This window comes from Schistocerca piceifrons, chromosome 3, assembly GCF_021461385.2.
Source record: "Schistocerca piceifrons isolate TAMUIC-IGC-003096 chromosome 3, iqSchPice1.1, whole genome shotgun sequence".
In the NCBI taxonomy this organism is placed as follows: Eukaryota; Metazoa; Arthropoda; class Insecta; order Orthoptera; family Acrididae; genus Schistocerca; species Schistocerca piceifrons.
In genome coordinates, this window is record NC_060140.1 from 934,973,729 (window position 1) to 935,550,444 (window position 576,716).

Here is a 576,716-nt window from a genome sequence, read left to right on the forward strand (position 1 = left end):
TCACTCTGCAGCAGAGTGTGCGCTGATATGAAACTTCCCAGCTGATTAAAACTGTGTGCTGTACTGAGACTCGAACTCGGGACCTTTGCCTTTCGCGGGCAAGTGCCCTACCATCTGAGCTACCCAAGCATGACACACGACCCATCCTCACAGCTTCATTTCTGCCAGTACCTCATCTCCTACAATCCAACCTACACAGATGCTGTCCTGCGAACCTTGTAGAACTGGCACACCCGAAAGAAAGAATATTGCGGAGACATGACTTTGCTGCCACAGCCTGGGGGATGTTTCCAGAATTAGAATCTTCACTCTGCAGCGGAGTGTGTACTGATATGACACTTCCTGGCAGATTAAAACTGTGTGCTGGACAGGGACTCGAACTCGGGACCTTTGCCTTTTGCGGGCAAGTGCTCTACCATCTGAGCTGCAAGGTTTGCAGGAGAGCTTCTATGAAGGAGACAGTCTTTTACAAACTAATCTTTGGGAAATGGTTTCCCCTATTTTAATGCAGTTTTGAAACTTGCTTTCAGTGCAGAGATACCATAATTGTAATTCTGGAAAACTGAAAACAGCACATTGTAGAGTAAAATGGATACAAATGTAACTGAAGAAATGAAGAGTTCAAGAGGTGCAAATTATTATGATTTACATTAAAAACCTGTTGATGTTCCTTATCCATTTTCTTAAGCCTACTTAATTTGTCTTGCCATTCATCATTGTTCAGTGCACATCACTTGTCTTTATGAAATGACTTGTAATATCTTTCAATCGTGAACTTGCACTGGCTGCCTGTTATTCAGAGCACAGCAAACACTGAGTTTTCACCTACTGCTGTAGATAAGAATTGCAGTTCCCAGTGGTATTTAAATAACTGAGAACACAGATCTCCCTGTTCTTTGCTTGTTTGCAATACTTGTATTTTACAGTTTGTCTCACATAAGGCTCCAGTTGTCAGAGGGAGGCAAGACTGGGTGTGCTTCGGTGCTCCTAGTATTACATAAACAAGGAAGCGGAACCGTTGCTGCTCATTTGGTATGCGTATCTAGTCACAGATGCTGCTGTTCTACTTTGCCTGCTGGCTGAGATGTGCGCACATGTGCTACACTTCTACATTTTTACACAGTGTGCAGCATTTGGCTGGCCTTGTCGCAGACCATCGCATTGGTATGATGATGGAATATGTACTGAGAGAGATGGAATTCACTGGTATAGCACTTCATGCAAAGGAGTTTCCAGGGTGAAGTCAAGGGAAGGCAACAGCTGCCACCCAATCCCCTTCGCTCCCCGAAAAAATCTTCCAGAAATCAAGCTCAAATCCTGCCCCACCAGACAGACTGACATATGAATTCAGTACCACTTTGAAAACAACTAGAACATAAACTGAATACTGCTTAGTAGTAAGTGTACCCAGAGGCATTTGTCATCTAAAGACCATTCCATCAGTCACAGCAAAATTAACGTGCGTTGCCTTGCCTCCTCCCACCCTTCCCCCCCCCCCCCCCCCTTCTAACTCAGATCCTGGGCACATTCTAGGGCTCATGCATATTTAATTGAGACTATTGGAAAGATTCACCACAAAATTCTGTGAAGAGTCCAATTATTTGTGATTTGAGGCTTTCCAAATGTACAAAAATAAATAAAAAATTGATTTTTTCCAGTGTTCTGTGATATGTAAATATAAAATTCTTACAATGTTTTGAAACTCTCCACACCACTATCGTTAGTTGTAAATGACCCACTGAACATCAAATCCACAAGATATCTCCCCCACCTTTCTCCTCTAATATAACTGAGGGTACGGCACAGTCAAGAAAAGTGAGAGACTCAATAATTTTTCCATAGTTCAGGGCCAAGCAGCCACAGTGCAGTTACTGCCAAATTGTCATTCACTATTTCATTCAGTAAATTATCTATGTACAGAGGTAACATTTGAAAACACACAACTGAAAAAGACAATTGAAACAACTAAGCAAATTATCTTTTGCCTGGGATGAATATATGCAAGCTTCAAGTTCCTGGGATATTGTTATTAAGGAATATATCAAATTTAGAAAATCACAAAACCTTACAAAGAAGAACAGATCAAGACCACATTTCTAGCATTTTTTAAATTATGATCTGTAAGAAATGTTTCTTTCATGGAACTGTGGCACTGGTGCAGGAAACAGATGCATATCAAAAAAATGCGCACTAACTGGCACCGGAAGTCGAACTGTGCTGTTAGTCATCAAAATGTTTGCAAAATGGAACTATCAGCTGAGCTAGACACAGAAACATAATATCTGTCTCGACAGAACTGGTTGCCTCCTATTCTCTTTCGTTATGGTCTCAGGAGATTTCAACTATGTGAGTAGCTTTCCGCAGCTGCCGATCTACTTATATATTCACACTGTTGGACCTTTGGGGTTGTAAAAACATATTGAGGCACTGCTGTTATGAGAAAATTGTTTAGCCCCTCACTTAACTAAACTGGGAACAACCACACCTACATCAACCAGAATGGCTTAGTGATTACTGCTGCATATGGTGCTCTGAAGTAGACAGGTAGTGTCTTCACTAGGGATAATGAGGTTTGAATCCCAACATTACTACAGCCGGCAATAGGAAAATAAGTTTACCCAATAAATACATCACAGAACAAACACCCTACAAAAATTGCTGAGATACAAAATGATGGGATCAACAACATGTCTGCCATACCTGCAGATTTATTAGGTCTCATGTCTCAAATTGGGCCATTCAATTTTGACATGATCATACAAAATTATTTAACATATATATCCCCTTTTCGCCACAAAATATTTGTAGTTCATCATAATTGTCTCACTTTTTACATTAAGTTTTTATCCACGACTTAAGTATATGGTGGCCTTTTATCCCAAAGACTAAAAACTTACTCTTTCCCCACTTGTAGGTTCCCCCTTTTCAAGCTAATGTAAAAAGGCCTTCAATTGTAAGTTTACATAGTTTGAGCTGAGCATAGCCAGTATTTTTTAGATGCCCAAAACATACGAACCAAATTTATTAGAATCCGATCTAACTGAAAATTTAAAGAACAGCGAGCACATTTTTCCTATATAGTATATTGGCTCAAAAAAACTAATCTAGAATTGCATTATGTTTTTTGAGATATTTTATGTAATGATCTTGATAATATGCTTATGTTTTGACAGTCTGCTGTTTTTTTACAGATTAAGACAAATGCAGTTGAAAGGAGTGAGAAGGTAGGAGAGAAGGTAAGAAATTTCTGACATATGAGCTAAGTAAACAAATTGCTCTACCGTTGATTGAAAAACTTAAAATACATAAAATGTTGAAGGTTCAGATTGAAAACAAGGAAACTTAATTATCACAGAGGCCTTTAAAGGTGGAACATCAGTGCATATTGACAAGAACAGAAAGGAAAAAAAATATATGCAGCCATATTGAAGAAACCATCTGAACATTCATCTCATATTATTTAGGAAACAATGAAAAACCTTAGTCAGCAACTTATTTATTTATGTTATTTTCACAATTATGGAGAGTTATTTTGACAGCCAAAATAGGTCATATAACGCCATACATTTTTGGGTAAAAATTATGTGAATAATAATTGTTACTATTTGTATCAGATCATAAAAACAAAAATTACAATTATCACAAGTCTACATTTGACCGATCACTCAATTACTGTGGTACTAGTATATCTACTAATCTACATCTATATCTACATCCATATTCCACAAGACACCTGACAGTATGTGGCGGAGGGTACTTTGAGTACCTGTATCGGTTCTCGCTTCCATTCCAGTCAGTCTTGTATTGTTCGTGGAAAGAAAGATTGTCGGTATGCCTCTGTGTGGGCTCTAATCTCTCTTATTTTATCCTCATGGTTCACTTCGTGAGATATATGTAGGAGGGAGCAATATACTGCTTGACTTCTCGGTGAAGGTATGTTCTCGAAACTTCAACAAAAGCCCATACTGAGCTACTGAGCGTCTCTCCTGCAGAGTCTTCCACTGGAGTCTATCTATCATCTCCGTAACGCTTTCGCGATTACTAAATGATCCTGTAACGAAGTGCACTGCTCTCTGTTGGATCTTCTCTCTCTCTTCTATCAACTTTATCTGGTACGGATCCCACACCGGTGAGCGGTATTCAAGTAGTGGGCGAACAAGAATACTGTAACCTGCTTCATTTGTTTTTGGAGAGCATTTCCTTAGGATTCTTCCAGTGAATCTCAGTCTGGGATCTGCTTTACCAACAATTAATTTTATATGGTCATTCCGTATCAACAGGCTGCAGCATTTTTTATTTTATTTATTTTTTTCAATCTTAACAGCGGTGAGTTTCACTGCTGCGGTTCGCGGCTTTCAGTTTGTACCAGGACTGCAGACATGTACCGGCAAATAAAACGAAAATTTATGACGTACTTTTTTCCGAGGTTATAATAAAACGTTTGATTCCCCATCCAGCACCTTGTAGAATGTTAACAGACTTAAGTTAATACGCAAATATGAAGCACTATCTGATGAAATGCAAGAAGTATTTTTATCATTATCAGTCGATCGAGTGTAGTGTTCCTTCGTCACCATTAATATTGCTCCAGTGCCTTCTCAGTTACACTTACTGAGTTCACCTTATATTTGAACATTTGCTTCGTGTTATCATTATGTAGTGGTCACATGATGTCAAAGTACAGCTTTTGTGCGTTCAGTGGTAGATGTACACTAGCTTCATATTTTATCCCCAGGGCTTGAAAGATACCACATATATGTGAATGCATTGAGGCTTATGATGTATCATGTATTAAGATTGGTATGCATTAATGTGACAGTACGAGAGAGAGAGAGAGAGAGAGAGAGAGAGAGATTCTTTATTACTCCGTGGCATAGTGCGCTTAGATAATTATTCTTAGATAGTGAGATTTTGTTCTTGTTAACCATGGACCTTGCCAATGGTGGGGAGGCTTGTGTGCCTCAGCGATACAGATAGCCGTACCGTAGGTGCAACCACAACGGAGGGGTATTTGTTGAGAGGCCAGACAAACGTGCGGTTCCTGAAGAGGGGCAGTAGCCTTTTCAGTAGTTGCAAGGGCAACAGTCTGGATGATTGACTGATCTGGCCTTGTAACAATAACCAAAACGGCCTCGCTGTGCTGGTACTGCGAACGGCTGAAAGCAAGGGGAAACTACGGCCGTAATTTTTCCCGAGGGCATGCAGCTTCATTGTATTGATTAAATGATGATGGCGTCCTCTTGGGTAAAATATTCCGGAGGTGAAATAGTCCCCCATTCGGATCTCCGGGCGGGGACTACTCAAGAGGATGTCGTTATCAGGAGAAAGAAAACTGGCATTCTATGGATCGGAGCGTGGAATGTCAGATCACTTAATCGGGCAGGTAGGTTAGAAAATTTAAAAAGGGAAATGGATAGGTTAAAGTTAGATATAGTGGGAATTAGTGAAGTTCGGCGGCAGGAGGAACAAGACTTCTGGTCAGGTGACTACAGCGTTATAAACACAAAGTCAAATAGGGGTAATGCAGGAGTAGGTTTAATAATGAATAGGAAAATAGGAATGCGAGTAAGCTACTACAAACAGCATAGTGAATGCATTATTGTGGCCAAAATAGATACGAAGCCCAAACCTACTACAGTAGTAGAAATTATTCAGATAGTGAAGGGTGATGAAAATTTAATAGTCATGGGTGACTGGAATTCGGTAGTAGGAAAAGGGAGAGAAGGAAACATAGTAGGTGAATATGGATTGGGGCTAAGAAATGAAAGAGGAAGCCGCCTGGTAGAATTTTGCACAGAGCATACCTTAATCATAGGTAACACTTGGTTTAAGAATCATGAAAGAAGGTTGTATACATGGAAGAACCCTGGAGATACTAAAAGGTATCAGATAGATTATATAATGGTAAGACAGAGATTTAGGAACCAGGTTTTAAATTGTAAGACATTTCCAGGGGCAGATGTGGACTCTGACCACAATCTATTGGTTATGACCTGTAGATTAAAACTGAAGAAACTGCAAAAAGGTGGGAATTTAAGGAGATGGGACCTGGATAAACTGAAAGAACCAGAGGTTGTACACAGGTTCAGGGAGAGCATAAGGGAACAATTGACAGGAATGGGGGAAAGAAATACAGTGGAAGAAGAATGGGTAGCTCTGAGGGATGAAGTAGTGAAGGCAGCAGAGGATCAAGTAGGTAAAAAGACGAGGGCTAGTAGAAATCCTTGGGTAACAGAAGAAATATTGACTTTAATTGATGAAAGGAGAAAATATAAAAATGCAGTAAATGAAGCAGGCAAAAAGGAATACAAACGTCTCAAAAATGAGATCGACAGGAAGTGCAAAATGGCTAAGCAGGGATGGCTAGAGGACAAATGTAAGGATGTAGAGGCTTATCTCACTAGGGGTAAGATAGATACTGCCTACAGAAAATTAAAGAGATCTTTGGAGAAAAGAGAACCACTTGTATGAATATCAAGAGCTCAGATGGAAACCCAGTTCTGAGCAAAGAAGGGAAAGCAGAAAGGTGGAAGGAGTATATAGAGGGTCTATACAAGGGCGATATACTTGAGGACAATATTATGGAAATGGAAGAGGATCTAGATGAAGATGAAATGGGAGATACGATACTGCGTGAAGAGTTTGACACAGCACTGAAAGACCTGAGTCGAAACAAGGCCCCCGGAGTAGACAACATTCCATTGGAACTACTGACGGCCTTGGGAGAGCCAGTCCTGACAAAACTCTACCATCTGGTGAGCAAGATGTATGAGACAGGCGAAATACCCTCAGACTTCAAGAAGAATATAATAATTCCAATCCCAAAGAAAGCAGGTGTTGACAGATGTGAAAATTACCGAACAATCAGTTTAATAAGCCACAGCTGCAAAATACTAACACAAATTCTTTACAGACGAATGGAAAAACTAGTAGAAGCCGACCTCAGGGAAGATCAGTTTGGATTCCGTAGAAATACTGGAACACATGAGGCAATACTGACCTCACGACTTATCTTAGAAGAAAGATTAAGGAAAGGCAAACCTTCAGATCTAGCATTTGTAGACTTAGAGAAAGCTTTTGACAATGTTGACTGGAATACTCTCTTCCAAATTCTAAAGGTGGCAGGGGTAAAATACAGGGAGCGAAAGGCTATTTACAATTTGTACAGAAACCAGATGGCAGTTATAAGAGTCGAGGGACATGAAAGGGAAGCAGTTGTTGGGAAGGGAATAAGACAGGGTTGTAGCCTCTCCCCGATGTTATTCAATCTGTATATTGAGCAAGCAGTAAAGGAAACAAAAGAAAAATTCGGAGTAGGTATTAAACTCCATGGAGAAGAAATAAAAACTTTGAGGTTCGCCGATGACATTGTAATTCTGTCAGAGACAGCAAAGGACTTGGAAGAGCAGTTGAACAGAATGGACAGTGTCTTGAAAGGAGGATATAAGATGAACATCAACAAAAGCAAAATGAGAATAATGGAATGTAGTCGAATTAAGTCGGGTGATGCTGAGAGAATTAGATTAGGAAATGATACACTTAAAGTAGTAAAGGAGTTTTGCTATTTGGGGAGCAAAATAACTCATGAAGTTCGAAGTAGAGAGGATATAAAATGTAGACTGGCAATGGCAAGGAAAGCGTTTCTGAAGAAGAGAAATTTGTTAACATCGAGTATAGATTTAAGTGTCAGGAAGTCGTTTCTGAAAGTATGTGTATGAAGTGTAGCCATGTATGGAAGTGAAACATGGACGATAAATAGTTTGGACAAGAAGAGAATAGAAGCTTTCGAAATGTGGTGCTACAGAAGAATGCTGAAGATTATATGGGTAGATCACATAACTAATGAGGAAGTATTGAATAGGATTGGGGAGAAGAGAACTTTGTGGCACAACTTGACCAGAAGAAGGGACCGGTTGGTAGGACATGTTCTGAGGCATCAAGGGATCACCAATTTAGTATTGGAGGGCAGCGTGGAGGGTAAAAATCGTAGAGGGAGACCAAGAGATGAATACACTAAGCAGATTCAGAAGGATGTAGGTTGCAGTAAGTACTGGGAGATGAAGAAGCTTGCACAGGATAGAGTAGCATGGAGAGCTGCATCAAACCAGTCTGAGGACTGAAGACCACAACAACAACAACATGGTCATTCCATTTTAAGTCACTCCTAATGCCTACTCTCAGATAATTTATGGAATTAACTGCTTCCAGTTGCTGACCTGGTATATTGTAGCTAAATGATAAAGGATTTTTCTTTCTATGTATTTGCAGCACATTACACTTGTCTACATTGAGATTCAGTTGCCATTCCCTGCGTCAGTTCGTTGCAGACCCTCCTGCATTTCAGTACAATTTTCTATTGTTACAACCTCTCGATATACTACAGTATCACCCCAAAAAGCCTCAGTGAACTTACGATGTTATTCACAAGGTCATTTATATATATTATGAATAGCAACAGTCCTACGACACTCCCCTGCAGCACACCTGAAATCACTCTTATTTCGGACGACTTCTCTCCATTGAGAATGACATGCTGCATTCTTTTATCTAGGAACTCTTCAATCCAATCACACAATTGGTCTGATAGTCCATATGCTCTTTGTTCATTAAACGACTGTGGGGAACTGTATCGAACGCCTTGTGGAAGTCAAGAAACACGGCATCTACCTGGGTACCCATGTCTATGGCTCTATGAGTCTCGTGGACGAATGGATTGAGCTGGGTTTCACATGATCTTCCTTTTCGAAACCCATGCTGATTCCTACAGAGTAGATTTCTAATCTCCAGAAAAGTCATTATACTCGAACATAATGCATGTTCCAAAATTCTACAACTGATCGACGTTAGAGATATAGGTCTATAGTTCTGCACATCTGTTCGATTTCCCTTCTTGAAAACGGGGATGACCTGTGCCCTTTTCCAATCCTTTGGAACGCTACGCTTTTCTAGAGACCTACGGTACACTGCTGCAAGAAGGGGGGCAAGTTCCTTCACGTACTCTGTGTAAAATCGAACTGGTATCCCATCAGGTCCAGCGGCCTTTCCTTTTTTGAGTGATTTTAATTGTTTTTCTATCCCTCTGTCATCTATTTCGATATCTACCATTTTGTCATCTGTGCAAAAATCTAGAGAAGGAACTATAGTGCAGGCCTCCTCTGTGAAGCAGCTTTGGAAAAAGACATTTAGTATTTCCGCCTTTAGTCTGTCATCTTCTGTTTTAGTACCATTTTGGTCACAAAGTGTCTGGACATTACATTTTGATCTCCCTACCACTTTGACATAAGACCAAAATTTCTTAGGATTTGTGCCAAGTCAGTACACAGAACTTTATTTTCGAATTCGTTGATCGCCTCTCACATAGCCCTCCTCACACTACATTTCTTTTCGTGTAATTTGTGTTTGTCTGCAAGGCTTTGGCTATGTTTGTTTGCTGTGAAGTTCCCTTTGCTTCAGTAGCAGTTTTCTAACTCGGTTGTTGTACCACGGTGGCTCTTTTCCATGTCCTACAATCTTGCTTGGCACATACTCATCTAATGCATATTGTACGATGGTTTTGAACTTTGTCCACTGATCCTCAACACTATCTGTACTTGAGATAAAACTTTTGTGTTGAGCCGTCAAGTACTATGAAATCTGCTTTTTGTCACTTTTGCTAAACAGAAAAATCTTCTTACCTTTTTTAATATTTCTATTTACGGCTGAAATCACTGATGCTGTAACAGACTGCCTGCCGTGCTCGAGCCTATTCTACAGACCACAACATCTGCTGTTGCTGCTACACACCTGACAATCCTGTCCTATGCCTTCACCAGATCACAGCCACTGCCAGTACGTCAGCTGCTCCCTGGGCTTCACCATAGTGGCCACAATAACACATTGTTACAGAAGGACATTTAAGTTGTATTCATGTGTGGACCATCCTCTAGATCTATACAGAGTTTAGTTTATGCTGAATAAAAAATAGTTGTTATTTCAATGCGTGCATATCAATGAAACATTGGCACACCAGTCAGTCAATGTACTTCAGGATCCTCCAACCTATTGTTCAGTCCTATAGTCAACATTTTGGCGATAGGTTCATTTTGAAAGATGATTCTGTAGATGTGCACCACAGCCACATCATGAACACCTTCCTCCAGGCTGACCGTGGCTGCGGGCTGTAGGCTCCTGTCAGAAGGTGCAAGTGGCATCAGGTGTAGCCACGGGAAGGCAGCTGCTGGGTAAGCAGGGAGGCAGACTAGACTAGGAAAAATGAGTCATGCAGGGCTGTCATCACGAAAGGACAACCAGGATGGTGAGACCAGGTGCAGCCAGGTCTTGTGACAAAACTGCCAAGATCGCACACAGGTGGTGCAGGAAAGCCTATGAGGCTGCATGAGATGACTGCAATGAAAGACATCTGCGAGTGGTGACCAGGACAGGATGAAGTCGGGCAGCATCCCACAAGAGGCAGAATGCTTGTCATGAAAATTCTTGCCAGAGAAGAAGGAAAGACCAGGAGAAGGGAGGAGACCCGGGAACCGACCAGGCTGGCTACGGAGAAGCCGATTATGCTGGAGATGGCAGTGCCGGAGCTGGAGCTGGAGCAAGAGCAGGAGGTGCCGGAGTTAGAGGCACCAGAGCTGGCACAGCATGTGGCGCTGAAGCTGACTGGGCCCGTCGTGCAAGACTCTGCAGCACTGGGACAGGGTCAGGGAATGCAGCATTGGAAGCGAGTGGGCGAGTGGCAGAGGTGTCGGGGGCTGGGGCCAGAGGTAGACAGGAGGGTAACATCAGGGAGAGCGGAAACATGAAGGAGGCAGCCAAGGCATTTTCGAACTCTGACACGAGTCCTGGGCAGGGGGGCATCCGAGATGCAGTCAAAGCAGCTTGGTGGTGTGCAGGAAGTGTTGTGCATGATGCAAACTCTGTGCTGTCCTGTCCTTAGCACATTGTGGTGTTGCCACTGAACATTACTGAGTCAAGTGAGTAGTGTTCTGGGTCCAACACAGCAACTGCTTATACCGTTACTGGGAAAACTGCAGCGGTGATAATTCTGGCATGGAAAGAACTATGGTAAATGGGCAAGCGAGACCAATGATGAACACATGAAAAAGGACCCAGGATTGACAGCTAGAAATGCAGATGTGCACAAGCAAAAACACTGCAGTGAGGAATGAGGGTTCACCAGCACGAGACAGAAGCAAGGCAAAACTAGGAGGAAGAACGCAAAGAATAACGGAGCATGAGAGAGCAGAAAACAGGGTGTACACAGAGCAGAAAGGGTGCCACGTAAACATACAACAGCTGGTGGAAACAGAGTGAGAGGCAGAACCATGAAAATACCATGTGGATAGTACAAAAATGCAGAGAGTAAACTACCTGGTGGAGCACAAAACATTGGGGATGAAATGCCAGAACCAAACCAGTCATCATCAAGATGAATGTGGTACAGAAGAAAGACACATTTACTATGTCACCAACTGAAGTACCCTTGACCGAGTGGTGTGCCAAGGTTGTGATTGATGTGCACGCATTGAAATAAAAACAATTTGTTTATGCACCATGAGCCCACCCAGTTAGCCATGCGGTCTAACCCACTGCTTTCCAGCGGGGAAGGTGTGCTGGTCCCCGGTATGAATCCACATGGCGGATTAGTGTCAAGGTCCGGTGTGCCAGCCAGTCTAGATTGTTTTTAAGGTGGTTTTCCATCTGCCTCGGCGAATACGGTCTGGTTCCCCTATTCCGCCTCAGTTACACTATGTAGGCAAGTGCTGCACAAACACTGTCTCCATGTATGCGTACACCATAATTACTATACCGTGCAAACATCTGGGGCTACACTTGTCTGGTGTGAGACGTTCCTGGGGGGAAGGGCATTCACTGGGGGTTGAAACACACAATAACCTTGGGTTTGGTGTGGGGTGAAGGGACTGCTGTAGCCTGTTGTTGGGTTGTGAACCACTGAGGACTACGGCGGGGACAATGCCTCTCCGTCATTTCTAGGTCCCCATTTCAATACAATACAATGCACCATGAACTAAACTCAGCACTTGTTTAGAAGATGAAGGTCCACACATCACTGCAGCTTAAATGTTCTCCTATTATGATGCTTAGTGGTAGCCACTGTGATGAAGCCCATGATTGTCAGTAGTGGCGATGAGCTGAGCCAATTGGGGCCTTCTGGAGTGGCTGACATACTGACAATGGCTGCGACCTCGGTGAAGGCATGACACAGCACCGTCAGATGAGTGGCAGCAGTGGCAGATATCTTGGTCCTTAGCGTAGGTTGAGCACTGTAGGTAATGTCTAGCGCCCAGAGCTGAGCTTGCTGTCGAGGTGGTGAGTGGCGACTTAATTATACGTCTGTAGTGTAATACCAGCACAGTGCCGTTTACCATGACCTGTATGCCACATATTGGCATGGCTCGTGTCCCTGGACAGTGTTGCAGCTGCAGAAGGCTTGGCGGTAAATAACTCAGTGACTCTTCTATTAACAGACAACTTGCAAGACACTGTGCCTCACTCGCAAAGCATATCTGCAAGTGTGGTGACAAATACACACGTGACCAGCTCTGTGTATACTATAGATCATATCTCAACTGTGAAGATGTCTTAAAATACCCATGACAGTGAAGGGAGATGTCCAATATGTTTACATGATACTGACCCAAAACATGAGTGACCTACCTCCTTGCTGAATACAAGCTTGGCATATGCACTGGTACCTGGCCACCTCCAAACTTTCTACTACTGTTATTACGTGTCGGCCAAATATGGCACTCGGTGGTGAAGAGAACCCTGTGCTTATGAGCTGTACTCTCTGGGTGAATTTTTGTGCTCCATACCCCACAATAGACATTAATGTGTTGACTGCGGCACAAATAGTGATGGATGTTTCACTGCCAGGCCACACTGAGGGAAGTGAGGCTCTGCTTTGGCTGCCAATGGTTACACGGCATCAGGTGTAAGGTTCTGCTGTGGCTTCTGGCAGCCTACTGGCAAACAATTTTTTAAAACAGGTTGGTGGTACTTTCCGATCCTTTTTGAGTAGAGCCAAAATTTTCTATTTGGAGTGTTGATAATTTTGTGCATAATTACACTTCTTGTAATTGTTACATCATTTAATTACATTTCGAGATTTGTTGTTTTTCAGCAAGGGTACACAGGCTTTATCAAGTACAACTGTCAGTTTCACTACTTTGATATCATCTTTGTGGTCATCAAGAAAAGCATTAAATCTCATAGAGTTCTCGAGTTTACAATTACAGTGAATTGCTTGTATTTGCAAATGGCACAACTCCATTTACATTACCATTATAGTGTAACTTCTGTAGTTATAAACACTCTAGAGCACTTGTAGACTGATGGAAAAGAGCCTTTCAAGATTACATCTGCTACTTCCCTTCCTGGCCGTATCAGTGATACTTTTCTATCATAGCAGTCACAAATTGTGAATACGATAGCACAACATCTATGAAAATTTGTGCCGGGACTCGAGCCTGCATTTCCTGCTTGTAACGAGCAGTCACCTTAACTACCTACGCTATTTGAGCATGCTTCCAGGACTGACCTAAATCTCCATGTGTGCCAGTGTTTGTTGCCCATAGTGCTTGCACAGTGAGTGATTTCTGCACAGGGACAGACTTCTTATTTTTCTCGTCAGGTTGTCTTGGCTTTGGCATGAAATATGTTATTCAATGCAATGTTCCTTCAGAACAGACTCTGCACTGCACTGATGTCTTACAAGGAATCCCTTGAGTGCTAGGGTCACAAATTCAGTCTATAGGCAGGCTCATTCGAAAGTGTTGTGTTAACAATTATGACAGGCAATTGTTAGCTGCCCTTAGATGACCCAAGGATGTCACTTGTGAAGAGCGAAATGAGAGGTCAGGATGACAGTAGATTTGTTTAATTAACTTCTTTATTCTGGCCCTTAACTGTAGTACATCAGGACAGCTTGGTGGTGGTGTCCAGTTGCCTTTCATGTGAAACAACAGATTCTGGCATTGCTAATAGCACAGAGAGCGGGACCGAGCATGACAGTACTCGGATGCCACTGTCAGTGACATCTCTGGCTGAGACCGTGATGACAGCATGGCAGTGCAGCTGGCAATACCATGGAGCTGAGCGGGCGGGCAGCTCTCTGCTCCACTGGCGGCTGCTCTTGTGAGTCGGGGCAGGCAGCCCCGTCCTATGGTCGAACAGCTGCCCCGTACTGCATTCTGGGATGTCGCTCTGGGTGTCACAGTCTTGTGGTGCAAGCTGTGATCTTGAGAGGGAAATATTTTAGTACACAAATGGCTGAGTACTTACGTGCTCCAGACTATGTTCATTTAGGCTTTAGGCACATACTCTGAACACTTCCTCGATGGCAAGTGAGGAAAGGCTTCTGTCCTTCCACTAGCGTATTGCAGCATCAGCTGTTGCTGGACCATGCAAGATGGCTCTACTTCGTAATGCTGCCAGCCATGTTTTGCTTCGCAACACATAACACTAAGCAACGCAAACACTCTTGCCTGCTTGCAGCAGACTCTGTTGCAACTCACTTCTGCTCTGGCATATTTATTGACTGAACACGGATGATACACTACACCGGTAATGAGTCACTATGTGCGTCAGGTGGGCGACAGAAAGCGAGTGTTAGGGAGGTGCTGAGATCAACCTTCTATGAGCTGTAAGTATTACACTTTACAGTATGGATGAGATTGACGTTCGAGAAATATTCAAAACAAAGCATTAACATGCACAATGGACACCGAATGAAAAATGGTGCCACTACAGCAATCATAGAGGTTTGCACCACGAAGATCGAAGACGAACTGCTCGGGTGTTACAAACCATGTAGGACTTTCAGTTAGCTAGCTATTCTTTAAAAATGCATATAGAATGGTATTGCTGTAACAGACTGATGAGAACTGATGGAATGTGATGGCATGCAAGTGAAAATGAAACAGTCTGTCATGGAGCTGATTGTGAAACTGGCTACCCTGTAAGGCATAGTTGCAGATAGTGCAGCTATATGTTTTATAGGCACATAAAAAAACGAACATTCAGAGGCTGAATTTGTCCAGCGGTTCCAGGTGGTATGAACTGATATCGCACAGTTTTCAGGGGGGATAGTTAACTCTAAAGGAGTATGATTTTTATCCACAGACCAGGAATCAAGCAAAAGCAAGTTATTTTGACAAGCTGTTGGCCAAAAGCAGTGCTCATGTCATGGTTGTAGTTCTCTTACACCCATTTTCCCATTCTTGCTTGCTGTGATGGAGACGACAACTATGCAAGCACGAAGTACAAGCGTTTAATTGCCCTACTGTTGACAACAGGTTGCAAGATGAAACTGATACACACGTCGCTCTTGTTATTCAGGTATTAGACAATGTTACATGCAAGATAATTACATTATTTTGTGAAATATTAGACAACTGTCATTTTGGAGAGTACCGTGATTGCTATAATAATTCTTTTTTGTTTTATTTTATCATGTAAGAGTCACAGGTTTTATACATACAATTACTGGTCTAATTTGCAATTGTCTTCAGATCCAGTACTGCAGCATAAAATTAAAGCTGAGACTGGTAATTGTGTGAGTAAAACCTGTGATTCTTACCTGGTTAAATAATATAAGAGAAGAATTACATTTCCCAATCTCACCACCAACTCTCATTTTGGTTCCTTGTATAGAACTTATCATTATTTACAAAGTCCTGTTATCTGTACAAATGTATTTTACATGTTTTCAAACCATCATCCTCTATTTATGAAATTAAACTTACTATTTTTTAACTGTTTTCCAGATTGACGAATTAAATGCAGAGATGACTCAGTTGGTACAAAGATTTTTTTGTTTAGAGTCCTCAATTGATGAGGTAAGAAAGATAGCTAAAGTGTTGTTCATTTGGTGTGTGTGTGTGTGTGTGTGTGTGTGTGTGTGTGAACGGGATTAACAGCAGCAACCTTAGACTTTCCACAGATGGACGAAGTACCATCTGAAAATGGCTGCACAAGTATTCAGTCAAATCACGATACAATTTTCAAGTGGCACAAAGACTGACAACTTGCTTTTAATGTTGATAAATGTAAAATTGTGCACTTCACAAAATAAAATTTAATATGTTGCATCTTATGACAACAATATCAGTGAGTCACAACTGGAATCTGTAACTCATACAAATAAGTGGATTAACTCTTTGTAGGGATATGAAATGTAATGTTCATTTCCATGAAACCTACTTTAAAAAATTCTAGAATCAACTTTAAATGATGTATCTTGCTAGATCTAGCAGTATAATACAATTTCTTATCTGTCACTCCTGTGGGAATCATGAAGACAAGATTACAGTAGTCACAGCATGCACAGAGGTATGTAAATTACCATTCTTCTTGCACTCCATATATGAGTGGAACAGAATGAAGTGCTAAACTGGTACATTGGGAAGTATCTTCTGCCATGCATTTCACATTGGTTTGCAGAGTATAGATGTAGACTTCACCAAACTCACAATCTCATAATTTGTCACCAAAGTCATGTGAATCTTGCTCATTCTTACTAGTGATGAGTGTGATCGTTCTGTGTGTTGCCATAATACCAGGAATTTCATTAGTAGCACACCATGTTACAACTGCTCTAGTGAAATATTCCTATTAAAAGTGTGCAATCTTCTTCCAGCTCCAGTATATGTAAGGAATATTCAAAAAGTTAACTCCACCATTTTAAATTTATCGTTTACTTCAACACTTCTATGCTGAAACCCATAAGTTCTCCTTTTGCTTTGCTATGGTAGGCATCATGTCAACAACAACAGAATGGTTGTGTTATCGAGAACAATTGTTGGCGATGCAGGTAATTAATAGGCAACAGTTTCTCTTGACTGACCTCGTAAGGCAATCCCCTAGCCAAGGGTGTGATGTTGAACATTTCCACCGTATAACATTTAATGAACTTGTGTCAACATTGTACTGTATCAAATAGCAAACAGTAGTAAAAACAAATAATATTAACTCTGCAACATAGTGCCAGTGGCCGTGTGTTGCAGAGGTGAGGTATGGGTAGGTGAAGCTCTAGCTACCACAGTCGGTTGCTGTGGCCACAGGTCTCATAGGATTGGCTGAATGCAGCTGTGCCTCCTACATAAGCCTGACTCCACTGCTTCCTTCGCAGTTATCAATCTTAAAAGTAATTTTGAACAGATTATCATTTACACTTGATACTATGAAGATAGTAAGACCGAGCTTTTGTATGAGCTGAATATATAGAGGAGAATTATTATTATTATTATTATTATTTAGTCCCCATTGTTACTCTTCATCTTACACCAATTACAGCCCTAACAAGTTTTCGAAACTTTGTTATATTATTAAAGTATATGATAATTGATGAATATAAAATGTATGTTGACAATTAGAACAAGTAAAATGAGATGAAATATTATTGTACAAGAAGGCGGGTGTTCTGTACTTCACCAGCTTATACTCATGTACAACTCATTGTCTTCCTAGTGAAGTTGCAGATAAGATGTGAGTGTGGACACTAGTCATCTCCGCTATTGGGACTGGGACCAATCGTGGAAGGTCTAGATTCACAGAGGGAAGAATTTCCAGTGAATGTGAGTTCCTTTAGTAAAATAATAATCAAGCAGAAACAAAGTCCATCACTCATATAGCATGCTTTTGTGGGAGGGGGAGGAGGATAGCTCATAAGATAAAGAAACAGCTCTGACAGCATCTTTGGTATTTTTTTCGTCTTTTCAGCTCTGTTATCAGCCTAATTCAAAATTCTTTATTTAACTTGCTTACTCAAAATTATGGAAATGTGATCAGTGTAAATGCTACAAAAAAATCTGTTACTTTCCTTATGACTTGGAGCACAAGAACACAGTACTGCAAGTTGTTCGTTATTCACATGAGCCACAGAATAAGGGAACATTTGCATGCATGAATCCTAATTGCTACTCTTTTTTCTGTTTAGGTACATGGCATAAAAAAAGATGAACTGCAAACAACAGAAAATGAGGAAAGTGAAGAGCCTTTAGTAGGAGAAATTACAGAGCCAAAAGGCATAAAAGTGTTGTGAAGTGAGAATGTATGTTAAATAAAAACATGTCTGTGTGTTGTCAAACAAAATTTGTGAAAGAGTGTGGTAATAAAAATCAATATTAAGCATATTTCATAATACTAATGCATGCATTGCAGGGAAAGCTAACATACTTAGTTGTGAAAACTTCAAAGTTCTGCCAAATTTCGGTGGAGGAGGAGGGGGGGGGGGGGGGGGGAATTTGCTTTAAAAGAAGACTGAAGCACACATCCAGCATTATATATTTTGCGGATTGCATATAAATGTCCTTCACTTTCACTAATGCCTGAGGAAATTACAGTAGTATGTCTTGTTTTTCATCATTTTTAATGTAATACTACCTTAAACGATGAAAAACTAGTTTGGGTCAGATTGGTTTAATTAGTCCAAAGAAATCATTTTAAGCATTCACTGAATTTAATGTAGATGGAAGAAGGTTAAAGTAGAAAATGCCACCAAGTAAATAACTTATTACAAAAACAATAGCTTGAAACCAATAAAATTAATTTGAGAAACTATTTTTTTTTCCTAATCACCACCTATGTTTAGACACTTCACATTCTGTGTGTCTCCTGCTGAGTCCAGTTGCAGCTTCTTTCATTTCCCATTAGACTGCTCATAAGAATTAATGGAAATTAGTAAAAAGGATTTCTCCCTTAAGTGATTTTCCTATGTTCCAATTTCCCTTGTTCCATGATAAAAATTATTTTTAAAGTTCCAAAACCTAGAAGTTATTGTATTTTTTAATTTGTTTGTGTGCATCTGAGGTCTGTTTTAGTTACTCTTTCTATTAATTGAGAATTACTGTTTCCTCTTTTTTCTCCCATTTTATTGAAGTTTATGAGGAATAAAACAAAATATCATTTAGTCATCGCCACAATTTTGTTTTGTTTCAGTAGACACTTTGAACTTCACACTTAACAAAGAAAGGTGCCAGTGCTTTCTCATTGCTTGAGACACTGATTTCCGTGTTGAATCTTTCCATGCTCTGACTTTGGACCTGATACATACCAGAGGATGGAACACTCTCCAAAGGCATAAAATCCTGCACTCGCCTTTGGAATATCAGCTATAGCTATAGCTGTTTACCATAGCCAATGTTGTTTCAGTCTTCAGAATTGGTAACCTGATACACAGTGGAACTGAAGCTAAAATGAAAATGTAACATTAATACATTGAAGGTAAGAAAGTGGAAAAATTATGCTGCTGATATACATGCAAATCACAGGTAAAAAAGTGTTGATTTGTGAGTTAGCAGAAATTTCTAAATGCTTTAATCATGCAAGATGAACAAGAAGATTTTGATAGCCTCTGCGACTAAGGTACATCACAGGACACTCCATGACATCTTACAAAAAGATAAAGGAAAATGACTAATGCTCTGGATGCCAGTAGCATTAATAATGGATCACAGTGTTTCAGTGAGTGTGATAAGATCTTAGACAGATGACACGTTAGCGATGTTACTTTACTTGAAGCTTTTATGTATAGGGAAGGATGATAGGTTTTTATGATGTATCGTTCAGGAATATCTCTTCACCCATCCAAACTTTACTTTTTAATGTCTGGAAAACTTCTTTTAAAGTATTTAGCCCAATATCGAGCCATCTTTAAAGCCCCATTTAATTACTTTTATTACGACTGGTGCTATACCTGTTCTGATGTAATTCAGTATTCTCCAACAGATCTAGCAGCTTGATGTAATGCCACTTGGACATCTTTTGTGAGGCAGTGAAGTTCTTTGGAGGCTCATTTAGCACAGTAGGAGTGGATCTTTTATCAGAGTTAAGTCTCCCACATCCGCATGAAGCACCATGCAGAGGGTGGCTTTCATCACAGGCGTTTTTTAGGTACACATCTGAATCATAGGGGGCATGCTTATTCTGCTGGAGAAAAGCAAAAGTGCTTGGGCAGTTGTTCTTAATAAATTTGGTGTGGCTCTTCATTTACTATTCACTGGTTCCTCAGTACGATGTTCCTGGTGGGAGTCTTTTGGCGGGTCTTCTTGCAGTGACATTTGTATGTTGCTAATCTGTCCAGCATGACACCCAGATATGTTGGTTTGTCTGTGTGTTTCAGGTTGCTGCCATTTCAGGTGGTGTTCAGCTTCTTGTTTGCCGATTTTCAGTGCAGGTGGGAATTGCCAACTTTTGTCTTTGTGGAGTTTTTGGTGTGAGGGAGTCCTCTTGGTAATATTCAGACATTATGTTTAACAAGTTTTCCGGTTTCCCTTCTACTTCCTCAAAGGTTTTGCCTTGTGCAGTAACAGCTAGATCATCAGCACATAAGAAAGGGATACTATGATCTGTTGTTAGTTGATCATTTGTTTACGGGTTAGATAAAAAGGGGGGGAGGGGGTCAGGACACTGCCCTGAGCGAGACCTTTCTTTTGTCGCCACCCTCAACTTTTCTTACCCTCCAGCTTTATATAAAACTGTATTTCTTGTAATTATGGGTCCACAGCTTCAGTAAATTTTTAAAATTAAGTCATCTTTCTCTCAGCTGTTAGTGTTTTATTTTACAATTGCAACTTCAGTTTTATTGGTTTATAGGTATATGTAAAAATCTTATGCTTGTAAACTGCATAAAGCCAAAATAGCAATCGTAAAATAAAAACACTAAGATGACTTCATTTAAAAAAGAAAACTGTCTGTTTTGTAATAGAGATTCAGTAACTTTCGTTAGCTGATGGTCCTGATATTTTGTAGTTTTTTCATAAACACTCTACGGCTGACAGTGTCATATGCAGAACATAGGTCTATCAGAGCTACACCTGTTGTTTGTTTGTTTTCAAACCCATCCTCCATGTGTTCTGTGTGGGGCACGATTTGATTAGTGCACCTGCCTGTTCGGGAATGAGCTTCTGGTTTGCAATATTTGCTATGTGGTTTAAGATCATTCATTTGTACAACTTAATAAAGATGGCATAGGAGCACTATAGGATGGTAGTTCTTTGGTTGGCCTGCAAGTTACGCTGAATTAGATTTGGTATGGTGCGAACACCAATAAGATAAAACTTCCAGAACCCTTAAGATGTTCACACCATGTATACTTTCTTAACACGAAATAAAATGGACAATATGATGACTACCCAGCATTTACTGATGATTTTATCATATTAACCTGCAGCATCTCAGCACACAACATGAACATGACTTAGAGAAAGGTAGGGACTGAGACAGAAACATAAACAGCAAAGGGGCCGAACGTATAGCACATGACAGGAAGACAGAACAGGCCATACAGTGTGGCTGACATGCCCACAAAATGGATATCAGAATGAAAATAATAACAATGGCAGTTCACATTGTAGTGCAACTGAGCAATAAACCTCCACCAAAATATTCACATTTGAGAAAATTCTACAATGCCAAAACATTTTGGAATTAGACTCGGGTATTCACCTGCCTCTTCAACATATAATTATGTAGTAGTTTATTTGAAGTGCCATACCGGTGTCCATAGTCGTGACTGAAACTAATACGCGGCTTAAACCGTGTGTGAAATCTGGTTGTGAACCCCTGAAAGCCCTTGTTTCAGCTGCTGAGTTTGGTTACCCGGGGGGAGGAGGCAGCGTAAAGTGGAGCAGGATAGGACACTCCTATTCTGAGCAATGGAGCTAAGCTCCAGCGTCTCTCTTCCAAAGCAACTTCTTCCCTCCTGCTGTTGATCCTCACTCTTCTTCATGACACACAAATAGAAACTAATTAATATTCACACTATTCCATAACCTGTACAACATCTACAATTTCAATGGTTCCAGCATGTAATTATACTTCTGAAAATGAAACAGCAACAGAGCCTAGTTAGCAGTTCTGTGCAGAAGTTCTCTCTCATTTGCAATTGCGTTATCAATACTGTAACTAGCTTTTACTGTATGGTGCACAGTAACATTCAGTCTGCAGTTCTGAGTGTGAAGATATGAGTTCTTAGTTGTGCACTGTCTTGAGAAACTAATTTCTGTTCTCTGTTGCTTGAAGATAAGCTCCAAATCGAGGACATATAGAGACTGATGCCAGAAACTAAATTTCTTGAGAAAACAAAAAATGAAAGCAAAGACATTTTAAGAACATTTGGGCCAGAAATTTATGAGAAAATAAACTAAACATGTAGTTGTGATACTACACACAAATTGTACTGTACTGTTCTTCATGTTTTTTGTTTGCAAAAGAGTGCTTTGGGACATTAATAAGTGTTGCCAATCTTGAACTGTCTATCACAAATGATTAAGGAATGTGAGTGGTCCATATCGCGTACTACTACATAGCTAGGGTGCAGTGTTCTGAAAAACACAATATAACAACTGGATCTGCCCATAAACAGGCAATTAAAAGACACAATGATCAGGTTCACAAAAATTACAGAATCATGCTGTAAAAGTCTGAACTGTTTACTTTTTTATTTTTTTTAGGAATTGCACTTTTTAACACATCAAAATGCTTTTCAATTTATTTTTTTTACCTTCAATTGTACAACCAGTTTGGGTCAGGTACCATTTACCAGTACAGATTCTTGTTAATAGCAGCAGAGGAAAGGAAATACAGCACTAACCTGACTACAACAGATGTTGAAAGTGACCACCATTCATCTCCTGGCACTTTCGGGCCCACGGTCAGCAAGTTGCTGAAGGCGGATCAAAGATGGACTGCTGGAATTGCTGCAGTCTCTTGAAGACTATGAGGGTTGTTGTTATACACCTTAGACTTGAGGGCTCCCACACACTGGCAGATCAAGTGACCTAGGCTGCCAGCTAGGGCCGCAACCAAACTTACCTCTGCTAACAACTCTGTCAGGTGTGGAGAGTGTGTAAATGCGGTCCAAGTTTCAGTCGGCTGTTTGGGCAGTTGCTCCATCCTTTGAGAAGTAACTGTAGGTCTTTTCCTCCTCCATTATTGCTACCACAAATGGTTTCAAAATGTTGGCAATATAAAGCGTCAAAGTCAGCATCTCATGAAAAGAAGATGGGACCAATAAAGCGGTGTGCAGACACTGCACACCAAACTCCAGCCTTCTGATCATGTAGTGGTGTTTCGCGGAAGTTATGCCGCTTCCAAGAACCTGCATATCTGTGAGCTGACATAACCATTCAGGTGAACCCAGGTTTCATGAGACATAGAGAACAGGTCCATGTCCAAGCCATTCTTGTTATATTAGTGAACAGGCGCCCAAAAAACTGGAGGTGCTGAGGAGCATCTGCTGGTTTTAATGCATGAACCAAAGACATTTGGCATGGATGTATGTGCAGGTACCGGTGGAGTGTTCGTCCACAAGATCGACATGATATGGCAGTGTCTTGCAATGGGTATCGGGTTAATTTGGACTGAGGAATTTTCTGGTGAAAAAGCTACAGTTTCTGCTGTGTGGGCAGGTTTCAAAATGTTTTTTGATTTGTTCAGAAATGATCCTGTCTGATGCCATTTTTGGACTAAGGGTTGCATGGCACTCTTCGTTGGCACTTTGACATCTTTAAACTTCTCAGTAAACAACTTACCACACCACTTCTATGACTTTGTTGTCACATAACTTTCCACACTGATACAGCCCACACTACTTTTTGAACATGTGTGGATCACACAGTAGGCATACACATCATACACATGGTGTGGGCATCATGGGGTGTTGTTATATGCATATATTCACATCCATTCATATCCAATCTGCGCCACTTTTATTTGCCCCACCTGTATATTTATTACCTTGTAGCTGTTATCAATAATGAGAGAACTGAAATTTCCATATAATGTCCCTGTATGTCATGTTTAATGAATATGTTATGTTTACTGTTTATTATAAATAAGCCTGTATGAAGGTCCTGAGGTGTCATCACTCCATGGTGCGAAAATTTAAGCAAAATTACTTAAACAGACTGTTGTCTATAATCCAGATAAAGTTATTTCTGAGATCCAAAGTGGCATTGCACCTATCATGAGCGATCGCGATTCACGTGTACTTGTAAGAAAACAAGCAGGGAGTCACTCGTATAGAATGGTTAGAGAAAATTGAGCTGACATCTCCAAACATTGCTGGAGGGGCCGAAACAAAATGGCACTGCCAGTTGATAAAGCAGAGTGCTATGTGGTGATATGCTGCGACGGTGAAGTTATGACGACAACAACAACACACTGTCATACAATACTGTGGTTATGCGGCACAGACACTTCCAGTGTGGTCAAACAGGTCCAAATGACGAAGAACTCTGTGGCAGACCATCTCTCAGTGAGGAACTGGGAATTGAAAGAGATGTGGAGGTCCTAGTGCTCGAAGACCAGTGTATCACAATCAAGGTGAAAGTTAAAAAAAGTGTAAATCAGTCACGGATCAGTTTCTAACGTCCTCCACGACATTTTGAACACAACAAATGTCACCACCCGCTGGGACCCGCAACTGCTCACACCCATTTAAAAAGTGGAAGTGTTGCAGCTGTGTCAGATCAGTGTGCATTACTTCTGTAGCTGGTAGGTTTATCATTATATCCCCAAGACGAAGGAGCAAAGCAAGCAATGGAAGTGTGGTTTCACCACAACCATAAAAGGCAAAAGACCGAACCATTGTACCACAAGGTGACTCAACAGTTTTTTGGCATTATCATGGTGTAGTGCTCACATATTATGATATATGGGGCAACGTGTCACCCCTTTTCTCATTCGGGGAGGCTGTTAAGACAAAGTGTCATAAGAAGCTGTCCAAGGGAGTGTTTTTGTACCACGACAATGTTCCAACTCATTCCGCACTGGACAGTCACATTTCCTAATATGGCATTCCGTGATTTCTTGCACTTTTCTAGGATTAAGAAACCACTGTGTCGCAGTCATCAGCAAGTTGTCCACTGGTAAGAGAAATGCAGCACATTAAAGGATGAACATGCTGAGGAGGACTAACACCATGGTTGCAGTGTTTTCCTGGGCTGATAATTAAGACTTTATGACTACCTTTCGTAAGTCAACATATCATACCACAGCTAATATGTGTACTGTCAGTCACAAAATTGAGTGGTTGCCCCACTGACAGTACAGCAAAGGGTACAACATTTCAAAGGTGCTGCACAAGGAATTCATGATAGCATCACAAACACAATTTGCAAGTGCAGCATGCTGTTGCATGGAGTGTAAAGATGGGGAAACGAAATTCCAGACTCTGTTACTGCAAAAGAAGTGTGCGACACAATTATAACTCGGTTGCAAGTCAAATCCTTCACACATTGCTGCAGATGTCTCACAAAATATATCTTTTGAATGCAGTAGTCCAACAACGGAGCTTCAGATACTCTACATAAGAAAAGAGTTTGGAATTCTCGCAAGTGTTATTTCATTTATGGAATTTGTGATCAAAATTAATTTGCCAGAGTCTGTTAGCAAAACAAACTCCTGAAAGTGGTGGTTATTATATAAGTAGTAATGTTTCATGTGGAGTCTTCTCTCTCAACTCAGCAAAGTGCTATGAGCCAAGAGTGACTATTAGAACCACAAGTGCTCTGCATCAAGAAAAACTTGTATTACCATCATGTACTAAATTGGCGATCCCTTGATGCCTCAGAACTTGTCCTAACAACCGATCCCTTCTTCTAGTCAAGTTGTGCCACAAATTCCTCTTCTCCCCAATTCTACTCAGTACCTCCTCATTAGTTACGTGATCTTCCCATTTAATCTTCAGCATTCTTCTGTGGCACCACATTTCGAAAGTTTCTTTTCTCTTCTTGTCTAAACTATTTATTGTCCACGTTTCACTTCCATACATGGCTACACTCCATACAAATACTTTCAGAAACGACTTCGTAACACTTAAATCTATACTCTATGTTAACAAATTTCTCTTCTTCAGAAACGCTTTCCTTGCCATTGCCAGTCTACATTTTATATCCTCTCTACTTCGACCATCATCAGTTATTTTGCTCCCCAAATAGCAAAACTCAGCTACTTCTTTAAGTATCTGATTCCCTAATCTAATTCCCACAGCACCACCCAATTTAATTCGACTACATTCCACTATCCTCATTTTGGTTTTGTTGATGTTCATCTTATACCCTCCTTTCAAGACACTGTCCATTCCGTTCAGCTGCTCTTCCACATCCTTTGCTGTCTTTGACAGAATTACAATGTCATCGGCGAACCTCAAAGTTTTTATTTCTTCTGCATGGATTTTAATTCCTACTCCAAATTTTTCTTTTGTTACCTTTACTGCTTGCTCAATATTGAATAACATCGGAGATAGGCAACAACCCTGTCTCACTCCCTTCCCAACCATTGCTTCCCTTTCATGCCCCTCGACTCACGTAACTGCCATCTGGTTTCTGTACAAATTGTAAATTTGAGCTAGTTGGCTTATAAACTTGTGGTACTGTGGTAGGCGTGGGCTTCGTGTCTATTTTGGCCACAATAATGCATTCACTATGCTGTTTGCAACAACTGACCCGTGCTCCTATTTTTTATTCATTATTAAACCTGCTCCTGCATTACCCCTATGATCGTCATCATAGAATTCAATAAATGCATTGCTGATAGATGCTTCGCTCTTGATGAGGAGTGGGTGGTTGTTTAGTACTAGCATTCAGGATATGGTAAATGTATTTCCAAATAGCATTCATTACTAATGAAATCTTCTCAGGTTATCAGCAGAGTCAAGATGATGTGTTCACACACCATTTCAACAAGTTTCCTACTGCTCAGAAGGTTGTGATAATACGACGCCATGACTTTGCCGATAACCCAAGAAGATATAATGAATGAAATTAACAGAGAAAGCCTGCATTCCCATATAGCATGCATTACTTGCCCATCTTTAGCCACTGTATGTTACGTTAGTTACTTGCAACTTCTAGAGTTACTCGCAACTTCTAGCTTCCAGCAAATTCCCTAAAAAATAAATTAAAAAAAAATAAAAATAAATAAAACTGTTCGTATTACCATTGGTGGCAAGTTGATAGGAAGAACAAAGGAATATTGGGCTTAACTTACCATCAATGCCAAGGTAATTAGAGACAAAAAAACAACTGCAGATAGGGCAAGAGTACAGAAGGGAATTGCCCAGCATTTGCCTTAGGATATTTAGGGAAACAAAAGAAAAACGAAATCTGGACGAGTGATTGATAACTGAATCCAGTTCCCTCTTATGCAAGACCAGTGCCCTAACCACTGCATTACCTCGTTCAGCACAAGCTGAATGCAGTTTATAAGAAACATTCACACAGAGAAATGTGACTAAAGGTAAATAACAGATAACGAAGCGATTACAAAGTGAAATCGTACTTCTTATTAACAGAGTGTTGACTGCCACCTTATTCAAATGAATAATAAGACACATCACATCCATTAAAAAGAGCAGATATTGTTGAAATACATTGTGTTTCATCTATGGCTGCAATGTAGCACGTAATATACAGGGTGTTACAAAAAGGTACGGCCACTTTCAGGAAGTATTCCTCACACACAAATAAAGAAAAGATGTTAAGTGGACATGTGTCCGGAAATGCTTAGTTTCCATGTTAGAGCTCATTTTAGTTTCGTCAGTATGTACTGTACTTCCTCGATTCACTGCCAGTTGCCCCAATTGAAGGAAGGTAATGTTGACTTCGGTGCTTGTGTTGACATGCGACTCATTGCTCTACAGTACTAGCATCAAGCACATCAGTACGTAGCATCAACAGGTTAGTGTGCATCACGAACGTGGTTTTGCAGTTAGTGCAATGTTTACAAATGCGGAGGTGGCAGATGCCCATTTGATGTATGGATTAGCACGGGGCAATAGCCGTGGAGCGGTACATTTGTATCGAGACAGATTTCCAGAACGCAGGTTTCCCGACAGGAAGACGTTCGAAGCAATTGATCGGCGTCTTAGTGAGCACAGAACATTCCAGCCTATGACTCGTGACAGGGGAAGACCTAGAACGACGAGGACACCTACAGTGGACGAGGCAATTCTTTGTGCAGTTGACGATAACCCTAATATCAGCGTCAGAGGAGTTGCTGCTGTACAAGGTAACGTTGACCACGTCACTGTATGGAGAGTGCTACGGGAGAACCAGTTGTTTCCGTACCATGTACAGCATGTGCAGGCACTATCAGCACCTGATTGGCCTCCACGGGTACACTTCTGCGAATGGTTCATCCACCAATGTGTCAATCCTCATTTCAGTGCAAATGTTCTCTTTACGGATGAGGCTTCATTCCAACGTGATCAAATTGTAAATTTTCACAATCAACATGTGTGGGCTGACGAGAATCCGCACGCAATTGTGCAATCACGTCATCAACACAGATTTTCTGTGAACATTTGGGCAGGCATTGTTGGTGATGTCTTGGTTGGGCCCCATGTTCTTCCACCTACGATCAATGGAGCACGTTATCAAGATTTCATACGGGATACTCTACCTGTGCTGCTAGAGCATGTGCCTTTACAAGTACGACACAACATGTGGTTCATGCACGATGGAGCTCCTGCACATTTCAGTCGAAGTGTTCGTACCCTTCTCAACAACAGATTCGGTGACCAATGGATTGGTAGAGGAGGATCAATTCCATGGCCTCCACGCTCTCCTGACCTCAACCCTCTAGACTTTCATTTATGGGGGCATTCGAAAGCTCTTGTCTACGCAACCCCGGTACCAAATGTAGAGACTTTTCGTGCTCGTATTGTGGACGGCTGTGGTACAATACGCCATTCTCCAGGGCTGCATCAGCGCATCAGGGATTCCATGCGACGGAGGGCGGATGCATGTATCCTCGCTAACGGAGGACATTTTTAACATTTCCTGTAACAAAGTGTTTGAAGTCACGCTGATACGTTCTGTTGCTGTGTGTTTCCATTCCATGATTAATGTGATTTGAAGAGAAGTAATCAAATGAGCTCTAACATGGAAAGTAAGCGTTTCCAAACCCATGTCCACATAACATATTTTCTTTCTCTGTGTGTGAGGAATGTTTCCTGAAAGTTTGGCCGTACCTTTTTGTAACACCCTGTATAAGTGACAACGTTATCTCATAATGCAATTGATATGCATTTATCAGAAATTTTTCATGTTTAATGAGAACTATTTTTCTGTTTTTGATAAAGAATGATTCAGTGCTTGCATAGAACTATTGTCAGTTTCAATAGAGATATGACCTTACAACCTCCCTTACGGTTATTTGGGCTACATGAATTTTCTGAGTAGTAAGGACCAAACACAGAAATAAAATACACAGTGGCGCACGAAATGTGTTACCATTTTGTTTTTTAATATAAACTTTATTGTCAATACAATCTGAAAGGAACATATACTACAATGAAGAGCCGTCCATGGAGATTTATTCTAACTCAGTGCACGCTCAATATGTCCAAACGAACACTGAAGTTAGTGATTACCCTAAGGCACACATCTTCCATAATTTCTGAGCTCCATTAAATCACGTGGACGTTTCGGTAAAATTTTTTCCTTTAGGTACCCCCAAAGAAAAAAATCAGATGGATTGAGGTCTGGACCATTGGGGTGCCAATTTTGTCCATCATTGAAGCGACCTGGAAACCTGAGTGAAATGATCCGCATGTCGAAATGCTCGTGTAAAAACTCAAACACAGTGTTTGCAGTATGTGGTCTTGCCTCCATCTTGCATGAACCACTGCGTGCTGAAGGGCAAGGCAGTAGCAAGAAGCTGTAGAATGAAGCTATTGCGAAGCATGCTCAAATAACGCTCGCTGTTCACAGTTTCTTCGAAGAAAAAGGGTCCAATAATCCGTGACTGGATATTACTGCCCACGCTCTAATCCTCGGAGCATAATGTTGTCGTTGGGTTTTCAGTGGCCCAAAAGCGTACATTTTGTTTGTTAACCACACTGTCTAAATGAAAATGCGCCTCGTCTGAAAACCAAACGTTGTTGCGAGTTTCTTCCCTATCCTCCGCCCTGAGCAAACAGTAGTCTCTGCTGCTTATGTTCTTCAGTGAGCTTCTGTGCACAGGGCAACTTGTATGGGTACATATGGAGGTCACTTTTAAGAATGCATTGAACAGAGTGTCTGGATATTCCCAGTTGCACTGCTGCCTTTCTACACGATTTCCCGGGACTTGTCTGTACAGCAACTCGTACCGCTTCAATATTCTCCGGCAAACAAACAGGCTTAGGCCGAGGTCGCTTCGCTTCCAATACTGTTCCTTCCAGTGCAAATTTATCGTACAACCTGTGGATGGTCTTCTTGCAAAGAACCCATCGTGTGTTAAACTGTTGTCGAAAACACCTCCGAGTCACAACAAGGCTTTTCGTTTCATGAAAAAGTAACACAGTTGCCGATCGTTGCTGTGTCGTCAGTCTTCCATTGTCAGCCATTGCTGCTTACTAGTCTCCTAGGCAGTATCGTGAATGACACGTCATTTTGTAACTCATTGTTTTTCCAAGCTCTGCTGGTACTGCTGTAGAGATCCCAGCGGGATATCTAATGTGCGTCGTAAATTGCGAAAAAAAAAAAAAGACCACGAGGTCTTGTTGACCCACGAGCGGGCATGCTGTTTTTCATAACACGCGGTTGCACATGGTGCACTTTGTAGATGTATAAAGAATAGCTGTCTCTTAGTTACCTAGATATGTGTGACTAAAATCACAGTCTAATCATAGTTTACATCAGTAATGATAAAATAAAGTCACTTTATATAAGATAAAGCAATGTTGAACCAAACAATAAGCTGATGCAATAATGAAGGGATAGTTATCGGGGCTCACAACTGTGAAACATCAGTGGTACAGTACAAGACAATGTTATTTGTGGTTGGTGCATTTTATACATAGGTGCGCCAGCTCAAGGGTTAAACATCTTGATGAATTTGTGGATTACCTGAAACTGATATCCATAATTAGAGCGATCCTTACAATCACAAAATCTAAGGTAAACTTGTATGGTAAGTCTTGCATTCCTTTGACATTAAAACAAGAGTGCAACAAGGCAACGTTTTTTTTTCTTCAATTACTTTTCAAATACATCTCAAAAAGATCATACCAAGCTTGAGGGAAAAAAAGGCCTACATTCCATTCAGAATGGGGTCCAAATGTAAAGCGATCATGGTAAACAATGTAGCTTTAGCCGATGACTTCACCATCCTCCATCCTGTCAACATGGAAATCACTCAGATCCAGATTAACCTACTAATGGAAGTCACCAAGCAAACTGGCAGGAAGACATCCTTCAAAAAAACAGATGTATGGGCCAACTTCAAAGACATCCTACCAAACCTACCACAGATGACCAAAAACCCACTCTTCAGGCAACACAAAAAACATTCCAGGCCTTAACATTACACTGAAGTTCCATTTTTCTTCTCATTTTTCATTAAAACAAATGCAGAGGGAAGAATGCCAATGCACTGTCAAAAATCTTTATGTTAAGTTAAAATTTTATTAGTGAACATGTGGGTTTTCTCAATAGTTTGTAATGATTAATGATAAATCATTACTTAACTCAAACTTCACTGCTAATATGGATAAAAATCAAACAAATTATGTATATTTTCCGTTCCCTTTGGTGTTATACTCCACACATAGTTCATTACACAGAGGAAAATCCAGGATGAAATAACAAAAATATTATGAATATGTAGAGAGGTTGAGTTGCAGACAGGCTCAACAAAAAGAATGCTATAAATGTGAGCTTTCGGCCAAAAGGCCTCCTCCTATCATTGAGAACACACACACACACACACGACTACTGTCTGTGGCCACCAAGTCGACTGTGAGGAGCAATTGCGCCTGATGGGAGAAGCCATCTGGGTGGTGGGGTAAGGAGGCTGGGGCAGGGAGGGTGTAGCGTTGCTTGTGAGAGAGTGCACGGACACGGTGAGGATAGCATTCAGCTGCTAGGTGGAGTTGGAATGTTGGGGAGGGTGGGGGTGTAGTGGAGGGGAAAAAAGGAGAGAGTTGGTGGAATAGAAGGTTACATAGTGCTGAAGTGGAACATAGTGCTGAAGTGGAATCAGGGAAAGGGATAAGTGAGTGTGGACAGCGTCTAGCAAAGGTTCTGGCCAGGGGGTTTAAGGAATGCAGGGATAATTTCAATCTGTGCAGTTCAGAAACGCTGGTGTTGGAAGACAGGATCCAGATGGCATGGGCTGTGAAGCAGTCATTGAAGTGAAGCATGTTGTGTCAGCCAACATGTTCAGCAACTGGATCTACATCTACATCTACATTCACACTCTGCAAGCCACCTGACGGCGTGTGGCGGAGTGTACTTTGAGTACCTCTATCGGTTCTCCCTTCTATTCCAGTCTCGTATTGTTCGTGGAAAGAAGGATTGTCAGTATGCCTCTGTGTGTGCTCTAATCTCTCTGATTTTATCCTCATGGTCTCTTCGCGAGATATACGTAGGAGGGAGCAATATACTGCTTGACTCCTCGGTGAAGGTATGTTCTCGAAACTTCAGCAAAAGCCCATACTGAGCGTCTCTCCTGCAGAGTCTTCCACTGGAGTTTATCTATCATCTCCGTAACACTTTCGCGAGTACTAAATGATCCTGTAACAAAGAGCGCTGCTCTCTGTTGGATCTTCTCTATATCTTCTATCAACCCTATCTGGTACGGATCCCACACTGGTGAGCAGAATTCAAGCAGTGGGCGAACAAGTGTACTGTAACCTACTTCCTTTGTTTACGGATTACATTTCCTTAGGATTCTTCCAATGAATCTCAGTCTGGCATCTGCTTTACCGACGATTAATTTTATATGGTCATTCCATTTTAAATCACTCCTAATGCCTACTCCCTGATAATTTATGGAATTAACTACTTCCAGTTGCTGACCTGCTATATTGTAGCTAAATGATAAAGGATCTTTCCTTCTATGTATTCGCAGCACATTACACTTGTCTACATTGAGATTCAGTTGCCATTCCCTGCACCATGCGTCAATTCACTGCAGATCCCCCTGCATTTCAGTACAATTTTCCATTGTTACAACCTCTCGATACACCACTGCATCATCCGCAAAAAGCCTCAGTGAACTTCCGATGTTATCCACAAGGTCATTTATGTATATTGTGAATAGCAACAGTCCCACGACACTTCCCTGCGGCACACCTGAAATTACTCTTATGGCAGAAGACTTCTGTCCATTGAGAATGACATGGTGCTCTCTGTTATCTAGGAGCTCTTCAATCCAATCACACAATTGGTCTGATAGTCCATATGCTCTTACTTTATTCATTTAATGACTGTGGGGAACTGTATCAAACGCCTTGTGGAAGTCAAGCAACACGGCATCTACCTGGGAACCCGTGCCTATGGCCCTCTATGAGTCTCGTGGACGAATAGCGCGAGCTGGGTTTCACACGATCGTCTGTTTTGAAACACATGCTGATTCCTACGGAGTAGATTTCTAGTCTCCAGAAAAGTCATTATACTCTAACATAATACGTGTTCCAAAATTCTACAACTGATCGACGTTAGAGATATAGGTCTATAGTTCTGCACATCTGTTCGACGTCCCTTCTTGAAATCGGGGATGACCTGTGCCCTTTTTCAATCCTTTGGAACGCTACGCTCTTCTAGAGACCTACAGTACACCGCTGCAAGAAGGCATATTCCTGCTATCTCTTGGCCACAGTTTTTCAATGGCAATTCATGCGAACAGACAGCTTGTTGGTTGTCATGTCCATGCAGGATGCTGCACAGTAGTTGCAGCTTAGTTTGTAGATCACTTGAATGCTTTCACAGATAGCCCTCCCTCTGATAGGCTAAATAATGCTTGAGACCCAACTTGAGTAGGTGGTGGTGGGAGGATGTATGGGATATAACTTGCATGCAGGCCTATTGCAGGGATATGAGCCATGAGGCAAGGGGTTGGGAGTAGGGTTGGATAAGGATATTGTATAGTTTCAGTGAGCAGTGGAATACCACTGTGGGAGAGGTGGGAAGGATAGTGGGTAGGATATTTCTCATTCCAGAGCACGACGAGAGGTAGTTGAAACCCTGATGGAGAATGTGATGCAGTTGCTTCAGTCCTGGGTGGTGCGAATGCTGCTTTCGGGCTGGATGGTGCGAATGTGGGGGGCAGCAGTGACTGGAGAGACAAAGCATGTAATTCCTGTTTCTATACTAGGTTGGGAGGGTAATTTTGGTCTGTGAAAGCCTCAGCGAGACCCTCGGTATAAGAGGGCAGTTCAATAAGTAATGCAACACATTTTTTTTTCTCGGCCAAATTTGGTTGAAAAAACCGGAAATTTCTTGTGGAATATTTTCAAACATTCCCGCTTCGTCTCGTATAGTTTCATTGACTTCCGACAGGTGGCAGCGCTGTACGGAGCTTTTAAAATGGCGTCTGTAACGGATGTGCGTTGCAAACAACGGGCAGTGATCGAGTTTCTTTTGGCGGAAAACCAGGGCATCTCAGATATTCATAGGCGCTTGCAGAATGTCTACGGTGATCTGGCAGTGGACAAAAGCACGGTGAGTCGTTGGGCAAAGCGTGTGTCATCATCGCCGCAAGGTCAAGCAAGACTGTCTGATCTCCCGCGTGCGGGCCGGCCGTGCACAGCTGTGACTCCTGCAATGACGGAGCGTGCGAACACACTCGTTCGAGATGATCGACGGATCACCATCAAACAACTCAGTGCTCAACCTGAAATCTCTGTTGGTAGTGCTGTCACAATTGTTCACCAGTTGGGATATTCCCGCTGGGTCCCTCGTTGTCTAACCGAACACCATAAAGAGCAAAGGAGAACCATCTGTGCGGAATTGCTTGCTCGTCATGTGGCTGAGGGTGACAATTTCTTGTCAAAGATTGTTACAGGCGATGAAACATGGGTTCATCACTTCGAACCTGAAACAAAACGGCAATCAATGGAGTGGCGCCACACCCACTCCCCTACCAAGAAAAAGTTTAAAGCCATACCCTCAGCTGGTAAAGTCATGGTTACAGTCTTCTGGGACGCTGAAGGGGTTATTCTGTTCAATGTCCTTCCCCATGGTCAAACGATCAACTCTGAAGTGTATTGTGCTACTCTTCAGAAATTGAAGAAACGACTTCAGCGTGTTCGTAGGCACAAAAATCTGAACGAACTTCTTCTTCTTCATGACAACGCAAGACCTCACACAAGTCTTCGCACCCGAGAGGAGCTCACAAAACTTCAGTGGACTGTTCTTCCTCATGCACCCTACAGCCCCGATCTCGCACCGTCGGATTTCCACATGTTTGGCCCAATGAAGGACGCAATCCGTGGGAGGCACTACGCGGATGATGAAGTTATTGATGCAGTACGACGTTGGCCCCGACATCGGCCAGTGGAATGGTACCGTGCAGGCATACAGGCCCTCATTTCAAGGTGGCGTAAGGCTGTAGCATTGAATGGAGATTACGTTGAAAAATAGTGTTGTGTAGCTAAAAGATTGGGGAATAACCTGGTGTATTTCAATGCTGAATAAAACAACCCCTGTTTCAGAAAAAAAATGTGTTGCATTACTTATTGAACTGCCCTCGTATTTTGAGGGGGACTACTTGTCACTGGAGACACTGGCCATTGGTGACTAGGCTGTACGGAAGTGACTTCCTGATATGTAATGGGTCAAAGCTGGTGGTTGGTAGGTTTGATATGGACGGAGGTATTAACGGAGCCATCTTTGAGGTGGAAGTCAGAAACTAGGATGGTGGCTTGTTGGGCTGATGGTGACCAAAGCAACAAACACCGCTTATTTATAGTTACATGATTTTGTTAAGCCTAACTTATAGTGCTATGTGGAATTACAGCTGGATCAGCCAGCTGAAATGAGTGCTGTTCTGCTCCATCAATGAATGGCCCAACTTTAACATCATGAAGATTCTCCTGTGAATAGCAGAACTGATGTATTGTAAGTGTCGTTTGTTGTTTCTTTGTTTAGCCTTTCCTGGAGTTCCAATGGAAATAGCATTCTATTGGTAGAACTTTGGCCGCCATTCCTTAAAATTTAGCACCTCATGCATTTTTGGCATTTTCAATTCAAAATTAATCTTTGTGTTGGACTCTCATTGGTTGTGCATATTCTTTCAGTAAATATATCCTATCCATCTTTCTAATTTTCCTTTTTACCATGCTGAAATCTCTATCACAGAGTACCATGTGATGAACTGAAAACTTCCATGTGCCATAAGCATAAAACAAAATCTCACTATTGCATGGTTTTTATTTTGCCTTCCACAAGAGTCAGAGAACAAGTTTAACATGTTTCCCAACATTTTTCATTTGTGTAATCAAAAAGAAATGAGAATAGATTTCATTAGGGCTTTTTTGTGATATCCCCTCATTCGTGGATTTTCTGCCCCATAATTCAGGCACACTGAAAACATTGGCTGAAAACTGATGCAAGTAAAATGTGTCTTGTATTGGTATCTGATAGCAAGTTCTACACAAAATCAAATGAGAAGCCTGGAATCCTAGAATCTGTTTCCGTGTTCTCTTTAACTGCAAGTGATTTCTTGAAAAATTTATCAGCACCCCTCTTGTGCACTATTAACTTAGCCGTTGCTGCCATTTAAGCAGCATCATTCAAAGGTGGACTTCTCATTTTTACACCAAGTTCTTCACATGTGCAACACTTGTACACTTGTACACTTGCGGCTGCCCAGATTTTAAATTAAGATCTCCACAGAAAATTTTCAAATAAAATTGATAATCAACTTGAATATTGGGTTACATGTTTTTGAACATCTGACACAATCTTCACGTCAAGTTCAGGGTCAAGATAGTTCCATTCTTTGTTGATGTAATGTGCTTTCTTGACTGGAAATGAGTTGGTGTGATGATTGATTTCCACTGTTAAATCCACTGGCTTGCATTTTCAGGAGGGCATTTCCCCCTCTATCTTGTGGAGGTTTTCCTTCTGGACTGAGAGCATGGTCGGAATGCAAAAAAGACTGGATTATCAGAAGAACACTTACATTGATCCATAACATAAAAAGACTGTATCTTGTGACTGCATTAGCATTACTACAGAGAGCAATAGTTATGCTATCTTTGGCAAGTTTTGTATCTGATACAGACTTATTTTATGCTGCAAAAGTTCTTGTAAGGAGCATTTTGTAGTTTAAGCCTGATTTGATTGGATTTTAACAGGAGAGCTAAAACAGCTTAGGTCTAACCCGCCACTGCCCACTCCGAAACTAGGTTTACTGTGCGGTATCGCTCCCTGTATATCTAGTGAAGTCAACCAGTGCCCTTAAATAGTGCAAGGGGTCCCTCTACCAGTTTTTTGTTAGACACAATTTCTTCAGGTCTAGTTGTCCCAAAGATTCTGTATCTTTTACTCTCCAATGCCATGCATTCAAAGATTAGGTGTGATGCAGTTTCTTCACCCTCATTACAAATCCTACATTTAGGGTCCTCATCTATTGTACCCAATGTGTGTAGGTGTTTTTTGAAGTTCCCATGGCCGGTCATCAGTCCAGTCATGAGTTTGATCTCTTTCCTGTTCAATCCCAGGATTACAGAGCTTCTTTTAAAACATGGCTTAGGCATCATTACCTTACCATGTTTTTGTTTATGGACCTTGGTCCACTATCCTACATGCTGTTTCCCAAGCCAGTTCCGTAGTTCTAATTTGATCATAGCCTTGGTAATTGTCAAGACAGGTTCCAGTCCAATAAATGGAGTTGTTGTCCCCATCGTAGCCAATCTATCGGCTTGTTCATTGCCACAGATCCCTAAGTGGCCAGGGACCCACACTAGATACACCCTATTGCTCCCCCCAGAGCCCTGCGGCAATCTGCAACAATCTTAGATCTTGTTGCAGGAGCTGCCAATGGTTTCAGGGCTGCCTGGCTGTCTGAATAGATGTAGATGCTACGGTCATTGTAGCACCTACTCATATTCTCCTCCACACATGCCCTGATTGCAGTAGTTTTGGCTTTAGGAATACAGAGGCCAGTTTCCCTAGAGAGATGCTGCTCTCCATTCTTGGCTGAACCCTGAACAACCCTGCCCCAACGCCTTGATCTGTTTTCGACCCATCGGTGAACCAAACGATGTCCCCCGTACGGTGTCGAACTGTTTTCTCCCACTGCTACCTACTTCCAATTATTATATTGTAAGGCTTGTCGAAGCAGTTAGGAATTATTATATAGTCAGTGGGCATTTCTCCAGCCATACCTATATTTACCTCACTCACTATGTTAGTGTGTGATTCTGGATATCCAAATGAGACCCAGTTTTGGCCAGTTTTAAGTCAGTATGCCCCAGCTGCTGCCTCCATCTTAACCCAAAGGTGAAGTGGAGGCATGTCCAGCATGGCTTCCATTAAAGCAGTTGGTGTGCTGCTAATTCTGCCCGTTATGGCTAAGAAGGCCAATCTCTGCACCTTAGCAAGCTCTTTAGCAGCAACCCGCTGTTCTGCCTTCTTCCACCCCAATACGGCCCCATAGGAAATCCTAGGTCTAACCACTGTGGTGTATATCCAGTTTAAGTCTGACTCAAAAATGTTATACACTTTTCAAGAGTCAGATTAAGCTCTTTTAACTAAGTTTCCAAATCCTGGAACAAATTCACTGATAGCTGTTTCATCAGCAGACATCTCACTGGAAGTAACTAGATTGTGACTGCCACCTTTTTTTCCCACTAATACAATCAGCCTTCACTTGCTGTAGACTTTTCATTTTCATTGTTTCCATCTGAGTTTGCCAGTGCCTTTCCTATTATCAAACAACATTTCCAGACAACAGAGTTCCTTTTCTTCTTTCCTGCTCAAACCACATCCACAGAGATTTGTGTAGAATTTCACGTTTAGGTCTGTTAAAAATCTTGTGCATTTTCAGTCGTTTCTCATCATCAATTGCCATTGTAGGACTTTTAAAAGTTTTCCTATTTTTTCTCCAGATCTTAACAGTTGTTATGCCAACCCCTACCTCACTTGCAATGTTTTGAAGGGACTCACCTTTAGGTAGGCTTTCAAGCTCAAAAAAGAGTGTCACTTGTTCAATTTATTTGATCCCGTAACTTACTTTTACACACTTAAATATGAAAGAACATTTGTCACTAATTTATAAAACAAATTCATGTACAATAACATTTGCTGACCACATTAGAAATGAGCTGTTTCATAATAAAACTGAATGAACTATTCCATCTATCTATGGTCAATCGTCCACTGATCCATTTTGGAGACCAAACACCGGAAATGGGATAGTCGGAATAAGTGGGGAACAGAACATCAGACGTCAGATTAGTGAGGTTCTACTGTAATTAACTCTCAATTTTGAAGCAACACTAAGTTTCAGGTCGGAACTCACCTGCAATCATAACCATGACGTTTTGGTTCATCTCTAGCCCCTTTCCATTTTATATATGCTTCTTTCTTCACCCTTTCTCATTTTATGGCTGTACGTTTCAGAAACTTCACTGCATTCTTCCTTCTTTCTTCGTTATTTCCAGACTTTGTCTCTAGCATCACCACTGTTTAACTTTTCAGCACAAATAAAATAAATCAATTAAAGCAAAGAGTAAGAGACAATATCATTTATTCTCTCTGTTTATAACAGTGCTGAAAATTTAAAATTTCAAGAAGTTCAAATCTTTCATAAGTGTGGGGTTTCTCTTCAGTTAACGTGATACAATGGCTGCATAAAAATGCAAAAAATGCTAGAATGTATGCGATTTCTCTATATCGTGATTGGCCTATGTGTTTAAGCCACAAAATCAAAAGAACAATCCTCTCACAAAATGGACATTTGGAGTTTCTCAGTATTCCCATTCAATAAGGAGGTATGTAAGAAGTAGAAATACCTAGGCAAGATGAAAAGTTTAGACAAAGAACAACTTCCAGAAAGACTACAGAACCTTGAACAATCTACTAAAACATTCCTTTTTCAGAACATCAGCGTATGTTATTTTACGACACCTCCGAAACCAGTAGTTTGGTATGCATCTGAACCCTATTTGTTCCTGAGTGATGGTTATTTCAAACAAATGGATGAAAAAAGTTTGAGTAAGAATATATTTGGCTTTTTCAACACGAAATCCTAAACCACAATGACCTGCCTTATGAGCACAAGGAAAAGAGCTTCAAACATCATAAATTAAGTGTAAAGATAAATTGAGATGAACTACCAAGACAAAAAAGCTGTGTCCGTCAATAGGGAAGCGCAGACATACACACTCAAAATGAAAGATGAGAATTTCAAGTACAGGCGAAAGCAAAGCTCGTTGCCAAATACAGGGAGTCGACCTCAACAAATAATCAGTTTGCATTAAGTAAGAAGTAATAGGTGATACATAGCAGGTCAAGGTACCAGAAAGAGCTTCTCTTTCTTCCTCCTCACAGGTCAGTACGGGCTAAGTAGGAACTATCAGACTACAAAGAGAAGGCATTATATTACATTGTGAGCCTAACAGTATAGAATTCTGCATCACATTCCTTATACTTCATAGAAGCATTTCTGAATGTGTAACAACGTTTGTTTGTGTGTGTGTGTGTGTGTGTGTGTGTGTGTGTGTGTTTTTCCAGGTATGGACATTTTTCCTTCTGTAGTATTAGAAATTTATTTTGGCTCTCTCAGATGTGAGCATCAAATAAAATTACACAGTTATTATAACTAAACAATTAGGAAGGTAGTGTGAGTTTCTTGGCAGTTAAAAATTACAGACAACATTAAAAATGTTAAATTTTTATTGTGTAACAAACTGTAATTTATGCAATGAGGAATCTCAGTGATGTAACAGTTTTATGTCAAATAATACATTTTGTTTCTGGATTGTTCACTGAAAAAGTCTATTAAACAAAAAGATATGCAGAAATATACAATGAACTGCCAACATTAATTTTTTTGTTTCAAAACATGAGATTAAATAAGAGTCATCTCAAAATGATAGTTCATTTAAATTTTAAATACTGCAATAACTTACATCTTAGTCTTAAATCTAGTAACTTTGGATAAATGCTTTAAAATAGATTTTTAAAAAAGAAATTATAATACACTGTGTACATGGAAAATGTAATAAGTGATTTTATCAACATCTCACTTTCATATACAGATATTTAATTGGCTGCAGTTAACCAGTTTTGGTAACACTTTTCAAGTTCCTTGTTAACTCTGTAACACTTCATCATGTTTGTCATTTTGTGCAGTACTTCTATTGTGCAGCAAAAATATAGAAGAAAGCATGAAGATCTGAGGGAGTAGTATTCACAAAGTAAAGAACCAAATCAAGTTTGATAATATTAAGACATTCACAATAAAGCAATTACATGAAAATACTCCATAATATGTTTTGTAGTGGATAGCTATGTTAATGTTTACTGCCGAGATTGTACCAAATGTAACTGTGAACTTTTAACTAAAGCCGTATGAATGAAATAACGCTTTTCATCTTAAAAAAAAAAAAATCATTTTCAGTCAAATTTGTACTTTCTTTATTATAGATACATATCAGAAGAAGAAGAAGAAGAAGAAACTTTAGAGGCTCAACAGAAAATAGTTTGTGCATATACATTCAGTGTGCCTCCAATGTATGATTATGACAAGAAATGTGCAGTAACAGATAAATATTAGAGAAACATGAAAATGTTTTAGATGCTGGGATGAAGGCAGAATAAGAACAAACTGTCTATGTATAAGTGTTGCCTAATGTTTTTCAGTTCAAGTGGATCTCATGCCTCTACCACAAAACCAAACTTCCATTAGCAATTCATAATTATACGTGCCTCAAAAAGCAGAGTAATTCTGAAGGGGCAGTGTACACATCAGCTGTCACTGAAGATGAGCTTTTATTATCACAGATGGTAAATAAAACAGAATTTTTAAGCTACACAATACGATAAAATTTTCATCTGCACAGTCACTGTGTACACCCACTATTTACCAGTGAAGTATATATCGCAAAGTGTTTTACAGAACCTAATCACAGTGACACCCTTGGAAATGTGGTATATAAACATTTCTAAATAACAAGTTTACTAATTAATAATTTGGTGAAGGAAAGACAGATGAGGAACTATCCTCCTGGTTTTGCAACCTCCTCCACACATGTATTCAGTCTTAAGATTAAAGCAAAATTCTGTAGCATCATGACAAACAAAGGAAAAAGGGGGAACATGTACAAGAGTGATCATGAGAGCCAGCAGTAGCTCAGGAGCCACTTTGTAGCATTAATTTGGCCCACAAGTAAGCAAGTTTCTGAAAACTGTAACTGACATAACAATTCAAACATCTCAGTCATGTACAATAACCTAGAAATGTTAGCGTTCTTTGAAACTGTTGAGCAGTCCAGTATAAAAACCACAGAAGGCAGCAAATAAGAGATCTTTATCCATTATATGGGAAGGGAGGGAGGATTGTGGTCCACTGCATTACACTGAACTGCCATCTACACAAATAAGGAACCAAATGACTTTAAGCACTGAACATTTTTCTAGTTCAGTTCAACAGAGACTTACATGTCATCAAAAACATTTATCAGCAGATACTGCTGGATAAGTAATAACATTCCTGCTATCTATTTACATATGTGCAACATCAAAAGTATTACACATATCATCACAAATGCACAGCAAAAGCGTAAACCATTACCTCTCTGTTCTGACACCAGAGCATCTTCATAATTAATGTCAGTTCTCAGAGAGAAATTTCACTTTTATTTTTTACAGGTACCCAGAATTAATAAGGACAACTGAAGTTCTTAAGTATAACAAAAACATCTCAGTTGGCTTTCGCTATAATTAACATGACCAGTTAGAGGCCTGAACCCAAGGGGGCATGACAGCTCTTACACCTCAATTCTTAAGAAGACAACCAGGTCGTAAGAGCCCTCTGGTCCTGCCATTCATATACTTACATACCAGCAAAGGTATGTGATAAACATGCTCAAATTTACATAACACGGAACTTCTCAGTGTACTGTCACAGTTTCATTTCCCAGATTACAATATGTGCATCATTACTGTTTGGTTCTGGACCCCCTTTGCCCTGTTGCCTCCAGTTGACATAGCCACGCCCACCCATTAGTGTGACAACTGTGCGCCGAGGAACAGCACCTGGATCGTGGGGCGGCGGAGGCTGGCGTGGTTCGGGATCGGGTGGCAATGGAATTGGAGTTGGAGGACACTGAACAAGATTGTCAACCGGTCGGCTGGCATCTTCAGATCCCGACGATGTCGACGCTCGAGAGTCGACAGACCACGAGGACAAGTCCAAAGATCTGGGTCGACCTGCTGCTAAAAGGAGCCTGCGATCTAGAGTGCTCACACGACCTGGCACTGCTGCCAGCTCAGGGTCGCTGCGCCGGAGTGAACCGTAACCGGCATCTGTTGCCGTACCACCTACGCCACCATCTGTAACACCTCCTGTGCCAGCTCGTCCTTCACCCTCATAGTCCCGCACATACATCAGTTCTCCATACAGTCCGTACACGTCACATCCATCACCAGAAGCAGATGAAGCAGCTGAGCCACCTCCTAGTCCCCGAGGAAGTGTCTTCGAACCACGAGCGAGTGGGTCGATATCCCTCGGTCTTCGACGCCTTAGTACCACAGGGCTCCCGAGATGCACATCATTTCGCATTGCAGATGATGACGATGATGTCTCCGATGATAAGTCACCTCCACCTGTGGGATAATGTACACGACTTTAATTTTTGTGATATTAGTTCTAATTGTTACTGAAGAAGAGGCAGAAGAAGAAGAAAAGAAGAAAGAAACACATTTTGGAAAGATCTTTTACGTGCAACAACATGTACGCTGCATATTTTCGTATTACAGCGAATTTCACCAAACACAACATCTTAATTTCCGAAGCACTGAAATACGGATTCCAATGTACTTTTGTAAGCCAATCACAGCTCATGTCACATGATCTCACCAGCCAATGACATCAGATATTCAGAGCGTAGGACATGTGATGGAGTCAGCCAATAGTAATATCACTGCTAAGCAGTGTAAACACACAAATAGGAAAAGTTAATGATTTAAATTACTGTACATAGTGTAGCTACATGAAAAGCTAAGCTTTCACAAACATTACCGGTCTTTCTTAGCATATGTTTAGCGTATGTTACACTAAGATACATCACACAAATGTGCCAGTAAAGTTTTAAACAATGACAATACGTCTGGTCTTCTGGGCTCGAAATTATTCCAAGTGGTTGGTACTTTCAAAGAATTATTCGCAATATTTTCCCCGGACCTCTTTGACGTGGGTTCATTTCAGCAGGTGCATGGGCAGCTACGACGACATAGGAACCCCGTATGTTCCTACACATACAGCTTTAAGAGTTCTTACATGTCGTCATAAAAGAAATGGGACATCAGTGGATACTCCAAGATCATAGGAATTTCGTAAACCATACTAAAATGCATAATACGGCTTAAAGGACACATTCATATGTCCAGATGTACAATTAAGTAGGCCCCAACCTGATATTAGGGTTTTCAGTGCACTTTTCGGTATGCAGATTTTCTTGGAGTACCAGTACTGTATTGTCTCCCATGTTTGGTTCTTTATTATGGTATAATGCAGTACATACCAGAAGATGAAAATGTGCACTTGAAATTCAGCGAGCAGTTGAAACTAGCCAATAGTGTGGAATGAAACATTTCATTTCTTATAAATTGACTGCATCTGCAGAAAAGATTAATAAAAGCCTGTTTATTTAGCAAACCAACAAAAATAACTTCATTGTTGTGCAAGGCGATTAATTCTCGACTGCCAAAAATGAAACTACTAGAAAACTGAAACTACTAACAATTTTAGCCTTCCATAAGTAAGTGAGTGTATTTTAATTCACTTGATAGCTGCCGGCCACAGAAATCAGTTTTATTTTCATTTGATATGTGAGCTGCGAACGAAGAGAAAGCAGCAAAATCATCAAACGTAAACACGGGTCACTATTCCCCTCCCCACTACAACCCAGACTGTTCTGCACATGTGCGAATCTGGCAGCGTAGATGCGCCATAAAAAATTTTCTGGGTAGCGTGACTGCTTCTTGATACTGCTACAGCCACACTTCAAGTAGCCAGAAGCAGAACTTACTGTTCATATGCGACTCAATTGCGCATACGCAGGAGCCCTCTGGCAACTGCTCAAAACAAACTTAATGTAAACAGTTATGACGTCACGCTCATCGGAAGTAGTTTGCTATTACGAAATATTCTATTATCTTTGTCCTAAAGTCTTTTACAAATTTTGCTTTAGGCAAGCACTTGTATGTGCACTATATGTTGTTGTAAATGGTCCTTTGCAACTTAAATTTTATTTTGGTTTTATTCCGTCGTTTACGTTTTGTTGCTGCAGTATTATTCTGCAGCAGCGGGATACAGTAAAATTCTTTGTTAGACTATCAGTTCTTACCAGTCAAAATTACAAAAAATTATCTCAAGACTAAAACAATGAAAAATTCCCAGAATTCTAAAAGATTCACATCTGCAGATGTATGTGCTAGTTGTGTTTGCGTGAGTGTGTGTGCGCGTGTGTGTCTATACTGCTGACAAAGGCCTTAATGGCCGAAAGCTATGTTTGTGTGAATCTTTTTATTGTGCCTATCGCAGCTCAGCGTCTCCATTATATGGTGAGTAACAAGTTTCCTTCTCTCGTATTGTTACATTCCATCCTGAATTTTCCATTGTTTGTTACTTGAAATGTGAGCAAGAGAGTGGTCCAACTGTTGATAAGCTTCAGTATGGTGCTTGTTATCGAAGTCATTACACCTTTCATTTTCCTTTATTTGACTTGTCAAAAACAGCTTTCCATTCTGGATGCTATCAATCCGATCTAAACTACTGCACCCCCTTTTTAATTTTAATGTAACCTGTAGTCCTCACTTTTATAATAAAATAGGGAAAGGAATGACCAGAATCTTTTATTGTCTCAATGGTATCTTCTAAACAATAGGCACCAATTTAATCAACTGAACCAAAATATTCTACTGCCATCAATTACCACAAGCCTCAGATTTTAGTCATATTGCATATGTATCATAACATCAAAAATTTTCTTACCAACAGAAGCAGGTGACTGCTGAGTCTGGGGTTCTTGATGTGTAAATTCTTTGTTGCTGCGAGGCTGCAGTGCCAATAGGAATGAAATAGGACCAAAATGGGCATGATATGAAATGTTAACACGCCCCGAGATGATGGGCACACCTTCAAGTCGAGGCAGTGGCACCGTCAGGCACACACCAGCATCTGTGCCAACCCAAAGTAAACCCTTACAAGCCATAAGGGCTGTTACCGTTACAGGTCCTCCATTCCCACTGCCTCGAGGGAGGCATGCAATATTTGAAGCTATGTTGATGTCCTGAAATCAAATGTATCTATTGTATTATGATACCAAGGATTTACACGCACAAACTGACAAGAGCTGGTAGATCAATAACTGATTGAAAATATAAAATGTAAATTCTAAGTGTAAAACATAGACACTAATAACAACATTGTAAGCATATACAGGAGGTCCACAGCAAGCCCAACTTACTGAAAATTAGTATCTTCTTTTTGAACTGATAGCCCCTTTCTTAGCGGAACACACAAGCTATAAAAAAAAAAAAAAAAAAGAACCAACTTTCTTCTGTACATCTTTTACATTCTAATAGAAGGCAGAGACCAGGTAATGTAACTTATGTTTCAGATATGCTACATGTGTTCTTGGCTTCATGACTGCTTGGTAGACACTCCTGCACTGCCATATTTATGTTTTAACTATTGCAAATATCTTTCGTACCTGGAGATGCTTGAAGGTCTCTGTGTGGTACAGGCATATCGTGCTGGAATTTTTTAAAGATATCCACAATCCAATACCAGAATGTGCCATCAGATTCACACTGCCAACATGTTCGTGTTGCACACTGAAGTTTTTCTGTACAGATGAAAGATTTTGAAGCTGTTAAAATAAGTGTAACATACACATTATGGCTAAACATAAATCATATACATCTCAAAAGACTGTTTCTTTTGTTTCACAATGTCTAACCATTTTCTCAAGTCTTGTTCTTTTGTATTTGCCCTATGAAATCTATTCAACACACTAAGATATTGAGTTAATAAATTTAATACATCAGTTGCAGGGGAAGAGAAATATGAATGGCCTAGAACTTCACTACACAGTTTGATATTATGTTGCCTTTTTGCTTTTGTAACAGTTGTGTCATATATGCTGCAAAAAGGAAATTAAATGCTCACAAATAGTGAAATAAGATAACTCATCCGATTTCGCGAGTGTGTTTGTGACCTTCATAGAGAGAAGTGTCATTAGCCTTTAAATAACTAACATAATTTCTATGAACATTGCTGAAATACATTACTCACAAATGTAGAAAGGGAGGGGATTTTTATCAAATTCAACAAAATGCATTTTTTCAAGTTATAGTAGTCACTGTGAATCATATCAAAGCAAAATTTAAATGCAACTCGAGTCCTTAAAATATATTTGAAATGTAAGACTTCACATGGTAGCTCAGTACAGCACATACACTGCTCTGCAAAACTTACTATGTTACAGTAATTTATCTCTCTTATCCTTAACTACTTGGTGGATAGAATATGCAGGAGCATTTTGTCAGAGATATCCCAGTCATGCACACAAAGTCGGACGTCAAATCACGCGAGATCAGTGTGACAATGGGGCTGGTCCCACAAGATGAGACTATTTTAGGAGTGGGGAAAAGCAGTGCACATGTCAATCAGCAAGCGGTGATGCTCCTCATTACAACATAGTCCAAACACAGCGACTTCACGTGGGGAACAGTCATCAGGAAGCTGGAAAGACGACACAGTGTGATGCGTCTAGTCCAGCAGTTTGGTACTGTTCACAGTATTGTTTCACCTGAATGGGCAGCATTCCAAATCATTGGCACTGCTGCTTGAAAGATAGGTGGTGGCCAACCACAGTCAATTACAGCTGCAGGACCACTACATTGTGCAATAGGCAAGAGGGGACCCATGTCAAACAGCAGATGCAATTGTGACCACATTTAACAGGTTGGCAAGGCACGGAATCTCTCACTCCACAGCAGCACGGTGACTGCACGGAGGTGATCTCTTTGCCTGACAACCAGTGAGTCATGTTCTGTTGACACATTGGCAGCACCATTTGCTGTGGTCTCAAGAGCACACGGACTAGTCCAGTGAGGAGTGGGGTCGTGCTCTTCTCGGGTGAGAGCAGCAATAATGTACTTACCCTCATATGGGAAGAGGGGTAACACGTAATGCACGCAGGAACATTGTTGAACATGATCATTTTGGTGGTCCTGGTGTTATTGTGTGGGGGAGGCATAACGTTGCATGGGCTTACTCATCTACAAGTCTTTGAATACTGTTCACTCACTGATCTATGCTATTGTGACACTGTACTCCTTCCAGACATACATCTTTTCAGGAGTGCATTCGGCCAGGACTTCATTTTTTATGGTGACAGTGCATGACTACATTGAACAGTGCGGCTGGAGCAACTCTTAGAATGAGAGGATATTTGGCAAATGGACTGGCTCGGCTGATCCCTATTTAAATCCCACCGAGCACATGTGGAATGCATTGGGGAGACATACTGCAGCATGTACATATGCACCAACAGTCATTTGGTGTTAGTCAACTGTGGTTGTGAAGGAATGGAATGCCTTACCAAAAGAACTCAACCTAGTGGCCAGCACAGGAGTACACTGCAGAATACAGAACATACAGTGATATTCGCGGTGATCACACACCCTATCAAAAATCATGAACTGGTATCACTGTGACTCCAGAGTAAGTCTTGTACTTAATTAAAGTGTCATTTCTGTTCATCTCATTGTGTATTTCTTTCAGTTACCTACTGTACTATACTGCACCAGTTATTTCTATGCTTGCTCCAACTTTCATCGAGCTATGTTACCCGTCAGTAACACATCATGCTAAAGTTACTTTCATTCTTAAGTTTTGCACACCAGTTTATATTAACATATTTAAAAACAAAGATGATGTGACTTACCATACGAAAGCGCTGGCAGGTCGATAGAAACACAAACACACACATATATACACACAAAATTCAAGCTTTCGCAACAAACTGTTGCCTCATCAGGAAAGAGGGAAGGAAAGGGAAAGACGAAAGGATGTGGGTTTTAAGGGAGAGGGTAAGGAGTCATTCCAATCCCGGGAGCGAAAAGACTTACCTTAGGGGGAAAAAAGGACAGGTATACACTCGCGCGCACACACACACACACACACACACACACACACATACACACACACACACACACATATCCATCCGCACATACACAGACACAAGATGTGCGGATGGACATGCGTGTGCGTGCGAGCGCATACCCGTCCCTCCCTCCCTCCCCCCACAAGGCAAGTCCTTGGGGGGGAGGGTGGGAAGTCGTTCCAGTCCCGGGAGCGGAAGGACTTGCCTTGTGGGGGGAGGGAGGGACGGGTATGCGCTCGCACGCACACGCATGTCCATCCGCACATCTTGTGTCTGTGTATGTGCGGATGGATGTGTGTGTGTGTGTGTGTGTGTGTGTGTGTGTGTGTGTGTGTGTGCGCGAGTGTATACCTGTCCTTTTTTCCCCCTAAGGTAAGTCTTTCCGCTCCCGGAATTGGAATGACTCCTTATCCTCTCCCTTAAAACCCACATCCTTTCGTCTTTCCCTCTCCTTCCCTCTTTCCTGATGAGGCAACAGTTTGTTGCGAAAGCTTGAATTTTGTGTGTATGTATGTGTCTGTTTGTCTTTCTATCAACCTGCCAGCGCTTTCATATGGTAAGTCACATCATCTTTGTTTTTAAATATATTTTTTCTGCGTGGAATGTTTCCCTCTATTATATTGATATCATTAGTTTATATTAACAGTTTTATATAACCTGAGAAAATAAATCATCATCGTCCAGTGAGAATGCACTGCTGCCCCAGCCCGCTACGGATTCTGCAGTGGAAGTGCAAGCACTGGAGAAATATTCACTGACTAGCTCACAAATAACCACCATTGTCACTGTCTGATGTTCTCGGGCAGTATCCAGACGTGTGATGCTGAGTATCACAGACTACGCAAGCCCTTAACTTCGACCCATTAGCTGTAGGTGTCTGCTCAAGTTGGACTTTGCATGGAGACAACTCGACATCGTCGCACCACTGGGTCGCCTGCTAGGCGACTTTCCTTCTGTTGACAACTACCTCCCTGGTGGATCACGTGTCGTGCCTGGGCTAGCGCTTGCCCACCTACACTGTTGCTGTTTACAGGTCCTTGTGGGCTCTCATTACTGCTGATCACCATCCAGTGTCGGCACACCACTTTGTCTTAGAACGTGCTGGGTACTAGAGTTTAACGCTCTTTGTTCCACTATGTCGTCACTGCGATCACTGTCTTCCATTGCCAATGGGATGACACTTGCAACAGCATTTCATGCAAGTGTGGACATCAGCAGCTGTGGCTTCCCACATGTTGACATCAATACGATGCACACTCGCGGCAATATGCCTCACTGAAGCCAATAACCTACCCTCTGGTTACAACTCTGTACTTGTAATTGGCATGAGTAAACCATTATTTAATCAGGGTTGTTTTAGTGGCAGTTCACTATTTTAGTACAGTTACCATTGCATGCTGAAGATTAGATGGGTAGATCACATAACTAATGAGGAAGTATTGAATAGGATTGGGGGGAAGAGAAGTTTGTGGCACAACTTGACCAGAAGAAGGGATCGGTTGGTAGGACATGTTCTGAGGCATCAAGGGATCACCAATTTAGTATTGGAGGGCAGCGTGAAGGGTAAAAATCATAGGGGGAGACCAAGAGATGAATACACTAAGCAGATTCAGAAGGATGTAGGTTGCAGTAGGTACTGGGAGATGAAGAAGCTTGCACAGGATAGAGTAGCATGGTGAGCTGCATCAAACCAGTCTCAGGACTGAAGACCACAACAACAACACCACCATTGCACCTATCCCACATACAGGCGAGAAGACGGTGCTTCATTCTAGACTGCCATCAGCCGTTCCACATGTCACCTTACGGGTCACGACCTGATCCCTACAGACCCTCATTAATTTTATTATTTCTTTGGGACTCCATTTTGCTCATTAAAGCTGACATCACCAATCTTTCTATGTTCATCGCTGCATCACACTTTATTCTTGAAGTAATTATCATTAACATCCCGAAAGCAACTATGCGTACAGTAACAGCTCATAAGCCAACAGTTTTCATAGTTTCTGACTTTATGTCCAATTTATTGAAACACGAAGTAATCTAAAAAACAAGCAACTGACAGTTTCGTGTTGTAAAAATTAGAAGACCTAAAAACCTGAATAGTTTCACCAACAATTTTTTCTATAGTACGTCATGCACACGCACTTGCTGGCAGCATAATTTTAAAACGTAGTTTCACAGTGTTGTGCACAAGTGTAACTTAGCCCTCAGATTTCCACAACGGTCCCCATTCTTCCCACTTGTCTACTGTGTACCCATCTTCTTCAGTCTTCTGAACAGTTGATACTTCACTTCTATCCTCTATCATCCTTCTCAGAAACTTCTTTTTCCTTTTTATTCCTCTTTCAGGTATTACTGCTACATACCCAGTTTCAACAAAAATGATCAGTTCTCATTCTCCTTACCCCTCTTCCTTCCCCTTCAACCCTTCTGCCACAAGAAAGAGCCACCGGCTCTGAAAGTTTGCATACATAATGCTTTTTAATATGTGTATATTCAGTTTTAAGTGCTTCTCATTGCTGTAGCCAATTTTAATCTATCTCAACAGTATTAGTTTTGAGTTTATAATCTAAATGATTAATGGAAAATCTCATATAAAGATGTGAAACAAATACTAACAAAGAGATAGAGGGGCTGGCCTGTACTTACCTCAGCTCAGTACAGCCGATAGATACACAAAAAACAGAACCGAAAATTTATGTTCCTAGCTTTCGGAACAAATGTTCCTTCATCAGGGAGGAGAGAGGCGAAAGAAAGGGAAGAAGGGAAAGTGGATTCAGTTACTCACAACCCAGGTTATGAAGCAACAGGGAAAGCTACCCTCCCTGTTTTCCTTTCCCTGTTGCTTCATAACCTGGGTTGTGAGTAACTGAATCCACTTTCCCTTCTTCCCTTTCTTTCCCCTCTCAAGCTACCCTCCCTGTTTTCCTTTCCCTGTTGCTTCATAACCTGGGTTGTGAGTAACTGAATCCACTTTCCCTTCTTCCCTTTCTTTCCCCTCTCTCCTCCCTGATGAAGGAACATTTGTTCCGAAAGCTAGGAACGTAAATTTTCGGTTCTGTTTTTTGTGTATCTATCGGCTGTACTGAGCTGAGGTAAGTACAGGCCAGCCCCTCTATCTCTTTGTTAGTATGAGTTTATAATCTATCATTCACAAGTCCTTTGCAAAAAGACTTCATAGAAACTGACAAACTGTCACGTAAAGTTATGACTGAGATCTATTAAATGCAAATACATAAAACTCTTGCAATATTACATACGAACGCAGATCAAAATTACTTAACACTGTATAACGAGAAAATATATTCTTCAATAATAATAATAATAATAATAATATTCCACGCGGGAAAAATATATTTAAAAACAAAGATGATGTGACTTACCATACGAAAGCGCTGGCAGGTCGATAGAAACAATACATACACACAAAATTCTAGCTTTCGCAACCAATGGTTGCTTCGTCAGGAAAGAGGGAGGGAGAGGGAAAGACGAAAGGATGTGGGTTTTAAGGGAGAGGGTAAGGAGTCATTCCAATCCCGGGAGTGGAAAGACTTACCTTAGGGGGGAAAAAGGACAGGTATACTCTCGCACACACACACATATCCATCCGCACATACACATAGTGTATGTGCGGATGGATATATGTGTGTGTGTGTGTGTGTGTGTGTGTGTGTGTGTGTGTGTGTGTGTGCGAGTGTATACCTGTCCTTTTTTCCCCCCTACGGATAGTGTGTGTGTGTGTGTGTGTGTGTGTGTGTGTGTGTGTGTGTGTGTGTGTGTGTGCGCGCACTCCCGGGATTGGAATGACTCCTTACCCTCTCCCTTAAAACCCACATCCTTTCGTCTTTCCCTCTCTACTATACACTATGTGTATGTGCGGATGGATGTGTGTGTGTGTGTGTGTGTGTGTGTGTGTGTGTGTGTGTGTGTGTGTGTGCGCGCGCGAGTGTATACCTGTCCTTTTTTCCCCCTAAGGTAAGTCTTTCCACTCCCGGGATTGGAATGACTCCTTACCCTCTCCCTTAAAACCCACATCCTTTCGTCTTTCCCTCTCCTTCCCTCTTTCCTGACGAAGCAACCATTGGTTGCGAAAGCTAGAATTTTGTGCGTATGTATGTGTTTCTATCGACCTGCCAGCGCTTTCGTATGGTAAGTCACATCATCTTTGTTTCTAAATATAATAATAATAATAATAATAATAATATTGTCTACTGACTGGCACTCACCTGCACATCACCTGATGGACCCAGAACCCAGACTTTCTTCCCACATGCAGCATATAGACAAGAATTTATGGGCAAAAGGCTTGACACAGGATCCATTCCTAATGAAAGTGTTTGTGGTTCACGAAGCAGCCAGGTGTCATCTGAAGCCTTGCGGAACCTCTGTAAGCTTCCATCTGCCAGTGCCACAAACACTGATTCTCCATGTGCTCTGATCTGAACTACTACTGCTGGCACTACCACACTTCCAACTTCCTCCTGACGTTCTGGTTCCGAGGCTTTGTACAACACCAACCTGTTTTCGTGGAAAACATCAGGAACAACTGCATGACTAATAATTTTAAAACTGAATATCTAATAACACTAGTTGACTAATTATTATATAACTGGTTTGAAATTATTTTTCTCTTTTCAGAAATGATTTATCACCACAGAGATTTGGTTCGGGTATAGGAAAATATGAAATTGAAATGTGGTTGTGACAGATGTCTCAGGATAATATTATATAGGAGGAGGAGGAGGAAAGAGCAGTCTTATAGAAATACATCATAATAATAATATTGTGCACTCCAGTAAAAATATTATTTCCAAATAGACACTTTATGTGTATAATTTTCTGATCATATTCCGATCACGTAGCAGTAGTGTAGATAGAAAAGGGAGGAAAAATCTAATGAAGAACATATAACTGCAACATTGTTGGAAGAGGTTGGCAAAATCTCAAGATATTCTGCAGAATAGTAGAACAGTTGGTTTCATTTTATTTATATAGGGTCTGGCAGAACCAATTCAGCTGTTTTGAAGGGAAATTGTGGTATATAGATAAAAAATATTCTCATTTTCAAAGCTAGAATTTAATACAATTTTATATTGATTCAATGCTGAAAATAATGTCCTGAAGACAGCAGCCATTAGCAACAATACACTTTTGGGGAAGATCTCTGAAGTTCTGAATAGCTCAATTACACATATTGTAGAGTATGGCATTCATTTCTTCGATAATCCACTCCCTTAGCTCTGGTAGAGTGTGAGGGAAATGTTTTCCTTAAGATATCCTCAAAGAAAGAAGTCACAAATGCTCATATCTGGTGACCACACAGGCCACCCCACATCATCCCTCTCAAGGAGACCCAATGTCCCAAAAACATTTCACTCAAAGCATTAAACGAATTTCGGGCTGTGTGAGCTGTAGGCCCATCCTGTTGGCACCCCAAGCCCCTGATCCTCCTCCTGCAACAATCTCTTTCCATTTTGGGCTGCATAAAATTTTACAACACTGAAACATAATCTCCTGAATTCATGGCTCGACCTTCCTTCTCAAGTAAGTGCAAACCTATCACGCTAAATTGTTAAGCAGAACACCTACTGCTAGCTCATGTAAATTTAGTCTCTCTCTCTCTCTCTCTCTCTCTCTCTCTCTCTCTCTCTCTCTCTCTCTCTCTCTCTCTCTCTTTTGCGAATGATTTCAGCCCAGTAGCAAAAATTTTGTTTATTCACAACCCACTGTAGTGAAAATGTGCCGTGCCACTACTGAAGTGAATGCCTCCAGAGGGATCTCTACAAGCATCCGCTCCACAAATTTCGGCAGTTGACGTGGTCTGCTGGGTTCAGTTCTTGAGCCATCAATATTTTGAAGGGATGGAAATTCAAATCAAAACACAGAATCCTCATCAAACTGCACTCAGAAAGCTCCAGTCAAACAACATGCCTTTGAGCAGAACATCTTGATGACGCTCAACTGCTGTTCTCTTCAGCTGCGCATTTTCTTGTTTGTGATGGACGTGTGTCGGCCATGTGCATCTCTGTGGTACCAAATTCCTCCGACTGTCAATCCTTGACTGTGTTGTGTTAGCATCAGAAATGGCATTGTTTCAAGGAATGTTGAATCTTTGCCGAAAGCTCTGCCGCGGTCACGCGTCTGCTGTTTTCAAAGTGCGTACACACACATAAACACACCCACGCACAAGGCAAACTTCAAACTTCTGATGTGCTCTAGTCCAAACCTCATTGGCTACCGAAATGGGGTCATCGACGAAACAGAGGGCGACCACATGTAACTGCCTCCTTCCATCACTGCTTGAGCAGTTATCCCTTGTGAGGCGTAGTGACTTATACTGATCCTGCCTTGGAGGCGGTTAAGTGGATGTGTCTCAGAGCTGGATAGTGAAAGATAGTGATGCAAGACTGGACGCACACATAGTTTATGTATCAGCCAATACAGAACAATATTGGATAGGGGACTGATTTTAGTTACGATTGTGCCCACTACAGTGCACTAAAGTAATAGAATGTTTGCATAAACTGTAATAGTATTTTCATAAAGTGTTATTATGTCTTTTTATATACATAAAACGTTATAAATGTGTTTTAGCAGTATGAATGATGCGTGAGTGTGGTTTAAGGTTAATATGAAGGTAATTGTTTAACGAGTTATGTAGTGGGATTTAGTGTGGGAACATTTTGAAGAAGTATGGATGTGGACAAAGGGGATTTTAGTAGAATAGATTTGTAAAGAAAGTTTATGGTAAAGGGAAAGTTAATTCAGGTATAAATAACAATAGTAAATAACTTTATGCATAATCAAAACTTCAGCATATTAGATAATTATGGTCAGTAAAAAGTGCAGTCGTTAGGTTTACTATTTTGCGATTGGTTATCGATGAAAAGTGCGGACTGATGCGGGAGAATGTTGTTTTGCTATTGGCTGTTGAGTAAACTGACCAATGGTAAAGCAATATTCTTCGCGCGCCTTTCTCTGCTGGTAGAGAAGACTTAGAGTATTCTAGAGAAGAGTGAGAGCCTAGCCATAAACAGTTCGGACGTGTGTAATAGTAGTTCTGATGGAAACGATAAGTTGCCCGATCTAGCACTGTTTCATACATCAAAAGTGTGGTAAAGTGACGGCATAATTATTCCGGTAGTCATGTAGAAATTTCAGAATTTTTAAGTGAATTTTGTGACGAGCAAAGACATATATTCTGCGTGACGTATTGAGCAGGTCGGTGGCTAAAAACTCTGACTGCATTAGGTACCAACAGAATTAATATTTGGTGAGCATTGTCAATGAAAAACAATCAGTATTTTTGTAGCTATTACGTTTCCGGGAAATGGAACACCATAAACTTGCTAACTTGAGTGAAAGGGATTGTGAGTGACTGTGTTAAGACTAGCACGGGCTTGGCAGTGATACTTGTTCACCTAAGATTCAGAATATATTAATTGAGGACAAAATTTCCAACCTTTCATTTCGTGTTTCTCCCGAAACGTAAATTAGTGACTTAAATTGCAGCCTGGTTCACGTCTAAGTACAGTAGGTTTCACTCGGCTTTCCTACTGATGATCTGCTGAGACAATGTTCACAGGTAGGTGAAGGTTCATCGTAAAGGGATGGAAAGAACTGTGCCGCCACACTTGAAACTGTTTAGCGAGTTCTGCTGAACCCTTTACTAACTCTAAGGAGCTACACAAAAAACTTAGATCCCTTCAATACAGGCAGTATCTTCAAAGGTGTGCATCTGGCATGGAAATACATAGTCAATTGTCATAAAGTGAACTAAATAAACACAATTTTTAACACTTTTTTAGTCTTACCTCCTGCTGTCTGTTCCCATCCAAACAGCATCTGGGGAACCACGAACAAATTCGACTGCTGTAACCCTCGTTTCAACCAAATCGAAGGCAGTCACTTCCCGCAGCTGTGCCGCTTGTTGTTGTGGCTGTGCCAGTACAGCGACGTGACTGCTTGCACCGTCTGTGGTGCACACCCACAAGTACGACGCAGGCCGCCTCCCTCTCCTACTACTCCTATGGTCCCGTGTTGCAGCCAAGGACCCAGCCGAGTAGAAACAACCGCAGCGCACCTGCATAATGCAATTTGTAGGAATGTGAACGAAGTCAATTAAATAGTGAGGTAAGAAAACTAGAACTAAACTACAATTTATTTTAAAAACTTGTACTCTCTATACAGGGTGTTACAAAAAGGTACGGCCAAACTTTCAGGAAACATTCCTCACACACAAATAAAGAAAAGATGTTATGTGGACATGTGTCTGGAAACACTTAATTTCCATGTTAGAGCTCATTTTAGTTTCGTCAGTATGTACTGTACTTCCTCGATTCACCGCCAGTTGCCCCAATTGAAGGAAGGTAATGTTGACCTCGGTGCTTGTGTTGACATGCGACTCATTGCTCTACAATACTAGCATCAAGCACATCAGTACGTAGCATCAACAGGTTAGTGTTCATCACGAACGTGGTTTTGCAATTAGTGCAATGTTTACAAATGCGGAGTTGGCATATGCCCATTTGATGCATGGATTAGCACAGGGCAATAGCCATGGCGCGGTACGTTTGTATCGAGACAGATTTCCAGAACGAAGGTGTCTCGACAGGAAGATGTTCGAAGCAATTGATCGGCGTCTTAGGGAGCACGGAACATTCCAGCCTATGGCTCGCGACTGGGGAAGACCCAGAACGACGAGGACACCTGCAATGGACGAGGCAATTCTTCGTGCAGTTGACGATAACCCTAATGTCAGCGTCATAGAAGTTGCTGCTGTACAAGGTAACGTTGACCACGTCACTGTATGGAGAGTGCTACGGGAGAACCAGTTGTTTCCGTACCGTGTACAGCGTGTGCAGGCACATCAGCAGCTGATTGGCCTCCACGGGTACACTTCTGCGAATGGTTCATCCGACAATGTGTCAATCCTCATTTCAGTGCAAATGTTCTCTTTACGGATGAGGCTTCATTCCAACGTGATCAAATTGTAAATTTTCACAATCAACATGTGTGGGCTGACGAGAATCCGCACGCAATTGTGCAATCACATCAACAACACAGATTTTCCGTGAACGTTTGGGCAGTCATTGTTGGTGATGTCTCGATTGGGCCCCATGTTCTGCCACCTACACTCAATGGAGCACATTATCATGATTTCATACGGGATACTCTACCTGTGCTGCTAGAACATGTGCCTTTACAAGTACGGCACAACATGTGGTTCATGCACGATGGAGCTCCTGCACATTTCAGTCGAAGTATTCATACGCTTCTCAACAACAGATTCGGAGACCGATGGATTGGTAGAGGCGGACCAATTCCATGGTCTCCACGCTCTCCTGACCTAAACCCTCTTGACTTTCATTTATGGGGGCATTTGAAAGCTCTTGGCTACGCAACCCCGGTACCAAATGTACAGACTCTTCATGCTCGTATTGTGGACGGCTGTGATACAATACGCCATTCTCCAGGGCTGCATCAGCGCATCAGGGATTCCATGCGACGGAGGGTGGATGCATGTATCCTCGCTAACGGAGGACATTTCCTGTAACAAAGTGTTTGAAGTCACGCTGGTACGTTCTGTTGCTGTGTGTTTCCATTCCATGATTAATGTGATTTGAAGAGAAGTAATAAAATGAGCTCTAACACGGAAAGTAAGCGTTTCTGGACACATGTCCACATAACATATTTTCTTTCTTTGCATGTGAGGAATGTTTTCTGAAAGTTTGGCCGTACCTTTTTGTAACACCCTGTATAATGACATAATTAATAGTTTTCAGACAAACAAACTTACATAAACTAAGTTAACATTTCCATCTTACACTCAATACACATGATACACTACCGCACCTCTGTTTCATGCTGCGATCTGTACACTGGCTGGGCACGTACAAATAGTGGCATTTTTGTCGAAGGTCGCCTTTCTTGCTCTGGCACTTCCCACGCAGGCGAGTTGTTTGGATCCAATGCCAACTGAGCGAGTCTTAGTTCTGCAGAAAAAAAATGAAAGCGTTGTCTCAGTCAGCGGTATATACCACACGATTTCATTTTACAAATGACTGATACTATTCACCATTACATCTCATAAAAATAATATCCCCTGTACGAGGAAAAATTACTGACTGCAGGAAGAACTGAGGCGATAGCTCAAACTGACCTGTTATCCATTCTTTCTTAACAGATGGATTATCAGTCTGAAAGGTAAAAGTCTCTTCCTTTCCTTTAGTTTTCACAGCCAGCTGCAAACAACAGGAATCAACCCAAGCCATTTCTTCATCCTTCTGCTGAATTGATCCTTGTATTTCCGAAAGAATACGTCTTATTCCTGGCACATTCAAATCCTGTAACAGAAAGTACGTATAGTTGCTTAGATTATTCCACGTGTTAAGATAGTATTGTAATGTATGGAAGCCACATTAAAATTGCTTTGTATAAAAGCTGCATTTTTGGAGTAAATATATCTTTAAAGTAAAATAAAACACAAAAAGAATATTACAACTAGTTTACTTTTACAAGAAAGCCTGGACCTTGGTCTACTTTCCAACATAATTTCCATAGTATTATGGCATTAGCACTATGTGATCAAAAGTATCCGGACACCTGGCTGAAAATGACATACAAATTCGTGGTGCCCTCCATTGGTAATGCTATAATTCAAAATGGTGTTGGCCCACCCTTAGCCTTGATGACAACTTCCCCTCTCACAGGCACACTTTCATTCAGAAGCTGGAAGGTTTCTTTTGGAATGTTGGCCCATTCTTCACTCAGTGCAGCACTGAGGAGAGGTATCGATGTTGGTCGGTGAGGCCTGGCATGAAGTCGGCATTCCAAAACATCCCAAAGGTGTTCTATAGGATTCAGGCCAGGACTCTGTGAAAGCCACTCCATTACAGGGCATGCATTATGAACAGGTGCTTGATTGTGTTGAAAAATACAATCACCATCACTGAATTGCTCTTCAACAGTGGGAAGCAAGAAGATGCTTAAAACATCAATGAAGGACTGTGCTCTGATAGTGCCATGCAAAACAACAAGAGGTGTAAGCCCCCCACCATGAAAAACACGACCGCACCATAACACAACCGCCTCAGAATTTTACTGTTGGCACTCCACACACTGGCAGATGATGTTCACCAGGCATTCGCCATACCCACACCCTGCCATCAGATCACCACATTGTGTACTGTGATTCGTCACTCCACACAACACTTTTCCACTATTCAATTGTCCAATGTTTACACTCCTTACACCAAGCGAGGTGTCACTCGGCCTTTATCGGCATGATGGGTGGTTTATGAGCAGCCGCTCGACCATGAAATCCAAGTTTTCTCACCTCCCGCCCAACTGTGATAGTACTTGCAGTGGATCCTGATGCAGTTTGGAATTCCTGTGTGACGGTCTGGATAGATGTCTGCCTATTACACATTACGACCCTCTTCAACTGTCAGCGGTCTCTGTCAGTCAACAGACGAGATCGGCCCGTACGCTTTTGTGCTGTACATGTCCCTTCACCTTTCCACTTCACTATCACATCGGAAACAGTGGACCTAGGGATGTTTAGGAGTGTGAAATCTCGTGTACAGATATACGACACAAGTGACACCCAATCACCTGACCACGTTCAAAATCCGTGAGTTCTGCAGAGCGCCCCATTCTGCTATCTCATGATGTCTAATGACTACTGAGGTATCTGATATGGAGTACTTGGCAGCAGGTGGCGGCACAATGCATTTAATATGAAAAACATATGTTTCTGGGGGTACCCAGATAATTTTGATCACATAATGTACATCGTACAACCTGCTTCTGAAATCTGTTTTCAAAATAACATGCCACCTGATTTTTCAACCACTCCTGTACTGATGTTCTGACACTGTCATCTTCCTCATAGCAGTGACAGGTGAGGTATTTCATTAAATTCAAGAACAAATTATAGTAACTCCGTGCTTTGTCATAGTTATATGGAGGTAACCACTGCATTCCCAACCGAATGATGTGATGGGCCTGCTAGAAGTTTTGTTCTGGACTGTAGGGTACAGTTTCTTTAAGATCTCACAATAGATCTCTGCAATGACTATGCTACCCCAAGGCAAAAAGCAGACAAGCTTAACATGCCATCCATCCCAAAAGTACAGTGCACATATTTTTTTGGGCTGAAATTGTTTGCTGGAACTTCAGGTTCTTGGGAGACATTAAGTGCCACCATTCCACAAACTGTCATTTTGATTTTGGTGTAATGTGGGCAACTGATGTTTCATCAACACTGACAATTTGTTTTATAAATGTATTCCCTTTGGCACAGAAGTCTGGAGGAAAGGATTTTGAAATCCAGCATGCACTAACTTCTGATACTGTAACTTTTCTGTCACAGTTTCACATGGAACACTTCTGAAAACATGAGGAAAGGCATAAAATAGTGGTGAGCATGTAGTATTGGTCATCTCAAATCTTTTTTATCTACTTTCTGCACCAGGTCATCAGTAATGACACACGGTTGCCCATTTAGTTTCTCACTGTCCACATTTGAGCGGCCATCTAAGCATTCCTGCACTGGTAGCATTTTTTACTTAAAATTAGCTAATCTGATGATGAAGTCCAGGATAGCTTCCACATCTCTTGCATTTAACAAATGAGTAACAGCATAGATTTCACAGCTGGCAGCATTTTCAGTCAGTTGTGCCAGTTTGAAAGTATATAAACAAACACTGATTCAAGCAAAAGCTACCTTAATAGTGTTTGTGGTTAGCCAACTGATGAAGGTAATTAGCGAGCATGCACAGTATAGTGATCCCAAAGCTCCAATGGCCATAATTTTAAAACAGTACTTGCTGTAAGGGAATATATCCTAAATCATCTTCCTCCATACATCCAAGAAACAAAAGTAACTGTCTTTGCTGACAATACAAGTATTATAATCTAGCCTAATGGAATAACTTCAACACTTGAAAATGTAAATAATATTTTCTTGAAAATTAACAACTGGTTATCTGCAAATGGAGTGTCACTGAATTTAGATAAAAGCAATAAATGCAATTCAGTACTGCACAAAGCCTGACACACCATTGGAAATATTAGTGTTAGTTTTTTTTCTTTTTAATGTCCCGTCGACAACGAGGTCATTAGAGACGGAGCACAAGCTTGGGTTAGGGAAGGATGGGGAAGGAAATCGACCGTGCCCTTTCAAAGGAACCATCCCGGCATTTGCCTGAAACAATTTAGGGAAATCACGGAAAACCTAAATCAGGATGGCTGGAGACGGGATTGAACCGTCGTCCTCCCGAATGCGAGTCCAGTGTGCTAACCACTGCGCCACCTCGCTCGGTATTAGAAATATTGTACAATGCAAATCAATGAGTGAAACACAATGTTATCAATTCTTTGGTTTTTCTATTGATAAGAACCTGAACTGGAACAGGTAAATAACTAACCAATCAAAACAGAGAATGGACACACACACACACACACACACACACACACACACACACGCACACACACACACACATATTTTTTTTTTATTTTAAGGGACAAATCTCTCACCTTATAGTTGCCTTTCAAAGTTGAAACAAGATCAGCTATTCGACTTACGACCTCATAATCGTGCATGAGGTCATTCATCTCTGCACACAGATTATCTGCAGCTCCACTGCCACTCATATTTGAATCGAGTGATGTGGAACTGCGGTCTGACTTAAGACTTCCACCACGATTTAAGCCAGCTGCCAGCAAACGACTCAAAGTAGGTGACGTACTTGTATCCACAACCTATTGAAAAAAAGTAGCTTTAGTAGGGCTTAAAATCTATACTTGTAGCCACACTAATGATTTTCAATTCCCCGCCTCACACGTATACACAAAAAAACAGAACTCACTTGACACTAAACAACTGCACTGTTTTGAATTTGCATAGACTCAACAAACAAAGATAATGAAATTTTTCACACACGAAAAATGAAAGAAGACACCATGCCTTAGTGAGTATTGTATTTTATCCACATGAGAAAAGTCAATGCAGCTTTATCTATAACACAATAACCAATAATAATTATCTCCAGCGTGATAAAAATTTTCCCCACGAGATGGCATATCATCTGGAAAAATCCTGGGCATTAAACATGCTGGTAGAGATAAATTCAATAATTGTACATGATTTTATGGCACCAACACTATCATTAGCAATGTCAAGATATTAGGAAAAGGATAGACTGCTGCTTATGGTAAGAGGGCACGCTGAGTTGCAGACAGGCACAACAAAAAGAATGTTACACATATAGCTTTCAGCCAAAACCTTCTTCAGAAAAGCGCGCGCGCACACACACACACACATTGACACAATCAAGCACACCTCATGCACACATGACTGCCATCTCTGGCAGCTCGGACTGGAGCATTCCTAAATATTCCAGTCCAAGCTGCCAGAGATGGCAGTCATGTGTGAATGGGGTGTGCTTGCTTATCCTTTTCCTAATATTGCTGATATTCCAACCAGGAGTTCATTAACAATATATTTTCAGAGGGTGATGCCCCACAGCCTATATTGTTTGTTTAACAGCCATTTTTGGCCCACATACCATCATTAGGTTCATAAAAGCATTTACAACAACATATTAGGCGATATAAAATCAATAGCGCTGGATAATAAAATCCATGTATTCATCACTGCTGTCACAAAGTAAATTACAGTCAGGCATAGTTTATGATTCATGGATTTTATTGTCTGATGCTAATGATTTTATATTACCTAATATGCACAAACAGCAGGCCAGATGTGACCCGCTCCTCACTATTTGTTCTTTTTTCCCCCCTTTTTCATTCCCTCTCAAGAAGGATAGAGTGGGTCCTTGAATAACTTAGAACTTTCGAGCCGAGTCCTGCTGGCATTGGGGCAGGGGGAATCCCAATGTGGAATAACAACTCGCCTCACGGCATATTATTTTCAAACTTGCAGTCCTTACACGCTAATGACGATGGGTTTGCAGCCTGCAGTACTAGCAAGTCTATACATCCCTATTGTAAATGCTTTTATGAATGTGACTGTAGTCTGTGGAACAAAACTTGATAATTAAATTAAGAAATTTTATCAGCAGCTCTTGGTGGTATACGTGACTTTCACTAGTTTTCATTAACTCCTCAGTGTGTGAAAAACACAGATATTGTAATAAAGAAAAGTAAGTTAATTTAGGGATTAATGTCCTGTTGACAACGGTGCCATTAGAGATGGAGAAAAAGGCTGAATTGGCGAACAACGAAAGGAAATTATATATACCTTTCAAAAAGACACCATCCTAACATTTACATAATTAATTTAGAAATGCAATGGAAATATTAAAATCTGGACAGAGAGATAGGAAATTTAAATTCTGTTCTGTCGTATGTGAGTACAATGCCACTTTGCTCAGTGATATAGTGATAAAATAAATCACTATACGTCAATGGATACACGAAGCAGCTAATTCAAAAAATTGTATCACTACCTACACAGTTCCACACAATTTTACCACTGCTATGCTAAAACACAAAGTGCAAGCTACATCTCAGAAATCACTCAAACTGCTACAACAGTTTTGTGATCAACTCCAACCGATAATGGATACGACTTAGTGAACACCGTTTTCAGAAAAAGTCTTTATCTGATAATGGAATTCAGAATGTTTTTGTTTTATTCTGACTGGCCTTCACAAATATTTGCTTTACGACAACACAGCCTACAGGTTCATGGATGGATGGTTAGTGATAGTGCTTAATAAGTGATTTAACTGACTGTCAAAATTCACGTAATGATTCACTCAAGGAATAAGAAAATAATGTTCATGTGTTGCTTTTGAAACATACCTCAATGTCCGTTACAGGATACGACCATTTGAGACTCAGTCTCTCACTGCCGCTGAAGTCATCTGTTGTTTTTGGTGTCACTGATACACACACCACCATATCATTAAGCAAAAGCAGTCTTCGACTCTTTGATTTTGTAATCATTCCAGCTTGGTTGAACTCCTGAAAAAAGAGAAAACCACATTTTAGTTATGCACCATTCACATGAGTATTTCTTAATTTCAAGTCTTTCAATAAAAGTAAGTACTATAAAATGCAAATGTCTGGAAAAATAAGCAGTCTTATATTGACAGATTAAGGAAAACACTGTCTTCTAGTTGTTACAAAATACTGAACCTTCACATAGCAAAACCACATATTAAAACTTGAACAGGCTACAAAGGAAATGAAAATATATAATCACCAATATGAGGACAAATACAATAATCATAAAATATATAATTTAAAACTAAAAATATTTTAATAATTCTGACAGGAGCTGACCAATTGTGTGACATTATCCTCACGTAGCAAGTACCGATGACCATCAGGCCTAGAACGAGCTGCAAATCTTCCGCTGATGTGACGCATCATTTCTTTAAAGGCCTGGAACTGTTCAGCTTCACGTTTCCGCTCATTGAGCATTTCTGCCAATGATTCAAGCTGTGTTAGAGCCAGCTGCAGTGACATGCGATCATGGTGGCCCTGAGGTGTATGCTTCAGCAGGTCCTGTGTTGGCAGAAAAACAAATGTGGATATTAACTATAGTTATTGTTTGCTTTATCAGTGGATGACTGTGATGCACTATTTTTAAGTAATGAATGTGAATTTTACTAAATAATTTCAAATTTGATTCTACATACACTAAAGGTAGTGCAATTCAAAATGAAAATTTGTCATTACAAACAGCAATACCTATTTATTGCACTACGATACATTGACAAGAAGTACCGTGAATGGGGATGTAGAAATGTATAGTTATAACTGACTCCCCATGGTTATACAGATAACATATAATTTCTTGCTCTTCATTATGAAAAACCCTAGAGGCACTGAAACGAGTACATTTTTAATGCACCTTTTGAGTTCTAGAATTGTTTTCATCAAAGGAAGCATGTACAGAAGGTCCTTCACATAAACTCACAACAAAATAAATAAATACACATCCACAGGTGTCATGACTGGAGATCTAGGCAGCCAAAGCATCACCATGGCCTGTATGACGTTGATTTAAAAATGTGCGAACCTCCACACCAGGTACAAATTCACTGCACTTGTGTAATAATTGAACTTTTGCACTTTCTTTACATTCTGTGTAGTTCTTATTGGAGTTTTGCTATGCATTAAATGGTTATAATTGTGTATGTAACCACTATATTCACTTTGAATTCCCTTTCCACGAAAGTTAATAAAACTAAAATTCAAAATCCATGTGCCCTCCATTTTATACAGTTCATGTATTTTATCAGCGTACTTAATTGTTTCACACATGCAACTGCATTAAACTTCTACAGCTACGACATCACAGGCATCACTTCCACATTTATAATAATCTTCTTCTTTGTTGAGATTAGTTAAAAGTATGAAGATGCTCCTTGATGATGTGTGATATGTATCTGAAGTGACATATGCCTATTGCTTGAATTCTGGAAAATGTTATCTGCTTTTAACTTGAAAGTGTTAATATGAGGTTTTCGGCATTACTCGAAGTCACTAATTATGAAATATCTTGATTCACGGGCGGGGGGTTTGAGAGAGGGATTAGGGTGTAATGTCCCATCAACATCTGGTCATTAGAGACAGAGCACAAGCTCAGAATGTTTCATTGATGGGGAAGGAAATTTAGCAACTTCTGGAAGCACTTGCTCAGGCTTCTACATTACAACAAAAAAATGTCAAGTTTACTTCTGAAAATGATTTTGACAAGTAAATTGCAAGTACTTGCAGAAGTGTTTTCACTGGAGTCACATCTTGAGATCACCACCACCACCACCACCACCACCACTGAAGAAAAATTGTACCAAAAAACAAAGTTAAAAAAACTAATTGGCTGAAGAAATGGATACAGAGGTGTACATATTTATATTGTCAAGATACACTACTGAATGAATTGAAATCGGAGGACTTTACTCAGATAAAAATGTTCTGAGAAAATATTGTGCAGTTTTCGAATTTTTTTTTTTTTTTTTTTGTCTTACACTAAACTATTCAAAACCAGGGCACAAAAGTACTGCAAGCTATATCACTAAGATATCATCTTTTAATTACTCTTCAATTTTTGAAAACAGTGTTTACTACAAATGTAATGCACTTATGCTTATGCTAAGATTTAAAAAATCTGCTAAAATTTAAAGATGTGTCTGCTGCCACTCCCCACCTGGAAAAGTAATTGACAAATTAATTTTGCATTTCTCTGGCTGGTGGCGACTACCTGTGTATGTTGATGAGTTCCCATAGTAGAACATTTGTTTTGGGTCATCCGTCTTTATTCCATTGTTTTCGACAATGACACTGTCACACCGATACTGAACACATAAACTTCAGAAACTTGGAGAAAAAACTTCCAACAACTGGCATGTACTTGCAGCAAGATGCACGACACTGTTTCCACTAACTTGCAGAAGCTACTTGTCCAAGCTGATGGAACTTGCACCACTTACTGGCTGGGGGTGTTTTCATGTTAAAAAACTTGCAGGAGTAGCTTCTGTAGACGACTTATGGAAGTAAACCTTAACCGCCCTGATAAATTGCAACCATGACTGCTTTAGGTGTGACTCCAATCAAAATATCAGGGACAAAAGCAATGCAATTCTATCATACAACTAAAATAGACCTTAGACGAAAGTGACTACTGAGGGATAAATTATGGAAAATATTTTCTATGTACTAACATATTATATAAAATAGATTTATTGATTATATTTTAATAATGCATGTCTTCCACAAGAAAGACAACAACCATTACTGTAAAAACCATGAGGGGAATGAAGTTTCAGTAGTACAGGCTACTCCTAATAACCTACACAAATCATGAGAAATTTTCTAAGAAGTATTATCATCAACCTATTAGATAGGTTTGTGAGCAAATTTGCTTTCAAGCTCTTTAAATCTGATGCAAAAAATCCCAATGAACCTGCATACCAAAATACAATGTCATTTGCTAACAATTGGCAAAAAAGTTGCTTAGGATGATGATTTGCAACCAGTGCTACAAGCGGTTTAAGCCTTTTCAACAGGGCAGAATGTCAGTTGGTGGCGATTCCAAGCTAGGACAACCTTCCCCATCTACAGATGACAACCACGTTGAGAGAGTTCATGCTGCCATTCGCAGAAATCACCGTCTGATTGTTTGAGAAGTTACTGACAAATCCTAGCACACATCACTCCTTTTTTCCTCAGCTACCTAGCAAAATATCACTATCACATTGTGCCCCACCCACCATATTCTCCACACCTAGCCCCAATACACTTTTTCCTGTTTCCCAAACTTAAAACCACGTTGAAAGAGCATCGTTTCCAAACTGCAGAGGAAATCAGAACAACGCAACAAGAGATCCGCATGTCATCCCAGAAAATGAATTTCAGGAGGCTTCCCAAAAGTAGAAAAAATGACGAGTATGGTGTATTGCCGGTAGAAGGGACTACCTGAATTGGTACAGTGCTTAAAATGCTGTACAATAAGCAATAAAGGTCTTACATCAGAATTTTGATATCTTTTCGAACACACCTTGTAAAGAGATATCGGTTTCAATAGTGCTTGCAGAAAACATTTAAATGTCTACCTTCGTCTGCTGTTGTGCTTTGGACACACTATGTTTTGGTGTAAGCAGTCGATTGTATGAATTTTTGTATTATTAGATGGCATATTTTCATTGGAATGTGTAATATTTAGAATTGATTGCTTCTTTCCCTCAGCATTAAAAGTAATGAATTTGATGACAAATATTTAAAGTTAGTCTTAAAAAAGTGCTCTGATGAATTTTAGTTGCTGAAAGTATAGTCCTCTTTAAGCACCTCCATCCTATTCTGCGTCCAAAGAATTTATGATTAAACAGTTAAACGTTAATGCGACAATGAAGCTCTCACCTGCAGAAACAATATGAACTGGGGAAACCTCTGAACAGGTTTGACCATGAGACCAAAGAATGAAAGCCGGTCATGTGCACTGATCTGCTTCACCTGAAACACATTCCAGAAATATGAATCTTAACAATGTATAACAATGCTCTGTGTATCTTACACACACTGCTTACATTTGTGGAAGACTATTTCAGAATTTTTACGTATTTCAAAAAATTCAGAGTAATTATGATACCTTAAAGAAATCCGCAAGTGCTGACTTCCTCTTTGCCTCCATTTTGGCTAAATCCATGGCAGATGAAAAGTTGTTGATGAAATCACTATATATTTCAAGCACCACAGCCTTGGAAAAAGATGCAACAAACACATCACCAATACGTTCATCCCTATCCCAGCTACGAACACATTCCGCCAGAGCTATGCGAAATAAAGTGTGACACTGCAGTATCTCCGGCAGGCGCAGGAACAACGTCTGTATTTTTGCTGGACTGAGAATTGGTGGCGTGCTCTCTTCCAGAGGTTTCTTATAATCCTGAAAAAAAAAAAAAAGTCCAAGATATCACTTTAAACAGATATTTCACAAAATGGTTCAAATGGCTCTGAGCACTATGGGACTTAACATTTGAGGTCATCAGTCCCCTAGACTTAGAAGTACTTAAACCTAATTAACCTAAGGACATCACACACATCAATGCCCGAGGCAGGATTGAACCTGCGACCACAGCAGCAGCGCAGTTCTGGACTGAAATGCCTAGAACCGCTCGGTCACAATGGTCAGCGATATTTCACATTAAGTCTTGCTATGATCTGTTATTCTTAACAAACACAGTAAATTGTTTAACTTGCTTAATATTTAATTTCACTATTGTACCTATAAAGTACAGTTGACTTTGTACCCATCCACATACTGACAGTTTTATTTCCGTAGTTTCTGAATAGCTTTTAGAATGTGTAAGTAGAGAGGATAGGCAGAGAGAGGGGGTGGGGAGTGGGGGGGGGGGGGGGGGGGGATGGAGTAAGGGAGACTGTAAAATCTGGTTACTAAACACAAAATTTTCTGAGTATTCTTCAATCACAAGCTAACAAACACAAAATCAGAGGATTTGAATTTATTTTGTTATTACCAACTTACATTGACTAGCCTATGCAATGTGGCGACATAGGAGTTCTCACTATGTACAATAGCAGCAACAATGTGTCGCCTTTTCAGCTGCTCCGGAGTGAGTCCGTGAGGAGGTGGCGGTAATGTGGGAGGCATCTGGCGCCGCCCAAATGCAGCAAAGGTAGTGCCATTTTCCTCTTCCACCTGAAAAATTGTTCCCGTAACAGGAGAAGATATAATACACTGACCTGTAAACAATTTTCCTATGCCTACCATCACAACTGCGTTCTTAGAATTCTTTGAAATGTTCACCCGGTTTACATTATACACTATTTCTTTCAAATCCCACTTCATAACAGAAATTTATTAATTCCATTCAAAGCAGTACTGTCAAACAGAAACTCAAGATCACCTCTGGCAGAAGAGGCATTTTGTTGGGTGTCGGCACGCGGTCGCAGCTGCCACCGCCACCCCCTCCAGTGTCGACATCGTACTGGTGGGTCGAGCCGCGCCGGATGGAGAACCAGCGCGACAGGCGGCCTCCGGGCACCGCCACCGCCTCCGGTGCTGCCTCTGACACGAGTGGTCCAGAGCTCCCTCCTGCTGCCGGCAGAGTGGCACTCGGCCGCCCTCGCCACTTGTCGCACAGTGTTCGTGCCTTGCTGCCCAGAGTCGCCCTCGCTTGACCGTTACTTCTGCAGACATTTTTGTGGATTAGAACTCTCTTATTGCAAGCCACCTCATTGCAATGTACTTACGAGTATTCGAGAGTGTCCATAGAAGATAGTAAAAATATTTATTGAAATTTCAAAAAGGTATGTTAACAATTTCTGTGCAAAAAGGTGGGGAATGAGTGATGCCAATCTGTTGCTGCTATAGTGAAATGTTCAAACGTGAATGTGTTAATGTATATCTTGAATACTGTTTCAAGAAGCAGAACAGTGAATAGTTGTCAGCATTTATGATACTTCAGCCTGTAGACATTTGTCTCAGTAGTTTGAATTATCCAGTATTTTGAATTACCCCAACACGTGATGTCCAGATATCACGAGGGATATCCTCGACAAGGGATATACTAGACAACAACAACTTTTTTGATAGTAAGTCAAAATGAAACAGGCTAATTGTGTTAGAATGAAAAACTTTTAAATTTACGCTCATAACCAGTCCACAATCTTGAAATGATTTTTCTCCGCGAGTTTATCCGTAAGTCTCTGTCCTACCATAAGAAATTCAAATGCATAACAATGTCGTGTTTTTGTTGAAATGTCACTGGTTTTTCATGATCATTTTATTTCCATCACAATTCAAACATTACGTATGCTTATTTCAGTAATTAGAAGTGGCATCTAAGCTAGATGGGGCGGAAAAAAAAATTCTGGTGTAAATTTACACAAATATTTAGTGTTTTTAAAATTAAAATAATACAAATGCTGTAATACTTCTTTTGATAACTTAGAAAAATGACTGACTATGAAATGTGACAGCAAATAACAAATGTGATGTTTTGAATTAAAGGTAGGGCTATTATGTCAATCAAATCTGGCCTCTTAGTTTTGAAATGATACTGATGAATGGTGAGGCTAGAATGTTCTGAGATAATTGATATCCATATATACATCCAAAAACAATTAGAAAGGCAAACATGCACACTGAAATTTTTTGACTATATAAACACCGTAAGTTAGTTATGGGTAAGGCTGAATAAATCATCATCTTTTTCTCTTATCCTTTATCTTACTCTATCAATGGAGTTGAACATTCGTGCCACTTCCTTGAAGAGGCAATAACATGTAAGATTTACACATACTGATGAAACTCAAGAGGATGCTATTTTCTACAATGTTTTTATCCAGATTACCTTAGTATCAATGTATATATCAGACGTAATTCTCCAGTTCCACTTACTGGTCTGAATACACACTGCTGGGGAAAGAAAAATTGGTACACCCTTTCAGAGGTTCCCAATACACTCTAAGATTTACTGTAGCAATAGTGTATATGCGGTAGATGAGATGATTACATTTACAGATCATTAGCACAAACAGTTTAGAGGCACCAGGTATCAATCCATGCTGAAACTCTCACATTAGTATGGCGACCGTATAGATGGCAAATACTGCCCTGGAATATTTTACGCCATGCCCTCTTGACCTGTTCATGTAGTTGGTTGCAGAGTCGCACAAGTCACTTCTCAACCCATCATACCCCACACATGCTCAACCAGTCACTTCTCAACCCATCATATCCCACACATGCTCAACCACGTGTTGACCAGGGACGTTGCTCCACGTCTTGCAGCGGACACTGAGTTTCATGGTTAGTGTGTGGGTAAGCATTATCCTGTTGCAAGAACAGCAAAAGAACAGGTCTAACAACATTCTGCACGTATCAAGTGATGGGTACTGTCACCTCCAGAAACAACAAAGGTGAACGAGGGTTGTAGCTTATCGCACCCCAGACTGGAAGACCTGCGGTAGGGCCAGTGTGTCTCGGACGAATGCCCTTCGCAAGACAAGACAGCGCTCACCAGGTCTACCTCGTAAGCACGAACGACCATCAGTTGCGTGCATGCAGAATCTGCTTTCATCACTGAAGACCAGAGTGCACCATTCCATCTTCCAAGTGATCCTTTGACGGCACCAGTCGAGCCGTGCACATCCCTGCTCCGGCAAGAGTGGAAGATAAGCCAGAGGTGAGCGTGCCCATAGTCCTCACTTCTTATAACCAGTTCGGAATGGTTTGTGTTGACACATATGGATCCACAAACCCTCTTATCTGTGCTGTGGTAGCTGTACTATCTGCCACTGCTGCCCTTACAATACAACAATCATGGTCTCTTGTGCTTTGTGGTGTCCAGAACCTCACTTACGCGTGTGAGACTGTTCACGTGATCACTGGTACCAGCATCATTGCACAACTGATACGGTATATCAAACTTGTATGGCAATTCTCCAAAACAACTATCCTGCCATTCAGAAGGCCACAATTTCACCCCTTTCAAACTAGCTCAGGTGGCTGTAGGAAGGAAGAGTGCGTCTCCATGGCTTATGCTTCGCATTTTAGCACCACACTGAGGCTTCTGGCTGTGCGGATACCCTGCTGAAGCATAGACAAAGATGACACTCTGGTAACTATGCCACTATGGTACCTGTTGCTGGACAGCACTGAAACCATTATCAGTGCATCTACTATCTCCCAAAGTGGCATATGATCAATGTCAACTTTCCATGTGTGCAATTCACCCACCCTCTCTCCCAGCAGTGTATTTGTTATTGATGACTTGGCTGTTTACTTCACTCAGACGGCCTGAAATCTAACTGGATTCATCCTAAAACCTGACGAACACCTTTCATGTAGCCCTTCTATGCAGGATACTGGCCTCCTCTTCAATGCCTGACATTTGTTTTTGTGTTACATAGCGTAACTGGATATATATATTTCTGCAGTACTGAACCCTTTAACATAATGACACAGAGAAACTACAATGCCGTTATGATAGATGCAATATGCAAACAATGTGTGCCATACAACAGCACCTGCTGAGATCAGACCTACTGTGATCTACAGAAACTAAGCATCTACTTTCACACATCCCGTATGTAGTTCATACTCAATCCAACATTAGTCCAATGTTTTACTCCACTTCTTTTGACCTGAATGTAGTTCGTTATCTATCTGTAGTACCCTCAACAGCCAAGACACACCGATAGCCCACATAACACGTCATCTTTTTTGTGACATCATTTCTTTTACTTAATTCGCCTTCATTCATTCAGTGTACGTTTCTAGTTGCATCCTTTTCATTTCACTCATAGTAATATTTTACGTGTAAGGAAAATGTGTCACATCATCATTTTCATTACAAATTTGACCTCACATTATATTACTTCCAGCAGTAAAAGTCTAATAAAATATTGTTGTACACAGTCCACTATTTCAATGGCTCAGTGCTTCATTTGGAAAGTAAATACATATTGTGGCTATATGATGTCATAAATCTAACATACTTAAGCCCCTGCTTCCAAACTGAATGTATATAACAATCATCTTTGATTGAGTGTTTTCATAGGCTCTGGCAGTACAATAGATGTTGCTTAAAAATACAGAACTCTGGATAAACTCTAGATGTACGTTATAGGGACCTGGCTTACGTGGAGTCTAGCTTACGAGATGTGACCATCTTCAGAACAAAATCATATATTTCTTATTTAACTTTTGTACGTTCTCATTGAGGTTTTTTTTTATTTACTTCAATCTAGGGCAGAACAGCAATCAATAAGTAATTAGTACCCTTTGCTGGTCACGATTTTAAAAGAATACCACCTTATCTACACAAGAAACATTTGGAATTTATGTAAGATATGTACACTGACGAGACAGAACACAATGACCACTGCCTACCGTGAGATTGAATGCTGCCTGGTAGCGTAGTAGGCACGTGACGAGATAAGCAGAGACCAACAAAATATCTCTCCGTGACAGTACGGGTCACAAATGGGGAAATCCACTGACGCTAGCAACTGGGCAGACTGTTTTGGCCCATCTGGGAAAGAAGCAGCTTGTAAATGTTAAGCTTGTCAGCTGTTCATTGCTACTGTTGCGAGCGTCTATGAGAAGTGGTTGAAATATGGTTCAATTAAGAGCACAGGACAAGGTGTCAAGACTTCCACATGTCATCACGGGATGTTGATGGTGGAGGCTTGTCCACTATGAAAAGCAGGATAAGCAGCAACCTATGGCAGACATCAGGACTGGGTACAATGCTGGTGCGAGTACAAGCATTTCGGTGAAAACTGTTCAACACGGGGTCCACGAAAGACAAACACTGTGTGTTCCCATTCATGTGGGCTTTAAAGGACCCTGTGGTACTACTCAAAGGCTTTATTAACAGCCGCAGACAATGTGAACATTGTTGCAAACCTCCAGCATCTCTGTACACTTGATGCTGCTATATCCTGTGACCATATCTACCCACAATATAGCGTCAACTGGTAGGTTGTCATACTATAGGCGGACCACTAGCTGCAGAACATCGGCACACAGGTACCTCAGTCTGTTTACAAGCAATCTTACGGTGGAGTCCTGGGACCATGTGGCATTACAATCTGCAGCACTCACATCACCACAGGAAGTGCTACATCCGTGTTACTACCAAAGCTATGCAGGTCATGTGCCCACCAATTGCAGGACCATTACCTACCCGCCGAGATTGTACGTAAATGGTCACCCAATGCCCGAGCAGCCACTTCCAGCTGCAACACTCGTCCCAGAGGATGAACTCTGAAGCACCGCCAATGAGCAGCCCAGCAGTTGTCAGTAGCTACCACTCAGTGATTCATGGACATATACTGCCAGTTGAATTTAGAATCAGTGCTATCAGATAGCCATTAATGGCAGTAACTAATGTCTGGTGGTACTCTGAATACTTTTATGTTGCTCATCCTGGAAGCGAGCTGCTTTGCAGGTGACTAACTTCTTGTGAAAACTACTTTAAGTTCTTTGATTTGCATATCACTCAAACTACCTAGACTTGTGTCGTCCTGTGGGCAATTACAATTCTTTTCTGGTTGGTGCTGTGTTTGAATGAAATGTTTATTGTACTGTAATACCTGAAAATCATTTAGTGCATGTGCTCGGTTCTTTTGATCAACACAAATGTCATTCCCTGACGTCGCAATCACAGTGGTTTGAGAACCCTGACAGTGAACTCACATTGTCACCTCAACTACCAAAATCGCCCAATCTGAATCTAACAGACAAATCTGGTACGCCATTGGATGCCAGCGTTGTGCCCACAAAGCACCAGTTAGTAATTTAAGGGAACTGAAACACCTGTGCATAGATGGCTAGTGCCATATATCTCCAGAAACGTACCGAGCACTAGTCAAAAGCCAGGCCATCCAGAATTACTGATCTATTGTGCTCGGAAAGTGGACAAACATGCTACTAAGCAGGTGGCCAATCAGTGTGTGCTGACATTCAAAGATGAATTTAGGTCCAAAAGCAGTTATGAAAAAATAAATAATTGATTTAAAGGAAAATGTGTCCGGCTGCAGTTCTTTTTTACCTGTTGTAAATGGAAGTCTATCTGGCAGTGTAGTGTTGTATCTACATCTACATCCATACTCCGCAAACCACCTGACGTGGCGGAGGGTACCTTGAGTACCTCTATCGGTTCTCCCTCTTATTCCAGTCTGGTATTGTTCGTGGAAAGAAAGATTGTCGGTATGCCTCTGTGTGGGCTCTAATCTCTCTGATTTTATCCACATGGTCTTTTCGAAATATACACTCCTGGAAATGGAAAAAAGAACACATTGACACCGGTGTGTCAGACCCACCATACTTGCTCCGGACACTGCGAGAGGGCTGTACAAGCAATGATCACACGCACGGCACAGCGGACACACCAGGAACCGCGGTGTTGGCCGTCGAATGGCGCTAGCTGCGCAGAATTTGTGCACCGCCGCCGTCAGTGTCAGCCAGTTTGCCGTGGCATACGGAGCTCCATCGCAGTCTTTAACACTGGTAGCATGCCGCGACAGCGTGGACGTGAACCGTATGTGCAGTTGACGGACTTTGAGCGAGGGCGTATAGTGGGCATGCGGGAGGCCGGGTGGACGTACCGCCGAATTGCTCAACACGTGCGGCGTGAGGTCTCCACAGTACATCGATGTTGTCGCCAGTGGTCGGCGGAAGGTGCACGTGCCCGTCGACCTGGGACCGGACCGCAGCGACGCACGGATGCACGCCAAGACCGTAAGATCCTACGCAGTGCCGTAGGGGACCGCACCGCCACTTCCCAGCAAATTAGGGACACTGTTGCTCCTGGGGTATCGGCGAGGACCATTCGCAACCGTCTCCATGAAGCTGGGCTACGGTCCCGCACACCGTTAGGCCGTATTCCGCTCACGCCCCAACATCGTGCAGCCCGCCTCCAGTGGTGTCGCGACAGGCGTGAATGGAGGGACGAATGGAGACGTGTCGTCTTCAGCGATGAGAGTCGCTTCTGCCTTGGTGCCAATGATGGTCGTATGCGTGTTTGGCGCCGTGCAGGTGAGCGCCACAATCAGGACTGCATACGACAGAGGCATACAGGGCCAACACCCGGCATCATGGTGTGGGGAGCGATCTCCTACACTGGCCGTACACCACTGGTGATCGTCGAGGGGACACTGAATAGTGCACGGTACATCCAAACCGTCATCGAACCCATCGTTCTACCATTCCTAGACCGGCAAGGGAACTTACTGTTCCAACAGGACAGTGCACGTCCGCATGTATCCCGTGCCACCCAACGTGCTCTAGAAGGTGTACGTCAACTACCCTGGCCAGCAAGATCTCCGGGTCTGTCCCCCATTGAGCATGTTTGGGACTGGATGAAGCGTCGTCTCACGCGGCCTGCACGTCCAGCACGAACGCTGGTCCAACTGAGGCGCCAGGTGGAAATGGCATGGCAAGCCGTTCCACAGGACTACATCCAGCATCTCTACGATCGTCTCCATGGGAGAATAGCAGCCCGCATTGCTGCGAAAGGTGGATATACACTGTACTAGTGCCGACATTGTGCATGCTCTGTTGCCTGTGTCTATGTGCCTGTGGTTCTGTCAGTGTGATCATGTGATGTATCTGACCCCAGGAATGTGTCAATAAAGTTTCCCCTTCCTGGGACAATGAATTCACGGTGTTCTTATTTCAATTTCCAGGAGTGTACATAGGAGGGAGCAATATACTGCTTGACTCTTCGGTGAAGGTATGTTCTCGAAACTTCAGCAAAAGCCCGTACCGAGATACTGAGCGTCTCTCTTGTAGAGTCTTCCACTGGAGCTTATCAATCATCTCCGTAACGCTTTCGCGATTACTAAATGATCCTGTAACGAAGCGCATTGCTCTCCGTTGGATCTTCTCTATCTCTTCTATCAACCCTATCTGCTACGGATCCCACACCGGTGAGCAGTATTCAAGCAGTGGGCGAACAAGTGTACTGTAACCTACTTACTTTGTTTTCGGTTTGGATTTCCTTAGGGTTCTTCCAATGAATCTCAGTCTGACATCTGATTTGCTGACGATTAATTTTATATGGTGATTCCATTTCAAATCACTCCTAATGCCTACTCCCAGATAATTTATGGAATTAACTGATTCGAGTTGCTGACCTGCTATACTGTAGGTAAATGATAAAGGATCTTTCTTTCTATGTATTCGCAGCACGTAAGACTTGTCTACATTGAGATTCAATTGCCATTCCCTGCACCTTGCATCAATACATTGCAGATCCTCCTGCATTTCAGTACAATTTTCCGTTGTATCGTTATGGATGAGCACGGAATTAAAATAACCCGGTGTAGGCACATAACCTATTTCTCTCTAACTGAAGCAAGACAATCAGCAAGTTTGATATCTTCATCCAGAAGTACGGATTACCATCGATAGTATCAGACTGGCACGGCAGATACACCCTAGTGACAAGTAAATACAGATTAGCGTATTTCCTTCTCTCGCCAGGCAGGCTTTACGGTTACTAGCGGAAGATAAGCTGCGGTACTGACTTGTTGCTGCTGCGCTCGCTCTCGTCGCCGGACGAGAGGTCCCCGTCGGAGGCGGAGAGCCAGCAGGAGTCGTCGGCCCGCGGAACTGGCCCCGAGCCGGGCGCCGCCCGCTCCTCCCACGAGCCCGAACCCACGCGGGGCTCGTCTGCAACACACACACACACACACACGTCACACCACACCTCCTCACAAACACTCTCCAGCAAACTACTGGCGTACAGGCTGCGCCAGCAGGAGAGCTCGCTATTGAGGGACACGACAGGGACGACCATCCGAAGCAAAAAAAGTCTAGTGCCTTAAAATTATGTTCCACAAAGTAATGCTTCGTTATTAATTTAAAAACATGCTATAATGAATGACATTATTTACAGAAACAGAGAGACAGCTCTTAAAGCTCAAAACAATGAGTTACAACATTCTGAAGAGCACCAGTAACAAAATCCCAAGTATATTCGTCCACAATATATATACGAGGGCACTTCAATAAGTAATGCAACACATTTTTTTTCTGAAACAGGGGTTGTTTTATTCAGCATTGAAATACACCAGGTTATTCCCCAATCTTTTAGCTACACAACACTATTTTTCAACGTAATCTCCATTCAATGCTACGGCCTTACGCCACCTTGAAATGAGGGCCTGTATGCCTGCACGGTACCATTCCACTGGTCGATGTCGGATCCAATGTCGTACTGCATCAATAACTTCTTCATCATCCGCGTAGTGCCTCCCACGGATTGCGTCCTTCATTGGGCCAAACATTTGGAAATCCGACGGTGCGAGATCGGGGCTGTAGGGTGCATGAGGAAGAACAGTCCACTGAAGTTTTGTGAGCTCCTCTCGAGTGCGAAGACTTGTGTGAGGTCTTGCGTTGTCATGAAGAAGGAGAAGTTCGTTCAGATTTTTGTGCCTACGAACACGCTCAAGTCGTTTCTTCAATTTCTGAAGAGTAGCACAATACACTTCAGAGTTGATCGTTTGACCATGGGGAAGGACATCGAACAGAATAACCCCTTCAGCGTCCCAGAAGACTGTAACCATGACTTTACCGGCTAAGGGTATGGCTTTAAACTTTTTCTTGGTAGGGGAGTGGGTGTGGCGCCACTCCATTGATTGCCGTTTTGTTTCAGGTTCGAAGTGATGAACCCATGTTTCATCGCCTGTAACAATCTTTGACAAGAAATTGTCACCCTCAGCCACATGACGAGCAAGCAATTGCGCACAGATGGTTCTCCTTTGCTCTTTATGGTGTTCGGTTAGACAACGAGGGACCCAGCGGGAACAAACCTTTGAATATCCCAACTGGTGAACGATTGTGACAGCACTACCAACAGAGATGTCAAGTTGAGCACTGAGTTGTTTGATGGTGATCCGTCGATCATCTCGAACGAGTGTGTTCAGTGTGTTCGCACGCTCCGCCATTGCAGGAGTCACAGCTGTGCACGGCCGGCCCGCACGCGGGAGATCAGACAGTCTTGCTTGACCTTGTGGCGATAATGACACACGTTTTGCCCAACGACTCACCGTGCTTTTGTCCACTGCCAGATCACCGTAGACATTCTGCAAGCGCCTATCTGAGATGCCCTGGTTTTCCGCCAAAAGAATCGTTTGTTTGCAACGCACATCCGTTACAGACGCCATTTTAACAGCTCCGTACAGCGCTGCCACCTGTCGGAAGTCAATGAAACTATACGACACGAAGCGGGAATGTTTGAAAATATTCCACAAGAAATTTCCGGTTTTTTCAACCAAAATTGGCCGAGAAAAAAAATGTGTTGCATTACTTATTGAACTGCCCTCGTATATTCACTTATTAAATTTGTTATTAACAATCTGAACGAACTCAAAAGTAATAGCAGTGTACATGGCTGCAACACTAGGAGACAGGATGATCTTCACTACTCAAGGTTAAACCTACCTTTGGCTCAGAAGGGGGTAAATTACGCTGCCACAAAAGTCTTTGGTCACTTACCTAATAGCATCAAAAGTCTGACAGATAGCCATTAGCATTTAAAAGAAAATTAAAAGAATTTCTTAATGGCAACTCCTTCTACTCATTAGATGAATTTTTCGATGTAGGAAGTGGGTAATTTCCCCAACCCCCACAAAAAAATATATAAAAATAAAAATATTAAGTGTCATGTAATATTTTGTGTAATGTAGTATCTCGTATAACCTGACACGTTCCACATCATTATGAAGTGTCGTATTCATGATCTATGGAACAAGTACTAATCTAATCTAATTTGAACTTTGACTAAAATACCTGAAGCTTCAAGCCATCTACCCATGTATTTCATAATGATTTCCTGTGAACATAAATATTTGGGAGCTTCCTGAAACACAGTGGATGTGTCTATCTCGTATCACTGACGAGCACTTGTTACTCAATTGACTAACTGTCGCCACTTTCAGTCTTCTGTGTGTGTGTGTGTGTGTGTGTGTGTGTGTGTGCGCGCGCGTGCGTGAACAGTTTTGGATACTAGACAGCAAAACGCGAGCTTTCAACACTCTCTCTTCTGTATTATTGTTATGGAGACACACACACACACACACACACACACACACACACACACACACACACACACAGCATTGCCTGTAACTTGTCCACAACAACAAAACAGGAGAGATACTCTTGAAACCTCGTGTTTTGTTGTCGAGTATCCAAAATGGTTCAAATGGCTCTGAGCACTATGGGACTCAACATCTTAGGTCATCAGTCCCCTAGAACTTAGAACTACTTAAACCTAACTAACCTAAGGACATCACACACACCCATGCCCGAGGCAGGATTCGAACCTGCGACCGTAGCAGTCCCGCGGTTCCGGACTGCAGCGCCAGAACCGCTAGACCACCGCGGCCGGCGAGTATCCAAAACTGCACGCAATAATGACGATATCTAGCGGCAACCACCTCAACCAAAAAATAACAGCGAGGTCACAAATGTTGTACCAGATGCTCTCCAGCGGCCGAACACTTTAACTATCAGTGCTAGAACTGATATACGCGAGTTTCGCTGTTTTGAAAGTTGTTCTAATGGCTCTGAGCACTATGGGATTTAACATCTGAGGTCATCAGTCCCCTAGAACTTAGAACTACTTAAACCTAACTAACCTAAGGACATCACACACACCCATGCCCGAGGCAGGATTCGAACCTGCGACCGTAGCGATCGCGCGGTTCCAGACTGTAGCTCTCTGCTATCTATGTTTTGGGAGGATACAATATGGACTAAAAACAACAAAAAATTGTCTAACATGGGCTCTAAAAATACATACTTTACGACCTAGAGATGTGTTTCACAATAGCGAAGACGAACAAGGTGCTCATGCTCTTAATGTATGCACTTTTAGAGTGCATGTTTACTGGGCTCTTTTGCTTCGAATTATAGTTCCTGTTATATCCCTCAACACTGACCATTCCTCCAGGACACCCACATATGAGCACAGGCGTCCGCAGAAATTCTTACAAGAGACGAAAAACTCTGACAATGCCATTTTTTGTTTATGTACGTGGTTCGGTGAGTTAGTAAACTTCTTTTGCCACAGGAACTAAAACTGACAAGAAACACACAAAACTTATTGTACTTCTACGAGTTGTTAGTTAAATTAGTATTTTTGAAAAATAAATTACTCTGACATCTTAATGACAATCAATCAATTAATTGTAGATGCAAAGTACATTTTTTTACGTTAATAACATAAACATGAATTCCGCCTTTTTGATCCCACGATCTAAAATCTTCATACAATTAAATATAGAGTATCCAACGAGTTATCAAATGAATCTTGAAAATGTGTGCAAAATATTTATTTATAGCTCCATAATGTGGTATGAAATAAAATTAACAAACCGAAGTCAGAACGACTGAGAAAAACCTGTTGAAGGTCAACAAAAATAACCAACTTTAATACTTCTGGAAATGGAGGAACAGTCTATAAACTTGGCGAAAATGCTTATTAGATTTGATGTCATCCACAGCACTGCATTAGCTTACAAAACACACGTTATCATGTTCATTGATTTTATTTGACCACTTTCATGCTTTGTATTTGTTATTCACTGTCATGACTAAAACTGAACAAAACGTGTTTTAAAAACTACAATTTTACTTGGTGACGTAAAGTGTAGACTGTCTAGATGAACGCGAGAAAACTTCCCAACACCCTCAAATCGGCCAGGAGAATCGACTTTCAACAGCCTAGGATAGAATCGATGCAGTGCTCGTCTCTCAAGGTTGTCACAGTGCAGTGCAATCAAACTGGACAGCCAAATTCGTAGCGATGTGGCAGCATTTCGCACTGTGTTACACCCCCACAGATTTCCGGGTGGGGATATGTTATCTTGAAATTTTCCTCTTTTTCCCCTCTCTCTTTCAGAGAATAAAATGGAACTTCTGTTTCTTTTGAAGGAGGACACTATTCCACTAGGCTACGTTTAAAATATTTTATTTGCACTAATAGTTTCGGACACAGCCAATTGTCAAATGCGTCAATAGTAACAGATGTGGTACAACATTATCGTTTCGTTTACGGATATTTGTACGCAGCACGGTCCCCAACGGCCATAATCTAAAATGTAAGGTGCATGACATGGACAATATCATTACTACGTTATGTACTGTAGATGCCACGAGAGCACACAGTGCCCAAGACTAGTAGTGCAAATAAACTATTTTAAACACAGCCTGGTGGAATAACGTCCTCCTCCTTCAGATTGTTGAGGCTGTGGGGCTCACCCAGAAGAAAATTTGCTGTTTCGACTCAAGCAGTTGCACTCACAGATTTAGTACAGGCTGCTGCATTCTTCAGAGTCTACTGCGCCTGCTGTGTCGTGTAAAGCTGAACGCAAAATTTGCAAGTCACCACGGGTCGTATATTGTCAGGAAGTGTGGGGAAAGGGGGCGGTTTTGAGGATGTTGAAGACGTATGACAGGCAGGCATACAACTACCATGCTATGTTGTATGAAATTAGCGCTCCAGGGAATTATTTGGATCTCTCTCTGCAGTTCTAAGAGAACTGTACCAGCAAGAGACAGAGAAAAGATTGGTGATACTATTACAGCACTGTTCTGTAAAGGTTCGTATCCATTCTGATTGCAGGATAGCGCCGAAACTTTCAGCGCGCCAAGGAATTAGCACAATTTCTCGTGACTGGCGTGAAGTGAATAATAATAATAATAATAATAATAAACACAACAGGTAGCCATCGCTAAAGTAATTACATCCCGTCGCGCCAGGCAACGCTAATCTGCTGTTCAGATGCGTCACAGGCAATCACGGCTAGAAATTCGAGAGAATTCTGTAATGATTAAAGAGTTTTTAATGAGATTCCAGGAAAGGGCAGGATATAAAATGTAGAATGGCAATGGCAAGGAAACCATTTCTGAAGAAGAGAAATTTGTTAACATCGAGTATAAAAATGGTTCAAATGGCTCTGAGCACTATGGGACTTAACAGCTGTGGTCATCAGTCCCCTAGAACTTAGAACTACTTAAACCTAACTAACCTAAGGACACCACACACATCCATGCCCGAGGCAGGATTCGAACCTGCGACCGTAGCAGTCACACGGTTCCGGACTGCGCGCCTAGAACCGCGAGACCACCGCGGCCGGCAACATCGAGTATAGATTTAAGTGTTAGGAAGTCGTTTCTGAAAGTATTTGTATGGAAGTGAAACGTGGACGATAAATAGTTTAGACAAGAAGAAAATAGCAGCTTTCGAAATGTGGTGCTACAGAAGAATGCTGAAGATTAGATGGGTAGATCACATAACTAATGAGGAGGTATTGAATAGAATTGGGTAGAAGAGAAATTTGTGGCACAACTTGACTAGAAGAAGGGATTGGTTGGTAGGACATGTTCTGAGGCATCAAGGGATCACCAATTTAGCGGGCAGCGTGGAGGGTTAAAATCGCAGAGGGAGACCAAGAGATGAATACACTAAGCAGATTCAGAAGGATGTAGGCTGTAGTAGGTACTGGGAGATGATGAAGCTAGCACAGGATAGAGTAGCATGGAGAGCTGCATCAAACCAGTCTCAGTACTGAAGACCACAACAACAACATTCCACTGTGTCTGCAGAAGGCCCAAAAGCGGTTGTTGTGTGTTTTGAGTCCCACTTTGGGGTGAAGTGTAAGTCTCAAATGTGCTGTTGCTGAGTTATCATCTAATGTGGCAAAAAATAATTTCTGAAATTATCCTAGATGCCGATGCGTCACAAAAAGCTAAGAAACAAGTAAATACAACAAATGGTAAATTGTGATCGAAAATTTGACGCTCTGACCCTGTCGTCATCCGATAGTTTGTGTAGCGTGTATTATGAAATAATGCTTGTATAGCGTGTGCGGCGATTGGAAGTGGAAGTTGAATGTACAGTGTCAGATTAACGTCTTACATTATTAAGTAACTCCTTTGCAAAATACTATTGTACCTTAGGGATAAACCGAATGAGGTAGAACTGTTTCAAACACATTGGCCTTGTACTGGGGAGGATGGAGGTTCTACGCTTCATCCGGCCACCCAGATTTAGGTTTTCCGTGGTTTACCTAAATTACTTAAGGTAAATGCTAGGATGTTTCCTTCTATGAGACCACGGCCGACTACGTGTCCCATCTTTGTCGCACATGATCTGTATGAAAATGGGTGTTTGTTTGAACTTGAGACTAATAAAGTTCGAAAACAGAGCATTGTACGAAAAAAGGTTATCTGCGTGAAAAGTTAATATTAGTAAAGGGGTCCATCCGTCTGTGCTACAACTGGCAGCCTTCTAACCATTCCTCCTCCGTGGGCGGAGTCAACTTTGCATTTTCAAATGGAAACCCCTGCCTCCCATTTTTATTGCATACTCGGATTCTAAGGCAAAAAATACGTACTATTTACTAAAGCCACTGTTTCCTACTCGTGGTAGATGACGCTGTAATCGACAAATATCAAATGTGGCTGTTTCAGCAGTTAAGAAATGACGCATTAATTCCACATCCAATATATGTTGTAAATGTAAACCTTTGTGCTGTAAAGGTTGATATTTTTGTTAGTGTTGCAAATTTGATTAGACAGTACAACATGGGTGGCCATCAAAATGTCTGGTTAGAAACTACATTTGCATGATCCAAGAACAACGACGTGGATGTTACAGTTTTCTGCTCCCACCGGGGTGCTTGACAGCGGTTAGTACCCTACTTCACACCACTGAGGTGCTTGATTTCGGTGAGTACTCACAGCAAGTGCACCTGTCAGTATCAATTCATGACCTTTTACTTTCAAAAGTAATGGTTGTCATTTCTATTCTGGTGGTAGCCGCGTAGCGGCCTGCGATACAGTTGCGGCGGCTGGACGGAAACACACACCGAAACCAGTAACCCTGATGGCGGGGTTCGAGGACAGCCATCGTAATCAAACATTAGGATGGTTTCGGGAGTCATCACAATCAACCCCATAGCGAAAACGAAACTACGTTACCATACAAGTAGCTTACTTGCCAGAAATGTCACTGTCTAGCCACATTATTTGTACTTTACAATCACATTTGCAAACCTAAACTAAATTTCGAGCACAAATATCAACCTTTAGAACACAAACGTTTCAATTTACATCGTGAATGAAATGTAGAATCAAATGTGTCGTTTCTTAATTACAAAAACAGGTAACCTGATATTTGTCGATTACAATGCCATCCACTGCGAATGAAAAACAATGTCTGAGCGCGTGTCTTTTGGCGTAGAATCGGAATACACAATAAAAATGGTGGTTTTCATTTTAAAATACAAAGTTGACTCCATTCACGCATGAAGAGCGGTTAGGAAGTGGCCGGCTGTAGCACACACAAATGTTCCCTTTAACAATACTAACTTGTTCACATGGAACTTTTTTTCGTACGCTGCGTCATTTTTGAGATTTTAGTTGTCTCAAGTGAAAACAAACAGCATGTATATGACTTGTGTTACTTGTACCATAACATTTCCAAAATACTTGTAAAAGTGATCTACAGATGAATACTACCACTACTACTAATGTACGTTATGAATACACGGGGCGTCCGACACATCCCCGTATATCTCTTGACTTTGTACAAATGGGGGGAATAAATAATTGTTTTATTGGTATCCCAGCTTTGTAACTGATTAAAAGCATTGTTGTCACTATTGTACGAAAGTGTTTTGATCGATTTTTGTGAACGAATTATCAGATAATGACGTGGAGCAGCTAGTTGCAGCCCGCCATCCTTTGTTGGCACAATTTCCAAATACCGCGGATGCTCAACAGCGCTGTTTCTGAGGATGAATGTGCGATATATAACATTTCACATAGGAGAAACCAATATTTTCTGGTACAAGCAAAATCCCCATTATGCGCACGGGCTGGAAAGGACCAGGCCTCATGTTACAATATGAGCAGGGATGTCGTCACGGTACCTCTTGGGGCATTTTTTTTATTGATACGTGAATGGAAATTCTTATTTCGACAAACGTGTGTAATTATCCGGATCGAAGACAAAGGAATCGTGGATCGTGTGCGCTTACATCATGGGGGGGCTCCAGATAGTTACTTCATCAATGATTAATTTTGAGACCACTGGATTGAACACGCTTCAATATCATCTCCACATCTTCCCCCCCCCCCCCCCCCCCTCCACTGGAACGGCCACAATGAAGCCCAGAACTTACCAAACCAGACAACTGATTATGGGGAACAATCAAAGCCCATGTGGGTCAGGTCGGTGCAAGACCAATGAAGAATTGTGGAAAAATGTTGCGGAAGCCTTTCGAAGCTATTATACGATGTTAAGCTGTCATAAAGAAAAAACAAAGTATGCAGGTGAACTACTTAAATGTGAAGCGTATTCGGAAAGTAAGAGTCGTTTGGTCATAAAAACAATATATAGGATAGCAATATTTTATTAGAAAAAGGTTATATGGGCGGTTTTAGTTTCTCATGCACGAACTTCACTTTTCCAGGTAAACGCTGTCCATTTCCAAACCTTTGTCGTAACTTAGCACTAATTACTTCCACTTCCCTCCATAGAAATTTTTCGCCTGGGAACTGAACCACATGATAATGGCGGTTTCGAGTTCCTCTCCACCTTCAAGCCAGTGTCCATCGTACCATTCTCTCAAGTGCAAGAGGCAGTTACAGGTGCCGGATGCAAAGCTATGACTATAGCGTGGCTGTTCGCGAAGGTCACAATGGGAAATGCTGAAATATTATCCTTGGTGCGGGCAGCGGGACGTGGAAGCTCTTTGTCGTTGAGGACCATCCCAAGCGACCAGCGCCATCTATTTTTGATCACACGTCTCAATTAGGTGATTGTTCGTCGAGCTAGCCAGACGTAATTGTTGTGCCACGTTATGAAATAAACCCAAAACAGCACCCCTTTCCTCCCGGAAATCAGTGGCCATTTTTTTTCGATTCGAGTAAGGAGACTGAATTATCGGCTTTGACGAATTTTATTTTGAATTGGTGTAGGGTTTTCACGGTTGCTCCCCCTAATAACGTGAGAAAACAAATCGTCTCCATTTCGTGGATAGCGGTTCAGAACACTCGTCCGCTGGAACAGCTTTGTCCACTGGGTTGGTCGATAAGCATTTTAGTAGTCACCGAGCACACAATTTGCGATATGCTAGTTTCTCCGTGGCAAATCGTGTAAATAGTAGTGCGACCGATACGACGAAATCCGTCAGCCGTGCGCCAGTTGTCAATATTGTCGACCGGATCTTGGTGTGGTCTCCTTCACCCATCTACATCTACATTTATACTCCGCAAGCTACCCAGCGGTGTGTGGCGGAGGGCACTTTACGTGCCACTGTCATTACCTCCCTTTCGTGTTCCAGTCGCGTATGGTTCGCGTGAAGAATGACAGCCGGAAATCCTCGTGCGCGCTCGAATCTCTCTAATTTTACGTTCGTGATCTCCTCGGGAGGTATAAGTAGGGGGAAGCAATGTATTCGATACCTCATCCAGAAACGCACGCTCTCGAAACCTGGACAGCAAGCTACACCGCGATGCAGAGCGCCTCACTTTCAAAGTCTGCCACTTGAGTTTGCTAAACGTCTGCGTAACGCTAGCACGCTTACCAAATAATCCTGTTGCGATCCGCGCCGCTCTTCTTTGGATCTTCTCCATCTCCTCTGTCAACCCGACCTGGTACGGATCCCACCTTGATGAGCAATACTCAAGTATAGGTAGAAAGAGTGTTTTGTAAGCCACCTCCTTTGTTGACGGGCTACATTTTCTAAGGACTCTCCCAATCAATCTGAACCTGGTACCCGCCTTACCAACAAGTAATTTTATATGCTCATTCCACTTCAAATCGTTCCGCACGCATAGTCCCAGATATTTTACAGAAGTAGCTGCTACCAGTGTTTGTTCCGCTATCATATAATCATACAATAAAGGATCCTTCGTTCTATGTATTCGCAATATAATACATTTGTCTATGTTAAGGGTCAGTTGCCACTCCCTGCACCAAGTGCCTATCCGCTGCAGATCTTCCTGCATATCGCAGCAATTTTCTAATGCTGCAACGTCTCTGTATACTACAGCATCATCCGCGAAAAGCCGCACGCAACTTCCGACAGTATCTACTAGGTCATTTATATATATATATATATATTGTGAAAAGCAATGGTCCCATAACACTCCCCTGTGGCACGCCAGAGGTTACTTTAACGTATGTAGACGTCTCTCCATTGAGAACAACATGCTGTGTTCTGTTTGCTAAAAACTCTTCAATGGAGTCACACAGCTGGTCCGATATTCCGTAGGCTCTGACTTTGTTTATCAGGCGACAGTGCGGAATGGTATCGAACGCCTTCCGAAAGTCAAGGAAATTGGCATCTACCTGGGAGCCTGTATCTAATATTTTCTGGGTCTCATGAACAAATAATGCGAGTTGGGTCTCACACGATCGCTGTTTCCGGAATCCATGTTGATTCCTACAGAGTAGATTCTGGGTTTCCAGAAATGACATCATACGCGAGCAAAAAACATGTTCTAAAATTCTACAACAGATCGATGTCAGATATATAGGCCTATAGTTTTGCGCATCTGCTCGACGACCCTTCTTGAAAACTGGAAGTATCTGTGCTCTTTTTCAATCATTTGGAACCTTCCGTTCCTCTACAGACTTGCGGTAGACGGCCCATACTGGTAGGCCCACAAACTAGGCACCATTTTTATGAATATGAGCAGGCGTAGGTCCTTTTGCACACACAAGTCGAGAAACCACTGATGTGTGGTTTTACTCACTACTGAAAACAACAGCTTCTGTGACTTTTCAAAACTCGCACGCAACTGCAATGACAAACGACGGTGGACTCTTACCGCCTATAGTGGATACTCGTCTGTAGTCGGACACAATACAAAACCAGCTTCGCTGCTACTTTTCAATAAATAAATGAATGAATAATGTAAAAAAATAGCGCTGCACTGGCGGACAGGGAAGGAAGACACCTGGAGCAGTGAAGTGGTAGTTGTCGGGGATGAATTATGCAAAGAAGCGAGGAAGCCGGACAAGTGCGCCCGTGTTTACGTAAGACGCAGCGAGGTGCGGCGGCGGCGCCTGGACGGGAACCAGGCGGCGTCGACGCGGCGTGTTTCGACATCTGACTGGATACTCTTTCCTCGCGCCGAGGACGGGCAGCTCCAAGGCGAGGAGCATCCTCCAGTAAGAGGGATACGACAACCTGCTTGCCGATGTAACGACTGCTATCTACAGCGGATCTCGTGTTGATTCCATACTTCTAGATTTCCACAAGGCTTATGAGACACCGTTCCTCAACCGGTTTCTAATCAGATTGATTGCCTATGGAGTAATTCTAGTTGCGTGATTTCAATGGTGAATTCCGATCAGGTGACTTTTTTCTGTAACATATACCACGCGGTGGGGTCGCCGGATCGAATCCGCCAGGCGGTTTAACGACGAGGACCGGTGTGCCGGCCAGCCTGGATGTGGTTTTTAGGCGGTTTTCTACATCCCCTAGGTGAATACTGGGCTGGTCCCCACGTCCCGCCTCAGCTACACGGCTCGCAGACATCTGCAGACATCTGAACACTTCGCAGACAGTTGGGGTACACTTCTTTCGTCCCGGGGGGTAAGGGGTGGCGGTAGGAAGGGCATCCGGCCACCCCTTATACTAACATTGCCACATCCAATTAACCATGCCCACCCTGAGTATCGGCGGGAAAAAACGCACAAGCAAAAGAAGAAAGAAGATACAACAAGGTGGGGTCCCTGCGATTCCTTCGTTTAAACTCAGATTTAAGGCCTAAACCATTCGAAAATTTGACTCTGCAGCAAGTCAATTCTGAAAAAATCTAAATTCCAAGGTTTAAACTTGCACATAAAAACTGCATTCGACAAGTGCAAAAAGGAAGTCTGCAATATTTACATTCAATGCTGGGATCTACATTTCTCTTTACCATCGCTCAGAACACATTTAACTTTCACTAACACTTTGTTGGAGAAATAGGAAGGTGCACATACCACTGTCTCGAAGTTCTCTTTTTGAATCATCATGTTTGATAGCAGAATTGTGGTCACTGGCTATTGCCAAATCGTCACCTTTTTCCATCTATTTGCTGACCTCTATCTGTGGCATCTTCCTTCATTCACTGACTAACAGTTTCTTTAAACTTAGGGTCGTTAAAACTGATATATTTCTGCGAACACGTTTTCTCAATGAAGAAAACAGGTACGTAGTTCACGAGGAGCTGTGTGCAAAAGCACAGTGCATGTGAACAACAAAGACGGCAATAATGAAGTCAACAGTTAAATATTGTTGTGTTTGCGAGTTTAGGAAGCTACGGGCGTATAGCAGCATTCCGCCAGAACTGTCCTCGGAAAGTGAGTTCGTAAATTCTCGTGCGGTCTGGGAGACCAAACCTCTTTAAGTTAATGTTTAAACGATTTAGGAGACTGTTTGGAGATGATGCTGTCCTTTACCGTCTAATAAAGCCATCAGAGGATCAAAAACAATTGCAAAGTGATTGACAAGATATCTGTATGGCGCAAAAAGTGCCAGCTGACCAGAAAAAACAGGTGAGTACTAAAAAAAATTCCGTTAAATTTCAGCTACACGATAACTCTCACAAATTTAAAGGATGTGCAGTTAACTGAATACTAGTGCTAAGCTTACTTTCACCCCGCAGTGATTGGGAAAATCGTGGAAATTAAAAAATCCGAAAGTTAGATAGCAGCCTCGTGCACTTAAAAGGCGGACTGTTCACGGACCATCTGTCTTATTACCGGTCATGCGTGGAAGTGTCACAGGAGTTCCGTGAAGTCCGATCTTCGACAGTAATCCATGAAACCAATTAAGCAAGGAAACAGTTTTATTAAATTGACTTCTTACTGTTTATGAATGGATTAAAACGTGAAAAATCGTGCAATTTCGTTTAATTTTAGAGACTATAACGGTTCAGAGGTGAATTTTAGCGGCGCTGGATGAGATAGGGAACGAGAAATATAATCCTGGCTGGAGTTCTAGCTATGAAAATTGTGTTCCGAAAGAGCAATCTGGCATTCCTCTGGTGGAAAGTCAGCCATCAACCCTGGGAATGACACAGAAGAGTTCTGGGGGTGGCTATTATGACTGCAGAAGAACATGAAATGGGAGTACTCGAAAAGTACGTATTTTGGGAGTCGCTGCTATAACTACAGAAGAACATGAAATAGAAGTACTCGGAAAGTATGTAATGTATATAGTAAATCCATTTGCACCTATCATTCTAAGACCTCTGTATGTCTTGTTCCGAACACCATGAATAGAATTTATCTGGATATTTATTTTTATAAACCGATCAAAGACAATGTCATTTTAGTTGAAATTGTGACTTCTTTTTAAAATTTTCCTAGTTTTATGCAGAATGAGGAAAACTTGGTTTACTCTTTGATAATTTTTAATAAGCGCTACTAGGGGCAACACATGGAACACTCATTTTTTTTTCAAAATTCAATGCCTTCTTTTTCAGATGAAAAATAGGCATACATAGGTAAGCCATGCGACCTCTGCCCTGTTAACTAAATACTTGTAATTACAAACACCTGAACTCGAATCACCACATACGAAATGGTATGGGGCAAGCGAACCAAAGACTGCATTTTACAGACATAATACTTAGAAGATGCAACAAATCTACTGAAGTGACTGCCTTCAGCACTAGAAATCTACTCAAGTCTTTGCCTTTAGCCCTCTTGCCGCCCTATTCAAGAGTTCTGCTGCAGGGTAGGGGACCCTTACCAGGTGAGACTGACGGAAAGTTCAAAGAAGAGAAGGTCGTTTTGTGTTAGCATGGAATGAGGGAGGGAGGGAGAGTGTGTGTTATTCGGATGTCTGCCAAGCGAGTTGGGGCTGTAATCATTAAAACAAACGCGTTTTTAACTGCGGCGATATCTTTACATGGAATTTCAATCAGACCACGGTAATAAAACACAGATAGCAAGATACGTTTTGGTGTCCCCCCCCCCCCCCCCCCGCTCTGCTCTTCAGGAGTGGAACAGCCGAGAAATAGCCTTAATGCACGTAAGTCTGAACTCCAGAGTAATCGTGCAGATGTAGATGAACAAGCGTTACATCATCGTACTGTTATTTCAAGGTGGTGTCAAACTCCGTTCTCTGTAAAAACTAACCATTGTTGCTTCAGTACCTCGGAGGGGAAACAACAGTACTTGCTTCGTCTCTTAATTCTCGACTTTGTTTATGTAAAAAAAATCCCCAGTTTCACCATGGTTCCGAAGACTGTGCCTAGTAAAGTACAATGGTGTTCAAATCAACCTTTTGGGTTGATGAAAGTCATACGTACGAGCACGCAGTTACTTTTGTTTCATGATCATGGGTAGAGCTTGTGGAAGATAATAGTTTAAAAGTAAGAAATTTGGCGCCTCATGAAAACAATACCGAAATCTCCAAGATTTACATGATATATTCGCCAAATTTAAAGCGCATCTCATCTTAGTTACAAGCAGATGAAACGTGATATCTATAAATTAGACGTAAATGCAGGTATCTATAACTAGCACTCAAACATTTTTAAAATCAGTCGGCCATTGCCAGCAAGCACCCACATTTTAGGGATCATATGAAACAATACACACAAGCGCACGAGCACGCGTGTTTATTGGGTTAGGTTTAATAGAATATGGTATTTTGAAAGTAATACATAAATCGTCAATAAGAAATTCACGCAGCAAATGCGTTCGGAATGACCATCTTAGAAAAAGCCTCTAACTCAGTATACCTAGCACGCTATATGGAAATCTGAGCAACATGTTAATGGTGCCTTTAGTTTAATGAGAGCAGTATTGACATTTTCAATTAAAATAAATGGGAGATGTTACAGGCTTCCAGTTTCAGGGAAAATACTGCTCTTCATATTCCAGAAAAGTCTATGTTACTATGCCTAGGTATAATTTGCCTAAGGGCATCGATGATATCGGAGCAACGACAGAAACATGAAAGTAGAATCTTACCGGTGAGTAAGTGCGGGTGATACAGGAAAAGGTTCAAATGATATGGCGAGTAATAATACTCGCTGTGAAATAGTGTGGCCTGCGGAGTGTAAACAGAGAGGGCTACCCACATCTTGCACGCCAGATAGTTGCCGTAAACAGCACTATAATAGCCGGCAATGAGCACAGTATAATGAGGAAGAGAGACAAACGCAATGGTGGGCGAAACGCGTGGAGGAGGAACAGGCAATCGACTAGAAGGGAACGTGGGACGTGAGATAGCAGCGGCAGGAAATAAGAGGTTATAGTGAAAGGGAAACGATAAAGGAACAAGTGGAGAAGCGAGGAGGAGGTCGAAACAGAGATGCGCCTTCTTCTCTTCTTGGGTGTACACTGTCGATGCATTGGAAACGAAGAAATGATAAACAAACGGTGAAGAAATCGCCAGCCGACTCGGGAACAGAAGCAATGTTTGCCATGTCCATTTGGGATGATTTCGAAAACCTATGAAAAAGTGCCGCTATGGTTTAAGATGGTTAACGATTGTATTTACAGCAGGACGCCCACCATTGCATTGGTCTCTCTCTCTCATGATACTGCACTCATTGTCGACTATTATAGGGCTGTCTAAGGTAACTATCTGGGGTACAAGATGTGGGTAGCCCTCTCTGTTCAAAAGTGGGCAATTGTCAATACCTGCGATTTTTCGTAACATTACCCCTTTCTTGGTTAAATCATTTATGAGTTATGACAAAAAATTATTGTCCTGGTAATTCCGAGCCACCATATTCTGACCAGCGCATAAACGAAGGGACAGACGGGCGACAGGAGGCGCCCAAGATAATATACACTCCTGGAAATTGAAATAAGAACACCGTGAATTCATTGTCCCAGGAAGGGGAAACTTTATTGACACATTCCTGGGGTCAGATACATCACATGATCACACTGACAGAACCACAGGCACATAGACACAGGCAACAGAGCATGCACAATGTCGGCACTAGTACAGTGTATATCCACCTTTCGCAGCAATGCAGGCTGCTATTCTCCCATGGAGACGATCGTACAGATGCTAGATGTAGTCCTGTGGAACGGCTTGCCATGTCATTTCCACCTGGCGCCTCAGTTGGACCAGCGTTCGTGCTGGACATGCAGACCGCGTGAGACGACGCTTCATTCAGTCCCAAACATGCTCAATGGGGGACAGATCCGGAGATCTTGCTGGCCAGGGTAGTTGACTTACACCTTCTAGAGCACGTCAGGTGGCACGGGATACATGCGGACGTGCATTGTCCTGTTGGAACAGCAAGTTCCCTTGCCGATCTAGGAATGGTAGAACGATGGGTTCGATGACGGTTTGGATGTACCGTGCACTATTCAGTGTCCCCTCGACGATCACCAGTGGTGTACGGCCAGTGTAGGAGATCGCTCCCCACACCATGATGCCGGGCGTTGGCCCTGTGTGCCTCGGTCGTATGCAGTCCTGATTGTGGCGCTCACCTGCACGGCGCCAAACACGCATACGACCATCATTGGCACCAAGGCAGAAGCGACTCTCATCGCTGAAGACGACACGTCTCCATTCGTCCCTCCATTCACGCCTGTCGCGACACCACTGGAGGCGGGCTGCACGATGTTGGGGCGTGAGCGGAAGACGGCCTAACGGTGTGCGGGGCCGTAGCCCGCTCGGCCACTCCGGCCGGCACACCTAATAGGAACAACAATATGCTTCCGCCACACGACTTACAGGTAGACACATCCATTAATAGATAGAAGACGCTGATACCAGGACTACTTTCTTTATCTGCCAAATGCACTGCGGTAACAGAAGTCATGGGATAACTCCTGACATGGTGGACCTCCATTCGCCTGGTGTAGCACAACAACCTGACGTGACATGTACACAACAAGTAGACATATTAAGCCTTCCGCCGCATTTATAGCCGTCTATAATTCCCCGATGTTATTCAATCTGTATATTGAGCAAGCAGTAAAGGAAAAATTCGGAATAGGAATTAAAATCCGTGGAGAAGAAATAAAAACTTTGAAGTTCGCCGATGACATTGTAATTCTGTCAGAGACAGCAAAGGACTTGGAAGAGCAGTTGAACGGAATGGATAGTGTCTTGAAAGAAGGATATAAGATGAACATCAACAAAAGCAAAACGAGGATAATGGAATGTAGTCCAATTAAGTCGGGTGATGCTGAGGGGATTAGATTAGGAAATGAGACACTTAAAGTAGTAAAGGAGGTTTGCTATTTAGGGAGTAAAATAACTGATGATGGTCGAAGTAGAGAGGATATAAAATGTAGACTGGCAATGGCAAGGAAAGCGTTTCTGAAGAAGAAAAAATTGTTGACATAGATTATAGATTTAAGCGTCAGGAAGTCGTTTCTGAAAGGATTTGTATGGAGTGTAGCCATGTATGGAAGTGAAACATGGACGATAAATAGTTTGGACAAGAAGAGAATAGAAGCTTTTGAAATGTGGTGCTACAGAAGAATGCTGAAGATTAGATGGGTATATCACATAACTAACGAGGAGGTATTGAACAGAATTGGGGAGAAGAGGAGTTTGTGGCACAACTTGACTAGAAGAAGAGATCGGTTGGTAGGGCATGTTCTGAGGCATCAGTGGATCACAAATTTAGCATTGGAGGGCAGCGTGGAGGGTAAAAATCGTAGAGGGAGACCAAGAGATGAATACACTAACCAGATTCATAAGGATGTAGGTTGCAGTAAGTACTGGGAGATGATGAAGCTTGCACAGGATAGAGTAGCATGGAGAGCTGCATCAAACCAGTCTCAGGACTGAAGACCACAACAACAACAAACAATAATTGCGAAAGTGTTGTGGATGCAGAATTTTGTGTACGAACTGACCTCTCGACTACGTCCCATGTTGGGCGATTGGCTGGACAAATCATTCGCTAGAATTGTCCAGAAAGTTTTTCAAACCAATCACGAACAACTGCGGCCCCAGTCGGGAACAATTGTGGCTCGGTGACATAGTGCATTGTCATCCATAAAAATTCCATCGTTGTTTGGTAACATGAAGTCCATCAACGGCTGCAAAATGGTCTCCCGAGTAGCCGAAAATAAACATTTCCTGTCAATAACCCGTTCAGTTGGGCCAGGGGACCCAGTCCCTTCCATGTGGACATATCCCACGCCATTTCGGAGCCGCCACCAGTTTGCATAGTGTCTTGCTGACAACTTGGGTCCATGGCTTCGTGGGCTCTGCACCACAGTTGAACCCTACCATCAGCTCTTACCAGCTGAAATAAGGGAGTTATCTGGCCACGCCAAGGTCTCCCAGTCGTCTGGTGTCCAACCGATATGGTCACGAGCCCACGAGAGGCTACGATGCGCTGTTAGCAAAGGCACTCGAGTCGGTCGTCTGCTGCCATAGTCCATTAACGCCAAATTTCGCCGCACTGTCTCGATGGATACGTTCATCGGATGTCCCACACTGATTTCTGCGGTTATTTCACGTAGTGTAGCTTGTCTGTTAGCACTGACAACTCCACGCAAACGCCATTGCTCACGCTCGTAAAGTGACGGCCGTCGGCCACTGCCTTGAGAGAAGTAATACTTGAAGTTTGGTGTTCTCGGCACACTCTTTACATTGTGGATCTCGGAAGTTCTCATGCGTCTAATTCCGCGTTCAATGTCCGTTAATTCCGGTCGTGCGGCCATAATCACGGCGGAAACCGCTGCACATGAATCATCTGAGTACAAATGACAGCTCCGCCAATGCACTGTATAGTGTCCCTTTCCATATGTTTGACATGAACAATATAAATGACAAAAGAACTATACATGCGTAATGTTGTGTGAACTTTAATGCCTAATTGTCATACGGACAAAGTGACGAAATAACTTTTAAAGACAATTTATCGATTCAGATAACAGAAAAAAAGACATTATTATCCGAGATATAAGATCATATGTGTAAACTAAAGAACTGAACACTATAACCTTTATTATACAGAGTGTTACAAAAAGGTACGGCCAAACTTTCAGGAAACATTCCTCACACACAAAGAAAGAAAATATGTTATGTGGACATGTGTCCGGAAACGCTTAATTTCCATGTTAGAGCTCATTTTATTACTTCTCTTCAAATCAAATTAATCATGGAATGGAAACACACAGCAACAGAACGTACTAGCTTGACTTCAAACACCTTGTTACAGGAAATGTTCATATGTCCTCCGTTAGCGAGGATACATTGATCCACCCTACGTCGCACGGAATCCCTGATGCGCTGATGCAGCCCTGGAGAATGGGGTATTGTACCACAGCCGTCCACAATACGAGCACGAAGAGTCTCTACATTTGGCACCGGTGTTGCGTAGACAAGAGCTTTCAAATGCCCCCATAAATGAAAGTCAAGAGGGTTGAGGTCAGGAGAGCGTGGAGGCCACGAAATTGGTCCGCCTCTTCCAACCCATCGGTCACCGAATCTGTTGTTGAGAAGCGTACAAATACTTCGACTGAAATGTGCAGGAGCTCCATCGTGCATGAACCACATGTTGTGTCGTACTTGTAAAGGCACATGTTCTAGCAGCACAGGTAGAGTATCCCGTATGAAATCATGATAACGTGCTCCATTGAGCGTAGGTGGAAGAACATGGGGCCCAATCGAGACATCACCAACAAGGCCTGCCCAAACGTTCACAGAAAATCTGTGTTGATGACGTGATTGCACAATTGCGTGCGGATTCTCGTCAGCCCACACATGTTGATTGTGAAAATTTACAATTTGATCACGTTGGAATGAAGCCTCATCCGCAAAGAGAACATTTGCACTGAAATGAGGATTGACACATTGGTGGATGAACCATTCGCATAAGTGTACCCGTGGAGGCCAATCAGCTGCTGATAGTGCCTGCACACGCTGTACATGGTACGGAAACAACTGGTTCTCCCGTAGCACTCTCCATACAGTGACGTGGTCAACGTTACCTTGTACAGCAGCAACTTCTCTGACGCTGACATTAGAATTATCGTCAACTGCACGAAGAATTGCCTCGTCCATTGCAGGTGTCCTCGTCGTTCTAGGTCTTCCCCAGTCGCGAGTCATAGGCTAGAATGTTCCGTGCTCCCTAAGACGCCCATCAATTGCTTCGAACGTCTTCCTGTCGGGACACCCTCGTTCTGGAAATGTCTCGATACAAACGTACCGCGCCACGGCTATTCCCCCATGCTAATACATACATTAAATGGGCATCTGCCAACTCCGCACTTGTAAACATTGCACTGACTGCAAAACCACGTTCGTGATGAACACTAACTTGTTGATGCTACGTACTGATGTGCTTGATGCTAGTACTGTAGAGCAATGAGTTGCACGTCAACACAAGCACCGAAGTCAACATTACCTTCCTTCAATTGGGCCAACTGGCGGTGAATCGAGGAAGCACAGTACATACTGACGAAACTAAAATGAGCTCTAACATGGAAATTAAGCGTTTCCGGACACATGTCCACATAACATCTTTTCTTTATTTGTGTGTGAGGAATGTTTCTTGAAAGTTTGGCCGTACCTTTTTGTAACACACTATATAATAAAAGGACTGGAAGACAATGAACTTAGTCGTCTCCTGATGTTTTCTTGTGTCTTAGCTATTGTTTGAGTGCACAAGGTACGATTGTATTGCGACAGCTTTTGTCTTGCTCTCGTTCAATTACTAGAACATAATAGATGTGTTAAAAATTAAGAAAATATAATACGCTAATCTGGAGTGCAGAGTAATTATTAAAGGAACCCACGCTCATTTGTTATAACGCAAGAGTTTGTGTAGCATTTTTTGCAGCTGCTGCGGGGCTAGCTGCGATCATCTTTGACTGAGAAAGTTGGCCGCCATTACGCGGCGCATTTAAACTTTTTATTTCCACAGGAAATATTACGAAGCCGGAGCAGAAGAACTCATTTAAAAATACCATCAAAATTAATTAGCATCAAATCACAAGATTTATTTTATCATAAAGTGACTATTTTCAGTGATACAATTTATTATAGGTCAGGTGCCTGTTAGCATAATTTTATTACGCTAATGCATCTGATATTATTTATAGGGAGCCTGGCGCTCGTTTTCTATCAGAATTTGAAGTTTAATTTGCAACCTGAAAATATAATATTGCTTATTTGTATTTGTCTCTTACAAGGTTTTATGAAAGATAGCTTTACGAAATTTAACTTCACGAACTCAATAGAATCCTCATATAACTTATAGCAGAAAAAGACATTACAACTGCCCTTTTATACCTTGTGTACGCGATGCTACTGCCGCGTTTATATCTTTTGTCACCACAGTGTACACAGGAACACGTTATGAATGATCGTTGACAGAAGTCAAAGGAATTTATCCTATCAGATTAGTTATCGTTGACAGAGTTAGGTTACACCTATGTTCAGAACTTTTACTTCAGTGCCACGCCTTATCGTTACAATAAAAGATGAGTATTTATTACGTACATTCGGTTAATAAATGATTGTTAATTGTTTCTCATTGTGTTGCCAACGTTGTTTCTGTTGGACTTATACTTTGTCTTGCGACAAGCCAATTGAGCGTGCAAGCACGCCACCTGAACTCATTTCTGTGGTAGGCGGTTCACTTCTGGTGAATACAACACTCCTGGAAGGCTGAAGTTGAATTGTTTCTCACACGAAACTGGAAATCCTGATTTTTCAAACACGTGCAATCCGCCAACCGAGTTTTCGTCCCACGTGACTTTTTTAAAAGCAGCCCACAGCCATTTCCATACAACTGACCGCTAGTCTCGTATCCTATATCTTGGACACCAGTAAGTTTCAGCTGGTTGTGTACACCCTCAGTACAGAACGCTTGGCTATACTTAGAGAGTAGCGGCTGAGCTTTGCTCTGCAATTAGGGGGTCCGCCGTATGCAGCGTCCTCCATCAGGCGAGTGTTAACGCAATTGGAGGCGGCCTAACCATTTAAAGAGGCCACATCCGCCCATCCAAAGAGCCCACGCTCGCAGGCCCTCTCTCCAGCGCAGCAACGCCGGCCATCGCCGCTTCCAATAACCGGCGCCGAGTATAGCTTACGTGGCATTGACGCGTACCGCTACCGCTCGTAACATAAGCCGTCCAAACACAACATTAGCGCCCACCCCCCCCCCCCCCCCCCCTTCAGAGACATTCGTCGGTTTGCAGCGCTGTAGAACTGGTAACAGGGCATCAAGTCATCTTCCACGACTGACGTGTCATGACCGGCTGGAGAGGTGTGCATGCGCCAGTCGGTTTGTATGGAACAAACGCAATAAGACGGGTGACCTGCAGACGTGACAATGTCAGAAAGGAGCTACCGTGTTTCGATGTGCCCGTGACCACATTGCGAGCGAAGTTCTCTCATCGGACTGTCCAAAGTGTCTCCAAGGAATGGAGTACCACTCGCAGCCATGCAGGACAGCGTGGGAACATTGGTGCTAATAAGATCCTAATCGGCGGGGGTCTGTCGCAGAACAAGTGACAGGAATTATTTCTGTCAGTAAATGCAGATCCATCTGAATCAGTTTACGGGCGAACACTGTATGCAGTGGACATTTGGAGATGGGTACGTCGCGAAATGGAGGGTGTAGTTCAGGCCGGACGTGGTTCATTTATATTTTCGGGGTGTTTTTGTACTATGGCATGGGTCCGCCCATTCACGTTAACCTGGACACGAAATAGGATGTTCTTCTACATCTTCATGACGAGTATGATATGCACACTCTGTCATCTTGAATGACAACAGATATGTTCATAGACCCGTATCCCCGTATTCCTGGTCTGACAAGCATTCCGGCACTTTATTGCATCTCGATTTGCCGACAAAGAAAACCGGTCTTAATCCCACTGAAAATGTGTGCGGCTGTTTGGAACGGGACGTGAAACTTAGTAACGAACATCGTCGCAGTCTGGCATCTCTATGGGATAGAACATTCCGTGAGTGGCTTCAAATGGATTATGGCATACCTGAAAAAGCTTTCTTGACTTTCTAGCTTGTCGTATTTAGTCCTTTATCAAGGATAGAGGCGGTCTTACCCGGTCTTAGCGTTATGTCTCCCAGTGGTGACTGTATTTTTGCCCAGTGTGATTAAGCATTGTGAAACCTGTGCGCATTTCAACCGATCGCTATTACTTGTACCTCTCACGGTTACTGCACATTTCCGAGAACACACATCGCCACCGCAAATAACAGCCACCACCAACACCACCACCACCTTTCGGATCACATCATCTCTGTGTTTCCCTCTGCCACATTACTCAGGTATAAATTCTGCTATTTGCTGGCATACTCTTTCAGAAGTTGGGAAACTGTACAGAATAGTGTTAATGGTAGAGAAGAACGCATACAAAGTTGAACTGACAAGTATTTTCTGATAACGAAATCTGTTATCCTAGAGACGACCAACGCATCAACAAAAGTGAAGACGTTTCTCGTATTCGTTTAGAGTTAATACTGACACTTTTTCCAAAACGATGGATCAAATGGGAGACCGAAGACACCAACATTTTTGCGTAACACATTTCTTACATGTATCCAAGGCAGGTATTAATGAAACATGGAAGCGAAAGAAGTAAGATACAGTGTTCCACATCCAGTCAACAACGAGGTCATTAGTGACGCAACACAAACTCGGACTGAGGAAGGAAATCTGTCGTACCCTTTTCAGAGGACATGTGTCTTAAACGATTTAAGGAAAATCACGGAAACCTTAGATCTGGACAGCAGGACGGGGATTTGTACCGTCGTCCTCCCAAACGCGAGTCCAAACTACATAGGGTGGAGAAAAATATGGAAACACCAAAACAAAACACTACCATGCCTAATACGATGTAGGAAAACCGTTGGCATTCATAACACATTCCAACAGTCACAGAATGCATAAATATAGGTCCTGTATGATTTTCAAAGGAATCTTATTCCATTATTCCCGCAAAATAGTGGTAAATCTAGGTATCGATGATGGAGAGCGATCACGCACCCTCCTCTTCAAAGTAGGTTACAAAAGCTCAATAATATTGAGATCTGATGACTGTGGTGCCCAGAGAAGATGAGACAATTCATCCTCGTACTCACAAAACCAGTTCTGGACGACGGGAGCTGTACGAACAGGGGTCCTGTCGTCTTGGAACACAGCATCAACTTTGGGGAACAAATTTGTACTATTAGATGAATCTGATCAGCCAAAATCCTTGCCAATAACGCCACTTGCAGAGTAACCATTGGGCCCATATAATACCACGATATGGATGCCCAAATAATCACCGAACATCCGTCCTGTTTCACTCTCGGGGCGTAAGCTCGGCCAGAGGCTGGAAACCGTGTCAAACAAGACTCTCATCCGACCTAATGAAATCACTGGATTGCTCCTAGTCCATGTTTCATGGCTCCGGTTGGTTGGTTGGTTTAAAAAAATGGAGGGGGGGATCAAACTGCTACGTTACCGGTCCCTCATGGCTCCGGCACCACGTTTTCCTTTCACGGGCATTTGCATCATTAATGAGTGGTTTTGGAATACCAGCTCGCCCCTCAATTCCCAGCTTGTCCAACTCCCTACGTGTTGTTTTGAATGCTGACAGGGTTCGCAAGTGCGTCGTCGAGTTCTGCAGTGATTTTTGCAGTTGTCGTCGTCTTATTTTTCGTCCCAATGCTCTTAAATGCCCGTCTGCAACGATCACGTGTGACTTAGCGTTGAGATTTAGCAGATGACGGTTTTTTCGCTTTCCCCGTATACGGAATACGTCTTCGATACGGTGCCTCTTGATACACCGAACACTACCGCTACGTTTGCTCCGGAAGCACCCACACACGTGCAAAAACAATTTGTCCGTGTCAGAAAGCACTGAGCTCCGACATGATGCACTCAGAACTACAAGAGTACTCTTCCGACCACGACTGACTCTTGCGATGTTTTGAGGGCATTTCACGGATGCCGTTCGTGGTCAAATACAACTGCGCCCTCTGCAAGCATGCATTTCTCGCGATGTTTCCATATTTGTGTCCAACCCCTCCACCTCGGTCGGTGAATATGGAAGAACAAAGACATACATTTATAGCGAAGAATATCGGTTCACTGTTGTGGTCTAAACGTTTCTATCTTCACAACCGCCTGAGGGACGTTTGTCGGACCGCATGAAGGATAGAAAAGAAACAAGTTGAGTGTTTAATGCCCCGTTGACGATGAGGTTACCAGCGACACAGCACAAACTCTGACAGGGGAAGAAAACTGATTGTGCCCTTTCAAAAGAACCATACCAGTGTCCGTCGTAAGCGATTTAGGGCAACCAAGAAAAAATAAATACAGAAAGCCGGACTAGGATTGGAAATGCCACGCCGGATGTGGTGGCCATGCGGTTCTAAGCGCTTCAGTCCGGAGCCGCGCGACTGCTACGGTCGCAGGTTCGAATCCTGCCTCGGGCATGGATGTCTGTGATGTCCTTAGGTTAGTTAGGTTTAAGTAGTTCTAAGTTCTAGGGGACTGATGACCTCAGATGATAAGTCCCATAGGGCTCAGAGCCATTTGAACAATTTTCTTGAAATGCCACTCTCTCAAATACACGTCCAGTGTCTTAACACTGCGTCACCTCGCTCGTTGAGGGTTTGGACATGAAATTTGGAAAAGGAAATATGACGACATTTAGAAAGACCTTGGGTGCTGCAACTTTACGACATTAATTTATAACGAAACATTACACATTCTGCGGAGAAAAAAGTATAAGAATATTACAAATGCATAGGAATAGGATCAGTTCGCTTTAAGGTTGTTATTCTAGCTTCGAATATCTGTGGTTGGTCATTGTCAGCTGTTAATTTATACAGGGACGTTCCGATGAACTAATGCTGCAAAATGGAAAAAAATGTCTAAAACACTGGAGAGAGCACAAGCTCCCAATAGTTGATGACAGCAGAAGGAATTCAGCCGTTTCGTCCAATCAAAGGAACGATCATCGCCTTTGCCTTGAGCTATATACAGGCGAATCGCGAAAGAGCTAAATCTGAATATCCAGATGGAGGTGTGAACCACGTATCAACCGAATACACCTTTAGCATGTTAACCATAGTGCCACGTCGTCTGGAAAGATTTGAGTTTGAATGTAGGCTTACAGCAGAATTTAATGTGTGCATTTGCTCCACGTCGAACTGAGATCCGTCACAGATACGTGAGTTATCAGCACATATTTTGACGGTTATTCTTCGATACTTTAAAAAAAAGAAAAAGAAACCACCACACATTTTCGGGCTAAGTTACGTCAAAATATCAGTGGCTTCGAGAAAGCGGCTTAACTGCAATAATTTCCCCTTGAACAGCACGTGACTGATGCTATTCTGATAGTTTTAAGTGTCTCCTCAGGCTGGATGTGTTTACTATTATATAGGGCGTTTGAAAAAGATTCATCAGATTTCACAAGACTTTCTTCTACATGATGGAAGACAGAATCTTGGGGTAAATTTCAGCTTACGCAGGCAACAGCGGCTTTTTTTTATATATTTTTCAAAAGAACGACCCGATTTTACAAGAGTATAACTTTTACTTAGATGTACGTACAATACCGTGGTAAGCCATGACCCATAAAGAGTTCACCGAACTCTACACGTTGCTGTTTATTACCGTCGTGAAGCGCACATAGGAACTGAATCCTGTATGGATGGCTAATTCTCGGCTGGCACAACGAGTTGACTTGCGTGGACTACGTGCAAAGCTGTGTGGAGTGCGCTGTACGTCTTCGGCGAGCTCGCAGGGGAATCTGTGGATTTCTCCTTAGATAAACAACCTGCGTCTTGGAACAGCTCAGGCTATCGACAAAAGCTATACGATGTGCGGTGGCGTATTTTCGATTAAAATAATGTCGCACATGTGCAAATGAACTGGATAAAAATTACGTCACACAGTTGTAAACGAACTGCGCATGTTGTAAAGGAGAACGTAAAGTTTTTGTTGCCGTGCTACCGCACTCTCGACGCAATGCACGTTGGTTGGAAGAGGATCCCATATACTACCACACAATTTGTCAAACTTTACAATGTTTGCCAAATATCTGACCATGTTCGGTGCTATGTGACGTGTTTATCAAAAGCAGTGCATGTTTGAGACAGATTTTGATTGGCAGAATATTTGACAAGATGGCGCACGTTTTTTATGTTGATGTTTCGCCTCTTATGTTTAGCGAGAAAGGGTTTTGTCTCAGTTTATCACACAACATCCTGAGTTTCCACAACGATGGAAGCGCCCATCAAGGAGAAAAACAAAACAGCACTGGCAGTTACCAAACTGGTAGAGATGTCACATCTATCCCAGCCATTCGTTACGCAGAAGGGGTTAAAAATTGAAGCTCAGTTCTACGCACGACATAGCAGATGGAGTGAAACGAAATAAAAAAAGCACTAAGTTCTCCGGTTCTTCCACGGACAATGCAGAGGTAGACCATTATCTTCCCGCGTTGTGCAATTTTAATGAACTGTCATTAGAGGACTAAGTAGAAGGGAACGAATTTTCTCACTTGGGTCTTCTTTTTCAATGCCAGGGTAAAGTAACTGTTAACAAGTTATTAAAAGTTTCACTGTCTGTTCGAGTAAGTTGATGTATCATCAGGTTTCGAGAGTATTACTTCCTGTAACAGGTTTTCATGTTTGTCTCTCTCCCATTTTAAACCGTTTCCTGCACCAGTGTGTTGTTTTCTTCTTCATGAGACTCAGTGTCAGGGTCAAGGTCAGAAATGCTTTATCTGTCAAAATACAGCAAACACGAGCAGCGTCTACTTCAAAAGTGAAGTTAAACTGACGAACTTGGTGGCTCATGTTCGGATTTGTCTGACAAATCCCTGAATAGGTAAGAGCGAATTTCACAAATAAGTCTGATCGTGTACGGTGGCCTTAGCTGTACCAAGGAGAAACCTGCCGGCAACTTCATGGACGGGCGTCAAGATAAACTTTTAGTGGCGATGCAGAAGTTAAAATTTACCTAATGTTTATTTATGTAGAACATATGGTCTTGAGAAATCATACGAACCTTTTGAAAATCCTGTATTATCGATACACTGGATTCAGACAACGTTTGTGTATTGACTTGTGTCGTCCATTCTCTGTTTTATACGTTATGTAGACTGGTACGGAATGGCTTGTACGTATCCGCACAGATACTGTAATCGAAAAACTTATTGTGTCTGAGGACGATTAGTAACAATCGAAACAGCTAGCAATAATATAGGTTCTCATAGCACATGACAGTGGCAGAGTATTAGTTTCGATAGCCGGCCGGTGTGGCCGTGCGGTTAAAGGCGCTTCGGTCTGGAACCGCGTGACCGCTACGGTCGCAGGTTCGAATCCTGCCTCGGGCATGGATGTGTGTGATGTCCTTAGGTTAGTTAGGTTTAATTAGTTCTAAGTTCTAGGCGACTGATGACCTCAGAAGTTAAGTCGCATAGTGCTCAGGGCCATTTATTAGTTTCGATAAATATCAGCAACCGGCGAAGCAGAATCTACTTAAAGTATTTCATAATATTTTATTTTAAGTAACATTTCAAAACAGTTGTCGTGGACTATCTGGTCAATAACCCCCTCCCCTCATCTGTAACGTCCCCTGGCAAAATACATATTACATGTGGTAAAAAAAAGAGAACAGAATAATTGAACTGGATGATTCTAATTGCGTCGACAATGACTGTGTGAAATTTATGTAATAAAGAGAAACCACTGTGTGTCATGTTTTGTACTTGTATAGAATTATGTACCGATTTTTTTAAAAAAGATAATATCTGTGTCGATGAGTACTGAAACCACCACAGACGATAGTTATTAAATATCAAACAAAGATGAGAATATGTCACAACGAGTATAAATAGTAGTGACCGAGCATTAATGTCTCTGTCGTCTTCTTGGAGTTACGTGAGTAGGAAGAGCCTGTGACGCTATATTGTATGCTTGTGTAGCATTAATTTAAGATTGAGAAAAGGACGCCATTAGGTACTGATTTGTAAAGGTGTGTAATAATTTAATCTGTCTAAACGTTACTTAGTGAAAACTTGCATTATGATTTGTAATAAGGTTGCCTGGTATTTTATCCCATCCTTTTAAGACATTTTGAGCTATTTAAATATTATTCGTGGTGCAGAGCTGCACTACGAACGAACGAGCCGCTGCCGCGGCGCATTCAAACTGCATTAAATGAAACCAATCATACCGCAAAGAAGCGGACAGGTAATAGTGAACTAAAATTATTTCTTTCAGCTTTCGGGATTGCAGGGCAGAGCAGCAGATTTTATGATGTGTTTTACAGGTGGACGCGGGCTGCGTATGATACTAATAGTGCAAAAAGATAATTTACCTTCATAACATAAAAGAAATCTTGCTGTGCGTAGTTCTGGTCTGGCAAACATTATAGTAAAAACATCGTTTTCTCTGACAATAGTCTCATGTTCTCGCGTTAGTCGTGGTGCTTATTGGTGTTTTACTGTTAACAAAAATCCACTGTAAAATTTTGATGTTGAACAAACATTGCGTACTGTAACATCAGTATTGATAACGAAATAATGTTCAGTGACCTTTTCAATAACAGTAAAGTAAGGAAGATACGTTGAACTTTATAGCGAGTTACAGTAACGAAACAATGTTCCTTTAATAGAAAGCCAGATCCAGAATAATAAGAACATAAATATTTTGTTTTGTTGAAAATTAATGATCCAAAGAAAGTCACACCACAGCATCCCTAAAAAGTATTTCAGGGCTCTTTTCGTGGCAACATATTTTATCTCATATATTAGTTGTTACGCGAGCAATAACAAAGCAGAGCGCCAGCGAAACAACAATAAACAGCGGGCTTTCAACCAGATTCAGGCGTCAAGATAACGATTTTGTTGAAAATAATTACATAGCGAAAGCACATATACAATTATGGCAAAAGCAAGAAACAACGAAGGTCAGATTAACACAAACTATACTGAGGTGAGGAAAGTCGTGGAATAGCGATTCGCACGTATACAAATGGCGGTAGTATCACGTACACAGAGTATAAAAGGGCACTATACTGGCGGAGTTGTCATTTGTGCTCAGGTGATTCATTTGAAGAGCCTTCAGACAGACGCTGTTATGGCCGCGCGACGGAAATTAACAGGTTTTGAACGCGGAATGAGAGTTGGAACTAGACGCATGTGACATACCATTTCGGAAATCATTAGGGAATTCAATAGTCCGAGATCCACAATGTCAAAAGAATACCGTGAATACCGAATTTCTGGCGTTGTTTCTCACGACGGGCGTTATTGGGCCATGGCAGTAAACGGCAGACAAGTGCCTTTGTTAACAGCACGACACTGCTTCCAGCTCGTGACCATATCAGCTGGAGTCTAGACGACTGGAAAACCACGGCGTGGTCAGATGGTAAGAGCTCATGGTGGGGTTCGAGTGTGGCGCAGAGCCAACAGCTGTCAATAAGGCACTGAGCAAGTTGGTAGTGGCTCTATAAAGGTGTGCGCTGTGTTTCCTTGGAAGGGGCTGCGTCCTCTGGTCCAACTGAACCGATCATTGACTGCAATTGGTCATGTTCGGTTACTTTGAGACCATGCAGCCATTCATGGAATTTATTATTCAAAACAACGATGGCATTTTCATGGATGATAGTGCTCCATACCACCGGGCCAAAATTGTTCTTCGTTGGTTCGAAGAACACACTGCTGGACAATTTCAGGGAATTGATTTGACCGCCCAGATCGTCCGCCATGAATTCCACCGAACGTTTATCGAGTTCCTAAACGGTATTAGGAGCTATCCCATGACTTTTGTCGCCACAGTGTAATTGTGTTGCTCTGCAAGTGATGGACAAGTTACTGTCAACTCTCCAGATTGGGGTACAGATCTCCGTTTCCTGGCGGGAACTGACACACGCTGTTTTATAAACACACAAACAGGCGCAAACGGCGACTGCATCGAGGCGATGTTCCAGAAGCAGTGACAAAACTTCGGTCGAGAAGGAAGATCTTGGCGCATCCGGAAAAGCACAGCTTGAACACACAGCACACCGACTCAGCTACTGTCGTGTATCGCACAGCCAGCGGCGTAGAACACTGCAACTCTCCGTCATCTTCTACGCCACCTACTTCACGAGAACAATACGTACGGACATTATAGCATTCCGACGGAATCAGTGCGTGTACGAATTTCAGGAGCTGTGGAGTGTAACAACAAACGTTTCACAGTCTCGCTCCACAGAGAAGGAAATTTCAATTCGGGTTGCAAATTTAGCTAGCGAGCACACCTTTTCCAACAACACTTTATCTGCTGAAAGAAGCCTCACGAATGTTCTATGGTTACATTTTATGAGTTCTAATTGAACTACTGTTTTAACTGGCTGTGGGTATTATTTAACTAGAAAGCTACACCCCGCTTTGCACTGAAAGAAGTGTCCAACTTCACCTTTCAAATATATCTGTTTTCCAACTAACCATAAATCGTCCACTTCCTCTATATTCGGCGAGGTATGAAGCACATAACATGCCGTAACTAGTTAGTGTAGCCTTTTAATAATTTGCAGACCGTACACCGACAACTGACACGATATTACGATATATGCTACAAAGAAGCCATAAATCGAAGGTCGCTTTCAGCAATCCAGCGACTTCCTCTCTACGTTTTCTGTCGAAGCTGACCTTTTCCGTTATCCAACCCGAGTACAGCTCACCTAGTCCCAGCCAGAGAATCCTGTGTAAATGCGAGGCCGTACATATATAACGAGGGGCAACGGTCGAAACCCCTACTCTCTTTTTTCCTTCAAGAAAAAAATATTACATTAAAAAAGGGAACTAGCTTCCTGCTTCGCACGCACACAAACGCGTAACACTTCGGTATCAGTTTGAAGAAAGCGCGAACGCGTAATGGGTAATGACTAGTAGTACTGAACTTTGAATTCGCGATCTTTTTCTAACAGCTAATTTTACTATGAATACTGAATGTATTGACATGTATCTTAACTGTCTGTAAAGATCTCGTACGAACTGCAGTCTCTGCGTTAAAATACATTATAGGTAGTAGAGACCTGTCAAAGAGGTAGGATTAGTATATTTGCTTATAAATAAATACAGTTTTTTTCAGCAGGTAGTTCTCGAGTTCTACTTTGTACGAAATTGTGCTTCCTTTCTTCCACCATTCTACCACAAACTTATCTGAGTTGCCCTTCACCCCAACCCGGCTCAGATCCGGGGTACGCTTTGGTGCACATGTTAGCTGTTAAAACTGCAACGACTACCGAGCTACATGACAGCGAAAGTATCTGTCACTTTTACACAAACAATCCGTGACTAACCACAGTACGATGAGCTAAAGGCGTACCTTTTCTCTATAAACCACATTTGTTGCGGCGTTTCGGACACAACGGTAACGGTTGTCTCGTAGCTACAATAGCACTAAGTTTTGCGTTGAACTAGCGAACGCTGCAGTTCCATAAACGACGCCATGCTGCCTGTAAATGTTGACTAAGATTCTCTACGCACTATTTAATTTCTGCCTTAGATCATTTTCAAGTACTACTCTCCAACAACTTTCGGCGTAAATTTCGCAGCGAGTACGCTAAAGAATCTCCAAGCAGGCCTACAATTTACTCTTGTATCAAGAACTTTGTTGAGATGGGTTGTTAGTGGCCTGCGTGTTGATGATTATGTCCAACTGGTTACTGGTATTGTGTATTGGATGTGCTCGAAAACTTTTTAATTCGACAGATCGATGAAGATATCCGAGATGGGATGGTTTACTACCAGCAAGACGGTGAACCACCTCATTTCCTCTCGGAAGTTCTTGGTTTCCTCAGCAATAGCTTCCCAGGTAGATGGATTGGCCGTGAAGCGACAATGCAAAGACCACTTCGGTCCCCAGGCTTGACACCGCTGAATTTCTTTCTCTGGCGTTTCATTTAAGACCGTGTTTGTGTTCCTCGCCTACCACACAATTTAGCCGACCTGAAAAATCGAATCTACGCTGCAGCTGCACAAGTTAGGCCTACTTTCATGCAACGAGTGTGGGAAAAAACTGATTACCGGTCGCATGTTTGCCGCATCACAAATGGTAGTCACATAGAACCGAAGTGACACATGACACTTACGTGAAACATGGGGCTGTTTGCTACAAATGGCAAATCTACGATTCTGTAAGTTGTCCCAATAAATTTTTTATATCATTCCAAAGTTGCTAAGTCCCTTATTACTCACCCTGTAGTCTCTGGGAATCCAATGGATGGGTTTCAGTTTGGTGAATGCCTGGAGAACGTTACCTACCATCATGGGTAGTGCCAACTGTGAAGTATAGATGAGGTTGTGTTACGATATGAGGATGCTTTTCATGATTACAGGGTGGTCCCCTCAGTGCGTTTAAGAAAACGCTGATTGTGGAAAAATACGATCACATCTTACAGCATTGTAAACCGCCTACTGTAGAGGAACAGTTAGTACACGATGACGGTAATCGCATGAAATGCACTCTGTGATGAAGCATCATCTGCCAGCCAATAATATTTCTGAAATGGACTTGTCTGCCCAAAGTTCCAACTTGAAGCCAATGGAACACCTTTGGGACAAGTTAGGACGTCGACTTCGCTCCATATCCCGGTATCATGTGTTCTCTGGTTTCGGCTCTTGAACAAGAATCGGCTGCCACTCCTCCACCTTGTTAAAAGTGTCCCTAGTAGATTTCAAGCTGTCTTCAAGACTAAGTTGGACATACTCATTTCCGATAATATTTGTCCGGACACTTTTGATCACATGGTGTACAGACTCAAAGTAAACGTCACCATCATGCAGTCATCCTTTGACACACAACGACATTCCGATGTGGTATGGGGCAGCGTGGGGTTAGTATACCGATCTTCCACCTGTTGTCCGCTATCAAATGGTTCAAATGGCTCTGAGCACTATGGGACTCAACATCTGTGGTCATCATTCCCCTTGAACTAAGATATACTTAAACCTAACTAACCTAAGTACATCACACACATCCATGCCCGAGGCAGGATTCGAATCTGCGACCGTAGCGGTAGCGCGGTTCCAGACTCAAGCGCCTAGAACAGCTCGGCCACTACGGCTGGCCTGTACGCTTTTCAAACGTCAGAGTCGCTACTTTTCATTGAAGTAGCTGTCCAAATGACATCAGTTCATTCAAGTAGCTGTTGAAATGGCATCAGTATGCCGAGTGTTTGGACCCTGTTCCAGTCCTCCCACCAAGGATGGGTCCTTGGCAGCACCGGGAACTGAACCCGGAGTCTTCTGCATAACAATCAGACGCGCTGACGGGCGCTATAGTCCATATAAAAACTAAACAGTTGAAGGACACGTGGAGTCATTTAACTCACGGCAGCCGGCCGCTGTGACCGAGCGGTTCTAGGCGCTTCAGTGTGGAACCGCGAGACCGCTACGGTCGCAGGTTCGAATCCTGCCTCGGGCATGGATGTGTGTGATGTCCTTAGTTTAGTTAGGTTTAAGTAGTTCTAAGTTCTATGGGACTGATGACCTCAGATGGTAAGTCCCATAGTGCTTAGAGCGATTTAACTCACGGCAACTGTGAACCCTAAACTTTTATATATTTGCCATGTACGAGTCAACATTGTCTAATTGAAATTTGAAAAAACGTCACGATGATAAGCGGACCAAAGTGCTTGTTATTTCGCGTCAGAGAGAGAGAGAGAGAGAGAGAGAGAGAGAGAGAGAGAGAGGAGGGGGAGCGCATTAAAATAGAAGTACTTACCAAGACTTGACAATGATCTATGGCGTAGCAGGCCGCGGCCTTGAGCGAAGAACCATCCCGGCATTTCTCAGCCGAGATTTAGTGGGGAAAAAGATGGGAAATTTAAATCAAGACCCCATCAAATGCACTCCTCCAGGTAATGACATCACTTCTTTAACTCCTACACACAAACTGCCATTGCGTTGTGAAGTATTTACGATCCACAGTAAAAAATCATATCAACTGCGATGTTACAATTCTTTTTCACAAGCCTATTGTCAGGTCACACTTTTCACTGCACTCAGAAAGATGTAATCATTTCTCTCGAAGCGATTCATCCTCGATTCTCACATATCTGAAGCTTACTACGGAGCTCTGTTGCGGGAAAACCTAGTCAGAAAGTCAGATTTGGCACAAAATCGAATATTTCACTCGCTGCCGCTTTTCCAACAGCACGGAAAAAGAGCAATCACTGTTCGCGGAGCACCGACGTTCACTCTGTGAGACGTACTGCTGGGGAGCAGTCGGGCACGCTCACGTACGTACTATTCGCACGCGACGCAATTCCAAGACAGCAGACGGTTTCGAAATGGCAGCAGCTGAGAGACAGGTGAATCACACGAAACGGCGGCGAATGGTTCGCGGCGGCAGCACGAGACGCGAAGAAGAGTCTGCTGTGGCGGCTCGCAGGCGTGGCGACGTACTGGTGTGCTGTTGGGGACCGTGCCGTGTGTAGCAGCCACGGGCGGATGTGCTAAGCGGAGACTCACAACGCGGTACAGTCGCGGCGCCTACGCAATGGGCTCCGCCAAACAACCTGCTGCGCGCACCTCCCCACGTCATCAGCATTTCGCTGAGACCGTCTCTAATGAGATAACTACCAACAATGGTTCGTGTGTGCAGTATGGCAGTAATAATTCCAATCCCAAAGAAAGCAGGTGTTGACAGATGTGAAAATTACCGAACTATCAGTTTAATAAGTCACGGCTGCAAAATACTAATGCGAATTCTTTACAGGCGAATAGAAAAACTGGCAGAAGTCGACATCGGGGAAGATCAGTTTGGATTCCGTCGAAATGTTGGCACACGTGAGACAATACTGACCCTACGAGTTATCTTAGAAGGAAGATTAAGGAAAGGCAAACCTGCGTTTCTAGCATTTGTAGACTCAGAGACAGCTTTTGACAATGTTGACTGGAATACTCTCTTTCAAATTCTGAAGGTGGCAGGGGTAAAATACAGGGAGCGAAAGGCTATTAACAATTTGTACAGAAACCAGATGGTAGTTATAACAGTCGAGGGGCATGAAAGGGAAGCAGTGGTTGGGAAGGGAGTGAGACAGGGTTGTAGCCTCTCCCCGATGTTATTCAATCTGTATATTGAGCAAGCAGTAAAGGAAACAAAATAAAAATTTGGGGTAGGTATTAAAATCCAGGGAGAAGAAATAAAAACTTTGAGGTTCGCCGATGACATTGTAATTCTGTCAGAGACAGCAAAGGACTTGGAAGAGCAGTTGAACGGAATGGACAGTGTCTTGAAAGGAGGATATAAGATGAACATCAACAAAATCAAAACGAGGATAATGGAATGTAGTCGAATTAAGTCGGGTGATGCTGAGGGAATTAGATTAGGAAATGAGACACTTAAAGTAGTAAAGGAGTTTTGCTATTTGGGGAGCAAAATAACTGATAATGGTCGAAGTATAGAGGATATAAAATGTAGACTGGCAATGGCAAGGAAAGCGTTTCTGAAGAAGAGAAATTTGTTAACATCGAGTCTAGAGTCTAGTGTCAGGAAGTCGTTTCTGAAAGTATTTGTATGGACTGTAGCCATGTATGGAAGTGAAACGTGGACAATAAATAGTTTGGACAAGAAGAGAATAGAAGCTTTCGAAATGTGGTGCTACAGAAGAATGTTGAAGATTAGGTGGGTAGATCACGTAACTAATGAGGAGGTATTCAAAAATGGTTCAAATGGCTCTCAGCACTATGGGACTTAACATCTATGGTCATCAGTCCCCTAGAACTTAGAACTACTTAAACCTAACTAACCTAAGGACAGCACACAACACCCAGCCATCACGAGGCAGAGAAAATCCCTGACCCCGCCGGGAATCGAACCCGGGAACCCGGGAGGAGGTATTGAATAGGATTGGGGAGAAGTTTGTGGCACAACTTGACTAGAAGAAGGGATCGGTTAATAGGAAATGTCCTGAGGCATCATGGGATCACAAATTTAGCATTGGAGGACAGTGTGGAGGGTAAAAATCGTAGAGGGAGACCAAGAGATGAATACACTAAGCAGATTCAGAAGGATGTAGGTTGCAGTAGGTACTGGGAGATGAAGGAGCTTGCACAGGATGGATTAGCATCAAGAGCTGCATCAAACCAGTCTCAGGACTAAAGACCACAACCACAACAACAACAACAACAACAACAACAACAAAAACAACAACAACAACAACAAGAACAGTGAGACGGGGCTGCCAAGGGCGCTTCACACAAATGATTCTACTGCTGAAACTTCCTGGCAGATTTAAAACTATGTGCCGGACCGAGACTTGAACTCAGGACCTTTGCCTTTCGCGGGCAAGTGCTCTACCATCTGAGCTACCCAGGCACGACTGACGCCCCATCCTCACAGCTTTTTATTTACGCCAGTACCTCATCTCCTACCTTCCGAACTTGACAGAAACTCTCCTGCGAACCTTGGAGAACTAGCACTCCTGAAAGAAAGGATATTGCGGAGACATGACTTAGCTACAGCCTGGGGGATGTTTCAGAATGAGATTTTCACTTTGCAGCGGAGTGTGCGCTGATATGAAACTCCCTGGCAAAGCTATGAGGAAGGGGCGTGAGTCGCGACTGGGTAGCTCAGATGGTAGAGCACTTGCCCGCGAAAGGCAAAGGTCCCGAGTTCGAGTCTCGGCCCGGCACACAGTTTTAATGTGCCAGGAAGTTTCATATCAGCGCACACTCCACTGTAGAGTGAAAATTACATTCTATATTCTATTGCTGTTCTTACAGGACCACAAGTATTGAACTAAACGTAAATTAGTTACGAACTACGGCGTGCACATACTTTATTCAACATGAACATGTAAACGTCACTACTGATATTCGGATTTAGGTTACGACATTTTCGATATGTCTGCCTTAATTGGCGATGATGTGGTGCAGACGAATAGCGAAATTAGCGTGACCCGCTGAAGTGTCGGAACATCGATGCTGTCGTGAATGGCTGTATTGAGCTCAGCTTGGTTTTGGGGCTATTGCTGTACACCTTGTCTTTAATACAGCCCTACAAAAAGGAGTCGCATGTGTTCAGAGCCGGAGAATTTTGAGGCCAATAGAGAGCCATGCTAGCGGCCTCTGGGCACCCCACAGCCAGAATGCAGTCTCCAGAGTGCTCCTCCAGGACATCAAACACACTCCTGCTTCCAGAAGGGTCGAGCTCCGTCTTGCATGAACCGCATCTTGTCGAAATCAGGGTCACTTTTGATAATCATCTTCCAGATGAAATCATCATCCGAAACCTTCACGTACCGTTCGGTAGTCACCATGCCATCAAGGAATATCGCAGCGATTATTCCGTGACAGGACCTTCCACATCACACAGTCACCCGTTGAGGGTGAAGAGACTTCTAGATCGGAAAATGCGGATTCTCAGTCCCCCCCAAATGCGGCAATTTTGTTTATTGACGAACCTATACAAATCAAAGTGGGCTTCGTCGCTAAACCAAACCATGCTAATTTCCATCATGACCCGCGGCCAACTGTGCAGTTTGAACGTCCTAATGCAAACCATTCAGAAGTTAGGTCGATTTTATTTCATACAGTTCAGTATTTCTCTCCCTGTACGATCAAAGCCAACCTCGCGTCTGTGTTATCGCGAAATTCAATAAATCAAGTTAATGGTGGTGTCTGCTTATGTATTTACGAGTTAGCTTTGGAGATTCAACTGTATTCGTGAGATTTTTGAATGGTTTGTTTCACATAAAAACATGTATAGAGCCGTACACTCATCACGGGACGAGAGAGCTTTCATGGACGAGAAGTTAGTCACGTATTGTGACGTCACGACGTGGAATTTCAAGCTCTGCAAAAGACCGCAGCGTGAAAGACTGATTAAGGCAATATACTGAACACGGATGCGCTTCAGCAACGGTTAGAGATCAATAAATGAATCTAAAGCAGATAGCCAGTTGCAACGAAAGGTGGCTTTATTCAACCTTTGACGACGGTTTCGACTGATAAATCCGTCTTCATACATACATGTAATTAAAATTTCACACTGGAAAACCACTGAATAATGAAGCGATCTGACGTAGGTCCAATGAAAATATGCGATTATCACTGTAGACATAATTAAATACGCTGGCCTCTTATCGTGGCTGGTGAAGTAAGAATAGTTAAAATTCAGAAAGAAAATCAATCAAATAACATATCCGGTCATGTTATGAGCTCCAGGCCGACAATGTATACAATGGAAATGAAATGAGCGTTTGGCGTCATTGGCTGGGAGGCCCCTTACGGGGCAGGTCCGGCCGCCTTGGTGCAGGTCTTATTACATTCGACGCCACATTGGGCGACCTACGCGCCGTATGGGGATGAAATGATGATTGTAACACAACACAACACCCAGTCCCTGAGCGGAGAAAATCCCCGACCCAGCCGGAAAGCGAACCCGGACCCCTTAGGACGGCAGTCCGTCACGCTGACCGTTCAGATATCGGGGCGGACAATGTCCGCTGACTGCATATCTACACTCCTGGAAATGGAAAAAAGAACACATTGACACCGGTGTGTCAGACCCACCATACTTGCTCCGGACACTGCGAGAGGGCTGTACAAGCAATGATCAAACGCACGGCACAGCGGACACACCAGGAACCGCGGTGTTGGCCGTCGAATGGCGCTAGCTGCGCAGCATTTGTGCACCGCCGCCGTCAGTGTCAGCCAGTTTGCCGTGGCATACGGAGCTCCATCGCAGTCTTTAACTCTGGTAGCATGCCGCGACAGCGTGGACGTGAACCGTATGTGCAGTTGACGGACTTTGAGCGAGGGCGTATAGTGGGCATGCGGGAGGCCGGGTGGACGTACCGCCGAATTGCTCAACACGTGGGGCGTGAGGTCTCCACAGTACATCGATGTTGACGCCAGTGGTCGGCGGAAGGTGCACGTGCCCGTCGACCTGGGACCGGACCGCAGCGACGCACGGATGCACGCCAAGACCGTAGGATCCTACGCAGTGCCGTAGGGGACCGCACCGCCACTTCCCAGCAAATTAGGGACACTGTTGCTCCTGGGGTATCGGCGAGGACCATTCGCAACCGTTTCCATGAAGCTGGGCTACGGTCCCGCACACCGTTAGGCCGTCTTCCGCTCACGCCCCAACATCGTGCAGCCCGCCTCCAGTGGTGTCGCGACAGGCGTGAATGGAGGGACGAATGGAGACGTGTCGTCTTCAGCGATGAGAATCGCTTCTGCCTTGGTGCCAATGATGGTCGTATGCGTGTTTGGCGCCGTGCAGGTGAGCGCCACAATCAGGACTGCATACGACCGAGGCACACATGGCCAACACCCGGCATCATGGTGTGGGGAGCGATCTCCTAAACTGGCCGTACACCACTGGTGATCGTCGAGGGGACACTGAATAGTGCACGGTACATCCAAACCGTCATCGAACCCATGGTTCTACCATTCCTAGACCGGCAAGGGAACTTGCTGTTCCAACAGGACAATGCACGTCCGCATGTATCCCGTGCCACCCAACGTGCTCTAGAAGGTGTAAGTCAACTACCCTGGCCAGCAAGATCTCCGGATCTGTCCCCCATTGAGCATGTTTGGGACTGGATGAAGCGTCGTCTCACGCGGTCTGCACGTCCAGCACGAACGCTGGTCCAACTGAGGCGCCAGGTGGGAATGGCATGGCAAGCCGTTCCACAGGACTACATCCAGCATCTCTACGATCGTCTCCATGGGAGAATAGCAGCCTGCATTGCTGCGAAAGGTGGATATACACTGTACTAGTGCCGACATTGTGCATGCTCTGTTGCCTGTGTCTATGTGCCTGTGGTTCTGTCAGTGTGATCATGTGATGTATCTGACCCCAGGAATGTGTCAATAAAGTTTCCCCTTCCTGGGACAATGAATTCACGGTGTTCTTATTTCAATTTCCAGGAGTGTATATGGACAAATGTCAGATCGCTTCGTTATTTCGTGTTTTTGCAACGTGAAATTTTAGTTACACGTATTTCTAAAGAAGACGGCGCTTTACATCCGTCGAAATCATAATCAAAGGTTGAATAAAGCTGTCTTTTGTTGCAACTGGTTGGCTGTTTCGGTTTCATATACTGAACAAGACAACAGATGTTTGCTTCCTAGAGAGAAACGCGTTAAATGTCGCAAGCAAAATTTGGTAGACGCGCTACTGGGATTTTGTCGTTTTTATAGTTTAAGCACATACCGTACTTGAGATGGGTTTTGTATCGTAACTTACGCATTATGAAAATACGGTTTTACAAAGCACCAGCACATTAAAAGATCTGTCCCGAATGCGTCGATATTGATACGAGTTGCGGTAAAAAAATGACGAAAAACGTCATACTAGTAGTTAAAGACTTTTCGTATTTCGTAGTTTTCGCATTACCAACTTGCAAGGTATAAAAATATGCCTTTTCAAGGCAAGAGTACACGGAAGTGTTATCCAAAAACACATAGGCAAAAAATGGCTCTGAGCACTATGGGAGTCAACTGCTGTGGTCATCAGTCTCCTAGAACTTAGAACTACTTAAACCTAACTAACCTAAGGACATCACACACATCCATGCCCGAGGCAGGATTCGAACCTGCGACCGCAGCAGTCGCACGGTTCCGGACTGCGCGCCTAGAACCGCGAGACCACCGCGGCCGGCAAAAAACACATAGTTAAATGAATTTTATCCATAGTGGATGCTGTTGAACTCCGTGACTGTTTCTTTATAGGTTGTCGAAAAATTCGTACATTTACTGATCTCCAGCAATACAAACGTGTACATGAATGTATAAACACCTAAGGATGGGCGCAGGCCCGAAATCAGTCGTGTGACAAACAAATAACCTTTTATTGTGACTGGTAGCGGAAATTTTTCCACAACGTAGTTAAATGTCAACTACTGACGCAACGACGGCCCAACGTAAGGCTAAAGTCATGGTTGTCAACCAATGTGAGTTCACCATAGTGTACTGGGTACTGGCATGGAGCTGAGTCTGAAGCAGCTGTTTCGAATCCTGCTCTATCAATTTTTTTCTTAAATCACCTTCGCGTTTCTAAAAGATTCTGGGAGATTCTTATAACTTGGTAGGAGTACGTTTTGCAACATTAGATGCCACGTACACATACGAGCGCGCTCTCTCAAGAGCAAGTCTTTTCGTTTTTTTGTGAACATGCCAGGGAAAATGGACCAACGAATTGTAAGATTTCTTTCTAGGCAGCTCGAGAGCTTGCACTGCTTGCAGTGCGATATTTTGCCCTTTCTTGTTTCCAAGTCTTGTATTTCATAAGTTCTAAAAATTCTGCTACTGAACAGAAGTAATGATCAAGTAAGAATGACCTTAGAATCTTATGAGACTAACAAAATAATTATCTTGTGTGGAAGACTATAGTGAATTTGTGTAGCACTGTTTGTAATGGGAGTTTTAAAAGCTGACCTCCTTACTGACTGGTCATGTAACTTTCCGTTTTGCTTTGCGATACTTAAGTTTCTATCTATGAATACTGCAAACGGAAAAGCATGTTTAGGCGATGGACAAGGAGTGAAGTGTGCGTTTTGATTGATCCAATAGATCCAACTGAGTCAATAGAGATTAACACATTTAACTATAAGGATCATCGTTACTTCCGAAACATATGAGATTAGATCCCTTCACACACTGACCAGTGTGGAGTGAGACGAGAACAACGTGCAGACGCCCTAATTACGGAGACCATACCTTTGTCATGTGGGAGAAGAGCGAAGTAAACTTATGTTTAAATAAAGACAAAAACTGTTTTCTTGAATTCCATAGTATCATGTCATCCATTCACTTTTGATAGTACCATTAATTCTATAATAGCTCTTTTTCATTTGGTGTTTAAAAATGGCTCTGAGCACTATGGGACTTCACTTCTGAGGTCATCAGTCCCCTAGAACTTAGAACTACTTAAACCTAACGACATCACACACATCCATGCCCGAGACATGATTCGAACCTGCGACCGTAGCGGTCGCGCGGCTCCAGACTGTAGCGCCTAGAACCGCTCGGCCACCCCGGCTGGCATTGTGTGTTTAAAACTACGGTTTTGTGCTCCAAAAATGTTTATTAATTATGTAAAATTTGACACGTTTTTGCATAAGTGCAAACTGTCACATACGAGTTCATAAATACAAAGTGTAAAAAAAAAACCTTTTTTCCAGAATAGGAAATGTGATTTTTTTTAAATTTACCCTGGCATCCTTGAACAACTTGAAATACAAAAAAGTTATTTGGTGTTCTAAGAAAGTGCGGAATGAAGGGTTATGTCGGGGGAGCAGCCAGGTCAGTCTATTGGCCGAATTTCCTCTCGTTCCAAGAGCAGCCCCATCTGCATCGTTCGACGCATTTTATGACATTTTACAGACAGAATTCACATATACCACTAAATGTACCATCAAAATTATACCATTGAACGAAACACAATGTAGAAGATACGACGTCAAAGACACTTAACTAAGTGAAAATGAAACTACAGGGCGAAATTCGCTAGTGATACGGGTGAGAAGTGTGTGCATGTTCATGTGAAGTATGTTAAATTCGTATGAAATATTTGACACGTGCGTACGCAAACAAAGCCACAGGTAAAAAGCTCATCCTAAACCCCTGGAACAATTCCAACCAAATCTAGTACACACATTAGTTACGATCTGGAAATAAATACTGTCGGGGTAAGGACCACCGCCCTCCCATTGGGGTGAGAGAGAGTACGTGGGACAAAGAAAGGGGGAGGAGGAGATGAACGGAGACAGTGGTAAGAAGAAATGGATAGAGAAAGGGAACAGGAGGAGATGAGCAGAGAGAGGGGGTGAAGGAGATGGAGAAAGATGGGGTGAAACAGGAGACAGACGGAGAGAGGGGGAAAGCGGAGGTGGACTAATAGAAGATTGGAATGTATATGTTACCAATCATCTTACATTTACAGTTACATATACACACCTGGCGAAAGCCAGATACTCGGCTAGTAGAAAATAAAGTGACCAGACGGAGTTTTTCAATTATTTGAAGCAACAAACACTGCGCAACACCTACGCTCCATTTTTTGTTCTCTGTTGAGTGATGTGTGTCCCAAACACAAAAAAAACATATACGTCAATGAGAAGGGAACAAGTGTGCTGGTCACGAAAAGGGCTTAGCTGGAGGATGGGAGAGAGGCTACGAAGCTCGATGTGATAGATTTTTTTTTAAAAAAGGTGAAAAACTGTGGCTGATAAAAGTTCCATCCCTCTCTTCGTTATCAGCCCTCTATAGCCACTCTTATATAACAGTGAGCTGCGATCAGGAAAATAAACTCCAGCGAGGCTCCGCTTGAGACAACGGAAGAGAGCAACCGCTGACGTTTATTGTCAGTGGCCGTATGAACTTAACTGCAATTACTGGAGGGAAAGTGAAGAAGGAAGAAATTAGAGGGGGCGTTCAAATGTTCACAGCCAGGAGCTAAGCGACATACTTAGCGGCTGCGCCAACGCGCTGAGCAGCTAAGAACGAAAGTATAATACGATAGTTGCTGTTCAATTCACAATCCTTCGACATCAGTTACAAAAATTTCATAGTCGACATTGTTCGTATTTCTTAAGAACTTGGTGTAGTCGCAAATCGTGGGCGCGATCGTTATACAGAATTGACAAGCAGACACGAGTACTAAAGACCGATATATGCACACCTTAGTGTTTACTCATCCACCAATGGTGGAGTTCAGAGGTATTTTACGCGATCTGTTCCAAATTCCACGCTGCGTAATCATCTGTCCGACTATAGATTTGTGACGCGTGTGTAGCAGACCACCGTAATCCAAGTATATTTAGATATTACAACACGGTACGCGGAAAGGTCAGTCCACTTCTGGTGTTTTCACTGGGCAGCTGCGACGTAAGCGTCAGCTGCTTAAACAGAGCAGTCACGCAGCGCCCATTTTTGACTGTGCATAATGACATAGTACATCCGTTACGTAAGAACTGCCATCGTGACAACCACGTGTTTGGTGTCCTGATCAGTGCAGAGCCAATGTAATATGTCATCGCACTACGTCTCGAGTTCATTAGTGTGTTTAATATTCTCGTTGTTCAATTGTAATTGTCTCAAAAGTAATTTGATAATAAAAATTTAGTACAAAAAATAGTGACTAAGTGCGAGGCTGTTAATCCAATCGTTCGGCGTTTCATCCCTTGTCGGTTCAAATACATTTTTTTTTGTCCCTAATCCCTCCTTTCAGCTCTGGTAATGACTTGTTAATGTGAAAAATGTCAAGTTGCAACGTGGCTCAGATTCTGTCAAACTTTATATCGCACTTAGTCAGTGCAAAGCTCGAAGGAAGCTGAGAACACACTACCCAAATTGGACCATACCTAGGGGACCACTGCGATGTGCAGAACAACCTTCGTTGTTGACCGTTTTTTTTCCCTCTTTCTAACAAAATTGTATGTGGTCATTTTCCTTAATCTACATCTACTCTGCAATTCACACTTACGTGCCTGGCAATAGAATCATCGAACCCCGTTCAGAACGTTTCTCTACTGTTCCAATGTCCAACAGCGCGCGGGGAAAAACAATTCTTTCCGTGCAAGCTCTGATTTCTCTCGTTTTATTGTGATGGTCATATTTCTCCCTATCTAGAAGTCTGTAAATTTATTCATAACATTGCTCCACTGCGATATTTGTTTAGGTCGAAATATACGAAGTCTAGTTGGGCTGTAAGATAAGTAAACCCTATTATCTCCGACGACGTTCTATTCCCTGTTGTTGGCTCTTTAGCACATTTTAATTTTATCCATATTTTGTAGCTTCAAACGTGGCTATATTCAATATGCTGGGAGAATGAATTTAAAAACACGCCTTCAGTCACAAATTTTCGTGTTTTATTAAATACACGATGCATTTAGGACCCTGTGGGTCCATCGTCAGGTGTAACGTGTCTTAATAAATGATTTGTTTTTGCTCTTGAATGAGGCGAATTGCACATCCCACATAGTCCAAGAACTTTTTAACGCCATCATACATTCTTTTCTCCATCCTGTTCATCCATATAACTTCACTCAAGAGGCACATCTGCATATACATGTTTGTAAACATGTCACCAAGCAAAAATAAATCATGTATTAAGGGACGTTACACCTGATGATGCACTGATGGACCCATAGGGTCCTAAATGCATCATGTATTTAATAAAACGAAAATTTGTGACTGCAGGCTTTTTTTAATTCATACTCCCAGTGTCTTGAAAGGAGGATATAAGATGAACATCAACAAAAGCAATACGAGGATAATGGAATGTAGTCGAATTAAAGAATAGAAGCTTTCTAAATGTGGTGCTACAGAAGAATGCTGAAGATTAGATGGGTAGATCACATAACTAATGAGGAGGTATTGAACAGGACTGGGGAGAAGACAAGTTTGTGGCACAACTTGACTAGAAGGGATCAGTTGGTAGGACATGTTCTGAGGCATCAAGGGATCACCTATTAGTATTGGAGGCCACCGTGGAGGGTAAAAATCGTAGAGGGAGACCAAGAGATAAATACACTAAGCAGATTCAGAAGGATGTAGGTGGTACTGGGAGATGATGAAGCTTGCACAGGATAGAGTTGCATGGAGAGCTGCATCAAACCAGCCTCAGAACTGAAGACCACAACAACAACTCCCAGTGTCTTTAGTACATGCCTACACTTGAGTTTAATTTATTCCCTCTTGAGTTTCCTTTCCCTCCCCTTCACCCCAATAAGGAGCTACTGAACGTAAACACAACCGTGAATACCCAAGCAACCCAAATGTACACGACTGAAAATATCAAGCGAAATGGCATGTTGGCAAGAGAGTGAATCTAGCACAAGTTGCGAACGGGCTGTAAGCTGATAGAGCATTCCACTGCTGTGCTAACACAATGCCATTCGTTACGGCCATGAGGCTGCGAGGTCGTCTACGTGAGCGACCATCAGCTGCACGCTGAGCCCACGTGCGCATCACAGGACGCACCTCATGCGTGACGAGCTATATCTGAACGTAGGCTAACAGCTACCGACAGGTCAACTGTCTCTAAAGGCTTTCGGCTATCGGCAGATTCATTAATAGCCTGCTACGAGGTAGGTTGCGATATAGGGCGCACTTTTAGAACCTGAGATTTTTGCCTCCCGTTACTCGTTTCCCCTCGTACGTACCTATTTACGGCGCATTTCTATTTGAACATTCATAATATTATGAATGTTGACGTCAGACTGTCAAATATCGCGGCTACGCATATACTGCTACAGTTGAGCAGTCATATCTTGAGAACTGCACAGTCTAGAAGGCTTCAATTGCTTTCTTTTGTGCCTACTGCCACGTCTCAGACGTTGGCATTACGAATAAACAAATCAGTCCTATGTTTCTGATACTAGTTTTCGTTGAAAGTAGTGTGATTATCGGCTATTTTTGTAGTAAGCTAACTTCTATTGATTTTTTTATACGTAAATAAAATTAATAGGCGTAAAAGTAAGTTCAAGAAACGCAAATTTGCGAGAAACAGGTACGTGAGATCTGCATTTTCGCCTGGAGTGCTTTCTTTCATCGAATATCAACCTATGATAAGCCATGTCATGCTTTGTGTCCACCTACACCAAACACTTGGTGTAAATATAGGCAAGCTGAATTTTCTGGCACCCTGCATGAATCTACACATAATCATTCCCTTCCTCTGGCAGTAATGGAGGCAATCAAACCTATTTACAAAGATTTGGCAAATCGTGACTTACTAAATAAGTGTTTACATGGGAAGACCCAGAATGTAGATGAGTCCTTCAATAATGTTGCGTGGTGCCGTGTGGCTATTTTAATGGCGGGAACTATGAAAGACTTAAGGTTCTGGAGAAGTTAGGGGAAAGATTTGGACAGAACTCAGATAAAGGACTGCGGGAACTGGATGAGCTTCGTTGTAAGTGAAGCAGAGTTAGCTGCTCAGCAAATGACAAAAGAAGCAAGAAAGAAAAGTAGGAGGCAAGCACTGGGCTGTTGTGACACTGAAGATGACACAGACTATGGGCCAGGGCAATTCTAATGCATAGAAGACGCAGAAATGTAAGTCTGTACAAGCAAAAACAGACATAATGTCTGATGGGATACCGCAATCACTGGTTATACAATGTTACTTATAATACGTCTTGATTGCAGAAATGTTTATTAACATGACCGGTTAGGGTTCCTCTAGAACCGTCTTCAGATCTGAAACGATAATGATACTAATTTACTATTCCACAAATGTGAACAAAAGTTTTGCATTTGTGAAATAGTAAATTAGTATCATTATCGTTTCAGATCTGAAGATGGCTCTAGAGGAACCGAAACCGGTCATGTTAATAAACATTTTTGCAATCAACACGGATTATAAGTAACATTGTAAGTCTGTATAAGAATTTGTAATAAAAAAAGTTTTAAACCTCACTATCTCCGAACTGCATTTTTTGCAATAAACGACCCGTTTTCTAAAAAAAGTACCTGTGGTAGAGACAGGAAATTTTCACAGCATGCCAAGTGTGAGATTCAACACATATGAAACTAAAGTAAAATATCCTGTGTTGTTTTGCTTTTATGTTCATTTGTTTACAAAATTCTGTCTAAAAATTTAGTGTTTGAAAATAGAAAAGATAACATGCCCCACAATATAATTTTAGTAATAATTCTAGTGCAGTGTATCTAGAAAGCTGCGTTCAATAATTATGGAAAATTGTAAGTTGGTGTCTTAAAAAGTTTCCAAGATAATGGGTCACAAAATTCGATAATTTAACACTGGCGACACAGGACATACAATGTCCCCTTAACTTCTGCAAAAGATTTTTATATGTATGGTCTAAGTTTCATCTAAAAATGTTACTTGGCAGCGACACATCGCGCGAAAGCTACTTTCGTGCTTCAGTTTTTCTCACCAGTGTACAATGACCTCTGGACTTAGACATTTCAAAGTTATGCTAGTGAGTAACTGCATTAATTTCATTGATCATAAACGATGTGTTTCGACAGCCTGTAGCTTCGAAATTACAGATTTAAATAATAAAATACTGCACTTCTTACGCTTTTTCATACACAACACGATGCATTTCGGTAATGTATTCTCATTTTCAAGCGCACCACTTGGAAATTCGAATAAATTACTGAAATGAGTCCGTGCTGTGCATGAAAATAAGTAACTGGTGCAGTGATTTATTATTTAAATCACAATTAACAGCATTTCTTAGCAAATATTGCACAGTCTCCTTTATTCGTTAAATTTCACAAAAGCCGTAATTTTAAATGCTGTATTAACCGTAGATTCTCATTTTTTGTTGCCGAGAAACTGCGACCACTGTCTGCAAACGTGTGTTGCCTGTGTGTGCTGTTGCAGTTGTTCGTGGTAACGACTGTGGTAGTCACGGAATAGACTCTAAATCATTTAGTTGCAGCTGGCAGCTCCAGTGCGCTGTACTGTACTGATGTCATTGCTTCTGAGGATTGGCACATTACGTGGCGGCGATTGGCTGTCAGCAATGGCGCTGGCGCGGCGCCAAGATCGCAGGTCATGACTAAGGTCCGTCCCCACTCACTGCCAGCTCCTACAGTGATGCCTTCTAACTGTACGAAACTGCACACCTGATTCCGATGTGGAGTTTCATCAACTGGGAACCTATCGACGTTATGGACTACCATTTCACACGAATACTGGACCAGTTTCCTCCAGTTTCACTAACAAGTACCACAAACTTTGGCACTAACGTAACCAAAGGACTACTTCATTCTATTACGATTCCACATAACATTCCGTCTAGTATTAAACTTCAGAAGATTGTGGAACTGTTTATTTGTGATCCTGTAGTGTGTGAAGTTTCGTTCACACAACTTCTGTTACAATTAACTCTAACAGACAGTTTCGACGACATTGCAATGACATCTGCCGTCACTTCTGCCTTGCTTTTAGGGAAAGCGAATACAGGATGGTCCATTCATCGTGACCGGGCCAAATATCTCGCGAAATAAGCATCAAACGAAAAAACTACAAAGAACGAAACTTGTCTAGCTTTAAGGGGGAAACCAGATGGCGCTATGGTTGGCCCACTAGATGGCGCTGCCATAGGTCAAACGGATATCAACTGCGGTTTTTTAAAAATATGAACCCCCATTTTTTTATTACATATTCGTATAGTACGTAAAGAAATATGAATGCTTTAGTTGGACCACTTTTTTCGCTTTGTGATACATGGCGCTGTAATAGTCACAAACATATGGCTCACAATTTTAGACGAACAGTTGGTAACAGGTAGGCTTTTTAAATTAAAATACAGAACGTAGGTACATTTGAACATTTTATTTCGGGTGTTCCAATGTGATACATCTACCTTTGTGACCTTATCATTTCTGAGAACGCATGCTGTTACAGCGTGATTACCTGTAAATACCACATTAATGCAATAAATGCTCAAAATTATGTCCGTCAACCTCAATGCATTTGGCAATACGTGTAACGACATTCCTCTCAACAGCGAGTAGTTCGCCTTCCGTAATGTTCGCACATGCATTGACAATGTGCTGACGCATGTTGTCAGGCGTTGTCGGTGGATCACGATTGCAAATATCCTTCAACTTTCCCCACAGAAAGGAATCCGGGGACGTCAGATCCGGTGAACGTGCTTCGACGACCAATCCACCTGTCATGAAATATGCTATTCAGTACCGCTTCAACCGCAAGCGAGCTGTGTGCCGGACATCCATCGTGTCGGAAGTACATCGCCATTTTGTCATGCAGTGAAACATCTTGTAGTAACATCGGTAGAACATTACGTAGGAAATCAGCATACATTGCACCATTTAGATTGCCATCGATAAAATGAGGACCAATTATCCTTCCTCCGATAATGCCGCACCATACATTTACCCGCCAAGGTCGCTAATGTTCCACTTGTCGCAGCGATCGTGGATTTTCCGTTGCTCAATAGTGCATATTACGCCGGTTTACGTAACCGTTGTCGCTGAATGACGCTTCGTCGCTAAATAGAACGCGTGCAAAAAAATCTGTCATCGTCCCGTAATTTATCTTGTGCCCAGTGGCAGAACTGTACACGACGTTCAAAGTCGTCGCCATGCAATTCCTGGTACACAGAAATATGGTGCGGGTGCAATCGATGTTGATGTAGCATTCTCAACACCGACGTTTTGAGATTCCCGATTCTCGCGTAATTTGTCTGCTACTGATGTGCGGATTAGCCGTGACAGCAGCTAAAAAACACCTACTTGGGCATCATTTGTTGCAGGTCGTGGCTGACGTTTTACATGTGGCTGAACACTTCCTGTTTCCTTAAATAACGTAACTATCCGGCGAACGGTCCGGACACTCGGATGATGTCCAGGGTACCGAGCAGCATACATAGCACACGCCCTTTGGGCATTTTGATCACAATAGCCATACATCAACACGATATCGACCTTTTCCGCAATTGGTAAATGGCACATTTTAGCACGGGTAATGTATCACGAAGCAAATACCGTCCGCACTGGCGGAATGTTACGTGATACCACGTACTTATACTTTTGTGACTATTACAGCGCCATCTATCACAAAGCGAAAAAAGTGGTCGAACTAAAACATTCATATTTCTTTACGTACTACACGAATATGTAATAAATAATGGGGGTTCCTATTTAAAAAAAAAACGCAGTTGATATTCGTTCGACCTATGGCAGCGCCATCTAGCGGGCCAAACATAGCGCCATCTGGTTTTCCCCCTTCAAGCTAGACGAGTTTCGTTGTTTGTAGTTTTTTCGTTTGATGCTTATTTCGAGAAATATTTGGTCCAGTCACTATCAATGGACCACCCTGTATATTACTTTGCGTAATGACAGATTTAAGTATTTATTGACACTGAATGATCGACAGGAGGCCTTTTCAATTACTAGAAGTATGTAGTCGTGTTTAAGATTTATGACGAACTTTACATCTCGACACATACTGTCCAGTCAAATTAATGTGACCACCTGTCAAAAGCCTGAAGAATCAACTTTTCAGCGCGAACCGTTGCGAGATGTGCAGGAGTGTCAATGAGGTTCTGGGAGCCATGATAACTCCAGTGCTTTGCCCAGCTGCCCTAAGTTTCTCGGTTGATGATCCATAGCGCTAACAGCCCGATAGCGGCGATCCCACATATTCTCGATTAGCTTTAAATCCAGGAGTAGTTTGGTGGCCGGGGAAATACGGTATACTCATACTGGTGCTCTTCGAACCACGCACGTACACTGCGAGCTGTGTGGCACGATGCATGGTAGGCCTATTGTTGGAACATCCCATCATGCCGACGAAAAACAAACTGCATGTATTGGTGGATCCGCTACCCAAGGATAGGTGGATGCTTGTGTTGATTCACTGTGGTTTTCTAGAATGACGAGATCTCCCAGGGAATACCACGAAAACATTCCCCCCGACCATAACGATCCATCCTCCGACCTGGAACTTTCCGGTGCAGGGCACTTTGCGCCGTACATGCCAACGGCCATCTGCCCGATGGAGCATAAAACGTGATTCATCTGGAAAGGCCAGCAGTCCCCACCCAGCGGACGTCCATTTGCGGTATTGGCGAGCAAATTGCAGCCTTCGACGCCGCAGAACAGCAGTCAGCATGGGTGCGTGAACCAGGCGCCTACTCCTGGGGTCCATACGCAGCGAAGTTCGCTGAACGGTCGCTGGGGAGAGACTATTGGTAGCCCCTTGGTTCATGTGCGCCGTCAGTTGCTCTATAGTTGCACGTCTACTCGCCCGTACACATCTCTGCAGCCGTCCTTCACCCATGTCACTTATGGCCGGTGGTGCACCACAGTTCCCCATGCGCCGTTACTGGACAGCACCATTTCGGCATGCGCGGTGTACTTTAGCGACAGTGACAAGCGAGCCGTTTACGTACTTTGCCATTTCGGAAATGGTTCTACTTTTGGCCCGAAAGCGGATGATCATGCCCTTTTGGAGGTCTGATAAATCCTTCCGTTTCTGCATTACGACAACGGCAGCCATCTTTTACGCCCCCCCTCCCCCCGCCCCCCCTACAAGTGTCTGTTAGTGACTATCGCAGGATGATGTCTATCACAGACAGTGGACCGTGTAGTTAAAATCGTGACCGCCGGCCGGGGTGACCGAGCGGTTCTAGGCGCTACAGTCTGGAACCACGCGACCGCTACGGTCGCATGTTCGAATCCTGCCTCGGGCATGGACTTGTCTGATGTCCTTAGATTACTTAGGTTTAAGTAGTTCCAAGTTCTAGGGGACTGATGACCTCAGAAGTAAAGTCCCATAGTGCTCAGAGCCATTTGAACCATTTTAAAATCGTGACCATGACGCCACGTCGTGCGTCGATCTTTAGACTTATCGCCGAAGAAATATGTGTCACTGCAGTAGAGACATCGCTGCTCACCATGTCGGTGATCTGTATGGATTAACGGTACACAAACAGCGCGTTAGGTTGTACGAGGTGCGGCTAGAAAAAAACCGGACTGGTGCTGGAAAAACCATTTACTTACAATTATTTACAATTTCATGTTATCTCCTTCAATGTACTCTCCTCCTCGGTCTCTACACCGCTCCATACGAATTTTCCACTGTTCATAGCAATGCTGCAGATCATTTTCGGTAAGTCCATACATTACTTCCGTCGCTTTTTCTTTTACTGCTTCAACAGTCTCAAATCTAGTTCCTTTCAAAGCTGACTTGACTTTAGGGAAAAGAAAAAAGTCACAGGGGCCAAATCAGGTCAGTAGGGTGGATGATCTAAGATGGGAATGTTGTGTTTTGCCAAAAACGTCTTCACTGACAACGCACTGTGAGCAGGGGCATTGTCTTGGTGAAGGCTCCATGACTTTTTTCTCCACAAATCGTTCCGTTTTCTCCGTACTCGCTCACGTAGGGTAGCCAGGACGCTAATGTAGTAATGCTGATTCACTGTTTGTCCCTCTGGTACCCAATCAATGTGCACAATCCCTTTGATGTCAAAAAAAAAAAAAAAAAAAAAAAAAAAAAAAAAAAAAAAAAAAAAAAAAAAAAAAAAAACCAATCATCATTGCCTTGAATTTCGATTTTGACATTCGTGCTTTTTTTTGTCGTGGAGAACCACGAGTTTTCCAATGCATCGATTGGCGTTTAGTTTCGGGATCGTAAGTAAAAAACCACGATTCATCGCAAGTAATAACATTTTGTAAGAAGGTGGGATCACTTTCAATGTTTTCCAGGATGTCAGAACAAATCATTCTTCGGCGTTCCTTCTGTTCAATTGTGAGACACTTTGGAACCATTTTTGAACACACTTTGTTCATGTTGAAACTTTCATGAAGAATCTGCCTAACACTTTCCTTGTCAACTCCTGTTAACTCAGACACTGCACTGATTGTTAAACGGCGATCTTGTCGAACAAGTTTACCGATTTTTTCAATGTTTGCATCAGTTTTTGCTGACAATGGTCTGCCAGTGCGAGTGTCATCACTGGTGTCTTCGCGGCCATCTTTAAATCGTTTAAACCACTCAAACACTTCGTGTTCGCGATAAACAATCATCGCCGTACACTTGTTGTAACATTACAAAAGTTTCACTTGCAGATTTTCCTAGTTTGAAACAAAATTTGATGTTAACACGCTGTTCTTTCTGTACACTCAACATTTTCCGACGCACAGACAAAACGTCAACTACTTAAAACAGACGCCACGGGCAGACTGAGTGCAGGAGGCAGATGAAACTCGAGCAGTAGGCGGAGCGAGAGTCACGTGACAGGCCACGCGACTTTCAGCCTTATTGCATTCGTTTTGTTTCACCAGTACTAGTCCGGTTTTTTTCTAGCCACACCTCGTAGAGTTACGCACCAGCGGTACCTCAAGAGTTGCAATGGATGACACCTGGGAAGTGCACATAATCTTTGCGAAAGGAAAATCATCTCAATTCAAGCAAGTTACAACCGAAGACATCTGTGCGTACAGGCCTGAGGACGGCCAGGAAGCATAGAACAAAGTTGCAAATTGAAAAATGTTAACATGCCACTGACGATGAGGTCATTAGAGAAGGAGCTCAGAATGAGATTCTGTTAGTACCTGGTAACGACAAAACTCGAGTACATCTCGTTCCCTCCCATTGTCAAACCCACGACGGGGGTTCCCCGAAAAATGGCGATAAGGAAGCGGAAAAAAAAGGGGAGGGGGAGGGGGGGGAGAGGAGGGGGGGGAGAGGGGGGGAGAGGGGGGGGGAGAGAGAGAGAGAGAGAGAGAGAGAGAGAGAGAGAGAGAGAGAGAGAGAGAGAGAGAGAGAGAGAGAGAGAGAGAGAGGGGGGGGGGGGGAGAGGGAGAGAGAGAGGGGGGGAGAGAGAGGGAGAGGGAGAGGGAGAGAGAGAGAGAGAGAGAGAGAGAGAGAGAGAGAGAGAGAGAGAGAGAGCTCCCACGTTCTGCTTGAAGACATTCGTCTTGTTGAATTTTGAAGCTCTGTATCTCATTATTTCTTGACTGCATAATAAATATGGGTTTTGTAACAACGTCTTATACAAAAGGTAGAATGCTTTTCTTTTCTTTCTCACTCCGCTTCAGCACCAATGTTCCATCTTCATACGGCTTGGCTTAGTTTCGTAAAAGAAAAAGTTTACGTCTAATTGTATTCTGCTATTGTTTCATGTCTAAAACACGTAGTTAGTAGTACTTGCACCCACTTTTAACGAGAGTGCTTACCTCCGAAGTCCGTCGTCTGTGATTTGCGTGTAACAAGATAGTGTGTTTTTTATGGTCCAACTGCATTTAAATTCGTCGTTACAAATTAAGTACATGTGATTACAATGTAGTGCTAATATTTGTAGTCATAACCAGTTACATCAAACAAAACAGCAAAAATCACAATATTAAAAGAGTAAAAAATCGAATTTTCAATATATCCATTACTACAAATACCGGAAATAATCTCTGCAAAAGAAGTTGTTTTTGAGAGAAAAAACGTCATTTCTTCTTACTTTGTAGATGACACGTTGTCAGGCTATAAAATGTAAAATAAAATGACGCTCCTGAAGGGAAGAAATCAACTAGAAAAGATGAAGCACGCATTATAGAATTTTCGGGCTGATAGAATGAACACAGTAGCCCAGTCACACATGTACCACATTTTCCACAGGAATAATATGTGACTTAACGCAGTAGGCACAACATGCTGAAAAAACGAAAGAAAAAAATGGTGTTTGGCGAGACGTGATGTTACAGGGTGTTTCAAAAATGACCGGTATATTTGAAACGGCAATAAAAACTAAACGAGCAGCGATAGAAATACACAGTTTGTTGCAATATGCTTGGGACAACAGTACATTTTCAGGCGGACAAACTTTCGAAATTACAGTAGTTACAATTTTCAACAACAGATTGCGCTGCAAGTGATGTGAAAGATATGGAAGACAACGCAGTCTGTGGGTGCGCAATTCTGTACGTCGTCTTTCTGCTGTAAGCGTGTGCTGTTCACAACGTGCAAGTGTGCTGTAGACAACATGGTTTATTCCTTAGAACAGAGGATTTTTCTGGTGTCGGAATTCCACCGCCTAGAACACAGTGTTGTTGCAACAAGACGAAGTTTTCAACCCAAAGGACCGAAAAGCGATACAATAAAGGATCTGTTTGAAAAATTTCAACGGACTGGCAACGTGACGGATGAACGTGCTGGAAAGGTAGGGCGACCGCGTACGGCAACCACAGAGGGCAACGCGCAGCTAGTGCAGCAGGTGATCCGACAGCGGCCTCGGGTTTCCGTTCGCCGTGTTGCAGCTGCGGTCCAAATGACGCCAACGTCCACGTATCGTCTCATGCGCCAGAGTTTACACCTCTATCCATACAAAATTCAAACGCGGCAACCCCTCAGCGCCGCTACCATTGCTGCACGAGAGACATTCTCTAACGATATAGTGCACAGGATTGATGACGGCGATATGCGTGTGGGCAGCATTTGGTTTACTGACGAAGCTTATTTTTACCTGGACGGCTTCGTCAATAAACAGAACTGGCGCATATGGGGAACCGAAAAGCCCCATGTTGCAGTCCCATCGTCCCTGCATCCTCAAAAAGTACTGGTCTGGGCCGCCATTTCTTCCAAAGAAATCATTGGCCCATTTTTCAGATCCGAAACGATTACTGCATCACGCTATCTGGACATTCTTCGTGAATTTGTGGCGGTACAAACTGCCTTAGACGACACTGCGAACACCTCGTGGTTTATGCAAGATGGTGCCCGGCCACATCGCACGGCCGACGTCTTTAATTTCCTGAATGAATATTTCGATGATCGTGTGATTGCTTTAGGCTATCCGAAACATACAGGAGGCGGCGTGGATTGGCCTCCCTATTCGCCAGACATGAAACCCCTGTGACTTCTTTCTGTGGGGACACTTGAAAGACCAGGTGTACCCGCCAGAATCCAGAAACAATTGAACAGCTGAAGCAGTACATCTCATCTGCATGTGAAGCCATTCCTCCAGACACGTTGTCAAAGGTTTCGGGTAATTTCATTCAGAGAGTACGCCATATTATTGCTACGCATGGTGGATATGTGGAAAATATCGTACTATAGAGTTTCCCAGACCGCAGCGCCATCTGTTGTTGAAAATTGTAACTACTGTAATTTCGAAAGTTTGTCTGCCTGAAAATGTACTGTTGTCCCAAGCATATTGCAACAAACGGTGTATTTCTATCGCTGCTCGTTTAGCTTTTATTGCCGTTTCAAATATACCGGTCATTTTTGAAAAACCCTGTACAAACACAATACCAACTTCAAGGGCCGAAGAGGTGGAATAGGTTTATAAACTGAAGACGGCATTACTTGACTGTTCCGTCAATTCTTGGTAGAACTGTGTATAATATTCTGCAATGTTTATTATTTTACAAACCGGTTTTCGGTTGTTACGCCATCGTCAAGTACAAAGATAATTAAAGTTGTGTGTGGCTTGAAACTTTTGTGGTATAAAGATTTTAAAGTGGTGCAGCTACAGAATATCTCAGTGGTCTTCGTAATGCATAGCACCAAAAAAAGTCTCCTCTCCTCTTTACTCTGTGCTCGACTCAGCACCCCAATATCTTAATAAATAGTGCACGCTTCCACATTTAGGAAAAGTGTCTCTGAATGTGGCCAGTAAGCTTAAACCCAAGAACTCTAAAACATAATTTTATGCGGACAAAATTATTAGACACTTTATGCCCAATGGTAAAGACAGCATTTCAGCGTTGGGGCAGAGTGGAATATATAAAATAATTTCGAACTGTGGAAAATTCTATATAGGCCAGTCCGGCAGGGTAATATCCACGCGGTTTATGAACACTATATAAGCTGGAGACTCTGAAAAATAGACTGTACTTTTACAATACAACTGCTTAAAGAAGATCACAGTTACAAGACGTAACATGAAGTCTTACGTAAGATCCACAAAGAAGGCAGATTAACTACATTGAAATAATGGGAATTAATAAGCATAAGTCTACTCGTCCAAATTTAATACTGAATAATCAAGACATTTTCCTTACTCGACAACTGTAACTGCAAATTCCGCTAATAAGCCATCTATACCACTTTGTGTATTACTCCTCTTCCTCACATGGCGCATTTTTTCCTGTAGTTTTACTTGTCCCGTTAAAATTTTACTCTTTATAATTACAGTTGTTTCATTTCCCTGTTTGTAATATTAAAATTTTACTATTTATCTAGTGTTCAAATCATTTTTCCTTACAGAACAAATATTGTAGTTGGTCGTGTATTGTAGTTGGTCGTGCAGGTCATTATTAAATGTGCCACATATTTTATCTAATCTAATTATTTTTACAAGGCGTTTTTAGTTCAATAATCCGACTCGTTTTAGTCTTAAATCAATAACACGCATAATCTTTGGAAACCATCTGAGATACTCTGTAGTTGCACTACTTTTAAATCTTTGAACCAACAAAAATTTTACAGTCACACTTATTTCTCTTTGCACCCGACGATGATGTAACGGCCGAAAACCGCTAGAATATTACACTTGTGCCGGCTGTTTTTTTTTTTCATTCGTAACTCACAATTTGTCAGAATTACTGAACAGGTCTGCTGTCGGTTCTGGATGAAATAGTTATTGGCTTTCATTATCAGCGGCTGCGAGAAAATAGGCGTTAATTTCATGACGTTTCTGAAACAGTTGCTGCTTTCAGATTTACGTCACTTCAGCGCTAGTAGTTGGAACAAAACGTCAAACGAACTGCATGCAAGTGGAAACCGACACATTCAGCGAAGATCTGGATCATGCCATTTGCGCAAACCAGTAAAAGATTAATCTTTCAGAGCTGGAAAATTCCATAAAGCTAAGTTAACAGGGGCTGTTTAAAAGGCATAATTATGCGTCTTCGTCGCAGAAATGGGCGGTCGCACCCAATCCCCCTTCCCACTCCCCACTCCCCGCACACAGTAGGGCCACAGTTAAACTGATACAGACCGGCAGAGTGGCGCGCTATCAGCAGATCTTCAACGCAACGCATGCCTGCACTTGGTCTGCTAATGGGCAGTTCTCGAGCAGCATGCGCGACACGCAGGCGCGAATGGTGGCGTCATCTTTACTAAGAGCCCATATCCCTCTTTACATTTTCACACAGCTGTGTATGGGATTTGTTGTACATTCTTTAGTCAAGATAAAACTCATTATTCCCGCTATATCTTCCGGCGGGAGAATTGCTTTTACGGCCACAATATCGCGAACCAACAGCGTCCACCCTGTTGGTCACACTTTCTTAGAAAACTGAGGTGGAGACGGGAGAGTGAGGGGGGAGGGGAGGGGTTTTCAACACGGCTGTCGCATTGCATAACAATAGGCACTGGGACAGACACACAGGTGTAGTAATTCATGGCCAACGAATAGATAAGATATGACGATGATATAGCTGTCCTGGCTGAAAGTGAAGAAGATCTTGTAGTCCTACTGAATAGAATGGATAAAGTTATGGGGGAACAATGTAATATGAGAATTAATAAAGCAAAAACAAAAGTAATGGCATGCGACAAAAGTGGAAGTCCAAGTTCATGTAGGCAATGAACTGCTTGAACAAGTTGATAAATTTACCTATCTGGGCAGTAATATTACCAGGGATGGAAGGAGCAAGGCAGAAGTGAGAAGTAGAATCGCTCAAGCAAAGGCTGCTTTTAACAAGAAGAAAAACATCTTAACATCTAAGAGCATCAGCCTTGAAATCAAGAAAAGATTTTTGAAATCATGTGTGTGGAGTGTGGCATGGGTGTGAAACATGGACTCTCGGGACAGAGGAAGACGAGAAACTAAATTCTTTTGAAATGTGGTGCTATGGACGCATGCTCAAAATAAAATGTATCGACAAGGTCACAAACGAAGTGGTTCTGGAAAGAGCAGGTGAGAAGAGAAGCTTCTGGAGTTTCATTGTTAAAAGAAGAGTGCAATTTACAGGGCATCTATTAAGACATAAAGGACTCCTGAACACGATCATAGAGGGATATGTCGAGGGAAAAAGACCAAGAGGAACACCACGGCTGAGGTACATGGATCAAATCGTGAAAGATGTGGGATGTAACACCTATGAAGAAATGAAGAGAAAAGCTGGAAGACGCACAGAATGGAGACAAGCTGCCATTGTAGCTGTTGCAAACCAATCGTTGGATTGACCACTACAGAATAAGAGGCACTGGGACAGCAACTTCCAAAATCTATAACGGTAGTACAATACCGCTGTGACGAACAAATGTTTCGTGATCTTTTCCATTACTTGGGGAGGAGAATTTTACTGGTGGGTCAGTGGCTGATAAAAATACTTCTTTTTTTATTTCTGTTTCGCTCCTTGCGACTAGTTCCACGGACGCAGAACCACACTGAAGCCACAAATCCTGCTATCAGAAAGCTGTCAGGCAGCAACCCGGCATTTCCACTGGTCACAGCCTTAAACTGGGAAACCAGCACACGATGCTATCAACCCACGGGCCGGATATGAGCGTTTGTCACCAGCATTAACCACACAATGGCACGATACGCTGTCGAAAGTTCGTTTAGCAATGGCCAACCGATTTACATTTACATTTATACTCCGCAAGCCACCCAACGGTGTGTGGCGGAGGGCACTTTACGTGCCACTGTCATTACCTCCATTTCCTGTTCCAGTCGCGTATGGTTCGCGGGAAGAACGACTGTCTGAAAGCCTCCGTGCGCGCTCTAATCTCTCTAATTTTACATTCGTGATCTCCTCGGGAGGTATAAGTAGGGGGAAGCAATATATTCGATACCTCATCCAGAAACGCACCCTCTCGAAACCTGGCGAGCAATCTACACCGCGATGCAGAGCGCCTCTCTTGCAGAGTCTGCCACTTGAGTTTATTTAACATCTCCGTAACGCTATCACGGTTACCAAATAACCCTGTGACGAAACGCGCCGCTCTTCTTTGGATCTTCTCTATCTCCTCCGTCAAACCGATCTGGTACGGATCCCACACTGATGAGCAATACTCAAGTATAGGTCGAACGAGTGTTTTGTAAGCCACCTCCTTTGTTGATCAGACTTTGCGCCCGAGAGATTTTCAATCAGCATATTCGCCGCGAAAGTCTACGAACCCACATCCGTCCATTTGAACCAGATTACTTTATTCAAGCCTTGGTGGCCTCTGTAGCTCCTATTTCACCCCCCCCCCCCCCGGTCTCACACCTCCCTCAATTACCAAAATCACTATTAATTCTTACCTCCCCTTCCCCCAAGTATAAGTCTATCCCTTCTTTAAGGTAGCCTGTGCCATACAGCTCTTTTCTCCCCATCTCGGACCTACACTACTGACCATTAAATTTGCTACACCACGAACATGACGTGCTACAGGCGCGAAATTTAACCGATAAGAAGAAGATGCTCAGATATGCAAATGATTAGCTTTGCAGAGCATTCACACAATGTTGGCGCCGGTGGCGACACCTACAACGTGCTGACATGAGGAAAGTTTCCAACCGATTTCTCATACACAAACAGCAGTTGAACGGCGTTGCCTGGTGAAACGTTGTTGTGATGTCTCGTGTGAGGAGGAGAAATGCGAACCATCACGTTTCCGACTTTGATAAAGGTCGGATTGACTCAATGCCCAGGCGTATCGAAGCCTTTATTACAGCCAGCGGTAGTTGTTCTGGGTACTGATTTCTCAGGATCTATGCACCCAAATTGCGTGAAAATGTAATCACACGTCAGTTATAGTACAATATATTTGTACAATGAATACCCGTTTATCATCTGCATTTTTTCTTGGTGTAGCAATTTTAATGGCCAGTCGTGTGTATCTACATCATTTCCCCTTTCTGAAGAAACATGGTTCGCTGCAGTGGTACACGTGTGTGGTATATGATTTATTGAAAAAGAAAGAAATGACGTGGCTGCAACACAGTGCGGACATACTTCTATAGCAGGTGTGTCCAATCTCGGAGCTTTCTTAGACCACATTGGGAGAAAACGAGTATTTTTGGGCCGCACACTAACGAACAATAACCGCAAGAAGAAAAAAAGGATAGACCAATAGTTAATTTATCGTAACTTCACATAAACGGAATGTTAATTTTTTTTCTGATCGTGTGGTGATCCTCTTCTTTAGTCAAGCAGTGCTACAAACTTTTCCCCATTTCGTTTTACTACGTCCTCATTATACTTACTCGATATAACACATTTAATCTTCAGGCGTGCTTCTGTACCGCCACATCTCAAAAGATTCTATTGCCTTTTCGTCTGAACTGAAATGAAATGGTCGTATGGCATTTATTGGCCGGGATATCCCCTTCGGGGTTCGGCCGCCGTATTTGCAAGTCTTTTTAGTTGACGCCCCTTCGGTGACTTGCGTGTAAATGATGATGAAGGACACACAACACCAGTCCCCTGCCGGGAATCTAACCTGGGCCCTCTTACGCGGTAGGCGGTAACGCTACCGCCACCTTACGGAGGCGGACTTCGTCTAAACTGCTTATTATTTACGTGTCGTTTCCGTACAAGGCTACACTTCAAGTAAACACCTTCAGAAAAGACTTCCCATAACACTTAAATTTATAAGGAGCAGTCAAACTAAAACGAGACAGGTGGAAAAAAAGTAAGTAAACTGTTTATTATTTCAGAAATAATCATGGTGAGAGAGGACAGTCAATGCCTTCACGGAAAAATGTTTGCCGTTGTCCACGGAACCATGTTTATACCTAGAAGCGCACCTCTTCATTCTAAGGAAATCGTTGCCCGTGAATATCTTTCTCAGGGCTGCAAAATTATGGACATCGTACGGGGAGAAAACGTGACTATGGAGGACGCGTAAGGACTTCCCAGCGGAAGTTCGGCAGCGTAGTCGAAACAACAGGCAAGTCAGCTCCAGGAAAGACGTGATGAGCCCTTTCTTTGACTGCAAGGGCCCGCTGCTCCCTGACTGCATGGAACACCGCGCCGCAGCGGTGGATTGACACTGCAAAAACTGAAGTGCGCAACCAACTGCAAATGCCCAAAAAATGTTGACGGACGGCATCATGCTGTTGCAGGATAATTCCCTGCCCATATGTTGCTAAGGTTGTTTGGAGTACGCTGCAGAAATTTCGCTGGGAAACCCTTACACATCCCCCATTCATTTCTGATGCCTCCCGGTGCGAGTTCTATATGAGGGTAATCCCTAAAGTAAGGTCTCTATTTTTACATAGACCTGCTTATCTCTACAATGATTTACATCAGTTTACAGCTTGAACATTTAGCTTTTTTTCGACATAATCACCATTTCTGTCGATGCATTTTTGTAGACGCTGTGGCAGTTTTTATATGCCCATGTCATACCAGCTCGCCGCCATGCTGTTCAGAAAGTTATGAACCTCTTCTTTCACCTCGTCATCGGAGCTGAATCGCTTTCCCGCCAAATGTTCTTTTAACCTAGGGAACAGGTGATAGTCACTGGGCGCCAAGTCACGACTATACGGTGGGTGGGTGATTATGTTCCACTGGAACTGTTGCAGGAGAGCAACGGTTTGCCGAGCGATGTGTGGGCGAGCGTTGTCATGGAGAATGTGTACGCCCTTGCTCTACATTCCTCTTCTCCGGTTCTGAATTGTCCGTTTGAGTTTTTTCAGAGTCTCACAGTACATGTCAGCGTTAACTGTGGTCCCAGCGATTCAGCTCCGACGACGAGGTGAAAGAAGAGGTTAATATCTTTCTGAACAGCATGGCGGCGAGCCGGTGTGACATGGGAATACAATAACTGGCACAGCGTCTACAAAAAATGTATCGACAGAAATGGTGAATACGTCGAAAGATAGCTAAATGATCAAGCTGTAAACTGATGTAAGCCATTGTAGACATGAACAGGTCTATGTACTTATAAAAAAATAGGAGTCCTTACTTTTGGGATTACCCTCGTAGTTTTGGAGTCCTGAAGAAAGATATGCGTGGCCGTCGATTTGTTTCGGACGAAGAGATCGGCGTCTGGGTACAATCATGGTTCTGCAGGCAGCCGCAAAAATTTTTCCATGAAGGCACTGACCGGTTTGTCTCACAGTGGGATAAACATGCTACTATTTACTTTTTCCCAACTGTCCCGTTTTCAATTGACTAGCCCTTATATATTCGACGTTAACAAATTCCTCTTTTTCAAAAAGCTTTGTTCGCTACTGCCAGTCTGCATATCTCTCTACTTCGACCATCAATCAGTTATTTCCCTGCCCACGTAGCAAAACTAAACTACTAACTTTAGTGTCTTATTTTATAATCTAATTCTTTCAGCACCGCCTGATTTAATCCAACTGCATTCTACCACCCTTGTCTCATTTTCGCTGATATTCATCCTATAATAATTTTACGTCCGCAGCTCGTGGTCTTGCGGTAGCGTTCTCGCTTCCCGCGCACGGGGTCCCGGGTTCGATTCCCGGCGGAGTCAGGCATTTTTTTCTGCCTCGAAATGACTGGGTGTTGTTGTGTCATCATCATCATCATCCATCCTCATTACGGTCGGAGGAAGGCAATGGCAAACCATATCCGCTAGGACTTTGCCTAGTACGGCGGCGCGGGTCTCCCGCATCGTCCCCTACGCCCCTCGCAGTGTGGGACATCATCCTCAATGTTTTTTCAAGCCACTACCCATCCTGTTCAACTGATCTCTCAAATGCTCTGCTGTCTCTGAGAGAATTACAATATCGTTTGCACACCTTCTCAAAGTTTTCAAACCGAGCGACGTTGCGCAGTGGCTAGCACACTGGACTCGCATTCGGGACGACGACGGTTCAATCCCACGTCCGGCCATCCTGATTTAGGTTTTCCGTACTTTCCGTAAATCGCTGCAGGCAAATGCCGGGATGGTTCCTTTGAAAGGGCACAGCCGACTTCCTTCCCCTTCCTTCCCTAATCCGATGAGACCGATGCCCTCGCTGTCTAGTCTCCTCCCCCAAACAACCCAACCCCTAAAGTTTTTAACTTCTTTTCGTTGAAATTTAATTTAACCTTTCCAACTTCCTCCTTGGTTTTCATTACTGCTTGCTCTATGTACAGGGATACGCTACAGCCCTGCGTCACTACCTTCTCAATCACTGCTTGTGCGAAACACCGTTTGGGTGTACGCTTCCCTTGTCGGTATGAATACGGATATCCCGACCTTCCCCCGGCAGTGGGCGACATTTTGCAGCGGCTTCTTTTTTCTTTCATTCTTTCAGCAGTCGTCCCGTCCACGTGGAGGTGCAGAAGCGCGCGCAGCCGTGCAGTCCCACGGGAATGTCGTCGGCTTCGCCAGCACCGGGGTCATGTAGCCGCCGCTCCGATAAGCGCAGCTGCGACTCTCCCCCCCAGTGTGTGTCGTCCACACACCGCGACACGCCAGCCTCACGTTGCAAGGGTCACACTACACACACAGCAGAGCAGCTTTCACACACATATATGCACACTCTGAAGGACACTGTACGGTGTTTCGGGGATGTTACATTCTACCATCAGTAGCCTTCATTGCTCCAATCGCAAAACGGAGCGAGGGAAAAAGTTACTGTCCTCTACGATCCCTGATCTCCTTTATTTTACCGTACGTCGACTCAAACCTAGCGAGAGCTTTTCGTGCTAGGGCTCAGTCACTGGGGATAACACAGTAGTCTAATCGAACCACCAGATGGAAGTGTAAGCTGGGGCCAGATTGTCTCTGCAAACCAAGATCTAGTCCTCGGAAACGCTCTGGCGTACGCTCTCTGAAGATCACTCAACCGTCTTAGGTTGGGCGTTCCCCGTTGCAAGACCAATGCACACAAATGTGGCATCCTTCCAGCTGACAGACTTGTCCAGCTAGTGCGGGGCGACACAGCATCCGCCCCTCCGCTGGAACAACATTGCGCAACACTTGATCGCAAATACAAAGGTCATTGGAGTTGCTGCGTTCTGGAAATGTTGACCGGTTATACGGGAATGAAGAAATGATTATCAAATACTATCATCAACCAAAACACTATGACCATCTCCGTAATGGTGGTTGGTTCATCTTTGGAACAAAATATCGCAACGGTACTACACCCTGTAAGAATATGAAATATAGTGACGCCGGAGACTAAGTCGTAGATATAACATGTAGCACACTTCATTTCATTTGCAGAACATTAGGGAAAAGAAATCCGTCTACAAAGGGCACAGCTTTCAAAACAATCGTGCGACCCATTCTTGAATATTTGTATAGTGTGTGGGACCCGTACCAAGTGCGACTAACAAGCGACACTGAGCGTTTACTAAGACGAGCGGCACGAATGCTTACAGGTTGGTTTGACCCATGGGCGAGCGTCGGGGAGATTCTGAAGAGATGGAACTAACATACATTCTAAGTTAAAATGGTTCAAATGGCTCTGAGCACTATGCGACTTAACTTCTTAGGTCATCAGTCGCCTAGAACTTAGAACTACTTAAACCTAACTAACCTAAGGACATCACACACATCCATGCCCGAGGCAGGATTCGAACCTGCGACCGTAGCAGCGGCGCGGTTCCGGACGGAAGCGCCTAGAACGGCTCTACCACAACGGCCGGCTTACCCTCCGGAACGGAATGTCTGTAAACTGTCTGCAGATAGTGTTATTCATGTGAAAGTGAGCGGAAGTTTTCAAAAAGTTTGCGAATCGAGCACGACTTGGGTACAAGCCTGCTATTAACCTAGTGGGCTGTGGGAAACCGCCTAGAAGCCGCGTCCACGCTGACCGGTACACCGATTGTCGTCTTAATCCGCCAGGCGGATTCGATCCGGGGTTGGCGCATCCCCATCCCGGAAGTGTCGCTTTAATAAGCACCCGTGTCTGGCCGGGTAAGTACAAAATTGGGCTAATTAAGTAAAAAGCCCTTATAATTTGAACAAAGGGAGTACCCTCTGCCATGCAATTCACAGTGATCTGCCGAGTATGGATGTGGATGGAGATTCGAGCAGCGCGAAGACTCGTCAGAAGTCCATAGAACGCACATTAAAAACAAGAGACCGTATACAACGACGAACAGTCAACAGCGAGTCACGAAGCCCAACTGAATTCCCGAATTGTATCCTACAAGACATCTTCTGGGAGCAAACGGAATAACGTCACCAAAGTTAGGGGTAGTAGCAATGCAATAGGGTCGATCGTCTTGATCTTTTGAGCCAGGGATGGTTGTGTCGTCTCGTCGCTTACGTGCAGGCCGGCCGCTGTGGTCGAGCGGTTCTAGGCGCTACAGTCTGGAACCACGCGGCTGCTACGGTCGCAGGTTCCAATCCTGCCTCGGGCATGGATCTGTGTGATGTCCTTAGGTTACTTAGGTTTACTTAGTTCTAAGTCTAGGGGACTGATGACCTCAGATGTTAAGTCCCATAGTGCTAAGAGCCATTTAGCCTTACGTACAGTACTTGTCCAGCCCATGCCACAATAAGACGTAATTCTTACCTAGACTACGATTCAGCGTTTTGTTATATTGTTAATAACTTTACTACTTGCTAATCCTGTTTCATACTAAAGCGATATGTTGATATAACCATGTGTTACCATGACTGAATGTGAGTAGGGATCGCAGTGGATGAGTTTTGACTGACGAGGACAATGTCAATAGCCCCCCGTCTACCTCGCGGATATTGTGGACGAGTTGCCCGAATCTTGCAGCGTAAGCTTAAAGCAAACATGAACAAGCACGAAGGCGTGTCCAGACTGTATTTGCTCTCCCGACACGGAGCACGTTCGCGGCTGGCATCACGACCACCGAGCTTCTCGGGAGGAACGCAGTCAAGGTCGTGTCGCTTAGCGCTCTGGAGGGTATAGGCTACGCGTAGCAAAACTGAAACACGAAGTACTACTTCGATTAAAAACGTCGGTGATTCTAGAAAGCCGACCGCGGTGGTCTCGCGGTTCTAGGCGCTCAGTCCGGAACGGCGCGACTGCTGCGGTCGCAGGTTCGAATCCTGCCTCGGGCATGGATGCGTGTGGTGCCCTTAGGTTAGTTAGGTTTAAGGGGCTCCGGAAAGGCTCAAAATCATGAAAAGTTCAATTTTTACTTTTTTGCGTTTTCTGAATCTGCAGACTATCACCTTTTAATAGATATATAATTTGTTCAATTCCGAAGACTACAACTATTTTTAATTTTTTTTTTAAATGTGTTCTACATGGGCGTGGCCCACTGTGGCGCTGTTAAACTGCTGTCAAATGGTGTTATTATTAACGTCCGTGTTCATCAGGTACATTTTAGTGATGTGAGATAAAGTATGTGTTGTGGCTAACCTGTGATGGTTCAATACATATCGCTGGTGTGATTGTCGATTGTTTCATGTTTATTTACTCTGTCGTTATCTCGAAAATATTCCTAATTAATTCTGTTTCTTGAGTCTCTGTTTTGTTGAAGTATAATAATGAGTAAAAGTAAAGTTATTAGAAATCCTCTGAAGGCTTTTAAGAAAAGGAGAAATGTTGGAATGCCAAAGGTATGTGTTATTACTGTGCCCGCATCTCGTGGTCGTGCGGTAGCGTTCTCGCTTCCCACGCCCGGGTTCCCGGGTTCGATTCCCGGCGGGGTCAGGGATTTTCTCTGCCTCGTGATGGCTGGGTGTTGTGTGCTGTCCTTGGGTTAGTTAGGTTTACGTAGTTCTAAGTTCTAGGGGACTTATGACCACAGCAGTTGAGTCCCATAGTGCTCAGAGCCATTTGAACCATTTTGTTATTACTGTAAACAATAAAGACGATAACCAGGTGAGTGAACCTAACCTCTCAAGTACACCAGCCCATAGCAGTCAAAGTGGGAAAGAAAATACTTCACAGAAGAAGCTCGGTTCAATGAGTGAAAACTATGAATGTTTTATGGGCGAATCGGATGTGAATGAAATACTTGATATGTCGGTTCTCAAAGGAATTTTTTCAAACTGTGTAAGATGTATTCATTGTAGTGAAGTTGGTCTGGAACTCTCCATAATAAAGCACGTAGGACTTGCTAGTGAAATACAACTGAAATGTGATAAGTGTTCATACATGACCACCTTTTGGAACAGTGTTGCAGTAACTGCAACTGAAGAAAATGGTAGCAAAATCTACGAACACAACAACGAGCGATGCTTGCTTTAGACAAGGAACGCCTTCGGGCTGCAGACAGGGCTGTAAAGAGTCTAGAAATACAAGCAAGAGTAAACAGGAGGAGGAACAAGAGGAAGCTGGAGGAGGAGTTTGCAGAGGATGAAGGTAATCCATCCTATGGACCTGGAATGCACTAAAAAGTTAATCCAATCTTTGTCGCTCGATTGCCAAAACTTTTATTTTCTCATACTAATTACATGTTTTCTAAGGATCTTCCAAACATATTTGTTTCAAACTTTCAGTAAATGTTACACAGTACCTTCTGCATAATTTAACACAGCCTTTTTCCAAAAAAAACTGTATATTTTTGAATATATACATAAAAAATTGCAAAAAATGTTGTGAATTTTCATTACAATTGAAAAAAATCATCTTTAATAACTGAACTAAAATTTTGTAAAATCCCTGTGTTAAGTTGTAGCCCATATTCCAATAAATAATCTGTAAAAAGTTCAACTTCCTACCTCAAATACTTTGTGAGGAAAGATGTAATTTATAAGCGTTATTTTAACATTGCAAGTATAGGGCGTTCCGGAGCCCCTTAAGTAGTTCTAAGTTCTAGGGGACTGATGACCACAGATGTTAAGTTCCATAGTGCTCAGAGCCATTTGAACCATTTTTGACTCTAGAAAAGTCTAATTTACAAAAATGGCAGCTCTATCTAGATGCAGATAAATGTAAGGTAATGGTTATAAGAAACAGAAGGACTCCGACGGTTTAGACCATTACGATAATGCAGGGCCTGTGTATTCTGATTACGACGCAAAGTTCCTTTGGACATGCGTGCACGATGGTAGTCCTTACCCGCAACCGCGAATTCACTCGATGTTTTTAGAACATTAGTGCCCAACATCTTGAGCGCTTCACATCTCACAAGCGTGTAGGGGCGCTAAGGAACTGTATGAGATGGGACGATCACGTAGTGAAATCTGTGTTAGGGAAACTGACTGGAGGACTCAGATTTGTTGGAAGGGCTCTGGGAAAAGACAGTGTATCTGTAAAGGAAATGGCATACAAAACACTAGTGGGACAAATATGGAGTTCTGTTCCACTGTTTGGAGTCCTTGCCAAGAGGGAACTTAAACGGTAATTATAGGGGCAAGGGCACTTTAGTTCTCGCGAAATCCTGTTGGGTAAATTTAGATAAATTATTAGAAGAAGTCTCTGCGATTACTATGCTTACAGCGTCATACGGGGTGATTCCGTAGCGATGTTACAAACTTTCAGAGACGATGCAGAATGGTAAACGTGTCAATTTGAGGTTAGACACCCTGGCCTGGAAACGACTCAGTCTCTGACACCTCTGACTGCACCTCTTCTACTGTAAACTCTCTGCTTTCCATATTTGGTAGGACGTAGTATGGATTCTAATTATCAAGTAAGCATGGGCTCTAAAATATATACCTCATGAGCTGTGAACGTAGTTCTCAAGGTGTACACTTTAGAGCCCATTTTTACTGAACATATTTATCTAGTTTTGGTCCAGAGGAACACCCCACAAAGTATGGAAAGCAAAGAGCTTGACATAGAAAAGGTCCACTGTCAGAGATGTCAGAACAATTTTCGGCTCTAACTTTCGACTCTCGACGTTTCCGGACCAGGGTTCTTTGCCTCAATTATTCGTTGAGTCGGTGTTTTAAAGGTTTTACATCGGCTATTTCGTATACGGCGTTGTTTGGCGAGCACATGTTAAATTTTGTAGCCACTCTTATGATTCTTTTTTCTGTGGTGTCACCGCCAGACACCACACTTGCCAGGTGGTAGCCTTTAAATCGGCCGCTGTCCATTAGTATACGTCGGACCCGCGTGTCGCCACTGTCAGTGATTGCAGACCGAGCGCCACCACACGGCAGGTCTAGAGAGACGTACTGGCACTCGCCCCAGTTGTACAGCCGACTTTGCTAGCGAAGCTACACTGACCGATACGCTCTCATTTGCCGAGACGATAGTTAGCATAGCCTTCAGCTACGTCAATTGCTACGACCTAGCAAGGCACCATAATCCTTTGCTATATATATTGTGGTTATAACATGTACCGTCAAGAGAGATGTTCTACAATTGTGGATTAAAGTTAAGTATTGTATCAACTACTTACTTTATTTGCAATTCTCAAGATATTGTCCTGTTCCAGACCTCACGCCAGTCAGCGTGTAATTAAACGCGTGCATTTCGGCCTCCTCTAGAAAAACAGTGTTGGCTCTTCTGCCAACACTACATTTTCTGCGCTGCATAAAGTTTTCATTTGGTTTTGGTTAGCCATCCAGATAGGTGCAGCGTATTCAGAAACCTTTAAAAAAAACGTTCGTTTGAACAGGAAAGAAGACGGCACAATATACTCAAACGAGACGAGATTCTTGAAAAGAGAGATGAGTTGGACAGGAAGGGAAGTAATTAGAGAGGCAGAAATAAGTAATGCGTCCAATAATTACTTCTGAGAGTTCAATTCGTCGTCTTACTTTTGCTATGATGTTGTCTACGTGAGGCTTCCACAGTAATTCAGTATCTCCAGTCAGTTAGGGATCACTAGCTTTAGTTTTTGACGTTATTTCCGAGCCCCATAACTTTAATTTTACGTCTGCTGGTGTTCAGCATTTAATTCGTGTAAAGTTTTTTATCTATGGACGTCAGCACTATGTGGACGACAGCATTCTGCAGCGAGAGAGGTGCATTTCGCCGTAGATCTACATTGTCCCACTAGCTGTGCACTAGGTAAAGACGGCGTGGGTTGATAATTTTCGGTGACTAGACACTCGATATGGACTCTAAAGGTGATACGATCAAGAGAGTCGTAGAACGACGGTGACAAGCTAACTTTTTCGGGCATTGAGTTTTGTGAGCCAGATACTGTGCCATTTTTCTAGTTTGCTGATGTACTGAATGTTCATTAGTTGTGGGCCTTCTGCTCTGTCGTGGCACTAATATACAGCGTCGTCTGCGTACAAAAGCAAAGTCATCGTTCCTGGGAGTTAGGCGAGGTATAACCTATCCAGAAAATCATTACTCATAATGGTGAGAAAGAAGACTACGGTCGTAAGATCGTAAGGACAGAACAAGCAGATGCCTAAAGCCGTCGGCACACGGGCCGTGCTGTCGAAAGTTAACGTTGAGCGTGCCGAGTTCAGCGTACTGCTGAACGCTCAGGAACGATGCGACTTGTGCACACGGTACGTGGGCCCCAACGTGGTAAACGCGATCGCAACGCCCTCCAGCGGCAGTTGAGGGATGTTTCTAGTTCGTAAATCACACTGTTTACTCAACGGGTGAGCGTGAAATTCCCACGTTAACTCTATTAAAACGCATATTTCCTCCATAGCGCAGGAAAAGGAAAGTACTATGTCCAATCAATAAGGACACAGGTTTATTAAAGTTCCATTACAAACAGTGCGGTACAAATTTGGAATAGTTCTCCGCATATTTCACCATTCCCACATTTTGGTAAAAGCCCAAGGTCAGTCTTACTAGATCACTGTTCCTACCCAGTAGCAGAATCTTTGCAACATATCAACTATGTAGCGTAAAAGAAAAAGGGGCAAAATATCTTTATACGAGTATCGCAAGCTATCGTGTAGATTAATCCAATCCAACAAAATCACCGCTCAAAAACAGGTGAACTTATATTTACATAACATCAAATATTATAGCATACACTTATATTAACCTAATAATAAAGTAACAAAACCTAATAAAACGCGAATGTTACGCAAAAAAAATTGGAAGTGTTAAGACGCGATACACCGCCCCAACAAAAACTCATTATCGGACAGAGACTCTACTTTTCTTTTGTCTTCAATTTATTAGTCGTAACATTCCACAGTAGTACATAATTTTCTACTGACATTTAAAAGTAGTAAGACAAACTAAAATTAATTACAGGTTCCTTGGCATTTTAGAAAAAAAAAAGTCTAAACTCATTACGCTAATCCAACAAGACGCTACTTATACTTCATCATATTGCACTACTCTTGCTGAAAACGTTAATCGTACATAATTATGTTACTAATTGAAATTTAATTATAACAAATTGTACCAAGAAGAATGCGTTTTCGGTGGATCTTCAGTGCGTCGCTACCTTCAAATAGCCTACTCTCATAATACGCAACTTAGAATAATTCTTTTGCGACGAATATGATGTTTCTCAGTATTTTATTGGAACGAATCACGCAACAAACAACGGGTTTTCCAGTGATTCTCAATTTTCTGGTGCTCAGAAACGGCATATATACATATAGGCTTAAAATGAATGCCAATATGGCGCCTGACAACTCTGTACTGAAGGGGGACGGGGTGCGTGTGACGTAGGAGGCGTTGTGCCGTCTCATTGGTCAATGCTCAGAATATCTGACATGCCAGGTATTGCTCTGCACGTTCGGAAAGACTCCCAAACGTGCTGTTCCACGCTATGACGTCAGAAACTCGGCACGCTCAACGTTCGGATGCACGGTCCGTGTGCCGACGGCTTAATTCTTGTAACGTAAGACTAAGAGTCGAACTCAAAGTTGTCTGTAGCGACTGGATGGGTTATGTGCTTCGAACACACTACCTGCCCTTCTCAATTCCTAAGCCGATACAGTGTTTCCCGACTTTGTCCTGATTCGTTTGCGAGCAAGAAGTTACAAAAGTTACGGCGGAGAGCGGATCGAACCGCAAAAGGAAACTTCCCGCAAATCCACTTTCACTCATAATGTACTGACGTGTAAATTTCTTATGAGGTGTGTGTGTGTGTGTGTGTGTGTGTGTGTGTGTGTGTGAGAGAGAGAGAGAGAGAGAGAGAGAGAGAGAGAGAGAGAGAGAGATATTGCGGCTGATTGCGACAGATGTAGCGAAGGGAATGGACACAACCATTGGAGGGGCGCCGTCGAGGTGCACATGATGGCTGGACTAAGAGAACGGCGGGCACAGTACGTGGTATGACATAAGCGGCCCTGACACACCGCTCGCATCGCTATCTGCTCGGGGCCGGTCGCAGGAAGGGGCATAGGCAGACGGACAGACTACGACGAACTGCCGAGGGAAGTGACTCATCCATACGCCGGCCGAGCGACGCAAGAGCTGTCCGCGGGGTCTTCATCCTTCCTCCACAGTCCCATTATACATCAGTTCCGTTTTGCTTCAGGAAGTACTGGCTCCACTTTTACGCATGACTACTACGTGACGCACTGCGACAGCCATATCATGCGTAGAGCTGATTTCGCTGTTATTGTTGTTGTCGTCGTCGTCTTATCTCTGCACGTAACTATTGCAACCTACACCATTTCAACTCTCCTTCTGTAGTCAATCTGTGGTATCTCCTTACGCAATTTTTAACCGCCTGCCCCCCCCCCCCCCTCCTCCGCACCACACACACACACACACACACACACACACACACACTCACACACACACTGTAATGGTACTTGAATTACGAGGTGCATTCAAGTTCTAAGGCCTCCGATTTTTTTTCTAATTAACTACTCACCCGAAATCGATGAAACTGGCGTTACTTCTCGATGTAATCGCCCTGCAGACGTACACATTTTTCACAACGCTGACGCCATGATTCCATGGCAGCGGCGAAGGCTTCTTTAGGAGTCTGTTTTGACCACTGGAAAATCGCTGAGGCAATAGCAGCACGGCTGGTGAATGTGCGGCCACGGAGAGTGTCTTTCATTGTTGGAAAAAGCCAAAAGTCACTAGGAGCCAGGTCAGGTGAGTAGGGAGCATGAGGAATCACTTCAAAGTTGTTATCACGAAGAAACTGTTGCATAACGTTAGCTCGATGTGCGGGTGCGTTGTCTCGGTGAAACAACACACGCGCAGCCCTTCCCGGACGTTTTTGTTGCAGTGCAGGAAGGAATTTGTTCTTCAAAACATTTTCGTAGGATGCACCTGTTACTGTAGTGCCCTTTGGAACGCAATGGGTAAGGATTACGCCCTCGCTGTCCCAGAACATGGACACCACCATTTTTTCAGCACTAGCGGTTACCCGAAATTTTTTTGGTGGCGGTGAATCTGTGTGCTTCCATTGAGCTGACTGGCGCTTTGTTTCTGGATTGAAAAATGGCATCCACGTCTCATCCATTGTCACAACCGACGAAAAGAAAGTCCCATTCTTGCTGTCGTTGTGCGTCAACATTGCTCGGCAACATGCCACACGGGCAGCCGTGTGGTCGACTGTCAGCATTCGTGGCACCCACCTGGATGACACTTTTCGCATTTTCAGGTCGTCATGCAGGATTGTGTACACAGAACCAACAGAAATGCCAACTCTGGGGGCGATCTGTTCAACAGTAATTCGGCGATCCCCCAAAACAATTCTCTCCACTTTCTCGATCACGTCGTCAGACCGGCTTGTGCGAGCCCGAGGTTGTTTCGGTTTGTTGTCACACGATGTTCTGCCCTCATTAAACTGTCGCACCCACGAATGCACTTTCGACACATCCATAACTCCATCACCACATGTCTCCTTCAACTGTCGATGAATTTCAATTGGTTTCACACCACGCAAATTCAGAAAACGAATGATTGCACACTGTTCAAGTAAGGAAAACGTTGCCATTTTAAGTATTTAAAACAGTTCTCATTCTCGCCGCTGGCGGTAAAATTCCATCTGCCGTACGGTGCTGCCATCTCTGGGACGTACTGACAATGAACGCGGCCTCATTTTAAAACAATGCGCATGTTTCTATCTCTTTCCAATCCGGAGAAAAAAAATCGGAGGCCTTAGAACTTGAATGCACCTCGTACGTAACCGTTACAGCACCTCACCTCAATCTCTCGATACCAGCAATATTCTACTGTGTTTCTGTAAAATAGTTAACATATTTCTGTGACAACATTCAGATTTGATTTCATTAATGTAGAGGTACTTCGATACATCGGTATGTATATATTGAAATGATATTATTCCTATGTGTGTTCTTTCTTTTGTCACTATTATCATTAACGTACTTGTAACTCTGATTTTTAGGCGCGTAAGCGGTTATTAGAGAGTCAAGCTTTCGTCGTCATGTTAAAAAGACGCAAATTGAAGTCAGTTTATGAAATGTGAACTTTAACAGCGAGGAAGATATTTTCAAGTACGTTTTATAATGTGAAGTGATGTTTTGGAACGAGTTACGTGATATTGCGACAAAAGTAATAAAAAAGAAGTGTAACTTAAATTCGGAGTGCTGATTACTTTTTTACATCACCTTTGTCCTAGCTTGCAAAAGTTAAATCTTCAAGAATGGTTTATGAAACACATCTATAAAACTTTTGAATATCGCAGAATAACACCTAGGCCTCTTTGGGATTTTCGACGATTGAGCCATGAGTTCACAACGAGACCAGCGTGGGAAACACGAAAAGATGAGTGCCTAGTTTATTCATTATTTCATGAAATGACTTTGTTAACTGTGCTCTAATGACACCTGCCACATAATGTAACTTTGCTGTTGCCCGAAAAACACACACACACACACACACACACACACACACACACACACACACACACACATATACACACACACACACACGTCCCTCCAGTACTAAATTCATGATTCCTTTATGTCTCCCATCAACTCATACATCATTTTAGTCAAGTTGTGTCGCACATTTCTTTTTTTCACCGATTCCAGTCAGTACCACCTCATTAGTTACGCGATCTACCCATCTAATCTTCATTTTTCGGTAGCACTACATTCAAAAAGCTTCCGTTTACTTCTTGTGTGAATTGTTTACTACCCAAGTGTCGCCACTTTCCAAAGCTACACTCCAGACAATATCTTCAGAAAAGACTGCCTAACTTTTAAATACATTCGTTGTTTACAAATTTCTCGTTTCCTTTGTGTCGGGAGTCTGCATTAAACCTCTCCATTTCAACTTCTTTGTTGCCAGTTCCCCTGCTCTATTAGGTCGACTTTGTTATACGGGTTTTGGAAATGTTAGCGAAGGCTGGTGACCGGATGCCCAACAGACATCACTACTGCCCCCCCCCCCCCCAATTCTGGTATCCTATCTGACTGCATTAAGACGAGACGGAAGGCAAGTGGGCTTCAAAAATTCGATTTTTAGATTTTAGCATATTTGAAATGCCTGGTCTTTCCTGCGTGAAACTGTTTTTGTTTTATACAAATACGACAATTCTTTCGTGAGGTAAGATGGTTTCCTGACGCTCTGTGCAATCTGGGGACGGTGACTGCAAGGCTTACGACCGGGTATGTGCAGAACAACCCTATGATGCCAATGTCACAATTTCTAAGTTAGAGTGCACTGGGCATGTCCAGAAGAGAATGGGGTCCAGGCTGAGAAGATTATTGAAAGAAAAGTAAAAAATAGTATTGGAAAATGGCAAGAAGATAGGTGGTGAGGATCGCCTCACAAATGTTGAAATAGATAGATTACAGAACTGTTATGGCTTGGCCATAAGAAGAAATGTAAGGAATTTAGGAAACATGAAAAAAAGCTGTATGGGCTATCTTTTTCCATAAGCTTTCCACAAATGAAAATCCAGTGCACGGTCTTTGCCCGAATGATCATGAAACTTGGTGCAACTACAGAAGAAGTGCCAGATATGACCACAAACATTATTTACCTGCATCAGTAATGAACGAAATTAAACCAGTATGTAGAGACCTTTGTGAAGATACCTTGTTGAAGAAACGTCTTCATGGGAAAAACCAAAACTTAAATGAATGTGTGAATACTGTCATTAGGAACCGGTTACCGAAAACTTCATTTGTTGAGGTTACAACCCACAAATTTGGTTCAAATGGCTCTGAGCACTATGCTACTTAACATCTGAGGTCATCAGTCCCCTAGAACTTAGAACTACTTAAACCTAATTAACCTAAGGACATCACACACATCCATGCCCGAGGCAGGATTCGAACCTGCGACCGTAGCGATCGCGCGGTTCCAGACTGAAGCGCCTAGAACCGCTCGGCCACACCGGTCGGCTCAAATTTGGTGTTTATGATGCTATTTTATGTTTCACTGATGGCGTAAATAGGAAACTGGATGTTTTGAAATTATTGGGCAAAACATCTAGTGGAAATACTGCAAAATTCTTGGTGCAAATAGATAAAGAGACAATCCGCAAAGCAGATATCGCTAATTTAAAATGCACAAAAGCCAGACAGAAAAGAAGAGGGACCAAGAGAAGAAAAGACGATCAGTATAAATCAGATGATGCTCAGTATGGTGCAGAAAAATATTAGTGGTAAGCAATTCTCATTAATAACTATACTAGAATTGCAGCATTAAACTTCAAATGGATTTTTCTCAAAACTACATTTTTTTTACTTTAACGTACCATTATTTGATAAACTAATGGGGTTAGAAACATTTGTAGTGCAGATGGTAATAAATTATTGCAAGTAAATTGACAACCACCAAACAATCGAACTGTTTTATAACAATTAATGAACAAAAAAAGTTGAGTTTTACTAGTGAAGGAATACATTTTTTTCTTCAAAACCATAAGAGGTATTACGTTCATTTAACTTGTAAATTCAGGAATATATATATATATATATATATATATATATATATATATATATATATATATATATATATATGCAATAAAAATTTCATTGTTTTGCCACTTACAGTTCTCTTGAAAGGTGTATCTATTCAAAGGGCAAAATAGCGTTGGCAGAATAGGGATAAAAATTGCCCTCCTTCTCCCCTTAAGAGCAAATCTCATATCCACGAGTGAGAACACGTTCTAAATGTTTGCGTAGCCAAGTACCTGAGGCGGTACGCGGGTCCCAGCTCTATTCTCGTCTAGCTGGATGTGGGAAACCGCCTGAACACCACACCCGGGCTGCCTGGCTCACCACCCCTCGTGGTTAATCCGCGAGGCGGATTTGTTCCGCGTCAGGATCGCCTTCCGAATCCCGGAAGCGGAACGTTAACGCGCTTGGTTATCTGAACGGCTGTTCCCTCTACTTCAACTATCGAGATTTATTTGGTTATCGGTTAAAAACAAGTCTTGGTTGCAATTATAGTTTTTTTTATTTTTCAACGACGCGTTTCGCCTTATTTATGCATCTTCAGGTTATCTTAATTTGGCATTTCTTAGAAGAATCCTTTAGTCAGTGTAGCCAAAGGGCATTGTCGAATATATCAGGCCAACATCGCCTTCGCTAAACTCAGTAAAACCTTCTCTAGATGGAAGAAATTATTTAGTTGTCCAAGCAGAAAAACTCATAGCGAAAGTGGCCTTTAGCATCTTATTTTCTACTCTAATTCCTTCATCATCGCCTGACTTAATTCGACTACGTTCCATTACTCCTTCTTTACTTGTGTTGACATTCATTTTACAGCCTCTTTTCAAGACACTAATTATTCAAGTTCAACCGACCTTCCATGTCCTTTCCGGTCTCCGGCAGATTTACAATTTCATCGACAAACCGAAATGTTTACAAATCCACTCTTCTCAAGTGATGCGGCTGCACTGACGCTACGGCTATATACTGTCACGAAAAGCTAGGATATCGCAAATCGTCCGCAATAGTGCTCCTGCACGGTAACATGCGACCATTTACTGTTGCCCGTAGCAAGGATATGATTCAGCATTTCCGCTGGGGACTTTTCGATCACCCAGTGTACAGTCCCCGTCTCGCAAAAAGAGGTCCTTACTTTTCGGATACGCTTCCTGTATCTCATGTTAAGGCAAGGAGGGGAAAAATTCTGACGTATTCAGAGGAGCAACGAAAAATCATTCTACAAGCTCAGCATCCACGAAAGCATTAGGAAGGGGAGGGGGGAGGAATTATTCCAGTATTCCATGAAACCTCTCGGCGCATATCGTAGCATGTAGACTAAGTTTTTTCCGTACCGCACAACCTACTTTTAAGCAAACAACACAAATAATTTGTGTTCCTCTATGTAGCTTTCGAAGCAACATTTCATACGACTTTTCAGAAGAGTTTTATGTCCTGTTGGTTCCATCCCAACTTAATCCCGCCTTCAGTGCCACACACAGAACTCGTGCCCTGTTACGCAAGTGGCAGTGCGGATTGTACAATCCACTCCTCGCCACCGCATATAACGTTTCACGACTCGCCACCTGGGCTTCCATCTCGAATGACGCCCTCCTTGGCCCTTCCGAGAGGGTCGCAAAGTCACGCCAGTGGCAACCATCGATTATACTCCCCCAACCCCACCCTTCCTCTTTTACACACACACACCGCGCTCAGGACGTTATGAATCCGATTACCTCACTACAATGGAATCATAGTATCTTCCGTACTCTCTTCGAAAACAGTTCACAAGCCAAGGAGGGCGCAGAAATATTTGTCGTAAACATTTCAAATTTACTTGCAAATACGTCGTCAGTGCATACAGGTACATAAAAATTCAAATGGCTCTGAGCACTATGGGACTTAACATCTGAGGCCATCAGTCCCCTAGACTTAGAACTACTTAGACCTAACTAACCTAAGGACATCACACACATCCGTGCCCGGGGCAGGATTCGAACCCGCGACCGTAGCAGCAGCGGACTGAAGCGCCTAGAACCGCTCGGCCACAGCGGTCGGCGCATCCAGGTACATCATGCACAGTAAATTCAAAGAGTCTCCACAGGCAATGAGATAGCCATCGCCACAGCGTGATAATTTTGAAACAAGCAGCAAAAAGACACTAGCGATGTTACTAGACTATTCAAGCACGTCTGCGTAATCGTGGTAGGTCGGGGTGGGGAGAGAAGAGTCAATTTCATCGACAATAGGTCGTATCAGTCATCATACTGTCACATTCAAGCGCAGCGAAACAGTTAAGAAGAACCGGAGGTTGTTGCAGCTGCCCCAGATGGTCACGCGATGTCATGAAGAACACGACACATCCACAGCAGCTGTGGAATACCACACACCAAGAACATCAGCCGGGAGATCGCCTTTTCACTGCGCTGACATGTTACCACGGTCTCTCTCACTGAAAATACGGATGAGGTGGCGCAATAGTAACACACTGGACTCCGATTCGGGAGGACGGCGGTTCAGATACCCGTCCGGCCATCCACATTTAGGTTTTCGGTGGTTTCCCTAGAGCTGTTAAGGCTAATGTCGACACAGTTCCTCTGAAATGGTACGGCCGGTTTACTTCCACAATCTGATCCTCTGTTCAGTCTCTAATGATCTCGAGATCGGCAGTGCGTTAAACATAGTCTTCCTTCCTTCCTGTCGAAAATGACAAGCGGTTAATGTGAAATAATTGTTACCTACAGAAAGGAGGAAAAGAGATTCCATATGGAAGTATTATCGTTCCTCCAACTTTTAAAAGCAAGTAAGAATGAATTTATGCTGGCCATTTGCTTCATTTCCCATAAGCGCAATCCCATCTTGAATCTACGTGCACTGGTACAGCACCGACTAAATTTCGTAACATCTTTCCAAAGTAAACAGTTACTATACAAGCAAGTAGAGAGATTTTCTACCTTGTTACGCAGTCGTAACCCGTCTTCGGGGGCAACGTTAGCTAAACATTTGCGTCGACTTCACTGGCGTATACTAAGACAATGACTATCGTATGCCAGCAATTAGCGAAAAAGACAAGAGCAGTAAAGGCATAACAGGTCTCTTTAATACAGAACTAGTAGTAATCTACATTAAACAAAAGAGTACAAAATGGGGGAGATGCAAGGTACGAACCCAGTTACAGAATGGAAACTGCGAACAGAGAGTTCTAACAGAAACACTATCGTAAGCAAACGGTAGCCGAAGAAAATAAAAGCTTAGAAGACAGTGCACACATTTATAGGCAATAAGAAGAGAGACAGAGAGCTGCTATTTTGCAGAACGAGCGCTCCTGTCTCTACCAAGACACAACAGTTCGGCGTATTATGTGGCTGGGACCTCAACTAACCTTGTAACGGCATCTGACGTGACAGTCACGCGCCAAGACGTGCGACAGCAGCGTTTTTCATAGCAGCAAACTCATCGATAACCATCGTAAGGGGTACTATTTCACGTTGGGTTTTTCTCGTAACACCGTGACAGGTATGTACCATTGATACCGCGATTCAATGAAAACCACCACTGCCAGAATCACGGGCCGACTGTCACAATGTGTTGATTTTACTGTATCAAACCAGACTTCAAGTCAACGCTGAAAAGCTTAGCTGGTGAATAGCCGTACCATCCATAATCTAAAGCCACAGCACGTTACAGGGCACACGGATTAACAAGGGCTTAGGGATGCGGACTCTGAACGCTCCAATCACGTAAAAATATCGTCTGGACTTATAAGTCGCGGTACCAAGGTAGTGGACGGGAACGGCGAGGCAAGAGCAAATCGAAAACCACGTGAGGCAACCATCCCAGTAGTCAATACGGTACAGTTCAGGCAGATAGAGGAAGCAATCTCGTGTGGTGTTTGCATTTGTTAAAATGGGGTCCAAGATCCATCTGTCATCGCCTCGCGACGTTGGATGGCACAGGAATCTATTGTACCGTCATATACATTTGCTTGTTAGCTTACAGTGGCCCCAGAGTCTAGCTGTACCGTCAGCACGACAATGCAGGCTCTCATCATCCCAGGTTTTGTTACAGTGGTTTGAGGATCATCCCACGAACATGTGGGAACTTCTCAATCTCGTTAACTAACCCGAATCCCACCGACCACATTGTGGGGAGTAAGGCGTCTTCGCCATTGACACAACTCTCGACTGCGTCAGGAACTCATGAGGGGTGGTATGGAGGGAGCGGCGGTTGAATGGTCATGGATCAGGATGGCTCCTAAAGCTCTCCAACAACAACGACAAAATTTGGAAGGTTATTCAGGGTTGAAACTTCCTGGCAGATTAAAACTGTGTGCCGGACCGAGACTCCAACTCGGGACCTTTGCCTTTCGCGGGCAAGTGCTCTACCAACTGAGCTACCGAAGCACGACTCACGCCTGGTACTCACAGCTTCATTTCTGCCAGTACCTCGTCTCCTACCTTCCAAACTTTACAGAAGCTCTCCTACGAACCTTGCAGAACTAGCACTCCTGAGAGAAAGGATATTGCGGAGACATGGCTTAGCCACAGCCTGGGGGATGTGTCCAGAATGACATTTTCACTCTGCAGCGGAGTGTGCGCTGATATGGAACTTCCTGGCAGATTAAAACTGTGTGCCGGACCGAGACTCGAACTCGGGAACTTTGCCTTTCGCGGGCAAGTGCTCTACCACCTTTCTTTCAGGAGTGTTAGTTCTGCAAGGGTGCAGGAGAGCTTCTGTAAAGTTTGGAAGGTAGGAGACGAGGTACTGGCAGAAGTAAAGCTGTGAAGACGGGACGTGAGTCGTGCTTGCCCGCGAAAGGCAAAGATCCCGAGTTCGAGTCTCGGTCCGGCACACAGATTTAATCTGCCAGGAAGTTTCATTTCAGCGCACACTCCGCTGCAGAGTGAAAATCTCATTCTTATTCAAGGTTGTTTTCTTAGTAATGGACAAGGGGGTCTCCGGTTCTTCGTAAAGGAGTAATAATATAACCATGATTGTTCGGAGGGGGTTGGGGGGATTGGTATCGCTGTCTTCGGTGCGGAAGGATATGGGTTGAACAGCCGGTAACTGCTCAGATTTTTATCTGATACAGGTAGCTCTCGAACGGGGTCCATTCACCCTACTGTAGCCAGATGAGGAGGTCCTTGAATAAAGACCAGCGGCATTAGGAGGAATCATCTCCAGGCAATAACGACTGGCGGCACTGTCGCACGATCATAGGCGCTCCTCGACTGTCTTTTAGTCAACAGTCGACTAGTCGGAACGGGCCTAACTCCTGAGTGGTGTTTACGTTGGCTTTACCCCAATTATCTTAGCTTCCATGATAATTTATACCCTCATAACAGTGAAAAAGCCTGCAATACTTGTTTCCGGTCGCTGCCGGGACAACGCACCATGCCGTCGTCGTGCCGCTCTTCCGTTACATTCAGTGATGCGAAACACGAGGTTGATATCGGCAAACTCTTCGTGTGTAAACCTATCCATGATGCTATGGATCGCTGATAACGTACAACTTAACACTGCTGGAAAAAAATGAGCCCGAGACGGAGCCGGGCAGTAGTGAATGCAAGTTTGAGGGTGAAGAGTAAAGTTGGCACTACTGCTGTCAACGGCAAGTACCATGAGTGAATCCAACAAGGGTGTTACCAAACATGGAAATGGAAATGATCGTATAGGCGCCAGTGGCCGGGAGTTCCCAGTCGTGAAGTTCGGCCGCCAAGTGCAAGTCTTACTGAGTGCGACGCCACATTGGGCGGCCTGCGCGTCGACAATGGGGATGAAATGAGATGAGGGCAGCACGACACCCAGTCCCTGAGGGGAGAAAATCTCCCTCCACAGCCGCGAATCGAACCCGAGCCCCCGTGCGTGGCATTCCAGCGCGCTGACCATTCAGCTAATGGGGCGGACGTTAGCAAACAAATACACACAGCTGACATCTGCATTGTCGTACAGATATTTTCGTCACAGTTCATATACGAAGGCAAATGGGTGTAAGAAATTCACTTATTGTGTCACTAGTTACCAGAGACCACGGGATCCATGCCACGACAGTTCTCCCTCGCCTTCAGGTCGAAAGGGGAGAAAAATACACGCTAAAATGTACCTCGTGATCAAAAAGTCAGCATAAACTTAAAAATTTAATAAACCACGGAATATTGTAGATACAGAGGTAAAAATTGACACACATGCTTGGAATGACATGGGGTTTTATTAGAACAAAAAAAGGTTACAAAATGTCCGACAGATGCAAGTCGTTTGGTGATGATCGTGTGCTCAGCCGCCACTTTCGTCATGCTTGGCCTCCCAGGTCCCCATACGTCAGTCCGTGCGATTGTTGGCTTTGGGGTTACCTGAAGTCGCAAGTGTATAGTGATCGACCGACATCTCTAGGGGTGCTGAAAGACAACATCTGACGCCAATGCCTCACCATAACTCCGGACATGCTTTACAGTGCTGTTCACAACATTATTCCTCGACTACAGCTATTGTTGAGGAATGATGGTGGACATATTGAACATTTCCTGTAAAGAACATCATCTTTGCTGTGTCTGTTATGCTAATTATTGCTATTCTGATCAGATGAAGGGCCATCTGTCGGACATTTTTTGAACTTTTGTATTTTTTTGATTCTAATAAAACAACATGTCATTCCAAGCATGTGTGTCAATTTGTACCTCTCTATCTACATTATTCCGTGATTTATTCAGTTTTCGAATTTATACTGACTTTTTGATCACACAGTATGTGTACAATTCTGTTTCTTATGAGTACATAATGATCAAACAGAGCAGCACGACAATCCCAGAAGTGGACAAATAGCGGTGACCAAAAAAAATGGCTCTGAGCACTATGGGACTCAACTGCTGTGGTCATAAGTCCCCTAGAACTTAGAACTACTTAAACCTAACTAGCCTAAGGACAGCACACAACACCCAGCCATCACGAGGCAGAGAAAATTCCTGACCCCGCCGGGAATCGAACCCGGGAACCCGGGCGTGGCAAGCGAGAACGCTACCGCACGACCACGAGATGCGGGCATAGCGGTGACCGTTTGAACACAAGAAAGCACTGGACGTCAATGCGTCATCAGAAAGAAATAGATCAACAGTCTTGTCCGCCACCAAGAGATATATGTGTGACAGATGACAGCGGAGTTCAATAGTGAAGATGGAGTACGTGTTCCGGGACGCCCCATTCACCGGGTCTCTGCTACAGAAGCGGCCTTGTAACGAAAGAACAACACGTGTGCAATTACTGATCCGACGGAACGGTCAGTTACAAACTGCAGTGATACGGAAACATGAGGACTGGACGACAGCACAGCGCGAACGAAAACGAAAACTGCGAGGTCAGATGAATCACGCTTCCCGTTACATCACGTCGATGTTTGTGTCACGATACGCTGACTTCCGGAGAGGCGCCTATTCTGCGCTCTTGCCGCGGTGGTGGCAATGACCTGGGCCTCACACTCTCACCTGTGGTTTTGACAGAAGGCACCGTGATTATTTCATTACAACTTCATACCCCTCAAGATCCCCAACAGACACACAGTTTTCAGCAGAACAATCGATCACGCCCAAAGGCCAATAACGGTGTTGCAGAGGCTTGGAGAGTAGCATAATGAACCGCAGCTGATGCTCCTGCACCGTAATCCGATGTATACGAGGCCTGTCTAAAAAGTATCCGACCTTTGGCCACAAAAAATATTTCGAATGCCACACGGGGTTGGGACCCTAATCCCCTTCAAAGTAGGCCCCTTATGCTTGCACACACTTAGCCCACCGATCCTTCCACTGCTGGAAACACCTCTGGAAGTAGTCTTCTTTTGGAATGGTTGCGGTGGCGCGGTTCTTTCCGTCCCTTTACGACCAACCTGTACCTACCTGTGAACATTGTCTCAGCAGATCATCATTAGGAAAGCCGAGTGAAACCTACTGTACTTCGACGTGAACCAGGGTGCAATTTAAGTCACTAATCTACGTTTCGGGAGAAAGTTTTCACACAGATGAAAGGTTGGAAATTTTGTCCTCAATTAACATATTCTGAAACTTAGGTGAACAAGTATCACTGCCAAGCCCGTGCTAGTTTTAACACAGTCACTCACAATCCCTTTCACTCACGTTAGCACGATTATGGTGTTGCATTTTCCGAAAACGTAATAGCTATAAAAATACTGATTGTTTTTGATTGATAATGCTCGCCAAATATTAAGTCTGCCGGTACCTAATGCAGTCACAGTTTTTAGCCACCGACCTGCTCAATACGCCACGCGGAATATCTGTCTTTTCTTGTCACAAAACTCGCTTAAAAATTCCGGAATTTCTACACACACATCGGAATAATTATGCCGTCACTTTACAACACTTTTGATGTATGAAACACTGCTAGATCCGGCAACTTATCGTTTCCATCGGAACTACTACTGCACACGTCCGAACTGTTTCATGGCTAGGCTCCCACTCTTCTCTAGAATACTCCACGTCTTCTCTACCAGCTAAGAAAGGCGCGCGAAGAATACTGCTTTACCATTGGTCAGTTTACTCAACAGCCAACTGCAAAACAACACTTTCCCGCGTCTGTCCGCGCTTTTCATCAGTAACCAATCGCAAAATAGTAAACCTAACGACTGCACTTTTTACCGACGTAATTATCTAATATGCTGAAGTTTTGATCATGCATAAAGTTATTTACTGTTGTTATTGATACCTGAATTAACTTTCTCTTTACCATAAACTTACTTTACAAATCTATTCTACAAAAATCTCCTTTGTCCATATCCATACTACTTCTAACTGTTCCCACACTAAATCGTGCTACAGAACTTGTTAAACAATAATCTTCATATTAACCTTAAAGCACACTCACGCATCATTCATACTGCTAAAACACATTTATAGCATTTTACGTACACAAAAAGACATAATAACACTTTATGAAAATACTAGAACAGTTTGTGAAAAACATTCTATTACTTTAGTGCACTCTAGTGGGCACAATCGAAACTAAAATCACAGTCCCCCTATGCAATAGTGTCCTCTATCGGCTGATACATAAACTACGTGAGCGTCCAGTCTTGCGTCACCATCTGTCACTATCCACACTCAGACACATCTCCCACTTAACCGCCTCCAAGGCAGGACCGGTATACGGCGCTACGCCTCATGGTGTTCAGCTCCGTCATCGTGTTCCGCATTCCCCATTCTTTACTCTCAAAACGGGATCCTCTCAGTGGCGTCTTCAATTTTGGAAACAATCAGAAGTCGCAAGGAGCCATGTCTGGGAAGTAGGGAGGTTGGCGAATGGCTGTAATTCCATGTTCGGCCAAGAAATTTTGGATCAAGTGGGATGAATGTGCGGGGGCGTTGTCGTAATGCAGTTGTCAGTTTTTCGGCCGTCCACATATCTGCTCTTTTGTGCCGAACTGCGTCACGGACTCGCCGGAGAACATCTTGATAGTACTCCTTTCTCACTGTTTGTCCTTCCGGTGCGTATTCGTGATGTACAGTTCCATGAACACCAAAAAAGACAGTCAGCACCACCTTCATTTTGCTTGGCATCTGCCGCACTTTCTTCGGCCTTGGAGACTCGGGATGCTTCCATTGCGACTGTCTTTTTGTTTCTGGGTCGTACTCATACAACCACGTCTCATCTCCAGTTATGACGGTGTTCAGAAACCCAGAATCAGTGTTGGTGGTGTCCAGAAGGTCCTGTGCAACGTCAAAACTGAGGTCTTTTTGTTCCGGCAACAACAACTTGGACACGGATTTCGCAGCCACTCTGTGCATATTCAAACCATCACGCAAAATTGCATGTGTAGAATCTTTACTCACTCCAACCTCTTGGGTAATCTCCCGCACGGTCAAACGACGATCTGCCATCACCAAATTTTGCACCCACTCAACAACAGATGCACTCCGTGCAGTTTGGGGCATGCCAGATCGCTGGTCATTCTCTCTGCTGATGTGCGGCCATTTTTGAATCGGTTGAACCGCTCCTTAATTTGTGTTACACCCATCGCATCTTCTCCAAATACCTGCTGAATCTTACGGATTGTTTCGCTTTGAGAATCACCAAGCTTTTGACAAAATTTGATGCAGTATCTTTGCTCAACACGTTCAGTCATCTTGAGAGAATCGGTGATCCGACGAACACGCTGTGTAGCGCCTCACTCAGCGACCGACTGGCAGCGACTGAAGCGCTGGAGGACGGCGACAAAATTCACGCACACGCATATAGGTATTCACGCACACGCATGAAGGTCTCTTCCTTTGCTGTGTACAGTGGCGCCGCACTATTGTCTATATTTTGCGCGGGAAAATCGAAAGTCTGATAACTTTTTAGACAGACCTCGTATCTACCCTATCCAACACTTAAGGGCCCTTTACACGCTAAGGTTTGAGCAGAACAGGTTCGAAACGACCGCCAGCACATCTGGTCTGTAGTATTCAAATTCGCATGTACACCATCCAACCACAATGCAGCTTTCGCACAGTCCTGAATCAGTTGAATGAGAGTGCACGGTATTTTCTGACCATGGCCAAATTAAGTGAATTTGCTTACAGTACATTTATTTTGTCTGGTATTATTTCGCAAGTTATGAACAGAGAAATATCAGAACGGAGAAGATGGAAAAATAGTGGTATCTTAAACCTGTAACACTCTCACATGTTAATCTTCTGAAAGAGCTAAAAGTTGAAAAAGAATACGACTTAGTAAACTACCTAGGACGAAGAGACATCCTTTGAGTTAATTGCAATACTTTACATCGTATACAAAGCCTGTACAAGAAATTACGGAGCGTTGCCCACAAAATTTTTTCTGCACTTACCCCTTTTACTTATTGTGCATGCCCTGCTTCGAAATACTCTGCTCCATTGTGCATGCCCTGCTTCGAAATACTCTGCTCCACAACTGATACACCGCTCCTAACGCCTTATTCACTTCCGGAAGAGCCGACCGAGGTGGCCGTGCGGTTATAGGCGCTTCAGTCTGGAACCGCGTGACCGCTACGGTCGCAGGTTCGAATCCTGCCTCGGGGATGGATGTGTGTGATGTCCTTAGGTTAGTTAGGTTTAACTAGTTCTAAGTTCTAGGGGACTGATGACCTCAGATGTTAAGTCCCATAGTGCTCAGAGCCATTTGAACCATTTTTGAACTTCCGGAAGCAGTCTTGGTACTCTTCTTAGTGGATCACCTGAAGCGCCGTCAGGAACAAAAAGGTACAAATCAAAGGACGGATTCGATGTCTTGAAGTGCCCAGGGTGCGCTGAAACCTAGGAGGAGCCTATCCCGGAAGAATCGATTGAGTGTGATAGTGGCGCCCTATGGTGGAGTGAAGAATGCACAGGTTTTGTGAAGGACGTGATGAATTTTCTCCAGATTTTATGTTCGTGCGTACTCTTCGACTACATGCCGCTTACTATTGCCGGACATGCGGCTAAGCTTCGTCTCACGTATGTTGACAATTAAGATTTGTGCTCAAAAATGGGCAGCTGTAATTGACATGTTGTTGTTGTTGTTGTTGTTGTTGTTGTCGTCTTCAGTCCAGAGACTGGTTTGATGCAGCTCTCCATGCTACTCTATCCTGTGCAAGCTTCATCATCTCCCAGTACCTCCTGCAACCTACATCCTTTTGAATCTGTTTAGTCTATTAATCTCTTGGTCTCCCCCTACGATTTTTACCCTCCACGCTGCCCTCCAATACTAAATTGGTGATGGCTTCATGCCTCAGAACATGTCCTACCAACCGATCCCTTCTTCTAGTCAAGTTGTGCCACAAACTTCTCTTCTCCCGAATCCTATTCAATACCTCCTCATTAGTTATGTGATCTACCCATCTAATCTTCAGCATTCTTCTGTAGCACCACATTTCGAAAGATTCTATTCTCTTCTTGTCTAAATTATTTATCGTCCATGTTTCAGGCTTCCATACATGGCCACACTCCATACAAATACTTTCAGAAATGACTTCCTGACACTTAAATCTATATTCGATGTTAACAAATTTCTCTTCTTCAGAAACGCTTTCCTTGCCTATGTTGTTCCTAAACAAACCAGCAATGATTTACGAGGGTGAGTCAAATGAAAACCTTAAACTTGTAATAACAAATCGAAATTACGCGCCGTTATCCTGTAGGTTGGTAAGCGTGCTACAAACAGCGTGCAGAATGGCCTGTAGGTGGCAGCATAGTGCAGATGCACACATACCGTCGCAGTATCAATATAATGATGGCTGCCCCACTTGCGACTTGCACCAGAGAAGAACAGCGTTCTGTTATTCGGTTTTTGCGTAGTGAAGGTGTGAAACCTATTGACATTCATCGACGAATGAAGGTTCAGTACGGTGATGCACGTTTGTCACAGCAGCAAGTCTACGAATGTAGTAGGAAGTTCGCAAATGGTGTGACTTCAGTGGAAGATGCTCCTCGTCCAGGTCAGGCACAACGAGTTGTGACTCCACAGAACATTGCAGCAGTTGAAGCCATAGTGAAGGAAAACCGCCGAGTGACACTGAATGACACTGCAGAATGTTTACAGATTACTCATGGGTCAGCACACCACATTGTGCATGATGTGCTCCAGTTTCACAAAGTGTCTGCAAGATGGGTGCCACGGCAGCTGACTCCTGAAATGAGAGAACGACGCGTTGATGATTGTGAAGAACTTCTTCGGCGCTTTGAACGAGAAGGTGATGGCTTCCTTGCAAGAATCGTTACTGGGGACGAAACCTGGGTTCACTTCCACCAACCGGAAACGAAGAGAGCGAGCAAGGAATGGCGCCGTTTCTCATCACCAAAACCAAAGAAGTTTCGAACAGAACCATCAGCAGGGAAGGTTATGCTGACTCTCTTTTGGGAGGAAAAAGGCGTCATTTTGGAGCATTACATGCCTAGAGGGACCACTGTCACCAGTGCATCATACACAGATCTCCTAAAAAATCATCTGCGGCCTGCAATCAAATCAAAGCGACGAGCATTGCTGTCAGCAATGACAATGAAGGCCCCACACTGCCCATACAACAGTTGCAACAATGACAGACCTGCATTTTGAGTGTCTTCTTCATCCACCATACTCACCAGACACTGCCCCAAAGGAAAGAAGTTCCGTTCTGATGAAGAGGTACGCCACGCGGTGCATGAGTGGTTGCGCGGACTACCAAAAGAATTTTTTTCTAAAGGAATTTATGCACTTTGTAAGCGCTGGAGGGCTTGCATTGAGTGGGGGGATACTGTGTTGAAAAGTGATACAGCTTTCTACCACTTCTGCACAATAAATAATATTTAAAAAAATAGTTAATGTTTTCATTTGACTCACCCTCGTATTATACGAGAAGTTTGTTTTGACCTTCTCATCCACTAGTTATGAGCGGTTAAATACTAGATGCGTACTCTTTCCCCATCAGTAAAAATCGACACCAATCAATCGGCTCTAAATAATTTACTCTTACACAAAAACAACCGGTCTTGCGATAGATATACCAAACGTACATTGCTGACAATGAGAAATCTCAGAAACTATAAAACTCAAAGTACCGAGACCACTTACGACCACAAATCTAATGAAACGTACAAACACATTTTAAGATAATTTCGCATTGGGTCTTTACAGGATTTCTGTTAATGTTTCGCTGTAACCATAGTCAGTAGACCGACGAAATACTACGAAACGCGCTGGAACTTACGAGGAAACTAGAATGCTGAACTACGGCTTGCTGCGAGGTGATAAATAATTCCGTATTGCGTTGACCACATCGCTCGTAACTCCCAGCAATTGTGCTGTATCCAGCGACCACACCAATTTTGGAACGTTAAATGTGGGGCCAAGATGACAGATTTCACGAGCAGCTGCCGGTGGTAATTTCTGCTTCGGTGGCCTGTGTGTACCCACAACGGTTAGCTGTGTTGGCGGCTAAGTTAGAGCACTGCACGACGAAAGGCGCTATCCGCTCCCTTTCCGCCCTATTCACGAACAGAAAGACGGAAGGACGCCCGAAGATGATACTCTATATGCCTTTTTCGACGTCTTAATGTCCTGTGACGCACTTGTATGTCCAGCTCTCTCTCAACAAAAGTAGAAGTAAGTAGAAATGGACGATATTAATGTCGAACCCGCAGCTTTCGGAATCGCTACACTGGCTAGTAACAGTCCTAGGGTAGGTGGTGGCGAGCGAAAGAATGGCACGTAATGCGTAACTCTGGGATGCTTGCGGCAAATGCAACCAAACTTTGTAAACGTCTGATCATGTAAGAAACTGTACACTGCACTTATACTTGTAATAACTGAAAGCAAACTACGTTTATCTTTACCCTACAGGGAGATTTCGTTCCTTTTCCTGTGCAGGGTAATTTTGGGAAATATTAATAACCAGGCAATGCTAGGCAATGAGCCAGTACGAAATATACGTCCGAGGCAGAAAAATGTCTGAAAGCTGTTCCCCTGCGTTTGCGACAAATACGTATTTTTAATAGTTCGCTACTTACGTACAACGAAGCGTACAAAAATGACGCGTTTTGGAGAGATCTTGAGGTGTATAACTTTTTTTTTTTTTTTTTTTTTTTTTTTTGTGGTTTTCGGGCGCACAACTTCAATGGTCATTAGCGCCCTGACTACTCTAAGAATGCACCGCGAGGCACAAGTTGACAACAACAACTAAAAAGGAAAACACAATAAAAGACAGACTGACAGGCATAGGATTAAAAAACATCATCAAATGTCCTTAGCGAGGTGTGTCAAATTGATAAAACAAAGAACACGAGCAGCTGCTCGTGGGTCATCCGCTAAAATGGCATCGAAAGTATTAGGCAGGTTAAGATCGAGGCGCAGTGTGTTAAGATCAGGACAGGACATTAAAATGTGTCTAACCGTCAGCAAGTGCCCACATGGGCAGAACGGCGCCGGCGCAGCCGTCAGCAGATGGCGATGGCTGAACCGGCAGTGTCCAATTCTTAACCTTGCTAAAACGACCTCCTCCCGCCGAGAAGGGCGTGAGGAGGACGTCCAAGCCACGGGAAGAGGTTTTAAGGCCCGAAGCTTGTTGTCGGTAAGTGCAGCCCAATCGGCATGCCACAGCGACACAACGCGCCGACAAATGACCCTGCTAAAATCGGACGAAGGGACACAACAAGAAGCTGTCCGAGGCTGGAGGACCGCAGCCTTGGCTGCGGCATCTGCAGCTTCGTTCCCAGGGATACCGACATGGCCAGGAACCCACATAAAGCTAACCGGCGTACCGACGTCCACCAGCTGCTGAAGAGAGCGTTGGATCCGGTGTACGAAAGGGTGAACCGGGTACGGATCACTGAGGCTCTGGATGGCGCTCAGGGAATCTGAGCAGATGACATAAGCAGAATGTCGGTGGCGGCAGATGTAAAGGACAGCCTGGTAGAGGGCAAAGAGCTCAGCTGTGAAGACCGAACAATGGCCATGGAGCCGGTATTGGAAACTTTGTGCCCCGACAATAAAGGAACACCCGACCCCGTCATTGGTCTTAGAGCCATCTGTATAAATGAAAGTCATGTTGTTGAACTTCGAACGAAGTTCCAAAAAACGGGAGTGGTAGACCGAACCGGGGGTGACCTCTTTTGGGAGCGAGCTGAGGTCGAGGTGAACGCGGACCTGAGCCTGGAGCCAAGGTGGCGTGCGGCTCTCGCCCACTCGAAAGGTTGCAGGGAGTGAAAAATGAAGGTGTTGAAGGAGGCGACGAAAGCGAACTCCAGGGGGTAGCAAGGCAGAGACATACAACCCGTATTGAAGGTCAAGAGAGTCGTCAAAAAAGGAACGATAAGACGGATGGTCGGGCATTGACAGTAGCCGACAGGCATACCGACAAAGCAGTATATCGCGCCGGTAGGTGAGTGGCAATTCGCCAGCGTCAGCATGAAGACTCTCTACGGGACTGGTATAAAATGCTCCGATCGCAAGTCGTAAACCCCGATGTTGTATGGAGTTGAGGCGGCGTAAGATGGATGGCCGTGCAGAGGAGTATACGAAGCTCCCATAATCCAGCTTGGAGCGGACGATCGACCGATATAGACGAAGTAGGACGGTTCGATCCGCTCCCCACGACATACCACTGAGAACACGGAGGACATTTAAAGAACGGGTACAACGGGCGGCCAAATATGACACATGTGGAGACCAGCTAAGTTTCCTGTCAAAGGTAAGGCCTAAAAATTTGATTGTCTCCACGAGTGGGAGAGCAACGGGACCGAGTCGTAAGGACGGTGGGAGAAACTCTTTGTAGCGCCAGAAGTTAATACAGACCGTCTTCTCGGCAGAAAAACGGAAGCCATTGGCGACACTCCAGGAGTAAAGACGGTCAAGAGAACGCTGAAGACAGCGCTCCAGGACACGTGCACACTGCGCGCTGCAATAGATGGTAAAATCGTCCACGAAAAGGGAGCCTGATACATCAGCTGGGAGGCAATCCATTATTGGATTGATCGCGATGGCGAAGAGAGCGACGCTCAAAACTGAGCCCTGTGGCACCCCATTCTCCTGGCGAAAGGTGTCGGACAGGACAGAACCCACACGTACCCGAAACTGTCGATCTATTAAAAAGGAATGAATAAAAAGAGGGAGGCGACCGCGAAAGCCCCATGTATGCATGGTGCGGAGAATGCCCGCCCTCCAACAGGTGTCGTAAGCCTTCTCCAAATCAAAGAACACAGCCGCGGTCGGGCGCTTCCGCAAGAAGTTATTCATAATGAAGGTCGACAAGGTAACCAGATGGTCAACAGCAGAGCGGCGCCTTCGAAATCCACATTGTACATTGGTAAGTAGGCGTCGAGACTTGAGCAGCCAAACCAATCGAGAGTTAACCATTCGCTCCATCACTTTACAGACACAGCTGGTAAGCGAGATAGGTCGATAACTGGAAGGCAAGTGCTTGTCCTTCCCCGGCTTAGGAATCGGGACAACAATAGACTCGCGCCAGCATGCGGGAACATGTCCCTCAATCCAGATGCGATTGTATGTACGAAGAAGAAAACCTTTACCCGCAGGAGAAAGGTTCTTCAGCATCTGAATATGAATAGAATCAGGCCCTGGAGCGGAGGACCGTGATCGGCCAAGTGCGGTTTCGAGTTCCCGCATGGTGAATGGGGCATTATAACTTTCACAATTCGAGGAGCGGAAGTCAGGTGGCCTAGCCTCCTCTGCCTGTTTGCGGGGGAGGAAGGCAGGGTGGTAATGAGCGGAGCTCGAAACCTCGGCGAAAAAGCGGCCGAAGGCATTGGAGACAGCCTCAGGGGCCACAAGGACTTCATTCGCGACCTTCAAGCCAGAAACTGGGGAGTGGACCTTAGCGCCAGATAGCCGGCGCAGGCTACCCCAGACAACAGAAGAAGGAGTAAAACTGTTGAAGGTGCTTGTGAAAGCAGCCCAGCTGGCTTTCTTGCTTTCTTTAATAATACGACGACACTGAGCACGTAATCGTTTATAATTAATACAATTCGCCACTGTAGGGTGGCGCTTAAAGGTGCGTAAAGCACGTCGACGAGCACGTAAAGCATCTCTACATGCTGCGGTCCACCAGGGGACCGGTACGCGACGTGGAGAAGAAGTAGGGTGAGGGATGGAATATTCAGCAGCAGCGAGAATGACTTCCGTGAGGTGTGCGACCTGACGATCGCAGCTTGTGAAGGTTTGATCCTGAAAGGTAGCCCTGGAAGAGAAGAGCTCCCAGTCTGCCTTGGAGATGGTCCAACGAGAGGAGCACGGAGAGGGAGTATGCTGCAGGAGATGGATAACACACGGGAAATGGTCGCTCGAATATGTATCAGAAAGTGCATACCACTCAAACCGGCGTGCAAGTTGGGGAGTACATATAGAGAGGTCTAAATGGGAATAGGTGTGAGATGTGTCCGAAAGAAAAGTAGGGGCGCCAGTATTGAGGCAGACAAGATCGAGCTGGTTGAAAAGGTCTGCTAACAAGGAGCCCCTCGGGCAGGATGCTGGAGAGCCCCAAAGGGGATGGTGGGCATTGAAGTCTCCAGTTAACAAAAATGGTGCAGGTAGCTGAGCAATAAGTTGCATCACGTCTGCCCTGGTAACGGCAGATGACGATGGAGTGTAAACGGTACAAAAGGAAAACGTAAAAGTGGGGAGAGTAATGCGGATGGCAACTGCCTGCAGGCCGGTGTGCAACGTGATGGGATCGTAGTAAATATCATCCCGGACCAGCAACATAACCCCTCCATGAGCTGGGATACCTACCACAGGGGGTAGGTCAAAACGCACAGAGGTGTAGTGTGCCAAGGCAATTTGATCGCATGGGCGTAGCTTCGTTTCCTGGAGGGCTACGACAAGCGGACGGTGCAAGCGGAGCAGCAACTTCAAGTCCTCTCGGTTGGAGCGAATGCTGCGAATATTCCAGTGAATAAGTGCCATCGTAAGAAAAGAAAGATGAGAGAAGTGGTCACCTCGAAGGCCGCTTAGGGCCTGGCTTCGAGCGAGCACTGCCGCCGCTATCAGTAGGCGGACAGTCATCGTCCATTGGGTCTATAGGGTCATCGGCCATCTCGGGAGGATGGCCGGGAGGGGGAGCTTCCTCCGCCAGTGAACGGCCAGATGTACGGCGACCAGCGGTGCGGCCAGGCGAAACGGATGACGGCCTGGGGCGGCAGCCGCTGGGTGGCGCAAGAGAAGAAAAGCGCCGTGGCGGGGAAGGAGAACTGTGCTTCCTATGCGCCTTTTTGGAAGGACGTGTAGTGGAAGTACCGGTCGAAGGCTGTGAGGTCGAGGTACGGAGGAAGTCTGCACGGGATGGTTCCTTCTTGAAGGCCCGTGCATCTGACTTCGGTGTCTTCGTTTTAGCAGAAGCTGAAGAAGGTGCTCGTGTCTGTGGGGTGATGGGAGGAAGAGGAGACGTCGACCGCGCGATCTTAGCACTGGCCGAACGGACGACCGTGGTGCTGAAGGTCAGATCGCATGTCTGGGTTGCTACCTCCCGGGTAGTCCGAGGAGAGGCGAGGACAGTACTGTATTTCCCCGCTGGGAGCAGCGTGGGCTTCCTACTAGCCAATAGCTTGCGAGCAGCCGAGGTGGACACTTTCTCTTTGACCCGAATTTCCTGGATACAGCGTTCTTCCTTATAGACAGGACAGTCGCGGGAGGATGCGGCATGGTCACCCTGACAGTTCACACAATGAGGAGACGGAGGTGGACAGTCACCCTCATGGGCATCCCTGCCACAAGTGACACATTTAGCCGCATTGGAGCAAGACTGTCGAGTGTGATTGAAACGCTGACACTGGTAGCAGCGCGTAGGTGTCGGGATATAGGGGCGAACAGAAATAACCTCGTAGCCCGCCTTGATGCGCGATGGCAGCTTAACACTATCGAAGGTCAAGAAAAGTGTCCGGGTCGGTACAAGGTCATTGTTGACCTTTTTCATGACCCTATGGACAGCCGTCACGCCCTGCTCAGCGAGGAATGATTGAAGCTCCTCGTCAGTCAATCCGTCGAGGGAGTCAGTATAGACCACACCACGAGACGAATTCAAAGTTCGGTGGGCCTCCACCCGGACAGGGAACGTGTACAGGAGGGTGGCCCGAAGCAGTTTTTGTGCCTGAAAGGCATTCTCAGTTTCCAGTAATAAGGTGCCGTTACGCAACCTGGTACAGGATTTGACAGATCCGGCTATGGCATCTACGCCCTTCTGAATAACGAAAGGGTTGACAGAGGAAAAATCCTTTCCGTCCTCAGTTCGAGAAACTACGAGGAACTGTGGGGCAGGCGGTAGTACTTTTGTCACTGTTGGCTGGTCACGTTTCCGTTTTTGGGTCGAAGTCGAAAGAGATGGAGTAGAATCCATTGCGGAGGAATCCCCCATGATTGCCAGCGTCTCCGATGGCGCGCTCCTTCCTTGTGGGGACCCTCTCAGAGGGCACTCCCGCCTTAGGTGAATGTTTACACCTCAGGTCACACCTCCCGAGAAACAGACGGAGGGACCAATCGGCATGGTCAGAAGGTATCAGCTCAGGCAATCACCCCTCCCCGGGCCTGGCCTTTACCAGGGGGTACGCGCGTGCCTTACATGTCTACCCAGGGCGGGGACTTACGCGTTACCCCGTCACCGGCTACGCGTGCGAACGCGTGGGTCGGCCTTCAGACACGCACAGGGAGGAAGGAAGAAGAGGAAAAAGAAGAGAGAGAGGGAGAAAGAGGACAGACTGTCTCAAACGCCGAGGCGGAGACCAGAGAAGGCAAGGAGAAGAAGGCAATGAGAAAGCAAGGGGAAGAAGGCAATAAGAAGGCAAGGAGAAGAAGGCAATGAGAAGGCAAGGAGAAAAAGGCAATGAGAAGGCAAGGAGAAAAAGGCAATGGGAAGGCAAGGAGAAGGCAAGGAGAAGGCAAGGGAAAGAGTAAGGAAGACAGTGAGGTGGAGAAGAGCAAAGAAAGGAACCAACAAAAGGAAGGAAGAAACGAGAAGTGAAAAAACCAAAAGGACCACGATGATAGGTCGTGGAACCGTCCGTCTCCGGACGCAGGCGCGAACTACCCCCGTGAGGGGGATGGACTCCTTTTAGTCGCCTCTTACGACAGGCAGGAATACCGCGGGCCTATTCTAATCCCCGGACCCGCAGGGGGGGAGGTGTATAACTGAAACTGCCTATTTCCGTAATGCGCCAAATACAAATACTAACAATCAAATACAGCATGTCAGCTTCGCATAAGATTGAAATCAACATGGTGGCTCCTATATCTGCTTCTGGCAGCCAGTCACAGCATAGGACACAGTATCTCGCCAGCCAATCACAGCACACGACACGTGACTGAAGCTGTGGTTAGGTAAGGACCTAATAGCACAGCTTAAACTGCTGGGAGTGAAACTAGGCCCATTCGTTGCGTTTACGCTAGGGTTTCTTGTGAATCTGATATTTGCAATGTTTTTCCTTATGCTACGAATGTTTCGATTCTCGAAAGCGTAGTAAATGGGCACACGGTTCTATGTAGCTGTAAAAAATCAGCTTCTCTTCTTCCTCCACTTCGTGGATTAATGTTTTGTGACTTCTGTTTTGACGAATTCTACCTCCATTCAGATCGCCGAAGATCCTCTTCGAGTGATTTACAATCTGACGCTAATTCGGGAACACTCGTCTTATGCAGGAGTTGAAAACAATTGTTGCGTTCTCTTACTCTCTCTTAGACTGCCTCCATCAGAGGTCTGAAGCTGTTTTATTCGTCGGAGTTCACTTCTTTAATGAATCGGGGAGGGGTGTTTATTGGTACTCCCAAGCACAGGAAGAGGAACAAACTTTCGTCTTCAAGATCGAGCTGCGAAACGGATATTGAAATGAAATACAAAAGAAGTAGAAAAGAAACTAAAGTCAACTAACATGGGTGGTAAGTATTTTTTCGGTACAGTATTTCGCTGTGTTGCGCATTATTGATTAAATCATGGAAGTATGACACGTGCCTTTAGCATACGTTGTAGTGGAACATCCTTCACACACAGAGGATCTTCCTTTTTTAAAGCTAAGTTCATCTCGATGTCCAAAAACAATGTTTTCGTATGATAACATTTACGGCCCTTCTTCGCGCGAGATAAAAAAGTAAGGCACGACATTCTAGCTACAACAAAACTCCACAGATAACATTGTGTATCTCTCTGAAACGCTGCTTCGGATGTAGAGCAACTGAACCTGTACACTTGAATCACTTTCACATTAAACAGCTGACCGGAAAGGATTAATAGGTTCAACTGGAAGAACAGATTTTTGTTTAGGAACGCTATCAATTATATCTTGCTTGCAGAAAACGCAGTATCACACGGTCGCCAGTGTTGATGTAAATGCGCGTGTCGATTTGGGAGCTAATATGTAGTAACTTTATTTAGTGAAGTGTTATCAGTTTGCTGAAAGCTAAAAAAAAGTATAAGTTCACGAACTGCAACTAACAAGTTCAGAGCAGAGGATACGGCTCAACAAATCTTGTTATTTCATTCACCGCTGCACTTTTCATTCATCAGCGTTCCGCAGAAACAGATCACTATTTTAAAACATACATAACGAAAAAACCTGAGTTTAGTGGGAAGCGCCGTGTGATATCTGAATACGCCACAGAGACAGGCAGGAAGATTAAGGTGTATTCATTGCAGGAGAGTGCTGTCTAGCTTTCCACAAATGCCTCAGCATTCCAATCAACGGCACGGAATGCTGCTTGCCTAATGAATGCTCATCTGTAAACACGCCGAGTGCAACCTTGTCACGGACGTTAGCACATTTGCGCCTCTGCGTCACCAGGAAACGGCACCATCACAGAACTTTTTATTGCTTTCACCAAAGTGTGCTGTAAATACTTAAAAATCTACGACCTGACGACATACTTCCGATCAATTCGCTTTCACATTTTCCTGGTCAATTCGTCTGGACGTTGCAACAATTGTTTACGTTATGCTGTACTGGCAGTTATCAGTACCGATAAGCAAGAAATAATTAATAATTTTTATTTTACCCGCACCCTTTCCCTGGATAATCTAATTAGGTCTGAAAACGTATATAGATGAAATAACAAGGATGTCACTCGCATGAGATAGTAATGTTTTCCCCGGCCGCTGGTGGCCGAGCGGTTCTAGGCGCTTCAGTCTGGAACCGCGCGACCGCTACGGTCGCAGGTTCGAATCCTGCCTTGGGCATGGATGTGTGTGATGTCCTTAGGTTAGTTAGGTTTAAGTAGTTCTAAGTTCTAGGAGACTGATGACCTCAGATGTTAAGTCCCATATCGCTCAGAGCCATTTGTACCATTTTAGTAATGTTTTCCTTAAACCAAAAGTAGATACAAGACTTCTATGAAAATTGTCTCTGTGCCCTGACTCTTACACACATCCTGTTTACGAAAATAACAAAAACTGAAAGGAACGACAAACTTTAGACACGAAAACCAAATGCCCATGACTTGAAAAAAGCATTTGCGTGTAAGGGAACAGAAAAACATTATAACGGAATAGCGACAAAAAAATGAAAGCTTTAGAGATTCTTAAATTAGAATTATAATAATCAGCTCTGTACTTCTTTTTTCATGCGATAACATGCGTTGTTTGGCACGTCAGTTTTTTAGCACCCGGACAATAGTACAGAGTAAAACAAAAATGGATATCAAAACTGACGACGAAGCAGTGATTTTATGTTGTCTTTCACTGTTACCTTTACACACCACTAAATAGTTAACTGATCAGTTGCGACGCTCAGCTGATTTCCTGCAATCTACCACGCCGAACTGTTTCACAAAATTAAAAAAAGTTGCAGCTATTGAATCGCTTTAGTGATCCGATTCCATCTTTTGCCAAGATCCTTTAAATGTTAACGATAGAACGCTAAAACGAAAGTTGTTTGAGTTGTTCTTAAACGCCCCCGACACTAGTTATCCACGGCGACGAAATTTCTCTTTCAGTTCACAAAAATGCAACAAAATACGAATTACACGGAAGTGGGCATAGGTGTCCAGTGTACCAGAAGCTGTAAAGTGTGCTCTGCAGTCACGCGTAATAACTTCCAACACTGGGCTGCTTGCCCTGTCTTAACGCGCGCGCGAAAACAAACCACAGGCGCAGGACCGCACCCACCGGGTTGAGCCTCTTCCAAGAAGTGTCCCCCAGCAGGAAGACGCCGCGGCTGCCTTCTGCTGATGCTGACCGACCGTGTCTTACCTGTCGGCAACGGCGTGTGTGGCCAGAACTGATCGTCAAACCGAAACGAAAGGCGCGCCGCAAACACACACGACTTCCTCCGCTAGCGTCGAGATGACGACTGCTCTCACCCGCGCTCCACGACCGTAGTTCAGCCTGCGCGCCGCGGGAGGGCAGCACCGCTCGTGACGTCAGGCTACGACTGTCGTCGTCAAGGCAACCGGCTTCCCTGGACCGCGCGTCATCCCCGAACAACGTTTCATGCTGAAAATTCTCTTTTTTAAATCCTAGAGTGATGGAGCGGTAGCTATACAGTCCCTTCTAACGTAGTCTGCTCAAAATACACCGACTAGGGGACGGGAAGAAATGACATTCGAAGATTAATGCCTCGTAGATGTCAACATCAGCTACGTCAGAGCTCTGGTACGAGTGGAGAAGAATGGGGGGAAAGGACTATCCTAGCGTTTGCCTGAAGCAAATTTTGCAAAGCACGAAAAACTTCTCAGAATGCCAAGAAGTGTCAATTCGAACCACCACCTTTCTGCATATGCACAGGTTTGGTTTGGTAAAAGAAAAAAGGATTCTACACAAATTTTTTATGATCGTCAATTAGCTTAAACACACTCCGAACGACGCAAGAATGATAAAAAAAAGAAAATTCAACATTTTTAAACGAAATATTGCTTCAAAACTTAAAATTATTCGTGTAAATGTACTCGTAATCTGTACGGAAATGGGAACATGTGTATATTGTGCCTTACAATCAGTCGAATCCGTTCTCTGCGTACATTTATTCGAAAACTTCTTCCTGCCAGTTGTAAGGATAACTCGCTCACAATATCCTCTACTTACTTAGTTTTGATAATTTCTTTACCACGATTTGCCTGTTTATGTTGAACAGGCGTAATATTCTATATTACTGAACAGTAGCTCAGCAGCTAGATGCGTGATGAGAGCTACTTTTAGAGTCTAACAATGTTGTGTGCGCAAGTCTCGAGAGAGAGAGAGAGAGAGAGAGAGAGAGAGAGATATGAGGGGAGACGGATGGAGGTTGATACAGTTAAGAATCGCTCTAGTGTTCATGAACGTGATAGCGATGTTAAGCTAATTAAAATCGATACAGGGTATTAATTACTCCAAGTGTGGCTCGAGGCAATGACTTTATATGTTGTTTTGACAAAAGATGCATTATTGAAGGTCGTCGCCCGTTACACCGTCACGCCTAAAACTACAAATGTTTTCACCATTCAAGGAGCAAGAACCAAGCGGTACTAGTCATCGTCGTGGTCTTTAAGCTTCAATTAATATTAGAATGGCCAGTATTTAAAAAAAAAGAAGAAGCAGAAGAAGAAAGAAAGATATACAATGGTGTAAACGTTGAAGGAACGTACGAACATTTAGAAGTGGCCGGTTTTCGGCAGATTTAAAATCCTCCAATGGTATTCACGTAGGTAGTATGCAGTCGTCTACAAATTAACATAAATAAGTCAGCAGTAATCAATCGCTAAGTTGGTGGTGCTTTAATAGACAAATTCTGTTACGGATTCTTGCTTTTCCTCCGACTGATAACCAGCCCACCCAGCTAGTTAGTTACACGGGAACACACAATCTAGCGTGGACTCCAAATCTGTCTACCGGCGGAATTTTTTGCTTATACAAAGCACTGTCAGACGAGAAAGTCATGTCCGCTGTCTGAAAAGTTCTTGGGCCAAATGTAGACGGAACTATGTAACTTTCAACTTGTATTTGCCAACCACACACGTTAATGGGAACTTGGATGTCTTCAGCGCAAGAGAAATGTGAACATCGACAGTGAACTCCAGGGTACCTACCCTTGATTCTCCGTGGGGCTATGAAAGTCCATGAACGTAGGGAAGCACAAAATACGGCTAGTTTCGTGCAACCTAAACTGCCCTAAACTACCAAAGAAAAGCCAGTGTTCACAGCAGAGACAGCTAAGGTATGCTCGTGCAGTTGACATTCTAATCTGAGATACCTAGTTCGAATCGTGATGGTGGGAGAAAACTTGGAGAACTGCCGGCGTTAAGTTCTTATCACCAGACTTGACGCTAATGTCTCGGATTACATTCGAAATCTCTACGCAGTGTGTCTTGAAGTGAGAACATAGCACCAACGCTGATGGTGATCCATACGACTAATGGGAACTTTAATCTCGGCACAGCCCTTGGTGCTTTTCGAGAGAATTGCGGTGTGAGTCAAGCACTGAGTTTAAACATCTTCCCTTTTCTTCCTCACCACCCACCACCACCACCACCACCATCACCACCACCACCACCACCACCACCACCAACAACAACAACAACAACAAATGGTTCAAATGGCTCAGAGAACTATAGGACTTAACATCTGAAAGGTCATCAGTCCCCTAGAACTTAGAACTACTTAAGCCTGACTAACCCAAGGACATTACACACATCCATGCCCGAGGCAGGATTCGAACCTACAACTGTAGCGGTCGCGCGGTTCCAGACTGAAGCGCCTAGAACCGCTCTGCCACAACGACCGGCAACAACAACAACAAAAACAACTACACGGCACCACAAACGTACTCTTCAGTCACCACTAAAGAGTGAACTCCAGATGCTACAGAGACGGTTTGCAAGCGGCGCATTCCCGATGCGTACTTAAAACAAAATCTTTCCAACTAAGTCCGCAGAAATACCTTTCTGAGGCCATTATCACCGAGTGAAATCTGATATTACCTAATATCCGACTCCACTCCCCCCGCCATCAACATTATCTGAGTAAACTTTAGAATGATCAAGAATTTTCTTTCAACGCCTGTATTTTTAAAATGACGAAAGATGGATGATATTTGGTTTTTGGAGGTGTTATACTGAACCATGAACTAATGAGCCAGTAAGACAATTGGTACTGATTATTTCTGTCAACCTTTTTTTTTTTTTTTTTTTACATAATGTTGAAGCCATTCTCAGTGCAATGCCAATGCCAGTTGCCAGTTACAAGTCCACCTTAGAAAAGAGAGCTAACTTTCCATACTTAAGGCAGACACATGATAGAAAAACATGCTTCCTGTGCACCAAGCCTCTTCCTAGCAATATCTGCTTCGCCCACAGTCTGCACCCAAATTTAAAATTAACCAAGTTACCATGTGTGCACAAAATCACTTGACTGTTGGACTCATCACTTCTCGATTGGCATAAAGTGGAATACTTGAGGCTGCCGGTGTTTTGTGTCTTACCACTGCCACCAATAAAAATGATGATAATGCGTAGACCCTACAACAACTTATTAGCCATGGCACAGTGTTGTATTGTGTTGCCAAGTAGTTGGTTTATTTGTTAGGTAAACAATGAAGCGTTATCTACTCCACTGCGCTGACTATCTACAATTCAGAGAAAAAAATTTTTAATGAGATATTGGAGCATAGGAATATCTCAGTTTAACTCTCACAGAAGCATGGTTCAAAGTATGTGTGTAATGGGTGGACTCTGTGAGGAAGATTTTCGAGGAAAGAAAAAGAAAAAGGAGAAAAAAAAGAAGAGTTCGCTTCACAAGCTATAACCTCCATCACATCGTGTTACGTGTTAATGCTAGTATTTGGAAAGACAGGTATTGTAATCAATATTGCGATGATAGTAAATAGTGATAGCCTTTTAAAAAGTAATTTAATTTCTTGACAAACACAATCCATCCCTTTCGTTTTTACCCTTTACAAAATACCGTTTTACTCAACAACAAAAATGTTCAAATGTGTGTGAAATCTTATGGGACGTAACTGCTAAGGTCATCAGTCCCTAAGCTTACACACTACTTAACCTAAATAATCCTAAGGACAAACACACACACACCCATGCCCGAGGGAGGACTCGAACCTCCGCCGGCATCAGCCGCACAGTCCATGACCGCAGCGTCCTAGACCGAGCGGCTAATCCCGCGCGGCCCGTTTTACTCCTCACGCAGTAAATACCCCAGATTTATAACCACTGTCCTAAGTCTATGGGATAGCTCCAACAACAATGTCATGCGAGATGAACGTTGAACGTAGCACTGAATGTTTGTTGTTAACACTTTGCCGTCCGCACGTCTCGTACAAATTGATTCGCTTGGCGCCGGCAGTGCTAACTCGGATTACTTGGCTTGTCGCCGGTCGTTCCTGACATTATCGGGAGATTGTAAATTGTTAAGTTTTACTAATCTCATCGTTACTTCTCATAAGTTTTCAACCCTGTTCATCTACTTTCATGAAATTTCTAAGATATTCATACATAAATAAATACAAAATAAATGTTTCAAATATTTGTTTATTTAAACGTTTTGGAAAAATAATAAATTACTAATTGCACTTTGGAAAGCCGGTCGGCATTATCCGGTTTACTGTTGCTGTCGGAAAAATGTAAAAATGACAATATTTGTCTGAATCGGTTGCGGAACATCGTATTGCGAAATATCCGTGTGTGTAGCAACGGATTCGTTGACCAATAATCATCGATCCTTGCTTTTTTTTTTTTTGTTCCCGTAAGGATAGCAAGCCCAAACCTTTTTCTACGTTCGGATCCTGTAACGTCGATAAATGTGACATTTTTTAAATCCAGTTTACTTCTATTTCAATTTTGACTGTAGTACTTGTTGGTTTCGTTGCTAATATACTCAAATATATCGTTCCCAATATATAATTCTACGATATCCTCGACGCTCTGTGTATCTTTGGGAAATATGTTTGGACCCGGAGATACTTCAAAAAAAAAAAAAAAAAAAAAAAAAAAAAAAAAAAAAAAAAAAAAAAAAAAAATGGTTCAAATGGCTCTGAGCACTATCGGACTCAACTTCTGAGGTCATTAGTCCCCTAGAACTTAGAACTAGTTAAACCTAACTAACCTAAAGACATCACACACATCCATGCCCGAGGCAGGATTCGAACCTGCGACCGTAGCGGTCTTGCGGTTCCAGACTGCAGCGCCTAGAACCGCACGGACACTTCGGCCGGCAGATCCTTCAAATTTATTACTGGTCCTCGGTAAATCAAAGTATGACCACTGTGCAACGTCTTCTTCGTCTGATCCATCTGAATCGGTTGACAACCGTAGCGTTCGCCGAATTCTTCTTGGCCGTATTTCACTACCTTCCGACGATTCTGCTTCACTTTCATTTTTTTAATATCCAATGTCTTCTTCCCAATCGGCCAAGTCCTCTGGAACGTCAGACAAGACGTCCGCGCATTCATCGTAAATAATCCTATTGTCTCTTTCGTCCGCTATGATGAAAGGGCACAAGTACTTATAAAACAAAAAACTTGGCGTGTGTAACTTATAGTTACCTAAACAAAACAAGAGTGCAAAAGATACTAAAGTGCTGTCGCTGTTCTCTGCGCTATACTATGCACGCGACACCACTGTGGTGTCGCCGGACGGCAGAATGTTAATTTTAAAGAATCAAAAAACATACGTATTACGTAACAGTATAATAGAAACGACTTCCACATTTTTACGTCGAGAAAATTTACCGGCAACCTGAAACATCAGCTGCAAATTAACCACTTCGCTTCGCTTAAAAGCAGCGCAACGTACACATGATTCTATCGAAGGTATTATTCGTCACATAGGCCTTTGGTTTTTCCCATCTATCATACAAAGAAAATAAATTCACTCCTATCGCCAAAACACACACACACACACACACACACACACACACACACACACACACACACACGACAGAGAGAGAGAGAGAGAGAGAGAGAGAGAAGTACGAGGAGAAGAAGAATAGCTTCCACAACGGAGGATCACGTTCTACACCTCCGACTGCAGCTATAAACAAAACCCGACGCCCACAGAGCGTTGGTTTGCAGCCGGTTATTTGTGCTGTCATGTTTGACATCTTGTAGTTACGTCGCTAGTTCCTGCAGCCTTGAACACAACTCTTCGAGGCAGCGCATGCGGCGTCGGCTATCAAAGCGTCAAGGGCATCATTATGGTGCCGAAGCACATTGAATTACCTCGGTGACTACTATGCCGCCAATGTCGCAATGTCATGACGTCATTTTCTCCAAGTGTTTCGTGCATGTACGTTTCTTACACATCTCATAGGATGCACTACACTTTGTCAAACTTTCTTGGACACAGTTGACACCGGCTGTTTTTGAAAAGTGGACGGGTGCAGGAGGATCACTATCTTCTAGTCCAGGGCTCCCCAACCTTTTCAGCTGGTGGACCCCTTCTTCAGTATAAAATCCATGGCGGACCCCTAGTCACTCAAGAGCACAGTAACTTTAAATTTCAGAGCGAAACCCATGGGAACTGAAAGCTTCTTAATGCAAGTTTCATGTTCCCAATGACCCCCCCCCCCCCTTCCCCGAAGTATCAATAGTCTTTGGTTTAGAGATGAATAAAAATAACTTGAAGGTCAAAAATCGACTTACGAAATAGGTAGTGCACTGACAAAGCAAGTTTAACGTTTAATGATGCCTGGGGCCGCATACTTGCCAGCGAGCACTAGCACTGTGATTGGTCGACAAAGCTCGCTCCGCGCATGCCTAAAAGGTTTCAGCGCAACTACCGCTGTGAGCCGGCGCACAAACGACCCCCGTATTGTTGCGAACAATCAGAGAAGCCGCATTCTCCGGCACTAAACTGAGTATGCGTTCTCACTTAGGGACCGCAAAGGCTGCTTGGAATACGACCTGAAGTAAAAGTACACGCCAGCCGCGGTGGCCGAGCGGTTTTAGGCACTTCAGTCCGGAACCACGCGGCTGCTATGGTCGCAGGTTCGAGTCCTGCCTCGGGCATGGATGTGTGTGATGTCCTTAGGTTAGTTAGGTTTAAGTAGCTATAAGTTTAGGGGACTGATGACCTCAGATGTTAAGTCCCATAGTGCTTAGAGCTATTTGAACCATTAAAAGTACACGTGTTTTTCACACGAAAAAAAAGTGATGAATTTGATTTTCACATTTTTATTCAATAATTTTACTCATCATTTTACACAATTTGGTGAAGGGTGGCCGCGGACCCCCTAGAAAGGGCCGGCGGACCCCTAAGGGGTCCGCGGACCACACGTTGGGGAGCCCTGTTCTAGTCCCTTAGGCCCTGTTTAGGTAACAAGATTTTTCATTGCAGTTATCATCATCTCCCTAAGACCTATGGATCTCTCAAGTTGTCGTTGGACTTGTGTAATTAACCCCTTGCCAAGTTCCAGCAGAAAATTTCTGCTCCCAATCGTAGAACTAGATGGAATACGCTGATTTTTTTGTGTTGCATAACATATAAGCATTCGAACACCTTACGTCGACAAAGTTGTGGAATAGGGCCTACGGCCATCATCTTGTGGTTATTTTCACAGAATATTCTTTGACCATTTTTATCTGCACCCCCTTTAGCTGTGTTATAAGGTAGAATCATGTCTGGTGCGCAGCTTTCAGTATGACTACCTACATTCGTGACAGGATGGTCGGTGCTGAGCAAAATCACACCACTATTGTTCTTCGGGACAGAGTATACCAAGGGGACTTCATTATCAAAAACGAAGACAGTTGACATTAGCTTTGTTGTAGGGTTAGGCAACAAAACGTTAGGTATTTCTTGCTTATTCCTCCTCTGTTCCACAAAGGGCCAAATTTCCCTTCTAAAGTTCAGCTGCAAAGCAAATGGAAGATAATTAAAAAAAAAAATTATCAGTGGTGATGCCACAACCCCCGCTTAAGATAGTTTGATCCAACACTACTCTTTGTCCTTTTCTTCTCGAGCATTTCTTTCTTTTCCAGTACACACTTTTACTTTCAGTGCGTAATTTGATTCGGCATCAACCAAAGCCCGTACTTTAACCCCATACCTAGCAGGGTTTGACATCATATAAACAACAAGGGACAATTACTTCGGAAAGAAACAAGTTTTCATCTACTGTAAGATGTGAATGAGGACCTCAATTAGACCTGCAGTGGTTGACAATGTGAAGACGTTTCTGATAGCAGCGAATATATTGGTCTTTCTCCTCTCGTTTCTTGTAATGATGTGATCAAATCTGATGAACGTAGATAGCTGCTGAAAACCACTTCAAAACACTGAAGCTAGGAAAATCTCTCTTTTGTGCACAGTACCTGTGGTCAACTACAACTCTATAGCCTCCCATTTAGCTTTCAGAACACCAATAGTTATCAAAACCAGTAATTTCATCCACATCTTTCGGCAACGAATGTTTCTCCTATTCTGGGAATCTTTCGTTCCCATTCCTCATAATATGCCTGTGCCTTTTTATTGGTACAGTCAACACGAATTTTTAAAATATTGTCAACAAAATCATTTACTGATTCAATTCCACGTGATGCTCCTATTAAATTCCGGAAGTAGTTCAGTAACATTATGAACTGTTGGAACACAGCTTATGTTGGATTTCTAGACGAAGATATTCCATTTTTGCTTGCATTATTTTTATCTGTTGGTACGTTACACTGAAGCGCCAAAGAAACTGGTATAGGCTTGCGTATTCAAATACAGACATATGTAAACAGGCAGAATACGGCGCTGCGGTCGGCAACGCCTATATAAGACAACAAGTGTCTGGCACAGTTGTTAGATTGGTTACTGTTTTTACAATTGCAGGTTATCAAGACTTATGTGAGTCTGAACGTGGTGTTATAGTCGGCGCACGAGAGATGCGACACAGGATCTCCGAGGTAGCGATGACGTGGGGGTTTTCCCGTGCGACCATTTCCAGAGTGTACCGTGAATAACAGGAGCGCGGTAAAGCATCCATCTCCAACACCGCTGCGGTCGGAAAAACATCCTGCAAGAACGGGACCAACGACGACTGAAGAGAATCGTTCTACGTAACAGAGCTGCATCCCTCTCGCAAATTACTGCAGATTTCAGTCCTGGGCCATCAACAAGTGTCAGCGTGCGAACCATTCAACGAAACTTTCAGAGCCGAAGGTCCACTCGTATATTCTTGATGACCGCATAGCACAAAGCTTTACGCCTCGCTTGGGCCCGTCAACGACATCTGACTGTTGATGACTGGAAACATGTTGCTTGGTTGGATGAGTCTTGTTTCAAATTGAATCGAGCGGATGGACGTGAACGGGGCTAAACTCATGAATCCATGGACCCTACATGTCAGCAGAGGACTGTTCAAGCTGGTGGAGGCTCTGTAATGGTGTGCGCCGTGTGCAGTTGGAGTGATATGGGACCCCTGATACGTCTAGATACGACTCTTGACAGGTGACACGTACGTTGAGTCTATTAATATCCACTGATATTACGACGGACTTGGCCAATTCCGCAGGACAGTAACACACCCCATACGACCAGAATTGCTACAGAGAGGATCCAGTAACACTCATCTGAGTTTGAACACTTCCGCTGGCCACCAAACTCTTAGACATGAACATTATTGAGCCTTGCAACGTGCTATTCAGAAGAGATCTCCACCACTTACTCTTACGGATTTATGGACAGCCCTGCAGGATTCATGTTGCCAGTTCCCTCCAGCACTACGTCAGACATTAGTCGAGTCAATGCCACGTCGTATTGAGGCTCTTCTTCGTGCTCACGGGGATCCTATACGATATTAGACAGGTGTACCGGTTTCTTTGGCTCTTCAGTCTACATCAACACTGTTTCCTGTTTCATACGCTATTTCTTCTTCTACCTCTAAACGATTCTCATTTTATGATTATTCTGATTCATTGTCACTATTTAGTTCTTCAGTATGATTATCATTCCAGACCGTGAAAATTATTTCACGAAGATGCTCCAGGTTATTTAGTTCACACGTGTCACGATACCTCTCTGAAATTTTTATTGCAGTGTCACAAACAGCATTTGTAACTCCTCACATCAATGTCAAATAATAAACTAAACCAAGTCAGACTAAACAACTATTAATGTTCATGCTCCCAACAATGAAAATACTGAAATGTTTGTTAGCGGCATCATTATTTTCAACAGAACGAAAGAGAAATCATGTCCTGAAAAAGATATTTTTGTATAACGCCGACTACCAAGTGGGGTCAAAAGAGACGTCACTCCATAAAAATAGGTACTATTTTCATCTTATTCACTTAGTTATGCAACCAACAAAAGAGAAAAATCGTTCAAATGTGCGTGAAATCTTATGGGACTTAACTGCTAAGGTCATCACTCCCTAAGCTTACACGCTACTTAACCTAAATGATCCTAAGGACAAACACACACACCCATCCCCGAGGGAGGACTCGAACCTCCGCCGGGACCTGCCGCACAGTCCATGACTGCAGCGCCTTAGACTGCTCGCAACACAAGAGAGATGATGTAACGAGCGTATCTGACAATGACAAAGTGTCATTAAACACAACCGCCGTTTTCACTTTAAAATAAGAAACACTACGGCTTTGCGATCTCGGCTGACCCCGCTTGGTAGTCTGAACGTTAAATAACTGCCTTTGTCGTCAATGTTGGACTCAGATTTGGATATTAGGACCGTTTTCACAAAAATCATAAAACTGCGTTCTAGGTCCAAATGGCTCTGAGCACTACGGGACTTAACATCTATGGTCATCAGTCCCCTAGAACTACCGAAACCCAACTAACCTAAGGACATCACACAACACCCAGTCATCACGAGGCAGAGAAAATCCCTGACCCCGCCGGGTGCGTTCTAGATCTTGCACCCTCATCTTCAGGTAAATCACTGTGTTACGTTACATGATGACCAATTTGTTTTGTGTAATATTTGGCGACAAATAAGATATTTCGCATTTTGTATAAGATTTGAAACCGTGTATTTATGACGACCCTCACGGTTCCTTCTGCTGGACCATCTAGTAAGAATCTTTCTAATCGTTATAAATTTATAATTCCAGTGCTATATTACATCAACAAGTGACAGTTATACCTCATCTGTAATGAAATGAAACGTTTACTGGCTACACCCATCAAATAATACTGTAACACAATCGAGCGATCCACCTGAAGATGAGGGTGTAAGGCCTCGAAACGCATCGTGGGATAAAATAAAAGTGACTTGACACCGATAACTGTTTTTACGTCTCTTCCGTGTACATAAACGAGAGTTTTGTTTACTGCAAACGGTCATCCAACTCGTACGCAGCACGCCGCGGCGGCACCCCACCGCAGACAAAGGGAACAGTTACGGCGTTAAGATTCGCGGCGACGTTTACGGCTTTCATTTGTCTGGGCTTCGCGCGTGACGGTTCGGTTTACGCCAGACGCGCGGCGCGGCGCGCTTCCACAAAAACGACAATGCGGCGCCGTGCTGTGCGGCGTTGCGTCACGCATGGCCACAGCTGCTGCTGCTCCCTCTTCCGGCGGCTGGAGAAGCCTGCCCTTGCGAGACACTCTCCAGGGGCCGAGGAAGAGACTCTAATTGCCCACACAACACGCGCGGTCCGTGGTCTGCACTACTCTCCTGTTACTGACGCTGTGGCGGCGTTCTGTCTGTAACCGCATGCCTCGTTGGTAAGTCCGTTGCCAGATCCAATTAGTGGAAAATGTTGGCACTTCAACTGACGCTACTCAAAACTACTTTTCTATTCACCAAAAGAATAAACATCGGTCTCGTTACAAAAAGTATTTTGCAAAAAATTAATTTTCGAAATAGCCAACAAAGCAGGTTTAAGAATATCTGTAGAAAAAACAAAATTCATGACAAATATAAAAAAAATTCTGCGGAATCCCTAGCAACAGATATTGGCCAGATAAAGAGAGTAAATAAATTTAAATATTTGGCAGAAATTATCCAAGAAAATAGCTTAGAAAAATTCGTTATAGAAGAAAGAGTACATAAAATTGAGAGAACTTATGGAATAACTAGGAATGTCTACAACAAAAGGTGTCTGTCAAAAAATTTGAAGATACATCAGTACAACACAGTAGTAAAACCAGAATGTCTTTATGCAAGTGAATGTTTAGTGCTGAACAACAAATTACACAAACTTGAAGTCCTGGAAAGAAAAATCATTCGAAAAATACTTGGACCACCAAAAATACGGAGGTATGGTAATGAAGAAGCAGTGAAGAAGTTTATCGCAACATAGAAAACATAAATGAAACACTGCGAAAGAGGCGACTGCTATGTTTTGGATACTTATACAGAATGAACAGCAGCAGGTTAACCAAACAGATTTTTAAATATCTTTGGGACAAGAAGTCAACAATAGCCTGGATACAAAAAGTTAGGAAATATTTGGAAAGAAACAACGTAAGCGGAAAAGATGCAACAGAGAGAGAGTTTCAAGAGAAAAGTGTTAAAAATGTTAAGGATTCCAAGGCAAGAGGGAGAACAACACACCGTTCAAAATGGTCCGAGGAGAGAAAAAGGATACATAGTGAAAATATGAAAGAATACTGGAGGAAAAGAAAGAACAACAAAGAAGGAAGCATTGAAACTGGTGCTTGGTCCTTAGATGACCCAAACGAATAAAAGAGGAAAACAAATTGTTTTTCATTTGTCTTCCTGACATCTATAATTCGTAATAAGTGTTGCCAGGTGTCTTGTCTTACGACCGCACCCAGCAAAATACATACCCAGAGTCCGGCCTCTCCCGATTTTGTTAGGCTTTTCAGCGCTGAAGTACAGAACGCGCAACTAAGGCCCGTTCGAAGCTAATGACGTCAGTGCGGGGAATAAGGACAAGTAGAGAGATGTACAACAAGGATATGTAAGATGCACCAACCAAAGCTTAGGTCTGTGACCTACGCTTTTCTTCGTAGTCCAAATAAGCCTAACACACAATGTCGCAACCACGCTACGCGTCCCATAAGAATAATTAACTGTTTATTTTGTTTAATGAAGAACTTTTAGTTTATTTTTAATTAAGATTATGTTAGAAAGAAGAATGAGCACTTAGCTGCTATCACAATTACGGGTGTTTATTGATTGTTGCTTAGTTTAAGGTTGATCTCGCAAGAAACTGACAAGTTTTTATCAATGAACGACTGAATATTCCGAACTGACTATTTCTATGCAAAATACGTAATCCGGCTACATATAACGCCGCGTTAGGCTTTTCTATTTTTGGACTGGCAACCCTAGACTATAAAAATTCTTCATACAAAAAACTATCCAGTATAGGGTGAAATATGAAGAAATGCATGTTTCTTAAAAAAAAAAACAAAAAAAAAAAAAAAAGGAATTCTGCGTTTCTTAAGAACACTAATGAAACTATATATGATCGTAGTATCTGCTCCCGAAAGAACAGATACCATTGATGACCGTGCAGCTTCTCTAGAATGAAATGATAATTTAATGGACACCCTAGCTGCAGCCAGGCATTGATGTACTTCATTGGGGACATGTTGAAAATGTGTGCCCCGACCGGGACTCAAACCTAGGATCTCTTGCTTACATCGCAGACGCTCTATCCATCTGAGCCACCGAGGGCATAGAGGATAGTGCGCCTGCAGCGACTTATCCCTTGCACGCTCCCCGTCAGACCCACATTCCCAACATGTCCACACCACTACATTCGTAGTCTGCCACGAGTAATAAAGTGAATCACCTGAGTTCAAATGACATCTCCACCGATGCACTGCCGTTTCACACCTTGTGCACGCGATACCACCGCAATCTGCATATATGCGTATCACTGTCCCATGCCTTTCGTCACCTCAGTGAATCATGCACACATGTTACATGACCGTTTCGATACTAGGTAGAGTCTTGCCTGTACCTCAAACGCATCTTGATGTGACTAAAGCGATGTCGTTATACCAGCCTTCCACGCCTTATTTGGAAGTACTCAAATAAACACAGCTCCAGACTAAACTATTGTAGTTGGTCATGAACTTGATATTACCTCCATTACTGCTACTACGACGGGTGACCAGAAAGTAAGTTCCTACGGGCCGCCAAACAGAAACCACAAAGAAAATCATATTCTTCCCAACGGTTTGCTACACAGATCGAACTAAATTTTCTGCACACCCCACGTATTTGAAAATGCACTACTGGCCATTAAAATTGCTACAACAAGAAGAAATGCAGATGATGAACGGGTATTCATTGGACAAATATATTATACTAGAACTGACATGTGATTACATTTTCACACAATTTGAGTGCATAGAGCCTGAGAAATCAGTACCCACAACAACCACCTCTGGCCGTAATAACAGCCTTGATACGCCTGGGCATTGAGTCAAACAGAGCTTGCATGGCGTGTACAGGTACAGCTGCCCATCCAGCTTCAACACGATACCACAATTCATCGAGAGCAGTGACTGGCGTATTGTGACGAGCCAGTTGCTCGGCCACCATTGACCAGACGTTTTCAGTTGCTGAGAGATCTCGAGAATGTGCTGGCCAGGGCAGCAGTCTAACGTTTTCTGTATCCAGAAAGGCCCGTACAGGACCTGCAACATGCGGTCGTGCATTGTCCTGCTGAAATGGAGGGTTTCGCAGGGATCGAATTAAAGGTAGAGCCACGGGTCGTAAACACATCTGAAATGTAACGTCCACTGTTCAAAGTGCCGTCAATGCGAACAAGAGGTGACCGAGACGTGTAACCAAAGGCTCCCCATACCATCACGCCCCGCGTAATACGCCAGCATGGCGATGACGAATACACGCTTCCAATGTGCGTTTACCGCGATGTCGCCAAACACGGATGCGACCATCACGATGCTGCAAACAGACCCTGGATTCATCCGAAAAAATGACGTTTTGCCATTCGTGCATCCAGTTTCGTCGTTGAGAACCTGCGAGCTGACAGTCCATGCTGCAGCTAACGTCATCGAACTGTTCATGCAGATGGTTGTTGCCTTGCAAACGTCCCCATCTGTTGACTCAGGGATCGAGACGTGGCTGCACGATCCGTTACAGCCATGCGGATAAGATGCCCGTCATCTCAAATGCTAGTGATACGAGGCCGTTGGGATCCAGCACGGCGTTCCGTATTACCCTCCTGAACCCACCTATTCTATATTCTGCTAACAGTCATTGGATCTCGACCAACGCGAGCAGCAATGTTTATCAAAGTCGGAAACGTGATGGTACGCGTTTCCCCTCCTTACACGAGGCATCACAAGAACGTTTCACCAGGCAACGCCGGTCAGCTGCTGTTTGTGTATGAGAAATCGGTCGAAAAACTTACCTTATGTCAACACGTTGTAGGTGTCGCCACCGGCGCCAATCTTGTGTGGATGCTCTGAAAAGCTAATCATTTGCATATCACAGAATCTTCTTCCTGTCGGTTAAATTTCGCGTCTGTAGCCCGTCATCTTCGTGGTGTAGCAATTTTAATGGCCAGTAGTGTATATGGTTAATCTAAAATTACACCGACTTTTTGTAACTGGTCAAGAGTCATGACCACACAAAATCTGGTGGTGGTGGTGGTGGTGGTGGTGGTAAGCTTCTATGGGACCAAACTGCTGAGGTCATCGGTCCCTATGCTTCCACACTGCTTAATCTAACTTAAAATGACGGGGACCGCCGCGCGAACAGTGTCACAAAATCTGGTCGGTTGTATTCTAAAAAGTCTAATTCATAGTTATGACGAAACAAACGACGTAATTCTAAGCAATGAAAAAACGGGAGTTAAATCTGCTTCGATTATTAGTACGTTTAAACTACATAATCTATACTACTTTACTTCAGATCTTCAATACTGATTCCATCATCGTCAAAACTGGAGTCTTTGCAATAAAACTTGGACGCACTCTACCCTAGACGAAGCCCTTGCGAATCGTCTCCTGTTAGCTCGCACAGGGACCACCGTCTGTCGTTGCTGAGACAGAGGCGAATAACGAATGCCCGCAGTTGCTCGCACGTTCTTCTGCTCATGTTCCGCCAGCAGAGCCTATATTGGCTTCCATTCTGTGCGCCTGCCTCTGATGACACACTTTATGAGCTACCCCACCTAGTATTTTATCTCCTATATTTTATGTGCATCATGAAAGAAAGTTGAACACATGGAAGAAGCCTGGAGATACTGACAGGTGTCAGATAGATTATATAAGGGTAAGACAGAGATTTAGGAACCAGGTTTTACATTGTAAGACATTTCCAGGGGCAGATCTGGACTCTGACCACAACCTGTTGGTTATGAACTGTAGATAAAAACTGAATTAACTGCAAAAAGGTGGGAATTTAAGGAGATGGGACATGGATAAACTGAAAGAACCAGAGGTTGTAGAGAGTTTCAGAGAAACCATAAGGGAACAATTGACTGGAATGGGAGAAAGAAATACAGTAGACGAAGAACGGGTAGCTCTGAGGGATGAAGTAGTGAAGGCAGCAGAGGCTCTAGTAGGTAAAAAGACAAGGGCTAGTAGAAATCCTCGGGTAACAGAAGAGATATTGAATTTAATTGATGAAAGGAGAAAATATAAAAATGCAGTAAATGAAGCAGGCAAAAAGGAATACAAACGTCTCAAAAATGAGATCGACAGGAAGTGCAAAATGTCTAAGGAGGGATGGCTAGAAGACAAATGAACGGATGTAGATGCTTATCTCACGAGGTGTAAGATAGATACTGCCTACAGGAAAATTAAAGAGACCTTTGGAGAAAAGAGAACCACTTGTATCAATATCAAGAGCTCAGATGGAAACCCAGTTCTAAGCAAAGAAGGGAAAGCAGAAAGGTGGAAGGAGTATATAGAGGGTCTATACAAGGGCGATGGACTTGAGGACAATATTATGGAAATGGAGGAGGATGTAGATGAGGATGAAATGGGAAATACGATACTGCGTGAAGAGTTTGACAGAGCACTGAAAGACATGAGTCGAAACAAGGCCCCGGGAGTAGATAACATTCCATTAGAACTACTGACAGCCTTGGGAGAGCCAGTCCTGACAAAACTCTACCATCCGGTGAGCAAGATGTATGAGACAGGCGAAATACCCACAGACTTCAAGAAGAATATAATAATTCCAATCCCAAAAGAAAGCAGATGTTGACAGATGTGAAAATTACCGAACTATCAGTTTAATAAGTCACGGCTGCATAATACCAACGCATATTCTTTACAGGTGAATGGAAAAACTAGTAGAAGCCGACCTCGGGGAAGATCAGTTTGGATTCCGTAGAAATATTGGAACACGTGAGGCAATATCGACCCAACGACTTATGTTAGAAAAAAGATTAAGGAAAGGCAAACCTACGTTTCTAGCATTTGTAGACTTACAGAAAGCTTTTGACAATGTTGACTGGAATACTCTCTTTCAAATTCTGAAGGTGACAGGGGTAAAATACAGGGAGTGAAAGGCTATTCACAATTTGTACAGGAACCAGATGGCAGTTATAAGAGTCGAGGGACATGAAAGGGAAGCGGTGGTTGGGAAGGGAGTGAGACAGGGTTGTAGCCTCTCCCCAATGTTATTCAATGTGTATATTGAGCAACAAGTAAAGGAACAAAAGAAAAATTCGGAATAGGTATTAAAATCCACGGAGAAGACATAGAAACTTTGAGGTTCGCCGATGACGTAATTCTGTCAGAGAGAGCAAAGAACTTGGAAGAGCGGTTGAACGGAATGGACAGTGTCTTGAAAGAAGGATATAAGATGAACATCAACAAAAGCAAAACGAGGATAATGGAATGTAGTGGAATTAAGTCGGGTGATGCTTAGGCTATTAGACTGGGAATAGAGACACTTAAAGTAGTAAGGGAGTTTTGCTATTTGGGGAGCAAAGTAACTGATGATGGTCGAAGTACAGAGGATATAAAATTTAGACTGGCAATGGCAAGGAAAGCGTTTCTGAAGTTCAAGAGAAATTTGTTAACATCGAGTACAGATGTAAGTGTCAGGAGGTCGTTTCTGAAAGTATTGTATGGAGTGTAGCTATGTATAGAAGTGAAACGTGGACGATAAATAGTTTGGATAAGAAGAGAATAGAAGCTTTCGAAATGCTGAATGCTGAAGATTAGATGGGTAGATCACGTAACTAATGAGGAGGTACTGGGAGATGAAGCAGCTTGCACAGGATAGGGTAGGATGGAGACCTGCATGAAAGCAGTCTCAGGACTGAAGACCACAACAACAAGTCTAGGGGATGATGACCTCACATGTTAAGTCTCTTAGTGCTCAGAGCCATTTGAACCATCTGACACCCCCAAAAACCGGCCGTGACAATGGCGGTGTCTGGCATCGCTGGTCACGACGCCAACTGCCGCCGTTCCCGAGAAAGTGGCCCGCGGCGCCGCCGAAACGCGTAGCCGCCGAGCGCTGGTGCGGCCTGCCCGCTCCGGCGCACATCTCCACGGCTGACTGACCCCCGGAGCTTCGCTTCGCTTTCGCTGGCGGCGTTGCGTCACACACCGGACTCCTGACCCACTGCCTGATCGCCGCTCGTAGTTGCCGGTCCGGCCCGCAGATGGCGCGCTGGCCGCGTTCCGCGCACCTGAAGCCGGCATCGGAAGGTGAGGGACGTCCGATGGACGTGCCAACAGAATCCGGCCCAGCAACAAACAGCGCGCAGTGCTATCGTATACCGTTTACGGACCGCCCACGGCGATGGCACTGCAACGCGACAGCAGTCCACGATGATGTTTAACACTTTCGCTGCGGCTGACGCTTATTAGCGTCGCAACAAGCCACGAATCAGTGCGGCTGGCACTTACTTATAAGCGTCCGCGCTCACTATCGGATTACTCAGTCTAGTTGCAGCGTCTAAGCCAGCATCAAAGCGAGTAAACTTTTGTTTTGTGTGGTCAGTTATCGAACGTATATTGTTCGTAATGGCGGCTGATGAACCGATGCCTGGAGCTTCCAATGCGAAAAGGAGCAGGAAAAGTGTTAAATGGGTCGAATGGTTCTGAGGACTATGTGACTTTACATCTATGGTCATCAGTCCCCTAGAACTTACAACTACTTAAACCTAACTAACCTAAGGACATCACACAACACCCAGTCATCACGAGGCAGAGAAAATCCCTGACCCCGCCGGGAATCGAACCCGGGAACCCGGGCGTGGAAAGCGAGAACGGAAAAGAGTTAAACTGACAAGAGGAACACTTACTTAGTGTACTAGACCATAGTGATTTTCTGTGTAGTGAGGACGAGGCATACCACGGAGATTGTCATTTAGAGGGCAGAGTCATGATAGCGTGGAAGCACAGCTTTCGAATCTGTTTCGTGACAGTTCCGAATCTGACGATACGGATCACGACGATTGTGTGGAAATCGACGACGAAAAGGAGCCCGACCTGAGTCCTGGCATAAAGAACCACATAATATGCAGTATCACCCATTTACGAAGGAAGAAGATTTGCAAATTCATCCTGCTGGCAATTCTCCTATGGATTTCTTCAGATTATTGGTAACAGACGAAGTGCTCAACTTGTAGTTGACGAAACGAACGATAACGCAGTCAACATATTGCTGAGCGAAAACACAAAAGAAGGGTCTAGGACCTATAAATGGAATCCTCGAAGTGTAGGCGAATTACTAGTTTTCCTGGGTGTTTCGTTACATATGGGTAACGTTAAATATTCGCGATTACAAGACTACTCGAAGAGAGAACCGCTGTTTGAGAATAGAGGAATAGCGATTAGTATAAGCAGAGACCGATATCTGATCATATTATGCTCTCTGCATTTTGCAAAAAATCCACTTCCAGGAAACCAGAAACCAGACGACCGTTTATATAAGATACGACCTGTATTTGATTATTTTAACACGAGAATGCCTCAAGTGTATTACCCGGGAAGAGATTTATCAACAGATTAATCAATGATTCTTTGGAGGGGAAGACTGTCATTTAGACAATACGTAAAAAGGAAACGTAATAAATATGGCATTAAGATACACATGGAATCGAAATGTTTCCTGAATGCAGTGGATTTGTTGCTTGTTTGAATTGTATTTTTTGTTACATTATGAACACATCACGAACATTTGAATGATGCCTGTGACCTCTATAGGTGTAAGACAGTAAACAGACTTTAAGACATGACCACAACACAGTCGAAATATATTTGAAGTAATGCGTCTACGGTGTCGTCATTAAGTCAGTACAGAACATGATCCTACTGATCTTCAGAGACCTTGACGTCATCCTGGAGCTCAGGTGTGCTTAGGAGCGTCGGCTCCGAGCGCTACCTGCCGCTTCGGAGTGTTACAGACAGGCCCGCGCCCGCACTGGAGAGCTGTGCGCCTGCACCGATACCGCAGCGAAAGCGTTAATCTGTGGCGTACTGCTGACTTGGGGGTAACCGTGTCGGGTTTGTTGTCGTGCGTAGGGCGCCTTTACTTCGCTGGAATGGTCTCTGCAGCCGGTCAAGCCACAGGATCGTCCACGTACCCAAGCAACTCAAAAGTATCCTGCGTTCAACATACCCTGTAATTATCTGTAATTGCCATTTTAGAGACACGCTACTTTATTAGAGTCACGCTACTGTACTGCAAATGGATATGTGCAAAAACACTTTTAATTACATGTTGTCTGGGAAGATTGTTGTGTCATCACCCCCCCCCCTCCTGTGGATACGCGCCAAGATTGTTGTGTCATCACCCCCCCCCCCCCCCCCCCTGTGGATACGCGCCTCATTTGGACGTTAATGAAAATGAAATGATCGTATGGCATTGTTGACCAGGAGGAGCCATGCGGGGAGGTTGGGCCACCGTACTGCAAGTTCTTTTTAGTTGACGCCACTACGGCGACTTGCGTGCGTCAATGATCATGAAATGAAGATGAAGAACACACAGTCATCACGAAGCAGAGAAAATCCCTGACCCCGCCGGGAATCGAACCCGGGACCCCGTGAGCGGGAAGCGAGAACGCTACCGCAAGACCACGAGCTGCGAACTGGACGTTAATAATATACGCACACTATAACTTTCCCCTTTTACAGAGGGGGGGGGGGGGGGGGGGGGAGCGTAAGCATGCGATCGCGTCCTGGCTTGTGGGCAGCTGCTGTGTGTGTGTGTGTGTGTGTGTGTGTGTGTGTGTGTGTGTGTGTGCGCGCGCGTGCGTGTGTATGTGAGACAGAGACAGAGAGAGTCTTTATAGTGAAGACAAATGAGAGTAATTATGGTAACTATGCAGGACAACATATTACTTAGCTGTGCTTTGCTCATCAGCGACCTAAACTTTACCAGAAGTAATCTTAGTAGAAGTGGGATATTGGTATTTGTTACACAAGATTTGGCAGATGCTGCAATACAGTCACATAGTAATATAGGTAACAGTAGCTGTAGCTGTTGTTATAGTTTTAACAGTAGCAGGTAACGAACACAATAGCAAAATTAGTTCAAATGGTTCCAATGCCTCTGAGCACTATGGGACTTAACAGCTGAGGTCATCAGTCCCCTAAACCTTAGAACTACTTAAACCTAACTAACCTAAGGACATCACACACATCCATGCCCAAGGCAGGATTCGAACCTGCGACCGTAGCGGTCTCGCGGTTCCAGACTGACGCGCCTAGAACCGCACGGCCACACCGACGCAAAATTAATTAAAACAGACTGAACATAACGAAAACATGTGGCCCTTATTCTGTGACAAGAAAGATAAACTGATTTGAGAATAGAAAAATACAGCATAGGAAAACTACATGTAAAGTAGCTTATAGGTGATAATCAAAACCAGAAATGTTGTTGTGATCTTCAATCCTGAGACTGGTTTGATGCAGCTCTCCATGCTACTCTATCCTGTGCAAGCTTCTTCATCTCCCAGTACTTACTGCAGCCTACATCCTTCTGAATCTGCTTAGTGTATTCGTCTCTTGGTCTCCCTCTACGATTTTTACCCTCCACGCTGCCCTCCAGTACTAAACTGGTGATCCCTTGATGCCTCAGAACATGTCCTACCAACGATCCCTTCCTCTAGTCAAGTTGTGCCACAAACTCCTGCCCAATTCTATTCAATACCTCCTCATTAGTTATGTGATCTACCCATCTAATCTTCAGCATTCTTCTGTAGCACCACATTTCGAAAGCTTCTATTCTCGTCTTGTCCAAACTATTTATCGTCCATGTTACACTACCATACATGGCTACACTCCATCCAAATACTTTCGGAAACGACTTCCTGACACTTAAATCTATACTCGATGTTAACAAATTTCTCTTCTTCAGAAACGCTTTCCTCGCCATTGCCAGTCTACATTTTATATCCTCTCTACTTCGACCATCATCAGTTATTTTACTCACTAAATAGCAACACTCCTTTACTACTTTAAGTGTCTCATTTCCTAATCTAATCCCCTCAGCATCACCCGATTTAATTCGACAACATTCCATTATCCTCGTTTTGCTTTTGTTGATGTTCATCTTTTATCCTGCTTTCAAGACACTGTTCATTCCGTTCAACTGCTCTTCCAAGTCCTTTGCTGTCTCTGACAGAATTACAATGTCATCGGCGAACCTCAAAGTTTTTATTTCTTCTCCGTGGATTTTAATTCCTACTCCGAATTTTTCTTTTGTTTCCTTTACTGCTTGCTCGGTGAGAGGCTACAACCCTGTCTCACTCCCTTCCCAACCACTGCTTCCCTTTCATGCCCCTCGACTTTTATAACTGCCATCTGGTTTGTGTACAAATTGTAAATAGCTGTTCGCTCGCTGTATTTTACCTCTGCCACCTTCAGAATTTGAAATCGAGTATTCCAGTCAACATTGTCAAAAGCTTTCTCTAAGTCTACAAATGCTAGAAACGTAGGTTTGCCTTTCCTTAATCTTTCTTCGAAGGTAAGTCGTAAGGTCAGTATTGCTTCACGTGTTCCAAAATACAGAAATAAAAAAGATTAACATTGTTAAACTCAGCTTAAGATTCAGTATTGGCAGAAAACCACTTTAAAATGATGTCATAACAGATTTAGATAGTATAATTTGATACGCAATATTCAAATGTTGTCGAAGACTTGCACTAGTGCAACTAAATACATAAACATTACAATTCTTACGGCCAGAGACGATCCCTGATAACTGAAGTGGGCGTGGAGAGCCTGCTCCATACGTCGACCACGTTAATTTGTTTCCTTCTGTGAGTCGCCGCGTTTGGAGGCGTCTTTGGTTTTCAGTCAGTACTGACGGCAGCATTTGAGCTTCGCTGCTGAAAGCTGGTACGGATTTTCCCTTGCCGAACTTTTCCCGGAAGTGCCTAGCTCATTGTCTCCAACTTTCTTCTGTCCAGGACTAGTTCGGCTTAGCCTTTTCTGTGCAAACAGCAATTAAATAAAAGCTACATTACATTGCTCATAAGCCGTCTACGTCACAGCACTTTGGTTAATTAAATTAAACCCTGCTGCGCAGTGACCTGACGACCTGCAAGCATTTAGATGTTGAGTGGGCGGGGGGGGGGGGGGGGGGGGGGGGCTAAGTGGGGTAGGGCGTGCCTAACCGAAAAGACTGCTCCGGCCCCGCCTCGGCCAGAGTTCACCTGCAGATCGTTAGGGTGGCTGCACGACGCACGACGTGACGTCCGCCGGCGGTGCCTGCGGCTGCTGGTTGCCTGGCAACCGACCACGCCTCCGAGCGCGCCGCGGCGGCCTAACCCCGGGGGTGCAGGATCGATGCCGCGCCAAGATGTTGGGGCAATCACGTCTCGTCCCGTTACGGACATACACGTTTATCAACGCCTAAGACTGTGCATCTTATAGCAACAACGCCCCTTTTAGTGCCAGTGATTCTAGATGGCTACGATATATCGGAAATACTGATCCTTTGCACAAGAAAAACGATATATCTACACTACTGGTGATTAAAATTGCTACACCAAGAAGAAATGCAGACGATAAACGGGTATTCATTGGACAAATATATTATACTAGAAGTGACATGTCTTTACATTTTCACGCAATTTGGGTGCGTAGATCCTGAGAAATCAGTACCCAAAACAACCAACTCTGGCCGTAATAACGGCATTGGTACCCCAGGGCATTGAGTCAAACAGAGCTCGGATGACGTGTACAGGTACAGCTGCCCATGCAGCTTCAACACCATACCACAGTTCATCAACAGTAGTGACTGGCGTATTGTGACGAGCCAGTTGCTCGGCCACCATTAACCAGACGTTTTCAATTGGTGAGAGATCTGGAGAATGTGCTGGCCAGGGCAGCAGTCGAACATTTTCTGTATCCAGAAAGGCCCGTACAGAACCTGCAACATGCGGTCGTGCATTATCCTGCTGAAATGTAGGGTTTCGCAGGGATCGAATGAAGGGTAGAGCCAGAGCCACGGGTCGTAACACATCTGAAATGTAACGTACACTGTTCAAAGTGCCGTCAATCCGAACAAGAGGTGACCGAGACGTGTAACCAACGGCACCCCAACCATCACGCCGGGTGATACACCAATATGGCAATGACGAATACACGCTTCCAATGTGCGTTCACCGCGATGTCGCCAAACACTGATGCGACAATCATGATGCTGTAAACAGAACCTCGATTCATCCGAAAAAATGGCGTTTTGCTATTGGTGCACCCAGGTTCGTCGTTGAGTACACCATCGCAGGCGCTCCTGTCTGTGATGCAGCGTCGAGAGGAACTGCAGCCATGGTCTCCGAGCTGATAGTCCATGGTGCTGCGAACGTCGTCGAACTGTTCGTGCAGATAGTTGTTGTCTTGCAAACGTCCCCATCTGTTGACTCAGGGATCGAGACGTGGCTGCACGATCCGTTACAGCCATGCGGATAAGGTGCCTGTCACCTCGACTGCTAGTGATACGAGATCGTTGGGATCCAGCACGGCGTTCCGTATTTCCCTCCTGAACCCACCGATTCCATATTCTGCTAACAGTCATTGGATCTCGACCAACCCGAGCAGCAATGTCGCGGTACGATAAACCGCAATCGCGATAGGCTACAATCCGACCTTTATCAAAGTCGGAAACGTGATGGTACGCATTTCTCCTCCTTACACGAGGCATCACAACAACGTTTCACCAGGCAACGCCGGTCAACTGCTGTTTGTGTATGAGAAATCGGATGGAAACTTTCCTCATGTCAGCACGTTGTAGGTGTCGCCACTGGCGCCAACCTTGTGTGAATGCTCTGAAAAGTTAATAATTTGAATATCACAGCATCTTCTCCCTGTCGGTTAAATTTTGCGTCTGTAGCACGTCATCTTCGTGGTATAGCAATTTTAATGGCCAGTAGTGTATATTGTTATTATACAGTCGATACATAGGGAAAATCGCCATATTTCCTCGACGTGTCGAGCCTTCGTAATTTACGTAGTGGTCATCGATTTTGACACATACTGTCAAATGATGCTACAGTGTTTAGTCCAATGAAAGTCAATTTTCTTGCTGTTGTATTATTTTACTTTGATGTTTCTCTCATATACACTCATCAGCCAGAACATTATGCCCTAATTGTCGGTATATCCACATTTGACACGGATGACAGCGGCGACTTCTTGTGGCATGGAAGCAATGAGACCGTGGTATGTCGCTCTGGTGTAGTTAGTACCACATCTGCCCGCATAAGTCATCTAATACCCATAAATTCCGTGGAGGAGTGGGCGATAAGCCTCAGATCACATCCCCGATGTGTCCGGTCGGGTTCAGACGTGGTGAGTTGGGCGGCCAGCATATCAATTGGAGGTCGTCACTGTGTTCCCAGAACCACCCCATCACACTCCTGGCCTTGTGACATGGCGCATTATCTTGCTGAAAAATGCCACTGCCGTCCTGAAACAAGATCGTCATGTAGGTGTGTAGATGGTTTGCAACCAGTCTGTCATACTCTTTGGCCGTCGCGGTGCCTCGCACGAGTTACACTGCACCCATGGATGCCCATGTGAATGTTCCCCAGAGCATAATGGAGCCCCACTAGTCTCCGTCCCGCAGCACAGGTGTCAAGGAGCTGTTGCCCTGGAAGATTCGCATTCGGGAGGACGGCGGTTAAATCCCGCGCCCGGCCATCCTGATTTAGGTTTTCCGTGATTTCCCTAAATCGCTCCAGGCAAATACCGAGATGGTTCCTTTGAAAGGGCACGGCCGACGTCCTTCCCCGTCCTTCTCTAATCCGATGAGACCGATGACCTCGCAGTTTGCTCTCTTCCCCCAAACATCCCAACCCCCCCCCCCCCCTCCGCACCTTGGAAGACGCGAATTCCCATCCTCCCATCGGCTTCATGAAGAAGGTATCGGGATTCATCGGACCAAGCAACTCTCTGCCACTGCGCCAACGTGCAGTGCCGATAATCAAGTGCCCATTTCAATCGTAGCGTTAACATTGACATCTGCATGGGCCACCGGCTGAGGTTGTCAATCGTTAGGAGTGTTCAGTGCACTGTGTGTTCACACACTTGTGCTCTGCCCAGCATTAAAGTCTGATGCTAGTTCCGCTACACTTCGCCGCATGTCCTGTTTTACCAGTCCGCCCAGATAATAACATCCGACATTTGTCTTTGTTGATTCGTTATGGACTGTGGGACAACGGCTGGCATCTAGTTCTTGATACAATAATTTACCAACAGCCGAATGTATTGTAGAAATTTATTTTATGAACTTCTTATATGCTACCAGTTTCGGCATTACATTGATGCCATCTTCAGGCTCCACACGTCATAGTCGTAAAATCGCTATACACGGAAGGAGCCATATAACTGGATCCGTGAATCAAATCGCTATGCAACAGCTCTTGGTGGCCTGGCCTGGCCTGGCGATATTACGACTATGACGTGTGGGGCCTGAAGATGGCATCAATGTAATGCCGAAACTGGCAGCATGTAAGAAGTTCATAAAATAAATTTCTACAATACATACGGCTGTTGGTAAATTATTGTATCAAGAAAAAGAATCCGACATTTGTGGCCGCCCAACCCCACGATCTCCGGCCGTGGTTTCATCTTTGCTTCGTCATGTGTTGCAGACACTCACCACCAACCTCCCCGAACACCCGGTAAGTCGTACAATTTCCGAAATGCTCGTGCCGAGCCTTCGGACCATCGAAATGTGCACTCGGTCGAACTCAGATAGATAGGGCTCCCTTCCCATTCTACACACAGACATGCACTGTGCGTGTCTCTGACTAGCAGTCATTCCTCCCCAGGTGACGCTGTTATCGCATGCATGTGGTTTATATCGATAGAAGGTCGGTCGTGGTAATGTTCTTGCTGATCAGTGTATGTAGAACAGGGATGGCCAAAACAAGCGACGCTGTTTGAGCGGGAAGAGAGGGGAACCGGGAACGCGTCGTATTAAGATGGCACTGCAATCGCCTAAAGGGCACTAAAAAAAATGTCTTGTGACTAGGGTCTCCCGTCGGGTAGACCGTTCGCCGGGTGCAAGTCTTTCGATTTGACGCCACTTCGGCGACTTGCGCGTCGATGGGGATGAAATGACGATGATTAGGACAACACAACACCCAGTCCCTGAGCGGAGAAAATCACCGACCCAGCCGGGAATCGAACCTGGGCCCTTAGGATTGACATTCTGTCGCGCTGACCACTCAACTACCGGGGGCGGACGCCTAATGGGCACTGAACGTCTTACACGCGGCATAGTTTCATGTCTTGGCCGTATAAAACTGATGCAAGTAGTATTAGTGGGGGCAATCTATTACTATATCTGAGGCGTGGCTCCACCGTTACAAACTGGAAACGAAAATGCAGTCAGGCAATGGGCGGCAGCCGGAGATCGTGAACCACGTCGCTTCTAAAACACCAACAACAACCTCTACTTATTCGTTATCTTGCAAAGGGGTAAAACAACTACCAATGAAACTACGTCATCATTCTACCTGGACAGAGAAAGGAAAGACGTCATCTTTCGTGGGAATAATGCAGAAATATTCGGCAGGATCTCTTGTATTTCAATGCCTGGTCGACGGTTTTTCACCTTGTCAGCATATACTGTAGCTGATTCCTCTGTGCGCGCGCGCACCCATGCACACGCACTTTAAAAGTGGCAGTCCTGCCAGAGAGACGCAATGCAAATAACGTCGCTTGTACCACACGTTAGTTACATACAACTACTTTACCTCTGTGCAAATGCACTCTCCCTTTCTACATCACAAGCATGTGCAGTTACAAGAACGGAACCTAGTGTAGCGGTCGGTCTAATGTAGTGCTGTCACCATTCTTTCGAAACAAGAATAACAGAGTTGAATAACAATTGTGCTACCGGACATACAGCATGAGAGTGTGATCACGGTCTTCAAAAGGACTGCGGGGAATCTGCACATCTTACAGAACAATGACGGACTGAGTAAAAGATTTCAATGAGGGACGTCAAAATGTGGCTGCCATTCGTCGGCCAGATCTTCCCGTGGCACTGAAGAAAAAGCGTCTGCTCGTACCGCGTTACTGGACACTAATCGACACCAAACGATTCGTCAACTGGTCCGAGAGACGACAGCATTAGCGCATACGACTGTGCTTCACATCCTGAAAGAACGCCTGGGAATGACAGAAAGAGCACAACGATGGGTGTCGCATTATTTGACGGAAACGCAGAAATGGCTGCGATACGAAGCTGCTTTTACCCACAGAGAACACTACGAGTGCAAAGGAATCGGTTTCTTACGCCGCGTCGTTATGCTGGGTAACACATGGGACAAATCGTACGAGACACACTTGAAAACGCCAATCAAACGGATGGCTTCACTGCAGGTCACCACAACGACCCAAAGGTTGTCAGAACCCCAGCAACGTGAAAGTTGTGCTGATCGTAGTTCACGGCTGTGGTCGTGTTATCCTAAGGCATAGCGCACCCCTACGACTGACCGTCAATGCACTGTTTTACTGTCCATTTTTTGGATTACAGCCTCCGACCAGCATCACGAAAGAAACGGAGACACTTCCTGCAGCACATACACGTAAATTTGCAGGAAAATGATCGTGCACATACTGAGCCCAACGAGACACATTTCTTCGATCGATAGGGCTGAGAAGTGCTGTACCATCCATCATATTCCCAGGACGTAAGCTCTTGTGATTTGACATGATTCCTGAAATGAAGGAAGTACTTCGCATCAGAACTGTGACACAAATTCGTCGGGCAAAGGACAGCTCCATTCGAAGCATCAACGCAAGTGACGCTGTTAAAGGTACCCTGCGATTTACACCTCGCTGGCAACCAGTTGTACACACACACACACACACACACACACACACACACACATATATATATATATATATATATATATATATATATATAGAGAGAGAGAGAGAGAGAGAGAGAGAGAGAGGGAGAGGGAGGCAGAGAGAGAGAGAGAGAGAGAGAGAGAGAGAGAGAGAGAGAGAGAGAGAAGATAGCGTATTGCGAATGTTCTCAGCATCAAAGCGGGCTAGTCACGTGGTAATCGGACGTCGCTGCTTGTCTGCGAAACTTTAATATTACACGTATTCACCTGTTTTTACATACGTTTCTACACGTTTTGGTAGTAATAACAGCTACGGTGCAGTGTTTTTGCTGCAACGGATGTAAAGACAAGTACGTGAAAGGAGGTCCAGTTACCTTTTCATAGGTACGCACAACAAATCTCTAATAGTGAATATCATATTGATGTGAGGCGCGTTATATATTTAAAAATATATAGATGCAGTTTTATAATGTATTGCAGCGCAAATTTCTGCGATTTCCCCCCCCCCCCCTTTTCTGTGATGCATTGACGCCCAATACAGCGTATTTGTAACGTAATTAATTGGAACAAAGATTCGACAACATGAGTAAGTTCAATAGAAAACTTACAAAGGTATTGTTGGCAGTCACTTCTTTTCCCGCACCCGAAAAAAATCTAAGTGGAACTGAGCTATGATGTTGTTGTTGTTGCGGTCTTTGTCCAGAGACTGGTTTGATGCAGCTCTCCATGCTACTCTATTCTGTGCAAGCTGCTTCATCTCCCAGTACTTACTGCAACCTACATCCTTCTGGATCTGTTTAGTGTATTCATCTCTTGGTCTCCCTCTACGATTTTTACCCTCCACGCTGCCCTCCAATACTAAATTGGTGATCCCTTGATGCCTCAGAACATGTCCTACCAACCGATCCCTTCTTCTAGTCAAGTTGTGCCACAAGCTCCTCTTCTCCCCAACTCTATTCAATACCTCCTCATTAGTTATGTGATCTACCCATCTAATCCTCAGCATTCTTCTGTTGCACCACATTTCGAAAGCTTCTATTCTCTTCTTGTCTAAACTATTTATCATCCATGTTTCACTTCCATACATGGCTACACTCCAAACAAATACTTTCAGAAACGACTTCCTGACACTTAAATCTATACTCGATGTTAACAAATTTCTCTTCTTCAGAAATGCTTTCCTTACAATTTCCGGTCTACATTTTATATCCTCTCTACTTCGACCATCATCAGTTATTTTGCTCCCCAAATGAGCGAAAAATCACAATACCCTTGCTCTTCACAGCTTTAAAGCTATTTCAGTTCCGGGTATAAAATTGTTAAGATGTCTATAAAACGCATATACAAAGCTTCAGGATACTTCTGAAGGTGATTTATCTGTTCTAGCGAAGTAATAACACTCAAAATACGCTAAGCGCTATACGGACTAACATCCGCCGTCCCAATACCACGAGGGGACTGATGACCACAGATGTTAAGTCCCATAGTGCTCAGAGCCATTTGAACCCAATACCACGTGACTTGAGCAGCAGAAGATGTTGTGCACATATTTCTCGTTCTGCGCGTCTGAATGCTCACACTCCATACATATTTCTACTCTATGGTTGTACACAATGCTGGTGAATGCACTGAAAAACAAATTTTCAAAGATGTATCTATTTTATATAAGTTCTAAATAAATCGTTCCTACTGTTGAACTTACAGCCGTCGTACATGTGTTTTATTTGTACTCACACCTGTAAAGAAATGCAGTATTCCGATATATCAATTATCTGGTTCAGCATCAGAGAGAGAGAGAGAGAGAGAGAGAGAGAGAGACGCGATCATTGGATACTGTACATAGAACCTTCATTAAGTCATTATTGTGCCAAATAATAGTGGAAGAGTTTTGTAGCTGTCGCAAAGATATATGCTTAACACGTGTTAACATTACGCAGTCACTACGCCTATGTTCCATGTACTGCTTCCCTTGGCGATTCTGCTTGCTGAGAACCTCATATCAATCCACTTAATTTTCAGTATACTTCTGTAAAATCGCACGCCAGATTTTTCGATGCTCTCTTACCACCCCCCCCCCCCCCAAATCCACGACTCACTTTCGTACAACGCCGACCTCCAGACGTACAGACTCCAGAATTTTTCTGTAATTAAGGCCTTCGGTCTACTTCGTGGTTTGCAAATGTCAAGTTTGCCGCTAATATTTCCGCTACTATTCATTACTTTCGTCTTCCTTCGGTTTATTCTCAGTGTGCTCGTTACACTGTTCACTCCGTTGTAGAGGTCCGGCAATTCTGCCTCACTTTCACTGCGAGTAGCGGTACGAAAACGAGTTGGAAGCAGTTAGGTGGGAGGAAGATCGATGTCTGCCGACGCGCCATTCACCGGGACCAATGCAGGGAACTGAATGGCCGGAAGGCGTGAGGTTTAGTTGAGCGGCTCACTGGCGGCCAGCGGATGATTTGCGGAACTGCCACAGCTGATAAACCGCAATGTCCCGGAATCCGCGAGAGCACTGGTTTCCCCTGGCGCTTAATAAGAACTCCGTTCCGTCACAGAAGACTGGATGACTAAGTCAGCTATTTTGTACAATACGTCCAGCTCAAAGATAGGGAAAAAACAAAGCTTTACTCAACCCACCGGATGGTTTGAGCCCCACAAAAAGCTTTGCTAGCCATGGTTCTATAACAGATGGTGTGCTCTTGCCTTTATCTGACCTATCAAATGTTATAGCGGGAGCTACGGTTCGTCTGCGAGCCACTGTGCAACTCGACTTTTTTCACATTAACAAATCATTGCCAGAAGCGAAAGAAGCTTAAACTTACAGAAAAAATCTCCTGGGTACACTGAAGATCGACCCGGATAATTTTGATCCTGTTATATGGCACGTACCGCCGAACCACTTATTGCTAGATTCTAACAAATGCCGACCAACGTTTTGACATTCGAAGCCACTAATGTACTTAAGTTACAAAGAGTAAGGAAATAAACATTTTTGTATATGTAGTTTGTAGTGTATAGAAACAGATCGCTCTGTGCCTGTAACGACCGCGTCGTCGGCATGACAAGTCTCACCTGCCTTCTCTCACTCCCTTCTTCCTTCCTTCCTTCCTGCGATTAGTCGTGATCGAGTTCCTCTACTGCTTTACAGTTGAACGCAGAGCTACAGAGCTGGAGCAAGTGAACTGCAGAATCATTTACAACGAGGTACGTGATGTCTCGGAGATATCTGGTTAGAAAAACAGTTTCTATGACACGACCTAACACACCACCTTGGTCAGCATTGCCGTGCCAACATTGGTTCCACATTATTTATCCGAATCTCAGAACAAGGTAGATGAGTGCAATCAGCTTAGCGCACGCCTTATCACTATAAAAGCTAGAGACACGACATCAGGTACGTAAAATTCGAGCCACTTGTCAAAATACAGGAGGCAACGTGATGTCTAGTGACTTTAATTCTAGAGTAGCTTATTTATTTTTTAACTAGTTGGTACGACCGCAGTGTTGGCTCCATAAAGGACCTGGAAACCATTAATGCGCAGGTTGAGTACTATTTCCGGGACACTTCAAATATACAGAATTAAAGTTTTCGAGGAGTGCTAATACGCAGACACTAATATTTGTCTTCTAATCTCAAAGCTCGTAATTTTCAAAATACTGTGTACTCATTTATCAGCGGTTGAAAGCTCTTGAAAAGAGTAGAATGCTCATAAGAAGCTTGTTATAATCTGAAGAGAAATTTGTCAAAAATCAGTCAGAAATTTTGCTGAAACATGGAACTCAGACTGCAATCAGTTAGGCGAAGCTAACAAGTAATTTCAAGTATATTACCGCAGACTGCAATCAGTTAGGCCAAGCTAACAAGGAAATTCAAGTATATTAGTATCGTGCTGAAGCACCCAGCCAATTTGTTTGTTTGATTTCTCGACAACACATCTAATGAGGGACAGAATGCTCCCGACATTGAATAAAACCGCATTCTGACTTCTCTAACGAGTAGCTCTCAAGATGAGAATTATTTCCCGGAAAGCGGTAGCAAAGCACGCCGGATTCACTTTGGCGGAACAAATGAGAGCCACTTCTCCAGTAGTCGACTGGGGGACGTAAACGTGAGTCTCTATACAGGCACTTCGCCCACAGTAACACCAGATACTATTCCCTTACTTTACGCCCCTTTCGATACCAGTTCACATCATGCAGGTAGTATTTAAGAATACTTGCAAAACAATACAAATTAAATATATTTGTTAGAGTGACCATCCCCCACAGCAGTTGTATAGTAATTAGTTATTAGCTTTTCCTATCTTAAGCATACTGCAAATTAATGAACTGTTATCACAAGAGTTTATTTCGCTTTACTCCTCAAGTACTCACTGATGATGCTGTGAAGAATTTGCGTACACATTGTTAAGAGCTCACTAGATCATAAATATGTGTGTGTGTGTGTGTGTGTGTGTGTGTGTGTGTGTGTGTGTGTGTGTGTGTGTGTGTTGGGGGGAGGGGGGAGACACACAAAATAAATGAAACTGAAGTGCAAAGAAAACAAATGAAATTAATCGAAAAATGGGCTCTGTAGCCGAAAAACAGAGGCGAGTAGTTAGATTGCAACCTACAGTAACAACGAAAGTCAGTTACCTTCACTACAAGTGACAAAGAGCAATAAACGTTCTAATTTACGTTTACTTTTAAATGTGACGTTTCTTAACTTTATAGTAGTGGAAATGTAAGAACTATTACGCACGCAAGATGTTTACAGAATTACAACTAATGATGCTTTAGCAGTTAAGCAAAACGCATAGAGTGCGAAAGCTTCCCAGTTTTCTGTACGCTATATGCAGAACACAGGCTACATGCTAATTTTATTTTATTTTTTCTAGCTACGGAAATAAAGTAAACTAGATGTGCTTGATTATGGCATACTTTTTAGTAATTTTGGACTGGAATGGATTTAAACTATCCAATAATCCACTTACATATCCTACACTGTCGAATAAGTGATTGCTTATTTCAACGACAATAAATGCACATATATTTTTCGAAATAGCGTAGCAGCTACTTTCGGCACCGATCTACGCTTTCACACTCCACTGGTCTGGTACTGTTTTCATAATTTTTGTGTGTGTAATATGGAGTTTTCTGAGTACTGGACGTATACCAGTTATTTTATAACGTAAATAGTATTCACTGTGAACATGTTCTGAAATGTTGATGAATCACACCAAAATATAAACTTTTCATTCATAAAATTTAAGCTCAGGACTGACGAGGTTATGACAGGAAAAGGAAAGTATAAGGAGATTTTCACTCTGCAAGGGAATGTGCGCTGATATGAAGCTTTCGGGCAGATTAAAACTGTGTGCCGCACTTGGCCTTTCGTGGGCAAGTGCTCTCCGCTGCAGAGCAAAAATCTCATTTTGGAACATCCCCCAGGCTATGGCTAAGCCATGTCTCTGCTGTATCCTTTCTTCCAGTAGTGCTAGTTCTGCAAGTTTCGCAGAAGAGCTTCTGTTAAGTTAAAAAGGTAGGAGATGACGTATTGGCAGAATTGAAGCTGTGAGGACGGGTCGTGAGTCGTGCTCGGGTAGCTCAGATGGTAGAGCAGTTGCCGCGAAAGGCAAAGGTTCCTAGATCGAGTCTCGGTCCGGCACACAGTTTTAATCTGCCAGAAAGTTTCGAGGAGACTATAGTTGTAACATTAAATATACGATCTTCACAGCATAAACCTGATCACTGTTGAACCACTTTTCTTTTTCCCGTCTTGTAACGTGCAGCACAGCTGTAAGAGAACTGCAGTGCTTTTACAGTCTATGGCTGTTGCAGAGACCCCGTTTTCAAAATGTGCAATATACAGCAATGGGGTTATCATGATTCAACCATTTCTGTTTTTTTTTTCCTCATTAGGAAACCTATATTCCGTTTTGAGCTTGATATAGACCACGTATGGACTAGAATCGATACCAAAAATCATGAGAGGGACGCTTATCACCTTTTGTGGACTTTGATAAGAATGGGCTCTGTAGAAATAGCTTACTTGACTGAACTTGGGAGTTTGGTTTTGGTATCCTCTACGCCTACTTGGCCCTTCTTTTTTTTTTCTTTTTACTGTGGGCTTCACTTAGTTGGCATTCAGAGATCAGTAGCGAGAAGCAGCGCCGACCAAGGGAACTATCGAGCGTTCCATCCCACTGTTTCCCATGTTCGCCTCAAAGCGAGGTTGCGAACTGCGCAAAAATTCAGGGCTTTCTTCGAGAAATGCCTCGGATGATCAGAACGCGCCCGTCTCGGTGCGTCACTCGCGAGCGATCCATGGTAACGTTCACTGACTTAGTGTGCCACTGGCACTCGTTACTGGGAAGAACTCTGAGAGTCTCCACTGTAATTTAAACTCGCGTCCCTCCGTGGTAACGATCCTGAGTAGGTCTCTGTTCAGATCGGGAAAATCCATGAGTAAATACGTACAATCCATTAACACTTGTGATATTTGTTTCTTAACAGTTGTCCTCCTCCACCTATGAGGCCGTTGTCTATGTCATCTAGGTTAATACATTGTGTACCATCTGATTTGGGCAGACATATTCTCCGTCTCACGTGTACGGAATCAACATCAAGGCAGCGTCATCTGAAATTAGGAGTATGAATCGCCCGGAGATTTGAATCATCAATTGTTGTCTTGGAGCAATTACGAATGTGAGGGAAAACTCTATGCAACTGTTGAGTTGGAGCTAACAAATTACGAACATGTTGATTGTTACGATTCATCCGCTGTTCTGATCTCTCCCACACGTTTTACATGCGTTGATACACGACGAATTTGGGCGACTTAATCCACGGTGTGGTCACAGGCACGTCCAAATACCTTTCTGTCAGTCTGTCAAGTGTCCACGTCGACCCATCTTACTGCACTTGGCTGCCATCACTTACGTCAGAGGCGGAAAGCCACTTGATGACGTGGTGCCACTTTTACACCATTTACAGCGCTCCTAAGCGACTAGTCTGCTCTTTTTTTTTTTTTTTTTTAAGGAGATGGGCAATACTTCGTCCGGTGACCTTATGGTACGCGGTGTAGCTCTGGGCGCGCGAGAGCAGTGCTGAGGAAACGGCTGCGCCACCACGGGCTGCGGCGGAAACGCGACGCCTCGGCCTGCGGTCTTGCTGCGGCTGGCCTGGCATTCACTCTGACGTGGCTCTGGCAGCCGTCATAATTACGAGGGCACCACCACTGCTGCACTGACCCATTAACGCACTCGTCTGCACTTGTGCTGGTAGCAGCTTCCACGTCTCCGCTCCACACCTACATACGTACTCCGCAACACGGTGTCACACGGACGTTGTGCCACGTACAGTGATCATCATCTGTCCTCGAGCCAAGTAGATAATGCATCACGGTTTTAAAGTGGTGTATGCTGGTGGCCCGCAACATGGGGACTCCCTCGAGTGTTCAGTAGTCTGCCCAAACCGTGTCCTCAGGATCCAAGTTCCCCTCCACGTCACTATACTTTATTTTCCGAGATGCCGCGTCTTCACGACCAATAGTTTCTCACCTACTCCGATTACCTTAGTGCCCCACAATCACTGCAGCAGAGAACATGGTCTATTTCATACACGACCAACTGTACCTCCTACAGCTGCAGGGGAAGATGGTGCCATTCTGCTACGTACCAGGGAACGTGGGAATTTGGGGAAGTGAATAGGCTGACAAAGCCGGGATGGAGGCCTGCAGGGAACATAACGTTACACAATGTGGCATTCCTTTGCAGGCTGTCATCTCGCTGGTGAGTCGTAGATTCGTGCAACCGTGGGAGGATTGGATGGTAACAACAGTGTACGTGTGGAATACAGGTAGCAGCTAAAAACGAGCGTGGCTGGGTCTAGACAGTGTTTATAAGTGTGTTACTAGCAAAAAGTCAATAAACAAATTAAAATGATCGGTATTATTATCTTTTCAAATCAACATTTCTTCACTTAAATTTGAGGAACTTTAATATTCATATAGAAAACAGAGACGTTTTCGTATTAGGCAACAATGTGAATTTTTTTTTAGCAACGAAGCGCGTTCTGTCCGTCAACCATCCCTTACTGCCCTGATCGCAGCAAAATTAAACTATGCAAGGGAAATAGGGGAGGTTACAAGCTGCATCAGCCGGTAAGGTGATGACCGACCTGCGAGCTACGGCACAAACGTACTGTAATAAACATTACTGTTCTCGACAAGGCAGCGTGTAGGAGAATCCTATGCGGTAACAGCAAAGGCGGAAGAGTACACAGCGTAATTCTTTACTTCCGTGTAACGATGAAAGGCTACTCCGCAGCAGTGACGCACGGGCAACGGGCCAGGTGCCGTGTGTTGCCCTCCTGCGATGTTTCCGTCGTAAACCAGTCTCCACTGTGGAACTGTCCGCGGCAGTAAAATGCACAGTGACGTCACGGTCTAACCGGGCGGCTCTCGATCACGGCCGCACTTGCAGGGTATGACGTCAGACGCCGCAGACAGGAATACAGGAATCGTGATTGGCAGCAGCAGGTGGCACTCACCGAAGCCTACAAGCAATATAGCACCGGAGCTATCACCAGAAAACGCGAGTTCTATGTGGGTATGTAGTCTACCAGTCAACCCACGCCCACGAAGTCCGCAACTTCTACCTGCCGAACACCCGAAACCCTCTACTTACCCGAGACTGACCTTAGCGCCAGTACACGAACTCAGCAACGAACAGCACACCTGTATCTTTCTCCTGGCCATTCGCCAGGTCGCTATAGTATAACAATATTAAGCTGAACAGTATAACTGCACTTTTATTACAAAATATACGGTTCAAAAATGGTTCAAATGGCTCTGAGCACTATGGGACTGAACATCTGTGGTCATCAGTCCCCTAGAACTTAGAACCACTTAAACCTAAAATGAGAATTTCACCCTGCTGCGGAGTGTGCGCTGATATGAAACTTCCTGGCTGATTAAAGCTGTGGCCCGACCGAGACTCGAACTCGGGACCTTTTTACTTAAACCTAACTAACCTAAGGACATCACACACATCCATGCCCGAGGCAGGATTCGAACCTGCGACCGTAGCAGTCGCGCGGTTCCGGACTGAGCGCCTAGAACAGCTAGACCACCGCGGCCGGCACAAAATATATGAAAAGGTAAAATATCCCTAAATGTCATACCTGAAAACGGAGAGAAAATATTTAACTACGAGATTCAGTTGCATGTACTTTTATTTAGAAAATACTTCTATTTAACCGATTTTATTTGCCATGGCAAACTAACGATAATATCAAAGTTTTGTGCGATATACACTTCAGTAAGTTTAATCTATTTCACCACTGCACAATTTTGTTCTGGACGAATAGTTATCTTTTGTTTCCTGGTCAGTTTTTGGTACGGAACCAAAGCGAATGCTATTTGCACTCTTGTATTTTTTTCTGCTTATTCATAAAAATGTATATGTTAAGAGTGAGGTGAATTAAACCATATTGTTAAACGAGAATGGAAACTCTCGCATGCATCTGTCGTTCTCCAAAGCGCAGAGACTCCTCTGCTCAAATACCGGTCTTCAAAAAAAGTATTCCATATTTTAAAAAGTGTTAGTATGCAGTAAAAAAAAGGCAGACAAAATGTCCGGGCTGTAAAATACGTGCCTTAAGAGATACGAGCACTTTATCATCTTCACTATTGCGAACCAAGTCTATCGTGCTGGAAGCTCTTTGCTATTTGAACGTCCTACAGAATACGGTAAACAAATGACATGTTATTCTGTTACTGTGAAACAGCAGAGCTTCCAAAGGACTCTACCTGTTATTAAATACTACCTGCAGTTGAGAGTGATCGTTACAGGGATCATGGACACACTGAAAAACTCCACGTTTGTCACAGATGCGCTGGCAGGCAATGAAGACGCGTTCCTGTAGTGTGTATACGTCATTAATGGAGCTTACACACACCAAAGGCTGGACAACGCACTCGACCTCCCCGAACAATCAATCGCCCATTTAACGTCTGTGCGAGGTTTTGTCGGATATATCGGACAAAACTGACTGGTGCTCCAGCATGCACGAACTACATCTACAGCCTTTTTAAAATGGCGCGTCCTCTAGCAGGACAGCAAGTCGTTTAATGTGTCTTCAGTTGTTGACTGCATTCCGCACGTCGTTCGTAACAGCAAAGAGCTTGCAGAAGGAGAGATGTGTTTCACAGTAGCGAAGATGATGAAGTGCGCATAGCCCTTTAGATATGCATCTTAGAACCCATGTTTATTAGATATTTTTGTCGTATTTCGAGCCACACAATTACCTCTAAATATACGGATTTTTTTTTTTTATGTTGTCGACAGTCCTCCGCGCTGTATAGTTACGCGTTCTCATACCTGAAGGGTGAACTGTGGAATTCGTGTAGGGGATAAACGCTTCCTCCACCTTCCCTAAACTGTGAAGTTGGAGTTCAGCCGGTCAACGATCCAGCTTGGAGAACCTCTCTCGAGCCATCAAGCAAAGTTTAGGAAATTTGTCTCGACGTCATTCGGGCTTAAGGGTCGTGCTACGGTGAGTTCGACAACGGATAATTGATTATGCTAGAAGTTCGGAACAAAGCTCGAAAAACACAAGTTGGCAGAACTGTTTCTTTTTTTTCCCTTCGTACGCTATTGCTTCTTTTTATTCTTCTACTGTTGCGTAAAATTTAACTGTTTGGTTCGGTTGATGAAAGCTATTGAAAGCTATATGTAGTGATTAGACCTACAATTAGTTTTTAAATTGTGGTGCTTTCAACTTAGAAATTTATTTTTCCTGTTGAACACGGCGATTTACACACGGTGTTAGTGCAGGATGCATTTGCTGAATTTTTTCCGGAAACAGCTGTACCTCAAGGTCAAGCGTCTCGTCGGCTTACTGGTTCGGAGTTAAATACCGAACGAACTGGAAGGCCGACTAAACTACACGAACAGAAGTGGTTGGATATTTGCAGTGCCCAGCAAAATCACTGCGCTACTTGGGATAAGAAAGAGATATCTGGCTTGCAACCCCTCATAAAGCAGTTACGCAAATACAAAAATGGTTCAAATGGCTCTGGGCGCTATGGGACTTAACATCTGAGGTCATCAGTCCCCTAGACTTGGAACTAGTTAAACCTAACTAACCTAAAGACATCACACACGTCCATGTTCGAGGCAGGATTCGAACCTGCGACCGTAACGATCGCGCGGTTCCAGACTGAAGCGCCTAGAACCGCGTTGTCACACCGGCCAGCGCAAACAAAGAAATTGTTACCGAATAGTGATAGCAGTACAAGAATTGAAATATGCGGGTCATGAAAAGCGAATCCGTTACTGCAAAGGGTTTACATCTTTCACTAAGATGAGTATCATTAATATTCTTGATGTCAGGTATACAGACAGGCCTGGTTCTACCTTGCTGGCCATGTTAAGACCCAAAACACACGATTACAGTCAACGGAGAACTCTCGTGCTGTGCTTGGAACACTATCGCATGATCAGAGAATTAGAATGTGGGTAGCAACATCTCTATGGTGTATTATTGCACCTTCATTTTTGGAAGAAATCGTGAACAGTGAATGATACTGTGAATGTTGGCCAGCCAAAGGGAGAAGGTATCAACTATTCGTGGTTTCAAAATGTCGGCGCTACTGCGTACACAGCTAAATAACTGTATGCGTCTACTGGATGAGTTTTTTGCGGAACATGTCATCTCAAGAATCCTATGACCCTCTTCGTTGTCGGCCGGTCCTCCATTAGACACTTATTTGGGGAGCGGTAAATCTGTAGAGTATCGCAATCGCCCACTCACGATTTGAGACTTAAAAACTGAGATCACTGCTCACATAAAAAGCATATCAATTATATCTGCATCAAGTGTTTTCCAATAAAATTATGCGGTTTCAGGCTTCCATAGTCACCCGTCGACGTCATTTCCAACACGCGAGTATTTTGTTACAAAACAACTACTTTCCGAACACACTGCATTGCGAGAAAGACTTTGCCCCTAGTTTTTTAGCCCAATTACGACTGTTAATGCGAAGTCAACGTATCCATTCCAAGCGATGGAACATTTTAGGAATCGGCTCGGCCGTATCCGGACATGGCGCTGCCGTCTGTTGTTGAAGATGGCGGTTTTGCTTCTCACGTGCACAGCGTACGGGCAACGAAGCGTAATTTGTTTTCTAAGGAACGCCCATCGAAATCCCAGGCCAATGCAGTCCGCGTGAGGGGAAAAGTGAATCGTTTTGTGAAATGTGACGTGGTGGTAGCTTAAGTTCGCAAATGGCCGTGAAGACTTGCATGACAATGAGAATTTGCGGTGCCCGCGTTCGTCGCAGTCTGACAACATTTTACGCGTGGATGCAATGGTGAAAGCGGATCGGCGTATGCATCTCAAGGACATTTACCGGGAGCTTGGCATTTCACGGGTCGTTACGGTAGCGGAAGGTTTCATGTCGCCGAGTGCCTCAGCAGATGGCTGACGTGATGAAAAACAAGCAAATGAGTCCTTTATTGAGTCATTTGCAACGCTGTGTCAAGAAAGGTGATTTGCTTCCTGGATCGCATTGTTACTCGTGATGAACGTGGACGCTGCATTTCACGCCGTAATCGAATCAGCAGACCATGGTATGGAAACATCTGAGTTCGCCAGCGAGAAAGAAGTTCCGTTCAGTGCCACCTGCTGGGGATGTGACTTTAGCGGTATTTTGGAATCGCTGTGAACAGCTCCTGGTTCATGCCACTACGTGCAACCCATTAATGTCGACAGTTGTTATTCCACACTTTTACGAGTGAGGGCTGCCATCAGGAAGAGCCGCCCATGGATTCTCGAAGTGGACAACGTGATTACCCTTCACAACAATGATACGCCACCAAAATCGCCGACAAGCTCCTGCCGTTTCACTGACTGACTCAGGGCCACACAGTACGGACCTCGCCCCCTCGTGGTTTCCAAGTTTTCTGCCCACTAAATAAGTTCCTGTTAGGGCAACAATTTACATACAACGTGAAGCCTAGACAGCAGTCCCATGGTGGATCCACAATCAATCGGACGAATTCTACCACAGGGGCACCTAAAAATTTAATTCTGAGACGGGGCAACTGTTTCAACTGGTGTGGGGACTGTGTAAAATGGTTCAAATGGTTCTCAGTACTATGGGACTTAACTTCTGAGGTCATCAGTCCTCTAGAACTTAAACTACTTAAACCTAACGACATAACACACACACACACACACACACACACACACACACACACACACATGGGCGAGGCAGGATTCGAACCTGCGACCGTAGCGGTCGCGCGGTTCCAGACTGTAGCGCCTAGAACCGCTCGGCCACCCTGGCCGGCGGGGACTGTGTAAAAATAGTCTAAGGTACATACACTACTGGCCATTAAAATTGCTACACCACGAAGATGGCGTGCTACAGACGCCGAACTTAACCGACAGGAACAAGATGCTGTGATATGCAAATGATTAGCTTCTCAGAGCATTCAAACAAGGTTGGCGCCGGTGGCGACACCTACAACGTGCTGACATTAGGAAAGTTTCCTACCGATTTCTCATACACAAACAGTAGTTCACCGGCGTTGCCTCGTGAAACGTTGTTGTGATGCCTCGTGTAAGGAGGAGAAATGCGTACCATCATGTTTCCGACTTTGATAAAGGTCGGATTGTAGCCTGTCGCGATTTCGGTTTATCGTATCGAGACATTGCTGCTCGCGTTGGTCGAGATCCAATGACTGTTAGCAGAATATGGAATCGGTGGGTTCAGGAGGGTAATACGGAACGCCGTGCTGGATCCCGACGGCCTCGTATCACTAGCAGTCGAGATGACAGGCATCTTATCCGCATGGCTGTAACGGATCGTGCAGCCACGTCTCGATCCCTGAGTCAACAGATGGAGGCGTTTGCAAGAGAACAACCATCTCCACGAACAGTTCGACGACGTTTGCAGCAGCAAAGATCGGAGACCGCGGCTGCGGTTACCCTTGACGCTGTATCACAGACAGAAGCGCCTGCGACGGTGTACTCAACGACGAACCTGGGTGAACGAATGGCAAAAAGTCATTTTTTCTGATGAATCCAGGTTCTGTTTAAAGCATCATGATGGGCGCTCGGATCCGTGTTTGGCGACATCGCGGTGAACGCACATTGGAAGCGTGTATTCGTCATCGCCATACTAGCGTATCACCCGGCGTGATGGTATGGGGTGCCATTGGTTACACGTTTCAGTCACCACTTGTTCGCACTGACGGCACTTTGAACAGTGGACGTTACATTTCAGATGTGTTACGACCTGCCGTCCGCTGGTGGCCGAGCGGTTCTGGCGCTACAGTCTGGAACTCGCGACGGCTACGGTCGCAGGTTCGAATCCTGCCTCGGGCATGGATGTGTGTGTTGTCCTTAGGTTAGTTAGGTTTAAGTAGTTATGAGTTCTAGGGGACTTATGACCTCAGCAGTTGAGTCCAATAGTGCTCAGAGCCATTTTTGTTACGACCCGTGGCTCTACCCTTCATTCGATCCCTGCGCAACCCTACATTTCAGCAGGATAATGCACGACCGCATGTTGCAGGTCCTGTACGGGCCTTTCTGGATACAGAAAGGCTGTCCTGGCCAGCACATTCTCCACATCTCTCACCAATTGAAAACGTCTGGTCAATAGTGGCCGAGCAACTGGCTCGTCACAATACGCCAGTCACTACTCTTGATGGACTGTGGTATCGTGTTGAAGCTGCATGGGCAACTGTACCTGTACACGCCATCCGAGCTCTGTTTGACTCAATGCCCAAGCGTATCAAGGCCGTTATTACGGCCAGAGGTGGTTGTTCAGGGTACTGATTTCTCAGGATCTATGCACCCAAATTGCGTGAAAATGTAATCACGCGTTAATTCTAGTATAATATATTTGTGCAATGAATACCCGTTCATCATCTGCAGTCCTTCTTGGTGTAGCTATTTTAATGGCCAGTAGTGAAGAATAGTAAGCACATTTGTAATTACCTGTATGTACTGCATTTCGGCTAATAGAGAGAAGCAAAGAGTTTGTTATTCACCCTCGTACTACTACACCTTGTCGACTCGAGGTTAAGTGACGCAAGCTGGCCGTAGTGGCCGTGCGGTTCTAGGCGCTACAGTCTGGACCCCGAGCGAGCGCTACGGTCGCAGGTTCGAATCCTGCCTCGGGCATGGATGTGTGTGATGTCCTTAGGTTAGTTAGGTTTAACTAGTTCTGAGTTCTAGGGGACTAATGACCTCAGAAGTTAAGTCGCATAGTGCTCAGAGCCATTTGAGCCATTTTTTAAGTGACGCAAGCCAACAGCCTGGGACAAGGGACTTGCGGACCAACGTGGGAGGTTGTAGCCGCCTGTGGGAGACGCCGCGGCGGCAGAAGCAACACCAGCAGCTGGTCATCTGGAGTGCAGACAGCTGCGGCCGCAGCTGAGTCAGACGGCAAACAGATCCGGTGTCGCGCGCCTGCCCACTGCGGGGGCGGTGATGTCCGCCATTGCTGAGGCGACGCAGATCGTAGCTGATGGCGCCGGTTCTCAATTACGCCTTTCTGTCTGACTAGGTGCTCAGTACAGCATGCGTCCAGCCCACGTCCCAGAGGAGTACGTGACTATGTGGAGCTTTGATATCCACTGAAGTCGCGAAAACAGGCTCGATTTTGCGTTGTACTTTGAAGTGTGCCTTAGTGGTTAACTTTTCAAGACGGAAAATCCAAATATCCACGATGTAATATTCAACTAAAACTAAAAACTAAACTCCGTCCGAACCGGCCATGAAGGCCCAACGGTACCGACCGGCCGCCTTGTCATCCTCAGCCCACAGGCGTCACTGGATGCGGATATGAAGGGGCATGAGGTCAATACACCGCTCTCCCGGCAGTATGTCAGTTTACGAGACCGGAGCCGCTACTTCTCACTCAAGTAGCTCCTCAGTTTGCCTTACAAGAGCTGAGTGCAACCCGCTTGCCAACAGCGCCCGGCAGACTAGATGGTCACCCATCCAAGTGCTAGCCCAGCCCAACAGCGCTTAATTTCGGTGATCTGTTGGGAACCGCTGTTACCACTGCGGTAAGGCAGTTGGCTTAATATTCAACTGGTCCAACGATTTTTTTCTGTCCGTTATCGCTTCTTTCATCTGTAGTAAGAGCTGCCACCGCAACCACCACCACCACCACCAAATAACGGTTATGCCTTCTCAATGCAACTACTCTTCTCCATCTTGCGCTGTCCTCCCCTTTACTTGATAATTTTCACCTTTGTTAGTTCCAACAGTTGTTATACTATTTTCTTTCTTGGTACCCCATTGTTTTATACTTGAAATGTACAGGGTGGACACCATCTCCAACAAAATTTCGAAGCCTCTTCGAAGATACCTTACCAGTATATTGTCACAAGGGGCTCGTTGTCTCCGTTAGCTCTTTACAAGGTAATAATCTATCCATGATTAATCCAGTTTGTTACCACAGTTACTTTTGTTTGTGTGAAGAATACCTCCACAACAGTGAAGAAGCCGGTAATGAGCAAACACCGAGACGTACGACACAAAAAAGTTAAGCAACAACGCAGACGCACTGGGATTATACCGTAGCCCTCCTCAAAACCAAAATAAAACATAAAAAAAAATCAAAGAACAACAGACAATAAACTGAAAATTATTCTCCCTATTTGCAAAAGAATGGGGGCCAAACAGAACATCCAAAACTACATAAGCTCTCTAATCAGACCGCTCGCTCCTTTCAGGAGAGAGAAAAAAATGTTCAAATGTGTTAGAAATCTTATGGGACTTAATCCTGAGGTCATCAGTCACTAAGCTTACACATTACTTAACCTAAATTATCCTAACGACAAAAACACACACACATGCCCGAGGGAGGACTCGAACCTCCGCCGGGACCAGCCGCACAGACCATGACTGCAGCGCCCTAGACCGCTCGGCTAATCCCGCGCGGCAGAGATAAAAAACCGCTCGGCTAATCCCAAGCGGCAGAGATAAAAAAAAGGGACGCAAAGAAAGAAGCAATAACATAACGCCGTAGGGGCGCATTTGCACTACATTCGGGGAACCCCTACACGAGGTGCAAGCCGATCAATTCTTACTCAGATCTATCCATAGCACGTCACTGTTAACATGTAACTAACAACGCCGCAAAAACAAACCGAAAAAGAACAGAGCAGTGCTAGACGCATATTCGAGAGCCAAGAATGAAGTTGCCATTGTTGTTGTCCGGAGGAAATATCGTGTGTGAATTTAGTTAGTTTCCAAACAAAATGGTTCAAATGGCTCTAAGTACTATGAGACTTAACATCCTGAGGTCATCAGTCCCCTTACTTACTTACACACTTACTTAAACCTGACTAACCTAAGGACATCACACACATCCATGCCCGAGGCAGGATTCGAACCTGCCACCGTAGCAGCAGCAGCACAGTTCCGGATTGAAGTGCCTAGAACCGCTCGGCCACAACGGGTCGACCAGTTTCCAAACAAAACACACAGAGCATTCCGTCGACATTCGCAGTGCTGTGCAGATATTTTCAGTGCAGTGCAGATATAAAGAAAAACCGGGAAAAGAAATCAAACGAAATGTCACTAATCTGCAACGAGACACTGCAGGACACGGCTGCCTCATATGAAAACACTCAGAAAACACCTCTGAACAACCTCCGAAATTTTGTCGTTGGAGTTCGGATTAATCCCGTATTGTTTATCAAATCATTGTACCGAAATAAACGTGCGTAGTGTTTCTTTTTCTTTTCGAGCTGTTGCTATGAGGTTTCTTTACGCTTTGATCTCTTTCAAAACATCTTCATGGCATTTTCTTGCTGACCAGCTGATCCTCGTTCGCTTTCTACACGTTTCCATTACTTCCAATCGTTTTCGGTTATTTTCAGTAGCATCCACCTTTCACGGATATACAGAAGCACACTCCCAGTTGAACGTGTTGGCAAGGTGTTTCTTCTTTTCTAAACCGAACGTGTTTTTTAATTTATTCCCTCTTCATTTTGTTTTTTTATTTGATCACTGAGTTTGTACTCCATTTAGCCATCTAAAATATACGTTTACGTTGTGTACGGTGAAACTACATAAATGCATATACAGGGTGTTACAAAAAGGTACGGCCAAACTTTCAGGAAACATTCCTCACACACAAAGAAAGAAAATACGTTATGTGAACATGTGTCCGGAAACGCTTACTTTCCATGTTAGAGCTCATTTTACTACTTCTCTTCAAATCACATTAATCATGGAATGGAAACACACAGCAACAGAACGTACCAGCGTGACTTCAGACACTTTGTTACAGGAAATGTTCAAAATGTCCTCCGTTAGCGAGGATACATGCATGCACCCTCCGTCGCATGGAATCCCTGATGCGTTGATGCAGCCCTGGAGAATGGCGTATTGTATCATAGCCGTCCACAATACGAGCACGAAGAGTCTCTACATTTGGTACCGGGGTTGCGTAGACAAGAGCTTTCAAATGCCCCCATAAATGAAAGTCAAGAGGGTTGAGTTCAAGAGAGCGTGGAGGCCATGGAATTGGTCCGCCTTTACCAATCCATCGGTCACCGAATCTGTTGTTGAGAAGCGTACGAACACTTCGACTGAAATGTGCAGGAGCTCCATCGTGCATGAACCACATGTTGTGTCGTACTTGTAAAGGCACATGTTCTAGCAGCACAGGTAGAGTATCCCGTATGAAATCATGATAACGTGCTCCATAGAGCGTAGGTGGAAGAAAATACTAAAATGAGCTCTAACATGGAAATTAAGCGTTCCGGACACATGTCCACATAACATATTTTCTTTATTTGTGTGTGAAGAATGTTTCCTGAAAGTTTGGCCGTACCTTTTTGTAACACCCTGTATACAGGCAGGAAATCTCAAGTTGTCACAATTTTTTAAGAAATAGTGTGATAATTAAATTGAACACTTTTTTTGTTATCAATTCATGTTGTTGTTCTTGTCGTCGTCTACAGCCTGAAGACTGGTTTGATGCAGCTCTCCATCCGCTTACTGTATTCATCTCTTGGTTTCCCTCTACTATTTTCAACCTCCTACTCCCCCCCCCCCCCCTTACACTCACTTCGCTCCAATGCTAAACTGGTGATCGCTTGATGTCTCAGAATGTGTCCTATCAACCGATCGCTTCTTTTGCGTCAAGCTGTGCCACAAATTTCTTGGTCTCCCCAATTCTATTCAATACCACCTCATTAATTACATGGCCACGCATCTGATCTTCAGTATTCTTCTGTAGTACCGCATTTCAACAGCTTCTATTCTCTTCTAGTCTGAACTGTCTTATCGTCCATGTCTCACTTCCATACATGCCTACACCCCATACAAATACTTTCAGAGTATTCGGTTATTAATTCATACTACTACTTACATTTTAATAATGACCGAAAAAAAAGAAACGAAAACTTTTCAATTAATACAAGTAGACATTTTTCCTATTCTCTTAAAGAAATTAATAATCACTCTATAAAGCCGCACTGATTTAGGAAACACAAGAAGCTTATTGTGGGAGTTGGTATATTCATCAACGTCGTCCAAAACGCCATTTTTCTATTAAATTTCGGACACTAAAACAAGATGAGGTTTACGTGTGATTCATAATGACACTCACGTGCAAGAAACACGTAAATGTTGATTCCATGTGGACGTAGAGGAGAAATGCGTCACTACACGAGAGTCGCCGGCCGCTGTGGCCGAGAGGTTCTAGGCGCTTTAGTCCGGAACCGCGCTGCTGCTACCTGCCTCGGGCGTGGATGTGTGTGATGTCCTTAGGTTAGTTAGGTTTAAGTAGTTCTAAGTTCTAGGGGACTGATGACCTCAGATGAACCATTTGAAATGGCTCTGAGCACTATGCGACTTAACTTCTGTGGTCATTAGTCGCCTAGAACTTAGAACTAATTAAACCTAAATAACCCAAGGACATCACACACATCGATGCCCGAGGCAGGATTCGAACCTGCGACCGTAGCGGTCGCACGGCTCCAGACTGTATCGCCTAGAACCACACGGCCACTCCGGCCGGCGAACCATTTGAACAGGACAGTCGAATGATGGTGAAAAATCGGTGATCGGCCCAAGTGTCCTCGTAAACGAAGGCCTTCTAGGAATTTCATGTTGTAATGCCACTTTTCGTTTGTTGTGGCAAGTTACACGTCCCCTGGCACTGATGTTTTCCGTGGTTCCTGACGTCAAGTAGGCTGCCTGCTATCTTAATTTCAAATCTAGGACAGTCCTTATGGATGTAACTTGCTTCGCTATGACTTTAAATTCCTCGTCTAGCGGGCGCCAGGGTGAGAATGTACCCTCAGTAGATGGAAAGCCACCACCCTATTTGTTCTCTAACGGCAGCCTTGTTTCGCTGACAACACGTTTTACTGTTGCCACTCCTTCCCTGATTTCCATCCTGTATTTGTCGTCTTCTGTTACTGAGACACCTGCATAACAAAGTATCAACTTTTTGTATCTTATTTCTTTCAATTTTGTTTACTGATCATAATTTTGGTTTCCGACAACTAATTTTAAATTCAAACTTTTCCATATCTATACCAAATTTAAAAAGGTACATCCTGCGTACGTCTTTCCTCTGTAAGCTATCGAGGGAAAGAGCCTGGCGCACTGCTTACCCTCTGCCACACCCCGTATGGTGGGATACTGCGGGGAGCACACGTAAATTTGTAAGAGTCTAAATGATTTTCTCCTCCAAAAAATCTGTCCTGAATGGAAATGCCTAAGACTTTATTTTAAGTCCCTTGCGATTTTCTTTTAGGTCGTCAGTAAGTAAGTAGAAAGCGAGATGATTAACTTATTCTATTTAGGTGGATTTCTCAGCATATTTGCGATGATACTCTTGCTAGCTGCCACAACAACTGGTCCGTATGATGAACTTTGAGGTAGATTACAGTATGGGCTTTGTTCAGTACCTCACTGATATAAGTGTTGAAAAATTGCACCGCGGCAGTGTGCTGTAACGAATTATCCCCACGCACTTTACTATTACTATAACCATGTACTTTCACTGCCTTCTTTCCAGGTAGCGTTTCTGCACAGGCAGAGGACTGGTATTCACTAGAGATCTGAGCTGTTGATCTACGGCAGTCGTGATTCGCAAGCGATGCAGTACAGAATAGAACTGTTTTTTTTCCCATCGGCCGCGTATAAAGGGTGCACCAGACTTTCGAAATTGTTGATGGCAACATGTAAAAGACGGGGGCGTCGGTCGCCGAAGACGGCAGAAGGGAGTCGGCAGGTGTCTCGGTGCGGCCCGCATTGCTGGGCGTTTCCGGTTCGGCAGGCACGCCACCTCGCATACCTGGCAGGTCGCCTGAACGCGTTCGCCTGCCGTGCCACGTGAAGCTATGTCACGGTGTACGAGGAACAGACTCCCGTTTCAGGGTATCACAGATCAGATGTGAAATCAAATGGTTTCAATCTGTGTAACAATACCATGGAAATCTACATCTACGTGATTACTCTGCTATTCACAATAAAGTGCCTGGCAGAGGGTTCAGTGAACCACCTTCAAGCTGTCTCTCCACCGTTCCACTATCGAACGGCACGCGGGAAAAACGAGCACTTAAATTTTTCTGTGCGAGCCCTCATTTCTCTTATTTTGTCGTGATGATCATTTCTCCCTATGTAGGTGGGTGTCAACTGAATGTTTTCGCAATCGGAGGAGAAAACTGGTGATTGAAATTTCATGAGAAGACCCCGTCGCAACGAAAAAGTCTTGTTTTACCCGTCGCAACGAAAAAGTCTTTGTTTTAATGACTGCCACTCCAATTCACGTATCATGTCTGTGACACTATCTCCCCTATTTCGCCATAGTACAAAACACGCTGCCCTTCTTTGTACTTTTTCGATGTCATCCGTCAGCCCCATCTGATGCGGATCCCACACCGCACAGCAGTACTCCGGAATAGGGCGGACAAGCGTGGTGTAAGCAGTCTCTTTGGTAGACCTGTTGCATCTTCTAACTGTTCTGCCAATGATTCGCAGTCTTTGGTTTGATCCACCAACAATATTATCTACGTGATCGTTCCAATTTAGGTTATCTGTAATTGTAATCCCTAAGTTTCGTTGAATTTACAGCCTTCAGGCTTGTGTGACTTCTCGCGTAATCGAAATTTAGCTGATTTCTTTTAGTACTCATGTGGTTCAAATGGCTCAGAGCACTATGGGACTTAACTGCTGAGGTCATCAGTCCCCTAGAACTTACAACTACTTAAACCTAACTAACCTAAGGACATCACACACATCCATGCCCGAGGAAGGATTCGAACCTGCGACCGTAGCAGTCCCGCGGTTCCGGACTGCAGCGCCTACAACCGCACGGCCACCGCGGTCGGCTAGTACTCATGTGAATAACTTCACACTTTTCTTTATTCAGGGTCAACTGCCACTTTTCACACCATACAGATATCTTATCTAAATCATTTTGCAAGTCCTTCTGATCATCTGATGACTTTACAAGACGGTAAATGACAGCATCATCTGCAAACAATCTAAGACGGCTACTCAGATTGTCTGCTATAGCATTTCCTTGGGGAACGCCGGATATTACTTCTGTTTTACTCGATGACTTTCCGTTTATTACTACGAACTGTGAACTTTCAGACAGGAAATCACGAATCGAGTCGCACAACTGAGGCGATACTCCTTAGGCACGCAGTTTGGTTAGAAGACGCTTGTGAGAAACGGTGTCGAAAGCCTTCTGGAAATCTAAAAATATGGAATCAATTTGACATCCCCTGTCGATAGCACTTATTACTTCATAAGTATAAACAGCTAGTTGTGTTTCACAAGAACGATATTTTCTGAATCCGTGCTGACTGTGTGTCAATAAATAGTTTTCTTCCAGGTACTTCATTATGTTCGAATAAAGTATATGTTCCAAAACCCTACAGGAAATCGACGTTAGTGATATAGGCCTGTAATTCAGCGGATTACTCCTACTTCCCTTTTTGGGTATTGGTGTGGCTTGAGCAATTTTCCAGTCTTCAGGTACCGATCTTTCTGTGAGCGAGTAGTTGTATATAATTGCTAAATATGGAGCTATTTTATCAGCATACTCTGAGAGGAACGTGACTGGTATACAATCTGGACCGGAGTGATTATTAAGTGATTTAAGCTGGTTTGTTACACCGAGGATATCTACTTCTATGTTTCTCATCTTGGCAGTTGTTCTGCATTGGAATTCAGGAATATTTACTTCGTCGTCTTTGGTGAAGGAGTTTCGGAAAACCGTGTTTAATAACTCTGCTTTACCGGCACTGTCATCAGTGACTTCACCGTTGTTATCGCGCAGTGAAGGTATTGATTGCGTCTTACCACTGGTGTGCTTTGATGTATGACCAGAATCTCTTTGGGTTTTCTGCCAGATTTCTAGACAGAATGATACGATGATACGATCAATGCACTACCTGACAACCGCGCGCTAGGACTTTGCCTTTCGTGTATAAAGCTCTAGTTACTACGACGTCCAAGTACTTCTCCTAACCCGACGCTCCTGAACCATCATCAGCTCAAGTCACCCGAACTGACGATATTCGACCCCTTCACGTCGTTGTCAAACATGGCGTACCGCAAATCATTCTGAATCACGGGCACTCAGGACCACAGAGATACGTGATATGCTACAGATAGAGCTTTTCGAAGACCAGTCTCGTAACTAGGATAATTGACGCCCAGAGCCAATTTCCACTGCCGACATGTTCCCCTTTTTTGGCTATTCCTGATCGTTGTTCAGCCCGTCAGATCGCTTCACTGTTTACATGACGAACACTGCAAAGCAGTAAAAAAAAGGGCCAGGTGCGAGAAGAACTTGGGCTCCGAGTGTTCTGAGCAAACTTACTTATGTATATAATCAGTTCACCCATCCCTGGAGTCGAGAATCTGGACGGTTTTTGCCTGTTATCGACACTGACACTGGCAAGACATAGATCCCGGGAATGTCAAGACTTTCGAGGATGTTTTAATTTTATGCTTCAAGTCGCATAACAAATGACTAAAGAAATATTTTTTCGTATGATACAAATACAAATTAAAAATTTTTGGATTTTTTTCCTTTGCCTGTTGTGTGAAACCTTGCTTCATGGCAAATTTCGTGATCCTACATCAAAGGGAAATACCAATTAGCTTTTGGTGGGTGAGTTTGCAAGTGTCAAAATATGTAACATTAATGGCCGTATCTTTTCATTGCTTTGACACAGAAGCTCACATTTATTTAAACGTCATGTGGCTATAGACCTTAGCATGTGACCAATTTTAACTTGATGCTTCTACTAGTTACTGAGGAAAAGGTATGTTATCAGACAGATGGACAGGCAACCCGATAACAAACGACAATTTTTTTCCACGTGATACAATGACAAATTGGTAATTTTCGATTTTTTTCGTTTGCTTTTACTCTGAAACCTTGCTTCTTGCCAAATATTTTAGTTCTAGGTCACACGAAGTTCTTCGTTGACCAGTATCTACTTGTCAGGTACCCAATTTGTTTTCGAGAGGTGTCAAAGACTGGTGTGGTACAGAATGTAGGCAACTATCAGAAGGGTAACAAGAAGAACTATGGCAATAGTAGAACTAATACCGACATTATGTCATGGAAACGAAAGTTATAAAATTAAGAGGTAGAGACATTGACGTTTAGGGTCTCTCCGACAGCGAGGCCATTAGAGACAAGCTCAGATTCTACTCGGAAATTTGTTGTGTCTAACTAACAACATATTGGGATTATTCGACTTAAGAGGGTGAAAAAACTTTATCACTACGTTTTTGGGACACATCTTCATTTTTTCGTGGTGGCGACAAACTTTAATACTACTCCTTGTACGGGAAAGTCATTTCTAATGTGAATTATTACTCACGCAGATTAGCTGCTAAAGGACTTCTCATGAATGCATCATCAGGAAGCTTACCTAGAAAAGAAAAAAAAAAAATAGTGTTAACATTGAGTGCACATTCTTTTAATCATATTATAAAGTTTTTAATTCCTAACTAGCTGTTCTTCGGCCAAGTGTCACTTTGACTCAGTATGGTAAAACGGAAGAGAGAGAAAAAAAGCACCCATATCTAATATGTATTGGAACTGGATATAAATCCTAATCTCCTACTCCCCTTTTCTTTCTCCACCACCTTCCCCCCCCCCCCTCTATCACATCCTGCCCTCTCTGCCCATCTCCTATCAGCTTTCTATGTTCATTTCCTCTAAGCCCTCTGTCCATCTCCTATTCCCACCTCTATCCAACCTAGAGTCTTGTTTACTGTTACTGCAAACTCACTACAAGTATTCTAACCATAAGCCGATAAACCACAAATAAAACTTCACTGTTTGCTAAAATACTTTCACTATTAATTACATATATATATTAAAAATATATAGCCTACATGTGACCAATGGTTTGTTACAGTAAGGTGTAAGATTTTCGAAATAAATTGGTCGAGTACATTATGAGATTTTTGCAAACGTTTCCCCTTTATATATTACATATGTATTATGTATATTAAAATATATAGCCAGAGTATGTCGTAATGCTCTTTAGAATATTCTGCAAAAAATCTGAAGGAAATCGGTCAAGAGCTTTTCGAAAGTTTCCTCTTATATATTACATATTTATTTATATACTACGCATATTTGAAAAACGGGTATATAAAAACACGCACGTATTCTAATGGATCGTTGTGTCTAAATTTGAAAGCAATTTGTGATGCTCTTTCGAAGATAGACAATTTTGAACAAACGATCTTATATACTACTCCGTAACGCGAATTCTTTACAGACGAATGGAAAAACTGGTAGAAGCTGACCTCGGGGAAGAAAAGTTTGGATTCCGTAGAAATGTTGGAACACGTGAGGCAATACTGACCCTACGACTTATCTTAGAAGAAAGATTAAGGAAAGGCAAACCTACGTTTCTAGCATTTGTAGACTTAGAGAAAGCTTTTGACAATGTTGACTGGAATATTCTCTTTCAAATTCTGAAGGTTGCACGGGTAAAATACAGGGAGCGAAAGGCTATTTACAATTTGTACAGAAACCAGATGGCAGATATAAAATTCCAGGGACATGAAAGGGAAGCAGTGGTTGGGAAGGGAGTGAGACAGGGTTGTAGCCTCTCCCCGATGCTATTCAATCTGTATATTGAGCAAGCAGTGAAGGAAACAAAAGAAAAATTTGGAGTAGGTATTAAAATCCAGGGAGAAGAAAAAAAAATTTGATGTTCGTAGATGACATTGTAATTCTGTCAGAGACAGCAAGGGACTTGGAAGAGCAGTTGAACGGAATGGACAGTGTGTTGAAAAGAGGGTGTAAGATGAACATCAACAAAAGCAAAACAAGGATAATGGAATGTAGTCGAATTAAGTCGGGTGATGCTGAGGGAATTAGATTAGGAAATGAGACACTTAAAGTAGTAAAGGAGTTTTGCTATTTGGGGAGCAAAATAACTGATGATGGTCCAAGTAGAGAGGATATAAAATGTAGACTGTCAATGGCAAGGAAAGCGTTTCTGAAGAAGAGAAATTTGTTAACATCGAGTATAGATTTAAGTGTTAGTTGTATGGAGTGTAGCCATGTATGGAAGTGAAACGTGGCTTTACTGTGTGAGCTTGGAACAGATGGATGAAAAAACTGCTTTGTTTATAACCTCAATGTTGCATTTAACTATGGAGTGTGCGTTTGAAGTTTTCATATTAATCGAACAACGTTCAGTAGTGCGTTTTTCGCTTTCTGATAATGAAAAACTGGCTAAAATATTTTCTCGGATGATTTCACAGTATGGTGAAAGTTGTACGAAGCGCGGGTAGGACACCAGTCTGAAAGAAATACAGAACGCAAGCATCAAGGGGAAGAAGCCATGTCGACCGTGTTTTGGGATGCCCAAGGTGTCGTCTTTTGTGATTATTTTGAAGGACAACGTACAATAAACAGTGACCACTACTCAGACAAGCTGATGAACAAAGTAAAGCCTGCAACGATAAAAAAACGTCGCGGATCCCAAAGAACATGCTTGATATTGCTACACGACAATTTTCGCCCTCACAGTACCGAGCTGACCCAATAAATAAAATAAAATAAAAGCTTTGGAAGATACTATCTCATCCTCCCCATAGTCCAGATTCGGCTGCCTCAGATTTTCATTTGTTTGGTCCACTCTGGGAGACCTCACGTGGAAAAAATTTCGGCAACAACAAGGATGTCGAAGAAATGTTGGAAAGTGACTCAAAATACAAGACAATGGCTTATGCATTAGGTATAAAAACTAGATCACTGTTGGGACAAGTGTATTAAATGGATTACGCTGAGTAGTAGTTAAAGTCTGATTCTGTATAAACGTTTTTTTTTTCCTACATCAACTTATCTCTTCAATTACTGAACGTCGCTCGTAGTTGAAACAAATTAGCTGTATCGACGTGATCTGTTGCTTCAGAATACTTTTCAAGGGAACCACAAGTCGAACGGCGGTCTCACATCAGACTTTGCGCTATTAATTCATGGACGCTATCACACACAATACTTATTGTATCACTGCGAATAATCGGTGGTTATGGCCTACTATAAATGCTAATAATTCTGGGCATAGCTTATAAAACAGAAACCAAATGCGAAAAACGGAATCACATGAAGAAGGTTGATAAACAGCAGTCTATGACGACAACATCAACAAGTCACAACTGAAATCAAGTCAACTAATACGAATACCCACGTGTAACAAATTGTTTGGATATGCAATGAAACGATCACAAAGACTCAATCGTAGTTAAAGTAGCTGGCAGACTTCACTTCATTGGTAGAATACTGGTGAAATGCGATCTGTCTATAAAGGAAACTGCTTGCAAAAGATTCGTACAACTCACTATAAGACTTCTACTCAAGTATGTACTAACCGGGGTACTGAACGTATACAAAGAAGGGCGGCACAGATACTAACAGGTTTCTTTGACTCACGGGACATGGTCACGAAAATGCTGAAAAACCTGAATTGGTACATTTTCCAAGACGGGTGTCAAGTCTGCTTATAAAGTTTGAAGATCCAGTATTAAGTCAGGAATTCCGGACAACGCTACAGACTCTTAGTACCGCTCCGTCAGAGAGCGCGATTACGAGGTTAGACTAAATAATAGCGAGCGGAGGGGCATTCAAACAGTCGTGCCTTCCGCGTTACGTACGCAAAATTGGAACGGTAAGTAGCGCTAATATTTGGTACAACGAGAAGTGCCCCCTGCTGTGCACTTCACAGTAGTTCGCAGAGTATATATGTAGATTTAGGCAAAGTAAATTTAAGGAGTAACGATAATTTCAAACAATTATAAGTTGTATCCGAAAATTTAGCTTATACTAAAGCAATTTAGTAGGTCTAGTTCGATTGCAATTCATCTCTGTTTAAGAAAAGAGGGCATTATTCACTAGAATTATATCTAACAATTCCCCAGTCCATACAAATTAATATAGTGCCAGTAACGGAGAACAGACGGTCTTGTAAATGTGGAGTACGTAGGAGAAGGAATCCGCAAGTTGCTCGGTTGCTCGCTGACTACTAGGGAAGTCCGTTACGGTCCGCCTTGCAGCGGCCGACACGCAACCCGCAACACAAAGCTATGTGTGTATGTGTAGGCACAGTCTGTTTGGCGGCCACCCTTGGCTAGAACAGGAGATGGCTTTCATCCGCCGATTGTTTTCCTCGCATTCACGAGCCGCTGCGGGGGGCCCCATATCACAGGTTCCGCATATGTCCGCGACCGATCCTTACAAGCGGCAGCTACAGTTTCTGTAAACTGGTCACAACACAAAGGGACCCGGCTGCTTCGAGGTGTCAAGACACAACGAGACGAAATGTTGGACCTGTGACAAACAACCTGGTCCTTCCTCTGGAAGCGACAGACAACTAACTGGCAAAGTCCACAATTCGGCCATGGTGTACCTGCTTCTAGTCACGTAGATGGAACGAGGTCCTTCTCACTCGTCTTCGTACGGAGCACAGCCCGATGACTCGTAGCTTTTTGCTCCGGCGAGAGGACCCTTTAATGTGTGGTGCTTGTGACGTGCATATCACTGTGCGCCACATTTTAGTAGATCGGTGTTTTATATGCAGACAAGAAGGCAGTAGCTCATTTGCCAACGAATTCCAATCCATTTTAAATGACGTGAATATGGTTCGGCTTTTTAAGTTTTATGCAACGTCAGACTCGTTATCTAAAAATTCTAGAGCGACAATTTTAATGTGTGTTCAGGGCGGCTGGACCACCCGTGTTTTTGTTAAGTGATCAGTCAGCCATATACTCCTCTGAATCTATTTTAGGTTTCCTCTTGTTTACTTGTTTTAATTTACAGTTTTAGAACATATCACCATTTTTAACGCTGTCTTATTTTATCTCAGATTGCTTTTATTTATTTTATGGCATTTTCTACGTTTTAACCACATCCGTTTCTTCTACTGATCTTCGTATGGGTGCTGATAAAGTCGTCGTTTGGGGCCCCTAACTCGCAGACACACATCTTTCTCGTCTACATGTTTCCTCTACGTACAATTTAGCTTCATTCCCCACAAACCACCCCCTTTCCCTTGAAATGAGCTGTATGAAGGTTATCTCCCTCTCTAACTCCCCCCCCCCCAAAAAAAAAGAAACGTTAGAATGAACTGTTGAATAAATTAGATTGCAATTTTATGTAGGCTTGTAAGATGAATATCAAGCAAAATAAAACAAGGATACTGGGATGCTATTAAGTGTAACAGGGAATTCTGCCAGAATAAGATTACCAAATGAGAGATTAAAAAATATATAAGTTTTGGTATTCGGGCAGCGAAATAAGTGACAGTGGTTGAAGCAGAGAGGATATAAAATGCAGAGTAGCAGTACCAAGAGAAGCATTTCTGACAGAGATAAATCTGTCAGCATCGAATGTGAATTTAAGTGTTAGAAACTCTTTCCGGAAGATATTTATCCGGAGTGTAGCCTTGTACGGGAGTGAAAAGTGGTTGATAAAACAGACAGTAACAGAAGAAGATTTTGAAATGGAGATGAGATGGACACATAGAATAACTAAGGAAGAGGTACTAAATCCAGTTGGAAAAAATTAATTTATAGCACAATTTGACTAAAACAATGGATCAGTTGATATGACATTCCCTGAAGCATCAAGGAATTAAGTCATTAAGAGCAGATTAGAGAGAGAGAGAGAGAGAGAGAGAGAGAGAGAGAGAGAGAGAGAGAGAGAGAGAGAGAGAAATTGCGATGGGCTGGGGGTAAAAACTGCAGAGAGACCACAATGAGCAGGTTCAAATGGATGTAAGTAGTAGAATTTATGCCGATATGAGGGTGCACAGGATAGGTTAGCGTGGAGCGGTGCATAAAACTAGTTCTCAGACTGAAGACAACAAGGAATGTAACTCAGATAGGTTAAGGATAGGCAAAACAAATGCGACGGTGTTAGGGAGAGTGATAAAACCAAATAGCGACGTAGTACAGAACGGTTACAACTAAACTTTCGCTGCTTGAGCCTGCATAGACGGAAAAATAATTACCCTATGGATACCCAACAACACAGAAACGTTATTCCCACTGTGCGGCCGGCCGGAGTGGCCGATCGGTTCTAGGCGCTACAGTTTGGAACCGCGCGACCGCTACGGTCGCAGGTTCGAATCCTGCCTGGGGCATAGTACACAACCATGGCGCTCTGCCACGTCACCCTCGTGCTTGGAGAGGCTTCAAACAGCAAAAAATGGCGACAGCTCATAATTTCATGTCAGGTGCAAGATGGGTTAATGATATTCGTTAGCAGCAAATTTCACCACAATTTTGTCGAATGTCCACAATTTTGTCGAATGTCCACAATTTTGTCGAATGTCATCATCGACATGAGAAAGTCGTCCCACGCCCTCACATCCACATTTCACCCCTTCTTTTGACGCCTCTGCCATCGATGTTAGAACCGCGACACTCTCCTAATTACGAATTCCTGAGTTACAATTGCGATCGTTGTCATTATGCGAGTTTTTCATTCGAGTTGTAAAAAAAACTGATAGTTCTGTACTACTACCGCAGTTACTGTGGGATGTTCAAAACCACATCTACTTTATGAGAATGGGTACTGGCTGCGAAACTCACGTGAATTTAGCAAAATGCCGTAACAACTACGGTCGCGCCATGAAATGTCTGCAGTAAGAGAGGCGAGGGCCGCAGAAAGAGGGTACTGACCTGTGCGCATGCGCGACATGATGCGATCAGCCATTTCAGTTTTAGGGTGAGAAGTGGACCACGTCAGTAGTTAAGGTTGAAGAGTCGGTGTCACCTGACACTTCTACCCGGTGCATTATCTGATCAGAAGTATCCAACACACCCCGTATGTAGTACGGAATTGACGGCCTGATATCACAAGAGGAGGACCCGCCAGTACAAAAGGAGGCGGCGCGCATTGTGCTGTCATTAACAGCGGAATGAGTCGGTCGAGAGAGCTCAAGTGACTTTCAACGTGGGCTAGTCACTGGATGTCGCCCGAGTAATAAATCCACTAGGGACATTTCAACTCCTTTAAAACTGCTCAAGACACCTATCAGCTACGTGATTATGAAGTGGAAACGCGAAATAACAACCACTGCTGAACCAAGACCGAGCAGTCTGTCGAGCACTGTCCAGGGTGGATGTAAACATCGGACGAAATCAGGGGGAGGAATCACTTGTGAGTTACAAAGTGCTACCAGCAGTGCAGATAGCACAGTAACTGTGTGTAGTGAGGTAAGAGATACGGGGCAGAACGGTCGAGCAGCTCCTCAGAAATCAGGCACTTCGGTAGCCAATGCTAAGTGATGCTTAACATGGTGTAAAGTAGACAATGGATGACTAAAGGAGTGATTTCGAGTGATAAATCAGACTACAAACTATGTCAGTCCGATGGAACGGTTCGGTTTTAGCGAATGTCTGTAATTAGGTATAGTGCCAACAGTAAAGTACGCAGAAGATGATGTTGCGGTATGGGGGTGTTTCTCTTGGTGGGGGGTTATGTCCTTTGATTGCTTTTACGAAAACGCTAAATGCGGAAGGAGATGAGCATAGTTTACAGTAGTGTCTGCTGCGAGCTGTGGAGGGACAGTTCAAAGACGCATAATGACTGTGTCAACATGAGAATAGCAGCTTCTGTGAGGCAAAGGGTCTCGCACAATACCGTTCCTTAAATGGACTGTCCTGAACAGAGTCCCGATCTGCACCCAGTGCAACACCTCTGGGATGGGTTAGACGGTCGACTTCGCTCCAGCCGCAGCGGGCAACATCATTACTTTCTCTGGTTTCGGCTGCTGAGGGAGAATGGGCTGCCATTCCTCCACAGACATTCAGGCAGGTCCCCCAGTAGACCTCAAGCCTTTGTGAGGACCAATGGTGGAAGCATCTCATCTTAATGTCCACCAGTAAGGGCCCGGACACTTTTAATCGGATAGCGTATTGCGCCTTCTCCTGGCGCGCGAATGGTTCGAAAAAGGCGATCGTGTGCAACCCAGCTCGCGCTATTCGTCCACGAGGATCAGAGGGCCATAGACACGGGTTCCCAGGCAGATGCCGTGTTTCTTGACTTCCGCAAGGCGTTTGATACAGTTCCCCACAGTCTTTGAATGAACAAAGTAAGAGCATAGGGACAACCAGACAAATTGTGCGATTGGATTGAAGAGTTCCTATATAAGAGAACGCAGCATGTCATTCTCAATGGGGTGAAGTCTTCCGAAGTAAGAGTGATTTCAGGTGTGCCGCAGGGGAATGCTATTCAGAATGTATATAAATGACCTTGTGGATAACATCGGAAGTTCACTGAGGCTTTTTGCAGATGATCCTGTAGTATATCGATAGGTTGTAACAATGGAAAATTGTACTGAAATGCAGGAGGATCTGCAAAGAATTGACGCACGGTGCAGGGAATGGCATCTGAATCTCAATGCAGACAAGTGTAATGTGCTGCTAATACACAGAAAGATACATCCTTTATCATTTAGCTAGAATATAGCAGGTCAGCAACTGGAAGCAGTTAATTCCATAAATTATATGGGAGTAGGCATTAGGAGTGATTTAAAATGGAATGATCATATAAAGTTGATCGTCGGTAAAGCAGATGCCAGACTGAGATTCATTGGAAGAATCCGAACGAAATGCAGACCGAGAACGAAGGAAGTAGGCTGCAGTACGCTTGTTCGCCCACGGCTTGAATACTGCTCAGCAGTGTGGGATCCGTACCAGATAGGGTTGGCAGAAGACAGAGAAAAGATCCAACGGAGAGCAGCGCGCTTCGTTACAGGATCATTTAGTAATCGCGAAAGCGTTACGGAGATGATAAACTCCAGAGGAAGACTGCAAGAGAGACGCTCAGTAGCTCGGTACGGGCTTTTGTTGCAGTTTCGAGAACATAGCTTCACCGAGGAGTCAAGCAGTATATTGCTCCCTCCTACGTATGTCTCGCCAAGAGACCATGAGGATAAAATCACAGAGATTAGAGCCCACACAGAGGCTTACCGACCATCTTTCCTTGCACGAACAATACGAGACTGGAATAGAAGGGAGAACCGATAGAGGTACTCAAGGTACCCTCCGACACACACAGCCAGCTGGCTTGCAGAGTGTGAGTATACATTAGCTTTTGATCTCAGTGGAAGTGTTAGTTGCACGACTTGCACGTTTGCAGCAGCATGGACTATCAGATGGGAGACCATGGCTGCGGTTACCCTTGACGCTGCATCACAGACAGGAGCGGCTGCGATGGTGTACTCAACGACGAACCTGGGTGTACGTATGGCAAACCGTTATTTTTTTCGGATGAACCCAGGTTCTGTTTACAGCATCGTGATGGTCGCATCCGTGTTTGGCGACATCGCGGTGAACCCACATTGGGAGCGTGTATTCGTCATCGCCATAGTGACGTATTACCCGGCGTCATGGTATGGGGTGCCATTGGTTACACGTCTCGGTCACCTCTTGTTCGCACTGACGGCACTTTGAACAGTGGACATTACATTTCAGATGTGTTACGACCCGTGGCTCTACCCTTCATACTATCCCTGCGAAACCCTACATTTCAGCAGGATGATGCACGACCGCATGTTGCAGGTCCTGTACGGGCCTTTCTGGATACAGAAAATGTTCGACTGCTGCCCTGGCCAGCACATTCTCCAGATCTCTCACCAATTGAAAACGTCTGGTCAATGGTGGCCGAGCAACTGGCTCGTCACAATACGCCAGTCACTACTGTTGATGAACTGTGGTATGGTGTTGAAGCTGCATGGGCAGCAGTACCTGTACACGCCATCCGAGCTCTGTTTGACTTAATGCCCAGGCGTATCAAGGCCGTTATTATGGCTAGAGGTGGTTGTTCTGGGTACTGATTTCTCAGGTTCTATGCACCCAAATTGCGTGAAAATGTAATTACCTGTCAGTTGTAGTGTAATATATTTGTCTCATGAATACCCGTTTATCATGTGCGTTTCTTCTTGGTGTAGCAATTTTAATGGCCAGTAGTGTACGTTTTTGTGTACGTTGTTCTGGCGTATCTCGGAATTATTTATGCATCTGCTGGCACGTCGTGCTGCCACTGATACCTATGCGTTCGTGGCGGCTCTTGAAGCGCCTGGTCCGTAAATAGGCGCCTGTGACTTGCTGATGAGTCACGGGGTCACGGGCCATCGGAGAACGTCGAGACGCCGGGGGAGCCAGCAGCCAGCGCCTCCTGGTCCCGGCCACAGGAAGCTGCCGGCGATAACCCCGGGCGGGTCACAGACGCGATACCGCCGGCCGGTCCCCGCGCCCTTCACTGCAGAGCGAGCGACCACCTCGTCCCTCCCAAGGAGTGCTGGGCTCCCAGCCTCCACAGCCGGCTGGAGAGCCTCAGTTGAAGCCCCTTCTCACACCAGCGACTCCTTCCTGTCTGCTCGTGGCTGGCGAGTCTGCTGCAGCGTGTTAATCCTGTACCGACAATCGCCTGTTACGCTTTTGTTTACACGTTCGTGCCAAAATCCGGTGTGTTGTCAGTGGTGTCCACACCGCCGTTTGGCGCCAAAAAGGTAAAACTAAAGTTACGAATCTACATCTACACCTACTCCTACATCTACATCTACATCTACATATATACTCTGCAAGCCACCCAATGGTGTGTGGCGGAGAGCACTTTACGTGCCACTGTCATTACCTCCCTTTCCTGTTCCAGTCGCGTATGGTTCGCGGGAAGAACGACTGCCGGAAAGCCTCCGTACGCGCTCCAACCTCTCTAATTTTACACTCGTGATCTCCTCGGGAGGCATAAGTAGGGGGAAGCAATATATTCGATACCTCATCCAGAAACGCACCCTCTCTGATCCTAGACAGCGAGCTACACCGCGATGCAGAGCGCCTCTCTTGCAGAGCCTGCCACTTGAGTTTACTAAACATCTCCGTAACGCTATCACGCTTACCAAATAACCCTGTGACGAAACGCGCCGCTCTTCTTCGGATCTTCTCTATCTCCTCCGTCAACCCGACCTGGTGCGGATCCCACACTGATGAGCAACACTCAAGGATAGGTCGAACGAGTGTTTTGTAAGCCACCTCCTTTGTTGACGGACTACATTTTCTAAGCACTCTCCCAATGAATCTCAACCTGGTACCCGCCTTACCAACAATTAATTTTATATGATCATTGCACTTCAAATCGCTCCGTACGCATAGTCCAATATATTTTACAGAAGTAGCTGCTACCAGTGTTTGTTCCGCTATCATATAATCATACAATAAAGGATCCTTCTTTCTATGTATTCGCAATACATTACATTTGTCTGTGATAAGGGTCAGTTGCCACTCCCTGCACCAAGTGCCTATCCGCTGCACATCTTCCTGCATTTCGCTACAATTTTCTAATGCTGCAACTTCTCTGTATGCTACAGCATCATCCGCGAAAAGTCGCATGGAACTTCCGACACTATCTACTAGGTCATTTATATATATATTGTGAAAAGCAATGGTCCCATAACACTCCCCTGTGGCACGCCAGAGGTTACTTTAACGTCTGTAGAGTCTCTCCATTGACAACAACATGCTGTGTTCTGTTTGCTATAATCTCTTCAATCCAGCCACACAGCTGTTCTGTTATTCCGTAGGCTCTTACTTTGTTTATCAGGTGACAGTGCGGAACTGTATCGAACGCCTTCCGGAAGTCAAGGAAAATAGCATCTACCTGGGAGCCTGTATCTAATATCATGAACAAATAAAGCGAGTTGAATCTCACACGATCGCTGTTTCCGGAATCCATCTTACAAAAAATGGTCATATAGTAACAGCATTAACAAACTACCGATAATAATGAAACTTCCTGGCAGATTAAAACTGTGTACCGGACCGAGACTCGAACTCGGGACCTTTGCCTTTCGCGGGCAAGCGCTCTACCAACCTTTTTTTCTGTTAGAACTACTAACATGGATGAAACGCGTGACGGACTGAGCTACCCAAGCACGACTCACGCCCCGCCCCCACAGCTTTACTTCCGCCAGTACATCGTCTCCTACCATCGAAACTTTACAGAAGCTCTCCTGCGAACCTTGCAGAACTAGCACTCCTGGAAGAAAAGATGCTGCGGAGACATGGCTTAGCCACAGCCTGGTGGATGTTTCCAGAATGAGATTTTCACTCCGCAGCGGAGTGTGCGCTGATACGAAACTTCCTGGCAGATTAACGACAAACGCAAAATTCATTATGGCTATTTTTGACAAAGGTTTAGGGGGCCTTATCCCAACAGCTGACTATTGTAACAATAGGCAAAATTTCTTCGAAACATTTCAAAAGATAAATATTTATTTTCTTGAGAAAATATATGAAGTACATACAACTACATCAAATAATATTTAGGGGCAGTATACCGTGCCTTTTTACTTTATGTTTGGTGCCCTGTATTGTTTTCAAGCCCTAAGTAACACCTCAAACGCTTTTTCCCTCAGTTCACCTGCAATTTATTCACTGCTGATGCAATTTTCATTACAGAACTTTTTCTTCTCTCTACGTTCACGTTTTTGCGCGATACTGGCTTTTTCCCGAGTCCAAGTTCTGTAAAATCGGAATAACTTACTGCTTTCAGATACTCCATTCGTAAGAGAAAAATAATCAAGTTATCATGCAACTTACGCAGAGTGTCACAAAACCAAAGCTAATTAAGAAGACAAAAGCACACAATCCATAAAAAGAGACCCAACGCGCAAAAGGAAGAGCATAACACTGAAAGAAAAATATACAGGGTGGTCCATTCACCATGGGCCGGGCCAAATATCTCACAAAATAAGCGTCAAACGAAAAAACTATACAAAAAACGAAACTTGTCTAGCTTGAAGGGGGGAAACCAGATGGCGCTATGGTTTGCCCGCTAGATGCCGCTGCCATAGGTCAAACGGATATCAACTGCGTTTTTTTTTAAAACAGGAATCTCCGTTTTTATTACATATTCGTGTAGTACGTAAAGAAATAGGAACGTTTTAGTTGGACCACTTTTTTCGCTTTGTGATACATTGCGCTGTCATAGTCACAAACATATGGCTCACAATTTTAGACGAACAGTTGGTAACAGGTAGGTTTTTTAAATTAAAATACAGAACGTAGATACGTTTGAACAATTTATTTCGATTGTTGCAATGTGATACATGTACTTTTGTGAACTTATCATTTCTCAGAACGCATGCTGTTACAGCGTGATTACCTGTAAATACCACACTAATGCAATAAATGCTCAGAATGAGGTCAGTCGACCTCAATGCATTTGGCAATACGTGTAACGACATTCCTCTCAACAGCGAGTAGTTCGCCTTCCGTAATGTTCGCACATGCATTGACAATGCGCTGACGCATTTTGTCAGGCGTTGTCGGCGGATCTCGATAGCAAATGTCCTTCAACTTTCGCCACAGAAAGAAATCCGGGGACGTCAGATCCGGTGAACGTGCGGGCCATGGTATGGTGCTTCGACGACCAATCCATCTGTCATGAAATATGCTATTCAATACCGCTTCAACCGGAAGCGAGCTATGTGCCGGACATCCATCATGTTGGAAGTTTACATCGCCATTCTGTCACGCAGTGAAACAGCTTGCAGTAACATCGGTAGAACATTACGTGGGAAATCAGCATACACTGCACCATTTAGATTGCCATCGATAAAATGGGGGCCAGTTATCCTTCCTCGCATAATGCCGCACCATACATTAACCCGCCAAGGTCGCTGATGTTCCACTTGTCGCAGCCATCGTGGATTTTACGTTGCTGAATAGTGCATATTATGCCAGTTTACGTTACCGCTGTTGGTGAATGACTCTTCGTCGCTAAATAGAACGCGTGCAAAAAATCTTTCATCGTCCCGTAATTTCTCTCGTGCCCAGTGGCACAATTGTCACGACGTTCGAAGTCGTCGCCATGCAATTCCTGGTGCATAGAAATATGGTACGCGTGCAATCGATATTGATGCAGCATTCTCAACACCGACGTTTTTGAGATTCCCGATTCTCGCGCAATTTGTCTACTACTGATGTGCGGATTAGCCGCGACAGCAGCTAAAACACCTACTTGGGCATCATCATTTGTTGCAGGTCGTGGCTGACGTTTCACATGTAGCTGAACACTTCCTGTTTCCTTAAATAACGTAACTATCCGGCGAGCGGTCCGGACACTTGGATGATGTCGTCCAGGATACCGAGCGTCATACATACCACACGCCCGTTGGGCATTTTGATCAAAATAGCCATACATCAACACGATATCGACCTTTTCCGCAATTGGTAAACGGTCCATTTTAACACGGGTAATGTATCACGAAGCAAATACCGTCCGCACTGGCGGAATGTTACGTGATACCACGTACTTACACGTTTGTGACTATTACAGCGAAAAAAGTGGTCCAACTAAAACATTTATATTTCTTTACGTACTACACGAATATGTAATATAAATGAGGGTTCATATATATATAAAGAAAGAAACGCAGTTGATATCCGTTTGACCTATGGCGGCGCCATCTAGCGGGCCAACCATAGCGCCATCTGGTTTCCCCCTTCAAGCTAGACGAGTTTCGTTCTTTGTAGTGTTTTCGTTTGATTCTTATTTCGTGAGATATTTGGCCCGGTCACAATCAATGTACCACCCTGTATGTATATATATACAATGCGAGAAAAAGAGTACAACGGGAGGGAAAAGGGTATTGCGGTGAAAGAAGGATACAACAATGGATGTGTACAAAAGTGGAAAAAAGTGCAGCAGTGAAAAAGAAGTACGAAAGTGAAAATACTATAAAGCAGTAATGAAAAATAGGACAGCTGTGCAAAAAGGTAAAACAGTAACAAAAAATGGCGAGAGAGAGAGTTGTGAAAAACGTCTAGTTTGGGTGTTTTATATCGTCAGTCTTCTTACAATCCCATCTAAAATTACTGGCTACAGCAGGCGTATCCATCACGTGACAACGGCGATCGTCCGAATGTCTCCGAAACTCGAATTGCTCAAATACAGGAGTGTAAAAGAACGCAATTGCCGCTGGCAGATCATTACTATATTTTTCAAGATTTACACACACTCGGGTAGAGTTGTAATAAATACAGCGTCCTTATATTTAATTTTTTTATTACTGGTTGCGTACTCAAGTTCGTTGAAAGTGCCGCTGGGCGGCTGTACCTTGTGCGTCTGCTTCAATGGAGTGCTTTCTTAGGTGCTCTGAGGCCTACTCGCACTTGTGTTCACAGCTTGCACTTTTCTTAGTCAAGATCAAGGACAGAAAACGTTATTCAGCACCAAGCGGCGATTGCCATTCTCTTATAATATCGGCTCGGTGCCTAAGTGTCAAACGAAAAACAGAAAGGCGTTCAACGCCAATTTGTTTACGTCACACAACATAAAATTTCGGCTGTCCCGCCCCCCCCCTCAAAATTATCGGGAACGATGGAGAGGCTTGAAAATGTTACAAAAATATTTCTGAATTATCTTTTTTTTCTACGCTTTGTACGAGCTTAAGAAGTATTCATGACGATATATTACTGCAGAGTTGTAAGTATACTTACCGGGAGTGTGAATTTTTACAGCGACTATTTACATTTTCACTCATCCACAATTCCCGTGAAAAAAAAAAAATCTCCTCGTAAGAAGTTAAAAGAAACGTATAAAAAGGCAGCTACACTGAATTAAAACAAGGGCTTGTTAGTTTGCGAATCTTTGATGTGTTCCATACTAGTCATTACCAAAAAAATTTACTTCGAAAGCCATAACCTTTGAGATTTTCCGTGGCTAACGACTTAAAATGTTGCACTGTCATATCATAACTCAGTCTTAATACTTTATTGTTCTCAGTCAGCTGGCTGGTTTGACGCGAACATACACAAATTCCCCACCTCGGAGTAGCACTTACCCTGAATTATATGTTGGATATGTTCCAGTCTGTCTTCGCTTGCAGTTTTCACCCTCTGCAGCTTCCTCTAGTACCATGGGAGCTATTCCCTGGTGTCTTTTATAAATATCTTATAATCCTGTCGCTTCTTATTGTCAATGTTTTCCCCTACGCTCCTTTCATTACCAATTCTGCGGAAGACCACCTCATTCCTTACCTTGTCACCCCACCCAACTTCCAACGTTCTTATATAGCACAACATCTCAAATGCTTCGATTCTCTTCTTTTCTGGTTGCCCACACTTATTCTCTCGAAGGATTCTGCTAAACTTCAGTCTGCTCTCCATTAGTACTAAATTATGATCGGGGTACTCCTTACAATCCAGTTTCTGATTTCGGAATCTCTGTCTGATCATGATGTAATCCAGCTGGAATCTTCACGTATCTGCCGGCAGTTTCCTAGTACACATCTCCCTCTTGTGAGCCTTGAACAGAGTATTCTCTATTACTTGCTGAAATTTACTACGGAACTCACTTAGCCTCTCTCCTCTCTCGTTCCTATTACCAAGCCAATACTGTCCCCTAACTTGTTTCTTCTATTCCTTCCCCTTCCAAAAGGAAAAAAAAAATTAGCGTTTAGCGCCCCATCGACATCCAGATTATTTGATACGGAACACAACCTTTGATTAACGAAGATCAGCTGTTAGCGTGAGTGACATTAAAGTAGATATCTCAGGTGTTGCGAAACAAATCACTTAAGAAAGGCAAGTCTTCCGGGACGATGGTATACCAATCAGGTTCCTCTCAGAGTATGCAGACACAATAGCGCCTTTCTTAGAAATCCTATACAACCGCTCACTTGACGAAAGATCTGTTCCTAAAGACTGGAAAGTAGCACAGGTCACACCAATATTCAAGTAAGGAAATAGGAGTAACCCACTGAATTACAGATCCGTATCACTGACCTCAATTTGCAGTAGGATTTTGGAGCATATACTGTACCCGAACATTATGAACTACCTTGAAGAAAATGACTTATTGATACAAAACCAACACGGATTCAGAAAATATAGTTCTTGTGCAACAAAGCTGGTATTCCCATGAAGTAATGAGTGCTGTCGACAAGGGATCTCAGATCGATTCCATATTGCTAGATTTCCAGAAGGCTTTTGATACCGTTTCTCACAATCAAATTGCGTGCATATGGAGTATCGCCTCAGTTGTGAGACTCTATTCGTGATTTCCTCTCAGAGAGGTCACAGTTCGTAGTGATGGACGGTAAACCATCGAGTAGAACCGAGGTAATATCTGGCGTTTCGCAAGGTAGTGTCATACGTCCTCTGCTGTTCCTGATTTACATAAATGATCTAGGTGGTAAACTGAGCAGCCCCCTTAGACTGTTTGCAGATGAGGCTGTAATTTACCGTCTAGTAAAATCATCAGACGATCAATTCCAATTACAAAATGATCTAAAGAGAAAGTCTGTACGGTGCGAAAAGTGGCAATTGGCATTAAACAAAGAAAAGCGCTAGGTCATCCACATGGGTACTAAAAGAAATCCGATAAATTTTTAGTACACGATAAACCGCGCAAATCTGTCAATTCGACTAAATACCTAGGAATTACAATTACGAGCAACTTAAATTGGAAAGACCACGTAGATAATATTGTGGAGAAGTCGAAACAAAGACTGCGCTTTGTTGGCAGAACACTTAGAAGATGCGACAAACACACTAAAGAGAGAGCCTACATTACACTTGTCCATCCTCTGCTGGAATATTGCATCGCGGTGTGGGATCCTTACCAGGTAGGATTGACGAAGGACATCGAAAAAGTGCAAGAAAGGGTAGCTCGTTTCGTGTTATCGCGCAATAGGGGTGAGAGTGTCACTGATATACCGTACGTGAGTTTTGTTGACACCGACATACGTAGGGAGAAATGAGAATCATAATAAAATAAGAGAAATCAGAGCTCGAACGGAAAGATTCAGGTGTTCCTTTTTCCCACGAGCCATTCGAGAGTGGAATGGTAGAGAATTAGTATGAAAACGGTTCGATAAACCCTCTACAGGCACTTAAATGTGAATTGCAGAATAACCATGTAGACGTAGATGGATGGCAAAGAAAATCAGCCGTGCCTATTCGGAAGACCCATCTCTGCATTTGTCTTGAGCGATATACGGAAGACACGGAAAACCTGAATTACACGGAAAACGTGAATCAAAACGGCCGGTCGGGGATTTTAACCGTCGTCCTCCAGAATGCGAGTCTATAGTGTGCTAACCTCAGCACTAACTCGCTCGATAACCTCGTTCCGGTTCCCCCATGATTACTACATTGTCATCTATTTTTACATACTGAGTTCCCCTTTCAAAATCTTCAATAGCTTTTTTCCTCTCTTATTTTTCGTCTTCTATTTCTGTGTGTTCCTGAACTACTGTTGCTGGAGATGGTTTGCTGACAATTCTTAACATTATGTAAAAATTTTGGGCAACGTTTTCATTCAGGTGGTCGTTCTACACTACTGGCTGTTGACATTGCTACACGACGAAGAAGACGTGCTACAGAGGCGAAATTTAACCGACAGGAAGAAGATGCTGTGATATGGAAATGATTAGCTTTTCGCAGCATTCACACAAGGTTGGCGCCGGTGGCGACACCTACAACGTGCTGACATGAAGAAAGTTTCCAACCGATTTCTCATACACAAACAGCAGTTGACCGGCGGTGCCTGGTTAAACGTTGTTGTGATGCCTCGTATAAGGAGGAGAAATGCGTACCATCACGTTTTCGACTTTGATAAAGGTGGGATTGTAGCCTATCGCGATTGCGGTTTATCGTACCGCGACATTGCTGCTCGCGTTGGTCGAAATCCAATGACTGTTAGCAGAATATGGAATCGGTGGGTTCAGGATGGTAATACGGAACGCCATGCTGGATCCCAACGGCCTCGTATCACTAGCAGTCGAGATGACAGGCATCTTATCCGGATGGCTGTAACGTATCGTGCAGCAACGTCTCGATCCCTGAGTCAACAGATGGGGACGCTTGCAAGACAACAACCATCTCCACGAACAGCTCGACGACGTTTGGAGCAGCACGGTCTATCAGCTCGGAGCCGTGGCTGCGGTTACCCTTGACGCTGCATCACAGACAGGAGCGCCTGCGATGGTTTACTCAACGACGAACCTGGGTGCACGAATGGCAAAACGTCATTTTTTCGGATGAATGCAGGTTCTGTTTACATCATCGTTATGGTCGCATCCGTGTTTGGCGACATCGCGGTGAACGCACATTGGAAGCGTGTATTCGTCATCGCCATACTGGCGTATCACCCGGCGTGATGGTATGGGGTGCCATTGGTTACACGTCTCGGTCACCTCTTGCTCGCATTGACGGCACTTTGAACAGTGGACGTTACATTTGACATGTGTTACGAGCCGTGGCTCTACCCTTCATAGGGAAACCCTACATTTCAGCAGGATAATGCACGACCGCATGTTGCAGAATGCAGAAAATGTTCGACTGCTGCCCTGGCCAGCACATTCTCCAGATCTCTCACCAATTAAAACGCCTGGTCAATGGTGGCCGAGCAACTGGCTCGTCACAATACGCCAGTCACTACTCTTGATGAACTGTGGTATCGTGTTGAAGCTGCATGGGCAGCTGTACCTGTACACGCCATCCGAGCTCTGTTTGACTCAATGCCCAGACGTATCAAGCCCGTTATTACGGCCAGAGGTGGTTGTTCTGGGTACAGATTTCTCAGTATCTATGCAGCCAAATTGCGTGAAAATGTTAGCTCATGTCAGTTCTAGTATAATATATTTGTCCAATGAATACCCGTTTATCGTCTGCATTTCTTCTTGGTGTAGCAATTTTAATGGCCAGTAGTGTATAAGCGCCGCCCCTATGTCAAACCGGTACACGTTGCCGTCTAGCAGAGACACTACAGCGGTTCGGGGTAAGTGTGGTGGGCCCTCGGTAGGGAGCACGGAAGCGGTGCGTGGGCGGCGCCGTGTGAGCTGCGGCGGCGGCGGCGGCGGCGGCTGCGTGCAGGAAGGCCGCGTCCATTGTGTGGACATCAAACGCTGCCGGGCGGCCAGGGCTGTCCAGCGCGCACCCACCCGGCCGGCGGGCGGCCCTGGCCGGCGTGAATCACGCGGCCCGCCAGCTGCGCCACCAATTACTGCTCCCGCCAGCTGGCGCCGGACACTTGTAAACACCGCCGCTCGCGCTGCAAGGCTTGGCGCGTCCGTACGAGCAAACAGTGTTGCTTTCCTTGGCGAGGTGCGGCTCCGCGAGCAAGCAGAGACCGCTCCCCCGCACCACAGAGTAAATATCTCTGGAGTGAGCATTGCGTTCTGCGCCATGTTGTCAACATTAAACCACGATTGTCACGTGTTTTCGGGACTTTGCTGGGCGTGTGTGCTTTCCGCAGCGTTTGAGGTTTATAATATTAAGAGTTTTTGTTGATAGTGTAATAGCGATGGTGATTTACTGTTGTTGCTACGGATGCAAAGAAAATTATGTTTAAGGAGGGATAGTAACTATTCATGGGTACATACCATGTAGCTCTAATTATAGTTATCATATTAGTAAGAGACACTGTATACGTTAAAAATTTCGAGACGCATTATAATTAAGGCATGATTCTGTAGACCTATTTTTCAACGATTTTATGACTATATAATAGATATTACGGCTCGTACAAAAGTTTACAAACAATCGCTTCCTCCCGTGAAATTGCTAGTGGAGCAGGAAAGGGAATGGTTACTTGTTTCAACAAATACTATCCTCCACGCATTTATCAGTGACTTGTCGATTTTGTATACAGATTACTCAGTCCACTACGTATTTAATAAATTGGAAGGAAGTACGCAAAATGCGTTAAATAATGACTTCAAAGTGTCACCAGTAAGAAAAATTGTGCTTTAGGTCGCAAAAACGAGAAAATAAATAAGCAGAAATACAAGAAAAAAGGACGAATTAGCAGTGATATGCTAATGTGTGGCATATTCGGTGTTTTTCGCTCACTTGCAAAAGTACTAGCGTACTGTCAAGTCGTTTTGCAAGACTGTCACTGCAAAAATGTACGCCAGGCTCTGTAATACTATAAAGTGTCGTATCATATCGAAAACTACCAAAAATCGAGTGCATCTGAACTATGACACCGATCGCAAAGAAGCAGAATGCAATATCACTTGCCCTTAAAAGTTGCGTAGCTGGTTTATTCCCGGTATCAAATGGATACTGTTAAAATGTCTGCACGACATATATAAATAATCCACGACACGTACGAAAAGAATCCGTCTGTACTAGGGATGTAGTGACATTCTAAATATACAGGGCGCTATACGGGCAAACACACGACGTCCCGAGAACACGTGACCAGGCAGGCAATGTTTGTTGACAACACAAAATCTGTTCTGCGCATGTGAATGCTCACTCCAGAGATATTTACTCTATGCCCCGCACTTAAGCGCCAGCTTGCTTTGCTACTGCCAGTTCATTCCTGGTCCCCGTGGGCTCGTCTTCTTTAGACAGCCTGTATAGGGAGAGAGTGGCCAACCGGAAGATACGGCGGCCATTTTCCTGCCAAACTGCGAGCGCGAGTTTTGAATGGCCAGTAGTGGAGTACACACTCACCGAATCAATAGCACAAGACAATATGGCGAAATCATTCGTTAAATGCCTTTCTTTACAGCTATAATATACTCATAGTAGCCTACTACGTACAGCACAGGAAAATTTGATACAGTGGCTGCAAAAATTATTCGTTACTTGCATTTATCTACTTTAAAGTTCCTTTACTGGACATACTGCAATGGAAGTAACGAAATTAAAAAAATATAATGTATAGCATTTGTTTTGTATCGGAAGCGCATAACGCTAAAGATTTAACGTACCTATATTACGTCAGATGAATGAAAGTCGTATGCAGTTGTATACTTGTGACATGCAAGAAGTGTGAGACGTATTAGTACTTCTTGTCACGTCTTCTAACTTTCCGCATGTCACAAGTAAACAACTGCTGACGACTTTCTTTCACACCCACACCCACATACACTCCTGGAAATTGAAATAAGAACACCGTGAATTCATTGTCCCAGGAAGGGGAAACTTTAACACATTCCTGGGGTCAGATACATCACATGATCACACTGACAGAACCACAGGCACATAGACACAGGCAACAGAGCATGCACAATGTCGGCACTAGTACAGTGTATATCCACCTTTCGCAGCAATGCAGGCTGCTGTTCTCCCATGGAGACGATCGTAGAGATGCTGGATGTAGTCCTGTGGAACGGCTTGCCATGCCATTTCAACCTGGCGCCTCAGTTGGACCAGCGTTCGTGCTGGACGTGCAGACCGCGTGAGACGACGCTTCATCCAGTCCCAAACATGCTCAATGGGGGACAGATCCGGAGATCTTGCTGGCCAGGGTAGTTGACTTACACCTTCTAGAGCACGTTGGGTGGCACGGGATATATGCGGACGTGCATTGTCCTGTTGGAACAGCAAGTTCCCTTGCCGGTCTAGGAATGGTAGAACGATGGGTTCGATGACGGTTTGGATGTACCGTGCACTATTCAGTGTCCCCTCGACGATCACCAGTGGTGTACGGCCAGTGTAGGAGATCAATCCCCACACCATGATGCCGGGTGTTGGCCCTGTGTGCCTCGGTCGTATGCAGTCCTGATTGTGGTGCTCACCTGCACGGCGCCAAACACGCATACGACCATCATTGGCACCAAGGCAGAAGCGACTCTCATCGCTGAAGACGACACGTCTCCATTCGTCCCTCCATTCACGCCTGTCGCGACACCACTGGAGGCGGGCTGCACGATGTTGGGGCGTGAGCAGAAGACGGCCTAACGGTGTGCGGGACCGTAGCCCAGCTTCATGGAGACGGTTGCGAATGGTCCTCGCCGATACCCCAGGAGCAACAGTGTCCCTAATTTGCTGGGAAGTGGCGGTGCGGTCCCCTACGGCACTGCGTAGGATCCTACGGTCTTGGCGTGCATCCGTGCGTCGCTGCGGTCCGGTCCCAGGTCGACGGGCACGTGCACCTTCCGCCGACCACTGGCGACAACATCGATGTACTGTGGAGACCTCACGCCCCACGTGTTGAGCAATTCGGCGGTACGTCCACCCGGCCTCCCGCATGCCCACTATACGCCCTCGCTCAAAGTCGGTCAACTGCACATACGGTTCACGTCCACGCTGTCGCGGCATGCTACCAGTGTTAAAGACTGCGATGGAGCTCCGTATGCCACGGCAAACTGGCTGACACTGACGGCGGCGGTGCACAAATGCTGCGCAGCTAGCGCCATTCGACGGCCAACACCGCGGTTCCTGGTGTGTCCGCTGTGCCGTGCGTGTGATCATTGCTTGTACAGCCCTCTCGCAGTGTCCGGAGCAAGTATGGTGGGTCTGACACACCGGTGTCAATGTGTTCTTTTTTCCATTTCCAGGAGTGTATATAACAAACGAAAAAGATTACAAAAATCAGGTAATGTTCAAAATAGGCTACTGTAATAACGACCAAATATAACAAGAAAACTACCGTATCCCTTCTACCCCACAGTAAGTAGGCCTATTAAAAACTGTCTTCAAGAGTACCTACAATTATTTACTACGAATAATGTTTCAGCAACCACGACAACTGCGGAAAACGTGCTTACAACTCGCCTGCGTCTAGAGTCAGGCAATAATACTGAAACCTAAATAATGCCTAGTGTTCTGATTCGGAACGAAATAAATTTTGACGCTACAAAGTCGAACGAGAATGGCACAACAATTACAGGAACTTTCCGTTTCCAGCAACGACTGTCAGATGTTGGCTTCAGAAAAGCTTGTGATGCTACCAGTATGCACGCAAACGCTAATTACGTACTAAAAACGATATACAACTAAATCGAACAAGCATGCACAACGCATAACAAGTCTCTCAGTAATTCAAATACTTTTTAATCGTTTCCAAAATCCCTCTGAACTTCAATTCAAATCAAAAGCACGGCGAACATAGGAGACGCGAGAGACGTTTGGCCGAAAAATGGCGCCAAAGCTAATCAACCAATCACGGGCAACTTCACCTATGGCCACACACTGTATACAGGCTCACTAGCCTTCTCGAGGGGAGCCACTTTCCAGGAACCAGAGGAAGAAGAGGGCTTTGTGGTGTGTCGGTCTCCCCGTTTTACTACCAAATGGGTTGTGGTCGGGGCCTGATTTGGTGTCATAAGGACTAGCAACTTTCCCTTGACGGCCCGTGTTTTCCAACACCTGTTGGATACAAACTTTTGAAAAAAGACCTGGCAGCATACTGGTAACATCTTGCAGAGGTGTTATTAGTGAGAGCTCTAAATGAGCAGTGAAGTTGCCTGTATGCCGTTCCTGATATTAACTGGCGGAACTGGATGGACGCCTAAACAAAGCGGTAGAACAGGGTGAGTGCTCACTTACTTAGGAATTGGTCGGTAGCCCTCCTGAACTCCCTGTCTTCTTTCTATTTTACTTCACTGACACCCGCCATTTCTAAATTGAGCCTTTGCATTTCCCCTTTTCAGATTTTCTAGCTTCTCTATCACGTTCAAGCTTCTGACTTTCCACACCGACTCGTAAAATGTTATCCTTTCCTTGTTTATTCTATCTTTTTCTTGTGGACCCTTCCCCATTGGCGGTCCCCCTCCTAGAGATCCGAACGGGAAGCTATTCCAGAATATTTTTCCAATGGAGAGACCATCATTAGACTTTTTCAGGTACACATCATTTGACTTTAATGCAGTGGTTTTCACTCCCTTCTGCATCCTCGTGCCGTTGTTCATTATCATACATATACACCGGGTGACCGAAAAGTAAGTATAAATTTGAAAACTGAATAAATCACGGAATAATGTAGATAGAGAGGTACAAATTGACACACATGCTTGGAATGACATGGGGTTTTATTAGAAAAAAAAAAATCAAAAATGTCCAACAGATGGCGCTTCATCTGATCAGAATAGCAATAATTAGCATAACAAAGTAAGACAAAGCAAAGAGGATGTTCTTCACAGGGAACGCTCAATATGTCCACCATCATTCCTCAACAATAGCTGTAGTCGAGTAATAATGTTGTGATCAGCACTGTAAAGCATGTCCGGAGTTATGATGAGGCCTTGGCGTCAGATGTTGTCTTTCAGCATCCCTAGAGATGTTGGTCGATCACGATACACTTGCAACTTCAGGTAACCCCAAAGCCAATAATCGCACGAACTGAGGTCTGGGGACCTGGGAGGCCGCAAGAGATCTTTCACGCGTCTAGCAATATGGGGTGGAGTGTCATCATGCATAAACATAGTACGTTCCAGCAGGTGTTTATCAGTCAGGCTGATTACAGCTCCTTTTATACACGATTGTCATGCGCGGCACTGACGTTTTGCTGTCCAGCGCCATCTGTCGGACATTTTGTGAACACTATTTTTTGTTTGGTTCTAATAAAACCCCATGTCATTCCAAGCATGTGTGTCAATTTTTACCTCTCTATCTCCATTATTCCGTGGTTTATTAAGTTTTCAAATTTATACTGACTTTTTGATCACCCGGTACTTATTATAAAGGGCTCTGATGTATCAAGTTAAGTTTCTGACTGGCCTGAGGATTGTTTCGTACGAGAGACATAGCACGTTATTTGCTCAGAGAATGTAATTTGGGCGTACCCTTGGGAAGAATGTTGGCACCATTGTAGTTCATGCTGCATATTATAATTTTACACACAATATTATTATTAACTACAGACTTTTCGCAGAAGATGCATTTATCTGCAGTAAAGTACTACCTTGAAAAATACGCACAAATGTTCAGTCAGACCTTGTTAAGATTTCAAAGTGTTTCAAAGATTGGAAACTTGCTTTAAATTTTCAGGAATGTAAAATTTTGCACCTACCAAAACGAAAAAATGCATGTTTCGACTACAATATCAACGAGTTACGGTGTGACCGCTCCACCCGTATAAATATCTGGGCGCAACAATTAGTAGGGATATGAAATGAAACAATCACATAGGTTCAAATAGCTCTAAGCACTATGGGACTTAACATCTGAGGTCATCAGTCCCCTAGAACTTAGAACTACTTAAACCTAACTAACCTAAGGACATCACACACATCCATGCCCGAGACAGAATTCGAACCTGCGACCGTAGCAGCAGCGCGGTTCCGGACTAAAGCACCTAGAACCGCTCGGCCACAGCGGCCGGCTAATCACATAGGCAGTCGTAGGCAAAGCAAGTGGCAGACTTCAGTTGACTGGTAGGATACTGGGAAAATGCAGTCTACAACAATATTGCTTACAAAACACTCGTGCGACCCGTGCTAGAATATTGCTCAAGTTCCTTCGACCCGTACCAGATAGGACTAACAGGAGATATTTAACGAATGCAAAGGGCAACACGAGTGGACACATGTTTATTTGACCCACGGGGGAATGTCACGGAGATACGCTGAAGAAACTGAACTGGACGACTCTTTAAGAGAGACGCAAATTTATTCCGAGAAAGACGATTCAGTAGTTTCGAAAATCAGCTTTAAATGATGAATCTAAGAATATAGTGCAACTCGTCTTCATATAGCTACCGTAGGAGTCACTAAGGGAAGATTAGAATACTTACACCGCACACAGCCGCGTTTTAAGGGGGGTAGGACGTCAAACGGGCCGACTTGGAGCAGAAGAGACACCAAAGGGCATTTTATTTTCTACTGTCTATACTTTTACAAATAAATTCATATAACTTTGTCAGCATGACCAGGAAGGATTCAGGATTCGGACTCATAGCACTGGAAGTGCAAAAACATAACACAATATTTTATTTTTTTTTTTTTACATATGAAATTTCATAATTTTTTCACTTACTGTTGGCTGCATTTGTTGCTATGGGTACATTTTTCTTCACAAGAGAGATTCTTTGATGAATTTTGCACAGCATACAAACCATACTTACAGGTGTATGAAACTCTAGAATTTTCCAAATCTATTAAAAACTGTGGTAAAAATTGAGATAATTAACTACAAAATTTTTTCTAAACATGAAGTTTAAAATGTAACAGCTCATTCATTTTTTTCATAAATTAAATAGCTTCTAGAGTTTCAGACACCTGTAAGTATGGTTTGTGTGCTGTGCAAAATTCATCGAACAGTCTCTCTTACTTTTGAAGAAAAGTGTACCTATAGCAACAAATGCAGCCAATAGTAAGTGAAAAAAATGATGAAATTTCACATGTAAAAAAAAAATTATTTTGTTATGTTTTTGAACTTCCGCTGCTACGAGTGTGAATCCTGAATCCTTCCTGGTCATGCTGACAAAGTTTTATGAATTTACTTCTAAAAGTATAGACAGTGGAAATTAAAATGTCCTATGGTGCCTCTCCTGCTCCAAGTCGGCCCGTTTGACGTCCTGCCCCGCTTAAGAATTCATTCTGCCCGCAGGGAATGGGAACAAAGCGTAATAACTGCTATAATCTGTGATATTCTCTGCCATGTATTCCACAGTGGTCTGTTGAGTATGGATGCAGATGTAACAGGCAACACGTAGCACGATATCTAATACGTTAAACGCCGCCCGCGTCGCGCTATTAACAGGTCCACTCGCTTCACTCCGGTACTGTTAATCGCCTGAGGCCCGTTTCTTGCGCTTGTTTGCGGTGAGCGCCGCCTTTCCCTAACGGAACACCACTTGACAATGCCCAGCACGGCAGACCGAAAAAGCTGGACTGGCGCCAGGAACGAGCCACCACAAAAACCGATACTGCTCGCCGGGCAGAGGATGCGAGGCAAGCATCTGGTGGCCGGAAGCCGCTCGCCAGAAAACGATATCCTGCGAATTGGCTCCAATTTTCTTGGCACCGGCGGTAGGTCCGTGGCCCGGTGTGGTGCGTGGCCAGCCGGCGTTGTTATAAACAACGCATACCGCCACCAGTGGCCCGTGTGGTGGGTGCTTACACTGCGCCAGGAATATCCGTTCCTCCAGTACGCCGCAGGGCCACAGTCCGCGGCAGACAACACGGCGCGAGTGTGGGGTAGGGTCCGGTCAGCGTAATTTCGTCTAGCGTCTTGCAACAGACGTGTCCAGCTGTCCGCCTACACTGCTAGGAGAGAGAACTGTGCCCTGACGAAGTGACCTGCACAGAACGACTCAATAGTGGTATAAGTCAACAGAGCCCGGATTTTATGTAACATGAAATTAAGAAATATGTAGTCGAAACTGGTTAAATATGTAAATAAATATGTAATGAAGCAATTATATGTTAATAATTGGCAAGCAATGCTGTACAATTACAATAAAGTCATGAGATGTTCAACTGACTCTTTTATTAGAACATGTTACGCGTTTCGGGATTACACCCATCTTCAGATATCACAAGCTTCACAACTCCTTTTTAACCAACCAGGCCTTCACAATTCAAAGAAAGTGTCCAATAACATATGACTTTAACTGTGACACAAGCAGTCTTGGGTCGCAATTATAGTCATATGTTATTGGACACTTTCTTTGAGTTGTCAATGCTGTACGCCTGGTTGGCTAGGAAGGAGTTGAAGTTTGTGGTGTCTGAAGATGGGTGTAATCTCGAAACGCGCAGCATGTTCTAATAAAAAGACTCAGTTGAACACCTCATGACTTTATTGCGATTGTACAGCACTGGCTGCGAATTATTAACATAAAAATGATCGCAGGCCTCAGACGGGATTTTATGTCCTGTATATCAGCAATTATTTGTGAAACCCAAAATTTTATTTTTTCTGTTAGAAAACAGAAGTTCACGAGCAGACTAGTGAAATATCTGTGTTAATTCGTAATCAGATCACTTCTGCTACGAAGCACTGAAATGTATCCTACTGAAGCATTTAAGTAACACTGGAACAGGATGCACAATTAATTATAACATACTGTTCCAAATGTGCTGTTGGCAAGCACAGTCTCCCTTCTGACAATATTTCTAAACAGTGAAAGATCGCTCAACTTTTCTAGAAGTCAATTGTGCACATGTATACAGAGGGGCTGTATTAGGGATAATATTTGAAGCCGTTTTGACAATTTTTCGACCGTGGCTGTCTCTGCTAATGCTGCGGCTACAGTCAAACGACTGTCAAGTTATGTATCTTTTATTCTAGGAGTACTGTAGTGAAATTGGAAAAGAAATGTGAGTTTTTGAAGTCTGTCATTTCATTCAGGATCTCGTTATTCCCCATGTGGCCATGGATGAAAATTTCCATTTCTTCCAAAATGTCCACTTTGCAGCTCTTTTCTAAATTATGTAGTACTTTGAAATCGTTGTGTATTTTAACACTGCGGCCTGTTTCATTTATATGTTTTGCTACAGCTGATTTGTTCGGTTTGCCAAGTCTGAAACAGTCAATGTATTCAAAATATCCGAGGGAACTGGGTTCGCCGCGACCGAACGCAGTTCCGCCTGAGCAGCCATAGCGTACGGATCTCCGTACCGGCACGTTCACAGGAGCTCAGTCCGTCAGTCCAGCTGATGATGGCGACATGTATGATCGCCGAAATACTGTGCCCGTTGGACTCTGTAGACCGGCAATACACCCGTGGATATTTTGATTATCAAATACGCCTGGAGAAACTCAAGAATCACAGTCAATGTATTCTTTAAAGCAGGTTTTAAAATTTCTTGCCGTTTTTGGACAATGTAATATTTGTTGCATTAGCTTAGAGATATGTAAAATAAATAGCTTATATCATGATGTGTTCAATAATATAGTAACAGGTACTCTATTCACAATCTATTTCGTCAACCTACATCTGTAATACGATAACAAGACGTGAAGAAAACATGTAAACATCCGACACGTATGATGATATATATCATTGGTCGTCTCTCCTTAATCATGTATATAGTGTCTCTTCCTTCGGACATGTCCGAAAGGACAGACACTATATACATAATTAACGCGAGACGACCAATGAGCTCTTCGGGCTCGAACTCTTACGGGAATCGAGGAAATGCCGCGAGTAACGAGGATAATCAACAAGGGGCACTACATATGTGATTTGTGGGTAAGCTGAGAATTTGGGCGTGACGGGAGGCGTGTTAGGGTAAGTCCGCACAGTCCCAATGACCACTGTGCCCGGATGGCTCAGTACTCAGCATATCTGCCCAGTAAGCAGAAAACGCGGCCTCGGAATACGGTCTGGCACAAACTTCTAACCTTCGCCATCGCCCGCTCTCAGCCAATAACTGCAATTGCCGTTATGAAGTTACATAAACAATATAGCATAGTAGTAAAGAACTGTCAAAAGACTGAACTGTCAAAAACTATTTTTACGTTTTGTAACTACAAAAAGTATTATAGTTACCACGACTTGACAGAAAAAAATTCACTATAGACGAAATAAAGTAGTCACTTCCTACTACAAGCCGCTTGCTAATACTAATTAACCCTAAACATGCCGGTCGAATAAGATATTAAATGTATTACCTTAATACATCAAGTGATTCACTTTCATTATGTCTTATACTGACGTGCACTATGTTGCAGGCCCAACGGAATATGAAACATTGGGAAGCGTTTGAGGGCAAGAAAGGAAAGCATTTAAAGCGAGTCATTGCTGTCAGCGTCGAATTTGTGCAGTTTAGCTTCGATTATAACGGGATTGACGACAGTATGAGAAACACAACAATTATTTTTTCATTTCTTGCTATGCAACGAAAACTTATGGTTTTTAAACGAACACATCGCCATTTGACTGTATTGTAGTTTGTTTAATTACGACCCAGGTGTCGGCCTTCTATGCCATCTTTAAGTGACTGCTAAAAGCAAAAACTGCCTACAGTAACAACAAGTAAAATTTCAAAAGGTGTAAAATGCCTTCAACAATCAATGTAAATTAATATATAATTACGAAAATATATGGGTGTTACGAAAATAACAATTCGGCAATAATTTTGAAGCCTGTATTTTTATGTAGTATAGTGTGAAATACATACTACACATGAAAATATGTAAAAATACGTAATTTTAAAACTTTACCGGCCAGGGTAGCCGAGAGCGCTAATGCGCTGCTTCCTGGACTCGGGTAGGCGCGGCGGCCACTGATCGAATCCGCCTGGCGGATTAACAAGGAGGGTCAGTATACCGGCCAGCCTGTATATGGTTTTTAGGCGGTTCTCCACATCCCGCTAGATGAATACCGGGCTGGTCCCCACGTTCCGCCTCAGTTACACGACTTGCAGACATATTAAAACGTTCGCACTACTCGATGGCTTACACTCGATGCAGACAGCTGCGGGTACACTAAATGGTTTAAATGGCTCGAAGCACTATGGGACTTAACATCTAAGGTCATCAGTCCCCTAGACTTAGAACTACTCAAACCTAACTAACCTAAGGACATCACACACATCCATGCCCGAGGCAGGATTCGAACCTGCGACCGTAGCAGCAGCGCGGTTCCGGACTAAAGCGCCTAGAACCGCTCGTCCACAGAGGCCGGCGGGGTTACACTACTTCCGTCCCGGGGGGTTCAGGGTGGCGGCAGGAAGGCCATCCGACCATCCTCTGCACCTAACACTGCCAAACCAATAGTAACACGGCCGACCCCGCGTAACGCGGAAAAAAAGGCCCCAAGAAAGAAAAGGAAGAAAGAAATGTAATTTAAACCTCAGTGAAAGACGGGTCCAGTCAGTGTATTTCGTGGACAATTTGGATTTTCTTGTATCTACATAGAAAGGAATAGAATATGTAATCTCACACAATCACGGCTCTACTTACGAAGTGTGATTGTTATTTGTGGACGATCTGATATGGCTATGCAGTAATGAATGAAATCCGCCTTCATTCACATAGCACAGTATTATTTGAGTGAGGTGACAGCTGCCAAGTACTTTAAGAGCTGAAACTTCCTGGCAGATTAAAACTGTGTGCCGGACCGAAACACCAACTCGGGACCTTTGCCTTTCGCGGTGAAACACCCCCGTTATTTCCTTCATTGGCTTTTGTGTGTATTACCGAACCCGCCATACAATTAACTATTATGATTATATGACCGCGTGCTTAATGGATGAAGGCTATCGGCTTTCCTGCTGTGGCTTCGGGGGTATTTCAACCGAGTGCGGCTGTTCTGAGACGGAATAGTGGAATGATTGAAAGTTTGTCTATTATTAAGGACCATAAAGGTTGCGATGTACAAACTAGTATGTATTTTCTACTAACACACAAATTCTGAGGCAGTTGCTACCTTCGCCTTACGCGTTTGATTACTGTTATATCTTTTATTGGTTGCTGATTTTAAGTGCTTCGTCACACTCAATGATGATGGTTAACATTCACAGCATTCCTCACTGCAATCCATGGTTGTTGCTGGCCGACGCGGTTGACGCGAAACACGTAACTCGGCACTTGTCACTTTCTGTTTCATATCACTCGAGAGTCGGCATTGATTAGGGTCAACCCCACGACGATCAGGGGGACGCGCTCATTTGTCATACTCCGGTGAATTTACCGTTTACCAGTCACTCGACCACTATTCTCGCCCGTCTCTCCAGTACCTCTGCTCACTCGACACTCGTCTCACTGCCTCCTGCAGCGCTCGACAATCGACTCCTGTCTGCTATCGACCTGGGTGTCGGATACTAATATCTATGTTCGTGGGATCACGGATCCCTTACAGCGGGGAAGTGATCTACCAAATGAACTACCCAAGCACGACTCACGACCCGTCCTCACAGCTTCAAGTCTCCCAGTACCTTGTCTACTTTAAGGACTAAATTTTTTAAATCAGCTGTACTAACTATTCTTTATTATCAGTAAACTCTTCCGGGCTAAGTTGCCGTGGTCGATCTGTAGAACTTCTTCTCCCTGACGTTTCGTTCTCAACTACGGAGAACATCTTCCGAGGTGAGTCGACGACTGGCTGTTAGGAGCTGGGGCCGCCGCTTATATAGAGATCGTAGGGGGCGCCACCACACGTCACGTGGCGTCGATGTGCAGCTATCTCTGGCTATCGTCTGTTCTCTCGATTGCAGGCAATCGATTGTCACGTGATTGATGCAACGTCGACCGCCATATCTTATCCAATTTTAATCCTTCTTCTTTACGATTAAAATTGTATTGATGTTTGTGGATTTCAATTGCCTCTCTATACATACGTGTATAATAGTGCGACGTCCTCGCTAGCACGCTTGTTTCACCAAATTTTATGTCGTGATCTCCATCCTTAAAAACATGTTCCGCTACTGCCGATTTGTCGATATGTCCCAAGCGACAGTTTCTTTTGTGCTCCGTCAACCGTGTATTGATGCTTCTTTTTGTAGTTCCTATGTAAACCCTGCCGCAACTACACGGAATTTTATATACCCCTGGGGTGTCTAGGGGGTGACGAGCATCTTTTGTTGATCTTAGGCATTCACTAATTTTCTTAGTAGGTCTAAAAATGGTCTCTACCTGAAACTTGGCTAGTACTTTTCTTTATTCTTCACCGGTTTGGTCATATCGATCATCATCACAGGAAGAAAAGGCAGTACTTTAGATAGAAAACCATTTCACCTTTGTTCCAGATTGAATTGAAAGTTACCAGATGTTTCCAAACCACTTGCAACACGCAGTGTCTTTAAACAGCGTCAAATTAGCCTCGCAGTAACAAGCGGCCGAGTATGAAAGAAACCGCGAGGACAGCCGACACACTCAGCACGCCAGCCGCGGTAGAAGCCATCCGCCAAAGCCCTGCAAAAAGCGGCCGGCCGTTCCCAGACCAGAGACCGCAGGCGCCCCGCCGCTGACTCGGCCCCGAAAAAGTGTGCAGCATACCGCCAGGGGAACTGCATCCGGCAAATGTCTGGACGGTGCTGGAGCGAAGTGAGCACGGTTTCAATACAGGGGGCACTCCAAAAACATTTATACCGTTCCAAAAACACATAACCTTGGGGGAGGCACAACTTACGCATCGAAACTAAAAGCTTACACGGTACTTTGCAGATTCATGTAGTTCCAGTAGAGGTTCCGTGGTGCAGCTCGCTCGTTCGTTCGTTCATTAGCCAAAGCCCGTCGGTGGCGGCAGCATAGCAATGAAAGGCGATAAGGGGGTTTTTGCTTTTCTGTTTCAACAGCTGCAATTCAGTTACAACCGAGCGAGGTGGCGCAGTGGTTAGACACTGGACTCGCATTCGGGAGGACGACGGTTCATCCTGATTTAGGTTTTCCGTGATTTCCCTAAATCACTCCAGGCAAATGCCGGGATGGTTCCTCTGAAAGGGCACGGCCGACTTCCTTCCCCATCCTTCCCTAATTCGATGAGACCGATGACCACGCTGTCTGGTCTCCTTCCCCAAACAACCAACCAATTCAGTTACGACTGTGTGGCGTGACTTTCGACATGCTGCCTGCAGTGTATAGCCAACAAGGGAACCTCCCCATCGCACCCCCCTCAGATTTAATTATACCTTGGCACAGTGGATAGGCCTTGAAAAACTGAACACAGATCAATCGTGAAAACAGGAAGAAGTTGTGTGGAACTATGAAAAAAATTAGTAAAATATACAAACTGAGTAGTCCATGCGAAGATAGGCAACATCAAGGGCGCTGGGAGTCAAGCAGCACCGTGGTCCCGTGGTTAGCGAGAGCAGCTACGGAACGAGAGGTCCTAGGTTCAACTCTTCCCTCGAGTGAAAAGTTTAATCTTTTATTTTCAGTTTATGTGACAAACTCTTACGTTTTCATCACTTTTTTGGGAGTGATTATCGCATCCACAAGAAAACCTAAATCGGGCAAGGTAGAAGAATCTTTTTACCCATTCGCCAAGTGTGCAAGTTTTGTGGGTCGACAACATATTCCTGTCATCTGACGCACACGCCGTCACCAGTGTCGTATAGAACATATCAGACGTGTTTTCCCGTGGAGGAATCGGTTGACCTATGACCTTGCGATCAAATGTTTTTGGTTCCCATTGGAGAGGCACGTCCTTTCGTCTACTAATCGCGCGGTTTTGCGGTGCGGTCGCAAAACACAGACAGTAAACTTATTGCAGTGAACAGAGACGTCAATGAACGAACGGACAGATCGTAACTTTGCGAAAATAAAGGAAGTAAAATTTTCAGCCGAGGGAAGACTTGAACCCAAGACCTCTCGTTCCGCAGCTACTCACGGGACCACGGCGCTCCTGAGCTCACAGTCTCCTTGATATTGCTTATCTTGCACATGGACTACTCAGTTTGTATTTTTACTAATTTTTTCACGGTTCCACACAACTTCTTCCTGTTTTCTCGATTCATCTGTGTACAGTTTTCCAAGGCCTATCCACTGTGCCAACTTATAACTAAATCTGAGGGGGCTGCGTTGGGGAGGTTCCCTTGTAAGTGTGGAAACGGGGGTGTACTGACAATCACTTTTGTACCTCTTTGTTGAATAACTCGAAAACTACGGCCTCTAGCGAAAACGAATCCCAGTACATAATTTTACTACATTACATTTCGTACAAAAAGGTCTGTTCATTTTTTCTCTAGGAAAATCGTGTAGAAATCGAGAGAAAATTAAAAACTCGCGCATGTTTTTATGAAAGCCACATACAGAATTGCGGGTTGCGTAAAATGAGATTGATAGGGGCAGCTGAAACACGCCGTAGGCGGAACTAGGTATCTAATACAGAGCTATCGATAGCAAAGACAATGCAACGAAAACATTCCAAAAGCTCTATCACATGACACACACCTAGCGAACGTTGCCACTAGGGTAGCGATCTCCTCTTAAGCAACGGACGGCACAATCTTGTCGTGCTAACACAGCCAGCGTAACGTTCAAAAACTAGACAAAAACTGCAAACGAAGTAAAAATGCCTGGATAATTACAACTTACACAGGAAGAAAAATCTTCGATGACGGTACATGTTCAGAAAAAGGAACTAATATCGTCAGATAGGTGGTTAAGTTCCGATGGGACCAAACTGCTGACATCATCGGTCCCTCGGCTTACACACTACTTAGACTAACTTACGCTAAGGATAACACACACACCCATGCCCGAGGGAGAACTCTTAACCTCCGTCGGCGGAAGCCATGCGAACCGTGCCAACTCGCGTCAGTCCCCGCGGCTTCGTCAGATAGTTGGGACTTATTGGATGGTCAGCTGAAGATACATGCCGGAAGTGTCTTAGCTCTACTACCCAACGTACACTGTGGTATAAATACAGGACACGAAGAAGAAGAAGAAAGGAACGGAAAAAAAGTTCGAGAATCGTGGAAAGAAATACTATTAGAGACGAATTTTGATGATAGTACAAGGTGAAATAACAGCGTGCAGAAGGGAGCACTATCTACGAAATATGACGATGGTACCTGTTCTTTCTGACATGTCTGAAACAGATACCACCTTCATATAGATAATAAGGCTTACGGGCCAATGATCTTCTTCAGTGCGGATGCACTCGCATTGCCCAAACTCTTACGGCAATTGGTAGATTGACTGTCCCAACTAATGATTATAGTGGGCAGGGTCACTACGAATGTAGTGTGTGGACAGTAGCTGGATGTGTGGGTTTCACGGGGAGCGTTCCAGAGATAAGTCCCTGCAGTCGCACCATCCTCTGTGTCCTCGGTGGCTCAGTCGGATAGAGCGTCTGCCATGTAAGCAGGAGATCCCGGGTTCGAGTCCCGGTCGGGGCACAGATTTTCAACTGTCCCCGTTGATATTTATTAACGCCTGTATGGAGCTAAAGGTCTGGATTTCATTGTAATTTCCACTATCTACGATTGTCTACTAGCTGTCGATGCCATCATCATTAATGGTAAACTCTTGTGAGTCGTTAGGCCCGTCAGATTCCTCTCTGTCCATATCTGCTCTCAGTATTTACTCAATGACGACGGACCACAAATGGCAGTGTGAAGATTTTTAGCCAGTAAATGCAATTCTCCGGAAAAACACGGGGAAACAGAGTTTTGTAACTTAACCCTTTGTCGCCTGGCGGTACTTAAAAGTACCAGTAAGTTTTGACTCTCATTGTTTTCTCGTGGTGCAGTTTCGTGATCTGAGAGCCTGTCGGTACGTAACAGTAACTCTGCTCTACTGTTTCATAGATGTTATTGTGCAATACATAGACCTCTCTGGCGGTCAGACCTTGAAATTGTTTTTCGCGCGCTGCTGTGAAAACAGAAGATTGTGAGTGCTTGTTTCCATGGTGTTGCCTGAACTTGTGCGCAATTTATTGAAACTTCCGTTGAGTTTTCCATTGTACGTACTTACCTTCTTTGTTTTTCTATAATAGTTGGAAGCATTACGTTACAAGTGAATGAGATAAAGTGTAAAATATAAGGCGGACTTATTAGTACCGTCAGGTTGTGCCAACACTTTATTGTAGCAACAATGCGTTACCTCTCACTAGTTGTTCTGTCCACTTTTTCTCACACAGAAATCCGTAAATACATTTGCCTGTGGAACAATTAGAACAAACAGGAAAGGTTTGCCAGGGAATTTACCTAAAGAAAAATGTCTAAATCAAATCACAGAGAGTCATCTTTAGACCTAACAGTATTTCAAGGGAAGGAAAATAAAGTACTGTATTTTGCGTCAAACTTCCATGGCACTGAACAGAGCGTAGTGACAAGAAAACAGAAAGATGGAACTGGTATGACTATACCACGTCCAGTTATTGTATGTGATTACAATAAAAACATGTGTAGTGTGGACCATGCAGACAGATTACGTTCAACTTAAGGTCTTGACAACCGATCAAAGAAATGGTGGCACCGTCTCTTCTGGGGAGCAATAGAAATTGCTTTTGTCAATGCTTACGTCATTTTCAGTGATCTACATAGGGCACTGCCACTGCTGGAATTCAGGCGTTCTGTGGCACTAGGGCTAATGAATGAACAGCAAGTGCCAAATCTCAAAAAGAGAAACTCTGGTAAAGATGAAATAACTCTCGCAAAGAGAAGGAAGGATAACTTTTCTATTCCGACGGATGTACGTCTTGGCAACCGAGGAAACCATTTTGCAGTGTTCAGTTGTAAAAGAGGACGATGCGAAATGTGTGCGAAAAACAAAATTCAGTCGAGACCACATTCACAATGTAGTACATGTAAAGTGTATTTGTGCTGCAATGAGAAAAAGAACTTTTCTACAATTTCATGAGGTATCACTAAATATGTGATATGTATATACTGTCAAAAATGTATCGCTAAGTTACTATGTATTGTGAAGTTGCTCTAGAATAAATTTATGCGAAATTAAAAAAAAGTTCAGAAATATCATATTTGTGTTAATTAATTTTCTAATGTAAAAATATTTAATATTTATGTGGAATAAAGTACAAGTTAAAAAAACTGGAGCATTTTTCTGCGCATGTTGTGATTCTGTCCATGGAGTCTGACGGTGCTACTGAGTACCAGGAGGGAAAAAAGTTGTGAAAAATAAAATAAAATTTTACAAAAAATCCTACCGTCATTTGAGGCCACAATAGCATAAATTCTGCAAAGAAAATGTTAAAAAGTAAATTTTTTCTTATGTCAGGAAACATCCAGAGACATCAGTGGAGTCCTGAAGAAGATCCCACTACACAGGGCAGCAGAAACGTCGACGACAGCATCAGGTTAAAGAGGAATATGACGCGGCCTAGCGACTCAGACTTTACCATCGGGAAGAACCATCTGCTTTCGCGAATGATTCATCGACTATTTCGTGTACCAACTACCATACACCATGGTGTCTTTCTCCCGTACAGTACGTTCTGTCACAGCCTTGAAGCACAAAGGAGTAGGCGGCGCAAGGTGGTCGCTGACACGTGCCCAGCGAGGGACGGAGGGAGGGAGGCGCGTCCAGGGCGTGAAGTGCAGCGCGGCGCGTGTGGCGGACATAAACGCAGCCTTGCCTGTTCACGCGTCTGGAACAGGTCGATGACCCGAGCCGCTCCGAGGCACCGTAGTTCACCAACACCTCACCTCACCTCACCTTACTACGCTCCCCTGCCACAAAAACCAACAACCACAACGTCAAGGACTACGGCAGCGTACTGTTGACACGTTCTACATCTACATCTACATTTATAGTCCGCAAGCCACCCAACGGTGTGTGGTTGAGGGCACTTTACGTGCCACTGTCATTACCTCCCTTTCCTGTTCCAGTCGCGTATGGTTCGCGGGAAGAACGACTGCCGGAAAGCCTCCGTGCGCGCTCGAATCTCTCTAATTTTACATTCTTGATCTCCTCGGGAGCTAAAGTAGGGGGAAGCAATATATTCCATACCTCATCCAGAAACGCACCCTCTCGAAACCTGGACAGCAAGCTACACCGCGATGCACAACACCTCTCTTGCAGAATCTGCCACTTGAGTTTGCTAAACATCTCCGTAACGCTATCACTCTTACCAAATAACCCTGTGACGAAACGCGCTGCTCTTCTTTGGATCTTCTCTATCTCTTCTGTCAACCCGACCTGGTACGGATCCCACACTGATGAGCAATACTCAAGTATAGGTCGAACGCGTGTTTTGTAAGCCACCTCCTTTGTTGACGGGCTACATTTTCTAAGGACTCTCCCAATCAATCTGAACCTGGTATCCACCTTGCCAACAATTAATTTTATATGCTCATTCCACTTCAAATCGTTCCGCACGCATACTTCCACATATTTTACAGAAGTAGCTGCTACCAGTGTTTGTTCCGCCGTCATATAATCATACAATAAAGGATCCTTCTTTCTATGTATTGGCAATACATTACATTTGTCTATGTTAAGGGTCAGTTGCCACTCCCTGCACCAAGTGCCTATCCGCTGCAGATCTTCCTCCATATCACTGCAATTTTCTAATGCTGCAACGTCTCTGTATACTACAGCATCATCCGCGAAAAGCCGCACGGAACTTCCGACACTATCTACTAGGTCATTTATATATATATTGTGAAAAGCAATGGTCCCATAACACTCCCCTGCGGCACGCCAGAGGTTACTTTAATGTATGTAGACGTCTCTCCATTGAGAACAACATGCTGCGTTCTGTTTGCTAAAAACTCTTCAATGGAGTCACACAGCTGGTCTGATATTCCGTAGGCTCTTACTTTACCAGGTGACAGTGCGGAATTGTATCGAACGCCTTCAGGAAGTCAAGGAAATTGGCATCTACCAGGGAGCCTGTATCTTAATATTTTCTGGGTCTCATGAACAAATAATGCGAGTTGGGTCTCTCACGATCGCTGTTTCCGGAACACATGTTGATTCCTACAGAGTGTGGGTTTCCAGGAATGACATGATACGGGAACAAAAAACATGTTCTAAAATTCTACAACAGATCGATGCCAGAGATATAGGCCTATAGTTTTGCGCATCTGCTCGACGACCCTTCTTGAAAACTGCAACTACCTGTGCTCTTTACCAATCATTTGGAATCTTCCCTTTCTCTAGAGACTTGCGGTAAACGACTGTTAAAAGGGGGGCAAGTTCTGTCGCGTACTCTGTGTAGAATCGAATTGGTATCCCGTCAGGTCCAGTGGACTTTCCTCTGTTGAGTGATTTCCCCCGTACAATACGTTACAACAGCTATTACGTTCGGGGCCTATCGAAATCATCTGTGACAGCCTCTCTCACATCTTTCATCCCCAACTCATTCTGCAAGACCAAATACGGGGCTGATGGTGGTCAGACCGGAAGCTTAGCGCGGAGTTCGAACAAAACGTTTCTTGCGTACGTCGTCGGCAATGAGAGAACATCGATGCCATACATACACCAAACACTAATACCAACATCGTAGCCCTTACAATCGGAAAAATCCTAACCCTAACCATGCACAGCGACAGAAAGGTAAGTTACGAGACTTGTGTATCACGTGGTCACGAGGAATTCATCTTATCTAGGATAAGGCAGCCATTCTCTGTGTATCGGAGATTAACTAGTGAACTAAAATCGTCTACAGAAGTACTTGGTCAAACCAATCCATTTCAGTAACGACGAAGTATACCTGCAACATTTACATTAAGACACCACCCACAAAGATAGACTTTTTCACCTAATCCTGCGTATTTTCGACTGGACCAACGCGAGAAATCGGGCAGCGTCACTGTCTGAAACTTCCCAGAATATTCTTGAACAATTTTAAACAGGAAGGAGTCATTAACGCGAAGGTAGACCTGGGCATCACAGTTCTTTACTCAGCATGGTCCAATTGGAGGTGATACGCTTTAGTTTTCCACCAACCTTTGAACCGAATTTTTGTACCAGTTAGAGCGACATCTACAGTGCCCACGGTGTAATCAACTTCTCACAACTGTCAGGTGAAAGAAGCGAAAGATAAAACTTCCAGGACTGTTTGGGAATTAAGCGCCAGATATGGATACGTAGCCCTACACTTAATCATTGACCCACGGAGCCATACTTTCAACATGCGTACCCTATAAGCGTGGATGTCACCTTCCTGCACTATCTTACAGTCGCCAACATATGGCGTCCACCTACAACTAGAAAGTCATAGAATATTAATAGATGGGAGGCTCTCCACGAGAAGATGTACGCAACTACCACCATACGGCCCAGAGCCATGACTTTGCGTTCAAGATGTACACTACTGGCCATTAAAATTGTTACACCACGAAGATGTGCTACAGAAGCGAAACTTAACCGACAAGAAGATGCTGTGATATCAAATGATTAGCTTTTCAGAGCATTCGCACAGGGTTGGCGCCGGTGGCGACACCTACAACGTGCTGACATGAGGAAAGTTTCCAACCGATTTCTCATACACAAACGGCAGTTGACCGGCGTTGCCTGGTGAAACGTTGTTGTCATGCCTCGTGTAAGGAATAATGCGTACCATCACGTTTCCGACTTTGATAAAGGTCGGATCGTAGCCTATCGCGATTACGGTTTATCGTATCGCGACATTGCTGCTCGCGTTGGTCGAGATCCAATGACTGTTAGCAGAATATGGAATCGGTGGGTTCAGGAGGCTAATACGGAACGTCGTACTGGATCCCAACGGCCTCGTATCACTAGCAGTCGAGATGACAGGCATCCGCTTTGTTGTAACGGATCGTGCAGCAACGTCTCGATCCCTGAGTCAACAGATGGGAACGTTTGCAAGACAACAACCATCTACACGAACAGTTCGACGACGTTTGCAGCAGCATGGACTATCAGCTCGGAGATCATGGCTGCTGTTACCCTTGACGCTGCATCACAGACAGGAGCGCCTGCGATGGTGTACTCAACGACGAACCTGGGTGCACGAATGGCAAAACGTCATTTTTTCGGATGAAACCAGGTTCTGTTTACAGCATCATGATGGTCGCATTCGTGTTTGGCGACATCGCGGTGAACGCACATTGGAAGCGTGTATTCGTCATCGCCATACTGGCGTGTCACCCGGCGTGTGATGGTATGGGGTGCCGTTGTTTACACGTCTCGGTCACCTCTTGTTCGCACTGACGGCACTTTGAACAGTGGACGTTACATTTCAGATGTGTTACAACCCGTGCCTCTACCCTTTATTCGATCCCTGCGAAACCCTACATTTCAGCAGGATAATGCACGACCGCATGTTGCAGGTCCTGTACGGGCCTTTCTGGTCTCCAGATCTCTCACCAATTGAAAACGTGTGGTCAATGGTGGCCGAGCTACTGGTTCGTCACAATACGCCAGTCACTACTCTTGATGAACTGTGGTATCGTGTTGAAGCTGCATGGGCAGCTGTACCTGTACACGCCATCCAAGCTCTGTTTGACCCAATGCCCAGGCGTATCAAGATCGTTATTACAGCCAGAGGTGGTTGTTCGGGGTACCGATTTCTCAGGATCTATGCAACCCAAATTGCGTGAAAATGTAATCACGTGTCAGTTCTAGTATAATATATTTGTCCAATGAATACCCGTTTATCATCTGCATTTGTTGTTGATGTAGCAATTTTAATGGCCAGTAGTGTAATTTCTTATGCCGGATCGGATTCGTCGTTGGTTCTATACTTGCAGTACCAGGCAGAGGTAAAGACACGTGAAGCATTTCTCAAACATGGCAAAGAGCCCCCTGTCGGCGCTTGCGATCACTTGTTGAGCTCTTTAGAGGAGTCTGTTATGCACAGCGGCGAATGCTCTGGGTACTTACCGGGGCAGATGGCAGTGATATGGCTGTTGAGTAACATCGCGGGCCACGTGGCGTGTTGTCACGGAGACCCTGCACAGCTGTTCCTGAGGCAATGACCAGCGGATTACTCTCTCTCTGCCAAGGTCAGCGTTTCGCCATTGTGTCTGTTCCTGAAGCAGACTTACGAAGTTCACAACCCAGCTTTTCAGTATCGGTGAGTCTATTCTTCATTACGCTTCGGTGGTGCTATACTATACTGGCAACGGGCTGAAGGCAGGAGTCCTTAACAACTTTCCTTATAGGATGACGCCTAGTCAACGTTTGATCACCTCAACAACAAAAAATCTACTGCTATCTTGAAAGTTGGTGATGGTGCTGACTTCTATACGTCGTATTTTTCCCAACAACGTATGACTTGGGGTAGACCTTGGTTATAGTACAGTCAGCATTTCGGCTTTTGGGGAAGCATTCCAGCTCGAAAATGACTGCCCTGTCATTCTGGAAAAGCTGTCTACGCAATGTTTATTTCATCCGAGAAAACAGGAAGACGGCACTGGATTCACGTAAAGAGAATCCGAGGGTGACGCAAAATTTGATAGCACACGTATTAGCATGTGAGACTGTGTTCCATGTTGGGTCGCTGGCGTGGACCAAAACCACACCCTTTGGCAGCTCCCACGATGCTCCAATTTGGCAGCCTCCAGCCAATCTCACTCACCAAGAGATTTTGGAGTCACATCCTGTGATGGTTTGCAGGTACGAACATAAACTGTTAAAAGTAGCCGACAAAAAACCAAACGGCGCTAGGCCCGACCTATCAACTGATTATGTCTCACCCAGTGGCCCTGCAATGTTGTCGCGCACGGTACTGGCTGGTCAGACGTCCAATCAGCTACCTCCGAGTGTTTACTTTCGCTTCGTTCCATGAACTCGATTACAGACTGGAGCGGTACTGAACAACAACGTTCCTTGCATAGCATGGTTGCTAGCCCACGTCTTACGGGGTCCCGGGTTCGATTCCCGGCGGGGTCAGGGATTTTCTCTGCCTCGTGATGACTGGGTGTTGTGTGATGTCCTTAGGTTAGTTAGGTTTAAGTAGTTCTAAGTTCTAGGGGACTGATGACCATAGATGTTAAGTCCCATAGCGCTCAGAGACATTTGAACCATTTTTTAGCCCACGTCTTCTTCTTGTATGCTGCCACCGAATGGACACTGGTCAAAGAACTTTGTCTTCTTAACAACTTCGTCGCTTCAAGTTTCTGTATGGTTCAACAGAACACAATTTATCAGCGACGAGATTTCTTGTTACACTGACGAAACAATTGCACACCTCTTACGGTGTTTTATTTTTTGTCTAAAAATACACTCCTGGAAATTGAAATAAGAACACCGTGAATTCATTGTCCCAGGAAGGGGAAACTTTATTGACACATTCCTGGGGTCAGATACATCACATGATCACACTGACAGAACCACAGGCACATAGACACAGGCAACAGAGCATGCACAATGTCGGCACTAGTACAGTGTATATCCACCTTTCGCAGCAATGCAGGCTGCTATTCTCCCATGGAGACGATCGTACAGATGCTGGATGTAGTCCTGTGGAACGGCTTGCCATGCCATTTCCACCTGGCGCCTCAGTTGGACCAGCGTTCGTGCTGGACGTGCAGACCGCGTGAGACGACGCTTCATCCAGTCCCAAACATGCTCAATGGGGGACAGATCCGGAGATCTTGCTGGCCAGGGTAGTTGACTTACACCTTCTAGAGCACGTTGGGTGGCACGGGATACATGCGGACACGCATTGTCCTGTTGGAACAGCAAGTTCCCTTGCCGGTCTAGGAATGGTAGAACGATGGGTTCGATGACGGTTTGGATGTACCGTGCACTATTCAGTGTCCCCTCGACGATCACCAGTGGTGTACGGCCAGTGTAGGAGATCGCTCCCCACACCATGATGCCGGGTGTTGGCCCTGTGTGCCTCGGTCGTATGCAGTCCTGATTGTGGCGCTCACCTGCACGGCGCCAAACACGCATACGACCATCATTGGCACCAAGGCAGAAGCGACTCTCATCGCTGAAGACGACACGTCTCCATTCACGCCTGTCGCGACACCACTGGAGGCGGGCTGCACGATGTTGGGGCGTGAGCGGAAGACGGCCTAACGGTGTGCGGGACCGTAGCCCAGCTTCATGGAGACGGTTGCGAATGGTCCTCGCCGATACCCCAGGAGCAACAGTGTCCCTAATTTGCTGGGAAGTGGCGGTGCGGTCCCCTACGGCACTGCGTAGGATCCTACGGTCTTGGCGTGCATCCGTGCGTCGCTGCGGTCCGGTGCCAGGTCGACGAGCACGTGCACCTTCCGCCGACCACTGGCGACAACATCGATGTACTGTGGAGACCTCACGCCCCACGTGTTGAGCAATTCGGCGGTACGTCCACCCGGCCTCCCGCATGCCCACTATACGCCCTCGCTCAAAGTCCGTCAACTGCACATACGGTTCACGTCCACGCTGTCGCGGCATGCTACCAGTGTTAAAGACTGCGATGGAGCTCCGTATGCCACAGCAAACTGGCTGACACTGACGGCGGCGGTGCACAAATGCTGCGCAGCTAGCGCCATTTGACGGCCAACACCGCGGTTCCTGGTGTGTCCGCTGTGCCGTGCGTGTGATCATTGCTTGTACAGCCCTCTCGCAGTGTCAGGAGCAAGTATGGTGGGTCTGACACACCGGTGTCAATGTGTTCTTTTTTCCATTTCCAGGAGTGTAGTTTTCACGATAAAATACGTACCACATTCAACTATAAACTCTGAGAATGTTCGCACACATATTTCGTCATCTTATGTTAGTACTAGTGGCTTATCCCACAGGTTGAAGTAAAAAAATAATTTTACTAATATTTCTTGTAACAGAAGTTCTTATTTTTTCCGTAACGTTTAGCAAGAATTTTGTTTTGGAAAGTACTCATCATATTCTACTCTAAAAACAGATGTCCAAATTTATTTCGGAACTTTTACTAAGTTTGACATTATCGGTACTTGGGAATGCTGGGAGTAGTAGAGATGACCTTGACCCACGTAGTCTCGTCAGAACCACATAATCGCAGTCCCAAAAAATACCTAGCTTCAACTTGCCAGATGATCTTTATGTACAATGACTACACTGCAAACAAACAGTTAAGTGTTTGACACAGGGTTCATCGAACCACTATATTTCTCTACCGTTACACTCCAGAACAGCATGTAGGAAAAAGGAACACTTCTATCTTTCCGTGTGAGCTGTGATTTCTCTTTTTTTTTTATCACGATGTCATTTCCCCTTACGTGCTATCGTACGTAAGAGCGTGGTCATCATTACACACAGATGGTAAGAATATCGCTTTAAAACTTCCTGACAGATTAAAACTGTGTGCCGGACCGAGAATCGAACTCGGGACCTTTGCCTTTCGCGGGCAAGTGCTGTTCTGCAGAAGAGCTTCTGTGAAGTTTGGAAGGTAGGAGACTACGTACTGGCAGAATTAAAGCTGTGAGGACGGGTCGTCAGTCGTACTTGGGTAGCTCAGTTGGTAGAGCACTTGGTAGAGCGAAAGGTAAAGGTCCCGGAGTTCGAGTCTCGGTCCGGCACACAGTTTTAATCCATCAGGAAGTTTCATATCAGCGCATACTCCGCTGCAGAGTGGAAATCTCATTCTGGATATCGCCTTAGTTCTTTCACAGCCACAGTGTAAGGAACCTTTATAGTGTCCATAAGGCATTAGTTTACTTGGAATTCTTGACTGAGATACAAAAGACGGGACATGAGTTCAGTTTATGAGTCATTTTCCGAGACTGTGTTCTTCTGTAGCCGCACAAAGGTCCGAAAACGAGTCATGTCATGGCGTCTAAGTATATGGGGAACTCGATGCCACATGTACGAAAGTGGATAAGACGCTGTAATTGGTTGAAAATGGGGAGGATTTTGGCAATGAGTCTCTCCTTGTGCATCTCAGTCAAGAGTTCAATTAAACTAATGCTTTATGGACATCCCATGAAGGACAAATGGTACTCCTATTGGGCTGTAAAAGAACATATATCTTCTAGCATTTGTATGTAACGCAAACCATGCTCTAGTGGGAGCCAACAGAATGTTTTCACATTTTGTGAAATCTGCGGGTGATTGAAATTTCGTGGAAAGACATCGCTGCAAGGGAAAAAGCCTTTTTTTTTTTAATGATTGGCTCCACGGCACGTGTATCATATCCGTGATAGTTTCTTCCCTTTTTCACGATAGTACAATTCGAGCTGCCCTACTATTAACTTTTTCCGATGTCCTCCGTCAGTCCCGTATGGTACGGATCCCCTACCGCGCAGCAGTACTCCAGAAGGGATCGGACAGGTGTAGGCAGTTCTCTTTAACACACCTGTTGCAAACTGACATATCAAAGTGCATTATACATTTTTTTTACTTTTTCTTCTGCACAAGCACCCAACAGTGGAACATAATGCTGCGCGAATTCGACGTTAAGTAACATAAAACAAAAATAGTTCTCCCTCAGAGATTTGTTTACAGTATTTTCATTCGTTATTAAATTCAACTGCAGTTAGACAGACCGTTTCTGATCTCTTCTTGATGCAGTAATTTACCAACAGCTGTATGTTTTGTAGAAGTTTATTTTATTCTATGAACTTCTAAGTGCTGCTACCAGTTTCGGCATTACATTGATGCCATCTTCAGGCCCCTGTGCAATATTGTACAGGGGCCTGAAGATGACATCAATGTAATGCTGAAACTGCTAGCAGCACTTAGACGTTCATAAAATAAAATAAACTTCTACAAATCATAGAGCTGTTGGTAAATTACTGCATCAAGAAGTTCATGCCAGCTGCCGTCCCACGATCCATAATGGATCAATGAAGGTTTCTGCTATCGTTTTTTGCTGTACGGCAGTACCACCTCAAGCCTCTTTCGATACGGGAGGGGGGAGGGGGGGGGTACAGCAGACAACTAATGTAAACACCAACAAATGATATCTAAATGCTTACAGCCGTCTGAAGGTGAACCTGTCGGTTCGAAAACGGTACAGTGTGGTTGCTGTTTTATTCTATCGCGAGAATCAGCTAGTACTTCCGTAGCTGCCACAGGCCTACAGTGTTTCTGGATGGGGACGTGCAGTCGCGGAACCCAGTAGGCGGCGCCCTCTGTCGTGAGAGCCAAATACTCGGCGGCAGAGGAGTGGGTAGCGGGCACCGGTCGGTGCCTACAGTCCCTGTCCCTGATGAGCCAGCCTCGTATTGCAGAGACGGCGCGCTGCGTGGGCGGCAGCCGTGAAGCGGAGCTGCGCTGCGGACATACGGTTGGCCGCCGCCGGCGATGTTGCCCGCTCTGCCGGTACGCCACGACAACGCCGCCGCAGGTGGCCCTGCCGTGCCTCCAGCCAAGAGCTTCCTCCTCCAGCCTCGCCCCTGCGCGCTTTGTTAAGGAGCCGGCGTCGCCAGCCACGGCCATTCCACGTGCCTCTGCCTCCCCCACCTACCGTTACACCGCAGGCAGGTCACACTCCGTGTCGTCACTCACTGCCACAGCCGCAGAATCACAGGCGCTATCCGGGAACCGAAAAATGGCAGAGTAACACGACAAACGCAAGGCCGTACAAGCATGCGTGACCTTGGAAAAGATACAGGAAGAGTATTATTATTGTTGTTGTCTTCAGTCCTGAGACTGGTTTGATGCAGCTCTCCATGCTGCTCTATCCTGTGCAAGCTTCATCTCCCAGTACCTACTCAAACCTACATCCTTCTGAATCTGCTTAGTGTATTCCTCTCTTGGTCTCCCTCTTACGATTTTTACCCTCCACGCTGCCCTCCAATACTAAATTGGTGATCCCTTGATGCCTCAGAACATGTCCTACCAACCGATCCCTTCTTCTAGTCAAGTTGTGCCACAAACTTCTCTTCTCCTCAATCCTCTTCAACACCTCATTAGTTATGTGATCTACCCATCTAATTTTCAGCATTCTTCTGTAGTACCACATTTCGAAAGCTTCTATTCTCTTCTTGTCCAAACTGTTTATCGTCCATGTTTCACTTCCATACATGGCTACACTCCATACAAATACTGTCAAAAACGACTTCCTGACACTTAAATCTATACTCGATGTTAACAAATTTCTCTTCTTCAGAAACGCTTTCTTTGCCATCGCCAGTCTCAATTTTATATCCTCTCTACTTCGACCATCATGAGTTATTATGCTCCCCAAATAGCAAAACTCCTTTACTACTTTAAGTGTCTCATTTCCTAATCTAATTCCCTCAGCATCACCCGACTTAATTCGACAACATTCCATTGCCCTAGTTTTGCTTTTGTTGATGCTCATCTTATACCCTCCTTTCAAGACTCTTGTCTATTCCGTTCAACTGCTCTTCCAAGTCCTTTGCTGTCTCTGACAGAATTACAATGCCATCGGCGAACCTCAAAGTTTGTATTTCTTCTCCATGGATTTTAATGCCTACTCCGAATTTTTCTTTTGTTTCCTTTACTGCTTGCTCAATATACAGATTGAATAGCATCTGGGAGAGGCTACAATCCTGTCTCACTCCCTTCCCAACCACTGCTTCCCTTTCACGTCCCTCGACTCTTATAACTGTCATCTGCTTTCTGTACAAGTATAAGGAAGATTATATAAAAATTAAAGAGATCTTTGGACTAAAGAGAAGCATCTGTATCAATATTAAGAGCTCAGAGAGCAGGCTGGTACTAAGCAAAGAAGATAACCATAGAAGGCGAAAGCAATCTTCTTCCCTGCTTCCGTCATATGAGAGTACATAATGCATCCAGGGGCACTGTACTGCCCCACATGATCGTTTTGCTGGACCAGGTATTATGGTGTGGAGAGCATACTGTTGCATGGGCCAATTGACTTCCAAAGCTTTGAACGTGCTACACTCATCGGTCAACATTGTAGTGAAGCTGCGCTCCTTCCCCCCCGCCCTGACTGTTTTATGGATGGCAATGCGCGACCGCATCGAACAGCCCAGATGGAGGACCTCTTGGGACGAGAGAATATTCGGTGTATGGACTGACCTGCCAGTAGCAGCAACTTCGGTCCAATCGAGTACATACGGGACACGGTGGGGAGACGTAACGCAGCATGTCCACATGCACAACGGGCACCCAGCACATCTAAACGTAGTAATGGGGGAACGGAACGTCCTACAGCAAGAATACCTGGTCAGACCCGTGGCCATGTTGGCACGCTGCAGAGCATGCCCTGCCGTCCGTGGTGATCTCACACAGTTAAGACACACGTCCACCCTTCTGTGAGGTCCAGAGGGCCAACATAAATCGTGGCGACTTTGTCTTCGAATAGAAGTGTCGTTTCTGTTCGCTCATCGTGTATTTCTTTCAGTTACCGTGTCTACTATACTGTATCAGTTCTAAGCATAACCCAAATTTCCTCGATCTATGTTACTTGGCACCTACACAACATGTGAAAGTTACTTTCACCCTTATGTCTTGCACACCAATGTACGAGGTTTGGAACTTCAATAGTGGCAACTATTTACTCACAACCTATGCAAAAGAGTTACAAGTTTGCACCTGTTACTGTTCTTCAAAGTAGTCACCAGCGTTGTGTAGAACCCTTTGCCAGCGATGTGGAAGGCGTAGTATACCGTTAGCAGAGCCTCTTCTGTTGATGGTGCGAATGGAGCGGTCTGCTGCCTGTCGAATCTGTGGAACAGTTCTGAAGCGAATGCCACGGAGTGGTTCCTTCATCTTCGGAATCACACCAAACTCACAAGGACTTAATGTCGGGGAGCATGGTGGATGGTACAGTACTTCCCAGTCCCATCGACCGAATAGAGCAGCCACAGCTTGAGCTGTAAGCGCCCGCGCATTGTGGTGCAAAATGATGGGTGGGTTGCGCAGAAAGTGTCGCCGCTTCTTTCGCGAAGTTCGTCGCAGCTGATGCTCCAAAAACGACCAGCTTTGCGAAAGAAGCGGCGACACTTTCTTCTTCCATCACTTACGCAACGCATGTCAAGAACATACATTCTCAACCAAAATAGCCACTCTGCTGGAAGAGGCGAAATGCTGAGGACGGGAATTTCCTGCAGTGGTTCACTGAAAGACGAACAACCAGCTGATCACAGGCGAGCTCCAGAGCATGCGAGCCGAAGCGACCAAATGCTGTTTGCTCGTGCTCGCTTATCATTTCCACCAGGGGGAATTCTCATTCGCTGAAGATCTTTACCTTGTTTTCCTCCGGCGTTAAGCCAAGCTTTAAACGGTCGGCCACTCTAGGGGTGGCCCACACTGAAAACGGGACGCGAGCAACTGCGCGAATTCCTGCCCCACGTACCCTACGGTGTGGACCAGGCAGCTAAATATAAATTACGAATTCCCGCGCGTCCATTCACGAGCAGAGAAATCGGCACCGTTACACAGTGGAGTCTGTACCACCAAGTCTCAAAGCTTCGCAGCTGGCTGAAGTCGATCACAGGAAACTACACTTCTGAAACTCTAAAAAGGAAACAACATATTTTTTCCCCACAGCCCGTAACCTGCCTCTCGGTGTCCGAGCTGAATAATGTGCCTCCTTTCTTGCACGCAACAATTACCGGGAACGAGACACCGGCCTTCATCTAGTTTCCTTAAGCGGCGCCCCAGCAGGCTGTAGCCCGCGTCCTTACGTGTTTGCCGGCTTCCTGTGCCTGGAGCAGGGTCCTTCGCTGGCACGACGTTTGAATTATACATGCAGCAGCCTCGGAAACATTGCTCACTTTCAGTGTCTGCGCGTCCACATTCTGTGCAGAGAGCAATTGGCTTTTGAGACGCGGCAATTACACGGACCGCGCAACACGTCTGTGGACGAACAGTGACGTATGAAACAGCATGTTTACTGCAGTTCTTCCGTCTTGCGAATATGAAGTACGATATTTCTAGCCTTTGGAAACGACCGTGATTGCTGCAGTTGCTAAAATGAGAGTCATTTTCACATAGAATCAGAAGGAGAAGGTGGTGGTGGTGGTGGTAGTAGGAGCAGGAGGAGGAGGAATATAATGGGGTTTAATGTCCCGTTAACGACTTGTCATTAGAAACGAAGACGCAGCTTGCGTGAGAAACAGTACTGGGAAGGAACTCGTCGGAGTCTCTTCGTGTTAGCCATGTGTGGTCCACGTTAATTCGGGCCAGCTTCGTTTCTTCTGGTCTTTATCCCTGTCCAATATTCTTCGATTCTCATATTTACGAGGCTAATCCCAAAAGTAAGGTCTCCTAATTTTTTTATAAGTACATAGACCTGTTTATTTCTACAATGGTTTACATCAGTTTACTGCTTGAACATTTAGCTATTTTTCGACATAATCACCATCGGAAGTTCAGTGAGGCTTTTTGCGGATGATGCTGTGGTGTATCGAGAGGTTGTAACAATGGAAAATTGTACTGCAATGCAGGAGGATATGCAGCGAATTGATGCATGGTGCAGGGAATGGCAATTGAATCACAATGTAGACAAGTGTAGATGTACTGCGAATGCGCAGAAAGAAACATCCTTTATCATTTAGCTAAAATACAGCAGGGCAAAGCAGATGCCAGACTGAGATTCAATGGAAGAATCCTAAGGAAATGCAGTCCGAAAACAAAGGAAGTAAGTTACAGTACACTTGTTCGCCCACTGCTTGAATACTGCTCACCGGTGTGGGATCCGTACCAGATAGGGTTGATAGAGATAGAAGATAGAAGAGTCGCTCCGGCCGGATACTACTAGGTATTTTAGAGCTGGTACGAGCAAGAATGTTAAGGTAAGGAAGGAGGTGGTTCACCGCAGAATCGTCGAAGAAAGGGACATACGGAAAATACTGGCAACGAGAATGGACATGATTATAGGTTATCCATTAAGAGATCAGTAAATAACGCTTATGGTTCTAGAGGGCGCTGTGGAGTGTAAAAACTGTAGCGAAAAATTGGAATACATCGTCAACTTCGGTTGTAAGTGCTACCCAAAGGTGGAGAGATTGGCACAACAGGTGTTCCTTGCGGACCGCATTGAGCCAGTCCGAAGATTGACGCGAAAAAAAGTAGAAAAATTGCGAAAAAGTACAACTGCGAAAAAGGTAGAAAAACTGCAAAAAGGTAGAAAAACTGCGAAAAGGTAGAAAAACTGCGAAAAGGTAGAAAAACTGCGAAAAGGTAGAAAAACTGCGAAAAGGTAGAAAAACTGCGAAAAGGTAGAAAAACTGCGAAAAGGTAGAAAAACTGCGAAAAGGTAGAAAAACTGCGAAAAGGTAGAAAAACTGCGAAAAGGTAGAAAAACTGCGAAAAGGTAGAAAAACTGCGAAAAGGTAGAAAAACTGCGAAAAGGTAGAAAAACTGCGAAAAGGTAGAAAAACTGCGAAAAGGTAGAAAAACTGCGAAAAGGTAGAAAAACTGCGAAAAGGTAGAAAAACTGCGAAAAGGTAGAAAAACTGCGAAAAGGTAGAAAAACTGCGAAAAAGTAGAAAAACTGCGAAAAAGTAGAAAACGAATGAAGTAAAAAATTTTGAAAAGTAGAAAAATTGCGCAAAAATTAGAAAAATTGCGGAAAAGTAGATAAAGTGTTGCGGAAAAGTAGATAAAGTGTTGCGGAAAAGTAGATAAAGTGTTGCGGAAAAGTAGATAAAGTGTTGCGGAAAAGTAGATAAAGTGTTGCGGAAAAGTAGATAAAGTGTTGCGGAAAAGTAGATAAAGTGTTGCGGAAAAGTAGATAAAGTGTTGCGGAAAAGGTAGAAAAACTGCGAAAAAAGTTGAAATTTTTTTTCCATAGTGCAAACGAACAGTAATGGAGCGCTTCGCCTATTTACGCACAATACGTGCATGTTTTTTACATCTACATCTACATTTATACTCCGCAAGCCACCCAACGGTGTGTGGCGGAGGGCATTTTACTCTCGCGACAGTAAGTGTCTTCGGTCACAGGGTAAAATAAATTTGACGAACCGTGTAAACGGCAGCCCCGTACGACGTGATAAATCCTGGAAAAGAGATATGTTCGTAACTGCTTTGCATGGTCGGTGGAGGAAATTCTGTTTGTAAGAGACGGAATGATATCAGATTAGAGTAACGACGTTTGTCTTCCGTGCCTGCGAGTACGCTTGTTAACAGACCCCTGACGAATCTTTTTGTAACCTAAACAAGTTTATTATTATTATTATTACAATCAGGAGATTGTGCGTGTATGTGTTGAGACTTTTGCGAGTAACCAAACTTGGGCTACTTTAAAGGTGCGCGTCCACTTGCCATGTTATTCATAGGCTTTCGGTAAAGGCTCGGGCTTCAAAGAGCGGCGGGTTTCCCGGAAAGCGGCTCGAGTGTAGTTTTGGACGGCGATGTGACGCACTCCGTTGCTAGCCCGGAGCAGCGTCCTAAAATACCTCCAAAATCTACGGGCCCGCCTTCTCGCGTGCATCGAACGGCTGTAAATGTTTGCTACCTCGTTATCTCCTTCAACAATCTAATCCTTACGGTTCCGAAAGATACAGTTCCAGTTGCATTGTTGCCTATTTAAAAGCTTTCAGGGACAACAAAAATTTTATTTTCATTATTTCATACAGTTATTGACCGAATTTAAAAATTCGATATGCTGCCACAATCGACAGATTCAGTCTTATGACAACAGATTAACACGGTGAGACAAGTATTAAAGTCAGAAACTGTCTCAGCGAAACTCATGGAGCGCTAATTATCCCGATTATATTCATCCATTAGTTCAGAATTAGGGCTGTTGGAGAGTTCCAACAAATTTTTAACGCGTAATATGCAACCTTTAGGGAACTTTTTCTCGCTGACCTCCACAAAATGATGAAGGGAAAAAGTTCTTCGCTTGATACGGTTTCGTTGCTCAAGCAGTAAAAGTTCAGCATCTTCAACACTAACTGTATTCACAAAACATTTTGCAGACAGTATCCTCAAACACCACTAAACATACCTGCACAATTATATCGTACGACACAGTTCAGGTGATTTTACACCATAAGGTTGAGATGTTTAAAAAAACTAGCTTCGGCTTAATACAGAATTACCCAGACTGAGGCCGGCCGGAGTGGCCGAGAGGTTCTAGGCGCTTCAGTTTGGAACCGCGCGACCGCTACGGTCGCAGGTTCGAATTCTGCCTCGGGCATGGATGTATGTGATGTCCTTAGGTTAGTTAGGTTTAAGTAGTTCTAAGTTCTAGGGGGCTGACGACCTCAGCTGTTAAGTCCCATAGTGCTCAGAGCCATTTGAACAATTTGAACCCAGACTGAACTCGTGCATTGTCTGACCGTGAGAGCACTTGCAACAAACTTTAAACATAGTATCAGACCATTTCTAAACACGTTCTCGCTAACACGTTTAACGTCAAATATTTAACACATTAACTCGTTAGTAATGTAATCAGACTTTTGAAACTGTTTTATACTTGGGATTTCGAGTCTTTTAAGAGGCGGGGGAGTTCATAAGTTAAATTTTAAATCGCGGCATTCCGGCTACCGTGCCAGATTAACGGCGAGTCTATTCTGCGACATTCCTTTAGCAGCTCCTTGGCCGAAACAGACCTCCAACTGCCACTTACTTACGCTGGAAGTAGTGCCTCAAAGTCAAATTCCACTTGGGCATGGAGAAGAGCGTTCGATGTAACGAAAGTTAAAGACATCCGACATAAAGGTATCCTGTACGAAAAAAAGTTAAAACAAAGAACTGTAATTCCAATAATATTCGTATTTCATTACAAATGGACGCAGAAAGTTCCAATAAATCAAAAGAAAATGTGTTTTACGTGTTTCAAACCAACAAATTTCATAATCAAACTTCAGTTTACTTCTGCAAACAAATGAACAATCTTTTCCTGTTTCATTGGTCATCAGCGTTTTAGACCAATTATAAATTGTCTAGCTGGTGGCCGAGCGGTTCTAGGCGCTTCAGTCTAGATTCGAATCCTGCCTCGGGCATGGATGTGTGTGATGTCCTTAGGTTAGTTAGGTTGAAGTAGTTCAGTGTCGAGAAGAGTTCAAAGTAGGAACAATATCCGAAATGTTCGAGTTCTGGAGTGTTAGATGGCTTTTAAGTTCTAATTATACAGTGCCTGTAGGTGGTCTGTTATGACAAGCGCTCCTATTCATAGAGTGTGTCAAAGCACAAACAGTTTCTCTGATTTACGGAAGGCAACTAGTTCTATTTATCGAGTATTTACTATCAAAAACAGTCTTTATCACAAATTATTTATCCGGTGAGCCCTAATTCTGAAGTAATGGATGAATATAATCTGGGTAATTAGCGTGCCATGAGTTTCGCTGCGACAGTTTCTGACCGCAACTGTTTTCATCTTCAGACCGATGAATAAGAACCTCCTTCTGGTGGTAAACCACTAGTAGTGATTTACCACCAGGAGGAGGTTCTTACTCATTGGTCCGAAGATGACCACATTTGTGGTCGAAACCGGTCACAGGAATAAATAATGTGATCAAGACTGTTTCTCATAGTAAATATTTGTAATAACATTGATCACTGCATACTCCCACAATGTATTCAAAAGTATTCTATTTATCGAGGTTCGAATTAGAATTATCAGGAGTCAACTGTACATACTTGACTGTGCAAATGATTAGCTCTAAAGGGGAATCGCACCAAGTAGGCAGATTACGCAGCGGGTATATCACCGACAAAAAACCATCTGAATACTGTTTGTGAGAAGCTCGTGTCATATCTTGTGTGAGAGAGATAATCGTCTAACAGAACGTGTCAGAACTCGACAGCGCCCGGAGCGTCCCTTACAGAGTCTGCAGTTTACAGTTCCGAATTATTGCTGCTAATATTCGCATGAACCGCCGACTCATTTTCAAAATTTCCTGAATTTTGCACCCTATTTTCTCCGACTTCAACCTTAATGTAAAAAAATAACACAAGAGCATAACAAGCGTCATCACTGTGAGCCCCTTGGTGTTTACGCATTTTGCAAACATTGTGGATCGAGATACGTACTAAAGTGTGTTGACTAGCATGTTAACACGGAGCTCCAGAAAGCGCGTTTGCTACTTTACCATTGTTGCGCTTCGCTCTGGCTAAGTTTTGACATGTTCCAAATCATGGGGGCTTCCCTAGCCAATCCGAACAGCAGCCGCGGACGTATCACCGCTAATACGCCACTGTTTTGCTCAGGGAATATATGTATAATTCAGATTTTTAAACACATTATGCTTATTATCTTAATACTATTTCGGTATCGAAGCGTTACCCATATGTAGCATCTTGTAGCTCTCAAACATTGGAGAAATACAGTCTTAAATTTTAACACAAACGCTGCTATTACTTACTTGCTGACTAATTTTGAGATCTGCCCACTTTCATAAGCCACGTATTTGTATTTAGGATATGTTTGGAGTGGACAGTTCTATTTATGTCATCAAGGTGTGACAACGATATTTTATATACAATGGAGAATCTGTTCTTACTGGATTACACTTGGTATCGAAAAGTCGTGCGACAAATCCATTACTTTGCCTAAAAACTATACATGGTCATTAGATACGGTTCTAATTTCTTATAAATGTCTACAGTAAAATATTTCAAAAATGTTATTGAGAAATAGTCAGAAAACTACTTGCTGCCTGCCAAACTGACATGTCTCAATCCTCCTATGGAAGCAGTGGACTAATAAATACAGGAATTCACTGTGAAGAACTGTAAACCCGTCGCCTGCAAAAAGAAAATAACTGCCAATACACGGTGTTTCAAAAAGGGCTACACAACTTTTAAAATTCATATAAAATAATTCATAGTACCTAAAGAGGTGATTGTAGTGTCAATTTGCAGAGAAATGCATCAAGTTTATTCTCGGTAGTTCGCTAGTGCTGAACCGCACCGTAAGGAGCGCTAGTGGCAGCTGCGTTAAAGATGGCTGCCTTCACTGGACCCAAGCGAGCTGTGTGTGTTTTGGTTTGAAGAATCGAAATCGGCGACAAAAGTTCAGCGTAATATCCGTAGCGCTGAAGATGCTACCAGTAGGCCTACAATTTATGAGAGGCATAAATGTTTGTAGAAATAGGGTGCTCGGTAAGATAAGGGAAATAATCAGGTCGTCCAAGCACATCTGACGACGTCGTGGAGTGAGTGAGAGACAACGTTTTGTCAACAGCCCTACTAAAGCGACCCGGCGTGCATCTCGCGAACTGCAAATCCCACATACGATTGTTTAGCGTGTGTTGAGAAACAGTTTGCATTTGAAACCGTACAGATTGACGATCGTACAAGCAATAAAAGATACTGATAAATTTGCTTGAAACAACTTTTGTGCGGGTATATTAAATCGACTACACGAGGATGAACATTTCTTGTGCAAAAACATCTTTTCTGGCGAGTCGACTTTTCACTTAAGTGGCAAGGTTAACACAAATAATTGTAGGATTTGGGTCAGTGAAAATCCACATCACACATTGCAACACGTTCGTGATTGCCCTAAACTGAAGGTTCGTGCATTGAGCTACAACCAAGTACACGGTCCATTTTTCTTAGGACTTTCAACATTGCAGTCCAGTCAGTAATCGTGATAATCTAATATATAAGATAAGAAACTATCAGCCTCGATTGCGGTAATGAAACCAACGTTTACCTATGTTTCAGCCCAAGTAATCGAGCATTTTTTAAAATGTGACTACGCCTATTCAGTTTGTTTTAGTTTTATTTTTAGAACATGCCCTTGTAGACATATTACAGAATCAGGTATACGAGGTGTGGCTAGAAAAAAAACCGGACTAGTGCTGGTGAAACAATAAAACGAATGCAATAAGGCTGAAAGTCGCGTGGCCTGTCACGTGACTCTCGCTCCGCCTACTGCTCGAGTTTCATCTGCCTCCTGCACTCAGTCTGCCCGTGGCGTCTGTTTTAAGTAGTTGACGTTTTGTCTGTGCGTCGGAAAATGTTGAGTGTACAGAAAGAACAGCGTGTTAACATCAAATTTTGTTTCAAACTAGGAAAATCTGCAAGTGAAACTTTTATAATGTTACAACAAGTGTACGGCGATGATTGTTTATCGCGAACACGAAGTGTTTGAGTGGTTTAAACGATTTAAAGATGTCCGCGAAGACACCAGTGATGACACTCGCACTGGCAGACCATTGTCAGCAAAAACTGATGCAAACATTGAAAAAATCGGTAAACTTGTTCGACAAGATCGCCGTTTAACAATCAGAGCAGTGTCTGAGTTAACAGGAGTTGACAAGGAAAGTGTTAGCCAGATTCTTCATGAAAGTTTCAACATGAACAAAGTGTGTTCAAAAATGGTTCCAAAGTGTCTCACAATTGAACAGAAGGAACGCCGAAGAATGATTTGTTCTGACATCCTGGAAAACATTGAAAGTGATCCCACCTTCTTACAAAATGTTATTACCTGCGATGAATCGTGGTTTTTTACTTACGATCCCGAAACTAAACGCCAATCGATGCATTGGAAAACTCCTGGTCCACCACGACAAAAAAAAAAAAGCACGAATGTCAAAATCGAAATTCAAGGCAATGATGATTGTTTTTTTTGACATCAAAGGGATTGTGCACATTAATTGGGTACCAGAGGGACAAACAGTGAATCAGCATTACTACATTAGCGTCCTGGCTACCCTACGTGAGCGAGTACGGAGAAAACGGGACGATTTGTGGAGAAAAAAGTCATGGATCCTTCACCAAGACAATGCCCCAGCTCATAGTGCGTTGTCAGTGAAGACGTTTTTGGCAAAACACAACATTCCCATCTTAGTTCATCCACCCTACTCACCTGATTTGGCCCCCTGTGACTTTTTTCTTTTCCCTAAAGTCAAGTAAGCTTTGAAAGGAACTAGATTTGAGACTGTTGAAGCAGTAAAAGAAAAAGCGACGGAAGTAATGTATGGACTTACCGAAAATGATCTGCAGCATTGCTATGAACAGTGGAAAATTCGTATGGAGCGGTGTAGAGACCGAGGAGGAGAGTACATTGAAGGAGGTAACATGAAATTGTAAATAAATGTTTTTTCCAGCATCAGTCCGGTTTTTTTCTAGCCGCACCTCGTATCTTCTGAAGAAGGGTCAATTACCTGGGCTCAAACGTAGGTAAAGGCTGGTTTCACTGCCGCAATCGGGGCTGATAGTTTCTTACATATATACGTCCGGGATTTTCTCAGTGACCGCTTTCCAGCTCAATCAATTGGCCGTGGTGTGCCAATTGCGTGGCCGCCACGTTCCATAGACCTGACACCACTCAATTTTTTTAGTGGGGATTCATCAAGGATATTGGGTTTGTAACTCCTGCGCTGGCTTCTCTACCTGAACTTAGAGCAAGGAATTTACGCCGCCTGAGCAAGTTACACATGCAGTGCTACTGCGAGTTTGGGAGGAAATTGACTTCCGATGGGATGCGTGCAGAATAACCAACGGAAGCCACATACGACATTTTTAGTTTATGTTTAAAAGAACTTGATGTGTTTCCCTACAAAATAACACTAAAATCAAGCTCCATATCTTCTATTAACAAAGTTACAAGAATTTTTAAAGTTGTAAAGTCATTTTTGACACACCCTGTACAGAGTTTCAAACATTGTTACCAATTAATATTGGGAAATTTCGGGGAAATTAGGTTAACCGTACTACTGCTACTACTACACGTGTTAGAATACAACACGTCATTAAATTGTGACTCTTCAAGCTTTCCCGGCGGATGCGTTGTAAATAGTCTTCACGAGTTTGCCATCGGATCACGCTGTGCAAATTCCACAATACTTCCTCGGAGCACAACTGTCCGATATCTTCAGGTGGTTCAACTTTGCTGTTGGCAAGGTACGACTGACGCACCAGCAAGGTTGAACCGCCTGAAGATGTCGGACAGTTGCTCCGAGGAAATATTGTGGAATTTGCACAACGTGATCCGCCGGCAAACCCGTGAAGACTATTTACGTCATTAAATTGTTAAAATGAATGGTTCATTTTAGCTATAAATGAGAGAAACTGTAAATGTCGGCTCCAGTTCGCTTAGTGCGAAATGACAACTTGGCGCTCTGATCACCGTTCACTCGACAGAGATGTTGGTTTGAAATACGAGTATTAACGCGGCAGCGAGAGGGTGGTGAGAGGGAGGGGAGAGAGAGGGGGAGAGAGAGGGGGAGAGAGAGGGGGAGAGAGAGGGGGAGAGAGAGGGGGAGAGAGAGGGGGAGAGAGAGGGGGAGAGAGAGGGGGAGAGAGAGGGGGAGAGAGAGGGGGAGAGAGAGGTGGGCGGATGGGGGGGACATGCGAGATATGTGTGTGTCCGGGGTCTATGACGCACCCACTTGGACCCATTTCCAGAATCTAGGCAGCTGAGTCGGCCGGGCGACGGCAACCTTGGGGCGGAGAACCGGTACGGTTGCGTGCCATGAGACGCGCGTGGTGGTCCAGCTGATGCGGCGAGGTGGTCTATATATAGCGGCACACATCTGCTCACAAACCGGTACAGCGCGATCGCGGTTTCGCGGACAAGTGCTCCCATCCACTAACACCGATATTCCTCCTGACCATTTTCCATTTTGCTATCGACTATACTCGTTGCTGTTGTTGTTGTTGTTGTTTTCAGCCCTGAGACTGGTTTGATGCAGCTCTCCATGCTACTCTATCCTGTGCAAGCTTCTTCATCTCCCAGTACTTACTGCAACCTACATCCCTCTGAATCTGGTTAGTGTATTCCTCCCTGGGTCTCCCTCTACGATTTTTACCCTCCACGCTGCCCTCCAGTACTAAATTGGTGATCCCTCGATGCCTCAGAACATGTCCCACCAACCAGTCCCTTCTTCTTGTCAAGTTGTGCCACAAACTCCTCTTCTCTCCAATTCTGTTCAATACCTCCTCATTAGTTATGTCATCTACCCATCTAATTTTCAGCACTCTTCTGTAGCACCACTTTTCGAACGCCTCTATTCTCTCTTTGTACAAACTATTTATCGTCCATGTTTCACTTCCATACATGGCTACATTCCATACAAATACTTTCAGAAACGACTTCCCGACACTTAAATCTAAACTTGATGTTAACAAATTTCTGTTATTCAGAAACGCTTGCCAGTCTACATTTTATATCCTCTCCACTTCGACCATCATCAGTTATTTTGCTCCCCAAATAGCAAAACTCATTTACTACTTTAATTGCCGTATTCCCTAATCTAATTCCCTTAGCATCACCCGACCTAATTCGACTACATTCCAATATCCTCGTTTTGCTTTTGTGGATGTTCATCTTATGTCCTCCCTTCAAGACACTGTCCATTCCGTTCAACTGCTCTTCCAAGTCCTTTGCTGTCTCTGACAAAATTACAATGTCATCGGCGAACCTCAAGGTTTCTATTTCTTCTCCATGGATTTTAATACCTACTCCGAATTTTTCTATTGTTTCCTTTACTGCTTGCTCAATATACATAGTGAATAACATCGGGGAGAGGCTACAACCCAGTCTCACTCCCTTCCCAACCGGTGCTATACGTAAGTCTTTACTATTCGACGTACCATTTCCACTGTTTCACAACTGAATTACCCGCGCTTCATTAATTACAGTAACGTCAACAGCGTGAGGCTGTTCGTTCTTTCCATAAATCGTTTCAGACGAACGCCGCGAAACATTCTACAAAAAATGGCTCTGAGCACTATGGGACAACACCTGAGGTCATCAGTCCCCTAGAACTTAGAACTACTTAAACCTAACTAACCTAAGGACATCACACGCATCCATGCCCGAGGCAGGATTCGAACCTGCGACCGTAGCAGCAGCGCGGTTCCGGACTGAAGCGCCCAGAACCGCTCTGCCACAGCGGCCGGATCAGCGTAAACATTTCCTTGTAACTCGCTATAGCTGAATAACCGATTTGAAATTCATGACGCGGAAATATTGCGCATTAGGTGGTTCCCTTTCACGATCCCTTTGGGAGAAGGTTCATCTCAGCGAATGGTGTCCCTGCCCTATACGAGCACTTCTTGTGCTTTATATCCTGAGGGGAACATGTCCTATAAAACCCTTAGCCATGTACATCTCTATTAATTCCTATATGAACCTCCGTCCCTTCTCAACCCACAACTGACCAGTGTTAGAGATATGGTACAGTGGTACAGTAGTACTAGTATTAGTAGCAGTAGTATGGTATTCTGCCTCACTCACGGCACGTCTTGTCATGGGTGAAGCCTCTTCCACTTTTGTCTGTCCATAGCCAGTCTTTTCATTTCTCAATATTTGCCTCCTTTAATATTGTCCAGCATTTGTTATCTTCTTTTCCCTCTTTCCCTTTGTCTCTCCACCATTCCTTCTATTCCTTCCTTCAATAAACAGTCCCTCCTCAAACAATGTCCAGTCCAGTTCCGTTTTCTCTTTCTAATGACTTTCAGCATGTTTCTTTCTTCTCCAACTCTTCTTAATACTTCTTCATTCCTTACTCGGTCTTCCCATTTCACTTTTTCCATTCTTCTCCATATCCACATCTCTAGTGCCTCCAATCTTCTTTCATCTTCCTTCCTCAATGTTCATGTCTCGGCAACATATAGCTCAACGCTCCAGATGCAACATTTGGCAAGTCTTTTCCTCAGATCTTTGTTTAGTGGTCCACAAAGTAATTTCTCTTTCCTCTTGAATCCTCCTTTTGCCATAGCAATATGGCACAAACCTCTCCTAAATAAAGTTGTCTAACTTTAAAACAACGATACAGTATGCTCAAAATCTCACACTGAAATATCAATTCACCCCATGGAGTCTGTAAAGAGAGAAGGCGGGGGGGGGGGGGGGGAGGAGGTGGCAGTGCAATGAAATAACAACACAAACCGAGAGGAAATAAGAACAACTTGGTCAAATCTTTCGCACTACGAAACTTCACCGCCTCGCCCGTGCGGAACACAGAACCGCGTAACAAATGTGACATACTTGAATCAGAGCGACGAGGCCGAAAGGTGAAGCGACTACTATACTGCAGTCAGACTACCTCCCCTTTAGTAACAATGCGGACGTAAATTCGCACCTTGGCGGCGTAGCTCGGCACACAAGAGGTGGAAACACCTAATCATCAAGACCATGTCCATTTCCGACAGACTGATCTACGTGTTCCCTGAGCTGAATGCTAAGCTTAGCATTCGAATAATTTGTGCTTACGCATCTACGTGCACCTAAACCGATGAAGAGCTACAACAACTTCATCAGATGTGACAACACCAAAAAATTCAGAGAACACAGTATTTAGCTCAATATTTGACGACTTGAATGCTAAGAAAGGACCGAATTCCCTAGAAGCTGCCCCTTTCATAGGGAACTTTGGACTAGGAACGCGAAACCAGAGGGGACAAATAATGACGGTTTTTCTTAACAAAGAACACTCCACGAACTTATTCTGCAGGAAAAATCAGAAAAGTGAGTGGACCTGAAGAACCCCTGACACACAGCTACGAATGGAAGAGATTACATCCTCACACAGAACAATCTAATGTGCTCGAAAATGTCAGTTATAAATCCGTTCAATACAAATAATGACCATAGGCAGGATCTGCATTTAACACTTGACTCGAGAAAATGGATGAAGGAAACGAAGATCCAGACTACAATAAATGGGATGAAAAAGAAATGCGAACAATGCAAGGAAAAGAACTGTGCAACAAAAGTTAAGAGGAATGGAACTGAATAACGGCCCGCCCAGTGTCGGCTTCACTCGGTCGTCGTACAGCGCGGTATTTCGTTAAATATTACAGTGTGGCATTGTTCGGTTAGGACAACAACAAGATGCGTTATTTTGCGGATGCATACTTCAGCGATGACATCATTCCGTTACATATAAATTTGTTTGGACCAGCATTTATTGCTCTATTTCCGATCCATATATAGTCAAAAGGAACAAATTTGCCGACCTACCCCAAGATATACGAAGGGCGTTTGAAAAGTCAGTGCAAAGTCCGAGAGATGGAACCACCGGCGCGTGTATCGAGGTCATGTTTACTCAGTAGCATCTCTGGAAAGATCGCACACCAAGTTTCAGCCAAATTTGTCTATTGCTTTGTGTTTGGCATTCATGTGAATCAAGGAAGTCGAGTGATTGTCAAAAAATGGATGAAAAAGAACTTCGTGTGGTGATTAAACATTACTTTGTGAAAGGCAAAACGCCTCAGGAGAAGCTTGATAAACATTAAGGCGACCCTGTACCTTCGATTAGAACAGTTTATAAGTGGTTTCAAAATTTTCGGAGTGGCCATTTGGGCACAAGTGATGATGAACGTTCTGTACGTCCTGTGGAGGTTACGACTCCAGAAATCATTAATAAAATCCATTATATGGTGATGGATGACAGAAGAGTTAAGGTGCGTGAGATTGTAAGTGCTGTGGGCATCTCGAATGAATGGGTACATAATATTTTGCATAAACATTTGGACATGCGATTGCTCACGCTTGACCAAAAATGAAATCGTGTGAAGTGTTGCAAGGATGGTTTGCAGCTGTTCAGGAAGAATCGGCAGGACTTTAAGCATCGTTTCGTCACTGTGGATGAAACATGGATACATTACTATACTCCTGAGACCAAACAACAATCTAAACAATGGGTAACCAAGGGAGAATTTGCACCAAAAATGGCGAAGACCATTGCTTCGGCCGGAAAGGTTATGGCGACTGTCTTTTGGGATTCCCAAAGGATAATCCCTATCGACTATTTGGAAAAGGATAAAACTATTACACGTGCATATTATTCATCGTTAATGGACCGTTTGAAAACTGAGCTGCAAGTAAAACGCCGGCGACTGGACCGCAAAGAAGTCATTTTCCATCACGACAATGCACCAGCACACACCTCAGCAGTGGTGGTCGCAAAATGAATGGAAATAGGATTCAAACTCGTTTCACATCCCCCCTATACGCCAGACTTGGCTCCCTCGGACTACTATTTGTTCCGCAATTTGAAGAAATGGCTGGCGGGACAAAAATTTTATTCAAACGAGATGGTGATTGCAGCAACTAATAACTATTTTGCAGACTTGGACAATTCCTATTATTCGTGTATAAGTGTATAAGTCTAAAATGAGACTATGTCGAAAAATAAAAAAAAAGGTGTACCCGAAACACGTGAGTAGTTTTTATTTTTGCACGGAGTGTTCAAACACTCCACGTATTATAGGTAAACGCAAAATCATCGAAGCTAGAGCGAGTAGTTAACCTTCTGCTTACTTTGTCGCCGAGTGCAACCTCTGACGTTTATTTTTATTTACCGTGCCTCTCCCGGGCTTCGCCTCATGAAGAAGAGAAGCGGCCGATCTCTCACGCATCCACCCAGATCGGCGTCATTCCACGAAGGAAGGAAGGCAAGCGCTGCTGAGCAGCCGATAAGAGCTCTGTATACGCCTCCGGTTCTACAGATCGGGCACGACTTCTGGGGGAGGGGGGGGGGGGGGGGGACTGACGACAGCGTCGCTTTACCACGAAACGGGACACACAGTCACGCAAACCGCAGCTCTGACGATTCATCTTCCGAGTGGCGCATATCCTGTGATGTCGCGGAGCCAGCGTGCCATGCGGCTTGGTTTGCGAACTGACACATTGGGTTATTCTGAAAATAAAGTGATAACGTCAGTGGAGACAGAGGTCGAGGCCAATCTGGAAAAAGTTTAGAAGTTCCAGACGGCAAGTATCATTTTCCTGACGTGTTTACTTTCCATCTCGAGGAATCCTGTTCCAATGGCAAGAGTACTCGATTGCCAAAGCGTCGGAATATCTGCCACATGATGTAATAGCGTCAGGACAAGTACCTCCAGTCACAGCTGGGAGTTTGTTTATATGCTAATTTTAACTCTATAGGTTTTCTTCCATCCTTAGTCTTTCTTACAGCTGTCACACTGTTTTATTTGCGGTACAAGGGGACAAGTTTCTTGTTGAAGGCGCACTAATTTTGCATACTTTTATCGGCGTAAGGTTTCGGGGGGTACTGCAAGGACGACTCCCAGAGAGATCCCATAATCAGCTTGTTCAAAATGACATGCCGAGCACGACACTGCCTTTTGAATTATCCCCTCTCAAGTAGCATAAATTCATATTTGAAACTTTCTGACTGTCTAACAGAAAGTGTGCGGTCAGAATATTCTAGCAACGATCTGCCGTGACAATGTTGCGCACGCCGACAAGCGACACGTAAGACAATAATAGCACACTAACTTTCTATTCTTGGTCTGTCATGTTCTATCCTCCTGTAGTCACTCAACGATGACACCTTCCCGTAGACCACAGCATCATCGGAAAACAACAGCATGATTGCCGCCGACCTTGTCCGCCGGATCATTTATGTGTACAGAAAATAGTAGCGGTCCTGTCACACTTCCCTGAAGCTGTACTGACGGTATCCTTCTCTCTGATGAAAACTCGCCGTCGAGGACAGCATACTGCGTTCTACTACAAGTCTTTGTGCCACTCATATAATCTGGGAACCGATTTCGTATGCTCGTACTTCGTTAACAGTTTGTAGCGACGCCACCCTGTCAAATGCTTTTCGGGAATCTAGAAATATGGAATTCGTCTGCTACCATTCATCCATAGTTGGCAGTATATCGTGAGAGAGAATCAGTCAACTGATAAAAAAACCTCGATCTAAGAATATATACTGAGGAAATGAAACAACAGCACAAGCTCAGTCGTAGGCAAAGCAGAGGGGGGGGGGGGGGGGGGCGCAGTGGCCGTGCGGTTTGAGGCGTCATGTCACGGATTGTGCGGCCCCTCCCACCGAAGAATCGAGTCCTCCCTTGTTGTGTGTGTGTGTGTGTGTGTGTGTGTGTGTGTGTGTGTGTGTGTTTGTGTGTGTTTTCTTAGCACAAGTTAGTTTAAGTAGTGTGTACGGGCCGATGACCTCAGCAATTTGGTCCCTTAGGAATCCACACACACTTTAACATTTTTGCAGGTGGCAAGATTCGGTTCATTGGTAGAATCCTTGGAAAACAGTTAATAGTTTACAGAGGAGAGACTTCTGGCAAAACACTTGTCATATCCATCCCAAACTACTGCTCATCTTTGTGATAAGACTAACGGGGATACTGAAAGTATACAAAGAAAGGCAGTACGAATAGTGTCGCTTTTGTATAACCTATGTGAGACCGTCACGGATATTCCGGGGGAAAAAAACTGTACTTGTAGACGACTGAAGATAGTTTGCATCTATCCCGTAAAGCCTCCTTTGTACATTTACCAAAGAAAATCACCCACAGCCGTAAGTTTTCAGAGTTTGTTATTTTATTTACACGATGTGTTTCAGCATTTTATTAATGCTGTCTTTCAAGTCCCTGTGCACTCCATATATAATCACAAACATCGATGCATGCATAACCGGACCCATCAATACTTGGATTCCGTGAATTTTTTGTGAGGTGTAATTCGATAACTTGACAACAACTTAGTGAATGTCAAAAACCAGCTTTAACTTTGGAATGTACTACAAACCGCACTGTGCTATTGACAAGGGATTTCAGATCGATTCCGTATTTCTGGATTTCCGGAAGGCTTTTGACACTGTACCACACAAGTGGCTCGCAGTGAAATTGCGTGCTTATGGAATATCGTCCCGGTTATGTGACTGGATTTGTGATTTCCTGTCAGAGGGGTCACAGTTCGAGCAAAACAGAAGTGATTTCTGGCGTTCCCCAAGGTAGTGTTATAGCCCCTATGTGGTCCCTTATCCATATAAACGATTTTGGAGACAATCTGAGCAGCCGTCTTCGGATATTTGCAGATGACGCTGTCGTTTATCGACTAATAAAGTCATCAGAAGATCAAAACAAACTGCAAAACGATTTAGAAAAGATATCTGAATGGTGCGAAAAGTGGCAGTTGACCATAAATAACGAAAACTGTGAGGTCATCCACACGATTGCTAAAAGGTACTCAAACTTCGGTTACACGATAAATCAGTCTAATGTAAATGCCGCAAATTCAACTAAATACCTAGGTATTACAATTACGAACAACTTAAATTGGAAGGAACACACAGAAAATGTTGTGGGGAAGGCTAACCAAAGGCTGCGTTTTATTGGCAGGACACTTACGAAACTACTAAGGAGACTGGCTACACTACGCTTGTCCGTCCTCTTTTAGAATACTGCTGCGCAGTGTGGGATCCTTACCAGATAGGACTGACGGAGTACATCGAAGAAGTTCAAAGAAAGGCAGCACGTTTTATATTATCGCGAAATATGGGAGTGTCACAGAAATGATACAGGATTTGGGCTGGAAATCATTAAAAGAAAGGCGTTTTTCGTTGCAACGGAATCTTCTCACGAAATTCCAATCACCAACTTTCTCTTCCGAATGCGAAAATATTTTGTTGACGTCGACTTACATAGGGAGGAACGATCACCAAGATAAAGTAAGGGAAATCAGAGCTCGTACAGAAAGATATAGGTGTTCATTCTTTCCGCGCACTATATGAGATTGGAATAGTAGAGAATTGTGGAAGTGGTTCGGTGAACTCTGTGCCAAGCACTTGAATGTGAGTTGCAGAGTATCCATGTAGATGCAGAAGATTTGACTACGATACGCTAAAGCAAACATGCTTACAGCGCGCCATTCGCGAACGGAACGGGAAGCAGCCTACCTACTTGCACCGACTGGTGAGTATCCTCTGCCATGCACTTTATAGTTGTTTGCAGAGTAAACATGTAGATATATCGCTGCTTCCTCATATGCTACGCATTTTTTTTTTCCATACGTCATTACCGATCTCGATCGACCCGTCTGACCCCGCATCTCGTGGTCGTGCGGTAGCGTTCTCGGTTCCCACGCCCGGGTTCGATTCCCGGCGGGGTCAGGGATTTTCCCTGCCTCGAGATGGCTGGGTGTTGTGTGATGTCCTTAGGTTAGTTAGGTTTAAGTAGTTCGAAGTTCTAGGGGACCGATGACCATAGATGTTAAGTCCCATAGTGCTCAGAGCCATTCGACCCGCCTGAGCAAAAATTATTCCAAACAAACAAACACACACACACACACACACACACACACACACACACAGACAGACAGACAGAGAGAGAGAGAGAGAGAGAGAGAGAGAGACAGACAGAGAGAGGTTTCAGTTTGCGCTCTGTTCTCGAGTGCCCAAACCAGAGGCCTGTGTGGCGAGCCACTCGCCGCGTGGGCGGTTTCAGGTCGATGCGCTGGTGGCACACGCGTCGCATCCTTGGAGCCGATGGAGGCGCGCAGGCTTTGCAGATAAGCCCAGCGTGTGGCGTCCCGCACAGCTGCGCCGCCACCTGCCAATAACTGCTGTCCCAGAGTATCGCCAGGGTGCGGTGACTCGCCCTCTGCGATCGGCAATCTGACGCAAGGACATGTCGCAGATGCATCTCCCCTGCCGATACCACGAAGCGTAATATTCTTCGCGACATATATCGTAATTCAAACACACTTTTGCAAAGGCAATTATTCTCTCTCTCTCTCTCTCTCTCTCTCTCTCTCTCTGTGTGTGTGTGTGTGTGGGGGGGGAAGGGGGGGAGGGGGGGGGGGGGGAGGGGGGACTAGGTGGGGATGAGGGCGTTTAATGGACGTGTTACGTCTGGCTCCTAATCTTCCAGAACTATTGCAACTGCACGTAAAAACCGACGACATGCCCTTCCCACGAAGATCACTGCAGAAATGTGTAATTTTCGAGTTTTGGAGGCGACCCAGTCTCATATGCCCTCATGCTCATAAATTATGCATAATTGCAGAATGTAGTGCCACACAACATGGCACTACACAAAACTGGTGGTAATAGCATAGGCACATAGGGAACACGACACGACATAGATCTGTAAGTCCACAGTATTGCTGATAAGTTGACAAAACCGCCCCGAAACCCATGTGCTACAAAACGCCACTGTTTCCTGCGCATGTACCCCCGACATCAATATGGGATCTGATCACCATCCACACGTAAATAGGCCGCACAACGGGTTGGCATACTGTGGATCAGGTGGTCGAGCAGCTGCTGGGGTACAGCCTCCCATTCTTGCACCAGTCCCTGCCGGGGCTCCTGAAGTGTCGTAGTGGTTTGAAGACGTGCAGCGGTACGTCGATCGAGAGCATCCCAGACATGCTCGATGGGGTTTAGGTCTGGAGAACAGGCATTCCACTCCATTCGCCTGATACCTCCTGTTTCAAGGTACTCCTCCACGATGGCAGCTCGGTAGGGCCGTGCGTTATCATCCATCAGGAGCAAGGAGGGACCCACTTCACCCCTGAAAAGGCGAACATACTTGTGCAAAATGACGTCCCGATACACCTGACCTGTTACAGTTTCTCTGTCAAAGACATTCAGGGGTGTACGTGCACCAATCATAATCCCACCCCATACCATCAAACCACGACATCCATACAGGTCCCTTTCAAGGACATGAAGGGGTTGGTATATGTTCCTGGTTCATACCAGATGAAAACCTGACGAGAATCATTGTTCAGACTATACCTGGACTCGTCCGTGAACATAACCTGGGACCACTGTTCCAGTGACCATGTACTGTGCTCTTCACACCAGGCTTTACGGGCTCTCCTGTGACCAGGGGTCAGTGGAATGCACCTTGCAGGTCTCCGGGCGAATAAACCATGTCTCTTCAGTCGTCTGTAGACTGTGTGTCTGGAGACAAGTGTTCCAGTGGCTGCATTAAGGTCCCAAGCAACGCTACCTGCAGTACTCAGTAGCCGTCAGCGGGCACTGATGGTGAGATATCGGTCTTCTTGTGGTGTTGCACACTGTGGACGTATAAGTCTAAAAGGAGACTATTTCTAAAAATAAAAAAGGTTTACCCCAAACACGTAAGTAGTTTTATTTTTTCACGGATTTTTCAAACGCCCCTCGTAAATTCTGGAGTGTACCTATCTTGTTTTATCACGACAACTAGGCAGGCTAGCCGTCACGTATTAAACATGCCACACAACCAATATCTGAAAAATGTGTTGTTGGCTGATTCTCTGTTTACCGTCGACTGCCACGGCACGTATCATATCGTCTTGAGACTAGAATGACACCGCAGCATTGCGCAAGTATGCACAACTGCAATCTACACAATATTTCGCGGGATTAAAGTCGAAAAGAGCACTTTATTTTTTTTTTTTGTACAGGTCCTGAAACGAGTTGGTCCACTGTACGCCAATACGGCCCTGATGCTTCAGGTACAGCCAGAGACCAAGAGTTTGAAACCGCCGCCAAGAAATGCAGCTTGACCGAAGACTCATTTCAGTCTGCAGTCCGTTGCCGACTGAGCGACAGAACTCATTCAGTATTCCGCACTTATAGTAGCAAGGCGTACGGATTTCTTCACTTGCCGTTTCAGCCATTAGCGATATAGTAGGAGGCCGTTCGTTAGCGAGCAATGTGGGTCAGGGATGCCCCCGTCCTCTGGCCTAGCGCCTGCTGTTTATTCCCCACGCAGCCTCCACCGAGATGGGCACAGAGCTTCCCTTATGCACTTGCTTGTGCTGATGCAGCAATTCGGCTCTCTCTCAATGCACCTCTGTTCTTATTGAGTTCCTTCGCACACCCCGCGCCCTCTTCACCTCACATCTATATTTACAAACCACAAACAGCAGAGCGTATGTGGCGGCAGGTACCTGGCGCACATTATCCCATCCCGCTTCCTATTCAGCGGCAAGGTACAATAAATCCCCTCCCTAGGTCAGTTTAATAAGCCACGGCTGCAAAATACTAACACGAATTCTTTACAGACGAATGGAAAAACTAGTAGAAGCCGACCTCGGGGAAGATCAGTTTGGATTCCGTAGAAATATTGGAGCACGTGAGGCAATACTGACGCTACGGCTTATCTTAGAGAATAGATTAAGGAAAGGCAAGCCTACATTTCTAGCATTTGTAGACTTAGAGAAAGCTTTTGACAATGTTGACTGGAATACGCTCTTTCAAATTCTGAAGGTGTCAGGGGTAAAATACAGGGAGCGAAAGGCTATTTACAATTTGTACAGAAACCAGATGGCAGTTATAAGAGTCGAGGGACACGAAAGGGAAGCAGTGGTTGGGAAGGGAGTAAGACAGGGTTGTAGTCTCTCCCCGATGTTATTCAATCTGTATATTGAGCAAGCAGTAAAGGAAACAAAAGAAAAATTCGGAGTAGGTATTAAAATCCATGGAGAAGAAATAGAAACTTTGAGGTTCGCCGATGACATTGTAATTCTGTCAGAGACAGCAAAGTACTTGGAAGAGCAGTTGAACGGAATGGACAGTGTCTTGAAGGGAGGATATAAGATGAACATCAACAAAAGCAAGACGAGGATAATGGATGTAGTCGAATTAAGTCGGGAGATGCTGAGGGTATTAGATAAAGAAATGAGACACTTAAAGTAGTAAAGGAGTTTTGCTATTTGGGGAGCAAAATAACTGATGATGGTCGAAGTAGAGAGGATACAAAATGTAGACTGGCAATGGCAAGGAAATCGTTTCTGAAGAAGAGAAATTTGTTAACATCGAGTATAGATTTAAGTGTCAGGAAGTCGTTTCTGAAAGTATTTGTACGGAGTGTAGCCATGTATGGATGTGAAACATGGACGATAAATAGTTTGGACAAGAAGAGAATAGAAGCTTTCGAAATGTGGTGCTACAGAAGAATGCTGAAGATTAGATGGGTAGATCACATAACTAACGAGGAGGTATTGAACGAAATTGGGGAGAAGAGAAATTTGTGGCACAACTTGACTAGAAGAAGGGATCGGTTGGTAGGACATATTCTGGGGCATCAAGAGATGACCAATTTAGTATTGGAGGGCAGCGTGGAGGGTAAAAATCATAGAGGGAGACTAAGAGATGAATACACTAAACAGATTCAGAAGGATGTAGGTTGCAGTAGGTACTGGGAGATGAAGAAGCTTGCACAGGATAGAGTAGCATGGAGAGCTGCATCAAACCAGTCTCTCGACTGAAGACCACAGCAACGACAACAACAGGTCATGGCAAAACTAAAGTGCCACTAAAGAAAAGAACCAAGGTTTCCCCAATTTCCTTCAATCAAAGAGGCCGCGGTAAATATTCCCGGATTACAGACAGGAACAGCTGCCAACATGAGAAATTTCGGAGTAGGTGTCAGAGCAACGAAGCAGCTCACCTTACTTGATAAAGGCAAATCTTCCAGTGCAGAAAGTCTATCGATCAGGCCTAGGTTCCTTCCGGAAATAAGTCCATTTTCAGCGGTCATACACAACCGCTCGCTAGACGAAAGCTCCGCACCTAAAGTCTGGAAATTTGCACAAGTATTACAAATATACAAGAAAGGAAACATAAATAATCCGCTGAATTGTACACCCACGCCACTGACATCCATTTGCAGCAGAGTTTTTGGAGCACTTCTAAGAAAACGCTCTATTGATATAAAGTCATCACGGATTCAGAATATACAGTTCTTGTGAAAAACAAACGGCCTTTATTTATACGATGTAATGAGTGCTATCGACAGGGGTGCTCAAGTTGATTCCAGATGTTTTGATTTCCGCAAGACTTCCTACACCGTTGTTCACAAGCTCCTCATAATCAAATTCCTTGCTTACGCAGTACTGCCGCAGTTGCGCAACTTGATTTGTGGTTTGCTATCAGACAAGTTACAGTGCGCAGTGATCGACGAGAAGTCAGAGTGAAACAGAAGTGATATTTAAGTGATGTATAGGGTTGCCCGGGGAAGTGTTATCGCCCCCTCTTAAGTTCTTAATCCGTATTAACTATTTAGTACACAATATGAGCAATCTTCTTAAGATGTTTGCAGACGATGCTGTTGTTTACCATGTAGTTAACTCGACAGAACATCAATACGAATTACAAAACGATTTACATAAGGCGCGAAGATTGGAAATTGACCCTGAACAATTACAAAACCTCCGCAAGAGCAGTAAAAATAAAAAAAATCTTTTAAGACATATGGTTGGAGTGCTGACACATTATCTGCGTAACCAGTAATGTTGGCAACTGATGTGTTATGCACGGGGATCACATGAACCTATATAGCATCAAAAGCAGTCTGAAGAGACTCGAACTCGGGCCCTTTGCCTTTCGCGGGCAAGTGGTTGTTACACAAACTCGAAAAAATTGACCGTAACTATAACATGTCACTACTGAGAGAGTTACGATTACCGCATTAAAAACCTGTTAATGTCGTCAGAAGTTGGACCAAGGCCTTAGAAACACCACTACCCGTTAACCAATATGCCGACAAAGATAACGCAAACAGTAAACTCAATGCATCACTTCCCAGAAGTCACTGCGTGCCCACGGTGGTCGACCACTAAGGTGGGTCGTGGTATGTAGTTTGGCAACATTTGGCACTCAGCGTTAAGAGCGGCGAACGTGTTACGGCAAGGTTTGCCCTGTTCGCTAGGCCAAGTGGAGTGCGGCGGGAGTTAGGACAATGTACGCCTCCACGCCCCGCGAGCTAAAGCGGTCGTTTCGAGAGCGAGGGAGCCAGCCAGCCACTGCGCGAAACCAACACAGACTCAAAGGAAGGCCTCGCCGCTTGTTGGTGACGTCACGTCAGCTAGGCACGGCGAACGCCAGGTCTGTTGCAAGCAGAAACGCTTGGGCGTGCTCATCACTATAAATCTCTTATTTTTGGACAAAATGTTTGGTATTGTTTTGGATTCTGCAGTTTTATTTAGACGAAAGATTTTCTTACTACCGTAAAGCTACAAATGAAGATCATAGTTCTGTATTACTGAATCCTGTCGAAACAAACGTAGATCAATATGAGAAGATGCTTTGCCCCATTGCAAGCTTCGGAAATTTTACATTCCAGTAACTATACTTACTTGATCCATTCTGTTATCGAAACTTACCGCAACCCCCTTACAATTAACTCGATTCTTTTATTTATTTTCGTTTGACATCGTCACTGGAAATGTGAACTAATCTACATGTGTAAATGTCCAACTGTTGCCAGTCATTAGATTACAGTCGTTTTCAACGACAGGAATTCTAAACAGGAAACAAAATAATAATAAATGAAAAGCACCAGTTGGCTTTTGTTCTACAATATTGTAGAACAAAAGCAAACTGGTGCTTTTCATTTATTATTATAATGTTGTTCTACCAAGAACCGACGGAAGATTCTGTTAATAGGAAACAAAATAGCTTCATACATCGAAAATACTGCTGAGCTTAAACGTTTTTAAACATGCACATTAGAAAATATAAATATTACCCTCTTGCAACTGAAAGGAGAATATAAGATTTAAAAAATTATTTGATAAAGCAAGTATCTCTCTTTTGCCTCTTCTTCTGTCGACCACCCCCTCCCCCAACGTGTACAATCGCAAGATATTTCATTAAAATACAGTGCTCCTCACCCCACAGTCAACCAAGATACCTAAAGAAGAGCACCAATATGTCCACAGTTTCTTGTAAAAGCAATCCAGTACAAACGTAACTTCCTCAGATTTACAAATAAGGTAAAGAAGCACGAATTCTGTTGCTGCTGGACCATGAAGTTGTTTTTGTATGTCAGTCCTTAAAACAGGTGGAAATTAAAGTTCAGGAGTACACTATTTGTTAAGGAGTGTAATGAAATGCACAATTAATTGATTGCACAAATCTCTCAGAACAATGTGTGTTGGTCAAATACCGCCAATAGTTTCACATTTTCCTGTGTCAGAGAGGGAGACACCACCATTATGAGTATGCCTGCAACAGATCTGGCGTTCGGCGTGACTAGCTGACGTGACGTCACGAACAAGCGCCGAGGCCTTCCTTTGAGTCGGTGTTGGCGAAAGGCACCTGTTGGCCGGAAGCGCAGGCGACGCCCGGTGGGTGTCATCGCAGAGGCCGATGGCAGCCCGTGTTGATGGGCAGGACACCGGGGATGGGAGCTTGGAGGGGGGGGGGGGGGGGTTTGGCTGGAACCGGTCGCGGAGGAGGCGCGGAATGCGGCCGCGCGGAACAGCTGCGCGCAGGCGCGGGCGAAACCAGTAGTACCAGCACGCGGGGTACTGCTAACGCGCGCCCACGCGCACTGAAACACATTCCGCGCGCACTTCGTGGCGCAGGCGTTTCAGAGACGCCTATCCCAAGTTTTTACATTCTACCCCTTGTGCTGATCCACTACTGCTGTTCTAGACCCTCTTGACTGCGTATTAAATCCAGAAAAAAATATTTGATTATTCACACAAACTGTTTTTTGAACCTCCGTAGCGCTTGTACGCGGTCCAGTCACATTAATGGTACCAACGTCCGCAGCTTGTGGTCTTGCGGTAGCGTTCTAGCTTCCCACGCACGGGGTGCCGGGTACGATTCCCGGCGGGGTCAGGTATTTTCTCGGCCTCGAGATGACTGGGTGTCATTATTGACTCGCAAGTCGCCGAAGTGGCGTGAGCTAAAAAGGACTTGCACTTTCGGCGGCCATGCACCCCGCATGGGGTCTCCCGGTCAACAATGCCGTACGATCATTTCATTTCAATGTGACCAACACCCATGTTCGATGTCAACGTGCAATAGCCGCTCACAGAAAGCTGTTGCCAGCACTAGCAGTGGAAGATATACAGTGATGAGCCGAGGAAACTGGTAAACCTGGCTAATACCGTGTAGAACCCACGCCAGCTCGCAGAAGTGCCGCAACACGACATGGAATCGACTCGACTAATGTGTAAAGTAGTGCTGCAGGAAACTGACACCATCAATCCCGCCGGGCTGTCTATAAATCCGTAACAGTACGAAGGGGTGGAGACCTGTTTCGAACAGCACGTCGCAGGGCATCCCAGATATGCTCAATAATGTTTATGTCTGGGGAGTTTGCTGGCACGCGAAAGTGATTAATCTCAGAAGAGTGTTCCTGGAGCCACTCTGCAGCAATTCTGGACGTGTGGGGTGTCGCGTTGTCCTGCTGGAATTGCCCAAGTCTGTCGGAATGCATAATGGGCATGAATGAATGCAGGTGATGAGACAGGATACTTACGTACGTGTATCCTGTCGGTATCGTATATACATGTATCAGGGGTCCCATATCACTCCAACTGCACACACCCCACAACGCTGCAGAGCCTCCACCAGCTTGAACAGTTCCCTGTTCACATGCATGGTCCATGGATTCATGAGGTTGTCTCCGCTCGATAGAATTTGAAACGAGAGTCGTTCGACCAGGCAACATGTTTCCAGTCATCTACAGTCCGATGTCTTTGTCAACGGGCCCAGGCGAAGCGTAAAGCTGTGTGTCATGCCGTCATCAAGGATACACGAGTGGGTCTTCGGTTCCTAAACCCATATCGAAGATGTTTCGTTTAATGGTTCGCACACTGACACTTGTTAATGGTCCAGCATTGAAATCTGCAACAACGGAGGAGTTGCACTTCTGTCTCTCTTTGAACGATTCTCTTCAGCAGTCGTTGGTCCCATTCTTGCAGGATCTTTTCTGGCCGCAGCGATGTCCGAGATTCGACGTTTCACCTGTTTCGTGATATTCACGGTACACTCTTGAAATGGTCCTACGGGAAAATCCCCACTTCATCGTTACCTCGGAGATGCCGTGTCCCTTTGCTCGTGCGCCCACCATAACACAACGTTCAATCAAACTCACTTAAATCTTGATAACCTGCCATTGTAGCAGCAGTAAGCGATCTAACAAGTGCGCCAGACACTTATTGTCTTATATAAGCGTCGCCGAACGTAGCGCCGTATTCTGCCTGTTTACATACCTCTGACTTTGAATACGCATACCTATACCAGTTTATTTGGCGCTCGAGTGTATACAGCGTGTTGGGAGAGACGAGGAAAATTGTGCAGTGGTTGTCCTAATGCGGAAACGCAGCATTTAGCTGACGTCCACAAGGGCACGATCATTGATTGGACCGTATATTCTGTAGAAATTAAAATTAAGTAAAGGAATCAACTCTGCCGGCTGTTACAGTTTGCGTGTTAGCAGCTGAAAGAATCCCTGATTGCAAGTCACCTTTTCCTGTTACAGGTAGTTTCGTTGCCAGACTATATTAAAAAGGAAGAGAGAGAGGAAGCCAGGAAACAAGTAACAAGGAATGACTGCACACTGATTTTCTAGAACGCATCAGATGCGCGGCAGCCTTGTTACACTACAGAATGACACCAACCCACAATATTGTGGACTATTCGTCGGTAAGGTCTCCTGCTAGAGGAAACGTTCGAAACATAGAAACACTACAACGAATAATCGATGCATACTCAGTGAAACGAGGTGTACTCCTGGGAGTAACTGAAGACCGCGTTCTAGATTGGCCATAAGAGGTACAGTATACGGAACAGAGGGGAGTAAGCGCGTTAATTCTCAGCACGTAGCATCGCTGAAGGCGTGACACAGATACTAGCGGCGTACTCCCGTAATAATGGAGGTGGGGGTGGGGGGCGAAGTAGGCACGACAAGACCTAGCTGCTACTGATCTCAATTTGCACGAGACTGGTTCCAGGTTGTCGGAAGCCAGTTCGTATCCAAAAATGAAGGCGGCATCTTTAGCGGTACCGCCTATGGTCGGCAGTGAAAAATGGGCCTCGGAGATAGTATCTCCGTGGCTTTTGCACTCGGACATAGCCTACTCCGAAACAATGTTGTTCCTACAACCAACGACACTGTGTGGTGAGGGAACGAGAGACGGAGGAAGGCGTGAAAACCGTTCCTGTGGCTTTCGGCCGGCAAGGTTTCCTGGCGTTCATTCCATAGCCCTCGTTTTACTTTTGCTGATATTCATTCCATAATTCTTTTCAAGAGGCTATCCATTCCGTTCAAATGCTCTTCCAAGTCCTCTGCTATCTGTGAAAGAGTTACGACGTACTGTGTCATCTGCAAATTTCTGGAACCTGAACCTGGCGTATAAAGTAATAATCACTGAAGTCTCCCAAATAGAATTACACATTTCATTTTACATTTTTGAATCAACAATCAATAAGTAGAATCCTGTGATTTTCTCTGGATTCGGTTTTGTACTAATGGCAGCAATCTCACATTTATTTCTGAATCTTTCTCCATATTACCAATGTTTCATAGTATAAAAGAGGGTATGTTTTGTGACAAAAAGAAAAACAAAAAAATTATACAGTTTGTACCAAGGATCAAATATCTATCATAAATACAGTTATCTTATTTAATAAACGGATATGTATCACAACAGCAGTCTTTCTCTACCAAAGAATAAAAAAAAAATACTGAAAGAAATGTGATTTGCACTCCGTGCACAGTAATTACCTCTAGTCTAATCGCAGGCAATATACCATTTGGCTACGTCCCAAATAATCTTTTTTCACCTTGAGTCTATATGCAAAGGCTAGAAAATTCTTTACTTTCTCGGAAAACTATTAGATTGCGCGCCTGATTTGTGTAAATAAATTTTCCTTCTTCTCCAGTGCGCCAACAATATCGCCTGTTCTAAAACGGATCCTGCGTCACGACCGCTCTCCTGGAATTTTACAAAAACGTAACTCTTCTCGCAGAAATTATTTTCGCGAGGCTCGCGACTGATTCGTCGAAAGTGGTGGATCGCAGGATATTGCCTCTCCATCTCGGCGTAAAAAAAGCGCATTCGCCAAGCATACTGCTATTAGGCATCTCTTATCGTTGCCAACAAATCAAAAAGAAACGAGAAAACTTATGTTTCCGTCTGACGATGACTGTCCGACTCCTGAAACGCATGTTCTGCTTTAAAGTAAGAATCCCGGACAGGAAACTGCGAGAGAATTTTTCAGGCCGTGGACACCTCGAGGCAGAAGGGTGAAATGTATACGGAACAGAGGGGAGTAAGCGCACCAAATGGTCTCTTCCCGTTAGAGCCATAAAACAGTCGCTGTTTTACGACACGTAACCTAAGGAAAGCCTTTCATTCGGATTCCGCACAGCAAGTTAGTCGGAGCGGTTGCGGCTCGTTTGTTGTGACGGACGCACTCCCTCCACAGAAAGCTGTCCGACGTGTCAAAAGTGCCGCTCCGGGGGGGGGGGGGGGGGGGGAGAGGGAGAGAGAGAGAGAGAGAGAGAGAGAGAGAGAGAGAGAGAGACGGCGGTTGTTCCAGTTCGCCCGAGCCCTCACACTAGCGCGCGACCCGTACATGGACAAATGCAGCGCCTCAGCAAACTACACTACTGGCCATTAAAACTTCTACACCACGAAGATGACGTGCTACAGACGCGAAATTAAACCGACAGGAAGAAGATGCTGTGATAGGCAAATGATTAGCTTTTCACAGCATTCACACTAGGCTGGCGCCGGTGGCGGCACCTACAACGTGCTGACATGAGGAAAGTTTCCAACCGATTTCTCATACACAAACAGCAGTCGACCAGCGTTGCCTTGTGAAACGTTGTTGTGATGCCTCGTGTAAGGAGGAGCAATGCGTACGTCACGTTTCCGACTTTGATAAAGGTCGGATTGTAGCCTATCGCGACATTGCTGCTCGCGTTGGTCGAGATCCAATGACTGTTAGCAGAATATGGAATCGGTGAGTTCAGGAGGGTAATACGGAACGCCGTGCTGCAGCCCAACGGCCTCGTATCACTAGCAGTCGAGATGACAGGCATCTTATCCGCATGGCTGTAACGGACCGTGCAGCCACGTCCCGATCCCTGAGTCAACAGATGGGGACGTTTGCAAGACGACAACCGTCTGCACGAACAGTTCGACGACGTTTGCAGCAGCGTGGACTATCAGCTAGGAGACCATGGCTGCGGTTACTCTTGACGTTGCATCACACTCAGGTGCGCATGCGATGGTGTACTCAACGACGAACATCGGTGCACGAATGGCAAAACGTCATTTTTTTGGATGAATTTACAGCATCATGATGGTCGCATCCGTGTTTGGCGACATCGCGGTGAAAAGCGCGTATTCGTCATCGCCATACTGGCGTATCACCCGGCGTGATGGTATGGGGTGCCACTGGTTACACGTTACGGTCACCTCTTGTTCGCACTGACGGCACTTTGAACACTGGACGTTACATTTCATGTGTGTTACGACCCGTGGCTCTACCTTTAATTCGATCCCTGCGAAACCCTACATTTCAGCAGGACAATGCACGACCGCATGTTGCAGGTCCTGTACGGCCCTTTCTGGATACAGAAATTGTTCGACTGCTGCCCTTGCCAGCACATTCTCCAGATCTGTCACCATCTGAAAACGTCTGGTCAATGGTGGCCGAGCAACTGGCTCGTCACAATACGCCAGTCACTACTCTTGATGAGCTGTGGTATCGTGTTGAAGCTGTATCGGCAGCTGTACCTGTTCACGCCATCCAAGCTCTGTTTGACTCAATGCCCAGGCGTATCAAGGCCGTTATTACGGCCAGAGGTGGTTGTTCTGGGTGCCGATTTCTCAGGATCTATGCACCCAAATTGCGTGAAAATGTAATCACATGTCAGTTCTAGTATAATATATTTGTCCAATGAATACCCGTTTATCATCTGCATTTCTTCTTGGTGTAGCAATTTTCATGGCGTTTAGTGTACTAGGGTCGTCCAATAAATAATGCTCCGCAATGTCTGTCACGGAACATATTTACAATTTGACGACAAGATCGATCAACATTTATTTTAGCTTTACTATTTTTCTACAGTGTCTCCATCACCTCCTATGGGCTTACACCAGCCTCGTATAAGAGCACTTATTGCCTCTCGGTAAAGCTCTTGCTCTGCTCTCGCAGCCATGTGATTACTGACTGAATTACGCTCATTATCACTTCAGTATGTGTCCCACACGGAGGATCCTGTAGTGGCCCAAACAGACGGGAGTTGGAGGGCGCCACGTTGGGCTGCACAGTGAATGAGGCAATGATGTCCTACCCAGCTCAGCGGTGTGTTCCCAGTTTCTGACTTCTCGGCTGGGCGTGTACCGCGTCGGAGCAAAATTTCTTTTGGAATTACAATGAAATGAACACCCTTAGCTGCTTACAGGCGTCGACATACGTCAACGGGGACAGATGAAAATGTGTGCCCCGACCGGGACTCGAACCCGGGATGTAGTGTGGGACAATGCGTTGAGAATGTGGGTTTCGTGGGAGGCGTGCTAGAGATAAATCCCTGCAGTCGCGCTATCCTCGGTGGCTCAGATGGATAGAGCCATGCAAGCAGGAGATCCCGGGTTCCAGTCCCGGTCGGGGCACACATTTTCATCTGTCCCCGTTGACGTATTTCAACGCCTGTAAGCAGCTAAGGGTGTTCATTTCATTGTAATTTCATTCTAACGAGGTGAATGGTCACCGATGGTATCTGTTCTTTGGGACATGTCCGAAAGAACAGATACAATCTTAGTATATATTCTTTTGGATTCTTGTCGGCCCGGAAAGGTCGGTAACGGTTCTTGAGATGTTCAGAGTTTTCACATATGCCTCTGAAATAGTAATTGATCTTTTGGCCACACATCCACGAGAATGACACAATCACTATCCCGTAAGACATGTCTTCTTGTCCTCGAGAGGAACAACCTTAAATTTCTTCTTTTTTGCTAATTGCGGTTGGTTTTACTCCAGACAGGTCCTTTTTTGTTTCCGACTGATAATGGTGCACCCAGGTTTCGTCATCTGTAACTATTCGTGTGTTCCACCACTTCAGATGAAATGATTGACTCCATGGAGTGCTGTGTGCACAACGACCAATGCTGACCTTCCTTGTAATTTCAGATGAAATTGTTTTTCTTTGAACATTTTAGTATGCTATGAGCATTCGTGGAACCCATCTTGAGCACAACTTTGAATGTCCAGGGCTCAATCACTGGACACACATTTCCGATTCTCACCGACAGCTGGGGACCAAAGTGAGATGTGAGGCGCCGGCCTGCACGAATGATGGTACCTACGTGATTCATCAATGTCGGGAGGTCCCAAACGTCAAGTCCTGGAGGTCCCGAGCGTGGAGCCCTGTTTGTGCACGTCCTGATGCTTTAACTCCCTTTACCCATCGCCCAACAATACTATCAACTGCACCATACATCGCTCACGAACGTTTACGGACGTTCACCATAGTTTCCTTTTCCACAATCTAGAATTCAATTACAGAACGTTGCCTGTAACAAGTGTCTCGCGCAGATGCCATTCTGATGGTTCACTGAGGTTCTGCCTATCTGTTGGAATTAACTTCGCAAACATCAAATTTAAAATACAGTACGTAAAACTACTTTTCCTATATATAATACGACCGTAAAAAATTAGGTCATTATTTATTTGACGAACCAAGTACACACGTCTGTGTTATAAGACTCTCGCCTCCTTGCCCTGCACAGCAGTATTCAATAGCCGGAAGCAATCAGAAGCGGTATAAACAGATTTAGTTGAAGGAGGCCGGTAATGTACCTCTGCATCTACATAAGGTACTGCTACCATCAACCAGGAAGTTGGTTTGATCACGACAAGTCTTTACCTGGCACGGTCTACTGGAAGGGGTATGCCGTTGTCTTCCTCTGACCTTCGAGTGGTCAGCGCGACGGACTGTCAATCCGAGGGGCCCGGGTTCGATTCCCGGCTGGGTCGGAGATTTTCTCCGCTCAGGAACTGGGTGTTGTGTTGTCCTAATCATCATCATTTCATCCCCATCGACGCACAAGTCGCCGAAGTGGCTTCAAATCGATACACACCAGGCCAGCGTCTACCCGACGGGAGGTCCTCGTCACACGCCATTATTATTATTATTTGAACTGAATTAACCAACCAGTTACATAATGGAACCTACACTTTAACGAGGACTCCGAACACGGAGAAACACGATATCCTTCACATAATGAAACTTCGCAGAAGTGACGGGAGTGGTAACTGAAAGAAATGAAAATCATAGGACTAGGGTGGGTCGAACGCAAGACTTTTCTTACCTTATCCTGGTTTACCGATGAGCCACCATAAATAATTTATTGTGCTGAAGTACATTGTAGTACACTATTGCATAAAACTAGATACACAGCTTAACCATTAGGAACACTTATTAACTACAACAGACAGATAAAAAATGTAACAGGTCACTCGTTTACGTTTCTGTAGCTGAGAGGATATCATTTTTTAAACAACATATATTAATAAATTTCCATTAATGCTTCTTCAATGTACAGAATGAACGATAGGAGTGAAAGACTGCATTCCTGCCTTACATTTTTTATAAGCTGAGCAATTCCCTCTTGTCCCCGTTCTTGTTCATATTGTGTATCATTCTTCTTTCCCTAAAGCTTATATAATTTTTTTCTGATATTTTCGGTGTTGCAACATTTTAAGTTGTTGAATTCTTTTTCTGAGGATGAAAATCCTATGAAAACATGTCTATTAACGGACTGTCTCCATTATTCAAGCGTGACCTCATAATTACCCCTCTCGTTCTTTTAAAATCGATGGTCATATAACAGTTATACTATTTTCTGTTTTCCCTACGTTCTTCTTGTTAAAAACTCAGCAGCGTAATGTGTTATGCTCATTACACGACAGTTCCCTCATTTAGCTAACTGTGCTATCTGGGACTTTTTTTTTAATGATATTCTTCCGGCAGCCCAGTGGTATGTTTCCAGTCTCATTGATTCTACACGCTAACTTGAGTAATCGTTTAGTTACTACTTCGCCCAACGATTTTTTGGGAAGACGCAGCATATTATCTTGGATGGAGAGTTACTGGCAGACGCAGAAGTAACATCGTGTGTGGCCCAAGGTAATGTGTTGGGGCCCTTGCTATCCATATTGTATATTAATGACCTCACAGGTAATATTAACAGAAACCTAAGACACTTTGCAGATGAACGTATCTGTAATGTACTGTCTGAAAAAAGCTGCTAAAATATTCATTCAGCTCCTGATAAGATTTCAGAGTGATAAAAAGATCGCCAACTTGCTTTAAACGTTAAAAATGTAAAAATGTAATACTGACAAAACGAAAAAACGTGGTATCCTATGATCTGGGTGTAACAGTAGGGACACGAAATGCAACTATCGTAAAGACTTAGTTCGTTGGTAAAGCATGAAGCAGACTTCGCTTTATTGGTAGAATACTAGGTACTGCTCACAGATCACTCTTGAGATCCATGCTACAATATTGCTAAAGTGTGGGGTCCCCTCACCAAGTAGGACTAACGGAGGATACTGACCGTATACAGAGAGTAGGGCAGCACGAATGGTCACAGGTTTGTTAGATGCATGGGAGAGTGTCACAGAGATGCTTAAGAAACTGAACTGGCAGACTTCTGAAGAGAGAGGGAGATTACTCCGAGAAAGTCTATTAAACACAGTTCCGAAGCCCAGCTTTTACTGACGGCGCTTAAAAAAATCAGGTATTCTCTTCAAAATGACGTGTACGGTATCTGTACAATGTTTGACTCTTGTGAAATAAATAATTGAAAGTGTTCACGGACTTTATGTACACCCTGTATTACACCTTTTATGAGATACGAGGAATTTATGAATATTTCTTTTTCTTCTTTTTTTTCTTCACTCATCTCGAGTTCGTGACGGAAGACTTAACATACATTCCATTTTCTCGAGTTTCGAAACAGGCAGTGATATCGCTAGAAGTTTAAAGAATGATTCAATATATTTTCTTCATTTAATATGCAGCAACATGTAACCTAAGCCGCACCAAAAACAAATTCATACCGACACCGATTTTTCACTCCAAATTAAGAATTTCTAACGAAATATCACAATAACTTTGGCCAATAACGAACTGATAGGCGTTTCGTCATGAAGCTGGCTAATTAAACTTTAAGATGTGCGAGAATTAGAGCTTATTACCAATTGGGCCGGCGGCTGTGGCCGAGCGGTTCTAGGCGCTTCAGTCTGAAACCGCGCGACCGCTACGGTCGCAGGTTCGAACCCTGCCTCGGGCGTGGATGTGTGTGATGTCCTTAGGTTTCTTAGGTTTAAGTAGTTCTAAGTTCTAGGGGACTGATGACCTCAGATGTCAAGTCCCATAGTGCTTAGAGCCATGGGAACCATTTATTACCAACAGGTTTCTTTAAAAAGCGTTTGAGAAGGGTCGTAGCACGCAGTCAAGCGAGCCCGCCATTATACTGTGGTAACCTGCTGACGAGCCCAGCACTCGCTGGCAACTTCACTGTGTGATCAAAAGTATCCGGACGCCCCTAAAAAACATACGTTTCTCATATGAAGTGCATTGCGCTGCCACCTACTGCCAGGTATTACATATCAGCGACCTCAGTAGTCATCAGACATCGTGAGAGAGCAGAATGGCGCGATCCACGGAACTCTCGGACTTCGAACGTCGTCAGGTGATTGCGTGTCACTTGTGTCAGACGGCTGTACGCGAGATTTCCACAGTCCTAAACATCCCTAGGTCCACCGTTTCCGAAGTGATAATGAAGTAGAAACGTGAAGGGACACGCACAGCACAAAAGCGTACAGACCGACCTCGTCCGTTGACTGACAGAGACCGCCGACATTTGTAATGTGTAATAGGCAGACATGTATCCAGACCATCACGCAGGAATTCCAAACTGCAACAGGTTCCACTGCAAGTACTATGACAGGTAGGCGGGAGGTGAAAAAAACTTGGATTTCATTGTCGAGCGGCCGCTCGTAAGCCACACGTCACGCCGGTAAATGCCAAACGACGCGTCGCTTGGTGTATGAAGCGTAAACATTGGACGATTGAACAGTGGGAAAACGTTGTGTGGAGTGACGAATCACGGAGCACAATGTGGCAATCTGATGGCAGAGGTGGATATGGCGAATGCCCGGTGAACGTCATCTGCCAGCGTGTGTAGTGCCGATAGTAAAATTCGGAGGTGGTGGTGGTGTTATGGTGTGGTGTGGTCGTGTTTTTCATGGAGGGGGCTTGCACCCCTTATTGTTTTGCGTGGCACTATCACAGCATAGGCCTATATTGATGTTTTAAGCACCTTCTTTTTCCCACTGTTGAAGAGCAATTCGGGGGTGGCGATTGCATCTTTCAACACGATCGAGCACCTGTTCATAATGTACAGCCTGTGGCGGAGTGGTTACAAGACAATAACATCCCTGTAAAGGTCTGGCCTACACCGAGTCCTGACCTGATTCCTACACAACACTTCTGGGATGTTTTGGAACGCCGACTTCGTACCAGGCATCGGCGACCGACATCGACACCCTCAGTGCAGCACTCCATGGAGAATGGGCTGCTATTCTCCAAGAAACCTTACAGTACCTGGTTGAAATTATGCCTGCGAGAGCGGAAGCTGTCATCAAGGCTAAGGGTTGGCCAAAAGCATACTAAATTCCAGCATTACCGATGGAGGGCGCCACGAACTTTTCAGTCATTTTCAGCCAGGTGTCCGGATACTTCTGATCACCTAGTGTACCTCCCCCCATTCGCACTGCACTGAACTGAACTGTCAACGCACTATAGTAAAAAATGAAAAACTGAGACCCCTATCCGCATCCTCCATGAGGATGACACGGCGGTCGGATGGTCCTGGTAGGCCACTCGTGGCCTGAAGACGGAGTGCTTTAAAGAAATACCGGTTTCGGTTTTAACCGGTCCGTTTTTCCCATCGCTAGCGTAAACCGCGCTCCGCGGCTGGCTGCGAGTGGTAACGCCGAGCCGCAGACAATTCCAGCCTCTGGATAACGAGCGGCGGCCTCCAGGAAGCAGTCAGAGGCAGAGGCAGTGGCGGCCGATTCAAGGACTGCCGGCCGCCGGCTGACTCACCCACCACTCCCTCATACGGCGTGCGGCTCCATCTCGCCAGCCAGAACAACAGGCCGCCACACCGACTGACAAGCGCTAAACTGCTAAAAGCGAAGGAAAACGATTTTAAAACACGCACATGTGGCCCCATCTACGTCTACATACATAGTCCGCAATCCACCATACGGTGCTTGGCGGAGGATACCTCGTACCACAACTAGCGTCTTCTCTCCCTGTTCCACTCCCAGGCAGAACGAGGGAAAAATGACTGCCTATATGCCTCTGTACGAACCCTAATCTCTCTTATCTTTGTGGTCTTTCCGCGAAATATAAATTGGCGGCAGTAAAATAGTCTCAAATGCTGGTTCTCTAAATTTCCTCAGTAGCGATTCACGAAAAGAGCGCCTCCTTTCCTCCAGAGACTCCCACCCGAGTTCCTGAAGCATTTCCGTAACACTCGCGTGATGATCAAACCTACCAGTAACAAATCTAGCAGCCCGCCTCTGAATTGCTTCTATGTCCTCCCGCGATCCGACCTGATAGCGATCCCAAACGCTCGAGCAGTACTCAAGAATAGGTCGTATTAGTGTTTTATAAGCGGTCTCCTTTACAGATGAACCACATCTTCCCAAAATTCTACCAATGAAACGAAGACGACTATCCGCCTTCCCCACAACTGCCATTACATGCTTTTCCCACTTCATATCGCTCTGCAGTGTTACGCCCAATTATTTAATCGACGTGACCGTGTCAAGCGCTACACTACTAATGGAGTATTCAAACATTACGAGATTCTTTTTCATATTCATAGGAATATTCTATGACCACCGAGGTCATTTTATTATAAAACTCAAGATCATGTCTTAACGTTGATCACGACAGAACAAGCGTCTCACACGAAATCCAAACGGATCTAAGCAATATGGGACTTAACATCTGAGGTCATCAGTCCCCTAGAACTTAGAGCTACTTAAACCTAACTAACCTAAGGACATCACACACATCCATGCCCGAGGCAGGATTCGAACTTGCGACCGTAGCAGCAGCGCGGTTCCGGACTGAAGCGCCTAGGAACGCTCGGCCACAGCGGACACGAAATCCGCAAGTCACCCAAAACACTACAACTAACAGTATACCTGCGATTTTCTCTTGTTTACTCCTCATAAAACGTCGCGAACACGTGTTGTAGGAGCGTAGCAATGCTAAGCTTATGACTGCTATCACATTTTATTACACTTCTTAGAAAAACAACTCATCCTCCCAAACACAATAACTGACAGAACAATGAAGAAACAAGTTTAAAGAAAAGAATGTCAGAATGCGAGCTTCAAATGAAAGTACACTTTCTGATCAAAAGTATATGCTCCTCCCTATGTAATACGAAATGGAATAATGTAAAAGGAGGTGCCGAGTACTGTGTTGTCAGCATAGTTGCAGTTAACAGCAGACTGGGTCTGCCCAGGTAGCTCAGTGCCTTCGAACGTGGGCTCATCCTTTGATGTCAGCTAACAAATCTATGACGGACATTTCATTTCAGCCGGCCGAAGTGGCCGAGCGGTTCTAGGCGCTTAAGTCTGGAACCGCGCGACCGCTACGGTCACAGGTTCGAATCCTGCCTCGGGGATAGGTGTGTGTGATGTTCAAAATGGCTCTGAGCACTATGGGACTTAGCTGCTGAGGTCATCACTCCCCTAGAACCTAGAACTACTTAAACCTAACTAACCTAAGGACATCACACACATCCATGCCCGAGGCAGGATTCGAACCTGCGACCGTAGCGGTCGCGCGGTTCCAGACTGAAGCACCTACAACCGCTCGGCCACACCGGCCGGCGATGTGTGTGGTGTCCTTATGCTAGTTCGGTTTAAGTCGTCCTAAGTTATAGCGGACTGATGACCTCAGATGTTAAGTCCCACAGTGCTCGGAGCCATTTGAATTTTTGAACATTTCATTTCAGCCCATTTACAGCTGACCAGTTCGACTGTTGGCGACGTAATTGTGAAGTGTAAACGCGAAGGAACAACAACAGCTAAACCAAGACCAAGTAAGTCTCATGTACTGACGAAGGGGGAATGTGGAGTATGTCGGAGAGTGGTTGTAAGAAATCGTGTGACATCAGCGCAAAGAACCACCCACGAGTTCCAAAGTAATCCCAGCAGTCAAGCTAGCACAATGACCGCGTGTAGAGAGTAAAAGAAAGAACGGGATACAGTGGTCATAAGCCACACATTTGTGAAGCCAATATTGAGAGACGCTTGACGTGGTGTAAACAGCGAAATCTACTGCCAACGAGTGATATGGAATGGTGAATCACGCTGCACCCTGTGGCAATCAGATGGAAATGTTTGGGTTTGGCAAATGCCTGAACTACGTTAGCTGCTATCATGTGTGGTGCGAATAGTCAAATAGTCAAGTAGGGAGGTAGTATGGGGGTGTTTTTTTCGTGGTTGGGGTACAGTCCCCCTATCGCGCTTAAGAAAAGCCTAAATTCTAAGGATATGTACACACAAAACAGTACTGTGTATTGCGTACAGCAGAGGAGCAGTTCTAAGACGATAATTCTATTATGACAAGGCACCCGGATTTAAAGCAGCATCCGTGAAACAATGGTGTTCGGACAGTAACATTCCTGTAATGCATGCCCGGAGTCCACAGACGTGCATACACCTAATTTAACTTGTCCCCCCTGCAGAGTTCAAGCAGTCAAAGGCGAATAGTGGAAACACTCCTTTTAATGTCCACTCATGTGTGCACTCCATGTTAATGTCCACTCATGTGTGCCTGTGTACTGCTGATCACTTAGCGCACTTTTACTCAGAAGATACTTCTTTGTTCGAATTCACTTCAGTTACTGCGATCTGTTCTTTTCACTATTTTGCCATTTACACAATTTTATTCCGGATGAATTCTTGTCCTTCATTTTACTTGTAAGTTTCTGGTAAGGAAGCACACCCGACACTAAGAGGTGTGATTGGAAAGTTTTAAGAATGAATTCGCTACTGCTTACTGGTTTCGCGGGCAGCTACACGGAGAGTCGGGAGTGAGTCACTGCCTTGTCTTTCAACGCTCTCTGACAGGAAACTGCGTTTCCTTTATTCAGTTCCTTGTGGCAGCTGGTTGAGTGTGGGTCTGTTAGGGCTTGTTGCCGGATTCTGTGTGCGTGAAAATGGACGTAAAAAGGGAGCAACAACTTTGTGCGAAATTTTGTTTTAAAACCGGGAAATCAGCTTCTGGGGCTTACGAACTATTAAAAACAGCTTTCGGAGGTTATTGTACGAGCCAGTCAAATGTTTCTGTCAGGTTCAACAGATTTAAAAATGGCTCCGACTCATTTAAAGATGAACCATGGTCCGGCTATCCTTCCACCTCAAAAACGAATGCGCTCTGATCGTAGACTTACAATTAGGGAGACGGCTGACGAACGTAATTAAAGTTTCTATGCAGTTCAGGCAATTTTAACTGAAGATATGCACATGCGTCGAGTGTCCGCAAAATTCATTCCAAAAGTCAAGTGACCAGAGACAATACCGACTTGAAGTGTGCCAAGAACTGATTAATCGGACTAAAAATGACCCAGATTTGTTAAACAGGGTAATTAACAGGTGACGAATCGTGGGTATACGAGTATGATCCTGAAACCAATTTGCGGTCTCCGCAGGTTTACCACCACCGAAAAAAAAACGGCAAAGTCGGTCGAAGGTGAAGACAATGTTAGTGATTTTTTTTTTTCGATTCTACCGGTATTATGCAGCATTAATTTACTCCTGGACGACAGACAATTAATCAGGGATACTACAAATGTGTACTTGAGCGTTTGCGCGAAATGGTGCGGAAGAAAAGGCCTACATTGTGGAAAGACAGAAATTGGGTGCTACACAATGACAATGCTCCAGTTCATCGAGCCTTCTCCATTGTTGAATTTTTGACCAAATTCAAAATTCCTGTGCTACCACAACCGCCATATTCCCATGATTTGGCTCCTGCGGACTTCTACCTGTTTCCTAAACTGAAATTATCACTGGAAGGGGAGCGATTTGACTCGATTGAACACATCCAGGCAAATACGGAAGCGTCTTTAACACACTTCAGGAAGAAAATTTCCAGTAATGTTTCGAAACGTGGAAATACCGTTGGAATCGGTGTGTTTAGTCAGAAGGGGACTATTTTGAAGGAGATGCATCACAGCAGCATGCAAGTACCACCATTGTACAATTACAAGCCCATTCTTAAAACTTTCCAATCACACCTCGTACTTAGCCACATATAAGTGTGTGTGTGTGTGTGTGTGTGTGTGTGTGTGTGTGTGTGTGTGTCTTTTATTAAATGGTTCAAATGGCTCTGAGCACTATGGGACTTAACTTCTGAGGTCATCAGTCCCCTAGAGCTTAGAACTACTTAAACCTAACCAACCTAAGGACGTCACACACATCCATGCCCGCGAGAGGATTCGAACCTGCGATCGTAGCGGTCGCGCGGTTCCAGACTGTAGCGCCTAGAACCGCTCGGCCAAACCGGCCGGCGCTCTTATTAAATTTCTCACAAAAGTGCATACATTAAGGCAAGCCGGCTGAAACAAGGAGTTAAAGTAAGGATGAGAACTGTCGCAAGAATCTGCCGTTCTCCAAAGCACGAATGATTCGTTTGTCGAAATATAAGCATGCACTTTTCTCTCTGAAGGGCAATTTGTGGACGTCAGGTAGGGGAGCTGCTGCAGTTTTGCTTTGAAAACGACACGGTGGTCACGTCTGTTAATACAGGTGGTTGTCGACGACGGAACCTGGCTTTATTCCCGTAATTAATTTGAACTTTCCCACATATGTTACGTAAGGAAGTTCTTACATTTCTGCCAGAAGGCTGCAACTTAACAGAAGCGCGGTAAACGTGAGTACGAAATGATCGAAGAAAGTTCCTATGTTTCTCCTCCTGAATTTGACTGGCCGGAAGACGTGATAGTAAAATAATTTTGTAGAGTGATTTCTCGGCGAAATCGAGGAGACGGTGGCAATCCTCGTGGGATTAAGAATGTAAGTTGTAGGCCCTCTGGGCGAACTGTTGTAAAGTGGTTATTTCCGGAGTGTGGAGTCGGTAATTCTTCATGTTCACCAAGTTTATTTTCTTGAACGGAAAGCCTACAAAATCTCCCGGCCAGTGTGGCGCATTAGTAAACGTAAACTTGTTTTATACAGAGCGAGATCCCGGAGAAGAGCGTTGAGCCGTTAGCTAATCGGAATTGGTGTTGGATAAAGGTGACGGACTTGGCTAGAGTTAATCATGCCAATACCCGGCCGGAGTGGCCGAGCGGTTAAAGGCGCTACAGTCTGGAACCGCACGACCGCTACAGTCGCAGGTTCGAATCCTGCCTCGGGCATGGATGTGTGTGATGTCCTTAGGTTAGTTAGGTTTAAGTAGTTTTAAGTTCTAGGGGACTTATGACCACAGCAGTTGAGTCCCATAGTGCTCAGAGCCATTTGAACCATTTGAATCATGCCAATAAATTTCATTTCTTGTCGTGCAGTTTTGAGAATGGTGGTTCTGTGTGGCTGTTTCTTTACCAATTGAGTCAGAAATGTATTTTGTTTTGATGGTGTCATCGGCGAGAGTTGCTAGTGGACAGTTGCCGGAGGAGCATGGAGTGTTAGCGGTGTACATATACAAGTCCAGGGGTCAGATCTCGTACTGGGTTGTGGGTTATTACACGGCTTTGAGTGTTGACACTGTCTCGCGGGTCAAAGCAAGGCGAACGACTGTTATTTAGACGGATCTGATGGTGTAGCAGGGCAGATAATGATTACGGGTCCGCCTACGAACGTTTTCAATTAAATTCATGAAGCAGTGCATCGAGTAATTTGTCTCGTGCGCCGCACACCAACGAGAGTGCGTGGATTTTGGTCGCGTACGCGAACGTGACTTCGTGTGACGGCAAGGAAACTTCGAGGCACAGACGAAAAAAAGTTTTGTAGGGAGCACATTGTCCTCACGTGGGAGCGATCTAGACTTGCTAACAAGTCGAAACTTGCAGTGAAACTTTTTGTGTGTGCCTCACACGGAACGTATGATGAAAGAATTTCGTTTACAGGACGGTCACTTTTTCTTCTGAATTAAGAAGTTGCTGCCTTGTACGTTCTTTATCCTGGAAGTACCAAATGGTTCAAATGGCTCAGAGCACTATGGGACTTGACATCTGAGGTCATCAGTCCCCTAGAACTTAGAAGTACTTGAACCTAAGCTAAGGACATCACACACAACCAAACACGAGGCAGGATTCGAAACTGCGACCGTAGCGGTCTCGCGGTTCCAGACTGAAGCGCCTAGAACCGTTCGGCCATGGAAGTACCAGTTCGTAGTAAAGATCTGGATAATTTAATCATTATGCGTTTCGACACTGGACTGCTACAATGAGGATACACTGAAAAGTATTCAGCATGTCCTCATGCCACCGCCGTAAGTATGCATACTGTTCCACTAACTTCTACTTCGGAGATACGACACTTATCTACAGCATGTGCTAACATATATTCTTTCAAGCGAACATTTAGCTTTTTGGCGAACAGTACATCATTTATGACTCTCATTTGAGAGTTCTCAGTCAGAGCTGGTTGTTGCACGATATTGTATCTTCGCCGACTTGCGCGTCTACAGCTAACGCTTAACCCTTTAGTGACCAAATTATTTCCGGAAGTTGTAGACTTTTTATGAACACTTTTTTGGGCTAAGACACCGTTCATAAAATCATAGTTTAAATCTTCAAAGTAAGAGTTTAGCCTACGAGTATAAAAAAATTGTTCCCACCGAACTCTGGAGTAACTTCACTTGCTAATTTAACAAAATGTATTGCCTTTATTTTTTAGTACAAAAACATGTTAACATTACATTTATATTTGTAATAGTTCATAATGTCCTTTGAGTTCACTAAGGTGATGTACTATGGAACTTAGAGAAGCATGGTGCTACACACAAAGGTACACGACATTTGCTACACATTATTTTTGTTCTCTTTTCTTTGTTCTTGGTGCTACACTGGCGGCATCTTCTGTTTGTTGTACCTTTTGTAGGGAAATGAGTTCCAACTTTCTCCAGACAAACCTCATCTGGTACTCCAGACACACCTCTTTTTGGATTTTGGAAATGAACAGGCCTTCCTCTTCTCTTACGACTTGAGAAGCCAGAGATAAGCTGCCTTGCCAAGTGCAATCTAAATGTTAGCTTATCTGCTTCTGTAGCTTCCACATAACGTAGGAATTGACAACTGCCAAATCCACAAGAAAGAAAAGCAGTTTGTGCCACCACTTCCATGAATGACGGCCTACAGCATACCGTTCACGCAGCTGATCAAATCTATCCACTCCTCCCATTATTTTATTATACTGTGCCACAGCCAATGGGCAGAATACTTCACTTCTGCTTCCACTAACTTACCTTGCAATATTTATGTAATTTTCAGTCAAATCCAGCAAATATACACGAATACCATCTCCCTCATAAATATAAAAGTAGATAAATACAACACAAGTCACTTCACATGCAAAGGAAAGCACACTATCCAAAAAACGCTGTAGCGGTCGAAACAGTGGCACGTTTTCACGCGGGAACTGCGCTTCTGCATTGATTGACTCACAAGGTAGCAATACAACAGCTTTCGCCTAACCGTTGACAATCTACACATAGTTAGCACACACTAACAGAGATGGTAGCACAAGTTAGAAGTGGGAAAATGGTTTACAACTGAACTTACAGCGAAAACAAATAAGTGGGAGCTATAGTTCCCACTGGTCACTAAAGGGTTCTGCGGCAAAACGCAATCCCTACATTTTCTGAAGGTTAACTCCGGTGTTCAAATAATGAAACAGACTGTTTTAATGTCTTAGGACTGAGAGTAAATGAAAAACTATATTGGAAGTAACACGTTCAGAATCTTGGGCAGGAACTTATTGTTTTGGCTTCCACTGTCTCTGACACTGCATCGCCAAGGCTTATTTTTAACTCTTATTACCTTGCGAATTCGCGCAGGTCGTTGTTCAAGTGTGTGTGTGTGTGTGTGTGTGTGTGTGTGTGTGTGTGTGTGTGTTCGAATTCTGCCTTCCCTCTACGTATATCTCAACATGTGATTTGTTGCTGACAATAGTGAATGAGTCAGAAGAAACTGCAACAATCATAGAGAGTAATAAAATTATAAACAGCCGACCAGTTACAATGGATAAAGAAATTCTTTACCTAAGTTTCGACAAATATAAATTTGTCTCCTTCAGAAGGGAACCTAAGGGCAATGAACATCATAGCTTACATTAGAAAAGTATGAAACTTATAAGCCAAGAATAAATTTTAAGACAAATTACAGAACTCTTGCATTACAGAAGTATGATAACGACCACTGGTACTTACAATTTTACATTAGTGTGGACTAATGTACCATCGCCGTTTATACAATTGTCGGCATAGACCCACGTGTCAAAAATAAAATATAGCCCTAGAATTAGGGTTTGTCACGTTAATACAAAATAGCTCATGGATCTTGCACAGCTCACAACCGACTGAGTGTAATCGGCGAGCGTAGTTACTCTGAAACCAGGGAGGTGGCGCTCGTGCCGAGAAACATGTGCCAATTGGCCAACAAAGGCAACGTGTCAATTGTGAGTATTAGGTAGAGTAACAATTAAAAAAAGGAAGGAAATTAACACTCCCGTTATAACAGTATGGCAGCATTGGTACAAATAATGTAGTTATACACCAAGAAAGGCAGGTGGCGCTTACGCCGAGAAACTTACGGCCAGTGGCAAGTGCTTTAAGCTCACTACCCCTTATGTAATGGTGGTTTTGTCACGATGTATGTTTGCTACTACATCGGCCCTTATGGGATTTTGCCTGGCTCTAAAATTTTGGTTTTCCCTGTGAATGTGTATTAACAGGATCATGTACCAGTGTTCGTAATTCTTTCTTGACAAGAGCCATTATTGTCAATTTTAAAGTTCTGACATGTATACCGTTTGTGGACGTCATTAATATAGTAATGTATTTTTTTATATTTTGGCTGTATATGCCACTGGGCGTAAGTTTCTCGGCGTAAGCGCCACCTGACTTTTTTGGTGTATAGCTACATTATTTGTACCAATGCTGCCATACTGTTATAACGAGAGTGCTAATTTCCTTCCTCTTTTTAATTGTTACTCTACCTAAGGACGTTACTAATACTCATAATTTACACGGTGCCTTTGTTCGCCAATTGGCACATGTTTCTCGGCACGTGTGCCACCTCCCTGTTTTCAGGGTAAATACGCTCGCCGATTACACTCAGTCGGTTGTTAGCTGTGCAAGATCCATGAGCTATTTTATATTAACGTGACAAACCCTAATTCTAGGGATATATTTTATTTTTCACACGTGGATCTATGCCGACAATTGTAAAAACGGCGATGGTACATTAGTCGTTACTAATGTAAAATTGTAAGTACCAGTCGTCGTTATCATACTTCTGTAATGCAAGAGTTCTCCAATTTGTCTCAAAATTTATTCTTGGCTTATAAGTTTCATACTTTTCTAATGTAAGCTATGATGTTCATTGCCCTTAGGTTCCCTTCTGAAGGAGACAAATTTATTTTTGTCGAAACCTAGGTAAAGAATTTCTTTATCCATTGTAACTGGTCGGCTGTTTATAATTTTATTACGTGAAACCGTTGCTGTTGTGCAGCTATGTTTAAAATATTGAATCATAGAGAGAAGACAACATCTGACGCCCAGTTTGGATTATCCGTAAGCCGTGATATAACAATACACGACAGTTCCCACGCCAGACAGAATAAAGAGAATGGAGCTCTGCCCACTCGTTCATTCGTTCGTTCGTCGCGGTGTCGATGTTAAGGTTGTGCGGTGTGAAATCTATCGCGGACAGAAGATCCGCCCAGCGACCACGTGCATACTGCGCGCTCTCCAGGAAGCCTCCAGACCTGCCAGCCGCGCCGCCATGTGCTTCCTCCGGTCGTGCCCTGGAGTTTTTGTGGCGGCGATCCCGGCACCCTACACCGGCAACTTGTAACCCGCCTACGGGCTGCCGCACAAAAAAGAACACGGCAGGCACATCGGCCGAGGCGGCGCCGACCCCCGCCGAAGACGGCCGAACGAGCTTCGCTTTCCGACGACCACTTTCGCTTTCCGCAGCCACAATGGCTGCCGCCGCATTCCCGACGAAGTCCACAGAGATGCGTGCAGTTCCGTCGCCAATGGCGTACCAACTACTTTATTAGTGGGGAGGTGTAACAGGGAAACCCTTACTTTCGCACGAATACAATCATAAATACATCTGATTACCTCCCCTTTGAAAAATTAAAAGTCGTAACAACAAACTATCTTTCGTGACAGACAACACACACTACTCCATAGATGAATTTGTGATTTATATTACGTGCGTGGTTGGTTAACATTACCAAATTTGGCTGAGTTTAAGATTAAAACGAAAAAAATCAAATTATCAAGTGATATAACAATAAAGCCAGTTCCCATGCGAGGAGAAGAGAGCTCTGGTCACTGGTTCGTTAGACAAAATGTACTTATTTGTAAAGCTATTTTCGGGAGATGGAAGGCAAGCAGGCTCAAAAAATCGATTTATAGATTTCTGCTTATTTGAAATACCCGCTACTTCCTGCGTAAAACTGTTCCATATAAATATGACAATATTTTCGTGAGCCAATGATAGTTTTCGTGACGCTCTGTGCGATCTGCCATTAAATGCCACGCCTTCTTTTTTGCACCATGCAGCGATAATGCACAGGTTTCTTTTATTCCTTGTAAATTATGTCCTGTTTCATGTCCGGAAGAGAGTGAGATCCATGTTGAGAAGGCTTTTAAAAGGAAAGTCGAAAACAATACTAGAATTTCGTAAGAAGATAGTTGGTAAAGAGCGCCGTTGAAATAGATAAATTACAGAATTATTATGGCTTGGCCATGAGAAGAGACGCTGGGAATTTAGGAAACATGAAAAAAGCTGTATGGGCAGTCTTTTTCAGCTTTACATAAATGAAAATCTTCAGCACAGCCTTTGCACGAATGATCCTGACACTTCGAACAAGTACAGGAGATGTGCAACATATGACCACATTCTTTACCAGCAGCAGTAATGAAAGAAATTGAACCTTTATTTAGAGATATTTGTAACGATACTTTGCCGAAGAAATGTCTTCATGGGAAAACGTAAAATTTAAATGAATGTGCGCGTTCTATCATTTGGACCCGATTATTGAAAACTGTATTTGTTCAGATTACAACCCTCAAATCTGGTGTCTGTGATGCTAATTTATGCTTCAGCGATGGTGTAACAAGAAAAGTGGATAGTTTGGAAGCACGAGGCATAAAATCTAGTGGAAATACAGCAAAATCTTTGGGACAAACAGATAAAGAGAGAATGGACAAAAGAAGGTAGACAGAAAAGAAGAGAAACCAAGAGAAGAAAAGGTAAGTATGGTTCAGATAAAGCTCAGTACGGTGCAGGAAAATATTAGTGGTAAGTAATTCTCATCAACAGCTATACTAAAAGTGCAATACTAAACTTTAAATTGATTTTCCTCAGAACTACTTTTTATACTTTCACGTACCATTATTTTCTGAACTAACTGGGTCAGAAATATGTTATACTCAGGACGTTAATAAGATATTACAAGTAAATTGAGAATCACCAACCCAACAGAAACTGTTTTATAACAACTAATATATTAAAAAGTGAAATTTTGTTAGTATGAGAATAAACAAAATTATAAGAGGTATTTTGTTCATTTTACTTGCAAATCCAGGCATGTATGTTGCATACATTCAGTAAAAATTTCACCGTTTTGAACTTATAGGTCTTCTGAAACGTGTACCTTTTTAAACTGTGACATAGCGTTGGCAGAATACGGATAAAAATTGTCTTCTGTCTCCCCTTAAGATGTTTTACGTCATAACAAATGTAATCCCTGGAACAATCAAAGAAAGTAAACAGCTCTTATGGCGGCCGATACTCAGGAACGTGTTTTCGGATGTGATGCGCCTTAAACACGTGAGATAATTCTCACAGGACAGACGCTTCCAGCGGTGACGAAATGGTGAGTGTAAATGTTGCGCCGCGGACTCTGGGAGGTTACCTGTTGCCTCAAAGGTCAACCGGCTGACTCCAATGCAATGGCCGACTGCGGAAAGTGTCACCACGCCGCCAGCTCCAACCAAGACATTTCAGTATGTTGCTACTGGGAAGACATCATCACTGTTAGAAACGCCTACGTTCCATAAAATGTCCTATGCGCAGAAGCCCAATAACAAGCGCCGAGAACTGATACTTTCTCCTTACTGAAATTGTTTCCAGCGAACATGATAATTCATAGGGCGTAAGTAATGGCCGGGCGTTTGAGAGCAAAAAAAGAGTCACGGTGCGTCACAGCTGTTACTCACATGTTACTTTGAATGTGAATTGCTGCGCAAACACGCCCAAGTTTTCGTACTTCGACTTCTCTGAACTGAAGCATCATCATACGCCTACATACAACAGCAGTCGATGCAGTCTCCCCATTTCTGAACATTTCCGTGTAAACATCTGTTCTTAGGAAGAGAACGAACGACAGATAGGGTACTGTTACGCCGACAAGGTCATTAGCTCAGAATGAGCAAGTGTGGGGAAAAACCTGGATACACGAATGTGAGCCCTATGCCTTGTCCTGCTGGCTCAGCCTCTTGAAAAGGTGTCCGTGCATATTTACACTAGTGTGTGTGTGTGTGTGTGTGTGTGTGTGTGTGTGTGTGTGTGTGTGTGAGAGAGAGAGAGAGAGAGAGAGAGAGAGAGAGAGAGAGAGAGAGACAGAGAGACAGAGAGAGAGAGAGAGAGAGAGAGAGAGAGAGAGAGAGTGGGTGGGGGGGGGGGTGCAAGTAAGAAGCCTATAAAATCGCTCAGCTATCTTCACTTACTGTTGTTTGTATTTTGCGTATACTGACCCTTTTGTACTGAGATGTTTCCCACATCACCTTGTTTTGCGACTTTATATGTATGAGTAATTGTGTGTGTGTTCTGTTGTAGTGAATACATACACCGTTGGTGGGACACAGGGCGATGGGTGAAACTGCTTTCACACTATACGCTTCCGTTGTTATGGCGATCTGCTCCAGCTGCTGCAGATGCTGTATTGAAACTGAAAGTGTTAAATCACAGTTGTGGAGTGATATCCGTGGGGGCTCTGTTGCATAGCAATCAGCTTTCAGTTCAGTTCTTAGAAACATTGGTGGAAAAGAAAATCCGTGAAATCACTTCTTTTCCGAAGGAAGCATCAAATTAGTTAATTACAACTGACCGCCCCCGTCGGAATTGTTCTCGAGTTGGTATTCATTAATAGATCACACATGAGTATACGTCGTTTGTGGAAATAACACGTACCTTTTTGAAATGAACGAAGATTTATTGACCTTAGCGTCAATGAAATTCTTCTCGCATATGAATTAGCGATTCTCTATCAAATCTATCATATATACAGATGTATATACAAATTTCCTTCAAAATCTTGCAATGGCGTCGATTTGTGTTACACAATATAGAAGAGACTCCTCTCTCATGAAATCAAATCTTAACGAGAACAAAAGCTTACTATTTAGGAAAAATTATCTAAGCGCACTACGCCACAGAGTAATAAAAAATATCTCTCTCTCTCGTACTGTCACGTAAATGCATAGCAATCTTATTACATGATACAACATAACCCTTAATGAATTCGCATACATATGTGTATCTTACAATCCCTGGTGATAAAACATGAAACTAGTGTGCATCTACCACTGAACGCGCAAATGCTGTACTTAGACATCACGTGAACACTACGTAATGATAACGTGAAGCAAATGTTCAAATGTAAGGTGAACTCAAAAAAGGCAACTGAGAAGTCACTGCAGCAATGTTAATGGTGACGAAGTAACATGTCACTCGATCGATTGATAACGATAAAAATACTGTGACTGTAGGCTTTCCCGGCGTAAACTACTGATGTAGGTTTCTCGGGTCTCAACCCCAGAAGATGGGTACTATGACACTTCCCGAAACGTCGCAAGATATCAACGCTGCCACCCGGCTGGAGACCCGAGAAACCTTCATCGATAAAAATACTTCTGGCGTTTCATCAGATAGTGGTTGATATTTGCGTATAACATTCGACAAGGCGATGGATGGGGAATCAAATGTTTAATTATCACCTCGAAAAAAAGTACGTAATAAATTTTCGTTTTATTTGCAGCTACATGTCTGCAGTCCTGGTACAAACTGAAAGCCACGAACCACAGTACCGAAACTCGCCGCTGTTAAGATCGAAAAAAGTAAATAAAGTAAAAAATGCCGCAGCCCGTTGATACGGTGGTGGATCGTGCGAAACTCGTTCGTTTCCTGCATTTGAAGAAGAACAATGCATGCTGAGTTGTAGAAGTGTATGGCAACAATGTACCACCGTACGACATTTGTTACGTGGCGCGAACGTATAAAGTGTGGTCACACTAACCTCAATAGCGATGAATGAAGCACCAGACAATTTCTCTGCGAAAAATCGAGAATCGCAATGGAAGTGGAGAACCTGGTGCTCGAAGATCGACGTAGCGCTGACTAGGCGACAGCGTAAAAAACGAAAATAAACCACCCACTTCTTTTCAACTTTTAACACCACATTTGGAACGCGACCAAGTTCACCGCCCGCGGGGTTCCATGACCCATTCTGAAAGCCCGGCGAACAAAGGAAGCAGAGCAAACTTTTCATCTGTGTCAGGCCAATCCAGATGACTTCTTCGGCTGCCTAATCATCGTGGACGAGTGTTGGGTGAATCACTGTAACCCCGGGTCAAATCTGCATAGCAAGCAATGGAAGCCCGTAAATTTACCACGTCGAAGTGATGCGTGTGTTCTTTGGGATATTACGGAGTGTTGCTAACAGATTACGTTCGTAAGGGGCAAACCATCACACGAGCTTATTAGTGAAATCTACTGGCGAGATTACAGGAGGCTGCCAACATTAAAACAATCGTGGGAACGAGCATTGGCTCCACAAAAACCAGAGCTCATTCTGCACAGGCTGCTTCACTGGTCTATCAAATTTTACCTCATCCACCACATTCTCCTAACTTGCACCTACTGACTTCTTTCTCTTTTCTCATATGAAGAAACGAATGCTTGGCAGCTATTTCCAAAACGACGGCGGGGTGGTTTTCGAAGCGGTCAGTTGCCAAAATAGACAAATTGTAGACTTCTATAATAGAGGTCTCTGTCACGCCATCTATACCCTTGCGAAAAATATGTCGCATTGAACGTTGAACACGTAGATGAGAACTAATCTCCAGTTTTCACGGACGCAGTTTGATTTTTTCGGGGCGATAACTGAACTTAATGAATACCCTTAGCATGAACAATAGTTATTATTGTAACTTGAATTATTACACTCACGCATAGGAGCTGCTAAACGATTTGTCACACAGGCATCAGTAGGAAGCTTACCTGGAAAAGAAAAGAAATTTCGTTAACATTGTATGGTCAGTCTTAATTACATTATTACTTTAATTTTTTATTTATAGTGTTCTATTCAGTATTGTTGTCTTAAATGTTGGATGGTGTGACGCAGTAGTAGCTTGGAAGCAATAAGAATAAAATTAAATGAAGTACAATTAATCCAGGCGTCACAATTAAAATCTTGTGCATATAATTCAGTAAATACAACTCGTACTTTTGCTCAGCCGTAGCTTCTAGAGTTCATAAATGGTTAATTCGTTGAAATGTGCCGAAAATAAAATACGTGTCAACTCGAACATTCTAAGTAACACAACTCTCTGAAGTGAGCTAAAGAAAAGCATACAACTGTAGATGTTGGAGAAGGTTATTAAATACTTCTTTTGATTTGACAAAACGGTTAGTAGACTTTTTGAACACACACACACACACACACACACACACACACACACACACACACACACACACACAAAAATGAAAAAGAGTTGTGTTTTCGGTGTTTCCATATTTTTGTCCACCTCCTGTATGTAATTACACGTTGCGCAGTGGATGGGTGCATCCGTTGCTGCGACATCGTGTTACTGACGAAGCTGTTGGAAGTGTGTAATGGCCTGTTCCCTTCACTCCTAAGGCTCCACCCAGCAATACTAAACAAGCGCAGATCCCGTTCTACCAAAGGTTGATGCTTAGGAACAAAAATCCCGTTTACACTTGATTCACCTTCCTACATAATAATATACTCCTCGATAAAACTGCTTAAATACTGACCCATCTTATCTTTTACCCATTCATTTACCGCGACTATATGCAGATGTTAACTCAGCCGATCTCAACTTCTAATTCAAAACCGCCACTTATTTCGCTTGCTCTCTCTATTGCCAGTAGACAGATTCCATATTTTTAGATTTCCAGGAGGCTTTCGACACCGTTCCTCACAAGCTGCTTCTAACCAAACTGCGTGCCTCCGAAGTATCGCCTCAGTTGTGCGACTGGATTCGTGATTTGCTGTCAGAAAGGTCACAATTCGTGGTAATGGACGGAAAGTCATCAAGTAAAACAGAAGTAATATCCGGCGTTCCCCAAGGAAGTGTTATAGGCCCTCTATTGTTCTTCATGTATATTAACGACATAGGAGACAAACTGAGAATCCGTCTTAGATTGTTTGCAGATGATACTATCATCTACCGTCTCATATAGTCATCAGATGATCAGAACGACTTGCAAAATGATTTAGGTAAGATATCTGTATGGTGCGAAAAGTGGCAATTGACCCTGAATAGCCGGCCGCGGTGGTCTCGCGGTTGTAGGCGCTCAGTCCGGAATCGCGCGACTGCTACGGTCGCAGGTTCGAATCCTGCCTCGGGCATGGATGTGTGAGGTGTCCTTAGGTTTGTTAGGTTTAAGTAGTTCTAAGTTCTAGGGGACTGATGACCATAGATGTTAAGTCCCATAGTGCTCAGAGCCATTTTTTGACCCTGAATAAAGCGAAGTGCGAAGTTATTCACATGAGTACTAAAAGAAATCAGCTAAATTTCGATTACGCGATACGTCACACAAATCTGAGGGCTGTAAATTCAACTAAATACTTAGGGATTACAATTACAAATAACCTAAACTGGAATGATCACATGGATAATATTGTGGGTAGAGCCAACCAAAGACTGCGATTCATTGGCAGATTGCAACAGATGTACTAAAGAGACTGCTTACACCACGCTTGTCCACCCTGTTCTAGAGTACTGCTGTGTGGTGTGGGATCCGCATCAGGTGTGACTGACGGATCACTTCGAAAAAGTACAAAGGGCGGCTCGTTTTGTACTATCGCGAAATAGGGGAGATAGTGTCACAGACATGATACGTCAATTGGAGTGGCAATCATTAATACGAAGGCGTTTTTCGTTGCGACGGGATCTTCTCCGATTGCGAAAACATTCTGTTGGCACCGACCTACATAGGGAGAAATGAGCATCACGATAAAATAAGAGAAATCAGGGCTCGCACGGAAAAATTTAAGTGCTCGTTTTTCCCGCGTGCCGTTCGAGAGTGGAACGGTAGACAGACAGCTTGAAGGTGGTTCACTGAACCCTCTGCCAGCCACTTTATTGTGAACAGCAGAGTAATCACGTAGATGTAGCTGTCGGAGTGGCAAGACCACGGCATAGCCGCAGACCAGACGCGTAACACTGGAAGATTTACCGGTTAGCTCATGCTAAGCCTACGAGTACTGCGGTCTTAACAACTCGCATGGCTTAACGTCAGTAGTGGAGGCCTGGTTGTTGTTGTTATTGTTGTTGTGGTCTTCAGTCCTGAGACTGGTTTGATGCAGCTCTCCATGCTACCCTATGCTGTGCAAGCTTCTTCATCTCCCAGTACTTCCTGCAACCTACATCCTTCTGAATCTGCTTAGTGTATTCATCTCTTGGTCTCCCTCTACGATTTTTACCCTCCACGCTGCCCTCCAATGCTAAATTTGTGATCCCTTGATGCCTCAGAACATGTCCTACTAAGCGGTCCCTTCTTCTCGTCAAGTTGTGCCACAAACTCCTCTTCTCCCCAATCCTATTCAATACCTCCTCATTAGTTATGTGATCTACCCATCTAATCTTCAGCATTCTTCTGTAGCATCACATTTCGAAAGCTTCTATTCTCTTCTTGTCCAGACTATTTATCGTCCCTGTTTCACTTCCATACATGGCTACACTCCATACAAATACTTTCAGAAACGGCTTCCTGACACTTAAATCTATACTGGAAGTTAACAAATTTCTCTTCTTCAGAAACGCTTTCCTTGCCATTGCCAGTCTACATTTTATATCCCCTCTACTTCGACCATCATCAGTTATTTTGCTCCCAATTAGCAAAACTCCTTTACTACTTTTAGTGTCTCATTTCCTAATCTAATTGCCTCAGCATCACCCGACTTAATTAGACTACATTCCATTATTCTCGTTTTGCTTTTGTTGATGTTCATCTTATATCCTCCTTTCACGACACTGTCAACTGCTCTTCCAAGTCTTTTGCTGTCTCTGACAGAATTACAATGTCATCGGCCTGGTAGCAGTTCCTAAAGCACCTGTCACTTCACATTAAGGTAACATATAGCGCCATACTTGTAGGAAGCATTGTCATCATCATTTAAATCTCTTTTATGGGAGTGACTAATATTCTATCCAATGAACTTAGTTTTCTGATAGGCTATGTCTCTGCAGCCCCCCCCCCCCTCTCCACCCCCAAATAACGCTTCCACAGCAATCGTCAATACAAGACTAAGTAACAATTCGCGCCGAGGTCAGAAGTAAACGGAATAGATGGAACCGGTGACACGGAGTGCTGTGTAGAGTTATCGCGAGGCTCGGAGCGACTGGCTGGGTTTTACGGGTGACAGGAGGGAGAGGCGAACAGAGCCGGTGTCCGCCGCTGCATTGACGGCTGGGCACCGCAGTTCCGGCCCGGCCCGACGGGAAATGCCCTCAGCCCGCTGTCCTCGCTAGCTGCTCTCTGCCGCCTCTGGTTGCCATGCTGCCGGTCTTCAGAGGCAGCGCTAGCCGTCTACTGCTATTAACAGGGCGGACAAGCACAAATCCTGAGCTGTAATTGGTGCGTATTACAGCTAAAAGTGGTCATCCAACTGGAGGTGACTGTCAATCGAGACTACGGTTTAAAGTCCACGATAAGGTCCTGAGAGGCAGAGCAAGAGCTCGGACTGAGCAACGGTAGGGCAGCATATCCGCCAATACATTTTTTGGTTGTATATGACCGAAAAAATGTAGCGAAAGAGTGGCATACACAAATCAAAAAGGTCAGACTGCGGTTTGAATCCACTCCTCTAGAATGACGTTGTCTTAACCACTCTGCCACCCAACTCTACGAGGTTTGAATGATTATCACAATGCTTATTAGAAGTATGGAACTATGTTATCTTACTGCGGAGTGTTAGGCTAAGTGAAAAGTTCAGTACACTAATTCTACAACAGCGACAGTCTAGTATCCTTATAATACAATGACTTCCAAGCTTCGGTTAACTGCGCCCTAACGAGTAAAATGAACATTTCTGAGAGGTAAATACAAAACGAAATGAATGAATTACTCTAAATTAATTTGTAAAAACAATATCTATACGGAAGTCATGGACTGTGCGGCTGGTCCCGGCGGAGGTTCGACTCCTCCCTTGGGCATGAATGTGTGTGTTTGTCCTTAGGATAATTTAGCTTAAGTAGTGTGTAAGCTTAGGCACTGATGACCTTAGCAGTTAAGTGCCATAAGATTTCACACACATTTGAACAATATCTATACGGCACACACAAATAAACAGAGCGTAACGGGTTAAACGAAGATATTCTTAAAGGTGACTAAGGACGGTGTATTGAACGTTACATCATTATTCACGTCATTTGCAAACTATCATAATTGTAGGTATTAGTAGTATTATATTTTTAGGTTAGTTAGTACCTCCAAATACATGTGCCAAGAACAAGTCATTAATGCTTATTTTCCCATGCGCAGCAGGTCAGATGTTTAAGTGTGGACGCAAAACCATTAGCCTATACTGCCAGGCGTAATCGACTTAGTTGTGCAGTTACGATTGTGGAGGAAACATCAGGCAATAAATTATGTAACGGGTTTGCGTGAAGACTGTTAGTTGCACAAAAAAACCAACACACTGATATGTGTACGTACTGAGGTACCAATTACAAAAACACCTGAAATTATACCCGTCGCAGCCTGAACAACACATCACCGTCATCATTGTTAGCCATTTTATATCAACTGCGGGATAAATGTCTCCTCCAGGTATTTCCACGCATTTCGCTCTTCAGCGATGTGACTCAATGTGGTTCCTGCATGCCTTCTAACGTCATCTAACCACCTTCCGTAAGTTCGTCTTTTCTTATTTCTTGAAATCCAGGAAATAACTTCCTTTGGTCACTTACAATCAGTCTTCTAGGGTACTGTACAGATCACTTCCAAATCTTTTTTTCATCACAATCACAGTTGTCTCTCCGGTTCTAAAGTGCTCCACAATCCGTTTATTTGCTCCCCTGTCTCTCCCAGTAATTTGCAACATGCGTCCATTAGTCGACGAGCCATCCTCCAATCTTGAATGGTCTTCTTGTGGAAAAGGTCGCGCGTCACAGTCATGAGCAAAAACTATTAACACGAACTGTTTATTAATGTTCAGTCTCATACACACACAAAGCTTTATTTTGAAAAATTCTTTACTTTAGCAACAGCAATCAAGGTCAGCTTTACCCTTCTATTTATTGCTTTTGCTATACATCTAGTGGTAATAATCACTTGCCATCTGTAATGAATAGCAACATTTTTTTCAGATTTGAAAAATTTGCCTACAGTCTAAGACCAGCTTCAGTGGACGAAGAAACACTTTCAGAACGTCAAATTCACGTCAAAGTTTTTGGATCTTCCGAAGACAACAGCTATAAACAGATTTTCATAGAACAGAAATTACATTGTTTTAGCGGATGATATGTCGTTAGTTGGTATTATTACTGGAAGAACCGGTAAGAATACCGATTACATATGTCGCGACTTACAGGTGTCAAAGTAGACTTTTCGATTACGTTAGCAATGAAACGAAGGTGAGGAAGTGATTAACTTGGTACATGAATTCCGTTGTGCAAATTGGCACGCCAAACCAAGTATAAAAAAAAGTATTGTAACAAATAACCAGAACCAAACACCCCACTGACTCATTATTTTTTGAATTAGTGGAAAACTTAGAACATTGGTCAGTTTCAGGTAACTGAACATTAACTACTGTAAACAATGAGTCACTTTAAAAATAGGAGCCGACCAATGTGACCGAGCGGTTCTAGGCGCTTGCGTCTGGAACCGCGCGACCGCTACGGTCGCCGGTTCGAATTCAGCCTCGGGCATGGATGTGTGTGATGTCCTTAGGTTAGTTAGGTTTAAGTAGTTCTAAGTTCTAGGGGACTGATGACCTCAGATGTTAAGTCCCATAGTGCTCAGAACAATTTGAACCTTTTTTTAAAAATAGGACGTTGTTTAGGGTTCTACTGGATGACTTATGGTTCACGAGTAATTGTCTCAGAATGGTTGGGAACCAGTGGAGTAATAGCTTATCGTGTACTGGAATGGGAAACTAGTTTACAGAAGGAATGGGAGGTACGAAGGAAGATTAGGATTTTACGTCTTGTCGACAATGTCATCAGATACGAAACTCAATCTCAGATTAGGGAAGGAAATAGGCCTTAGCCTCTGAAACAACTACCTCGGCATTTGCCTGAATTGACTTCGGTAAACCATCGAACACTCAAAAGCTGGATGGGCTGTACGGAGCTCTTTAACCGCTGTTCTACCTAGGGCGAGTATAATGTCTTACCACCACGCCACCATGCTCGGCTATACAAGGGCGGGAGGGAGGTTCAAATGGCTCTGTGCACTATGGGACTTAACATCTGTGGTCATGAGTCCCCTAAAACTTAGAGCTACTCAAACCTAACTGACCCTAAGGGCATCACACACATCCATGCCCAACATAGGATTAGAACCTGCGACCGTGGCTGTGGCGCGGTTCCAGACTGAAGCGCCTAGAACCGCTCGGTCACATCGCGGCTAAGGGGGGAGGGGGCAGAGAATTAACGTGTTCGCAGAGCCTCGCTCTCAACGGCGGGTTTAATTTTAGTGGCAAGGTCGGCCATTGGGAATAGCCGACTGCCCACCTGCTGATCGTTCGTGCGTCACAAGGAGCATGGAGTCCCTTTCTTCGCCACTCATCCACGTCAGTCTCGCTGGTATTTCAAAAGAGCTTGTCGAAGCTACCGGATATTGAAGCTACCAGCTACAATGAACAGCAGCAGTCGGTTACACACATTTATTCAATGATCCACATAATACTGCCTGAAGCTTACATATGTCAAGCCATCGGCGAGCGATAAAATCTTAAACATGGCAAGAAGCAAGACCTTTGTCAGCGTATGAAAGTGACACAACCAAGCTGTAAAGTGTATTCAGATGTTTCGTTTGGAGTACTGTTCTTGAGCTCACGTTTAAAATTCGCATGCAAATATACGAGTACTTCGAGACTCGTACCCTTCGATCGATTTTCATTTTTGTTTCGTTTTGGATTATCCTCTGAATACGGTTAAGAACGCGTATACAATATTATCGTAGCATGGTGGTAACTAAAACCAGTTGATCTGTGACGTATTTTAGAATCCCAATTTGATTTGGAGAATTGTCTTAAAATCAATTAGTTTTAATTTCCTTTACTAGCTCCTTGAAGGAGAGATTATTTCGATACGCAGCAGTCACACTACGGTCTCATTATCAAGTCACTGAACCCAGAGGAGGCGAAGGAAGTACGGTAGCTTAACATTAAATGTCTTGTCTACGTTCAGGTCATTATGGACTGAATACTAGCTCAGATGTGCTGGGTGTAAATGCAGTCTTCGCCTCTTTAGACTTTAGTGGAAGCGTTCTCACTGTCGCAGTGTGACTTACCAATACGCAAATTTCGAGACGATGTTATCGGCTTACTCACAAAATGTTAGATAAATAAGAGTCGCCACACAACGTTACTGACGTCACAAGTGATGAAGCACCAACTGCTACTAGATAAGGTTGAGAATAAAATCGACGGTGACTTTCAAATGAACACATGCGACATTTGCGTTAAATGGATAGATAAACTTCGAAAAGCATAAATCTAAAAGGTCCGACATAGGACCTTTCCAATGTAAGCCTACTACCTCAAAGCCGCACCACATAGCCTAGTTAACGCGAGAAAAGTCATGATGTGTAGCAAGCGTTATTCAGGGAGTAATTAGTACCGTGTATGTATTGTTACTCTTAAGTAGCTGAATCGACAATCTGGTCAGATCGCTGTGAACTAGCTGTATCCCTGACATTTACAAATTATTTCTGCCAATGCCGTTGGGAAAGGAGGGTGACGGTTACGTTTTAGTACCAGACTTTGGTAACAGAGTGCTCCATCAGTTCCTGTCCATCATTTTAAGACTATAGGAGTAACTGCTAAGAAAATAATATTCCTGAGTCTGCAAACGAAACCGCACACAAGACGCTAGTGCGACCAATTCTAGAGAAACGATCAAGCATTTCGCGTTGTTATAAAGGGGAGAAACCAGCAGACATCCAATATATTCAAACTCTACATCAATACTCCCGCAAGCCATCTGACGGTGTGTGGGATATATATATATATATATATATATATATATATATATATATATATATATATATATAGGGTGTTACAAAAAGATACGGCCAAACTTTCAGGAAACATTCCTCACACACAAATAAAGAAAAGATGTTACGTGGACATGTGTCCGGAAACGCTTAATTTCCATGTTAGAGCTCATTTTAGTTTCGTCAGTATGTACTGTACTTCCTCGATTCACTGCCAGTTGGCCCAATTGAAGGAAGGTAATGTTGACTTCGGTGCTTGTGTTGACATGCGACTCATTGCTCTACAGTACTAGCATCAAGCACATTAGTACGTAGCATCAACAGGTTAGTGTTCATCACGAACGTGGTTTTGCAGTCAGTGCAATATTTACAAATGCGGAGTTGGCAGATGCCCATTTGATGTATGGATTAGCACGGGGGCAATAGCCGTGGCGCGGTACGTTTGTATCGAGACAGATTTCCAGAACGAAGGTGTCCAGACAGGAAGACGTTCGAAGCAATTGATCGGAGTCTTAGGGAGCACGGAAAATTCCAGCCTATGACTCGCGACTGGGGAAGACCTAGAACGACGAGGACACCTCCAATGGACGAGGCAATTCTTCGTGCAGTTGACGATAACCATAATGTCAGCGTCAGAGAAGTTGCTGCTGTACAAGGTAACGTTGACCACGTCACTGTATGGAGAGTGCTACGGGAGAACCAGTTGTTTCCGTACCATGTACAGCGTGTGCAAGCTGATTGGCCTCCACGGGTACACTTCTGCGAATGGTTCATGCAACAATGTGTCAATCCTCATTTCAGTGCAAATGTTCTCTTTACGGATGAGGCTTCATTCCAACGTGATCAAATTGTAAATTTTCACAATTAACATGTGTGGGCTGACGAGAATCCGCACGCAATTGTGCAATCACGTCATCAACACAGATTTTCTGTGAAAGTTTGGGCAGGCATTGTTGGTGATGTCTTGATTGGGCCCCATGTTCTTCCACCTACGCTCAATGGAGCACGTTATCACGATTTCATACGGGATACTCTACCTGTGCTGCTAGAACATGTGCCTTTACAAGTACGACACAACATGTGGTTCATGCACGATGGAGCTCCTGCACATTTCCTTCGAAGGGTTCGTACGCTTCTCAACAACAGATTCGGTGACCGATGGACTGGTAGAGGCGGACCAATTCCATGGCCTCCACGCTCTCCTGACCTCAACCCTCTTGACTTTCATTTATGGGGGCATTTGAAAGCTCTTGTCTACGCAACCCCGGCACCAAATGTAGAGACTCTTCGTGCTCGTATTGTAGACCGCTGTGATACAATACGCCATTCTCCAGGGCTGCATCAGGGATTCCATGCGGCCGAGGGTGGATGCATGTATCCTCGCTAACGGAGGACATTTCGAACATTTCCTGTAACAAAGTGTTTGAAGTCACGCTGGTACGTTCTGTTGCTGTGTTTTTCCATTCCATGATTAATGTGATTTGAAGAGAAGTAATAAAATGAGCTCTAACATGGAAAGTAAGCATTTCCGGACACATGTCCACACAACTTATTTTCTTTCTTTGTGTGTGAGGAATGTTTCCTGAAAGTTTGGGCGTACCTTTTAGTAACACCCTATATATATATGCTGCTCTTCTTTGGATCTTCTTTACTTCCTCTATCAAACCTCCACCTTTTTGAAGCGCTGTCTGGTGAATTTGGAGAGCCGGTATTAGAGGAGGATTGAGAGACAGTCCTGTTGATGCTAACTTGTATGAGAACTGAGGCGCTTACCAGGAAAGATAGGTAGCGGTGTTTCTGTCGTTTAGTATGCGAATGGATCGGAACTCGTTAATTCTGGTAGGTCATACCCTTCGCCGTGCACCGCTCTGTGGTTTCCGCAGCATGTATGCAGAGTTAAATTTCGAAGTACACGGGCGGCAACATGGCTGGTCTTGGGTCGGGCAGCAGCGATCGTCTCCGTCTAGGGCGGGGGACTCGTGGAGGGTCGAGATTAGGTCCTGCACGAGGAGATAAAGGGGCGTTGTTTGCTCTGCAGTATCCGCGTTCGGCGATACGGGCGTCGCGGCGGTGGCGCCGCGCCGCCAGAACAAAGGCCCCTCCCACAATGGGGCGCTCTGTCCCCGGGAGCCAACACATGCGCGCCGCCTCCCTGCAGTTATCTCTGAGCGTGCAAGGACCGGACCACAATTTCGGCGAAGTCTCTTCGGCCGAAAACGCAGGGGCGGAAGGTAAAAGCAGCGCAGTTGTACAGGTAAATTATGTACGCGTTAGAGGATGAGAATAAACGCAGCTGCACGAGACACTGCTTTGTAGTAAACCAGTTCGTCTCCCGAAAAATGCCGGAAACTCATTTAGGGCGGCGCAGCTGCAAGAAGGAGCTGGTGTTGAGCACGGAGTGCGACAGGGCTGCTCATTCCCTCGTCTTGTTTAGTGGATATATTCACATGGCAACAGGTGAAGTTCAAAATAAACCAGGAGCTTTAGGTCGACTTAAAAGTCCGACGTAAGAAAATACACATGTTGGGATTTGCTGATGATAATGTCAGCATTAACCGAAGACGCCGAACAATAATCATAAGCGACGGCCGTTCAGACAGAAACAACCCTCAGCTCTTCTTATCACATGAAAATTAACAAATCTACAGCGAAAATCTTAGTGGTGAGTAGACAGAATACTATTGCTCAATGCTTACGTAACAATTAATGCCTGGAGATCGTTGAATCCTTCGCATATGTTCGGAGTAAATTACATCAATGAAGGATCACAGAGAGCTACTGCACTTCGAACCTACCAGGCAAAAGCTGCTTTTAACAAGAGAATAAACATTCTCATACACAGTTCCACAGACGAACATCTCGGGAAAGGTCTCACAAATAGCTTTGTCTGGAGCATGCTGCTCTAGGGAAGTTTATTTTATTTAATCGTATGGCTAGGGCACCCCGTCGGGCAGACCGTTCGCCGGGTGGCGGTCTTTCAATTTGACGCAACTTCAGCGACCTGCAGTCGATGAGGATGATAGGAGGAGGATGATGATGATGATGATGATGATGATGATGATGACAGCACAACACCCAGTCTCTGGGCGGAGAAAATTCCCCGACCAGCCGGGAATCGAACCCGGGCCCAGAGGACTGAAGTCCGTCACCCTGTCCATTCAGCTACCGGGGGCGGACTGTAGGGAAGTGAAAAGTGGGTATTCTGACAAGGGAACCTCCCCATCGCGCCCCCCTCAGATTTAGTTATAATTTGGCACAATGGATAGGCCTTGAAAAACTGAACACAGATCAATCGAGAAAACAGGAAGAAGTTGTATGGAACTATGAAAAAATAAGCAAAATATACAAACTGAGTAGTCCATGGGTAACATATGCAACACCAAGGACGACGTGGGCACAAGAGCGCCATGGTCATAGCGTTAGCGTGAGCAGCTGCGGAGCGAGAGGTCCTTGGTTCAAGTCTGCCCTACAGCGAAAAGTTTACTTACTTTATTTTTGCAAAGTTATGATCTGTCCGTTCGTTCATTGACGTCTCTATTCTCTGTAATAAGTTTAGTGTCTGTGTTTTGCGACCGCACCGCAAAACCGTGCGATTAGTAGACGAAAGGACGTGTCTCTCCAATGGGAACCGAAAACATTTGATCGCAAGGTCATAGGTCAACCGATTCCTCCACAGGAAAACTCGTCTGATGTATTCTATACGCCACTGGTGACGGCGTGTGCGTTACATGACAGGAATATGTTGTCGATCCACCTAATTTGCACACTTGGCGAATGGGTAAAAAGATCCTTCTACCTAGCCCGATTTTGGTTTTCTTGTGGATGTGATAATCACTCCCAAAAAAGTGATGAAAACGTAAGTGTTTGTCACTTAAACTGAAAATAAAAAATTAAATTTTTCACTCAAGGGAAGACTTGAACCAAGGACCTCTCGTTCCACAGCTGCTCACGCTAACCACGGGACCACGGCGCTCCTGAACGCATATTATCCTAAATGTTGCCTATCATGCACATGGACTACTCAGTTTGTATATTTTGCTTATTTTTTCACGGTTCCACACAAATTCTTCCTGTTTTCTCGATTGATCTGTGTTCAGTTTTTCAAGGCCTATCTACTGTGCCAACTTATAACTAAATCTTAGGGGGGTGCGATGGGGAGGTTCCCTTGTGAGAAGCAGAAAAAAAATAACAATAATAGCCTTCGGGTTGTGCTGCTACTATAGAATGCTAAAGACTGCCTGGACAGGCGAGGTGTCAAATGAGTTGCTTTACCGAATGGGTAAATCCGTGTCTTTGTTAGTTTATCCAATACAGAAAGAAGGTAAGGATCGGCTGTATGGTGGGACATAATGGTACATTAAAACCTGAAGGAACAATAGTTGGAAAAGGACTTAAGGACCACGTGGAGAATGGAATACATCAATCAAGTCAGGGATACCTGCTGAACCATGCATATAACTCTCAAGAGGAAGGCCGAAGACGGAAGTATTGCGAGCAGCTAGCAGCCAACCTGAAAGTCCTAAAAGAAATACAACTTTAACATGTAAGATACCAGAATACACTTAGAGAAATCTCAGGCGCTGACCGTTTGCTTGCAGGAGTGGAGTCTTTCTGTGTCTGGAGTTGTATTTTCTAATGCCCGGTCTCACGTTACACCGAACAGACACATGCGGGGAAACTTACGCCCACCGTTATTCAGTTTCCAGCGACTTTTACTGGAAAGGGATTTAGAGAACGAACTGGTATCACTTTCGGCCTGGTTTAGGGTTTCTTCTCATTGACGCCACTTGTGTAGGTTCCATGTCAGATGTCCTGTGTCTCACGTAATGAGGGCGTGCATAGAGTACCACTGTATTGTGTTGTATGCTCACGCAGGTGCCGACACACACACCCTCGAACAGCAAAAGGTCCCCCTCCCTCTCTCCGAGTTTAACGTCACACTCAATAATATCATGTGCCCTTAAACCATTAGACGCTGACGAGAAGTTTGGAACTTAATCCTGGACATACGCAAAACTTCTGGTGATCAGGAACTGTACTTCGCCATCTAATCTTCCCTTATCGGTAAACACTGGAATCGAGCCGGCTACCTACGAATCGGGTACCACACAGACGTGCGTCAGCGACCTCGACTACGGAGATGGGAACGGCCCAAGTATAAAATGCTGAAAGGACGTCCAGCAAAGGTACCGAACGTGTGTTACCTTAAAGCCTACACACACATTCCAGAATACACCGCACAAGATTTGGCGAACAGTACTTCTACCCAGCATGAAAGACTTGTTGTTCTATTTTAATCGCATATAGAATGACGCAAAAGGGCTTATCCTTCTAATTACACATCTCTTACTTTCATATGGACTGTACTGATTTGTTGCAGTCTCAGGATAGTGTCCGTGAATTCGTTCGACGTCTGCTGTCAAGCATACCTGACAACTACTCTAAAAGCTGTAATGATACTCTGGAATAGGTTGCACTAGCGTATTGAAGCTATTTCCGCTACAGATCTATCGCATACTTCCGAGAAACCTACAAACAAAATTAATTCTTCCACTTGCTTCTCCCCACTTCCGATTTTACGTGTTCTCTCTCTCTCTCTCTCTCTCTCTCTCTCTCTCTCTCTCTCTCTCTCTCTCTCTCTCTGTGTGTGTGTGTGTGTGTGTGTGTGTGTGTGTGTGTGTGTGTGTGTGCGCGCGCGCGCGTGTTTCTTGCCACTGTCTTGCATTGCCACTGTGCCTAAATTCTGCTGCAGTTAATTGTTCATTAGTAGCGGAACTGACAACGGAATGTTTGCGTCTTGTCGGTTGGTGTGGCCGAGCGGTTCTAGGCGCTTCAGTATGGAACCGCGCGACCGCTACGGTCGCAGGTTCGAATTCTGCCTCGGGCATGGATGTGTGTGATGTCCTTAGGTTAGTTAGGTTTCAGTAGTTCTAAGTTCTAGGGGACTGATGACCTCAGATGTTAAGTCCCATAGTGCTCAGAGCCATTTTATTAGCGTGTTACTGGGGAAATATTGTACATGTCAGTACCACCAATTTACTTTGCCTGATGACGCCGTCAAAATGTCGAACATAAAAGACTCATAGAAATCCAACATGTGTAAAATAGGTGTCATATCACATTCGATGGTTCTGCCTTCTCATAAGAAAATATTCACCTTTCAATCAAATCTAAACATCGGGGTAAGATACGAAACAGTATGTCAGCGCAATCTGCATTCCAAAAATTACATAAACAGAAAATAAACATGCTTGACTCATCTGCAATATAAATAGGCTTAGATGCTTTGTGTGTTCCGTTTGCAAGTGTATGACGTCACGCGCAACATTATTACATCACTAGTCAGAGACGACGCCCGACATCGAGAGATTCAACCCATCCCTTACTAGTTGTAACATGATGTGGATTCCTTTACGAGCATGGCGAAGCGAAGTGTTTTTCATCACGCTACTTTCCTACAGTGAATTCATTAGTCCTACTATGGTCAGAGATGATGAGGGATAATAACACAGTGTATATTACAGTTTATTTTTACTTTTGCTACTCAACTTCAGCGCCAAAGAAGGCGGAGTGCTTGACAGTACGCTGTTATGCTGAAAATGCGTGGCCAGACCGAGACTCGAACCCGGGATCTCTTGCTTACATGGAGACGCTCTATCTATCTGAGCCACCGAGGACACAGAGGAATAGCGCGACTGCAGGGACTTATCCCTTGCACGCTTGCATTTTCAGCAGTCCCCATCGAGGTATATCAACAACACCTGTCGGCAGCTGAGAATTTCAATTAATCATCATTTATTCTAGAGAAGCTGCACGGTCATCAATGGTATCTGTTCTTTCGAGAACGGTTACCATCTTCATATACAGGGTTGTCCATTTGTAGTGACCGGGCAAAATATTTCACGAAATAAGCATCAAACGAAAGAAACTACAAAGAACGAAACTCGTCTAGCTTGAAGGGGGAAACGACCAGATGGCGCTATGGTTGGCCCACTAGATGGCGCTACCGTAGGTCAAATGGATATCAACTGCGTTTTTTTAAAAAACAGGAACCCCCATTTTGTATTACATATTCGTGTAGTCCGTAAAGAAATATGAATGTTTTAGTTGGACCACTTTTTTCGCTTTGTGATAGATGGCGCTGTGATAGTCACAAACATATGGCTCACAATTTTAGACGAACAGTTGGTAACACGTAGGTTTTTTAAATTAAAATACAGATCGTAGGTACGTTTGAACATTTTATTTCGGTTGTTCAACTGTGATACATGTACCTTTGTGAACTTACCATTTCTGAGAACGCATGCTGTTACAGCGTGATTACCTGTAAATACCATATTAATGCATTAATGCTCAAAATGATGTCTGTCAACCTCAGTGCCTCTGGCAATACGTGTAACGACATTCCTGTCAACAGCGAGTAGTTCGCCTTCCGCAATGTTGGCACTTGCTTTGACAATGCGCTGACGCATGTTGTCAGAGATATTCGGCCCCGTCACGATCAATGGACCACGCTGTATAGTTACATGGCTACCCGGCCATTGATCTTCGTCCGTGCGAATGCTCACAGGTTGCCTGAAGTCTTACGGGAATCGTCACTTTAGTGTGCGCGAGTAATGAGTGGATGGGCAAATATCTATTAGGAACATTACATATGTAGATTGTGGACAGTTGGGAATGTGGGTCTCACGGGAAGCGTGCGAGGGATAAGTCCCTGCAGTCGCGCTATTCTTCTGTGTCCTCGGTGGCTCAGATGGGTAGAGCGTCTTCCATGTAAGCAGGAGATCCCGGGTTCGAGTCCTGGTCGGGGCACACATTTTTAGCTGTCCCCATCGAGGTATATCAACAACACCTGTCAGCAGCTGAGGGTTTCAATTAATTATCATTTATTCTAGAGAAGCTGCACGGTGATCAATGGTATCTGTTCTTTCGAGAACAGTTACTATCTTCATATATATTCAAGAAGCACTGCTGACATGCTGTTGTAATCCCTTTCGAAATGGCTACACACCGGACACTTTGCAGTGGAGAGAAATGCAAAAGGATATTATCTCAGTTACGACTGCCAGTGAGGCAGATTGTGTCATTCAAGACATATTTGCATCATTTGCACCTAGTAACCTGGTCCGATGTCGAGACGACATCTCAGTAGCTGTTGACGCTGTTATTTATTACACTTGCCGTCGGCGCTACGCAAGCTGTTATGGACTGCGTGGAACATCATAAACATCCATGGTTCACAAGACGCAGATACTTACCTAACGGTAGAAAAGACAATAAAGTCACGCAGTTGGACGGACAGGGTCTTTACTGTTGGTTTACATGTGCAAGTCTAAGAGAGACTTGCGAATTTTTGACGGGTGTCTTTTCTCGTGACACTGTCTTCCAAATACCTTGAACACATGAAGAATCTGAGAGCAACCACGTCACGTTGTAAGCGTGTTGTCATATCGCTGGCTTAGTTGAGTATCTTTGCGGGAAGCCGCGTCTGTAGAGTGTCGAGCGCGGGACACGGAACTTTTATGTTGTGTTGTGTGTAGCTCTGCATGTGAGAGGCATTGTTAGTATGGAAGTTGAAGTGTTGCTACAAGTGCTATTACAGTAAAGTGATAAAATAAGTAAATGATTCAGAGGAAAGTGCGTCAAGAAGTAATTTAAAAATGAGCTGTGCTGCTGATAACGTATTTATGTATCCTCTCGTTGCGTGTCGTACCGTACAGCATCGATCATCCGCGCCGTGTTCGGTCTCCCAGAGTGAACCGATGTGAATCAGTAGAAATTAGTCACCATAGAAGAGTGCAGTCAAGTGCCAGTGTCTTGTAGCGAGCGCGAGGACGTGCGTTCGGTCATCGCGTTTCCGCATCATCAACAATCAGCCGCGCCGCGACGGTTCCGCGCACGCTCGTACAAGTGAGAACTGAGAACTGAAAAATTAACTTTACGGACAGTGTTGTATCATTACTAGCGCCAAGGAGGACTATTACCAGAGGTCTGTATGTGTGACGAGCGTAAGAACTTTCGTTCGATCATTCGGCTTCCGCATCATCAACAATCACATGCGTCGTGTCGGTTACGCGTACGCTCGTCCGAGTGATATTCTGGACAGATAATCATCAAGAAAAAAGCCGCCCATTCTGTCGCAGTAAGTAAAAACGAAATTTACATCCATATCGACAGATAAGCTACAGTCATGGCGATCCGTTAGTGACCCATCTTTCTGCCATAGAGCCAGCACCCAGCATTATGCTACTACCAGTAATGATGTGACTTCCTGAAACCATCTGAAGATGAACCTGAAAAGGTTCGAAATCTGGTTCATGGAATAAAACATAATTATTCAAAAAAGTGATTGGTTGCAATTCTGTATAAGTTATTTACATTCAATAAACAGTCACGGTTCTAAAATATCCGTAATGGATAAGCATAATCAAGCATCAAGATTGTTGTTTGGGATAAACATTTACGATTTAGAGTGTAAACAGTGCAACCTGCGTTTTTCTCTTATCGTCTCGGAATATAGTTGTTCATACCAAATGTATCAAGTGAAAGTCCAAGTTCATGTAGGCAATGAACTGCTTGAACAAGTTGATAAATTTACTTATCTGGGCAGTAATATTACCAGGGATGGAAGGAGCAAGGCAGAAGTGAGAAGTAGAATTGCTCAAGCAAAGGCTGCTTTTAACAAGAAGAAAAACATATTAACATCTAAGAGCATCAGCCTTGAAATCAGGAAAAGATTTTTGAAATCATGTGTGTGGAGTGTGGCATGCTATGGGTGTGAAACATGGACTCTCGGGACAGAGGAAGACCAGAAGCTAAATTCTTTTGAAATGTGGTGCTATAGAAGCATGCTCAAAATAAAATGTATCGACAAGGTCACAAACGAAGTGGTTCTGGAAAGAGCAGGTGAGAAGAGAAGCTTCTGGAGTTTCACTGTTAAAAGAAGAGTGCAATTTACAGGCCATCTATTAAGACATAAAGGACTCCTGAACACAATCATAGAGGGATATGTCGAGGGAAAAAGACCAAGAGGAAGACCACGACTGAGGTACATGGATCAAATCGTGAAAGATGTGGGATGTAACACCTATAACGAAATGAAGAGAAAAGCTGAAAGACGCACAGAATGGAGACAAGCTGCCATTGCAGCTGTTGCAAACCAATCCTTGGATTGACCAATACAGAAGAAGAAGACCAAACGTAAGACAGTGTTGTGTTTTGACGTTGAGTTGCTCCCCCTAACCCGCTTGTATATTTCGATAGATAATTTCAGGCAAGCCAGCAGCAGTGTGGAACAGAACAGCACGACCGCCGCGGGATTACCAGGTACGTGGTGTGGGACAGGGCGCACGGTCAAGGAAAGCAGGAACGACAGCCAGTTTAAAGGTACCCCATCCATTTGTACTCCTGGGCGTGTCACTACGTTTGACTCACTGTACACTTTAACGTTGGGAGCAAATGGTACTCGTGCGTTGAAAATGTTTATTTTCACCGATCTAGTGGAAACCGCGACAGCACCCTCGGTATTTCCTTCGCAGAGGACGCCTGGCTCGGGTCCAGCAGCAGTGCGACTGGACAAAAGCGTGTGGCCAGCCCCTCCGGCAGGTGCGCGCCGCCATCTTGGCCCAGCGCACTGTCGTGTTTACGGGTCCTCGCCGGCACGCCTCCGTTTACAGTCGGCTCCGCCATTTGAATGCTCGTCTCCTCCGCTAATTAGCGGCCCTGAAGCGCGCGGCCATTAACCGCTAATTCCGCCGGCGGACAAACAACGCAGCGCTCTGCGCGGCCTCAAGAGTCACCTCGGGTACCCCACAGACTCAAAGGGCGAGGCACTGGTGTGTTCAACACGGGACGTCCCAGCTCTACCCCCAGCTGTTGTGCGGAGTATTGACTCCGGCAGTGTAGAAACTGGGACAGCAATTTCACATACAAGCGAATGTACAAACATACATATAAAGTTTAGTTAACACCTCGTAAAAATTGAAGGTGCGTAATTATTTTGTGTTCGTATGTTTGCGTGCAAGGGAAAGGCTTGTACCTTGAGAACGAGGCATGTATCTCGAGCCAATCTTGTATGTCTGGTCTTTACACTCCAACTTCAGTCTTCTTCATACCAAATGTTGCTTACTATAATGGAGTATAACCAGCATTTATTACAGGGGTCAGGAGCAATTACTTCAACTTCCTACGTATATCATTGTTTCTTTCCCTTAAAAGTACGTTTCTGTTCATGATATTATGTCAACTATATACCACAATTAAAATTAAATGGTTAATAATTACGACAGACTTTTGTCTTGATAACAATGCTGTACTTTCCCCACAATTTTTTTATTTCTTTTACGTTATCTCAACTATTTAATGAAGTGGAAGAAATTTTGTACCTCGAGCCAGTTGGTGATATAAATAATCGTTCTACCCTTAATATCCCTGAGTAAAATCGCATTACCTAATCAAAATACACACTAACTTCAAGTTTTCCTCTCCAGTTCAAATGTAAGACAAGATTGTGTGAAATCTTATGGGACTTACCTACTAAGGTCATCAGTCCCCTTTAGGCACGAGATCTGGTACTTTTCTCACGCTGCAAATACTAGTTCCTTAAACAGAGTTTGTCTAAACTCGTCTGCCACCGACGGACCGACTTCTGCTTGAAAACGTCGCGGGAGATCGTCTTTACCACTGACTTAAATTCGAACGATATCTAATGGGCTAATACGACTACAGAAAACAAATATTTACTTTTTCGTTTCAGGTATCTTATCTCCAGTTACATAATACACATTACCTTACGCTGAGACAACAGCTAGTGTAAAGCATGACACGGAAAACAAAGATACGCTTTACGCAGTTATTTGCAGTGCGGCAGAGACAGTGTGAACCGAAACAAGCATTAATTGAAATAAACACTGGAAGGACAAGATATTATTTTTCCCAACGTTGATGGAATGTGGGAGAACGAGCGATGTGGCTAGCGTGGAACACAGCTACAGAAATGGTGTGTGCGTAGACTCAGAAATGGCTCTGAGCACTATGCGACTTAACATCTGTGGTCATCAGTCCCCTAGAACTTCGAACTACTTAAACCTAACTAACGTAAGGACATCACACATATCCATGCCCGAGGCAGGATTCGAACCTGCGACCGTAGCAGTCGCGCGATTCCAGACTGAAGCGCCTAGAACCGCTCGACCACTGCGGCCGGCTGTGTGCGTAGGGGTCTTTTACGTGTTTCAGCGGTGTTACAGGGGAGCTTTTGGTAGGATGTTCGAATCAGAGTTGATCACTGTTTTGTTTTCCGCGTATCAGTATTGGAATTGCTTTGTGTACGAGTAAGAACACGAATCTCTCCTTCGTCTGTATTCCACGTTCAACTGTGGACTGCCCTCCGACTTGCTGGATGGAAGGTTACGGTCGCTAGTGAAAGGTTAAGGCCGCTAACACAATGGCCAACAAGTAGAATGGCGACAGCAGCACGCACTCCTTTTCCGTGTCATAACAACTTCTCGCGTACATGTATTGGGAGGGTAGTCGTACCTTCTACCTCTTTTAGAACACGGTGTCACCCCCCTTCTTCCACGCGAGCCGGTTGTGCCCTCCGCTTATGAGCCTTAACATCAAAAAGCGAGCCATCGCCCTGGGATATTTAAAAACTTACACCTGCACCGCCTCGTGTGTGGCACCTGCCGAGCAAAAGAAAGCCAGCCCCACAGTCCATTCATCGCACAGTAGGCCACTTTCGGAAAGTAGACCGTACTGGAGGGTCTAGCGCCGTGACTCACCTCACGGCTGCGGTTTGCGGCCACAGCCAGCGACGCACTCGCTCATTGGGTGCGTGCTCCCTTCAGCACAGTCATCTGTGTTTCAATGGAAAACGGCGACAGCGCCACGCGCCGAATGCTGCGATATCAGTCTAACATCCTGTCTACAAGCTTGTTACAGACGAGAGGCAATCTACAATTGAACAATGATAACAATGATGATGACGACGACGACGACGACACAAACTAACTCGAACGTTCAGTCTACAAAGCAACTAACCGACTGATTTTGGAGGAACCAAGGAAAATCCAAAACAGGACGGCCAATCGGAGGATTGAAGCAAAGTTCATCCGAATGCTAATCCAAAGAAAAAGGAGAGAGAGAGAGAGAGAGAGAGAGAGAGAGAGAGAGAGAGAGAGAGAGAGAGAGAGAGAGGGGGGGGGGGGGCTGCGGGGGTGGGGGGGGAGAGCGAGCGAGTTGCTAACCTACTCTGTGATTATTCCGTACGCCAGAGGTCGGTGTCTTGAGGAATGTGATTTTCTTCAGCCAGCAGGTGAATGGGCCGATCTTTTCCTAACCCTCTGAAATGACATCCGCAACTGAGCATTATAGCAGAGGTTGAAAATACAGCTTCAGTTGTAAATTATTTTTACACGGTCGGGCGCTGTGTGCTGTTTATGAGCGCAGACTCCCTGCTCTGCGCTCATAGGCACCACACCGCGCCCGGTACACACGGCGCTCGGGGACCACAGCACAGCTACGACACCTGAGGATGGGCTTATAACAGTCCGAAACCGGTCGTGTAAAAATAAGGTAATTTACAACTGAAGCGGTATTTTCAACCTCTCTCTCTGAAATGTATTGTGGCCGGAGCCTGTACGGCTGGCTTAAAGCCTCAGGACTTTCCGTGATGACAGGGGCTTACCAACCCCTGCTGTAAGGAAGAAACTTCTGAAAGTCATGCCTGGAACAGCGCCTTACAGGAAGGGAAATTAGTGTTAACAGGGTATGGCCAACTGAACTGCCCAAGTTCTGCTCTGCAGTGTAATTGGCTGGAAGCTCTGAATATTAAAATAATTTCGAGGGCAGGTTACCGAGCTTGCGAAATCCGGAATCAGCACCAGCTCATTTTATATGTGTAACAGTGTTTCCATATTTTTTTTTACAGACGAATGGAAAAACTGGTAAAAGCCGACCTCGGGGAAGATCTGTTGGCAATCCGTAGAAATGTTGGAACACGTGATGCAATACTCACCCTGCGACTTATCTTAGGAGACAGATTAAGGGAAGGTAAACGTACTTTTCTATCATTTGTAGAGTTAGAGAAAGCTTTTGACAATGTTGACTGGAATACTCTCTTTCAAATTCTGAAGGTGGCAGGCGTCAAACACAGGGAGCGAAAGGCTATTTACAATTTGTACAGCAAACAGATGGCAGTTATTATAAGAGTCGGGGGGGCACGAAAGGGAAGCAATGGTTGGGAAGGGAGTAAGACAGGGTTGTAGCCTCTCCCCGATGCTATTTAATCTGTATATTGAGCAAGCAGTAAAAGAAACAAAAGAAAAATTCGGAGTAGGAATTAAAAACTTTGAGGTTTGCCGATGACATCGTAATTCAGTCAAAGACAGCAAAGGACCTGGAAGAGCAGCTGATCGGAATGGACAGTGTCTTGAAAGGAGGATATAAGATGAACAACAACAAAAGCAAAACGAGGATAATGGAATGTAACGGTAGTTGAATTAAATATGGTGATGCAGAGGGAATTAGGTTAGGGAATGAGACATTTAAAGTAGTAGCTGAGTTTTGCTATTTGGGGAGCAAAATAACCGATGATGGTCGAAGTAGAGAGGACTTAAAATGTAGACTGCCTACGGCAAGGAAAGCATTTCTGAAGAGAAATTTTTTAACATCGAGTATAGATTTAAGTGTCAGGAAGTCGTTTCTGAAAGCTTTTGTATGGAGTGTAGCCATGTATGGAAGTGAAACGTGGACGATAAATAGTTTAGACAAGGATAGAATAGAAGCTTTCGAAATGTGGTGCTACAGAAGAATGCTGAAGATTAGATGGGTAGATCACGTAACTAATGAGGAGGTATTGAATAGAATTGGGGAGAAGAGGAGCTTGTGGCACAACTTGACTAGAAGAAGGGATCGGTTGGTAGGACATGTTCTGAGGCATCAAGGGATCACCAATTTAGTATTGCAGGGCAGCGTGGAGGGTAAAAATCGTAGAGGGAGACCAAGAGATGAATACACTAAGCAGACTCAGAAGGATGTAGGCTGCAGTAGGTACTGGGAGATGAAGAAGCTTGTACAAGATAGAGTAGCATGGAAAGCTGCATTCAACCAGTCTCTGGACTGAAGACCACAACAACAACAACAACAACAACAACAACAAAAACAACATATTTTTCGTGATCAACGAAGTATCTTTACAAATTCGGGATGAGTACAAAAATCGGAAGAGCGTTCCCACACATGGGCGTGCATTTCTGTCTCGTCGTTTTCCGTTTTTTTATGCGACTATTGCTTTTAGTGAGCGTGCAAGTAGGCAATGTCAACAGGTACCTTATATCAGGGTGTGGTGTCGTTAGCTAACTGGAGCTAGTGTTTAGCGAACGAGGCAGACGTTGCAATGTTCAATTGAAGCCAATGAATTATATTTCTTACTGTGAAAATTTTAGTATGGTGTTTTCGTGTGATTTTTTCCCTTACAGACTTCGAACTGTTTTCGAGTTTTGTGGCGGTTGAGATTAACAGCGTATGTTGCCAGGCGCTAGCTGGAGAAAGTGTACCAACAGTTAACGGTGTATATATTCCAGCCCAGTAGTCGGATCTCGGAATCTCCCTCAGCGTAGTCAAGGGCTCGTAATTATTGACTCGAGTCAAAGCGAAGCTGGAGAGCCTTATTTAAACGAAGTGGATGCTCTAACACTGCACAGGATTAATCCGGGTCGGTCGATAAAGGCTTTCGGTGAAATCTACGGTGTATTATGTCGCGTAATCTGTCACCCGCAGAGCTAATAGCAAAAAATAGGTGGATTCTGGTCGTGGGTGTGAATCTGGCTACAGAAGCTCCGAAATACGGCCTTGATGTGTAGAGTGTTGCCTAAGAAATCCCTTGAAGGGAACACATAAATGTTGTGAAACTTTCAAAACCCGGAAAGCGAGATATCAGATGTAAGTGTAACGGGGGTCCAAGGCGGAAATGTTGGGATAAAATCTACCGAAACAGCGCACTTTTAGGGTAAATTGAGTCAAACTCTACTGTTGCAACAATCTGCAGCCTTATTTACTAGTTCGCTTAACAATAACTGCGAGTATTTGTGTGTGTTGTGTCACCACTCTGTTATTTGAGCTGTACTGCCAACGGAGAAGTGGTCGCTCACATGCAGTACGTATGATTCAACATGATTTCTCCGCGCGCTTACTTCCTGACACGTCCATTCACGACGCACGCCGCCCACGGAGTATGCGAGAGATTTCCTCGCCCGGTGATTCACTCGCAACGGCAGTCCAGCAGCTACAAAAGCTAACCTTTGCACTCGCGTACAACCCACCACGATTACCAGTCGGAAATGCATTTCAAAGCCTACATTAATAAAGGCAAAGCTGATACCTTGTTATAGCGCGTTGTGGCTTCACGAATTACTATGTTGCTCTTATTCGTCTAATCAGATAGTCTTTTTTTGTATTACTATATGTCAAATATAATATATATTTAATCCTTTACAGCTCAACGATAAATAAGAAAGTCCTGCTCGCAACTTTTCCCCCTCCCCCTAAACATAACACGTTTCAATAAGCATCGCGTGTGTATTTGAAATTTTAGTTAGGCATTCGGAAAAAAAAACTGGGTAGTAAAATCTCGCGTACAAGGCATATAAATTCCTACGTACTAATATGCCACAACAGCACTTCCATGCTAAAGAAGATAAAGTTAAACAAGGCACATTCTGTACTCTTTTACATATGATGACATCATTAATTCCGCATTGTTTTACATCTAAAAGACTTACATGACAAACTGCTATCGCGTACACCTAAATTTATGTGGTAATGGATTTTATTTACAACGTCCACAGTTCATTGTAAAGTTATTTATTTCACTTTTTCTGTACACAGAGCTAATTATGTCATATATTCTGCTTAGATTTTGATTATGGTTCCCATTCGACAGATTTTGCCAGTGGCTTTTGAGCTTTCTACAGTTGTTTATTTTTATGGCTGTAAGTACTTTCTTGTATGTATTCATATGTTAATTTCACGTTATCTTTAATTCATGGATGACTCACAACCTCTGCTTGCAACACAGAAACTATAAAATTCTTGACACTCATCTCATCTAAGGCAAATAAAAGTAGTGATGAACACGTTCTTATTTATCGTTAGTGCAGAATAAGACAAGTTACCATCCCCACCCCCTGCAAGGAATTTTTATTTTATAATTTTATCAGGTTTCATTTAAGGTACTGCAATGCTTACAAACTGCACAGGGTGGTTGTAAATAAACTTCCGCAATTTGAGTGGGCCCCCAGGACAAACGAGAGATCGTAGGACAATGAAACTTTGAGGAAACATCTGTAAGGACAAGTGTAAGAGAAATAACGATTAAACCACTGATAGAAACACAATTTCATTTCCATACGAGGGGGTAACATTTGTCAATTGCGTACCGCGTTTACCTTCTAGGTCACAAACATTGCCCAATGTGACGACCATCTACATCCGCAACAGCCTGGAACCACGCTAGAGATTTCTGAAACTGCTGCCCGAAACATCTCACGTGGGATGTTTGCTACCTACCAAGCTATGCCTCCACCGTATGTCAGTGTAGCCCCACAGCCAGAAATGACATGGGTTCAAATCTGGTGGTCACGCAGTTTGGAATGATCGGCCAGTGATTCGGTTTTCTCCAAATCCAGTGTAACAGTGAATTCACGAACAGTGTGGGGTGTTGGTCCTTGGGGTCCGAGCTCCTCAAAGAAAAATGGGCCAATCATGAAGTGTGCCCTGAATCCATATCACATTGTCGCATTCACTATGCATGGGAACTTAATGAAAGTTCGGTGGCGGTGACGATCCCCAACTGTGACAATTGCGAGTATTCACTGCCCCAGTTCTGCAAACTGTTCCAAGGCCGCATGTCATGAACTTCAACCCTTGTAAGGAACATAAGAGCAGTCTACTCGAATGTTTGCGTCAAGTGGTAAAAGTTGGTAAGTGTTCAGATACCATTTCACAATTGTTTGCAGCACTTTTTGAAGTGGATCACGGAATGTTCAGCAGCTTGGAAATCGCACACTGCGTCCAGCACTATCAGCCATGGCAACAGTAGCTTCAACTATTTGTGGCGCAGTTGGCCGTCGGCCTCTACCAGTACCAATCCTCAATTCGACAGTTAATTCGAACTTCGAAATCACTTTCATCAACCCCGATGCAGAAAGGGGACCTCTCCGCATTCCTTTAATGCGTCGATACTCCGCCAACCACCTCATGGTGTTACCACTGACACATCCCCTCATTCTTGTTCCAGTCGCCGAATGGTCCGTGGGAAGAACGATTGCTGATAAGCGTCCGTGTGAACTCCAATATATCTATTTTCATGGGCTTTCCGCGACACGTACGTAGGAGGAAGCAACACAATGGTTGACTCTTCCAGGAATGTACACTCTAGGAATTTTAACAGTAAACCATACCGTGATGCACAAAGCCTCTGTTTTAGCGTTTGCCACTGGTGTTGGATGACCGTCTCCGTGACACTTTCACGTTTACTAAATGAACCTGTGACAAAGAGTTCAGTCCAATCTGCCGGTCCCCGATTGACAAGCAATAGTCATTGAAACGAGTAACGGGAGTTTTGTGCACTACCTCATTTTTAGGTGGATTACATTTCCTGAGGTTTCTTCCGCTGCATCTCAGTTCTACCGTTCCTGCAATTTGCTTTGTTTGTTCGTTCGTTCCACTTTAAAATCCCACCGTACTCATACTCCCAGACATGAGACGACTAACAGCTTTTGTTCTACAATCGTTTATTCATACAATAACTGCATTTCTCCATAATTTTTACCACTGTGACTTCTCTGTATGCTGCATTATCCAGAAACAGCCTCATGAAGCAGCCGATATTTTCCACTAAGTATTGCATGTACGTGGAAACACTTTCAAGGGGCGGGAGAATTAATGTTCTGCCAACACCGAGGACAATTGACGCTACGTCCTAGCTCTTTTTGGAAAGAACAAAAGAAGGCATAGACAGTGCTCGCTGTTTGGGGTAAATTAGTGAAACCGTGGGAAGTACAACTCATGACATACCAGTTGGAGCCGGCCGCTGTGGACGAGCGGTTCTAGGCGGTTCAGTCCGGAACGACGCGGCTGCTACGGTCGCAGGTTCGAATCCTGCCTTGGGCATGGATGTGTGTGATGACCTTAGGTTAGTTGAGTTTAAGTAGTTCTAAGTCTAGGGGCCTGATGACCTCTAAGTCCCATAGTTCTTAGAGCCATTTGAACCATTTGATTTCCTGTTGGAATTTGAACCTCTAGATCTCCGGCTTATCAACTGCGCGCTCTCTCGGTATCGCGGAGAAACTGATTACTGATCGAGGTAAGAGTTTATGGAACAGGGAACACAATATGAATATCCTATCGAAACAACAGGTGGAAAGCTGGCCCGGACGGAATGAAATTCGGACGAGTAAAATCCGGTGATGACAACTCTTACTTCTTCACCACAAAATGGTTTTCGCTGCAACTGCAGATTGAGCCTGACTGGTGAAAGTAATTTCGTTCAGACTGCCAGACACCTGAACTTTCCTGCAAGGAAGAGGGAAGGAGAGAGACAGAGAATGGGTACCACAGCTATCGGGCAACAGGCAGCCACTTCCGCCAGCGTCAGCGACCCGAGTCACGAACTTCCCAGTCCCACAGTCCGTGTCGTGATCTGGCGTCGCATTCCTCCTTCGGTCAACGAGCTGTGAACGGTTTTAACGGCTGTTACTTTCGGTTCTTTCACTTACTAACGCATGTTACTCCAGCATAGCTACTACTTTCCACAAAGAGTTCATCGCTCTGCAGCGAAGTGTATGCTAATATGACATTACATTTCCTGGCAGATTAAAATTGGCTTCCGGGCTGGGAATCGAACCCTGGACCTTTGCCTTTCGCAATTAAGTGTTCTAACTACGCGTCCTTAAAGCTTTGCTGCCGCCAGTAACTGATCTACCTTCTAAACTTCACACGAGATCTCCTGTGAAACTTGCTGAACTAGCAGTCCTGGAAGAAAGGATGCTGCGAAGAGATGGATTAGCCACAGCCTGGGGCATGTTTCCAGTATGGAGATGAAGTACTGGTAGAGGTAAACTGAGAGGATGGATCGTGAACCGTGCCCTGGCAGCTCAGTTCTTTATCACTTCCCGCGAAAGGCAAATGTTCCGGGTTGGAGTCCCGACTGGCACACAGTTTTAAACTCACAGGAAGTTTCGTTTTACACTCAAGAGCCAAAGAAAGTGGTACACCTGTCTAATATCGTGTAGGGCCTCCGCGAACCAGCAGAAGTGCCGTAAGACTTGGCATGGAGTCGACTAATGACTGAAGTAGCGCTGGAGAGAAGTGACACCATAAATCCTGCAGGGCTGTCCATAAATCCGTTAAGAGTGCGAGGACGCGGAGATCTCTCCTGGCCAGCACATTGCAAGGCATCCGAGACATGCTCAATAATGTTCATTTCTGGAGAATTTGGTGGCCAGCGGAAGTGTTTAAACTCAGAAGAATGTTCCTGGAGCCCCTCTGCACCAATTCTGGACGTGTGAGTTTTCGCATTGTCGTGCTGGAATTGCCCAAGTCCGTCGGATTGCACAATGGACATGAAGGGGTGCATCTAATCAGACGGGATGCTTACGTACGTGTCACCTGTCAAGAGACGTTTCACTCCAACTGCACACGTTCCACCAGCTTGAGCAGTCCCCTGCTGACATGTAGGGTCGAAAGATTCATGAGGTTGTCTTGCTCGATACAATTTGAAACGAGACTCGTCCAACCAGGTGACATGTATCCAGTCATCAACAGTCCAATGTCGGTGTTGACGGGCCTAGGCGAGGCATAAAGCTTTGTGTCGCGGAGTCATCAAGGATACACGAGTGGGCCTCCGGCTCCGAAAGCCGATATCGATGATGTCTCGTTGAATGGTTCGCAAGCTGACACTTGTTGATGGCCCAGCGTTGAAATCTGGAACAGTCTGCGGACGGGTTGCACCTCTGTAACGTTCACCTATTCTCTTCAGCTCCCGTTTTTGCAGGATCTTTTTCCGGTCGCAGCGATGTCGGAGAGTTGATTTAATCTGATTCTTGATACTCACGGTACACTCGTGAAATGCTCGTACGGGAAAATCCCTGCTTCATCGGTACCTCGGAGACACTGTTTGCCATCGCTCCTGCGCCGACTATAATATCACGTTCCAACTTAACTCAAATCTTAATAACCTGCCATTGTAACAGCAGTAACCGATCTAACTACTGCGCCAGACACTTCTTGTCAGCGGCGTATTCAGCCTGTTTACAAGTCTCTGTATTTGAATACGCATGCCTATACTAGTATCTTTGACGCTTTAGTGTACCACTTCCCATTCACCCTCTGAAATTTTTCTCGTAAAACAGCTATGATGTGTTCCTACGACTCATTTCGGTCCGACGATCAGTAACTGACAATCTATATCACGAAGGTATTGATCTTGTACCCATTCATATTGCGGAAAACTGTTTCGTTACGAAGTTACGCTTCACCAGAAGACTATCGCATAATATATTTCTTGGTTTAGTTAGTTTAACTTACAATATCATCTGAAGAGTTTCTGTGAGAATGCATTGTGCACTTACAATACTGAGTGTTTGATCTTTACATTCATAGAATCTACCGTATATTCATAGGAAGATTAACAGCATCTCATTTCAGAACAAATTATTCTATTGTACTTCTGCTATTGCTAAGACTGCACGTTGTACGCTATATACAACAAACCTCAATAAATACATAAAAATTTCCTGGGTGTCCTAGGTCTTTTCATATTGAAATCACTGGAGAATGCCGAGAAATGGATGATGACTGGTGATATAATACGGGACTAGATCGCATGCCCTCTCGTAAGGAACGATATTTGCTAATGAAGTATTTTCAGTAACACAATTTGATGTGCGAAGAAATTTAGTTTTTCATTTAAAATCCAGACAGACTTGGATGAAATAATTAAACTAATAGAAATATGTTTATAAGTACGTATGTACTGAGTTACATAGTAGTTACGAAACGTCACTGAAAAAGTGTCGTCTGCTGCTATTTTGGGCTCATATCGATATTATAACGTCAGAACGTCCCACTAATTACCTGACGTTATCTCCGCCTTCCCATTTTGTCACAACGAGCGACTTCCTCATAACATTATACACAGTCCCCCTTATTTAGGTAATATAAATTCTGATGAAGACTCCCTTAGTTTAGGAATCGAAACCATGGTCAATTCGACTATAAAATCCATTGCAACCAGTGAGCTGTCTTTAAAAAAAAATAAAAAAAACGAAAAATTAACTCTGGATATTTTCAACAACATTTGTTTTCATACGCGTGTAATAAACACCCCATGAAGAGGAAAAAAAAAAAAACACGATCTAAACGTGTAGTAATGTATTTGGTCAGAAACAAATTCATTCGTTAGAGATTGGTGGCAGTCAGAAACAAATTAATTCGTTAGTCACGGTATTAGTACTTGACCACAGCCAGCTTCACGTCTACGACGAAGTCACTAGGGACAACAAGCTCGGGTACGGTGGGGGCAGGAAATCAACAGCGACAATTTCAGAGGGTAACATCACGATATTCGCCTTTTGCGATTATCGAAAAGACAGGCAATTATAAATTTGATCAGATGGAGGTCTGATTCGGTCCTACTGAAGGGAATTCCAGTGTCTTAGAACAGTTCTACTACGCTGAAGGCAACGCACAAGCACTCACGAAGTTCCTATCTTTTTTTCATTTTTTTTTTTTATTGTGGGGTCAGAGTAAATCTTCGCCCTTCACAAAAGAAGACGAAGTAAATATTCCAGAATTAGAATCGAGAACAGCTGCGAACATGAGTAACTTAGAAGTAAAGTAAATATCCTCGGAGTAGTGAAGCAACTTAAAACACTTAATAAAAGTAAGTCTTCTCGTCCAGACTGTGTATCAATTAGTTTCCTTTCGGAGTATGCTGACGCATTAGCTCCATACTTAACAATCATATACAACAGTTCGCTCGACGAAAGATCCGTACCCAAAGACTGGAAAGTTGCACCGGTCACACCAATATTCAAGAAAGGTAGTAGGAGTAATCCACTAAATTACAGGCGCATATCGTTAACGTCGATATGCAGCAGGATTTATGAACATATATTGTGTTCCAACATTATGAATTGCCTCGAAGAAAACTGTCTATTGACACACAGTCAACATGGGTCTAGAAAAGATCGTTCCTGTGAAACACAACTAGACCTTTATTCACTTGAAGTGTTGAGTGCTACTGACAAGGAATTTCAGATCGATTCCGTATTTCTGGATTTCCGGAAGGCTTTTGACACTGTAGCACACAAGCTGCTCGTAGCGAAATTGCGGAATATCGTCTCAGTTATGTGAATGGAATTGTGATTTCCTGTCAGAGGTCACAGTTCGTAGTAATTGACGGAAAGTCATCGAGTAAAACAGAAGTGATTTCTGGCGTTCCCCAAGGTAGTGTTATAGGCCCTTTGCCGTTCCTTATCCATATAAACGATTTTGGAGACAATCTACGGTTGTTTGCAGATGACGCTGTCGTTTATCGAATAATAAAGTCATCAGAAGACCAAAACAAAGTGCAAAACGATTAAGAAAAGATATCTGAATGGTGCTAAATGTGGCAGTTGACGCTAAATAACGAAAAGTGTGAGGTCACCCACCCGAGTGCTAAAAGGAACTCAAACTTCGGTTAGACGATAAATCAGTCTAATCTAAAAGCCGTAAATTCAACTAAATGCCTACTTATTACAATTACGAACAACTTAAATTGGAAGGAACACACAGAAAATGTTGTGGGGAAGGCTAACCAAAGACTGCGTTTTATTGGCAGGACACTTGGAAAATGTAACACACCTACTAAGGAGACTGCATACACTATGCTTGTCCGTCCACTTTTAGAATACTATTGCGTGGTGTGGGATCCTTACCAGGTAGGACTGACGGAGTACACCGAAAAACTTCAAAGAAGGGCACCACGTTTTGTATTGTCGCGAAATACGGGAGAGAGTGTCACAGAAATGATACAGGATTTTGGCTGGCAATCATTAAAAGAAAGTCGTTTTTCGTTGCGACGGAATCTTCTCACGAAATTCCAACTACCAACTTTCTCCTCCGAATGCGAATATACCTTGTTGACACCGACCTACATAGGGAGGAACGATCGCCAAGATAAAATAAGGGAAATCAGAGCTCGTACGGAAAGATACAGGTGTTCATTTTTTCCGCGCGCTGTAGGAGATTGGAATAAGAGAGGATTGTGAAGGTGGTTCGATGAACCCTCTGCCACGCACTTAAATGTGATTTGCAGAGTATCGGCCGGCCGAAGTGGCCGTGCGGTTAAAGGCGCTGCAGTCTGGAACCGCAAGACCGCTACGGTCGCAGGTTCGAATCCTGCCTCGGGCATGGATGTTTGTGATGTCCTTAGGTTAGTTAGGTTTAACTAGTTCTAAGTTCTAGGGGAATAATGACCTCAGCAGTTGAGTCCCATAGTGCTCAGAGCCATTTGAACCATTTGCAGAGTATCCATGTAGATGTAGATGATACGCAATGGAAATCCCAATAAGAAAAGCTGCTTCTGGAAGAGTTCTACACCAACAGAAGAAGCTTAGCGTAGCGAAACTGTTACACAGCGGAGTCGCGGGAACTCAACGCACAAACAAAACGCGGCCTCATAATGCAGTGGCGACAATCTCGTCCGCTTCCCTGAGAGGAGGGCTGCGTGGGAGCGCCAGGTGGTGGTGTAGCGGCTTGTGGCGGCCGCTGTACGCCGCCCTCCACGCATTATTTCTCTTCCGGCCGCCGGCCTTCACCCAGTCCTCCCCCCTGCCTGCTTAATGTGGAAGTCTGGTTACGTAACGCCACGCCGCGCTCACTGCCGCTTCTGCAATCCGGCTCGGCTGGGGCGCGACAGCAACAGACTGTACCGACTTCGAACGGCAACGATAGTCTGCGGGCACCTCAGGAAAATGGCTATACAACGCCGGAAACCAATCACTCCAATATTTTAAAAGATATCTGTTAAACCGGTACAGTTTACTTCTTAATAAGCTAGAATATACTAGCGCCTCCCCACCCCCACCCCCTCAGGTATCTTGGTTGTTGTGACACTGGTTGATCTATCGCGTAGCCACAGGTCTAGGTTAGATTACAACATAACATTCTGGTTGCGAGTACATGGATGCAATGAATGTCAATGTAAAATAAAGAATGTATTAAGAAATTTATCTGTAGCGTAGCCTAATGTCTACGTTCGGGATATATTTAACGCACTTTTTCTTATGAAACTAAACGATTAAGGTAAATTCAGGAAAACCAGCAGCAGACAGTAGACACACCTCTCAGAAAAACTTTGTGACATATTCTACGGAATCAATATGCATCAGACTTTCAGGGATGACGGTCTGGAAATGACCGGTTCGGAAGTTTATAAGCGAAAATCGTTTAAATACCTCTTTTACGGCAAGCTCTTTGCTTCCCATGTTTTGGGGGGATCAAAACAAGAAACAATTGCCTATTAAATGTGGGCCCTAAAATGCATACCTTCAGGGCTACAAGCACTTGTTCAGCAGAAGAGAGGTGTTTCACAGTAACGAAGATGAACAAGTGCTCATAGCTTTTAATGAATTCATTTTAAAGCCCATGTTTTCGTACAGTTTTTGTTCTTGTTTAGGTCCATACTACTTCCCCCCAAAATATGGAACGCAAAGAGCTTGCACCAGAAGGGGTTCACTGTCGGAGGTTATCTGAATGCTTTTCGTTTGTAATTTTCGATTGAGTCGTTTCCGGACCACCATTCCTGGAAGTTTGTAATATCATCAATGAATCACCCTGCACATCATATATGTTGTTGTTGTTGTGGTCTTCAGTCCTAAGACTGGTTTGATGCAGCTCTCCATGCTACTCTATCCTGTGCAAGCTTTTTCATCTCCCAGTACCTACTGCAACCTACATCCTTCTGAATCTGCTTAGTGTATTCATCTCTTGGTCTCCCTCTACGATTTTTACCCTCCACGCTGCCCTCCAATACTAAATTGGTGATCCCTTGATGCCTCAGAACATGTCCTACCAACCGATCCCTTCTTCTGGTCAAGTTGTGCCACAAACTTCTCTTCTCCCCAATCCTATTCAATACTTCCTCATTAGTTATGTGATCTACCCATCTAATCTTCAGCATTCTTCTGTAGCACCACATTTCAAAAGCTTCTATTCTCTTCTTGTCCAAACTATTTATCGTCCATGTTTCACTTCCATACATGGCTACACTCCATACGAATACTTTCAGAAATGACTTCCTGACACTTAAATCAATACTGGATGTTAACAAATTTCTCTTCTTCAGAAACGCTTTCCTTGCCATTGCCAGCCTACATTTTATATCCTCTCTACTTCGACCATTATCAGTTATTTTGCTCCCCAAATAGCAAAACTCCTTTACTACTTTAAGTGTCTCATTTCCTAATCTAATTCCCTCAGCATCACCCGACTTAATTAGGCTACATTCCATTATCCTTGTTTTGCTTTTGTTGATGTTCATCTTATATCCTCCTTTCAAGACACTGTCCATTCCATTCAACTGCTCTTCCAAGTCCTTTGCTGTCTCGGACAGAATTACAATGTCATCGGCGAACCTCAAAGTTTTTATTTCTTCTCCATGAATTTTAATACCTACTCCGAATTTTTCTTTTGTTTCCTTTACTGCTTGCTCAATATACAGATTGAATAACATCGGGGAGAGGCTACAACCCTGTCTCACTCCCTTCCCAACCACTGCATAAGCCACGAAAAATACAACAGGAAGAGGAGGATGGAGGGACTGTAGAAAAGACAGACTGCGACTTGCAACACGCTGCCTACAGCGTAACTATTCTAAAAATCTGGAAGAGATCTTAATTTGGAGTGAAAGACGGAAATAGGGGAGGGGGGGGCGGAAGTGACACACAGAAATCTTAACCCTAAATACACTGGAAACTACGCCAACAACAGAATCCGACGACCCAAACTAGACGAAGTAAACCTACACACAGAGCGAATATTCATAAAACTAACTGTAAACGGGCAAAAACGGTACATCCTAACAAATTTGTCAAAACGTGAAGTCCAAACTGATTGTTACGCACAAAACAGCAAACAACAATACACACATGCCTTCATTTACTGCCATCACAACACAAACAACGAATTGTTTATTTGAGGAAATTTGAAGAAAAGATTGGTGAGTACTAAAAGAAATTGCAGATTGGAGTCCAGTTTACACAACATATGTGAAGTCAAATTGCTGCACTTCGTAGCATGAAGGAGGAAAAAATGTTGTATTTTTCCCCTTCTGCCTCATCATCGCAGTGCTTACGGAAAAAGGTGAAAGGGGGGTAGGGAGCGAGGAGAAAGAGTACAAACGTGAAAACTAATGTCTATCCCCAGACTGAAAGAGCTGAATGACAAATACGTGACAAGTAAGAATTGTCAACATTAAATACGATTATTCACACCATGTATTCAGGCAAATGAAATGTAAAAACACTGCAATGAAGAATTTCCCAAAGAAAGACCATACAGCCTTTTTTCGGGCGTTACTGAACGTAAAGCAGTACACAGTGTGTGTCTGATAAAATCTCGGGTAAAGGATAGAGTCCTAACACAGATTATCGTGGAAAATGATAATGGTTCACAGATAACTCATCTGTGAACCAAATCAGCTATTACGATGACATCAATTAAGAGCTCAAGGAACATACCGTTGGAAGTGCGGCGTAAAGGACAAATGATAGTACTGCTCAGAGTAAACCCAGAGACCTCCGTACAAACGATGAGAACTAATTAGCTACGTTCCGATACACATGCGAAGGAATTATTTACTGCATTTGAACTGGCTACGTAACTGTAGAACTACTTAGTCTTGATCCCACGATGTGACACTCTACTCTACTGTGCTATTTTCTTTCACAACAATGCGTTTCCATTGTTTCAAGCACAAAGCTACGGGTTGACATGAGCTACATGATCAGGCTTCACAGTGAATATCACGAAACTGAACTGAAACTACAAGCTACTGTACCTACCCACGATTTAGTTTTTATTTCCATTACGCATTTCGAAGAGTTAAACTGCCAGCCCCATTCATGTCATTGGAAACAACGCCAAAGGCTATCAAAAAGTCGTACATAAAATTAATGCATGGGCTTATTAATAACACAGATCTACCTCACTATGATCTAATATTCTTAAACGGATGGTGGAAATAAATTGTTAGAGGATAGAACTTTTAGTTTCAATTGATGATGCACATTTATACGGAGGGATTTCCAACGAAAGTCTATCGCTTAGAAAGAACACTAGCTTGTATTTGTTCTTATAACGGGAAGGACAGAAGAAGGCGTCTACGCCAGACCTCAACTAGTAGCCTACTAATACAGGTCTGAGCGTCATGCTCCCACCACACAACGCCGCAGCACCAACAGGTTGGCAAAGCCGTCCGCCCCCGCTCTCGAGCAATGCCTTTGCTGAGAGTTTCTGAAGGCGCGCCTGCTGTACTTTTTTTTTTCCCTTCACTCGGCGACCCTCACAGCCCATCTCCACGCCGACATCCTCCTAGGTTTCTGCGCCGATCCCCTCACACTACTAACTGGACTGTACACTCGGTTCCCGCAAGGGGAGAGCACGCACAACGCACACTCACATTTGATGAGCACGACGCCATTGTGCGGGTCATCCATGCTGGCTGCTTTCGCTCGCTCTGGACCGTCTCGTGCGCGCCGGCGACGTCGGGAACATGGCCTGCCAGAGCGGACGGGACGAAGCACTCGCGGACACTGCCACAACGAGACTGGCCCGCGCGCCGGAGACAGAAGACGCGCGCCGCCGCGCCGCGGAGCCAGCGCCTCTGGTGGCCGCCCGGCGGGGTATTATACTAGCCGCGCAACAAACATGCGCTCCGCAGACTCTGCAACTATGCTATGCTTCGCAATATCACAGGACCGAGAGCAATAGAGAACATCGATCACTGGACCGTATCATGTATTTACACCGCATTTCATAGAGCTCCCGACTAACAGCTTCAACGGGGGCCATTGCATATGAGAAACACGCACCCAAAAGAAGACAAAACACTCGAAACAAAACATACGCCACCCGAAACGATACGTGCTCGGAACAAAACAAAACAAGGCACGCTCGAGACAACGTAACTAAACATGATAAAGTAGCAAAAACTTAACTAATCGAAACACGACAAAATGTGACAACAAAACATGCTACATACGAAATAAAACAAGAAACCGACGACAAAAGACATTTTTCGGCCAACAGACAAAAGTCGTCAATATCCACATATGACATATACGACCGACACAAGCATAAACGTCCTAAGTTGGAAACGTTATTACGTAGAAAAAGGCTGACGAAAAATACTATATCTTTAACCATAGAGTCATGTCAGCTGGCAACTCATAAAACATAGCAAGAAAATTTTTCAAGATAAAGTCGCATGTTGTCAAAAAAACAAAGCATTAACAGTTCTTGCAAGCCTTGTATTGTTTAACCCAACTTGCTGAATCTGTTTTCTGTAATGATCTATAATTTGTCATGTTGTGTGTGATTTTTTATATCTATACGGTAAATATTTGCTTGTACTTATATTTAGGTTTTTAATCATACAAAGTGTACTAGGGGTGTAAGAACGCTTAGCTCGGACACCTGCAGCAAAGAACTAATAATAGCAGGCGCGTAACGAAAGAATACAAGACGCGAGAAACAAAACAAAGCAATACAGAAGTGCCACATAACAGACAAAGCAAGGCTATATAAACACGCATGAAGTAAGCAAATAAATAACGCAAAAGAATCGGCTTTTTTTAAAATTGCAGTTTTACATTATCCAACAATACAAAAAAAATTGCTCTTAGCACTATGGGACTTAACATCTGAAGTCATCAGTCCCCTAGACTTAGAACTACTGAAACCTAACTAAGCTAAGGACATTACACACATCCATGCCCGAGGCAGGACTCGAACCTGCGACCGTAGCAGCAGCGCGGTTCTGGACTGAAGCGACTAGAACCGCACGGCCACAACGGCCGGCTTCCAACAATACACTACTGCGATAATATAAGCTAAGGTAATTTATGACCATTGATCTTCCCCTTCTTTGCATACTTCACAACTTTTCTCCCGCGACTGACTGTAAGCTCTAAAAGAATCTTAGTGAAACTTTCCTACAACGTTCTAGAAGCAGCCTCTTAGTAAACTTCCTGCATTTTTTTTATCAACCTACTAATAAAATGAGATCTGCTAATGTGTGGAAGTGACAGTTTTATTTCTATTTAATGCAGCGAGGTCGTCGTCGTCTTTGAAGCATCTCTCCAAGCTAGCCTTATCACCTCTACGTAACTACTGCAAGCTGCATTCATTTGACTCACCTTCTTGGCGTCAAGCCTTGACCTCCCTCTGCAGTTTTTAACCTCCCGGCCTCCCCACCCACCCAACCAACTGAAGTAGTCGGAGACGAAATAAGTTACCTTGCTCAATGAATACGACAACTACTCTTTTCATAAGGTGCTAAAAATGGCTACCGTATATATTACAGCTCTGTGCTGATTCACCAAATTATGGCAAGCGCAGCAGTTCTGCTTGGGAGTTTTCGGCAATGGCGTTAGGAACAAAATGGTGTATCTCTTCCAGTCTGATACAACTAACTACAACGTGTGCCACAGGCAAAAATCACATGGAGATAGAAAGATCAGGAGGCTTGGATGCCAGGAGATTTTATCGTTTCACCCTCATCAAACAGCCGATGAACAATTATTATGTTTGCATGCGCTGACTGCACAATTTCTCCCTCTAGACGGACATACTAGTGCAATCTTTATCTAAGTCAGCTGTTCCACGAGTGGATTAAACGGATTCCGGATAGGAAATTACGTAAGGGCGGTTTTTGTGCGTTCTTTAAAGTCGCTAACACGATAATAGTTTCATCTACATCTACGTGATTACTCTGCTCTTCACAATAAAGTGCCTGGCAGAGGGCTGAACTAATCACCTTTATGCTGTCTCTCTACCGTTCCGCTCTCGAACGGCACGCTGGAAAAACGAGCACTTAAATTTTTCTGTGCGAGCCCTGATTTCTCTATTTTATCGTGATGATTATTTCTCCCTATGCAGGTGGGTGCCAACAGAATGTTTTCGCAATCGGAGGAGAAAACTAGTGATTGAAATTTCATGAGAAGATTCTGTCTCAACGAAAATCGTCTTTGTTTTAGTAATTGCCACTCCAATTCACGTATCAATTCTGTGACACTATCTCCCCTATCTCGCGATAATACAAAACGAACTTCACTTCTTCGTACTTTTTCGATGTCATGCGTCAGTCCCACCTGATGCGGATCCCACACCGCACAGCAATGCTCAGGAATAGGGCGGAAAAGCATAGTGTAAAGAGTCTCTTTGGTACACCTGTTGCACCTTCTAAGTGTTCTGCCAATGAATCGCAGTCTTTGGTTGGTTCTACCCACAATATTATCCATGTGATCATTCCAATTTAGGTTATCTGTAATTGTAATCCCTAAGTATTTAATTGAATTTACAGCCTTCAGATTTGTATGACTTATCGCGTAATCGAAATTTAGCTGATTTCTTTTAGTAATCGTGTGAGTAACTTCACACTTTTCTTTATTCAGGGTCAAATGCCACTTTTCGCACCATACAGATATCTTATCTAAATCATTTTTCAAGTCGTTTTGATCATCTGATGACTTTACAAGACGGTAAATGACAGCATCATCTGCAAACAATCTAAGACGGCTACTCTCCTATGTCGTTAATATAGATTAGGAACAATAGAGGGCCTATAACACTTCCTTGGGGAGCGCCGGATATTACTTCTGTTTTACTCGATGACTTACCGTCTATTATTACGAACTGTGACCTTTCTGACAGGAAATCACGAATCCAGTCGCACAACTGAGGAGATATTCCATAGGGACGCAGTTTGGTTAGAAGACGCTTGTGAAGAACGGTGTCGAAAGCCTTCTGGAAATCTAAAAATATGGAATCAATTTGACATCCCCTGTCGATAGCACTTATTACTTCATGAGTATAAAGAGTTAGTTGTGTTTCAAAAAAATGGCTCTGAGCACTATGGGACCTAACATCTATGGTCATCAGTCCCCTAGAACTTAGAACTACTTAAACCTAACTAATCTAAGGACAGCACACAACACCCAGTCATCACGAGGCACAGAAAATTCCTGACCCCGCCCTGAATCGAACCCGGGAACCCGGGCGCGGGAAGCGAGAACGCTACCGCACGACCACGACCTGCGGATTGTTGTGTTTCACAAGAACGATATTTTCTGAATCCGTGCTATGTGTCAATAAATTTGTTAGTTCGAATTCATTAATTTCAGTAGAAGTGCGAGTTTTGCAAAATCCTGCGTTCAATCCGACATTAATGCGGTGTTGCCACTTCCTTTCTGTCTGAAGCAGGAGCTGCACACACTTTTCTGTTGTTGGAGGTTAATCCACCGAAGACTTTTCTGTTGTTGGAGGTTAATCCACCGAAGAGTGTTATGGCTGGTCAGGCAAGGCAAAACAAGGCAAGTTGACAGTAGACCGAGAGAACTGGGCAGTTGAGAAACAAAGCGGGCAGCGAGTGAGAAAGCGGGCGTCATTCGTAACTGGGCACAAAGGCGGCGAATGATCACACCCGACGAAACAGAACAGTCAGGCTAATGCGGGTACGCTACTGGAAACTCCACTACGTACACCGCGTGCAAATAAAAGTCACCACAGCGAATCGTCGCTATACGTCGCCGACGAACTTTGAGGAATACACGGAACATTAGAAGCTCACCGGGGAAAACATTAGTCACGCCCTAAAACAACACACTGCTTACTGTGGAGCGCTGTACATAGTGCAGAACAGCTACCACGCAATCACGTGACGCTGTACCGCTTACCTCAGGCCGGTATCACACTATCAAATTTCTTTGTCAAAGATTTGATCAAAGATGTGATCAAATATTCGTCTAATATATTTGACAAAGCTCTTTGACGCGGCGCTAAAAAGGGGCATTACACTGTCATATTTTTCGTCAAAGTTCAAGATGGCTGACAACAACTACTTGTTATTAACCACAGCAGTTGCACGTACCACAGTTGCACTGTGTGCACATGCGGAAGAGAAGCGGGGGGGGGGGGGGGGGGGGGGGACACGACTTAGCTGGGTGCAGTCGTGGGTTTTACGACGACACGATAAAAGCATTCGACAAAACTTGTTACGTGAGCTAATAGTTGACGACGTCAAGTCGTACATCAGTTACTTAAGAATGGATGAGCATACATTTCAGAAAGTGCTCAGTGAAGTGTACCCTCGTATCACAAAGCACAATACTCGCTTAAGAACTGCTATATCTGTATAAGTTAGGCTCACTGTAACACTCCGATTCCTTGCTACATGAGAGGGCGAGGTTAGGTTAGGTCTCCAATCTTCTTAATTTATTTGTGTATTCAGGGTGCCTGACGTTGTAAAGCACACCAGCTTCATACATCTCTATTAATTTTGTAGTTGTCGCCACACACCAATTGTATTTACCGGCAATGTTTATAAAAACACTACAGACGACAGAACGCTGCAGCGATGCTAGCGCTCCACGTGGTAACATGCCACACTGCAGTGAACAGAAGACAAGCGGCTTCTTTGATCAAACCTACAGCAAGATTTGATGAAATATTTGACGACATTTGGCAATGTTCCCTATTACACCATCAAATTTCTTTGAAAAAGATATTGGACAAAGAAATTTGATAGTGTAATACCAGCCTAAGTCATCTACATCTACATCCATACTCCGCAAGCCATCTGACGGTGTCTGGCGGAGGGTATTTTGAGTACCTCTATCGGTTCTCCCTTCTATTCCAGTCTCGTATTTTTCGTGGAAAGAAAGATTCTCGGTATGCCTCTGTGTGGGCTCTAATCTCTCTGATTTTACCCTCATGGTCTCTTCGCGAGATACACGTAGGAGGGAGCAATATACTGCTTGACTCTTCGGTGAAGGTATGTTCTCGAAACTTCAAGAAAAGCCTGTACCGAGCTACTGAGCGTCTCTCCTGCAGAGTCTTCCACTGGAGTTTATCTATCATCTCCGTAACGCTTTCGCGATTACTAAGTGATACTGTAACGAAGCGCGCGTTTCTCCGTTGGATCTTCTCTATCTCTTCTATCAACCCTATCTGGTACGGATCCCACACTGCTGAGCAGTATTCAAGCAAAGGGCGAACAAGTGTACTGTAACCTACTTCCTTTATTTTCGGGCTGCATTTCCTTAGGATTCTTCCAATGAATCTCAGTCTGGCATCTGCTTTCCGACGATTAATTTTATATGGTCAGTCCATTTTAAATCACTCCTAATCCGTACTCCCAGATAATTTATGAAATTAACTGCTTCCAGTTGCTGACCTGCTATATTGTAGCTAAATGATAAGGCATCTTTCTTTCAATGTATTCTCAGCACATTACATTTGTCTACATTGAGATTCAATTGCCATTCCCTGCACCTTGCGTCAATTCGTTGCAGATCTTCCTGCATTTCAGTACAGTTTTCCATTGTTACAACCTCTCTATATACCACAGCTTCATCCTCAAAAAGCCACAGTGAACTTCCGATGTTATTCACAAGGTCATTTTATATATTGTGAATAGCAACGGTCCTATGACACTCCCCTGCGGCACACCTGAAATCACTCTTACTTCGGAGGACTTCCCTCCATTGAGAATGACATGCTGCGTTCATGAGTGTGGTGTGTTATGTGCAAGTCGGTTTAATGTAGGAGATGTGACAGAATGGTAAGGTAGAACTTGTCTACAAGAAATACACTATCGCTCGCCACCCATGTAACACGGCGTAAGAAAAGATACTAAACGACAGGAAACAGACACGGGGACCATGCCTTGTCAGTGACAGTATGTTTCAGATTCAACAAGAACTGCCGCTGTCAGTGAATGCCAGTCTATCTCCACCTGTTTCGCAGCGAACATTGCACAAGGAACTGAAAGGAATGTAAATTTGGAGTTGTAACGGCACATAGAACTGCACGTTTTCGATGAGGCCCTCAAAACAAAGTTGGCAGTAGCTGACCGGAGGCGAGTAGTGTAGTGTAAAGACGCGCGATTTTGCCTCTTTTCAAATGATCATCGACTGCATCGATGGTCGGACGCAGGCGGTTCTGCGACGTTTTGAGTGTGTCTTTCGTAAGATGGCTGGGACTACTAATAATTCATGTCACTGAGAATGTTTTCGGTTCAAAAAATGGTTCAAATGGCTCTGAGCACTATGGGACGTAACATCTGAGTTCACCAGTCCCCTAGAACTTAGAACTACTTAAACATAACCAACCTAAGGACATCACACACATCCATGCACGAGGCAAGATTCGAACCTGCGACCGTAGCGGTCGCGCGGTTCCAGGCTGAAGCGCCTAGAACTGCTCGGCCACAACGGCCGGCCACGTTTTCGGTACCATGTGTGTCCCTTTCTTATACAGCTTCACAATGAGTGTGCTGCAGACACTCCTGCCTTAAAAGATGACATCAGCCGTGTACACAAGGTTTCAGGCGTATGTTCCTGGTCTGACGGACACTGATGAAGCGTCTTAACAAATCTCTATTTGCAATGCAAATTGTGTCAGACAAAGGGGATATAAAAATGAAAAAGCTGGCATACTATGCTTACTTTCATCCCATAATGTCATATGGGATTATTTTTTGGGGCAATTCATCAAGCCAAGGTAAAGTTTTCCTGTCACAAAAACGTGCAGTAAGAGATACGTGGTGTTAACTCAAGAACATCTTGCAGAAGCGTGTTTAGGGAACTAGGGATACTAAATACTGCTTCCCAACATTCCTTCATCAAATTTGTTATTAAAATATATATCACTTTTTCAAACCAACAGCTCAATTCATAAAATCAACACCAGAAATAAGAATAATCTTCACAAGGATTTAAAGTCACTTAGTCTTGTACAAAAAGGTGTGCATTATTCAGGAAGACACATTTTCAATAACTTGCCAGCAGCCATAAAAAGCTTAACAACCAATGAAATTCAGTTTAAGAGAAGCCTAAAGGATTTATTGGTGGCCAACTCCTCCTACTCCAGTGATGAATTTCTCAGTAGAACCAACTGATTTTTGTGTGTGTGTGTGTGTGTGTGTGTGTGTGTGTGTGTGTGTGTGTGTGTGTGTGTGTGTGTGACTTCTGCACCAGTTCAGTGCAGTAATGTGTTCATTGTAAATCAGTATTTAGTAGTTGTATTACACGTTTACTACCTTATAAATAAAAAAAAGCTTTTTACTTTAAATTCAATGCATTAGTATTTGTAAAATGATTCTTTCATATAGCGTTCATTAAAAAATGACGACCATGCCACTTGGGACCTGTGGAATGGTACATTAGCTTATTTGCTTTAGTTGTAAATATTTGTCATGTATTGTTGTTTTTCTGACATGTTCTACATCCTGGAGGACCTCCTCACTACGGATCAATTGTAATGAAAGTAAATCTAATCTAATCTAATCACGCACCCTACCGCAGCCACACTGGCCCGCTAGATCAGCCCGTCGTAACCCCACAGAAAACACGTGGTAGTATCTGGAACAGAGGGTGAAACTTAACAATCATCATCCCTGCAAAATTGGCAGCCGTAACGAATCTAACCATCGAGTTTCTACAGGTGGATACGGCGTGCCTGAAGAAACATGTGGACTGTCTTCTTCCTTGCCGATTTGAAAACATTATCGAGGCTGCAGGCTGTATTTCGCCGCTGTCAGCGTGGTGTCTCCAAGAATTCACTCTTTTTTTGTCACGTATCCTCATTTTTCTCGCTAAGAAACAGTCTTATCCTCCATTTTTATGAACAAAGTTTCGACATACTCCAGACTATAACTGGAAAACGTTAATTAAAAGGATTAAATTCCGCAGCTAAGTCTTAATCCGTTAATAAAAACGTGAACTTCGTTAATCGTTAAAGCGTTTCTTTCCAGGAGATTTATCGGAAGTTAACCGTTACCTCGTGTTAGTAAACTTTACGTTGTGGGTGTAGTGAAACAAGCAACTGAATCTAAAGTATTACTCTTGCTTAAGCAAAAACGTTTTGTTTGCGGAAGTTTAGGCAGCACATCTAAGACAAATAAAAAAACAGTTTCATCACTTAAATTTATAATTATATATTTGTCAATGTTAAATCACGGGAGAATGAAAACACTGGAGAATCAGATGGTATCTGACATAAGGTGCATATTTTCCTTCGTGAAGATCAATACGTTGGAAGTTTCCATCCGAGAGCGAGGCTCGATTAGGAGACAAAATGTATTTGCCCGCAGAAAAAACTCGTTTGACTGCAGCGCTTGAGGGTATGGGATCATCATGTTTAATCCCCACGAAATACCGCATTGTTGACTGAATCTTTTGATTTCACATCCAGCCACATTCTAACTAGGCTCTGGGCTTTATTTCCTACAGATCTTACTACTAGGCTTCTTTTTAAATCGTTGTTACAGCTAGGATCTGATTTCGTAATTTAATATAAACAGTCAACCCACTCACAAAAAGTAGTACTTAATGCGAAATTAGTAAACAAAAATAAAGGTTCAAATGGCTCGGAGCACTATGGGACTTAACATCTATGGTCATCAGTCCCCTAGAACTTAGAACTACTTAAACCCAACTAACCTAAGGACATCACACAACACCCAGTCATCACGAGACAGAGAAAATCCCTGAGCCCGCCGGGAATCGAATCCGGGAACCCGGGCGCGGGAAGCGAGAACGCTACCGCACGACCACGAGCTGCGGACTAGTTACTAAACAAACAACCAACAGCTAACATCCAGTTCTCCTCGCTCGCACTGGATTGTTTACCTCAATCGTGCGTATCCCGGCGTAGCCACACCCCTACATGACCCGAATTCGCCAAAACATGATTTCCGCGGGAGTCGCGGCGTCATTTTTGTCACAAATAGTAGGTACCCAATTAAGAATTAACGGACTAAAAGTTAACGAAAGTTAAAGAGCCCGTTAACATGTTCTAAATTTAACGTAAAAGATAATCCGTTACTTGAAACGTTAATTTCGATAATTAACGATCAATGGTTCAAAAAATGGCTCTGAGCACTATGGGACTTAACATCTGAGGTCATCAGTCCCCTAGAACTTACAACTACTTAAACCTAATTAACCTAAGGACATCGGCCGGCCGCGGTGGTCTAGCGGTTCTAGGCGCTCAGTCAGGAACCGCGCGACTGCTACGGTCGCAGGTTCGAATCCTGCCTCGGGCATGGATGTGTGTGATGTCCTTAGGTTAGTTAGGTTTAAGTAGTTCTAAGTTCTAGGGGACTTATGACCACAGATGTTAAGTCCCACAGTGCTCAGAGCCATTTGAACCATTTTTGAACCTAAGGACATCACACACACACACACACACACACACACACACAGTCGTTTGTCGTGGAAAAACTGGCGACTTCGAACATCATTATGTTTTCCGCAAACAAAGTTGTATTTCACAAATATTATTAATTGTCTTCATAATGTTAACCACGTATAGTTAACGGAAGACGTAGAAACGATATTCCGAAACGAATACGTATAGCGTAAGTCAAACGTTCGAATTAGAATAGAGACCCCACGAACACAAATTTGCTGTGGCAGGTATGAAATATAAACTCCGTTACTCGCTCGTTACACTTGAAGGACAGGTGTTGAATGGGCCGAAACGAGCCGCCGCGTAACAGCGTAGTTGCGTGCTAACTTCGAAAGAAGGTAGATGCGGTCCCTAGCGCAACTTATAACATTATATACATATGAATTACAAAAAACTAATAATAAAAAAAATGCATGGCGCGAGATTCGATCCGGCGACCTCCGGATTACGAACCCGAGCGCTTACCGCTGCGCCATGACGCTGCAGGAAATTATTAATCGTAGAGAGTATTTCACCGCAACGGTTTCTTTTAACTGTCGATTTTCTCGACAACGGCTGAGAAGTGCATCTTGGTGCTTTGCCACATTACACCTCCGGCCATGAGCTTCTATTATGCGCAGTATGAATCGAATCTGAATTTCACAATTGGCGGCCTGCCCTTGTTAGTACAGAGGCATGTTACACTGTATGGATTGCTAAGTCAACGCCCTCTGCGCGTGCGGGCTGCCTGTTGCGCGTGGCCTTTTGTTTCCATGGGAAACCGAGGTGTCTATCTGGCGCATCTGCCCCGGGCGTTTCCGGTTTCCGCTACGACCACCATTCGATCAACAGCCAGCGCAAACACAGCCTTACTGTGGGAGCCACGCCAATCCTGAAGTAGGACACGAGGTACGCAAATCGTCCCAGCAGGTTCCGTACGTCTGGTGTGGCAGCTACATTTAATACTTCATAAACGGTTGGACAGATGAAAAAAAAAAGTCGTCGCCGAGTGACGCTACGTGACGAGAAAAATATTTTACTTCACAACAACGCAACTTTTTTTTCTGCTGATAGTGAAATTTTGAATCAATTACAACTTTTCTGAGTGTGTTCCAGAGGAATATGGGGAGAAAACTAGTTAATGTTTCCAGGTAAACGTTTCGGAGAAACTCTAAAATGTGTTGCCTTTGCCAGCAAAGGCAGTTTCAGCCTGTTGTTGTTGTGGTCTTCAGTCCTGAGACTGGTTTGATGCAGCTCTCCATGCTACTCTATCCTGTGCAAGCTTTTTCATCTCCCAGTACCTACTGCAACCTACATCCTTCTGAATCTGCTTAGTGTATTCATCTCTTGGTCTCCCTCTACGATTTTTACCCTCCACGCTGCCCTCCAATACTAAATTGGTGATCCCTTGATGCCTCAGAACATGTCCTACCAACCGATCCCTTCTTCTGGTCAAGTTGTGCCACAAACTTCTCTTCTCCCCAATCCTATTCAATACTTCCTCATTAGTTATGTGATCTACCCATCTAATCTTCAGCATTCTTCTGTGGCACCACATTTCGAAAGCTTCTATTCTCTTCTTGTCCAAACTATTTATCGTCCATGTTTCACTTCCATACATGGCTACACTCCATACAAATACTTTCAGAAACGACTTCCTGACACTTAAATCTATACTCGATGTTAACAAATTTCTCTTCTTCAGAAACGCTTTCCTTGCCATTATCACTCTACATTTTATATCCTCTCTACTTCGACCATCGTCAGTTATTTTTCTCCCCAAATAGCAAAACTCCTTTACTACTTTAAGTGTCTCATTTCCTAATCTAATTCCCTCAGCATCATCCGACTAAATTAGACTACATTCCATTATCCTTGTTTTGCTTTTGTTGATGTTCATCTTATATCCTCCTTTCAAGACACTGTCCATTCCATTCAACTGCTCTTCCAAGTCCTTTGCTGTCTCTGACAGAATTACAATGTCATCGGCGAACCTCAAAGTTTTTATTTCTTCTCCATGAATTTTAATACCTACTCCGAATTTTTCTTTTGTTTCCTTTACTGCTTGCTCAATATACAGATTGAACAACATCGGGGAGAGGCTACAACCCTGTCTTACTCCCTTCCCAACAACTGCTTCCCTTTCATGTCCCTCGACTCTTATAACTGCCATCTGGTTTCTGTACAAATTGTAAATAGCCTTTCGCTCCCTGTATTTTACCCCTGCCACCTTTAGAATTTGAAAGAGAGTATTCCAGTCAACATTGTCAAAAGCTTTCTCTAAGTCTACAAATGCTAGAAACGTAGTTTTGCCTTTCCTTAATCTTTCTTCTAAGATAAGTCGTAAGGTCAGTATTGCCTCACGTGTTCCAGTGTTTCTACGGAATCCAAACTGATCTTCCCCGAGGTTGGCTTCTACTTGTTTTTCCATTCGTCTGTAAAGAATTCGTGTTAGTATTTTGCAGCTGTGACTTATTAAACTGATAGTTCGGTAATTTTCACATCTGTCAACACCTGCTTTCTTTCAGCCTAATTAGACATTTACTTAGCAACATTCGTAAAAATGTGTTGTGTCGGCAGATTTTATCTTCATGTTTAGTACATTTGCCAAGTAATTTCACAAAATGATTAACCATAGACATTAACGTGCGCCATTAGGTCAATATTCATTTTTTACAGCTGTCGAACCGTGAGATCAAAAACACGTAAACCTATTTTAAAAAAATAGCTGCTTAAATATCTCAGTAGGCCGGGAATATACGCGTGTAATTCCGCAGAAAAACACTCATTCTTTTTTCTACTACCACTTGCTGAGAATTCAAGTTTCCATATCTTGGTTTGTGGTATATTATGGGTTTCCGCGTTACTTGTACCGCACAGTTTTGAAGGTCAAACTGCAGCAAACAGGAGACAAAGGTGAAGGTATGTCTCATTGTGTAGAATCAGCACATGTCGTAATATGTTGTGTTTCAATGATACGTGTTTCAATGATACGTCGGATATATCATCTCTGAAGGCTGTAAGACAGAAAATAGCTCTTCCACGGTTAGAAAAATGGCTCTGAGCACTATGGGACTTAACATCTGCGGTCATCAGTCCCCTAGAACTTAGAACTACTTAAACCTAACTAACCTAAGGACATCTCACACATCCATGCCCGAGCCAAGATTCGAACCTGTAACCTTAGCAGTCGCGCGGTTCCGGACTGAAGTGCTTAGAACCGCTCGGCCATCGCGGCCGGTTCCACGGTTAGAATTTTTTCCTTATTTATTTAGTGTTGTCACGTACTCATGCTTCGTTGCAGCCAGACATAAGTTCTCATGGTCTCAGATGGCACAGACAGGAGTCAGGTCACATGTAACATGCGTTTTCTCGCCGGTCAAGGCCCAGAGAAAGATTATGGGCGCTGTGCATACAGGTTCAAGGAGTGTTCGTTGAGAGCAATTGCATATCTCGCAATCGGAGAGTAAGCGTGTGCACTAAATTCTACTCTAAGGCATATTTTAGCTCTGTAACCATTCCAGCTTTGCTATTTGATCTATGTAATTGTCTAAATATTAAAAATATATTACTTGACTATCTAACGAAATGCACTGGAATTCTCAATCTATGATCGATATGACCTCACGGGCACCTGCACTACTTCGAAGTCTAGGGGACTGATGAACTCAGATGTTAAGTCCCATATTGCTCAGAGCCAAATTTTTAAAGCAAACTGCTATTTGTTGCATTATAAAACGCTATGTGTCACATTCGAAACCCCACTGCATTATTTATGTATTACTCGCTGGAAACTGATAGCTTCCTTTGCAGAATTATACTTAAAACACACAGTATATCATATCACCTGCTTTCAGTTCGCATGCGGGAAATAAACGTCCACTTTTTCTGTCGATGTATTTCATTACCAAACTTCATGTTTCGGGGGAGTCGAACATCAGTCACACGCATAATGTAATCTACTAGATGGTTAACACAGTGTACGGTGCACATTCGCAATTGCAAGTGCGTATCGATTAGGCTTCCAGCGGATTTTTTTTTTATTTTCAGTATTTCATGTAATTATTGAGCGAATTTAGAAAGCCATAAAACGCTCAATAAGAGAGGAATGATCCTTACGTCAATAAGACAGTTTAATACAGTAGGACAATAGTTAAAAGAAATTGCATAACGTCTTTATGGCGCGCATATACCACGACTACGTTAATTCAGTATTTGAGAAAGAGCACTTAGCTACTTCCAACAAACTTTAAACATATTTTCAAATCTTTTTTTATACTTTTTCTCGCTTACATGCTGAACGTGAAATACTTAACACATTATATCATTGGTAAAATAATCGGACGTTTGAAGCTGTTTTACTCGTGGGAATTCGAGTCTTTTAGTAATATGGAGTGGGAGGTTTATTGATACATCGAAACTATTTAATAATATTTCTAAGTATAATAGAGCACTTGAGGGTCCGCTTGCTCTTTTTTCTTGAAAAACTCTCAGTCTATGCACAGATGATTTATTAACCAGGTTGTTTGCTGTTTTTGTTCCCACTTGCCACAGAAATAATATTTTTCTTAACTACTGAGCTGAAAATATCAGACACGTTCTGACAATTTAAAAATTCTCCACACGTTTTTAGGATTATTTGGTAGTCAGGCGCTGTACTCTACTTGAACCACAAGCACATCGCCAAGGACAAAAAAGCGTCCCGCGCAGCCGCCTGCCTCTCTTACACGCCTCTAGTGCGCAGTGAATGGCGTGAGAACAGACAAGCGGGGCTCGAACCCCGGACGTGCACGGGGACTGCCGGCTGGTCCCACTCCCAGCCAGCTGGTCTTTTGTCTGTTTTCCAGTGAGGGAGGGCTCACTGCCCTACCTTCTCCCCGTGTCACATTCACAGCAACCTATGGTTAAAACAATTTACTGCTGCATAGGTTCACTACGAATTTGAAATTTGTGCGTGTTTTAACGGTTGTTTTCGAATAAAAGTGTAACATAAAAACGTTCTTTGTCCAAATGTGTGTTTAACGACTGGGCCCGCCAAAACTCTACATTTACTTTATTAATTTCTGAACTATTCTCAAATGTATCTGTAACCGTTTCACCGTGTAAGAAGGGGGAATCTAATCACTGCTCGTTGCACCATTGGTAGTTGTGACACACTAAGGCAGAATGTCCAATACGTAACACTAGCTGCTCACAACTGACTGGTCGAATGCACACTTGTTAGTTCGAACGGCCACCGTAGTTACTACACTTACGTCGCTTATAAGCCAGGGGAAAAAAAACACTCTAGAAAGTATTTGGACGGACAGTTTATTACTGTACCACGCACCTTTGAAATTACGGCGTGTTTCATAGTTCTGTCTCCATCCAAGAGTGATTTCATGTTGTGGAAGCTATTTTTGTAGGTTTTATGATAAGTAATGAGGAGGTATTGAATAGGATTGGGGAGAAGAGAAGTTTGTGGCGCAACTTGACTAGAAGAAGGGATCGGTTGGTAGGACATGTTTTGAGGCATCAAGGGATCACAAATTTAGCATTGGAGGGCAGCGTGGAGGGTAAAAATCGTAGAGGGAGACCAAGAGATGAATACACTAAGCAGATTCAGAAGGATGTAGGTTGCAGTAGGTACTGGGAGATGAAGAAGCTTGCATAGGATAGAGTAGCATGGAGAGCTGCATCAAACCAGTCTCAGGACTGAAGACCACAACAACAACAACAACAACAACATGCTGCAGTTGGCGCCAACATACGCTCTACGGTAAAGATTTCTTTATGTGTGGTCCACAGGTACTGCCAAGTCCGTAATCATTTTTCTGTGTAGGTTTTTCCGTTAGTTTGAAATACATACTTTATTCCAGTTAATGGAAGTTAGCTAATTTCATCCCGGCTGGTCCTGGCGGAGGTTCGAGTCCTCCCTCGGGAATGGGTGTGTGTGTGTTTGTCCTTAGGACAATTTAGGTTAGGTAGTGTGCAAGCTTAGGGACTGATGACCTTAGCAGTCCAATAAGATTTCACACACATTTGAACATTTTTTAATTTCATCCCTTTGGAGATTATGAAGTTGCATCACAATAAATATTGTTAAGCTTACAGCCTGTTGTGATCTACAAATCACCGTGGGGAAAAAAGAGAGATCTGTACTGAATCCTTAATAAGATTTTCGCACAATCACAGTAGGTACGAGCGTAACTAGCAGAGATTTGTTATCTTTGCTGGCACAGTGCCAAAGGCAGCATAAGAGTTCTGCTTTTCTCACTATACATATGGACTTGAAATCTGTGGTATTTGTGACCGTTCCCTAGACTACTGTTAAGGACACCATCACAGTCGTACATCATAAGATGCTGTAAACGTAACTACATCTATTGTGACGTTGCTCGATAATGGCCAGGAGTGGCGAGTTAGCTGGTTACTAAACTGTGAATGAAAGTGTTTATTCGTGCAGTACTTACAGACACAGTATCTAAAGTAAAATTTATGGCAGAACCATGTCGGTCCTTAGAAATACACACAAATGTACAGCATGACCTATCCCCAATTCTTTTTAAATGTGCTCTAGAAAAAAAAAAAAAAATGAGAATTTGGAGTGAAACACTGAATGAATATCAGACTTCACCCATAAGATGAGCAAGAGGGAAAGAAAACAAAAATATTTGAAAAAAATTGCTTTGAATTTGCAAGTGACGGTGTAATACATGTGACATCTGCTGTAATACAAGCAGCCAGTAGGTCCGGCTTAACCATTTCTGCAGAAAAAGAGTAGCAGAAGCAATTGATGTAGGCACGCCCGTGCCACAGAGACGACAGCAGAGTTTGTTTCTGTTAGGTTTCGTGGTAAGAACTGTTTAGAACAAGACCTGAGACGAGTTTTCCATCCAGTTTGAACTTAACACGTAAGTTCTCACTTCGATCTAAAAATCCGCCATCGTGCAAAATCGCTTCCACGCTCAACAAAGGGCCGTTTGTGCGAAATGAGCACCACGCTGTTTCTCTGCCATCTCTCCCGCTCGCTCCTCACGCCGCCGACAGTAGTAAAAATCAATCCAAACATACGTCACTTTCACACGTCCAGCTCTGTGGTACAGTTAACTCATATCACTACAACTCGCCGTCGCATCCATTAGATGCCCTGATGTATCCCTGAAGTATCGGCTTCGCAGCGTTCTGTTATACGGTCAATGAAGGTGTTTGGGTTGTTTGGGGAAGGAGACCAGACAGCGAGGTCATCGGTCTCATCGGATTAGGGAAGGATGGGGAAGGAAGTCGGCCGTGCCCTTTCAAAGGAACCATCCCGGCATTTGCCTGGAGCGAATTAGGGAAATCAGGGAAAACCTAAATCAGGATGGCCGGACGCGGAATTGAACCTTCGTCCTCCCGAATGCGAGTCCAGTGTCTAACCACTGCGCCACCTCGCTCGGTCAATGAAGGTGTAACCTCCCCCCTTGCTAATCGGTTTTAATGTGACAAAATGACCGTGATCGCGTATGCCTAATTAATTTGAATTTGGACAAGACTACCGTCTCCGAAGAAATTTTTGACCCGTTAGTGGAAAGTAGCGTACAGGCCGTTCTAAAGAACAACATATTGTACTCTAGCGGTTTCTATTTATATGAATTTCCTTTAATGCTTAAAACAGTGCCATCCCTCACATAATATATACGAAACGAAAAGAGTCCACCACAAAACTACAAGATGTCTCTCAAAAATAAAGTGAATGGTCTCAGAAATGAGAGATACAAGAGTTACAAGCAAAATACCCTTACTGGCCTCCAAAGTACTCACCACTGGTTGTAAATTTGATCGAAACTGTCAGCAAACGCTTCTTGTGGAATCACTATGGTCATGCATTGTAGGATACGTGCATCTTTACAGGAAATGAAACCTAGCGCTACGAATACAATCCAAAGACCAAGTGACCGTGAATGGCATGGTGTTCATTGTCTTCCCCACCTCCAAAAAACGTTGGCTGACAAAATCCAAGATTAGGACGATGTTGACCGTCTTTTTTTTTTGCCAGCAAGGAAATGCTACGTGAGGGAGAAGGGTAAGACGGCGAACACCAGGCCACTGACTGCAGCTCGGTCTCAGTATTGTACTGCTGACACCAGCTCTCACCTCCAGTGACAATGCAGATATCCAGCAACGCGTAACCATGGTGATTCAAGTGATTTCACAAGGAACGTTTGCTCGCAACTTCCAACAGCTTCACAACCAATGTCAGAAATATGTTGTAGGTAATGGTGATTACCTTGTAGGCCAGTAAAGGTATTTTGCTTGTAGCTCTTGTTTCTTTTATCTTCTGATACCATTTACTGAACTTTTGAGATGCAACTTGTGAATCAAATAATACAGAAACTGTTTAATAAGGTCGCCAGCCGAACTGTGCACTGCCTGTCAACAATCTGATCACTAATGCTGACAGCAATGAATACCTAACCGTTTGGCTGTACGAGTACTTGTAGCAACAGAACGGTGACACACGATACTGACAACGCAGCACATTACGAAATAATAACGAATAATATGTTTGTTTATAAATAATTCTTCTGCTACCAGTCACGATTTTCTTTATTTACTTTTCACACGTCGCGTTTCGGGGAATAATTCCCATTCTCAAGTGCGTTTTTTTTGTGTGTACACCTGAAATTGGGAATCGTTTCCCGAAACGCGTCGTGTGGAAAGTAAATAAAGAAAATCGTGACTGGTAGCAGAAGAATTATTTATAAACAAACCTAATGTTTTCACAGTAGCAGGCTTTCAAAACCATTTAAAATTGATCAAATCAGGGTAATGAATACAGAAAGTAGTTTCTGATATCGTTAAAATTCAGCTATGTTAATTTTGAAAACAGTATAAAAACACGTTATTGAGAAGTAAATGACTAACTGAAGGTGGTTCTTTGTTACGACAATAATCTGTGTAACATCAGATTAGTGTTTACTTACGTGCACTAGATTCCTGGAAATGGCAAGCTACGTACTTTGAATAGGTTGCTATTACTCTGAAAATTTTTGTGAATCAACTGTTGGCTTTCAACAGATCTGAAATACGAACCAAGCCAGTAAACAAAAGCATTATTACAACATACACCGATCTGAAGTCTTCGACATTTATTTATTGTTTCCGTTTGTTTGAGACTGCCAGAATTACTTTAATCCTAAGTTACTGATCTTTACTTCGTCTTCACTCAATTAGCAAGTATGACTTTGCTCTTAAAATGTTACTGAATAACGCTATTAACTTACTGAAGCTTCATTATTTATTGCTTTCAGTTATCTTTTTAGCAAACAATCGAATCTGGCAATGTAGTCCTTAGCACTAATCTATTAACTATTTAAATGATGACACTCGGATATTTCGTAACTAGGAAGGAATGGGACCATAAGTATGCGACTATGGCTGGCAATAATGACGTGATGAAGTACCTACAGTTTTTACGTGCAACACTTACTACTGAACTAAAATTCTCTGAGAATGTCATTGGGTAATGCCTTAAAAAGTTTCTAACGTAAACGAAAATAAAAGTCTTTTTCTAGTTTTGACTGACATTTGCACACGACTGGTCTTGTCCTGTATTAATTTTTGTTATAAGTGAACAGTTTTATATTCAAACAGAAGTGCAACGCCAGCTTCAAACAAGAAGAAACTAACAGGACAGCAAAACATCTAAGTGACTAGACTGCAATTCATAGCAAATGTTACGATTTCGTCTTCGTTGTCGTCTCCCATTGCTCCATGTAATATTGAGAGCACACCTCGATTCGCCATGACCAGTTATAAGGTAGGAACTTCATGTCATTGCAGCTTCTTACATCTGCCCACACTCGTCATGCACTTGGTGCCTCGCTAGCAACAACTGCACCTCACATAGCCTCGACAGCGCACGCCACTTGCTTGTGTATCTAAAGTTTTGCAGAATGAAAGAAGTACAACATATTTGCAATAAACATAATGGGAAAAAATTTAGGTTACATATCTTTATTATAGTGTCACAAAGGCGCTCCATCTACAGCGGTTCGCTATCAAGAACTTGTAAACGCTGCCACAAATGACAATCTAATGGACTTAGGATTTGAGTGTGGAGGTAAGTGTGTTGGTATTCACTTCTTACCCGCTTCTCACGGAATGTGGTGGCCGTAAGTATTGCTATGTAACCATGTGACGAAGCTTGATGAAGAGAGCTTTCCATGTGGTATGTCTGTATGATCTGTTGGTGAGTTTTATCCAATAACTAACGTGCTATTAAGAGTTGCATTTATGGCATGGATATATTTCCGGACTCAGGCCAATGTAACATACTGGATTTTTCAAAAATATTTTCCGATATAAGAAATGAATGAAGATAGAAACTTGGCGTAAATTTTAAGTTAATCATATGAAATCATTAATAGGAAACGCGAAAGGAAGACATTTGTTGGGCGGGTTCTGGGAACGTGCAGTGCCATCTGTGAAGGAAATGGAGTGCGACCAATTCTAGGGTGTTGTTGCAGTGTTTGGAGTGCTTATCATGTATGCAAGGCAACAGACAGCGAAAGGAGTCAGAAAGGCGCTGCTAGAATCGTTAAAAAGGTCGGTACGGTCTATACGAAAGCATAACAGAAATAAATTGGGATCCTTGGAAGAAAGATGGCGTGGTTCTCGCGCAACGTCGGCATCATGCGAATGACGCAAGGGGGATAGGCGCAGGTACAGCGGCAAGTAGACGGTCATTTCTCCCTCTCTCAGTAAGCGAATGGAGTTGGAAACTAAAATAGATAACATTGGTACGGCGTACCCTCTGACATTCACTGTACAGTGGCTCTGAAGAGTATATGTGTACATGTATATCATTTGTAAGTAGGCTTTTTAGGTTTTTATGCTGGTAACGCCACGTAGAGCTCTGTATGAAAATCACTGGCTCTGTGTGCAGTCTGTGGCTGGTTGGACTCATTGCTGGAATATTCGGTAATGTAGTGTTGGGCAGCTGGATGTGAACAGCGTGTAGCGTTGCGCAGTTGGAGGTGAGCCGCCAGCAGTGGTGGATGTGGAATGAGAGGTGCCAGAGTTTTGAGAGGTTACTATAAGCGGACGATCTGGACGTGTGCCTGCCAGAAAAAGGAAATTTGTAAAGATGGAGGCCATGAATTGATATATATGATGACTTTTGAACATTAGTAATGTTGTTTGTTCTCTATCAAAATCTTTCATTTGCTAACTATGCCTATCAGTAGTTAGTGCCTTTAGTAGTTAGAATCTTTTATTTAGCTAGCAGTAGTTCGAGTAACGAAGGATGTAAGTGGTTCATGAAAGGTATAGGTCATTGTTAGTCAGGGCCATTCTTTTGTAGGGATTATTGAAAGTCAGATTGCGTTGCGCTAAAAATATTGTGTCAGTTTAGAAATGATCAGAATAAGTAAAGAGAAAACTGTCTGAGTTTTGCTCAGCTGTTTGGAAATCGAATAACGTAGAACTTTACCAGCACAGTCATTCATAATTTTTCTAAGGGGACGTTTCACATTTCACCCTTTTTTTCGGCGATAGTTGTTTAAGTCGTGCACGAGTGTTTCAGTGCTTTAAAAGATTCAAAGATGGACAGCGTCGCTCGAGGACAACAAGAGATCAAGGCCATCCCACCTCAAATTCACCAGACGGAAAGAACGTGAAAATTCGCGGTCCTGTGAAAAACCGATTGCCATCTGTAATCTGAAGAACTGGACATTACATCAACTGTTCAACACATTCTCCAGAATGAGATGAGTACAAAAACAAATACGTTTGGACTCCTGCTGCGAGCTGATTGAGATGAATAACGTGGACGTCTCTTTGCTGGAAAATATCAACACGGATGACGAGACTTGGTGTTATCAATAAGAGGCTACCAGAAAACGACCAAGTTCAGAGTGGATATCTGTCCGTATTGGTTCAAGACCGAAGAAGGCGCGAATGAAAAATACGAAAGTGAAGAAATGCTCTTTTTTTTTACGCTCACGGCATTACCCGCAGGGGATACGCTCCCACCGGCAACACTACAAATCCCCAGTATTATATCTGTGTCATGGATCGGTTGTAGAAGAGGATTCTGAGTGATCGTCCGCCTCAAAGCAGTGATTTCTTCTCGTTACACGACAATGCACCTGCTAACGCGTCCGCCGTTACAGCGCGCAGCGAAAATAACAAGTGCCACTTCTGAATCATTTTACATATTCACGAGGTCTGGCGTCGATTAACTTTTTTTATACCCAAAACTAAAAATTGATATGACGGGTCACTTCTTCGATGGTTTAAGCGACATTCAAGCCAATGTGATGCGCGAGTTGAACAACATCCCACACAACGACTTTTCTGGCAGTTTCACATGATTGTATAAAAGTGCTGATCGTGGTACTCAAGTGAGGGGAGACATATGAAGCATGAAAACTACCATCGCAACTATTATCTCTCATTTTATGCATCAAGGCTCGAAAATTTGTGGACTGACTGGGGTTTACTGCTTTACTGTAGCGGTTGGAAGTGGTACATCCGTTAAGCCGCTATGGTCAGTAAACTGGAGCAGCGTTTTGATTAATTCCGTGGGAGGGTCGGCATGGTTCCGTTACACCGGACCGGTCGACCACTCCTTCATGAGATTCCTGCTACTCTGTGACGTGGCGGCTGGATCGCGGCCAAAACACTCGGCGTTTGCGACTATTTAGCTACACGCGGTACTGGAACCTCGAACCCGCGTCCCCGTGATCGTCCATTACTACGCCCTAAAAGCACACCACCGAGAATCGACGTTTATAATATTTTGGGGCCCTGGGAAAGTCTTAACAATGTTGAGTGGAATACATATTTTGAAACTCTGAAGGTAGCAGGTATTGTGCAACAGCCTCCCCCAAGATCATTATGAACCTTTTTTTTTTCCATCCGTGTAGTTACCGCACGATTCAGTTATTCCTAGGGCCTTTTATGTGTATTTTTATAGGTACCATTCAGTTCAGTTTGCCCAAAAACCTGTTCATCTTTGTAAATACATATAGAAGATTCTGGAATGAAGTACATTCTCGTGATTGTCAATAGACTGTTGTCATTAACAAAAATATATACATATGTCAAATTAAATGACAAATCGTGAAATTGAAGTAATAAATGTTTAGCAGCAAATATTAAGAGGCTGTGGCAATGTTATCATAAATAACTAACGCCTCTAACTACCGTAATTACAATTTGGCAAATTCGCTAACACAAAAACCTCATTACGATTCAAATTAAAATAATAATCATTATCCAGTGATGTAATTTCATTCGTTATTCATTTTTATGGAATTCATTGTAATTACTGATGCTCGTAAATTACGCAGATATTTACCTCTTGTTAGTTAAAACACCCTAATTTACGAAATTCCGGTATTTGAGAAAACACGTGTGTATTTATGTAATCTGGCGAAGCAAAATGGTTCAAATGGCTCTGAGCACTATGGGACTCAACTGCTGAGGTCATTAGTCCCCTAGAACTTAGAACTAGTTAAACCTAACTAACCTAAGGACATCACAAACATCCATGCCCGCGGCAGGATTCGAACCTGGCGAAGCACGATGTGTATACTTCGAACAAATGGTAGGAATAAAATCCACACAGTCACTAATTACGAAATTTAAAAAAAATCAAAATATTTGTTGAAATCAGATTGTGAATTAATTTTCACACATACAACCAAGATGATGATAAAAATATTGTGCTATTTGACATTATAATTTATAACCTGTTCAAATTTAACAGCAGTTAGTTTAGATGAAATTGTTTTTAATTGTAAGTTACATTTTGTAATAAATTAACAACGGTAGCAATTGTTAAATTGGCATTTAAAGCGACGCAGTGAGGCTGCGCGAGGAGTCAGTGAAGTCTTGTTTACTCCGGGAGTCAGTGCAGTTCAGTTCTATTTAGCTCAGTATCGTCAGTTATTTTGCACTTATGTCAGTTCTGTCGATTAGCTGATGTCAATAAATAATTTGCCAAGCTTGGAATTTTCGTTATGTTCTCATTATTCGCTGCATCCACAACATCGATGAGACACAGGCCAACGCAAGTTAAGTAGTAACGTTTAAAAGATCGTTACACAGGGACGAAACACACGCAGTGGACTTATACACAAACATGATTCCAATTATAGGAATCGAAGGACGTGATATGGAAACACTAGTTGACAACAGGCTGCGACAGGGTTATACGCTCTCCCCAATGTTATTGAATCTGTACACTGAACAAGCAGTAAAGGAACCGAAGAAAAAAATTAGAAAGGGAATTAAAGGTCATGGACTAGAAATAAAAACTTTTCCGACGACTGTGTAATTTTGTCAGAAACTGAAAAATGATGTCGAAGAGAAGTCTTGAAAAGAGGTCATAACAGGAACATAAAAAAAAGAGGCAACTAAGGGTAATGGAGTGGAATTCAACCAGGCGAGGGTTCCCCCTTAGATTAGGAACTGAAAGTATGAGTAGGAGATGAGTTTTGTTATTTGGGCAGCAGAATGACGACAGCTGTTTTCATGATTTGACAAATCTATTTTATTTTACGTTTGTCGCTCGCTGTCTTTCCAGTTGTCGGAGTCGTCAGCTAATCTTAGAGGGGGGGGGGGGGGGGGGAGTCATTTGCACCATCTTTCTTTCTGAACTCTTTAAACTTTGTTAAGTGTTTTATTGTATTTAACCGTGTACATCCTATTTTCTTAACTGGACGTTGGGGATGGTTCAAATGGCTCTAAGCACTATGGGACTTCAGATCTGCGGTCATCAGTCCCCCAGTCTTAGAAATACTTAAACCTAACTAATCTAAGGACATTCCACATATGCATATCCGAGGCAGAATTCGAACCTGCGACCGCAGCAGCAGCGCGGTTCCGGACTGAAGCGCTTATAACCGGTCGGCCACAGCGGCCAGCTGACGTTGGGGACAAACCCAGCATTTGCTTAAGCGAGTGTGGAAAACTACGTAAAAACTGCATTCAGGCTGACTGGTGCGCCATACCAATTCTCGCTATCCCGCCGAGCGTTCTGTTATACGAGCATGTCGTCATTAAAGAAGTAGCTAATTATGTCGTGCATGTTGGACCGCGGTTACGTAAGTGCGACTTTTCATAACAATAAAAGATAAATTAAAACAATTATTTGTGTCAGTCAATTTTTGTTTTCTCTGTTGATGCGACACAGATAACTGTTTTAATTTATGTTCTATAGACGGATTCCTAAAAACAGGTATCTACAATGTTTGTAAGATGGGTTCGATCTACACAAATGGTCGCTATGACGTACAAAATACATGCAAACTTGAAACGAGTATTCCACTGCAGATTTCCAGTGATATGCAGCAGCGCTCTAGTATCTTTCTTAGATGCTGGAAGGTGACGTATCGGAATACCGTGGTGACTCACGAGATGGCAGGCAGCGGGTTTCTTCCAGGGCGTGTAGGTTCTCGGCGTGTGCCCTTGGGGCTGTCAGGTCACAGGTGTAGGGGGCGGCGTCGTGGGAACGCCAGGGGTCCAGGTAGAACCTGCGGGCAGGCTTTGTCCAGACGTCCTCCCGTTGTCCGCCGGAGATGCGGTCGCCGCTGCGTAGGCAACCCGCAGCGCGCCGCAGGTAAACAACGGCCCGGCCTTCCCTTCCGCTTTCACTGTGACCCAAGAGCCTTCGCACGGGACGGAGCAGCTAACGTGGACACGGACGGAGACATCCAACCTCAAGAGACACTTCGCCCGCGTCACATGTGACGTGCTATAGTACGATTAAAATTAATTGATAGTTGACACTTAACGTTGATAGTTGACACTTAACGCATTGGTGCTGGTTTCCTCCAATGAGAGCACCGTTGCCAAACCGCCACAATAATTGGTCAGTTCACTTCGAATTCCTTGTCCGGCATTCTTTCTAGACGTGCCCGCATCCCGATTCACGGGGCTGCCACCTTTATTTCGTATTTGAAAAATGGTTCAAATGGCTCTCAGCAATATGGGACATAACATCCGAGGTCATCAGTCCCTTAGAACTTAGAACTACTTAAACCTAACTAATCTAAGAACATCACACACAACCATGCCCGAAGCAAGATTCGAACCTGCGACCGTAGCGGTTGCGCGGTTCCAGACTCAAGCACCTAGAACCGATCGGCCACAGCGGCCAGCTTCGTATTTCATCACACATCATACCCACACCAAACACACACACACACACACACACACACACACACACACACACACACACACACACACACACAACGATAACACTACTGGATATTTCCGCACAAGATGCGATTCAGCGGCACACACAGTTATCGTAATCACAGACATAGACTTGCAGAAGTAAGCGTCGCACGACATTGCATGAAGCCGAATTTTTGGAAGCTGCTACTTCAACGTTGCGACTGGAGCACCGCAATAACAAATACAACTGTATATCCCACCGTTATGACGTGGCATAACGGTTTAGGCTATTAACCTCACATATAAAAGGCCATGGGTTCGAATCTTGTCAGTTGAAAAATAGTTTTGTTTCTGTATATAATCAGAGGAGTTCGTTTATTTTTATTGAATCAATTGGTTTAAATTTTTTTTTAATTTCTAATTCTTTCCCGCGGCGTTTTGACCATCGTATTGACTTTATTTGCTCTTCTTTTCCTTCGTAGAATTCCTATTTTGTTTGGAATCTGCCTGTTGCCCCTATAATATGCAACCAAGTGCAACGGGGACTGTTCATGTTAAGGCGGCAGCTCGTGTAGCTAGTGAGAGAATAGTTTGAGATAACCAATGAAAGCGAGAAATTACAGTTTGCTTTTAGAGCTGAAACTGAATTTTTTTGAGTTGGCTCGTAGAGGTTAGCTTTAATCGCTGTGGACAAAGTTCTGTCGCAGATTGTTGGTCGCAGTTTACTCAGATGAAAATTGCATATCATGGGGCTGTGGTTAGCTTAGGGCGTGAGTTTAAATTCAGTGCCACAAAACGTGTCATCTGCCGCAGTTCAGTTACTGGTCACTTAAAATCAATCAACGACAGAGTATCTCGCATTTCCAGCCCGACCCCGCGACGGCAACTTTCAACATTGCTTCGTGTTATACATTAACAGCATTTGTATAAAGACCGTATGTGTGTATCACCTGTAAGCGACAAGTAGCCGGAAGCAGAAGTGGCAACACTGTAGCGCTGACAGCCGTCAACTGTCAAGTAAATTTAATCGGACTTTAGTCAACGTGAATTGCGACTGTTGCGCTCTCCAGCGGCATCTGTCGGCTGTATCTGGTTCCCAAACTACACAGTTTGTTTACGAAACGGGACGCGCGTAAAATTCCTACGTTCGCACTATTAAACCACACACTTCTTCCCTTGTCCCTATGCTTAGTCACGTTAACTTGTCTACCTAAATCAGAACTTCAGTATCCATAAACATGTTGTAACGAGAAAAGGAAAGTTCCATGTACAGTCGGTAAGCTTATAAGACTTCACGAAATCGGGCAAGCTCACTCCTAAAGGAGCGCACTTATACGAGGTGCATTCAAGTTCTAAGGTCTCCGATTTTTTTCCTCCGAACTGGAAAGAGATAAAATGAAGCCGCGTTCGTTGTCAATAAGTCCCAGAGATGACAGCACCGTACGGCAGATGGAATTTTACCGCCACCGGCGAGAATGAGAACTGTTTTAAATACTTAAAATGGCGACGTTTTGCTTACTATAACAGCGTGCAATCATTCGTTTTCTGAATTTGCGTGGAGTGAAACCAATTGAAATTCATCGACAGTTGAAGGAGACATGTGGTGATGGAGTTATGGATGTGTTGAAAGTGCGTTCGTGGGTGTGACAGTTTAATGAAGGCAGAACATCGTGTGACAACAAACCGAAACAACCTCGGGCTCGCACAAGCCGGTCTGACGACACGATCGAGAAACTGGAGAGAATTGTTTTGGGGGATCGCCGAATGACTGTTGAACAGATCGCCTCCAGAGTTGGCATTTCTGTGGGTTCTGTGCACACAATCCTGCATGACGACCTGAAAATGCGAAAAGTGTCATCCAGGTGGGTGCCACGAATGCTGACGGACGACCACACGGCTGGCCGTGTGGCATGTTGCCGAGCAATGTTGATGCGCAACGACAGCACGAATGGGACTTTCTTTTCGTCGGTTGTGACAATGGATGAGACGTGGATGCCATTTTTCAATCCAGAAACAAAGCGCCAGTCAGCTCAATGGAAGCACACACATTCACCGCCACCAAAACAATTTCAGGTAACCGTCAGTGCTGAAAAAATGATGGTGTCCACGTTCTGGGACAGCGAGGGCGTAATCCTTACCCATTGCGTTCCAAAGGGCACTACGGTAACAGGTGCATCCTACGAAAATGTTTTGAAGAACAAATTCCTTCCTGCACTGCAACAAAAACGTCTGGGAAGGGCTGCGCGTGTGCTGTTTCACCAAGACAACGCACCCGCACATCGAGCTAACGTTACGCAACAGTTTCTTCGTGATAACAACTTTGAAGTGATTCCTCATGCTCCCTACTCACCTGACCTGGCTCCTAGTGACTTTTGGCTTTTTCCAACAATGAAAGACACTCTCCGTGGCCGCACATTCACCAGCCGTGCTGCTATTGCCTCAGCGATTTTCCAGTGGTCAAAACAGACTCCTAAAGAAGCCTTCGCCGCTGCCATGGAATCATGGCGTCAGCGCTGTGAAAAATCTGTACGTCTGCAGGGCGATTACGTCGATAAGTAACGCCAGTTTCATCGATTTCGGGTGAGTAGTTAATTAGAAAAAAAAATCGGAGGCCTTAGAACTTGAATGCACCTCGTATGTACTGTACATACCACCGAATGTGTCAGATAATATTTCTATTAAGTTAATGATAAATGCCCACAACCTTTTTCGAAAACGCTTAGGTAAAAAAAATGAAGGCTTTTCAATACAGAATGACAAAAACCCGCCACCAGTTGTATCACAATGCGGCACACCTAGCAACTGCGCTAGGCTAAACTGTCGTAAATGACCTTCAATTTTATATTATTACTTTCAGAAGGCTTTTGATCCCCAATATGTTGTTAAGTTACATTTAATTGTAACTAACTGTACCAAGAGCGTCGCGTTTTTGATGGGTCTCAACGTGCCGTTGCTTCAAAACTGTGTACTTTCGTAGCATGAAAGTTGCAACACGAAAATAACTGAAAACCACTAATACAACGTTTCGTATAATTTTATTACCACAAATCGTACCGATAATGACTTTTTTTCCAAAGATACTCAATATGCTGGTGCTCAGAAACAGCTTATATTCATAGCGTTTAAGTTATCAAGTAAAACTCACCAAATATGGGCTTCAAATGAATACGCCAACTGCCACAAGTTCTGCTTCTGTCGCAGAGGTTCTTATTGGTTCTCCTTTACTTGAAACTTTGCGGAAATATCGCAGAATGTATTTTACGTTTCGCGCAATGAAATGCCTCGTGAACCTGAAATGACAGGAAGGGACTTCGAGCAAGGTCTCGAACACCGCGTCATACTGTCCACGTGTGCAGCTCGCGCTGTACGCCGATGACGCGGCACTGCCTACGCACAGCACGAGCTTTCAGCTCACGCACCGCTGACTCCGGACTGCCTACCACGACCTGGTCTCGTGATCGGCGAAGTGTTGCCTGATCTTCAATACGGCGAAGAGCCAGGTAATCGTCGTAGCAAGACGGTCTGTTCCGTGGACTTGATAGACATCCTGCGCGGAGCTGTGCAATGGGCTAGCACGACTAAGTAACTGGGTGTCAGCAACGACAGGAGTCGAACGTGGCAGGAACACGACGAAGAACTGAGGGGGAAAAGCAGTGGAGGGGCTGCACCAAGCTGTGCCCGCTGCTACACCGTATGACAACACTCCTACAGATTTTTATGTCGTTCTGTACAAGACGCTGCTGTGCGCGGTTTTGAAGCACGCAGCTGTCGCAAGCTTACAAAGGGTGCAAAATCGAGCTCTAAAACACCTACCTCGCGAGTTCCCGAGGTTTACGAGGTCGGCCGTGACTTCTACGATTAGTGTAGGTCACAAATGAACTGTCACATCCGCAATTTCGCACCTCGGTACAACAGCACATCTGTTAGCTGAATAATACATTCTTTGTAACATACTAATGTAACTTTTATTCGTGTGTTTCACGTTGACAACAGAAATGGCAGAAGAAGAAGAAGAAGAAGAAGAAGAAGAAGAAGAAGAATAAAAGAAAATAGAAACGGATATTCAACGATTGGTGGAACAGTACATCGAAGACAGGGAGGAGTTTCTATGTAGAAATTCGAAAGGCAACTGGCGCATCGGTTCATTCGGAGGATGAAAATAAAACTTGCTTATGTCCATTATACTGCTGGCCGATTGCTGTTTATCACGTTTATTTCTTCCCCATATTCGTCGATCTTTCTTAGAAGGTACTAAAGTTGCGATTCAAATTAGCAACAGCCGTTGCAACAGTGCAGTGCATAAATTTGTCGTTTCTTAAAATGTGGAAATTCACTTATTGATTTTCCTTAATACCAGTTCGGAAAACGTATTTAAAACCCGTGTTTCTCTGTAAAAGTTCTCTTTAACCCCTGCTTTCTCTGTCAAAAGTCCTATCTAGTCCCCTTTTAGGCCTGTAAGTATGAGATCCTTTTGGTTCTATTACTTTAAATTTGGGCCCTATTTACAAAAGTCGAAATCAGTGAACTTTTGTCAAGTCCATCTAATGCGACCAAGATAACTGTGAATTGAAAACAAAAATGATATTTAGTTCTCAACATCTCTTGGTGGTATGCAGAGAGCTTTACAATTTTTCTCTTAATTAACAAAAATTTTACGCTGTTGTTGTTGGCGGGAGGAAGTTTAAAAGCAGGGAGTCGGAAAAAATGACTGAAAACTTTTCCCGACAACATCGACTTGAATAATAAACCAACAGGCTACATGGCTACCTTCGGTAGCAGACACACAAACTTTTAATTAACAGCAGCGAAAGCTGAATCTGATTACAGCGCGCAATGAAATTAAAGTTGCTGCGGACAAGCATGGACGCAGATGAAGTGAAACTCCAGCAATAAATTAGCGCTGCCTTCGCGTAATAACACACTGGGCTCAGATGTTAATCACGTACGCAGCTCCACGGTGGCGTGGCGTGGCGGTGATTAAAATCTGACGTACTTAGCCAGAGCGCGACAGGACGGCGTGAAATCTTAATTTTAAACTATAGCCCTCTACGAAATCTCATTAATTTCAGCTCGTTTCCGTAATGACGAATTCTCTCTCTCTCTCTCTCTCTCTCTCTCTCTCTCTCTCTCTCACTCTCTCTCCCTCCCTCCCCCCCCCCCTCCCCCCCCCTCCCCACACACGAGAGAGAGAGAGAGAGAGAGAGAGAGAGAGAGAGAGAGAGAGAGAGAGAGAGAGAGAGAGAGAGAGCGTGGCAACCCATTTCTCAAAGTCTTACTTCTGAGCGCATAGAGAATTTTACCACTCTGTTGCTTATTCTGGTAAGGTTTTATCGAAGCTTTATCACGTGATACACCTGGCCTCGCTCTTGCTAAGTACAATTGTTAGTACAGAGTATTGTTCAAGAGGCATAATGGCGTACACGTATGGGCTAGGCAAACCATATGTAAGCTCTTTAACGGCTGAAACAAGAGAAGGATTCAGTGTGTATTTATTTGTTATCTTTGTGTGTGTGAAATCTTATGGTACTTAACTGCTAAAGTTATCAGTCCCTTAGGTTATACGCTACTTAACCTAAATTATCCTAAGGACAAACACACACACTCCCGTGCCCGAGGGAGGACTCGAACCTCCGCCGGGACCAGCCGCACAGTCCATGACTGCAGCGGCCCTAGACCGCTCGGCTAATCCCGCGCGCCTATTTATTATCTTTGTCCTCCTTCGCTGTAACAGTTAAAGGTGGAATGAACAGCACAGATACTGACACAAATATGCTTGTCTGATCGATAGCAAAACTAGAACGTAGACAAAAAAAATGACAGAAAAAGGGTAATACTTACCGGTACGTTAACTCTGAAACTAAATTGAAAGTCATTTCCCTGACTGACTACTGTCTGAAGCATTGCGGATGTGTAGTCACGTTTGGCGGAACCGACTTGAACACGCGAAGCGGTCGTAAGTGTAAATATCGGAGGAAATACTCAACACGAAAACTCCAACACACGAAAAAAGCAACGCGGAAGTATAGGCTGAAAAATAAGGGGCGTTACGATAAAAAGAAACAAAGGGCCGCATGCCACAGCTCTAAAATAACCAGTGCCTTGTTGATCCGGGACGTGCTTTTTCAGTTACGTCTGGATACCGCGGTTTTTTTTTCCTTTGCTGGCGACTTGATAAAACAAACATCACACACACACACACACACACACACACACACACACACACACACACACACACGCGCGCGCGCGCTGTAAGTAGGCTGTTTAGGTTTTTATGTTGGTAACGCCACGTAGTGCTCTGTATGAAAATCGCTGACTGCACTGTGTGCAGTCTGTGGCTCGTTGGACTCATTGTTGGAATATTCGCTTGTGTAGCGTTGCGCAGTTTGAGATGAGCCGCCAGCAGTGGTGGATGTGGGGAGAGAGATGCTACAGAGATTACTATGAGCGGACGACCTGGACGTGTGTCAGTCAGAAAAAGGAAATTCGTAAGACTACATGTCATGAACTGATATACAGGGCTATTACAAATGATTGAAGCGATTCATAAATTCACTGTAGCTCCATTCATCGACATATGGTCACGACACACTACAGATACGTAGAAAAACTCATAAAGTTTTGTACGGCTGAAGCCGCACTTAAGGTTTCTGCCGCCAGAGCGCTCGAGAGCGCAGTGAGACAAAATGGCGACAGGAGCCGAGAAAGCGTATGTCGTGCTTGAAATGCACTCACATCAGTCAGTCATAACAGTGCAACGACACTTCAGGACCAAGTTCAACAAAGATCCACCAACTGCTAACTCCATTCGGCGATGGCATGCGCAGTTTAAAGCTTCTGGATGCCTCTGTAAGGGGAAATCAACGGGTCGGCCTGCAGTGAGCGAAGAAACGGTTGAACGCGTGCGGGCAAGTTTCACGCGTAGCCCGCGGAAGTCGACGAATAAAGCAAGCAGGGAGCTAAACGTACCACAGCCGACGGTTTGGAAAATCTTACGGAAAAGGCTAAAGCAGAAGCCTTACAATTTACAATTGCTACAAGCCCTGACACCCGATGACAAAGTCAAACGCTTTGAATTTTCGGCGCGGTTGCAACAGCTCATGGAAGAGGATGCGTTCAGTGCGAAACTTGCTTTCAGTGATGAAGCAACATTTTTTCTTAATGGTGAAGTGAACAGACACAATGTGCGAATCTGGGCGGTAGAGAATCCTCACGCATTCGTGCAGCAAATTCGCAATCCACCAAAAGTTAACGTGTTTTGTGCAATCTCACGGTTTAAAGTTTACGGCCCCTTTTTCTTCTGCGAAAAAAACGTTACAGGACACGTGTATCTGGACATGCTGGAAAATTGGCTCATGCCACAACTGGAAACCGACAGCGCCGACTTCATCTTTCAACAGGATGGTGCTCCACCGCACTTCCATCATGATGTTCGGCATTTCTTAAACAGGAGATTGGAAAACCGATGGATCGGTCGTGGTGGAGATCATGATCAGCAATTCATGTCATGGCCTCCACGCTCTCCCGACTTAACCCCATGCGATTTCTTTCTGTGGGGTTATGTGAAAGATTCAGTGTTTAAACCTCCTGTACCAAGAAACGTGCCAGAACTGCGAGCTCGCACCAACGATGCTTTCGAACTCATTGATGGGGACATGCTGCGCCGAGTGTGGGATGAACTTGATTATCAGCTTGATGTCTGCCGAATCACTAAAGGGGCACATATCGAACATTTGTCAATGCCTAAAAAAACTTTTTGAGTTTTTGTATGTGTGTGCAAAGCATTGTGAAAATATCTCAAATAATAAAGTTATTGTAGAGCTGTGAAATCGCTTCAATCATTTGTAATAACCCTGTATATGACTTTTGAACACAATTACGGTAAATACGAGGGTTATTCCAAAAGTAAGGTCCGATTCGGCGTAACTATTGAAATTTGGCGCCAATGACAAAACACGCATGCGCGCCGACTCCCGGCAAGCCTTGCGCGTCAAACGCCGCCATTCGCTTTGTTACTGTTGCTGAGTGTAGTTCACAGTGTCACTTTACAATGTTTAAGACAATTGATCAGCCCGCCGATTGTGAAGTAAGGGCAGTGATACGGTTTTTGTCTGCAAGAAACAATTCAGCGGCGGAAATCCATCGGCAGATTACTGAAGTGTACTGTCCTAACATAATGAGCGACAGTAAAGTGCGCAAGTGGGTGCGAGCTTTTAATGAAGGACGGGATAATGTGCACGATGAACCACGGTGTGGCCGACCATCAGTGATTTCAGACGATTTGGTCAATGCGGTTGACAAAAAAATTCGTGAAGATCGCCGATTCACTATTACAGACGTAGACATGCATTTTCCGAATGTGAGTAGAACAACTTTGTACAGAATTGTGTCTGAACATTTGAAGTTTCACAAATTGTGTGCCCGTTGGGTTCCCAGGCTGCTTACTGAGCCCCAACGAATGAAAAGAGTGGCTTTTGCTCTTGATTTTTTGGAGCGATATCATAAGGAAGGTGACAGTCTTTTAGACAATATTGTCACAGGGGATGAGACATGGGTTTCTCACACCACTCCAGAGTCTAAACGTCAGTCAATGCAATGGCGTCACACGTCATCGCCAGTCAAGGTCAAGGCAAAGCAGACAATCTCAACACGTAAGGTTATGGCGACTGTGTTCTGGGATAGACGTGGAGTATTGTTAGTCGACTTTATGGAGAGAGGAACAACGATTAATAAAGCCGCCTACTGCGCTACCCTGACTAAACTTCGACGTGCAATCCAGAATAAGCGACGTGGTCTTTTGTCGTCTGGAATCTTGTTGTTGCATGACAATGCCAGACCCCACACTGCAAATGAAACGCAAGCTCTGATCAAGAAATTTGGATGGGAACAGATGGACCATCCTCCTTACAGTCCGGACCTGGCGCCAAGTGGTTTCCATCTGTTCCGTTACTTAAAGGAGTTTCTCGGCGGCAAGCGCTTCGACACAGATGATGAAGTGAAAGAAGCAGTTAAGGACTGGTTATCGTCACAGGCGGCCGATTTCTATAACATGGGCATTCAAAAGCTTGTTGAACGATGTGACAAATGTTTAAATAAGTATGGAAGTTATGTAGAAAAATAGATAAAGATGTAAGGAATGTAAATAAAACAATTGTTTTGAAAAAACATTTTAGTTTTGATTTTTTTTTTATAACCGGACCTTACTTTTGGAATAACCCTCGTACATTGTTTGTTCTCTATCAAAATCTTTCATTTGCTAACTATGCCTATCAGTAGTTAGAATCTTTTATTTAGCTGGCAGTATTGGCGCTCGCTGTATTGCAATAGTTCGAGTAACAAATATTTTTGTGAGGTGAGTGATTCATGAAGGATAGGTTATTGTTACTCAGAGCTATTCTTTTGTAGAGAGTATTAAATGTCATATTTCGTTGCGCTAAAATATTGTGTGTCGGTTTAGAAACGATCAGAATAAGTAAAGAGAAAACTGTGTGAGTACGTTCAGTTTAAAAACACACACACACACACACACACACACACACACACACACACACACACACAGACATATACATACACAGCGAGTGAACTGTTTCGATAAACGACACAGAAGGAACAGTTGTAATAAAATTTTCTGGGTATACTACTGCGTCATATAAAATAACTATCATTGGGTAAACCGCCGATTCGCCCATGTTTGCAAAGTCCTTCGTCTGGGTCACTAGTCCCAGAGTTGTTTTACGATGTGTCGCAGCGCCATAGCTTTCATGTTGTGTCTAATCGCGGAAGGCTATGCAATTATATGACACGAAATCACATTATTATCGAAACTACGTTCATACGCATTCTAACCAAATAAGGACGGCATAGAAACGAGTAAAAATGATGCAACTGGCCATGTGAAAAGCTGTCACATACACTAGACGGAAAAACAGGAAACATGAAACAACGTTCTCACATGAATGAGGACTTATTCGCATACTGTGTAAGACGTAAACCATGCATGACGGTGATATCAGGGCCATACCTCTCTGAACGGTTTGGTTATTTCGTAAAACAGTTCAGCGTGTGGTGAAGACTCCAGCAGCTACAACTGAATCTTGCAACAGTGCTCAGAGACGATCACTGAGATGTCAGCTACGATCTCGGAACGCATGTTTTACTGGCAGTCTTTGCACTCTTGTTAATTACATAATGTTGTTTATACTGCAGAAGGGCCAGTCGACGTCCGACCACGCACCATTTAATAACTGGCAGCTGTAGGGGATTGTGATCTCGAAGAAAATCTTGGTAGAAAACACGGTATGAGCTCTTACAGAATGGAGAGGGGGATGATCTAGATTTATCCTGCACTGTTCATTCCTCCCTCATCAAACACCTGAGATGTTCGTGGTTACACATATGGCGGCCTTACACACGACGTTGGCACATCGCTTCCCAGACATAGTCCGCCAGTTGCCGTTGTGCGATGCTGAACACGCTGGCAACTAACGACAAAATAGGACTGAACGGTTGTTGTTGTTGTTGTCTTCAGTCCTGAGACTGGTTTGATGCAGCTCTCCATGCTACTCTATCCTGTGCAAGCTTCTTCATCTCCCAGTACCTACTGCAACCTACATCCTTCTGAATCTGCTTAGGGAGCGAAAGGCTATTTACAATTTGTACAGAAACCAGATGGCAGTTATAAGAGTCGAGGGACATGAAAGGGAAGCAGTGGTTGGGAAGGGAGTAAGACAGGGTTGTAGCCTCTCCCCGATGTTGTTCAATCTGTATATTGAGCAAGCAGTAAAGGAAACAAAAGAAAAATTCGGAGTAGGTATTAAAATTCATGGAGAAGAAGTAAAAACTTTGAGGTTCGCCGATGACATTGTAATTCTGTCAGAGACAGCAAAGGACTTGGAAGAGCAGTTGAATGGAATGGACAGTGTCTTGAAAGGAGGATATAAGATGAACATCAACAAAAGCAAAACAAGGATAATGGAATGTAGTCTAATTAAGTCGGGTGATGCTGAGGGAATTAGATTGGGAAATGAGGCACTTAAAGTAGTAAAGGAGTTTTGCTATTTGGGGAGCAAAATAACTGATGATGGTCGAAGTAGAGAGGATATAAAATGTAGACTGGCAATGGCAAGGAAAGTGTTTCTGAAGAAGAGAAATTTGTTAACATCGAGTATAGATTTAAGTGTCAGGAAGTCATTTCTGAAAGTATTTGTATGGAGTATAGCCACGTATGGAAGTGAAACATGGACGATAAATAGTTTGGACAAGAAGAGAATAGAAGCTTTCGAAATGTGGTGCTACAGAAGAATGCTGAAGATTAGATGGGTAGATCACATAACTAACGAGGAAGTATTGAATAGGATTGGGGAGAAGAGAAGTTTGTGGCACAACTTGACCAGAAGAAGGGATCGGTTGGTAGGACATGTTCTGAGGCATCAAGGGATCACCAATTTAGTATTGGAGGGCAGCGTGGAGGGTAAAAATCGTAGAGGGAGACCAAGAGATGAATACACTAAGCAGATTCAGACTGAACGGTTTGCTGCTAAAAAGCGTTAGCTACGGTTTTCCTAGTCTTCAGTAAATCATTAAAAAAAACTTTTCAGTAAACACCTCATGGGCGTGTGAGCGTATCGTACGTACTATAAGGTGCATCGAAATTACACCACCTCTGACTTTTTTTTCTCACAAACTAATTACAAGAAAATTGTGAAACTTCTGTCATTTTTCGGTGTAATTTCCTTGCAGCCACACACATTTTTCACGACATCAACGCCATGATTCTATGACCGATGTGAACGCTTCTTCAGGAGTTTGGTTTGACCACTGGAAAATCGCTGATAGCGGCGCGGCTGGTGAACGTGCGATAACGCATAGTGTCTTTCATCATTGAAGACAGCCAAAACTCGCTAGGAGCCAGTATAGGTGTGTTGGGAGTATAGGAAGTCACTTCACTTCAATGTCGTCATCACGAAGGAACTGCAACGTCGCTTTCGCCTCATATCCCGGTGCATTGTCTTTGTGAAAGAACACACGTGCAGCCTTTTCTGGCAGCTTTTCACGCCATGTAAGGGAGCATGCGCAGTGATTATGGACTACACCATCGCTGCCCCACCACCATTTTTCATTATTCGCGGCGCTTATCCGAATTTTTTTTCGCGGCGAGTGCGCTTCCATTAAGCAGACTGGTGTTTCCTCTCAGGATTGAAAGACGGCATCCTTGTCGCATACATTGTCACAACCTTTGAAAAGAAAGTCCGACTCATGCCGTTACCGCGTGTCAACAGTCCGCGGCAATATGCCATGCCCGCAACCGTCAGCATTCGTGGCACACTTTTAGGGGTCACTTTTCGCGTTTTCATTTGTTCATGCAGGATTGGGTGCGCAGGTCCCACGTAAACACCAGCTTCGAAGGCGATGTGTTATACACTCATTCGGCGATCCTCGAAAACAACTTCCTCCACTCGCTCCAGCATGTTTTCAGTGTGGCTGGTGTCAGACCTAGATTGTCTTGGTTTGTTGCCAAACGTCGTTCTGCCTTCTTTGAACTGCCACACCCACGAATGCACATTCATGAGACCATCACCACATACACCATTCAACTGGCGATGAATTTCAGTCGGCACCACATCACTTAAAGGTAGGAAACGAATGGTTACACGATGTCTTTTTAATTAAAACGTTGCCGTTTGTAAGTATCAGAAACGGTCCTCCTAACTATTGACGCTGCCGCTAGGGTTCCGTGCCCCGCACAGTGCTGCCATCTCTGTCACGCGTTCGCAATGAGTGCACGCGTATTTTAAAACGAACGGCACCGCTCTACCTGTCTACAGTGCTGAGAAAAAAAAATAAAAAAAAACGCTGGTGTCCTAACTTGAATGCACCGCGTAAAACTACCAACGATCCGGTTACTCTTGGAAGCAATCTTCAAAAGTCATCTCGATGTGCATTTACTGTGTGCGATCTGCTTCTTGATGTTTGACTCCCATATCGCTCTCCATTGTTCCCGCCTGTTAACAATTTTCGTGTCATAGACTGATTCAAAAATTTCGCTCCAACGGCTCATCGTTTCTTTGTCATTATCAATAGATTTAAAGACTTTTTGAGCAAACATATTTGCGACAACTTTACGCGCTTGCACTATGCGATAACAAGCTGCACTACTTTGGAGTGGGATGTGACTGTAGCTAATCATGTGACCAGTTAGTTCCCACTACATACGGGACTACAGTTCGCTTTCTTGAGTGATGATCGGCTAACACTTGACGGTTGAACAGAACGAGACGGAACAGGACCCGAAAGCCTTGCACAACGCATTTCGAATGGCGGCATTCACACAGTCCGACAACAGACCGGCGAAGGAATTAATGTCAAGATGGCTCGAGAAGAGAATTTTGAAATCGACGTTGGTGGGGAGCCGGTGGTGTCCTTTAAAGAAACTTTCTGGCAGATTAAAACTGCGTGCCGGACCGAGACTCAAACTCGGGACCTTTACTTTTCGCGCGTAAGTGCTCTACCGACTGAGCTACCCAAGCAGGATTTACGACTCATCTACACAGCTTTAATCCGCGGATACCTCATCTCTTATCTTCCAAACTTCACAGAAGTTCTCCTGCTAAACTTTCGGGACTAGCACTGCTGGAAGAAAGGATATTGCCGAGGCGTGACTTTCCCACAGCCTAGGGGATGCTTTCCAGTTAGGAAGGTAGGAGGTATACTGGCGGAAGAAGAGCTGTGAGGACGGGCGGTGGAGTCGTACTTGGCTAGCTCCGTCGGTACAGCACTTGCCCTCGAAAGGTGAAGATCCCCTGTTCATTATTGTTTCCTGTCTTTTCATAACACATTGCAAATGTTCGTTAACGACGTCGGTATCTTTTGAAAATAAGATCAAATATCGGAAAGCGAGGAATTAGTGTTTTACAATAGCTGATCAAAGAAAACGCATGTGCGGTGAAAAAAATATGAATTTAAAATGGCGATACAATTTGCATTAAATAAACTTTTTTCACAATTAGACAGTCAGCTCTACTGATGGACGAAAGTAACATTCTTGGTGTTATTTGATTCTACAGCTACATCCACATCGATACTCTGCAAATCACATTTAAGTGCCTGGCAGAGGGTTCATCGAACCACCTTCACTATTCTCTATTATTCCAATTTCGTATAGCGTGCGGAAAGAATCTTTCCGTACGAGCTCTGATTTCCATTATTTTATCGTGGTGATCCTTCCTCCCTATCTAGGTCGGCGTCAACAAAAAATTTGCGCATTCGGAGGAGGAAGTTGGTGATGGAACTTCGTGATAAGATTGTTCCACAAGGAAAATGGCCTTTCTTTTATGGTGTCCATCCCAAATCGAGTATCACTTCAGTGAGGTTCTCTCCCCCATTTCGCGATAGTACAAAACGTGCTAGGCAGTCTCCTTAGTAGGTCTGTTACATTTTCTAAGTGTCCTGCCAATAACAAGCAGTCTTTGATTAGCCTTCCCCACAACATTTTCTATGTATTCTTTCCAATTTAAGTTCTTCGTAATTGTAATGCCTAGGTATTCAGTTGAATTTACGGCTTTTAGATTAGACTGATTTCTCGTGTAACCAGGTTTAACGAGTTCGTTTTAGCACTCATGTGGATGACCTCACACTTTTCGTTATTCGTGGAGGAAAGAAAATACAACAGGCAATGGGTAAGATATAAAGGTTGTACGTTCATATCGCTGCAGTGCACACGACATCATTTGTAACCGTGCCATACTCCTTAAGGTCGATACACATTGGACGTCAGCGGGACAACGTAAGGCGTCGTCGTTCGTTCCCGCTGGACGGAACGTCAACGAAACGTCACTTGTCGCAACCCAGAACAGAACGCTGAAAGTGAGATGTAATATGCAATACGTGATACAACAATTCAGAATGTAGTGTCAAAATTAAGCAACTAAGGTTGAAAACTTTTATTGATTGGCGAAGCAAACTTCATAAAGGATGTGCTTAACGAAGTTTACTACACAAACTGGTCAGGAACATTTCAAAACATCGACTGATGAGAAGTCAAAGAATAGCGTGTCTGTACTTTTCCTAGCAAATAAATGTCGATGTTTTGAAATGTTTCGAACGCTTTCGCTATTCTTCGCCTCCTCGTCGGTTTACTACACAAACTTCGTTAAGAACATCTCTATGAAGTTTGCTGTGCCAATTAATAAAAATGATCGTCGTTAGTCCCTTAATTTTGACAACACATTCTGCATTTTTGTATCACGTATGGCATCTCATATCCTCACTTTCACCGTTCTGTTCTGGGCTACGAGAAGTGTCGTTTTGTTGACGTTCCGTCCAGTAGGAACTATCTACGTCTACTTACTTTCTGTTCCGTTGACGTCCGGTGACCTTACGGAGTACAAATGACATCGCGTACACTGCAGGGATGAGCCAGAATGGTCCCGTGCGCGAAAGGGCGTCTGCTCTGGTGTCGTGACTCGCGCAGTAGCGGCGGCAGAATGCCTCGAGTAGGAGGGCTGAGGTGGGCCGTCGCGCCCCCACGTCCCAGTGACTCACCCGCACCTGGTGACGTCACCTACCTGCCGCGGAGGACCGCCGCCGCCGCCGACGCCGCGCCCACCGCCTACGCACAGCGACTCGGCAAGCGAAACGGGAGGCAGCATCCACGGTACGCGGCGGCCCCAACAGTAGCCGTTCCCACGCACCCCACATATACTCGTATATAAATTCAGAAACAAAAAAGGGCAGCGTACCACCTGACTAATGCAGCCCCTCAAAAATAACAAAAGTGTAGCTGCTGCTGCTGCTGCACTCAAATGTACTAGCCAGCGTTATGGGTGTTACTCTGAAAAGGCTTGAGCCCATTTTACGCAAGCTTCTTTCTTATCTTAACTGACTACTCACGATAAGTGGCCAGTGCAGCGCCCCACCTGTACACTGCGTATCATTTCCTCGCGTATCGTGTCATTTCTGGAAACCCAGAATCTACTCTGTAGGAATCAACATCGATTCCGGAAACAGCGATCGTGTGAGACCCAACTCACTTTAGTTGTTGATGAGACCCAGAAAACATTAGATACAGGCTCCCAGGTAGATGCCATTTTCCTTGACTTCCGGAAGGCGTTCGATACAGTTCCGCACTGTCGCCTGATAAACAAAATAAGAGCCTACGGAATATCAGACCAGCTGTGTGGCTGGATTGAAGAGTTTTTAGCAAACAGAACACAGCATGTTGTTCTCAATGGAGAGACGTTAAAGTAACCTCTGGCGTGCCACAGGGGAGTGTCATGGGACCACTGCTTTTCACAATATATATAAATGACCTAGCAGATAGTGTCGGAAGTTCCGTGCGGCTTTTCGCGGATGATGCTGTAGTATACAGACAAATTGCAGCATTAGAAAATTGCAGCGAAATGCAGGAAGATCTGCAGCGGATAGGCACTTGGTGCAGGGAGTGGCAACGGACCCTTAACATAGACACATGTAATGTATTGCAAATACATAGAAAGAAGGATCCTTTATTGTATGATTATATGATAGCGGAACAAACACTGGTAGCAGTTACTTCTGTAAAATATCTGGGAGTATACGTGCGGAACGATTTGAAGTGGAATGATCATATAAAATTAACTGTTGGTAATGCGGTGCCAGGTTCAGATTCATTGCGAGAGTCCTTAGAAAATGTAGTCCATCAACAAAGGAGGTGGCTTACAAAACACTCGTTCGACCTATACTTGAGTATTGCTCATCAGTGTGGGATCCGTACCAGGTCGGGTTGACAGAGGAGATAGAAAAGATCCAAAGAAGAGCGGCGCGTTTCGTCACAGGGTTATTTGGTAAGCCTGATAGCGTTACGGAGATGTTTAGCAAACTCGAGTGGCAGACTCTGCAAGAGAGGCGCTCTGCATCGCGGTGTAGCTTGCTGTCCAGGTTTCGAGAGGGTGCGTTTCTGGATGAGGTATCGAATATATTGCTTCCCTCTGCTTATACCTGCCGAGGAGATAACGAATGTAAAATTAGAGAGATTCGAGCGCACACGGAGGCTTTCCGGCAGTCGTTCTTCCCGCGAACCAGTCGCCACTGGAACAAGGAAGGGAGGTAATGACAGTGGCACGTAAAGTGCCCTCCGCCACACACCGTTGACTGGCTTGCGGAGTATAAATGTAGATGTAGACGGTCAGCCACAACGTTATCACCACCAACCTATTATTGATATAAACCCGTCCAGTGTTAGTCGTCACCTGGCGAGAAATGACTGCCAGTCAGACACACGCACGGTACATGTAGTATCGGAAAACGTGCCGTCCGTATGTACAATGGGGAAGGCACGCGATCTGTCTGACTTTGACCGAGGGCAGATTTTGATGGCTCAGAGGATAGGCGCGAGTGTTTGGCGAAGCGAAGGTAAAATCGCGTCCAGACGTCATAGGATTGCTCAACCACCCCTCATTACAGATGTCGGATGTCATAGGCTGAGGAGACTGGTAAAACAGGACAAGCAGCGAACTTCAGACTTTACAAGTGGGTCTGAATACACAGTTCGCCGAACATTCCCAACGATAGGCCTCCGCAGCAGACGAACCACGCGTCTGCCAACGTGACCATCAGCACTGAACGTTGGCGCAATGGCAGTTACTGCAATGCTTACAAAATACAGTCAAATGCACAAAGAACTTCGCAGCAAGAGCCCACTTATAAGTATGAGGTTGCTCCCCTCTGGCTAGGATGTGTTGGGAAAGTTGTCAAAAAGCAGTTTGTATCCTCTACTGAAGCACGCTAGCCGGCAAGTATTGTTAACTGGTCCTGGATGCTCGAATTGGAACGGAGTTGACGTCCGACCTCAATGCCTACACATGTCCTGTCAGGGACGGATGTGGGGGAGATTGCTGGTCACGAGAGTAGCTCAACATCACGCAGACGATTCATCGAGGCATGCTCCACGTGCGGACGAGCACTGTCCTGTTGGAGAATGGCACCAGGATGTCCGTGACGTACCGTTATGCAGTCCTGTTCCTTCGGTCTTTAGCAGCCGCGTCCTGGAGTCATACCCGATGGCGCTCCACGCCGTGACGTCAGCAATGACATCGATGTACGTCTCCGTAACATCGGAAAAACGAAACAGTTCTCCTGGTTGTTGCCATACCTGTCGACGATGGTCACCAGAGATAGTGCAGAAGCGCGATTCGTCGCTGAGAATGTGACGCCATTCATCCAGCAACCCATGGTTCCCTGTCGCACCAACACTCCAGACGCTGCCGTTTGTGTTGTGGTGTTAACAGCAACCTACGCACTGGACGGTGATTCTCCAGCTCGGCTGTTAGTTATGATCGATGGTGAGGAACGACACAGAACGTTACAGGGCGTCCACTACTTGTTTTCGAATAGCAGGCGCAGATGTGAAGGACTACATTGTTGGCGTACAATACGGTGACCTGGTTGACTGGAACCTTGATGATGCGTGTGGCTGACCTCACTTTCTCACGCAGTCCAACTAGAGCCACTGTCACATCCGAGTGTCTCACTAACTTGGAAACTGCGCAAATCCACTAGCCAGCCAAATCTTATACGAAGCTTCTTTCAAACTCTGCCAGATGCTGATAATGCTGTTCCACGCGACTACGCTGCATGTTCGTGTTCTTCACACTGATCCCTCAGCATCTGATGCTGATTTTACTCCTTACATGCCTTAGCGAATCTGGTATGAACACTAAACTTTAACAATTCTAATGTACTGTCGAGGTCATTCTACCTGTCACGGGGAATTGTGACTCTAAACCACTTACATACATACTAGGACTGCTGATATTTTGCAAAATATCTGGAGTTCGATAATCGATAATTCAGAAAGATATCTTTCTGTTCTCGGTTTATCGTAACCGTATCGAGGGTAGTAATATCGAAGGACTGCCCTATAAAAATATCGGCTGCTTATTGTAAATAAACTGTCAGTTTTAGAGCTGTATATTTAACTTTTTTTTCTTTTTACAATCGTATTGACCAACTAGGATTACGTCAACAACTTCAGTTCCTCTTTTTCCTTTGTTGTTGTTTCCTATTTTTCCAGTATTCCCTCATTTTCTCCCCATAAAGTCTCCTCCATTCTTCTGTCCATGTTGTTCCCGAATTTTTATTTCTTCTGCTTTGAAAGCCTTCTAAATTTAATATTTTATTTTTAAAACGGCTTCTTTCTGCTATTTCTGATTCTTTGATGTTGTTTCTTTCTAGATCTTTCCTTACTTCTGTAATCCATGCGATTGTATATTTGTTTTGTTTATTTCCATCCATTCGGTAGAGGTGTCCGAAAAGGGTTAATTTTCGTTTGGCCATTATTTCACATATTTTCCCTTTTTTTAGATCTCATTATTTCTTATTTTCCAGCCATCTGCTGTTTTTATTACACCCATTATTTTTCTAATAATAATCCTTCTTTCCAGTACCTCTAGTTGTCCATCTTATAGTTCATCCTTAGGCATTCAGATCCAAATAAATATTCTGGTCGTACCACTGTGGTGTACTGTTTTATTTTTCTAGACGTACATTTCTTGTTGTACATATCTTTGGTCAAACCATATGCTCTTTCCATTTTGTTAATTCTTACATCTATTGCAGATATGTCTAGTCCATTCTGTTGCATAGTTTCTCCGAGATACTTAAATTTATTTACTCACTCTATTTTACCTACTTGTTTTTTTATGAATTTTGGCCCATTTTTTTTTATATTTGTCATGAATTTTGTTTTTTCAGCTGAAATTTTGGGACCAGTTCTGTTTACTATTTTTTCAAGAGGGTTTATTTGAATAACTGCTTCTATCAGTTTTTCTTGAAGTATTGCAACATCATCCGCCAAGCAGTTTACCTTAGTTGCATTTGTTTTCCTTCCCAGAGTAATTGGTTCAATTTTGTGATTTTTTAGCTCCGAATTCCATATCCTTATATTTTTTTCTAGAACACAAACAGTAAAGGTGATAAACCATCACCTTGTCTAACACCAGTTTTTATTTCAAATGGCTGAGATACTTCTCCCATAAATCTGACTTTAGATATTGTACCTGTTAGTGATTCACGAATTGTATTTGCTAATTTTGATTTAACACCAAATTCTCCAATAACCTTATCTATTCTTTCTCTGTCTATACAATGAAATGCTTTCTTGCAAGCAATAAATGTCACTATTACTGGTTAACATTCTACGGCGAATCACTGACCTTCTCTATAGGATCTTCCCTTTCGAAAACCACCGTGATACTCTCCCAGCTGTTTGTCTAAGGTATCTACCCCTCTCTTCAGGAGAATTTTTCATAGTATTTTGTACGCCACTGGCAGAAGTGACACTCCTCTGCAGTTATTGACATCTTGTATGTATCCTTTCTATATAGCGGGTGGATTAATGTTGTTTTCCATTCAACTGGAATCCTTTCAGTTTTCCAAATTTTCTCAAAGAGCAGCTGTAGATCCTTTCTGACTTTTTGATTCTGACCACTTCAATAATTCTGCTGTAATGGAGTCTTCACCACTTGCTTTATTGTTTTTCAGTGTTTTGATTATTAACTATTGTTTTATTACTACATATTCGCTACGTCACCAAGATAGCACCCTGCCCATCCCCCTTAGAGGAAGAACTGAAAGGAAAACGACGGACGTTAACGCTCGATGATGATAAATTTGATAACAATGGTAAATGCATTTAAGCAGCACAATAAAAGGTGCCCGGTGGGTCCGTCATTCGGTTTCGTCACATATCGGATTTGTCCGGAAAACTGGTTGTCGACTTTCCCGTTTTCCTTTCTGCCAACGCCAGCGACCTAACAGCTGCAGTGTCAATACTGCGTGGTGGAGCAAACCGCTGCAGCTTCAGTTGGTAGCGCCCAGCGCCGATTACGTCAGCATTTCCCCACCGCAAACACCGGTCTCGTCATTCAGATTTTTGTTCATCGTTTCCAGCAACTATGTTTAATGAATACCGATGTGAAGAAACAAGACACTAGCTGCGTTAAGAATTGTTTTTTAAACACAACTGGCGTGCTATTTCTTCACATCGGTAATATTGTTATTTCATTCACACCGTAACTCCCCCCCCCCCTGAGCAATCGGACTACTACTTTTGTACCACATATACTTTTTTGACATACTCAAAAGAAAGATGAACGTGATGAAGTAGTAAGACTCCTTCACATGGTGAAAATAAAATTATGTTCTACCAGAATTTCAAAAGAACAACTTCAAATGTTTACCGTAAATTGCGAAAAATAAATCAATATAAAATAAAGATATAGGTCTCGATATTCCCATTCTGATATCGGCATATCGGGAAAAAACATCGCCTATATACCGGGTGATCAAAGAGTCAGTATAACTTTGAAAACTTAATAAACCACGGACTAATGCAGACAGAGGGGTAAAAATTGACCCACATGCTTGGAATGACATGGGGTTTTGTTAGATGCAGGATAGCGCTCCGCCCCATATTGCTAGACGCGTGAAAGATCTCTTGCGCGCGTTTTGTTTGGTGATGATCGTGTGCTCAGCCGCCACGTTCGTCATGCTTGGCCTCGCAGAGTCGGTGCGATTATTGGCTTTGGGGTTACCTGAAGTCGCAAGTGCATCGTGGTCGACCGACATCTCTAGGGATGCTGAAAGACAACATCCGAAGCCAATGCCTCACCATAACTCCGGACATGCTTTACAGTGCTGTTCACAACATTATTCCTCGACTACAGCTGTTGTTGAGGAATGATGGTGGAAATATTGAGCATTTCCTGTAAAGATCATGATCTTTGCTTTGTCTTAATTTGTTATGCTAATTATCGCTATTCTGATCAGATGAAGCGCCATCTGTCGGACATTTTGTATTTTGTTGGGTCTAATAAAACCCCACGTCATTCCAAGCATGTGTCTCAATTTGTACCTCTCTATCTACAATATTCCGTGATTTATTCAGTTTTCAAATTTATACTGACTTTTTGATCACCCGGTATATAGATATTTTTTGGAAAAAATGCCAATGTACCGATGTATCGCCATTTTATCAACTGCCGTATTACATACCCGCCAACAGCGTGCATGTGTACGGAGTTGCATTGACGTATGACCACCTCTTCTGAGAGTGTTTTTTTTTTGTCAGACAGTGTATACCGGACGCTTTACGGGCCTGTAGACGGACGCACCTCGCACTATTCAGGGTCTTAGTCGGAGCAACGTTTCGCGCAGTGGTGCGGCCATGTTGGCGCGCAGCTTCGCCAGCAGACAGAGGGCAGTCACTGTCCTGGGTTACGTTACGGCTCTGATACTGCTGGAGCCTCCACATGTGCTCCAGGGTGACGTCACTACGTGGACCGCCTACGGAGACAGCTTCAAGGTCTTCAGCCTCGCAGACACACATCCCACATCATCTACCTACTCGCTACTAACAATAGGCAAGTTCTGAAAACACGCCTTCCTGCAGTGAATGAATCAGTACCGTTGCGTTATAATTTCTGGCAAATCTACAAGACTCGTAAAAACGCGGGGTACGGGGGAACGTGTAAGATCACTCACCACGCAGTACACAGCTGGCAACCGTGGTTCCTCCCCCCATTTATGTTTATCGTGAATATGGTGTAGGGGAACGGCGGGTATTATGGACCATTTAAGGAAAAATGTAAACTACAAAATATATTTGTTACTTAACTCAGTTATGAGCGAAAACATTTTCCAATTTCTTTCCTCTAAATAATAAAAATATATTTAGCAATACGAGTATATGAAGGGTACATAACACAAAATGTAATTAGAATTAACCTTGCATTTTGGCCATTTTAAAAATTGGCGGGTAGTATGGGCCACACCAATATGATCATGTTTGTAAATTAAAAACATTGTTTTGAATAAAAGTTTAATTGTTTAATACTACACACAATGTGTAACATATTATAGCTCATTTGCAGTATGAGTTATTTAGCTTACAGAGATCACAAAAGCAAGGAAGTAAGTCGTCAGAATACAGTTTTCCTCATAGCTTTCTCCACACACAACACCTTTTACATCTACAACGTCTTGAGAACTGCTTAGTGTAGGACCGTCATTACGAAAAATTTTGATTTGTTCATTTGTCTTTTTCTTATTCACCATCGTTTGTTCTTGTTCTGAACATTTCATTTGTCTCTTTTTCTGTTGTGCTTTTTCCTTTCGCTCTTCTGAATCTTTCTTGTCTGTCTGCATATTTTTTACTAGAGTTGATGTCAATATTTCGCTTCTCTCTTCCTTTCTTTTCCGCCATGTCAACCTCTTTTTGCTGGAGGAGGGCAAAGGCAACACCTCTTTTTAAAAAACTTGCAAAATCAGAATGTTCACTTGAGTTTAGTGCACTGGGGGAAGTGGTGATCTCTCCAGAAGTGATTCTACCTGGCAAGCAGGCTGAGGGGGTTCTCTCTTAAGTGTCGGCATAGTATACTTTAAAAAAATAAAAAAAATTAAAATGAGTCCGTGGCCCAGACCACCCGAATGTCGCATGGCCCATACTACCCCACTCACACTGATATGAAAACATGGTTACAGCAAACGAAATGCAATTGTCACTGTGTTATATTAATAGAGTAAACTAAATAACAGCCGGACGGAGTGTCCGTGCGGTTCTAGGCGCTACAGTCTGGAACCGAGCGACCGCTACGGTCGCAGGTTCGAATGCTGCCTCGGGCATGGATGTGTGTGATGCCCTTAGGTTAGTTAGGTTTAAGTAGTTCTAAGTTCTAGGCGACTGATGACCTCAGAAGTTAGGTTGCATAGTGCTCAGAGCAATTTGAACCATTTTGAACTAAATAACAGCTCTGATTTCATGAGTATATTCTTGCATGTAAATATGCAGAGTGATTTTAAAAAGTATTCGAGGCAAAACTTGTTGGAGGACACACAAACAATAATCACTCACAGACGATACGACACTGGGAATCAAACAGACACTCTGCACATGGCGAAATGGCGGTGGCGGCAAAGATTACACTGCGTACTGTGCTGCTACCTAGTAGTGAATAGCTGAAATACCAACTCGCCCATACTACCCGCTGTTCCCCTTCTTGTTCTGTAAATTTTAAGATATTAAGCGTTAATTAGAAATGTAATACGTACTGCACCTTCTATTAATTATTCTGTATTATGATGTAAGTATTCTGTGTTAATGCCTTTACTGAAAGTTGGGAAAAGCAATGTCGTTGGCAGAGACCAAAAAATTCGTGTAAGAGCGCGCGCAGGAGACTGACTTTATTGTGAGACGTGAGAGTTAAGTGTGCGTGTGCTGTAGCTGTATAAAGTCCGACCCTATGTTAGCCGGAATGGTTACTAGCGAGCCACCAAGAGCATGAACAGTGTGGGCAGATGTAATATCAAGATCTCGCTTCATAGATTGTCACTACTGATTAAGGTAGGCCCTCAATAGTACACGGAGCAACGGGGGCATTGTCGATGACAGCGAAGATGACGGCTCAACATCTTCATTTTCATTCACGTTGGAAACTTTATGAAGCATTACCCAGCAGCATAATCTGAGTGACTTAAATTGAATAACAAGTAAGATTTGCAAAACTCTAGGTCCCTAATCTTGTCATTATCCTCAGTTATTGTCACTTATTACTGAATTTCCGAGTGTCATCGTCTAATAAAAGACTATCATTGCCAATTTTGTTTACTTGTTGAAAGATAACTGGAAGCAATTAATAAGAAAGCCACGATATGTTGACTGTGTTGTTCAATAAAGTTCAGAGGTATAATTATTCTTGTTAATTTAAAAAAAATGAATGTAAAGCAACTTAAAAGTAATTTTTGGAATTTCAAGTCTAAGAAATGAATGAGTTTATATATTTCATCTCAGTTTCTCTGTTTCTTTTTTGTGCCGGCTTGATTCGTATTTTAGCGTTCCTAATCTATCGAAGCCAACAGTTGCTTATTCAAACCAATAAATTTTCTTAGTAATTACAATCCATTCGAAGTACGTAGTCTGGAATATCCACAAATCTAGTGAACGAAAGTAAACGTTAATCTGAGGTTACGTAAATTAATGTCACAACAAAAAAGAGCTACCTCCTGTCAATCATTTACTTGTCAATAACGAATTTAAATATCTTTTCCCAATTAACGTATCTGAGTATTGACCATACAAGGTAACTGCTTTCTTTTTTCATCATTATTTCGTAACGTATTGGGTTGTCAGAATCGTATTTCAACCTTCTATTGCCTCACGCACAGGCAAAGAGTTACACATTCATTGCTGTCCGAATTATTGCTTAGATATCGAACAGACTGTGCCCATGCGGGTAGGCGACAAAATTAATTAATTTCTGTATTATTTAACTTATATTTGTTACAGATTCTGAGTCACGTGGTATCTTTTTTTGTTTCTCCAGCCACGTATTCACTGTTCAACTGGGCTCATTTCGAAGCGGGACCCATCAGTTAAGATAATACTACAAAGAGATTCCAGGCCAAAGACTGATTCTAAAGATTTAACGCGCCAAATGGACGGAATTAGTCAAGATATCGCTCAGAAGGACATGCTATATCTCTATCAATCAGTGCCAAGCCGGTTAACTGCTTGCGTAAAGGCCAGAGGTGGACGAATGCTTTACTGATTTGCTCAATTTGTGAAGCTCTTTCTCTGTGACGAAGCACCCGATTTTTCTGAAATTGTAATCATTTGTTTGTCTGTACATATACATCAAATCAACTGATTTGCATTTCACTTCCTTTGTGGTGCGTCGTTTTTTTCTGTTTTACAGTGGATAAACCGTTCGCGGATGAACCGGAGAGATTCGGTAATTCTTTTGTTTTTTTACTTCAGTGCATTCGTGCTTCAAAGTCATGCGTAGAATATTGATACCCTCCTCAATCTGTTCCCGTGAGCCGGCAGCTGCGGCCGAGCGGTTCTAGGCGCTTCAGTCTGGAACCGCGCGACCGCTACGGTCACAGGTTCGAATCCTGCCTCGGGCATGGATGTATGTGACGTCATTAGGTTAGTTAGGTTTAAGTAGTTCTAAGTTCTAGGGAACTGATGACGTCAGAAGTTAAGTCGCATAGTGCTCAGAGCCATTTGTTCCCGCGAGATATATGGCTGGGAATGACGCAAGACGTCTACCATTTTGTTAAGTTATAATGCTATTTTGTTTTTATCCTCGATCGCAGTTTCCACGGTTGTGGAAACTCACGATACAGCAAGACAAATTGTAATAAAACTCTCTTTCGCTAAACATCTACGCAAACAACGTCCTTCATTTTGTCAAATATGGCGTCAATCAAAATTTCTCTCACGTCAAACACGCGCACCAAAAAGTCGATCAGTGCCGCACACAGTCAAATATTTGCCAAACATAAGGAAGTTTGCTAAATAGTTTGATCGTGTACGGGGGTTGGAAGTTTCGTAAAACGACGTAGGGCAAGCCCGATCTCTGCAAGTATCTTACGCAAACAAAGTTAAAAACGAAACTACTTGAAACTGCCACGATAAAGTGTCCGCATAATAGTAGGTAGGTGAGCGGCGCAGTGCTCTAGCACGGCTGGTATGTGATCAGAAAAGTTGGCAGCAGGAGCTCAGAGCGGTATACAGTACGCCCTATGCGAGTCTCGTTACAGAGTAGCGATAAAGACGAGGAGAGAGGGCAGCGTTCTCTGCTGCGCAGCGGATAGCGCCTGCGAGGGGAAGGGAATGCAATGGAACACGTGCGAAGTCTGCGCCGGCGCCGTATGCCACTACACGTCACAGCCCACGCCTCTACCGGCTGGCGAGCAAACCACAACGCGGCAGTCTGAAGTACCGCACGTGGGGCAGCGGGGCGCGGGCTTATGCAGCCACATTTAAATCAGCTGCCACTCGCGACCTTGAACGCTCTCGTCTGTTAACCCAACAACAGGAGCTCTCCACTGGCATTATCGACTCCCACTGTTAACACCACTTCCGCTGCGCAGTACTGTGTCGGTCAATGATGCGAAAATTTCGGCTATTTAAAGAAAAAGAAACCAAATGGCAGTTATAAGAGTCGAGGGACATGAAAGGGAAGCAGTGGTTGGGAACGGAGTAAGACAGGGTTGTAGCCTCTCCCCGATCTTGTTCAATCTGTATATTGAGCAAGCAGTAAAGGAAACAAAAGAAAAATTCGGAGTAGGTTTTAAAATCCATGGAGAAGAAATGAAAACTTTGAGGTTCGCCGATGACATTGTAATTCTGTCAGAGACAGCAAAGGACTTGGAAGAGCAGTTGAACGGAATGGACAGTGTCTTGAAAGGAGGATATAAGATGAACATCAACAAAAGCAAAACGAGGATAATGGAATGTAGTCGAATAAAATCGGGTGATGCTGAGGGAATTAGATTAGGAAATGAGACACTTAAAGTAGTAAAGGAGTTTTGCTATTTGGGGAGCAAAATAACTGATGATGGTCGAAGTAGAGAGGATATAAAATGTAGACTGGCAATGGCAAGGAAAGCGTTTCTGAAGAAGAGAAATTTTTTAACATCGAGTATAGATTTAAGTGTCAGGAAGTCGTTTCTGAAAGTATTTGTATGGAGTGTAGCCATGTATGGAAGTGAAACATGGACGATAAATAGTTTGGACAAGAAGAGAATAGAAGCTTTCGAAATGTTGTGCCACAGAAGAATGCTGAAGATTAGATGGGTAGATCACATAACTAATGAGGAAGTATTGAATAGGATTGGGGAGAAGAGAAGTTTGTGGCACAACTTGACCAGAAGAAGGGATCGGTTGGTAGGACATGTTCTGAGGCATCAAGGGATCACCAACTTAGTATTGGAGGGCAGCGTGGAGGGTAAAAATCGTAGAGGCAGACCCAGGGAGGAATACACTAAGCAGATTCAGAAGGATGTAGGTTGCAGTAGATACTGGGAGATGAAAAAGCTTGCACAGGATAGAGTAGCATGGAGAGCTGCATCAAACCAGTCTCAGGACTGAAGACCACAACAACAACAACAACAACAACAAAGAAGAAGTGTAGTTCCGGCCCTAACTGAAATTAATAACTGAATTTTTTTATCTATTTAAATACACTAATGTATGTACGAGGGGATGTAAAAAAACCGGATTTTTTTTTGAGATGCGTGTGGGTAGTACCGAAGAGGTCTGATCTTGAGAGACTTTTTACATACACTTACAGCGAAAATGTCCTTAACTCATTGGAGGCAACTGGCGTATTCTGTGACCTGTCAAAGGCGTTTGACTGTGTGAATCACAGCATGCTTTTAAGTAAATTAAAATATTATGGCGTCACTGGTAGTGCTGCAAAGTGGTTTCAGTCATATCTTACTAATAGAAAACAAAGGGTGTCATTACGTAACACTTCAGCAGTAGGCAATCAGACACCACATGACTGGGAAGAAATTACATGTGGTGTTCCCCAAGGTTCCATACTAGGTCCACTACTGTTTCCTGTGTATATTAATGACATGTCACCTGTTACATTACCGGATGCCAAGTTTGTCTTATTTGCAGATGATACAAACATTGCAATAAATAGTAAATCAAATATAAATTTAGAAAGGGCAGCTAATCAAATTTTTACTGACACTAATAAGTGCTTCATAGCCAATTCACTGTCATTAAACTTTGAAAAGACCCACTATATGCAGTTCAGAACTTCCAAGAGATTTCCTTCTGGTGTGTGTGTAAAAAAATATGACGACATGGAAATAGGAGAAGTTGGGAGTGTAAAATTCTTGGGATTACAACTTGATAATAAATTCCATTGGGAGCAACATACTAACGTACCGCTAAAGCGCCTAAACAAGTCTGTGTTTGAAATGCGAATAATGTCAGACATAGGAGATATACATATAAAAAAACATTGGCATATTTTGCTTATTTTCACTCCATTATGTCATACGGTATCATATTTTGGGGTAATTCCACAAACAGAGAAAATTTTTTTAGAGTACTGAAGGGTATAATAAGAGTAATGAGTAGTGTAAATCTAAGAACATCATGTCGAAAACTATTCAAAGAATTGGGCATTTTAAGGTTTGTGGGGGGTTAAAGGGACCAGACTGCGACGGTCATCGGTCCCGGGCATTTTAACCACAGCTTCTCAGTATATTTATTCCCTAATGAAGTTTGTTGTAAATAACATCTCTTTTTCCAACTAAATGCTTAGTACACAGTATCAATACTAGGAATAAGAAAATTATACACAAAGATTTAAAATCACTTACTCTTGCCCAGAAAGGAGTCCAGTATTCAGCAACGCATATTTTCAGTAAGTTACCAGCACCCATTAAGAGTTTAGTTTCAGACAAGACACAATTTAAACATAATTTAAAAGAAATTTTGGTGGCCAACTCCTTCTATTCCATCCATGAGTTTCTCAACAAGTGCAGCAGACCATTTGAATGAAAATTTTTTATACTTTAATTTTTGACAATACTTGGTTGTAATAGCCAAGAATCTAGCAAATGTCTGAATAACGAATTTAATGAAAGCATATGGAAGCATTAAACCTGTAAATATTAGGAGTTTAAATTTAATTCATGTACATAATTTTACTGTTTATTGACCGAGGATCATTAAAATGAATGACACTGAAGTTTTTCTAATTACATTTTTGTAATTTGTTTATCTGACATGTTCCACACCCAGGAGGATTCCCTCTTTTATGGGTCTATGGAATGAATAATTAATCTAATCTACTCATACGCGTCATTCGCCTGGCGGTACGCAGTTGGAGGGGTGCAGGGAAAGTGTTATGGGCGTGTTCACTGTACCCAACATGGATCTGAAGTTGCAGCAGCGCGCGTCAGTTAAATTTTGCGTCTTTCTTGACAAAACTCCATCACAAACATAGGAAATGTTGCAGCAAGCCTACAAAGAGCAAGCCACGGGGAAAACATGTTTTTTTGAGTGGCATAAACTATTTCGGGAGGGTAAAAATGACCTAGCGCATGTTGCACGCCCCGGAAGGCCTTGAACCAATGTCAACACAATTGATGGCATGTTGCGGGAAGACGTCGCTTACCATTAACACATATTGCAGAGATTATGAGTATACCATTGACGGATCATTGTTATTACAGAGTGGATGTAAGTCTGATTTTCCACCATTCAGGTACACGTGGTCGATATCTACGCGAAAATCCTTTCTCATAAGGTGAATCCCGCTCACTTACCATAGCACAGGCTTTAACGAGTACTGTGTCAGGGATTACAAGCGAACTTCGTGACAGTGCAAAGAGCGACAAATATAGTAGATGACTGGGAACGAGTGATTTAGAATGGTGAATCACGCTATATCCTGTGGCGGTCCGATGGAAGGGTTTAGGTTGGGGAGTGCCTAGAGAACGTTATTGTTGTTGTGGTCTTCAGTCCTGAGACAGGTTTGATGCAGCTCTCCATGCTACTCTATCCTGTGCAAGCTTTTTCATCTCCCAGTACCTACTGCAACCTACATCCTTCTGAATCTGCTTAGTGTATTCAACTCTTGGCCTCCCTCTACGATTTTTACCTTCTACGCTGCCCTCCAATACTAAATTGGTGATCCCTTGATGCCTCAGAACATGTCCTACGAACCGATCCCTTCTTCTGGTCAAGTTGTGCCACAAACTTCTCTTCTCCCCAATCCTATTCAATACTTCATTAGTTATGTGATCTACCCACCTTATCTTCAGCATTCTTCTGTAGCACCATATTTCGAAAGCTTCTATTCTTGTCCAAACTGTTTATCGTCCATGTTTCACTTCCATACATGGCTACACTCCATACGAATACTTTCAGAAATGACTTCCTGACACTTAAATCTATACTCGATGTTAACAAATTTCTCTTCTTCAGAAACGCTTTCCTTGCCATTGCCAGCCTACATTTTATATCCTCTCTACTTCGGCCATTATCAGTTATTTTGCTCCCTAAATAGCAAAACTCCTTTACTACTTTAAGTGTCTCATTTCCTAATCTAATTCCCTCAGCATCACCCGACTTAATTTGACGACATTCCATTATCCTCGTTTTGCTTTTGTTGATGATGTTCATCTTATCCTCCTTTCAAGACACTGTCCATTCCATTCAACTGCTCTTCCAAGTCCTTTGCTGTCTCTGACAGAATTACAACGTCATCGGCGAACCTCAAAGTTTTTATTTCTTCTCCATGAATTTTAATACCTACTCCGAATGTTTCTTTTGTTTCCTTTACTGCTTGCTCAATATACAGATTGAACAACATCGGGGAGAGGCTACAACCCTGTCTTACTCCCTTCCCAACCACTGCTTCCCTTTTAATGTCCCTCGATTCTTATAACTGCCATCTGGTTTCTGTACAAATTGTAAATAGCCTTTCGCTCTCTGTGTTTTACCCCTGCCACCTTTACAATTTGAAAGAGAGTATTCCAGTCAACATTGTCAAAACGTAGGTTTGCCTTTCTTTAATCTTTCTTCTAAGATAAGTCGTAAGGTCAGTATTGCCTCACGTGTTCCAGTGTTTCTCCGGAACGTTACCTGCCATTATGTGTTGTGCCACTGTTACAACTTCGCTCCAAACCCAAGCGTCCAACTTCACTACCTCCATACATGATTTCGGCTCTTGAGGAAGAACTGTTTGCCATTGCTCCACAGACATTAAAACACCTAGTTCAAAATGTCACCATCAGCGTTCGTGCCATCATAAAGGAAAAATGTCGACACAGCCGATAGTAATGACCACTAACAGGTGTCCGGATACTTTTGATCAGTCAGTGTATTTGCACAGAGGCCTCAGCGATGGCTCAGTGAGGGTAGCGGGCGTGACTCCGACGCTTCCGGAGCTCGGCCACGTGCCCCGCCGGTCGCGGTCTATATTTAGGACCCCCGAGCTGCGTGCCGGCGTGTCGCCCTCACAGGAGCGGCTGTGTGGCGGTCTGGAACTACCTGTTGTGGCGCCTCGTCCACAGCAGAACCTAGAGAGGAGTGGCCAACCGGACGATACGGCGGCCATTCTTCCGCCAAACTGCGGGCGGGACTTTTGAATGGCCAGTAGTGAAGTGCACACTCACCGAATCAAAAGTACAAGAGAATATGGCGAAATCATTCGTTAAATGACTTTCTTTACAGCTATAATATACTCATAGTAGACTAGAGTAGGTATTAAAATCCATGGAGAAGAAATAAAAACTTTGAGATTCGCCGATGACATTGTAATTCTGTCAGAGGCAGCAAAGGACTTGGAAGAGCAGTTGAACGGAATGGATAGTGTCTTGAAAGGAGCATATACGATAAACATCAACAGAAGCAAAACGAGGATATGGAATGTAGTCGAATTAAGTCGGGTGATGCTGAGGGATTAGATTAAGGGAATGAGACACTTAAAGTAGTAAAGGAGTTTTGCTATTTGGGGAGCAAAATAACTGATGGTCCAAGTAGAGAGGATATAAAATGTAGAATGGCAATGGCAAGGAAAGCGTTTCTGAAGAAGAAAAATTTGTTAACATCGAGTATAGATTTAAGTGTCAGGAAGTCGTTTCTGAAAGTATTTGAATAGAGTGTAGCCACGTATGGAAGTGAAACGTGGACGATAAATAGTTTAGACAAGAAGAGAATAGAAGCTTTCGAAATGTGGTGCTACAGATGAATGCTAAAGATTAGATGGGTAGATCACGTAACTGATGAGGAGATATTGAATAGAATTGGGGAGAAGAGGAGCTTGTGGCACAACGTGACTAGAAGAAGGGATCGGTTGGTAGGACACGTTCTGAGACATCGAGGGATCACCAATTTAGTACTGGAGGGCAGCGTGGAGGGTAAAAATCGTAGAGGGAGACCCAGGGAGGAATACACTAACCAGATTCAGAGGGATGTAGGTTGCAGTAAGTACTGGGAGATGAAGAAGCTTGCACAGGGTAGAGTGGCATGGAGAGCTGCATCAAACCAGTCTCAGGACTGAACACCACAGCAACAACAAAAAAATGGTTCAAATGGCTCTGAGCACTATGGGACTTAACATCTATGGTCATCAGTCCCCTAGAACTTAGAACTACTTAAACATAACTAACCTAAGGACAGCACACAACACCCAGCCATCACGAGGCAGAGAAAATCCCTGACCCCGCTGGGTATCGAACCCGGGAACCCGGGCGTGGGAAGCGAGAACGCTACCGCACGACCACGAGATGCGGGCACACAGCAACAACAGCCTACTACGTACAGCACAGGAAAATTTGATACAGTTGCTGTTAAAATTATTCGTTACTTGCATTTATCTCCTTTAAAGTTCGTTTACTAGACATATTGCAATGAAAGTAACGTAAATAAAAAAAATATAGTGTATAGCATTTGTTTTGTATCGGAAGTGCATAAGATTTTACGTACCTGTATTACGTCAGATTAATGAACGTCGTAAGCAGTTGTTTACTTGTGACATGCAAGAAGTGTGAGGCGTATTGGTACTTCTTGTCACGTCTGAAAACTTCTTGCATGTCACAAATAAACAACTGCTTACGACTTTCTTTCATGTATACACTGAATACCTCTCGTAGATAACAAACGAAAAAGATTAAAAACGTCAGGTAATGTTAAATGTAGGCTGCTGTAATAATGACCAAATATAACAAGAAAACTACAGTATACCTTTCACCCCACAGTAAGTAGGTCTATTAAAAACTGTCTTCAAGAGTACCTACAATTATTTACTACGAATAATGTTTCAGCAACCACGACAACTGCCGAAAAGGTGTTTACAACTTGCCTGCGTCAACAGTCAAGCAATAATACTGAAACCAAAATAATGCCTCTATTGGAACAACCAAATGCAGCACAACCTGGCATCGTTTACGAACTTCTGCAGAACGAATTACACAAGTCAATAACAATACTGTACAATTACTAACGTGTTTACTTCAAACATGTAGGCCTGCCGACTTCATCACAAAACACTTCATTATTTCAACTCTTATTTAAGATCGCAAACGCTAATTACGTACTAAAAACGATATACAACTAAATCGAACACGCATGCACAACGCGTAACAAGTCTCTCAATAATTCAAATACCTTTTAATCGTTTCCTAAAGTCCTCTTAAGTTCAATTCAGCTCAAAAGCACGGCGAACATAGGAAGCACGAGAGACGTTTGGCAGAAAAATGGCGCCAAAGCCAATCGACCAATCACGGGCAACTTCACCTATGGCCACTCTCTCTGTATACAGGCTCTCTAACAGAACCCAACTGCAGTTCGCACCTAGGGACTTCACGAGAACACCGACATTCACCAGTGCTGTTGGCGGACTGTTTAACACGATTGCAACAATTCTTATCTTCTCAAATTTTTGTCGTAGGCATCAGCTGGAAAATGCAGGTCTTCAATCTAGTCCACCCTGTGCTTGTATATTCGTCTTTAATAATTCTGAAGCCATACCGACCCTTAATTGACCGTGACTGTAATAAAAATACGAAAAGGTTTTCGGATACCACTACCAGTCACAAAATTCGTGAAATACTAAATTATTTATTTAGCGACATGTTTCGAGGTGATACCTCATCATCAGGCTAGACTGGTATTACAAAAACATTTAATGTAAGTGTGTACATAAATTTAAGTTTCTTTGAATGACTGTTGTAATCATGCTGTGGAGAGAGAGAGAGAGAGAGAGAGAGAGAGAGAGAGAGAGAGAGCACTTAGAATGAGGTGATGTCGCTTTGTCTATTGGTTTGCTGTTCACATGAAAATTTTTATAAAGCAACCACTCACTTCGTTCTTGTGGCATGGCAATCTTTTAGTCATGTGTTGAGGTATCGCTACTTTCATGTCGCTCTTGGATTTCTTCACCATTGTTCATAAACTTTACAAAGGTGGCTTTATGAAGCGATATCACAATGCAAATTAGCAGTGCAGAAAACAATATGGCTGTCAAAACAAGGCTAATTTCGACTTGACTATCGATATGTCGATCCTGCTGTTGTCAATAGTAATTTCTTCTGCTTGTCTTGCTGTCGTATTACTGATGTTGGTCGACTTTAATAGCCTGTAAAATGAGCGACTGTGACAATTTTATAATACAAATAACATAAAAGGCACAAATTTGATAAATACGAAGATATTTCTGGAAGTTATACTCATATATAACTTTAATGCCAAGCAGTACTGAATTGAAATTCGTAAAGAAGTGTGAATTTCATATATCTGTCATTTCATTTAGAATCTAGTTTTTCGACGTATCGCCATGAATGAATGTTTACGTTTCTTCCAAGATGTCCATTCGCGAGGTCTTTTCCAAATAATGCGATACTTTGAGGTCACTGTCTATTGCAACACTGTCTCCTGTTTCATTTATATGTTTTGCTATAGCCGACTTATTAGCTTCAGCCAGTCTGAAACAGTCAATGTGTTCTTTAAAACGGGTTTTAAAATTTCTTACCGTTTGGCCAATGTAGTACTCGTCGCGGTGGCTACATGCAGTTTTATAAATTCTTGAATTGCTCAGTTTCTCTGCTGGTCGTGTGATGTCACGGAACAGTTTCTCTCTTACGTCGATATTGGCGGCAAAAGTGAACCTGACATCTGTGTTTTCAAACAGCTTAGCTATTTTGTCTGAGATGACTCCTCAATATAGTATCGATTTAGTACGTAAATAAAAAAATGTTTTATTAGATCTTACCTCCCGACATATATAAACCGGAATCCTCTGCGCGCTTCAATTTGTATGTCCGGCCTAGTCTGAGGAACTACTGTAAAGATTCTGATACGCTCTCGGAATTCTCCAGACCAGTATCCTGCCAGTACTGACATAGGCAACAGGCAAAAATCGTTGACATTCTCGAGTCCTAGGATAGATGAACTATATACAAGATGACAGTTATTGAACTACACTCCTGGAAATGGAAAAAAGAACACATTGACACCAGTGTGTCAGACCCACCATACTTGCTCCGGACACTGCAAGAGGGCTGTACAAGCAATGATCACATGCACGGCACAGCGGACACACCAGGAACCGCGGTGTTGGCCGTCGAATGGCGCTAGCTGCGCAGCATTTGTGCACCGCCGCCGTCAGTGTCAGCCAGTTTGCCGTGGCATACGGAGCTCCATCGCAGTCTTTAACACTGGTAGCATGCCGCGACAGCGTGGACGTGAACCGTATGTGCAGTTGCCGGACTTTGAGCGAGGGCGTATAGTGGGCATGCGGGAGGCCGGGTGGACGTACCGCCGAATTGCTCAACACGTGGGGCGTGAGGTCTCCACAGTACATCGATGTTGTCGCCAGTGGTCGGCGGAAGGTGCACGTGCCCGTCGACCTGGGACCGGACCGCAGCGACGCACGGATGCACGCCAAGACCGTAGGATTCTACGCAGTGCCGTAGGGGACCGCACCGCCACTTGCCAGCAAATTAGGGACACTGTTGCTCCTGGGGTATCGGCGAGGGCCATTCGCAACCGTCTCCATGAAGCTGGGCTACGGTCCCGCACACCGTTAAGCCGTCTTCCGCTCACGCCCCAACATCGTGCAGCCCGCCTCCAGTGGTGTCGCGACAGGCGTGAATGGAGGGACGAATGGAGACGTGTCGTCTTCAGCGATGAGAGTCGCTTCTGCCTTGGTGCCAATGATGGTCGTATGCGTGTTTGGCGCCGAGCAGGTGAGCGCCACAATCAGGACTGCATACGACCGAGGCACACAGGGCCAACACCCGGCATCATGGTGTGGGGAGCGATCTCCTACACTGGCCGTACACCACTGGTGATCGTCGAGGGGACACTGAATAGTGCACGGTACATCCAAGCCGTCATCGAACCCATCGTTCTACCATTCATAGACCGGCAAGGGAACTTGCTGTTCCAACAGGACAATGCACGTCCGCATGTATCCCGTGCCACCCAACGTGCTCTAGAAGGTGTACGTCAACTACCCTGGCCAGCAAGATCTCCGGATCTGTCCCCCATTGAGCATGTTTGGGACTGGATGAAGCGTCGTCTCACGCGGTCTGCACGTCCAGCACGAACGCTGGTCCACCTGAGGCGCCAGGTGGAAATGGCATGGCAAACCGTTCCACAGGACTACATCCAGCATCTCTACGATCGTCTCCATGGGAGAATAGCAGCCTGCATTGCTGCGAAAGGTGGATATACACTGTACTAGTGCCGACATTGTGCATGCTCTGTTGCCTGTGTCTATGTGCCTGTGGTTCTGTCAGTGTGATCATGTGATGTATCTAACCCCAGGAATGTGTCAATAAAGTTTCCCCTTCCTGGGACAATGAATTCACGGTGTTCTTATTTCAATTTCCAGGAGTGTATATAAAGAAACGTAAGTTAGTCACAAACTACGGCGTGCACATCTTTATTCAACATGTAAACGTCACTGAAGATATTCGGATTTTGGTTAGAGATGTTCGATATGCCTGCCACCAATGGCGATGATGTGGTGCACAGGAATAGCGAAATTGTACATGACCCGCTGAAGTGTCGTAACACCGATGCTGTCGATGACCTCCTGAATGGCTGTTTTCAGCTCAGAAATAGTTTTGGGGGTTATTGTTGTACACCTTGTCTTTGATATAGCCCCAAAAAAAGGAGTCGCATATGCCCAGATCAGGAGAATATGGCGGCCAATCGAAGCCCATGCTAGAGGCATTTCGGTACCGCAGTTCCAGAATGCAGTGTCCAGAGTGCTCCTCCAGGACATCAAACACTCTCCTGCTTCGATAGGGTCGAGCGCCATCTTGCATGAACCACGTCTTGTCGAAATCATGCTCACTTTGGATAATGGGGATCACATCATCTCGCAAAACCTTCACGTACCGCTCGGTAGTCCCCGTGCCATCAAGGAATAGCGCACCGATTATTCCGTGACTGGACGTCGCACTCCATACAGTCACCCATTGAGGGTGAAGAGACTTTTCGATTGCGAAATGCGGATTCTCAGTCCCCAAATGCGCCAATTTTGCTTACAGGCGAACCCATCCAAATGAATGTGGGCTTGGTCGCTAAACCAAACCATGCATGCGCATGCTAATTCCCTTCGTGCCCCGCGGCCAACCGTGCAGTTTAAACGTCCTAACGCAAACCTTTCAGAAGTAATGACCATTTTATTTCATATAGTTCAATAATTGTCATCATGTTTACAGGGTGTTACAAAAAGGTACGGCCAAACTTTCAGGAAACATTCCTCACACACAAAGAAAGATATGTTATGTGGACATGTGTCCGGAAACGCTTACTTTCCATGTTAGAGCTCATTTTATTACTTCTCTTCAAATCACATTAATCATGGAATGGAAACACACAGCAACAGAACGTACCAGCGTGACTTCAAACACCTTGTTACAGGAAATGTTCAAAACGTCCTCCGTTAGCGAGGATACATGCATCCACCCTCCGTCGCATGGACTCCCTGATGCGCTGATGCAGCCCTGGAGAATGGCGTATTGTACCACAGCCGTCCACAATACGAGCACGAAGAGTCTCTACATTTGGCACCGGTGTTGCGTAGACAAGAGCTTTCAAATGCCCCCATAAATGAAAGTCAAGAGGGTTGAGGTCAGGAGAGCGTGGAGGCCATGGAATTGGTCCGCCTCTACCAATCCATCGGTCACCGAATCTGTTGTTGAGAAGCGTAAGAACACTTCGACTGAAATGTGCAGGAGCTCCATCGTGCATGAACCACATGTTGTGTCGTACTTGTAAAGGCACATGTTCTAGCAGCACATGTAGAGTATCTCGTATGAAATCGTGATAACGTGCTCCATTGAGCGTAGGTGGAAGAACATGGGGCCAAATCGAGACATCACCAACAATGCCTGCCCAAAAGTTCACAGAAAATCTGTGTTGATGACGTGATTGCACAATTGCGTGCGGATTCTCGTCAGCCCACACATGTTGATTGTGAAAATTTACAATTTGATCACGTTGGAATGAAGCCCCATCCGTAAAGAGAACATTTGCACTGAAATGAGGATTGACACATTGGTGGATGAACCATTCGCAGAAGTATACCCGTGGAGGCCAATCAGCTGCTGATAGTGCCTGCACACGCTGTACACAGTACGGAAACAACTGGTTCTCCCGTAGCACTCTCCATACAGTGACGTGGTCAACGTTACCTTGTACAGCAGCAACTTCTCCGACGCTGACATTAGGGTTATCCTCAACTGCACGAAGAATTGCCTCGTCCATTACAGGTGTCCTCGTCGTTCTAGGTCTTCCCCAGTCGCGAGTCATAGGCTGGAATGTTCCGTGATCCCTAAGACGCCGATAAATTGCTTCGAACGTATTCCTGTCGGGACACCTTCGTTCTGGAAATCTGTCTAGATACAAACGTACCGCGCCACGGCTACTGCCCCGTGCTAATCCACACATCAAATAGGCATCTGCCAACTCCGCGTTTGTAAACATTGCACTGACTGCAAAACCACGTTCGTGATGAACACTAACCTGTTGATGCTACGTACTGATGTGCTTGATGCTAGTATTGTATAGCAATGAGTCGCATGTCAGCACAAGCACCGAAGTCAACATTACCTTCCTTCAATTGGGCCAACTGGCGGTGAATCGAGGAAGTACAGTACATACTGACGAAACTAAAATGAGCTCTACCATGGAAATTAAGCGTCCCGGACACATGTCTTCCACATAACATATTTTCTTTCTTTCTGTGTGAGGGATGTTTTCTGAAAGTTTGGCCGTACCTTTTTGTAACACCCTGTGTAGAGAGTTAAGTTTGTACGGAGTCCTAAGTGCGCGATCCTACTCGTACTATGCCAATTTCTAATTACAGATTCTTATATATTCTGATGAAGTTTATTTGCTGGTTCTGCCCGTGAGGCTATGTACCGAAATTTATTCCCGTGAAGAAACAATTTATTTCAGTGTGTACCTAAATGGCTCAGAGCACTATGGGACTCAACTGCTGTGGTCATAAGTCCCCTAGAACTTAGAACTAGTTAAACCTAACTAACCTAAGGACAGCACACAACACCCAGCCATCACGAGGCAGAGAAAATCCCTGACCCCGCCGGGAATCGAACCCGGGAACCCGGGCGTGTCAGTGTGTACCTAAGTGAGTTGTATATCTAAATTATTTATCTGACATGTTTATTTACATTAAAACCGAGTATGTATTTGCCTGGCATGAAGAAGACAAGAATAAAGATACCGCCATCATTTAACACTTTCTTATTAAGTTGTTTTATATTCCAAAGATTCTGAATTGCTAAGATAAACCTTGTTTCAGGTGCTAAGATAACAAAAAAAAAAATCTTTTTTTATATAAGCATACTTACGTAATGAAACATTATTTAGTATTTCCTGGTTATTTGTTATTGTTATGTTTCTTGTTTGCATTAGTACCTTAGTTACTTTATACTACCAAAACAAATTTTATACATTCCACAATGCAGTAATTTGAGGAATTTTACATTATTACTTAAAAAACAACTGAAACAATATTATTTTATTTAAGTTTTAATTATCACCCCAAAAAACTTAAGCTTTAGATAGGTAATCTTGTTCATTTGTTTGTTTACTGGCACATGTCTGCAGTCTAGGTACACACTGACACCCCCGCGCCGCAGTATCCTCACAGGCCGCTAGAGGAGCCGAAATGAAATGTCTTAGCTCTTCTCTACTTTATGTATCGGCTGCACCATTTTGGTTTGGCTCCTCTAGCGACGTGCTACGGTAAGGCGGCGTTGGGAGTGTGTACCAGGTATGCAGGCTTGTACCTGCAAACAAACAAATAAAATTACGTACGTATTTAGGGGTAATGATTTAAAACACACAATCTAACAGGGGAAAAAAACGCAACTTTAAGGAATTATCTGCATGGGACGAAAGACTGTAGATGCGATATACATGTACACACAAACAAATTATTACAATTTTTAGTAAAACTGTTTTGTTCAAGAAAAAGTACTTCAGAAAGAAAACTAGTCAATAATGCTTTGGTCCACATCCGGCCCTTATGCGTGGAATTATTCAGTTTGGCATTGATTGATAGGGTTGTTGGAAGTCCGACTGAGGGATGTTGTGCACTTAACGGTTTCAAAATGTGTTATTATTTGCACTGAATGTACATACTCACATCATAGTAACTCCTAAGAGAATAAATTCTTTCAGATTGCGAAAAAAGATAAACAGTAGACCAAATAAACAAATCTGATCTAAAGCGAAATTGCCGACCAATGATCTGGTTACAAAATGCGTTCGGTTAGATAAATATTGAACAATATGTAAATACGGCACGAACGCCAGAGTTGTCAGCGGGTATCCACGCAGAAAGGTGTTCTTCGTTTAAAAGGAAAGCGGTTCGCTGTAAGATAACCTGATTAAGTGCTTTCTTTCGGTTCCGCTTCCTTTTCGTTTGTTCTTGTGGTGGCCACGGCTGTGTCCACTGAAAGATTTTGTGTACTTTTCTTGCAGATTTCGTATTCGCAGGTAACTAGCATAATTTTCATTCTTTTCCTTGTGGAGTAATGCAGAGAGAACCAGAAACATCAGTTCTTCGTAAGCAGTAACGTTCTAAATATTCAATTTTTGTTGATAGTATTATTATACCAGCTGTGTAAGTGGCAACAAGCTGATCTATGAGGTACTTCTCCTTACATTTGTCTTTTAATATATGCCTGATGGAAAAGGCAAAGTTGTTTTTACTAAAATTGTACAGAATATTTTAAATTGAATTCCTACTGAAAGTCTGTAATCGGGGAATAAATGAAAGAGCGAAAACGTCGAAGATAACAACGGTGATCGACCTGCGTAGCATGTAGAAGACAATATGGAGGTGGCTACAGTTTAGATGACGAAAGCGAATCAAATTCTGGCGTCGTCGTTTGTTGAAACTGGTCGCTCAACAACGAGTAACTAGTGCTCGTACGAAAACTGTCAGAGGCTAATGTAGAAACAATATTCGAAAAAAATTTTAAGGCACCAGCTCAGTTAATTTTCCACTTACTCTCTTTCGTCTGACTTCCACTCAACCGCTCAGTTCTAAGCATAAACTTTATATGGTTCACAAGTTACTGTCATTTTCTTGTGTGAAGTTTTGTGCAGGAAACTGATGCCAATGTCGCTGACGTTCAGAAAGACAAAAGCAGTTTTGTTTTATTAACTCTTAAGGAATTTCGGACAGAACTGTTCTCGGAAAAAAAAACGTCTTCCAAACAGGAAGTCAGAAATATGGTTCCCTCCGTCGGTACGCAAACTGCAGGTCTAACAAGAATCATGTCTGTGGATTTTCTAAAGAGAATAATGTATGTGGATTTCCTGAGCCTGTGAAAACGCTAGTGTGATTGGGTCGTAACAAAATAAAACATATATTTTATGTTTCGCAGAGAAAGCTAACTGCATTGAGGTCTTCCGTTCCAGAGTTTGAGCAGACAGTATACCTATCTCATTGCTTAGTTAAATTCATTCTCTTTGTGCTAACTGACACATGGGTGAAACTAATTATAAGCTACATATGTGTTTCCAGCCGTAACGTGTGCGTTCAGACTTGTTTTCAACAGGTCATAAGATTTATTGAAAGGATCTTCATCGGAAGATCGCAGAAAGGCAGCAGCTTTCACGGAATAGCAACATTTTCTACGGTTACAGAACCCACAGTAAATATAAACACTTGCCTAAATTTCATGGCTTGTCGATTCGGGGATTACGGAAAGAACTGTGATTTGCTTAAGCTATGTATATTTTTCAGGCTTGGTTGCTGAAATGAAATTTGCAATGGGCAGACAGTATTTAATAAAGTTCTACTGTTTAGGACCACAGCACATTTGTAAGCACTGTCCTATTGGGGTGGGTAAAACAACACCTTCTTGGTAGGTGATAAAGTTTCCTTGGCGAGATTCAGGGATGATAGAGCGCTGTACGAAACACTATATTTGCATTTATCAGATACAATGACCTTTGTGAGATATGAAGGTCTTGTGAGAAGCCACGACAAATGTTGGAATAAACCCGAGATCGAACACTGAAACACACGCCTCTTAACCAGTGACTTTATTTTCCGAGAGAAGGCGGGGACAATTCCTAAGCTTTAGGTATAAGAAAATAAAGAGGAAAAAACAGACAATGTACAACCACTGCCGTTTTCAGTTTTTCGATTTGACAATCTACAACGCATGACGCTTCAAACGATATGTACAAGGGTTGCAACTTCAATAGTGGCAACTATTTATGTACAGCTCGTACAAAACAGATACATGTTTGAAAGTTTAACTGACCTCCAAAGTAGTCACTAGCATTGTGTGTAACCCATTGCCAGCGATGTGTAAGTCGTAGGATACTCTTAGCAGTGCCAGTTGTGTTGACAGTTCGAGGGGTGCGGTCTATTGCCCGACGAATTTGTAGCAGTTATGAAGCGAATGCCGTGAAGTGTTTCCTTCAGTGTAGAAATCGAGTTGAACTCACGGGGTGGTACAGCACTTAGCAGCCGCATCAGTAACAGCTTGCGTGCTTGAGCATTGTCCTGTATAATGATGGTGAGGTCCTGTAGAAAGTGTCATCACTTCTGTGTCTATGCTCGTCGTAGGCTGTGTTCCAAAAATGAACAGCATAGGGACAGAAGTGATGACACTTTCTGCAGGACCTGACCATCATTTTGCAGGACAATGCTCAAGCACGTACAGTGCAAGCTGTTACTGATTTGTTTGACTGATGGGGCTGCCTAGTGCTATACTCCCCTGACTTGCGCCCTCTTGAGTTCAACTCGATTTCTAAACTGAAGGAAACACTTCACTACATTCGCTTCAGAAGTGCTACAAATTCGTCGGGCAATAGACCGCGCCGATTATATATGAGAGAGAGAGAGAGAGTGTGTGTGTGTGTTTACGCCCCTTTGAAACAAGACAGAAACCAAGAATAAAGATAAGGTATGAACAGAACGGAATCCACTCACCTGCCGATGCGATGAAAACGCCAAAGAGGCGCGATATGAGAGGCATGTCCAGCACCATAGTAGGCACTCTATGGCGAATAGATCCCGCGTTAGCAAGACCGCACAAGTCTCATAAATTTATTAGAACATAGTCAGCGATGGGAGCGTCAAAAACTGTTGACAATCCGCACTTTTGCTTTCACTTTCGTTAACTCTCCGCACGGAACTGGAGGAGGTGGGCAAATAAACAGTCTGTCAGCAGCAGACAAGCTTTAGTGAGGTGACCGGTTAACATGGCGCGATATTCTGAGCGAGCGGGCTCCAGACGGCCGCTCCAGTGCGAGTTTACGCGGCGTCTGTCCGGAAAACAGAGGCAGGCGAGCAGAGTCGGTGGCGCAACGCAACGGGGGCAGCCGACCGTGACTCCCTAATGACTCAGCTTCGGTATCGACCATGAGAAAACCTCGTTCCCCGAGGTGCCAGTCGATATTTGGGTTAGACCACAAGCATCCCGTGCAACACCGACGTCCACGTGACCGTTCCTCATGACACCTTCCCACCAAATAATTAATTTTAGTACAAGTGAGAACCCCTCAAAGTGGTAGATAGTTTCACTTATTTAGGGAGTGAAGTATCTAGGGATGGAAGAACAACTAACGAAATTAATAGGACGTTACAGAAGGGAGGCAATTTCTATCAAACAATAAAACACCTGATTTGCAATAATGAAGTTTCAGAAAGAGCAAAACTCCGTATGTAGAAGAACTATTACATCCCTATTGTCACCTATGGTGGAGAGAAACATGGACACTGACAGAAAGGGACTGGAGCAGACTGCAAGTAGTGGAAATGAAATTTCTCAGAGCAGTTAAGGGAAAAACAAGAATGGACAGAGTAAGGAATGTAGAGATTAAACAAGAAAGTATGAGAGAAGAAATTGAAAGGAGGAGATTAAGATGGTATGGGCATGTTAAGAGGATACATGGGCAGAGACTCCCCAAAAATTATGGAAGAACTAAAGATGGATGGGAAAAGACATAGAGGGCGCCCAAGAACACGGTGGAAAATGGGAGTGAGAATATCTGTGGAAAGGAGAGGTGTGACCTGGGAGCAAGTGGATGAAGAAAAGTGGTGGGAGGACCGAGCCAAATGGAGAGGACTCGTCAGCACCCAGACCCGGCAGTAGCTGGAGCGGGATTCGGATATAGATATAGACTAGTGTCTATATTTTTACACGGAGTGTGTGTAAGAAGTCGCTCCCTCGTTTTTAATAAAAGTCCATAAATTTTGTGATTGCAGATATTTATTAACGAAAGTGGTTGTGTTTTGTTACAAGATTCCTGAAAATTCCGTGACCGTCCGCAGTGTCCTCTTACGGTGAACGACGAGATGGCAGGGAGAGTGTACCTAGGTCACTTCGATGTTTCGAGTGTGGCGATCTGTAGTCCTTGTTAAGTGATAGTGGTGGGGTGTTCATAGGCCTCATGCCACATCTGGTGCTAAAACCGTCAGGCACTGACACCCCAAGCTAACGACAACTGGGTCAGTTGTGAGCAAACCACGAGCAGGGCGACCTTCGGTGGCGGGATCCCCAGAAAATGTAGTTTCGGTGAGGGACATGTTCACGCGCAGTCCACAGTCTGGTTACACCATTATGTTCAGAAGTTATAGTTGTATTATTATGACCGATGGGTAGAATATGGGCAAATTATTCCGTCATGGCATAACCATTGGCCGGGTTTATTAAAGTATTTTATTTGGAGCGATGAGGCAGTGTTTCACGTTGGGGGATTCGTCAATCGACACAACTGCCGTCATTGGGCAGAAACAAATCCAGGAATGGCAATTGAAAAATCACACAGTCGACGAAAACTGACAGTCTGGACCGGTAAGAGCGCTGATCGTCTCATTGGCCCATTCATATTCCGAGACGCCGTGAACAGCGACCGGTATCGCCAGATGCGGAATGAATGTATGTGACGACCGATATCACAACGGGACAATGTTGATCCTTTTAAATCAAGACGGAGCACCAAATCTTTTGGCCTGCATCGCTCGCGACTGGCTGGTCGAACGCTTTACAGGACGTTGGCCGGGACGGCGAGGACCACATGAATGGCCTCTGAGAAGTCCCTTGTGACCTTTTTGGGGGTTGGGCCACAGGAGAAGTGTACCGAACAAACCAATTCACTCTGGACGAATTAAAGGAGAGGACCACAGTCGTCCTCGGAAATGTACCTGTAACTTTCCTGCAACAATCAATTTCTGACATTGGTATTCGATTAAGTTGTTTGGTCGACAATGCAGGAGAGTATGTGGAATTGTAGTGTAGTAAACATATTCTGAGAGTCCTGAGAACCGATGACAACTTGTTCTGTGTGCAAATATTTACCAGCAAAAATTTTATGGGCATTTAAAACTGCAGAGCAACTTTTCACTCCTACTGTACATCAATTTTCAACTTTTACAGCTTACTTTCGGAAATTTGTGGTAAGCTTCTATGGGACCAAACTGCGGAGGTCATCGGTCCGTAGACTTAGACACTACTTAACCTAACTTAAACTAACTTATGCTGAGGACAACAAACACACACACACACACACACACACACACACACACACACACACACACACACACACACCCATGCCCGAGGGAGGACTCGAACCTCCGACGGGGGGAGGGGGGGGGGGGAGCCGCGCGAACCGTGACAGAACGCCCTAGACCGAACGGCTACCCCGGGCGGCCTTACTTTGGAAAATGAGATATTATGAATATTAAGAGTCTCGAAAATGGGAGGGAACTGAAACTACAAACAAGCCGCAGTTAAAGAACCCTGCTTACCACAGTCGAAGCTTGGTCTCTCTCTACAACTTTTATCCCCCATGCTTCCCTCCATTACCAAACTGATGATTCCTTGATGGCTCAGGATGCGTCTTATCGATCGATCCCTTGTTTAGATCATCTTGTGCCTCAAATTTCTTTTTCCCCTCAATTCCATTCGGCACTTCTCGATTAGTTACTCGTTATACCCACCTTATCTTCAGCACACTTCTGTAGCACCACATTTCAAAATCTTCTATTCTCTTCTTGTCTGATTTGTTTATCGTCCATGTTTTAATTCTGTACAAGGCTACACTTCAGACAAACGCCTTCAGAAAAGACTTCGTAACACAAATTTATACTGCACTAGTGACCCGCCCCGGATTCACAATGGCACCGCTGACAGTATGTATCTACGACCGAACGACTTGTCTGAGGTTCCGGTAACAAGTTACAGCCGGCCGCTGTGGCCGAGCCGTTCTAGGCGCTTCAGTTCGGAACCATGGGACTGCTACGGTCGCACGTTCGAATCCTGCCTCGGGCATGGATGTGTGTGATTTCCTTAGGTTAGTTAGGTTTAAGTTCTAGGGGACTGATGACCTTAGAAGTTAAGTCCCATAATGCTCAGAGCCATTTTTGAATTAGTTATATAAACAATCTTTCCTCGTGAATCACTCTGCCTATAAGTGAAAACCTATAAAATCCGTATAGCAGCTCCTGAGATTAGCTTTCACATACCTACAGAAAATCAAGGCGGTAGACGTTAATTTATAATAGGTATATATACTGTGTTATGAAATTTCTCCTTTTCAGAAGTGATTTTCTTGCTACAGCCAGTCTGCATTTTGTATCGTCTCTACTTCGACCATTATCAATTTTTTGTGGGCCTAAATAGCACTTGTCATTCCCTGTTTTTAGTATTTCGTTTCCTAATCTAATACCCTTCGCATCGCCTGATTTAATTCGATTACGTTCCATCGGTCTTGTTTTCCTTTTGTTGATGACCGTCTTATTACGGGCGTTGAATAGGTAATACAACATATTTTTTTTCTGAAAGCAAGTTTGTTTTATTCGTGATTCCAATACACTGTACTATTCCCCACGCTTTTGGCTACAAAACCCTGTATTTCAAAATAATCTCCGCTTCAAAAATGTGACTGCCTTATGCCACCTAACAGCGATGGCCTGTACGCCCGCGTGGCGTCATTCTACTTGTCGAGGTCGGAGTCGAAGTCAACGTCTTGCTGCATCAAGAACCTTCCCATCACCCACGCACTGCTTCCCGTAGACTGCATCCGCCATTGGCCCAAAGAGATGGCAGTCGGAAGGCGAGAGATCCAGGCTGTACGGTGGATGAGGATCAACAGTTGAAGTTTTTCGGTGTGTGGACTTGGGTCACGCCATGCTTTGTCAAGGAGAAGGAGAAGTTAGTTGCATTTTTGTGGCACCTCCGAGGACAGTGTCTACACGTTCCAAGATTGCACGAGTCACTAATGTGTGCGGCTGGCAGGCACTTGGCAGATCTGATGGCTTTGCGAGACATTGTTGCAATGACGACACACACCTCAGCGTGCCTTCGTTCGCTGCCAGCTCTCTGTAGACATTCTGCAAGCGCCTAAGAATATCTGCGATGCTCTCGTTTTCCGCCAAAATAAACTCAATGACCGCTCTCCGCTTCGAACGCACCTCAATTACACAGGCCATTTTGAAGGCTACGTATAGCACTGGAACATCATGGAACTACTGGAGTTGAAGAGGGAATATTCCACAATATTTCGACCGAAATTGGCCGAGAAAAATAAATGTTTTGCATTATTCATTGAACACCCCTTACAGTGTCTTTTCAAGACACTATCTGCAACTTTAAACCAGACTGCATGTGTATGAGTGGAAGGACTTGAAAGGGAGGCAGTGGTTGAGAAGGGACTGCGAAAGCAGCACGGGGACACCGAGGACAAATTTGGACAGGGAATTTACGTTAGGGAGAAGAAATAAAAACTGGCGTTTACCGATGACACTGTAATTCTGTCAGAGCCAGCAAAGGACTGCAAGAGCAGTCAAATGGAATTGATACTGATGTGATAAACTTTCGCTACCTGTATTCTGTCCCCGATACATTCAGAATTTGGAAGAGTGTATTCCAGTCAACACTGCCAGAATCCTTCTCTGCATGTACAAAAGCAGTAAACGTACGTTTGCCTTTGTTTAACCTACACTATGTGATCAAAAGTATCCGGATACCTGGCTGAAAATGACGTACAAGTTCGTGGCGCCCTCCATCGGTAATGCTGGAATTCAGTATGGTATTGGCCCACCCTCACCCTTGGTGACAGCTTCCTCTCTCGCAGGCATACGTTCAATCAGGTGCTGGTAGGTTTCTTGGGGAATGGCAGCCCATTCTTCACAGAGTGCTGCACTGAGGAGAGGTATTGATGTCGGTCGGTGAGGCTTGGCGCGAAGTTGGCGTTCCAAAACATCCCAAAGGTGTATTATAGGATTCAGGTCAGGACTCTGTGCAGGCCAGTCCATTACAGATGCAATCGCCATCCCCGAATTGCTCTTCAACGGTGAGAAGCAAGAAGGTGCTGAAAAATGTAGGCCTGTGCTGTGATAGTGCCACGCATAAGAAAAAGAGGTGCAACCCCCTCCTTGAAAAACACGACCACACGATAACACCATCGACTCCGAATTTTACTGTTGGCACTACACACGCTGGCAGATGACGTTCACTGGGCATTCGCCATACCCACACCCTAACATCGGATCGCTACATTGTGTACCGTGATTCGTCACTCCACACAACGTTTTTCCACTCGTCAATGGTCCAATGTTTATGGTTGGTTGGTTGTTTTGGGGAAGGGGACTAGACAGCGTGGTCATTGGTCTCATCGGATTAGGGAAGGAAATCGGCCGTGCCCTTTCAGAGGAACCATCCCGGCATTTGCCTGGAGTGATTTAGGGAAATCACGGAAAACCTAAATCAGGATGGCCGGACGTGGGGTTGAACCGTCGTCCTCCCGAATGCGAGTCCAGTGTCTAACCACTGCGCCACCTCGCTCGGTCCCAATGTTTATGCTCCTTACACCAAGCGAGGTGTCGTTCGGCCTTTATTGGCATGATGGTTGGTTTATGAGCAGCCGCTCGACCATGAAATCCAAGTTTTCTCACCTCCCGCCTAACTGTCATAGTACTTGCAGTGGATCCTGATGCAGTTTGGAATTCCTGTGTGACGGTCTGGATAGGTGTCTGCCTATTACACATTACGACCCTCTTCAACTGTCGGCGGTCTCTGTCAGTCAACAGACGAGATCGGCCCGTACGCTTTTGTGCTGTACATGTCCCTTCACGTTTCCACTTCACTATCACATCGGAAACAGTGGACCTATGGGTGTTTAGGAGTGTGAAACCTCGCGTACAGATATAGGACACAAGTGACACCCAATCACCTGACCACGTTCGAAGTCCGTGAGTTCCCTGGAGCGCCCCATTCTGCTCTCTCACAATGTCTAAAGACTACTGAGGTCGCTGATATGGAGTACCTGGCAGAAGTTGGAACACAATGCACCGAATATGAAGAACGTATGTTTTTCGGGGTGTCCGGATACTTTTGATTACATAGTGTATATTCTAAGATGAAGTCGTAGAGTTAGTATTGTTTCGTGTGTTGCTACGTTTCTCTGGAATCCAAACTGATTTTGTCCGACGTCGGCTTCTACCAGTTTCTCCATTCTTCCGCAAATAATACGGGTTAGTATTTTGCAAGCATAGTTCGGTAATATTTACATCTGTCAGCACCTGTCTTCTTCGGAATTGGAATTATTTCATTTTTCTTAAAACCTGGTTGGGAAGGGAGTGAGACGAGCTGTCTCCTCCATCTTGTACACAAGGTGGAATAGTTTTGTCATGGCCGGATCTCCTAAGAATCTCATTAACCCCGAGGAAATATCGTGTACTCCGGCAGCAACGGCGGCATTTTCCTGCACTGAGCACATACGGTTAAATAATTGTTTCTTTTAAAAGCATTCCGCGGCAATGCTTAATTTCCCCGTTTCGAATAACCTCGCAAAACTCCGTGTCCCGTACGACCGGAGAGTTTTATCGTCCCCGGACAAAATTTCCGCGATCCACTGAGCACGGACTACAGAACAACAAAAAAAAAAAAACTTGAGGTCCCTCCGACAAAAACAACACAAGTACACCGGGTGAGTCACTTTCTCGCGAGTTGTGTCCTTCCCGTTTCTCTAGGGCCTACTCTTGTGCGACACTCTGTAGATACTGCTAACAACACCTTAATATTCTTCCCGTTCTTTCAAAAAAAAAAAAAAAAAAAAAAAAAAAAAAAAAAAAAAAAAAAAAAAAAAAAAAACCATCACAAGTACTGCAGCCCATTCTGTCACACTCTTCAGAACGAGAGAAAAGAAGATTAGGGTTTAACGTCCCAACGACAATATCGACTTGTTCTCAGTTCTCTGGTCGTTAGAGCCACAGCACAAACGTCGATTTTGTGAAGTTGGGAAGGAAACCGGCGGTGTCTTTTTCAGAGTAAATCACTTCAGCATTAACGCACAGAAAACTCAAATCTAGATAACCAGACAGGTAATCAACACGTCATTTTAAGTGCAAGTCCAGTGTTTTAACCATTTAGCTACCTCGATCGATTCAGACCGAAGGAATGAGATACTGCAGCGACAGAGACTGGAGTCGTACTCCAAAGGTAATGGTTCAAATTCCTGTCGTGCATTCTTGATTTTGGTTGTTTCGATTTTTTTCCCTCCAAAACCTAAACTATCAACAGTTACTCGGTCAAATATGAATACACTAAAGCGAAAGAGAATAGCAACGACTGATTGAGAGCAGACGGTGGAAGAGGCTGTCCCTCTTTTGCCGGGAACAGGGCGTCTAGTTCATATACCGTACCATGCCCTGAATAGTCCTTTTACATACGACACTGAACATCGGTTTACTTCTGATGTGAATTTCTAAGGTGCTTTACTAAATGGACAGTCCATTAAGAATGCATGATGTACAAGCTCAGCTCATTTCCAACTTCGAACATTTTTAATACGAGGGTTGGAACTTTTTATTCACTACCGATACAAAAGAGTTACATCGCTGGCAACGAGTTCTACACAACGCTGGTGACTACTTTGAAGGAAAGTATCAGGCGTAAACATGTAACTCTTTTGTATCGGTTGTGAATAAACAGTCGCCACTATTTAAGTTTCAACCCTCGTATACGAAAAGAATCTTTAAGACGATATTAAAGAAAAGGAAGAGCAAATAAATGGAGACGAGATGACAGATATAAAACGAGAATAATTTGACAGAGCACTGGAAGACCAAACTCGAAACAAGAACCCAGGAATGGCTGACACTCTCTAAGAATTAGTGAGATCCACAGGAGAGACAGCTATGAAAATATTCCACGTGGTGTGCAAGATACGTGAAACAGGCGAAGTACCCTCGTACTTCAAGAAGAATGTAATAATCCCATTTCCAAAGAAGGCTGACACTTGTGAATATTACCGAAGAATCAATTTTAATAAAACTTGGCTGTAAAATTCTGAGATGAGTTCATTACATAAGGCTGGAGAAACTGGTAAACGGAGACTTGAAATACGTATATTTGGGTTCTGCAGAAATGTATGACCGCGGCAGACAATTTTTACCTTACAACTCGTCATAGAAAATAGGTCAAAGAAAGGCAAATCTACGTTTATAGTATTCGCAGATTTAAAGAAACCTTTTGACCATATTGACTGGAACACCTCGGATTTCTAAAGTTATTAGGAATAAAATACAGGAAGCGAAAGGTTATTTACAACTTACAGAAACTAAAATGGAGTTACAAGACTCGAAGGGCATAATGAAAGATTCAAATGGTTCAAATGGCTCTAAGCACTATGGGACTCAACATCTGAGGTCGTGAGTCCCCTAGAACTTACAACTACTTAAACCTAACTAACCTAAGGACATCACACACATCCATGCCCAAGGCAGGATTCGAACCTGCGACTGTAGCGGTCGCGCGGTTCCAGACTGTAGCGCCTAGAACCGCTCGGCCACCCCGGCCGGCCAGGCAGCAGTCGTCGCAGCTCACGGTATTGTGCGCTACAGCGTAGGAGAGCCCCATCTTTCCTCCATTAGAAATAACATACTTGACTCACGTCACTCCATTACATTTCTCACGCGACAGCCCCCACCGTACTTAGATAAATTCAGTCGGATAATTATTCAAGGCGCAGCTCTCAGACATTCTGCCGAGTAAATAACATTCTTAAAGAAAAGGGATAAAAAAAGCTTTCCCACACTTTGTGTTTAAATGTCATTAACAGGATTCCTATCCATAAGAGGTAGTAACCCTCCTATTGCGAAAAGAACCCGGAAATTTGGATGTCAGTTTATAAATAAAAGTTTCATTTGATTTTTCTTAAATTTTGCAATAAATAATATATTCCGTTCGTTTAATGTTTTTCTTACACTAACCAGCAATACTCCAGTACCCAAGTGTTCCACTAGTTACGTAAGAAAATAGAATATTTGTGTGTCTTTCCCTTACAGCAGACGACTCCAGAAGATATTTATTGCTGAAAGTTTTTCAGGCATTTCTTTTTGTTAGGTTAAGAGCGTCTGTCTGACTTCTTTAGTAGTGTGGGGCGGAAATTGCTTCTTGCAGGAGCCAAACGGTATTTGTCAGATCAATACTTTGCGCAACTCGTCAACATAACACCCGCACACTGACACAAGGACCCGACATTTGGAAAATATTCGTTTCTGATTTTCGCTGTGTGAGTTACTTGGGGGCGTGCTGCACAAAATAAAACGGTTATTATGATACCCTGTGCGCACAGTTTCGCGTGACATTTTGACAACGCGAACGTCCTGCGTCCCGAAACGGGTTCCGCTCGACATAATGTGCCGCGCCACTCCGCCGTGATGTGGCCGCTCTCGCGAATAATCCGCAAAAGAGATGCTGGCGGCTTTGGAGTTAACGCGGGTGGAAGCGAGGGGCCGGCCCTCAAAGGGCGGGGGGTGGGGGTGGGGGTCGCGCCCTGTGCTGGGCAGGTGGTGAGGTGGTGTTGGGTTGCCGCCGAGCCGCGCTGAGGCAAGGTGAACGCGACACGACCAGCGTCACGTCACGTCACGCTGGGTGCACGCACCGCCACCGAGTAAACAAACACGCCTGCTCCTCCCAGCTACTCTGCATTCGCATAGCCTCCTTTCTTCGGGTGTCTGGTTATTCGCCTGTTACGTCCTCTTGTTCAGAGCCTGGTTTCCTCTTGTTCAGTGCCTTATTACTTAGAGCTGGTACAGGGTGTCCAGAAAAGGACTCCCTGATTTCAAAATTAAATATCTCGAAAACAAAGATCGATAGAGGAATGTAGTAGACGGTATGTTTATTGTGAAAGCTGTAAGAAGCTTATACAGCAGTTTGAAATAATAGTTACAAAAGCTGCTAACAGATGGCGCTGTAATCGCCATACGTAATGCCTAGTATAAATAGTGATCCGAAGCCCAGAGCGATCAGTTCCAATATTAAAACGTGAAAGGAGGTTAGCGTGCCGAAGGAAGAGATTAAAACCGTGTACTCCATTGATCAACGCGTTTTTCTGGTGCTAGAGTACCACAGGTTAGAAGAGAGTCCTACGGCAACAAGGCGAAGTTTTCGAGCACGATTTAATGTTCCAGAAGGACCCGATGCGAAAACCATTGGTACGCTCTTCGCAAAATTTCAACGAACAGGCAGCGTAGCTGATGATCTAGTGGGGCACGTTGGCCGCAAGCAAACCGCAGTTACGCCTGAAAATATCGCCACAGTTTCTGGAATTATTCGGCGAAATCCAATGTCATCCGTCCGTAGATTTGCATCTGAGGCTGGTTTGAAGCGTTCCAGCACGCGGAAAATACTGAGAAAGAGCCTACACATGTTTCCATTCAAAATTCAAACGCACCAGGCCATACCCGTACGAGCTGTACAACGAAGGGTTGCCTTTGCTAATCAGATGCTCACAATGATTGATAGTGAAGGATTTGATGTTGGCTGCATCTGGTTTACAGATCAAGCACACTTCCACCTGAATGGATACGTGAATAAGCAGAACTGGCGATTTTGGGGTTCCGAAAAGCCATATTGGTGTGAAGCGAAACCCCTGTATTCTCCTAAAGTTACTGTGGGGGCTGCAGTATGCAGCAGAGGCATTATTGGCCCCTTTTTTCATTCGAGAAATGGTCACTGGGGCACGTTACGTTGCAATTTCGGAACAATCTGCCGCCACACAGCAAGCGTTAGTGGATCGACCAGGTACTGAATGGTTTATGCAAGATGGCGCCCGACCACCGGACCGAAGAAGTGTTTCGCTTTCTTGAGGAATACTTCGGGAATCGAGTCATTGCTTTGGAATATCCCAAATTTACTGGTGCAGGCATGGATTGGCCTCCATATTCGCCGGATTTGACTCCCTGTGACTTCTTTTTGTGGGGCACAGTGAAAGACATGGTCTACCCGAAGCAACCCACCACGCAGGACGAGCTTGAATCGGCGATCTCTGTGGCCTGTTAATCCATTTCGGTTGAGACACTACGAAATGTGATGGCGAATTTCGTTCTTCGTTCCCGCCGCCTCTGTAGTGCCAATGGTGAACATTTTGAAAACATTGGGATGTGATTGTTTGCAAAGATTGTTTTCGTACGATTATTTCACTTATGTATGCTGATATGAGCTGTACAGCGTACATCTGTTAGAAGCTTTTGTAACTATTATTTCAAACTGCTGTATAAACTTCTTACAGCTTTCACAATAAACATACCGTTTACTGCATTCCTCTATCGATCTTTGTTTTCGAGATATTGAATTTTGAAATCAGGGAGTCCTTTTCTGGACACCCTGTATTTGATCTCTGCACCTCCCTATTGCTTTAGCTATCTTTTTCCCTTCATCACATGTCGTCGTACTAAAGCTGACTGTCGTATCACCACGAAACAAGCGTCGCCGACGCGAACAGTTACCATGTCCTCTTCAAGGAACCCCCTTGAATGCAAGATCGCGAAAGGCCAATGATGTTTACAGCATCCGACGCCCCACATATTGTCTACCAGACAACCACAATATTGATCTCTGTACCTCCATGACACTCTCTGTGCTTCATTTTCTGTCGCTCTCCTGATGCACATGGTGAGACATTAGCGGCTAATATTTTTTCTGTCATAACTGTTAACACCACACTTCCATATGAGCCTCAGTAAAGATCGAATTTGCGACCTCGCACTCAAGGTATTCCTTGTTAGAGCCTGCTCAAGAGGACGACCGGAGATCACCTTGATTTGACCCATGCACTTGCTTACCCCATGCACTTGCTTACTGCACTCGCACTCGATCCACGATTATTTTTTCCTAGACTCTCTCCACTCCTCTCACAACAGGCCAAAGAATGGGTTAATTGTTTTGGATGACACGAGAAGAAAGGTGTGTGACAATATCAAGTTGTTTAATAATGGGCAAATTGGTTCTCCGTTCGCTGCATTTTATGCGCGACATCTTGTGCCAGCACCAAAGCTCGAATACATCAATACTTTGCTTGTATCTGGCCTTGAAGGTCCACGTTTTGCGTCCGTAAAAGACGAAAAACGCAAGTGTTCCGACAAGCTGGACCTTCGATACTGTTCGTTATCGTTATGTTCTGCCAGATCTTGGTGTGTTTCTTCGGAGCCACTCGGCCTAGCGTCTTCTAATCTCATCTTCAAACCTTCCCAAGTAGTTGACGGTTGCTCCAAGATGGATGCAATCAATCCACCTGAATTGGACCTGTCCTCCCTAGTTAATTACTGTGAGTGTGGACTTGAAGAACAATGATTTGCAATTGTTATGATATACTAACGTCCTTTAGTTTTGTCAGTAGCTCAGCAAATTCCATCTTTGCTTTGGCTTAAAAGCTCTGTGTCATCGGCAAACCTGAGAATGTTAATAGTTCTTCCGGAATAGCCACATTTAGTCCAAGCGTCGACAGGTTTTTTAATGACGTGTTCCGCATAGATGATGTACATCTGGGGGGATAAGGTACAACACTGTATGACACATTTTGATGCACTGAAGAAATCAGAGGTGCCAACAATTGTCTTCACAACTGCGAAGTCATTACTGTACACATTTCTAATCAGTGCTACGAAGTGTGTAGTGGAACAAACTCGCTAATATCTTCGCACAAATTTTCCCAAACTTGTCGAAGGCTTTCCTTTTGCCAAGGAAGCATACGAAAACTGCGACATAAAACTCTTCCGATTTAGCGATTATTTGAAGGTTTTCCCTACTGCTCGATAATTCGTTACTATTTTAGGCACTCTATTTTCATTCATTCTTATGACATCATCTATCCATTTATGCTCCTTCATCTGTTCGTTATGTTTGTTAAGTCCTAATTCTTGTGTGATTGTTGTGCTGCTAATAATACCAAAGCACAAGGCACTCCGTCTTCAGATCACAAGTGGCCCATCGGGACCATCCGACCGCCGTGTCATCCGCACTGAGGATGCGGATAGGAGGGGCGTGTGGTCAGCACACCGCTCTCCCGGTCGTTACGATGGTTTTCTGTGACCGGAGGCGCTACTACTCGGTAGAGTAGGTCCTCAATTGGCATCACGAGGCTGAGTGCACCTCGAAAAATGGTAACAGAGCATGGCGACCTGGATGGTCACCCATCCCAGTGCCGGCCACACCCAACAGCGCTTAACTTCGCTGATATGACGGGAACCGGTGTATCCACTGCGTCAAGGCCGTTGCCCCGCTAGTAATACTATAACTAGCAGATGCTAGTGGCACCAGTCTACCTCAACGACTTTCTCACGTTATTTTCGGCTGCCCACTGTTACACCACGCGGCAGCCAATTTGCTGCAATGCTTAGAGCTTCGTGGACAACTTGCAAGGGGAACAAAGACACTACTTACAACAAATTATTTGTCACTATACAAACACACTAGCTTGCAAAAGTTAAGGACGAAAGTAGCTTTCGCGTGAGGTGTCACTGCCAAGTAACATAACACACGGAAAGAACTGCTACAGTATGTACAGAAAAAAACTGAAAGAAATACGCAATGAGACAAACAGGAGTGACACTTTTATTCAGAGACAGTAATTACTGTAATTCATGACATGGACATTACAAACAGCAGGATATGATTCTTAATAGGGTGTGTGATCACGATGGACAGCAATGCATGCTCTGTAACGTGCTACAACACTGATAAGGATTTCTTGTGGTAGGTGGTTCCATTACTCCACCAGTGCGGTTGACAACTGGGGTTCATTACTGCTGGATGGTTTTTGGTGCGTGTAGACGTGCTACAACACGTCTACTCAACGCAGCCCAGACGTGCTCGATAGGATTTAAGTCGAGGGAACGGGCAGGCTAGTCCATTCGCCGAATATCCTCTCGTTCCAAGAGATACTCCACACGCACTGCCATCGATAAAAATGAAGTCGATCCGAATGCACCTCTCAAAAGACGAACACGGGGACGGAGTACAGCTTGACTGATGAATGTGCCGTGTTCAAAGATCTGAAAGTCAGTACAGCCATGTCTCGCCATATCCTAACACCTGGACCACCAAAACTAGCCTTACGAGGCTGCACTGTCGAAAATGGTCGTTTTGGTGGTGCAGATGTGTTTGTGTGCGGAGACAGAAATAGGCGTGGGCGTACAGACCTCCAAATCTTTGAACACGGTGTCTTCATCGAATGGCTCTGAGCACTATGGGACTTAACTGCCGTGGTCATCAGTCCCCTAGAACTTACAACTACTTAAACCTAACTAACCTAAGGACATCACACACATCCATGCCCGAGGCAGGATTCGAACCTCCGACCGTAGCAGTCGCGCGGTTCCAGACTGTAGCGCCTAGAACCGCTCGGCCACCCAGGCCGGCCGGTGTCTTCATCGGTCAGTGTTATTCTGATACTGTACTCCTCCGTGTGCGTCTTCTCAAGGTTGCATTCGGCCCTGGCTCTGTTTTTCTCGATGACAATGCGCGCGACCGCATCCAACTTCGCAGGTAGAGCAGCCCTTGGAAGGAGAGGATATTCGGCAGATGAACTGGCCTACCCGTTTCCCTGACTTACGGGCCACGGAGGACGTCTGGCATGTTCTGCGGAGAAGTACAGAGAGAGCCATCCAGCGTTTGTCAACCGCACTGATGGAAGAATGAAACTGCCGACCACAAGAAGCCCTTACCGGCTTTGTGGACAGCATGGGAACACGTGGTAGGGCATGCGTTGCCACCCGCGGTGATCCCACACCCTAATAAGAACCACGGCTAGTATTCTGTAACGCCAATGGGGCCATCGTAAGGTTGTAAACTTACTAACCTTACGACTTATCTTAGAAGAAAGATTAAGAAAAGGCAAACCTACGTTTCTAGCATTTGTAGACTTAGAGAAAGCTTTTGACAACGTTAACTGGAATACTCTCTTTCAAATTCTGAAGGTAGCAGGGGTAAAATACAGGGAGCGAAAGGCTATTTACAATTTGTACAGAAACCAGATGGCAGTTATAAGAGTCGAGGGGCATGAAAGGGAAGCAGTGGTTGGGAAGGGAGTGGGACAGGGTTGTAGCCTCTCCCCGATGTTATTCAATCTGTATATTGAGCAAGCAGTAAAGGAAACAAAAGAAAAATTCGAAGTAGGTATTAAAATTCATGGAGAAGAAGTAAAAACTTTGAGGTTCGCCGATGACATTGTAATTCTGTCAGAGACAGCAATGGACTTGGAAGAGCAGTTGAACGGAATGGACAGTGTCATGAAAGGAGAGTATAGGATGAACATCAACAAAAGCAAAACGAGGATAATGGAATGTAGTCAAATTAAATCGGGTGATGCTGAGGGGATTAGATTAGGAAATGAGACACTTAAAGTAGTAAAGGAGTTTTGCTATTTACGGAGTAAAATAACTGATGATGGTCGAAGTAGAGAGGATATAAAATGTAGACTGGCAATTGCAAGGAAATCGTTTCTGAAGAAGAAAAATTTGTTAACATCGAGTATAGATTTAAGTGTCAGGAAGTCGTTTCTGAAAGTATTTGTATGGAGTGTAGCCGTTTGGACAAGAAGAGAATAGAAGCTTTCGAAATGTGGTGCTACAGAAGAATGCTGAAGATAAGATGGGTAGATCACGTAACTAATGAGGAGGTATTGAATAGAATTGGGGAGAAGAGAAATTTGTGGCACAACTTGACTAGAAGAAGGGATCGGTTGGTAGGACATGTTTTGAGGCATCAAGGGATCACAAATTTAGCATTGGAGGGCAGCGTGGAGGGTAAAAATCGTAGAGGGAGACCAAGAGATCAACACACTAAGCAGATTCAGAAGGATGTAGGTTGCAGTAGGTACTGGGAGATGAAGAAGCTTGCACACGATAGAGTAGCATGGAGAGCTGCATCAAACCAGTCTCAGGACTGAAGACCACAACAACAACAACAACAACAACAACAACAAGGGGACCATCATCAAATTGCGTTGACTCCAGTGTAATTATTGTTTTTGGCTGAAACTGTCTTTTCCATTCGTTTCACTGCGTATCTATTTCAGTTACCTTCTGTATAATACTCTCCCAGTTCTTTTTATGTATGATCAAAGTTTCATCGACCTAGGTTACCTGGCCGTGACACACCTTGCGAAAGTTACCTTCGTCCTTAAGTTTTGCACAACAGTGTGTAAATTTTTAGAGGCTGAAGATATTATGATTTAATTAATCCGTTTACAGCCTAATGTAAATAATCTGTGTGTGTGTGTGTGTGTGTGTGTGTGTGTGTGTGTGTGTGTGTGTGTGTGTGTGTGTGACAGAGAGAGAGAGAGAGAGAATATATATATATCCAGTGCCCAACACAACAGTTATTTTAGTAAGTGACGAACATTTTCAAAATGTTCGTCACTTACTAAAATAACTTGTGTTGGGCACTGGATAGGTGGATCGCGACTGAAAGGCACAAAAGACGATTTTGTCAGGCTTCTTCCCACGGCCAATTCGGCTAAAAGCGATACGCCACCGACAGATAGATGTTCTAGGAACGACTTGCAGCGTAGTGGACACTGGAGCCTGTCACTCACGTCTTGGTTGTTGTGCGAGGCTCGAAACAGTGTATTATTAAACCTCCTGGCAGATTAAAACTGTGTGTCGGACCGAGACTCGAACTCGGGACCTTTGCCTTTCGCAGGCAGGTGCTCTACCAACTGTCTCGGTCCGGCACACAGTTTTAATCTGCCAGGAAGCTTCATATCAGCGGAGACTCCGCTGTAGGGTGAGAATTTCATTCACTGTATTACTACTACTACTACTACTACTACTACTACTATTATTATTATTATTATTATTATTATTATTTCTTTCTTGTCTCAGACGTTATGTCTGGTTAAAAATGGAAAGTGACGCGGACCTTGATCAACCGTGACTTCCTTTTAACTGTACGGTGTATGTTACATTGCATTTAGGAACTTTCGGGTAATTGAACAAGTGTCAATAATTACAGATTTCTGTAGTTGTATATATAAGTTTGAATGTAGCTGTATTGCATTGATGTACTGGTGGATATTGTGTGGTATTACTCCTATAGTTGATAGTATAATTGGTATAATGTCAACTTCATCCTGATGCCACATGTCCTTGACTTCCTCAGCCAGTTGGATGTATTTTTCAATTTTCTCTCCTGTTTTCTTTTGTATATTTGTTGTATTGGGTATGGATATTTCGATTAGTAGTGTTAATTTTTTCTTTTTATTGGTGAGTGTGATGTCAGGTTTGTTATGTGGTGTTGTTTTATCTGGTATAATGGTACTGTTCCAGTATAATTTGTATTCATCATTCTCCAGTACATTTTGTGGTGCATACTTGTATGTGGGAACATGTTGTTTTATAAGTTTATGTTGTAAGGCAAGCTGCTGATGTATTATTTTTGCTACATTGTCATGTCTTCTTGGGTATTCTGTATTTGCTAGTATTGTACATCCGCTTGTGATGTGATCTACTGTTTCTATTTCTTGTTTGCAAAGTCTGCATTTATCTGTTGTGGTATTGGGATCTTTAATAATATGCTTGCTGTAATATCTGGTGTTTATTGTTTGATCCTGTATTGCAATCATGAATCCTTCCGTCTCACTGTATATATTGCCTTTTCTTAGGCATGTGTTGGATGCGTCTTGATCGATGTGTGGCTGTGTTAGATGATACGGGTGCTTGCCATGTAGTGTTTTCTTTTTCCAATTTACTTTCTTCGTATCTGTTGATGTTATGTGATCTAAATGGTTGTAGAAGTGGTTATGAAATTGCAGTGGTGTAGCCGATGTATTTATATGAGTGATTGCTTTGTGTATTTTGCTAGTTTCTGCTCGTTCTAGAAAGAATTTCTTAAATTGTCTACCTGTCCATAATGTAGGCTTTTTATGTCGATAAATCCCCTTCCTCCTTCCTATCTGCTTAATGTGAATCTTTCAGTTGCTGAATGTATGTGATGTATTCTATATTTGTGGCATTGTGATCGTGTAACTGTATTGAGTGCTTCTAGGTCTGTGTTACTCCATTTCACTACTCCAAATGAGTAGGTCAATATTGGTATAGCATAAGTATTTATAGCTTTTGTCTTGTTTCGTGCTGTCAATTCTGTTTTCAGTATTTTTGTTAGTCTTTGTCTATATTTTTCTTTTAGTTCTTCTTTAATATTTGTATTATCTATTCCTATTTTTTGTCTGTATCCTAGATATTTATAGGCATCTGTTTTTTCCATCGCTTCTATGCAGTCGCTGTGGTTATCCAATATGTAATCTTCTTGATGTTCCAGTAATATTGTATCCATAATTTGTATTATTTAGCATGTTGGATAGTGGGTTCAGAGCAAGTTAGAACCAGAAAGGACTTAATGAGTCTCCTTGGTATATTCCACGCTTAATCTGGATTCGCTGTGATGTGATGATATTTGAATTTGTTTGGATATTAAGTGTAGTTTTCCAATTTTTCATTACTATGTTTAGGGACTGTATCAATTTAGGATCTACTTTGTATATTTCCAATATTTGTAGTAACTATGAGTGGGGTACACTATCAAAAGCTTTTTGGTAATCAATGTATGCATAGTGTAGCGACCTTTGTTTAGTTTTAGCTTGATATGTCACCTCTGGATCTATTATCAGTTGTTCTTTACATACTCGTGCTCCTTTGCAACAGCCTTTTTGTTCTTCATTTATAATTTTGTTCTGTGTTGTATGTGTCATTAATTTCTGTGTAATGACTGAAGTTAATATTTTGTATATTGTTGGTAGGCATGCTATGGGGCGATATTTAGCTGGGTTTGCTGTGTCTGCTTGATCTTTAGGTTTCAGATAAGTTATTCCATGTGTAAGTGTATCAGGGAATGTGTATGGGTCTGCAATGTAACTGTTAAATAATTTAGTTAGCTGTGAATGGATTGAGGTGAATTTCTTTAGCCAGAAATTTGCTATTTTATCTTTTCCAGGGGCTTTCCAATTATTATTATTATTATTATTATTATTATTAAATAATGCATATAACAGGCCAAACGGGGTTATCATGAGGCTAGAAACAGAAAAAAAAAATCCAGTACACATATCTCAATTTCGTCGGCTTTGCTGATAACATTACTACATTTTCTGTAATTTTATGACAGCACCGAACAAGTAACCCAAACAAAAAGTGACGTAAGGTGAATCTCCAATACGCTTTAGGAGAACCATGTGCATATGAAAGTCACTTGTCGATTTCAACATATCAACGTGCCTTAGAGAGCTCACAAACGTACACAAAAGTCAATGGATTGTAGAAACAACCTACCAAAGTAAAACTTGCGAGCTTTAAATGGCGTACCACCTGAAAAAAGATATCTGAAGTAAACAGTTATTAGTCAAAGCAAAAATTTGACACTGCACTATAGTATTAAAAAAACCAACAAGAATATATGCTTTCAACGAATCAAACAATAAAATAAAAAAGGAAGGAAAGTTTTAGGTCAAAATATTACGCTGGCATCATGAACAGCACGAAAAAATAAGTTCGTCTAGGAAAAACTAATGAATAGAGAAAGTTAAAAGGCGACCGATAGTACACAAAACTGGGAATTATGCTTTTAGGGCACTAACAGAATAGTCAAACGAATTTTCTGTCATGTTCGTAAGTATCCAGCAATTGGTGACTCCAATGAGCAAAGTAAGACATAACAGATGTGTTATAACAAAATATGTAAGAAAACTATATTTGGTAATTTGCTACAAAAAAGGAAGTGAGGGAATATTAAGTGAAAGAATAAAGAGGAGCTAAAAATTGAGAAAGGAAGTGCAGAACACACAAAATTTAATGCACTAGGTTATTTTACTCACGCCCTAGTTGGCCTAAACGTAAAAATAGACACATATGAGTACATAATAGTCTGATTATGAACAATACCTCACACTACAGAGTAAAATCCTGTGGACATCGGGCTGATATGGACGACACAAAGAGGCGTTAGATGGATATCAATCAGCTGTTTGGTGTTATCTTGCACTGTGGACGAGAGATCAATACAGCCAGCTGGACCGGCGGTTTCCGGTCGAGTCCCTTTAACAGCCAGCCCTCTGTCTCTCTCAGCACATCTGCACCGCTACTGCAAAGTTCCTCGAAAACTCTACCTCGTGAAGCGCGCCACCTATTGTGTTCGTTTCAGTCGACTGACACCGCACCACGCTTCCCTGCTTCCCACATGTCACACCAGTACGGAATACCGCGCACTTGCAAGCATACCCACGTGGGCCTGTCTAGGCCACACCCTCTAGTATCCCGCACCAAGCAACTGTCTACAAAGGACACAAATTTGTAATCAAATCTTTCGTGGTTCGTAAAAAAACTGTGTAATTAAAGAGGTTCCCAGCAGCAGTTTCTAGGGAACGTTTCAAGGTGAGAGATCATTTCCAAAGAGTAAACCGGTTGATGGAATACTGTAGACGTAAGTTGTGAGAAAGACAGTGGAATGGAAACAGAATACAAAAAAAAATATTTATATGATAGAATGCATCTCAAAAAATGCAAAAACATTGAGTTACATCACTGTAGCTAAATGAGAAACGTCTTCGCAAGTGAATGCCTAGTACTGAATTATAAGTAATGCAGAAATATTAGAGAGAAGAATAGTGAAGAAGATTTTAGGTCCAATAAAAATCACAGAACGTGTGGAATTAAAAAGCAGTGATGAAATGTACCAAACTGCAGTAAAAAAAAAGACATTTTTTAGACGAATTATACAGGATCAATGACAACAGGCTGATAAATCACATAGTATCTCTGGGGAAAGAGATTAGGAAGCTGGAACCGAGAAGTTAAATAGAGTTAGAAATAAACGTAAACACCTCGCGGATAGAGCTCAGGCCTGCTCCGAGTGGCCGAATGCTGCCTAGAAGGCAGTACGAGGAGCGATCTATGGTCGAGGGACATGTGATGAGCATGTACACGATCCCTGCAGTTGTTTTTTTCCAGCAGAAGAATCATGATGACGTAGCTGCTCCTTTATTCAAGCAGCTCCTCATTTAGCTTCACAAGGGCTTGGTGGACCTCCCTGCCTCAGAAACAAAAACTGAGGATACTAAATATAAAACCAGAAGTCAGAGATATTTTCAGAAGGAAAGTGTTAAATTTATTAAGATCCAAAGGCAGAAGTTAAAGGACAGGTGTGAGGTTGTCTTAAGGAATATAAAATAGACAGGATGAAAAGATGAAAGAATGCTGTAGGAATAGAGGAAGAGCAAAGGATAAATAAGTTAAAATTTCGAATGGCCACAACGGAAGTGAGCAGAGTAAAGAAGCAAATATCGAGCGCAGCGACTTAGACAGCGGGGAATCCCCAGTAAAGTAGCTTGGCGATCGCATCAGCTGTCAGTGACGTCTCTGATCGATGGCCGCGCCCCCTTCTGCAAACCACCACCACCACCACCACCACCACCACCACCACCACGTGCAGCGCACGTGCACAGACACCCGACTGGACTCACCGAAAGGCAGCGGCGACGCCAGGTCTCGTGGGGCGTGTCCCGGCATGGTGCAGCGCCCGGCCGCTACTGGCGCGCAAGCCACGGCGCCGCTCCTGGCCGTCGAGTGCTCCGCATTCCCTGCCACACACCAAGAAGCAACCCTCAACGCTGGAGCTCAGAGCCGCGGCCAAACCGGGATGCGAGCAGCCGGCGCCGCGCCGCTGCCGATCCCAGCACCATCTGTCGATCGTTCCCGCTACCGAGACTGCGCCGGCGCCCCTCGCGGTGAGCCGTCGAACTACGAGAGCGCACCTCCTAACTAGACTCCAATTAAAAGAATGATTTGCTTGCCATCGCAGTTCGTGGAACTGTGTAAGCCGGGCATAATCGTGGCTAACTGCCAGATGTCGAGTGCACAGACTAATATCCATTGTACTCTTGTTCGTGGGTGGCTGTGAAGGAGCAACGATATGTGTCTGTCATCTACAGCTTACCGCCGACGTTCATTATAGCCTACATAAACAACGCGTGGTGATGAGCTTTTGTAGGGCTTCCCACGCACTGACAGTATCACACCCTACGTCGTCTGATTAAGAAAACGAATTGTGGTAGTAGATGACTTCAATAATGAAGTCAATCTTTTCGTATTTTCATCTCCCCCGACATTATGTTAGTAATATCCCCGATATAAATACCTAAGCTTACGTGACCGCTGACAACTCTCATTAAGATATTTCTCGGTATACTGCCGCGTAATCTTATACGCTAAAAATACTCAAGTAATCGACTTTTTTGCCTTGTTGCAGGCCGTTTTCCTCAGAGTACACAATAATTTAGCAGAGAGAATAGGTGCTCCACTATACTGAGTTTCTAACGGTGCCCCAGCAATTTGACGTCTGTGGCCTTATGACACCGACAGAAACAAATTAAGCACTAAATCACTAGATAAATTAGCTTATGCCCTGGGGAATGCCGCAGCAACACGGCCGAAACATGTTATATTGGTATTTTTACATTGTATTTAAAGTAATTTAGCCCAACTGCGTGCCTACGGAGTATCGCCTCAGTCCTGCGACTGGATTCGTGAATACCTGTCAGAAATGTCACAGTTCGTAGTAATAGACGGAAAGTCATCGAGTAAAACAGAAGTCATATCCGGTGTTCCCCAAGGAAGTGTTATAGGCCCTCTATTGTTACTGACCTATATTGACGATATAGGAGACAATCTTAGTAGCCGTCTTAGATTGTTTGAAGATGTAGTCATTTACCGTCTTGTAAAGCCATCAGATGACCAAAACTCATTGCGAATTGATGTAGATAAAATACCTGTATGGTGAGAAAAGTGGCAACTGACCCTGAATAAGGAAAAGTGTGAAGTTATTCACACGAGTACTGAAAGAAATCCACTAAATTTCGATTACGCCGTAAGTCACACAAACTGAAGGCTGCAAATTCAACTAAATACTTAGGGATTACAATTACAAATAAACTAAACTGGAACGATCGCATAGATATTGTTGTGGGTAGAGCAAACCAAAGACTGCGATTCACTGGCAGAACACTTAGAAGGTGCAACAGGTCTACTAAAGAGATTGATTACACCACGCTTGTCTGCCCTATTCTGGAATATTGCTGTGCGGTGTGGGATCCGCATCAGGTAGGATTGACGGATGACATCGAAAAAGAAGGGCAGCTCGTTTTGTATTATCGTGAAATTTGGCAGATAGTGGCACAGACATGACACCTGAATTGGAGTGGCAATCATTAAAACGAAGGCGTTTTTCGTTGCGACGGGATCTTCTCATGAAATTGCAATCACCAGTTTTCTCCTCCGATTGCGAAAACGTTCTGTTGGCACATTCTGTGATCATCACGATAAAATAAGAGAAATCAGAGTTCGCACAGATAAATTTAAGTACTCGTTTTTCCCCGCGCGCCGTTCGAGAGTGGAACTGTAGAGACACAGCTGGAAGGTGGTTCATTGAACCCTCTGCCAGGCACTTCATTGTGAATAGCAGAGTAATCACGTAGATGTAAATGTAGCCGGATAGCCGTTGAGGGTCGGTGTGCAGGGCAGCCTGGATGTGGTTTTTAGGCGGTTTTCTACATCCTGCTAGGTCAACACTGGACTGGTGTCCAAGTCCCGCCTCAGTTGCAGATCCGCAAACATTTCGAAAACTTTCGCTCACTTTCACATGAATAATACTACACGCAAGCAGTTGGGATGCACGTATTCCGTATTGGAGGGAAACGGGGTGGCGACAGAAAGGACATCCGGCCACCCCTTAAAGTAACCATGTTAAACCCGTTAATAAGAACGCTGCGCTGCCCATGCCCCTATGAGAAGAAAGGCACAAGAAAAAGCTGAAGAGCATTTAAAATATTTTAAGTATTTTATAAGATGGTGCCGCAGTATACCCAACAGGACTTTAATGCGGCCATATAATATCCTTATTTCTAAGTGTTCAGTAGCACGGTTCGGATTATTGCAGAAGATAATTAAGAGTGTGTTCTAACAAATCGATCAACAGGAATAGTATATCTAACGTAGATAGCCTCTGAAGTTTGTCATACAAGCGCGCAATACGAAGCCAAACACAATAAAAATTATAAATTTTTCGTGGCTGCTGTTCACAGGCACATAGAACATTCTGAAAGACATCATGGTCCCTTTTACTGTAAAAACAAGCTACTCATGTTGTAGTTTCGGACGTTTAGCCACATATTCCACTCGAAAATGGCTAAATGGGAGAACGTGCAGTAAACGTTTCTACGGACAATTTGTTAGAACACTCATAGGCGACGATAATACCTTAAAAAAAAGATAGTAAAAGTACGATATGAAATAAAAACGCAACAACTATAACAAAATCAATGTAAAGGACCAAAGCCTGCATAACGTAAGGATTGTCGAGTAGCAGAGCTTCTTGTGAAGCAAAGGTTTTGTAAATTCCAAGTCCGTAGTGGATACCAAAGTGAAGTAGATGTATGTTTACTGATGTTTCACGTTTGTAATGTAGACACTTGGCAGCAAATGAAGGCGGGACGATGAGAAAAAAAACCATAATCCATGAGGAACTCAAAAACAGAACCCTGCAATCATTGTTTTCAGTATTATCTGAAGGTAATATGACATAGGAACTCCAACAGTTCCATACAAAACTGTTTGAAAAGATTGCTGAATGTGAACAGTTCTATCCGCTTCAGCATTCACCAAGTCTCCTATGACAAATTTGTACATAATTGCTTCCATCTGTTAATATGTTTAGAAATATTATGTTGCTGTCTTTTGTTCGGAGAAGAAGTAAGATCGAGAAACAATGGTATGTTAGTTGGAACGAAATGGTGGTGAAGTAGCAGCGACTACTCCACGAGAAAGCAACCATAAATTGGGAAAAACGCTTATTATTCTGACTAAAGCGACGTCCGGGAAATAAATGTTTCTCCCCACGCACAGTTTTCAAGTAACAGTTGCTAAGAACACAATGAAAGCGAGGAATGCCTTCGCGGGACGCTGTACCCAAACAATGGGGCACAGCGAATTGATCGACGGGTCTGCCTGAGTGTGTAGACTACACGGGACAACGCGCTGGGCTCACGGGTTGCCTGCCGTGCAGGCGCTACCTTCCGCTACTACGTCAGGCTGGTATTACACTCATTTTGTTTTAGTGAGTTTTTTCATTTCGGTAATAATAAACATGGAATATATAATTTGAGCATTCAAACTCGTTATCCCAATCTGTGTGGACCAGTCCCCTGTTACGAGCGATTTGAGACGGTAGTTCTAATATCTAGTGGTCTGCTTTATCAAACAGAGAAGTCGAATGGCCACATATTATTGGACGTTTGAAATTCTGAATAACACTCAAATAGCACAGTGCGGCAGCGAAAGGATCCCCACCTGATTCGCAAATGAAGACTGGACTACAGCTCTAAGTGATAGGCATCCCAAGAGTTGAAAAGCAGCTGAAAGGGTTGACAGCAAGTAAGTCCCTACCTCCACACGACATGCCAGTTCATGTTTACGAAGACTACTCTTCGCCATTGGTCCCATACTTAATTTGCGTTTGTTGCGTATCTCTCACCTACTGGAAAAACCCAGGCGAATTGAAAAAAAAGCGCAGCGTAAAATCGGACACGCAAAATTACAGACCGCTATCCTTACCGACGATTTGCTGTAGAATTCTTGAACATATTTTAAGTTCAGATATAATGAACTGCCCAAACACACCCAATTTAACACGATGGAAGAGTGTGCGGTTGTGCAGTTTGTGTCCTGTGCTGAAAACTGTTAATGGTACAGGTAGAACAACAGCTCCAGCAACAGTACATGTAGAACAAAAACAACACACACACACACACACACACACACACACACACACACACACACACACACACACACACAAACCATTTATGATACCGTAATAAACCGAGACGAAACGGTGGCTAAAAGCTCCAGTTGTGAACTGGGTTCTCTGAATTCTGATATGGAAGCTGAGGGATTAACAGATGCCAGATGGCCTCAGTACAGTATTTGGTTATATCGTGAAATTTCGGCGATACACGTTTACGTTACACGTACCACACCACCTATGTTTGCGAAACGATTTCTCGTTCTCTTTCGTAGCTTTCGTTTTGCACCTGAACTGTTGTGAAGCATATTACAGAGTTTTACCTATATAACTTCACTGTTATTACATTTTTTTTACATTACATTAGTTGTATACCACAGCTTCCACGGACAGTGAACTCTGGGACATCGAAATATGTCAAAGATGTACATTTAAGTTCAGCGAAGAACAGTGAACCGACACACATCAATGTGTTACAGTGCTGATCCAGCGACCCTACGATTACGGGGCTTGAACGCTAACCACATTTTTTTGCTAACCTTTTTTTGTTTCTTTTTACAAAAATGAAAAAAGATTTTGGAAGGTTTATTTTTCTGCTTTCTTTATTTTATTTTATTTTTATACAAATGGATAAAAGGAAAGCCGTTCGTCTTCGGCTACATAAACAGAATAATAAGAAGTCGTCCCGTTACGACAAAGGATGCTTCATACTATAGCCCGCTGCGAATTTTTTCGATGACTGTCGTGTCGTTGCTGTGTTGTTTCCGTTGTTTGTTGAATCTCATAAAAAAAAGGGAACTGGAAAGTGGTGCTGTGGTTATCTTCTCATGTCATCGATAATCCAGCTGCGAGGCATATTATGGAATGCGCTCCAAAGAAAATTAGAAAAATATTGCCTGTATTTAGGGTTCTTGACGATCGCACAATGTCGTTCGTTGAGGTAAAAATCGGGTAAAGGAAAAATCGGGTACGGTTGGTTGGTTGGTTGGTTGGGGGAGGAGACCAAACTGCGAGGTCATCGGTCTCATAGGATTAGGGAAGGAAGTCGGCCGTGCCCTTTTCAAAGGAACCATCCCGGCAATTGCCTGAAGAGATTTAGGGAAATCACGGAAAACCTAAATCAGGATGGCCGGACGCGGGATTGAACCGTCGTCCTTCCGAATGCGAGTCCAGTGTCTAACCACTGCGCCACCTCGCTTGGTCGGGTACTGTCTTTTCGCCATTACCGAATAGGTAGTGAACAGCGTGGCCGCTAATCCACGTCACAGAGTTCGTTTTTGCTCTTTGGAAATACATCTCATCGAGGAAAAGAACTGATCGGGTAGTTATTCTGTCGAGAGTCGTGCGTGTGAGGAAAGGCAATATCTGACGCACCAAATACCAAACGTCCTTTGCCGACCCGCATTAGAAACGATGTTCATCCGTGTCAATAACTTGGCATCTGGCACACAAGGGTGAATCGGCGAGGTGGATGTGATGTAGGCGGGAGTGACACAACTGTTTCCCATTAACAGTTACGTACCATGCGGACTGCACGTCAGTATCAAGGGTGGTGGCATTCACTGCCTGCCACACAGCACGCCACTTTGTAGTGGTGTGTTTGCTTTCAGTCACATTCGGCCTCCTGTTAAGTTGCATGGCAGCATACATCGCCCTCGTCACCATCAAGCGTGTGGGTAGTAGTGCGGTGCGGATGTAGCTTAATTCAAGGAAGAATTGGCTAATGTAGGAGAAAGGTGTTTGGATGTCCGATGTCATCACAGGGGGTGCTCCACTCGGCTGCCGCCGCTTCATGATAAAAATGGTCACGCACAGGTATATATTTGACGACCGAAATTATCTTGCGATTTTCTGAATAACGCTTGAGAAGTATGCGCTACTGCTTACACATTTTGTTGTCCCAATGGAGCACTACGTGTGTACGAAGTTTGCAGTAAATCCGCGTTCCAAACGTCGTGGTATCGCCTTGTTAGTCCGGCTGAGACAGACAGTGACCGAGAGGCGTGTGACGGCACAGCGCGTGTGACGTGCGGCTGCAGCTGTTGCGCGATACCTCGACGCTGCTGTGGCCAGCGGCCATCGCGCGCGCAGGTGCGTGCCGGCGGCGGTCAGGGTCTGCAGCTGCAGCTGTGCTGTGCTCTCGCGGCCGTCCGCGCCCTCGCGATCAGCGATTGCATTGTGCGGCGCCGCGTGTGGTCCCGCGGGGTCAGCCGCTTCCTTCTAATGGCGCACAGAGCGGGCCCCTAATCGCCTAGTGGCCCGCTAAACTCCACACTCAACTGCGGCCGCTGTGTTCGCGGCCGGCCCGGATCGCCCGCTTGCGCAACGGCGCTCGCCTGCCTCCGCGCCGAGGACGTTCACACGCGCCGCCAATTCTCACCACGCACTCTGTGCCGCGATTGTCTCGCCCGCAAAACCGAGCCATTGTCTCCGACCGGTCACGGTACATTCCTCTTAACGCACGTATGACGTGCTGTATGTCCCTGACGGCCGTTCACGACATCTCGACCTCAGATCTACAGTACGGCTTGCGTGTGTCCACACTTTCACCGTCGCCATCTGGAGGCTTTCGAAGGAAGTGTACGAGCGATAATCATTAAGTATTAATTACCGTATTCAAACAACATAGGGGTATGCAGGTGGGTGACATCTACGGCCACCGCTGATATTTCAACAGGTGAGCACCCCGTCATTTGCAAGGCCTTCGTAGGTAGGGTGGCCACAAAATCTCGTTATCCCCTACAACAGGGCTTCACAACATACGTGCTCGCGGAGCAAGCTGTGAGCAGCAGGGCGCGAGCACGGAGCAGCGCGAGCACGCTACCCCCACTACCGGACCAGAACGGAGAGTGGGGAAAGTCACGTGGGGCACACAACAGCTGCCGCCAGTCAATGTAAATCCGCGGCCACCTGCAGGGATATCACTCACGAATTATTACTGCCACAAATGAAACAAATAAAGGAGAATGTACAGGTGCCACGTAATTTTATTAGCTTAGTGTATGCCTCTCCATTCGGATTAATTTGTGAACTGTTACACAATAGAAGGTGTCACTGAAGTGTGGGGTTCTCGGTTATCTTGTACTTTTTGCCATTTACAATTGCGTCTACGTTCGGAGTAATTGTTCTTGTGCATTTTAGGCGCAGCGTGCAGTTTAAATTTCGATCAGACAATGCGTTTCTCAGGCGCGTCTTGATACATTTCATTGCACAGAACAGTTGTTCACAAACATGCGTGGAACCGAACATTGATATTATTGTAGCCGCCAGTTTGTGCAAACGAGGAAATCTATCCTGAGGGAAGTGTCTGTAGAATTCCAAAATGTTTTCCTTGTTCTGAAATTTGTCTCTGTATTCTCTGTCATACTGCAGGTCAATAATTTCTTGCTGCAGCTCAGGACGAATCTCTTAAATATTCGCTGAATATGGAGAGAACAGATCAAAATCACTGTCTAGTGCTGTCAGATCTTGAAAGCGCTGATCAACTAAACTATGTGAATAACATTCACAGTCTTTGTGAACATCTTGCATGGATGATAATTTAGGAAAATGAGCTAGATTTCCTGTTTCCAGCTGACTCACCCAAAGTGTCAATTTCATTTTAAAAGCTCGTATTCGGTCTATGAAATGAGTAATTAGCAGATCTTTACCTTGTAGTAAAATGTTCAAAGCATTCAGATGGCTAGTTAAATCTGCTAAGAACGCGAGATCACATTCAAACGTGCGCGCGCATTTCCCCTCCCTCCCTACTCCACGACCTTGCAGCTGCTCGCGAGCACGTGCCTGAGCAGACGCGAGTGCTCGCGCTCAAAACCGGCCAGTTGTGAAGCCCTGCCCTACAATGAACAACATAAACCCCCAAACTTAAAAAAACATGACCAACAGCCTGGTGAGGCGGCACCAGAGGTGCCTCGGTAGGTCAAAAGCTTTTGGCTTCTTTGTGGGATCAAGGCGATATGGGATCTTGTTCCCAGTGTTTTTGTTGACCATTCGTGCTTCCAGCTTGCTGGTCTTCTTGATCGCAATCGTTGCTGTACCGGACGACAAAATTCCTGGTGCAATGGTAGAGAGTGTGATACAGAGGTTTCCTTTGCCTCCATCAGCACAGCTTGTTTCCGCCTTAAGTGAGGTGGAGGGATGTGCCTCAATACATGTAACCAGTGGCATGGGGTTGATTTGATGGAAGCAGTAATGCAGCGCATTGTGTTGTTCAGTTGTGTGTCTACCTTCTTCACAAGCACACTATCCAACCAGACAGGTGCACAGTAATCGGCAGCCAGTTAAATGCAGACAACCTAAGGAGATCACACACATCCATGCCCGAGGGAGGAATCGAACCTGCGACCGGAGCTGCAGCACGGTTCCGAACTGAAGCGCCTAGAACCGCTCGTCCACAGCGGCCGCCTGTACACAATGTACAGGCCTATTATCTGATCAAAAGTACTTGGACTCCCCTATGTAGCGCGGAACTGACCACTAGGTATCACGGGAGACGGGCAAGTCATTATAAAAGGAAGCATGCACTACTGTGATATGAGCAGAAAGCAGCAACAGAGAATGGTTCTATCACACAGCTCGGCGACTTCGAATTTGGACTGGACGTCGCCTGAGCAATAAATCCAGCAGGGACATTTCAGCCCTTCAACAGCTGCCCAGATCGACTGCTGGTACTGTAATTTTGCAGTTTGACGCGGAGGTACGATTACGGCTAAACCGAGGCCCGCCAGACCTCTCGTGTACTGACGAACGGAGACCGTCGATATTGCAGAGGGTCGTTGTAAAAAATACACTCCTGGAAATGGAAAAAAGAACACATTGACACCGGTGTGTCAGACCCACCATACTTGCTCCGGACACTGCGAGAGGGCTGTACAAGCAATGATCACACGCACGGCACAGCGGACACACCAGGAACCGCGGTGTTGGCCGTCGAATGGCGCTAGCTGCGCAGCATTTGTGCACCGCCGCCGTCAGTGTCAGCCAGTTTGCCGTGGCATACGGAGCTCCATCGCAGTCTTTAACACTGGTAGCATGCCGCGACAGCGTGGACGTGAACCGTATGTGCAGTTGACGGACTTTGAGCGAGGGCGTATAGTGGGTATGCGGGAGGCCGGGTGGACGTACCGCCGAATTGCTCAACACGTGGGGCGTGAGGTTTCCACAGTACATCGATGTTGTCGCCAGTGGTCGGCGGAAGGTGCACGTGCCCGTCGACCTGGGACCGGACAGCAGCGACGCACGGATGCACGCCAAGACCGTAGGATCCTACGCAGTGCCGTAGGGGACCGCACCGCCACTTCCCAGCAAATTAGGGACACTGTTGCTCCTGGGGTATCGGCGAGGACCATTCGCAACCGTCTCCATGAAGCTGGGCTACGGTCCCGCACACCGTTAGGCCGTCTTCCGCTCACGCCCCAACATCGTGCAGCCCGCCTCCAGTGGTGTCGCGACAGGCGTGAATGGAGGGACGAATGGAGACGTGTCGTCTTCAGCGATGAGAGTCGCTTCTGCCTTGGTGCCAATGATGGTCGTATGCGTGTTTGGCGCCGTGCAGGTGAGCGCCACAATCAGGACTGCATACGACCGAGGCACACAGGGCCAACACCCGGCATCATGGTGTGGGGAGCGATCTCCTACACTGGCCGTACACCACTGGTGATCGTCGAGGGGACACTGAATAGTGCACGGTACATCCAAACCGTCATCGAACCCATCGTTCTACCATTCCTAGACCGGCAAGGGAACTTGCTGTTCCAACAGGACAATGCACGTCCGCATGTATCCCGTGCCACCCAACGTGCTCTAGAAGGTGTAAGTCAACTACCCTGGCCAGCAAGATCTCCGGATCTGTCCCCCATTGAGCATGTTTGGGACTGGATGAAGCGTCGTCTCACGCGGTCTGCACGTCCAGCACGAACGCTGGTCCAACTGAGGCGCCAGGTGGAAATGGCATGGCAAGCCGTTCCACAGGACTACATCCAGCATCTCTACGATCGTCTCCATGGGAGAATAGCAGCCTGCATTGCTGCGAAAGGTGGATATACACTGTACTAGTGCCGACATTGTGCATGCTCTGTTGCCTGTGTCTATGTGCCTGTGGTTCTGTCAGTGTGATCATGTGATGTATCTGACCCCAGGAATGTGTCAATAAAGTTTCCCCTTCCTGGGACAATGAATTCACGGTGTTCTTATTTCAATTTCCAGGAGTGTAGAACGAAGCAAGCGGAAGGAAAGGCTCGAGAGTTTTTTAAGTGCTCCCAGTATTCCAGCTACCACAGAGACTGTGCGTAGGGACATAAAAAGTAAGGGGTACAACGGTCGGGCAGCTGTTCATAAGCTACACATTTCTGTGGTCAGTACTAAGCGACGCTTGAGGTGGTGTCAAAGACTGACTGTCAGAGTGAACACTGGTCAGTGGGAGTGAGTGAATGAGTATAGGTTGCCTCCTCACTGTGGGACAATAATTTCAGCCATTTTACTCACATTACTTTCTTTTATTACGTGTAAGAGCACTGATAACCAACCTCGGCGTTGAGCGCCCATAACCTCCAAACACGCAGGCGGTATAAAGAGCCAACGCCACTGGACAGTGGATGACTGTAAACTAGTGGTTTGCAGTGATGAATAACGCTATACCTTGCGGAATCCGTGGGAAGGGTTTGGCTTTGATGACAATACCGGTAATTTAACTGATGATGATAAACATAAGGCCGATATTCTAAACCTAGCTTGCAAAAACTCGTTTACTGTAGAGGACTGCAGCACCACTCCCCGCTTTCAATTATCGAACAATCGCAAGGATGGCTGACATAGTGTTTAGTGCATATGGCATTGTAAAATACACTACTGGCCATTAAAATTACTACACCAAGAAGAAATTCAGATGATAAACGGGTATTCACTGGACAAATATATTATACTAGAACTGACATGTGATTACATTTTCACGCAATTTGGGTGCATAGATCCTGAGAAATCAGTAACCAGAACAACCACCCCTCGCCATAATAACGGCCTTGATACACATAGACATTGAGTCAAACAGAGCTTGGATGGCGTGTACAGGTACAGCTGCCCATGCAGCTTCAACACGATACCACAGTTCATCAAGAGTAGTGACTGGCGTATTGTGACGAGCCAGTTGCTCGGCCACCATTTACCTGACGTTATCAATTGCTGTGAGATCTGGAGAATGCGCTGGCCAGGGCAGCAGTCGAACATTTTCTGTATCCAGACAGGCCCGTACAGTACCTGCAATATGCGGTCGTGCATTATCCTGCTGAAATGTAGGGTTTCGCAGGGATCGAATGAAGGGTAGAGCTGCGGGTCGTAACACATCTGAAATGTAACGTCCACTGTTCGAAGTGCCGTCAACGCGAACAAGAGGTGACCGAGACGTGTAACCAATGGCACCCCATACCATCACGCCGGATGACACGCCAGTATGGCGATGACGAATACACGCTTCCAATGTGCGTTCACCGCGGTGTCGCCAAACACGGATGCGACCATCATGATGCTGTAAACAGAACCTGGATTCATCCGAAAAAATGACGTTTTGCCATTCGTGCACCCAGGTTCGTCGTTGAGTACACCATCGCAGGCGCTCCTGTCTGTGATGCAGCGTCAAGGGTAACCGCAGCCACAGTCTCCGAGCTGACAGTCCGTGCTGCTGCAAACGTCGTCGAACTGTTCGTGCAGATGGTTGTTGTCTTGCAAACGTCTCCATCTGTTGACTCAGGGATCGAGACGTGGCTCCACGATCCGTTACAGCCATGCGGATAAGATGCCTGTCATCTCGACTGCTAGTGATACGAGGCCGTTGGGATCGAGCACGGCGTTCCGTATTACCCTCCTGAAACCACCGATTCCATATTCTGCTAACAGTCATTGGATCTCGACCAACGCGAGCAGCAGTGTCGCGATACGATAAACCGCAACCGCGATAGGCTATAATCCGACCTTAATCAAAGTCGGAAACGTGATGGTACGCATTTCTCCTCCATACACGAGGCATCACAATAACGTTTCACTAGGCAACGCCGGTCAACTGCTGTTTGTGCACGAGAAATCGGTTGGAAACATTCCTCACGTCAGGACGTTGTGGGTGTCGCCACCAGCATCCTCTTCCTGTTGGTTAAATTTCGCGTTTGTAGCACGTCATCTTCGTGGTGTAGCAATTTTAATGGCCATTAGTGTAGTTCAGATCCTTAGGCGCCAGGAAGGCATCTGGCCCAGACGGTATCCCCGTAAGATTTTATGTTGACTATGCTACAAATATAGCACCATTCTTATCCATCATCTATCAGAGTATATTGGCACAGCGGAAATTTCCACGGGACTGGAAGAAGGCCCAGGTCATAGCATTCTATAAAAAGGGTAGAAAATCGGATGCACATAATTACCGGCCAATTTCACTGACATCGATTTGTTCAGAATAATGGAACATATTTTGTGTTCAGACATAATGACCTTTCTAAACTCTGAGAAGCTCATCTGCAGAAACCAGCACGGTTTTAGGAAACAGTGGTCTCGCGAGACACAGCTGGCCCTCTTTGTGCATGATATACAACAGGCTCTAGATACCGGCTCCCAGGTTGATGCCATATTTCTGGACTTTCGAAAGGTGTTCGACTCAGTCCCGCACTGTCGCTTGCTACAAAAAGTGCGCGCTTACGGCCTATCCAATAACATATGCGGTTGGATAGAAAGTTTTCTAACAGACAGTATGTCGTCCTGAACGGGGTGACTTTAACAGAAACAAGCATAACTTCAGTTGTGCCCCAGGGCAGCGTAATACGTCAACTGCTTTTTACGATTTACATAAACGATCTGGTTCATGGTATTGACAGCGGCATTGGACTTTTTGCCGATGATGCTGTAGTCTACAGGAAAATAGTATCACAGGAAACTTTTGAACAAATCGATGAGAATTGTGCAGAAAATAAATGCGTGGTGTAATGACCGTCAGTTATCTCTCAATATTAGTAAGTGTAACCTACTGCGTATAACAAGGCGAAAATCCCCATTAATGTACGAGTACAAAATAAATGCCCGGTCATTGGAAGCGGTAACATCCGTCAAGTATCTGGGTGTGACTATTCGAAATTATCTCAAATGGGATGATCAGGTTACACAAGTAACGGGGAAGTAAAACTCTAGATTGCGGTTTATTGATAGAATCCTGAAGCGATGCAGTCCTTCAACACAGGAAATAGCTTACAATTCGTTTGTTCGTCCAGTCTTTGAGTATTGTTCGTCTGTATGGGATCCTTACCAGTTGGGTCTGATTCAAGAGATTGAGAAGGTCCAAACAAGAGCGGCAAGATTTGTGACTGGTATATTTAGCCATCGCAAGAGCGTCACAAATCTCATGGAAAGTTTGAAGTGGGACACACTTGCAGAGAGACGGCGCGCTAAACGAAGGGGGCTGCTCACCGAATTCCGAAATCCGATCTTCACCGGGGATGTAGAGCATATATTATTACCACCAACTTTCAAATCCCGCAGTGATCACCATTCAAAGATAAGGGAAATACGAGCTCGCACTGAGGCGTTCAGGCAGCCGTTTTTCCCTCGCGCGATCCGCGAGTGGAACAGACGGGGGGCAATTTGAATTTGGCGCGAATTGTGCCCTCCGCCACAAGCATCTTGGTGGCTAGCGGAGTACATATGTAGATGTGGAATGCCAATGCCAGGAGAACGTTACCTGCCATCATGTGTCGTGCCAAAAGCGAAGTATGGAGGAGACGGTTTAGAAGTCTTTTTGGTCGTTAATGTGTGGTCCCCTTACTGCTAAACGCGGAAGGAGATTTCACGTATTTTACAGCAGTGTGTACCGTGTACTGCAGAGGAACATGTCGGAGACGATGACTGTTTTTATAACCGTGACAATCCACCCCATCATTGAGCAATATCTATGAGGCAATCGTTTGTAAATAACAATAACCTGAAATGGGCTGACCAGTCCAGAGTCCACTTCGGTTCAGATCCCATCTGATTTCGGCTCTTGACGAAGAATGGGCTGCCATCCCCTCACAGACATTCACGCATCTCCTTGAAAGTGTCGCCAGCAGAGTTCAAGTCGTCATAAAGGTGAAGTGTGAACACACACCATATTAGTGCGTGTCCGGATATTTTTGATCAGATACTATGTATGTGCATGGCAGGTACAGGCAGTTCGCCGAAATTGGTTGAATGGCTGATAAAACATCATGCGGGTGGTTGTCTGGGGAACGAAAAAAAATCAACAACTTAACTTTTCCGATAACTTCTAATGATTGTTATAGACAATATTTTTTGTTAAAAATGAAACTCCTCCAGCTGTACTCAAGATTTTATATTTAGGAGTTACTGCCCGCCATCCATGTGGAGCACGTGTTGGTCTCACCGCGGACTTCTAGTACTGAGCCACACACAATTGATTTCATCAAAGTGTACGGGCCTGAAGATGGCATTGACGCAACGTCGAAACTAGAAGCTAAATAAATACAATAATTTTATTTACAGTTGGAGGAGTTCTATTTTTAACAAAAATTATACCAGCTGTGTCCCACCTTCATCCAATTTAAATATGGATGTACGAAGAATAATTTTTGTTTCCTTTCGATATTCTTCACCAAATGAGGCGAAACTTCTAACACTGGTGTTAACAACACACGATCAAAAAGAAATAAATGCCAGAAGTAGTTGTGGTGAAGACGACACAGCACATGCCAGATTTATAAACTACACCGTCTGTGAACATTTAATACGTCTGAAAGGGATTCGTTCCACCAAGATCGCTCACCTCCACTGCTTCGCCCCCTCCACCCCCAGTGTCGGCATAGGTCGTCCAGTCAAACACAAAGAACACCCACCCGTACACCAGAGGAGAGGCGTACACAGCAAAGTGGCTTGTAACTACTTAAACTGACATCAGCGGAATGACTGCGACGGCGCGCACGGCATGACACAGCAGCTGCAGTGACTCGGGACAATGGCCGCGTTCGTTTCGAGCACTTAATCACCTCCAGCCCGCAGAGAGTTGAGGGCTGATTAAATTGACGCAGTGGTACTGCGCTTAAAGCCCCCCCACGCGGTCCGACTTGAAGATGACAGTAGCAGTATCGACGGCGTCTTAAGGCACCACGATTGCCCTTCTCAGTGCCAAACTGCTAATAGGTCGCTCTCAACCGGTTCCAATGTTTTGCATTTGACGCCGCGTCGGTAGCTGACTTCGACAAGTGGGGAATAGTACGGGGTGTTCAAAAAGTCTCTCCGCAGTGCCGTATGATTGTTAGCCGCGCGTGCCGTATGCCGCAGTGAATATACCGAAATGAAACTCAGTGAAACACAAGTTATTAATTTACCGAATATTCATTTTTACTTGCAAATTTTCACATTAAATGTTGAAAGTGTCCCCCCCTGTTGTTGAATACACAATTCGTCTAATCATGTTTCCAAACACAAGCTGTAACATTTCTTCTGTAACAGAAGCAGTCAAAGTGGATATTGCAGTTTTCAGTTCATCGATGGATTTTGGACGGTTTTTATAGACAGTTGCTTTCCCTGCACCCCACAAGAAAAAGTCAGGTGGTGTTAGGTCAGGCGATCGTGGAGGCGAAATTCCGTGTGAAATTATGCGATCACCATAAACATCAGCAAGGACCCGAAGTTTAACGAGTTCCTTTTAACACTCATGTGGATGACCTCATACTTTTCGTTATTTAGGGTCAACTGACACTTTTCGCACCATTCAGATATCTTTTCTAAAACGTTTTGCAGTTTGTTTTCATTTTCTGATGACTTTGTTAGTCGATAAACGACAGCGTCATCTGCAAAGAATGCAAGACAGCAGCTCAGATTGTCTCTCAAATCGTTTATATAAATAAGGAACAGCGAAGGGCCTACAGCACTACCTTGGGGAACGCCAGAAATCACTTCTGTTGTACTCGATAACTTTCCGTCAATTACTGCGAACTGTGACCTCTCTGACAGGAAATCACAAATCCAGTCACATAACTGAGACGACATTCCATGAACACAAATTTCACTACGAGCCGCTTGTGTGGTACAGTGTCAAAAGCCTTTCGGAAATCCAGAAATACGGAATCGATCTGAAATCGATTGTCAATAGCACTCAACACTTCATCTGAATAAAGAGCTAAATGTGTTTCACAGGAACGATGTTTTCTAAACCCATGTTGACTGTGTGTCAATAGACCGTTTTCTTCGAGGTAATTCATAATGTTCGAATACAATATACGTTCCAAAATCGTGCTGCATACCGGCGTCAACGATTGGACTCCTGTCACTTATTTTGTTCCAGCAAACGGTTAGTAATTTGGTTACTGTGATACATAACCTTTAAGACTAAAGCTACCCGCCAATGCTGTGAAAAGCAAGAGTCTGATGCTAAACTAATACGCAGGAAACTAATTAATCCAATATTCACGAAATAGCCCTTATGTAAAACTCGCGCGGCGCTTTACAAGCTTCATACATCGACCGAGGCTTCTCTGTACACAAATTCTGCCTGATGCACTACTGGGAAGGTTGTCAAAATATCGTGGAAGGATAATGAAACAGAAAGTCTATTGCAAAGACAGAAATTTGCAGCATCAGTTTCGCCGAGCAATCAACACAACTGGCAATTAAAATTGCTAGACCAAGAAGAAATGCACATGATAAACGGGTATTCATTGGACAAATATATTATACTAGATCTCACATGTGATTACATTTTCACGCAATTTGGGTGCATAGATCCTGAGAAATCAGTTCCCAGAACAACCACCTCTGGTCGTAATAACTGCCTTGATACGCCTTGGCACTGAGTCACACAGAGCTTGGATGGCGTGTACAGGTACAGCAGTCCATGCAGCTTCAACACGATACCACAGTTCATCAAGAGTAGTGACTGTCGTATTGAGCCAGTTGCTCGGCCACCATTGACCAGACGTCTTCAATTGGTGAGAGATCTGGAGAATGTGCTGGCCAGAGCAGCAGTCGAACATTTTCTGTATCCAGAAAGGCCCGTACAGGACCTGCAACATGTGGTCGTGCATTATCCTGCTGAAATGTAGGGTTTCGCAGGGACCGAACGAAGGGTAGAGCCACGGGTCGCAACACATCTGAAATGTAACGTCCACTGTTCAAATTGCCGTCGATGCGAACAAGAGGTGACCGAGGCGTGTAACCAATGGCACCCCATACCATCACGCCGGGTGAGACGCCAGTATGGCGATGACGAATACACGCTTCCAATGTGCGTTCACCGTCATGTCGCCAAACAAGAATGCGACCATCATCATGCTGTAAACAAAACCTGGATTCATCCGAAAAAAATGACGTTTTGCCATTCGTGCACCCATGTTCGTCGTCGAGTACACCATCGCAGGCGCTCCTGTCTGTGATGCAGCGTCAAGGGTAACCGCAGCCATGGCTTCCGAGCTGATAGCCCATGCTGCTGCAAACGTCGTCGAACTGTTCGTGCAGATGGTTGTTGTCTTGCAAACGTCCCCATCTGTTGACTCAGGGATCGAGACGTGGCTGCACGATCCGTTACAGCCATGCCGATAAGATGCCTGTCATCTCGACTGCTAGTGATACGAGGACGTTGGGATTAAGCACGGCGTTCCGTATTACCCTCCTGAACCCACCGATTCCATATTCTACTTACAGTCATTGGATCTCGACGAACGCGAGCAGCAATGTCGCGATACGATAAACCGTAATCGCGATAGGCTACAATCCGACCTTTATCAAAGTCGGAAACGTGGTGGTACGCATTTCTCCTCCTTATACGAGGCATCACAACAACGTTTCACCAGGCAACTCTGGTCAACTGCTGCTTGTGTATGAGAAATCGGTTGGAAACTTTCCTCACGTCAGCACGTTGTAGGTGTCGCCAGCGGCGCCAACCTTTTGTGAATGCTCTGAAAAAGCTAATCATCTGCATATCACAGCATCTTCTTCCTGTCGGTTAAATTTCGCGTCTGTAACACGTAATCATTGTGGTGTAGCAATTTGAATGGCCAGTAGTGTAGGAAGTATGAGAGATGGGAGTGAAGGTTTTATTGACCACTTGTGGCGGAGGGGGGCGGGGGGGGGGGGGTATGGCAATGTGCGAGTGGCTACAGCAGGCATCATACAAAACAAATACAGCAATCGGAGGTTTTAAGAGAAGAGCTCCCTTGTAAGGACGCTATGTCTGGCTGTGTAACTCTGACAACTGATGCACACACTTGACATCTGAGAGGCTGTGCGAGTTACCGTTGTTTCATGCATGAGAACTGACTGCGAGCGCGCGGAGACCCGTCTCGCAGCCGTATGAATTAATCACTGGGAAATCGGCAGCGACGGCAGCCATCATATGCAAAGGAGATGCAGCGGACTCCCAATAAAGCCGCAGAGGTGGCCTTATAAATCATTTAGGGGAATTACCATAGCCGACGATACCTGTTCCTAAATCAGAAAAACGAGAGGCGATCGCACCGACCGACTACTGCTGCTGCTGCTGCTGCAGCGACCGGTAATAAATGAGCGAGCTGATCAGGCTGCCTGCACGCTGGGTGTAACTCGCTCCTCTGCCGTCGTAAGCACTGACGTAACCGCACCAAGCAAAGGCGTTCGTCGCAGGATACAACCGTCTCGGGCTATTCTGAATTTTAAATGTTGCGTGAGTTTCACGAACCACTCTACATAAAATCTTTGAGTGTGACCACCGCCGTTTCTTTTACCTGCTACTGGCGATGATCGGTCTTCAAAACCTGACAAAGAAAAACGACAATGTCTTCGGAGATGATCATGCTAACATGGTAGAATCTGAAAAGGTGGAGATCATTGTGAAAGAAGAGGTGGGATCCATAGAAAGGAAATTTTAATGTTAGGCCATTGGGGGTGAGAGTGGATGGATTTCATGGTTTAGGCATTATTTAAGCAAAAAGATGTGGGACTGGGTTTTAGCCATAGAACTGATGCAGGAAGATGGAGCGGTGCTCCATTGTGGCAGGGATGGCATTGGCGAAATGCGAAATGACATAAAAATGGTTCAAATGGCTCTGAGCACTATAGGACTAAACTTCTGAAGTCATCAGTCCCCTAGAACTTAGAACTACTTAAACCTAACTAACCAAAGGACATCACACACATCCATGCCCGAGGCAGGATTCGAACCTGCGACCGAAGCTGTCGCGCGGTTCCGGACTGAAGCGTCTAGAACCGCTCGGCCACCCCGACCGACGCGAAATGACATAGGACTTGGGAAAATGAAGGTACTGAATGGTCGTGAGGAGAGCTGCACAACGGAAAAAAGATGCAAGAAAATACACACAGGCACGCAGAAAACGCGCACAGCTATGCAAAAACACGTACAAATACGTCAAAATATGCACATATGCACAAATACTTGAAAATACGTAAAAATATGAACAAACACGCAAAAATACTAATAAACACACAAAAAGATGAGAAAAAGGAATGGATGAGGTATGATAGTTTGTGTGGAACAGGTAGGCGTGGAAAATAAAACGTAAAAATACGCGAGGATGAGAGAGGAAATAAGGTCAATAGGAAAAATTATAATTATCAGCGACAAGAATTTGGGGTTTGAGATGCTCCACTAAAAGTATGCGCAGTCACAAATCTATGTGTTTTTCATGAGAGATCATTGGTACAGTGGGGCTCAGAAGTCAGAGTGTGTGTTGTTTCAAAGGTGGTGAAAAAACACTTGGAGGTAGAGAAAGAACAGACACTGAGTAGTAGTTCTTCAGAGGTAGTAACAAAGGAAAATAATACATGGTTGTAGGATGGAAGAAAAGCCAGTAGGCAAAATCAAACACTGGGTCTCAAAGTTGGAATATCAACCACACTGTTAAGACGACATGGATTGCACTATGAAAGACTGCTACAGATTATAGCTTTTAGTCAAAGCCTTTTTGAGCAGAGAAAACACACTTACATTCACACAAGCTTTGCTTCCATTTTAGGAATGTTAGGGTACATCAGTTACCGGTGAGAAATCAGCTACTGTCAACTGTTATAGAGGATTATTACAGGAAACTGTTGATGACCAGAATAAATACTGAAGTTTACAAATCCATATCGGTTTTAGTACCTGACGGAATTTGTGATTCCTCTTATAAAACGCTTTATTTGACAATACTGGTGAATTTCGATCCAATGGCTTTTCTCAAGTGCTCAGGTACATATCTTCACATGGTATTCTTATTGCTTGTGACATTGTGCTTCAGATTATGTTGGTACACGCCACCAACCCCCCCACCCCAATTCTCTAATCCTGCTACCTTTTTTTGACAAAGCTATACACATATGCTCTTTCGGGTCACAATGACCAGGTATGGTATGTAAAGGGCGTGATGATAATAAACTGTTAAAAATTATTATGATTTTAACACTTAGTTTCCCAGGTCATTTTTTTGTCACACACCGCCCCAGGTGCGGTCTGACAGACTGCTATGGCATGGATGTGTGACATGTCCTTGGGTTAGTTAGGTTTAAGTAGTTCTAAGTTCTAGGGTACTGATGACCTCAGATGATAAGTCCCATAGTGCTCAGAGCCATTTGAACCGTTTTTGTCCACCTTGTCCATCCCCACGCACTCTGTCCACCAATACCTCCTCCTCTTCCTCTCCCTCCCTCCCCCCAGCATCTTGTCATGGCCCGTGCGGCTCCCCCCGTCGTAGGTTTGAGCCCTCCCTCGGTGTGTGTGTGTGTGTGTGTGTGTGTGTGTGTGTGTGTGTGTGTGTGTGTGTGTGTGTGTAGTCCTTTGGGTAAGTTAGTTTCAGATTAAGTAGTGCATGAGCTTAGGAGACGATGACCTCAGCAGTTTGGTCCCATAAGACCGTACTGTAAATTTCCAAATTTCTGTCTCTCTCTGCCCATCCCCTGCTATCCCTCTCTACCTGTCTGTCCCCCCCTGCACATCCCCTTCTGCCCATCCCCTCCTGCTCCCTCTCTGTTTATGCATCCCTTCCTATTCCACCCTCTTTCCATCCCCTTCTCTGTCTATCCCTAATTTCTCCAAGCCATGCCTATCCGCACAGGCAGATGCAGCAGGCAGATACTACTCACACAACATTCCTGTCATGCAGGACAGCCTACATGTCAGGGGCTTGCAAACCATTAATGACACCGATAGAAAAGCTGCAATGCAATACAGATCGGTCATGCTGGCTGATACTATTCCAAACACAATATACCTGTTGTGCAGGGCAGGTTGCATGTAGGAGATAGGGAAACAGTTTCCTACCCCTGACATGCAGAAAGTCCTGCAAAGCAGATCGATAAGGCAGCCCAATACTATTCCCACATGGCATGCTTGTTGTGCAGCCAATCGAAGGGGCTGCAAAAGCACTATTTTGCCCCTATGTCTGCTCCTATAGGAGCTAGGAGGTTACGAACAATATATATATATATATATATATATATATATATATATATATATATATATATATAGGGTGACTCACCTAACGTTACCGCTGGATATATTTCGTAAACCACATCAAATACTGACGAATCGATTCCACAGACCGAACGCGAGGAGAGGGGCTAGTGTAATTGGTTAATACAAACCATACAAAAATGCACAGAAGTACGTTTTTTAACACAAACCGAGCACATCTGAACATATAAACAAATACGTAATCAGTGCCGTTTGTTGCATTGTAAAATGTCAATTACATCCAGAGATATTGTAACCTAAAGTTGACGCTTGAGTACCACTCCTCCGCTGTTCTATCGTAGGAATTACGTAGGGATCCAAAGGGAACGGTGATGCACCTTAGGTACAGAAGAGACTTGAACAGCACATTATGTCCACATGCTAACACCTTTTTATTGGTCTTTTTCACTGACGCACATGTACATTACCATGAGGGGTGAGGTACACGTACACACGTGGTTTCCATTTTCAATTACGGAGTGGAATAGAGTGTGTCCCGACATGTCAGGCCAATAGATGTTCAATGTGGTGGCCATCATTTGCGGCACACAACTGCAATCTCTGTCATAATGAATGTCGTACACGCCACAGTACATCTGGTGTGATGTCGCCGCAGGCTGCCACCATACGTTCTTTCATATCCTCTGGGGTTGTAGGCATATCACGGTACACATTCTCCTTTAACGTACCCCACAGAAAGAAGTCCAGAGGAGTAAGATCAGGCGAACGGGCTGGACAATTTATGCGTCCTCCACGTCCTATGAAACGCCCGTCGAACATCCTGTCAAGGGTCAGCCTAGTGTTAATTGCGGAATGTGCAGGTGCACCATCATGCTGATACCACATACGTCGACGTGTTTCCAGTGGGACATTTTCGAGCAACTTTGGCAGATCATTCTGTAGAAACGCGATGTATGTTGCAGCTGTTTGGGCCCCTGCAATGAAGTGAGGACCAATGAGGTGGTCGCCAATGATTCCGCACCATACATTTACAGTCCACGGTCGCTGTCGCTCTACCTGTCTGAGCCAGCGAGGATTGTCCACGGACCAGTATGCATGTTCCGTAGATTCACTGCCCCGTGTTTTGTGAAACCCGCTTCATCGGTAAACAGGTAGAACTGCAACGCATTCTCTGTTAATGCCCATTGACAGAATTGCACTCGATGATTAAAGTCATCACCATGTAATTGCTGATGTAGCGACACATGAAACTGGTGAAAGCGGTGACGATGCAGTATGCGCATGACACTACTTTGACTCAGTCCGCCGGCTCTCGCAATGTCCCGTGTACTCATGTGTGGGTTCATGGCAACAGCAGGTAACACACCAAGTGCACCCGCTTCTCCTGTGACGGGCCTGTTACGGACCCGTTTGCGTGCTACGACCATACCTGTTGCATACAGTTGGCGGTAGATGTTTTGCAATGTGCGGCACGTTGGATGCTCTCTGTCCGGGTACCGTTCTGCATACACCCTGCAGGCTTCAGCTGCATTTCGTCGACACTCGCCATAGATGAGTATCATCTCCGCCTTTTCAGAGTTGGAATACACCATGGTCACAGTTCCTACAACACTACACTATCACAGACGTCTGGTAACACGGTGTACTACAGTTGGTCTGCGTGCGGAGGCGAATGCAGAATAACAATAGCAGCAAGCGCTACATGCGGACACTGCGACAGCTAGACCAAACCACAACAGTGCACTACAGCCACACTCGTAAACACCGTCGTCATCGTAAACATGTCCCTGCAGATGCTGCTCGCCGACCGTGGCCCGTGTTCGTTACAACACGCAAGTGAACGTCGGAGGTTTCAAGCGTCAACTTTAGGTTACAATATCTCCGGATGTAATTAACATTTTACAATGCAACAAACGGCACTGATTACGTATTTGTTTATATGTTCGTATGTGCTAACAAAACTAACGTGGTTCCATTTTTTAAAAAAACGTAGGTTTGTGTTAAAAAACATACTTCCGTGCATTTTGGTATGGTTTGTATTAAACAATTACACTAGCCCCTCTCCTCACGTTCGGTCTGTGGAATCGGTTCGTCAGTATTTGATGTGGTTTACGAAATATATCCAGCGGTAACGTTAGGTGACTCACCCTATATATATATATATATATATATATATATATATATGTGTGTGTGTGTGTGTGTGTGTGTGTGTGTGTGTGTGTGTGTGTGTGTGCGCGCGCGCGCGCGTGCTTTTCCACTCGTAAAACAGTTTGGGTTGCCTTCGGAAAGCCTTTTAATCAAGGAAGTGAATACTATTTTCCCCTGAAGACTGCCTCTCGTTCTCTGGCAGTATTCGGATACATTTAATTAAATTACCTCAGTGAGGTCAGCATAACTAAGGAAGTTAGGGCTGTAACTGCGGTAATGGCGATTTGGCGGCGAGAGAGCCGTCCTGTCTCTAGACGGGCGCCCGGTTTCGTCGTGGAGAATTACGAGGGGGAGAGCGAGGGAGCGAGTGAAGCAAGCGCAGTGAATATGTATGGCAGAGCGAAGCGGGAGCTGCGTGTGGTCGCGGCCACATGTTTACGAGCCCTAATGGGGTAAATTGCCGGGAATGCGACCTCACTCTGCCGTCTCGTTGAGGGCACCGAGCTCCTAAATAAAGAGCTGCTCCCATACAAAGTACTTGTCATGAATCGAGTTCATTCTGAAGAGTGGCCGGTAGCGGGAGCATGCCGCTCCGCGCAGGGGCGAAGCCGCGAGGCGTAGAAAGCGTGCGGCAGCACTCGTGCAAGCAGTAGTTTACTATTTGCACACGATTTAGCAATACTGCCAGACAGTACAGAGATAACACAAAAAGAGATAATACTTGAGTAAACAGCATGGAAAGAAGGATTACAAATCTCCTTCGAAGAAAAAAAACAAGGGTAATGACAAACAGCGCGGTGCACCATCAAAATTAAGCAAGAAAGTACAGAAACGTCAAAAGAACATACAAATTAAGTACTTAACGGGGGGGAAAAAAGAAGCCATCAGAACATGATTACGAAAGATGAACTTACCACTTCTCTTGACAAAAGTCACTTATAACAAAAACTCATTCTCTCGAACTAATAAAGAAACATAGTTACAACAGTAGTTCGGCTAGAATTGCACATACGCATCAGAAATACTATTTTGGGATCAAGAAAGGAGAATGGAAATAGCAGGAAAAAAGATTCTGAGGAAGATATTACGAAATACAGGGGTTGGACAAAAATATGGAAACACCACAAACACAATACATTACCTTGCCTAATACCATGTAGGAGATCCGTTGGCATTTAAACCAGCTTCCAATCGTCTCGGAATAGATAAATATAGACCCTGTATGGTTTTCAAGGGAGACTTGAACCATTCCTCCTCAAAAATAACGGCAAATTCTTCCAAACAGTCTTGGTTGCAATTTTATTTTTTATTTTTTAACTTCCAGTATCGCCTTTTTTTAGGCATCTTCAGGTTATCTTAATTTGGCATTTCTCAGAAGATCTTGGTGTCACTCGCGTCCATCCAGAAAAGTTTTTACTGAGTTTAACGAAGGCGATGTTGGCCTGATATATTCGACGATGCCCTTTGGCTACACGGACTAAAGAATTCTTCTAAGAAATATCAAATTGAGATAACCCGAAGACGCCTTAAAAAAAAAGGCGATACGCGTAGTTAAAAAAGAAAAAACTAAACTTGCAACCAAGACTGTTTTTAAGCAATACTACAGGGTTATTACAAATGATTGAAGCGATTTCACAGCTCTACAATAACTTCATTATTTGAGATATTTTCACAATGCTTTGCACACACATACAAAAACTCAAAAAGTTTTTTTAAGCATTCACAAATGTTCGATATGTGCCCCTTTAGTGATTCGGCAGACATCAAGCCGATAATCAAGTTCATCCCACACTCGGCGCAGCATATCCCCATCAATGAGTTCGAAAGCATTGTTGATGCGAGCTCGCAGTTCTGGCACGTTTCTTGGTAGAGGAGGTTTAAACACTGAATCTTTCACATCAATATGCGTGAAACTTGCCCGCACGCGTTCAACCGTTTCTTCGCTCACTGCAGGCCGACCCGTTGATTTCCCCTTACAGAAGCTTTAAACTGCGCATACCATCGCCGAATGGAGTTAGCAGTTGGTGGATCTTTGTTGAACTTCGTCCTGAAGTGTCGTTGCACTGTTGTGACTGACTGGTGTGAGTGCATTTCAAGCACGACATACGCTTTCTCGGCTCCTGTCATCACTTTGTCTCACTGCGCTCTCGAGCGCTCTGGCGGCAGAAACGTGAAGTGCGGCATCAGCCGAACAAAACTTTATGAGTTTTTCTACGTATCTGTAGTGTGTCGTGACCATATGTCAATGAATGGAGCTACAGTGAATTTATGAAATCGCTTCAATCATTTGTAATAGCCCTGTATAATGGCAAGTTAATGAACAACGATGGAGGTGGACAGCGATCAAGCACCCTTCTCTGGAAAGTAGACCACAAAGGCTCAGTAATATTAACATTTGGTGACTGTGGCGGCCAGGGGAAATGCGACAAATCATCCTCGATGATGATGATGTTGTTGTTTGGTTTCTGGGGCGCTCAACTACGGAGTCATCAACGCCCATACAATTTTCCAATCTGTACACAGTCCAATCCAGTCACTTTCACGAGCGACGATGGGAATGATGAGGGCAACACAAACACGCGGTCCCCGAGCACAGAAAATCCCCCGCCCGTATGAGATTCGAACCCGGGACCCTACGATCCAGAGGTAGCAACGCTAGTCACTAGACGACGCGCTGCGGGCAATTCATCCCCGACCTCACATAACCAATCCTGGACGATTCGATCTTTGTGGACAGGGGCGCTGTCGTCTCTGAAGACATCATCATCACTGGGGAGCGAACACAGTACAATAGAATGGGATGTTTTTTCGCTTTCCCTCTAAGCGCTGTGAATCATCGATACGGTGCCTCTGGAAACACATATTGTCTATATTGTTTACTGATGATGATCGAAGTAGAGAGGATATAAAATGTAGACTGGCAATGACAAGGAAAGCGTTTCTGAAGAAGAGAAATTTGTTAACATCGAGTATAGATTTAAGTGTCAGGAAGTCGTTTCTGAAAGTATTTGTATGGAGTGTGGCCATGTATGGAAGTGAAACATGGACGATAAATAGTTTGGACAAGAAGAGAATAGAAGCTTTCGAAATGTGGTGCTACAGAAGAATGCTGAAGATTAGATGGGTAGATCACATAACTAATGTTGAAGTATGGAATAGAATTGGGGAGGAGTTTGTGGCACAACTTGACAAGAAGAAGGGTTAGTAGGACATGTTCTGAGGCATCAAAGGATCACAAATTTAACATTGGAGGGCAGCGTGGAGGGTAAAAATCGTAGAGGGAGACCAAGGGATGAGTACACTAAGCAGATTCAGAAGGATGTAGGTTGAAGTATGTACTGGGAGATGAAGCAGCTTGCACAGGATAGAGTAGCATGGAGAGCTGCGTCAAACCAGTCTCAGGACTGAAGACCAGAACAACAACTGTTACTGAAGCATCAGCAATCTACCCACGTTCGAAATCCGTTAGCCGCGACATAATGCACTCGCAACTATACAGAACACTGTTATGTTCACGGCTGACGCTTTCAATATATTACAGAGGTGCCGCTCGTGGTCAAACAGCGCAACCTGCAGGTTCGGCTAGCATCGGCATTTATGTTCAAGCATACATTTCTCATGTGTTTTTCACATTTTAGTCCAGCCCCTATAGGACTGAAGCAGGAAAACTTAAATTTAGAAGTAACACACAAGTGTAAATTTGCATAGGAAGAATTACAGATGAAATCTGGAAAAAGAAGACTAAAATGCGACAAGCAGTTTTTTATATGGAATAATTATATACCTTTTACTGATATTTTACTAACACAATGCATTTCGGCAGCGTGCTGCCATCATCAGGTGCATTATGCAGTTACTTATACAGCAGCTCATGGGTTATGTACATTAGCTTTGCGTGCCAGTGATGTTAAGAATCGAAAAATAAACATTTTTGATGGCGATTCTTAGCCCCACTGGGACACACAGTTAATAATACGTAACATATCAGCTGATGTATAAGTAACTGTATACTGCACCTGATGTTGACAGCATGCTGCCGAAACGCATTATGCTAATAAAATATTAGTAAAAAGTGACTGCAGAAGTATATAATTATTCCACATAATCTTATAATACAGTCGCAGACCTCAAACAACGTCCATATGACATGGATAAATTTAAATTTAAACAGTTTCTGTTGTGAAATATTTAAACGTTCATCTGGGCTTCCGCAGCATCGTGTAAAACCACACTCGTGGCCACCAACAGTTCCACGTGCTCTTGGCGATGTTTCGTCACGCAAGACGAATTACGCGTCGTATTGCTCCACAAATTTAATTGGAAACTTTTACTGGCAGACCTACATTACTTCTCTGCTCTGCCACACTATCCAATCAGTCTAAAAATGGGTCACCAGGCTTGCTTTGACAAGCGAGACAGGCTCATAATTGTAGTTACTTTAAAGTCAATAATCAAAAGCGTGTAACAAACTAACTACTTTCAGAAAGATCCCGAGATTCGACCGCTGCACTGGAGTATGTACGCCCTTTGCTGCTCAAATACCGCCTGCTAAGCAGTTCCACGGATAAAAAGAATAAATTTCAGCACCAGTACGGGAAAAGGACACACAAAAATATCACTCTCAAATCTCTACGGTAGCAAATTATTATATTGGCTTCTACTAACCCTAACACAATGTGCATCGTTCATTAACACTTTGCCGTTCGATTCCGTATTCTGCTAACAGTCGTTGGATCTCGACCAAAGCGAGCAGCAATGTCGCGATACGATAACCCGCCGTCGCGATAGGCTTCAATCCGACCTTTATCAAAGTCGGAAACGTGATGGTACGCATTTCTCCTTACACGAGGCAGGACAACAACGTTTCACGAGGCAACGCCGGTCAACTGCTGTTTTGTATATGAGAAATCGATTGGAAACTTTCCTCGTGTCAGCACGTTGTAAGTGTCGCCACCGGCGCCAGCCTTGTGTGAATGCTCTGAAAAGCTAATCATTTGCGTATCACAGCATCCTCTTCCTGTCGGTTATATTTCACGTCTGTAGCACGTCATCTACATCTACATCTACATCTACATTGATACTCCGCAAGCCACCCAACGGTGTGTGGCGGAGGGCACTTTACGTGCCACTGTCATTACCTCCCTTTCCTGTTCCAGTCGCGTATGGTTCGCGGGAAGAACGACTGTCTGAAAGCCTCCGTGCGCGCTCTAATCTCTCTAATTTTACATTCGTGATCTCCTCGGGAGGTATAAGTAGGGGGAAGCAATATATTCGATACCTCATCCAGAAACGCACCCTCTCGAAACCTGGCGAGCAAGTTACACCGCGATGCAGAGCGCCTCTCTTGCAGAGTCTGCCACTTGAGTTTATTAAACATCTCCGTAACGCTATCACGGTTACCAAATAACCCGGTAACGAAACGCGCCGCTCTTCTTTGGATCTTCTCTATCTCTTCCGTCAACCCGACCTGGTGCGGATCCCACACTGATGAGCAATACTCAAGTATAGGTCGAACGAGTGTTTTGTAAGCCACCTCCTTTGTTGATGGACTACATTTTCTAAGCACTCTCCCAATGAATCTCAACCTGGTACCCGTCTTACCAACAATTAATTTTATATGATCATTCCACTTCAAATCATTCCGCACGCATACTCCCAGATATTTTACAGACGTAATTGCTATCATATAATCATACAATAAAGGATCCTTCTTTCTATGTATTCGTGGTGTAGCTATTTTAATGGCCATTAGAGTATATATTTCCGATCATTTCTGGTCTCTAAATATTCTGTCCTGATTCCTCCGTCGCATACACGACTGTAGGCGCGCCATGCACATGCAGAGCGCCCCGGACATATCAGGACGTTTGTGGTATGCCAGTCGCTTGTTCTGATTGATGTTTATTCCGCTGCCCGGAAAGCCAGTCTGCTACTGTTTATGTATTCTGGTGCACTACTCGGCGACTCACTCCAGTCGTGCCGCAAGCGATTTCCGTGACCCATGGGCGCGTCCGACAAAGCGGGACACGGACGCTGCGGTTTTTTGCGACACGGGGAACGCCGCCGAAGAGCCGAGCCCAAGGCACGAGCCGTGACTCAGCGCCTCCAGTCACGCGTGCGCACGGCCGGCTCCTGGACTCGTGCCACGGCGTCTCACCAAGAAGGCACGCCAGCTGGAACACCGCATCCCGGAACTTCCTATCCGGATATTTACAATTGTACTCCGCTTTACACTGTGTGACGAAAGGTACTTCTGTGCTTGTTGTTACTGTTGTTGCCGTCTTCTTCAGCCCGAAGACTGGCTTGATTACAATACTGGCCATTAAAATTACTACAACACGAAGCTGACGTGCTACAGACGCGAAATCTAACCGACAGGAAGAAGATGCTGTGATATGCAAATGATTAGCTTTTCAGAGCATTCACACAAGGTTGGCGCCGCTGGCGACACCTACAACGTGCTGACATAAGGCAAGTTTCCAACCGATTTCTCATATACAAAACAGCCGCTGACCGGCGTTGCCTGGTGAAACGTTGTTGTCATGCCTCGTGTAAGGAAAAATGCGTACCATCACGTTTCCGACTTTGATAAAAGGTCGGATTGTAGCCTATCGCGACTGCAGGTTATCGTATTGCGACATTGCTGCTCGCGTTGATCGAGATCCAATGACTGTTAGCAGAATATGGAATCGGTGGGTTCAGGAGGGTAATACGGAACGCCGTGCAGGATCCCAACGGCCTCGTATCACTAGCAGCCGAGATGACAGGCATCTTATCCGCATGGCTGTAACGGATCTTGGAGCCACGTCTCGATCCCTGAGTCAACAGATGGGGACGTTTGCAACACAACAACCATCTGCACGAACATTCGACGACGTTTGCAGCAGCACGGACTATGAGCTCGGAGACCGTGGCTGCGGTTACCCTTGACGCTGCACAACAGACAAGAGAATCTGCGATGGTGTACTCAACGGCGAACGTGGGTGCACGAATGGCAAAACGTCATTTTTTCGGATGAATCCAGGTTCTGTTTACAGTATCGTGATGGTCGCATCCGCGTTTGGCGACATCACGGTGAACGCACATTGGAAGCGTGTATTCGTCATCGCCAGTATGGTCACCTCTTGTTCGCATTGACGGCACTTTGAACAGTGGACGTTACATTTCAGATGTGTTACAACCCGTAGCTCTACCCTTCATTCGATCCCTGCGATACCTTACATTTCAGCAGGATAATGCACGACCGCATGTTGCAGGTCCTGTACGGGGCTTCCTGGATACAGGAAATGCTCGAGTGCTGCCCTGGTCATCACATTCTCCAGATCTCTAACGAATTGAAAAAGTCTGGTCAATGGTGGCCGAGCAGCTGGCTCGTCACAATACGCCAGTCACTACTGTTGAACTGTGATATCGTGTTGAAGCAGCACGGGCAGCTGTACCTGTACACGCCATCCAAGCTCTGTTTGACTCAATGCCCAGGCATACCAAGGCCGTTATTACGGCCAGGGGTGGTTGTTCTGGGTACTGATTTCTCAGTTTCTATGCACCCAAATTGCGTGAAAATGTAATCACGTGTCAGTTTAACTCATACGAAAGTGTACTACGCCTGGTCAGGGAACTCAATGGAAATCTTTGGAAGAAAGACGACGTTGCTCTAGCGAAAATTCCTTGCAAATTTTGAGGCTCTGTATGCCAGAAAGACAGTGCGACAATTCTGCCTCTTGTGTCGTATATCTTGCGAACGACTTATGTATGTGTATGTAATTCGATCCTCGCAGAATATGTGAATGAAATAAGACTGAAAATTTGTAAGAAGTACTCTCCCACCGTGAACTGTCTCATCGTCTTTGGGATCCAGAGAGGCGGTGCAAATCCTTCGCCGGAGAGCGAAATGGGAATGAAACATCAGTGGCCTGTGTAAGGAATCATCGCAGTATCTGATTTACGGACACTACTGAAACTCAAATTAAGGGTGTGCGGACCCCCAGCTATCGCTGAATTTGTGTGCTGTGTACTGACAATTGTGCTTTCTGGCTACGTACTCAGCGTTAGAACACCGAATTGTATGAGAGATGGTTGACTTTAGGAACTAATTTTTTTTCTTATTGCCGAAATGCACTTTACCCCTCCGAATACCTTAGATTTTTCCTGCAATACATTTTTCCCCACGTTCTTCCGAATCTAGCCACTTAGTCGTTAGTTTGGGTCCATACGATTTAACTTATTTTCATGGTTGTTCGTACTCCTTCCTTCCCCGACCGTAACATATGACGTGTGAGCTTCCGTGGTCATGGCGCAGCACTGCTGCGTTCAGTATCTCCATCTGACCAACAGACTGCTGCACCAGTTCATCTCCTCACTCTAGCAGACTTACCGATTCAATCTAGAAAAGACTTACGGATTGAACCTAGAATTTTCCATGATGGGTGATGAGCAAAACGTGTTGGAGAACACCTTTGGCCGGCCATTGTGACCGAGCGGTTCTAGGCGCTTCAGTTCTGAACCGCGCTACTGATACGGTCGCAGGTTAGAATGCTCCCTCGGGCATGGATGTGTGTCATGTCCTTAGGTTACTTAGGTTGAAGTAGTAGTAAGTCTAAGGGACTGATGACCTCAGATGTTTAGTCGCGGAGTGATTGGAGTCATTTGAACCATTTTTGAACACATTTCCTCCCCTTACTAAGCAAATGCCGGTGACGAAAATTTCTATCACCGCCAGTAGTCGAGTCTGGCTGTCCCACGTCGTATGGCACTGAAATTTCGTACATTAGCGACCTCAGTTGCGGGAGAGTAGTCACATTATCCATGCGGTAGAAACATAAACCATAAAATTAATACAGCAGCTTTCTCGGTGTTCTCATTCCTTTCGACTGCTTTTACAGTCAGTTCTCTGCGTTAAATCATTTGTGTACAGTGTTTCAACATATTCACGACCGAGAGAATGTGTATAGGCAACAGCTCGTAGCAACTAATTGGTTTCACTTGTGTAAGAGCCTTTGCAAGGCCGAACGGATTCTCACAACAAGGAGGGTTCTTGTGACGAACTACTCGCTACACTGTGGCGTCGCCTCGTGGACACACATCGTGACAAGGTCGTACACTGTGACGGGTAACAGTCAGAGACAATAGCGTAACGGTTTTGATTTGAGTGCCTGTGGGAAGGGGTTGAAGGTACCAGTCCCGCCTCCTCCTAGCACGCTGAAACCAACAGCGCGTTCACAATGCAACGGACGGAAGTACGGTACAACTGCGACGTAGATATAAATCTGTGTTCGTTTTTAAAAACAGGCTTTTAAATTAACACTTTGCAGTCCGCGCGTCTCGTACAAGTTTATTCACTTGGCGCCGGCAGCGCTAGTTCGGATTACTTGGCTTGTCGCCGGCCGCTTGTCAGCTTTCCGTTGATGACAAGCTTCAAACACATTGACTTTTGCGCGCTTTAATTTTCCTGAAATCCTCTATTTTGCCGTATAGTTTCACAAACTCGAATTATAATAATTATCCATGCAGAGGTGACGCCACTTTCCATCAGAAGGTGTCAATAGTTCCGTCACTGTTTTTGCTAAAGGCTGTCCAGCGCCGGAATATATCTTCAGTGAGGAAATTCATCCCGTACTCGAATCCCACAGCATCCGAATGACTACGCCATACTTCGTAATTTTCGACGGATTGTAAAAGTCAAAATTTAATCGCCCACGCAACGGTATCATTCCTTCAATTTCAGATGTTTTGACTTGGATTAAACGTTTCTTTAAAAATATGGTTCAAATGGCACTGAGCACTATGGGACTTAACATCTGAGGTCATCAGTCCCCTAGAACTTGGAACTACTTAAACCTAACTAACCTAAGGACACCACACTCATCCATGCCCGAGGCAGGATTCGAACCTGAGACCGTAGCGTTTCTTTAAACTTTTTGGAAAAATAATCAAATACGAATTGCACTTTGACAAGCCGGTCGGCATTATCCGGTTTATTGTTGCTGTCGGAAAAATGTAAAAATGATAATATTTGTCTGAATCGGTCGCGGGACATTGTTTTGCGAAATATCGGTGTGTCTATCAACGGATTCGTTGACCCAAATCATCGATTCATGCTTTTATTAGAATTCTCATAAGGATAGCAAGCGGAAACCATTTTCTAAGTTCGGGTCCCGTAACGTCGACAAATTTGGAATTTTTTGTAATCCAGCTTCCTTCTATTGTAATTATGACTTTCGTACTTGTTGGTTTCGGTCCTAATATATTCTTAGATCGTTCCCAATATATAATTTTATGATATATTCGACGCTCTGTGTGTCTTTGGGAAATATGTTTAGACCCGGGGATCCTTGAAATTTATTATTGGTCCTCGGTAAATCAATAGTCTGACCATTGTGCAGTGTCTTCTTCGTCTGATTCAGCCGAATCAGTTGGCAACAGTAGCGTTCGCCGGATTCTTCTTGGATGTATTTAACCATCTTCATACGATTCTGCTTCACTTTCATTTTTTTTAATATCCAATATTCTTCCCAATCGGCCAAGTCGTCCGGAACCGTCAGACAAGAGGTCCGCACATTCATCGTAAATAATCCTATAGTCTCTTTCCTCTGCCATGATGAAAGGGCACAAGTATTTATAAAAATAAAAATTGTAGTCATGTATAACTTATTGTTATCTAAGCAAAACATCAACACAATGCAAAAGATACTAAAGCGCTGCCGTCCGCCACTGCGCGATACTATGCTCACGAAACCACTGTGGTGTCGCCGGACGGCATAGTGTTAAATGAAATCACATAAGCCACGCTTTCACAAACACAGGGAGGGGGGGGGGAGGGAGGGGGAGGGAGAGGGAGAGGGAGAGAGAGAGAGAGAGAGAGAGAGAGAGATAGGTTTTCTCCAGTACACAAGCCCTCACTCGTCGCCAGAGTCGAGTAGTGGAGTCTGTCATCAGCGACGGGGGAGGTTGCGAGATCAACAGGCGGCGGTCAAAGCCTTGTCCACAAATAAGGCAGCCCGCCTCCTCACTCGCCGTCCACTTGTTTGTACACCGCGCCGGCCGCGCCGACGGAATAGGCTTGCAACGCCTGGCTTGACGCGGAGCTATGTCAAGGTCGAGAGTTCGACTGGTTTGTACGAGACGAGAATAGAAGCAACGTCGGTCACGCCAATTGGCGTCTACGAAGACAGCTAGGAACATACGACTCTGCAGACACATGTTAATCCAGGATTGGCTACAGTAATAATGTCTACATCTACATGGTTACTCTGCAATTCACATTTAAGTGCCTGGCAGAGGGTACATCGAACCATTTTCATTTTACTTCTCTACCATTCCACTCTCGAATGGTGCGTGGGAAAAAGGAACACTTAAATCTTTCCGTTCGAGCTCTGATTTCTCTTATTTTATTATGATGGTCATGTCTCCCTACGTACGTGGAGGTCAAGAAAATATTTTCACATGCGGAAGAGAAAATTGGTGGCTGAAATTTCGTAAATAGATCTCGCCGCAAATAAAACAGCCTTTGTTTCAGTGAATGCCACCCCAACTCGCGTATCATATCAGTGGCATTCTCACCCCTACTGCGCGTTAACACGAAACGAGCTGCCCTTCTTTGCACTTTTTCGATGTCCTCCGTCAATCCTACCTGGTAAGGATCCCACACTGCGATGCAATATTCCAGCAGAGGACGGACAAGTGTAATGTAGGCTGTCTCTTTAGTGGGTTTGTCGCATCTTCCAAGCGTTCTGCCAACAAATCGCAGTCTTTGTTTCGCCTTCCCCTCAATATTATCTATGTGGTCTTTCCAATTTAAGTTGCTCCTAATTGTAATCCATAGGTATTGAGTCGAATTGACAGCCCTTAGATTTGTGCGATTTATCGTATAACCAAAATTTATCGGATTTCTTTCATTACCTATGTGGATGACCTCGCATTTTTTTTTCTTTAGTGCCAATTGCCACTTTTCGCACCATACAGAAATTCTTTCTAGATCATTTTGTAACTGGAATTGATCGTCTGATGATTTTACTAGACGGTAAATTGCAGCGCCATCTGCAAACAATCTAAGGGGGCTGCTCAGATTATCACGTACATCATTTATGTAAATCAGGAAGAGCAGAGGGCCTATGACACTACCTTGCGGAACGCCAGATATCACTTCCGTTCTACTCGATTATTTACCGGTCATCACTACGAACTGTGAACTCTCTGAAGGGAAATTACGAATCCAGTCACACAACTGACACGGTACTCCATATGCACGCAATTTGATTAATAGTCGCTTGTGAGGAACGGTATCAAAAGCCTTCTGGAAATCTAGGAATATCGAATCGATCTGAGATCCCTTGTCGAGAGCACTCATTACTTCATGGGAATAAAGAGCTAGCTGTGTTGCACAAGAACGATATTTTCTGAAGCCGTGTTGGTTATGTATCAATAAGTTATTTTCTTCAAGGTGATTCATGATGTTCGAATACAGTATATGCTCCAAAATCCTACTGCAAATTGAGGTCAGTGATATGGGCCTGTAATTCAGTGGGTTACTCCTATTTCCTTTCTTGAATATTTGTGTGACCTGTGCTAGTTTCCAGTCTTTAGGAACAGACCTTTCGTGAAGTGAGCGGTTGTATATGATTGCTAAGAAAGGCGCTATTGTGTCTGCATACTCTGAGAGGAAACTGATTGGTATACCATCTGGACCGGAAGACTTTTCTTTCTTAGGTGATTTGAGTTGTTTCGCAACACCTAAGATATCTAAGATGTCGACATGGAGTTTAACTTCTTATATTGGGCGCAACAGAAAATGTCACTTTTTTCCCGAGTACTGATACTGCCGAAACCCAACTTTCTTTTCAATAATGCTGAGCAAGAAACAATTGTCGCTTTATCGTAGGCATATTCTTATTGTGCATAATCCATCACTAAGATAATGGTATATGTATTCTGCAGCAACTTTTGTAATAACTATTAGGTAAGTCACACTGTCGTAGATGACCAACAAATGCCATATAAGAAAGGGGGAGGAGGGTTGGTAGGTCGGTCGCGTAGATGGAAAATTCCAGAGTGGTTGTAACTGAGTGTTGTATAGTATGAACGGATAGTCGGAGAGGATGCTATTAGACGGGTCTAATTTATTGGACCTGTGCAGTTTGAGCACGAGTCCAGAATGCCACACACGACCTGTCGACATACCTTATGAGCGAGTCTCAATTTTTCTTCAGTCTTGCTTCAACTATCAACGGCAACGTCCGAACTACCTTTCTGGTGCCCTTACCTTTCCTAAAATCAAATTGATCGTTATGTGACAGATCCTCAGTTTACTTTTACATTCTTCCAGCAACTTGGATGCACGAGTTGTTGACTGTGTGATAATTCTCTCACACTTGTCGGCTCTTACAATCTTCGGAATTGTATGGATGATGGGTCTTTCTTTTTCCGAAAATCTGATGGAATATCGCTAGCATCACACATTCAACACATCAAAATGAATAGTCGTTTTTTTTTGTTGCAATTTGCCCCAATGATTTTAGAAATGTTATCTATCCCTTCGGTCGTATTTGTTCGTAAGTCTTATGAAGTTCTTTTAAATTCTGATTCTAATACTGGATCCCGTGTCGCTTCCCTATCGACTACCGTTTCTTCTTTTATCGCACCTATCATTATCATTTCAAAATAACTGCACAATTGAAATTATTACGCTGGAACCTGTCTTTTCTGCAGTGTTTGTGGTAATTCCAGCATTTTACTATTGCTCTGAAGCTTTGTATCTTGGTAAGTAACTAGTGTTTAACTAGCGGAACTTTAAGATTTACGAGGGGGAGACCCAAAAGAAACCGGATTGTTGTCATAAAAAATTTATTGATGAACCTTTTTACAAAATTACTTCAGTCACCTTCAAAATACTCGCCATTACATGCGATGCACTTGTCAAGTCTATTTTCCCCACTGTTGGAAGCATGTTTGGAACTGTTCAAGTTTGACATTGCCCTTTGCGAAGCTGTTTTTACCGCCTCCACATCGTCATAACGCTCCCCTTTTAGCGTTTTTTTTTCATTCGTGGAAATAGGAAAAAGTCTCACGGGGCTAGGTCCGGCGAACACGGGGCGTGGGTAACGACAGACCACCTCTGAGATGCCAAACAGTGGGTCACTCGTAAGGCCGTGAGTGCTGGAGCGTTGTCGTGATGCAGAAACCAGTCACCTGATCGCCAAAGTTCCGGGCGTTTCCTCCTCACCTCCTCTCGCAGACGCCTTAAAACATCCAAGTAAGAGTGCTGGTTAACAGTCTGGCCAGGGGGTACGAATTCCCGATGCACATTTCCACGAACATAAAAAACAACAATGATCATCGTCTTCACATTTGACCTCACTTGCCTCGCTTTTTTTGGTCTGGGAGAGTTGGGAGTCCTCCACTGGCTCGACGCCTGTTCGGTTTCTGGGTCACATCCGTAACACCAACTCTCATCGCCTGTAATGACTTTGTTCAAGAAGTTTGGATCACGTCGAATATCTGTTTTCAAGTCCTGACACACATTCGTGCGGATGGTTTTTTGTTCCTGTGTGAGAAGGCGCGGAACAAATTTAGCAGCAACACGTCTCATGTGCAAATCCTCCCTCAAAATCCGCTGGCACGAGCTCCAACTGATTCCTGTCTCTGCTGAAATTTGCTCGATCGTTTGGCGACGATCCTCGTTGATCTTTTGGCGGACCATTTCAACGTTCTCCTCATTTCGCGATGTTGAAGGGCGTCCAGAACGAGCTCGGTCTTCAACACACATCTCACCACGTCTAAAGCGCCCAAACCATTCGAAAACCTGTGTGCGGCTCATAGCGTCCTCCTGGAAAGCTTCCTGAAGAATTTGATGTGTCTCCGTTGCAGTTTTTTTAAGCAGGAAACAAAAAATTTCACACACGCTCTTTGTTACTTCAAAGTTGCCATAACGACTTCGCAGAGGTAACCCGCCAACAGTCAGAGAAACACAATACCACACCTGCACGTTCAGCTCTACACTGACGCCGTCTGCACAGCTGTTTCATGAAGGTCTCTGCTAACACCATCCAGCGTGAGAACCCTGCACTACGTCTACGAGTGGCAGCGCCCTCGGAGTCCGGTTTCTTTTGGGTCCTCCCTCATAACGGTCTACACCAGGGCTTCCCAACCTTTTCAGCTGGCGGACCCCTTCTTCAGTCGAAAATCCATGGCAGACCCCTAGTCAGTGAAGAGCACAGTAACTTTAAATTTCAGAGCGAAACCCATGTGAACTGAAAGCTTCTTAATGCAAGTGCTATGTTCCCAATGACCCCCCCACCCCCCGAAGTATCAATAGTCTTTGGTTTAGAGATGAATGAAAACAACTTGAAATTAACGATCCAATTTGAATTCCCACTGTATCCAGACACTTGCTAGTGGATTTACTCCCTTTGCTCAACACACTATAGCCTGATTAAAATTCTTTGGTAATTGGCATTTCACACGATGGAGCTGCCTTCCTCCAAGAGCAATCAACTTCACGTCCAAACTGTTCGCTGTTGACAAGCTGCCGCCTGTGGTCTGTTCACTTCCACTGTTTGGCAACTAGTGTAAGGAGCATGCATATTTTGTAACAGTCGTGTGTGTGTGTGTGTGTGTGTGTGTGTGTGTGTGTGTGGTTTTTCGTGAAATCCGAAGAAAAATGTTCAAATGTATGTAAAGTCTATGGGAGTAAGAAATAGATTTATTAGGTAGTGCAGTGACAAGGCAAGGTTAACGTTTAACGATCCCTGGGGCCACATACGTGCCAGCGAGCGCTGTGATTGGTCGACAAAACTCGCTCCGCGCATGCGTAAAAGGTTTCAGCGCATCTAGCGCCGTAAACCAGCGCACAAACGACCCCCGTATTGTTGCGAAACAGTCGATCAGACATGCCGCATTCTCCGACACTAAACTGTGTATGCTTTCTCACTTAGGAACCGCAAAGGCTGCTTGGGAATACGACCTGAAGTAAAAAGTACACATGTTTTTCAAGCGAAAAAAATAGTTATGGATTTGATTTTCACATTTTTAGTCAATAATTTTACTCATTATTTTACACGATTTGGTGAAAGGTGGCCGCGGACCCCCTAGAAACCCGCGGACCAAACGCTGGGAAGCCCTGGTCTACACGAGAGGTCAAAGTGGTGCTCCCCAAGTTAGCACTGGACTCCCGATGTCGAAGAGTGTATTCTACACTACAGACCCCCTACCCAGAACATTCGGGCCTTCCGTAAGCCGATGTCGCTGCCGCCTGTACCTGTTTGCCGCGTGCAGCGGCTGGTTAGCAGCCGGTCCACCAGCTGGTGCCGGCCTTGGCAGACACTGACCGCCGGCCTTGCGCGCCGACCGCTGCCCCCATCCCCCGCCCCCGCCTGCCGTACTCCTGCCGCCGGGACCTCGTGCCCGCTACACCGTGAAGCCCCTTCTTCGAGAGCTTCTACTCGTCTCGGTCGGCTGCCCGTGGCAAGTGAGTCCGGCACCGCCCCTCGAGTATTATTTCTCGACCAAGACTCCTTTATCATTTGTGTTTATACGCTGGCGCCAAAACTCGGCGTGTTCTCAGTGCCTGTCGGCTGTTAAAGTGAAGTTTCGTTGGACCGTTCTTGGTACAAAAAAATTAGAAAAAGTATAATCATTAACAAAGTTTTAAACATGGCTGCTTGGTTCAGTGACCGTTTCTGAAACAAATGAGCCCTCGCTCACAAGTATTTTTAGTCTTATTGACCAGGTTTCAACACTTCTAGCAGTGCCTTCATCAGAATTAAAACAAGTAAAATGACCTATAACACAGTCACAAATATATATGAAGAGACATTTTTATATAAAAAGTCTTTAAGAACTGACTGACAATAAAAGACAGAGGCAGTACTTACATGTCACAAATACACTACTGGCCATTAAAATTGCTACACCACGAAGATTACGTGCTACAGACGCAAAATTTAACCGACAGGAAGAAGATGCTGTGATATGCAAATGACTGGCTTTTCAGAGCATTCACACAAGGTTGGCGCCAGTGGCGACACCTGCAACGTGCTCACATGAGGAAAGTTTCCAACCGATTTCTCAGACACAAACAGCAGTTGACCGGCGTTGCATGGTGAAACGTTGTTGTGGTGCCTTCTGTAAGGAGAAGAAATGCGTACCATCACGTTTCCGACTTTGATAAAGGTCGGATTGTCGCCTATTGCGATTGCGGTTTATCGTATGGCGACATTGCTGCTCGCGTTGGTCGAGGTCTAATGACTGTTAGCAGAATATAGACTCAGTGGGTTCAGGAAGGTAATACGGAACGCCTTGCTGGATCCCAACGGCCTCGTATCACTAGCAGTCAAGATGACAGGCAGCTTAACCGCATGGCTGTAACTGATCGTGCAGCCACGTCAACAGATGGGGACGTTTGCAAGACGACAACCATCTGCACGAACATTTCGACGACGTTTGCAGCAGCATGGACTATCAGCTCGGAGACCGTCCCTGCGGTTACCCTTGACGCTGCATCACAGACAGGAGCGCCTGCGATGGTGTACTCAACGACGAACCTGGGTGCATGAATGACAAAACATCATTTGTCGAATGAATCCAGATTCTGTTTACAGCATCATGATGGTCGCATCCGTGTTTGGCGACATCGCGGTGAACACACATTGGAAGCGTGTATTCGTCATCGCCATACTGGCGTATCACCCGGCGTGATGGTATGGGGTGCCATTGGTTACACGTCTCGCTCACCTCTTGTTCGCATTGACGGCACTTTGAACAATGGACGTTACACTTCAGATGTGTTACGATCCGTGGCTCTACCCGTCATTCGATACCAGCGAAACCCTACATTTCGGCGGGATAATGGACGGCCGCATGTTGCAGGTCCTGTACGGGCCTTTCTGGAAACAGAAAATGTTCGACTGCTGCACTGGCCAGCACATTCTCCAGATCTCCCACCAATTGAAAACCTCTGGTCAATAGTGGCCGAGCAACTGGCTCGTCACAATACGCCAGTCACTACTCTTGGTGAACTGTGGTATCGTGTTGAAGCTGAAAGGGCAGCTGTGCCTGTACAGCTGTTTGACTCAATGCCCAGGCGTATCGAGGCCGTTATTACGCCCAGAGGTGGTTGTTCTGGGTAATGATTTCTCAGGATCTAAGCACCCAATTTACGTGTAAATGCAATCACATGTCAGTTCTAGTATAATATATTTGTCCAATGAATACCCGTTTATCATCTGCATTTTTTCTTGGCGTAGCAATTGTAATGGCCAGTAGTGTAATTAACAGGCCAGAAGGGCTTTAGTGACAAAATATATAAAAAGAAATGCGTGAAAGCGAAACATTATGGGCTGCTCGTACCTGTACAGCCACAGGTTGCATATTTTGTGATTTAAAGCCGTTCTAGCCTGGTAATTATTTTATTTGTGGCACGTAAGTACTGCCTCTGTCTCTTATTGTTAGTACTTATACTTCATATAAGAAATGTCTTTTCCTATAAATTTGTAGCTATGTTATAGGCCATTTTAATTGTCTTAATTCTGATGAAGGCACTCTTAGAAGTGTTGAAACCTGGTCAGCAAGACTAAAAATAATTGTGACCGAGGGCTCAGTTGTTTCAATTTCAATTTACATTTTCAATAGTTTGAGAATTTGTAACATCAGAGGGGTGAGCAGTTACAACATGCCACCTTCGCAGTGAGATACGGAAGCCACTTTCTCATTCTTGCAACATTCCTCGTCGCTCGTACAGGGGCGTAGAAAAAAATGGTTCAAATGGCTCTGAGCACTATGGGACTTAACATCTGAGGTCATCAGTCCCCTAGAAATTACAAATACTTCAACCTAACTAACCTAAGGACATCACACACATCCATGCCCGAGGCAGGAATCGAACCTGCGACCGTAGCAGCAGCACGGTTCCGGACTGAAGCGCCTAGAACTGCTCGGCCACAGCAGCCGGCTCCTATTGCGTCATTTCTCTACGAAAATCTGAGCTTACGTGGTTCCTCTGGGTTAACTACTGACCGTCGAAGTAACTGAATCACACAGAGGTAACAGGTGCAGTAGTGGCGGCTACGAACAGAGATTACCTGAGCGGCAAGTTATGTTGGAAGCACCGATAGCTGCTACGACGTATCACTTTGTTGTCAGTTTCAGTCACAAACGGCCAGCCTCAGTGTAGGAACTGGTAAGTTACTACTTATCATATCGGCTACTCACCAGCCAGTCGTTTTTTTTTTGCTTAATCGCAAAAAAAAACTTGTCCGCTCTCAGTTTCTTTCAACCATCACGTCTACATCTACATGTACCTTTATACACCGCAAGCCACCCAACGGTGTGTGGCGGAGGGCACTTTACGTGCCACTGTCATTCCTGTTCCAGTCGCGTATGGTTCGCGCGAAGAAATACTGCTGGAGAGCCTCCGTGCGCGCTCTAATCTCTCTAATATTACATTCGTGATCTCCTCGGGAGGTATAAGTAGGGGGAAGCAAAATATTCGATACCTCATCCAGAAACGCACCCTCTCGAAACCTGGCGAGCAAGCTACACCGCGATGCAGAGCGCCTCTCTTGCAGAGTCTGCCACTTGAGTTTATTAAACATCTCCGTAACGCTATCACGGTTACCAAATAACCCTGTGACGAAACGCGCCGCTCTTCTTTGGGTCTTCTCTATCTCCTCGGTCAACCCGATCTGGTACGGATCCCACACTGTTGAGCAATACTCAAGTATAGGTCGAACGAGTGTTTTGTAAGCCACCTCCTTTGTTGATGGACTGCATTTTCTAAGGACTCCCCCAATGAATCTCAACCTGGTACCCGCCTTATCAACAACTAATTTTATATGATCATTCCACTTCAAATCGTTCCGTACGCATACTCCCAGTTATTTTACAGAAGTAATGCTACCAGTGTCTGTTCCGTTATCATATAATCATACAATAAAGGATCCTTCTTTCTATCTCGTTATAGTCTGGTTTTAATTAAGTGTCATCTGACATTTAAGTCTACAAGCACACACAGCAGCAGTCCGCCCTCCGCGGAGATAGAGAACTCCTTTAAAGTCTCTACCTCCAACAAAAATCACATAAAAAACTTGGTTTTCATGTATGGTGTACATTTATACCTTGTCTACAAAGATATCGAAAACCAGATCTTAATTTTAATTAAGGTGAGGGTTTTAATAAGTTTATTTTTAAACGGGTGAAATTTTACCACCCCGGGGACAGCTGCTAACTGAACAAAAATTCCGGACTACTGTTCGTTAACATTAATAAGGATGTGGCCACCCTTCGCCTTTATGACGGGTTCACGTCTACTGGCGACGCTTACAGTGGGGCATCTGATTGCCTGTGGAAGAATGGCAGCCCACTCCTCCTCAAAAGTCGACACCAAAGAACGTAGGGCTTTTGGTCGCTGGGGTGTAAAGCGAAATCGACATTCTACCTCATCCCAAAAGTACACTGCTGGCCACCGTAAATGCAACACCAAGAAAGACAAGAGGTAGCACAACAAAATTTATTTTGTAGATAACATGTTGACCAAGTATCAAATGATTACGTTTACAGACGTCTGTGACATGTGGTTCCTGCCAGAATCAGTAGCCAGAGTAGCCGCCATTGTTGGAGATCACCGCTGCCACACGTCTCGGCATTGAGTCAAAGAGACGTTGGATGTGTTCCTGGGGTACAGCAGCCCAAGCAGCTTCCACACGTTGCCAAAGATCATCTGGTGTGGGAGCTGGGGATGTAATCTGGGTCACTCGTTGACCAACCATGGGCCACATGTTTTCTATCGGCGAAAGATCCGGAGAGCGAGCCGGCCAGTGAAGCAATTCAATCTGGTTATTGACGAAGAACCTTTGGACAATGCGTGCCACGTGTGTTCGCGCATTATCCTGTTGAAATATGGCTGTGGCCGAGCCCTGAAGGTAAGGAAGGACAACTGGCTCCAGCACCTCGGATATGTAGCGCCGGCTATTTAAAGTACCGGCAATGCGTACTAGAGGCGTGCGAGAGTAATATCCAATACCGCCCCATACCATAATACCCGGTGCAAGACCAGTGTGGCGGTGCATAATGCAGCTGTCCAGCATCCTCTCTCCACGGTATCTCCACACTCGAATCCGACCATCGTGGTGCTGCAGACAGAAGCGTGCCTCGTCAGTAAAGACAACGTCATTCCATTCTGCCGTCCGCATCCGTCTGTCATCACACCATTGGCGACGGAGACGTCTGTGGTTCTGCGTCAATGGTAGACGAAGCAATGTACGTCTTGCGGACAGACCACTCTGCTGTAAACGGCGTCGAATGGTACGCGCAGACACTGGATGATGCGTTACAGATGCAATGTGCTGTGCTATGGTTCGGGATGTCACTGAGCGATCCGTCACTGCCATGCGCACAATTTGCCTATCAGCACGTGCAGTGGTGCACCGAGGTGAATGCGATCGACCACGTCGGTCCGCCGTACCCTCCTGCATCCAACGGTCACATATCCGCATTACAGTTGTTTGGTTTCGTCCAACACGACTAGCGATTTCTCTGTATGATAATCCACGATCTCGGTAAGCCACTATCCTTCCTCTGTCGAACTCGGATTCTTGATCAAACGATGTTCGCTGTTGTCTACGAGGCATAACTGATCGTCTTGTGAAACAACCACAAGGTAAACACACGTGCCGAACGTACACTCGTCGAAATCGCCAAGCCTTAAATGGCGCTATGAGGTGGTGCCACAGGCGCGCGTGATGTGCGTCTGCGCTGAAATTCTAATCAGTTGCATATCTCATCGCTGCAAACCCATGGTGTAAATTTCACTTGATTCGGATGCTTCCTTCAGGGTGTTGCATTTACGGTGGCCAGCAGTGTATGTCAGCGGGTTCAGGTCGGGACTGAGGGAAGGTTAGTCTATTTCAGGAATTTTACTGCCTCACAGCTGCTGCTTTATGGTAAGGTGCACTGTCATGCTGACAATAACAGTCATCGTCTCCGAACTCCTACTCTGCTATAGGCAGTGAACAACGCTGTGAAATGTATTCATACCTTCACGCAGTAAACAGTTTCCTTAAGCGCGGTAAGGAAACCACAACCTAACCACGAGAAAGACAGCCATACCTTAAACCAGCTTCCCCGTACTTCACTTCTGGCATTACACATGATGGCCGGTGAAGTTCTCCGAGCACTCGCCGAATCCAAAACCCTTCCACAGGATGTGGCGCGATTCGTCACTCCGAATCACCCGTTTACATTCACCCACGGCCCAGTGGCTTTCTCTCCTTACAGCACCTCCAGCGTCAGCACTGACTATAGAAAAGTGTGTCTTCTGGGTAGCAGCTCACCCACTGTACCCCATTATTTTGAACACCCTAAGGACAGTCATTACGCTAGCTGGACTGCTGGGAGGACTTGGGAACTCACGCGTGATTCCTTTCGCTGAGGTCACGTGATGTTTCACAACCAACCTCTGCAATGCTCGACGGTCCGTGTCCTTAAGTACAGGGTTATTACAAATGATTGAAGCGATTTCACAGCTCTACAATAACTTTATTATTTCAGATATTTTCACAATGCTTTCCATACACATACAAAAACTCAAAAAGTTTTTTTAGGCATTCACAAATGTTCGATATGTGCCCATTTAGCGATTCGGCAGACAACAAGCCGATAATCAAGTTCCTCCCACACTCGGCGCAGCATGTCCTCATCAATGAGTTCGAAAGCATCGTTGATGCGAGCTCGCAGTTCTGGCACGTTTCTTGGTAGAGGTGGTTTAAACACTGAATCTTTCACATAACCCCACAGAAAGAAATCGCATGGGGTTAAGTTGGGAGAGCGTGGAGACCATGACATGAATTGCTGGTCGTGATCTCCACCACGACCGATCCATCGGTTTTCCAATCTCCTATTTTTGAAATGCCGAACATCATGATGGAAGTGCGGTGGAGCACCATCCTGTTTAAAGATGAAGCCGGCGCTGTCGGTCTCCAGTTGTAGCATGAGCCAATTTTCCAGCATGTCCAGATACACGTGTCCTGTAACGTTTTTTTCGCAGAAGAAAAAGGGGCCGCAAACTTTAAACCGTGAGATTGCACAAAACACGTTAACTTTTGGTGAATTGCGAATTTGCCGGACAAATGCGTGAGGATTCTCTACCGCCCAGATTCGCACATTGTGTCTGTTCACTTCACCATTAAGAAAAAAATGTTGCTTCATCACTGAAAACAAGTTTCGCACTGAACGCATCCTCTTCCATGAGCTGTTGCAACCGCGCCGAAAATTCAAAGCGTTTGACTTTGTCATCGGGTGTCAGGGCTTGTAGCAATTGTAAACGGTAAGGCTTCTGCTTTAGCCTTTACCGTAAGATTTTCCAAACCGTCGGCTGTGGTACGTTTAGCTCCCTGCTTGCTTTATTCGTCGACTTCCGCGGGCTACGCGTGAAACTTGCCCGCACGCGTTCAACCGTTTCTTCGCTCACTGCAGGCCGACCCGTTGATTTCCCCTTACAGAGGCATCCACAAGCTTTAAACTGCGAATACCATCGCTGAATGGAGTTAGCAGTTGGTGGATCTTTGTTCAACTTGGTCCTGAAGTGTCGTTGCACTGTTATGACTGACTGATGTGAGTGCATTTCAAGCACGACATACGCTTTCTCGGCTCCTGTTGCCATTTTGTCTCACTGTGCTCTCGAGCGGTCTGGCGGCAGAAACCTGAAGTGCGGCTTCGGCCGAACAAAACTTTATGAGTTTTTGTACGTATCTGTAGTGTGTCGTGACCATATGCCAATGAATGGAGCTACAGTGAATTTATGAAATCGCTTCAATCATTTGTAATAGCCCTGTATATGAGGTCAGCCTTGTCTTCGTTTCTTCGTGTTGTTCCTTCGCATTTGCAGGCCCGCATCCCTGGGTGGGGGGCGGGGAGGGGCACACCGGAAGTTACTTCCTCTACGAATCATAAGTTGATTTTTGAGTGTCTGCATAATGTACGTGATGTTTGTGCCAGGGGAATCCCCGTCGCATCTAGAAATTTAAAAAAAAGAAAACACTTTTCCACAGACAAAAGGGAACGGGGCTTTTTGCTTTTTTTTTTTTTTTTTTTTTTTTTAATAAGATCTTATGGGACCAAATTGCTGAGGTCATCGGTACCTAAGCTTACACACTACTTAATCTAACTTACACTTCCGCTAAGGACAACACACACAGCCATGCCCGAGGGAGGACTCGAACCTTCAACGGGAGGAGCTACGCGAACCGTGACAGGTCGCCTGAGACATCGCGGCTACCACGCGCGGCGGCTATAAATGCTGAGCTGAATAAACTCTAACGGCTGAATGCCAATCCAATCTGTTTGTTTATGTGGTTGATTCGGTGTGCGAATGGTAAGTGCTGTCATAATTATCGCCAAAATCCATAGATTCTGAATAGTTTTTATTCTCCCGGTCACAAATAAGTCCGACAGTTTTTAAGGGGGGAAGGACGTCAAACCAGCCGACTGGGAGCAGGAGAGGCACCACAGGACATTTTCATTTCCACTGTCCTGAATAGAGGTTTGATGGCTTCCACTGCAAAGTGGAGGAGGAGGAGATTAGTGTTTAACGTCCCGTCAACAACGAGGTCATTAGAGACGGAGCACAAGCTAGGATTAGGGAAACATTGAGAAGGAAATCGCCCGTGCCCTTTCAAAGGAACCATCCCAACATTTGTCTGAAACGAGATAGGGAAATCACGGAAAACCTAAATCAAGATGCCCGGAGACGGGTTTTGCAAAGTCACGTTTGAATTCTACAGAGCGAAATACGGTGACGTGTGATAGAAGAATGCTCTGTGAATAGGCGTGGCAGTGCACTTTGACACACTTAAGACCAAATAACATGTCTTACACTTCCTCGAACACATACTTTTTGTACATCAAACTCTTCACAAAGATGTGCGCTACAAAATGAACATATTTCTGAAAAATCTTTTTATTTTTGACGTCCTATCTCAAACTCTCGACGCGGAGAGGTGGTCGCTACCATCAAGTTTTTGCCCCCGTTCGGAAGTATCGTAGAGTCGGGACTGCGCATTTGCTTCACAATCACACCACCCCACCAACAATCGACTCGGGCAGCTTTACAAGGATTGAAATGTCTCTCACTGATTTGTTACTCTGGTGACATCCAATGACTGGTCCACGTTCGAAGTCTGCGAGCTCTTATGACTGGCTTATTCTGCTCTTACTGCTTCTCCACTGACAACACGAACCACCGCGCCTCGTTCTATGCTAGCGGGCGGGCCTCTCCTGACACCTTGTGGTCACAATTCCGCGTTACATAGGGGTCTCCGGATACTTTTACGCAGACAGTGTGCCCTTCTTTTCACTTATTACCAAAATACCTCATTCAGCAACGGGGCGGCTGGTATCGTCATATTGTGCAATAGCACACTGTAAATGCGAGCCGGAAATCGAACTAAAAATACACCATTTCTCTTCGAATGCGCGCCGGTATGCAAATAAAGCGAACGAAAACAAGTTTTGTAGCACTCTCTCCGCGATAACTGGGAACCAGTGTCGGAGGCAGATGGTTTGTTGCGACAGCGCCTGATTCGATGTGACGTCATCCCTTCCGGCACTAGGAGTGCTATGTTTCTCACAGCACCAGGTCAGTATTTCTTGTTTGAAACTGTGCCAAATATAAAGGCCATAAATTCATCTAAATACCTAGGAATTACAATTACGAACAATTTAAATTGGAAGAAACACACAGAAAATGTTGTGGGGAAGGCTAACCAACGACTGCGTTTTATTGGCAGGACACTCAGAAAATGTAACAGACCTACTAAGGAGACTGCCTACACTACGCTTGTCCGTCCTCTTTTAGAACACTGCTGCGCGGTGTGGGATCCTTACCAGGTAGGACTGACGGAGTACATGGCAAAAGTTCAAAGAAGGTTAGCATGTTTTGTATTATCGCGAAATATGAGAGTGTCACAGAAATGATACAGGATTTGGGCTGGACATCATTAAAAGAAAGGCGTTTTTCGTTGCAACGGAATGTTCTCATGAAATTCCAATGATCAACTTTGTCTTCCGAATGCGAAAATATTTTGTTCACACCGACCTACATAGGGCGAAACGATCACCACCGATAAAATAAGGGAAATCAGAGCTCCTACGGAAAGAGGTAGGTGTTCAGTCTTTCCGCGCGCTGTACGAGATTGGAATAATAGAGAATAGTGAAGGTGGTTCGATGAAGCCTCTGCCAGGCACTTAAATGTGATTTGCAGAGTATCGATGTAGATGTGTCTAAAGTGTTGTGCAGGCGTAGAGTATGAGAGATTTTTAAGGAGCACTTGCTGTAACGGCGGCATGGCCGAGTGATCATGTGCAATGACTAGCAGTTTGCCAGCTTAGGTTCGATTCCCGCTGCTACAATTTTTTATTCTCTTTTATTCCTCATAGTTACAAAATTTTAATATGTTTGAACAGTTATACACAAATTCGATTTAGTTAAGATTACTCCTCGTTCATAAGGCCGCAGCCCACTACGTTGTAACACATTGGTAAAATTTTGCACGAGCCACTAATGAGTATCACATTACTGCTATACCCTTCAATTAAATGTCACTTTTTCGCAATATTTTGAAATTCACATATGGTGTCGATGTCTTTAAAGTTCCTACGTTATTTTAGTTTGGTTGTGACCAGTGCTGAGGCCGGGCGTAACTGCTTGAGAAGGGGACTTCAACGCTTGAATTACCTGTGAGGAATGAAAACAATATTTCATCAGTTACGTACACGTCATTAAATTTATTGTACATCTGCATACATACTCAGCAATCCACCATACGGTGCGTGGCGGAGGGTACCTCGTACCACTACTAGCACCTTCTCTCCCTGTTCCACTCCCAAACAGAACGAGGGAAAAATGGCTGCCTATATGCCTCTGTACGAACCCTAATCTCTCTTATCTGATCTTATCTTTGTGGTCTTTCCGCGAAATGTAAGTTGGCGGCAGTAAAATTGTACTGCAGTCAGCCTCAAATGCTGGCTCTCCAAATTTCCTCAGTAGCGATGCACGAACAGAACGCCTCCTTTCCTCTAGAGACTCCCACTCGAGTTCCTGACGCATTACCGTAACACTCGCGTGACGATCAAACCTACCAGTAACAAATCTAGCAGCCCGCCTCTGAATTGCTTCTATGTCCTCTCTCAATCCGACCTGACAGGGATCCCAAACTCTCGAGCAGTACTCAAGAATAGGTCGTATTAGTGTTTTATAAGCGGTCTCCTTTACAGATGAACCACATGTTCCCAAAATTCTACCAATGAACCGAAGACGAGTAACCGCCTTCCCCACAACTGCCATTACATGCTTGTCCCACTTCATATTGCTCTGCAATGTTACGCCCAAATATTTAATCGACGTGACTGTGTCAAGCGCTACACTACTAATGGAGTATTCAAACATTACGGGATTCTTTTTCCAATTCATCTGCATTAATTTACATTTATCTATATTTAGAGTTAGCTGCCATTCTTCACACCAATAACAAATCCTGTCCAAGTCACCTTGTATCCTCCTACAGTCACTCAACGACGACACCTTCCCGTACACCACAGCATCATCAGCAAACAGCCGCACATTGCTATACACCCTATCCAAAAGATCATTTATGTAGATAGAAAAGGCAATGCCTCCAGAGGCAATGGGGAAATCTTGATTTCTAGAAGTGTACGAAAGTTTTGTAAGGAATCAAAAGCAAGTAGTCCAGATGGCAATCGAAAACAAGGGGGAGGGGGGGAGTGTCCATCTTTGTGGGCACCCTTACCACACATGACAGCGGGTTGTGCGAAGGTTCATGCAGCGAAATGCACACACAATATGCGAGAGTAGGCTTCCGCGGCCGTTGTCGTCGCTGCTGCAACTTTCCCGGGCATTTAACCGCGCCGCCAGGTTGTGCTGTAGACCTACGTTCCGCCTACTGGCAGAGCCAGCTGTGGCGCGGCGCGCAGGCTGGTGACGTCAGAGGGCGAGCCGCCGGCAGAGAGCGGCACGTGGCCGGCTGGCGCCCTGCCCCGCCCCTTCCCCTGCCCAGCCGCTGCCGCTGCCGCTGCAGCCAGCGACATGCCTCAGCTGTGGCCACCAACCGGTCCCCTCTGGAATTCAACGCCCGGCCGCAGCCGCGCTGCACCTAGGCGCTGCCGTGGAACTCTCTCAGGAGCAGCTTCCTCACTAATTCGCGAAGGTCGCCATACAGGATGTGCTTTAAATAGACAGAAGGCTTTTGACTGTGTAAATCCAAGACAACAATGGCAGGAAATGTGGAACGTATCTCAACAGACAAAAGGCGGTTATTAAGCAGTGCTACAACCTCGGATTCTCTCACAGCCGTGGTTCATGAGGACAATTCTGGACCGATCCACGATTTCTACCATCATAAGACTCCGCTTCAATCACGCCTCTTTCCCACAGCATCTACATCGGATCAACGTTTACTGTTCACCAGCATGTGAGTGTGATCCCGAGTCGGAAGCTGACGTCAACCACATCTTATTTATGTGCCCCAAATTTGACCGTGAACGGTTGGTCTTTCTGAACACATTGCTGAGTATGGGCTACCATCTTCCTCAATCAGCTTCTTCTCTTTTGTGTACTAAAGACGTTCGTCTATATAAAGTGATAGCTGACTTCATCAAGAGTACTGGTCACAATCTGTAGGTTTTAATGGTGTACGCCAATTATATATATGTCTTGCTGATGAAGATATTTCAGAATTGGTGTGAATTGTAAGCCAAGACACTTTTAATTATTTTTCAATTCAATTCAATTTTTTAAAACATTAAGTACAAAACTGTAACAGTTAAGCTTTTTATTCTTGTAAATATGCATTTCTGTATTTGTTTATTCAATTATGTGTACATTGTCACTGTGTTGCCGATGGCTAAATTGAGTACACACTCAAAGGCCATATAAAAAAAAAGTACTATGGTATGAATGGGACAGCGCTCAAATGGTTTAAATCATACCTAACTGGGAAAATGTAGAAACTTGAAATAAGCAGTTCACATGATATGCAAAAAACTGGTGATTTCTCAAACTGCGAACAATCAAGAATGGGCTGCCACAAGGTTCTGTCTTGGGTCCTCTGCTGTTCTTAATATACCGGGTGATCAAACAGTCAGTATAAATTTGAAAACTGAATAAATCACGGAATAATGTAGATAGAGAGGTACAAATTGACACACATGCTTGGAATGACATGCGGTTTCATTAGAACAAAAAAAAAAAAAAAAAAATACAAAAGTTCAAAAAATGTCCGACAGATGGCGCTTCATCCGATCAGAATAGCAATAATTAGCATAACAAAGTAAGACAAAGCGAAGATGATGTTCTTTGCAGGAAATGCTCAATATGTCCACTATCATTCCTCAACAATAGCTGTAGTCGAGGAATAATGTTGTGAACAGCACTGTAAAGCATGTCCGGAGTTATGGTGATGCATTGGCGTCGGATTTGTCTTTCAGCATCCCTAGAGATGTCGGTCGATCACGATACACTTGCGGCTTCAGGTAACCCCAAAGCCAATAATCGCACGGACTGAGGTCTGGGGACCTGGGAGTCCAAGCATGACGACATTGGTGGCTGAGCACACGATCATCACCAAACGACGCGCGCAAGAGATCTGTCGACCTTTTGTGAACTTTTTTTTGGTTCTAATAAAACCCCATGTCATTCCAAGCATGTGCGTCAATTTTTACCTCTCTATCTACGTTATTCCGTGGTTTATTAAGTTTTCAAATTTATACTGACTTTTTGATCACCCGGTATATTAATGACTTGCCATTCTACATTCACGAAGATGCAATGCTCGTACATTTTGCCGATGATACAAGTATAGCTATCACACCCAACAGACAAGAATTAACTGATGAAATTGTAAATGATTTTTTTTCAGAAAATCATTAAGTGGTCCTCTGCAAATGGGCTCTCATTAAACTTTGACAAAACACAGTATATACAGTTCCACACAGTAAATGGAATGACACCATTAATAAATATAGACTTCGATCAGAAATCGGTAGCTAAGGCAGAATATTCAATATTTCTAGGTGTATGCATTGATGAGGGGTTGAACTGGAAAAAACACACTGAAGATCTGCTCAAACGTTTGAGTTCAGCTACTTATACTATTAGGGTCATTGCAAATTTTGGCGGTATACACATCAGTAAATGAGCTTACCACGACAAATTTCATTCTCTGCTTTTGTATGGGATCATATTCTGGGGTAACTCATCAATGAGTAAAAGAGTGTTCATTGCACAAAAGCGTGTAATCGAAATAATTGCTGGAGCTCATCCAAGATCATCCTACAGACACTTACTTAAAGAGCTAGAAATCTTCACTCTAGTCTCACAATATATATATTAACTTATGAAATTTGTTATTAACAATTCGAACGAATTCAAAAGTAATAGTGTACATGGCTACAAAACTAGGAGAAAGGATGCTCTTCACTACTCAAGGTTAAATCTAACTTTGCCTCAGAAGGGGGTAAATTACGCTGCCACGAAAGTCTTCGGTCACTTACCTAATAGCATCAAAAGTCTGCCATATAGCATTTAAAAGGAAAAAGGAAATTAAAAGAATTTCTCAATGACAGCTCCTCCTACCCATTAGATGAGTTTTTGGATATAGTAAGTGGGTAATTTCCCCACTCGCAAAAAATAAATAGGTAAAAAAATAAAAAATAATGTCACTTAAAATTTTTGTAATGTAATATCTTGTATAGACACCTTTTATTAACCTGACACGTTCCACATCATTACGAAGTGCCGTATTCATGATCTATGGAACAAGTACTAATCTAATCTAAACAGAAGGAAACGCGAAGTGTTAACACCATGAACATCTAGACCGATCGCTACCAAAGTGATGCCCCATGATGTAGGGTACGCTGATTAAAATTTCATCCTTACGCGACTTTATATTCCGTTCAGAAAAATGCCATGGCGGCAAATGAACTGAGGCATTTTCCGGAAGAAGGGTCTACAGGGGTGTGTGTGTGTGTGTGTGTGTGTGTGTGTGTGTGTGTGTGTGTGTGTGTGTGTCCTTTTTCTGGTAATCGTTTAAAATTAATCAGCGGGTTATGCAGAATATTCTATCCAGGTTCTGTTTCATTATCTCAATGCTAGATAGAGGTCAGAGCAGCGTTTTCTTTATGCGTGTGTCCGCAACACTTGACATACAGTTTAAGGGAGCGATTCGTTACGCGCAGGTCAGCTTCAAGAAACCTATCGTCAACGAAACGGAACTGCGTTTAAAATTCAGATGCATTTTGTTCTGAAATACGAAGCGCATGGTTCAGTATTAGGCTCACTAACATGCGAAGGTCCACATACGTCACTTAAACTCTGAAAACAGAAACACAATAAAGCAGTATTGAAAAATTTGAGACTATCAACAGTGGTGTTTAATCCAGTCGATCCACAAAAAGAAAAGGATGTGAGGAATTTATTTAACTACACTGATGACAAAAGTAGTTCGTCTTTACATACGAGATACGCTTCAAGACAGACTAAAAAATAGACATCCCTGCAGGATAGGATGAGGAGGAGGAGGAGGAGGAGGAAAAAGACAAACAGAGAGTCATTCAGCAAATACAAACTATACCACAAAAACCGTCCCTCATAAAGTATGAATCACAGGACAAAACTCTGGTATTTTATTTGTATAGTTGCATTTCGTTATCGATTTACTTCCCGTTATTTTGCTTTTGTACTTTTCCGAGGGTTCCCTAATCGTAGGTATTATTGACAATAATATTACTGTTATGTTTCATTGTGTTCCGAGAGTTGAAATAACATTTAAAGAAAGAAATGTTGTTCATTATAATCTACTGACACTATGAGCAGAGTGCCTATAAATGTTTATTAGAAAGGTTACTTTTCGCATTAAAACATAGTTTAAAATTTCTAGTTGTATAGAAAGATTTACTTAATAGTAGTACACCTTCTATTAACCGAGCGAGGTGGCGCAGTGGTTAGCACACTGGACACGCATTCGGGAGGGCGACGGTTCAATCCCGTGTTCGGCCATCCTTATTTGGGTTTTCCGTGATTTCCCTAAATCGCTTCACGCAAATGCCGGGATGGTTCCTTTCAAAGGGCACGGCCGACTTCCCCGTCCATCATTACCTAATCCGATGAGACCGATGACCTTGCTGTTTGGTCTCTTCCTCCCCCCAAATCAACCCCCAACCCTCCTACTAAAATATACTTGTATATTAAAATCAGGTTGTTATTAAAATGTGTGAAAGGTAATTGAAACTGTCCTACTCAAACAAACATTTTTTCCTGTGAACCGTTCTTCCGGAAAATGCCTCAATTGGTTTATCAATGTAAGCTTGGTTCAAATGGTTCAAATGGCTCTGAGCACTATGGGACTTAACATCTATGGTCATCAGTCCCCTAGAACTTAGAACTACTTAAACCTAACTAACCTAAGGACATCACACAACACTAACTCACCACGAGGCAGAAAAAATCCCTGACCCCGCCGGGAATCGAGCCCGGGACCCCGTGCTCGGGAAGCGAAAACGCTACCGCGAGACCACGAGCTGCGGACAATGTAAGCTTGCTCTAAATGTAGAAAAATCTATATTAATGCAGACAAATAAAAAAAATCCTGTAAAGATCGAATAAAGTATTAGTGGTGGGCTGCGTGACACAGTCACGACCATTAAATGACTACGCGTAGCGTTGCAAAGCGATATGAAACGGAACGAGGAACAAACGTCGGTAGTGAGGAAGTCGAATGATACTTTCAGGTTCATAGTGAGAATTTTACGAAAACGTAGCTCGTCAATAAAGGAGATCGCGCACGGTAACACCACCGCGCCCATTCTTCAGTACCACTGCAGTGTTTGGGATCCCCACAAGCTGTGATTAAAGGAAGACACCTATGCTATTCAGAGATGTGCTGCTGGATTTTTTGCCAGCAGGTTCGATAACGCACGAGTATTACGGATATTCCTCGAACTCAAATGGTAATTCTTGGAGGGAAGACATTCTTTCCACGTAACAATCTCAGAGAAATGACATTTGCAGTTGACTGTAGAACGATTCTGCTGCCGCTAAACACACATTTAGCAAAGAACCGTAAAGACAAAATAAATTAGGGCTCGTACAGAGGCACATAGACTGTCGTTTTTTCCTCGTTTCATTTGTGAACCGTAGGTCTGAGTCGCCTTGTCACGGTTCGCGCGGCTGCCCCCGACGGACGTTCGAGTCCTCCCTCGAGCGTGTGTGTGTGTGTGTGTGTGTGTGTGTGTTTGTGTGTGTGTGTGTTTTGTCCTTAGCGTAAGTTAGTTTAAGTAGTGGGTAAGCTTAGGGACCGATGACCTCAATAGTGTGGTCCCATAGCACTTACCAAATTTCATTTGCGAGTGAAACAGGAAAGGCTAGTAATGGTACAAGGTGCCCTCCGCCATGCACCTTACTGTGGTTTGCGGATTAGGTGTCTAGATGAAACTTCCTGGCAGATTAAAACTGTGTGCCCGACCGAGACTCGAACTCGGGACCTTTGCCTTTCGCGGGCAAGTGCTCTACCAACTGAGCTACCGAAGCACGACTCACGCCCGGTACTCACAGCTTCACTTCTGCCAGGGCAGAGCACTTGCCCGCGAAAGGCAAAGGTCCCGAGTTCGAGTCTCGGTCGGGCACACAGTTTTAATCTGCCAGGAAGTTTCATATCAGCGCACACTCCGCTGCAGAGTGAAAATCTCATTCTGGAAACATCCCCCAGGCTGTGGCTAAGCCATGTCTCCGCAATATCCTTTCTTTCAGGAGTGCTAGTTCTGCAAGGTTCGCAGGAGAGCTTCTGTAAAGTTTGGAAGGTAGGAGACGAGGTACTGGCAGAAGTAAAGCTGTGAGTACCGGGCGTGAGTCGTGCTTCGGTAGCTCAGCTGGTAGAGCACTTGCCCGCGAAAGGCAATGGTCCCGAGTTCGAGTCTCGGTCGGGCACACAGTTTTAATCTGCCAGGAAGTTTCATATCAGCGCACACTCTGCTGCAGAGTGAAAATCTCATTCTAGGTGTCTAGATGACTGCAGAACGAATGGTGACGAGACAGACACAGAATGGTAGTGTGGCAAGATGAGAAGGCTCGGGCCCTTCCGAAAGGACTACGTCATCCGAAGATCGTACACGGTTCAACTGGCTCTAACGAATATGCTAATGGCAACAGCTGAGATCCGCGCACAGGTTACAAGCAGTGTGTGAACTCGAACCGACGGCAAAGATCACTGGAAGCTGGACTGACATCTCGAGATGAGATGCGATGCGTTGGTTGCCACTGACACCACACCTCACAGGTTATCATGGTGTAGAAGTCAAGGGTCAACTGCGATACCGAAAGGCATTCTACGCTCTCCGGCGGTGACACGGTCAGATCAATGCCGGTGTTTCCTTTGACGTCCCTGGTGAAAGGTCACAACAAATCCACCTGCCCAACTCCTCAAATCGTGATGTGACGAGTTATCGCAGGACTTATTTGGAATCTGAATCCTTGCCAGTATGTGCTAATAACGGTAAGCCCTAGCCGGTCTCTCGACTTGTCACCTCTATAGCATGTTTGGAATGCTGGAGTATTTGGGATCCGCGCCAGGTCGGAGTAATGGAATACATCGAAGCAATTCAGAGGCAGGTTGCTAGGTATGTTACCGATAGGTTCGAACAACATTCAGATATTACGGAGTTGCTTCGGGAACTCATATGGGAATCCCTGGAGGATGGTGACTTCTTAGTTCCAATTAACACTACTGAGAAAATTTAGGTAACCGGTATTTGAAGGTGACTGCAGAACGATTTTACTGCTGCCAACATACATTTCGCTCAAGGGACCAAGAAGCTACGAGGAATTAGGACGCGTACGGAGGCATATAGACAATCGTTTTTTTCTCGTTCTATTTGCGGAGGAATAAGGAAAGGAAATGACTAGCAGTGGTACGGAGTGCTCTCCGCCACGCACCTTACGGTGGCTTCCGGATTACGGATGCAGATGTAGATGCTGTAGAAAGACGTATACTTTTGTTGTGCAGTCATTGGAATACAACCAACTGTCTGTGCGGTTCTTCACGCCAATCATTCGACCTTCCTCAAAGTTCGAAAGATGGCGATCAGCTGCTTCTATGTTCTCTGTACTGAAAAGTTCCAGTAACGTTACACACACTTAACAACGATATTGTGTTCACATCTGTAGGAACTGAATTTCTTTTCTGTACTGAAAACAAGTTCGCATAAGGCTGAAATTTCAATCAACACATTCCACTGGTATGAAAATACTGAAGTATCAGTTCAATAGCGTTCGGTCAAGGTGTTCGTTGTGTGAAACGCTCCATTTCCGTTACTGTAAATTAGCTTTGTGACTGAACCGTAGTTGGAGCAATTGTTTTTACCCCCTATGACAATACCTCCACTAACAGTTAATTAGTTCAAAAATTATCACGTCGCGCACTCAAAGTTGCGCAACTAAAAGGTCTTTAATGTGGCATGTATTGTTACATCAATTGATTACAGTCACTGAAGAAAATTAACAATAATATCACTTATCTTGTATTGGGAATCCAACGAGGATCTCGCTCTGGCTTTGGCAAGTAATTCAAAATTGTTGTCTAGGTAGCATGACTGTCGCTGCTTGGTGCGAAAGGCACTCGGCTGTTAATTACGCCGACTTGAAGAACTTACGAAGACAATCTTTCAGGATTAATTTGATGATTTATGTTTTTCATTGCAATGTGCTTCATACTTTTTTGAACAATGGTCACTTGAAAATACACTCCTGGAAATTGAAATAAGAACACCGTGAATTCATTGTCCCAGGAACGGGAAACTTTATTCACACATTCCTGGGGTCAGATACATCACATGATCACACTGACAGAACCACAGGCACATAGACACAGGCAACAGAGCATGCACAATGTCGGCACTAGTACAGTGTATATCCACCTTTCGCAGCAATGCAGGCTGCTATTCTCCCATGGAGACGATCGTAGAGATGCTGGATGTAGTCCTGTGGAACGGCTTGCCATGCCATTTCCACCTGGCGCCTCAGTTGGACCAGTGTTCGTGCTGGACGTGCAGACCGCGTGAGACGACGCTTCATCCAGTCCCAAACATGCTCAATGGGGGACAGATCCGGAGATCTTGCTGGCCAGGGTAGTTGACTTACACCTTCTAGAGCACGTTGGGTGGCACGGGATACATGCGGACGTGCATTGTCCTGTTGGAACAGCAAGTTCCTTTGCCGGTCTAGGAATGGTAGAACGATGGGTTCGATGACGGTTTGGATGTACCGTGCACTATTCAGTGTCCCCTCGACGATCACCAGTGGTGTACGCCCAGTGTAGGAGATCGCTCCCCACACCATGATGCTGGGTGTTGGCCCTGTGTGCCTCGGTCGTATGCAGTCCTGATTGTGGCGCTCACCTGCACGGCGCCAAACACGCATACGACCATCATTGGCACCAAGGCAGAAGCGACTCTCATCGCTGAAGACGACACGTCTCCATTCGTCCCTCCATTCACGCCTGTCGCGACACCACTGGAGGCGGGCTGCACGATGTTGGGGCGTGAGCGGAAGACGGCCTAACGGTGTGCGGGACCGTAGCCCAGCTTCATGGAGACGGTTGCGAATGGTCCTCGCCGATACCCCAGGAACAACAGCGTCCCTAATTTGCTGGGAAGTGGCGGTGCGGTCCCCTACAGCACTGCGTAGGATCCTACGGTCTTGGCGTGCATCCGTGCGTCGCTGCGGTCCAGTCCCAGGTCGACGGGCACGTGCACCTTCCGCCGACCACTGGCGACAACATCGATGTACTGTGGAGACCTCACGCCCCACGTGTTGAGCAATTCGGCGGTACGTCCACCCGGCCTCCCGCATGCCCACTATACGCCCTCGCTCAAAGTCCGTCAACTGCACATACGGTTCACGTCCACGCTGTCGCGGCATGCTACCAGTGTTAAAGACTGCGATGGAGCTCCGTATGCCACGGCAAACTGGCTGACACTGACGGCGGCGGTGCACAAATGCTGCGCAGCTAGCGCCATTCGACGGCCAACACCGCGGTTCCTGGTGTGTCCGCTGTGCCGTGCGTGTGATCATTGCTTGTACAGCCCTCTCGCAGTGTCCGGAGCAAGTATGGTGGGTCTGACACACCGGTGTCAATGTGTTCTTTTTTCCATTTCCAGGAGTGTAGTTCTTGACACTCGCTTTTCACAAAAATTCACATTTATTAAATTTTTTATACTTTCGCATGTTCAAAACATTACTTCATCATACAATACCGCAGCTGTTACTGCTGTTAATAAAAGTCAACATTTTTCATTGTCCACAACTCAGACTCATCTTTTCATTTCCAACACAAAGTCAAGACTGTTCATATTCAACACAAAAACTTGACATGGCTTCAACATAAAGGAAGCCGCAGGGGCGGTGTTCCTGGATATCGAAAAGGCTTTCGACCGTCTATGGCACAACGGTCTCATTCGCAAACTCAGCAACACGGGATTCCCCGACGGGCTGGTGCGTCTAATACACTCATACCTCACAGACAGGAGTTTCAACACTGACGCGCAGGGAAAACAATGAACACGACACGGTATACACGCGGGAGTATCCCAGGGAAACATCCTAGGGCCCCTACTGTTTAACCTCTACATAAACGATCTCCCAACCACACACAACACAACGATGGCAATCTACGCGGATGACACAGCCATCCTTTCGCAAGATTGGAAACCATCAAACATTACGTCACGCCTACAGACTGCACTCAGAGTGGCTGAGCCTCGGTTGGAGAAATGACGTGTTAGAGTAAACGTCGACAAGTGCGAAGCCGTTCTGTTCACTAGTATCAAGGCAACTGCGCAAACAGCGCTACTGCAGACCAATAACTCTTCATGCACGTCCAATACGTTTCCGCGAGAAAGTCAAATACTTCGGTGTCTGGCTGGACCGGAAATTACTCTGGGGGGACCACATACAACACATTACCAACCGAGCAAGCGCGAGGCTGAAACAGCTCTACCCTATGCTCAACAGGCGTAGCACACTGAACAGAAGGGTGTCGAGGTCCATGTACGTGACACTTATCCGACCCCTGATGACGTACGCAGCTCCTGTCTGGGGATACGCTGCGCCTACACCCCTGCGCCGTCTGCAGCTCATACAAAACAAAGTACTCAAAATCATAAGCAATGCTCCACGATACACACGCATCGCGGACCTTCACCGGGAATACCGACTTGAGACTCTCACGGAGGTAATCCACAAACTCACCACAAGACTATACAGAAACTCCAGACATTCGCAGAACCCGTTTATTCTGAATCTGGGGAACTACGACCACAACCATAGATGGAAACATAAAAGACCAAAAGACATACTTGTAAGGACCTAACATCTATGGCCAAGCACACGCAAACACAACGGTACAGGTGAGCCCCTGTTAATCAGACGCCATTACTGGATATCCAGCTGGAATACACTGCCGAATAACTGGCACCACGCAGGGAAGCCGTACCGTACACTGCATGCAGACAAGCTCCACACATCCCCCACACAGTGAGATGATCTATGGCCGATCTCCCACTACCGTATAACGATCTTGATTGTTCCAGGAACGTAGCGGCTGCAGCAACTGGGACACATCGCCATCGCTTGCCACTGTAATGAAGCATGATACCCATACTAACAAATCCAACCTTGCATGAACTATCGCAACTAGTAAGCCACTACTGCTCTTACTACCCAACCCACTGTCGCAGAGGTTTTTTTCCCACGGCACGAGCCTTGGCACTTTTTTCCCTCTGCTCTTCAAATCGCTACCCTCACTCGCGTTTCGTCCACTATCTATCACCTGATGGACCGTGTTAATGCGTAGTCTTACCCAGACGCACGGATAACATCACAGCCCAGCATCTTGTGATCCACTTACTAGATAACTAACATGTTTACGGAGGTGACAGTAGAACTTTTGGTCTGGTCACCACGTTGGTGCGGGCGTGGAGGGGCCCCATCTCTATTTAGAACTACTCTGTACGCTTCCGCGCCAAAAGTCACAAGCAAGCATCAAAGATAACAATAAGTACAAAGATATTCACACTAGATATTATATCGATTTCAACATTTAAAAATATCGACGTACATAGATATAAAAATGGAACCAAATTTGAATAGAGTGAAAAATGTGAGACATTACGTAGAAAAATATTCATTAATCTACGGTATCGAATAATAGGGTTGGCGGGTGGTAATGGTTTCGCAAATAAAGAACCATTATACTCCTCAGAAAAATTCGTTCAGCCCCCAGGGTGTGGGACCACAGTAGTTGTGTAATATCCGTATGAGATGACCCAGCTGAGAAGTGCTGCCCCTGTGCGGCTGCCTGTCTTGTCTTGTCCTGCCTTGCCCGCTTCTCCCACCTCATCTCTCCCTCGTCGGCTCTGCTGCAGCTTGCACGTAGCCACTCGCCTTACCCGCCTCTTTTTGTGCGTGCACAGGTCGTATCTGGCGCTTCCATCACCATTTGAGCCCCGCTTCCCACTTCTCTCGCTGGTAACAGCAGCAGTGTTACTCGGCGCATTTTACGTTCCTGCTTCATCCCATTTCCGCCCGGCACGTGGACACTGACTCCCCGTAAAGTTAGAATGTACTACGAAGTTCCAACATCTGACAGCTGCAAACTCACAACTGCTGGGGAGAGTGGGCGTTCTGCGCTCCAGTGTCCAAGCTCTGGTAAAGACAAACTCATTTCGATCCCAGTGACAGTTCTAGTTTTTCCACCGAAGAACCTGCATCTTACATTACGCACGGAAAAAAAATCATTTGATTTTAACGGTTTGTAGACGCTTGCTCGAAGATATGCAGATCTCAAGCCTTTCTCGAGAAAACTAATCCACTAATATAAGCCATCGCGGGGAACTAAAACCTCGGACAGAATGTAAATTTTATGTGGATCAAGGGACATGCTAACATTACATATAATGAATACTCGATAATTTAACAAAGATCGCCGTTTAAAATGGCTCGCTTGAACAGGTGTGACGTTTATATTACTCTACTGGCCATTAAAATTGCTACACCACGAAGATGACGTGCTACAGACGGGAAATTTAACCGATAGGAAGATGTGATATGCAAATGAATAGCTTTTCAGAGCATTCACACAAGGATGGCGCCGGTGGAGACACCTACAACGTGCTGACATGAGGAAACTTTCCAACCGGTTTCTCATACACAGCGGTTGACCGGCGTTGCCTGGTGAAACGTTGTTGTGATGCCTCGTGTAAGGAGCAGAAATGTGTACCACCAAGTTTCCGACTTTGATAAAGGTCGGATTGTAGCCTATCGCGATTGCCGTTTATCGAATCGCAACATTGCTGTTCGCGTTGGTCGAGATCCAGTGTCTGTTAGCAGAATATGGAATCGGTGGGTTCAGGAGGGTAATACGGAACGCCGTGCTGGATCCCAACGGCCTAGTATCACTAGCAGTCGAGATGACAGGCATCTTATCCGCATCGCTGTAACGAATCGTGCAGTCACGTCTCGATCCCTGAGTCAACAGATGGGGACGTTTGCTAGACAACAACCATCTGCACGAACAGTTCGACGACGTTTGCAGCAGCATGGACTATCAGCTCGGAGACCTTGGCTGCAGTTACCCTTGACGCTGCATCACAGACAGGAGCGCCTGCGATGGTGTACTCAACGACGAAGCTGGGTGCACGAATGGCAAAACGTCATTTTTTCGGATGAATCCAGGTTCTGTTTACAGCGTCATGTTGGTCGCAATCGTGTTTGGCGACATCGCAGTGGACGCACATTGGAAGCGTGTATTCGTCATCGACATACTGGCGTATCACCCGGCGTGATGGTATGGGGTGCCATTGGTTACACGTCTCGGTCACCTCTTGTTCGCATTGACGGCACTTTGAACAGTGGACGTTACATTTCAGATGTGTTACGACCCGTCGCTCTACCCTTCATTCGGTCCCTGCCAAACCCTACATTTCAACAGGATAATACACGACCGCATGTTGCAGGTCCTGTACGGGCCTTTCTGGATACAAAAAATGTTCGACTGCAGCTCTGGCCAGTACATTCTCCAGATCTCTCACCAATTGAAAACTTCTAGTCAATGGTGGCCGAGCAACTGGCTCGTCACAATACGCCAGTCATTACTCTTGATGAACTGTGGTATCGTGTTGAAGCTGCATCGGCAGCTGTACCTGTACACCCCATCCAAGCTCTGTTTGACTCAATGCCGAGGCCTATCAAGGCCGTTATTATGGCAGAGGTGGTTGGGTACTGAATTCTCAGGATCTATGCTCCCCAAATTGCGTGAAAATGTAATCACATGTCAGTTCTAGTATAATATATTTGTCCAATGAATACCCGTTTATCATCTGCACTTCATCTTGGTGTAGCAATTTCAATGGCCTGTAGTGTATATACAGGAACAAGGCACAAGTGGGAATACAAATACCAGCCATCGATAGGCAGTAAACGGAAATATTATAAACAAACAGAGCCAAACATTCCCTAGAAACTGTTGTTTGGTAAATAGTTGAGGCAAATAAAAGACATGTCAGGTTCGTCCTTTAGCGCTATGAAACTTACACAAGATCTCTTCCGAAATGAGGACATTAGAAACGCGTAACAAGTTGGTTCAATGCACAAGACAGATAGATCTAAACACATATAGATGTGGACCCCGTTGACCGTAACAGGCGAAATCGCTTGATCTATGATGGGAGAAGAAGAAAAAGAAAATTCCTAAAACATTAATGTAAGGTTATTTGGCCTGAAGACGCGAAGTCAAATGCACTGTTTAACGACCCTGTCGGCATTCCTCTAGGCCCGCTGTACTACGTAGCAGTCTCGCCTTACTTTTCCAACAAACTTTCCGTACAGTTAATCTCATCAAATAATTCCACCACGGATACTACGATGGCTGTTTCAAGTGAGTTAAGGGGTCACGGATCATAATTTATTCAAGTACTCAGTAAACATTAACACTTTTGATAACATTCAGCATTTCAATGTACATTCCCCTATTTACTACCGATCGCTTCCACACTGTAACCTGAGCAACGACCGAGGGCGGCACGGACATTATAAAAGCATTACGACGCCTATCGAGCAGTGCCAACGAATGCACTACGCTCGGCTCACTCCGTCCTTGCAGAGAGCCCAACTGCAGCTAACTCGCACCACAACAATAACGGTTCTCCAGCATGTTGTTGAACAAGTGAACATTAACGTATACTGGTAGTCACGGGCAAACACATTGTCATGTGGACACTGTGTCCTGGCAACAGTATGTTTATTTTGAGCAATTTCAAAATTCGATACAGCTAATGCGTTTGCAGACGCACCCGACCTGCTCACTCCGCAGTATTTGAATAGTACTCTGTCAGTTGCCAGTTTACTGCACTTATGCCCAGCATCATTTAACCTACTTATCCTAAGCACAGAATGTTCAGGAAGTGACACACTCCTGTGAAAGAACATTTTGTTATCGAGGTGATCCTTACGTAACTGAGGAGGAAATGGATTCCAGAACAACTGAGAATATTCGTTGTGATCCAGAAGAAAAAAAAAAAAAAATCAAATGGCTCTAACAAGGGGAGGCCGCCAATTGTGAAATTCAGATTCGATTCATACTGCGCATAATAAATGCTCATGGCCACAGGTGTAATGTGGCAAAGCACCAAGATGCACTTCTCAGCCGTTGTCGAGAAAATCGACAGTTAAAAGAAACCGTTGCGGTTAAATACTCTCAGAATAATAATTTTCCACAGCGTCGTGGCGCAGCGGTAAGCGCTCGGGTTTGTAATCCGAAGGTCGGCGGATCGAATCTCGCACCATGCAACCTTTTTTTTTAGTATTTGTTTTTTGTAATTCAAATATATATAAATATATATATATATATATATATATAATTCCCGGCAATCAATTGCAACAATTATGCATATAATAAGTTGTTGAAAGTCGTTTGTCGTGGAAAAACTGGCGACTTCGAACATCATTATGTTTTCCGCAAACAAAGTTGTATTTCACAAATGTTATTAATTGTCTTCATAATGTTAACCACGTATAGTTAACGGAAGACGTAGAAATGATATTCCGAAACGAATACGTATAGCGTAAGTCAAACGTTCGAATTAGAATAGAGACCCCACGAACACAAATTTGCTGTGTCAGGTATGAAATGTAAACTCCGTTACTCGCTCGTTACACTTGAAGGACAGATGTTGAACGGGCCGAAACGAGCCGCCGCATAACAGCGTAGTTGCCTGCTAACTTCGAAAGAAGGTAGATGCGGTCCCTAGCGCAGCTTATAACATCGTCGAAAATCAGTGCGGACTGGAGCGCTTTGGTACACCCTGTTAAAAAAACGGAAAAATGGAGGCGGTACAATTGGAGAGCGATCAGCCTTCACCAACATGCATAAGCAATTCATTAATACTTTATATATTTGAATTACAAAAAACTAATAATAATAAAAATTGCATGGCGCGAGATTCGATCCGGCGACCTTCGGATTACGAACCCGAGCGCTTACCGCTGCGCCACGATGCTATAGAAAATTATTGATCGTAGAGAGTATTTCACGGCAACGGTTTATTTTAACTGTCGATTTTCTCGACAACGGCTGAGAAGTGCATCTTGGTGCTTTGCCACATTACACCTCTGGCCATGAACTTTTATTATGCGCAGTATGAATCGAATCTGAATTTCACAATTGGCGGCCTCCCCTTGTAAGCACTATGGGACTTAACATCTGAGGTCATCAGTCCCCTAGACGTAGAACTACTTAAACCTAACGAACCTAAGGACATCACACACATCTATGCCCGTGGCAGGATTCGAACCTACGACAGTAGCAGTCGCGTGGTTCCGAACTGAAGCGCCTAGAACGACTCGGCCACCGCGGCCGGCGTCATCCAACACATTAGACTCAATGTCTTCACAGGAAAGGTAAGTCTGAACTAAAAAAGCCGACGACGTGTAGCAAAGATACACCACAGAAGCCGATCTTCCAGCGACTGTACGACAAGTGCAGAAACTCAGGAAATATGACAAGTGCAGTCAAAATCGGGCAACCGATGGTGCTAACACCAAAGAAGTTGACTGATGCGCAAACTGCACACCCTTTCAGTCCCGCAATGTCTGTGCGATCCCTCTAGTCGGTCTGGTTTCTGCACTTACAGTGTCCACACGGCTCTGCGCGAATGTTTATGAAGATCCGTACAGAATTAGTGTTTTTTCACAAGTTGTTGCCTCAAGACAACTGAAAAAATGTAGCTTTCTGTTAGTGGTTCATGTCAACCGTAACGTCACATGGGGAAAAATACTGCGATTGGTTTCAGTCTGATGAACATGGTTTCACCTTGATGGATGCGCCACTGTACACAATTTGGGCTACGGAAAATCCACATCATCTGTACACAAAAAAATCTCTCCCCAAATAAAAATCTGGAACCGATACTTTACTTCCCTACAGGCTCCGAAAGAATATCTTGCAATATATAGCAGTATCTATGACTTTTGTTAGCACGAGATGCCTGACACCCTTCTTTTTTTTCACATTTTACTTGTTGCATATTTTCTGCCATTCAGTCTACAACCAGGCGTATAATTACCTTCTGGTATTCCTGGATTTCCGGAAGGCTTTTGACACTGTACCACACAGGCGGCTCGTAGTGAAATTGCGTGCTTATGGAATATCGTCTCAGTTATGTGACTGGATCTGTGATTTCCTGTCAGAGAGGTGACAGTTCGTAGTAATTGACGGAAAGTTATCGAGTAAAGCAGAAGTGATTTCTGGCGTTCCCCAAGGTAGTGTTGTAGGCCCTTTGCTGTTCCTTATTTATATAAACGATTTGGCAGACAATCTGAGCAGCCGTCTTTGGTTGTTTGCAGATGACGCTGTCGTTTATTGACTAATAAAGTCATCAGAAGATCAAAACAAACTGGAAAATGATTTAGAAAAGATATCTGAATGGTGCGAAAAATGGCAGTTGACCCTAAATAACGAAAAGTGTGAGGTCATCCACATCAGTGCTAAAAGGAACTGTTTAAACTTCGGTTACACGATAAATCAGTCTAATGTAAATGCCGTAAATTCAACCAAATACCTAGGTATTACAATTACGAACAATTTTAATTGGAAGGAACGCACAGAAAATGGTGTGGGGAAGGCTAACCAAAGACTGCGTTTTATTGGCAGGACAGTTAGAAAATGTAACAGACCTACTAAGGAGACTGCCTACACTACGTTTGTCCGTCCTCTTTTAGAATACTGCTGCGCAGTGTGGGATCCTTAGCAGATAGGACAGACGGAGTACATCGAAAGAGTACAAAAAGGACAGCACGTTTTGTATTATCGCGAAATATGGGACAGAGTGTCACAGAAACGATACAGGATTTGGACTGTACATCATTAAAAGAAAGGCGTTTTTCGTTGCGACGGAATCTTCTCACGAAATTCCAATCACCAACTTTCTCATCCGAATGCGAAAATATTTTGTTGACACCGACCTACATGGGGAGAAACGATCACCACGATAAAATAAGGGAAATCAGAGCTCGTACGGAAAGACATAGGTGTTCGTTCTTTCCGCGCGCTATACTAGATTGGAATAATAGAGAATTGTGAAGGTGGTTCGATGAACCCTCTGCCAGGCACTTGAATGTGATTTGCAGAGTATCCATGTAGATGTAGAAAATTCTGAGATTGGTTTCAGTCTCATGAGCATGGTTTAACCTTGATGGATGCGCCATTGCACACAATTTGGGCTACGGAAAACCCAAATCAGCTATACATAAAATCTCTCTCCAAATAAAAATCTGGAATGGACAGTTCACTTCCCTACGGGCTCTGAAAGAATATCCTGCAGTAGATGGCAGTGTCTACGACTTTTGTTAGCACGAGATGACTGAGACACTTCCTTTTTGTCGCACTTTACTTGTTCCATATTTTCTGCCATTCAGTCTACAACCAGGTGTTTAATTACCTTCTGGTGGTCATCAATACTTTGAGAATTTGTAGAATTATTACAATTCCTTACCTGGACGTTGTTGTTGTTGTGGTCTTCAGTCCTGAGACTGGTTTGATGCAGCTCTCCATGCTACCCTATCCTGTGCAAGCTTCTTCATCTCCCAGGACCTACTGCAACCTACATCCTTCTGAATCTGGTTAGTGTATTCATCTCTTGGTCTCCCCCTCTACGATTTTTACCCTCCACGCTGCCCTCCAATGCTAAATTTGTGATCCCTTGATGCCTCAGGACATGTCCTACCAACCGATCCCTTCTTCTAGTCAAGTTGTGCCACAAACTTCTCTTCTCCCCAATCCTATTCAATACCTCCTCATTAGTTACGTGATCTACCCACCTTATCTTCAGCATTCTTCTGTAGCACCACATTTCGAAAGCTTCTATTCTCTTCTTGTCCAAACTGGTTATCGTCCATGTTTCACTTCCATACATGGCTACACTCCATACAAATACTTTCAGAAACGACTTCCTGACACTTAAATCTGTACTCGATGTTAACAAATTTCTCTTCTTCAGAAACGCTTTCCTTGCCATTGCCAGTCTACATTTTATATCCTCTCTACTTCGTCCATCATCAGTTATTTTGCTCCCCAAATAGCAAAACTCCTTTACTACTTTAAGTGTCTCATTTCCTAATCTAATACCCTCGACATCACCCGACTTAACTCGACTACATTCCATTATCCTCGTTTTGCTTTTGTTGATGTTCATCTTATATCCTCCTTTCAAGACACTGTCCATTCCGTTCAACTGCTCTTCCAAGTCCTTTGCTGTCTCTGACAGAATTACAATGTCATCGGCGAACCTCAAAGTTTTTATTTCTTCTCCATGAATTTTAATACCTACTCCGAATTTTTCTTTTGTTTCCTTTACTGCTTGCTCAATATACAGATTGAATAACATCGGGGACAGGCTACAACCCTGTCTCACTCCTTTCCCAACCACTGTTTCCCTTTCATGTCCCTCGACTCTTATAACTGCCATCTGGTTTCTGTACAAATTGTAAATAGCCTATCGCTCCTTGTATTTTACCCCTGCCACCTTCAGAATTTGAAAGAGAGTATTCCAGTTAACGTTGTCAAAAGCTTTCTCTAAGTCTACAAATGCTAGAGACGTAGGTTTGCCTTTTCTTAATCTTTCTTCTAAGATAAGTCGTAAGGTTAGTATTGCCTCACGTGTTCCAAATTTCTACGGAATCCAAACTGATCTTCCCCGAGGTCCGCTTCTACCAGTTTTTCCATTCGTCTGTAAAGAATTCGCGTTAGTATTTTGCAGCTGTGACTTATTAAACTGATAGTTCGTTCCTGGAAGTACGCTTACCATTACTTTACGTTGACTCCCAGCAGTGGGTAGTGGACAGTCACTCAACAAATAAGCAGTACCACATCCACACGTCTTCGCAGTTTACCGCGTCACATTACCAAACCGTCACATTGACAAAACGTCAAGTACCGGGTACTAACGCAATGAACCCAGTCACCTACACCACTGGTCAGTTGTGACCTTGGCAGCAGCAACGACACTATGCTTGAAGTGCGACGAGAGACAGCTCTGGGCCAATTTGTGTTTCCGGTGACAGACAAAAGAGACGGCACTTCCCACAGAGAGCAGGGGCGACGACAGGAGATAAACAGCGTCCGCGGTAAAAGCGGCAGAACGGCGTTCCCACGGCGAACCAGAGCACGTGTCTTCTGCTCGGGCCGCCGCTGTAGCGGCGCACGAGCTGGAGGCCAGGGAATCCAACACCAGAGGCACGGATCGTGGGAGGACGAAGGTCTTCGTGGCGTCAAATACACAATACCAGGTTAAAACGCTAACACTGTGCCCTGACATCTAGCGAAAACTACCAGTACTGCCACCGCAAGCATCGATAAAGAACTTTCTAAAGCACCTGAAAGGGTATAGTATTAACAGAGTCCTCCCAAACACGTGTCCGGTGCCTTACCACTCCGTCACCTCCCTCCGTAGGTTGATTATCGTGTTAGTGGTGATGGTTATCATGGTAAGACAGGAGAGAGTTAAATCTTGTGCGGTGCACAGCCTATTCGCTGATAATTTCAACCTATTAACTGCCTTCACTCCAAGAGCTACTGCACGGAAATTTGGAATTCAGTACTTGAATAATGGTAACAAAACCATCATCTGTATTGGAATCCAACGTCGTTTACTCTTTATAACGCATGCTACCAGTTTCGGCGCCAAATGGTGTCATCTTCAGGTCCCAAGCGTAACCTGCCATCCATAACCGGAATGATAAAAAACTTAACGAAGTCTTCAAATGGGAAATCAAGCACTTGCGCCAGCATGTGCAACGAACAAAGGCGTAGTCAGCCTGCATGTTGTGCTTGCTACTGCTGCGAAGGTACGGAATCCAGCTAATTTTGGCCCCGCTGCATACGACTCTGTTCGTTGCACATGGTGGCGTACATGCTTGATTTTTCAAAAAAATGGTTCAAATGGCTCTGAGCACTATGGGACTCAACTGCTGTGGTCATCAGTCCCCTAGAACTTAGAACTACTTAAACCTAACTAACCTAAGGACATCACACACACCCATGCCCGAGGCAGGATTCGAACCTGCGACCGTAGCAGCAGCGCGGCTCCGGACTGGAGCGCCTAGAACCGCACGGCTACCGCGGCCGGCCTTGATTTTTCCATTTGAAGACTTCGTTGGCCTTTGTCGTTGCGGTTGTCGATGGCAGGTTACGCTTGGGTCCTGAAAATATCATCATTTGATGTCGAAACTGGTAGAATGCGTAAAAAAAGACATTGGATTCCAATGCAGCTGTTGGTTTTGTTATTATTAGTCAAGTATTTCACGTCCGGCTGTTTTCCTGCTTGATCGATTACCAGAGATTTGCAATTCAATCCATGACATCTATGTGCAGTCTGCTGGTCAGTAACTGTACTGTTCTTCGTTGCCACATGTTGGAGCTGAACATAACAGTACCATGTCACGAGCGGGCTGCCTTTGCGTTGAACGTCCTGATGTTTCAATGCGTCAATAAAGAAGAGAATTTAGGCAGAATGAATTTTAAGTCAAACTCTCTGGTTACCTATTTCGAAAAGAAGTCACCGAACATCCAAACTCCAAATAAACAAAACCGTCTGAACTTTTAGGATGTTGTAGAGCAGTAATCAGCCAAAGTTATGGTTTAAGTGTCACAATTCATTAATTAGTTACTGCGACCTTTCGTAACAGGAACATTAAAATTAAATTTATGTTCTTACAGAGAGCAAACAAAGTAAAATTCAGTTTTCAAAATTGACCTTTATACAATTTAATACAAAAAACAGTGTAAACCCAAACTTTTCCACATTTTTTTTCCGTTGGATGATAACAGTGTGTCTATTAACGTACAAATCTAGGATCCCGCTACGTCTGATCAATATCCCTTCACTATACAGGGATGAAATTTAAAACTCTAATCACTGTTTCATAAAACGACAGAAAAGTATTAGTCTTATTTTTTGTAACTGAAAACTTCTTCAGGTCGCTGTTTCCTCAAAAAAGTAATGTATCATAATAAACACTGACCGCGATTTTTCCGCAAAGAATAGAAGATTACGTATGTTTTAACAAAAATATACATTATGGAAACTATAACCATTTTCGTACTCTCAGACGACTTTACCGGCAAGGGCATCGTGTCTAATCGTGAGCACCGATTTTGTCCAAATTTACGACACATGCATAGCCTGACAAGAACCGAAACTGACAGAAGTCAGGAGCTCCAGATAGCCAAGCGTTTTGGAAAAAACAGCACTTTCGGTGAGGATCGGGCGAGACGCTAGCCGTTTACATTATCGTAATTACCAGACAGCTGCGGAAATAATACAGGGACGTAATTCGCGGGTCATGGGGTCGACTCCCTATGCAGTTTTTACGTTACTTGCACTGCAAATAAAACGAAATAATGTTCAGTACATTGTATGTATTAGAATTTTCCTAAAAGGTATGAACAGGAAAATTTGGATTGTAAGTAAATTTCCAGGAAACGATTGTACGGCGTATATGAGAACTTCGTCTAAAAATAGATACTTTTATTATTTGCAGTTTTCTTGTTTAGTGATATCATTTCTCAAAATATCATATACTTTAATTACTCCGTATACAGCCTTTTACCCTCGCTCGAAATGCGAATGACATAGGAACGAAAATCGCTTATATTGGTACGATGTATCCTCCGCCATGCACTGTACATTAGAGTGCGGAGTATATGGTAAATGTAGATGTAGAAACTTTTTTGTATGATTTTATTTTTCTCCCATTCTGAAATCACACTGTCCAACGACGTTGCCTGTATCTTCGCTGCTTCAGCCAGGGACAGCTATTAATTTCGCTTTCATTCGAAACAGATCTGCGGTTTTGGCCGAGCAATCTAAGACTGTTACGACCAGACGGGCGGACACAAGAGGACCAGAACCTGCAATCTGGCGAATACGGCTTCGCAGAGTCACATTTTTCTCGCATGATACGTTGTTTCGCTATTATCAAGAGATTACGCGGCGGAGAGCGGCTTGTTTGCGTCCGTATTTGGAGCAGGCGGGCATTTACAGCGCCGCACAAACACGCCCCCCTGTCCCCTCCCCCCCTCTTCGCACATGAAAAGGCGCCGCCGGGTCACGCTTGTCCAAGGAGGCGGCCGCTTTCTGCCCGGCCCGCCTGTGCGTGCAGCACCGACTGCTCATTTTACGTTCACTGCCTGCTTGTCACACTGTGTGTCTGGATAATGGTGGCTGTAGTAGGGAAACGCGAGGTCCAAAAGCGTCGTCCTAGCTGAGCACTCGGTTACACGCTGCGGCCCAGTTTGGAGATGGGCAAACTCGTTCATCCTTGGGAACTAGTTCACTGCTGATCGTTCATATTTACTCGTTCACCATTTGTGCTTGGTATATGGTCTTATGAAAAACTGAAGACAAGTAGTGTAGGTGACTGAAGGATGGAGGGCACCAAGAGGGGGCACTTGCCTCCCCCCTGGATTATAGAATTTTATTCATTACAGAATTCTTACACACTTGTAGAAGTTATTTCTGTGATTCTGCAGAACCTCTCGTTTAGCCAACCATAGCCTTGTGTGGCTGATCGCAGGGAAATAATATAGGGTGGCGCACGGAAAACCGGCCCCGAGTACAGACTGCTCGCCAGTTACGGACGATGTGTTGCCCGTTACGAGCAGATACAACAAACAGACAAACATGTAATAATTAGGCAGTGAAGAAATAACAAGCTAATGCAAGCAACAATTGCGAAACAATCGATGACGATGTGTTGAAAGGTGGCTACACTGAGCCACTGCGCCAAAGAGTACTATTGAGCCGCCTCCTCAGTGCTAGGAGAGAGCTCTTAGAAGTCAGTCAGTGCCTGTTTAGAGCTCGTAGAAGACAGTGCCTGTTAAGAACTCGTAGAAGTCAGTGCGTGGACAGAGCTCGTAGAAGGTAGTCTGTGCCGAGATGTGCTAGTGGGCACTGCTTGTCGTGAAGTCGGAGTGAGATGTAATAGTGGAGAGTGTTGTTCCATGTTTTATGCAGTTATTGATGGGAGAGGTAGCAGATGTTATTCTAATGGAAATACTGTAACGATCAGAGTGCTTTTCGTCAATATATATGAAGGTAAAATATTACGTGTTTTTTCATTATTTCCATGTTTAAATAATGCGTCATGACAGGTTCAGTCAACAAAGCATCTGGCTTGTGTTCTTGTATTAGAGTGTAATCCTGGTTTTCTTGAGTAATTATGGTATTTTTATTTCCTTTAGTTACTTCTGTATAAATGGTATTTAAAATTCTTGTCTTGTTGAAGAAGAACTGTGCCAGATGTGCGTTGAGTCATACTACCACATACAGAACAGCTACACTTGTGCTTTGTTGGTTTAGTAGGTTTTATAGTTGCTGGGGACTTAATTAATTAACTGTGTTTACGAAAATTTTCTTTCATTGTTTGTTGCAGTCAGATTGCGTAATAATTCTAGTTTGGGCCAACCGTTTACGAGACACAGCGTAAGCGGACATACAGCTACGAAAAATAAAAATAATTTCATTATATATGCAGTGTATAGAGCTGGAGAAGAGAACATGAAAATCTCACGCGACGCACATGGGCTCATGTAGTCTTTTAAACCTTTCGGTGGCTGTTTCCCAACTTAATAGACCACAAGTGTCTTGTATAAAATTCTTCGTTTCGCCTTCCACTACATAGCTATGCTACGTTGTAAACAATAATCGTTTACACCCTGTATATACTTCACGTTGTCTGAGTTCGTAGGTGAAGTAGAGACTTTATGGAAGCATAAAATAAAATGTGGGCTTCTCATACTTGCGTCACACCCTTAGTAAAAATTAGTTTTTTATGTTGCATTAAGTTAATGCAGCAATAATAATTAAGTTCGCAGATATAAAGTTTTTGGTTTGAAAGCTTCTTCTGAACAAATGTTTTTGAGATAATAAGTAAATACGATTTTATGGCAATCTATGTCTTTTCAGATGGAGAGGCACCGCTTTTCCTACTGAGCCAAAATGACGCACAACCCACTTTTTTTTCTCAAAGAAACCAAACTAGCAGGTAATGCAAATTGGAAACAACCAAACTTAAAAATAATTAGAGCCTTCCTAAATGTGATGATTTGTATATGAAAGATACACGAAAATCGTTTATTATGAATTTTGTTACACTAAAAATTAAGCAAATTATTGAAAGTTAGCTGCTACATCAAGTCGATGAAACCAAAAAATATATGAATAACAAAAAAACTTGCCTTGTTATAAGTACGTCTTCTGCTGTTCATCGATATAATGAAGTGAGCTGATATGCCCTTTTGTTACCTGAAAAGACGTATCTATCACATACAACGTAAATTTTTTGTAATTTACGTAACTATAAAATACTTTTTGATTACCGGTCGTGGACGCTGAATAGCCAGAACCAAGTGCAAGAACAGTTTGCAACACATGTAAAATAGGCAAGCGTAGTGATCGAAACAAACAACTGGATACTGAACTAACTAGGAGCAGTCGGCAGTGGAACTGAGACAGGTGGTCATGCGAAGAACGACGAGTGCGGCCGAGGGAGACCGAGACTGAGACGAGCACGTGACCGAGGCTGGAACGAGAACCGCCGAAGTGACCGCCGCGACCGAAGTGAACTAGTGAACTATGAACCGATCGTTCCTCGTTCCCTGGAACAATAAGTAGACTGCCGCGACAGAAGTGAACTATGAACCGATCGTTCCTTGGAATTCGTTCCTCGGTCCTTTCGTTCATCTTTGTGAACCGTTCCTTTGCATCCGTTCGTTCGCGAACTACCCATCTCTAGCCCAGTTACGATATGACATTCGCAACGCTAGGGATGCAGTTACCCGACGCACGAAGGAAAGAAAGGAGGCAAACGAATAACGAACGATGGCGAAGGAGGAAGGGGTAAGAAGAAGAAATATCGAAATGAACGGGAGTTTCTCCTCACTGGCTGCAACATACAAAAAGTTTGGATTTATTCTCGAAGCACAAGGGCTGTGCTACGATGCGGACGCGAAGAACCTGAAGAGCAAATGCGAAAGTCTTGTCGAAATTTACAACCGTGACGTGGGTGGTAACTCTTGATGCAATAATTTACCAACAGCCGTATGTATTGCAGAAATTTATTTCATGAGCGTCTCATATGCTACCAGTTTCGGCATTACACTAATGCCATCTTCAGGCCCCACACGTCATAGTCGTAAAATCGCCGTGCTACACGGAAGGAGCAATATCACCGGATCTGTGAATCAAATCGCTATGCAACAGCTCTTGGTGGACAGGCGACACAGACTGGGGCGGTTTGCGAACATCCAGTTATATGGCTCCATCCATGTATAGCGATTTTACTACTATGGCGTGTGGGGCCTGAAAATGGCATCAATGTAATGCCGAAACTGGAAGCATAGAAGAAAATCATAAAATAAATTTCCTGGCAATGGCAAGGAAAGCGTTTCTGAAGAAGAGAATTTTGTCAACATCGAGTATAGATTTAAGTGTCAGGAAGTCGTTTCTGAAAGTATCTGTATGGAGTGTAGCCTTGTATGGAAGTGAAACATGGACGATAAATAGTTTGGACAAAAAGAGATTAGAAGCTTTCCAAATGTGGTGCTACAGAAGAATGCTGAAGATTAGATGGGTAGATCACGTGACTAATGAGAAGGTATTGAATAGAATTGGGGAGGAGTTTGAAGAAGGGACGTGTTGGTAGGACATGTTCTGAGGCATCAGGGGATCACAAATTTAGCATTGTAGGGCAGCGTGGATGGTAAAAAACGTAGAGTGAGACCAAGAGATGAATACACTAAGCAAATTCAGAAGGATGTAGGTTGCAGGTTGCAGTAGGTACTGGGAGATGAAGAAGCTTGCACAGGATAGAGTAGCATGGAGAGCTGCATCAAACCAGTCTCAGGACTGAAGACCTCAACAATACATACGGCTATTGGTAAATTATTGCATCAAGAAATACATGCCAGCCGTTGTCCCACAGTCCATAATGGATCAACAAAGATGGGCGGTAAATAGCTGTATGCAGAAGTTTTGGACAGTGAAATGCCACTCTGTAGCGGAGTGTGTGCTTGTCTGAAACTTCCTGACAGATTAAAATGGTGTGTCGGACCGGGACTCGAACCCGTGAGCTTGCCTGTTGTGGGCAAGTGCTCTTACCGACTAAGGTACCCTAGCAACTTCGAGGCAGATTAAAACTGAGCACCAGACCGAGACTCGAACTCGGGGGCTTTGCCTTTCGAGCGTCAAGTGCTCTGCTGACTGAGCTACCCAAATGGGACTCACGACACATCCTTACAGCTATATTTCCGCCAGTACATTTCCTACTTTCCAAACTGGGAACATCCCCCACGCTGTAGCCAAGCCGTATCACCGCAAAATCGTTTCTTCAAGGATTGCTAGTCCCTTGTTCATCTTCGATACTGTGACACACATGTCTTCTACTGCAAGCACGTTCTTTGCTTTCCATACTTTGGGAAGAGGTAGTATGGACCGAAACAAGAAAAATATTTCCATTAAAAGTGGGCTCTAAAACGCATACCTCAAAATCTATGAGCATTTGTTCGATAGATGCGGTGTGTTACCAGCGAAGATGACCACGTGCTCAGAGCTTCTATTGGTATGCAATTTAGAGTCCATGTTTGCTGGACTTTTTTACTTTGTTAAAACTGCCTCTCAAAATATTCGACGCTTTTTTAACATCCTGCACGCGTCCCTATATCTCCCATCTCATTCTAGTGATCCCTGTAAGCTAGCTGTCATTAAATTGTCATCACGATCAGACTGTTTTACTACTAATAGAGCTCACATTCGTCAGTCGTACTGATATTTTTTATCGTGACACGTGTATCCTAACGAATCCGACGTCGGGCCTAGTGTTCTAGTGGTATAGCGCGTGCACGGAAACGGGAAAGTCTGAGGATCGAATCCAGGTCAGACCATGGAAATTTTCAGTCCACGTTTAATCCAGCCTTCATCTACCAACGAGACGAGAGCAGTCGCCAGGAACCACATTTGGTTCAAATTCCAAGTTAAAAGGAAGGTCCTCTTTCTCTGGTTGGATAGCCGGCGATAGACTAACCGCTGAAGTTGCGTCCAATTGAAAGATTTTTAGTAAGTACTATTACTGAATGGGAAAATACTGAGTAATAAAGGTGTTTTCAAGTTTCACTATGCTTTTGGAATCTATTTTGAAATACGAGGGGTACTCAAAAACACCTGAATTATTTTTTAAAAGCTATATACGAGGGCTGTGTTCAAGTAAGGTGACTTTTCAAATTGCGCGGGCTACGTACATGCGATCATCGATTTTTTTTTTGTAATGTTGGTACACATGTCCCAAACATATGTTCACAGTTGCAAGTGTACTACTTCGTATGTCTCTGACAGACAGAAAAGTTAGACGTGTTTTAGTCTGCTCGGCGATTTTCGATTATTATAAAAAACGAAGCAATGAATTTACATTAAATTTTGCGTGAAAAATGGAATCAAGTGCTCTAAGATACTTGAAATCTTGACAATGGTATAGGGTGAGTCTGGTGTAAGTAAAAAACTATTTATAAGTAGTACAAGCTCTTCCAAGATGGCCGCGAAGATGACAATGACGATCCTCGCACTGGACGCCCCACAACAGATGATAACGTCGAAGTTGCCAAGAAAATTATTTTGGAAAATTCTCGAATTACTGCAGGAGAAGTTGCTGAGGGTGTTGGCATATAGGTCAACTCGTGTCATGCAATTATTTCCGATCTTTTGGGCATGAGACGTTCGTCAGCGCAATTTTTTCGGATCTGTTGGGCATGAGACGTGTGTCAGCGAATTTTGTTCCAAAACTTCTCAATTTTGATGACAAGAACCGTCGCAAGAGTAGCGTTTGGAGCTCTTGAGTAACGTCAATGATCATCCCGATTTGCTCAAAAGGGTCATAACTGGTGAGAAAACACGGGTTTACGGTTATGACGTCGAGACCGAAGTCCAATCGTCCCAATGGAAGCATCCCGGAGAGCCAAGACCGAAAAGATCTTACCGTGGCGAAGTACATCATGAATTTTTGCCCAAGGGTCGTATGGTCAATAAGGAGTATTCCCTTGACTTTATACGCCGTTTGCGATAAGCAATACGCACAAAACGTCCGGGATTGTGGAAAAACAATTCATGGCTTTTGCATCACGACAATGCACCTGCTCATTCATCGTTGCTTGTGAGAGATTTTTTTGGCCAAAATCTACACGACTATCATACTTCAGCTTAATACGCACCATGATGCACTGTTGTGACTCATTGCTGCTATTCTCTATCCTGGACACTCTATGGCACAGCTTTTCTCCGTGCCACGCAAAAAATCGTGTCCACATCTAGGTTTGGTTCAAGGAAGGCAGAAAGCTGAGTAATCTACTGCGCTGCTAAAAGGACGCACTGTATGTAAACAAAAGCGAAGTTGCAGAAGAAGTTTTTCCGAAACCGTTTTACTTTTAGCATAGAGAATGAAACACCGTGTATTTTGGATTCGCATGTTTCTGCTCTATGCAGTTTGTCTCAAGTTACCGCAGGGAAACTATTGGTTAAAAATAATCGCTTCAAATTGTTTAAGTCTCACATCACAGCTTGTTGGTGAGGTGGTTATCTTTTCGTTATTGGTCGTATTTATTACGATACTTCAAAACTGAGTTACTCACCACCCACTGTTTGAAAAATCTGCAATACATTAAGAGTGCAAATTGCGATCGCTAATCTGAGGAACAAGAGACGGGCAGTCTGACATGGTCGCCATTGCTTCTACATGCGTATCTCCGTATCACTGAGCGGTTAAACGGCAGAGTGATGGAAAGTGACCCATCCAGTGTTCAACCTCTCAGTTTCCAGCCACATACTCTACCGCTAGACTACCACACCAGCCGCGAATTACATTTCGCCTGCTGCGTTCTCGATGCACTGCAGCTCTCTTGAGTTTTGGCGGCTGTTTGCCAGATGGCAATGGTACCATTTCCACACCTCACTTTTAATTAGCGCAATTCCGACAATATGTACGAATTTTATAAATTGTATACAAAATCCTGCCTCGTCCATCAGTGTATCTATTACCCAAAACGGACCAAAATTCCTACAACACTTCCTGAGATTAGCCTGCATATACAGATGGGTGAGAAAATTTGTTAGAGGAGCTGTGAAAGTTGGACCCATGGGGAAAAAGATACAAGAGGGCAGACGGTACGGACACTTACAGAGAAAAGGGGAAGACTATATCGGAAACAGAGTTGAAGATATAAAGTTTGAAGGAGCGAGAAGAAACCGAAGATGAGGTGGAAGGATAAGATATCCGGGGACCTAACGGAGAAAGGATGGAAGAAGGGAGAGGCAACGGATAGAGTACTATAGGGGAGAAAGATCCAGAACCGTAACGCCGACCGTACGTGACGTGGGACAAGACGACGATAAAGAAGAAGAAAAGAAAGATGCAGATGGGTGAGAGAGGTGACTTTAATTTATATATACACTCATGCTCATAAATTAAGGATAATTGCAGAATGTGATGCCACACATCGTGGCATTACACAAAACTGGCGCTAATAGCATAGACACACAGGGAACACACACGACACAGGTCTGTAATCCCACGGTACTGGTGATAAGTTAAGGAAACCGTCCCGAAACACATGTGCTACAAAACGCCACTGTTTCCTGCGCATGCACCCCGACATCAGTATGACATATGATCACCATGCACACGTACACAGGCCGCACAACGGGTCGGCATACTCTGGATCAGGTGGTCGAGCAGCTGCTGGGGTATAGCCTCCCATTCTTGCACCAGTGCCTGTTGGAACTCCTGAAGTGTCCCAGGGGTTTGAAAACGTGCAGCGATACGTCGACCTTGAGCATCCCAGACAAGCTCGATGCTGTTTAGGTCTGCAGAAAAGACAGGCCACTCCATTCGCCTGATATCTTCTGTTTCAAGGTGCTCCTCCATGATCGCAGCTCAGTGGGGCCGTGCGTTATCATCCATCAGGAGGAAGGTGGGGAACACTGCACCCCTGAAAAGGCGGACATACTGGTGCAAAACGACGTCCCGATACACCTGACCTGTTACAGTTCCTCTGTCAAAGACATGCAGGGGTGTACGTCGACCAATCATAATCCCACCCCACACCATCACACCACGACGTCCATACTGGCCACTTTCAAGGACATTAAGAGATTGGTATCTGGTTCCTGGTTCACGCCAGATGAAAACCCGGCGAGAATCACTGTTCAGACTATACCTGGACTCGTCCGTGAACATAACCTGGGACCACTGTTCCAATGACCATGTACTGTGTTCTTGACACCAGGCTTTACGGGCTCTCCTGTGACCAGGAGTCAGTGGAATGCACCTTGCAGGTCTCCGGGCGAATAGACCATGTCTCTTCAGTCGTCTGTAGACACTGTGTCTGGAGACCACTGCTCCAGTGGCTGCGGTAAGGTCCGAGCAAGGCTACCTGCAGTACACCGTGGCCGTCTGCGGGCACTGATGGTGCGATATCAGTCTTCTTGTGGTGTTGTACACTGTGGACGTCCCGTACTGTAGCGCCTGGACACGTTTCCTGTCTGCTGGAATCGTTGCCATAGTCTTGAGATCACACTTTGTGGTACACGGAGGGCCCGAGCTACGACCTGCTGTGTTTGACCAGCCTCCTGTCACCCTAGTATTCTACCCCTCCTAACGTCATCAATATGTGTTCTTTGAGCCATTTTCAACACACAGTCACCATTAGCACGTCTGAAAACGTCTGCACACTTACTCGGTGCACCGTACTCTGACTTGCACCTACACACATCAGTGTATGTGGACTGCTGCCAGCGCCACCGTGCGACCACTGCAGGTCAAACGCACCGCGTGGTCATACCCCGAGGCGATTTAAACCTGCAAACCGCCCACCAGACCATTAATTCACCGTGTATCAGCGTTATCCTTAATTTATGAGCATGAGTGTAGAAGAGAAGGAGGAGGAGAAAAGAAAGACAAGATTAAAGATGTAACATTTGGCAGAAACGCATGCACTCCGTGACAGAAGCATGTGTCTGTCCACATGCAGGGGCATTCCTTGTCCACCTGTCCCTGTACTGCATCTCTACTCTCTCTACCTCTCTAGTTGTTACCCGTACTTTATCCATATTTCTTCTTCGTTTCCTCTGAATCTTCAGGTCAATGCGGCATATTCCCACGACGACTGGTAGGGATTCAACTGCCACTGCCCTTTATGCGCCTCTCGACTTGTTACACCCGTGACGGAGGAGGGCGCAGCTGTGGAACAAGTGAAGCTCCAGCGGCACCGAAGGAAACCTTCCGCTGGCGGGTGGTGGCAGCCAACGCACGCACGCACGCACGCACGCACGCACGGCGCCTGGCACGCAGAGGTCTCTGTCACTGCCACGCCTCCGCGCTGGCGAGATTCCAGGGGATGCGCGCACCACCAAAGCGCCGAAATGGAAGACACACCGCCATCTTGCACTGGAGACTTGCAAGTATCACACAGAGCTGTCGAGGCCAGAATTTCGAAGTCGGGCTACCAATAGAGGTACCGTCGAGATGAGATTGCATATGACGAATGGAATATTCCGGAATTTTAAACACGAACAGCTGCTAGCATGAGTTTCTTAGAAGTAGATACCTTAGGGGTTGCGAAGCAACTCAAATCGCTTGATACGGGCAAGTCTTCAGGTCCAGACTGTATACCGATTAGGTTCCTTTCAGATTACGCTGATACAATAGCCCCCTACTTAGCAATCACATTCAACCGCTCGCTCACCGATAGATCTGTACCTACAGATTGGAAAATTGCGCAGGTCGCACCAGTGTTTAAGAAGGGTAGTAGGAGTAATCAATCGAACTACAGACCTATATCATTGACGTCGGTTTGCAGCAGAGTTTTGGAGCATATACTGTATTCAAACATAATGAATCACCTCGAGGGGAACGATCTATTGATATGTAATCAGCATGGTTTCAGGAAACATCGTTCTTGTGCAACGCAGCTAGCTCTTTATTCGCACAAAGTAATGGCCGCTATCGACAGGGGATCTCAAGTTGATTCCGTATTTCTAGATTTCCGGAAAGCTTTTGACACCGTTCCTCACAAGCGACTTCTAATCAAGCTGCGGGCCTATGGGGTATCGTCTCAGTTGTGCGACTGGATTCGTGATTTCCTGTCAGGAAGGTCGCAGTTCGTAGTAATAGATGGCAAATCATCGAGTAAAACTGAAGTGATATCAGGTGTTCCCCAGGGAAGCGTCCTGGGACCCCTGCTGTTCCTGATCTATATAAATGACCTGGGTGACAATCTGAGCAGTTCTCTTACGTTGTTCGCAGATGATGCTGTAATTTACCGTCTGGTAAGGTCATCCGAAGACCAGTATCAGTTGCAAAGCGATTTAGAAAAGATTGCTGTATGGTGTGGCAGGTGGCAGTTGACGCTAAATGACGATAAGTGTGAGGTGATCCACATGAGTTCCAAAAGATATCCGTTGGAATTCGATTACTCGATAAATAGTATAATTCTCAAGGCTGTCAATTCAACTGGGTGTAAAAATTACGAACAACTTCATTTGGAAAGACCGCATAGATAATATTGTGGGGAAGGCGAGCCAAAGGTTGCGTTTCATTGGCAGGACACTTAGAAGATGCAACAAGTCCACTAAAGAGACAGCTTCCACTACACTCGTTCGCCCTCTGTTAGAATATTGCTGCGCGGTGTGGGATCCTTACCAGGTGGGACTGACCGAGGACATCGAAAGGGTGCAAAAAAGGGTAGCTCGTTTTGTATTATCGCGTAATAGGGGAGAGAGTGTGGCAGATATGATACTCGAGTTGGGATGGAAGCCATTAAAGCAAAGACGTTTTTCGTCGCGGCGAGATCTATTTACGAAATTTCAGTCACCAACTTTCTCTTCCGAATGCGAAAATATTTTATTGAGCCCAACCTACATAGGTAGGAATGATCATCAAAATAAAATAAGAGAAATCAGAGCTCGAACAGAAAGGTTTAGGTGTTCGTTTTTCCCACGCGCTGTTCGGGTGTGGAATGGTAGAGAGATAGTATGATTGTGGTTAGATGTACCCTCTGCCAAGCACTTAAATGTGAATTTCAGAGTAATCATGTACATGTAGATGCCTTTCACATGCTACAGTAAGAAAAACTAAACTCACCTATACGTGTAGGGTGGCGTATCTGAACATGATCAATACGACTGGTAACATCTAAGGTGACGCCCAGCGATACTTGCGGAGGCAGTGTGATTGGCGTGTACGGATCTGGCGCTTGGCAGGTGTCAGCGATTTCCACGGAGCATTTTTAACCATGTGTGAACAGGCAGAAGATGTGTTTTTATCAAGAATGTAACCTTATATACAACCACGCCGCTACGAACACCGAAGGCGACAAGGTAGTATGCGACGCTGGCTTCTGCAACATGCACCAATGATGCGTCTCCCTTTCGACACCACAGTTTTGGTGCTTCGCGCCTCTCCAGTGTGGATGAAAGTAGAATTTAAGTTTCTGAGAGTTCAGATAATACAGGGTGATTCAAAAAGAATACCACAACTTTAAAAATGTGTATTTAATGAAAGAAACATAATATAACCTTCTGTTATACATCATTACAAAGAGTATTTAAAAAGGTTTTTTTTTCACTCAAAAACAAGTTCAGAGATGTTCAATATGGCCCCCTCCAGACACTCGAGCAATATCAACCCGATACTCCAACTCGTTCCACACTCTCTGTAGCATATCAGGCATAACAGTTTGGATAGCTGCTGTTATTTCTCGTTTCAAATCATCAATGGTGGCTGGTAGAGGTGGCCGAAACACCATATCCTTAACATACCCCCATAAGAAAAATTCGCAGGGGTACGATCGGGGCTTCTTGGAGGCCAGTGATGAAGTGCTCTGTCACGGGCTGCCTGGCGGCCGATCCATCGCCTCGGGTAGTTGACATTCTGGTAGTTACGGACAGATAAGTGCCAATGTGGTGGCGCTCCATCCTGCTGAAATATGAATTGTTGTGCTTCTTGTTCGAGCTGAGGGAACAGCCAATTCTCTAACATCTCCAGATACTGTAGTCCAGTTACAGTAGCACCTTCGAAGAAAAAGGGACCAAAAACTTTACTGGCTGAAATGGCACAGAAAGCATTGACCTTAGGCGAGTCACGTTCATACTGAGTTGTTTCCCGCGGATTCTCAGTGCCCCACATACAGACATTGTGACGGTTGACTTTCCCGTTAGTGTGGAAAGTTGCTTCATCACTAAACACAATCATTGAAACGAAAGATTCATCTGTTTCCATTTGAGCAAGGATAAAATCACAGAAATCGATTCTTTTAATCTTATCAGCTGCAGACAGTGCTTGAACCAATTTCAGACGATAAGGTTTCATAACTAACCTTTTTCGTAGGACTCTCCATACAGTTGATTGTGCAATCTGCAGCTCTCTGCTAGCTCTGCGAGTCGATTTTCCTGGGCTGCGAACAAATGCTTGCTGGATGCGTGCTACATTTTCATCACTCGTTCTCGGCCGTCCAGAACTTTTCCCTTTGCACAAACACCCATTCTCTGTAAACTGTTAATACCAACGTTTAGTACACCACCTATCAGGAGGTTTAACACCATACTTCGTTCGAAATGCACGCTGAACAACTGTCGTCGATTCACTTCTGCCGTACTCAATAACACAAAAAGCTTTCTGTTGAGCGGTCGCCATCTTAGCATCAACTTACGCTGACGCCTAGTCAACAGCGCCTCAAGCGAACAAATGTACAACTAAATGAAACTTTATAGCTCCCTAAATTCGCCGACAGATAGTGCTTAGCTCTGCCTTTTGTCGTTGCAGAGTTTTAAATTCCTAAAGTTGTGGTATTCGCTTTGAATCACCCTGTATTATACTATAAACTGTACTCAGCAAAGAAACGACATGCAACGATACTAAGTTATCTTTTGCAGGGATAAAATACAGTGATCGAAAGGTTATCTGCAACTGGTACAGAAGTTGGACAATAGTTATAACTAGAAGAGAAATTTGCAGAGGGAATTGAAGTTCGGGAAGAATAAACAAAACACTGACGTTCGCCGATAACACTGCATTTCCGTCAGAGACGAAGGAAGGAAGGAAGGAAGGAAGGAAGATTGAGTTTAAAGGCCCGTCGACAGCGAGGTCACTAGAGGAGGAGCGCAAGCTTGGATTGTGTCACGGATGGGGAAGGAAGCCGGCCGTGACCTCTCAAGGGAACCATCCCGCCATTTGCCTATTCCGATTACAGGAAGTTATACGGAACACCTAAATCTGGTGGCGGATCTGATTAGCTTTCCTCGACTTCTTATTACTGCGTTCAGTTTGTTACAAAGCGTTCAGTTCAACCGCGGTATTTTTCCTGCCTGATGCCTGCTAACGCCCCAGTTACCTACCCTGGGGGTTGGTGTATGTAGCGACTGTGTACGTTTCCTCGCCTTGCCGCTGTTGTCCGGTAAACCGTGTAGTTTTGACAGCTTTCTTGGTTTTAGGCCGGTTGGTGATTTTTCCTACTCTGGTGGTAGTGGTTACTTTCTCATTCCGGGGACTCTAAACACAGTATTCTGGGGATGTAGTGCAAACAGCTGGTTCCGGCTTTGGCGTATTGTTCCATCGTTGCATTGGTTTGTCGGACGTTACGTAGTTTCAGCAAGTTATCATTAGTCATTCGTTAGACTGCCACTAGTCTGAGTTACCATCTTGTGAAGGGAATGAAACTCTTGGCTGCCTATCTCATCGATCGCGAAAGTGTTTGTTTTCAGAGGTGGATTCCTGGAACACCGTCTGTGACTGGTCCCTGTGTTTTATTATTCAATTATTTATTATAATATCTTGTAATGCGTACATTAAAGGTTATGTATGCCTAGTTAATAGTTCTGGTCGCCTTCTGGAATAAATCTAGCAGTGTAAGGGTTGTGTTACAAGGTTTACCATCATTTTATTTCACCCATTTGGTGATCCGTTGCTTGGTTTTTAAAATTAACCTTTGCTATTGTGTTTGTTATTTTGCGGCAGGTTTCTAAATTTTTTTTATATAATTGCCATTCCTGGCGTGTAAGGCCTTCAGCCGTGATTGTGGTTATTTGCCTTAGAATTCTAATTTGCTATTGGTATTTTATGCAGTAACCCTTAAAACCTTATTTACTACCATGTCTGCCGTCTGATGCCTTCAGACGTGTTTTAATATTTGTACCTTGTAAACTGCAGCGAGTTCTTAACCATTCTTAATTTATTGCCGTTCTTGGCGTATAAGGCCTTCAGCAGTGATCACAGTGGCTTTTTTTTTAAAAACATTACCTGTTTATCTGTATTTTATGGTGATTTGCTAAATTGTAACGCACTGAAAACACTATTATTTTAGGTTGGGTTAGATAGAGCAGCAATCAGTCGTAGAATTAAGTTGCTTTAATATGACATTTATAGTCACAACGCAGATCAGATTTCGACCTGTGTCAGGTCATTATCAATGCAGTGCGGAATTGTAGCAGTTGTTCGTGCTCAAGTGAATGCTTACAAAAATGGTTCAAATGGCTCTGAGCACTATGGGACTTAACATCTATGGTCATCAGTCCCCTAGAACTTAGAACTACTTAAACCTAACTAACCTAAGGACAGCGCACAACACCCAGTCATCACGAGGCAGAGAAAATCCCTGATCCCGCCGGGAATCGAACCCGGGAACCCGGGCGTAGGAAGCGAGAACGCTACCGCACGACCACGAGATGCGGGAATGCTTACACAGTTCAACCATTACTATTATTCTACACAGTTGTTCAGTCCTTCATTAATAACGTGTGGTTTTTTATTTATTGTTGCGTCTGGAATTACTGGTTTAAAATAAATTGTGTATAACTGTAGAAGGCAACCGACAGTGGCTGACTACGGCCCCGTCCACAATCGTAACCGAATCCTGCCTTCCCCTGACTACCAGGTCTCAGTATCCGTTGATTCGCGTCTGCTGTTTCAGTCCGGCATGGCTCTATGCCGACTGATTTTATTTTATTTTTAGTTTCCTCGTCCGTAACAGCATCTCTCCACCAATAGTGACCACACATGCGATCTGAGGCTTCCAGTGTTCTCGGGTGTACTGCCGGATGCCGTCGTCGGGCAGTACCCCCGAGAACCTCGGAAGAGTCATCAAACACTTTTTTTTGACGTGGTACACGGCCATCCTCCCTCTCTGGTATGGCTGCACAGCTGTCGCCGCATCCCACATATCTGTCGCCATCCCTTTCTATCTCACAATGCGACCGCCCTTTTTCTCATGGCCTAATTCACCCCATCTAACAAGGCAGTCTCCGGTCTTCCTCTTCTCTTTCTTCCCTGACGATGGTACATCAAGATGATCTTTGGCTGTATCATTCACACTGTACATCCATGCCGGTCGAGCCTCCGTCCCTCTGTTTTATCTCTGACGCTTTCGTCAGTCTGCGTTTTTCCCGTATGTATAACTCCACAACTCTCAATACGTTTATTTTTTTTTTCCAGCAGGCTCGCAGCACTCCCATCCTTAAGTTGTTATAGACTACAGAATACTTCTATATAGCCCCTTGTTTAGTTTCGAACTTGACTTAGAACACCGCAACAGAGAGTTCAAATTTCATGTCTTCTAATCCTAAAACAGTAAATTCTAATAAAACAATAGCGAAAGCGAACTGCCCATGAGGTTTAGTGGCTAGCTTTCGTGGCTAGTGTCGATAAGATACTGGAGACCATTTCAAATTTTTGTTGGTTGGTTGGTTGGTTGGTTAACTGACTGACTGGTTCATTTGGGGGAGGGGACCAAACAGCAAGGCCATCGGTCCCATCGGATTAGTGAAGGAAATCGGCCGCGCCCTTTCAAAGGAAGCAATTTGCCTGAAGCGATTTAGGGAATCCACGGAAAACCTAAATCAGGATGGCCGCACGTGGGTTGAAACCGTCGTCCTTCCGAATGCAAGTCCAGTCTGCTAACCACTGCGTCACCTCGCTCGTTTTTTTTTTATGTCCGGAAGGGGGGTCTACTCAGCCTTATCAGTGCAACTGAAAAGCTACTCGAATGTAAAAGTATCGACGCGCAAGTCACCGAAGTAGCACTACGTCCAAAGACTATCACCAGTCATCATGATGACACCTGTCGTGTATTTATTAGCAGCAAAAGTATCAGCCATTACTTTTTCTGGTTTTCGAGTTCGAGATGCTTGACTTACTACGACTGTGAATCTTATTCTCTGCAAAATTCCAGACCAGTTGCTCGGGATTTAGTCCTAAATGGTATGGCAGCAGTAGGTAGGGAACCACTTCTTTACAAATTTTTGTCAGTGGAATAAATAGAAGAAGGTTGGTGCTCCTTAATTGATGCCAAAAGTCCGTTGGACCGTTCTGTGTCCTCTGAACGCCTGACACATACCACCGGATATAGTTTTTAAAATTAAAAAATTACAACAGTTACTGGTATTTTATTCTAATTCTCAAGCGCTCTACTGCTTACGAAGAACCCCTCGAGTGCGAGGTCGCAAAAGGCAATGATGTTTACGCCATTCGACGCCCCACATATTGGCTACCACGCAACCCAATACTGGCTGCTAATGACAACAGGGGGTGGGACTGCAGGTATCCAATGGTGAGCACGGCATGTGGCTACGGAGCGTCGCGGAAATGCTTAGTGACGAGCAACTCTTCAACAGTGCCAAAGCAGAGCAATGGCAAATATCGCCTACAACAGTTGCCGAAATTGATATTTCGTCAAAAAGGAACACAAGGAATTTGACAGAGTGTGAAAGACGTGGCAAACGAAATATTAACGTTTCTGCAAGATGAGTCTGTGGTATGTATGATGTGTACGTACGCCCGACTATGCAGACAATGTACATGAAGATTACAATAATGACGATACGTGCTTAACAAGTGAAAGTGATACTGAAGCAAGTGCCGAACCTCGTAGTTCACCATCCTTGTCGGACAGGGACAAGGAGCCACAAATCCCATGTCCAGTCAAACACAGTAAAGAACAATCGTTGTCCACGGAGCGGGTACTAAAAATAATTACGTAAATGGAAGATTATCCACAGCATAGTAAAAAAAAAAAAAGGCGCACCCGTTACAAAAAACTGGTGTTTGCACTTTTCAAGGATGCTTGATACAATTTACAGGATATGCACGATAGTGAGCTAATACGTTATGGACATCAATCTGCGCGCGACACTTATTATAGTGATGTCAAGGGAAGCAGCCGCATAACTTCGAACAGTGCTACAGGATTGGAAGACATACGAGGTGCATTCAAGTTCTAAGGCCTCCGATTTTTTTTTCTCCGGACTGGAAAGAAATAGAAACACGCGCATTTTTTTAAAATGAGGCCGCGTTCATTGTCAATACGTCCCAGAGATGGCAGCACCGTACGGCAGATGGAATTTTACCACCAGCGGCGAGAATGAGAACTGTTTTAAATACTTAAAATGGCGACCTTTTCCTTACTTGAACAGCGTGCAATCATTCGTTTTCTGAATTTGCGTGGTGTGAAACCAACTGAAATTCATCGACAGTTGAAGGAGACATGGATGTGTCGAAAGTGCGTTCGTGGGTGCGACAGTTTAATGAAGGCAGAACATTGTGTGACAACAAACCGAAACAACCTCGGGCTCGCACAAGCTGGTCTGACGACATGATCAGGAAAGTGGAGAGAATTGTTTTGGTGGATCGCCGAATGACTGTTCAACAGATCGCCTCCAGAGTTGGCATTTCTGTGGGTTCTGTGCACAAAATCCTGCATGACGACCTGAAAATGCGAAAAGTGTCATCCAGGTGGGTGCCACGAATGCTGACGGACGACCACATGGCTGCCTGTGTGGCATGTTGCCGAGCAATGTTGACGCGCAACGACAGCACGAATGGGACTCTCTTTTGTCGGTTGTGACAATGGATGAGACGTGGATGCCATTTTTCAATCCAGAAAAATGTTTTGAAGAACAAACTGCTTCCTGCACTGCAACAAAAACGTCCAGGAAGGGCTGCGCGTGTGCTGTTTCACCAAGACAACGCACCCGCACATCGAGCTAACGTTACGCAGCAGTTTCTTCGTGATAACAACTTTGAAGTGATTCCTCATGCTCCCTACTCACCTGACCTGGCTCCTAGTGACTTTTGGCTTTTACCAACAATGAAAGACACTCTCCATGGCCGCACATTCACCAGCCGTGCTGCTATTGCCTCAGCGATTTTACAGTGGTCAAAACAGACTCCTAAAGAAGCCTTCGCCGCTGCCATGGAATCATGGCGTCAGCGTTGTGAAAAATGTGTACGTCTGCAGGGCGATTACGTCGAGAAGTAACGCCAGTTTCATCGATTTCGGGTGAGTAGTTAATTAGAAAAAAAAAAATCGGCGGCCTTAGAACTAGAATGCACCTCGTAAAATAACGAAATTTCAAAGCGTCAACTTTGAGATGCACAGCAAGCTGCGGAATCAACGAGAAAATCTCTAAACGAGAGAAACAAACTTATCTCATAGTTCAGTAAGGAATTTGTTATGAACTACGACCAAACCGCATTTGGAAAGAAACGCATGTGAAAGAAACACTGGAAATCTGAGATACCAAGAGAGTTGTATCATGATCAACTAACATCAATGCCTTAAAGCATTCGTGTACAATTTTGCCTACTGTTGATCTGCCTGGTTAATTGGCTCAAAGTTATTTATTATGCTGCCCCCCCCCCCCATCCCACCCTATGATACTTTCTCATGTGCGTGATCTTACAAGAGCAGCAGACCATATTTACGTCACAGCAAGCAAGAGGGGAAACTGGCGGTTTAGTGGATTGCAACTATGGCAAGAGCACTGCTTTTGACCAACTGCTGGTAAAAAATAACTTGTTGATGGTAAAAATAAGTTGCTTTTGCTTGATTCCTGGTCTGCGTATAAAAAATCAAGAGCAAACTGTCCCTCCTGAAAAATGTGTGACGTTGGAATTCATAGCATCTGAAACCACTGGACAAATTCAGCCTCTGAATGTTTTTTTTCCGTACCTATGAAACATTATCGCACTACCCGCTGCTACTGCTTAAAGGGTGGCCAGTTTGCCGATAAACTCCAGGACAGACTACACGAATGCATAAGGAGCGCACTACTCTACGTCGCATCGTAAGCACCATCGCCGACGTAGACTAGCTGAACATCTGGCCAGCCTCCTTAGTAAGCAACTCGGGCATTGTGAGCACCACATCAAGAATACGACAGATTTCATCTGTCGAATTAAGGGGAGCCGGAACGATCAATCTCCTCCATGCATTGCTTATCATGTCATATAACAGAATTTATCTCCTAAAATTGTAACAACTAATTAGTATCACACAGTATTTCTGTACTACATATAATGTTTGTAATCTTATTTATGTAATTTTATTTATTCCGCTTTAGATTAATCCCATACAATAGCAGAGAGATATTTTACTGTACCCATGTCGACTATACAGCAACTGTAAGTTAACATCGTTGTGACTGTAAGCTCTTTGCAAATATTGTTCTCGTTTGTAATATGAAGCTGGGCAACGTTTTGTAAACGTTATTCGTGTGTGCTGCGTGTGTAATTAAGATGATGAGGTTGAAAGTGACATCCACTGACTGGAATAGCACTACATAGTGCATATTGAAAAGTGTATTAAGCTTGCGCTCGAAAACATAAACGCACGAATATTTCGTCAGGCAGAACTACATAGCTCGTAAGTACAATAACCTGCACGTTTACTAAGTTTAAAACAGAAAACTATCTCATGAGCAATTCGATTTTGTAAAAGAAGTAAATCTTTTGTAAAAATACCATTACCGATATGAGAACAAAAATATTTCTTTTCTTTCCCAGTGCAGCAAACGAATAACAAAAACAAAACTAGGTCCAACTTAGAATGCTTGTAACTGCCATCTGAAGATGGATTTGTAAAGAAAAATCCGAAACCGGTCATGGTCTGAAGATAATAAACCTTTTTAAACCATACATGTGGCTGGTAGCTGTTTTTTATAAATTATAAACCTCCTCCATGTTAATTTTAGCAAATAGAAGGAACATTTTTTCTAAAACCAATAAACGTATTGCTCTGAAATTTGGACTACATGTTCGGTGAATATTTCTATACAAAGTTATAACGTCATGTTAAGAAATATTTATTGGTTTTTGTTTTACAATTTTTTCAAACAGATGCTTATTTTTTTCTCTCTAAAATTTTGCACTTTTTCTTCAGTAACTCTTTAATTATATAATATTTTTTTTACAATTTGTTAAAAAATGAAGCAAAAGAAGTAACCAACACTGTGTATAAATTTCATTGACATACCGTTAGCAGTTTTTGAGGAAATGTTCCTCAAAGGTGAAAATTTTAAAGTTACGGGAAATGGCTTCCAAAGTTTTTTAATACGTTCCCGCACCATATGATGGATTGTCAGCATCCTCTTCTTTTTCCAGTGTTAGTTTCCTTTTCACTGGTCTTTTCTTCCCTTTTGCTGCATGTTGTAGGCTTTTGTCTCTTCTCCCTGCACCTCTTTGTCTTTCTTCATCAATTAGGTGCATTGTGGAAATGGTGGTGTGTCCTGGTTGGAAACCTAAACGTTTCAGCACATCACATTTGATAATGTTTCCTTCATTGTATGTTGCCACTGCATCATACACTCCAAAATGCAATGTTTTTATCTGTACAAATACTCGTTTGGGAATCCTAATCCAAATTAAATTATTTACACTTTCATTTGGATTTTGTGTTTTCCCACGTAAACACTTTTCCAATAAACTTGGCTGTGATGACTCTCTGAATATGGGCTTAATTACATCAATTACAGCATTTGACAAACTGTTTTTATGGGCATATTCCATTTCTGATCGGTACTTATATCATGAGTCATCACCTGTGGGGCACAGTGCATGTTGTGGGTGATCATTTGTTGATGCAGTATGAAAAAATAAAGCCCATACTGCTCTCCTCAGGCCGGCCGGTGTGGCCGAGCCGTTCTAGGCGCTACAGTCTGGAACCGCGCGACTGCTACGGTCGCAGTTTCGAATCCTGCCTCGGGCATGGATGTGTGTGCTGTCCTTAGGTTAGTTAGGTTTAAGTAGTTCTACATTCTAAGGGACTGATGACCTCAGAAGTTAAGTCCCATAGTGCTCAGAGCCTTTTTTTTTCTCTCCTCATATACTCAATGCTTCTTGTATTTTGCCTAATTGCACACCCATAATACCTCTGCAATCTATCAATTGCTTCATATGTCAATATTCCTCTTCCTCCAAGGGTCTTACCATCACTAAGCTTCTGAGATCCTAACGTCTGCTTTAGTTTGCGCAAGCGAGCCCCCATGTGCTTCTGCACATGTCCAATGCACTCCTGTTTTTTAATGTGAATTTCATTGTCATAAGGTTTGAGTTCCTCTACAGCTTTAGGGACAAATTGCTTTCACTCCCTATACTTCCATCGGTCCACTCGGGTCGTGAAAATTTGCTTCACAACTTTCACTATGTTCGTCCTTGGTATTGCCCTTACAGCTACAATGTTTTGAGAGAATAGCAACACGAATTACTTTGCAACTGTCTCCACTGGTAGCTGTCACAGTTCAATTTAGAGATTTATGACCTGTACGTTGCCATGATCAATCTCAAGCAACAATTAAATCTCTACAATTCCCATTATCTGTCACAGCTTCTTCAACTGCTTTCTTCATTGCTTGAGCGATATCTTCAGCAGAAGATCACACCAATTCATTATAAAATCCGAACTTGGTTGGTGGTTTTGGCAAGTTCATAATTCCACATACCGTTGTCCCTGCAACACTGCCCTTGCCAATGCAACGCAAGCCATACACTAGCCTAACATTTATATCATACACCTTCTTTCCACTATTACCACTACGAGGGATACTGTTAGAATTAGAAAACGAAACTTCTCCAGCATAATACGTTATGCTTCAAAATATTAGAGAGCAAGGAAATGTTAATTATTTCATTTGCATCATTGCTGTCACTTTCATAGTTTTCAAATTTTTATTTGCTGTCACAAAGTTTCTTGCTGGAAGAAGTTCTATCACATTCATTTGGAGTAGTTGGTGAAGCAGTCTGATCATCACCTCCCTTCGAAACAACAAAAGATTTCTTCTTCCACTCATTGTGCCTTTTCTTAAACACTCGACTGCTGAAACGGGGCATATTGATATCCACAAACCAAATACCTAAAACAGGTACAAGAAAAATTCGTCACATGCGCAAAACTGAACAGCTAAACAACACAGAGCAAACTCCACAAGTCAACACATACGGTATAGCGTTTATGCTTACCGCTATGAACAGTCACTTGTCACAGAGATAAAGACATACAACGTTCGAAAACAAAACACTGTCTAATGCCGCAAAGATACCCTGCTTGCGGCCAGGAAACGGCGCCGTCAGAGGTGACACACCAAGTCGCTACAACCGTTTATGCGGCGCGTCAACTTTGCAACGATAAAAAAAAACACTTAGATTTCACTTACAAGGGTGAAACTTGCTTTGTTTTATTCAGAAAACTCCAAATAATTTTGTAACGGAAAACCAAAAAAAGTTAATTTTGTCATTTTCATCGTTCGAGCTCCCCTTAAATGCTTGCGTTTTCAGTCATTAAGTTGCCTTTGAACAAAAGGCAAAGCGGCCTTCACATATATTACTTGTCACTGAATGTATCTTGCAGTAATATTTGTGCAAGTTATGCTGGAAATGATTTGATCATCGGTTTCCAATCAATGACGTTGTCGATTTTCAGTACCGGCCAGACGCCGGTTCCACGGTACTATTTTCACTCGTGTGGTAGAAAAAAGGACTAATATTCTCATACAGCACTCTCTACAGCACGTATGTATTTTCTTCTCGAAGCATGAATCCCGTGCAGTAACAGATTCAGTTTCCACCATAAAATGAAGCGAAATTACAAGTAAATCAATACCATTAGCTGAAACTTCCTGGCAGATTAAAACTGTGTGCCCCACCGAGACTCGAACTCGGGACCTTTGCCTTTCGCGGGCAAGTACTCTACCAGGAGAGCTTCTGTAAAGTTTGGAAGGTAGGAGACGAGGTACTGGCAGAAGTAAAGCTGTGAGCACCGGGCGTGAGTCGTGCTTCGGTAGCTGAGATGGTGGAGCGCTTGCCCGCGAAAGGCAAAGGTCCCGAGTTCGAGTCTCGGTGGGGCACACAGTTTTAATCTGCCAGGAAATTTCATATCAGCGCACACTCCGCTGCAGAGTGAAAATCTCATTCCGAATACCATTAGCAGCTGACGAGCGTTTATATACATCAACGGGCACAGTTGAAAATGTGTGCCCCGACTGGGACTCGAGCCCAGGATCTCCTGCTTACATGGCAGACGCTCCATCCATCTTTTTTTTTTTAATCTCATTTTGTTCGTTTTCGTTCGTTTCATCTGCTCGTTGCGGACGTCGCAAAACACCCGTTTCAGTTTGTTGTTGATCCATTAACTCAGTTTTTTTGTTACAGAGGGCAGCTAACCTTCTGGCCGAAGACGCTGAGTTAAACGTGCCGGCACCTCATTTGAGCCACCGAGGTCACAGAGGCTAGTGCGACTGCAGGGACTTATCGCCGGCACGCTCCCCGTGAGACCCACATTCTCAACTTATAGTCAAAAATGGTTCAAATGGCTGTGAGCACTATGGGACTTAACATCTGTCATCAGTCCCCTAGCCTTGGAACCACTTAATCCTAACCATCGCAAGGATATCACACACTTACATCCCCGAGGCAGGATTCGAAACTGCGACCGTAGCAGCAGCGCCGTTCCGGACTGAAGCGCCTAGAACCGCTCGGACACAACGGCTGGCAACTTATAGTCCACACACAATATTCGTTGTGCTCCTTCCATTATACCCGTTACTCGCGGCAGACAATCCATCGAGTCCCGTAAGAGTTCAGGCAAATCGTGTGCATCCGCACTGAAGGAATGGTTAGGTTAGTGTTGTTTAACGTCCCGTCGAGAACGAGGTCATTAGAGACGGAGCGCAAGCTCGGGTTAGGGAAGGATGGGGAAGGAAATCGGCCGTGCCCTTTCAAAGGAACCATCCCGGCATTTGCCTGAAACGATTTAGGGAAATCACGGGAAACCTAAATCAGGATGGCTGGAGACGGGATTGAACCGTCGTCCTCCCGAATGCGAGTCCAGTGTGCTAACCACTGCGCCACCTCGCTCGGTGCACTGAAGGAGGTCATCATCAGCCGGTTAGCCTTAACGATATGACCGAAAGAACAGATGCAATCTTCATATAAAGTGAAATTGTCCTTTCGTGACGACTGCTGTCTACATCTGTTTCATTCCTGTCATTTAAATTGATTAGTTCAACTGAATCGCGTCTCCGAAAACTTTCGTTACTTCAGACACAGCGGAGGGAGGAAACGCTTAAAGCCGTGCATGAGACTGCGCTCGGTCAACATGTACTGAAGTTTCCCTTATGGGGGCTGATGGCCAGCTTCTGAAACAATAGCCTCGCCCGCTTGGCAGTTGGCCGGTTCGTTTGTCCGCCGCACAACGGCGCCTGCCGCCGCGAAATTGCTGAGCGCGTACAGGCGGTTACCGCCTCGCGCAGACAGACGAAGTGTTCCCACGCCGAGCTGCCACCGACGGCAAGGCAACGCCTGCACCTTCGTGTACAGCCACGGCGACGCCCACTCCTTTTTTTCCTCAGAGAATGCTAACGGGACTTGTAATCAAAAAATGTCCTTATGGCTTTCCGAAGGCTCCTTAAATCGAGTAATATGAATAACAGGACGATTCCCTAGACTCTAGAGCATCGCTCGCGCGAAACTCGCATGATACTGAGGCGTACGTGGCTCACACTCGTGCCATCTCTTATTTTACATCCCGTGTTTTTTCGTGTTGCCACGTCGTTATGTTACACTACTGGCCATTAAAATTGCTACACCACGAAGATGACGTGCTACAGATGCGAAATTTAACCGACAGGCAGAAGATGCTGTGATATGCAAATGACTAGATACACGAACAGCAGTTGACCGGCGTTGCCTGGTGAAACGTTGTTGTGATGCCTCGTGTAAGGAGCAGAAATGCGTACCATCACGTTTCCGACTTTGATAAAGGTCGGACTGTAGCCTATTGCGATTGCGGTTTATCGTATCGCGACATTGCTGCTCGCGTTGGTCGAGATCCAATGATTGTTAGCAGAATGTGGAATCGGTGGGTTCACGAGGGTAATACGGAACGCCGCACTGGATCCCAACGGCCTCGTATCACTAGCAATCGAGATGACTGGCATCTTATCCGCATGGCTGTAACGTCTCGATCCCTGACTCAACAGATGGGGACGTTTACAAGATAACAACCATCTGCACGAACAGTTCGACGACGTTTGTAACAGCATGGACTATCAGCTCTGAGACCGTGGCTGTGGCTACCCTTGATCCTTCATCACAGACAGGAGCGCCTGCAACTGTGTATTCAACGACGAACCTGGGTGCACGAATGGCAAAACGTGACTTTTTCGGATGAATCCAGGTTCTGTTTAGGGCACCATGATGGTCGCATCTGTCTTTGGCGACATCGCGGTGAACGCACATTGCAAGCGTGTATTCGTCATCGCCATACTGCCCTATCACCCGGCGTGATCGTATGGGGTGCCATTGCTTACACCTCTCGGTCACCTCTTGTTCGCATTGACGGCACTTTGAACAGTGGACGTTACATTTCAGATGTGTTACGACCCGTGGCTCTACCCTTCATTCGATCCCTGCGAAACCCTACATTTCAGCAGGATAACGCACGACCGCAAGTTGCAGGTCCTGTATGGGCCTTTCTGGATACAGAAAATGTTCGATTGCTGCCCTGGCCAGCACATTCTCCAGGTCTCTCACCATTGGAAACGTCTGGTCAATGGTGGCCGAGCAACTGACTCGTCACAATACACCAGTCACTACTCTTGATGAACTGTGGCATCGTGTTGAAGCTGCATGGGCAGCTGTACCTGTACACACCATCCAAGCTCTGTTTGACTCAATGCCCAGGCGTATCAAGGCCGTTATTACGGCCAGAGGTGGTTGTTCTGGGTACTGATTTCTCGGGATCTATGCACCCAAATTGCGTGAAAATTTAATCACATGTGAGTTCTAGTATAATATATTTGTCCAATGAATAACCGTTCATCATCTGCATTTCGTCTTGGTGTAGCAATTTGAATGGCCAGTAGTGTAGTTTCAATTTCTGTTGTCACTGAGTTGCTGCTTTGTCTGCCCGTCAGCGGCAGCAGCAGCGCCTATCGATACAGCACTTACTTGTCATCTTTGCTGCACTGCTATTACTTCCCGGTTGTCTGTCGTGGAGTCAGTAGGAACGTGCCAGGAGGGCAGTTCGGACCTGCCAGTCGCCGAGTTGGAAAGCGGCACTGGTTCAGTCGGGTTGGAGGAGCAGTGAGGCCTGGATATCCAAGGCCCGCCCGACCATTGCCGCCGCGCATCATTTGAGCCGGGGACGGTCTCCGTGGACTCATTTCGAATGACAACTTGTTTTAAATGTTGTCGTCGTACTGGCAGCCAGTCGGTCGGTTAGACCGGATCAGCAAGCAGGTCTCCGCGTGGCGCTGTCGGCCGGGCCCGCCGGCGGTCTCTACGCAGTGTCGGAGTGTGTGGGGGCTGTTCAAGAGTGCTACGAGGTTCGTGGCTCAACGACCCAGGACACGGAAGTTGAGTGGCGATTTACTTACCGAAGCCACGTAATTGCGTAATTGCGTTTTTAACTTCATAGGTCTTCAGCCGTTTTCAAACTAAGTTTTTCTAAATTGGGAAAGTCTTACATTGTCTGAAGATAAAGCTTGGGCCTTTGGCGTGTTGAAAATTTATTTTATTGTTTTAAAGCATCGGCCTTCAGCCACTTTAAGTTTTAACGATCTTACTTGTTAAGTATTACCTTCTGGGAGATAAAGCTGTGGGCTTTCTGCCTGTTGAAAATTTATCGTAGGTGTTTTGTTTTTTAAAATGATGGGCCTGCAGATGCTTTAAAATTTGGGATTCTTACTTATCAAGTCTTACATCACTTGGGCTTAAATACTATTTAATGTTAAAAGCTTTAGGCCTTCTGCCTTGGAAAATTGGTTGCAGTTTTTTTTATTTTTTTATGAAGGCCTTCAGCCGTTTCTTATTGGTCATAAAGCTTGGGCCTTCTGCCTATTGAAAGGTTATTGTAGTTAAGTTGTCTTAAATTTATCGGCCTTCAGCCGCTTTTAAAAAAAACTTAATCTATCTGACTAGCCAAGTCTTACATCGCTTGGCATTAAATACAATTTAAGGTTAAGGTCTAGAGCCTTCTCTATATATATTATTGGTGTTTTGCCCTTAAAGAGCGCATTTGGACTAAACTACATGGCCAGTTCCTTTTGCTGCCTTCCTTGCTGCCCAAACTTCCCTCATTCGCTCGCTGTGTTTCTGTTTCTGGTCCTCTGTCCATGCTTCTTGTCGGCTTTGTGTCTTCGGCTTCATCTTGATTGCCTTTTTGGTTGCCCATATTTCTTTCATCTTCTGGCTGTGATGTTGCTTGCGTTCTTCGGTCCATTTTATGCCTGTTCGTTTGTCACATTGTATCTCATGTAGTTTACTTTTCTTAATGATGTTTCTGAATTTTATTCTGTCGTTTATTGTGTCTGCTGTTATGTTGAGTTGGTTCAGGTCGTTTTCTACCTCTGCCACCCATTTGTTGTTTCTAGTGGGTTACCCAGTCAAAGATCTGTTTGGTCAGCCTGTGTGATGGCATTCTGTATAGGTGTCCATAGAATTGTAGTCTGCGTTTTCTAATCTTTTCTGTGATTGCCTCCGTATGTTTGTACAGTTCCTCTGTGGGTTTCTTGATCCATATTCCATTGTTGTTAGTTGCGCCAAATATTTTGCTAAGTATTTTCCGTTCTACTTTTTCTAATTGTCTGATACGTGTATGCCCTAGGATTAGTGTGGTCTCTGCTGCATGTAGTGCCTCGGGGAGCACCACCGTGTCGTAATGGCGTAATTTGGCTTTTTGTGAGACAGACTTCTTGTTGTAATGATTCCACACTACTTTGTATGCCTTGTCCAGTTTAGTCTTTCTTTCTTCGTTTGAGTCTCTGTTATGTCCACTCATTTGTAGTGTTTCACCGAGGTATTTGAAGTTTGCCGTTTTGTAAATCGTGCCATACTTTGTGTTCAGAGATGAGGGTTTCTTTGTGCTCATAAACTGTGTCTTTTCGTAAGAGATCTGTAGTCTAGTTTTGGAAGTGATGATTTCGTGCAGTGTATAATATATATATATATATATATATATATATATATATATATATATATATATATATATATATATACAGAGAGCAGTTGTGTTTAATTTATGGGCCTTCAGCCGTTTTAGAATTAAAGATTTTTCTGTCGATAGTCAAGCTTACAAGTTGCGCCCTAACCTTTGGACAATTAAATAAAGTGTTATGTCTGGAGTGTAAGTGACAGCCGCTCATTCAGGCCCCCTTCCACAATTCCTACTACTTTTCCTGTCCTGCGGGTTTAGCAGGGCGCCCCAGATACGCTGCGAACTATGGATGAAGGGCAACAGGCACATTCCACATTTCTCGGTGCCCCATTCGAAGATGTTAACGAAGATACGAGCATAAATAAGTTCACAGGTACGTGAGTGGCTCGAAGACTTGTTATGTAAGAGAACCCGGTACGCTGTCCTGACGACAAGTGTTCATCTCAGACGAGGGTATCGACAGGGGTGTCCCAGGAAAGTGCGACAGGACTGTTGTCGTTCTCTATATAGATAAATGATTTGGCGGACGCGGTGGGCAGCAATCTGCAGTTGTTCGCTAATGATGCTGTGGTGTACGGTAAGGTGCCGAAGTTGAGTAAGTGTAGGAAGATACAAGATGACTTACACGAAGTCTCTAGTTGATGTGATTAATCGAAGCCTAGCTCTAAATGTGGGAGAATGCAAGCAAAGGGGGATGAGTAGGGGAAAACAAACCTGTAATGTTCGGATACAACATTAGTAGTGCACTGCTCGACTCAGTCACGTTGTTTAAATATCTGCGCGTAACACTGCGAAGGAATACGATACGGAATGAGCACGTGAGGACTGTGACATGGAAGGCGAATGGTCAACTTCGGTTTACTGGGAGAATTTTAGGAAAGTCTGGTTTATCTGTAAAGGAGACAGCGTATAGGCCGCTGGTGAGACCTATTCTTGAATACTGCTGGAGTGTTTGGGATCCATACCAAGTCGGATTGAAGGAGGGCATCTATTCAGAGGGGAGCTGCTAGATTTGTTCGAACAACATGTAAGATGCTTCGGAAACTGAAATGGGAATCTAAGGAAGGAAGGCGACGCTCTTATCAACAAAAACTATTCAGAAAATGTAAAGAACCGGCATTTAAAGCTGACTGACTGCCAAATGATTTTACTGCCGCCAACATATACGACGTGCGACAATAAAGTAACAACACTGATTTTCTTTGCGAGATGTGGCAACCCTGCAGGCTTGTCCAGGCACAATATCTTTGACCTTGGTCTTTAAGCTGCTTCTGGTCCAAGCGCCACATCGATGCAACTGCTCAGTCGTGAGTTGTGATGTAATAAGTTAACACGTGTTTGTGTCTCCCGTCACGGAAATGGAACCGCATAATACTGCGCAACGGTATGCCATTTCTTTTTCAGTTAAACTGGGTGAAAAAGCATGTTGAAGATGGAGACCGCAGTGGACGACCATCAACCTCACACACGGATGTCAACTCGTCCAGGGTGCGTGAACTCGTACGATGTGATCGAAGATTATCTGTGAAAATGATTGCTGAAGAACTGAACATCAATCGAGAAACGGTTCGTCTAATAATAACTGATGATCTCGGTATGAGAAACATTTGTGCGAAAATGGCCCCCAAAAATCTCTCACAACAACAGCGAGAAACACGGAAAAATGTGGCAGCCGATCTGTTGGAGCAAACGGAAATCAACCCAGAATTATTGAGCCGTGTTATCACTGGTGATGAAAGTTGGTTTTTTCAGTACGATCCAGAGACAAAACGCCGAAGTTTGCAATGGTGCTCAAAGGAATCACCCAGGCCAAAGAAAACTCGCATGTTAAAGTCAAAAGTGAAATTCGTGCTTGTGTGCTTCTTTGATTCCAAGGGAATTGTTCGTAAAGAGTGGGTGCCACATGGACAAACAGTTGACCAATATTACTACAAAGAAATTTTGGAAAGACTTCGTGAAAGAGTTCTTCGTGTCCGTGTCAACACTGCTGATAATTGGATTCTGCATCACGATAATGCGCCATCCCATCCTGCTCTGTCACTACAGCAATTTTTAACACCAAAACAAATTTCAGTACTACCATAGCCACCTTATTCACCAGATATCGCTCCGTGCGACTTTTTTCTGTTACCAAGAGTCAAAACGGCGGTCAAGGGACACCATTTTCAAAAAAACACTCTAAGTCCAAAAAGCTGTGACGAGGGTCTTCGAGAATATCACATAAGATGAGTTCCACAAATGTTATCATCAATGGCAGAAGCGCTGGAAAAAGTGTGTGCAATCAGAAGGGAAATACTTTGAAGGCGACAACACTAAACTTGACTAAAACGGTAAGCAACATTTTTTAATTCACATCTGTCTCATTACTTTATGTCGCACCTCGTATTGCGCGTTATTGGGGTCCATGCGGAGGCATACAATCAGTCGTTTTTTCCCTCGCTCTATTTGCTAGTGGAACAGGAAAGGAAATGAGAAGCAGTGGTTCAGTGTACCCTCCGCCACGCACCGTACGGTGGCTTGATGAGCATCTATGTAGACGTGCATTCCTTCAAACATGCCGCGTCCGCTTCCGCCGTACATCCTCCTCTCCATGCATTATATTGATCTGAGATGACAACCGTAAATTCTAGGTGTGTTCGTCCAGAACAGGACTGGGCAGTGACCTTGTGGAGGAGGGGGAGGTAGGGAGGAAAAGTGTTGCGCAATACATTCTGACAAAATTCGAAAGCGGAGGCACGGCGCATTGTTTTCTTGGAACTATACGACGACTGACGTGTTCTGCAGGCGAACAAGCTGCCGCACAAGATCGCACATTCATCTCTGCGCCCCTGTACGAGAGATGAGCAATGTTGCAGGAATGAGACAGTGGCTTCCGTATCTCATCTACATCTACATCCATACTCCGCAAGCCGCCTGACGTGTGGCGGAGGGTACCTTGAGTACCGCTATCGGTTCTCCCTTCTACTCCAGTCTCGTATTGTTCGTGGAAAGAAGGATTGTCGGTATGCCTCTGTCTGGGCTGTAATCTTTCTGATTTTATCCTCATGGTCTCTTATACGTAGGAGGGAGCAATACACTGTTTGACTCCTCGGTGAGGAATGTTTCCTGAAAGTTTGGTCGTACCTTTTTGTAACACCCTGTAGAGAGGGTGCTTTCTGATTATAATTTTAAATCGGTTTAAAAAAAGCTCATCATCATCATCATTTAAGCCTGATTATGCCTTTCAGCGTTCAGTCTGGAGCATAGCCCCCCTTATACAGTTCCTCCATGATCCCCTATTCAGTGCTAACATGGGTGCCTCTTCTGATGTTAAACCTATTACTTCAAAATCATTCTTAACCGAATCCATGTAACTTCTCCTCGGTCTGCCCCGACTCCTCCTACCCTCTACTGCTGAATCCATGAGTCTCTTGGGTAACCTTGCTTCTCCCACGCGTGTAACATGACCCCACCATCGAAGCCTGTTCGCCCTGACTGCTACATCTATAGAGTTTATTCCCAGTTTTTCTTTGATTTCCTCATCGTGGACACCCTCCTGCCATTGTTCCCATCTACTAGTACCTGCAATCATCCTAGCTACTTTCATATCCGTAACCTCAACCTTGTTGATAAGGTAACCTGAGTCCACCCGGCTTTCGCTCCCATACAACAAAGTTGGTCGAAAGATTGAACGGTGCACAGATAACTTAGTCTTGGTACTGAGTTCCTTCTTGCAGAAGAGAGTAGATCATAGCTGAGCGCTCACTGCATTAGCTTTGCTACACCTCGCTTCCAGTTCTTTCACTGTGTTGCCATCCTGTGAGAATATGCATCCTAAGTACTTGAAACCGTCCACCTGTTCTAACTTTGTTCCTCCTATTTGGCACTCAAGCCGTTTATATTTCTTTCCCAATGACATTACTTTCGTTTCGGAGATGCTAATCTTCATACCATAGTCCTCACATTTCTGATCTAGCTCTGAAGTATTACTTTGCAACCCTTCAATCGAATCTGCCATCACAACTAAGTCATCCGCATATGCAAGACTGCTTATTTTGTGTTCACCTATCTTAATCTCACCCAGCCAGTCTATTGTTTTCAACATATGATCCATATATAATATGAACAACAGTGGAGACAGGTTGCAGCCTTGTCTTACCCCTGAAATTACTCTGAACCATGAACTCAATTTACCGTCAACTCTAACTGCTGCCTTACTATCCATGTAAAGACCCTTAATTGCTTACAAAAGTTTGCCTCCTATTCCATAATCTCGTAGAACAGACAATAACTTCCTCCTAGGAACCCGGTCATATGCCTTTTCCAGATCTATAAAGCATAGATACAGTTCCCTGTTCCACTCATAACACTTCTCCATTATTTGCCGTAAGCTAAAGATCTGGTCCTGACAACCTCTAAGAGGCCTAAACCCACACTGATTTTCATCCAATTTGTCCTCAACTAATACTCGCACTTTCCTTTCAACAATACCTGAGAAGATTTTACCCACAACGCTGATTAAAGAGATACCTCTGTAGTTGTTACAATCTTTTCTGTTTCCATGTTTAAAGATTGGTGTGATTACTGCTTTTGTCCAGTCTGATGGAACCTGTATCCTGACTCCCAGGCCAGTTCAATTATCCTGTGCAGCCATTTAAGACCTGACATTCCACTGTATTTGATGAGTTCCGACTTAATTTCATCCACCCCAGCCGCTTTATTGCACTGCAATCTATTGACCATTTTTTTCCACTTTAAAAAAGCTTTTAGGAATAAAATTTCCATTTGTTGAAACTAATTTGTTTTCATCAGTTGCCCACTGGCAACTACAGGGTGTTTCAAAAATGACCGGTATATTTGAAACGGCAATACAAACTAAACGAGCAGCGATAGAAATACACCGTTTGTTGCAATATGCTTGGGACAACAGTACATTTTCAGGCAGACAAACTTTCGAAATTACAGTAGTTACAATTTTCAACAACAGATGGCGCTGCAGTCTGGGAAACACTATAGTACGATATTTTCCACATATCCACCATGCGTAGCAGTAATATGGCGTAGTCTCTGAATGAAATTACCCGAAACCTTTGACAACGTGTCTGGCGGAATGGCTTCACATGCAGATGAGATGTACTGCTTCAGCTGTTCAATTGTTTCTGGATTCTGGCGGTACACCTGGTCTTTCACGTGTCCCCACAGAAAGAAGTCACAGGGGTTCATGTCTGCCGAATAGGGGGGCCAATCCACGCCGCCTCCTGTATGTTTCGGATAGCCCAAAGCAATCACACGATCATCGAAATATTCATTCAGTAAATTAAAGACGTCGGCCGTGCGATGTGGCCGGGCACCATCTTGCATAAACCACGAGGTGTTCGCAGTGTCGTCTAAGGCAGTTTGTACCGCCACAAATTCACGCAGAATGTCCAGATAGCGTGATGCAGTAATCGTTTCGGATCTGAAAAATGGGCCAATGATTCCTTTGGAAAAAATGGCGGCCCAGACCAGTACTTTTTGAGGATGCAGGGACGATGGGACTGCAACATGGGGCTTTTCGGTTCCCCATATGCGCCAGTTCTGTTTATTGACGAAGCCGTCCAGGTAAAAATAAGCTTCGTCAGTAAACCAAATGCTGCCCACATGCATATCGCCGTCATCAATCCTGTGCACTATATCGTTAGCGAATGTCTCTCATGCAGCAATGGTAGCGGCGCTGAGGGGTTGCCGCGTTTGAATTTTGTATGGATAGAGGTGCAAACTCTGGCGCATGAGACGACACGTGGACGTTGGCGTCATTTGGACCGCAGCTGCAACACGGCGAACGGAAACCCGAGGCCGCTGTCGGATCACCTGCTGCACTAGCTGCGCGTTGCCCTCTGTGGTTGCCGTACGCGGTCGCCCTACCTTTCCAGCACGTTCATCCGTCACGTTCCCAGTCCGTTGAAATTTTTCAAACAGATCCTTTATTGTATCGCTTTTCGGTCCTTTGGTTACATTAAACCTCCGCTGAAAACTTTGTCTTGTTGCAACAACACTGTGTTCTAGGCGGTTGAATTCCAACACCAGAAAAATCCTCTGTTCTAAGGAATAAACCATGTTGTCCACAACACACTTGCACGTTGTGAACAGCACACGCTTACAGCAGAAAGGCGACGTACAGAATGGCGCACCCACAGACTGCGTTGTCTTCTATACCTTTCACATCACTTGCAGCGCCATCTGTTGTTGAAAATTGTAACTACTGTAATTTCGAAAGTTTGTCCGCCTGAAAATGTACTGTTGTCCCAAGCATATTGCAACAAACGGTGTATTTCTATCGCTGCTCGTTTAGTTTTTATTGCCGTTTCAAATATACCGGTCATTTTGGAAACACCCTGTACTTCCACGCTTACATAGTGTGATTGAATGTGTTAATGTTCTTGATGTA

At 44.0% G+C, this 576,716-nt stretch overlaps 1 protein-coding gene and 1 non-coding gene across 3 annotated transcripts; one reads left to right on the top strand and one right to left on the bottom strand.

Annotated features, from left to right (window-relative positions):
• Positions 1-40,613: 40,613 nt before the first annotated feature.
• LOC124787852 (rho guanine nucleotide exchange factor 10) lies at positions 40,614-467,594 on the bottom strand. Of its 2 annotated transcripts, none has more exons than XM_047254806.1 (16): positions 467,517-467,594; positions 78,683-78,827; positions 70,546-70,828; positions 70,164-70,337; positions 69,267-69,563; positions 69,038-69,130; positions 65,456-65,680; positions 64,973-65,134; positions 62,681-62,905; positions 59,301-59,484; positions 58,994-59,133; positions 56,953-57,221; positions 53,365-53,656; positions 46,676-46,810; positions 45,955-46,252; positions 40,614-43,565 (listed from the first exon to the last, which is right to left on the bottom strand). In XM_047254806.1, exons 1-16 carry the CDS (start codon positions 467,560-467,562, stop codon positions 42,862-42,864), a joined length of 3,672 nt encoding a protein of 1,223 aa, XP_047110762.1. In that variant the 5' UTR covers positions 467,563-467,594; the 3' UTR covers positions 40,614-42,861. The 2 variants fall into 2 exon arrangements, with proteins under 2 accessions (XP_047110762.1, XP_047110763.1); XM_047254807.1 differs by lacking the exon at positions 467,517-467,594 and adding an exon at positions 375,993-376,121.
• Trnat-ugu lies at positions 271,606-271,679 on the top strand. Its single transcript has one exon. It is a non-coding gene; the product is annotated as a tRNA-Thr (tRNA).
• Positions 467,595-576,716: the final 109,122 nt, after the last annotated feature.

Coding starts and splice junctions, on each gene's coding strand:
- LOC124787852 (XM_047254806.1), bottom strand. CDS start 467,562: ATGCCGGGACACGCCCCACGAGACCTGGCGTCGCCGCTGCCTTTCG. Junction 70,829..78,682: donor AGCGAGCGCAGCAGCAACAA/GTCAGTACCGCA, acceptor AAATGTCTGCAG/AAGTAACGGTCAAGCGAGGG. Junction 46,811..53,364: donor GTCCATCAGGTGATGTGCAG/GTGAGTGCCAGT, acceptor TCATCTGTACAG/AAAAACTTCAGTGTGCAACA.